Consider the following 576,716-nt stretch of genomic DNA (forward strand, 5'->3'; position numbering starts at 1 on the left):
GATTTTTTCACAGGACCTGCCTTCTCACCACCAACATGTGGCAGAAGTCCTCTCCAGGCTACGGAAAAATTCATTGTTCTGTAAATTAGAAAAATGTTCATTCGAATTACCCCAGATTCCATTCTTGGGGTATATTGTTTCCGGAGTTGGTCTGAAGATGGATCCTGACAAAGTAAATGCTGTACTACATTGGCCCCAGCCAACTACTCTTCGTGCCATCCAGCGTTTTTTAGGTTTTGCCAATTACTATAGACGCTTCATTCAAGACTTTTCTTCCATTGCATCTCCTATTGTGGCCCTGACTCGAAAAGGGGCTAATCCTAAGCAATGGTCTACTGAGGCTATTCAAGCCTTTCAAACATTAAAAGAGTCCTTCTCTTCGGCTCCAATCCTTCGTCAGCCTGATGTGACACTCCCCTTTTTCCTAGAAGTAGATGCCTCTAATGTGGGCTTAGGAGCTATTCTCTCCCAACGCTCGGAACAGCAAAAATTCCACCCTTGTGCCTTCTATTCTCGGGGTCTCCTACCCGCAGAGAAGAATTATACCATCGGAGACAAGGAATTACTGGCTATCAAAGCCGCATTAGAGGAATGGAGATACTTGTTGGAGGGAGCTCGCCATCCGGTGACGATCTTCACGGATCATAAGAACTTGTCATATCTCCAGTCTGCCCAATGCTTGAACCCTCGTCAAGCAAGATGGTCTCTTTTCTTTTCCCGTTTTGAATTAATTATTACCTTCAAACCAGCTGCCAAGAACAAAAAAGCTGATGCCTTATCTAGAGCCTTTGTTACGTCCTCTGATATAGAAGAGGTTTCCAACCATACCATTCTAGACCCCAAATGTATCTCACTGGCTGCTTCATCCACCAAAACGCTACCATTTGGGAAGACCCTCGTGCCTCCTACTCTAAGGAGGAAAATCCTTTCGTGGTTCCATGCCTCTCGTTTTTCTGGACACGCCGGTGAACACAAGACTTTTGAGATCCTCTCTCGAAGTTACTGGTGGCCTTCAATGAGGAGAGACGTCAAAGAGTTCATTGCTTCCTGTGAATTATGTTCGCAATTCAAATCCTCCCGCAGAACCCCAGCAGGGTTGCTGCGACCACTACCCATTCCGTCCAAACCATGGACCCATATTAGTATGGATTTCGTTACTGACTTACCACCTAGTAAGAACCATAACACTATTTGGGTGGTAGTGGACAGATTTTCGAAGATGGCTCATTTCATCCCTCTGTCTGGTTTGCCTTCCTCGTCTATCCTGGCTGAACATTTCATTAAAGAGATCTTCCGTATCCATGGATGTCCATCTGAGATTGTGTCTGATAGAGGAGTACAATTCGTGTCCAGATTCTGGCGAGCCCTTTGTAATACCTTGGGCATACGATTAGCACTCTCATCTTCTTACCATCCACAATCCAATGGACAAACCGAACGTGTCAATCAAGATCTTGAGACTTTTATAAGGATATTTTCATCAGCCAATCAAGACAACTGGGTAGAGTTACTCCCTTGGGCTGAGTTCGCCCATAACAACATGTACCATGAGTCATCATCCAAAACTCCATTCTTTGTGGTCTACGGTCACCATCCGTCTTTTCCGGAATTTCCTGCCCTCCCGCCCACCCAAGTTCCTGCGGTGGAAACTGTTTGTCAGACCTTTAAAAATATCTGGTCTCAGGTCAGAACCTGTTTAAAGAAGACATCTGTCAAATATAAATCTTTCGCTGATAAGAAGAGGCGGGCTATTCCACCACTAAAAATTGGAGATCGTGTCTGGTTATCCACAAAAAATATTCGTTTGAAGGTTCCATCCATGAAATTCGCCCCTCGTTTTATTGGTCCATATAGGATCATTCAAGTTATCAATCCAGTATGTGTGAAACTCCTTCTTCCTAAGAGTCTTCGGATTTCTAATGCCTTCCATGTATCTTTGCTCAAACCTCTTATTATCAACCGTTTTTCAACTCCTCCCTCAGCTCCGCAGCCAGTTCAAGTTCATCAGGAGGAGGATTTTGAGATTACCGAGGTACTAGATGCAAAAATTTCGCGAGGAGTCCTCCACTTCCTCGTTCATTGGAAGGGCTTTGGTCCTGAGGAGCGCTCTTGGATCAAAGCTGAAGATCTTAATGCTCCTGCCCTTTTGAAGAAGTTTTACTCCAAAAATCCGGACAAGCCCGGTTCCAGGCGTTCTGTGCCCACCTTTAAAAGGGGGGGTACTGTCACTCACCGGACCGTGAGTGCCTCTTCCCGGACATTTAGGAACCGTGGCCGTCCACCATCCTGAGGGTCTGCGCATGCGCAGCCCTTTTCTATACTTCAGTGTATACCCCTTTAACTCAATTGGCAGATCAGGCAACACTCCCTATATTAAGCACCTGTGGTCACCACCACGTTGCCTGATCTTGGAGTCTCATTTCTCATGAGTCTCTGAAGGTGTTCCTGTATTACTCGTGTATTCAGCGCTGCTGATTCCTGTGGTTTCCAAACCACTTCTACTACTGTGGTTCCATACCACTTCTACCATCAACTGTATCATCATGACTGTTTGCTGATTCCTATCCGCTGCCTCCGTGCACTACAGTCTTCTAAACCACTTCAACGTTATTTTATATCAATGTGACTGTTTGCTCATTGCTATCCGCTGCCTCCGTGCACTCCAGCTTTTACCTCACTCACCTGCTTCTCATCAAGTCTGTTTGCTGATTCCTATCCGCTGCCTCCGTGCACTACAGTCTCCTGCTTGCAACTCGCCTGTGTTTAACATCGTGACTGCCAGCTGACTACTATCCGCTGCCTCTGTGCACTACAGTCTCCTGCTTGCAACTCGCCTGTGTTCAACATCGTGACTGCCAGCTGACTACTATCCGCTGCCTCTGTGCACTACAGTCTCCTGCTTGCAACTCGCCTGTGTTCAACATCGTGACTGCCAGCTGATTACTATCCGCTGCCTCCGTGCACTATAGTCTCATCTCATCTTTGCTGTGACTTCCTCGAGACTGCCGCTTTCATTACCATCTGCTACACTTCGTGATCAACAGCTCCTGCCCTGCGCTGCACTCCTGTTTCCCATCGCTGTTGGTTCCTGTGGTTGCTACTGGTTACCTCCGTGTGCCGCTGAGTCCTGCTGCGGTGGTCAACGCTATCGTCCATCTCCTGCTGATCCACTCTCCACGCCTTCACGTGTTCCACTGGTCTCTACCCTCCTGTCAGCATTGGATTTGTATCTCATCTACTACCCTCTGCTGGATCATCTCCATTCTCCTGGGTCCCCTATGAGTCCAGTTCCACGTGTTGCTGACTCCTGTGGATTCGTGTCCCTGTTGGTCTACTCACCTGTGCGCTGCACCTGCTAGACCGCTGCTTCACCTATCCAGGGACTTCCTATCCAGTCGGCCTCCAGCCGCTCAGGTACCGCTGCAATCCCATCAGACTGCTACTGCTGAACCACGGTATGCATACTTCTCATTGACTGTGCTGTGTATTGCATATCTTGCTGGACTGTGTTTGGTTCTCTCTGGAGTCTGCTATCCGCTGAGTCTATTGCCATCATTGACTGTGTTATCATTGTGCTGGACTACTTCAAGAGACTTTCTAGATTGCAGACCTGATCAGTCATTTATATATATATATATATCTATATTGTGCATATTACTGTGGATCGTGTATAAGGTGCCTGTGTATATCCTGTGTTGCAGTCTTCCCCCGTGCACCTCCTCACATATATATTCAGTGGTACAACTTGCTGATGTCAGACCACTGAGCCCTGTTTCCGGTATCACCTGTTCCATTATCCTCTCACATAGCAGTGGTACAACTTGCTACCGCAGACCACTGACTACCTGGATACCTCCACTTGGATTCCATTCCTTCACTCAGACAGCGGTACAACTTGCTACCCGCAGACCGCTGACTCTCATCACCTCCTTGTTTCTGTTGGACATTCCTCCTCACTATAGCAGTGGTACAACTTGCTATCGCAGACCACTGACTACCTTCACGTGTCCTTGTCCATACAGTTCCTTGTGTATCATTACCTCATTATTACCAGTGTTGCTAGTCATAGACTTTCCTGAGCATCTCATCGGCCATCATTTCATGTTCCGTGATCACCCAGCTACCAGAGTACCCTATTACCATCTACATTGCTCTGGTAAGCCTACCATCTGGTGATCCCTGGGTAAAGACTCCTAGTGCCCGTGACACAGGGACACGAATCCACAGGAGTCAGCAACACGTGGAACTGGACTCATAGGGGACCCAGGAGAATGGAGATGATCCAGCAGAGGGTAGTAGATGAGATACAAATCCAATGCTGACAGGAGGGTAGAGACCAGTGGAACACGTGAAGGCGTGGAGAGTGGATCAGCAGGAGATGGACGATAGCGTTGACCACCGCAGCAGGACTCAGCGGCACACGGAGGTAACCAGTAGCAACCACAGGAACCAACAGCGATGGGAAACAGGAGTGCAGCGCAGGGCAGGAGCTGTTGATCACGAAGTGTAGCAGATGGTAATGAAAGCGGCAGTCTCGAGGAAGTCACAGCAAAGATGAGATGAGACTATAGTGCACGGAGGCAGCGGATAGTAATCAGCTGGCAGTCACGATGTTGAACACAGGCGAGTTGCAAGCAGGAGACTGTAGTGCACAGAGGCAGCGGATAGTAGTCAGCTGGCAGTCACGATGTTGAACACAGGCGAGTTGCAAGCAGGAGACTGTAGTGCACAGAGGCAGCGGATAGTAGTCAGCTGGCAGTCACGATGTTGAACACAGGCGAGTTGCAAGCAGGAGACTGTAGTGCACGGGCAGCGGATAGGAATCAGCAAACAGACTTGATGAGAAGCAGGTGAGTGAGGTAAAAGCTGGAGTGCACGGAGGCAGCGGATAGCAATGAGCAAACAGTCACATTGATATAAAATAACGTTGAAGTGGTTTAGAAGACTGTAGTGCACGGAGGCAGCGGATAGGAATCAGCAAACAGTCATGAAGATACAGTTGATGGTAGAAGTGGTATGGAACCACAGTAGTAGAAGTGGTTTGGAAACCACAGGAATCAGCAGCGCTGAATACACGAGTAATACAGGAACACCTTCAGAGACTCATGAGGAATGAGACTCCAAGATCAGGCAACGTGGTGGTGACCACAGGTGCTTAATATAGGGAGGTTGCCTGATCTGCCAATTAAGTTAAAGGGGTATACACTGAAGTATAGAAAAGGGCTGCGCATGCGCAGACCCTCAGGATGGTGGACGACCACGGTTCCTAAATGTCCGGGAAGAGGCACTCACGGTCCGGTGAGTGACAGTACCCCCCCTTTTAAAGGTGGGCACAGAACGCCTGGAACCGGGCTTGTCCGGTTTTTTGGAGTAAAACTTCTTCAAAAGGGCAGGAGCATTAAGATCTTCAGCTTTGATCCAAGAGCGCTCCTCAGGACCAAAGCCCTTCCAATGAACGAGGAAGTGGAGGACTCCTCGCGAAATTTTTGCATCTAGTACCTCGGTAATCTCAAAATCCTCCTCCTGATGAACTTGAACTGGCTGCGGAGCTGAGGGAGGAGTTGAGAAACGGTTGATAATAAGAGGTTTGAGCAAGGATACATGGAAGGCATTAGAAATCCGAAGACTCTTAGGAAGAAGGAGTTTCACACATACTGGATTGATAACTTGAATGATCCTATATGGACCAATAAAACGAGGGGCGAATTTCATGGATGGAACCTTCAAACGAATATTTTTTGTGGATAACCAGACACGATCTCCAATTTTTAGTGGTGGAATAGCCCGCCTCTTCTTATCAGCGAAAGATTTATATTTGACAGATGTCTTCTTTAAACAGGTTCTGACCTGAGACCAGATATTTTTAAAGGTCTGACAAACAGTTTCCACCGCAGGAACTTGGGTGGGCGGGAGGGCAGGAAATTCCGGAAAAGACGGATGGTGACCGTAGACCACAAAGAATGGAGTTTTGGATGATGACTCATGGTACATGTTGTTATGGGCGAACTCAGCCCAAGGGAGTAACTCTACCCAGTTGTCTTGATTGGCTGATGAAAATATCCTTATAAAAGTCTCAAGATCTTGATTGACACGTTCGGTTTGTCCATTGGATTGTGGATGGTAAGAAGATGAGAGTGCTAATCGTATGCCCAAGGTTTTACAAAGGGCTCGCCAGAATCTGGACACGAATTGTACTCCTCTATCAGACACAATCTCAGATGGACATCCATGGATACGGAAGATCTCTTTAATGAAATGTTCAGCCAGGATAGACGAGGAAGGCAAACCAGACAGAGGGATGAAATGAGCCATCTTCGAAAATCTGTCCACTACCACCCAAATAGTGTTATGGTTCTTACTAGGTGGTAAGTCAGTAACGAAATCCATACTAATATGGGTCCATGGTTTGGACGGAATGGGTAGTGGTCGCAGCAACCCTACTGGGGTTCTGCGGGAGGATTTGAATTGCGAACATAATTCACAGGAAGCAATGAACTCTTTGACGTCTCTCCTCATTGAAGGCCACCAGTAACTTCGAGAGAGGATCTCAAAAGTCTTGTGTTCACCGGCGTGTCCAGAAAAACGAGAGGCATGGAACCACGAAAGGATTTTCCTCCTTAGAGTAGGAGGCACGAGGGTCTTCCCAAATGGTAGCGTTTTGGTGGATGAAGCAGCCAGTGAGATACATTTGGGGTCTAGAATGGTATGGTTGGAAACCTCTTCTATATCAGAGGACGTAACAAAGGCTCTAGATAAGGCATCAGCTTTTTTGTTCTTGGCAGCTGGTTTGAAGGTAATTATTAATTCAAAACGGGAAAAGAAAAGAGACCATCTTGCTTGACGAGGGTTCAAGCATTTGGCAGACTGGAGATATGATAAGTTCTTATGATCCGTGAAGATCGTCACCGGATGGCGAGCTCCCTCCAACAAGTATCTCCATTCCTCTAATGCGGCTTTGATAGCCAGTAATTCCTTGTCTCCGATGGTATAATTCTTCTCTGCGGGTAGGAGACCCCGAGAATAGAAGGCACAAGGGTGGAATTTTTGCTGTTCCGAGCGTTGGGAGAGAATAGCTCCTAAGCCCACATTAGAGGCATCTACTTCTAGAAAAAAGGGGAGTGTCACATCAGGCTGACGAAGGATTGGAGCCGAAGAGAAGGACTCTTTTAATGTTTGAAAGGCTTGAATAGCCTCAGTAGACCATTGCTTAGGATTAGCCCCTTTTCGAGTCAGGGCCACAATAGGAGATGCAATGGAAGAAAAGTCTTGAATGAAGCGTCTATAGTAATTGGCAAAACCTAAAAAACGCTGGATGGCACGAAGAGTAGTTGGCTGGGGCCAATGTAGTACAGCATTTACTTTGTCAGGATCCATCTTCAGACCAACTCCGGAAACAATATACCCCAAGAATGGAATCTGGGGTAATTCGAATGAACATTTTTCTAATTTACAGAACAATGAATTTTTCCGTAGCCTGGAGAGGACTTCTGCCACATGTTGGTGGTGAGAAGGCAGGTCCTGTGAAAAAATCAATATGTCGTCCAGGTAGACGACGACACATACATATAATAAATCCCGAAAAATCTCATTGATGAAGCCCTGAAAAACAGCGGGGGCATTACATAGCCCGAAAGGCATTACCAGATATTCGTAATGCCCGTCTCTGGTGTTAAACGCTGTCTTCCATTCGTCACCGGAACGGATTCTGATTAAATTGTAGGCACCACGAAGATCCAACTTAGTAAAATTACGGGCTCCCTTGATGCGGTCAAATAGCTCAGTGATCAACGGAATGGGATACCGATTCTTGATAGTAATGGCATTGAGTCCACGAAAATCTATACAAGGGCGTAATGATCCATCCTTCTTTTTGACAAAGAAGAACCCAGCTCCAGCGGGCGAGGTGGAAGGTCGAATGAACCCACGCTGGAGGTTCTCCCGTATATATTCAGATGTAGCTTGAGTTTCAGGTAACGAGAGTGGATAGACCCGGCCCCTGGGAGGAGTCTTGCCAGGAAGAAGATCAATCGGACAATCCCAAGAACGATGAGGAGGAAGACGTTCAGACTGAGCTTTATCAAAAACATCGGTAAATGAAGCATATTGAGGAGGGAGTCCCGGTGAAATAGCTGAGATGGAAGCTTGCTGTACCTTGAGAGGAATGACTTGGGAAAGGCAATGATGGTGACATTCAGGCCCCCAAGACGTGACTTGAGGGGTGCGCCAGTCAATCTGGGGAGAGTGACACTGAAGCCATGGAAGGCCTAGGACAATCGGACTTGTCGTAACAGGGAGAATTAAAAACGATATCTCTTCATGATGCAGAGCACCAATCTGAAGGGTTACTGGAGACGTACTCTGGGTGATGAGACCGTTGATGAGACGTGATCCATCGATAGCCGTCACAGTAATGGGAGTTTTTAAGGTAATCATTGGTAGAGACCATTGATTAATTAACGATTTGGAAATAAAATTTCCTGCTGCTCCGGAATCAATCAATGCCTGTGACTCAAAGGTTTTGGTAGCAAAGGAAATAGTCACATCAAAAGCGCAGACTTTAGATTTCATAGACGATGGAGAGGACTCCAGGGACCCTAACTTCACCTCTCCAGAACTAGTTAGGGCCTGGCATTTCCCGATCTCTTAGGGCAGGAGCTGAGGACATGAGTGGAATCAGCACAATAGATACAGAGTCTATTCTTGACTCTTCGTTTCCTCTCCTCAGAAGATAACTTGGAACGTCCTATCTCCATGGGAATCACAGCGGGTGACACTGGACGAAATTGAGGGTCAGAGCGAAAAGGTGCTTTAGCAGAAGTCGTTTTCTCAGCCTCTCTTTCACGAAATCTCATATCAACACGATGGCATAGAGAGATCAAATCTTCAAGTGACGAAGGAAGCTCTTGGGTAGTCAGTGCATCTTTAATTTTATCGGAAAGCCCCTGCCAGAAGGCGGCAACTAGGGCTTCAGTGTTCCACTGAAGTTCAGAGGCTAAGATCCTAAATTGAATGACGTACTGGCCTACAGTATGAGATCCTTGTCGCAGACGGAGGATGCTGGAAGCAGCGGAGGTCACACGACCTGGTTCATCGAACACACTTCGGAATGTAGAAATGAATTTGGCACTATCTTGTAATATTGGATCGTTCCTCTCCCACAGAGGGGAGGCCCAAGCCAGGGCTTGTCCTGAAAACAAAGAGATAAGATAGGCCACTCTGGAACGATGGGTAGAAAAATTTTGAGGTTGGAGCTCAAAATGGACTGAACATTGGTTAAGGAAACCCCTACAAGTTTTGGGGTCTCCATCATACTTTGACGGAGTAGGCAGGTGAAGCGTGGAAGCTATAGACACCTGGGATGGCAATGGGGAAACGGAGGAAAGCACAGGAGCTTCAGTAGTAGCTGTCACAGTCTGTCCAGATGTTCCTTGGGAGGTTAATGACTGATAACACTGAAGTAACAGCTGTTGGCGGGCATCCTGTTGCTCCACACGGCTAACCAGATGTTGCAGCATCTCTTTGGCGGTAGGTTCCACATCTGGGTCTGTCATGGCCTGATCTTACTGTCACGGGCACTAGGAGTCTTTACCCAGGGATCACCAGATGGTAGGCTTACCAGAGCAATGTAGATGGTAATAGGGTACTCTGGTAGCTGGGTGATCACGGAACATGAAATGATGGCCGATGAGATGCTCAGGAAAGTCTATGACTAGCAACACTGGTAATAATGAGGTAATGATACACAAGGAACTGTATGGACAAGGACACGTGAAGGTAGTCAGTGGTCTGCGATAGCAAGTTGTACCACTGCTATAGTGAGGAGGAATGTCCAACAGAAACAAGGAGGTGATAAGAGTCAGCGGTCTGCGGGTAGCAAGTTGTACCGCTGTCTGAGTGAAGGAATGGAATCCAAGTGGAGGTATCCAGGTAGTCAGTGGTCTGCGGTAGCAAGTTGTACCACTGCTATGTGAGAGGATAATGGAACAGGTGATACCGGAAACAGGGATCAGTGGTCTGACATCAGCAAGTTGTACCACTGAATATATATGTGAGGAGGTGCACGGGGGAAGACTGCAACACAGGATATACACAGGCACCTTATACACGATCCACAGTAATATGCACAATATAGATATATATATATATATAAATGACTGATCAGGTCTGCAATCTAGAAAGTCTCTTGAAGTAGTCCAGCACAATGATAACACAGTCAATGATGGCAATAGACTCAGCGGATAGCAGACTCCAGAGAGAACCAAACACAGTCCAGCAAGATATGCAATACACAGCACAGTCAATGAGAAGTATGCATACCGTGGTTCAGCAGTAGCAGTCAGATGGGATTGCAGCGGTACCTGAGCGGCTGGATAGGAAGTCCCTGGATAGGTGAAGCAGCGGTCTAGCAGGTGCAGCGCACCGGTGAGTAGACCAACAGGGACACGAATCCACAGGAGTCAGCAACACGTGGAACTGGACTCATAGGGGACCCAGGAGAATGGAGATGATCCAGCAGAGGGTAGTAGATGAGATACAAATCCAATGCTGACAGGAGGGTAGAGACCAGTGGAACACGTGAAGGCGTGGAGAGTGGATCAGCAGGAGATGGACGATAGCGTTGACCACCGCAGCAGGACTCAGCGGCACACGGAGGTAACCAGTAGCAACCACAGGAACCAACAGCGATGGGAAACAGGAGTGCAGCGCAGGGCAGGAGCTGTTGATCACGAAGTGTAGCAGATGGTAATGAAAGCGGCAGTCTCGAGGAAGTCACAGCAAAGATGAGATGAGACTATAGTGCACGGAGGCAGCGGATAGTAATCAGCTGGCAGTCACGATGTTGAACACAGGCGAGTTGCAAGCAGGAGACTGTAGTGCACAGAGGCAGCGGATAGTAGTCAGCTGGCAGTCACGATGTTGAACACAGGCGAGTTGCAAGCAGGAGACTGTAGTGCACAGAGGCAGCGGATAGTAGTCAGCTGGCAGTCACGATGTTGAACACAGGCGAGTTGCAAGCAGGAGACTGTAGTGCACGGGCAGCGGATAGGAATCAGCAAACAGACTTGATGAGAAGCAGGTGAGTGAGGTAAAAGCTGGAGTGCACGGAGGCAGCGGATAGCAATGAGCAAACAGTCACATTGATATAAAATAACGTTGAAGTGGTTTAGAAGACTGTAGTGCACGGAGGCAGCGGATAGGAATCAGCAAACAGTCATGAAGATACAGTTGATGGTAGAAGTGGTATGGAACCACAGTAGTAGAAGTGGTTTGGAAACCACAGGAATCAGCAGCGCTGAATACACGAGTAATACAGGAACACCTTCAGAGACTCATGAGGAATGAGACTCCAAGATCAGGCAACGTGGTGGTGACCACAGGTGCTTAATATAGGGAGGTTGCCTGATCTGCCAATTAAGTTAAAGGGGTATACACTGAAGTATAGAAAAGGGCTGCGCATGCGCAGACCCTCAGGATGGTGGACGACCACGGTTCCTAAATGTCCGGGAAGAGGCACTCACGGTCCGGTGAGTGACACATACCTGCCATTAACTTTTTACGCAGTTTGTGCTACAGCAGCTCTACCATGGGACTGGACCAGATCGGCCAACCTTTCCTCCCTACGCATATCAATGAGCCTTGACCCATGATCCTGTTACCGGTTTACCGGTTGTACTTCCTTGGACTACTTTTGGTAAGTAATAATCACTGCATACCAGAAACAGCCACAAGACCTGTTGTTTTGGAGATGCTCTGACCCAGTTTTCTAACCATCACAATTTGGCCCATGTCAAAGTTCCTCAGATCCTTATGCTTGTGTTAAGATTAGCAGCTACTGACATAAGCTTCTAGAACAGGCCCGGGACACAGCCCGGCCTGAGAGCCATTGCCCTTGTGACAGTCGGGATGAGGAAGAAGTGGCAATGGCCACTCATCATGGCAATGGCCAGAACATGAAGTAGCAATAAACAATGAGCTGCAGCTGCTCGCTGCGTAGCCGCAGCTCACAACAGCTTGCCCATTCCAACACATCAACTTCAACAACTAACTGTTCACTTGCTGCCTAATATATCCGACCCCTTGACAGGTGCCACTGTAAAGAGATAATCAGTGTTATTCAACCCACTTGTCAGTGGTTCCCAGCTTGGGAAGCCACTAGAAGACAAGGGAAGAAAAGAAGATTTACATTATATACCTTCCAGGGTGTCATCGTTTTCCGCTCTCTACTCAGCTAAGGATTAACCTATTTGTGTGGGGTACCATGGAGTTGCTCAAAAAAATTAAATTATCAGGTAAACATTATTTGCTTGTTTGTGACAGATAGGACTATTGTTTGGTAGTGTGTTAAAATAAATAACCTTTTAATTTTTTAGGTTTATATAAACTCTTTATTTTCATACCTGAGGTGTATATTGCTTAGATTTCTCTAGTTTAGGGAAATGTATACAGTAAGGGCTTCAAGTTATTGTGTGTTTATTTTTTTATTTATTTTACACTTCTAAGGTTCAACCATAGGTCAGAATAGAGCCTGGGACAGGATGCTGGAGATTTGCCTGCTCGGGAGTCTCCCGGACATTCCGGGAGAGTAAGCAATATGCTCTATCTGTTAACACCTTCTTGAGTTAATGATACCACCAGCATTAACAGAGTCAACTATGGCCGTAACCCCCTTAATATATAGGGCGAAACAGAAGCAAACCCTATCACCAGTGCAAAAAAACACCTTTTTTGACGGCAATAGAGTTTTTACCCCTTGAAAAATAGTCCTGTAAGATCCTAATAATTATTTATAGAAAATAATCACCTTCTTGTCAATTATCATTGATTACATTTGGTATACTCTCTATCAGCAGCTACCTACTGGTTCCTCTCCTCCATGTTTACAAGGATTTCCATTATGGAAACCCATTTAACCTGCAGAGACACACGGCATAAGGACCGCACGCACCCCCTGCTGCAAAATATTTTTGGCATCAATGATTCGGCTGGAAGGAATTGCTATATACTCAGTATATATAATTTAGTATATATAGTGTAAAGCAAAACTGCATTATTATTTTGATTTCCATTAAATAAATTACGGTGGAAGGGGGGATAAATGACACAACATATTAAATAGTTAGTTATAAAGCAGAAAATTGAAGCAAGCATATTTCTGAAGCTTCACAGTTTAAACCCCCTTTGATGTCTTGTATATCTAGCAGTGCAGGCAGAGGATAAAAAGAGTGTTTTCGGTCTATTCCATAAAGGGAAACACATGGACAAAAGGCCATTTTCATTATTCAGTCAGTTCTTTAATGGTATTGTAGAAGTATATTTTGCGAAAGAAATATTTTCAGTGTCGAATGCATAAAGAAATACTGAGCCAGTCTTGGAGCACAGCACATCCATGAAAATTATTACAGCACAACTGCATTTATAACTACAAATAAATAGCAGCCAGAGAATCAGTGAATGTGCTAGCACAGCCTGAGAATAAACATCCCGTCTTTCTAGTATTAATCTGCGCACTGTGTCCATGCTCCACTTGCTTGTCAATTCTAATCAGACAACCAAATTCTACGGTGCTATTCTTATCAGTTTTGTTCAGCATTCCACTTATCACCTTCCTTCCATTGTGCTAATATTTATGGAAGCCGTTATTCTTGAGAAAGCTATAATGCCAACAATTAAGTTGCATTTGACTCCTAAATATGTTTGACTCCTAACTGAAGCGTGAAAAGTTTGCAGACTTAAAAAGTTGTGTGCATTAAAGGGAACATTTTTGTTTTTAATGTTTATATTTTTAGAATAATAAATATAAATGATAGGGATATCCCCACGGTGAGACAATGATATCCCCATTTCTGCTTCAGAAATTATTACTAAATAAGTGGAGCAGAAATTTCAATCACCAACAGTACCTGCTTTCATCCTATAAGCTCTCCAGTGTCTATGGAATGTATATCCACATGGTCAATCTTCTACAGTTGTGGGCAACATAGGCTGCAGCACATTTCACTAGGGTGTGCACTTAGGGAAACCTAGAGAGGGATACTCTGAGCTGCAGCTCACTGCCAGAGGGTCGTGTCAGAAGTGTCGCCAATTTATATTGTGCAAGCTGGAAGAACCCTTAGTTCATATTATGCCCAACAGTAGTGCCCCCAGTTCATATTATGCCACAATAGTAGAAAAAGATCATATTATGTCACACAGTAGTGCCCCAAATTAATATTATAGCACACAGTTGCTAAACAAAATTTCTGGGGCTTCAGCAACCACCTTTTGATATTGTGTAACTTTCCATAAATACTCAATAAACTGATTTTGCCTATTTTCTCTCATTTTGAAAATGCTTTGATGGTGGAATACATAACAGTGAGTGGATTGGATCTGCATCATAAATCACTTTGGTTTTGCACCGGTGTGTCTGCATGGTCCATTCTAGTTTCTGGCAGGTTTGAAAAGTGGAGATGTCCTATAGCAACCAATCAGTTTAGCTATCATTTTGTAGAACCTGATCTCTGACATTGCCCACAATATAAGCTTATTTCCATCTCCATATATTAATGTACTATAATAGTGTTAACTACATCAACTGCATAAGCTTGTCATATTGCCTGTCTGTTGAAAATCACTATCAACTGTACGCAACTGTATATACTGTATGTATACATCAGATGTTACAATACGTTCTGAAACAAAATCAACAAATTGGTTATATAAGTATAAAAGCTTGTTTTGGCTTTACAGCTACCACCAGCGTCGCTGACACCTATTACATATAACAACACAAGTGCCCTGATAATAGGTTTCTGGCATTAATACCAGCACTTCTTTTTCCCACTTCCTTACGGGACAGCAAATTGGTGAGCCAAACTCCAGGCCTAACTAGGGTTTTTAACACCTCCTCCTGTCTGCTGCTGCTCTAGCCTTCAACAGGTGCTTTCAAGATCACCTCACTAGCTCACCTATCATCAATGATCACGCTGCACTCCTAGCCCGGGAATGAAGTCTGTGGCCTAACCTTAACCTTCCATCCTGATCTGAGACTGCCATACACCTGTAGCCTAATGAATCCTCCTCGCCACATTCCTTGACGAAATGCACAACTTTCCCCTGGTGGACTTATTGGCCTCTTGCTGGTGCTGACAAAAGCAGATGGACATCCTCTCTGCAATCTGCCAGGCAGAACTGAGTCCCAGGCTCCTGTGCAATCCTGATCACTTGAGGGTCCTCCGCTGCACCGTGATCCCACTCGACTTTGGACTGGGTATATCTTTCAACGAGGGCTGCTTCGCCCTTCCTGCTGCAAATGTAAACTTCTGCTGTCCAGCTGTCTGTATCCTGATGTCTGGCAGTGCATGTTCCTTGAGGGAACTGATGCCAGCCACAATTTAATTGTGCCTCTGCTGTGTCTAGTGCCTCAGTTGTATTTAGAGATACATACCTGGGCCTTAGCACTATATAGGCAGCCGAACCACTTGGGCCTCAGTGCCATCTGGACTTCTGCACCATCCAAGTCTATTTCACCATCTAAGCCTCTAAAGCACCCTGGACTCCACATCACACAGGCCTCTACACCATCTATTACCCCTGCCATATGGGCAAGGCTGTCATATCAGGGGCAAAAGCAGGATTTATAGAGGGGGTTTCCATTCTGAGAGTGTATGAAAAGAGAGTGGCTATCATTTGAGACAGTACTAGGCTGCTCTTCATCTCTTCCCATCCTCTTCTAATACACGGGCAATGGTAGAACTGCCCCAACAGAATTAGGACAGTTAGCAGGCGGCCCTGCGGTCTCCTACGTGATCTTGTAGCTTTCACTACCTGTGGATGCTGGTCCTTTAAGCTCAGTTGCTGCTTGTGTGGATCCTGGAATGTTGGAGCCCTGGTTAGTAAATAGGAAGACACATAAAATATGCAAAGTCTAGCAATGAGTGAGGCCATTTAGGCCTCCCTCCCACAACCACTCCAGAAGTTAAATCAATAGCACCGACATTATTGTAAAAATTAGGCCTCTTTTCCTGAAAGCAGCCCAACATTAAATTAACAATATTCATATTTAATAAATAGACCGATTTTCTCCCTACCAGCCCCGACATTGAATTAATAGCATTTACATTTAATAAACAGACCTATTTCCTCCCTACCATCCAATCATTAAATTATTAGTAAGCAAGAAGGCACCTGCCAGCGGGAGCACACCGCTGTCCACAGAGAGGAGAGCGGCTGCAGGAGCGGACAGGTAGCAGCACCGGACCCGACTGCGGGGAAAACGGGTCTGGTGCATGACAATATGGTACTGTGCAATAGGGCTGGGAAGAACAATTCTTCACTTGTTCAATACTTGATCAGAGGTTGGGAGGTACTTGAGATAAAAAACCAAAATAATAATCTGGCGCTAATAAAAACAATACTAATTAAACAAATCTAGTAGTTCAGCTGCTCCAATGTAGGGTTTTAGCAGTTCTCTAAAAAAGCAGTAGCACAAAAACAAATATACTAATTAGAGCGCTATGTACTAGTCCACATAATTAACAAAAATTGTGTTTTTTTAAGCAAATATAAAATAGTAACAGTATAACAATTTACCCAGTAATAAGTGTTAAAATTCGTGACTTTTCAACAAATAAATTCAAAGCTTATCATCGCCCATACAATACTATATTATTATCATATAACTGGTGTTTTAATATTAAATCGGCTGACCACAGAAGATATATCAAAATTGGATTATTGAGTACAAAGCTATTTGCTAAATATTCTTTTTCTGAGTGTTTAGACAGATCCACTGCCTGCTTCCAATCAAAACTATCTGAGTATATATAGCAAGATGGATTCAGTCTTTACAAAACAAGTGCTTCTATATTTTGATATTAAAAAATGTGATTTCACTTATATGTAACGCCCCCTAGTGGCGTGTTAGTAAAATCCTGCAGCTCAGTGAATTCAGGAGGGGTCACCTAGAGGGTAAGCTAAAAGTTTATGAAAAGTTACATAAACAGGTTACCATGGTGATAACCCAGCCCAGCCTGGAGACTGAGGGAGAAGAAGGAGGGGCTGTCAGCAAGGAATAGAGAGAGATAGAGAGGAGACACAGGAGAGGAGAGTTGTAGCTGGGGACCTGGGGTGGAAGCTCCCAGGCTCCCCCAGCATTGCCTGGAAGTCTGAGCGTGGTGACTGAGCCAGGGCAAGGAATGTGTGCCCTGGATGAGGGGGAGAACTCCATGCCACTATAGATAACCCAAGAGAGAGGGGGACACTTTGCATGGAAGAGGCCCTGGAGTGAGGGTTGCTACAAGAGGCAAGGTAGCTGTAGTGTCAGATCCTGAGGCTGAGAGTACACAGAGTGACGTGTCAGAGCACAGGAGACATCATCCCCTCAGAGGAGGGATGAGCTGCAGTTGAGAGGTACACAGAGTGTGTCAGAGCTGCATGGTGGAGAAGCTGCCTGCCTATTAGCATCCATGCATGTGCCCCTGCAGAGGAGGGTGATCTGCAGTGAGTATGGAGTGTAAGAGAGACCTATGATTTATGTTATATAACATCTGGATAACATTAAGAACTGTGCAGGAGGAGTAATGAGATATATTTGCAACCATATTCGTATTGCTCATTAAGAACTGTGCTGGAGAGAGTGAGGAGCTGTATATATATTTCTGTATTGCTGCAATCATTATGATTATCGTGCTGGAGGAAGAGGAGTGTAAATAAAAGTTCAGTTTATCATAGAGATGGTCTGGCGCCCAAATTATTGTGACTTCTATTACACTGCACCAAAGTGACATCACCTGTGTCCCACTAACTACAGAGAAACACCTGTATGTGCAGGGACCCCCTTATCATCTACACCCATGTCCATCAGCTAGCCAGGGCTTGAGAAGGAGGTGCACTGTGTACCCTTTGCACCCCACAATACACACAGTGACAGGGGGTTACATATATATGTGTCTTAATACAGTCCAGGGATATGCTGGTCTCACCAGAACTTGATGGCGGGCCCCCAGTCCGCTGTGCTTTTACACTTGTGAAGATGTATGAATACTTTGCAGGATCAAAAGTATAAGATAAGTATATATTACTCTTTAGACATTTCTTAATGTATTAAGCTGCATGGGTCTTTCTCCGTATGATCAGGACTTTTGTAGCACACAATACACATAGAAATTGGTGTGCAAGGATCATACACTCTTGACATAAAAATGGCATTAGAAGAAGGGAGGCTACTAGAAGGATCACTCTTTACTTTCCTCACTCTTCTTTTCCTGATTCAAGTTCTTGCTGACTTTCCACCCTGGTTTCAAAAATGTGAAAGCAGATATCCTTTATCAGTTTTTTAATCTTCAGGAAGAATATCACATATGCTCTCCCGCCATTCTGCTCTTGCCACGTGTGCCCAAATCCCTCCCTCTCATTGTCACATGACAATGAGATAATAGTTGTAATGCAGTAAGAGTTGTTAGCCCTATCCAGGGTCGGTTTGGAAACATAAAGTGGCCCTGGAAAAAAATCTGGAAGTGGCCTCATGTGGGCGGGACCAAATAAAGTGTGGGCAGGGCAAACACAAAAAGAGGCAGGATTAGTACAAAGTTCATTATGCCATCAGAGGGCTGAATATTGCTCGACTGCCCATTACATACCAGCATAGTCCCAACATTCACACTCATGGGAAAGAGCCCTAAATCAGGACTGTCCTGCTGAAATTGGGACACAGTTGGGAGGTATGTTTATTGGTTCACCCACATAATGGCTGCCTCCTCTGCATACAATTCATGTTTACACTAATGCATAGGAATGAGCAACTAAATTTAGCAGTAGCAATCCAGTAACAGAAAATGTCATCATAGTATACATATTCATGTTTATTTGATAACATGGTGCAGAGAAACTGCTAATATAGAAAAATACAGTTGGCAGACTGTCCTGCTCTCTCCTACCTGTTCTTGTTGCTTTCTCTACCTGTGGTTGCTGGTGTCTCTTGATCAGTTGCCGCTTGTCTGGATCCTGGAATGCTGGGGGCCCTATTTGGGGGAAAAAACTGTGTACATGAAATCTAGAAAACTCCAACAAACTCTGGTGTTATATCAAAAGCACCCACGTTTAATAAATAGGCTTCGCACCAGCCCCAACTAGTATACTAGTATTCACATTTAATAAATAAACCTACCGTATTTTTCACTCCATAAGACGCACTTTTTCCCACAAAAAAAGTGGGGGTATAAGTGTGTGTGTCTTATGGAGCGAAGGAGAGCGGGCAAACTTACAGTTGGTGGTAGCAGGTCCAGCGGGCCGATGCAGATGTCCTCCGGGCCGGAGAGAAAGTGATGGTGGTCGGTGGTCTGTGGTCTGAGCGGTCCTGCGGATCTTCCTGATCCGTCTGTCCCCCCGCCTATCAGTGAGAGCCCAGCTGTCACATGGGACGTGCACCACATGACAGGTGCTGTCCCATGTGAGAAGTGCTGAAGACATTGCGCGGAAGGAATAAGGTAAGTTATGGGAGGCTGGGAGTCCTGGAGGCTACAGTGTGTGTGCTGCAGGCTACAGTGTGGTAAAGGCTACAGTGTGTGTGCTGCAGGCTACAGTGTGGTAAAGGCTACAGTGTGCGTGGTAAAGGCTACAGTGTGTGTGGTAAAGGCTACAGTGTGTGTGGTAAAGGCTACAGTGTGTGCTGGAGGCTACAGTGTGTGTGCTAAAGGCTACAGTGTGTGTGCTGGAGGCTACAGTGTGTGTGCTAAAGGCTACAGTGTGTGTGGTAAAGGCTACAGTGTGTGTGCTGGAGGCTACAGTGTGTGTGCTAAAGGCTACAGTGTGTGTGCTGGAGGCTACAGTGTGTTGTAAAGGCTACAGCGTGTGTGGTAAAGGCTACAGTGTGTGTGGTAAAGGCTACAGTGTGTGTGCTAGAGGCTACAGTGTGTGTGGTAAAGGCTACAGTGTGTGTGCTGGAGGCTACAGTGTGTGTGCTAAAGGCTACAGTGTGTGTGATAAAGGCTACAGCGTGTGTGCTGCAGGCTACAGCGTGTGTGGTAAAGGTTACAGCGTGTGTGGTAAAGGCTACAGCGTGTGTGGTAAAGGCTACAGCGTGTGTGGTAAAGGCTACAGTGTGTGTGGTAAAGGCTACGGTGTGTGGTAAAGGCTACAGTGTGTGTGCTAGAGGCTACAGTGTGTGTGGTAAAGGCTACAGTGTTTGTGCTGGAGGCTACAGTGTGTGTGCTAAAGGCTACAGTGTGTGTGATAAAGGCTACAGCGTGTGTGCTGCAGGCTACAGCGTGTGTGGTAAAGGTTACAGCGTGTGTGGTAAAGGCTACAGCGTGTGTGGTAAAGGTTACAGCGTGTGTGGTAAAGGCTACAGTGTGTGTGGTAAAGGCTACAGTGTGTGTGCTAGAGGCTACAGTGTGTGTGCTGGAGGCTACAGTGTGTGTGGTAAAGGCTACAGCGTGTGTGCTGCAGGCTACAGTGTGTGTGATAAAGGCTACAGCGTGTGTGCTGGAGGCTACAGTGTGTGTGGTAAAGGCTACAGTGTGTGTGGTAAAGGCTACAGTGTGTGTGCTGGAGGCTACAGTGTGTGTGGTAAAGGCTACAGTGTGTGTGGTAAAGGCTACAGCGTGTGTGCTGCAGGCTACAGTGTGTGTGATAAAGGCTACAGCGTGTGTGCTGCAGGCTACAGCGTGTGTGGTAAAGGTTACAGCGTGTGTGGTAAAGGTTACAGCATGTGTGGTAAAGGCTACAGTGTGTGTGGTAAAGGCTACAGTGTGTGTGCTGGAGGCTACTTTTTTTCCTGTTTTCCTCCTCTAAAAACTAGGTGCGTCTTATAGTCAGGTGCGTCTTATGGAGCGAAAAATACAGTATTTCCCTTCCTCCAAACAGCCCCAGCAATAAATTAATAGCATTTACATTTAGTAATTATAACCATTCCCACAACCATGCCAGCATTAAATAATTAATATTCATATTTAATAAATAGCCCTCTTCCCAAACACAGCCCCACATTTAATAGCCCAAAACCACCCCACCATTAAATTACAGGTCCCATTATCTCACCTTAAATCAATACTCCACATTTAAATTAAATAGCACCCCCATAACCCCACAAATAAATCAATAGCATTTACGTTTAATAAATATACCTATTTCTCGCAGCCATCACTGCCATTAAATAATTCATATTCACATTTAATAAATAGACCTCATTCTTCCCAAACTCACCCCTACATTCAATTAATAGCCCCCAAACCGACCCATCTTAAATTAATAGGCCCCGCTATTAAATTAAATTGCCCACATCAACCCACAAACAAAATCGCACCCATTAATAAGCCACCACGTATCTCACACCCATATTTCATTGCCACAGGTCCCCTTTGCCAACACAAACACAAGATTGCTACAAGCCCCCTTTGCCAACACAAACACTTCATTATCACAAGCCCCCTTCGCCAACACAAACCATTACCACAAACCCCCTTTGCCAACACATACCATTGCCACAAACCCCCCTGCTGCCTTCACACACACACACACACAACATTGCCACCAGCCCCCCTGCTGCACTTACACACACTGCCATCAGCCACCCTCTGCTGCCCTCACACACAAAACATTGCTATCAGCCCCCCCCTGCTGCCTTCACACACACATTGCTATCAGCCCCCCCTGCTGCCTTCACACACACACATTGCCATCAGCCCTCCTGCTGCCTTCACACACACACATTGCTACCAGCCCCCCTGCTGCACTCACACACACATTGCTATCAGCCCCCCCTGCTGCCTTCACACACACACATTGCCATCAGCCCTCCTGCTGCCTTCACACACACACATTGCCATCAGCCCCCGCCCTGCTGCATTCGCACACACACATTGCCATCAGCCCTCCCCTGCTGCCTTCACACACATTGCCATTAACCCGCACCCCCCGCTGCCTTCACACACACATTGCCATCAACCCCCCCTGCTGTCTTTACACACACACATTGCCATCACCCCTCGCCCCGCTGCATTCGCACACACACATTGCCATCAGCCCCCCCCTGCTGACTTCACAGACACACATTGCCATCAACCCGCACCCCCCGCTGCCTTCACACACACATTGCCATCAACCCCCCCTGCTGTCTTCACACACACATTGCCATCAGCCCCCGCCCTGCTGCATTCGCACACACACATTGCCATCAGCCCCCCCCTGCTGCCTTCACAGACACACATTGCCAACAGCCCCCCCTGCTGCTTTCACACACATTGCCAACAGCCCCCTTCCTGCTGCCTTCACACACATACATTGGCATCAGTCTCCCCATCTGCTGCCTTCACACACACGTATTGCTATCAGCCCCCCACCCATCGCCTTCACACACACGTATTGCCATCAGGCCCCCCCGGCTGCACTCACACACACACATTGCCATCAGTCACCCCCCTGCTGCGCCAGCTCCCCCTCTGCTGCGCTCACACACCTCCATCAACCCCCCCCGGACGCTGCGCTCACACACTTCTATTAGCCCCCCCTCCGCTGCACTCACACTTACCTTCCAGCCGTGCTTAATTGCTCACATGGGACGGCACCTTTCACATGGTGCGTGTCCCATGAGATATCTAATTCTTGTGAGATAGGCCAAACACAGAGGGGAGGAACAGCAGATCCGTGGCCATATGATGGCCTTGTTTAAAAAAAAATAAAAAAAATAATGCAAAGAAAAAATAGCAGACTGTCAGGCGGCCTCATTAGGTCATCGGCCTACCAGGAAAATTCCCGGTAAGGCCTATGATCAATCCGCCCCTGGCCCTATCTCACAATGCAGAGACATTTTGTAAATGGTACATAGCAGATAGTTCACCATGGAGCATCATAGATAGTGTCCTATTATGACAATGTCTCTAGTGTTCAGTTAAGACAGTTGTATATCACAAAGACTGTGGCCGGGTCCTCCTCTTCTCCGACCTGATCAAGATGACTACTGTAGCATCAAATTGGTTTATATCTGATGTTGCTGTGCCGAATGGGTTAAACCTCAGCATAAAGGAATTAAAGATGTAGTAAACGGTATATTTATTAATTTAAATGTAATATTTAATGTATGGGCGATGTTACGCCAGTTAGTAACCGGCGTGCAGTGCCAGAATGGGCTAAGTCCCTGCGCTGGGTGCTGAGAGTAGAAATGTATTTATTTTCATATTCATGTATTGATTTCTGATGCAATAGCCATTTGTTGGAAAAAGCTTGTTTTTGTAACTTTCCTAAAGAAAGCCCCCCATGCTAATTAGACCTTTTGATGTGAGAGTGTCCAACGCATTCTATAACCTGAAGGCACAGGAGAGGGTAAACCACTTCCTTTAGATCAGGGTTGCTGTGCATGGTTCCTCCTGGCCTATCACACTGGCCAGAGCTGCAGGGTAGCGGGCAGAGCATTGGTACTGGATGCAGGGTCCCAACCTCAGAACAGCTGGATAATGGACTAGATTGGTCTAATCTGTAGGTCACAGGAATTACAGCAGGCAAGTTGTCGTCAAAGCAGGATCTTGAAGCAGTGATATTTTATCAGCTCAAGTAGTCCTAATACGGACAATTACATGCCAGTTTGTGGTACTAGCGATCTTTCCAGAAGTTATAGATGGAATGATACATTACATGGTCAAACAGTACTCATTTTATACAGCTTCTGATTCATGTTGCTAGGGGGTAACCCATCCCTTGTCCCAGCTGGCTCCACAACATCTGATATATCACATTCAATAATTATCATTAGGATGTAATATATCCTTTAACCTTGGAGCTAACACAATTTAAACTTTATACAAATTTTACATTAATCTGTGGTTTGCTAAAACTGGGCATTACATTTCCTATAGTACTTGCTTCCTGTCTTAGAGAGCTAGCAAGACTAAAAACCCCCTCCTGTGTCTTCAGGCTATAGGATGTGTTGGACACTCACACATCTAAAGGTCTAATTAGCATGGGGACTTCATTAGAAAAGTTACAAAAACAAGCTTCCTCCAAAAAATGACTATTGCATCAGAAATCAATACATGAATATAAAAACAAATACATTTATACTCTCAGAGCACATACATTAAATATTTACATTTAAATGAATTAATAAATATTTCCTTTAATTCATTTCTGGGTAACTCTGACATTTAGTACATATCAGAGTTACCGAGAAGGAAGCCGTTTTAGGTGCTGGCAAAGGAGCCTAGTCATGGCAGCAAGTGCCCCCTACAGTGTTTAGAGGGGCGTAATTGGAATAAAGAAAGGGGATGATTTCAAGGTAAGCCCAGCCAGTCCCCAGCAACACGGACAGGGTGGCATAGGAGGTCCATCCTGTCACAAGGACTATTTATAAAATTTCATAAGTAAATAAAGCTGCAATAAATAATAGTAAACTAAAGGGATGGTCAAAACTGGTATTATACAGTACTTTGAAGTGAAAAATATGTCTTGCAAAATTACTAACTTTTAAATAAGGAATCTCTTAGCACAAAAAAGTAGATATTTAAATATTTTTTCAAGGGAATAATTTCACATTTTCTGCATTGAATTATTATATAAATTGTAAGCTGCATTAAATATTTAGTACAATGAGCCACGTGGTTGATTAAGACTCCTTGGATTTCTAGGCAAGATACTGTTCTATCTCCCCTCTCTGATCCTTCCCTGCAAAAATGCATTTTCTACACAAATTGGCATCATTGCAAAACCTGAAAAAGCCACTCACTTCCACTACACATGAAAACTAATATTTATAGATAGATACATATATACATATAGCACTTCTCAGATTTGCAAAGCACAAAGGTTTGATAGCTCGATATATATATAGATATATATATATATATATATATATATATATATATATATATATATATATATATATATATATATATATATTAGTGCTAGCAAAGGTCATTTTAATTATACAGAGGCCATTGTAAACATTCAACAACGCTGCTTCCACAGCTGTTTTAATCTTCCACATGACTTGAACCACTGTTTCACCCAACTGACCTAGGCCCCCCTCCCTAAACATAAAGAGCCCAGCCGCGCCACTGACCATCAGCTATTTAAGGACATTGTTGACAAGGTGACCGGCCAGGTGGAGGTCGAGACAAAATGATGGGCAGGATTTTGACAAATGTCCAGTGTCAGTCAAGAGACTCCAGTACTCGCTCAACTCATCCTTCAAGTAAAATCACACCCATATAATTGACATTTCAGTACACACTATAGATTATATAGTAGTGTACTCTATCACAGGTTTCTATAAAGTGAGCACATGATATCATATTTATCTCTGTGTACTCAAGGGTAGTGGCTTAAAGGTGTTTAATCCTACTGCCAATTATCTTTTGTGTGGATAGGATAATGCTAATCTTTGTTTTTCTTTTAATATTTTATCTATGTATCATAATGTGATAATAGTAATAGATATTTAAAGACACTGTTTTGTTTTCATTTTATTTGTTTTATTTTTAGATATAGCTTTTAGTTAAACCGAGTGTTCCCATTGATGCAGAATGCAAAATCATAGGTATACAATGGTCTCTGCATGGTACTGTGTTTTGTAATGTTCTTGATAAAGGTCTCTGCTAATACAGAAACATCGCAATAAAGACCCTGTTTTTCAACTTTAAATGGCTGTATCTATACATCTATATATGTAGCAGTCTATCTATATGTCTATCAGTCTGTCTGTCTACCTATATATCTAGTATAAACCACGCACAGTATTATTCAATAGGTATGCAACATTGCATTAATGATGCTGTAATATATTAATAGCACATTAATATTATATTGGTGCCCCACAATGAAAAAAAATAGCCATGCATAACATTATTAATTCAGAACAACCCCCACATAGCATTTATACCACACAAAAGACCCCACTTAAAATTAAACATAGTTTCATGTTTAGTTCAATTTGCTGAATAGTTCCTAATGAGTTTAGTTTTTAACACTAAATATCCAGAATAGTAATTTTACTGTAAACAATTGGAGGTGCTATATGGTTAGGAAATCGAATAGTTAAAAGCTTAATATGATCAAAACATTGAGCTTTCTGCTGTTCAGCCCAGCCTTACACAATGTTTTTTTCTTACAAATTTAAGTTTAACGCTATCACTTTCATGCTTTGGAGAGAAATGTGGATCAAAAGCTCAAGGAGAAACCTTTTTCAAATATTTAGAATAACTTATAAGTACCTTTATTATTTTTACATGTACTTAACATTGCCTCTATATAAGCAGTTAAAAACCAATGGACTTCACATTTGTTAGCTGATCCTATCAAAGCATTATAATCATTTATAAACAGCAAGAACTATAGTTCTGCCTACAATCATAAGCATATTTCTACAATAAAAAAATCTTCACTGCCAGCAATAACCTAAGTACAATGTACTGCCAAAAACAGGACAGCCCCATAATACTTATGCAATAGCAGTTTCTCTGCAATAATTTTTGAATAAAGCATCACTGGAAATAGTTTAGAGACAGAAACTCCATAGGGAAGAACTAGATTCTAACAGTACAAACAGCAAGTTTAAGATTTGCAAAGCGAAATGTTGTTCCCTAAATGGAAAATCCAATTTTTTTTATAAAATTGATTATATATATATATGATTTATTTTGCTTGTTTGTAATAGCCTTTGTAAAATATATCTGTTACATTTTGTAACATTTTGAGCTATAATGATCAAAATATTGAATTATACATTCTGCATAGTAAAGTGAGATTTTTAATAACTGGCCTAGTGATATTTAGCTCAGCATAATAATTAATGGTCCTCTCAGTGTATGACTAATAGTGGTCCTTCCCACTCCTAAAATCTGTCTTTTCTAATGCAAGATGGTTTATGAATGCAGCCAAAGTGATAAATGGAAATGAAGGGAAAGAGGTGTGATCATCTAATTAATGAGTTATTCATCAAACTAACCCACTTCCCAACAACAGCACTGATCACCAGATATTCTGAAAGGCATTGCCAGTCCGTAAGTTAAAATTTCCCTTCATTTATAGTGTCTGTCAGACTCATATGCATTGTCCTTTACCAGGGCTGATTAAGGGTTCAGTCCACCCTAGCCTAACATGTTCGTAGCGTGCCCTCCTCCATCCCCTTGTTTTACACACAAGGCTAATACAAGGAAGGCAATAACTAACTTGCCCTTAAAAAAAAATCTGGCTTCCTTTACCGCTCACCAATGTTAGCATTTGCGCATTTTCAAAACTCACCTCTGCTTTTTAAATGGGTCTTGGCAATCTTTGTCCCTCTTTTTGCTTTATTTAAAATCAGAACTGTATTGCGGAATGAAGATGTGAACGAACACTACTGAGGGTGAAGGGCTAGAGGAGAGGGCTGTCGCTCCTGTCACTGTCCTTATCTCTCCTACTAGCTTATCCAAGAGTCTGGCCGAGGATTATTCATTGTCTTGAGCTTTTACCATGCAAATACTTCCTTACCTCCCTGGGAATAACACCTTGCTACATTTTCCTCTCATGTTTTCTTTTTCCTTTCCAATTTTACACCCCCAGAAAACTTGCACCCTAGGCTGTCACATAGTCAGCCTATTGGATAATCAGGCCTTGTCCTTTACAGTGCTATGAGAATACACCACCTGCCACTTTAATATTGCCTAAACTGTATTCTGATCTTGTACGGTCAGTCAATGACTGCACATATTGGCTGATTGCTGAAACTGTCCAACTGCATTTTACACTAGTTCCAATGCACTCTTAAATATATTAGTCAGATGTTGATTATATGTTGATTGTTCATAAGCAGTTTTGGTCTATTAATATTGCAGCCATTTTTATTTTATAATTATTCATCATGTTGTTGTCTCTTGCAAGTGATATGAATGTAATCCTGGCGATTTTCTATCTCTAAATGCCAGTATTGTTCACATTGATCCTTTACAGATTCCAAAAGATCTAGCTGTTGTCCATGTAAATATTCATAGTTTAATACCTAAACCGGATGAGCTTGGTGCTTTTTGAATTGAGCCCTAAAATTGGGTATGAATCTATTGTTATTGATGGGAATTTCATTTTTAGGAAAGATATGACTAAAATAGGAATGGAAGTTTTATTCTATCTAGAGGATAAGAAACTCACGTGATACATATTCTTTTAAATTCTCAGCTAGGAAATTATGGTTCATCTTCTCTTATCCAATCATTAATGCTGGCATCTATGGACCCTCTAAAAACTGTTTCTAGTTCCTAACAGTTATGTTACACTTTCTGGGTAGCATTGCTTCTCCTAATGCACAAAGTGAGTGGTTATTGGAGACATTAATCTGAATTGACTTGACCACAGAAACAGCTAATTGTGTGGCCAATGCAAATCTCTAAATTTCAACTCCTCCAATCATTCACTCACATATTCAATCCTATTATGATGCCCTAGCTGAATCCACTGCTCTGGTATTTTACCTGTTGTTTTTAGTGATCGCGTAATAGTGTATTGTGTGCGTAAAGTCAAACTTCTATAATCAAGTCCTAAACTCCTGTACATAAGAACGTTCCAACGTTTTAGCCTTGACCATTTCCTTCATGACCTAACTAACTGTCCCTGGTTTAAAATCAATTTGATACCTGACTCTGATTCTGCATTCTAGTACTTTCAATCAGAATTCCTAAACTCTGTGATAGATGTGCTCCTCTCATAGACCCAGAGTGTGTGGGGCTCATCTTCCTTGGGAAACTTCCAGTCTCATTGACTTATACAACTTTAGAGGTGCCTTGTGGAAGAGGAGGAATTTTTGCAGCCTTACTTAATCTATTACAGTCACATGCTGAATACATACACTAAGCAAACATGAGTAGCAAAAGCTCAATACTACTCTGACAATTTTCATCAAAACACTTAAAATCCTGCTAAAGTTTTGAAAAGTCATTATCATCAACATCACCAACATTTAGTTGTCACGTTCAGAGAGGACTTACTAGCTGGTATTGGCGCAGCTGAACAAGGAGGCCTGGAGTCTAACGCACTCCCTGGTATTCACCAGGGGCCCCCGCATGGGAGATTGGGCTTCACTGCAAGAGGGTGCGCAGGTCGTGGTTCTCCGAGACAACCACCAGCATAGTAACAAGTGGACAGAAGCATAGTCAGACAATCCGGTTCGGAACCAAATGGGCAGCGAGGTACAAGGGAGAATCCAAAGAGTAGTCAGAGGCAGGCCAGAAGTCAGGAAACCACATGGGCAGCAAGGTACAAGGGAGAATCCAAAACGTAGTCAGACAGATAGCTGGGTCAATATCACTGGAAGCAGGAACAATCAACAGGGAGCTGGAGCAGGGGTGAAATCAAAAATACCCCCCGTAGTGACGGTGCAATGCGCACGCCGGACCCGATCTGCGTCCTTTTGCCTAGCTGATCAGCCCTCTGCATCTGCCATGCAGCGGGCCCCATTATTGCCATGGGCCCCGGGGCATGGCACCTGCCGCACCAATGGTAGTTCCGCCAATGGCCTGACCGGTTGCACTCAAAGTTCCAGTGCCTTAATGCCTCAGTCATTACTTACCTATTACCTTCTTACTAATGTCTGTTTTGTCATCTCTCAAATTCTGTCAAAAGGCTTACAAAGAATATCAATCATTCCTATAAACAAAAGTGGTGGCAGATACATTATTTTAAAACTATAGACATTTCTCTTAACTATATTATTACTATTATTATTACAATTAAATTTGGAATAGAACATGGCTCACTGACTGGTGCATGGTTCCAAGATTTTGCAAAAGTTTTTGACACTGTTGATCACATTATACTATTGAGCAGGTAGAGAAACACATAAGCTAAAGTGGTGTTTTTATTGTTATTATGAAGATCCCAGTTTGTCGGATCAATCTCTGGCTCCAGCTAGAGCCACCTCCATGTTGCCTGGTGGCACCCTCAAGACATTATTCTGGGCCATAACTGTTTTTGTGTTTAGAAATGATCTATGAGCAGTCTGTAAATCTGCTTCTATACATTTGTACGCAGCGTATACTAACTTAGTAATTACTACAAGCAATAGTGTATTGTGTGTGTAAAGTCAAACTTCTAAAATCAAGTCCTAAAGTCCTGTACATAAGACCATTCAAACTTTTTAGGCTTGACCATTTTGTTTATGACTTAACTAATTGTCTCTGGTTTAGAATCAGTTTTATACTGTACTCTGATTCTGTTTTTCAGTGCTTTCAATCAGACTTCCTAAACTCTATGATAGATAAGCTCCATTCTAGAGACCCAGGATGTGTGGAGATCACCTTCTTGTGAATTGTTATTTTTAACAAAGTATTTCTTTTTGGAAGCCTAAGTCTGACTATCCGGGTCACGCATACGCAGACCCAAAGGATGGTTTCCAAAGTAGAGTGTTGAAGCTCAGCCAGTAGGATAGTCCAAAGGATAGCCAGGTAACCAGAGCCAGAGGAGTAGACTTCTAAAGCCAAGGGTCAAACAGAGCCAACAGGTCAAAAACAACCAAAAAAAAACCCAGAAACGTTAAAGAGGAATGTGGGTATAAAGAAGCTGGTTCAATAAACCGGTGATTTGCAAGTGGTCAGTCAGCACCTTTTATAAGAGATGTTTGGTCATCAGTTCCTGATGTATGTGAGAATATCACGTCAGAAGTTTTGTCCCATTTGCGGAAGTGTGTAAGCATTGCACCTGCAGATTTTGCACATATTCAGATGTAGGAGGCACTGCTCACCTGCTTTGGGCGAAACGATCATGTGGGAAAACCTTGTATCTTCGGTAAAAAAGCAACCTCTCCATTTTGGAGAAGAGCTGGGATTTTAGGATGCGGCCAATGCGTGTATACAGTGAGGTCTTCAGAACATAGGAAAATCCTCTATAGGTGTTTATAGAAGGAAAACCCTTATGGGGGGCTATTAATCAGGGACTGTATCAGCAAGGATCCCGACATGTAGTTTATGTACAGCACCTCAAACTTAACTGAGCAAGCTTAATACTCTTAACATCTTAATTAGAGGGGTTCTTTTGTGGAGTAACAACAAATCACACTATTGTGATATTTTCTCTGTTCTAGGATGGTTACCTATGGAGTTGAGACATAGTCCCTGGTGCACTACAAGCAGGGACGCAGATTACCGGGGCCCGAGCCTCCACGGGGAGGTAAGGTATTTTTTTTCTAAAATTAATTTTTTATTTTTTTTTTCCTTTTTTTTCACTGTCTTTGCACACGGGGCATCTGGGTCTATCGGGAGTTAGGGAGCTGTCAGTAGCTCCCAGTCTCCTGACTGTCCAAGGAGCTCTAAATCTCACAAGATTTGGTAATCTCACAAGATTTACAACTGCACTGTTCACTCTGTAGGACCAGCACAACTTCAGTAAGTATGCCGGAGGGGATTAATAATATGTTTGGGGGGTTAATGATGTGTTTGGAGGGTAATGATGTTCCTGGGGGGTTTAATGATGTGTTTGGGGGGCATTGATGTGTCTGGGGGGTATTGATGTGTCTGGGGGGGGCGTGACATGCCTTGGCTGTGATGTGTCTTGGGGGAGGGCGTGATGTATCTTTGGGGAAGGCGTGATGTGTCTGGGGGGTGGTGTGATATTGCTGGTGTTTGGTGTGATTTAGCTGAGGGGTAGCATGATGTGGCTGGGGGTGGAATGATAAATGTAATGTTTTATTATAATGTATGCATTATATACTGTGTGATCTGTGTTATGCACTGTGTTCACTTATTGCCCTGTTTTCAATATTTCATGTATCTATACATTTTCCAAACAGGTCCCAACATTCCAGGATCCAGACAAGAATCCAGTACCAGGATGGGAAAAGTGCAATAACAGGTAGGTGAGAGCAACACTGTTTTAATACATAATGGGGGAGATTTAAGAACATTGCAGCTGCACATTTTTACAGATATTACGATAAAAATATCCACTCATTTTTGCTCACACTTCTATGGTGCGTAAGCAAAAATCAGCAGATATTTCACTAAAAAAATATGTACAAGGTGTCCCCGTGGCCGTTCCAGAGACACAGCGCATATTTTTTTTCTAATTGAAGCTCCCCAAAAATGTCATGTTTAAAGTGACGCAGCCACACCACATGTTGACCACGCCTGCAAGACTGTGGCCTTGCCGCTTTTCACGGTGCCAACACTATACGGTGGCATGCTGCCCTTCCCTACTCATCTATGGAGGGGGGTGGGCAAAAAGTTGCTGCACTGGGGCCCCAAATTCCTCTTCGCTGCCCTGACTACAGGTTTCAGTGACAGAAAAGGGTATGCTGAAGCTTACTGTACTACACGCACCTGCATGCCCAACCATTTAACGGTTTTTAGATCACCTATCTAGTATAATAGTAGGAAAGAAAAATTAAAGCAGCAGTTATAAGTTATGACAACATGGAATTTAACAAAAAAAGTAGGTTGTGATGAACATATTGTTTCAAAGTAATAACTAGCTGTTATTGCTAAGACTGCAAAGGGATACAAACCATTGGAAAAGCTTTTAGCCTCTGTTTATCCATATTTAGGTGGATTCTTAGACAGAAAATTCAACATCATTTTTTTCCATCCTAGTATTGGTCACCTAACTAAAAACAAAAATGCCCAATGCTCTCAGCAAAGTAAAGATCTCCCGGATAACAGCTAAGGATCCGTAGTTCCCACCTACATTGTTTAATATCAGTGTACTTGAATCCACTTGATTATTATTAATGGAACAATGTTCTGCAGACAGATCCTCTATGGTTGTGTACACAGTGCACTGTGTATACAGCTTGACCCCTAATGGCGCATCATCTGACCAATTTCAGCAGCTTTCAAGTGCCCAAAGGAAATATTTGTCAATCTTTCACTTTGAATGTTGCTGATATTAGCAAGTTATGCTACGACAGGAGGCCTGCAGAGTGTATACAGAGTTTAAATGTAAAGAAATCAGAAATCTGAATTGAAAGTGAAATACTATAGAGTACATATGTAAGCAACTATGCCATAACAAATAGGAAGGGGTCCCATTGATAGAAATTACCCTATGGGTTTATTTGTAATTAAATATAGTCCACAAAAGTTAGACATATCCATTAAAGTTCACAAACTTTCTCTCATCACTGCTAGCAAGTGTTAGATAGACACTCTGCACATGTGACTTGGATGGATCTGGAAAGGGTTAATTACATTCACCACTTAAATTCTCTTTAAACTTGCATACAGGTTACAAGATCAAGTGTAATCACACCCTGAGGCAGGCCTATTTATATTATAACACTAAGTGATGGTCTCAGAATCATCTCCCAACACTTATCACTCACATGCAATCCATCACACTGCTATCTAGCAGTCAAAGGGTGAGGAAAGTGCACTCACAGACAAAGGGTCAACATAGTCAAGCAACAGTTTTTCTTAAAGAAAAGCTAAGAAAAATGAAATAATTTCTTTAGATCATAAAAGATCCAACTTATACAAATGTTTAGCATAAATGCAAATATAAAATTATTTAAAAAGACACATTTCCAAACATGCAATAATAATGAAAAATAATATAAATCATATACATAACTATACATTCTATATTGCCCTCTAGTTCTAAGGGCTGTTGAATAAATGTGATTATATGTGTGATCAGAAAGAAGGCCCTAGAGTAGAACAGAGAATGGTATATAACTTTTCTGAAGATTACATACATTTATTTCTGTTGTTATGTAACATGTCCGTTACCCTGTTAAAGAATGTCCTGGCTGATAAACAATACTGTGCAAAAGTTTTAGACAGGTGTGGAAAAATGCTGCAATGTAATAATGCTTTCAACAATAGAAGTGTTAATAGTTTATCTTATTCAATTAGCAAAGTGAATGAGCAGAAGAGAAATCTAAATCAAATCAATATTTGGTGTGACCACCCTTTGCCTTCAAAACAGCATCAATTCTTCTAGGTACACTTGCACAAAGTCAGGGATTTTGAGGGATTATAGTCAGGTGTATGATTAACCAATCATACCAAACAGGCGATAGTGATCATCATTTTCATATGTAGGTTGAAACAGTCATTAACTGAAACAGAAACAGTTGTGTTGGAGGCTTAAAACTGGGTAAGGAACAGCCAGATTTCAAAGCAGACTGGGGTTTCAAGATGTGCTGTTCAAGCTCTTTTGAAGAAGCACAAAGAAACAAGCAACGTTGAGGACTGTAGACGCAGTGGTCGGCCAAGGAAACTTAGTGCATTAGATGAAAGACATATCATGCTTACTTCCATTCAAAAAGATGTCCAGCAGTGTCATCAGCTCAGAACTGGAAAAGAACAGTGAGACCCAGGTACACTCATCTACTGTTTGGAGAAGTCTGGCCCGGAGTGGTCTTCATGGAAGAATTGCAACCAAAAAGTCATACCTTCACCATGGAAACAAGGCCAAGCGACTCAACTATGCACGAAAACATAGGAATTCGGGTGCAGAAAAATGGCAGCAGGTGCACTGGACTTATGAGTCAAAATTTGAAATACTTGGCTGTAACAGAAGGCAATTTGTTTGTGAAGGGCTGGAGAGCGGTACAATAAATGTCTGCAGTCAACAGTGAAGCACGGTGGAGGTTTCTTGCAAGTTTGGGGCTGCATTACAGCAAATAGAGTTGGGATTTGGTCAGGATTAATGGTGTCTTCAATGCTGAGAAATACAGGCAGGTACTTATCCCTCATGTAATACTTTCAGGGAGGCGTCTGATTGGCTCCAACTTTATTCTGCAGCAGGACAACGACCCCAAACATACAGCCAATGTCATTAAGAACTATATTCAACATAAAGAAGAACATGGAGTCCTAGAAATGATGATATGGCCCCCACAAAGCCCCGATCTCAATATCCTCATGTCTGTCTGGGATTACATGAAGAGACAGAAGGATTTGAGCAAGTCTACATTCACAGAAGATCTGTGGTTAGTTCTCCAAGATGTTTGCAACAAACTCCCTGTCGAGTTCTTTAAAAAACTGTATACAAGTGTATCTAGAAGAAGTGATGCTGTTTTGAAGGCAAAGGGTGGTCACATCAAATATTGATTTGATTTAGATTTCCCTTCTGTTCATTCACTTTGCATTTTTTTAATTGTTAAAAATAAATTATTAAAACTTCTATTTTTTAAACCATTCTTACTTTGCAGCATTTTTTCCACACCTGCCTAAAACGCTTGCACAGTACTCTATATCAAGAAGTAATGTGTTTATTGCTTAACAGATATAGCAGGGCATCTTGTGTTGCAGTGTTTGAAATTGCTTATATAACATGTCCGTGTGCATAAAATGGACAGGCTATCATTTTTTAATTGCCAAGTGTAGTGATCATAGCGGAATTACAAGGTTATAAGGGTTAATCCATCACATAATTGTGGAGAATAAGGCCTAAATCATAACTGCAGTTTAAATATTGTATATCAAATTAATCCATTGATAAATTGAGCTACTAAAGTGTAAAATGTGAAGTCAGGGAGTTTGTTGTGTGTGTATTCGGTGGCTCTGCAAATCCCAGTGTTAGAAGATAGCAGTGTCACTTGTGGCAGCTTCAAAGGCTCCTACGGTGAGCAATATCCTGGCCTAGGATGGAGTTTTGACACCTGAATAGACTTTTAGGAACTATTCAGCATGGTGTCTGGCTCAAGGAGATCATGTGCTAACTTGGCTATATTTTATATAGACAAAAATAATTCAGTTTAAAATATGCCACTTAAAATCAATAAAAGTAGTGATCATCATAATCACCATTTATTTATATAGCGCCACTGATTCCGCAACTACACATTCCTCAATAGCATGATGAAGGGCAGCTCATATGTGAAATTATGAATTCTGCCACACTGAAAGTTTGAGGAAATGAGTATAAGCTCAACTAATACCCTGTACCTAGACCTATTTGGTATCAATAGATGGGTAAGTTCATAGGGGATCTATTAATAATAAAAATGGGTCTGTGTGACACTCCACAGAAAAGTTAGGTCACATAGTAGAAATGGGTAGTAAACCAGGCAACATGCAAATTGTGAGTAGACCACAACCCTCCTGGAGGTGGGAAAAGGTGTAAAGGTGTCTTTAAAAGGTTTAGACCAGTGACAATAAATTGTCAGTCTTTTGGGAAATCAATCATTCATTGATAAGCTGTCAAGCCAATTTCCCTTGGCTCAGAATATACCACTTCGATGTAAATTATACTCTGAATTTAATCCCTTTATTTTAAACTGTTTTGCTTGTGTATGTTATGTCAATTGTTTATTTATTTTTTTTATTAACCTATAAGCATTGTACTTTTTGTATTTTAAATCTAAAAATGTAATAGTTTATGTCTTTATTGATCTAAACTAATACCTTGCCTGTTTAGAAGAGATAGATTGCTTGGCTGGGGTTAAATCTTTAGAAACCAGAGTGTGAAGGGTTAACTGTTTAACTACCAGAGCACAGAGTGTGCACAAATGGATAATTAATTCATAGGTTTGCTACAGGCCTTATACGTAGCTGGTGGCAGTTGGTGGAGAGGTGTGGAAGTGGGCGTCTGTGTTGGGAAAGGGACCAGTAAATTTGTAGCCTTAGAGAAAGAGGTGAGTGTGAGATTTGGGCTGGAATCCTGTGTGTTCGCTTACAGTAAGCTTCCAAGCCACAAGTGCGCAGAGGTCGGTTTGTGACAGATAAAGGGGTTCAGGAGCAGTTTCCTGACAAAATAGAGGTGATATATTGTATGACTGTTGGAATATGTGATAAAATATTAAATCAGGGAGTAGCTAGCGGGGCTTATCCTTGACACCAGGTATATATAAAAACATATCTATCTGTTCACTTTATACGTTCTAAAACAAAGCTAATGCAGTGTACTCTTTCCCAGCTAAGAAAGGCTATCTTATGACACTACCTTCCATGCAATAAGCAAAGCTAAAACATAGTTAAATATATTAATTGAACTAAAACTTTATTCACTACAAACTTTTGGCACCCAGTTGGCTTGTCATAGTCACCTTTACTATACTTCCACATGCTTTCCTGTAATGAGAAAAAATTGACTATATAAATAGCTCTCCTACATATGAAACAAGTTGGAGTTACTGTCGTTTGCTGTCATACAAAAAGTATTCTCCCTGTTGCTTTTAAGATTGCAACTATGAAGATTTCAGTTGGTGGAAGGAAAAATAATACATGTTTAAACAGTAATTACATTAATATTTTGCGTCCACTTACTTTAGATGCATTTTGCAATAGCCAATAGCTGTGTGCACTTACTTGCAATAAATGCTTTAATATGGTTAGCCACCTATAATTATTTTTAAATAAACATTTCCCATTGGAAACCTAATATTTTGTATAGTTTAATTAATAAAAAAAATAATTATTATAAAATAATTATCATTTAGATGATCCGTGGTCACAGGGATTTTTCTATTTTTGGGGGGTTTTGTGGGAGTTTTCATATGACAATCTCCTAAGATGTTAATATTAATCACAGTATCACTTCTCTCTCCAGTTGTAATGCATAATATCAGCTCTTATTTTATTTGCTGTATGCATAAGATCTATTGCAGCAGTAATTACATCCACTGGTCCTGCCAGGCTGGAAGATATAGCACCTTTTGTACGCCTCAAGGTAACATGTATAATATGCACAGATGCACTCGCCTGGAAACAAAGTGTCCACGTGTTGGAATTTATTAGAGCCCATACAAACAGGGCTATCATTCTTAATAAAACCATTGTTTGTCTGTCAATGTTACCCTAGAATATACTTATTACTATACATACTGCAGGCGCACATTCATTCAGTAATAAGATTACTTTAAATGCTTACTAATCAACAAATAGGAACCATTATCAGTTAACCAGGCTAATGGTGCATTGTGCACGCTACATCTATGAATATAGGGAGCTTACTGCCTATCTCCTTAGATCACAGACACTTCATCTAGAGCAGTGGTTCCCAAACTGGGCTAGTGGTAAGGCGGGGGACTAATTGGTAATTATTTTGACTTAGGGGTGCCTTGAAAAAATATTGGAGACCTTAAGAGTGCCTCAAACAGGGAAAGTATTGTATCCACTGACCTAGAGACTGCTGCCATGGCAGGTCTCATATAACCAGCTGAGCTACACAGAAAGACATACTCTTACACTATAAATTGCATATTGCATACATCTACTAGGTCTGGCCAATTAATTTTGATATGTTGCTGGAAACCATTAATCAGTTTTATATCTACCTCAGTGCAATAAAAAGACCCCGTTTTCACTAAACATCTTCATATGGCCATTCAGTGCCCTAACATTGTAATTTTTAGCATAATGGCTAGATATTCATTATTGTGTTAAGCACAAGAAAATCATGCCGACTCCACTTCATAATGTAACAATTAAGCTAGAGTCGCTCCCCGATCCACAAAACTTAGGCATTATTGATATAAGGCTGAGTATAGGGGTGACGGCAGTCTATGACATGAAGAAGCACAAGTGATTGTTCAAAGTTACTCTATTATTTTGCTTTACTTCTTAATGAATTACTGCAATTCCATCTGCATTCAATGTTTCAGGAGCAGTGACTGACGTACTTACGAGAGGTGGAGCAGTAGCAGGCATTGTGCTTCTCTACTTGCACCTACAGGCAGGGCCGCCATCAGGGGGGTACGGGGGGTACTGTTGTACCGGGCCTGGGCTCACCAGGGGGCCCGGTACAACAGCGCAACATATACTTACCTGGTGGCCCGCCGCTGGTCTCCGCTACTGAGTGTTCAGCCTGGCTGTCACCGTGACAGCCAGGCACCAGGATGCGATCGCAGGGGTGGAGGAATCATTCCCCCTGCGATCATGTGATCTGTCAAAGGTGACAGCCAGGCTGAAGACATATACCCCAGGTAAGTATATGTTGCTGTTGCTCATGGGGGGGGCCCGGGGGACCCGTACTCAGGGCTGCCAAGAGGAATTCAGGGCCCCGGTACAACAAATTTGTGGGGCCCCCCCTTATAGTTGAGCATGCAAAAAAATTTTGCGCCGCCTCACGGCGGCGCAAATTTTTTCAAAGTTGTGGTTAGGCATTTGGGGGCGTGGCTAACATCAAAATCACTAGGCACTCAATTCGCCGGAGCGTCACATATGTCCAAGCACTCCTGACTTTCAGGACATCTACCACCACAGTGTAGTATACAAAGAATGCAGTGTGTACACAAACAGTTCAGTCTTGGCCTGCACCTAACATTGGGCACAACACTCACCAAAAATTGGTATTGTCCCTACTAGAATCACAACATTTCACACACTCTGCTGCTCTCTCCTACCTGTTCTTCTCACTTTCTCCACCTGTGGCTGCTGGTTTCTTTAGTTGTGGCTTGTCTGGATCCTGGAATGTTGAAGGACCTATTTGGAAAAAAAAATGGCTACACTTAGAAAATTACAGCCAGCCCCGGCGTTAAATCAATAGCACCCACAATTAATAATTAGGCATTCCTCCAGCCCCAACATTAAAATAATAGTATTCACATTTAATAAATAAACCTATTCCCTTCCTGCAAACAGCAATACCTATTTCCCGCAACCATCACTGCCATTAAATAACTCATAGTCACATTTAATAAATAGACCTCATTCTCCCCAAACTCATCCCCACATTCAATAGCCCCCAAACCACCCCATCTTAAATTAAGTCCCCACTATTAAATTGCCTCCCCATCACCCTACAAACAAAATAGCACCCATTAATTTGCCACCATCTACCTCACACTCACTACATTGCAACAAGCCCCCTGTGCACATTACTGTGCCCCTTCATCACTACACTGTGCCCCCTTATGTTCACACTGCGCCCTCCATGCTGCTTCCCCTCCTTTTTATTCACTCTGTACATTTCTCCCACTTTTTTTTCATTCTGTACATCTCTCCCCACTTTTTTTTTCATTCTGTACATCTTTCCCCACTTTTTTTTTCATTCTGTACATCTTTCCCCACTTTTTTTTTCATTCTGTACATCTTTCCCCACTTTTTTTTTCATTCTGTACATCTTTCCCCACTTTTTTTTTCATTCTGTACATCTTTCCCCACTTTTTTTTTCATTCTGTACATCTTTCCCCACTTTTTTTTTCATTCTGTACATCTCTCCCCCTTCTTTGTCACACTCTCCCTTTCTACTTTCCTTCCCTTGACTCTCTGTTCTTTACTTACTTGTTAGTTTCTTTCTTTTCTTCTGTGTTCTCTTCTTTCTTCTTGCTTGGTCCCCTCTGCGACGTTCCTCACTGACTGTCGGGCGTGACTTGATGACGTCACGCCCGACAGTCAGTGTGAAACGAGCAGAGAGGAGGGAGGGCGGCGCGATCAGGTGAATATGTAAATTTATTTTTTTTTTAACTATCTAGCTCCCCCCACCAACGGACGGGTCGGACACCCCAAGCCCCCCCCCCCCCCCCCCCTCCCCGGGAAAAAAAAAAAAAAAAAGAAGACAAAAATAAAAAAAAATTGCAATAAAGAAAAGTGTAAAAAATAAAATAAAATTCAGCGGTGGGGGCCCGGTCCGGGCCCCCTGGCATGGCCGGGCCCGGGTAAATAGTACCCGCTCCCCCCCCCTCTCGGCGGCCCTGCCCGTACTGGGCATGATTATTTCTGAAGGCGGCCCTGCCTACAGGTATCCCAATTCAGTAGCCATTAGTATTCATTGCTTGCACCCAAGACTTACTGGTCCACTAATCAGTAATTGTCTAGTGCTAGTGTCTTAAACTCTGTTGACCCTTGTTTCAATGGACTATGATTTTTCTAGTCTTGTGCTATGTCTCCTCTACTAGCATCCTTTATGGGTTTTTATGTGCCAATCCTTCTTGTCCCATCTCTAAGAATTGAAGTCATTTTTCCTGAAAAACACAAATGACCTACCAACTAGAACTGGGAGAGGAGGAAGGCTCCTAGACTAGGGTGGAAGAAGCTGGGAAGACCTGGTGGAGGAGATTTCCAACAGAAGATTAGTACCTAAAAATTGTTGATACTTTATAATGCTTCTGTTTTGTCTAACTACAGTATTATGTACCTTTTATGCTGTATAAATTCAAATGTATTAAAGATCAACTCGAAAATAAATAGAATTGTATTATTATTGTGTCCAGTGTTCATGCTGTGGTCATCATGATTGTTGGGTATGTTTTTCTAAGTCTTCACACATATAGATGGATTAACCCTGGAGCAGTGTCCCTGGAAATTCATTTCAAGTATTGTCAGGTATAAAGTTACAGTGGTGATCATTGGAGTGATTGATTACAGGTCCTATCTATCCCTGAAATAGTCTTCTGAAAAAATAAGATTCTAACTGCTGCTACCCAACAGTAGGTGGCACTTGAAAGCCTTTCTATTGGCTGAACAGAGCAAAGATGTTTGGATAATATTTTGATGGACAATATTGATACTCTGTGCATTTCATCATCATCATAACAATTTATTTATATAACGCCACTAATTCAGCAGCGCTGTACAGAGAACTCATTCACATCAGCATTTGTATTTTGTTAATTATGTAGAATGTTTATAAGTATATGGGTGAAAATCTGTTTTTGTTTGCATTTGGCAACATTGAGATTGGAAAATGTATTGAAAATAAATTCTAAACTTTGGAGAAAAGGTTAGAGTATCATACTTTTAACATAATCACATAAAAAGGGCTATATATCAAAGTCATCCTTGCATCTGTCCTGTTTGGGAGGATTCTCGCATGTTTGATTCCTCGTGGTCCAGGGCTCCCTTTGATGCGTGACCTAGCAGCAGCCCCTTGGGCTATTATAGTATAGGCACCCCCTTTTGCTAGAGTCAGTTCTTCTGAACACGGTCAGTCTATAGTGACCCATCTCGGCACAGGTCCCTGGATGACTTTGCTACCTCATATTGATATTCATCTAGAACAGTGGTTCCCAAATCCAGTCCTAAAACCCCCTAACATTTCAAGTTTTAAGAAGATCAATGCTTGTGCACAGGTGGTTAAATCAAAATGATTGAAACACTAATAAAATCACCTGTTTCCAAGCATAGCTATCATTAAACCCTGGACTACTGAGGGGGGAGGGGGCTTGAGGACCGGAGTTAGGAAACAATGATTTAGAGGCATATCCACAGTCTCATCTAGAAGGATCTCCACAGTTTCATTTAGAGGCATCGCCACACTGTCAGTGCTGGGCATGTTTTACCTCAAGTATGTCCTCCGTAAAGCAGTTAACTTTTATAAGAATTTATTAATGATTTCTTGTTGAGTAAAACAATTGGTGCCAGTAGATTGTGTCTTACAGAAACACATTGGCCTATAAACTTCTAGCAACTAAACTTCTTGGACACAGAGGGCCTGATTCATTAAGGAATGCCAATACGTGTTGTATTTTACATAAAATCCCTCTGCATGCCCAGAAACTAACCATATGCCAGCGAGCGCAGCAACGTCAAATTCATCTTCGAACGCAAAAGACCCTTACACCAGTCTACGGTTTCATGGGCAGAACGGGGAGGGGAATGGGAGTATTCAATGTACAGTAAGAGTGTGCCAAGCTCAAGCACATGCAGGAAAGTCCGAACCAAGCTTTGGGCATTACAAAAGTATGTGTTTTTCTGTTGTATCACTTGCACCAGCTATAGATCTAGTGTAAGTGCCAAGAGATAGTGGTGACGGTCCAATATGCAAGCTAAAAAATGTGTTAGTAATCAGGAGCATTGTATGTACAGTAGACATTTATAACATTCTACTAAATGTCTTTTATTAATTTTCCATTAATTGATTTTTTTTCTTTCTTTTTCTTTTGGAGCTTTATATTTCCCATATTTATTGGACGTATGTATTGACTGTTAGAGCAGAGCAGACCTAGACCCATATTCATCAACAGACGTATCTTTAGATCTGCTCCTTATTGAATACGGACGTGTGTATGCCCGATTTATGTGCATATGCTCGATGTACACGTTATTTAAAAAAAAACGCACAATGGACCTGATTCATTAAGGAAAGTAAAGCAAAAAAAATTAGTAACTTTGAACCTTTGCAAAACCATGTTACAATGCAAGGGGTGTGAATGAGTTTATTATTTTGCATATAAGAAAAATATTGGCTGTTTTTTCATGTAGGATGCAAATACTTGATAGCTTTATTTTTACACTGACATTAAAAGTTGATATAGGACATGTTCTACCCCAATTATAAATCTGTCCTCGCATTTTAAATTGACCTCTCCCTCCAATACAACCTGGTTTTGCCAAGGTTCAAAGTTACTCTATTATTTTGCTTTACTTTCCTTAATGAATCAGGCCCGATATGTTCATTTTGCATCCCCTAAAGAATCAGGCCCAGAATAATTTTAATAAATTTTAGTTTAAATGTTTATTAATCTATTTAGTGATCTGCAGACCAATCCCCTTCCTAACAATCTAGTACCTTAAATCCATATTGGTATTTTTGACAAAACATTTAGTAGAAGCCTGCAATACAACTCAAACTATTTATTTTGATCACCTACATCAGAGGTGTCTAAACTCAGTCTTCAAGCGCTACCAACAGATCATGTTTTCAGGATTTCTTTAATCATGCACAGGTGAGTTAATCTATTTTGGTGGGTCTTATTACCCCACCTGTATCTACAGACATGAATCCTGAAAACGTGACCTGTAGGTAGCTGTTGAGGACTGGGTTTGTGTACTGCTCTACATTGTGGACATTGACATATTTAATTGAATCTGTAAGGAAACGATTTTTGCATATGATTTCTCACCAGAACTCTGTTCTCCTCTTATTCACATCACTGATATGCAGCTTCTCATTTCACAATATACATATTTATTTATGTAAAGTATAGAAAACTTTAATACAGTTCCACGCAGTATTCGCTCCAGTAGAGATGCCTCATTTATGTCACTGTAGAGTTCTTCCTTTGAGATTAGCCTGCAGTGCCCTTAATACACAAAACACAAGCCTGTCCAATGGATTTAGATGAATACGGGATGACTGTCACATTTTAACTACAGCAAAGTTTTTCAGAGACTGTCATAAAATTTCTAGCTCCAAAATGTATTTAACTAAAGACATAAATTACACTAGGAATATATATATTTTCTTTTTCAATCTTGTGTAAACATTAATGATTGTGCACACTTCCGTGCATGTAGCAATACACTAATTATTTGCTGTGCATATAGTATTTCTTACCTATTTCCAAATGTGAATAGCTGGGTAATTGCACTTATGTCCCTTTAAATGTGTGTACATGTTCTAGGTCATGTAACATATCTAACACAATAGTCCAAATGTTGAATGGACTGTTCCAAATCATGGACTTAAAAAGTGCCTGCCTATCAGACAGTGGGCATGGCTTCACCAATAATGTGGGTTTTGGACAGATCTTGGTAGCTTTTTGATATATTTGGTGTGTGATTTGTATAGATCATGGGTGCAGGGCGGTCTTAACAGCATTATAAGCCCCCAGGCAAAGCAGTGCACTGGGGCCTTACCTATACAACTAGTCACCCACTTATGTACATTTAGTATGTGTGCATTGTTTTTGTCAAGGTCAAGATCGCATGTACAGACAACAGCTGATACTGAGGTCCACCTAAACGTTTTAATAAAGAGGGTTGAAGGTTCTGAATAAATCTCCCGAAATAATATACTGAAAAGTTGGCAAGCCTATGGGGCCCCTATGCTCGTGGGGCAACTGCCCAGCGTGCCCATGTGTTAAGACGGGTCTGCATGGGTGGGATTTGTATCTTTTATTTTTGCTTTGGAAAGAGGTATGTCAGTGCACATAACTCTTCTTTATTGTACACAAAATAATTATTTGTCATTGTAACAATATACAATTAAACTACTGCTTTACATTTTTCAATGGACCAAAAATAAAAAAATAGTGTACAATATTGATAAGTCTAAAGAAAAAAACTAACCTTCAAGTAAAATAAAGATAATTTAGCAATTTACCACATTTACCAAATACTTGATAGCTTATTTGTACACTGAAATTTAAAGTTGATATTTTTGTGCTACATGAAAAAACAGTCAGGCCCGGTGCTCCCATTAGGCAAGGTTAGGCAGCTGTCTAGGGCGCCGGGCTCTGGAGGGCGCCTCTGAAATCGTGCACATCTATAAAGCTGTCCGGCGGCCATGGAAGTTAAACTCACCAACCGCCGCACAGCTTTATAGATGTGCACGATTTGATCCATGGCAGGGGGGGGGAGTTTGCATCTTCCCTCAGTGACTGTCGGGAGTGACGTCATCATCACGCCCCGACAGTCACTGAGGCGGCCGCCAGAGAGGAGAAGAGCATGGAGAAAACTCCATGGTAAGTAGAGACAGAGACAGACAGAGACAGAGAGAGAGAGAGAGAGAAGAGAGAGATGCATGTGTTGCGCTGCGCTGCGGGGGGCATGTTCAAGCAGGGGGGGGACAGAGGACATGGTGCTGCAGGGGGTGGTGGGACAGAGGACATGGTGCTGCAGGGGGGGGGGGGCAGAAGACATGGTGCTGCAGGGGACGACGACAGAGGACATGGTGCTGCAGGGGGGGACAGAGGACACGGTGCTGCAGGGGGGGGGGGACAGAGGACATGGTTCTGCAGGGGGCGGACAGGACATGGTGCTGCAGGGGGGGGGGTGGAGGACATGGTGCTGCAGGGGGGGGGACAGAGGACATGGTGCTACAGGGGGGGGGGGCAGAGGACATGGTGCTGCAGAGGAGGGGGACAGAGGACATGGTGCTGCCAGGGGGGTAGAGAGGACATGGTCAAGCAGCAGGGGAGGGCAGTATGCTGCAGGGGGTGACATGGTCAAGCAGTGGGTGGGGGGGGCAGTGTGCTGCAGGGGGAGCAGTGTGATGGGTCTTTCTCACAAGTTTTTGTTCCCATATCTAATACTTGGATACTTCCCCTCTAGAAATCCTGTGATTGCTCCTGGAAAGCAGTGGAGTCTGGACAACGTTCTCTATGAAACATCACGGCAGCCAGACCGCTGTAGGATGTAAGGCTTATCTTTTTTTTTCTTTTTACCAAAAGTGAAGTGTGTGAGGGTCTGGGAAGTGGGTATTTGGCGTGTCTTGGGGTGTGTGTGGGAGGGGGCGGTATTTTGAAATTTTGCTTAGGGCGCTGAGAACCCTAGCACCGGCCCTGAAAACAGTCAGTATTTATATATATATATATATATATATATATATATATATAATTAGGGAAGCACGGTGGCTTAGTGGCTAGCACTTCTGCCTTACAGCACTGGGGCCATGAGTTCAATTCCCAACCATGGCCTTATCTGTGAGGAGTTTGTATGTTCTCCCCGTGTTTGCGTGGGTTTCCTCCGGGTGCTCCGGTGTCCTCCCACACTCCAAAAACATACTGGTAGGTTAATTGGCTGGTAACAAAATTTACCCTAGTGTCTCCTTCTGTGTCTGTGTGAGTGTGTGTCTGTCTGTCTCTGTTAGTGTGTGTGTGTGTGTGTGTTAGGGAATTGTACTGTAAGCCCCAATGGGGCAGGGACTGATGTGAGTGAGTTCTCTGTACAGCTGCGAAATTAGTGGCGCTATATAAATAAATGGTAATAATAATAATACTAAATAGCACCAAGCAAAAGCAACCTTGAGATGGTCTTCTTGCCCTTGCCCTTATGTAGAGGTCAGCCCTGTGTCCTCTACATAAACCCACCTTTTAAGGATGGGCCGCTACTCATTGGCCACTTACTTGCACTTACCCACCCAGCTAAAATTTGCCAGCCAGCCCTGACTATAGGCTCCTGTTGTATCGTTTTTCAACATCAAGTCATGCACATTCTGCTTATGGCTTCTGATTCACATTAAGTGTTTTTCACTGGCCAAGCTCATTTCTAAAATAAAGCACCGACAGGGGGCACTTCCATTGCTAGACACACTTTTAAAAGCATGGACCAGAAGAGTTTAAAGGATATTAGCACAACTTCCTTATTAAGGAGCAATTTTTATTGCTTATGTTTAAAACAGAAAAGTTTAAAAAATAATGCCCCGTAAATGAGATCACATTTCGTCACTATCGACGCTGTTGCATTGGTTTTTATTTTATCTTATATTTTGTTTTCTCTTGGAGAGGAACTAGCATTGCAGTTCCGTCTCATGCTAATAAATGTAAATATGCTGAGAGAGTAGTTTCTCTGCACGGCCTTACTTACATCTATATGTTTTATTGAACAGCTACAGAAAACTACCCTGAAAAAAATTCAACTTATAAATAAGATATATTTTTCTTTAAATTATTCAGCTGTTATGTGGATGACAGTGTCCAATTAAGGCGATAATCAACTAAATAATTATATTGGAAAGTTCATCTGACAGTCTCTGTGGGGTAAGCATGTTAGGCACTCAGCACATTGTTTTATGTTGGTTTATAAACTCCCCTTTAATGTTTACATGTTCTGCTCACGGATCCGTGTACAGGATAAAGTGATGGTCTTGGTCGTGTTTGAAGTGTGCAGGAGCTTTGCTTTGGTTTGTATCATGTTTTTTGTACATTCCTCTAGGCAAAAAGAGTTATATCAAAACATTGTCTATATTATCTGTTGTCAAACTAGGGGCAAAACAAGCAAAAATTGTTAGATGTCAGTGTAACGATATAAACGCAGTTAAGAGACGTGTATTGATATATATCATAGTTGCCTACTCTCCCGGAATGTCCGGGAGACTCCCGAATTTTGGGAGTTCTCCCGGACTCCCGAGAGAGCAGGGAAAAATCCCGGATCCAGCTGTCTCCGTTGTTGAAGATGGGTGGAGGCGGGGCTAAACGCAGCATCGTGGCCCCCCCGCCCCCTGCTGCGATTGGCCAGAATTGCATAGGATTGACAGGGGCGGAGCCTAATGGCACACCACACCACACACCCCTTTGACGAACCCCATCCCGGACAGCTGCCTTCAAAAAGTAGGTATGATATATATAGGACCATCATTCTAATATAAGCATTTGTAAGAGAAACCTCACATGCATGCATCACAAGTAGCAACAGGCACATCTGAATGCTCTTAGACCAAAGCATGCTGAAATAGGACAAAATAGCACATAATACTTTAGGTTCCATTCAAACATGCCTGTGTGTGATTCTATCAATCTGAGACTGTCAGGAAGTCCCACAGGTTCAGGCTTCTGCACTGCCTCAGAGATGCAAGCTAGATAAGCTCTGTCTTCATTAGCAGCTGCTTTTGAGAAAGCAACTTTGAGCACGAGGATTGGAGAGGATTTACGCATTGTCACATTTGACACAGTGGCACAATAGTGCATTTAAAGTAACTTAATTATGTTTCATCAGAAGATCAGGGGGTAAATGTATGAACCTCCGGATTCTTCATTTCCGGCGAGTTCAGCGTCTTCAGCACTTAAATTTAAAGCGGCGCTGCCTTGTAAAGGGAAGTTTCCCTTTACAAGGCAGCGCCGCTTTAAATTTAAGCACTGAAGATGCTGAATTCGCCGGAGATGAAGAATCCGGAGGTTCATACATTTACCCCCAGGTTTGTTTTATAGGCAGATTATGAAAATGCTTAATTTTGAAACAAATGTATGTGGACAGTAGAATACTGCCTGTGCAGAGCAAGAAAGCCAAGATGACTGGCAAATAGACATTGTGGGCCGGATTCATCAAGGAAGGCAAAACGAACATAATGGCATCAGGCAAACATCCATATTCATCAAGGAATAGTTGTAAAGATAATGTCTGTTCTTGAATACGGGTCTAGGTAAGCTCTGCCTCTAACAGACAATACACTGCAGGACACGTCCAATACATATGTGAAATATAAAGTTACTAAAACAAAAAAAAAAATTATTCAATGACTGTTAATAATATAGTCATTATTGACAAAACATAAAAAAAGTTTAAATAAAATATCTCAATAAAATGAATTTATTAGGATGTTATTACAATGTTATTAATGTCTGCTATGCATAAAATACATTTTTACAGTTGCTCCTGATTACAAACACATGTTCTAATAGGTACCTTCTGGGTAATACTGCCGGTGCACCCTGTCATGCACAAGAAAGTCTGCCAACTGATCCTGTTCTGTGTCATTTAGGTTGAGGACCTTCTAGAGAGTGGCAACATGCTTTCGAAGCTTTGTGGAAGAAATTTTTGGCCCCACACTCTCGGGCAAACAGTCGTATGCAAGCAGAGCCTCTAAAGTGTGACAAGGCAGCTGGTCTGGCGAACATGTAGACATTTGGCTATCCACTCCACATTTGGCACGCTTTTCTGTGAGAAGATCCATTGCAGCTTGCATAGCTGGTGTTAGCAGGATAGGGACTTTTCTGCCATGTTTTCCTTGGATTTCAACGCGAGTGAAGTGCCGGCAGAGCTTCCTCTCAACCTCGGAAAGCACTAGGGACACATCTTCGTGGACATCCGAAGTATCTTTGAGAACAAGGTAGGCAACAACATTTTTGAAACCTCCCCCTTCCCTTCTTCGATTGAACAAGATCACCTGTGCTAGGATGACTTTTGAAAGTAGCTCCCAGTGGTTAACCGTAGGCTCGGTGGATAGACCACTTCAGTAGGCTTGCTGCTTCTCAGGTACAAGTGCATCTTTTTCACATCTTCTGTGATAGATAAGAGCTGAGGCACGTTCCACTTGAACTCCTTAAGGGTTTTCAAGGCAGCCGATGAGATCAACTCGTTCCATCTCGCCTCATATATCTTCCTGAAATATTGTGTGTTTTCAACCGCAGCAGTGCAGCCCTCCATCATGGCTCGGCACTCCACAATGCTCGGTATCTTTTGCAGGCCGTGCCCGACCTTGAGTGCCAGCGAGGGTGTCTTTAATGTACCTGTCTCCTTGTCTTAGCCAGCTACCATCTTCACAGCGTCTACTACGTGCAGAAATTTCAATGGGGTGGTAAAGTCTTAAATCCTTTCCAAAGGGGTAGCTTTTCTGGCCTGTAGCTGTAGCCTGCCCATTTCTCTAAGCTTCTGATGGATGTACTTGTGCCTGCCAACATCTGATCCAACCCGGTCAGGGCCGGATTTACTGCTAGGCAACCTAGGCACCTGCCTAGGGCCTAGCGACTCTAAGGGGGCCCAGATGGGAGGGAAACAAGTGGAATTTTTTTTTTTTTTAAATGCGGCCCCTTCCCCAACTCGCGGCACCCGCCCCCCGGTGACTTGCGCGGGGAGGGGGGGTGCCCGGCAAATGAAACATGTTGGGACGCACACACAGTTACGTCACAGGAAGTAGTACTGTGGATTCCACTGTGGAACGCACACTGCTTGCCGCCTGCTGTATGATCGCTCACCAGGTTCTACTGTCATGCCCCCACCGCCGCACATTGTATCTTCTAAGAGATCCATCACAGACAGGACAAACTTCCATCCACTTTTACTCTGGGCCCGGATATCAAGTTAAGTAAGTTTAGTGATCTTAAGCTGACATTTTCCTTCTTCATCCAACATCATTTATTTTATTTCTGGCTTGTGAGGCTGCTATACTGACATCTGAGCCTTTTGGATTTCAATGAACTTTGTTTGGTCTGGACTTTTAGATTAGATCGAGTTCAACTGATCAGTTGTGTTTTAACACTGTATATTGTCACATTATATTTATTTATTTTATGGTTGATATACCGATGGTTATCACACATAATTTAATCTATGTTTGATTTTATACGTTCATCCACACAAGTGTGTTTGTGTTTATATATCCATTAAATGTTTGGTATCCATTTGTATTATATTGTTTCGATCTCATAATTTTTTTTGATAATTTTAAGCAAGATGTCATTATAGGCAATTGAGCACTTACTTCATTTTGTTCAGTATCTATGTGGGGAAGGGATTCCCTTTAAGTATAGCTGCTCTTGCCTATTGTAGAGTTGAGCGCAGCCCTATCATTCTTTTTTCCTTCTTAATTATGATTAATACCTAAGTTTAGTTAAAGATAAAGTACAATTTGTGTGAATTGAAAGGTAATCTGTGGTGGAAGTGGGGTTTATATGATAGTATGCCATACCGCTACTTCTCGTACTGCCTTCAATGTAGAATAATAAAATTCCATTTATTTGTTTACATTCCCATTACATTTTTCATACCGCCACTTCTAAACTTCCACTTCAACCACTGAGCTTAATATTTATCGTATGGAGTATACAATTAGTATAATTCAAAATTCTGCTAGGTCCTTTGACAAAATAGGGGGTCCATGGACATTATTCTTTAACTGCTGGGACCACAGTGTGATGCAGTGTAATGATAAAGGAGGGCACAGTGTGATGAGAGGGACAATAATGAGGGTCCGCAGTGTGATGCAGTGTAATGATAAAGGAGGGCACAGTGTGATGAGAGGGACAATAATGAGGGTCCGCAGTGTGATGCAGTGTAATGATAAAGGAGGGCACAGTGTGATGAGAGGGCCAATAATGAGGGGCCGCATGGTGATGCAGTGTAATGATAAAGGAGGGCACAGTGTGATGAGAGGGCCAATAATGAGGGGCCGCATGGTGATGCAGTGTAATGATAAAGGAGGGCACAGTGTGATGAGAGGGCCAATAATGAGGGGCCGCATGGTGATGCAGGAGGAGCGGCGTGATGTGCGGCGGCACATAGTTTACCTTTCTACTTAACTATAGGAGCATATGCTATGCTAAAAAAAATATAATGCTATGGATTGTTTCAGGGCAGCGGGGGGGCTGGGGGGGGGCGTGGGGGGGCTGGGGGGGCGTGGGGGGCCTGGGGGGGCGTGGGGGGGGGGGGCTGGGGGGGGGTGTGGGGGGCACAAACCAATATCTTGCCTAGGGCACCATGAGGTCTAAATCCGGCTCTGAACCCGGTAGAAGAGATGCTGCCCCATCTGCATGATGCATCGGTCATTTTTGACTGCACATAAGACTTCATCCTGGGTAATGTTACTCAAGAGCTTCGAAAAGCCACCACTGATGTCAGGTGGAACAGGCTGAGCAAAGGTACATAGTTACTGGACTCTATTCTTGCCAGGTGTGAGCTTGTTGCGCCTTTGGTTTAGCATACTTCTCTTCATATGTTGCCACAGGTATTTCCTTGCAAACAAGCCCTGGCAGGCTACACAGTGCATGAAGCCTTCGGCATCCATCTCTTTGTCTGGAAGTTTGCCCAGGATCAGAACGCCATGGCCTGTCCTCATTGCTCTGCATTGTGTGCAAAGTTGCCCCTATTATGAAGATGTGCCATTTGCATGCACCTTTCTTTCGAGTGCTTGAGGAATATCATGGCCCAGGCTACTTCAGTCTCATTGCGGTGAACATGCTCCATGTGCCGTGCAATTTTTAAGAGGGGCTTCTCACAGTACAGGCAGTGCTGCTTTTTGTTATACACCCTGGAGCCATCACTGTATCTGAATAGTGTTTGGACAGACACAGCGTCGTCTCTTCGACCTTCTGTGTTTAAAACACGGCTAGCAGAAGGTTGAGAATGGTCGTATATAGAACTCATCTCTGAGTACCTGCACTCTGCTGCGCTGGTGGGCAACAGGGCATCACTGCTGGTGTCTGAACCGCTTTCCTCTGAAGTGTCAGGGGCATACTCATCACCACTGCTCTCTGGGCTATAGTCAGAGCTACCAGTGGGCTTTGTCATGATTCACTGTCCGCGCTTTACCTTCAGCAGCAGATGTATGCAACTGTGTCTTTACCAGTTTGGTGCATAAAGCACTGGCAGGCTGCAGTCACTTCCTCTTCCTGCTATATATTTGGACGGTATACTGACCTCTGGTGGTGGGATGCACAGACACTCTCCCCTCCACATTGGATACACGCCCACTTTTGGTCCGACAAATGTGACTCATGGAGACATACCAGATTTTTATGCTGAGCATATCAGCAAGGTCCCCTGCATTGATTAGCCTTGGTAAGCTTCCTCAATTTTTGTCCCCACTACGACTCAGGTCCCCACAGTGTTGGTGTGTAAACAGGTCAATGTCCCCACCAGCATATGGATGCAAGTATACGCACACACATTCATGGGTCCATTTTTGCCAGCAGCTAACTAACTTACAAGTCTGTCTTTCGAGTGTGGGAGGAAACCGGAGCACCCGGAGGAAACCCATGCAAACACAGGGAGAACATACAAACTCCACACTGATAGAGCTCTGGTTGGAATCAAACCCTAGGGGTGTGAATCAGCAATGCTAACCACCATGCCACTGTGCTGCCCTATAGTTGCCAACTGTTCTTCAAAATTTTATTCATATTGGTATATTTTTTGCAATATGAAAGTATACTCTGATTCAGTTCAGCGTTTGCCAGACTTCTTTATAGCAATCTTAAAACATGTATTTGGCTGGTCTTTAACTTATCATATAATGCAATTGATATGTTAGTTATTTTATTGGTTTGGTTTATTAGTTTGGACAACTCTATGCTGGGTTGTATTTTTCTTTTCTCGCACCATTACATTAATCTACACACAACATTGCCCGAGATTGCTCAATATGTGGATTTCACTATAAGGCATGACAGAAAAATTAAAGTACTTGTATGTATGAAATGAGATGGAATTGATGACCAGTATCCTATAGAACTTATCAGTGTCATTTTATAAAAGTTGTGGTCCATGGATTGGATAATCTCTCCTCCTCTTCACTCGGATTCCTCCCCAATCTCATCTGAATACTGCTTCTGGTCACATTGTCATTAATCTTATTGATTGAGAGGCTTCCACTTCCTCCACCACCTTTACACTCCGCTGTCTTCCCTGTTCTCCTTCCGTTTCTCCTTCCTCTTACCACTTTTTAAAATAAAACTCATGAAAACCATGCATCTGATTCTAAGTTTTGTCCTTTTGTTCATCTTCTCCTGCACTGCAGCTGCAGCATCTGCTGTATCTTCACCCACACTGCCCTGAGTATCCACCTACAGTGCAGCTGCATCAGCGACAACTTAAGGTTTAGAGGTGAGAGGGGCCCTGTAGCTGCTGTACCTATGCTACAGCTATAGGTCAAACACTGCCTGCACCTGCTATCCAATCATCTCCTATCAGCACAGAGCATGCGTACTGACACCCAATTGAAGAGCAGAGCGGGGGCCACTGGAAGATGCACCAGCCTCCCGAGTCCCAACGTCCCCTTACTCTCATGATTTATTTATGCCATCAATGTGACTTAAACTAGCAATGCTTTAGGAGAAAAATGAAAAGTGTAAATTAGTGAAAAGGACAGTATGATAGTAGGCAAGACTATGAAGCAACTCTTATACTGCTGCCACCATGCACATTTCCAGCTGGACCCTCAATTGAAAGTACATCCCCATTTTCTAGGATCAGTATCCCAAACCGGAATATAGATGAGCACCTATGGATGGACAAATGGGTGCATTTGCACAAAAAAACACATAATGTATTGTTGCACCTTCTTAAATGTCCTTTAAAGTGTTTTAAATGCAAGTCACTGACAGTTATAATCAAAAGGGACATCGTCCTTCTTCTATTTATTAACTTAGAGGGTCAGCTATACAAGATTCTCTTGGGCATCACGGCTGTTTTATTGTCATTGTTATTCTTGTCACTCTCAAAACACTGTAGAACAGATTAGATTATACTTTTAAAATTTATACCTAACTCTCCTCTACTGTTATAACTACAAAAGGCACGGTAAGCACTCTTCATCTGAGAGTGAGCTGCATGCTCTCAGACTCTCTGTATACTGGGCTTATATTTTGTGGACATATGCACGTGGGCACACTTTGGGGCTCATTTAGAGGTGAACAGATTACTTTGGCACAAGATACACATTTACATACCGCGCCCAAAAAATGCGTATGCTTGTAACTGTATCAAGATTTTTGCATATCTGCAACTCCTTAAGCAAGTGTAGGCCCAATACAGTAAGCACATGTTCAAGCATGTCTTGCGGGTGTTGGTGCAAATATACACAATGATAACGATGACTATCAGTAGTACTATGTAGCTGATTGACCTCTCCAACAGATAGCATTGAAAACATGTGTCACATTTTCATTATTTTCTATCAAGTTCCAGCCTTCTATTCGCTTTACTTGATTGTGGGTCATTTCTGTTAGGAACTCCCAAGCCAGTACAGTGAAACTCGGGGACTACTCTGAAGGCCCGGTGTTCGCTGGAGCCCCTAGTGGTGGGGACAGACTGGGCTGCGGGCCGACCGAGGGTCGAGTAACGTATACTGACTTAAAGGAGTACCCAGGAGTGGAGTGATTGGCGGGCTGCAGTTAAGAAGGATCCTAGGTCAAAGAGTCACAAGCACAGATGCAGTATCCAGAGACAAGCGAAGGGACAGACACACAGGCAGAGAAGCAAAATCCGAAATCCAGGCAAGAAGGTCGAGGTCAGAAGAGAAGGGTCACAGGTCCAAGAACAAGCAGGGGTCAAAACACAGGTAGTCAAATCCAAGGTAGCAAGAACCAAACAGATAGCACAAGCAGGCAGCAGGACTGAGGACAGAACGCTATAACCGGCAGTGAGGCTGCAGAACTCACTGCTTTAAATGTACAGGTGAGCCAATCAGAGTCTAGCTTAAAGGAGTACCCAGGAGTGGAGTGATTGGCGGGCTGCAGTTAAGAAGGATCCTAGGTCAAAGGGTCACAAGCACAGATGCAGTATCCAGAGACAAGCGAAGGGACAGACACACAGGCAGAGAAGCAAAATCCGAAATCCAGGCAAGAAGGTCGAGGTCAGAAGAGAAGGGTCACAGGTCCAAGAACAAGCAGGGGTCAAAACACAGGTAGTCAAATCCAAGGTAGCAAGAACCAAACAGATAGCACAAGCAGGCAGCAGGACTGAGGACAGAACGCTATAACCGGCAGTGAGGCTGCAGAACTCACTGCTTTAAATGTACAGGTGAGCCAATCAGAGTCTAGCTCTGCAAATACTCCCAGGAGCTGACTGATGAATTAATTACAGCCGAATAGCCAGCAGGCTATTAGATCCCTCTGCGCACGCGCCTGGCTGTCCCCTGTTGCCGGGACGCGGCGCTACACTGCTGGGCGTCCGGCCGTTGCCTCAGCAACGGTCGGGAGTTAGAGGGAAGTGACGTCCCGGTCGTCATGGTGACGGCTGGGACGCTGGGGCAGGCAGGAAGCGAGCCGCGGCGGCTGTGAGTACCGCCACGGCTCGTGACAGTACCCCCCCTTGAGGAGGGGTTAAGGAACCCCGACATCCAGGCTTAGTGGGAAACTTCCTAAAAATTCTTAAATAAGTCTTCCAGCGTGCAGACGTCTCTGTGGTATCCAAGAACGCTCCTAAGGGCCATAACCCTTCCAATGTACGAGGAATTGAACTTGACCTTGAACCCTCCTTGAGTCAAGGATTTTTTCAATAGCATATTCGTGGTCTCCGTTCACCATCAGAGGCCTTGGCCTGTTAGAGAGAGACCGATAAAACTTGCTGGGAGCAACGACTTTCTTCAGAAGCGAACAATGAAAGGTCGCAGGAATTTTTAAGGAGGTTGGTAGTTTTAATCTAAATGCCACTGGATTAATTTTCCTCTCAATTGGAAACGGTCCAATGTATCGGGGCCCCAGCTTCCTACAAGGTTGCCGCAACATGATGTTCCGTGTGGATAACCAAACCTGATCCCCCACTTTCAATGAACAGGGTCTACGGTGACGGTCAGCGAAGATCTTGGATTTTCGGGAAGCTTGACCTAGTGAAGCGTGCACCTTTTTCCAGACAGACCTTAGCCTGGCCGTAAAAACAGGCGTTTCGAAATCCCCACAGGGAACAGTAGTAGAGAATGAGTTGGATTTTGGGTGAAACCCGAAGTTGCAGAAAAACGGGGATGTATGAATAGTGGAATGGCAAGAATTATTGTACGCAAATTCTGCCCAGGGCAAAAGAGAGGACCAATTATCGTGGAATTTAGACACATAGATGCGCAAAAACTGTTCCAGAGCTTGGTTCGTCCTCTCTGTCTATCCATTCTTCGACTGGGGATGATATGCTGAGGACAGACTGATAGAGATCCCGATGGAATTACAAAAGGCTTTCCAAAACCGGGCAATAAACTGGGATCCTCGATCTGATACGATATCTTCAGGAGTCCCATGAAGACGAAAAATATGTGTCAAAAACAAGGTGGCCAGGGTCCTGGCATCCGGTAACTTGGGCAAAGATATAAAATGTGCCATCTTACTGAACCGATCGACAAATACCAGGATGGTGTTATGTCCTGCGGATACTGGTAGGTCGACAATGAAATCCATCGACAAATGGGTCCAAGGCTTGCTCGGCGCCGGCAAGGGTAACAATAGCCCACAAGGACGGTTCCTATCCGTTTTGTTTTTAGCACACTCAGGACAAGCCCGAACATAATTCTCCACATCGTCTGACAAAGTGGGCCACCACAACCAACGAGAAAGAACCTCAATAGTCCTACGGATTCCCGGATGGCCAGCAGAGCGGTTGTTGTGGCCTTTAATGAGAACAGATTTCCTTAAATGTACTGGTACAAATAATTTCTTGACCGGTGTCTGAACTGGAGCGATTCTCTGGAAGCGCCGGATAGTTGCTCCTAGATCCTGGGTGAGTCCGAGATGAACAGTAGTTGTAGGAACAATAGGCAACGGGTCAGGAGACTGAGGATGATGGGCCAAAAAACTTTGAGACAAGGAATCGGCCTTAGTATTTTTAGAACCTGGACGGAATGTAATAATGAAGTTAAATCTGGTGAAAAATAAGGCCCAGCAGGCCTGCCTAGGATTCAGGGTTTTAGCGGTCTGGATGTATTGGAGGTTTTTATGGTCCGTAAAGATGGTGATGGTATGAGTAGCTCCCTCTAACCAATGTCGCCATTCCTCCAGTGCCAACTTAATGGCCAACAAGTCACGATTGCCGACATCATAATTACATTCGGCAGATAAAAATTTTTTAGAAAAAAATGCACAAGGATGTAATTTTTTGCTCCTTGGGTCTTTCTGAGAAAGGATGGCGCCAGCACCTATATCTGAAGCGTCCACCTCTACAATGAACGGAAGTTCCGGATCAGGATGTCTCAGCACTGGAGCAGAAATGAAAGCAGCTTTGAGTGCCGAGAAACTCGCCAATGCCTCCGAAGGCCACTTTGCTGGGTTAGCTCCCTTTCGAGTGAGGGCAGTGATAGGAGCCACTAGCGAGGAAAAAGAATCAATAAACCTACGGTAATAATTTGCGAATCCGAGGAACCTCTGGATCGCCTTCAGATTAGTAGGGAGGACCCAATCCTGGATTGCTCGAACTTTGGCAGGGTCCATTGCGAATCCTGATGAGGAGATGATATATCCCAGGAATGACACAGTGGCCACCTCAAATTCGCATTTCTCCCTTTTTGCATATAGGTGATGTTCCCGTAATTTTAGCAGAACTTGGCGAACATGCTGACGGTGCCGTAGTAAAGACTCAGAGTTGTAACAGATTCTGGATACTATATTACTAATCTTGATTAGCGCTGGCTTACCTGAGGTGCGGAGTCTAACGATCTCCCCGGTGTTCACCAAGAACCGCCGCAAGGCGGGGTGGGCTTCGCTGCCAGGAGTCGCAGGTCGCGGTCCCCAGGTTCGCCTCAAGATGTAGTACAGCGGAGTGAAGCGGTGGTAGCGGAGTCAACGAGCCGGTTCGGTACACAGGAATGGAGTCAGGCAGAATCAGAAGGCAACTCGGAGTCAACAAGCCAGGTTCGGTACACGGGTCACAAGAATAGGAGAATGGTCAGCAAGCCGGGTCGGTACACAGGGAATAGAGAGCCAGGGAAGTCAAACAGGCAGAGATCAGCACACAGGAGACACAGGAACAGGAAGACACTGCAATCCACGAAGAGCAGGAGCCAGGAACAGGTAAGTGTTGCTCTGACACTCAGCGAGTGTCAGAGTGAGGTTTTTATGCAGAAGGGGATTCAAAATCCCCGCCTCTAGGTTGTGGTCATGTGACCGCCTCCGGGTGCGGTCACATGGTCCTGAATGCGGAAGTGCGGCTGGACGGAGCGGCGGGGATAAGGTAAGTCCGTAACAGTACCCCCTGCCATAAAGGTGGACTCCGAACACCTAATAGGGTTTCAAAGGAAATTTTTTATGGAAGGATTTAAGTAGACGGGGAGCATGTAGGTCAATGGCTCTTACCCATGAGCGCTCCTCAGGGCCGTAACCCTTCCAATCCACCAAGAACTGTATGGCACCTTGAACTTTACGAGAATCTAGGATAGTTTTAATCTCGTATTCTACTTGATCCCGATCCACAGCAGGAGGAGTTCTGGATGAGGTGGAGAATCTGTTGGTTACCATCGGTTTTAACAAGGAGACATGGAAGACATTGGGTATGCGTAAGGAGGGAGGCAGACTCAATCTAAAGGCTACGGGATTAATAATCTCAGATATAGCAAATGGGCCAATAAACTTGGGAGCAAATTTTTTACTGGGAACCTTTAAACGAATGTTCTGGGTGGATAGCCATACCCTGTCACCAACTGCAAAACTTGGAGTCATTCTTCTCCTTTTATCGTAGAATTTTTTGGAACGAGTAGTTGCTTGTTTTAAGTTTGTCTTGGTTTGTTCCCAAATATCAGAGAAGTTACGAACCAGAGAGTCCACTGCTGGAACTTCAGAAGATGAGACTTGAGAGAAGGTGGGTAGTCTAGGATGGCAGCCATACAGGACAAAAAAGGGGGAGTTAGAGATGGCCTCATGAAAATGGTTGTTATGGGCGAACTCGGCCCAAGGGAGAAGGTCCACCCAGTTGTCTTGGTTACTAGAGATAAATATTCTTAGAAACTTCTCTAATTCTTGGTTGGTTCTCTCAGTAGCCCCATTGGACTGGGGATGATATGCGGAAGAGAAGTCAAGCTTGATCCCGGATTTATTGCAAAAAGACCGCCAAAATTTTGATATGAATTGTGATCCCCTATCGGAGACAATATGTTGAGGACAGCCATGGAGGCGAAATATTTCTTTAATAAAAATATCGGCTAAGGAGGAGGAAGAAGGAAGGCCTTTGAGAGCAATAAAGTGGGCTGTTTTAGAGAAGCGATCCGTGACCACAAGCACTACAGTACAGGATTTGGAAGGGGGAAGGTCCGTGATAAAATCCATGGAGATCTGTGACCAAGGGTAATCAGGAATGGGTAATGGGAGCAAGCATCCATAAGGCTTCTTCCTAGAGGTCTTGTGTTGAGCACATTTGGAACAAGCAGCAACAAATCTCTTCACATCCTCCAGCAAGGAAGGCCACCAGTAGCTTCGGGACAATAAGTCCCAGGTCTTGCGAATGCCAGCATGCCCAGAGAAGAGTGAGTGATGAGCCCAGTGAAGGAGCCGGGTGCGTAGATGTGGCAAGATGAATGTTTTGCCTGGAGGACAACCCTTTTTCAGGTGTGTAGCTGCCAATACTTGACATGGATTTACAATGAATTTTTTATCTTCCGAGGATTCCATGTCAGCTGGATCAAAAGAGCGAGATAAGGCGTCTGCTTTCGTGTTCTTAGATCCTGAGTGAAAAGTGATGTTGAAATCAAAGCGTGAGAAGAATAAGGACCACCTTGCTTGACGAGGATTTAGACATCGGGCAGTGCGTAAGTAAAGCAAATTCTTATGGTCGGTATATATGGTGATAGGGAATTGCGCTCCTTCTAGTAAATGTCTCCATTCGGAGAGAGCCAATTTGATGGCCAGGAGCTCTTTGTCGCCAATCCCATAATTCCTCTCCGCAGGTAAAAAGCGACGGGAAAAGAATCCGCAGGGATGAAGTTTTCCAGAAGGACCTCGCTGTGATAGTACGGCTCCTGTGCCAACAGAAGAGGCGTCTACCTCCAGGACAAAGGGACGAGAACAATCTGGCTGTTGAAGAATGGGTGCGGATGAAAAGAGAGACTTTAATAATATGAAGGCTTGGATAGCCTCGGGGGACCAAATGCCAGCATCAGCAGATTTGCGGGTCAATGCTGTGATGGGAGCCACGAGAGAGGAGTACCCCTTGATAAATTGACGATAATAGTTGGAGAATCCTAGGAAGCGTTGAGTGGCTTTAAGGCCTGAAGGTTGGGGCCAGTCAAGTATGGCTTTCAATTTTGTGGGATCCATCTGTAGACCGGTGCCCGAAATAATATATCCCAGGAAGGGAATTTGTTTCTGCTCGAAGGTGCATTTCTCCAATTTGCAAAATAACTGATTTCTTCGGATACGAGAGAGGACCTCCAATACATGAGTACGATGAGATGCTAGATCTTGAGAAAAGATGAGAATGTCGTCCAAGTAGATGACTACAGATTGGTACAAGAGGTCTTGAAACAGCTCATTCATAAAGCTCTGAAATATGGCTGGGGCATTGCATAGCCCGAAAGGCATGACCAGATATTCAAAGTGGCCGTCTCGGGTGTTAAACGCCGTCTTCCATTCATCCCCCTCCTTAATGCGTATAAGGTTATACGCTCCTCTGAGGTCAAGTTTAGAAAAGATGGTGGCACCCTTGATCCGGTCGAATAGTTCAGAAATCAGTGGCAGTGGATACCGATTTTTAACGGTAATGGCATTCAGGCCTCTGTAATCAATGCAAGGGCGGAGGCCCCCATCTTTCTTTTTTACGAAGAAGAAGCCAGCCCCAGCTGGGGAGGCAGACTTGCGGATGAAGCCCCTGTTTAGATTTTCTTGGATGTACTCCTCCATAGCCTTAGATTCCGGGAGGGAAAGGGGGTAAACACGGCCCCTGGGAATGGGTTTACCAGGTATCAGATCAATGCCACAGTCCCAGATTCTGTGAGGGGGAAGTCTAGTGGCCTCTTGTTGACAGAAAACATCAGAGAAGGTTTGGTATGGCTCAGGCAGGAGAGTCACAGGAAATTCTTGGGTACGTCTGGGACTATTCGGGGGAACCACTCTCTGTAGGCAGCGAGAGAAGCAGGACTGTCCCCAGGACAATATGTGACCAGATTTCCAGTCCAAGGTGGGAGAGTGGGCACGAAACCAAGGAAGTCCTAAGATGACTGGGTTGGTAGATCTTTGTATTACTAAAAAAGAAATCTTCTCCCGATGAAGTGCTCCTATCTGAAGTAGAAGGGGAATAGTGCGTACCAGGATGGACCCCTCAGGGATTCTTCCCCCATCAATGGCCATCAGAGAGATGGGTTGTTCCAAGGCTTGTGTGGGAATAGCGAATTGTTTAACTACTGTGGCGGAAATGAAATTTCCTGCGGCTCCGGAATCTAGAAGAGCCGACTGCGGGAAGGTCTTTTGTCCTAACTGAAGGGAAATGGGAATAGACAGGCAATCATTACTATTGGGAACTGACTGACACTGAGAAAAGAGGCCCAACGACACAGCTCCAGAACTCGTTAGGCCCTGTCGTTTCCCGAGCGTTTGGGACAAGAACTCAGAAGATGGCCACTCTCTCCACAATATAAACACAGCTTGTTCCGAAATCTCCTCTCCCTCTCTTCGGCTGATAAGCGGGTCCTCCCAAGTTGCATGGGCTCTTCAGGGGGAAGAACAGGGGTTTGGAAGTTGGGGGCTAAGCGAATCATGCTACGCCGCGACTGTTCCTTCTCAGAATTACGTTCCTTGAAACGCAAATCAACTTTGACACAGAGGGAGATAATGTCGTCCAAAGACGTAGGGAGTTCCTGGGATACCAACTCGTCTTTGATTCGGTCTGAAAGACCCTGCCAGAATGTAGCTACTAGAGCCTCATCGTTCCAGCGAAGTTCAGAGGCCATGGTTCTGAAGAGGACCGCATACTGCCCCACAGACTGGTTTCCCTGGCGGAGACGTAGTAAGCCGGAAGCGGCATTGGACACCCTTCCTGGCTCATCAAATATTTTCTTGAAGGTGGACAAGAAGAGGTTGAAGTTATGTAGAATGGGGTCGTCCCTCTCCCACAAGGGGGAAGCCCATGCTAAAGCTTGACCGGACAATAACGAAATCACATAGGCCACTTTCGTTTTTCCGGAGGGGAAGTTCCCAGGTAGAAGCTCGAATTGTATGGAGCATTGATTTAAAAAACCTCTGCAATTTTTAGGGTCTCCATCGAACTTAGGTGGGTTAGGCAACCGTAGCTGCAAGGAAGAAGCTGCTGCTGCGGCCTGAGGTACAGGGGCCACTGCCGGCCCAGGTGATCCACCAGCCACTAGGGTGTTCTGGACAACATCCAAGCGAGTGGATAGACTATTGAGGAATTTTAAAAGTTGCTCTTGGTTAGCTTCTTGTTTATCCATCCTTCCTACTAAATGCTCCAACAGATCTTTAGCTGTGGTATCCATGGTCAGAGCAAACTGTAACAGATTCTGGATACTATATTACTAATCTTGATTAGCGCTGGCTTACCTGAGGTGCGGAGTCTAACGATCTCCCCGGTGTTCACCAAGAACCGCCGCAAGGCGGGGTGGGCTTCGCTGCCAGGAGTCGCAGGTCGCGGTCCCCAGGTTCGCCTCAAGATGTAGTACAGCGGAGTGAAGCGGTGGTAGCGGAGTCAACGAGCCGGTTCGGTACACAGGAATGGAGTCAGGCAGAATCAGAAGGCAACTCGGAGTCAACAAGCCAGGTTCGGTACACGGGTCACAAGAATAGGAGAATGGTCAGCAAGCCGGGTCGGTACACAGGGAATAGAGAGCCAGGGAAGTCAAACAGGCAGAGATCAGCACACAGGAGACACAGGAACAGGAAGACACTGCAATCCACGAAGAGCAGGAGCCAGGAACAGGTAAGTGTTGCTCTGACACTCAGCGAGTGTCAGAGTGAGGTTTTTATGCAGAAGGGGATTCAAAATCCCCGCCTCTAGGTTGTGGTCATGTGACCGCCTCCGGGTGCGGTCACATGGTCCTGAATGCGGAAGTGCGGCTGGACGGAGCGGCGGGGATAAGGTAAGTCCGTAACAAGAGTAGATTAAAATATCATCCAGATACACAACTACTGTTTTACCAAGGAACTCTCGTAAAACATCGTTGATCAGGTCCTGGAAAACCGCCGGAGTGTTGCATAACCCGAATGGCATCACGAGATATTCATAATGTCCCGACTGGGTATTGAAAGCAGTCTTCCATTTATCCCCTTTCTTGATTCGAATAAGATTGTAAGCCCCTCTGAGGTCAATCTTCGAAAATATAGTGGCAGATTTTAATTGATCAAACAACACCGAAATTAACGGTAACGGGTACATATTCTTAATAGTGATGTTATTCAGTCCACGGAAATCAATGCATGGTCTAAGACTGCCATCTTTTTTTGACACAAAAAAGCAACCTGCGCCTACGGGAGATTTAGAAGGACGTATGAATCCTTTTTTCAGGTTTTCCTCCACGTATAGCTCCATGGCCTGAGTCTCCGGAATGGACAAGGAGTATAACCGCCCTTTGGGCAACTTGGAACCCGGGACTAAATCAATGGCGCAGTAATATTCTCGATGTGGTGGAAGGGAATCAGCTTTCCTTTTGCAGAACACATCAGTGAAGTCCTGGTAGGGTACCGGCAACAAGTCTGGACTAGGCTGTAGGATTCTAAGCGGCAGGGTCAAGTAAGATGTGGAACACTCGGGACTCCAACGAGTAATCTCTCCACTTTTCCAGTCAATAAGGGGATTATGACTGTGAAGCCAGGGATACCCCAATATCAAAGAAGCAGAGGGACAAGTAATAAGATAGAAGGAGAGCTCCTCCGTATGGAGGACTCCTACAGACAACCGAACCATTGGAGTCCTAGCGAGAATCCTTCCCCCAGGCAAGGGGTTACCATCCAAACCACATGTGGTGATGCTTGATCCTAACTTGATATGCGGAATATCAAGCGTCTGAGCCAAATGTATATCCAGGAAATTACCAGCCGCACCACTGTCAAGAAAAGCTTTCAGGTCCATGGATCTCCCACGGAAAGTTAGACGTCCAGGGACTAATAACGAATTTTCTGAAGAGGTAATCTGAAGACCCAAGCGCACCTCTTCACCTGCACTTAGGCTTTGGAGTTTCCCGGCTTGTTGGGACATGAACGAACTAAATGGCCTGGTTGACCACAATACATACACAGGCCTAGTGAGCATCTTCTGGAGCGTTCCTCCGGAGGCAAGCGGTAGGCGCCCAACTGCATGGGTTCAGAGGAATCGGGCAAAGTGTTATCGAAGCTAGAGAAAACGTCCATAGGAGCAGAGGACTCCCGTTCAGCCTTCCTCTCTCTGATCCGACGATCAATTTTTATAACAAGTTGCATCAAGTTCTCCAGCGTGTCGGATATCGGATACTGGACTAAGGAATCCTTAATCTGCTCGGTAAATCCTAAGCGAAATTGACTTCGCAATGCTGGGTCGTTCCAGGCGCTATCAGTGGACCATCGCCGAAATTCCGCACAGTACTCTTCCGCTGAGCGACGTCCTTGCCTTAGCATTCGGAGATGAGACTCAGCTGAGGCTACCCTGTCCGGGTCATCGTACAATAAGAGAGGTGCAGCCTTATAAAATTATATATGTGGAGCACTCTGGAAAAAAAAGAAAAATACATAATTTCAGCAGGCGACCTACACAAGCTTCTTTATTCCGTACTATAGCTTTCTCTATGACAAACTGGAATCACATTACCAACACATATGTTCTAATACCCAACTCGTGACATATGACCCCAATCTGAAATAATCCCCAGTGTCTCCCAGGATTGAACCCTCTTTGTTTTCGAGATATATTTGGCAAGACATTAAATTTATCTTTGCTCTAACCCCTATATGACTCTTTTCATCCTTCAAAGGCCATTCAATCAAGATTTTATATCCCCAGTTGTAGTTTTTACCAATATCTTTAGTTTAGGCATTCCTATATTTATAAATGACAATCCTCCTCAATGGAGTACCACCACTCCTCCCCAGCATCATTCTGCTTTCAAAGATCTTTCTCCAGAGGCCTCATATCCACTTTCTATCGCCTGCTGCTAAAACATAATGGTCCCTCTAAAGACCCGCATGAGCTCGGAATGGAGGAACACATGGGGAAAAATTAGTGAGAATACCCATATAAGTAATACCCAAAAGACTACATGTTATTATTCCAAATAGTTCTCCTCTGTGCTGGCATCGCTGGGGCTGAGGGCACTCATGTGTGGAGGCACTGCATGAAAATAGCCTCATTATGGAAAGAGGTTCACTGTCTAATTCCTTATTCTCATTTTACTCTTTATAACCTCGTAACATTCCCGATATCTCTAAACACACACAGAGATTAATAATGCTACAAAATGCCAGAATGCAAGACCGATCTTCCTCTCTCACTGCTCCACATCTGCTGCACCACTTTGCAAATCCCTACACTGGTTCCCTGTGTCCTCCAGAATCAATTTCAAATTACTCACCCTTACCTACAAAGCATACATCTCAAATCTCATTAAAATACTATCCCTCTCGTCCTCTTATATCTACCTCTGACATGCTTCTTGTCTTGTCTCTGGTAACCACCTCTCACTCCCGCCTACAAGACTTCTCCTGTGCTGCTCCCCACTTATGGAATTCTCTACCACGCTCAATCAGACTTTCCCACAGCCTTCAAATTTTTAGATGCTCTTTGAAAACCCATCTCTTTTTTAGAGGTGACCTTATCCCCGATAACACTATTCGCACTAATGCATCCTCACAACTGTCCCAATCTTCACTCTGAACCACATTTACTCCTCGTTTCAGCTGTGCCCTCTTCTACTAAGAATGTAAGAGCTCTAATGTTTCTAATGTTGTTATGGCAGGTTTATTGTATGGAATACATATCTAGTATTACTCATAATTTGCCTAACAAGTTTTCATGCAGCTGGAATCCTTGGACTGACATTTATAGGACCGCTCCTCCACTATATGACAAAACTTTTTTTTTACCATAAACTATTTTTTCAGATGGTGACTCCACACATTACCTACCCCCATCCCCTCTTTCAGTCCCCTTTTTTTTTTTTAGCTATCCTAATTATCTAAAGATACATACCCTGCCATCCTTTTTTTTGTTTTTCCCATGTTATCACGAATGTTACCAATATACCTGAAATAAAATATTGTGGGATAGCTAATTGTACCTAACACGTACCATATCTTTTTTTTTGTGGATGCCACCAATTCTTCTTTTCTGCATCCCTCTATTTTACTCGTCTGTTATACTTAAAAATCAATAAAAATTATTTTCAAAAAATAAATCTGAAATAATTTTACTAATAAGAGGATTAGCCTTAAGTGTGTGAGGCTGCAAGTTGAAAATAGAAATAAATTTGTTTCAGTAACTGAAATACTGAACACAGTAGAATGCAGTAAAATGACATGATGCTTTTTATAACTTGAATCAAGAAAGAACAAGATATGTGTGTGTCCATATTAGCTGTATTGGGCTTTAGGTATAGTAATAATCTATGGCTGTGTTTTTTATTAAGTATGTTTTTAACAATAGTGGGATCTTTATATGTTCTCTGCTTTGGATGCCACCTACTATAAAACAAGCTTTTTGACCATGTTTGAAAATATATATTAGTGGTGCCAATATTTGAAATCATATTTGAAAATATACTTACTGGCATGGCAATGGGGGTGTCAGTGTGGGGCGCTTTCCCCAGGGCTCCAGTCAACTTGTTGTTCAGAGGCTACCCAATAATTGGCAGAACTAAATTAACGGTGGGCCAAGGGGCATGTGTTCTGGGCCTCCTGTTCTTAGAGGGTACCTAGTGCTCGCTGTCATCCTCCACTCATTCAACTGCATGTCTGTATGACTCACACTGCCACATAGACAAGCATAGCAGACGTGTAACTGCTGTGATCTCTGATGGATCAGGCACACATGTGACGTCAAATAATGACGCAGTCATATTCTTGTCCCCTGGCACCACATAGACCAGTAACAGAGTTGTTGCAAGGCTAAGTGACACAATAAAAAACAGCGACTTATCCAATAAAACATAGGTACTTGGATTATAATAGTCCAATTTCAATGCTTCTTGGAGAGTCAAGTTTTGTTGAAGATGTTTTGGTTTTTCTTCTTCCTATTTTACTGCACCCTGTATCCTCTTGTGGAAACCCTAATGTATACAAGTCCATTGTACACCAATGTACAACAGTACATATTTATGGTTATAGCTGCTCATACAATTTGAACCTGTGTGAAATTTGAAAGAACTGGCCTGCTTCAGGACCTCAAACCTGTTTGCAGTATAATCATGATTTTTTGGCAGATTCGATTTGGAATCTGCTGCTTCGGTCAGTTTGAAGTTCTAGTTTGCTGTTAAAATAAAATACAATAATATAAATGTTGCCAAGCCTAAATGTCTACTGTGGCTGGATCACTTATAAATAACTTATTTGTGGCTGGATCATATAGAAATAATTTATTGTAGAAATGTATTTCAATTAGTAGTGCAGGCACCAATGTATATAATTGCAAATTTACTTATAGTGTTACATTGGAATATGTTTTGTATAGAAATGTCTTGTTTGGGGTTGCAACTTTTCTTTGGGAATTCCCAAGTAAGCATTAGAATGGAAGGGATGTGCTTTTGAAACTGCCTAGAGACTGGTATACTCATGCTAATTAGCCCTGTTCATCACTCAGTGACCAAAATGTTTGCTTAGCCTGACAGGAAGGGGGCCGCTGCCTTCCTGTCTGGTGTGGCTGCATCTCAGATAATGCAAGCAGCAAGTTTTAGCATATAACAGAGTAGTGTAAATATTGTTAACTTTGCATTGCATGTAAATTTATGTTTGGGAAAACATATTGCATCCTGATACTAAAAATAACTCAGACGTGTTGGGACCGTGGAGGATCAGGGGGCGGTGTTACCCCCTGCTGACATGCGGGTCAGAATGTATATAAAAAGCGAGCTGTTTGAGCATATAATGTGTCATACAATCTGTACCTTTCTGGATGTTACTACTACCTTCAACTAGTGTCTGTAACTGTCCTTATTAGGACACTGGAGCTAATAAATCATAATTTTGCTTCAAGAACCTGCTTTGATGACTACTACAGGACAAAATTGATTTTACACCGCACCAAGCTTAAAACCCCTTACAAGTCATAGACAATGGTTGATCATATGGGGGAGGTGCTCCAATACTAATAAATCAATTGTTAACATTGAAAAAAGAGAGAAAGAAAGAAAGGAGTAGTAATTTATGGGCACTCTTTTTTTCACAAATAGTAGTAATATAGTGGTATTTATAAAAACAAATAAACTTTATTGTTGATTTTATTAAAAATTGTCACAGTGAAATATTAAAATTGATTAATGAGACGTGAAACCTATAATGATGCAGTTAAAAGGTAGAATACTACCAAGCTGGCTTGCTGCTATTTATCTATATATATTATGGCTGAAGAGTATAATAAGGTACACTCAATTGGTATAGGTATATATCTAGGAGTTCCTATAATCGGTCCCTGCTGCTACGTATCAACAGGGATCAATGGTTGAGGCTAATAAGTAGGGAACTAATGGATAGGATGAATCTATGGTTCAGATGCACTGTATAGTGCAAGTTAAACCATTTGATCCCTTAAGTGGAGTCTATAAACCAAGGTTCCTATATGTCGCTACGATAGATATAGCTTGGTATTTAGCAAAAACTAAAGATTTGTAAATGTCTTTCTATTATGGTATAAGGAGCGGCTAATTTCTAAATTGTTCCTGGTTGGTACAAACTAAGATCTAAATACTTCAAAGGACCTGATCCTAATCTCCTAAATAAAGGTCAACTAACCATCAGCCTACATAAATTGGTAAATAAAAGTAAAGCAGCAAGCTCAGCGTTACGCCGACGCGCGTTTCGCTTCTGAGCTTTGACAAGGCAACCTTGATGACTACTACCCTGCTGTAAATTTCTGTGACCTACGGATTAGACCCAAATCTAATCTGTTTCTCGCTGTTCTGAGGTTTGGACTCAGCATTTCAGTACCAACGTTTTGCCCGATACCTGCAGCTCTGGCCAGTGTGATAGGCCAGATGGGAACCATCCACAGCAACCCTGATCTGAAGGCAAGAGGTCAGGTATACCAGTCCAGGTGTACCAGCAAGGGGGTACCCTAGCAGCGAGAATTACGTAAAAGGAAGCGGTTCTAGGTGTAGGAGCCTTGTGGTGGCAGCAGATTAAGCCCCTCCTACTGCGGTTAGAGAGTGCAATTTGGGATAAAGAAAGCCAACAATGGCAAAGTAAGCCCAGCTGTTTTCCAGCTACAACAGACAGGGTGGCATAGGTGGTCCATCCTGTCACAGCTACATTTTATAGTATGACAAACACTGTCACACTGACATTACTTTAATGTTTGAAATTCACTTTTCAACTTGTTTAAACTAGGGATGTGCACCGGCGACTTTTGAGGTCTCGTGTTTTGTGTTTTGGATCCGGATTTTCGTTATTTTTGGGGTTCGGATTTGTCTCGCAAAACACTTGACGAAAGGTCTCGGTTCGGATTTAAGGTTTTGGATTCGGATTTTTTTTGAAAAAAACATAAAAAGTTTAAAAATCAAGTTTTTGGGCTTATTTTCACTCCTAGGCTATTATTAACCTCAATAACATTCAATAACAAGCATTTCCACTAATTTACAGTGTATTCTGAACACCTCACAATATAGTTATTAGTCCAAAACGTTGCAACAAGGTATCTTTCTGGACTGCGTAGAGGAGTGGGTCACCACAATATATATTAAAAACCCTGAACTTTTATGATTCGCACCAATAAATGTACCTGGACTGCCTAGAGGAGTGGGTCACCACAATATATATAATAAGAAAACCATCAACTTGTTTGATTCGCACCAATAAATGTACCTGGACTGCGTAGAGGAGTGGGTCACCACAATATATTAAAAACCCTGAACTTTTATGAATCGCACCAATAAATGTACCTGGACTGCGTAGAGGAGTGGGTCACCACAATATATATAATAAGAAAACCATCAACTTGTTTGATTCGCACCAATAAATGTACCTGGACTGCGTAGAGGAGTGGGTCACCACAATATATTAAAAACCCTGAACTTTTATGAATCGCACCAATAAATGTACCTGGACTGCCTAGAGGAGTGGGTCACCACAATATATATAATAAGAAAACCATCAACTTGTTTGATTCGCACCAATAAATGTACCTGGACTGCGTAGAGGAGTGGGTCACCACAATATATTAAAAACCCTGAACTTTTATGAATCGCACCAATAAATGTACCTGGACTGCCTAGAGGAGTGGGTCACCACAATATATATAATAAGAAAACCATCAACTTGTTTGATTCGCACCAATAAATGTACCTGGACTGCGTAGAGGAGTGGGTCACCACAATATATTAAAAACCCTGAACTTTTATGAATTGCACCAATAAATGTACCTGGACTGCCTAGAGGAGTGGGTCACCACAATATATATAATAAGAAAACCATCAACTTGTTTGATTCGCACCAATAAATGTACCTGGACTGCGTAGAGGAGTGGGTCACCACAATATATTAAAAACCCTGAACTTTTATGAATCGCACCAATAAATGTACCTGGACTGCGTAGAGGAGTGGGTCACCACAATATATATAATAAGAAAACCATCAACTTGTTTGATTCGCACCAATAAATGTACCTGGACTGCGTAGAGGAGTGGGTCACCACAATATATTAAAAACCCTGAACTTTTATGAATCGCACCAATAAATGTACCTGGACTGCCTAGAGGAGTGGGTCACCACAATATATATAATAAGAAAACCATCAACTTGTTTGATTCGCACCAATAAATGTACCTGGACTGCGTAGAGGAGTGGGTCACCACAATATATTAAAAACCCTGAACTTTTATGAATCGCACCAATAAATGTACCTGGACTGCCTAGAGGAGTGGGTCACCACAATATATATAATAAGAAAACCATCAACTTGTTTGATTCGCACCAATAAATGTACCTGGACTGCGTAGAGGAGTGGGTCACCACAATATATTAAAAACCCTGAACTTTTATGAATCGCACCAATAAATGTACCTGGACTGCGTAGAGGAGTGGGTCACCACAATATATATAATAAGAAAACCATCAACTTGTTTGATTCGCACCAATAAATGTACCTGGACTGCGTAGAGGAGTGGGTCACCACAATATATTAAAAACCCTGAACTTTTATGAATCGCACCAATAAATGTACCTGGACTGCCTAGAGGAGTGGGTCACCACAATATATATAATAAGAAAACCATCAACTTGTTTGATTCGCACCAATAAATGTACCTGGACTGCGTAGAGGAGTGGGTCACCACAATATATTAAAAACCCTGAACTTTTATGAATCGCACCAATAAATGTACCTGGACTGCCTAGAGGAGTGGGTCACCACAATATATATAATAAGAAAACCATCAACTTGTTTGATTCGCACCAATAAATGTACCTGGACTGCGTAGAGGAGTGGGTCACCACAATATATTAAAAACCCTGAACTTTTATGAATCGCACCAATAAATGTACCTGGACTGCGTAGAGGAGTGGGTCACCACAATATATATAATAAGAAAACCATCAACTTGTTTGATTCGCACCAATAAATGTACCTGGACTGCGTAGAGGAGTGGGTCACCACAATATATTAAAAACCCTGAACTTTTATGAATCGCACCAATAAATGTACCTGGACTGCCTAGAGGAGTGGGTCACCACAATATATATAATAAGAAAACCATCAACTTGTTTGATTCGCACCAATAAATGTACCTGGACTGCGTAGAGGAGTGGGTCACCACAATATATTAAAAACCCTGAACTTTTATGAATCGCACCAATAAATGTACCTGGACTGCCTAGAGGAGTGGGTCACCACAATATATATAATAAGAAAACCATCAACTTGTTTGATTCGCACCAATAAATGTACCTGGACTGCGTAGAGGAGTGGGTCACCACAATATATTAAAAACCCTGAACTTTTATGAATCGCACCAATAAATGTACCTGGACTGCCTAGAGGAGTGGGTCACCACAATATATATAATAAGAAAACCATCAACTTGTTTGATTCGCACCAATAAATGTACCTGGACTGCGTAGAGGAGTGGGTCACCACAATATATTAAAAACCCTGAACTTTTATGAATCGCACCAATAAATGTACCTGGACTGCCTAGAGGAGTGGGTCACCACAATATATATAATAAGAAAACCATCAACTTGTTTGATTCGCACCAATAAATGTACCTGGACTGCGTAGAGGAGTGGGTCACCACAATATATTAAAAACCCTGAACTTTTATGAATTGCACCAATAAATGTACCTGGACTGCCTAGAGGAGTGGGTCACCACAATATATATAATAAGAAAACCATCAACTTGTTTGATTCGCACCAATAAATGTACCTGGACTGCGTAGAGGAGTGGGTCACCACAATATATTAAAAACCCTGAACTTTTATGAATCGCACCAATAAATGTACCTGGACTGCGTAGAGGAGTGGGTCACCACAATATATATAATAAGAAAACCATCAACTTGTTTGATTCGCACCAATAAATGTACCTGGACTGCGTAGAGGAGTGGGTCACCACAATATATTAAAAACCCTGAACTTTTATGAATCGCACCAATAAATGTACCTGGACTGCCTAGAGGAGTGGGTCACCACAATATATATAATAAGAAAACCATCAACTTGTTTGATTCGCACCAATAAATGTACCTGGACTGCGTAGAGGAGTGGGTCACCACAATATATTAAAAACCCTGAACTTTTATGAATCGCACCAATAAATGTACCTGGACTGCCTAGAGGAGTGGGTCACCACAATATATATAATAAGAAAACCATCAACTTGTTTGATTCGCACCAATAAATGTACCTGGACTGCGTAGAGGAGTGGGTCACCACAATATATTAAAAACCCTGAACTTTTATGAATCGCACCAATAAATGTACCTGGACTGCCTAGAGGAGTGGGTCACCACAATATATATAATAAGAAAACCATCAACTTGTTTGATTCGCACCAATAAATGTACCTGGACTGCGTAGAGGAGTGGGTCACCACAATATATTAAAAACCCTGAACTTTTATGAATCGCACCAATAAATGTACCTGGACTGCCTAGAGGAGTGGGCACTGGGCACCACAATAAAATATATAAAAAACCTTCAACAGGTCTGCATTACACTACACATACGGCTGCTCCTCCATCCTCTCCATCATATACATGTTGGAGTTTTAGCGTGTGACAACCTCTTGTTTTTGATAATGTCAGTGCATTTTGAATATTTTTCAATTTGCCCCACACCACTGAATGTACTTTATCTATGATACGCATCTATCTATCTTGACTGCGTAGTGTGGTGGCCCCGGTACACAATTTGGTACCGAGGCCACAATATAATTAAAAAACCCTCCACGTGTCCGAATTCCACCAAACAAGTATCTGGACTGCGTAGTGGGGTGGCCCCGGTACCCAATTTGATACCGGGGCCACAATAAAATAAATACACCCTCCACGTGTCAGAATTCCACCAAACAAGTATCTGGACTGCGTAGTGGGGTGGCCCCGGTACCCAATTTGATACCGGGGCCACAATACCTCCTCCAAACATGGTACAGACAATTCGTCATTGAGATCCCATCAAGTATGTTAAAGACAGACAGGGTCCAAGTGTTATTGGTTGACTTTGTAAACCAAAAAACTGTCCCTGTTGCACATAGTCGTGCAATGAAGACTGACTTTTTCATTTAAAGGCACCATCTTTCAAGTGTAGTGTTTGTAAGTCTAAGTCATATTATACTTTTGGTAAAATTGGTTTATTTTGTTCCTCTTTATGGTAACTACTAATAGAATTAAAGTATTAAATAGAAGCGGCAGTTCCTCTTTATGGTAATTAGTAATAGAATTAAAGTATTAAATAGAATTAAAGTATGAAATAGAATTAAAGTATTAAATAGAATTAAAGTATGAAATAGAATTAAAGTATTAAATAGAATTAAAGTATGAAATAGAGTGGTATAGAGTTGTAGTGTGGTATAGATAGAGTGGTCCCCACAATATAATAATAAAACCCTCAACTGGTCTGAATTCCACCAAACAAGTATCTGGACTGCGTAGTGTGGTGGCCCCGGTACACAATTTGGTACCGAGGCCACAATATAATTAAAAAATTGGGCATCAACTGTCACCGTTGTTTAATATCTGATACACCTAAATATGGACTGCACAGTGGAGTGGCCCCGGTAGTAAATTTGGTGCCGGGGCCACAATACCTCCTCCAACTTCCAAGTGTAGTGTTTATAAAGACAGACAGCGTCGAAGTGTTATTAGTTGGCTTTCTTAACCCTAAAATTGTCCCTGTTGCAAATATTCGTGCAATGGACAGTTACTTTTTTATTGAAAGACTCAAGCTTTGAAGTGTAGTGTTTATAAAATATAAACAACAATACAGTAGTTTTAGAGCACGTCAAAAACTCTTGTTTTAAATTATGACACGGCATTTTACTTTTGGTTTAATTTCTTGAATTTTTTAAAATTTGGTTTTACTTTTTGAACATGGCAAACGACTGTTGATTGGTCATATAATGCCAAAAAAAAAGTTCCAAGATGGAATTGTCCTTGGGCCCTCACACCCACCCTTATGTTGTTGAAATAGGACATGCACACTTTAACAAACCAATCATTTCAGCGACAGGGCCTACCAAACAACTTTGGCTGAAATGATTGGTTTGTTTGGGCCCCCACACCAAAAAAGCTATTCATCTCTCCCTGTACAGACTAAACAGGCTCTACTGAGGCAAGATGTCGTCCTCATCCTCAACCTCTGATTCCTCTCCCCCTACAGTGTGTACTTCCTCCTCATCACACATTATCAATTCGTCCCCGCTGGACTCCACAACCACAGGTCCCTCTGTAGTATCTGGAGGGCAGTGCTGTACTTCATTGAGGAATTGATTATTCATTTTTATAAACATCATTTTTTCAACGTTGTGAGGAAGCAACCTCCTTCGCCGCTCACTGACCAGGTTCCCCGCTGCACTAAAAACTCTTTCCGAGTACACACTGGAGGGGGGACAACTCAGGTAAAATAGAGCCAGTTTGTACAGGGGCTTCCAAACTGCCTTTTTTTCCTGCCAGTAACAATATGGACTGTCTGACATGTCTACTTGGATGGTGTCAGCAAAGTAATCATCCACAATTTTTTCTATTGTGACAGCATCCAATGCAGCGAGAGTAGACATGTCTGCAATGGTTGGCAGGTCCTTCAGTCCGGACCAGATGTTATCAGCATCCCCGCCAGTGCCTCTTTTGGGAAAACTGAGCTTTTTCCTCGCAGCCATAGATGTGGAAGAAAATGAGGGTGGAGCTGTTGGCATGTCACGGTCCTCTTCAGAGGACAATCTCCTGACCAGCAGGTCTTTGCACCGCTGTAGACTTGTGTCCGCCGGAAACAGAGACACAACATACGCTTTAAACCGAGGATCGAGCACGGTGGCCAGAATGTATTCCTCTGACTTTAAAAGAGTGACCACCCTCGGATCCTGGCAAAGCGTACGAAGGGCTACATCCACAAGAGCTACATGCTTGGTGTAATCGCAATGGCTTACCAGCTCCTCCCTCACTTTCTCCAGCTGCTTCTGCAACAGCCTGATCAGGGGAATGACCTGACTCAAGCTGGCAGTGTCGGAACTGACTTCTCGTGTGGCAAGTTCAAATGGCTGCAGAACCTTGCACAACACGGAAATCAGTCTCCACTGCGCTTGACTGAGGCGCATCCCCACTCCTTTGCCTATGTCGTAGGTGGCTGTGTAGGCCTGAATGGCCTTTTGCTGCTCCTCCATCCTCTGCAGCATATAGAGGGTGGAGTTCCAGCGCGTCACAACCTCTTGTTTGAGGTGATGGCAGGGCAGGTTCATGCTTTTTTGATGTGCCTCTAGTCTGCGGTAGGCACTGGCTGAATGCCGAAAGTGTCCAGCAATTTTGCGCGCCACCGCAAGCATCTCCTGCACACCCCTGTCACTCTTGAGGTAATGCTGCACCACCAAATTAATGGTGTGGGCAAAACATGGGACGTGCTGGAAATTGCCCATATTTAATGCCCGCACAATGTTACTGGCATTGTCTGACACCAAAAATCCCCATGAGAGTCTAAGTGGGGTAAGCCACTGGGAGATAATTTCCCTCATTTTCTCTAATATGTTGTCAGCGTTGTGCCTCTTATTAAAGCCTGTAATACACAATGTTGCCTGCCTTTGCATGAGCAGCCATTTTGTAGATGCTGCTACTGATGCAGCTGTTGCTGTTGCTGCGGAAGGGGATGCATCTACCCAGTGGGCTGTCACAGTCATATAGTCCTTCGTTTGCCCAGAACCACTTGTCCACATGTCCGTGGTTAAGTGGACAGTGGGTACAACCGCATTTTTAAGAGCACTGAGGACACTTGATCGTACTTCTCTGTACATTTTTGGTATCGCCTGCCTAGTGAAGTGGAATCTCGAGGGGATTTGGTACCGGGGACACAATACCTCCATCAACCCTCTAAATCCCACTCCACTGATGGCGGACACCGGGCGCACGTCTAACACCAACATTGCAGTTACAGCCGCAGTTATACGCTTTGCAATAGGGTGACTACTATCGTATTTTGTGGTCATGGCAAACGACTGTTGGACGGTCAATTGTTTTGTGAAAGACTTAGCGGTCTTACGACTTCCCCTCTGGGAAGATGACCGACTAACAGCAGCAACAGCAGCAGTGGCAGTAGTAGGCGTACCGCTGCAGGATTCCTCGGATGAATCCCGTATTGAGGAGGACTCAGTCTGGCTGCTGACTTGGGCTGCAGGACTGAATCTGATGGAGATTGTGGAGGAAGTTGACGAGGAGGGTGTTGCTGGTGTGTATCCAACTGGACCACGGGATTTAGGTGTCCCTGTACCGATGAGGGTCCTAGCCCCAGTTCCTGAACTAACCACTGAACTATGAAGGTTATTCAGGTGACGTATAAGGGAGGATGTTCCTAGGTGGGCAAGATCCTTACCCCTGCTTATTTGAGCTTTACATAAGCTACATATGGCCATACATTGGTTGTCTGGATTTGGATAAAAATAACTCCAGACCGAAGAGGTGCATTTTTTGGTCTCCTGACCAGGCATGACGATGGGCTTTTTCATCCCATGGACATCAGCTGTTTCCCCCCCTGGTGCCTCATTTACAATAACCACATCACCATCCTCATCATCAAGTTCCTCCACAGCGCCAGCTACATCATCAATAGCCTCCTCCCGAGCCACCTCTTCCCGTACAGTGATGGGAAGGTCAGGCTTGACAACCACCAACATCCTTGGACTCGCCTTGTGGATTTGTGATAATTTCTGTTTAGAAGGCAGAGTTGTTTGCTGTTTTGTTGCTGACAGCATAACTCTCTTCAATTTTTGTAGGGGGGGGAGGAGGAGGAGGGCTAAGATCCGTGGGTGAAGCTGAACCACTAGTCATGAACACGGGCCAGGGCCTAAGCCGTTACTTGCCACTCCGTGTCGTAAATGGCATATTGGCAACTTTACGTTTCTCCTCAGATGATTTTAAGTTTCTCTTTTTGCTACTTTTTCTTAACTTGGGCTTTTTGGATTTTACATGCCCGGTACTACGAGATTGGGCATCGGGCTTGGAAGACGACGTTGATGGCATTTCATCGTCTATGTCATGACTAGTGGCAGCAGCTTCAGCATTAGGAGGAAGTGGGTCTTGATCTTTCCCTACTTTATCCTCCAAATTTTTGGTCTCCATTATATGTAGCACAAGATACTGCAGAATGTGTGAACTTGGTAATATTGCAGTACCAATGGACTTATACTGCTGGATTGGTTTTGCAAATTTGGTTATAATTATTATATATTTTATTTTTTTTAAATTTTTTATTTTTTTTTACTTTTTTTTATTTTTAAAAAACTTGGGAATAGTGGGGAAATAACTATGCCCTTAGAAGCACAGAGCACAGGACACAGCACCACTGGACTGAACAGGACACGGCACAGGACCCAGCAGCACTACGGAACTCAGCAGGACAGAGCACAGGACACAGCACCACTGGACTGATACTGCAGAATGTGTGAACTTTGTAATATTGCAGTACCAATGGACTTATACTGCTGGATTGGTTTTGCAAATTTGGTTATAATTATTATATATTTTTTTTTTTTTTTTAAATTTTTTATTTTTTTTTACTTTTTTTTTATTTTTTAAAAACTTGGGAATAATGGGGAAATAACTATGCCCTTAGAAGCACAGAGCACAGGACACAGCACCACTGGACTGAACAGGACACGGCACAGAACCCAGCAGCACTACGGAACTCAGCAGGACAGAGCACAGGACACAGCACCACTGGACTGATACTGCAGAATGTGTAAACTTTGTAATATTGCAGTACCACTGGACTTTTACTGCTGAATGTGTGAACTTGGTAATATTGCAGTACCAATGGGCTTATACTGCAGGATTGGTTGTGCAAATTTTGTGGTAATTAAAAAAAATTAAAGTAGTTTTTGGTATTTTTAAAAAAAAACTTTTTTTTATTTTTTTAAACACAGGGGAATATTGGGGAAATAACTATGCCCTTAGAAGCACAGAGCACAGGACACAGCACCACTGGACTGAACAGGACACAGCACAGGACCCAGCAGCACCACTGACCTCAGAAGGACAGAGCACAGCACACAGCACCACTGGACTGATACTGCAGAACACAGCACAGCACAGCACAGCACAGCACAGAACTAAACAGCACAGCACAGAACTAAACAGCACAGCACGAGATCTACCAGGACAGAGGACCACCTAAGACACCCTCCCTCTACCCTGATCAATGCTCGAGTGAAGATGGCGGCGACTAGCGGGGAATTTATAGGATCCGAGTATCGCGAGATCCGACAACGGGATTATGAGTCAGAGCCTCAGTTTCACATTTGAATTTGGCGCCAATACCCGGATCTGTCTCGGATCCGACTCGGATCCGCAACGTTCGGGTGGGCTCGGATTTCATAAATCCGAGTGCGCTCATCCCTAGTTTAAACCAGCTCAAACATGTTTGAACCTGTTCACCTTGCGTGAATTTAGTTACAATTTTTCAGTTTAGAAATTTATTGCAAATTTCTAAATAGCGGATTCCCCAAAAAACCAAAATGTTTTGTGAACCACTATGAAACAAATTCGAGCATCCCTTTTTTAGATTTGATATACTGGCAGCACGGTGGCTTAGTGGTTAGCACATCTGCACATTAGCACATCTGCCTCAGAGCACTGTGGAGTTTGTATGTTCTCCCCTGGTTTGCGTGGGTTTCCTCCGGGTGCTCTGGTTTCCCCCACACTCCAAAAACATACTACTAGGCTAATTGGCAGCTACCAAATTGACCCTAATCTCTCTCTCTGTATGTTAGGGAATTTAGACTAATGACTCCAATGAGGCGGGGACTGATGCGAGTGAGTTCTCTGTACAGCGCTATAGAATTAGAAGAAATATATAAATAGATGATGATGATATAACTGTAAAAATGTAAGACTTTTTTAATTATTATTTAAATTATTAATAGTTTTTTATATGGCGCCTACATATTCCACAGCGCTTTACAGTCCCTACCCCAGTGGAGCTTACAATCTATTTTCCCTACCACAAAGACACACATAATAGAGATAATTTTGTCAGAAGCCAATTAACCTACCAGTATGTCTTTGAAATTAAGGAGGAAACCAGAGAACCCAGAGGAAACCCATGAAAACACGGGGAGAAGACACAAACCCAGGACCACAGCAATCAAATGACCCCAGCTCTGTGAGGCACCAATGTGCCACCAAAAAGTTATTCTTATTACAAATAAAAAGTACATTTATGTTGATGACAAAAATATAAAGCATCAAATGTATATATTCTGATTTCAGTGATGCACTGATTTTCAAATTGCGCTCTTGTGCCAAGCATCCATCTGCAAAACAAAACAAAGTATGTTTGCAATTTCAATTAGTCAGCAGCACACACAAAATATAATTGATGCAAATGTTTCACCTACCCAACTAAGGAGTAGATTTACTAAAGAGGCAGCCTGCCCAGATCGCCCCCCTCTGGATCCGATGATGGCTCAAACTGCATACTGTTTGAGCTATTTTGCTATTCAGAACATAAGAGGAGGTACGATTGACTTATTAAATATTGAGGCAATCATTTATTAAAGGGGCAAAACTAAATTTATAATTATCTTATTTAATTTTTTAATTATATTATTTCAGCTTCAAACTGACCTATGGAAAACGCAGCTGTTTCAACCACTAAACAGCAGGCAAAGTGCAGTAGCTTGAAACCTATTAAAAAACCACCTTTAGTATATCAAACCCTTAGTGTCTCTTGCACAAGTCTTTTAGTTTTGTTTTTTTTTAAATAGAGCAGGTGGTAATAAGATATTTAAGCAGCATGTAAACCCCCAAGTTGTAATTTATCAGCAGGGGTGACTATAAATGTGGACAAGTACATCTTCCAGTATGGCAAACACAGTGATTCACATGTATGAAATAATTAAAAAATCTGTTCAAATCCCTTTCATGTCAGAAGCAAGGCTGAGCATGGCTTTCAGTGAGTGCTCTATTAGTGAAGAATGATGTGCAATCCCTTGGAGTGTGACAGGTCTCACATCCTGCAGCATCTCTGATAGGCGGCTGCCTTGGTAGTCCAGCCCAGGCTTTTTGACTTTCACTTTACGTTTTCCAGCAGCAGCAGGCTCTTTCTCCTCCTCCCCTGGCTGGTATTGTTTATGAGTGGCTCTTGATCGTGTTTCCCTCAGCCGGCACATCTCTCTCTCTCTCGCTCTGTTGTCTCACTGCCTGGCTGCTCCCAGGCTCCCCGCCACGGGGCGTCAGTCTGCAGCATCTCAAGCTCTCAGGGGTCAGGACACGCTCCTGTCTTCAGGCACCGAGAGGAGAGAAGAGGAGGAGGGCACAGGACTGGCACAAAGGTAGGAGTGACAGCAGCATCCCCCCCGTACCCATCTGTCTGTACCTATGGCTTCCCTCCGGTTCTCAGTCCTAGAGGCTCTGATACCGCGGTGCAATAAGCCGGTGCCCACTACCGTTCCCAATTCACCCAGCATCACCCAGATCGCGCTTCCCCAGCCCTGGTGTCTGCACGTCTGTGCTGCCGCCCTACTAGCAGAGGAGAAAGTTTTATATGCCTCGTGTATAGCTGCAGCTACAGAGCCCATCTCCTTTGTCTTGTCCCCCCGATCACCGGGATAGTTTCCTAGTTGGCAAGTGGCAAATATGTGGCTGCCCAGCTGTCATCTCTTCTGCCCAACACGTGTGGGGTTCGGGATTGGCAGCAGAATAGATGGGCACCATGCCACAGGCTTCCTCTCAGGACTGTCCATCCTAGTGCTCACACCCACTTTTATCTCTAATTTCTTTGTAGTCATGGGACAAAGACTTCTGGATTCACTCAAAGCCTATATGCAGAAATAAGTGTGCACAATATTAAACTAATTCTCTGTATGTAGCTGTCTTCATTCTTGTGGCATTCTTTAATGCTGCACATTTGTCTGCTGGGAATCATAAGAGTCCAAAGATGGACCGACCTGCTGCATCCGTGTTGCTATTGTCAGGAGGTTTAAGATTCAGCTCTATTATCTGTTGACAGCTGTGAAGTGTCCGGTTAGTCAGTGCTATGCCAAATTATATACTTAAACCTCTAGTGTGTAAGAAGAGGACAGTGATTGGCATAGATGTCAGTGCTACTTTCTTATCTTTGCTGTTGCTTTGTTATTCCTCTGCTGAGAAACGATCACTGCCTGTTTGTTATTACTTGTGTGGGTGCTACAGACCCCCTTTTAACCTTGTTATGAGGCTGTACTGTGTGCCTTGACCCTGTAGAATAGATGACTATTATAGCGGAATCCCTGTCTGTAACACAAAGCATCTTCTAAACACCAGGGTTCTAATTACCAATAGCAGTAAAACTTACTTAAACTGCAGATGCATAGGCTTTCACAGAATGAAATATCTGCTAGGATAAAATTAGAATGCTGTCATTGTAAAAAAGAAAGTTGGTTGATGTTACTTGACTTGTTTTTAAGAATTAGATGTAAGTTTGGAATATATAGTGCATTACTAATTAGTCTTTTGTGTTACTGTTAACAATCAGATAGTTACTTAGTCACTGCCTCCTTGGAAATCTGTTCCCACTCTTTATACGCTATAAAATATGCATATCCTACTTAATGCTGCATGTTGAATGCCACCTAATTGCCTGTGTGTCTCAGCATTGTTCTCTGTTCATATCGCCACTTTAATAAGGTTAGTAAGTCTTTGTACTCTTGTTCCTTCTGCTAGAAATGCATTTGCTATCAATCAGTGAACTACTTACTATATGAAATACCTCAGTGCTTAAATTTTTACATCAAGCACATTGAGAATTTTGTTGAGGGGGAGGTGCAGACCTCATTCATTTAATCTATCTGTTGATGTTTAATATGAAAACCTAGCATAATAATGGAATTATGTTCAATTATGGAGTGTAAAAGGCACAAAGCAAAGTGAGCAAATAAATAAGGAAATTACAAATCAAGAGGGAAATGGGCAAAAAACCAAAACATATAATATGAAAGAAGGATGTGCTTAACTATTAGGTACTGTAGTAACTTGGAATAGATGCTTATGTGTGATGGAATGGAATAGAGACAAATACTGTGAATGTGGTAATTGATCCAGACATCCCCAAATGCTATAATGTAAAATATTACACTATGGTGTTTTACATTGTTTACATAATCATAACAATTCTTCTTGAAATGCTGTTAAAATAAATTATGTTTGTAAATGAGTTTGCAGTATACTTGTGTATTCTAAACCACTTTGAGAAACAGTTTGTTCTGATCTGGAATGTTATGATATTTTTATAATTTCTAGTTGCATGTGATACTTGTGAATTTCAAAGTTATATATGTTTAGCAATTTAGCTTATGTATATTTATTGTTGGAGTTTTAAATGATATATTAGCTGTGTTTGATTTGACAAATAATTCTGTTGTGTTAGTTTGTCAGCTACTGCCAAATTCAAGTTTTAAACTGGAGACAATTTTGACAGAACAACTCAGAGCAAATTGATGCACTTTATTTAGCACGTGTTCACTTGCTTTTACCCCTAACCCAAACTTTGGTTCACATCACGGTATGCATAAAGTTGCGCTTGGGCAATCTTCTACCCTCTTTTCATAATTTAATTTCTTGACCAATAAGTCATTAATAAACACTGTAATGTAAAGGGGGGGGGGGAATGGGGCTGTTTTTAAGTTGTGTGTAATAATTGAGGGGCTATAATAAATATATTGCTATGTAATGTCATGCAGTAAACTAGGTGCATGTTCACATTTGATCAGAACTGGATTAAGACCTCTAGGAAAGGTACTGGTTTGGGCTCCCTTTCCCGCCCCATTTGTCAAAAAAACAAAAACATAAAACCAGGTTAAGTTAAATCTGAGCCCTAGACAGGAGCCTTGGAGGTAAATTTATCAAGCTGCGGGTTTGAAAAAGTGGAGATGCTGTCTGTAGCAACCAATCAGATGCTAGTTATCATTTATTTAGTACATTCTACAAAATGACAGCTTGAATCTGATTGGTTGCTCTAGGAAACATCTTCATTTTTTTCAAACCTGCAGCTTGATAAATTTACCCCTTGGTTGCTTACTGAATGATTCGGCTATGCCTTGGGTGTGAACATGGCAGCCACTGAAAATAATCACAGAGGGTCACTTCTGAGGAGCATGGCCTTTTGGGCCCGGACTAAAAGCACCATTTATTACCAGCCTTATAGCTCCTGTAAAGGTAAATGCTACTTCACCTCATGTTAATGTATATCCAAAAGGAGGAGTATACTAAACGTAAAATCACTTGTCGGACTGTAACTCTTAATTACAGGTGATGATTCAACACGTCATGTTTGGCTCTCGTCTTCATGCTTCTGGTTGCGAGGAGCAACTGCAGACTGACATTGAGGTATTAAAGTTGTCACAGGTCCCTTTCCATAGTGACGGTAAAACACACTACAAGAGTGGTCAAACACAATTCAGTCACTGCCTACAGTAACACTTTGCAATCGGAAGCATTATGAAGAGGAAAACATACTGGGTACTATATTGGATCACAACCGGCCCCTCAGGGTTGCTGGGATTAATTATTTAATATAAGGGTGGGTGGCTTTTTTTTTTTATTCATTTGTAGGCTTGTTATTATACTTCTCCCATTAGGGAGAATATCTCTAAAGTATAGTGTCATTGCCACTTCCACTAAGTCTTCCACCGTCTTGCTGCATGAAGCCCAGTAGAGCGACATAAAAGCAAACACTTAGTGTGCCTCACAGTTAGAGGGAGGAAAAAGCTTTTGCGCTGTTGCATTGTGCTGCACAGTACTAAATGACTCCAAATGCCCTAATATCCATTAGGGCACAATGGAAACAGACCAGGAAAAGTATATCATAACCCATAACAACCAATCTGATCATGTTTTTTCCTTTCTTTTCTAGTGCAGTTTAGAGAACAAAAGTGAATGTTTGGTTGCTATGGGTTTCATCACCTTTTTATGATGTACCCCATTATCTTCGCATCCATTACATTTTTGTCATGGATTGAAAGTAAACCAGAGCTATAAAGCATTAGGAAACAATATTATTTTAGTGACAAGTAAGCGTGTAAATATATTTTAGATAACGGAATAAAATTAAAGAAAATATATAATTTGTTTCTAATTTAAGGTACTTCCAACAGCAACCACTCCATTTATAACGATGCTGGAAAATAGGAAGCATATGCTGCTCATTTCTTCAACATTATTTTTCAAGTTTATTGTATTTTCCGTTTAGAAATGCTAATAATTGAATAATATTTAGTAGAGAAGTTTACAAACGTGTGCTTCACACAAACCCGAAAAATAAAACGTAATATTATACCAAGGGGCTTATTTACTATTAATTGACAATGACAGATGTCTTACAAGGGCAATTTACTATTCGTCATGTCTGCACAGCGCGTCCGATAGGAGGCTGTCCCTGCGATGACTTTTTGCTAAAGACAACTCTGGGATCTGACCCACAGTCTTTACTGCACATGTGCGGTCCTAAGTCATTCACATTACTTAAATGCATGGGAGAGCAGGAAGATCCCTCTGATGCAATGCTCTCCCCGTTGGATTGAATGACTAACGTCATCTTCAGTTGTTGTTAGCCATCGGGTCAAGGCTTTTTGGACCTCTATACATTTGCCCACACCGCAGCCCCCATTGAGTATTATGGGGACTGCTGAATTGTGTGGCAATTTGCCGAATGCAGGAGATACCCCCGACTATTGTTAAATGGCCACTTTACTTAAAAATTCTGTTTCCACGTGGTTTAGGGTGTGATGAAAAGAGAGAACATAAAATTGTTTTTTTGTACTATTTACAGATGCTGCATAATAGATTCCATATTGTATAAATAATCCCATGCCTCAAGATCAATTATTTAAATCTAGGTTTTGCAATTGGTACAAATTGGAGTAGACCTTTTGCCTTGTGTAAGAAATTGGACACATTGGAAGTTATGTGGTAAATGCATTGGAAGTGGTACAATGTGTTGTTGCTTATAATACACAAGTGGTAGTACTGAAGTAATCACAGGCCTAAGCACCAGTTATAATAGAAATTATCGCCATTAATATATATATCATGCCTGTAGAGGATTGTCAAGAGAAACGTCAGGTATGCGTTTTATAAAGTCACAATTGTCTCATCAGGGAATTGCAGCGATTCAGCTGTCATGAGGTGCTGGTTCTCCCCTTTCATGATACACCATACTTGTCAACTTTTGTATTCTCAAGGTCAAGTGGCAAGAGCAGGGGAGGGGGACATAACGCACCAATTCATGGAATTTTTGGCCCCACCACGAGATTCCACAATCGCTACATTTCTCCACAAATTGTGTCATTGAGTCACATTGTCCCACCTACTTTACATGAAGGTGAGTGGGATCCAGGAGAAATACTTGCTATCCCAGGGGTCTGGGAGAGTTACCCGGAATTTGGGAGTCTCCTGGTCATTCTGGGAGGGTAGGCAAGTAAGTAAAACACCCCTAAGCATACCATCGCTTCTGCACACTGCGTTTTTCCATCAGACATCGCACATTCTCAAAAAACTTCAAGAAAATAAAACAAAAATGGTCCTCAGTAACTAGATACATACTCTTATTGCTAGATTAACATTGGAACATGTCCTTTTTAAAAATAAATAAATAAAATTGCTTATTAGTGAAGGGGTTTTATATTTGCTTTCTTGGTAGCATCGCCATTTGGCATCTAGTGTGATTCTGTGAAAGGTGTTTTTCTTGACACTGCTGGCAGAAGTACATGACTGCAATTATGCAATTATTTGCACAGTAGTCCCCATTGAATGAGTCACATGCCTGTTTTGTTTCCATGTCATTTTTGAGTTCTGTTCAGAGTACAAAGTTGTTGCTAAAGAGAGGGTAGCAGGAGAAGGCTAATTTTAATTTTGCAGAATATTTATCTGGCTCTAAAAACATTATCTTAAATAAGCTTAATTATAGAAGTTATTTACTGCAGAAGCTACTGACCGTGAGCAGTGAAACTTGGCTGCCACATTGGTGATCTGTTAACATTTTCAGTGCCAATTTATTAGTGCTTTCCCAATGCCATGTATTAGTTACTGTATATTTGGCTACAGTATAAGAATTTGAATATTTGTCCTATGTTTTATTTTTGTCTCTGTTCCTCCCAGATGTGCTAATTTCATATCACTATGTTCCATTATTTCATTACTGGAGTAGATTCCAGTATCTGTTCTTATCCTGTGTGCTACATAAGCTAAATATATTAAAAAGTGTTTCATGGTAAAATCCAAAACACAGCTCTCCTACAGGTTAATTAATCATCTTATGTAATAACTTTAACCATGTTAAAAATAACCTTATATTGTATTCAACTCTCACATTTAGGGTAGTATTGCATGTGTTTGGAGTTTGCCCAGGTCAAAAACACTTAGGGATATATATAAAACATTCACACAGAAAAGCTAACATTTTATAGATGTCCCCAGGATAGCACCTTGTGTTCTCCTGTGGAATAAGTGCCTTATTAGTACCAGATTTGCTTCCGTGCTACTTACCTTTTTTAAATATCTTGCTGCAGTCCTGCCAATAAGCTCCACCCCATCCCTTTTTTTTAAATGAGCCCACCCCCTTTTATAGCCAAGATGCTTGGAGCGTGGAAAATGTTAATTTCCATGGCACTCTGTTTCATAAGTGTGGCAACCTACTGAATGACTTCATTTGGGCAGCATCGTGTCTAAGTGGTTAGGGGGTCATGATTTCAATTCCCAACCATGGCCTTATCTGTGTGGAGTTTGTATGTTCTCCCCGTGTTTGCGTGGGTTTCCTCCAGGTGCTCCGGTTTCCTCCCACACTCCAAAAACATACTGGTAGGTTAATTGGCTGCTATCAAAATTGACCCTAGTCTGTGTCTGTCTGTCTGTGTGTGTATATGTTAGGGAATTTAGACTGTAGGCTCCAATGGGGCAGGGACTGATGTGAATGAGTTCTCTGTACAGCGCTGCGGAATCAGTGACGCTATATAAATAAAAATGGTGATGATGATGATTTCCAAAATGTTGTTTTAAATGCCCTGTACAGTGCTGCTGGGATGTTACAGCACAGCTGCCGCACTTTCTATGGCTCCACAGCCGCCTGCTGTCCTGCACACTGCATAGCCTAAGGGGTTTTGGCAGAATTTGCTTGCACATGTGCAACCCTCTGATAAACGTTCTGTCTATCAGCATTATTTTTATGTTGCATGTAAAAATGCTATTGCATTTACTTTATATCATAATTCTCTTCTACACACTTTCCAATATAACACATTTTACCCAGTATACAATTGCCTCATGACATTTTTCACTAATGTCCAGGATTAGTTCCCTGAACTCAATCAATTGAAAAAATAAAAATAAAATCTATATTAAAATACACACAATTAATGTGTCTTGTTGTGATCTGTCAATCATCTGGATTGTTTCGTAGCCAAGAACTTGTTTCCAGAATGTTCTAGACCTCATTCCACTGTAAAGTGTTTGTAATGAATCGCAGTATACACCTGGTTAGATAATTAAAGCCCTCTGTTTTGGAGTACAGTGCAGCAACAGATCTATACTGGGACCATCAGAATATATTTAGCTAGCATTTCTTGGAAACTATGATGGGGGATCTCCACTGCTTACATGAAATATATTTATTACTGGGAAGATTTACAGTAAGAGCGGCATAATAAAAAATAAGCATCGCATTTAGTTTTATGTAGTTAACAATACAATATATACTGTAAGTACATTTGCTGTCATTTTTTTTTCGGCCTTCGTCTGTGATTACACCTATTAATGCAATTAAAATTATTGCAGCAATTGGCTTGAGCCCAAAAATGTGTTTGTCTGAGTGTTGAAAATTAATTATCAACTCAGAATTATGTATTTAAGTTATTTATTTTTTACTGTTACTGCAACAATAATGTGGGAAGAGAAAATGAGTATTATCGCCAGGGTTATACAAGTGTATGTTCATATGGTTGAATTAAAAAGTTTAATCAACCAAAAAACACTATTACTTGATCTAAGTGGAGCGATTTGCTGAATTCTCATGAATAATGGTTGAACCAATGGCTGCCTCCGCTGGGTGTATGTGAGTCTTGCCATGGTGGTCTTCGGAGGATGGGGTGGGACATTTTCCACCCCCTCCCCCTCATAAGAATTATTTTTTTAGCAAATTATCGCCAGGGTTATACAAGTGTATGTTCATATGGTTGAATTAAAAAGTTTAATCAACCAAAAAACACTATTACTTGATCTAAGTGGAGCGATTTGCTGAATTCTCATGAATAATGGTTGAACCAATGGCTGCCTCCGCTGGGTGTATGTGAGTCTTGCCATGGTGGTCTTCGGAGGATGGGGTGGGACATTTTCCACCCCCTCCCCCTCATAAGAATTATTTTTTTAGCAAAATAAAAAGCAGGGAACATTCCCTTCCCCAGTAATATGTCTATCGTAGAAATACTGCCATATAAGTTTACTGCTGACATATTATATATCTCAGTTGAAGAAGCAGTACATAGTAATATAGTCTGTACTCAGTAATCCCTGCTTATGCTTTCTGCTTTCTCTGACTAGCTGCATGCCTCTTGCCAATTTGAAATCGGTGGAATGTGACCGACATCATTCTAGGTATCGCTACTGCCACCATGCCCCGGGTCTAGCATAGAAGAATAAAAAAAATAATTATTTATTCGATTATTTTTTTTTAATGTTGCTCCCAGGCTGTACCCAGCCCTGGGCCACAGAGGAGCACTGGATGGCCACTAGTATACCTGTACATGTAGCGGCAGCTCTTCCTGAGCATGTGATTGGTCAGGTGCCAGTATGCCTTTTTTCAGTCATGGACTTCCAGTGCATGAGATGTTCCATCCCATGTTATTGTCCAGGCAGTCCTATTTAAGATATTAAGGAGTCTATTTATCTTAGGGAGTAGAGACCTAAGCCTAGAGACTTCTCCCTGTTTACCAAGCCCCAAAGCCAAGAATAGCTATTGCCGGGTATCGCTGGCGATTGCCTGTGCCAGTCACCTCTGGCAAAGCATGGAAAGCCTGTTTAAGAAGCATCGCAACTGTACCTGAATCGCTGCAATGCACTGATTGCAATTGTCATCTCAGGATAGCGATTGCAGCAGCGATAGAAGGGCAAAAATTATTTAATAAGGAAAAAAGCATTTTTTCCCTTGTTTTATTTTTTATTATTCAACCTTTTCTTTGAATGTGAGACCTGGCTGCCAGTGTAGTGCGATGTGTGTCCTAGCAATCCCGGGTCACACAGGCACAGAAGGGACCTTGACTGGCTAGCGAAGAGGTTATTCTCTATCGCAGCGATAGAAAATATCTTCTGTCACTGCTTTGTGTAGTAATCCATGGGTGGCTGAGCACAAGGGGTAACAACCCTTTTAAGACAACTATGGTCTGTGTGTGTTACAGAATTCATCATTATCATCTATTTATATAGCGCCACTAATTCTGCAGAGCTGAACAGAGAACTCACTCACATCAGTCCTTGCTCCATAAGCGCTTACAGCCTAAATTCCCTAACATACATATGCACAGACTAGGGTCAATTTAATAGCAGCCAATTAACCTACTAGTATATTTTTGGAGTGTGGGAGGAAACCGGAGCTTACATAAATGTCTGTGTCTTTTTAGCAATGCACATGAAGTAATGTAAGTGAAGATAGTCAGGTGGTAGGTACAGACAAGGATGAATATATTCCATCTGGGGGTAGCACTTGAAGATATCTCCACGCCTGGCTATAAGGTTAGCTACTTAGTAACATATGCAGAAAAGAGCAAATGTAATAGATGTTGTTACATCATCACCGTCTCATCAGTGTCCTTACTGACAGGTCTCGCATGTCATGTTTCTCATTCCTATAATGGAAGTCCTGCCCCTGCCAAGCTACAACTTCAGTGCATGCAAATAAGAAAAGTAATTGCATGCTTAAGGTAATGACTAGCACAGTGTAATCACAGGTCCTGTCTGCTCTCTCTGCCCTGCACATATAATGTACTGCTGATTGACGGGCACATACTGGCCAGCTGTCTGTCACATCATTACCATTTTACTGTATACTTGGATGATAAATCTGTTGTGTACTGTTCTGTGGCTTGTCCCAAGAAGCAGTTGCTTTATCTATAAACCCATCACAACGTGGATGAGAGTGCTGGTCATACACAAAACATACCTGGTAAGGACACCAAATATAGCTGTTATGAGCCTCTTGCAGAATGCTCTGCAATTACTACAAGTTTGTGGTTGACATAAGATTGGGGAATAAGAGGTTTCTCTCCACATTGCTAATAGTAGCAGCTGCTGCACACTTGATGACAGACGTAAGTGGATGGGGTATGACAAACACCTGCGACTTCACATTACTTTGTCTTCTCTGAATGGAAGCATGCTTTAAATGGAAACCAAAATGATTACTTTGCACCCTGTAAGGCTTAATTAATAAAAGGGCAGACATTGCACAGATGCCCTTAACAACCACTGACCGTTGTGTCTGTAGGCATTAGAACAGTTGCATCACTGTGGTACACAGCATATTGTGGGTAATTCAAATAAGGATTTGTGGGTATGTGTTCAGTAACACTGGATGGCCGCACCTCTTGTTAAATCGGATACCTCATATCTGCATACCTCCCAACGTTCACGATTTAGGCGGGGCAGTCCCATTTCCCACAGCTAGTACGTTTGTTCCTCCTACTGGGAATGTTGGGAGGAATATCCCACTCAAGTTGTTGCAAAGGAGGGCTACATGCACCTGCCAGGCATGTATGGCAGTGTAAGGGTGTTTTCAGGGGAGAGAAAGGTGTTGGGTGTGGCCTAGAGCTGCATGTTCCCACTGTGAGGAGGCCCCGCCCCATCGTAATTCCAAAGGTTTCGGGAGGTACGTTGTCTTCCAGGGGAAAATCTTCTTTTCTACCAAAGCTTGAAAATCGTATAGTCTGCGCTTATGATCAGGTATTGGAGAGATCTAAATTATATGGGTAGTTGCTAAAAAAGAGGTTATCCCAAAGTGAAAACCCCTTTAGGCCCGGTACCCATTGGTGTTTAAGGTTTCATGTTCAAATGCCAATGAATCCACAAGTTGAATGCAGAAAACATATAACCAACACCAAATGATGAGAGTTTCCAGGGTACTGTGCTAGAGTCCTATCATTTGCTGCGAGGACAGATGAAACTGCCAGATGAATTCAGTATGGTAGATAGTCCGGCACAGAAAGACCCAAAGAGATAAAGAACACTATTGTGTGTAACGTTGATAAACAAGTGAAACCAAATTGTGCTTAAATATAATGCACTCAATCAAGTCTAGAGAGTAAATCTATCAAGCTGCGGGTTTGAAAAAGTGGAGATGTTGCCTATAGCAACCAATGGGATTCTAGCTGTCATTTTGTAGAATGTACTAAATAAATTATAAATAGAATCTGGTTGCTATAGGCAACATCTCCACTTTTTTCAAACCTGCAGCTTGATAAATTTACCCCTAGGAGTTATAATTTGCTTTTAAAAAGGTTATTTCTCTGTCCATTTTTAACATGGATCACGGTAGTAGCGCCACAATCCTTGTTCTGTTATACAAAAATAAAATCATAGGAAAATGATTTTTTTATTTTTTTTAATAAGGCATTTTTTATATATTTGTTATTAAAATATAGTTTTTTTTTTCCACAACTATTTTTAATTATTTAAGACAATTGTAGCTTTTGAAGTGTTTAAGCTACACAAGCATGGTGGTTTTTTTTCCATTTTATGAAGACCTAAAATGTGTTTTCAGGACTGCATAGATCAGTAAATGTTTGGCTGGTCACCCTGGTAGATTAATTACCAGGGATTGTTTTTGTTGCCCCCCCACTCAGAGAACTCTATCATTTATCAAAGACGTGAACCACTTTGTGGGGGAATCCTGAAAAAAAACTGCTTCAGATAGGAAAAATCACTAATGTAAAGTCTATACAGCCCTTTAGAGATAACTAATCAACATTACCCATTTAATAGCTGCCAAGATCCTTTGACTAATACAGGGTTAGACATTTGGCAATGCAGCAAAGTCATGAGTGAGGTAACATTTCTTAAAACGCAGAGTTATCCATCAGCGCTGAGGGCTAATTACTAATATTTGCTCAAAGGTGCAAACCCGCAGTAAAACCATAGCAACCAATCAGACTTGGCTTTATCTGACAAAGTAGCAGATTTGCACCTTATTGGCAAATAAATCTTCCTGAATCCTAAAACGGGCAACATGCTGAAGTGTTAAAGGACTGCAAGTAGTATAGTATTTTGTGTCCTGCCCTAACAGAGCCACACTCATCCTTGCAGTTGCTTCCATCTAAGTCAGTCGTACTTGCCGTCAAGGGACAAATGCGGGGGCATGACAATACGATTTGTGCCAACATGGCCCTGCCCACTTCCCAAGGAAGTGATGTGGATTCGGGAGAATGGCCTACCACTCTGGGAGAACGGGGGAGCTCCCCGAAATTTGTGAGTCTCTCTGATTTTCCATGAGAGCAGGCAAGTAAGACATCTGTAACTTGGTAAGCAGCCAACATTACAATTTTAGCTAATTAGGCCACAGTATACTACAGTACCATCATGAATTAATTTATTTACAAAGTTCATTGAATAATCAATGAAACCATGTCTTTGAAAGTATATGTGACATACAAGACTTCATATGTTTCAGATGTGTATATAAACAAAAGGAAACCCCCTCTTAAAATATTAGGTTATGTTTTCTAACAATTGTTACTGAGTAATTATTTTATCACATGCTGTTGGCGGTGACCCGCTAAGTCTTATAATGTAGCTGGATGAAAATGTAAATTTGTATGGCTCAAGGCTTACAGTAGATTTAAAAAAACTCCTAACAAAACAAAAAAAGTGGAGGTGTTGTTATTTTATAGAATGTACTAGATACATTATAGATAGAATCTGATTGGTTGCTATGGGTAACATCACTTCTCCTTTGCAGAAGTTTTAGTAAATCCGTCCCTTAGTCTTAATGAATACAAATGTAATTACAAAATTGACAATCTAATTCATATTTGCTAACACTTTGGATCTCCCCTTTGACATGAATCGTACCCAGCCTCCCACTGCTCAGTGACATGAATCGTACCCAGCCTCCCGCTGCTCAGTGACATGAATCATACCCAGCCTCCCGCTGCTCAGTGACACGATTTCCAGCATAATACAGCAGGGTCAGGATGATGCAACTGACTGTGAATTGCCTCAGTAAGCCCTACCCAACTAACTAGGAAAGTGGGCAGCATGCGTGAGGGCACACTGCTCTCCCCGGAGAGCTCTTAGACATTCAGGAGTCTCCCGGATATTCTAAAAAACTTGGCAACTATGATCTAATTTAGAAGATCTGTATGGGCTATAAAAGTTTGCATCTGAAGAGTTATACGCAAAATGAATAATTATCCAGTCCGTTTCATGTTAATTTAGCACTGTGGGCTCACTGTTCTGTTTCATTTTAAGCACTTATTATGTAGAGTGAAAAAAGGGATTTTTGTTTGTTTTTTCTTTCCTTTTTTATATTGGATATTTTAGTAAAGTAAAAAAAATAAATAAATAAATAAATATGGCACTTGCTTGTTAATAATTCCATTTACCCATGACTGATAGTATTCTGTATGAACTGTTAACTTAAAAGTAAGACCTTAAATATATCTCGGACTCTTTAAATATGATTCAAGTTGGTATTGTTTAATTGGCTATGATTGAAGAAACCCTTTCCTGTCTGACGTGACAGATCTCTATGTGGTCTTTAACTGCTCAGGCAGGGAATTACTGCCAGGTGTGTCTATGCTCTAGAGATAATTACCTCATTTCACCATGGACAGATGTAACTAAAAATATACTATACAATGCTCATCTTCAGCCTTATCATCAAGCTTTACTTATGTCAGATCTCTTTGCTGGCTTATATAGAACATTTAAATATTCTCTTTGATGTGGTGTATTATATTAATAAGATCCACCTCACACACAAGATGTAGACATGCTTCTTGTATAATGGGATTGTTACGTCCATGCTAGCTTGTCTATATACAGTAAATGCATGCTATAACTTTCTATTATCAGTTATAACACATGGCGTGTTTTATATAGAGGTCTGTAGATCTATACTGTACATGTGATATAGGAGTGGACTTTTAATAAGGGCACACACAACTTTGGTTTTTGGTGAATTAAGCCTCCCTTTTTGATCCTGCAAATGTGCGGGACATTTTTTGTATTTATTTTTTTTAAAGGAGTTTTTTGTGGTTGTTTTTTGTTTTCGTTTCCATGATATTTATTATAAAGCTCTTACATTTACTGCAAAACCTCGTTTTCAAAAATTGCACCCAGATAATAAATACCGAGATACAGCTTGTGCATCTGCTTGTGTTAGTGCTACTGACAGAACCAACTGGGATCCTATAAATAGATCTTAATGATCGGAATTATGGTGCAAATAGATATTTGTGAAAACGAGAAAGGCACAGCCTTGGGAACAGTCTGTTTATGTTGGACGCAATCATTGTGCTTAAGGAGCTTGGGAAAAGAAAATTAAAATACAGAGTAATTGAATAATGGAGAACTTTATTATAATCATGATTTTACATCCTGATTATTATCCAGCCATCGCCATACTGGGAGTTGCTTGTGTTGTTTAAAAACAGGATGTTATCAAGCGCATCTATTGCAGTTAGGGACAGCTGCCAGTGTCCTTAATAAACATGTGACACCACGACCAGTGCACTGATCTTACATGTAAATGTCTATTAGATTATTATTATTTTACTAGATAGTCACCGTGACACATCTCTCCAGATCTCTCCATATAGTGCCCTGTGGATGTAGAGCACTACAGCCACAGGGCACTATATGTGTGGAGCTTGTATGTCATCCACGTGTTTACATACTAGTAGGCTAATTGGCTTGACAAAATGGACCAGAGTGTGTTTGTGTGTAATAGGGAATTTAGATTGTAAGCTCCAATGGGGCAGGGACTGATGTGGATATCTGTGAATATCTGTCTATAAATTCTCTGTACAGTGCAGCATCATATATAAACGATAATACAAGTCTGTCATAATGATATCCTCATGAGATGAGACTGATTCCTAACCCTTCATATAACTTGTTTCTGTGTATTAAAATGAAACGCTGATGCGTATTCCTAAATTTGTATGAACAATAATATACAGTAGACTATTTTCTCCAAATGTTACTGCAACAAGTGAATTTTTTTCCATTATGTATGTAACCTGTGCTCTTCTATAAAACCTGGCTCTCGTTTATTCACTTCCCCTCTTGATTGTTACATTAGAATATTTTTCAGTCATAGCATATGCCTCCAAGCACATCTTCTTTTTCTTCAGGAAAATGCCAACTCTTTCCCGCCCTCCCTTTTGTTTGTTAACATCTCGCATATGGCGTCTTCTTATCACTAGATCAAAAGAGGCTACTGAGGCTACTGAATAGGCAGAGGACAGAATGCTGAGGGAAATGCCTTAATTGTATGCAAACCCCATGGGGGCTCTATAAGATAATGGTGCCCACTACTACTTGCAAAGATTTTCAAATCATCAATTGCTGGATCTACTGACTGAAACATGTATGTTGTGAATACCTCATATCAAGGGAAATGATAATTAATGATTGAATATTCTCATTAGATAATATTCTTTATGTAATGAGTTTCATAGTCTGGTAGTCACAATAATATTTACTAGACTTTATATATATATATATATATATATATATATATATATATATATATATATATATATATATATATATATACACACACACACACACACAAGTTAACCCGTGCATAATACTCATGCATTCTAGTCAAATCAAGCTACTTAAGGTGTTAGAAAGGTTCTTGTCATGCATTTGGGCCATAGCCCAGGCCTCCTCAGGGGAAGAGCGTTACTTCCTGACGTAAGCGCCCTTTTTTAACGTGGTTTTGTCCACATGTCACCACCTCATCATTCTTCTCCATCACCTCATCCTTCATTTTCATCGCCACATCTATCCAGATGTCTATCCAGACACAGGGATCTCTCTCAGCGGTCCTGAGTATCACACTCCTCTCACTCTGTCACCCCCGGCAACCACCAACCACTCCCCACTGTCACCCCCGGCAACCACCAACCACTCCCAACTGTCACTTCTCCTTCAAGAAATATATATATATATATTTTTTAAATCTTTATAAACACTTTTAACAATTAACAAATTAAATTAACAAATTAAAAACATCTTAGTATACCAAATTTCAGCCCTTTCTGAATTTTTTTTCCCACACACACTAAGAATTTAGTAGGTCAGTGTATAACTCCGCCCAGCAGGTGGCGCTGCAGCTTGGTTTTATTTTTTCCACACACACACAGACAGACTAACACACGCCACTAAGCATTTATATTATAGATATATTATATAATTATTTTTTTTATTATTTGTTTAAAGTGTATCAGTGGCCAAATCACAGTAGAGACAGTATTCTGTGGGCTGAATTTGGGGTGATGCAGTCTATCAATTCACTATATCAACCTGTAAACCATACTTGCCAACTTCTAGCAGTTGGCGTCCTGGAGCTGCCGGGGGAAGGTGGGCATGTGGGGGGCGGGGCTCAGAAAACCTCATCATATTGGCCCTGTGATGTAATGCACCATTTTACAGCAGGGAGTGGGGTGAAATGCTTGGATCAAATTCTGCCCACTTCACTAGGATGTGGGCAGATGTGGGAGGCTGCCATACTGATCCGGGAGAGTTGGCAAGTATGCTGTAAACTATGTAGTTTCTAAATCCTTGCCTATACTTTGTACTAGAAAACATATTGCTGCAAATAAAGGAATATAGACAACAGTTGCCATAGATCTTGACAACCATCTATTGCAGAAATGCCCAAACTCAGTCCTCAAGAGCTAACAACAGTTCATGTTTTCAGGATTTCTTTAATCATACACAGGTGAGTTAATCTATTTGGCTGAATCAGTAATTATCCAACCTGTTTCTCCAGATAGAGATCCTGAAAACATGACCTGTTGTTAGGTTTTAAAGACTGTGTTTGAGCAGCTCTGATCTATAGGATTATTAAAGCACCAGCACTCTTTTTTTTTTTTTTTTTTTTCCCCCCTTTAATGTGGCAGTCTACCTTTAGGCTACATACCCACTGGTGTTTTTTCTGTCTTCTAATTTTGGCTTCTAAAACACATTTTGAGATAAAACCTCCACCCAATCCCCTAAAAAACTAAAACAAAACTTACAAACAAGAAACAAAACAAGTAGTGTTCAGAACCTTCCTAAAGCAATGCAAAAATTTGCCAGAGGGTATGGTAACACAAGAATAAATGGTTTACAGTGTCATTTTGATGCAGAGGCGGGGCCAGAATGAGGTAATTCACTTGGCACCTTCATCCATCAATCTTGCAATTCACCTCCACTCCAGAGGGGATATACCCATGGTTGGGGAGTTTGTGGTAAATCCACTCGCTGGCTATTGCCCTGTGTCATCTGACATGAAGTACGTTCAAAAGTTGATATTAATAAACTACTAGAAACTGAAGTGTACTTGTTACAGTGAAATATGTTGGTAGTGTATTAGAAGGTAAATATGTACTGTAGATTTTATATTTAAATTGTGCTGTAGGTTTGCCTTAATGAATAATAAAATGTATATCGGTGACATAAGCATCTTCAGCTTCTTCTTCAGACTAGTTTTCCGGATCATAGAAATTATTTTCCTTTTCTCTCTGCTACTGCTGCTGCTCATATTGGCATTCTTACACAAATATTCTCCTATAGATGTCCAGTAACCCAGACCATGCTTGGTTTTTGGTCTTTCTAATCTTTGCTCAAAATGAATCTGTTTTGTTTCAGAATTGAAACTTATCAGAAACCAGGTAGGTTGTTGGGAACCAACCTATGTACCAGTCATTATTATACACTTGGTACATAAGAGGGAGTCTGGGAAGAGAATACCAGTCTGTGTAAGACAATGGATGAAACTGAGTGTTCTATATAGTAACTGGTTGAAGTGAAAATTGTTAATTGAGTAACTTAGTTTCAGAATGCAATATGAACAGTATAAAATGTGAACAACTGAATATGCTGGCACTATATAACCAAATGTGAATAATAATAAATTGTAAGTGACATAAAAGATGAAAACAAGAACAAAATAAATGAACCAATATATGAGCGCAGACATCAATTAGTTGTATAGCCAGATGCAGGAGGCCATGCCTTTGGGAGTTAAATTATAAAAAGAGAGAATTGTAGTACTTTGTGATAATCTTGTTCTCTACATTTAACAGCATTATAATCTACGATGACTACTGCTATTTTATATTCAAAGCCAGATAATCCTGTAAATACCATCATTTTACTATTTGTATTAATAGTATTTCCGTGTGTCCTCTTTTTCTTTGTTGTTTTACATAAGGCTTTACCAGATAACAAAGCTTAGTAATGTTTAGATAATGAACAGGGCATTTGTTGAAAAAATAATGGTGGAAAAGATAAAACGATAACTGATACATTAGTAATTATTCTTCAAAAAACAGTACCCAGCGTTCACACCTATTACATGCTGATTTCTACAAGAACTAATGAATTACCAATCTTCATAGTTCAAATGTAAAAATGACAAACTGTTGATTTTTTTTTTTTAGATTTGGACTTAATAAATTGTATATGTCTAATTGTAAGCTAATCGCACAGCCTCCCACATCCTGCATATCTGCGGTGTTATGTTTGTATGTTTACAAAGCTTTGTGCCCTGCACTCATCAGGATCTCACTCCCAGCTGTGGTCCTGGTGTATGTGCAGTGAGGAGGTTGGGCAGGTCACAGAGAGACATCCTAGGCAGTTAACCTATCGATTGAATTGCAGATACAGGATTGTTTGCCTCACCTATCCCACTACACACCAGCATTTTGTAGTGCTGTCATGCCTTGCTGTTTGTCTCTGCCAGGAAACCCATCTATGAACAAATACATTGGCCGTCTCTAATGTGGTGTTTTCCATGCTTTTCTGCAATAACTTTATTTGTGACTAAACTAAATCAAGATGAAACCTTTTATGATAGGAGTTCAGGGGCAAACGCAGGATTTGTAGAGAGGGGTTTCCATGCCACACCGCCAGTGGGCATGGCCAGCATGCTTTGGGGCGTGGCTATAATTTTAGACAGCGCTTGACTGCTCTCCAACTCTTCCTATCCCCATCATATACACAGGTAATGCTGTGTGCACTACTGTTAGGGGCACACAGCTCTCCTTTTTCGAGCAGAGCCATGTGAAGCGAGACATACCTCACAACCGTCCCTACAATCAGGACAAAGTCCTGTGTCAGAACAGTTGAGAGACTGTCCTTCTCTCTTCCACCTGCTCTTGCTGCTTTCAATACTTGTTGGAGAGAGATGGCTGTGAACAGTGCAGACAGAAATGATCTGCACACAATTTGCAAAGTGGTTGGTCCCGGGGCAGGGTCCATCCACCTCAAGCATACAGTACCCCAGGTTGGGAGGGGAGTTTCCAGGCACTAGGAAACCCTCCCTCGGTTTGCCTATGGAGTTGGTATAAATACTGGCAACGTTGCGGAGTTAAAATTGTGTAGTCTGGCCTTTATTTCAATAAAGTAATGTCTGTTATTGTTCAGTTAGTTGAAAGAAAGGCATCCAATCCCGATCACTTTATTCTCCAGTTTCTCTACCCCTTCACCAGCTGTACAATAATGTGTATGAAAATGCAAATCTATGTGCCAGCATTTCTTTTTGACTCAACTAGTTAATCTCCTTATTCATAAAGTCTCCCACATTACACTAAACTATTAATATAATGGATCACAGAACTTATTGTGGTTCCTGTACCCCTAAAGGTAAAACTCTTTAAAATGAGGCACTGAAATCATGATCTTTTGCCAGGAGCTCTCACAATAATGTTTAGACCACTCATTGATAATCTTATCTGCAGCTGAATGCTTCCCCTAATTACTACAACTATACCAGCTTCTCCTGAGGAAAGGGTTCTTGGCCATGTATAGAATTAGAAAACCAATTATTTATATTTTACTGCAGCTCAACGTTTTCATTTCAGATGGGGTAAAACTTGTGGTATTACACAAAGAGGGAACTATTAAGGTATCCTGAAGAGATGTAATCCTGTGTGGATATTCCCAGTAAATGGACTACTGTGATTTTTGTTTTCCTGTAGTACAGACTGGCGACGACTATTTTTCATACATGCTACATTTAAGTGACACTGATCTGCTACCAGTGTAATATATCATAAATGATTTATGAAATTGATGAGTCAGATTCTGGCATTACCGTCAGGTTGTTCTGGATTATAGCTCCTACGCGCTGGTTATCATATGTGTTCCCCAATGAAACAATGAGTAGTTATAAAATATGTTGTAAATAATATCTGTAGCTTATTAAGCAGTTACTGGTTGATGTGTTGGGGCCATTTTCTGCCATTTATTTACTGTCTCCAGCAGTGTGAAAGTGTTTCCTATACCTCAGAAGTGAGTCTGGGATCTATGAGTAGTGATACTGGTGCACCAACAAGGAGTTACATGATCAGAAGCAAAGGCTACAGGTTGGTAGAATCATTATGGTGTGGAGCAGGGAGTGTAACAATGTGTGTGTCTGTGCTGCTTCCCTATTACCCTAGTAGTATATATGGAATGTAAACAATAATGTAATAAACAGTAAATGGTTAGGAATCACCTTGAAGTTATGTGACCTGTGTAAAATAGTCATGGAATTTCATTGCCTACTTTATAAAATGTATATTTTACTTTATACATAGGGGTGCATTAGTCAATATTATAATATTATTATTATTATTTATTATTATTATTATTATTAACCAGCAGTTTATATAGTGCCCGCATAGTATGCCCAGCTTTACAAATTATTAGGCATGTAACTAATGCACCTATCCGTTAACGTATAATTCACCGACTCTATACACTACTGACCACCTTCGACATTTCTCGTCTCTATGTGGTAGGGAATACCTGAAAGAGCAGCTCTAATTGAAAGTCTTAGAACCGCTGTGACGGATCTCCCCTGCTACAGAGAGAGTGAAACGGTGCCCTGTGTGTATCGGCAGTGATCCCAGCTATAAGGACACTGCTGAACATTATTATTGTTGGGGATCCCAAGGGTGAGAAGGAGGGAAGTGCTATTGTGAAAGGAGAGGGTTTAGAAAAGTTGTTAAACTGGAAAACCACTTTTTTATTTAAAATGCACAAATTAAAATGTAATGCATAGATATGTAGCTGTCTGTAACAGGATGTTGGAGTGGGTAAAACATACCCATAAGAGGAGAAAAGATTTTGACTATCTTTAAGGACAAGAAAGATCTGAATTGTAACTTCTGTATGGTCTCTGTTAAACCATGACGCTTGTAGACGGCCCACTGAGTGATGGCACAGACTTGACCTTACAGTAGCATGTAATGTTTTGAAGGTAATTCATACAATATGTATTGTGCAAGATGTTGTTGCGCATATTTTAACAGTGGTTAGTTTAAAAAAAAAAAAAATTAAGCGAGCAGCCTATACGTGAGCTGGATGCAGTTATCTCAGATATGTACTACTCAGCTCTTGAACGTTTGCCAGCTCTAAGTGTTAGAATGTCATTGTATTATCTCCCTTTAAGTGAGATGTTGATTAGAATGTGGCCAGAGAAAGTGTCACGTGGAAGAACTGGGAGCACGGATATTATATTGCTGCTGCTTATATCTGTAAAAGTACAGGGAACCTGTCTTGATACAAATGCACAATAAAATAATATGAATTATGTTTTGGCTTAAAATCAGCCATGCAGGAATGCCCAAGGACAAAGGGGATACATGGGTCACAAATCATGCTGTTGTGTGTGTGATTACTTGTCATATGCTGTGTGCATAAAATCCAAAATAATAGCTACAAGATCTACTGTACATTTATTGCTTTGGCAAATTGCCAGCCAATCGCAAAATATGGAGATATTATAAAAGAATGTATGCTATTTTCCATATACCTGAAGTTAGTATGAACATTATTAAGCTGGGTACACACTACAGGTTTTTAACCAGATTATCGTGCTATTCACATGATAAACAACTGTTATGTCCGATATTGCGTTAGTGTGTACCATACCTACCAACTCTCCCTGAATGCCAGGGAGACTCCCTGAAATAGGGGTGATCTCCCTCACTCCCTGAAGAGTCTGGCATTCTCCCTGATGCTGAGCCAGTACAAGACGGGGTTGGCTTCGCCATCTGTGGCATGATGACACAGTTCAGAAATTGTGTCCTATGTCCATGTATTGATTCCTATGGAGGTGCCCATTTTCATGGAGACCAAGATTTAATCAAAGACTGACAGGTAAGACAACATGACTTCAGTAATGGAGACAGAAATGTAAAAGACACTTCAGTCTCTAGAGATTCATTAGCTGCTTTTCTTTAACGCATAGTTGCCTACTCTCCCGGAATTTCCAGGACACTCCTGCATTTCTGGGAGACCTCCCGGGAGAACAGGGCAACCTCCCGGTTCTCAACCACGCAATAGATAAGTGGCGGTGACGGGGCTTAATGATGAAAATATTGCGTCACCTTAGCCCTGCCCCCGGCTGTAATTGGTTAAAATTGTAACACCCCTTTAGGGGGCGGTGCCAAAATGATGCAATTTGCCAAGCCCCGCCCTGCACGCCCACCTCCTTTGGGATCTCCCTGAAGCCAAGGAGGAAAAGTTGGCAAGTATGGTGTATACGCTCCCACGATCGTGTGTTTTATCGTACCAAACCACATCGTATTTTTTAATTTGATTTCATAACTGGGCTAAAAGTCTTTATAAGTGATGGAACAATGTTGGGTAAGTTCTGCAGTGTGTATGTACTCCTGACCAGCAGTGTAGGCAGATCTCCATATAGATTAGAGTCACAATCTTTTCAGCAGATGGTTATGGCAGATGTCGGCCACAGATATGAAGGTAAATCCTGTCATAGTGTAAGTGTGTACACATGAATCGCATGCTCAACGGTACTTTCAGTGGTTGGTAAAATCCTTAAAGATAACTCATCTGAAGAAATTTTCTGTAGTGTGTACCCAGATTTATTCTATTTATAAAACACAAACTTATTCTGCTTTCTGCATACAATCTTCATGCAACTGCCAATAATGACATTATCCTTCCTTATTCCATTCAATTAAAACCAGCATAGCTGTAAAATGCCTCAATATGGAAATGTTTACAGCAACTTCAAATAACCGGTGACGTTCATGTTAATTTGAAACTACAAGCCCCAGCATGCCCTGCCAGTCTGAGACAGGCAGGTTTGGCAGACTCTTAAGTGCTTTGTAACCTGCCAGTCTCCTGGAACTTTGTTACACAAGTTGCATACTTAGTGAATGAATCGTACCCATCTAAATAGTGATGGAGGCAGAATAGCACACAGTAATATATTGGATTGCAGTCAGTGGGGGACCTAGCGTGCTCCAGTCCTACAGTACTATCTAGTTGCAATAAGTGCTACTATAGAGCTGAGAAAAAAAACAAAAAAATCCCATTTTTATGTACTAGATGTGTGCCATTAATACACCATTGTACCCCATTAGATTGTAGGCTCTCACAAGCATGGCCCTCACTCCTCCTGTTTCTTGTCCGCTGCCAATTTGTCCACCTGTGCATCCTTGTATTATGCCTCTTGCATGTTCTGCATGACCCTTTATGTATGTTCTGCTAGTTTGTATGCTTCATATGTTAGTATTATTGCATTTATGCTTCTTGAATGTTCTAAATTTTTGCCATTGCTTTTTGGGAAACTGCATTTGATGTACTGTGCTCTATTTCCCCACAATTGTGTGTCTCCCTATATATGCTTCTAGTAATATCTCCTGTATATTTATTTGTTTCAATATTAGATGGTATCTGAGGACAATAAAGTCACCTTTTCCAATGTTTGCCTTCAATTAAACATTGTATTTAATATTTTTTGGGGAACCCACTTAGGGTTTGAGTCCTTCAGGGTAGTGACATATCTATAATGGCTTCAAGAAGCGCCATATTTCTGGGCTATTTATGGGAGCAGTAAGGGGACAAAGCCAGTCAGTGCCACTGGCTTAAAGTGCCGGAAATATGACGGGGGCGCCTGTGAAGAAGATAGACTTTTGCTCTCTGCCAGTGTCTTTCCTAACTTCTCTGTAGACGCCATAATTTCGGAGTAGCCCTAAAATATCTTTAATACTGGCGCAGTAATTTTTAAACCGCTTATTCTTAGGGAATCCTCTAGTTATTGTAATGGATTCTCTATACACGTTAGAGCCCAAACTTCTTAGAATGTTGAACAATAAACCAATACTTGCTCCAGGATTCACTTGGGCAAACAGTTAAAATGTAAGTTGGTGGTGATATTGTGTCTACATTACTTTACATTACAAAGCTTGTGAGTTACAGCGGCCTTTATGTTTGTTTTCAGTTTGTATAGTGTGTGCAGCCTTGTCATAGGAAGCCTACCAGTGATCTGCGACTGTTGGGTATAATATGTTTCCATTTGTAATCATTTTTATTATTACACAATTGTTTTCCCCTGATGTATGCACAATACAGAAGATGGCAACCTTTCTCTACAACAGAGCCCATCCTTTCAGTTATGGCCTTTCAGAACTTAGCAAATAGAAATTAGATAAATTGTTAGTGAGCCACTAACATGTTGTCCTCATCTGACCATACAATTTACTTGTGTGACTGGTAAGCCTTTTCTTGTGTCCACTGCTGATCTGCAGTATGGGGACTTTGTGCATTGTAATCTAAAGAATAGCACTCCTATTTCCAATGTGTCATCGCATTGTGTCCTTGATGCCCTTTTAAAGAATAAATTCACGAATGGGAACGTGATCGTCTTCCAAACTGTGACACCGAACAGCCACTGTACATTCACTGTACATCATGTTTACATCCACGCAGGCTTTTAAAGATCTTTACCATCATATCAATTCTTACACATCCATACACCAGCCTCTAGGGGAAATGTCATGGAATATTCCACTTTAAGAACTTTTGTACAAATTGGAAGTTGAACAGTAGTGTGATCCACTGAGAATTAAGCGAGGTTGTGTAACAGAAACCAATACAGGCCCCTAGCTGTAAATGTGGTATTAAGCACTTGTAAGAGAGGTTCATTCAGAAAAATTTAAAAAAAAAGAAACATGTGCACTTAATCAGTCATCAAAATATATATTCACCAAGACCAGGTTTAACCGATCGGAAAGTGACTGGACAACCACAGCTTTGTGTGTAATTATCTGAATATGTTGGCCCTTTGATATCCGTCATTGAATTGAAGTTAAATGTACTAATTTGTTTTTAGTTTAGAAGATATTAAAGTCATGTATATCACATCTCAGTGTGCTATATCTGCATATTTAAGATTTTTATTTTCTGATGACATATTAACCATGCTCTTCTTACAGGTAATGAATGATAATGAAATTCAACTGCTAAAAGTTGGGAAATTATACAATATAATAAGAGGCATTTGATGATACCAATGTTACTCTTGCAAGTCTACTTTAAACATTTGACAGACCATTTTATATGCGTTCTCCATTTTCAATTCTTGGGGGTAAATGTATCAAGCTGCGACTTTCCGGCGGGTTTTAAAAGTGGAGATGTTGCCTATAGCAACCACTCAGATTGTAGCTATCATTTAGTTCATTCTACAAAATGAAAGCTAGAATCTGATTGGTTGCTATAGGCAACATTTCCACTTTTCAAGCCCGCCGTAAACTTGCAGCTTGATACATTGACCCCTCGGTGTCTTTCGTCAAACATTTTATTTAAGTGACAAAATTATATATCTATAATATGTGTCTGTTTTTTTTCATCCTGAAATGGCGATAAGAGAGAAGGATTGCGGTAGTATTTGTTAAGTACCTTATGCTTGGCATATGCAGAGGTCATATACATACATGACTGTGGGTCAAGTTTTCTAATGAGCTGGGGGAACTAGACCCATGGGAATTTTTTCAGGGAATACCTGTAAGTTAAAAGGGTAAGGCTTAAACATTTAGAGTGGGCTAAGAACCAATATTGTAAATGGTATCCTGGAGAGAATGGGTTACCAATGTGGTGCCTGGCATAAGGTTCCAGAATTAGCAACATGGTTAGTAAGATCAGATGGATTGGAACGATGGCTGGACAATAGGAGGTCACTGAGCTGGAAATTACAGTAATTAAGACGAAGAATCCATGTGTTTTAGTAATATATTTAGTGAGGCAGACGCTGGAGATTAATTTAAATAAAAAAATGTGCCAGGAATTGAATGTAAGGTACGATGGAAACCATTAGGTCACCTATGGGCTTGCGAGATTGCAGTAATGGCAGAATTACTTCTAGAGACAGCAGATGTGTTAGTGAAATATAGAAACTCAAGGTGTAGAAAGATGATATTACAGAGGCACAGAATGGATGCCTGCTGTGCCACTACAGAGTCTACCGGAATCCTACATTTCTGTGGGACGAAGAGTGAAAGGTCTTAATAAAAATTTGATGTGAGGTGAATGCTACTTTTAATTAATTACTGTCAATATCCCAGTAAAGAAACTATTCACACTCCAGGTTCTGCTGACCTGCAACCTTAGTTTATTTAAGAATTGCCTGTCATTGGGTTGTGTGTAGCAAGTAGCAGTTGCACATTCAGCAGGTACACCAGTAATAATCTTCTTTTTAAATTGTGTAACCTTTTTATGCTAGAACTGTTGTAACCTTCAACTTCTTAAGATTGCAGCCTTTCATCTGCAGGCTGCAATTTATCCTGTAATCTCCCTCCCTATAAAGCAATAAATGACATACAACACTTTTTCTTTCATCTTCAAAGCATGATTCACTTAAGTGTTCTTCCCTACACAGGCCTGTCTATGTGATATGACCTCCACATATCATCTTTGTCTCTGCTTTCCCACATGTATCAGTAGAAGAGGTTCAGTAGGCATAGTTCTTACATACAAACTAGGCAGTACCATACTTCTGCCTTTATATTTCTAATAATATTACAACACGTGCAGGGCAGCCAATTCTAATTGCTTCTGATCTTCATTGTGTACCTCATTTATTAATACAATTCATATCTTATGTCCCACCTTAGGGGATTAATTATTTTTGTGAGCAATGCAATCATAAAAGCAAAAAAATATGCACCATATTTTTTTATTTCAAAATGTGTATAGAATGATCTTGTTATACTAATCAATGTCTGCTGTGAAGACAGTGGTCTCATATATTGCAGACATAGGTCTTTCACTTCATGTCAGATGTGACCAGGAAATCTGTTCCAGTGGAATGTTCCTATCAAATTATTGAAAGTAAAGTATTTAAATAGTTTTAGTACATCTCTTATGGAAGGCTAAAGGCAAAAAAAAAAAGAAAATTCACTTAGAAATGACATCTGACAAAAGAAAATTAATAGAAACAGAAACAGGGGTAGCAGTGTCTGTGTCACTCTCCAGTTTCCAGTGCCAATGCTCAGTGCCATTGCTCATTCAGAAACAGGGATAGCAGTGTTCTTGTCACTCTCCATTCTCCATTGACATTGCTCAGTGCCATTGCTCACACAGAAACAGGGGTAGCAGTGTTCTTGTCACTCTCCAGTTTCCAGTGCCATTGCTCATACAGAACAGGAGGGGTAGCAGTGTTCTTGTCACTCTCCATTCTCCAGTGCCATTGCTCACACAGAAACAGGAGGGGTAGCAGTGTTCTTGTCACTCTCCATTCTCCAGTGCCATTGCTCACACAGAAACAGGAGGGGTAGCAGTGTTCATGTCACTTGACAAAAATTTACTTGAAATGATTGGAAATTAATGTTGAGGTTAATAATAATGTAGGGATACAAAAATAGCCAAATTATGTGAAAAAAAATATGGGGTGGGATGAAAACAAGTCATGCTTTTAAAAAAGTAATATAAACTTGCCCTTCCTTTATTATTTTTACAGAAACTATTAAAATTTACAATAAATGGAAAAAAAATCAATATAAATAAGATGCCTGTGCACGCTTCATGTTCCCCCATCTCCATGTAGGAAAGGTACGAGTTGAAAACTATAATTTAGGGTTTTTAATGTTAGTGCTCTTAGCCGAGACGGCAAACGGCAAAACTGGTGCACAGGAAGCCTGTGGTGTTGGTCATAGCAACCAGTAAGCTGTTTGTTTACGTTTAATGTACATGCGTTACAAAAATAATAGCTGGAATCTGATTACACTATGGGCCACACCACATATTACCTATGCACTAGTTTTCATAAATGTCTCCAATTGTCCACTTCAGTAGGGCAAGTATTAGTGCAAAAAGTTGGATAATTCGCAAGCATTGCACATTGTATTGAAATAAACTGTGGGAATGGGGGTAAGTGGTAAATAATGGTTCAAAAAGTGGTCATACGTACTTGAAGTTTGTTACAGAAGTGATGTTAATGCTGTGTAGGTAAGCACATTATCCTTTTGCCACTTGTGATAAATATGTTGGAAAATTAATTATATTTGACATTTTAAGCTCCAGTCTAATCTTGTACAGATGCTGTGCTACTCAATTGATGCAGCTGATACAATTTATGAAATATTATATATTTATATTTATTATTTATATTTATTTAAATGTGTGTGTATGTATGTGTATATATATATATATATATATATATATATATATATATATATATATATATATACATACATACACTCACACACGCACTGTCTTACTGTAAGTTTTATACAAAATTTCAGTACAAACTCAAGTATTTCCTTCTTCCCCCATCAAAAACTGTACCCCTCTTTTGGACAGTGTCTAAACTGGTTCTAAAATAGGACAAATGATTAATCATTGCATGCCTGTTTCGCTTTACATATTATAACTGCTCATATCGCTGTATGTAAATGCAATTTTGTACAGTGTTTCTGAAACCTTACATTCGTTCTGCGTCTGTCCCTATGCTTTAGTATATTTTTAAATAAACACTTAATTCATTTATTATTTTATTCCATGTACACTGTTCTGTGTAGTCATGTGATGCACAGCAATAGATAACAGATTAGTTTTGTTAGGCAAAGACTTGATGGTAAATAATTGAGTTATACTGTAAAGTGAAAACATTTACCTATGGAATCTATTGGTTGGTGTTCCAGTAGCTGCTGTGCTAATATAAGAGAAGCTTCCTGTGCCGTATTCCCTACAGTTCCACAAGGAATAACTCCAGTACTTCGGGGACCACATTTACTGTTAAAAACCGGATTAGCACTCGTATTAAGCAATGTTCTGAAAGGCATGATCATGGCAGATTTCTACTTGTCTAATATTAAGGTATAGCTTAATCTACATTACCAGAGACTGAAAAGTCTAAATGTATTTATTAATAATACAGCCATTAGGTGCCATAGTAAACTAAAAATGCGTTTTTAACCATACATGTGAAAACGTTTTTATACGCACTGCAAGGTATAATTTAGTTGATTTTGTGTAATAGAAGTAAATAGAAAATAGAGTTTGTCAGCAGGTGCAATGGGAAATATAATATAATTTATATTAACAAACATCTTAAGCTACCATAAGGAATTGATGTTGAGAAAACAGCTGTTATTCTCTCTAAACGACTGTGACCTTTTGCATTATTGGTTGTCCCACGGAGGCACTGCTAACTCTTTACATATTTTTATCCACTTATTCTGTTAATGTACAAATGATTTTATTTATCCTCCTCCTATTGCACTGCCACGTACACATTATGTGTAACCCCTGCCACTGGTGTCCTCTTATTCCACCACACCTTATGGCAGAGACTATATGCCAGAGAAGAAGCCTGAGTAGTTGGTGTCTTGTCCCCAAGTATAGAGGCAACTTACATTACTGGCGTCTGAAGACACAGATGTTTTCTGGCCCTAAGCAAATACCACATCTCATTGTATGCTCTGTGCACTGGGCCACCATACATTAGGCAAACCTAGGCTGTTGCCAAGGGCTCAGTGGTTAGGGGTGCCTAAAACATAAGGTCACTTATACAGTCATTTTTTTTATTTTATGCCCTGGAGAACCCTCACACAGTGCGGCCTCTGACATGAAGGAGAAGCTGTCAGAATCTCTTTTATGTGTTTCCAAAGCTGCAATATTACTTCAGCGTAAGACTGGACAACTAATTTAATATAATTTTATACAATATGAGCATTTCATGTTGTGTCTTTTCTGTTTTTAGTCATTTCAAAACAATATTATAGACCAATTGTGTTTACTGGATAATTCTGTAAGTGGCGTGCACCTGCTGTACATCATCATCATGTCTCTTGCCAGCTCTATATATTGATGTTACTGTGGCAGCTATGATTATAGGAAAGGCATGATTCAGCAGGGCTGTGACAAGGAACAAAAGCATTTCACTGGCTCCGGATGAATGTGGAATATACATACACAGTACCTCTTCCACTTACTTCTGTGAATTAAAAAAGCTAAAGGAAGGTTGCTGTATGCGTCCATGTGGTTTATTTTGTTGCTGTTTCTTTGGTTTAAATAAATTATAAGTGCTCCGGTAACAAAACTGCAAAAATATGTAATGTCCATTGATTATTATTCAATGGACAATATGCATTCAAAAACTCATATAATGAAATACCACATATGCAATTTTGATTTTATTTAAATATATAGTGTTTGTGCAAGATATACTACTCAGGAGTAGCCAGTACATTGTACCATGAAATGCCCACAATATTACACTCAGAAACCCAGGCATCGGCTGGAGCTATCAAAATGAGGGAGAGTTTTGTGGCATGTGAAGCACGCACGCTGAAAAATGGACATAGACTAAAACCTGTGGGTGTGATATGCTTAATGTGTGCTCTGCTTTACACAGCTAATGAAACATTGTTATTTCAATTGGCTATAATCCTACACAATGCAGCCCTATCTGACAAGTATTCAGTGCATTCTAGTTACCAATTTGCAATATAAAGAGAATTCTAGTGTCCGTGATACAGTGCGTGGAGCATTCTAGTGTCCGTGATACTGTGCGTGGAGCATTCTAGTGTCCGTGATACTGTGCGTGGAGCATTCTAGTGCCCGTGATACCGTGCGCGGAGCATTCTAGTGTCCGTGTAACCGTGCGTGGAGCATTCTAGTGTCCGTGTAACCGTACGTGGAGCATTCTAGTGCCCGTGTAACCGTGGGTGGAGCATTCTAGTGTCCGTGTAACCGTGCATGGAGCATTCTAGTGTCCGTGATACAGTGCGTGGAGCATTCTAGTGTCTATGATACCGTGCGTGGAGCATTCTAGTGTCCGTGATACCGTGCGTGGAGCATTCTAGTGCCCGTGATACCATGCGTGGAGCATTCTAGTGCCCGTGATACCGTGCGTGGAGCATTCTAGTGTCCGTGATACAGTGCGTGGAGCATTCTAGTGTCCGTGATACAGTGCGTGGAGCATTCTAGTGTCCGTGATACCGTGCGTGGAGCATTCTAGTGTCCGTGATACCGTGCGTGGAGCATTCTAGTTGTCACGGGCACTAGGAGTCTTTACCCAGGGATCACCAGGTGATAGGCTTACCAGAGCAGTATAGGTGGTAATATGGTACTCTGGTAGCAGGGTGATCACGGAACAGGAAATAGCAGATGATGAGATGCTCAGGACAGTCTATGACTAGCAGCACTGGCAATATGGAGGTAATAATACACGAGGAACTGTATGGACAAAGGACACGTGAAGGTAGTCAGTGGTCTGGGATAGCAAGTTGTACCACTGCTATAGTGAGGAGGAATGTCCAACAGAAACGAGGAGGTGATGAGAGTCAGCGGTCTGCGGATAGCAAGTTGTACCGCTGTCTGAGTGAAGGAATGGAATCCAAGTGGAGGTATCCGGGGAGTCAGTGGTCTGCGTTAGCAAGTTGTACCACTGCTATGTGAGAGGATACTGGAACAGGTGAAACTGTAAACAGGAGTCAGTGGTCTGCCACTAGCAAGTTGTACCACTGAATATATATGTGAGGAGGTGCACGGGGAGAGACTGCAACACAATATATACACGGGCACCTTGACTTTGATCCACAGTAATATGCACAATATAAATGTATAAATGACTGAACAACACTGCCAATATAGAAAGTCTCTTGAAGTAATCCGGCATGAGATAACACAGTCAATGATGGCAGTAGAGTCAGCAGATAGTACACTCCAGAGGAGAACCAACACAGTCAAGCAAGGTATGCAATACACAGCACAGTCAATGGGAAGTATGCATACCGTGGTTCAGGAGAAGGCAGTCAGACAGGAGTGCAGAGATACCTGAAGGGCAGGAGGCCAGCAGGATACAAGTCCCTGGATGGGTGAAGCAGGGGTCTAGCAGGTGCAGCGCACAGGTAGGTAGACCAGCAGGGAACACAGGAAGGCGTGGAGAGCGGATCAGCAGTAGATGGATGAGTAGCGCTGAGAAGTAACAGCAGCGGGTCTCTGCGGGAACACGGAGGTAACCAATAGCAACCAGCAGGTGCAGTAACGATGGGACACCGGAGCAGAGTTGAACTGGAACAGATGATCACGGAGAGTAGCGGGTAGCAATAGTGGCAGCAGACTCAAGGAAACACGGTAGAGTAGACAAGGACTGAAGACTGAAGCGCACAGAGGCAGCGGATAGGAATCAGCTAAACAGTCACGATGAAACACAGACGGGTTGCAGGTTGAAGACTGTAGTGCACGGAGGCAGCGGATAGGAATCAGCTAGCAGTCACAATGATGAAACACAGACGAGTTGCAGGTTGAAGACTGTAGTGCACGGAGGCAGCGGATAGGAATCAGCCAAACAGTCACGATGATGAAACACAGACGAGTTGCAGGTTGAAGCCTGTAGTGCACGGAGGCAGCGGATAGGAATCAGCTGGCAGTCACAAACATGAACAGGTGAGTGGATGTGGTTGAAGCCTATAATGCACGGAGGCAGCGGATAGGCATCAGCTAACAGTCCCAATGATACATGGTAGAGTTGAAGTGATTAGAAGACTGTAGTGCACGGAGGCAGCGGATAGGAATCAGCTCACAGTCACGATGATACAGTAGATGGTAGAAGTGGTATGGGAACCACAGTAGCAGAAGTGGTTTGGAAACCACAGAGGTAGAAGTGGTTTGGAAACCACAGGAATCAGCAGGGCTGAATAAACAAGGAAACACAGGAACACCTTCAGAGACTCATGGGGAATGAGACTCCAAGATCAGGGCCTGTGGTGATGACCACAGGTGCTTAATATAGGGAGGTTGCCTGATCTGCCAATTAAGTTAAAGGAACATACACTGGAGGTATAGAAAGGGCTGCGCATGCGCAGTCCCTCAGGATGGAGGACGGCCACGGTTCCTAAATGTCCGGGAAGAAGCACTCACAGTCCGGTGAGTGACAGTACCCCCCCTTTTAAAGGTGGGCACAGAACGCCTGGAACCGGGCTTGTCCGGATTTTTGGAATAAAACTTCTTCAGAAGGGCAGGAGCATTAAGATCTTCAGCTTTGATCCATGAACGCTCTTCAGGACCAAAGCCCTTCCAATGAACGAGGAAACGGAGGACTCCTCGCGAAATTTTTGCATCCAATACCTCAGTGATCTCGAAATCCTCCTCCTGATGAACTTGAACTGGCTGCGGTGCTGAGGGAGGAGTCGAGAAACGGTTGATGATGAGAGGTTTGAGCAAGGACACATGGAAGGCATTGGAAATCCGAAGATTCTTAGGAAGAAGAAGTTTAACACATACTGGATTGATAACTTGAATGATCCTATATGGACCAATAAAACGAGGGGCGAATTTCAAAGATGGAACCTTCAAACGAATATTTTTGGTAGATAACCAGACACGATCTCCAATTTTTAGTGGTGGAATAGCCCGCCTCTTCTTATCTGCGAAAGACTTATATTTGTTAGATGTCTTCTTTAAACAGGTTTTGACCTGAGACCAGATATTTTTGAAGGTCTGACAAGCAGTCTCCACAGCAGGAACTTGGGTGGGCGGGAGGGCAGGAAATTCCGGAAAAGACGGATGGTGACCGTGAACCACCAGCACTTGACTTTTTGAAGATGACTCCTGAGATCCATCTTCAACGTCCGATGACGTCACGAACGCCCGATGACGAGAAAGGCGTTCAGACTGAACCTTATCACACAGATCCGTAGATGAAGGATCCTGTGGAGGAGGACCTGGTGGAATAGACGAATGCTGTCTTTTGAATGAAACCATTTGAGAGAGACAACGATGATGACATTCAGCTCCCCAAGATGTAACTTGAGAAGTGCGCCAGTCAATCTGGGGAGAATGACATTGAAGCCATGGAAGGCCTAAGACAATCGGACTTGTCGTAACAGGAAGAATTAAAAACGAAATTTCTTCATGGTGTAGTACACCAATCTGAAGGGTTACTGGAGACGTACTCTGGGTGATGAGACCATTGATGAGACGTGATCCATCTATAGCCGTCACAGTAATGGGTGTTTTTAAAGTGATCACTGGTAGGGACCATTGATTCACTAGTGATTTAGAAATGAAATTTCCTGCTGCTCCGGAATCAATCAATGCCTGTGACTCAAAGGATTTGGTAGCAAAGGAAATCGTAACATCGAAAGCGCAGACTTTAGATTTCATAGACAATGGAGAGGACTCCAGGGACCCTAACTTCACCTCTCCAGAACTAGTTAGGGCCTGGCATTTCCCGATCTCTTAGGGCAAGAGCTGAGCATATGCGTGGAATCAGCACAATAGATACAGAGTCTATTCTTTACTCTTCGTTTCCTCTCCTCTGAAGATAATTTGGAACGTCCTATCTCCATGGGAATCACAGAGGATGGAGCTGGACGAAATTGAGGGTTTGAACGAAGAGGTGCTTTGACAGCCGTTGTTTTCTCAGACTCTCTTTCACGAAATCTCATATCTACACGATGGCAAAGAGAGATCAAATCTTCTAGTGACGAAGGAAGCTCTTGGGTAGTCAGTGCATCTTTAATTTTATCGGAGAGCCCCTGCCAGAAGGCGGCAACTAATGCTTCAGTGTTCCACTGAAGTTCAGAGGCTAAGATCCTAAATTGAATGACATACTGTCCTACTGTATGGGAGCCTTGTCGCAAACGAAGAATGCTGGAAGCAGCGGAGGTCACACGACCTGGTTCATCGAACACACTTCGGAACGTGGAAATGAATTTGGCACTATCTTGTAGAATTGGATCGTTTCTTTCCCACAGAGGGGAGGCCCAAGCCAGGGCTTGTCCAGAAAACAATGAGATAAGATAGGCCACTCTGGAACGATGGGTAGAAAAATTTTGAGGTTGGAGTTCAAAATGGACTGAACATTGGTTAAGGAAACCTCTACAAGTTTTGGGGTCCCCGTCATATTTTGACGGAGTAGGCAGGTGAAGCGTAGGAGCTGTAGACACCTGGGATGGCACTGGGGAAACGGAGGAAAGCACAGGAGCTTCAATACTAGCTGTAACAGTCTGTCCAGATGTTCCTTGGGAGGTTAACGATTGGTAACATTGAAGTAACAGCTGTTGGCGAGCATCCTGTTGCTCCACACGGCTGACCAGATGCTGCAGCATCTCTTTAGCAGTAGGTTCCGTATCTGGGTCTGTCATGGCCCTGATCTTACTGTCACGGGCACTAGGAGTCTTTACCCAGGGATCACCAGGTGATAGGCTTACCAGAGCAGTATAGGTGGTAATATGGTACTCTGGTAGCAGGGTGATCACGGAACAGGAAATAGCAGATGATGAGATGCTCAGGACAGTCTATGACTAGCAGCACTGGCAATATGGAGGTAATAATACACGAGGAACTGTATGGACAAAGGACACGTGAAGGTAGTCAGTGGTCTGGGATAGCAAGTTGTACCACTGCTATAGTGAGGAGGAATGTCCAACAGAAACGAGGAGGTGATGAGAGTCAGCGGTCTGCGGATAGCAAGTTGTACCGCTGTCTGGGTGAAGGAATGGAATCCAAGTGGAGGTATCCGGGGAGTCAGTGGTCTGCGTTAGCAAGTTGTACCACTGCTATGTGAGAGGATACTGGAACAGGTGAAACTGTAAACAGGAGTCAGTGGTCTGCCACTAGCAAGTTGTACCACTGAATATATATGTGAGGAGGTGCACGGGGAGAGACTGCAACACAATATATACACGGGCACCTTGACTTTGATCCACAGTAATATGCACAATATAAATGTATAAATGACTGAACAACACTGCCAATATAGAAAGTCTCTTGAAGTAATCCGGCATGAGATAACACAGTCAATGATGGCAGTAGAGTCAGCAGATAGTACACTCCAGAGGAGAACCAACACAGTCAAGCAAGGTATGCAATACACAGCACAGTCAATGGGAAGTATGCATACCGTGGTTCAGGAGAAGGCAGTCAGACAGGAGTGCAGAGATACCTGAAGGGCAGGAGGCCAGCAGGATACAAGTCCCTGGATGGGTGAAGCAGGGGTCTAGCAGGTGCAGCGCACAGGTAGGTAGACCAGCAGGGAACACAGGAAGGCGTGGAGAGCGGATCAGCAGTAGATGGATGAGTAGCGCTGAGAAGTAACAGCAGCGGGTCTCTGCGGGAACACGGAGGTAACCAATAGCAACCAGCAGGTGCAGTAACGATGGGACACCGGAGCAGAGTTGAACTGGAACAGATGATCACGGAGAGTAGCGGGTAGCAATAGTGGCAGCAGACTCAAGGAAACACGGTAGAGTAGACAAGGACTGAAGACTGAAGCGCACAGAGGCAGCGGATAGGAATCAGCTAAACAGTCACGATGAAACACAGACGGGTTGCAGGTTGAAGACTGTAGTGCACGGAGGCAGCGGATAGGAATCAGCTAGCAGTCACAATGATGAAACACAGACGAGTTGCAGGTTGAAGACTGTAGTGCACGGAGGCAGCGGATAGGAATCAGCCAAACAGTCACGATGATGAAACACAGACGAGTTGCAGGTTGAAGCCTGTAGTGCACGGAGGCAGCGGATAGGAATCAGCTGGCAGTCACAAACATGAACAGGTGAGTGGATGTGGTTGAAGCCTATAATGCACGGAGGCAGCGGATAGGCATCAGCTAACAGTCCCAATGATACATGGTAGAGTTGAAGTGATTAGAAGACTGTAGTGCACGGAGGCAGCGGATAGGAATCAGCTCACAGTCACGATGATACAGTAGATGGTAGAAGTGGTATGGGAACCACAGTAGCAGAAGTGGTTTGGAAACCACAGAGGTAGAAGTGGTTTGGAAACCACAGGAATCAGCAGGGCTGAATAAACAAGGAAACACAGGAACACCTTCAGAGACTCATGGGGAATGAGACTCCAAGATCAGGGCCTGTGGTGATGACCACAGGTGCTTAATATAGGGAGGTTGCCTGATCTGCCAATTAAGTTAAAGGAACATACACTGGAGGTATAGAAAGGGCTGCGCATGCGCAGTCCCTCAGGATGGAGGACGGCCACGGTTCCTAAATGTCCGGGAAGAAGCACTCACAGTCCGGTGAGTGACACTAGTGCCCGTGATACCGTGCGTGGAGCATTCTAGTGTCCGTGATACCGTGCGTGGAGCATTCTAGTGTCCGTGATACCGTGCGTGGAGCATTCTAGTGTCCGTGATACCGTGCGTGGAGCATTCTAGTGTCCGTGATACCGTGCGTGGAGCATTCTAGTGTCCGTGATACCGTGCGTGGAGCATTCTAGTGCCCGTGATACCGTGCGTGGAGCATTCTAGTGTCCGTGATACAGTGCGTGGAGCATTCTAGTGTCCGTGATACCGTGCGTGGAGCATTCTAGTGCCCGTGATACCGTGCGTGGAGCATTCTAGTGTCCGTGATACAGTGCGTGGAGCATTCTAGTGTCCATGATACCATGTAGACCACCAAATCTCTTCTTGCTTTAAAATGCGGACCCCAAAGCTATGACATATAAGATATGGGAGCTTCATTTGGTCATCTAAAAATACAAAAATATTTAGCAACACGCACGACCTGTAATGTATAGTCGCATTGGCTTAAGGGTTATTCTGAACTTTTTTGCATTGAGATATAAAGTAGGTGCAATTAAAATAGGGAGAAGATATGGCTAAAAATCATGTAAGGAGGAATTTTCAGGAAAATTACAATCAATTGTTTTTGGTCTTTTTATTGTCTCTGATAAAAAATATTTGGGAAAAAGCACAATTCTGCAGGTTCCTGTGGAGAGTAGATTAATCTGCAAATTTAAAATAAATGACCATGCAATATACAGTAGGAAAAACATGGTTAAAGTTCTATAGACTAATGTTTTTTTTATATAAAGCAGGAAAATCTCCTTCCTAGACCAGACGTCTTCATCAGCAGGACTAGCCTGAAATCTGTGCTTACGATTAATTGTATACAGTATATGTAAAACTGCAAACCTACATATCATTTAATAAACCCTGAACTAACATTTTTATATTAATAGTATTAACTGTCTGGTGCTATACAGTGCAGCCTTCCCCTGCCAGTCTCTTATGACTATACAAATTAGGCCCCCAAATCACTGGTAACTGTACCCTCAAAATCAAATCTCTTTAAAATACAGAATCCAGATCTCTAGTCGCTGTATAATGCAGACACCTTATCACCACTAATTGTAGTCCCACCCCTGCCTATTACAAGATTTGCTATCATCAACTAGTGGCAGAAAAGTAATACTTTTGTTTAAATAGTGTTTTCTTTCACCATGGTTACTGGTGACATCAGCATTGCTTTTCAAGTCCAATTTCTCTGCATTTACTATATTTTTATGCAGTTCTGTCAAGTTTGTTTAATGCATTAAACCAAATAATATACCAGGTGCAGTACTTCTGCCAAATTTTATACTGGTGTATCCAATGGTCGAAGTGGAGGTATCTACGGTATTATGCCATACCGACACTTTCTCTTACGGCTTTGATTGCAAAATGGTCAAATTTCATTCAAGAACATTTTCCACACTGACACTTCTAAATTTCCACTTCGACCACATATCCTCCTGATTTTTGTATACTTCCCAACATTTGCAGCAAAAAAAAAAAAGTAACACATTTTGACTATGCCCCAATTTCGTTGTCCATTCCCTGATCTGGTCATTGTCACACCCCAAACATATCCTTTCATAGTGCGTGGATATGATCTTTGTCACAAGGCTTTAAAGCACAAGACAGATTGCACAGACCTCTATTTAAGTTGTTTTTTATTTTTTTATTTTCCCAACAGTCATCTAGGCACCGTTTTATCAAATGTCAAAAAGCCTTATTGTCTGTGAAAGCCATGTTGTCCGGCGATGGGGCTCTTTTTCCCTCCACCCTATACATGAAAGGGTTCCCGGCGGTGATAATAGTGCTGCTGCCTTTAGTAAGATCTGCCGGCTTTTACTTGTGAAAGCTGCCACATTGTTTCTACAGCCACAATAAATGTTTTGTTATTGACCTCTCAGGATGGTGGAAACTGATTTAAAAAATGGTTTTAATCAATAAAACATTTTTAAAAATTTTAAAGAAAACTATTTTTTATTTAATCTGTTTTAAACTTGTATACACAAATCTGCAATGAGTGGCCAGTGAAATGTTTAAAACATATACTGTCCTGAAGTGAAACGGGTTAGTTATCACACCATGTTTTAATGACTATGTAGCGATAAGTGACTTGAACCAATACAGCTTATCGCCTGCCTAAGGGGCCTATTGATAAATTACCCCCCTACTGAAAAATGAGCCACTTGTCATTTTTATAAGGTGCAGAATGGTATTACTGATGCATTTGCAATGCTATATTTTATAGAAACTATTACACCCTTACACACAGATCTACATCTTGGGGGCTAGGTGCAACAAAATACTACAAGTGGAGATGATAAATCTGTGGTTTCACTAATGGGAAAGAATGAAAGATGACCCCCCCACTTTCTCCTGATTTCCCCTTTGCAGGCAAAAAATAAAAATACAAAAAAGTTAAATGTTTATTCTAAAATGTTCTTAAATGTTTTGTGTTTTAAAATAAATATAAAAATAACCTGAGTAAATGGAAACATGAAATAATTGGTAATAGGTAATTAAGGATTGATGCTTTGCATTTGATACATTTACTAACTGCAGAGCATCTCTGTTTAAGAGCCGTTTAGGTACACACCAATATATTTTGCAGAGCACTTTAATATATACTCCTTACTTATGAACCAGTAATAGAACCCAAATCATCTAATTTGTTCATTTATTAATTGAAGTTTCTTCCTACCTGTTGTATTTACAAACTGATCACATATAATACATTTTCATTTCTGAAATCTTCTCTAACACTAGCCAAAAACATGGCATATTGGGCAATGAAACTCAACACATCTTGTTACCTGCTGTTGGTAATAATACAGTGTTAAGCAACTGGCCAGACAATATTTATTTCAGCAGCAGACATTGCTATGCTGATATCAGGGCATGAGGAGGAAATATAGGACAGGTAGAATACCAGGTAAGTGACATTGGTGAAAGACATATTTACTTAGAGACATCTAACGGTTTAGCAGACAAGTGTATACACATTTTATGCAGAATACTCTATACAATTACCACAACTAACCAATATAACCAGAACATGATTGTAATAAGACATAGGAAATTGCAGTGATTTATTTTTCTTTCCCTTTCCACATATTTCTGAGTGACCTAGTCAAATGTTATAATTTCTAAAAGTAGTAAAGTCGTACTTATTCCATCAAGTATGAATCCTGGCAGCAGTCAGCAGCCTCACATAAAGGGTGGGAATGATACTTTGATCCAGTTTCCGAGCTCCAGCAGCAGCTCCTCACGGGGAACTGACTTCCACCTTTTCTGGAACGTTTGGAGACCTTTATCATAGAGACAGTGGATTGTGACAGGTTATACGAAGCATCCCAATGATTTGATAAATAACTTCCAAAAGGAAAATGTTGCTAAAGTCATCTCTCCTTTTAATAGGGTAGTTTGTTGCTGGAAAATAATACATTATGTTTTGTAAATCAGGTAGTCATTTTAATTCAAGCTAAAAAAAAAAAGGACAGTGCTGCCTTCATCCTTTGTCTTTTGTCTTTGTTCTCAAAACACTTGCATTTATTACATGTATTGTAACTATTTTTCTTTATTTTACACACCCATTTATACCCTTAGATGAACCTATACATCTAAACAATGCAAATTCAGTGAAATGTGCCAAAACTGATCTGTGCATTAAGAGAGTGAGCGAAAAAATCATGTAATCAATACTATATACCATAACTGATGGCGATGCAAGACAGATCCTTAGAATGACTTGAGAGAGAGAGATGGGTATTTACTATAATTCCTCAAAGCTGAAGGTATGTACTGAAAGCAAAGACGTCTGGTTTCTTTGCCTAACTTGCGCCGTACAGATAAATGCTGGTTGGTTGCTATGGCTTATTACACATTTGTGCCTGCTGAACATAATAAACAAGGAGCAAATAATAAGTGTAAGTAACCTTTGCAGTGTTACTCAGTGGTAGAAGTGTGGGTGTCTGCGGTGGTATACCATACCGCCACTTCTCCTACCGCCTTCATTGTAAAACTATTGAATTCTACTCGCTTCCATTCCCATTGCATTTTGCATGCGCCCCCCCCCCTGCAAAAAATAAATTTGTGCCCTACTCTCTTATAAATTATTTGTTCATTCAATAATGCTTTTTCTTTTAATACAAATCATATATATATAAAAATAAATATATTAAACATGAATTGCTATATGAATAATATAAATGAAGAATATGTGTTCTTTGTATTAAGATTTAAAATTTTTGTCTAATTAGTTTGGTTGTGTCCCCTCCTTGATCCCACTGTGCCCTTCAGCATCACACTGTGCACTCTTATTACACTGCTGCCCTCTCCTACTCCGTCACCACCGCTGCCCTCTCCTCCACCGTCACCACCGTTGCCCTCTCCTCCTCCGTCACCACCGATGCCCCCTCCTCTTCCGTCACCACCACTGCCCCCTCCTCCTCCGTCACCACCGCTGCCCTCTCCTCCTCCGTCACCACCGCTGCCCTCTCCTCCTCCGTCACCACCGCTGCCCTCTCCTCTCCCTTCTTTTATTCTGTCTTCTTTTCTTCGGCCTTTTCTTCTTTTAATCCTCTTTTGTTGCTGTGCTGGCTCCTCTCTGCTCCGCACCTCACTGAATGTTGGGTCGTGAAGACATCACACCCGACATTCAGTGTGAACGGAGGATGGGGGAGGGCGCCGCACCGCATACAGATTTTTTTTGTTTTGTTTTATGCCAGTGGAGATAGCAGGCGGACGGAGGGCCCCTCAGTCTGGGTCCCCCCCATCTTGCTTACTGTGTTCTGTCAGCCCCGCCACTGGTGTTACTAATAACATATATAAAGCCAAGATATGTATTAAATTAAAGGGAATTTCCATTTTTCCATGCTTTTTAATAAGTTTGCTAGATTTCCTTTTCTTCCTAATAACAGTACTTTGGTGATGGTCTATTAGCTGGGATACCCAACATTTAGCTTGGTCTTGAAGCTGACATATAGCCGGACCTCTGCTGATCACCAATGCTGCTGCTACTCGCATGTCTAGCCGAGTGCTCTGGATCTCATTGCTAAGACCACAGACACAGGGCTTTCCCCATGCACACCAGCTCCCAACCTCTGATTCTCTAGGTAGCACTTAAAAAAAATCCTGCTTATGTAGCTCAGGATGAAAGTCAAAGCCCGCGGACAATTAAGAAGAGGAGCCAACCAGTGAGAGCCAGGGGAATGCTAGGAAAGCAAGAGCTAGAGAATAGCCAGAAGGGCTGCTGCAGTGCATGTAACTGTGTACATAGGTTCAGACCATGTGATGGAGGCACAATTTAGGACACAATTCTTCTATCGTAAAAGTGTATGTGGTGGGACTTAAAAGTATGATGTGGGCAGAATATTATTTTCCGCTTATATTACTATTTTAAAGGAGACCACTGACTATTTTATTAAGCATCTCCTTTTTGTTTTTCATTTATATATTTCGCTTGTAAAGTATGTGTAGTTACCTTACTTGTGTTGAATTTAATAAAGAGTTAAAAATGAAAAGTGACTTGGATTATAATTGTGAGAGCTGCACACCATTTTGCATTGATTTAAAAGAAAAAAAACCTTAAACAGAAATGAAATTGAACATGATACAATTGTCAGGAGTTGAGCTTGCGGATATCCTTCTCTCCCGTGCCTGGAGCACATCCTTTTAAATGATGTCATGTAAAAATGCTAGAAGCCTGTCATGTTATGAGGTTGCTTACTGATTAAATCCAGAGCCACTGCCACTGGTTCCTTCTGCAAGGTAGAAAACGAATACAAGATCTGATCTCCACATTGTAATTGCATGTCAAAACAGATGTTCTTGATTCACTTCTTATAGTAATCTACACTGCAGTGGCCACTCTTTGATGTGCAAATTTGCATTGAACAATTAAAACGTCTATTGTTACCTTATAATATCACATTGTACAAAAGCATATATGGATTACTGCACAAGAAATATTTACTGTAAATCCGTCCCAAGTGGATTTTCTTCTGAGTGCTCATAAGCAGCTTACTTTCTATTTGGTTGCTCTTTTTTATTATTTTTTTATATATATAATATATATATATATATATATATATATATATATATATATATATATATATATATTGCTTTGACAGCAGCTTTCTTACTCAGCCTGTTCCAGTTTACGGCTGCAATCTCTCTAAATAGAGATGTAAGAAAGAGGCCAGGCTTCTGGTGACAATGAGAAGTGTGAGCCCCTTGTTAACAATGTGCTTTTATCATGAAGGGCCACATATGTTAGAGTAAGAACAGCTTAATAACAGAAGTAATGTCATTGATCTACAACGAAGCACATATTGTCTTTATATACATTTTTTTAAAAAAATGTTTTACAGTTCATCACACCTTATTTCATGCTCTCTGTAGATACAACAGTCGGTAACTTAGAATAATGAGGGCTTTTTAATTTTTTTATTTAAAGGACTGCCTTTACTCGATGCTTTAGAAAGTAGGTTGTCGTACATCTGGCTGAGTCTGTGAGGTTATCTGTGTCATTTTCCTGCCTCTGTCTGTATGAGAAAACAGCTGGCGCTTACAGGAGTGTTGAAGCACCAGATCTGTCTATTTGTATTGGGTGATTTTTCTCATAATGGGGGATGAGTTCCTGTAAAATATTTTCATAACACTCTGGGGCCAGTGGATGAAAAGTTTACCCTCATTGTGTAATCTTCTGCATGAGTACTTCTGCTAGCCGTTCCTGCTCTCTGTCTTCAGCACTCTGCAAGAATCAGACGTCTGTAATGCTAGGAAAAGCCAAGAAGTATGGTTTCAATTTCTTCCTTTCCCCACTAGGAATGGACAAAAACATTTCCTAATATAACATACTTAAAAAATGTATCACAATATCAACGTTTTACAATTGGAAACATAAAAATAAGAACAAGTGTTGTGACATTTATTTCTGTCTTCTCGCTGAAACTGCACAAATATTGAGGCGTGCTTGGAGTACTTTATACAAATAATATAATCTTCCTATTGGTGCTGTAAATCAGAGGTAGGACACTGTAACTACAGCTATTTTCACACTACAGCTTCCATCTTACTCTGGTGAAATCAGAGCCCCCCCAATAGTTTTATAAAGCATTGGCTGGATGGTGGAAAGTTATGTGTTTTGCTGGTTATTACACCTTGTGAATAGATTGTACTGTCTTCTTCAAGTGTTTCAAGCATTCAAAAAGTGTTCTATGTGGCATATTCAATTAGCTTTTCGGTCTGCAATTACACATGTCTGCGCGTGTAAAGTAGCAATACAGTACTGCAACATTGCCATTTCCCTTTGCAACCCTATGGGGTGCGCACGGAAATCCACGATGTTGCGATGTCGGGACTCGTGCAGTCGCGCGTAATCGCGGACCGAAAAGCTGATTGAATATGCCCCTTTGTATCTTAAATGTCTTACTTTTTTCTAATAAGGGTCATAGTTAAAAGTTATAGAGACTTCTTTATATGGACAATCGGTAATACTAGTGAACATTAATAAATGGCCCTCATGGAATTTGCTAAACTGATCATTTTTACAAAGTGACAAAACTTTAAGTATAGTGTTAGTGGTCGCGGCGGCCGAGGGCACCGCCGCGATTCTTCTAGGTCCTCTGTGACGTCCCGGCCGTTGCTACGGCAACCTGGGCGTCACTTCCGATTTCTGTGTCCCGGTTGCCTAGGCAACAACCGGGACGCTTAGGTCTTACTAGCGCCGCGCCCGGCCAGCTGTCAAACATCCGGGAGCGTGCGCACAGGAGTAGGTAGGGCCAGCCCTGCAGTCTGATTAGGGATTAGTTTACCGCTGGCACTCTGCTTATTCCATTGGCTGCAGGCTCTGCACATTTATCATACTGCAGCTGAGGACACATTCTGGACTGTGTCCTGATTGGCCATCTGTACTATTTAAGGCAGTGAGGGCTGAGCCTCACTGCCGGTTATAGCGTCCTGTTTCAGTACTCTTGCCTGCTTCTTTGTCCCTGTGTTTGGTGTTTAACTTAAGATTGATTTCCCGTGTATGACCCTTGCCTGTTCCTGGATTCTGAACCTGTGCTTTTGACCCTGATCTATTGCCTGAACCCGGATTCTGAACCTCTGCTACTGACCTTGATCTTACGCCTGTCCCTGGATTCCGAACCTGTGCCTGTGACCCCTGACCTTGGTTTGTTCTTTGGTTACGTTGTCTGCTGCCGGCACCGACTCTGCCTGGACCCCACGCTGCTGTCTGCCATAACACTCTATTCCTGGGTTCCCCTTAGCTGGTACACATCTCTCAACCCTCTGATTGTCTGCAGCCAAGTCTGTCCCCATCACTAGGGGCAACAGGGAATACCAGACTTCAGAGCAGACTCCGGGTTTTGCTGTACTGGCTGGAGGGGTTCCTAACATAAAGTACAGTCTTTTGCCTAGAGCAGCAGCAAACCAGTTCATATTTTATAAACTTTACATTCCCCAAATCTTATCCCACATATACATTTTATGTATATGTGTACAACACTTTGTTTTAAAACTTTTTTTTTTCTTTCCATGATTTTTTTTTTTTTTTTAATTATACAGATCAATATTACATGCCTAATATTACATGCAGGTGTGAAAACAGCACTGGTAATTTGGCACTGCAGAAATATAGCCACGCCAATAAAGTGGGTGAGATTTATCTACGATAAACTTGTTCTCATTTATTTTGTGGATGACTGACCAAGCACTGACCGATATGCGACGGGCAGATAAATATGTAGTCTTTCTGAAATGTTTACAGTGGTAAAAGCTGTATCTGTTATGTTAATAACATGTTTTCTTTTTTTACATTTTTGCAGCCATGGTTATTAAAATATAAAGAATAGGTATAAATTGAATCCCTGAAATTTCAAGGCGCGATGTCTTCCAGGTCTGATGCATGTGGTGACATTTCACAATTTGTGCTGTGAACAAAATGACATTACAGCTGCTAGCTGCATTTGTGTGCTAAAACCAGACTAAACTTAGCATCATGTTTATTAACATTAAGAATTCCATATTGTAGGACATTTTATTCGTACAAATGTCATGCAGCTGGTTCCTCTAGTTCTTCTTGTAGGTGTCAAATTGAGACGCTTGGGCCTATAGAATTTAGTAGAATTCTGTCAATGCATTAAGCATTACACCTAGAATTTGTATTCTTAGTATTTTACACTCACAATTCCAAGTAGGAAGATTATAGGAAAACAAACAAATATTTGTTTAAGTCCTGCAACATTTTATTGGCTGTATTGACTTGCTGTGTAATTGGCCAATTTATCTGCTGCTTTTTGAAGTCTAAAAGGTCCAGAGAACCAAGTGAGAACACTGTAATAAAGCAATCCATACATGTGGAAGTACAAATGCTGGTAAATAAGTTTTCTCTTGAGATTAAGCACATAGGGAAAAAGAGTAATGGTGAAAGCACTGATCTTGCAAATTCTTACTGGTCCGAGACTCTTGGCATCAATTAGTTGTTGGAGAGAAATAGTGTTTTGTGATCAGGCTGATGCAGCCTAATAGACAGAAAAGTCTAACAACTGTAAAAGACATCTCTGTAGGTTAACACAACTGTATTAACTAACCTGATCTAAAAAACTACCCAATCATCTGTTTATAGCTGTCACCTGTAATCAGTAGTCTGTGTCACATGGTAACTATAGCCACTGCATGCCATACTACTGCTATGGGACTTGGGACCCACAGGGAAAGCGTCTCAAAAGATCCTCTCACTATGACTTCACTTTAGTTTGTCACGCCACTTTGATTCAGTACAACAGAGGATAGAAGTAATGTGTGTGTATTTATAGGACAGGAACTGTGTTGTGTAATGTGAAATAGGTAGCAGATCTAGATAGTTGATGCAACTTTGGTGATGGAACTTTGATGAAAGGGCTTTAACAGTTGGGGAACACTTTAGAGTTTGGCTAGTGGGCCTAGTAACTTCTACTTAGGCCTCTTAAAAAAAAATAATAAAAATAATAATTTTGTTTTGTACTTTAAAAATATATATAAAATATTGTCCTGTAATCATTGTTACAAAATGTCATGTTATATGTGTTGGCTTTAATAGAGTTTTCTTCATATAAATTGGCTGTGTGTACATATTCACTCTGTCTATAAAAACCTTAAACAGTCAGTCCTACATTCTAACAGCTGATGGGCACAGAACTAGTTGACAACTGCCTGCTTCCCAGTCCTACTTCCAATGACCCTGCCATGGCATGAAGAACTTTGTCCCCTTACCACACATCTGCAGTATCTTCTGAGACTGTTGGATTTGGTTCTCAACTGATTGTTGAGGGAACAAAATGGTAAATTAGTCGATGCTGCTTTCCATCCACCAAATATATATTATTATACAGAAGTTTTTAGAATGACACAAATATTATTTTTCACAAAGTCTGCTGCCTCAGTTTTTATGATGGCGTCTTGCATATATTCCAGAATGTCATGGAAGAATGATCAGATAAATTGCAATTAATTTCAAAGTCCCTCTTTGCCATGACATTGACCTTTATCCCAAAAACATTACCATTGCATTTCAGACCTTTCACAAAAGGACCAGCTGACATCAGGTCAGCGATTCTCTCGTTAACACATATGAGAGTGTTGACAAGGACAAGGCTGGAGATCACTCTGTCATGCTGAATGAGTTAGAATAACAGACTGGAAGCTTTAAAAGGAGGGTGGTTCTTGAAATCATTGTTCTTTCTCTGTTAACCATGGTTACCTGCAAGTAAACACGTGCAGTCATCATTGCTTTGCACAAAAAGGTCTTCACAGGCAAGGATATTGCTGCTAGTAAGATTGCACCTAAATCAACCATTTATCAGATCATCAAGAACTTCAAGGAGAGAGGTTCAATAATTGTGAAGAAGGCTTCAGGGCCGTCTCCTAAAGTTGATTCAGTTGCGGGATTTTGCGGGAATTTAATCTTAATAAGGTGGATTACCTTCTGATTGTCTGGGTTTTACATAAACCTGAGATTTGAGGTATTCTGATAAAAGAATGGAGACTAAGAAAATTCCAGCTTTTAAACAAAATCCACATCAAAGAAACTTTACACAAATCAAATTTGAACCATGCAATTTTGGAAACCTTTGCCTCTAGTAAATGCAAGAGGCTTCATTTATCAAAGCTATTTTTGGTTTTAATTACTGCACAAACTGAAAGGTATCTTTAGAATCCTTTGCTCCCTTTTATACCTTACCTATTTATACCTTTATACTTATTACCTTATAATAGTACAACAACTAGCCCTAAATTCTTCATTACCTCAGACATTTCTACCTTTCCTGAGGGATGTAAACTGCCATGACTTTCTGCGGCTCAAAGAGAATCTTTGGTGGCTGATATAACTGATGATAAGATTAATAAAGTTGTCTTGTCTGAAATCATTAAAAAGCTTGGCCCTGTTTCGCCATGGACTACTATAAACCGTTTTCAAAAACTTTTACGCCCTAGAGACAACTTAAGCATTGGTCTTTACTTACTTTTGAAAATACTAATGGGACCAGCTCAATGTCTCCCTTTCCCTTCACTCTCTGGTACAGGTAGTCCAGCAGAATACAGACATCTGTGGCTTCTCAAAGATGATAAGCACTTTAAAATGTCATTATTCACAGGTGATAAATGCTATATAATTCAAGAGATACATCCATACCCATATTATACTCTGATAAGAAATCCTGATATTATCCAAAAGTTTGTTACGACAATTACTTTTAAATATGAAGCTTGAAATCATCCCTTCCTCCCCCTGCTGATAAATTTCTAGAGTTTAATTTATTTGGCAAGAAGACTGCCTGGTATTTGACCCCACTGTATCAACATTTTCTACAAAGCAAATTTCTCAAAATTAATATCTGCACTTAGAATCTGTCTCAGAGCCTGGAACTGATTTCCAATATCCTCTAAAGGGGAAATCGACACTTAAAAAAATAATAATAATAAAAATGAATATTTTAATCCGTTTATTATCTGTCCTTTACTGCTTACTGATTCGATTACATATATTGGAAAGATATTAAAAATGTTGTATTAAACTCATTGCATCTCTAGCAACATTCTTATTTGCCATAAGCAAAAAGATGGCCTTGATCTTCCATGGTTATGTGGCTACTCATAAGTTGCTCAACTTGCCCAAATGCTGCATAGTATCAACAAACAGCTACTTGCTGCTGGGTGGTATTAGTATCACTTCATTTAGGCTGAACATCTTAATTTTATATGATGTGGCCTTTTCCTAATCACAGACCAATTTCGGCTTTGAAACATCATCTGATAACATAGTCACTCACCTGTTGGAACTCTTACCAAAACCAATAGTTGAATGCAGTGTCCAGACAATGCTATTCCACAGTCCATAATACCCAACTAGCCTTCAATCAGCTGATATTTATAATTACAATATATGCTCAACTCTTTCGGATTGACATGTGTCAAACTGAGCATCTGGACTGCCCTTAATGTGTTAGTCTTTGTAATACCCTGATAACCAAATAAAAGATACACTATACACATAAGAAGCTAGAATACATAAACGGCTCTCGATGAAACAATACTCTTTCATATAGCGAAGGCCTCCACTTTTGTGACGTATAATGAAAATTGTTAGAAAATCTACATGGACTAGTACTACATGCTGAAGAAAGCCTCCTATATTTAAATAGTCTCTGCAATGTTACTGAGGTTGTGCAGAAATTGGAAGTGTCTTCCATTTGATTTCCTTCTTGCTAGACTAAAAGAAAGTCAAGGACTACTTTCAAGTTGATCTCTATTATTTGCCTAGCAACTTGGTGTTGCGTTTTTCTGAAATGAAACATGGCTTTCTATGATGAAATTTAGGCTAAGACTTAGTGGATTATCTCTTTGGAGGATACTATTCAAAATATGGACTTCTTGGTCACATCCTGAAAGACTCTGCTGTCAAAATAGACCTTTCATTTGTTCCCTTTCCAGTCTCCTAGATGCTCTGTGGATCCAAATGGTGGTGCATATCTCCTGCATTTTAATTTTATTTTCCCTCACTGTGACAGGATGGACCGCCTATGTCACCCTGTCTGTTGCTGCTGGGAACCAGCTGGGCTTACTTTGCCACTGTCTCCTTTCGTTATTACGAATACGCCTCTCCTACCGCAGTGGGAGGGGCCTACTGCCACCACTGAACTCCTTTTATGGCACTCAGAACCACATTCCTTCTGGGTAACTGATGCTGCTAGCGTACCTCATTGCTGGTGTACCTGGGCTGGTACTCCTGACCTCTTACTATAGATCAGGGTTGCTGTGGATGGATCCCCCCTGGCCTATCACACTGACCAGGGCAGCATGGGTAGCAAGCAGAGCATTGGTACTGGAGAGCTGGGTCCAACCTCAGAATCAGTCGTAAAACAGATTAGAGTTTGGGTCTAATCTGTAGGTCACAGGATTTTCAGCATGGAAGATATTTTCAAGCAGGTCTATGAAGCAAGTGATGTTTATTTGCTCAAACATTCAGCGTTCAGGTCAGATGAAATCAGAAAGATACATTTCAGTGTACAATTCAGTGCATTTTATACAGATTTGGACACAGGCTATTTTTAGAATCAGGATGTAACCCCGTTTAACAAAACATAGATTTACATTGCAAAGCTAACGATATTTAGACTTGTCTGTGATATCTTACAAATCCAGTGAGGTCTTGCATCTTGTCTTTAGACACAGGAAATCTAGTAACAAGGTCTTAATTAACCCTTACTGCTTTCAAAAGGCCTCACATATCAAAAGATCCAATCAACATGAATCCTCTCTTTAGACTAGCAGGATACGCATTCCCAAAGACGGGTATAACAAAGCATTTTCTTGCACCAAAATATGCAAAAGGATTTCAAAACAAAGACTTATTTTATCAGGTATACATCAAAAATAAGGTATTTGCTTTTGAAAGGGTAAAACAGGAAAAAAAAAAAATTCTACCCTGGTCTCAGAAATAACAATTTCCTATCTCACAATATACACAGTATCAAAAATAAGTGCACATGCAACTATATAAAAAAGCGCCCTGCACTATCTCCTTTAAATAAATTTATACCAAAAGTTATTTATCAGTGATCCAGTCACAGTCGCTCTCAAAACTGTTTTTCACATTATAATAGGTTCTCTTTAAGATGTAAATTGTGAGCCTGGATGGTAGGTGATCCTGTTTATCTGTTTGCTTTGGGCGTTACACAAAAATTGTTATACAGATATTATCTATGTGTATTTAATATAAGCAATATCTATTTTCGTTTATTAAGGGCACTAAAGCACTGTGTTGCCCATTTTGATTTACTTGGTTGCCCACCAAACACCTGTCCACTTGCAGCACAACTTCATTTTTGGCAGAAACATAGGCACAGAATTATATGTCTGTTTACTTTTCATTGCCTTAAAATATACCGCTGCCCTAAACAAAGAAGGGGCATATGAGAAGACCTCCTGTAGCGGGATTATACAAATAGCACCAAAATATTCACAAAACATGCAGTGCTTATCCCTCTTCCAAATATCTTGGGCTCTAGTTTCATTGCAGATCAACGTTCTGCATTAGCAGCAGAGGATCAGCAATTTAACACGTCACGTACATTAAATGCCAAACACAACAAACAACCTTGAGATGCCTCACTTAGTGAAAGCACATGGGATATGATGATGAGCACAGATTAATATTCAGATATGGTGTACATTTTTATTTTGTGCCAGATTGGCCTGCAGCATGGTGATGACAAATGTGTATGCCAGGGCTGATTACATTAAAATAATTCACAATGTCAATTGGACTTGAATGCATATTCCACTTTTATTTTTACATTTTTATTTATTTATTTATTTGAGAAAGGTGAATCTGAATACTAATTCTGCTGCCATTTTACATTACAATACATCTTCCGCTAATGTTCTTGAACATTATAATTTTACAGATGAACCAAATACCTGTAACATTACATATTTCCAAAGAGATGGCATACAAAAAATGGTGTATTATACAGGTGAAAAATGTTGTTGCAGAACTTATGAACTGGAGAAATCTGACTCCATCGGGTCTACTCAGTGCCTTTTGTCGTTGGGTATTTTAATGGTTTATGGCGGTGGCAGTTATGAATCCTAATAGCATTGTGTTTGTGCTATGTATTCCTATTTTTTCTAATTATTATTATTATTATTATTATTATTATTATTATTGTAGATTTGTAGGGCACCTCAGTGCTCTGCAGCACCAAACAGTAGGGAAAATAGTACATAGATAAAAATTGTATGATTGTGATGGGTTCATATGTTGTGATTGATAATTCTTACAATGCTAGTTAAAGATTCTGGGCCTCATTCAAATTGAAACGCAACTTGCATGCAAGTTGTTGGTTTTAAAAGACCGCCTAACTGTAGCTCACTTCTGACCGTATTCAAATCCAAGCGGATCTCTTGATTTGAATCTGGGTGTAAGTTTGCTTTTCCTAAACCGTACTTGCCATATTTTAACAGACTGAACAGAGGGCTGTGTACGTACAAGCATGTGCACAATATAAGCTCATGTCAGAATGCATACAAAAAAAAAGTATATTTAATAAGTAATTGAACCACTCTAAACAACATAATCATTCATAAAAATATGGTTGAAGTAAAAAAATTTTTACATAATTTAATTTTTTTACATTAAATACATAAATCAAGATCATACTTGCCAACTTTCTAAAGTTGGCTTCCGGGAGCCTGCCGGGGGAGGTAGGCGTGATGGGGGCGGGGATCTAAAATTCGCGTCATTTTGGACCCGCCCCCGTGACGTAATGACGCAAACGCCTCATTTTACAGCAGGGGGTGGGGTCAAATGCTGCGATTCCCGGTGAAACGCTGCGTTTGGGACCTAATTCTGCCCACTTCACTAGGAAGTGGGCAGATCTGGGAGATTTCCACACTCTCCTGGGAGTCCGTGAGACTCACACAAAATGCGGGAGTCTCCCGGACATTCCGGGAGAGTTGGCAAGTATGATCAAGATGTATCTTAATGCATACTCTACATACAATGCTTTTATGGTCTATCTTACTTGCATAAAATATTTTATGTTCTGTGCTATCTAGTAGCAAGCACACGTAGCGTTCCAAACAAAGCCCTTCAAGTCGTAGAGAGTTGTAAGTATCATTTTGCATTCTGACATGAATTGCGTTCATTGACGTAAGGTACGTTTCTGAGCATACTTCATTCTGTACTGTAAAAATTCATATTTAACAAAGTATTAAAAAAACAACAAACTAGAATAAAAGTAATTTATATTTTAATAATCACAAATGCACAATACATGAGTAGAGCATGATGTGGGTATTTTACATGAACACTCAATCACTTACATTTTACACACTTTTGTGTGTTCATTAGTTACATCTGCTGTGTTACATCTGTCTTAAAGTAATAGGTAAAAAATCTATTGAAAAGCTATAAAAGCTAAATGATGTGCCCTAAGTTAGTGCAGGAATGGGAAGACTATGAGGAGCACATCATGGTGGCGTAGTGGTTAGCATTTCTGCCTCACAGCACTGGGGTCATGAGTTCGATTCCCGACCATGCCCTTATCTGTGAGGAGTTTGTATGTTCTCCCTGTGTTTGCGTGGGTTTCCTCCAGGTGCTCCGGTTTCCTCCCACACACCAAAAACATACTGGTAGGTTAATTGGCTGCTATCAAATTGACCCTAGTCTGTGTGTGTGTGTGTGTGTGTGTGTGTGTGTGTGTGTTAGGGAATTTAGACTGTAAGCCTCACTGGGGCAGGGACTGATGTGAGTGAGTTTTCTGTACAGCGCTGTGGAATTAGTGGTACTATATTAAATAAATGGTGATGATGATGAAACTGAAGATCTGAGATACACGTGCAATGTTACAACTACACAACAATACCATTTTGCTTTGGGTATGTGTGCTCTAGGAGCTGTGAGAGACTCTGGATATAATTGTGTTAACTAATGCTCATTTTTATGTAGCTAAAAACAAATAGTCCACGTTTCATGTACGGCCTAAGGATAGAGCTTTGCCCTGATACAAGAGTTCACGGAAGATAATGGAAGTTGAATAAATAATGTGTGCTGGTTAACGGGCTGCTGGAACATGCAGCCGACTGAAGGGCTTTTATTTATCTCAGAGTCCCACTTCTTTTGTGACATGATGGATGCTCAATATATCTTGTACTTTATTTTTTTTCTTTTCCTTTCATTTCCACCCAGCAGATGAGGTTGGGTTTTTTGTTCTTGTTCCTCCCTTACTTTTACGGTTAGTACAGTGCCACAATTATTTGGGAAGCCTTTAATCTCTTAGGAATGTACAATGCATCTTGCTTTGGTTGGCATAAGCTGTTCTTTGTTTTAGACTGAGCATAAGAAGTGGTGCTTCATACAGGTCCTACAGTTACAATATTAAACAAAACCAGACAAACACCAATAAAATCCACAGCTATCCATTTATACTGATGGTCTTATTCAGCATTGCAGCAATCGCATAGTTACAATTTACCAAGGATTCTTTGCTGCTGGGTAGACCTGACCATATGCATAAAAACTGCATGTGGTGCCCAAAACAAATAAAAGTCTGTCTCTTTGTAGTTAATGTTTGTCACATTTGGATTTGTTTGCTTTGAGCACACAAGTCACATGACATTCAGGCCTGGATTTTGCACATGGTTTGAATTGCAGAATAACCAGGTTGCCCACATAGTTATCCCTTTCTTTGCTTTGTACTCTCTATAAGAATTATTATTATCCTTTCTAAAGTGCTGACATACTAAGAAGTGCTGTACCTGGGGGTATCATAATACAATGACATACAGAAGGTAAATAAGCTCACAATTAAATTGATGTGGGGAACAATTGATACAATAGGGTAAGTGTGTGTGGCTTCTGTAATGTGGCAGCATTATCGGCCATCAGTATTTATAGAAGCATTTGTGAACTGACATTTCTGTGTGGCTACTGGTGGTGTGGTACTGTTGGAATGAGGAGACACAGTAGTGGAGACATGAAAGTTCAACTATTATTGTAGAAATCTTAGGGCCATTCGCTGCTGGAAATCATTACCCTCCTCCAGCCTCCTTTCTGTTCTGGTTCTGGAGACACCTTTCGGGTTTTGTACTGTATGGTGTTTATACCTGTGTTTATATATGTGCCAGCTTGGAGTAGCTGTGTGTCTGGTATAATTGTTGGGCATCATGCTCCCTGTTGGATATAGAAACAGGACACTTTTTTTTCCATGCTTGCTGTTGTAAGCGCCAACATCAAGTCACTTAGTAGTTCTCTGGGCCACAAGGTGCAACCTGTATGCGCCTTACTAGTGTGGTGGAAAACACCAGTAGTCAATTTTGTAAGCTGTCAGAACGATCCTATTATCATATAAAAGTGTAATTTACAAAGATTACATAATAAATGTATGTATGGGAGAGATCTGGGCATTATAACTCTCCATATCTGGACTTAACACCTTCTGTAGTGCAGGGTGTTATCTATTAATGGGGCATACCCTCTTTTAAATGATGGGTCTCCCATAGTTTATTGTAGCCAGGGTGGGGGAGATCTGGATATTACAACACCCCTCCCCCATCCCTGGGGCTCCTCAATGTTTTCTGTAGTGTAGTGGCAGAACACCAGCGTGTGGGGGACAGGGACTTATCATTTATACGTCCTTTAATCCTGTGTGTGCTGAGGACAAGTGGGTCGTGTCGTTAGTACTTTTCATGTATATGTGCAGAAAACATTGGATACTCTGCACTCTTCAAACACATAATTACTGCTGGACTAACTACTTTTCTATATTAAAAACAGGGAATGTTAGTTTCACATATTGCAATATATGTTAAGCTGAGCTAAAGGCTTAGCTGCACACAGTTTTTAAAGGCAAGTCTTTCCCAAGCACTAGCAGCCATGGGAGACCTGGGACTCGCCTGTCACAAGTTGGAATTAATGTAAAGAATGGGGTGTAAGAGTGATGGGATTTACATCCTATATGCTCTCCAGGTACAGACTGGGGGGGAAAAGGGTGTTGCCCACATTGTATAGACAAAATAAAGGGATACTCTGCACTCTCCATGTATATGTGTATGTGTATATATATATATATATATATATATAGTGTGTGTGGAGTTTGTATGTTCTCCCCGTGTTTGCGTGGGTTTCCCTTGGGTGCTCCGGTTTCCTCCCACAATCCAAAAACATACTAGTAGGTTAATTGGCTGCTATCAAAAAATTGACCTTACTCTGTCTGTCTGTCTGTCTGTCTCTCTCTCTCTGTCTGTGTGTATGTTAGGGAATTTAGACTGTAAGCTCCAATGGGGCAGGGACTGAGTTCTCTGTACAGTTCTGTGGACTTAATGGCGCCATATAAATAAATGATGATGATGATATTAATATATATATATATATATATATATATATATATATATATATATATATGATATTAATATATATATATGCAATTCATACCTGTCTTGCACAGAATGTAAATAATTGGGCCTGCTCAATAAAACAACATAAATGACATGAAAAATAATACTTTTTATTCTGACCACGTCATTCTATCTCTCCACTTTGGTTTGCATGTTTGTTTTTCTAATAATTTCATTTTATGGTCAGAATATTCATATTTCCATGTTTATCAGTTACAGAAGCACTTATCTGTGTTGCCCCTTTCTTGTCCCTTTTGTTTCTACTTCTTTTCTTGGTTTCTTAATGTTTTCTTCTTTTTTTTCCTGCATTCAAGCTCAGATTCTGAGTGTGTGTTTCTGCAGGACCACTTCTACCTGCTTTTCACATTATTTATTTTGTGCTTTGCACTTGGTCCATGTCATATCTACATAAATGCTATGTGTGTGTGTGTGTGTGTGTGTGTGTGTGTGTGTGTGTGTGTATTTGTTGGTTACCAGTTAACAATGTAATTGTATCGTTCGCATTCCTCACTGTTCTTTTTGTGGGGTGTTTTTGTTTCATTTTGCCCTCTAAGATATAGTAGGTGATGTACTAAATGTATCAATATAAACTAAATGTTGGGATTATGAACCATGAATCCCCCTAAAATAAACAGTTAAAGTTCCAGGCTATTCCAACAAGTGCAGGGGCTCCCTTCTCCCCGGACCCCCGGCCAGCAGCAGGTGCTGGTAGAGCTGTTATTTGGCAGCTCTCTGTAACATGTGAGAAGAGATCCTTGGAATAAAATGTGAGGCACATTTGTTCCAGAACGACAACTTAAAATACCTTAATTTGCCAAGTGCTGTGAATGTGGGATAGGCAGCGCCATCTGACAAATTAATAGCTTCTCTGAATATTGCCTTTAAAAGTCGACTGCCAATAAAGTTTCAGAAACAGCCCTTCCTGTGTGATACAAACAATTACTGTCCAGATTTTTGCTCTCAGCACCCTTCAAGTAATCAAGTAAGTGCTTATAGTCATTGTTCACATTGTTCAACCTAAGCTGGTGGCAATTTTTTTTTTTTTTAAGGTTACAGTAAGGTACCCGTTATGTATAACAACTCAGAAAATTGTAGAAAAAGAATTACATTGAAGTATTTTAGTCTCTATATTTCTTCTTAGACCATGGTCCAATTTTCATTACAATTTGTGTATGGTTTCTTCATATCAGTGAGGGGCAACATGAAATAACTAGAGGTCTGCATGCCTGCTGCCCACCGCTGCCTTATCTAACCCAGGAGCCAGCCCACACAAAGTATGCAGAAAGACTTGAAATGGGTAGACTCTGAGATTTCCCATCATCATCATTTATTTATATAGCGCCAGCACATTCCATAGCGCTTTACAATTGGAGACAAACACAGTAATAAACAAACTGGGTAAAACAGACGAAGAGGTGAGCGCCTCGCTCGCAGGCTTACAATCTATTATTTACCAGAAGTAATATCTGTCTGGCAAATTGCTCCTGGTGACCGTTGCTGGACTTTTCACTTGTATACTTCATGTGGTTCTCTTTCATTTTATGGAAATGCAAACATGAGTCATCCCATGCTGTCGGATGGATGAATTCTACATTTGAAATGATTTATATTGATATGAATACCTAATATTCTAGATCTATTTTATCTGGGGGGTTTTCCTGCAGGAGAAATGAAATACCTTGAGTGGCAGTAATAGGGAGTGGTGAAGGAAAAACTGAAAAAAAATAATAATAATGTACAATGGAATCAGACATTTATTCATGGTATTAGAGCCCCTTATAAACTCCTACATTTCATTAAAGGTAAATGGTAAATCTGGTGGGCTTGTTATGGAAGAACTTGTTTTTAAGCTAACTAGATTTTTTTTTTTCCGTAAACTTGGATACTTGTAGAAGATTATGTTCGTCTAGTTCAGATTATCCGGCTGAGAGTGGCGAGAAGTCACTAGAACAAATTCCCTAAAATTTTTATTTTTAAGAGACTTTTAGATCAACTGTATGTCTATGAGAAATAAAGTAAAAACACAGGACACGAGACATAATGTACTATCCTATTGATTCCTTGCTTATATTTTTGGCACAAGTCAGACATAGGTTTGCTTCTAATTTTGTTCCAGTTATAGTTTGCTGCTCATTAAAAAAGTCCAGTTCATATTTCATTAGCATCAGTACAGTTTATAGACTTTACATGCGTACTGTCTATAAACTGCAGGAAGGAAGATTCCTTCCTTCCTGCTGAACCATTAATGTGCTTTATAATTTTTTTGTCAAAGATCACGTTACACAAAATAGCACTTAGCATGATTAAGATTAGCATTTTCCGTTTGAGGACTGAATTTTCTAAAAAAACTAAATTGCCTTAGGTCTTTAAGAAGAATTGGACAGTGTACTTCAGAAAATATTTCCATTTAATTTTCCATTTTGTATGTGACAATCCCTGCATATTTCCAGTCTGTATAATTAGTTGGACATGTCTCTTGCAACTGCCATGCTTGATGTCCCTTGCTATATTATTGCTTGAGAAAATCCTGCTATTTAATCACTGACACACAGTTTGCAATTTTGACAGCAGTGTGTCTCACTCAATAGGTTGCAGAACTTTGTGAAACTGCTGTAGGTAGCAGTGGATAATAGCGTGTGGGCAGGAGGAAGATAAAGGTAATATGGCTGTTGGCAGCCAGCTTGTGGTATTATAAGGGCTGAATCCAATGTGAGGGTAGTATATCTGGCACTCTGTGTACAAATCTGTGATGCTAATTAAATCATAAAATCTAAGATCGCTCCCTCAGTGATTTGTGAAAAGCATGACAGGTTTGAGATTAAATTAGACTCCAATAAACCACAAGTGCTGTGCTATATTTATAAAAATGAATTTCGGCTGCAATACTTCCCAACAGTTAACAAGAAAAACAGATGTAAATAATGTGCCTATGTATTCGTTAAATAGTCTACAAGCAAGGTTGGTACAAGCCCACACCACAGTCTTCCTCCCTCTCACTCGGCGCCCCCTGGCTCCTCAGACTTGGAGCGCGGCATGACATCACAGCCAAGTGCCACATCCCAGGCGTAACGCTGGCATGAAGCAGCAGCAGCTTCACGTGCTTCTACTTTATGTCAGCGCCCGGCGCTCCATGTGGGTGTGCACAGGGGCATTAAAATGTCTGGATGAGTAACATTATGTCAGTCATTCAGGGTTTTAGGCTCCCCGTTAACCATTTGGTGCCATTAGCAACTATCTAGGGTCACCTAATGGTAGTGCTGGCCCCTATTGCAAGATGGTTCCTTTCATTGCAACTAGTTCTTCTTTGGTAATCAATAATGTTGACATTGTAAGTCACAAAAGTGCAATGCTGCAGTACAACAATTAATATTACTGATGTAACTGATCTTTATGATGTTCCCATAACCCTCCAAAAAGCTCCTGCATTGTAAACCAGACTTGCACTGCTTTTGGTAGAATGCTTTGAATTTTTATAGTAAAATCATTTAGTAGTTATCCATTTCTGAAATAAAATGATTTTGAATAACAGATGATTGGCTCATATCTACTGTAAAAACTACATTATGTGAAATATACCAGAATTTTAAGCATTACGATAACTGATTGAATCCATTTAAACTTGTATCTATTTCACATTTGCAGCTTAGCTTAAATGCTTATCTTAAATACTTCATCAAATCATGTTATATTTTTAATAGGTTTACAATGAGTCATTTTTATTTAGAAGTCACAAAAAAGTTCCTATAAGTATTACACTTTAATCATTTTATTTAAGTGTATTATTTAAGTACTGGATACATAACCATATACCATGTGTAATAAGCCTAATTTTCTCTTTTATCAATTTATTTTTTGAATGATTCCACCACCTGCTTTGAGGCCAAGATTTGGAAGTAGGCTGCAGCAGAGTGGTACCTGCCCGCCTCATGCCATATCTTTGCATCGTTTTGGTTACCCAAACAATTGCATTTCAAAGTCTCAATAACGACTGGCGCTGTTTTGCGGCGTGGTGATGTGGTAAGAGGGGGGAACAATATATCTTTATAATGGTCCTAGAAAATGTTAGAGTGCAATTAAATGTCAAAACTGTTCTGAAAGGATTGTATAAATAGGTCATAGAATAGTTATAGTATGATCTATTATATATTACATGTATACATCTATTCCTGCCTGGGACATGTATGTATGCAGTGCAGATGCACTCTTTCCATTACAGAAGAACTGCTGTTTTAGCTTTAGAACAGCCCTAGCAACCGAGAGACAGAAATATGACGGCAGCACCGTAAGAGATGCGGCTAACGTGAGGAGATTTTAAACTTTCATATAGAACACTTTATTCATCAGTGATTGAGCAACCGTTATCTACCAGACATAAATTCAACAATACAGTGTAACATTTCAGTGCATGACTACAGTGAATTCATCATCTTCTAAAACTGACCTTAGTGAGGCACATTGTAAATTGAACAGTTTAGTAATTTCCCAGCTACATTGGCTGGATCTTGTTTTAATTCTGGCCCAAAAATAACCATCATTTATTTCCAAAAATGGGAGTAACTGTTAGACAGACTGGAAAATGTGATCAGGCAATGACTACATCAGTGTGTGCGAGGATGGTCATCAGCCAACTACAATTTATGGCCTTCCTGTGATTTGGACATTCGACCTGATTATGTTAGACCAAATATGCACATTTTGGTCCGGTAAAATGATCTCCTATATACTGTTTGCATATGGAACAATCTGGCCCTTTTACCCGATCACTGATCACCTTAAATCTGCTCTACTTGAGCATATTTCACATAACTAATAGCCTCCCTCTACCACTAAACTATAGCTTACAGCTCTCTAGATGACTCTGAATCATACCTGTACCCTTTCCATCAGTCTTATCTCTATAATGTCTGATACTACTTATCTACAAGACATGCTCCTTATATCGCTATTTAAAATGTGGAACGATAATGACTGGCAACACAGGCATTCTGATTCACCTACGTGTCGCATTTGATTCACCCCTATGCTTTCCTTATCATGTTTCCCTCCATTTATCTAGCAGAAGGCTATCCCTGCTCTCTCATTATCCTCTGCCTGATTACTGCAGATAAAATGTTCTGTCTGCAGTTTATTTCTGAGTGCGTAGTTCTAGATTTAGAATATTTTCACACTTCCACATCTGGTCCATTACCTCCTTCATTCCATTCCTTCAGCTGCTGCTGTATTGATCTTCACTTTTTCAGAATTATTATTATTTTATTCAGATGTAATTATGTATGTATATTTATATGTACATGTTAATTGCATACTTGTCTGCTTTCAAATAGTGAAGTCTGGGAGATCCTGGACAGGGGGTGTGACTAGAGGCGCGAAGGTGTGGGGCGAGGTCAATCGCGTCATTTTGGCCCTGCAACGGGAACGTCGGGTTTTGCGGGGCCAAAATGACGCGATTTACCGCTAATAGTGTTATTTCAGCTAGCAAAATGCGGGATGTGGGAAACTCGCTAGCTCTCCCGGGAGTCCAGGTGACCTACTCAGATTTCAGGAGTCTCCCAGACATTCCGGGAGAGTTGACAAGTATGGTGAATTGTGATGTGAGCTTTTTGTGATTTTTTTTTTTTTTTTTTGAACTGTTTTTTATTCATCTGGTCTAATCTCTTTGTAAAATCTCTCTCTGTAATGCAGCACATTTCCACATTTGTCTTGTAACTTTAAAGTATTTACATTCTTTTGTAGCTAGCATAATCCTTTTGATATGGCACGGCTCCCTGTGATACCTCTTCCACTCTCTCTTCAACACCTCTTTACACAATGCTCCTAAAATATCTTATCTCTCTTTTGTACCATGCTCACATACTATAAAGTGTTTCACTTGTCAGGTAGGAGGACATCCCTCTCCTGCTGTTTCTGTTTATGTCCCAAACCCCGGTATTGATGCTGTGTCAGAGCGTACTGTAAAATTGTACATTAGTGTGATAGTATAAGGTTTTTATCATTTTGTTGTACCATAACAATAGTAAAGCTCAAAGCTGACAATGTGAATGTTTACAATAATACTTTGTACCTAGATGAATGTTATTTGGTAAAGTGAATCAATATGAAAGGTCTGTGGAATTGAGTAGTTTAAACCTTTTTATAATTATTATTTATTTTATTTTTTATTTTATTTTTTATTTTGCTGATTTTGTACCCATACAGGTATGTATAGGATAACTGGTGAACAGGAAATCCATTGGTTTCATGTTTCTAAACTACACTAGAAAAACCTAAAGTAACAGTGAAACTACCTTTTTTTTCTGTGGACCAGTTTTCATGTGTCCCTCAATGACTAAAAATAACACAATGTGAAGATATCTCCTTGGGAAAAGCAGGCACAGTATCTACTTTTTTTCTTTTAAAAATGTCCTGTCCTCGTCACATAAAATGACACTGGTGCAGGGAGGACTGGGGACAGTGCTCCCCAATACACTCTTGTTCTTGTAGATCAGGGCCAGCACTGAGGGTTTGATGAGCCTTCTTTCAGTACTACACATAATCCACTCTGTTTACTGGATGTCACTGACTGACTCACAGAGCAAACCTTGTATTACAAGGTTCCAGGACAGAAAATAGTAATGACCATGAGTATCCAGTAGAAGGCTTGGCTGCCTCTACGTCTGTATTGATAATCCTGCAAAGAGCTGTTCTCCTTTGGTCATCACTGCCCTGATTATTGAATAAAGAGAGATTTCAAAGCAGCTTGGTTTTTATGCTGTCACTTAATTGGACAGCCATCATACCTGTCTAATCACATCCTACTGTCATGTTGAGTCCACCTCTAACCACAAGACAACCAAAACAGTTCTCAGTAGGTTTAGCTCTAAGGAGAAATTCATGGTGACAGGTCAGTTTTAACTGGTGTTTGACCTACTCAGTTTTGTAAAATAGATTAATTAAACCTTCAATGTTCTTCAGGCAAGATTATCATAATCCTCAACCACCCTCTTAACCTCACTAGGTTACCCTATGACCACCCTTTACACAGCTCACACAAGACAGAAACCTTTGACACCCTGACCAACATCACTGTGTGTCTACATCATATATCCCACTAAGCACTTTTACCTTTGCAATCTGGTTGGACCAATATGAAACATGTAGCGCTTACCCTTGTGTATCAAGCTCTCATTGTCCCATAGATTGTAAGCTTGTGAGCAGAGCCTTCTCACCTCCTATGCCTGTATTACCCAGTATTGTTTTATTAATGTGTTTGTTTCCAATTGCACTGTGGAATTTGCTGGTGCTATATAATTAAATGATGATGATTATACCATAGGGACATACTGCTGGTGCATAAATTTGCAATATAGGAAATATTGTGATTTTTAAAATGTATTGTATTTGGAATATCTTGAATTCCATAGCCCATGCTTGGCTAACCTGTGGAACTCCAGGTGTTTTGAAACTACAAGCCCCAGCATGCTTTGCCAATATATAGCAGCTTATTGTTGGAAGGGTATTGCTTGGACTTGTAGTTTCACAACTCCTGGAGTGTCAGGTTAGCCAAACCTACCCTAGCCTAATCTTGTTTTCAGTTAATAATAATAATAATATTACATTATAGTATTCCTATCAATAGGGCTTGCTGTTAGTACAAGCATAGCAGATCCTGATTGTCCTTAGAGGTGAGTTAGCTTCCAGCTATATTAGGGGCAAAACATCCGAAACACAAGTACTTCTCTGCCATTTTAATAACAAGTATTATTTCAACAAGGCCAATCAAATATAAGGAAAACTAGTATCGGCCCCTTCCCACAATAGCCTACTGGAGGGAGAGTGGAGAGGTAGATACACTGCCCTTGTGGGCAACCATCTAATCAACTGTTATCGACCTGATCTGGGGGGGTATAATAAATGGTTGGGGCTCTAATCTGATAGTTGTGTGTATGTGGGGCTGGGAGGGGAGGTGAGTCTTCTGTCAGAGCCAACTTGCAGCTGTACTCCTATAAAAAGGACTTATTAGAAGCCTATACAGTTCTCTTCATTGACTAAATCCATGTGCACATTCCTTGCAAATGGGCTTCTGCCTAATTATACAATATAGTGATGCCATATCTATTACTGCCTGATGATATATGAAGCATCTGGATTACACAAGTGGTATTTTAATCTATAATGGAATGAAAAATAGAGCAAAATCATTTGAAAGTGTAATTAATGGAGCTAGATTCAGTGATGCAGAGGGATGTATTTTGCAAAAGAAATCTTAAACGTCTCTTTACTGTCTGAAGGCAATTTTTCTGCTTAATGCAGAATCATGAACATTTTGATGCAAGACTGAATAAACAGTTCATTTTTAATCAACCTTGGTGTTTCTATTATTTTGTTTTTTTAAAATCTACTATTTCTGAAATCCTGAATCCCTTAAGGCGCAGTCATTTCTAGCACAAATAACCGGGCTGCCTTGAAGTTCATATATACAGTAGGTCAAATAAAACCGCTCGTATATTTTTGTAGCAGTAGAAGTGTTTTCTTGTTAAAACAGGTACATTAGAGTTGATGTTCTCTTTTGATTGTATTTTCAATGCTTTACTTCTTTCATTTAATGACCTGTGTTTCTCTCCTGAAATTGTTTGTTTTCTTAGTTTTTTTTCTACCACAGTGCACTTTGGATTTACAGGTCAAAAAATGTTGTTGTCAAAGTGAGAGAGATGTTTGTAATTAGCAGACCTAGCCTGACAGCAATCAGGATATCAAGCCTGCAGTGCAGTGTTTACAATTTGGAAAAGCTGACGCAGCTTGAATGAAGATCGATATGTTGTTTGCAACACAAGGTCAATATTTCTCGCAGCATTTATTTGTGAGAGAGTGTGACGGCAAAGGAAGAGAACTGATCTGTTTGCTTTATTTACAAGTATATATAAGAGCTCATTCCAATTTGCTATTCCTTTGTAAAGTAGAATATTCCTCCAATTTGTGACCTATTTTAGGTATCATTTGCTATTCTCTTGATGATAATGAAAATGGAAAACAAAAAGGGCGTAGGGGAGTATACCACCAATGGAGGCACTACATTTGAAGCTGCAATTATTTTCTAGTCTGAAGGACAATTTAAATATCCAATTGTTTCAAAAGACCGTTTCTTTGAGCGTACACATATAGCCACCACTTTCAGAAGATGATCACTGAAATCACATTTTGTGGGTCACAAAGAATTCTATCTCTTCAAAGCTCACCCACACACCAAGTGACCAATAACATAAGAAATGATTGTACAGACAAGTCATAACTATTGTGTGTACCCATCCAACGTGGGAGATATTTAGGAACAAGGGAAGAAATGTATGTTGGTGCAGTTTTGCTATTAGCTTTGTGTGTTAGTAGATGTATTTATTTTATTCAGTAAATTACAGGTAACCAAAGTAGGAACTGACAGAGAAAAGCAGCAGTAGAAGAACCTTTTGCATGGAAAATGAGTCTAGTTGCTGCATGCAGAATAGATTGTAGGGGTAAGGGGCGCACGCAGGGGGGGTTTCTGGTTCTCCAGAAACCACTCCCCTCCGCGAAGAACAGGGGCTACATAGCGGCACTGTACTGTACAGCAGCCGCGGCGCTGTCAAAGAAGCGGCGGTGCTGTACTGTAGAACAATACAGCACCTCCGCCGACGCTTCTTTGACAGCGCCGCGACTACCGTACAGTACAGTGCCATTGATATGAAGCAGCTCTCTCTATTATTTTTTTTTGGGGGGGGGGGGGGGGACCCTTAAAAATCCTGTGTGCACCCCTGGAGGTGACAGTCTGGTGTGGGAAAAACTGGTATGGGTGGAATACGCAATGCAGGAGATTTTGTGCATGTGTTACAGTTTTTGCAGTGTTTTTGTGAGCTATTTGCATAGTCTGGAAATGTTTCTTAGATGTATGTAACAGGATTTGGATACAGACTGGTTTTGGGGAACAAAGAACAGTTCTGAGCCATGCATGACACCTAGGCAGCGAACTTGAGGAGTAGGGTTTATGTTTGTGTTGTCACAGATATAGAGATATTGGGTAAATATTATTAGTTAAGTGTCTGAAATATTGAGTTTGAGGTGGTTAGAAGGACACACAAGATAAAATGGCAGACAACAACACAGGTGGTGACAGATCCGGAGAGCATAGATAGATTTGGGTATCATCTGCATAGAGATGCTACTGAAAACCCAAAGGAGCTTATTAGTTTTTCAAAAATAAGTGGCATAGATAGACAATAGAAGAGGGCTTAGCACTAAGTATTATGATATACAGATTAGGGTCATAACAAAAAAAGTAACTTTTCAACCCGACCATCTCAGATTTTCGTGAAATTTGGTAGGATCGTAGACAACATAAAGTTACTTTCATATGTAAAATTTTAGCCTTCAGTGATACAGTGCTCATGCTACAGGGTTGCAAACATGTCCAAAAATGTAAAATTTATGCTTGCCAGGTCAACTAAAACAAATCATAACTTTGCTTCTAATTGTGGTGGAACTTTCATGTTTGTCTTGTTTTGAAGCTAGGGGACCTTAGTTTTCATAAAAAAAAAATAGTTTTATAATTAAATATTGACTTTTACATTTCAAGGTCACCTTTGATCTTGAGTATCTAAAAAAGTGTGTGTTTAATTTTTTTTTGTACATACAGTTCGTTATGCAGTTAATGCAATCTCTCTTTGGTATAAGTTTCATTTTGGAAAGTCTTTGGGAACATGAGTGAAAACAAATATTAAGTACAGCTGTTGAACCCTTTTTGCACTAACCATGCAACTGACAAGTTCAGATTTGTCTTGTAATGCCTGTGTTCTTCTCAGTCTGGCTGCAGCTTCTGCATTGAGAACTAGTGATACAAGGGACAAAGACAGTTTATCTAATAAAGTTTATCAGTGAATATTGGTAGTTTGATCAAGTGCGTGACAAGTGGATAAGAAGTACATTAAAACTCAGTGCTGCAACCCATTTGATATTAAAGTACACAGCAGCTGTAGAAAACAAATAAGGCAGCTTCTACCATGGATGATTGAAATATCGCCACATGTCAATAGTAATTATTATTATTATTAATCTTTATTTATAGGTCGCCACAAGGTTTCCGCAGCGCTGTACAAATTACAGACAGTAGACCATACAGGGTAAAACATACAGAACTATAAACGAAAAATACCAGGACTTCAAAACTCCAAACATAGCTTACACATTGAAGGTGGAGAGACAGGAGGGAAGAGGGCCCTGCTTGTGAGAGCTTACATCCTAAAGGGGGCGGGGGCAAAGACAGGAGGCACAATGGGGTGTCAGAGGGGAGCAATCGCAAGAGAAGCGAAAGGTGGGACAGGAGAAGAGAGAGGTGAGGAAATCAGGCATGGAGAGCAGGTTAGATGGATGGCTGGTATGCTTTGAGGAAGAACTGAGTTTTAAGTGCCCGTTTAAAGGTGCACAAATTAGGGGACAGTCTGATGGAGCGAGGGAGGTCATTCCAGTAGAGGGAGGCAGCCCGAGAGAAATCTTGGACTCTGGAGTGGGAAGAGGTGATCAAAGTGGAGGAGAGGCGGTGGTCATTGGCCGATTGCAGGGAACGGGATGGGGTGTGAGTAGAGAGGAGGTTGGAGATGTAGGGGGCAATGGAGAGGGAGATCAAATGATTTGCGATAACTGTAGGAAACAAATTAAAAGGAATTCTTTAACTGCTGAGAAAGGACAGAAAACATCTGAAGAAAGTGACACAGAAGTGGCAACTTGCAGGACTGAATCAGCTTTGCAGTCAATAAATGAAAGTTTAAGCAGTATGGGAGCATCAGCTATCAAGAGGTAAAGAATAAAAGAAGAATATATTGCAAAAGGAAAGCTGTAAAAATTGCAGAAGTTGTAAAAAATGATATAGTCCATATTCCAGCTGAGGAATCTGTGCCTAAAAATGTTGTGATAGTGTCATACTGCAACAACATAAAGACACATTTGAAGAGAGTACAAAAAGTTGTGAGAGTTATTTTGACACTTCTTCCAAAACACTGGAGTATTATAAAATAGAACAACAATTTCCTCAAGCAAGTAACTATATAATAAGAAAAGCAAAGCAGTTAGTACGAGAGTCTGGCATTTTGTCATTACCAAATCCTAAACCAGGAAAAAGCTTGGACCCACATATTGCTGAGACTGTGAAGAACTTCTACTGCAGTGATAATGTCAGCAGGATTATGCCTGGTAAGATAGACTTTTGTGACAGTAAGAAGCGGTGGTACCAAAGACCACAAACATAAGAGGCTAATTTTGAATAACCTTTCAGAAGTGTATGAACACTTCAAACAATCACATCCCGATATAAAAGTGGGGTTTTCAAAATTTTCCTCTCTGCGTCCCAAACACTGTATTCTTGTGGGAGCAAATGGTACACAGCTGACACGAGGAAGCATGAAGAGTACCTGGAACTCAAACATTTTATGCTGTTATGTCAGGAACACGAAATAGCTTAATAATTAAGAGGTTTTCTACAGACTCATCCGGAGAAGTGAAGGAAACAAATACTTCATATGAAACATTGCCTTTGAAGAATTAAAGGTTTTGTGACTTGCGTCTATAATGATGCTTGGTGGTTAGATTGTGTCATGAATATGAATGCAACATTATAGAAGTTTTATTCAGTTTTCTACATCCCAATGGCCCATCACCATCATATCGTACCCTCATCAGCCAGACATCTTGAACATTCCAAGTGAACAAGTTCTCACTAAGGTTGATCCTCGGACTGCAACTAGACGAACCTACACACTAACAGCTGGGGACACACAAAACACCAAACACAGAAATGCATTGCTGAGGAGGAGGCACTGACTTGTAAGTTTTCCTCAGAATTGTACACAGCATTATACATTATTCTATGGTACAGAAATCTTGTAATCACGTGTTAAGGTATTTCATTGATTGTGATGTGTATTATTTTCAGATTTTTTTTTTACTCCTGTTCCCAAAGGCTTCCCAAAATGAACTTATACCAAAGAGAGATTGTATTTAATTACATAACATACTTTAATTCCCAAAAAATTAAACATACACTTTTTTAGATATTCAAGGTCAGATCATGTGACCTTGGAATGTAGAAGTCAATATTTAAATATAAAACTATTTTTTATGAAAACTAAGGACTCTAAGCTTCAAAACAACAATTAGAAGCAAAGTTATGATTTGTTTTAGTTGACCTGGCAAGCATAAATGTAATTTTTTTTGACATGTTTGCAACCCTGTTTCATGAACATTGTGTATCACTGAGGGCTAAAATTTTACATATGAAAGTAACTTTGTCATCTACCATCCCACCAAATTTCACGAAAATCTGAGATGGTCAGGTTGGAGGCTGTGATGACTTGGCATGGAATGACCCGATAGAAGAGGTGGTGAGAAGGTGACTGAAGATGGTCCTACCAGCAAGTATAGGCAAGCCTTCATCATCACCATTTATTTATATAGTGTCACTAATTCCGCAGCACTGTACAGAGAACTTGCTCACATCAGTCCCTGCCCCATTGGAGCTTGCAGTCTAAATTCCCTAACACACATACACACTAGGGTCAATTTGTTAGCAGCCAATTAACCTACCAGTATATTTTTGGAGTGTGGGAGGAAACCGGACCACCCGGAGGAAACCCACGCAAACACAGGGAGGACATACAAACTCCACACAAATAAGGCCCTGGTCGGAATTGAACTCATGACCCCAGTGCTGTAAGGCAGAAGTGCTAACCACTTAGCCATCGTGCCTTTCAAGAAGGGGGCACAGGTGTTGGGACTGTAACCTGTGACTGATCTGGAAATCGCTTAAGCATTTTATGACCAATCCCTGTGGTCATGCCTACTATGTATCTTTGTTTTTGAACTTTCTTCATTCTAGTCCTTACTGTAATCCGACATAGGGCCTTATGTCTTCTTTTTATGTATCTCTCTGTATCTTGTTTATCCTTTTTTAATTTTTCCACTGTTTAGTCTCTGTTTGCCATGTTCTGTTATTGCTGATAATTTTCCAGATCCTGTCATCCTAAGTTTGCCCTTCTGTACTTCTGATGTTCCTAAATTATTCAAATCTCGAGGGCATCTGAGGGCAGCCCTGTAAAAATGGGTGGCTGCTATAGGCTGAGCAGCATGCTTAGGCTGGGAAGACTGTTCTCCAGTAGTGATTTGGTGACAGACCTTCTTTATTCTTGTATTATCTGCATGTCTGTCCGATATCCTTTGCCGCGCTTGTTCCTGCATGTTTTCATTTGACTCTTGATATTGATCTGTGCCTGACTATCTGTTTTGATTTTGACGCTTTTCTATATGGTTTTCTGATATGGATTTATGACCCTGGCCTGTATTGCAATTCTCTTATTCTTTCTCCTTACTTTCATGGTATAATCTCCTAACCTACCAATCCGGTCCATTTATGTTCCATTCCAATTGCCCACAGGAAATGATATCATCATTGCAGGAAATTCATACAGCCAGTAAAAATAGAGCTTTGCACTGGCAGCTTCCACGGTCGGGATGATATGGCATGCTAAGATCACACTGTATATTATGTTCATACAAGTAATCATGATAGCATATAAACTGCTCTTACTAATAATTCACAAATGTTATATTTTACACTTTGGTGTTTTATTTCTAAGTATATCCCCAGTGTTGATACATTTCAGTTCAGTGTATTTTTAAGTTAAAAGTTGCAAAATCAATTTACAATTTCTCAGCAGACATACTTCAGAAAATATTTTGGTATCTGTCTACTTACATGTTGCTGTCCATTTAATTATAAATGTTAATTACATAATTGAGAAGTTGATTCACATTAAGCAATACTTATGGGCTTCACTGAAAATGAAGATATAAAGCAAACAAAGGCATTATCAGCTGCGATATTCTGCGAAACAATCAGAGAAAAGTCTCTTCCTTTTTTATATATACAATTACTAACAACTTTCCTACATATCCTATGTATAGTCCAAATCATTTCTATGACTTTGCTCTTTCTTCAGTCTTTTATCACAGTCCACAGCCTCTTATCGTTTCTCTGACCTTTACTTCATCTCTAAATCATTGTCTTCTTCGTTTTATCAATCTTATCCACCTGCCTTTAATCCAGAACACATCCATCTCATCAGTATGTCATTTATTATGTTCAGTTAACCTTCACTTTTTAAGCTTGGGATGACAATAAGAATGAAAAAACAACTCGAGACAATCTGTACCCACATTCATCGTTCTGTCCCTAAGGTGATCTTTTTTTGTAACCCCCCCCCCTTCTGATCCACCCACCCGAGTAACAAACATTAGACTCCTCCCACTTCTGGAAGTTCGAAGCCAAATTGTTTTTGCAGCTTCCGGCGAAGAACAACTCTTAAATACAGCTAAATGGAACCTGGGATATATTGTTTAACAATGAAGCTGTGTGTGGGACTGCTCAGAAATAATACCAAGCTGATCATGTATTCACATTCATGTGTGAATACATGACAGATTAGTCTTACCTGGCAGCTTTTACAGGGGCTTAAGCCATCTACACACGGGACAATTTTGACTGCCAGTTTAATTGTTTTACACTTGATCACAAATTAGGGACATGTATGGGCACAAAATAGTTTGCTTGTCTGAAGAAAAGTCGAATTGGTTGTGTTGTTTGGCATACACGTTCAGTAATCTGATTGGATGATGGCAACCATCAGCCCAGTGCACAGCATTGGATATCCTGTGAGTTGGTATACTGATGTGTGCTGTTTGGCACATCCGATATCTCAGGTCTGGACATTTTGGTAAATGGGCTGAGCAACAATCTGCCTGTGGGTAACTAGTGTCAATATTTTCAGTTTAGAACTTATCAGCTACAAACATTCTTAAAAAGGACTTAAACAGGAGCAGAATACGTACATTTATCACACAAGACACTCCAAAAACTTTAATTCATGCACTCATCATCTCCCGCATCGACTATTGTAATTTCCTCCTTATTGATCTTCCCAAAATCAGACTCAAGCCCCTACAATCTATTTTGCACGCAGCGGCTAAATTGATTTACCTTGGAAATCGTTTTACATCTGCTGAGTCACTCTGTCAGTAGAAGAATTTTATATTGGATTCGTTGAAGAACAGGCAACCAATGTAGAGACTAACATACAAGGCCATCAACAAAATTGCACCAACATACATCTCCTCACTTGTCTCAAATATCTCCCAACTCGACACCTCCGTTCTGCACAAGATCTGCGTCTCTCTTCTACTCTCATGACTTCCTCCCATTCTCGTTTACAGGACTTTTTTCGGGCTGCACCCACTTTATGGAAATCACTCCCTCGCACCACAAGACTTTCCTCTGGTCTTCAAACCTTCAAGCATTCTCTGAAAACCCACTTCAAAAAAGCTTATATTATTCCTATACCACCCTCTTAGTCTCCCTAGGTTACCCTATTACCACCCTATACACAGCTAACATAAGACAACAACCCTCTGACCAACATAGTTGTGTGACTGAGCATACCGCCCACTAAATACTTTGTAACCTTTGCATGTTAGCTGGACAAATATTCAATATGATGTAGCACCTACCCTTGTGTATCAAACCATTGTCCCATAGATTGTAAGGTTGCGAGCAGGGCCTTCTTACCTCTACGTATGTATGCAATTGGGAATAAACAGTAATAAAACAATCCTGGGTAATACAAAGTGCTATGGAATCTGCTGGCGCTATATAAAAAATATTGATGATGACAGTCTTTCCGGGTAAACTTTGTGCTGTAGGCCATGCACCATTTTAGTTACCATTCTTTGTACAGTCTTTAATATATTTATATCCTTCTGGAGATATGGCCTCCAGAACTGAAAACTATTCTAGATGAGGCCGTACCAATGACCTATACAGTGACATTATTACTTCTTTCTGCTACTGATTCCTCTCCCTATGCAACCAAGCATCTGTCTTGCCTTCCTTATTACCTTGTTACATTGCTTACCTACCTTTAAGTCACCTGAAATAGTGACTCCTAGATCCCTTTCCTCATCAGTAGTTTCCATTATAGTGCCATTAATACTATATTGGATTTTTGAGACCCATGCACATGATTTTTGCATTTTTTGACATTAAATTGTAATTGCCATTATCTTGACCATTCCTCTAGTCTACCTAGATCACCAATTATTTATTTTACCCCTCCTGGTGTGTCTACCCTGTTACATATCTTCGTGTCATCTGCAAAAATGCACACTTTCCCTTCAATACCATTTGCAATGTCACCAGTAAAGATTTTAAAAAGCACTGGTCCAAGTACAGATCCTTGGGGTACTCCACTGGTAGCCTTTCCCTCATGTGAATGTACTCCATTTACTATAACTCTGTTTTCTATCCTGCAACCAAGATCTTATCCATTCAATCATATTAGAATCTAATCCCAAGCTTTCAAGTTTTTTTAACAGTCTGCGATATGGGACGGTGTCAAAAGCCTTACTGAAATCTAGATAAGCCACATCTACCCCCGCCCCCCCTTTGATCTATTACTTTAGTCACCCAGTCAAAAAAGTCTATAAGATTTGTTTCACATGATCTCCCCCCAGTAAATCCAAGCTATTTGGGATCCTGTAAGTTACTGGATTTGAAATATTCTACAACTCTTTTTTTCTTTTAAGAGTGTTTTCAATTTCCCTACTAGTGATGTAAGGCTCACTGGTCTGTAGTTGCTCGCCTCTTCCTTGCTTCCACTTTTGTTTCCAGTGCTCTATAATTATTCCTGTAGCTAGTGACTGACCTGAATAATTCTGTTAATGGTATTACCAGTACCGCTTTAAGCTCTTTTAGTATCCTTGGCTATATCCCATCTGGCCTCCTTGATTTATCCACTTTCAGTTTTGAGATTTCTGTTAGGACCTTCTCCTTTGTGAATGTACTTGTATCAACCTCAATTTTCCGAGTATAATTACAGCTTAACTGTGGCCCCTTCCCCGCTCTTTCTTTAGTGAACACTGAGCAAAAATAATTATTAAGATGATCTGCAATTTCCTTGTCTCCCTCAACAAGACTCTCACTCTAGGCCTTTAGTCTTATTATTCCTCCTTTTTGTTTTTCTCCCTTCACTTATATACCTAAAAAAAGTTTTAACAAAAGCAAAGGAAGAGTTACGCAAAAATCGCCTAATTCAACATTTATTATAGTACTTGAATCAAATCACATGAATGAACCTTTATAAGATCTAATAGGATCAATAAGTACGTATTACACAGCAAAAGCAAACATATAAAAATGGCAATACTACAGAATACATACAAGGAGTTAAAATAAAAACCATTACATGTTCAATAACTCCTAATAAAAGAGAAGTATTTAGTTAATATGCACTTGCATCTTAATATACAGTGTCCTGCTTGGGTATAGACATTGCCAATGGCAACAACAATTGTAATTAGAAAATTGGAGTAACTCTCTAAAAATCCTAAACGGCCGTATGGATAAGGAGAATGTCACTTCAAAAAAATGTCCTGCAGAACCAAATGTTACTTCTTTAGATTAAGAGGGATAATTTAGCTTCATTGTTGTATATGCGGCAATAAGATCATAAAGTCCGCAGCTAGATTGGAGCCACAAATAGCTGGGATTAACAATAGGATAGGTACAGTGTAGAAGAAACTTCTTACCGGCTGAACATCAGAAGAAATCTCGTACCTCCGAAAGGAATGTTTGTTCTCACCTCCAGCAAATAGTATCCTCATATCATGAAGTAATGTTGCATAAAGCTCGTATTAAATGATCGATTTGGAGAAAAACAAACTAGATGTTGTCTTCGGTGCAGATTAGTTCGGGATGATCAAAAATCATGTGGATGCAGATTCTGCTTGTTGTACAAACTCTGCGTTCTCCTTCTTATACTCACAATCAATCGGGTAACGTAAACAGAGCTAGATAGCAATCCATGTGAATAAAAGTTCATTCAATATGAAAAGCGCTCCATTGCCATTGATGTAATAAGAAAGGCAATGATATAAGGTTCAGGCAGCAAGCACAAAGCGACGCGTTTCGTCTGAGACACAGACTTTCTCAAGCTGACTGCTTGGGAAAAATTAGGAGTTATTGAACATGTAATGGTTTTTATTTTAACTCCTTGTATGTGTTCTGTAGTTTTGCCATTTTTAAATGTTTGATTTTACTGTGTAATACGTACTTATTGATCCTATTAGGTCTTATAAAGGTTCATTCATGTGATTTGATTCAAGTACTATAATAAATGTTGAATTAGGCGATTTTTGCGCAACTCTTCCTTTGTTTTTGTTATATCTATCCAGAGGGTTAACACTACGTCTTTCTTGGGTTGCTGCATCTGTTGCCGAGATTTTAATAGTCATATTTGTTCTATTTTGTGATATACTAGCGCCAGAGATAAAAAGTATTTTTTTTAAAAAAAAATTGCCCCATTTACCTACTAACTGGGCCATTTTCTCTTCAGCTTGTGCCTTTCGACATCTGATTACCTTCTTGGCCTCCTTCTGTCTAACAAGATACACCTCTTTGTCTTCATTACTCAGTTTTCTTATATTTTCTAAAGTCTATTTTTTTTTTGCTTTCACTATACTCGCTACTTCTTTTGCAAACCACACTGGCTTCCTTTTCCCTATACTTTTATTAACCCTTTTGATACAAAGGTCTGTTGCTTTAAGTATTGCACTTTTTAATTTTTCCCACCTCTCCTGCACTCCTTTCAAGTTTTTCCACTCTGTAGAGATGGGAAAATGTGTAAGTGGCTCATTGGCAAAGTCAGTCTTCCTAAAATCCAACACCTTTTTGTTTTGTGTGATATGATGCAGTCTCCGAGTTTATACTAAACCATGCTGCTTGATGGTCACTGGATCCTAGGTACTCATTCACATTTACATCAAATATTCTGTCACCATTTGTAAGAATTAAGTCTAATATTGCGTCTTTCTGAGTACGCTCCCTCAGCATTTGCTTGAGGGATGCTCCTTGCAAAGAATTCAGAATGTCCCTACTTCTAGTGGAACTTGCAGAAGACTCCTCCCAATTCACATCAGGTAGATTAAAGTCTCCCATGATTATTACCACTCTTTTTAATGCCATTTTATAGATGTCCTGCAATAGGTTCCTGTCCAGTTCCTCTTCTTCCTCTTACCCCAGTCCGAAGCATAGCCTTGCTGCTGAATGACGTGGGAAATAATCACCAAAACTAATCTCTTAATTTCAGCGCATGGAACACTTATTATGATAAAGTAATGATCCTGCACATAAAGAAGATAGAGACATACAACTATTAAATGTTTATGCGCTTCTGTTGAAAAATGGTGGTAGGTATTAAGCAGTCAGTAATATAAACAAGGAAGGAACTCTTACCCTAGTCTCTTCCTGATGGAATGTGATATACCGTCCTCCTTTTTGTTTCCGGCAGACTTGCCTATCGATGGAGTTATTCTGAGAGATATTTTCTCTAGTGTTTGTTCAAATCTTCCTTACAACCTTTACTGCGTCGTCCTCCGTCTGGAGGCTCTTAGAACGCACGTGGAGCGCAAAGTGCTTCCTTGCCCCCTGTTTCTATGGTCACTTAAAAGGCCTCAATTTTTTCTTTAGTACTTTGTATTAAAGTTGGATTTATGTTTTTTTTCACATACATTGCTACTCTTCTCTGAATCTTCCCACTCTGTCCTTGCTAAATAAATTATATCCCGGTATAGCTATGTCCCAGTCATGGTTTTCATTGCACCATGACTCTGTAATAGCCACAATATCCAGGTCATCCCTTGTCATTAAAGCAATTCGTTCTGGGATTTTATTTCCTCAGCTCCTAGCATTTGCACACATAGCTCGAAGAGTTTTTTGTTTGTGCATCTTTTATGTTTATCTCTCTCTCAATGTTTATTTTGTTTTGATCTGCATTGTCTTCTGTTACTCTGGATATGTTTCCTGTTCCAGTTGTCTGCAGAAAAGATACCTCTTGGTTGGGGAGCAGACTGTTTTATTCCTGTTTAGTTCATGCCCTCTGGAAGCTTCATCAAGAACTATTTAAAACTAACAAACTGCTCACTTAGTATCCTGGTTCCCCTTGAAGATAGGTGCAGGCCATCACTTTTTTTGTGAACTGGAGATTTGCCACAAACCATGGCAATTATTATGTTCCATTATTTAGTGTACATAATTCCGTTTTGATGTATATTAATGTAATTGTAACTTTATTTGAGTTTGGTATAACAGAAAATTCCAATTCCATTCTAACTCCCTGTGAAACCTCTACATGTCTGGTAACCTCAGAAACCGTTTATATATGTGACTGTCACAATCAGCTTGCATACACAGCCTTTACAATATATAATATACCTACACTTTCCCTCTTAATAATTCTACCATGACAATATAATCACCACCTTGCAAAGCTTCCCTAGATTTAACATTATATTCAGTAATATAACTACAGCACAAAAAGAAAGTGTACAGTGTCAAAACATATTTTATAAAATAAAAAAAAATATTTAAAGTATACATTTTGAATCAGCCAAGCAAATTGTCTCCATTTTTTTGTTTCAGTTATTAGAATAATACAAATGTACACAAATGCTGCTCTAGACACCTGAATCCTGTTTGAAAATGCTGCCAACAGATTTTTTTTTCAAAGTTTCCTTTTGAAGAGATTTTCGTTACCATTACACGTGTTCTAGATATTGCTCATGTACTAGTGATGCCAGCAGGTACGATAGTACATGTTTGCTGCTTCAGTTCATTCCCATCTGCTGCCACCGTATGCGGAGACAAGAGAAACATAAGGTTTAAATGTATGACTCTTCCTGTGATCTTTTAATGTTTCGGGCACATGTAAACCATAAACCATGTATCTTTCTAGTTTATGCTTGGATAATCTGTTGCTTTATACTCTCTTTAACATTCTGCACTTAACAATTAATTAAAAGTGGTATTTAACATTACAGTGTTTGACTTCCTATGTCTAATGTACCTTGTGTGATATTTACAGTGATCTGAACCTTTACAAACCATTACCTTGCCTACAGATGATACTCCATATGTGGTGTGATCACCCTGAATGTGCTGGATTACGATATCCTAACCCCTGCATTGTATTTCTGTGGTAGTAGTGAGGGGTTAGACACAGTCGATGGACCATGCAGCATCAGCTTAATCGCTCAATTCACCTGAAAGACACTTGCTCCATTTTAGCCTGGAATTTCTATCTTTGAAACTTTTTTAAATTTCCCAGTGGTAATTGTAAAATAATTAAAATGTTTCCAAAAACGTAGCACTGTTTTGTTTAGCTCAGATCATTTATTAACCACATTTTACCTATAACTGAATGTAAATGAGAAGAAGATCACTATTGAGCAATTATAAAAATAGTTACACTTCCTTTATGAAGAATTCTTGAAATCATGTAGTTAATGTATATTTACTTCTTAGAACTACTGCATTAAAAATACTTATATAAATATTGCTGACTTCTTAAGAATTAGTGGGGTTTGTGCTTCATGCTGTTGAACAAGGTAGAGATCATTTTTGGGCTACAGTATCTCCAGTTTCTCGTATTACATCAACCTTTTTTTTTTTTTTGTGAACTTTATTATTATTATAGGAGGGTTTTATTAAGCACCGTAATAGCTTTTTTTTTTTTATGAACAATAGACAGCAATGCGCATTAATTTTGTGCAGTACCAAAAGTTCCACAACATTTCTTCAACAAGTGATAATATTCCTCTAAAATTGTAATCCTAACATCTTCTGCATTTCTCAGTGAAGTCATTGATAACATGAGCTGAATAACCAACTCAAGCTTGAATCTATGTTCCTCTTGTCAAGTCTGATGTTTGGAGTAGAACACTCTCTGGAGCACGGACATCAACATGTCTTGTTTCTGAATTGGGAAAATCCCTTATGGACATTTCAGTTCTTTCCCACTACCCTGTGCTGAGATCAAATTGTGTTACTCTTCAGTGAGACTCTATTGAGAGAATTACAGAGCTCGCAAGACTAAGAAATTTGAACATTTGCTGATGCTATTCTTTCTTAAAAATTGGGTACATCATACATATTGCATGTAAATTTGCATGTTATACAGTACAGTAAGTTTTCTGGAATTAAGAGATATAATTGTAATCCTGATTTTTGGTGGCAAAAATTTAACTCGCTCTCTTCACATTATAAACCTGATAGGGGGTGTGAGAACTATAGTTCTCTTTATACCCGGCCCTCTAGGTTCACAGCTCATGCAGGTAAGAAGGCAGGAAAGTGATTATAACGTCTTTTATTAAACAAAGTGTACACACTCCGTAACATACAACAGGAGAAATATGTATCCCATCAAATATAACAAGTGTCAGAAAATCACCAGTGCTAGTGAAAACTCCCTAACAAAGTCCCCAGTAGGCACAAATTCCCAGCAATAAAATTCACAAATGACAATCGAAGTGGGCCACAGGTTTTGGTCTGTAAGGTGGGTCTGTATATCTTGAAGTTCCCAGGTGCTCGGCCAACTCTCCATCCGCTTGGTGGAACCCTGGCTATTAGTCTCCCTCGTGATGCAGGCTCGCTAATTCCCCAGAATCTACGAGTGTCTCCAGATGGAGTGATCACAGAATTGGTCCTAGAGGTTCACTGCCAGTTCTGTCTGAAGAAGCTTCTGCTTAAGCAATCCTTTCTGGCCCTTAGGTTACTATGTATCAGTCAAAGTCCTTGCTCTTCCAAGATTCTCCAACCACAACACCCCTCCCCTCTGGGACTCCCTTTTTGTCTCTCCCCAAAGTCACCCAATCCTGGCCCCCTCCCTGGGTCAACCCCCTTGGTCATGGATCCTTTTTATTGGTGGTATGTAGAGTCTAGGTGGTAACAGTGGAGGAGGTAGAACATGACATCAGTGGTCTACCACCTGCTGTTTCCATGCCATCCAGTCTGGGTTGGAGAGGTGCTGCAACAATAGACATTCAACCAACTGATTGAAGATAGAGTCCTGACCCTCCTGTTTTTAACCCCTTAGAATCTTTTTTTTTTGTAATGATGTGTCAAGGTCCACAGCTGTTTCACACTTTCTGAGAACTGATTTCCCCCCACCCTCTCTGCACACCACAACAGTACTGGATCTGACCTCCGGGCAGCATTTAAAAACTGAATGGGCCGCTGTTGTTCAATTAGCCCACTGATTGACAGACCAGGCTGGCCCAATATTCTCAATGTAAGGCCCAGTCTTGTCACAGGGGGCATTCATGTACTTGCTATCTATGAAGGGAACTTTATGGACTATTGTCTTCTTAGGATTAGGGGCACTGCCACAAGATATGTGGATACAAAGACTCACAATAAGTAGCAATAGGTCACATGGAAGACCATGTTGGGCATATAAACACCCCTGCATGTGGGACAAGAATGTGGTTCATGGTTAGCCTATTTTAAACAGTAGAGGACAAGTCACTATACAGTTCCCTTTGGTAGGAGGGACAGACAGATATTTATTAACATTTATTCATATAGTGCCAGCATACTCTGCAGCCCATGGATAGGCAGTGGTTTGAGACACCCTACAAGAGGTCCTAACAGTCTCCTTCCTCACAGAGGTCCAGCTATCTACTCTTCACTTTGACAAAAGTCATAACTATCAAAGCAGACTTATGAATTGACTTAAATAGTAATATTTACCAAATTAGATTTGTTTTTTTACTTCTTTAAAAAAAATGCCAGGTACAGGGTCCTGCAACAGCAACCTTTGTTTGTGGAGTATTATTAATATCAGAGTAAAGGCCATAATAACTTTTGAATGGACAAAAGAGTGCACTTTAATTCTGTTCGTTTGCAAAAGCCCCACAATATTATTTAACAAGACACAATACTCCTTATAATTGTAATCATAAGCTCTTCTGAATGTCTCAGAAAAGTAATTGAAGACAGAAAAGAAAGCCCATCTGGACATAGAATTTAACATATGATGCTCACACACTTTACTGAACTTTAGTCAGGGATGTTAGAATGGCAAAAATCAGCAAGAGGTGTAGTTAGAGCAAATCAATACAAAAAGTTTTTTTTCAATTTCCAGCCACCCTGCTTCTGGCTAAACATCCAGTTTCCACTACTGTGGCATTGGTAGCACCTCCCACGATACAAACCCAGCAATTTATGCTTCCTCCCCAGATTTAACTAGCTACTAAACCATAATTTATATATTGGTCCATGAGAAAGTTCTCATAGGAGACTGAAATGTTGGAGTAATGAGATTTTCATATTTTTTTTTTTCAAAGAGAGTGCCATACGTTCTGTATACCTATATATTTATGTATAATATATACACAAAAGAGACAGGGAGAGCACCATATGTTCAGTGTTTTTGTATATATGTACATATATGTATATATATACACAAGAGACCAGGAGAACGCTGATAGTTCTGCTGTTATAATATTAAAGATAAATCTTAAAAAATAAATAATTAGACCAATCTTATCTGATAATATATATTTACATTTTCCTCATGATCACTTTAAACCAATGCTTTTAAAGAATACAACGTGTGCTTTCTGGAAGATTTTTCTGACTAAAAGTCAAACTGGGCTATTTATTAATTGGAAGACGGTATGGATTTATTTAATTCAAACACAAAGGCCAACTGAAGCAGGTTCGTGCAGCAAGGCTTCTTTCATGTCAACGGGGCTGAGAGTCTAAGGCTAATATTAACAATTACATTTACCAGACTAAGACACCAGGTCTGGTATGGTGATATGAAGATGAAGAGATGCTCTATTAAGCATGGAATAAAGATAATTCTAGGAAGTTGTATTTCACACCGGGAGCTGGAAGTGTTTGGAACAGCTTAGCCGAATCAATTGTTACAGCAGTGATTCCATTTAAATTATGGCTGACTGACTGATTTTCTTTTCCTTTAGAAATAAGCCAACATAAATAAATGTGCATTTTGAAGAACAGGTAAAATTCGGTAAATAATGCAAGTGTAAATAGTTTTCTGCACATTTATAGTTAGGTGTTTAACGTGCCATGACAAGGTAGGAATATGAATGGTACAATTAGATTAGACTGAAAGTAATGGACTTCCTGCTTTGGCTCTGCGGTGCCATGTTTAATGGTCTGCATCTCTCTGCAGGCCAGCTGTCACTTCTAGTGATGTCATTTACGTGTCTGTGGGAGAAGTTCATGCACAGCTCCTAGCAACACAACCTGACTTATATAAGAAGCCTTACATCAATCAGTTTTACTGTATTTTACCATTAATAGCATAATTGTGTTTTTTTTATTCTTAGAAATATACATTGTTTGTTTGTCCAGTACAGTTGTACAGTAATATCAAAAGATTCCAACATATTTCATACGTAACAATGTGATGTCCACTGAGTTTTTTCTTAAATGGTATTGCACAAGGACGATCAATCAGACTTTTAAAATAAATCTTTAGAAATAATAAAGATGTTACATTAAAAATGTTTTTTAATTTTTTTTTATATATATATTTATCTAATCTCACTACCTAACTTACTCCCAAGCATGACAAAACCATGTCATTCATACTGTGTGACACACATTTTGTGCGAGTAGTATACCTGAACAAGAATGTATACATGTTACACTCAAGCTCACCTCAAAAGAACCTAGTTAACTCGTTTTCTTCCAAATTTAGAAATTATGGGACATTGCACCTTTTGTGTAAATGTAACATATCATTGGGAAAAGAGAACTTTAAAAACAAATATGTCCAATTTTGTTCCTGGAATCTATAACTATTTTAAACCTTGTATAAATTGTTACTTGGTATTGCTATACTTAGAAGGTAAAAGTAGATCATTACATTTGGGGCTACATTTTCTAAAGGGTGGTTTGCTCAAATCGCCGCTCTTCGGCTATTTTCAAAACCGCCGGATTTACTAAAGCCCAAACCGCCGTCAAAATGACCAGAAATGACATTTTTCAAAACCACCACTTTACAAACCGCCAGCCCATTTTTTAACAATGATGAACATACAAACAGCCGAATTTTCTAAGCTGGGGTTTTCAAACCCGCCGCAAAACAGCCATCCAAACGGCCAAGATAAAAGAGGTGGTTGTGAATGGCAAGATTGTTTAAACTGCTGCTGTTTAATCTATCTTGCCATTCAGAACATAAGAGAAACACCATTGACATTTATAATATTTGGAAAATCATTATTTATTGATAAAGGGACAAAATGAATTTAATATTAACTTATGGGGGAATTTATTTTTTTTTTTTAATATTTATTTTTTTTAAAGGGACACTATTATAGCATTATATTATATGGGAAATGTGAATATATAATATTATTAACTGATTTTTAATGGTGGATGTAATTATTTTATATTGCACAATTTGTCATTACATATTGTCCGAATAATATAATAATTAAATAATTTTATCCCCTTAATAAAAAAATTTCCCCCTCATAAATTATTTAATTACTTTTAGCCATTAATCAATAAATAATGATTGGCAAACTAATTTAAATGTCAATGGTGCTTCTCTTATGTTCTGAATGGCAAAATAGTTCAAACAGCATGTTTAAGCAATCCAGCCATTTTGAAGCAGGTATTAAAACTGTCCTGTGCTGTCCTTTGGAGGGTGGGCGGTTTAGCTTTTTCAATCTGCCATACATCGCCAGTCACTTTAAATTGAAGCCTCAAGCCACCCTATAGTAAATGCGGTGGTTTGGACCACTAAACCGCTAGTGATGGCTGGCGGTTTCAAACCGCCACGAAACTCGATTCTTAGTAAATCAAGCCCTTGGTGTAAATATTTGGGGTTGACAAAATAACTAGAATCATGAAAAACTATATTCTGCTTTTTTATTTTTACCCCCCCATAAAATATAAATGTATGTTTATTTTTATAATTTTTGTTTTGTTTTTACCAAAAATTAATGTGGTAGGCTGTAAGAAACTTATTTGTAATTAATCAACAATTTTGCCTTGGTTTGTTACTTCAGGCTGCTAATTAATTCTAGTTCTGCAGTGTCATGTGACTACTAATCATATGGTACATAATATAGTGAGCAGAGATGCTTTGAAAAACCCCTGAGCTTTGCCTGAACTGTAATATTCTCTCACACTTTATTTTTGTGTGTGTGTGACAGGCAGCCATACTTGTTGCCCTCAGGGATAATGGTTTGCAGGAAAAAAAACTAAGAACAATATCAGATGTATGATTGAAAGGAAGGTACTTAATATAATATATATATATATATATATATATATATATATATATATATATATATATATATATATATATATGTGGATATGGGATAAGCAAAACCTAAAATTGTATCTAGTTATAGTCAAAACTGTACTAAAACCGTACCTTCCTCATACAAAATCATTAACCATTTACATAGTTTAAGCACTAACTGGGGTTTGACCTCAGTCTTCCAATATTGGATAACATGACTGTCAGCTTTTTCCTATAGTTTATGTAGGTCTGTTTTAAGATATTTACCTGTTTCTTAGGCTATATATAATAAAATCTGTAAAATGTTTCACCACAATATGTGGGCTTATTGTTTAAACGTTGCTATACGTAACGTTTCTAGTGTGTTCCTACTAATAAACTGTGAAACACGTTATTATCTTGGTACTAAAGTGATCCCAAAAGTGTAGCAGCCAGAACGACAGAGGGAGCGACTTGTTTCTGTTTTGTAATAAAATTTGTGAACAAAACATTCTGATGTAGTTAACGACAGTAGCCATGTTTCTGGAGACCGCTAAACCCATTAAGTTACTCACTGAACGGCTCTACTGACCGAAGAATACAGTTATATGTGTTGGCCCTCTAGTGTTTACAACTGTGGACTGTCTGTGCTTTGGTTGATGTCTCTATTTACCGTACCTGACGGTTTCCTGGAGTTAATCTACTTGTTGACAAGTGTCACCTGATTGGTCAGAGACGGACTACAACTCCCATGGATACCTTGTGCAGAATTGAATTCGGCCAATCAGAGAACGCCATAATTCCTTGGCAGCATCGGGTGGTATGTTAATAAGAGTATAATTATGCCGAATTAAAATGCAGCGGTATTATTAAAAGACTGTATACATGTGATGTGGTTGCTGCAGTTACTGTACTGAGTTATTGGGACTGTGCACAGGGAAGTGCTATCCATGTGTGCTTCTGTAAGTGTTCTGTAGAGGTACATAGAAGGAAGTTTAAATGCTGGCTAATGGTCACATACATTGTAGCAGCCCTGCAGGAGAGACATGTAGTTGTGACAAACGAAGAGCGCTTGTAAACCACAGAATAAAGCCACACAATCTCATTTACGTACAATATGAAACACAAGTGTCCAGTTTAGTTGAAGTGTAATTACTATTCCTTAATATGTGGAGATATTGAATATAGCTTAACAAACTTTTATATAGGCTCCATGGGACTTTGAAAGTATAATTAGGTTGGAAGGGCAGTGTCTTGGTTTACAGCTCGAGGAAAAGTTAAACAGAAGTGGCAGGTGAGGTTATTGTATAAGGTAAACAACATTTTTTAAGGGAAAATGTCAGAATTAATGCATGTCAATTACAATTGGATGGAGTGCTCAACCCTGAAAATGTCAAGCTTTACTCCTTTATCAACTTGAAGTGTTTTATCTGGCAGCTGCTTGGAGTTTTTCTTGAGTACTTCATTCTCCAATGCAGACAAATATCTTTGCTGTTGTAGTCTATTTCTTACATTGTTAAGTTTTGTTCGGTAGGAAGTTTCAGCTTATTTTTTTGCAGTATGTATTGCATATCTGTATTTTCAAACAATTTGTTGTTGGGCAAATTTGGAAATGACTACTAAATACACAAGCATGCATTTTATGTGTATAATACTCTGTTTACTTAATTGTAGGCAACTATTTTAATAATATTCATATATTAATCTCTTGGTGCCTTTTGTAGACAGCAGTAAAGTTTGTTTGGAAAAATTGTATGTAGCCCCTCATAATGACTTGTGTATGAATTAAAGCATAATAATAAAGAATAATAAAACATACATGTAATATGTTCAGAGCACTTTTTTGATGTTCAAACATCGGAAAATTGTAAATGTTAAAAATGTATTTCAATTCGCTGCAACAGATTTTTTTTTTTTTTTTTGGGAGTGATGCAGGTTTTACAGTGAAGTCATGCATAAGTCCCTTAACATTTTTGGTTTCTGTTGAGCTACTGTTATTGTTGTCAATTACCAGCATTTTAATACTCCAGTTATTACCCATATCCCAATCCTGCCATCTTCCTCCATTGCTCTTTGGTCCACTTCTCGTGCTCACGTGCCAATTGTAGGCACTCGGTGGTGGACAGAGATCAGCATGGACACTCTGACTGGCTTTGCTTTGTCAGCAATTTGTGCTACAGTAGCTCTTCTGTGGGATTGGACTAGCTAGTCTTTTACACCCCATCCACATCAATGAGCCTTGGGAGCCCATGATCTGTCGCTGATTCATCAGTTGTCCTTTCTTGGACCACTTTTGGTAGGGAGTAACCACTGCATACCGGGAACACCCCACAACACCTGCCGTTTGGACCTTGTCAAAGTTGCACAGATCCTTACTTTTGCTCATTTTTCCTGCTTTCAATACATCAACTTTAAGAACTGCTTGTTCCCTTGCTGCCTAATATATCCCACCCCTCGACAGGTGCCATTGTAACAAGATAATCAATGTTATTCACTTCACTTTAGTGTTGTGGCTGAGACCATTGTGAGTGTGTATAATAGATTATATATATATATATATATATATATATATATATATATATATATATATATATATATTATATATAATTGGTATCATTCCTTCCTTACTAGGAGATATTTGTAGTTTCTACAAAATGCTGTTGTTTTGCAGTAACTTTGGTTCCATTCTGTTCTGTCTCTATCACCATAATGACTTGGTTGCATATAAAAACTTTAAAAACTTGTTTCAAATGTGAATGTGATTTCCTGTGAAAATATGTTTTTGCCATTTACTTTTAAGTTCTACAATTTATAATGGCCACTGGAACACTCTTAAGTAGGAAACTTACGATTTTCATTTATATATCTATGAAACGTGAACAAATATTCATTTATTTTATTTGTTTATTTTTGTATTTGCTGTACTGCTCCTGGTTAAATATGGTGAAAATGATTGTCAGTTGCTTTGTTTAAAAATGATTACCTTGCCTATACATTTTATGCTTTGTGAGTTGCCGCTTACTAAACTATCGAAGTACATAGCAAGATAGTACTAGGCTTAATACTGCTAGCCTCTGTAAAGATGGAGTAATTGTTATGCTAATGTTTAAAATTGGGCTCTAACTGCAGCTTATCAGCTATAGCCATTTTTACTGTGTTCAAACATGTTTTTCTTTAGTCTGCTATCAACTAATTTCATCAGCTGAGTAAGCGAATAGATGTAGGTGGCATTGTCTTTTATGAAAAGCATTGGTGAGTGACAGATGCCCTATGGATAGCATGTAAACCCCAAGAGAATCTCCTGCCTCCTTCCTGCAAGAGATACTGTAATTTAGGTTGTCTTTCTAGTCATTCTGACATCAATGTATCTGTGCATTAGACCAGAGGAATCAATGACTCGCTTGTGGCACAGTGGTTAGCATTGTTGCCTTGCAGTGTTGGAAAACTGGGTTCTGCATTATGTTTAGTATAAAGTTGATATACTTTCTTTGCGTCTCCTTGGATTTCCGGCTGGTGATTTTGTTCTTCCAATATTTAAAGTGCAAAACCTAGATTTGCACAAGTACACCCAGTGTTATGGGAAATGTCATCTTGGTGCGCAAATCAATGTGGACATCTGCTGGGGTCCAAAGTTTTGCAACAGCCAATGTGATTGGCGGATCTAGAGCTTACCTTGTTTACAGGCTGAAGTGCATGAGATTTCATTTTTCAGGGTGGGAGAGGTTGAGAGGGAGAATTTGCATAGCCCTTCCCTACTTGTGTAAAGGTGCACAGCCGTCTTCCCTACAAAGCCTTGACCTCCCCACCACCTTGGAATCCCAGAGGTAGTCTTGTTGCCATACAAATAGGAGATGCACTTTGCAGACCCTATTTGCACTTCTGCAGGAAAGCACATTTCTAGGCTTACTTTAACCTATGTACTGTATTAATAAGCGTCAAACATGCCGAGCTGACATATATAATAAAGACCATTCAGATTTCCCGTCATTCTCCTGATTAAGACATACATGATTCTACACCAAACAGTACTTTAGAAGAAAAACATGGCAGCAGGTTGGACCTTTGTAACATTTTTGCAGTTTCCGTCCTGCACATTTTCAGGAGCATCCGCCCACTTGCAGAACTAGGTGCAGTTTGCTTTTAGTTGGCTTGAAATGCATTAGACTAAGTGGGCGCACTTGTGCACATGAAGAAGCATTTGTGTTCGTGCATTGACTTCATAGTAACTTGGCCCTCTTATAATCTTCATCATTGTTTATATGCAGCCGCCACAAAACTCTACTGTGCCGTACAGTCAGAGATTTAAAAATCATACAAATGGCACATAAACACAGAACAAGAACATGTAAAGTTGATGAAGAAGGTTGAGACGTGAGACATGGGCCAGAGGGGGCCTCACAAGCTTACCGTCTGGTGTGTGTTTGTGTGCCTGTGGTTGGGGCAGGGGCTTATGAGCCTGATTACATTTCTCTAATTGTACAGCTCTTTGGAATATGCTGGTTCTATGTAAATAAAAATAATAATGGGATCTCAACAGACAGTTTTTCAGTAAGCAGGTGCCAAGATATGTGTATATACAGTACTAGTGATACCCCAATATGGTTCATACTACAGTTAAATGGGGACTATTTGAATAAACTGCAGTGGTAAACGTTCCTTTTTATACAAAAGGCACCTTCAAAATATAGATTTTTGGAAACTTGGCTAAGACTAACCCATTTTAGTTTTTTTGTCTTAAGCACAAATTTGATTTAAATAAAAAAAAAATGACAGAATCTTATGTCTGTTTTATTTATAGAGATATATAGTGAGTAATGTAAACCTGACAATCTACTGATCAGGTTAAGAGCAACCTGACCTTGAGGAGTTGCTGTGCATAGATGTTCATTTATGTAAATCTCTGCCGTCATATGGGTTGGAGAAGCTGACAGTTATTATTGATGTTCTGCCTATTGTATAGTGAGGCAACTAGAGCACCTTCGCACACACTCTCCCCACTGAGAAAAGGTATGGCTGTCCATAAGAAATGCTGGAGGGGTCACCTTGCGAATACATCTACTGCCTGGTGTGCTATTAAAATACATTGATTTTTCCCATTGACTGCCTGTCTCATAATAATTATCGCTTTTGATATTGGTGCTGTCACAGAAGTGATTTCTTTGCACAGCGTGAGCTATATATCTACTTAAAACTCCAGTAAATGATGCTGCCCTGTTATGCATTGGATTCATTAGCAGTAAGATAAGATAAATTCCCCTACAATTGAAAGAATATGGAGGTTGTTGCTGCAGAGTACATCAATTTGTTGAGAGGATTTCTGAACAGCAAGATTATTGCAGACAGTGGAGTCCAAGTAAGCGCTGTACACAGCAATGTTCAAGCACTATACTTTTTACAAGGTCTCAAGTAGCTCTCCAATAGGTGACCTGATTGCATCTTTCACTAAAACAAAACCTTACGTCCTTTTAATGTATAGCTAAACCCTGAAATTAAAATTTTCAGATCTGTTCCATGGAAGTAAATACATTGAGTGTTGTGATATCTTCCACTGCAGCTCAGTATAAAAATGACACTATTACCTCCGCACTCCACTACAGACAGCGGAAGCTCCTCACATATTTAGGGCAGTTTTCCAGTGGGATAACATACAAGTCAAAAACAGACAATGCATTGATTTGAGATCACGTTGCATCGCTGGCTCTGCACTGGTGTATAAATCCACCAATCCACGGAGTGAAATTCTGCATGGCAAGTCTACAAAGCTGTCACTCTAACTGCAACAGAAGAGTGAACGATAGCATGGTGAACATCATTAATTAAGTATAAATTCACAGATTATTGCATGTATATTACTCTGTAACACAGCCTTCTATATGATGGTTTTAAATTCAAAGTGTGTTCTTATTCTTATTTATGGGCATGTGCACAAACACCACTTCTATTCTGGTTGCAGGTTATCAGTTTCATTGTCATTGACATAGTGTCTGTTCTTTTTATGCACAAAAAGATTTATTAAGGTGATATTTAAAATACCTTGAAAATATTATGCCATGCAGGGGGATGATGTGTCCTTTGTTAGCATCTACACAGATGAGCATGCCCTTTCCTTATCCTCTTTCATATATTGATTGAGACTTTGGCAATCTGTTGCTCTATGTTCTAAGGTGGTCTACAATGGAATGTGCAGGAACATTTTGACTACCAGTAATTTGCATTGCACAGTTAAAATGTGTAAAAATGCCTTAAGCATCAAGTTGGGTTTAGCCCGGGGTGCCAGGCCAGGGACAATACTTGAAGGGCGATAGACCTCATAGGAATCGTAAATCACAGGTGCCCTCCGGCGATAATGCTAGATCCAGAAAAGACATTTGACTGGATTTCATGGACCTTCATGTTTAATACTTTGAAGGCCTATGGCATCTCAGTGGAATTTCTTATGAGCATTGCCACTTTATACACCTCTCCTTTGGCTATGGTCGTAATTAACGGATACCTTTCTGATTAGATTTCATTATTTAATGGAACCAGACAGGGATTCGCATTGTCACCTCTGGTTATCGAACCTCTAGTGGCTATGATTAGACATTCTGACTGTGCTTGGTGCATGAAATGCAAAATATCCATGATATCATTTTGTCACTTAACCATGATATCTTCTCAGGCTATAAAATTATTTTTTGTAAATCTGAGGCTATACTGTTCTATGTCCCTTCACTGCTAAAAGCCCGTATGTAATCGACTTTTCCTCTCAAACAGCATAAGCATAACATAAAATACCTTGGGGTATATATCACTTCTCTCTATGACCGTTTATACGAGAATTTTCCCCCAACTTCTTTTCAGAATTTAACGTGATCTCATCACCATGAAAGGATACATCATCTCGTGGCTGGGAAAGATCATTGCTATTAAGATGAATCTGATTCCCAAACTGCTTTATCTGTTCCAAACACTTCCTACCAGAGTCCCAGACACAATATTTAAAGAATTACAATTTTCCTTATTGAAATTCATCTGAAAGTATAAGACCCCAAGAACCTCCCTAGCTGTCAATAAATACCCTGAATTTGAGGTGATAGTGGATTCTCGGACGTCAAATTTTATTTTTTGGCATCTGATCTAAGTCAAATGGGGCCATCTATACCCCCTACAATACCATAGTTTGGGTGAACTTGGAAACCCTTTTTACTGGGATCCACTTTCTGGCTTCAATCTGAAGTCTAGCTAGTACCAAGAGGCCCACCTCACTAAATTCTCTCCCCTCCTTCAAATGTGTTCTATTTGTTTGGGATTTTTTCAGATCCGCAGCCAAATCTTTACTCACTAACCACTGGAAGAACCCTGATTCTCCTACTGTTTGAGCCCCCTTTGCCTTATGTTGAATTGTTTTTGTATGCCATGCAATTTATTCTGTTCGTTGCATCCATGCATTTATTATTCTGCTTATCTCTGCCCAGTATTCTTATATGTATGTCCTTATGTAATTTTGTAGTATGTTTAACCACCTTATGTACAGTGCTGTAGACGTCCTGTGGTGCCTTTTTAATAAATAATAGTAATAAAATCAACTCTCATCAGGTTTGATTTTGATTGCTGAACATCTATTTTGGGGACACACATGCCGACTTGCTCAAAATAAAATTTGATTTGACGCAGTACAATATATATATTTTTTGTTCCTTTTCTGGGAACCTAAATATGGCTTTTGTACAATATACATTTTGACGTAATGGCTTTGTTTACTCTCTGTACTTATTTTTAATACTTTTGTGGGAAAAATGACATGAAGCTTGCGAGCGGGGCTGTCTTATCTCTCTGTATGTATTACCCAGTATTGTTTTATTACTGTGTTCCCAATTGTAAAGCGCTACAGATTCTGCTAACGCTATATAAATAAATGATGATGAATAAAGAATTGTATGAGTTATATTGGTAGGATATGTGTTGACTGGGCCTAAATGCAGTTCATGTTTGGTAGTTTGTGGCAATTAAACTCCCCCCGCTACAACTTAGACAACTGGTTGTTTCCCTTCTATTACTAAAGCCCATTTTATAGCTCCCCTGCTACTGGTAAGCACAGCTTCACACTGTGTGGCAGCACTGTCAGGGCAGAAACCTCCAAACACTATACCCAAAAAGGAAATGACCTGTCACCGACTCCTTGTGCATAAGGTCTCAAACTAAAAAGAGTGTATATCTATATATAAACTAAAATCTTCACAAATACTTATAGATACATTGTACCCACCACTGATGGACTTGGGAGAGGGTCACTACTGCTGCTCCTTATGGGAAGTTGTTGTGTGTCACCTTCTAAAAAATTACATTAAACAAGTAAATAAAAGAGAAAAGAGCATAAGACCTTATCTAAAGTAAATATACCACCATAGAAGTTTATATAACAGAGTTTATTTAAAACACAATTACCAAGGAAGTATATAATAAAACACAGTACACCAAATTCATACAATATAAAATTAAACCTTTTTTCCTGACTTCTCAAATTAGTAATCAGATCTAATTCCATCTAATTGTTATAATCTCAGTTCACCTATAGTGTACGTATAGGGAAAGTCTTCCAATACCGCCTTCATACTGCCGCCCCGGCAATATCCCGGGTTTTTCAAGCCGGGCCGGGGCTCGGAGCGTCCCAGCTCAGAAAAACCATTCATACTGCACCTCGGACCCAGGAATTTCCCGGGTTGACCCCATTCATACTGCACAGTGCCCTGGCAATTTGTGGGAGTCATCACCAGAGCAGTTTTTATTGGCTGAGAAATGGTGATGTCATTGAAAGGTGACTGTTTTTTTTTTTCTTCCACGGGCTCCCACCGATGACATCATCCTCCAGAGACAGGCAGACAGCCAATCAGCTTGTTTTCTGTGCAACCCGGGTTGCACCATTCATAGTGCAGGCAACCCGGGTCCGACCCGGGAATTACCCCTCGATAAATCCCGGGTTGAAGACCCGGGTTTTTAGACCCGGGATTTTTGACTTGTGCCATTCATACTGCACCAAGACCCGGGTCGTTTGAGCTCGCCCCGGCAAAAACCCGGGATTTTGGTGCAGTATGAATGGGGTATAACAGAATTATTCAGGTCAGTCACTAGCTACAGGAATAATTACAGAGGACTGGAAAAGAGTAAATGTAGTTCCACTGCACAAAAGTGGAAGCAAGGAAGTAGCAAGCAACTACAGACCAGTGAGGCTTGCATCAATAGTAGGGAAATTGATGGAAACACTCTTAAAAGAAAATGATGGTAAAGAAAATAAGGTGGTAAAGAAAATAAGGTGGCTTATCTGGATTTCAGTAAGGCTTTTGATTGGCATCGCCCTACATCGCAGACTGGTAAAGACTTGACAGCTTGGAACTGGATTCTAATATGATTGAATGGATAATATCTTGGTTGCAGGATAGAAACCAGAGTAATAGTAAATGGAGTTTTTCAACCCGGGTTGCACCATTCATAGTGCAGGCGACCCGGGAATTACCCCTCGATAAATCCCGGGTTGAAGACCCGGGTTTTTAGACCTGGGATTTTTGACTTGTACCATTCATACTGCACCAAGACCCGGGTCGTTTGAGCTCGCACCGGCAAAAACCCGGGATTTTGGTGCAGTATGAATGGGGTATAATTTGCCGGAGCCACCCTGACGTGTTTCTCCACAGTAGTTTTGTGGTTTCCTCAGAGATGACATGTTTGGGTAAAGGCCTTCCTTTTAAACTGACCAATCAGAGTGATACAAAATCATTAGCCTTCTGGAGACAACATGTCAAATCACCTGGAAACTAATTAAATGCCTTCATATAAGTCAAATTATTAAGGTGGTATTGGTTGGCTTTCTTTACAATAATACCATACGCTGCTAGAATAATATAAAAACATAAAAGGAAATATAGTCAATATTAAAACAAGCAATAATTACTAATTCACATATTAGCCAGTATTAATTGCTCTGCATATTCACATAATCATTGTTAATCTAGATACGTAATCTCTCGTCGTAAGACTCTCTAATGCTGACTGTGTTAAGATCAAGTAGCTTCTGCAGATGCCTTTTACGTCTGTACTACTAATACTGGCCAACGTTTCAAGATATACATGAATCTGGCCACATAATTTCAAGACACCTCATATGTTATACTTGTAAGTGTTTTGTTTGAATTCTGCAACTATTTACTGATACATCTAGTGATTTTCATATTTTATATCCCTGCCACTCATGTATTGAACTAACTGTATAGCACTTTGGGATATGAAACTTCATATTAAATATTATTATCTTGTTGTTCCACCAGGTTTTATGCTGTGTGTGAAGAAAACGGAACAGCGGTTCGCTGTTGACAGCAATGCACACTTAAAAAGGTAATGGTTCTGTTTAATAACAATGCTTAATAAGGATTAATACTTTTGTATTAGACATATTGGGAATAAATCTGCATGAGATATATTTTTTTTTTGTTCTGTTTTTCCCAACTACAAAGTTTCATAGTGTACCTGTAGATTGTAATATCTACTTCACTTGTAGCCACGTTTGTGCCATCATTCATTTTTTTTATTCTCTTAAGGCAGTGGACCCCAAACTTTCTCAGTTCGAGGCACCCTTAGGGTCTCCATAATTTTTTCAAGGCACCCCTAAGCCAAAATATTTACCAAGAAGTCCCCTGCCTTGCTTACAAACGGCCCTGACCAAGGCACCCCTGTGAGATTGCCGCGGCACCCCAGGGAGCCACGGTGCACAGTTTGGGAACCACTGTCTTAAGGACATGATTCCTGTTAAAAACATGAGTTGTGGTTTTCATTTGAAGCTAAAGCATATCTGCTTTTACTGTGACTATACAAAGCTACGATCGAAGCTTAAATATCCAGTCAAGCACCACAGTTCAGTTGAAATACATAGCATAACTGGTGGGAATTTGATGTAATAATACAATCAGCCTTTTGACTATCATAGTGGTTATAGCACAGATGTGCACCTATAGTGCACATATAGGGAAAGTCTTCCAATAATTGACGTCTCAGTTTATCCTGGATTGTTAAAATGGTAACATAAATCTAATCCAAGGATTTTTCAAAGCACCAGATTTCTTTCTAAGGATTGTGACAAATTGCAGTATTTAGGTATATAGACCGCTTAAGAGATATATAATCAAAATCAGAAGCAACTTCTGACATCGCCTACCACAGTACAAGTCTTTAGTTCTTGGACAAAAATTCACCCTCACCACGGTGATCTTACCTTTCTTGAAACTCGATCCAAAAGGTTTTCAGAACTGATGCTTGGGTCCAATATAAGATCAAAACTCTCATAAAATCAATCCGGCGAGACAGAACACTCTTGGGTCTCTAATTAGTAATTTGCAGGAGCCATCCTGACGTGTTTCTCCACAGTAGTTTTGTGGTTTCCTCTGAGATGACATATCTGGGTAAAGGCCTTCCTTTTATAACCGACTCGGACCAATCAGAGTGATACAAAATAATTAGCCTTCTGGAGACAACGTGTTAAATCACCTGGAAACTAATTAAAATTCTTTCATATAAGTCAATTTATTAAGGTGATATTGCAGTTGACATTTACTTGTGTTAGTGCCCTAACTTAAATGTAGATGAATGTAATTAGTAATATATAAGTGATTGGTAGGAGTTACTGCACGAGGACAGCATGCGCCGAGCCGTAATACCTTACACATACCACACACTTACCATCTAAATAGGTTCTGTAATAGGGGGCATTTATGACAACTAGTCAACAGGTCACTGGGAAAATAGTGATTTTGTCCACGATTTGTCAGATGCTTTCTTTCTCTTCTAAACTGTACTAGACAAAGGCAGAAAATTATTCTATCACTCCCCATTCAGACTTGTCTGGTCCTCAGTTTCTCTTCAGTTATCCCATTAACAATCAGGTTATTGCATATTTGTAGTTTATTGTTGTAAAATGTTTGTAAAACAAAACTTTACACTTGTACTGTTTTGTAATTTCATAATCAACCTTTACATGTCCTAGTTTTGCCATACTAGAGATCCATGTTCTGTAATATATGAGTGGCCTGTGTCCCTGCAGCTGACATGAATCGGTTTCCATAGAAACAGACCTCACTGAAAAATAATTGCAATACGAACACATTATTTGGATTGGCGTAAAGCTAGAGTTCACCTTTCCTGGAACCAAGAAGTCTGCCTAATTGTACAACATTGTAGATTACCTTTTAGATTGGGGTCTTGGTGCGTCATCTAGCTCCTTGAAAAGGGTCATCCTATCTAGTTATTTTCATTTTTGTTACTTGTTTGATTGATGCTTATAGCAAACTTTCTATGATGTTCTTTATAGTAAACTGTAGTTTTTAAAAGCCACTAAACCAAAGTCCAACCCTATCAACTATAAACATGTTGCATAATTCATTAATATAAATGTAAGTGTCCAATTTATCTGTAAACATATAATGTATTTCCTTGTCATTTACCACAAAACATAACATAGGGTCATTAAGCCTAAAATACAAGTTTGTCCACAATGTCCTTGGCCATTTTTAATATTTCTAAATGTCTTTGCCACCTAGTCTCATCACAGACTATTATCTTTCATCTTCCATCATTTCATGGCTCATAGGGAACCCAACAGGAAAGTCTTATGTCCTGGAGGGAATATAACTCTCTAATGGTATAATCCTTATTGCACATGTTGTATTTCAAATAAGCTCATGAAAAATTCTGAGAAATATTTGTAAATGTTGGTAGTTATTCTTTTTTTCATAAAGCAATTTTTGTGTTTTAGAGTTAGTGAATACATGACCACTTATGTACAGGCCAATAGTATTATGCTGGATTCCTTAGTTGTTGTTTGTTTGGCCAAGCTGTGGCTGTCTTGAGAATACTCCTATATAATTTTTCATGCTTTGTAGAGTGTGTTTGCTCAAACAAAGGGAGGCTTATCTCTTGGAAAGATAACAGTGACATGCTTCCTAACTTGGCTTTTTCTGATTACTTTTGCTTGTGTTATTAAATCAAAATAAAAATCCTTAAGAATAGATGGATCAAGGTAAGAAGATCGTGATGTTTTTTTAATATGATTGATTAGACTATTGTAAACTGCTCATACATAGTGTATGTAACCTCATTGCTGCTCCTTAGTTTTTTTTTCTTTAATTCCATTTAAAATGTGTGCAGTCTACAAAAACACATTTAGCAAATTTGCTTCAAGACAACATTTTCTTAATGTGAGAAAATCATTTTTCAGGGCATTCACTATGACAGTACATATTTACCATCTCGCAGTTAAATACTGTTGTGGGAATTAATGATGTTTGTTTGTGAGCAGCTTGTCCAATGGAATCTTTGTAAAATGATTTCCAATTTCCCATAGGCTCTGTCTAAGAAGATTGCACAAATATATGCCTAACCAAAGTTAGTTTAAAAGCAAGATTATGGCTAACATTGCTTGTTTGCCTCTGTTGGAGAGAAGCCTGTAACATGCATTGATTGATGATGGAAAACGTGGAACACACAGAAATTTAGTGCAAACATCAAAAGCAATTTGATTTGTTAATCTAGATTACTTTATCTTAATCTTAACATAAAAAAAAGCAAATACAAAGTAAAGGGGTGCGCTTAGGTTTACAACTCGCTTAGCAAACATGTATCAATGTATTCACCACAGCCTATGTGGCTCAATACAATAATTGATGTATTAATATTGCAATGTCCAGTGTAATTCAGTGTACTTAAATCTTCATGGATCCACTGCACCTTTTCAAATTACCCAATTTTTCTCTAGGCATAAAGATCTATAAACAAAAAAGAGAGGCCTATATATAAAAATAATTATTGGTGGCCCAATTGCATTTAATATATGCTTTTTTGTTGCTTTTATCTGGTACAAGTTTATTTTTAATCCTTAAGTGTTTTTAAATAAAGTTATAATATTGCGTTATGGAGTGCCACCTTTCTTTCATTTATTAATCTAGATTTCAATTCATTTTATACTTGCCAACTCTCCCGGAATGTCCAGGAGACTCCCGTTTTAGCGTGCGTCTCATAGACTCCCGGGAGAGTGTGGCAATCTCGCGGATCTGCCCACTTACTAGTCAAGTGTACAGATTTAGGTCCAAAACGCTGCGATTCATCGGGAATCGTGGTGTTTGGCCCCGCCCCCGCTGTAAAATGACGCGTTTTATGTCACGCCCACCTTCCCAGGCAGGTTCCCGGACCATACTTGCCATAAGTTGGCAAGTATGATTAATTTACTATTTAATTTGATCATAGACTCTAATAGAAGTCGTTATATAAGTCTTTTTGCACATTGATTAACAGGGCGGATTTCTTTTATACAGTGAGTTATTAATACAAACAATTATAAGCAATGTCATGACAAAAAAGTTTTAAAATGAGCCATTCACCTTCATATAGTCAATATTTATAAGATGTAAGCCTTTATAATTGCAGTTCTTTCTATATTAAAAATGCAAAGTAAAAAAACTACCACTTTCCTTACTGGGTTTAGAATAAATTCTCTTTAGCCTCATCATCTGCACAAAATGTTGGTGGTCCTTTGCATAACCGCTGCCTATAGCAACATGAGTATGCATGACCCTGACCCTTAGGCTGGTTACCCACAAGTGACATTGTGTGCCCAACATGATTGTGTTTGATGTGCAGAGGCAGCCAGCACTTGCCGTCGGCAGAACAAGTGCAAGTGGCTATTTGGTCATTGGAACCAATAGGTTTCATCCCAGTTCTAATTTACATACTGTTACTAGCATTAAAAGAAGCATGTAAGAACATGATTGTTAACTCCAGTGTGTACGAGCTGCCCTCATTTTATAAATGTTTTTAGCACATGATGAATGGCTCTATGCCCTACTATAGTGCTGTTTTTAGCTGAATCCTGTTAAATGCAGGTTTTAATTAGAAATAATTTGGGATCTTAAAGGGGTAGTACACCATTCAGCAACAGAACAGCCCTGCCCTAGACGATGGTATATGATTGGTTGTCACTCACTCCACACCTTAACAGGTGTCATTTTATATTCTGAAATATATAGTACATAGCCTAAAAGGGTTTAATTGTATTTTCTTTATAAATATATAAAAGTTATATATTGACTGTTAAATTACATTTATAACGTGTCCGTATATGTGGAGCCACTGAGAATTATGAACCCCATGAAAATGTTTGATGGCAGGCTCACCTTTTCTTGAGAGATGCGTTTTAAACATATAAACCTCTAATTAATGAAATGAAGGTTAGCACAATAATTTTAATATGTTTTGGCAAACAGTCAGTGGACATTTCTTCATAATATAAGTTCTTGTAATAATAGCTACTGGCTGCTTCAGATCACCCCCCCCCCCCCCCCCTCAGCCCCCACCCTGACATGTGTCCACCCTATTCCAACCTGTGGGCGAGACTGAGTATATGTGATTCACCCTCCCTTAGGATGTGAGCTCGTATGAGCAGGGCACCTCTCCCCTTCTGCTCCATACCTGTTCTTCTACTCCATCTTTACCCCATATGTCTGTCTGCCCGGAGTTTCTAAAGTTTTGGTACTTTGTGTTTATTGTTCTGTACTATGTCACCCTGTATGGTCTACTGTATGTACTGTGTACGGCGCTGCGGAAACCTTGTGGCGCCTAACAAATAAATGATGATAATAATGTATTCTCTGAATAACCTCCAACATCTCATTCTTATGAGAGCAAGGCTGATTTATCTCTGTAAAAGATGATCCTCTGCTCTGGCTGTTTGGAGATGTGTTAAAAACAATAGAATATGTTAGATAGTAAAAGTTAAAATGCACTCTGGATTACCAACAGGAAATGTGAGCTATTAGATACAGTATATTGAAATACATTTTAAACTGACCAGCTAGCATCACAGTGTTCTCCAATTTGATTTCTTTACAGAAATAGTGAGATGACTATCTAAATGCATGAAGGACAATACCTTGTTATTGTAAGTGAAACATATACTGTATAGAAAGGATGGTGTGTTCTATTTCTAGATTAAGTGGGCTGAAGGGATTATCAATTTCAAACATCAGTCTCACTCTGCTTGAATCGTCCCATAAATGGTTTAAATTATCATTTCAAATATGTGCTAGAAAAGTTTTTCCTTCTCACCTAAGATTGTCAATCTAATTATACTTGTAAGTCATAACACCACCCAACGATGGACACTTTGCACACATTGAAAACCCCCCACTAATATAACCAGCAGAATACTAGTGGTAATATGGTATAATTTGTATAAACACATGGCACACTCAGGTAATTCTTGATAATGGGACCACTGTTTCAAAAATATTTTGGGCCCTTTCAAAATTAGGTTATATATACTTTATGATGTTGTTGTAATCATGTTCATCTTGAATTTACATTTATTTAGCAACATATTTCATACATTTTCTTCACAGTAATAGTATTGTGTTTGCTCTTTTTGTATTGTTAGCAAATAATATTTCATTTAAATGTTAATGCGAAGAATAGAAACTTAGGATTTATTGAAAATTCACCTCAATAAAATTGCAGATTACATTGAGCCTGTAAACATTTTAATCTCATATTATAAATGATATTATCGTTGAGTCATCTTTATAGACTGCGCAGGAAACATAGCAGTAATACGGAAGAAACGTTTGCATTTAAAAGTCCTGCTTGAGCTTGATGACCAGGATATTCTTTTTCTAGCATAAAGCTGCTCACACACAGTAAGATTTTGGTTGGTCAGACAGATCAACTATTGTACTGTGTGTGAGATCATTGTGTAGCACTAGATGAGAATTGATCGGGCATGGTGGAAAACATTAATTGAACGAGGACCTTCTTTCCCATGTGTGTGTTATAATTGCTCAACCCTCAATGGAGGCAGGAGCAGATGGATACATTGTGTGCTGCAAAGTAACTGTTTGGCATGAAGCCTAAACAACTGCGTTCATGCAGTTTGATGAAGCGCATGTGTCTCTATCTCTCAGTTGTTCGGCATTTGAGCCAGATATTTGCATATGTGGCCAGATTTAGAAAGGTGCAACTTTTTGAAAGCAGGTGTAAGGATGTTATTGTGTTGTGAACATCAAATGAAGTGGCTAGCAAACTTTAATAATATAAACAAATAATGATTCTACACTAGACCATCGTACACTGCACTGTAAACATAAAGTACAAAAATCAGTTATTTAAAATACGTTAATAACCATATATAAAACGGGCCTTTTTTTTTGTTTTTTGTTTTTTTTAAAACCTGAAAATTTTTTGAATACATGTTTGCTCTCCTTTTTTTTTTTTTTTTTTTTTTTTTTAAAAAAAAAAGCCCAATGAGTTTATCTAATGTCAGTATTCAGAGTTGACTACATAATTCTATGTTTTTATAAATGAGTTTAGCTAGATAGCTAGACGAAGTAGACAGATGCAGCTTTTCAGCATGACAACAACACGCTAGCATATGGCGGTCATCATTTAGTATAGATAATGACATAATGATTGGGACTGACAGTAATTGTGTGCCCATACACTCAGAGAAAGGCAGCTATCCTGGTCTAAGGTTACCTAACCTGTCGGATTTGCTGTGTGTGTTTAGGCAAGCTAAGCTTTGCAGCAAAGTTCTGTTTTTGTACGGGTCTCCTAATTCCCTTAACTCCTCCCAAACCCCTCCTGTCAGTATTATTCCTGTGTGCCAGTCATCTCACATTACAACATTTTGTGGGCATGGCTTAATGACTGGGCAAGATCTGACTTCACTGGGGATATATGAAAACAATGGGGTGTTTGGCCAGGTCTGGAAACATAGAACTGATGAACGGAGAGAGATGCATCTCGCCAAGTTTGCTCATACTCTATTTCTAGTTAAGCCCTATGTCCTCTGTTTAAAGGGGCACATAGTAACATTTTGAAGGGGCACCATCACCTTTTCATCTTCCCACACAACAATATTCTGAGGTGTGCACAAAGCTCCCATGTGCCATTAGTCTTTGGGGAGTAAACTTTGCAGGCCCCTTGTGTCTCTGTTCTGTAGCAGTGATATGGGCTGCTATGACGATTGTTATGCCCCTGGAGATGACCTAAATCTACGTCATGCATATGCATCCCTCTGCAGAAGGCTTAGTTAAGCAAACATGCTTTTTGCTGTTCGAGTGCCTGTCCATAACTTATTAGATTCACATGGAACAGAGTAAACTCTACAGAGCAGGGCTCTCCCTGTCATTGGGTTATGAAATCATAATTGCTTTGTCTGTCTGTTTTAGAGCAATGAGGAATGTGTTGAGCTTAAAAACAAGAGAACAATGATAACAACTGTAAGTTTTCATGGCGACTGGATTCTTTAAAAAAATGTATGTAATACGGAAGGGAATTGGTTAATATCATGTTTTTTGATTAATACTTTGGAGGATGAATGGACTTTACTTGCAATATACAATCATGTAATAAATTCTGTGCAGATTGTTTGCAAGCATGATCGGCTTTTGCAGTGGGATTTTATTTGATATATGAGCGCTTACATTCCTTTCTATGGAATATTTGTAAACAATAACATGATATTTTCAATTTATATAATTATTTTGGCAAAATAATGAGAAAATATAATCTTGCAAAACAAAAATTGTGATATTCTGAACTAAAACCAATTTACAGTAATCTGGTACACACTAATAAGTTTTGAGTATGTTAAAGACATTAACATTTCAGGCTCATTATTGTGTGTTTATTAGTTGATAAAGTAATCACTTGTGTAAATAAACAAGCTCATTGATGTATTGTATTTTTAAGTTTACTCTTCGTTCTCTTGAATGATGTCATCCCATCAGTATAAAATGCCAGAGGGGCTTATTACGCTTGTCTAATTAGCTTTTTTCGTTAAAGTATCTTGCAACAGCAGCTTTGCTTGCAGTCTCCTTGCTTTGTAGTGCTGCTGATTCATGTTTCTCCCCGAAGACCATTCATCTGAGATGAAACATTTTCTTCTAAAATGTTGCCACTTTGTTGCAAGCTGGACTTTGAGTAGTAGAAAGGGGAAATGGATGAACCTGTCAGGAAGAATAGTCAGTTGGACTAGTGCCATCTTGTTCTCATTGTTCACAATAGAACAATTCTGGGTAGAAGTGAATCTAAGGGGGGTATTCAATTGTCAGCGTTAACGGAAAAAAACGAGCGCTCAAAAAATATTACTGTTTATACGGTAATATTGCGCGAGAAAAGCGTTAATACGGTAGTTTACTCGCGGAAATTCAGCTCAGGGAGCGGCGAGCTGAAATTCCGCGAGTAATTACCGTATTAACGCTAAGATTTTTTGAGCGCTCGATTTTTTTCCGTTAACGCTAACAATTGAATACCCCCCTATAAGTCATAGTAATCAGAATTTGTGCTGCAGAATCGGTATGGGATGTCTTCTGTAACATTACCTTCCAAATAGTGCATCAATATCACAGAGACATATAAAACCATTTTCTCCTTCATCAAATACATTAGATGAATCAAAAATAGTGTGTCTGTTGCGTGCTGGGCTCCATCTCCATATGACATGTTCCAGTAGCACAGTGGGTGTTTTGCCTGTTTTTGGTGGTTTTCTTATTCCATAGACAATTTATTTTATTAAATGAATAATATAGCAGAAGCATATACCAGATATGGCTTTATACTGTCTCTTAGTACAGGCTATAATGATACTTTTTTTCTTTGAGATGTCCTATATTTGTGACCTCATGTCTTGCATCTTACCGCTGGACTGGACCCCTAAACTATTCTAACATAGTTGGCCTTGTATGCACGGCTGACTATAAGGCGTCATTGATGCGCCACAAAGGTTCAGAGAATTAGGATCCATTGAAGCATTTTGCACATGCTCACTTGTTACACATGGGTGCTTCTGTGTACAAGGCCCTTAATCACACATGAATAAGATTGACAGCTGGGCTCTGGGAGGAGAAACAAAGAATAAGAAAAAAAAATGGCACTCTGACAGGTGAGTTCTGCAAGACGACTTTGTAGCGCCTTCATAAAAAGAGATGAAAGCCTATAATATAATTGTCCGTTTCATAATTACAAAGGGATGTGTAAAAATTACTGCTTCAGCATTATGGAAATCTGCTATCACATGTCCAGTTTTTAGTTGTTTTAAAACAGATCGCTATTGGCTAAGCTGTTACTAACCTGTTTGATAATGCACGTTGTGCTGTCAGATCATGGCTAGTGATACTGTACAAGTCCTAGTGCACGTTATATAAGTAGTTTGTCATTTTTGTACACATATTTGATTTACGATTTGTCTTGCAATCTACAACCCACAACTTTTCCTTTCAATGAGCAGAAAGATTTTGATTAGTAAAGGCAGGTACTCTGAATCTGCTGTCAGCAAAATGATAGCGCTGGGAGCCTCTTAGAACAGCCATTTCTCATGTCATTTATTGCCTTAGTAAAACATACTTCCAGATGTGTGTGCTGCAATTTTATGGAAGACATACTGAGATGTTCTGTGCAACCGCAGAATGGGAACGGCAGATGTGACGCCATATTTAACGAGAACAAATGTCTTTCCACATGTATATCTAAATATGCTGGTTGATTGACTCTGTAAACAATGTTGGTAAAAACATTTGTGATATAAAATCAACATGACTATTATAAACCAATATGCATGTAGTGTTGGCTGCTGATTTATCGCAGCCCCATCTACAGCAGTTTTTGTTGCTTGGGAGCGCATTACATAAACCCTACCTTATTATCCAAAAATAGATCAGCCAGTCTTAGGGTAGAAAAAATAATTAGATTAAATTGTGATGAAATTACAGTGGCAGCTCTGGACATTAATAATGCTGCAGGCATTGTGTAAGATCCATGTGATGTTGGGCATCTAAATCTCCTCAGGGTTTAATTATGATGGATACCTGTATTAATTATTAATACTGCATCTCAAGTAAAAGGGAGCAATTTTACTGTGAAATATAAAATAGATACCGTTTATTGGAGTTATTTTGGCAGGGTTTGGGTGATCATTTTCTTTTATAGTTGGAAAAAAAAATTAAGCGAGAGTGCTTTTTTTTTGTTTTAAAGCACAGACAATCCTATTATAGCATAAGTGAACTTATTAAAATCAGTAAATTGTCTGTTTGTTCTTATATTCTGCTACATCCACAGCCCTCAAAACATTTATAATAGTAGACTGACTCACTGGCATTTCCAGTCTGGAGCTTTTGAATAAAGCATCTTACAGAAATGGGAGTCAATAATATAAAATAAAATAAGCTGTACCTTGCCGTATAACCTTGCGGTTGGTATACTGTACTTGTGATCTAAAAATCTAACTTGAACTGCTCATTGCCCATCACCTGCACATAGTGGAGGAAGTTATATTGTGTGCTGGAACAATATTCCTGAAAATGCATCTTCCAAAGTGACTTGGAACATTACGCAGTAGGAGTCACTTTTATGTACGTCCATCCCTGAAGATAGCTTCCGCAACTCTGTAGGCAGCGGTACAATTTAAGGAATGGAGCTGTTTGTCTCTGCAGCACAGTAACTTTGTTAATAAATCTATTTTATCATGGTAGCTGAGACAGCTGAGGTGCAAATATTTTATGTGTCAGACAGTGTGACATGATAGCAGTGAAGTGTTAAGAACACTTCCTGTGAATCCCAGCATTTCTTCTTATTATTGTATGACTTGGGGCAAGTCATCTTAGCAGGGATCAAAGCACTCTTCCTGCATGAAACATAGATTTAGTGATGCTGGCAATTGAAGTCAATAGCAGTAAAGGTACCATCCAGGACACTGTGCTTTGATGAACCCTTTCTTTTATCTCCATGTGCCTCAGAGACATACAATTGTATCATTCTATAGCCATTCATATCATGCCTCTGACAAATTCAGTGAGCATGTTTTACTTTATAAAATGTGACAATTTTATATTGCAAAATGTACTTAAAGTGTTTGTCATTATATGAGTGATTTTGTGCCATAACTATGCTCAAATGTAAACATGACTTCAACTATTGAACCTAAATAAAAATCAAAACGTGTGTATTAATGCATTTAAATTATATACCTGAAATCCTAATGGGGCAGTGGAAAAGGGTCAGGTTTGCAAACTCTCAAATTAAAATGAAACCGTAATAAAAACTTTGAAACCTCATGTATTATGGATCTGTTCATGTGAAACGGACTAGTGCGTTATGCATAGTGAACGTAATAAGAGCTACAGATAATCCCATTCAGTGGGTGATACTGTTCTGTATATGCAAAAACAGTTCTAGCATAATCTAAATGTTCTTAAATCCTTTCATTTTCCTTTTATTTAATACTGTGGAAATAGTTAATAAAAGACTCTGCAATATCATATATTCTAAAGCAGCTGCATTTATTAAAATAGTGACTGAATGTGTGATGGACTCACAGAATTATGGCAGTGTGCAGATTCTAAATTTTATGTGTAAATACAACTGTTCTAACATTCAGGGAAAGTATGTGAAGATCTTTTTGCTGTGGGGATACACATAGTTAGAATGATAAACCCTGGTAAAAGTTGCAACATACTTTCTTTCACGCCACTCTTCTTCTGCCTTCCCTCTCTGTCTTGCCTTACACCGGCTCCCTTTTCCATACAGGATTCTTTTCTCACCATCACTTACAAGGCCCTCTCACACACACAACTGCCTCTTATCTCTCCAACCTCCTCTACATCCACACTCCCTCCCGCTTCCTGAGCTCTGCCAATGACCGTCGCCTCTCCTCTACCCTGATCACTTCTTCACATTCCCGAATCCAAGATTTCTCCCAAGCTGCCCCCCTCCACTGGAGCGACCGGACACGTTCCATCCGACTATCCCCTAACTTGTGCTCCTTCAAAAGGGCACTTAAAACTCACTTCTTCCTTAAAGCCTACCAGCTATCCACCTAACCCTCTCTCCATTCTCCTTCTCTTCACCTCTCTTCCCTGCCCCTTCTTACTCCTCCTGTACTTGATCTCTTCTTCCTCCCTTTGTGTCTGCTGTCTGTGTGCCCTGCCCTAGAATGTAAGCTCTTACGAGCAGGGCCCTCTTCCCTTCTGTTTCTATACCATTTCTTCTGCTCCAGCCTCACAATAATTACTATGCCTGGAGCTCCGGGAGTCTTAGTATTGCTCGTTAATTGTTCATTACTGTATTTCCCTGTATGGTCTATTGTTTTGTATTGTGTACGACACACTAAGGATATCTTGTGGCGCCATATAAATAAACAATAATAATAATTGTAACTATTGCTGTGTCCGTCTATGTAATTCCTATGTTATGGAACCTGGCAGCACATGGGGTGTTATATCTAGAGGAAAGTACATCATGCTTTTCCCTGCTATCTGCCTTCATTATTTTTTTTATATAGCTGCTATTGATGAATGAAATGTATTATAGTTAAAGCATATGTTTCATATTGGTGTTCTTTGGGATGGAGTACATCTTAATGTGTACTTGTGATCTAACCTATTTGCCAACTCTCCCGGAATGTTCAGGAGACTACTGAATTTCGGGTAGGTCTCTTGGACTCCCGGGAGAGCCGGCAATTCTCCCGCATCCTGCTCGTAGTGAGCCTAAATGATGTAATTTGCGAAGAGTCACGTAATTTTGGCCCCGACCCCCGCGGCAAAATGATTATTACTCTGTGGGGGCCGAGCCAAAATGATGTGATTTGCTACGCCCCCTTCCTCCATCTCACCACACCCTCCCTCCATGATCTCCCAGAGTTCACCAACAGAAAGTTGGCAAGTATGTGATATAGGATAGCTGTAGCTTAAAGTGGTTCAGCATAGTAACTGTGACGGCAGTTAATGGTATAAGATCCGTATTGCAGGGATCTGCTAATAGTGCGTTGCTTGGCTTGATTCATCCTGTTTACCCTCCAAAGAGATCCATGTAACATCACTTGATGACATCACAGGATTTCCTGTTAGAAATGCAGCAGTGCAGAGTACCTCAGTATTTAACACACGGCACATTTTTATTACTAAATATTATAAAACCGTTATAGAAACCTTTCTTTCTGCGAGTTCAGTAAGCATAATAAGTTAAAAGGCGCTGCCCAACCACTATACTTATTTATTTGAAATCTCTCTCCTCACAACTACTCAGTAAGAGACGTGAGAAAAATGGTCTGATCAATGAGAATCAAAAAAACTTCCAGTGATTTAAGATATTGAAGCTGTGGATTTTGTAAGTAAATTGCACCATGCCGATAGAAGACCTTACTTCAACGGCTAAAGGCTGGCTACTGCTGGAAGCATTGTGGGCCTGATTCAGCAGCAAAACGAATGTAATTTGTGGTTTGTTTGTTTTTTAATTGCACGTAAATCGAGAATACAGACATCTGTATTCAACTAGAAGCGGATCTCTGGTTGATTATGGGTGTAGGAACGTGCTGCATATAAGGCACTTGTCATACTGAGATAGACACAACACACTGCAGGATATAAACAAATACATTTATCAGGGTGTTATTAATGTCTACTGTACATAAACTGCATTTTTACAGTTGCTCTTGATTGCATACACAGGGCCTGAGTCATTAAGGCAGACAAAGGAGTAAATGTTCTCTGGGATAAACCATGTTACAATACAAGGGGTGCAAATTAGTTTATTATTTTGCACATAAGATAAATACTGGCTGTTTTTTCATCTAGCACACAAATATTTGCTAGCTATATTATTACACTGAAATTTAAAGTTGATCTAAGACATGCCCTACCCCAACTATAAATCTGCCCCACATTTTAAATTTACCTCCCCCTCCAATGCAACATGGTTTTGCCCAGGTGCAAATGTTACTCCTTTTTTATGCTTTGCTCTCCTTAATGACTCAGGCCCACAGTGTCTGGCATGGATATGCGACCATCATCACTATCACTTGGCACTAATACCAGAGGTGTAGCTGGTGCAAGTAATACGATTGAAAATCATGTAACTGAGAGCTGCCCAAAGCTTGAAAATCGGTGGCTGCTGCGAGCGCTCAAACTTGGCACGTCCTTACTGTGCATTGACTATTTGCAAACGCCTCTTCCCCTCCCCGTTCCACCCTTGAAGTCATACGCTGTAATAAGTGTCTTATGCGTTCGAAGATGACGTATAGTCCTTTTCTTGACATGCACTGTGCAATTTTACGCTATATATGGCACATATCTGCTTTTCCGTTCCTTAATGTATCATGTCCTATATTTCTTCTTTTAATACTTGGTTTCAAAAACAAACGGGCTGGCTGGCGAACTTTTGCCTTGTTGGGTGGGAGGCGGTGACTCGGCTCAGCAGCCTATTAGGAACATTTTAAAGGAAAGAAATTGCAGGTAGCTCAGTGACAGAGCCCACTATAGGACCGGTCCGGGGGGCAGATGCCCTCCTGCTCCCCAGCCCAGCCTGCCCCTGCAAAAGTCAATATAAACTGACAATATATTCAAGTTTCTTAAATCTTAACAGTCCTTGGGTACCGAAAGTACTTCATTACAGTCCTAGATTTAAAAAGTCTCAATGCACCTTACATTAATGCTATACATTCTCTCTTTTTCCGGAATGGGTTATTCCCTACAGAATGTGAAGTTTGACACGTCGTTTGAGTAAATCTTTTATTCCGTTTGCTCTTGTTTAGACAGGATTTGTGAGAAATAGGTCAGTCAACTGAAAGTAATAAAGTTAGCAGCAAGATGTCCTCCCAATATCCCATCTGGAAAAGGTTCTTCCAATCCCCTCTCAGACATCTGTTAGTGCCAGAAAATGAAATCTCCCATGTGAGTAATTAGACTATATAGTATCTGGCTGAATGATTTCCCCACCCCGTGGTTGTCTTATAAAATTCCGTATGGAGAATATCCATGGCAGACAAACGATGATCCCAGCAGAGAATAAAATATGTTTAGTATCATCTGCCTGGTATTATCAACTAGCAGAGCACATCTGACTGTCTGATCTTTTATATACATTTTTAAACATATTCCATCACATAAGAAATAGACACGGGAATTTAGGCTCTGTCAGAACCCTCATCTAATTTTTAAAAACTGTCTCTACCTAAATGCCGGTTCATGCTGTGCAGTAATACAGATTTCCATTTCTGAAGCCATTTTCTGGGTGCAATTACTTTAGTAAAAGAGCATACCATGAATTGTTAACAAAGTTGATGTTATATGGAGATCTATTGCACAAAGTACTGATTAAATGTTGAAATATTGATAATTTTTAAAAGAAGTTCTCTCCCTAGTGGATGGTTCTGTTTATGGAGTAAACACATCTTATCCAGTGCGTTAGGTGAACGGCTAAAGTTAAAAGGAATCTTGTAACTGTCAACTGGGCAACAGCGTCTGTCCCAGCAGTAAGGTGCTTTTATCTGGGGGACTTCACATCAGAATCAAAATTGTTAAAGTATTATGGCCTTGAGAATACTGTCAGTTGCTCATTCTCTCTAAGGCCATAAGTACATTGAGATTGAATCCTGTTTGTAAGATAAAGTTTCTAGATCAAGTTAAGACGATGTGGAAGTAAACATCATTGTATTAAATCAGACAGTATATATTTACATTTTACTTGTGTTGCAGTGCATTTTTTGGAACGTTTCTTGTTCCATGTCAGTAAGTGTATACGTACTGGAAAAGTTATGTTTGTTTCAACGAAAGTGAATTGTAAACACTGTGAACGAGATAACAAATTAACAAGGTTACAAATTTCTGTTGTGTCAAACACATGTTTAAATATAGACTGAACACATTTGTAAACGCATATTAAAAGCCCACGCACATAAAAGCAATCTGGTTTATATGCCTTTTTACATGTGTTTATCATGAATAACCAACTCACTGGAAACGCCTTAAGCTAAATACAACTATGCATCCTATTAGAAAGTATAAGTTTGGCAGAGTCCTAGTGGATACTTTATTCCTGTAAAACCCACAATATATACAATATAATAAGTATAAGAAATATAAATATATAACATACTGTGCCCCCCTTCTATATCATACGGTGCCCCCCTTCTATATCATACTGTGCCCCCACTGCCTCCGTTCCTTTGCGAACCCTTTACTTGGCCTTCTGTCTTGTTTCTTTATGCTTGTTGTGGCTCCTCTCTGCGTCGCTCCTCATTGACAATGCCAGACGTGATGATGTCACGGCCAACATGCAGGGAGAAGGATGCCAGGTCCCGGGTGGCGCCCACACCCACCCTTGCGGTGACGGCTGCTGGCCCCATTGTCGGAATGTGCACTGGTACCGCACCACCGGTAGTTCCGCCTATGGTGGAATATAAATATGGAAACACTATCATGTTTCAAATGAATGACAACTATAGATTTGCATTCATTGCAACTTACTCTGGCTCAAAGGAAAGCAATACATATATATTACAATATATATATAACATTTGGCTGTGAGGTCATTTGTGCAACCAAAGACTATATAAATGGGAATAGTCTTTATCTTTTTCTTTCTTTTTATGCTTTCTTACAACAGGAAACTTTGCAATGCAGGGAAGAGTCTTTTATAATTTTTCTACTTAGCTTTTCTAGACCTGTGCACTTTCATTACTATCAGAATGGTGAATGGATATGTTAGACCCTAAATAGGCTTAGTGCTGTGGTGCATTGTTGCACAGGTGTCTGAGTGCTCTTGGCTAACTCTTGTGTTTCCATCAGCCTTTCCTTTTTTAGCGGAAGCATATAGCTGTTTTTTCCCCTATCCAGACTCTTTATGTATTGGAGCAGACTTTGCTAACAGCATGTTCAGAAAAGTGGATGTAATCATTGCCTTTGGCTCCTTTGGCTTTTTACTGTTGTAACTGTAGCAGAATGACTGCTGGGGACAAATCATGAGCTTCAAAGTCCCCTTTTATACTTCCTTTTGGTAGAAAAACAAACACTGGATAATGTATATTGCTTAAAGATTGCAATAGGAAACAAGCTTACCTTTATTGCACTGCGAGTAGAACAGAAATGTGTCACATTACGGCAGCAGTACCCTCCAGACACTAGTCTTTTATATAAATCATGGTTATTTTGGCCATCTCTGCTATGGCAACCAAACCCCAGTTCTCTAGAGCGGTCAAAGAAAAACAGAAGAGTCGATCATGTGTGGCACACAATTCGGCAGCCCTGTCCTCCTTAAATAAAATGACTGTGTGTTACTAATTGGCAATCACAAGTGCTTGTGAAATGTAGAGATTTTCAAAAGGAATAGTATAGGTATATTTTTTTGTGCCTTCTAAGCGAGACTAAACACAATAAAATAAAACACTTCCTGTCCACACCAAGAGATATTCCTCCCTGTATGTGAAAGTGATAATGTATATGGTCTTATATCATGTTTACAGTCTCTGATATTGAGGAGTGGGGCCTGCCTCACAGTGTATTGTGATGAAAGAAAATAAATGTAAATGTTATCCTTATTTTCTTTATATACTAATATAAGGATGAACCTTTCATAATGTGCCTTTTCATATTCATTATTAAAGTAGATAAAATAAGGAAGGTATGCATGAAAACTGCTTTACAGAACAAGATGCTGTAACATGTAGCAACCAATCTCATTCTGACATTTTTGTAGTACAGTTTAAAGAACTGCTGCAAATGTCTGGGTAACATGAGTGACTGCCCACTTTTCCTGTGTAGAAGTTTCATGGATGTCTGACAGCTATGTTGTGTGTTGTTTGTTTTCACTTTTGCACTCTCTTTTGCGCTTGCTTTCTCGTGCTGATGCTTTCTTTTTCTCTCACTATTTCTGCGGTCTTAGCTCTTTCACGCTTGCTCTTACAGTCTCTTGCTTTTTCTCTCTCCATACATGAAAAGTAAAAAGTAAATATACATACATTTGAAGTGCAAGGATTATTTGCTCTAAGCAGTGAAACAGTCTAATTGCACTTGCCCTGTTCTGAATGCCCAAGAGGTAAAGCACTGACAATGGGTCACCATGTAGATGACAAACACATTAGTCAGTGCTTCAGAAATTGAGTGAGCCTGACATTCAGTGTGAACGGTGCAGGGTGGAGGTGGAGGAAGGAGGGGTGCCGGCGCGGTGATCAGGTAAGTTTTTGGTTTTTTTGGCCCCGGCGGGCCAGTCTGACCCTGGCCCCATCTCTTTGTATGTTAGGCCACGGAAAATAAGCGTGGAAACAGGTGGACGTGCTTTCCACTGATCTTGCTGTGGTGCTATTTGGTCACTTATGTGTTTGGCTGAATTGCCCTCTAAACTGGTTGTACAGGTTTGATGCCTAGCGGGCATCTGTGCGGTGATCACAAGGCTTATTTACTTGTGACCTCTGCTACTCAACAGTTCTTGCTTTTGGTGGCTCCATTATCATTTTGTGTCTCTTACGGTCTCTTTTGTGTCTGTCTCTTTCTCATTGCCTGTCTCTCTCTCTCTGGCCCTCTCTCTGTATATCTCTCTTTGGTTTGGTAACACTTTAGCTCTCACCACTCATCATCAACATAATCAACATTTATTTATATAGCGCCAGAAAATTCCATAGCGCTTTACAATTTTACAATACTGATGATCAGAAAAGACAGGAAAACAAGAAACAAATAATTGAAAGCAAGATCTTGTTGTTCTGTATGTTCAGATAATTTTTATTTTCCTGGTGTGGGCATCTGATATGTCAGCCGGCTCAGGCTAGTGTTGCTGCAATGTCAGGGGAAAGTGTCTCGCAGGTTCCTAATGCAGTGGTTTGGACAAGAAAGCATAGTATAAGGCTGGCTCCTGGGGGAGATGTGAGGCTGGAGGGTTGTATTCTGTTGGTTGTAAGAACATAAAGTCTTTTCTTCTAGAATGAACAGTATTTTTTTTTTTTAACCCCCTCCGTGAAAGTAATTTCTCATGTTCTAATGTTAGCTCATGAGTTGTCCCATTATTGACAGCTAACCAGTCCTATTAGATTAACTACTCTGGCTTGAAAAACTTTTAAAGATTAAACTTTTAGGAGACTAGTGTTTGACTATAAGTTATTCTAATAACACACTAAAAAGCGTATGCTTTTGTGCATATGTAGATCTGACACTTGACACGCTCTTATGCTTGGAGAAGCGGAGGGGAGGTAAAGGGCACACAAATGCAGTCCCAAGTACAGTACGGGACTATTTGCATAATTGTGACTAAGGCAGACCCGCATGGAGACTTCTCTCGATCAGTAACCATATCACTTGCTGGTGCCTGAAGGCAGGTGCAGATACATTCTAATGATGACGGTGGCTTGCTAGCCGCTGCTGATTGGCGGTTTGACCTCAGATGCTGATAGTGATTTATTTTTTACTAGTGCACATATTGTATGATTTTTGTGGGCGCATTTTAGAAATAATTTTTTGCTACTTTTATTCTTACACAAGAATGAAGATTACACCTGCTGTATTCTAGATGTTTTATATGGGAATTAAACCTAATGGTGAATGCATTTTCGCTATTAAAAAAATGGTCTAAAAAAGTTTCTAGTGCTTATGACCTGGTTGTGTGTGTATATAAGTGTACTTGGTGTACGCCTGACATAAAGCTTTTACTGCTGTTGCATAACTAGACGCGTCTCAAGATGCGTCTGACTCAGCGTATGGGCATACACTAGCCCCTGAATATTTTTTAAACTACAGAATTAATGATGGTTATTATCTTCCAGCCAATGGTAGCCAGTGAGTAAGAGCCTGGTGAATCCTCTTGTTTTAAGGAAAAACTTTCTTTTAGAGCTGAGGCAGAGCATGCGAGGAATCTGCTGGAAGAGTCAGTATGGCAGAAGAAGAAGGTGAAGGGAACCCACCACCCAGTAGTACTGTGGTCTACTTGAACTAAAAGAGGGTGAAAGTGTTAACCCTTTGGTAATCATGTAAATGTGGAGATAAAAGAAGAGGATAGTGAAGGGAGTTTATCTAGAATCCCAGTGATGCGGTCCATGGAATCAACATAGAGCGTTGCTCCCATTGCATCTGTGGATGAGGAGAGTCGGTCTACATGTGACTGTTGGGGAGGTGGAACTGTCTATCTCGGGCTTCTTCCCTTACAGCTCAGGAGAGGACTGTAGTGGATACAAAAGGGAGGAGAAAGTGGATGTATAGAAAAGTCTTCCTGATTTTTAAGAAAATGAATAAATTCTGCAGTTTTTATTGTAATGTGTTCTGATGCAGCATTAAGAAACAAAATAATTATTGTTTAAAGAAAATGAAGAATAGTTGATAACATCTTGTGGTTATTTTATGTTTCTGCTCCTTATTCTAAATTCAGTATAAAATAACATGTAAATGGACGTTGGAACAATGGGAAAAGTGCAATTTGTTTCTTATTCGTAATGGGATTTGCTATTTGGTTTCATTATTGGCTCTTCTTAACACTAACTGCTGTCTTTTTTTAAAGGATTTTCAGTTTACAGAATACATTACTTTATTTTGGTCATTGGGGTCCAAATGAAAACATTAGTTTATGACCATGATGGTACATTGGGAAAATACAAGTAAGAAAAGTCTACAACTTGCATGCTTTGATTGAGTGTTGGTTTATTTGATTTGTTAGCAAGCATTTTGGTTAGTGGGATTTAGGGTGACCTAGTGAGATCACGTTTCCAATTGATGAATGAGATTGATATATCATCACAATATTTTTTTGACTGGGGAAAAAATATAGCACAGAGAAAAATATTTTGCTGTATAGATGAGATATGCTGTGCTGTGAGTTTTCATACAGATTTGTTCCAAAATGAGGTTCAAAATGGATCAGGACAGTGTAGAAAACAGCTTCTTAGATGATCAGAGAGACTCTTAAATACAGCAGGGTTACTGTATTGCAAAGTTGAAAAGTGCCTGCAATTAACACTGTTTTTGGACTATAGTTAGTGATGATTTCTATCAAGTTCTAAATGAATATATGTGTAAAAAAAGAATTTGTTTAGTTCCCTTTGTGCACTAATTGGGTTATTATCCAAAAATAGAGATGTAACCAGTACAAGGAACTAGAGACCAGTTTATATGCTCAGTGCAGATTACAAAATGTTTTCTAAAGTTCATTTGGATGAGGTTATTAGTTCCATTCTGCATCCTGACATCAAACCCAAATAGATGTCATTTTTTGATAATTTTTTGTTGTTGAGATTCATTATATGCCACTAAGTTGTTTCATTTTAGTGTAGCATTTGATCACAGTAGACCGAATTGATCAAGATTAATTGTTTGTAACTAGGAATCCTTGCATTTGGGTGTCATTTGGTAAATTTTATATAAAAAATATTTTTATGTTCTTAAACTGAATGGTGAATGAAGTTGCCCTTTTCCTATTAAAACTGAAATGTAGACAAGGATGTCTTCTCTCAGGGATCTTATATTTTTTTGCAGTTGTGCCTTTTTTTACATGGATACAATCTATCAGGTTTTATTTCATCATCAGCATAATTTTTTAAAGTGGTTAAAAGTAGCTGCTTATGCTGATTAAATCTCTGTATTGAGATGTGCAAGAGCTTTGTGATTATCAAAAGCTTCATCTGCAAAAATCTATTTGGTAGAGTAATGCTCTCTTGCTTGGAGAATGGAAATATCACCAGATCTTCCTGAAAATTTGGATTGGAGAAGACTCCTTTTTAGAAATGTTTTTAAGCATTAAAGTCAAACGTAAAACTGAAAGAGTCCTTGAGAAAGTTGAAGGGAAGTAGCAGAAATAAAGGTGGTTGTTGTTGTCACAGTTATCTTATACGGGGCACATGTTGCTAATAAAAACTTTTTAAGGTATATAATATAATACAACTTCTGACACTTTGCCACACTGACACCCCGGAGATATCAATCACAGACAGCCTCTTGCTTGAAATCAAACGTACATGTATTGTTTGCATGACAATAAACAGCAACACTTCTTGTCAGAATGACACCAGTAAGCCTATACCTCCAGGTGACCGTAATGTTAACTATCACATGTAAGAAATGATCAGCTGGTAACATTCTCTCTGTCACATCTTTGCTTCACTGAGAGTTTCAGCATATACCGATGAATCAACATTCTGTGTGTAAAAGTACTTAGATATTTTACAGGTTCAAAGCAGAGAGAACAGGTGCAGTTTGGAGAAAGTACCAAACAAGCATGCAGGACTATCTATAAACCACCAATTACAAAACATCCAGGAGATCTTCATTGGAGAATTGCTAATTAAAGCACTGTAATATACTTTTAGTAATAGTCTTTTTAAGAATTAACATTGTGTGTGTGTGTGTGTGTGTGTGTGTGTATATGTATATATGTGTGTGTGTGTGTATATTATTTTTTGTATACTGATAATGGGGATGTTTTACTTCTATTTTATGTAGTGGTAGTAGCAAGAATTGAACTAGAGTGTCTGTTTTATAATTATACTTTTTTTTACATGTCTTTAAATGTAGATGGTATATTAAGAATGCAAGTTGTCTTTTATATGCTGTACTTAATGCAGTAAACAAGAGCAGAAGATTTTTGTTATATTAAGAAGTCTGAGATTCAGTAGTGAGGGCATTGGCCATGGAACCACAGCTATTTTTACACTGAATGCATGAGCTCATCTGAAGTGTGTCACAATGACATAAGACAGGCTGTATTTCTAAGTACAATGCAGAAATGGTGCAGTGCTGCTACAATTTACTGTAGTAATCAATCTGGTGAGAGAGAGAGTAGCAGTAGTCTGTAATCATCACTTAATAGAGGTTTCAGAAAGAACAGGAGTACTCAGGCTGCCGATCTGTTCTTGTTACACTGATTATCAATCCACTCATCGACCGACTGAGAGGACTACATAGCTTCCCTGTCACTGCTATTCGCTGACAGGGAATTTAGTCTTTGCAGAGTTTTCACTTCTTTGTACCTGGAACATGTTTGAGAAGAGAAAATCATCTATCATCCTGAATTATAATTTGCTCAGAAATTTTTGGTTGAAATAAATCATTTTATTGAATGTTTTGTGATATAGTAACAAGAAACAGTAAAACCACCAACTCCTCCCCAAAAAAACAATAAACCAGAGTACAATATGACAGTGTCCAAAACATTACACTGTACAGATCAAATCTACAGGAAATAGCAAAATAAAGCAGGAGTAATACTATGCAAATATTTACTGAAACAGAACAAAGTGGACAGTTCTCATTGATTACCCAAAAAGTATAGTCTACACAAAAATGTAATACGTATATGAAGCAGGAATTCAAATATACAAAGACATAAAAGAAAGCTAGAACTGCAAACTGGGTGCATAAAACAAATTATCATCTGTGTCTTCAGGTAATGATAGAGCAAAACGGGACTAGATTTTGTAATACTTCTACATAGAATTTCTGCTTGTATGGATATATCTTTCACGCCCAACAGAGTCGTTCACTAAGGCAATCCAACTGGCAGCAGAAGGTTTCTCAGTAGCCATCCATGTTCTCTATGACAATTTATAACATATTGTGATGATGTCTTATCTAGATGGAAATTGAGAGAGAGTTTTTTTTACTTTCTTTATAGCTGTAATTACTCTCCTCTGTAGCTCCATATCTGTTAAAGGAAACCATGTCAAGACATGAGGAATTTACATTGTTGGACAGGTACAATGATACTATAGTTTTAATGTTTGGATGCAATATTTGTAATATAAGTCACCCTTAATAAAGTGCTTGAAGTAAGATTTAAACATTTTATAAGAACATGTGCTAAATTCCAATCAATTTATAGTGTATCACCAGGGACAGTTATACTTCCTCAGACTTTCCCATCTCCATCAGGTCTTGTAAGGGTTGTCTTGTGATCACTGACATTTTTGTATTATGTATAGAACCGCTTGCGACTTTAATTTTGTCCATATCCTAAATACATCAGAAAGACAAAAAACAAGTCCTTCAAACTCTCTTTTCTTAGACCACGTTCTACCAACCATTCACCTCAATACAAAATTATATGGCCTAATAGGAGAATATGGCACCTTATCAGGTTGTAAAAAGGTGTATATCACATCATACTTCCAGAAATAGAAACGCATCAAAGATGTTATTCTTATGATTAACTGAGTGCTTGTAATTATAGCAAAGTAGTCCAGAATAGGTGAATAATATACCAGTTTATTGAAGCACAAACACACTGTTGCAGAACATGACGGGGCAATGCAATAACACAATCCAGGAATAGAAGGTAATAATCAGAACACAGTCCAGGTTTAATAGAATCTGAGTGTGTCTGGGTAGAAATAAACTGAATAACAGGTAATTTGCAGAATTAAGGAGGGGACTTACATTGAATAGATTACTAGGCATAGGCAGATGTAAATAAGACACTGAGAGAATAAAGGTAAACGGTGAGTTTGGAATGATGGTAGAGCCAGAGTTACACAGGAAAAAAACAATGGTAAGTTGAATGTCCAGGGCAAAGGATAAGGCACACAACAAGCAATGACCAGCAAAGTGCATGGTGAGGGTCAGGAATAAATAATAAGGGAAGCAGGTGCAGGTGATCCAACAGAAGAATTAGATTAACTCCTGCAGGTGATTCGAAAATGTCCAAAGTCATAACAGCAGCACCTCTGGTGACACAGAGGTACTGCAAGCCTGTTACAGAACAATGAGTCCTAACAGTGACTAAACACTTGTTACATCTGTTGTACTTCTAGTTTAATCACATCCATAATCTCTTTTGTGCAATTTAAACCACAACTACTGAAGTCCTAAATGTACTGTATATGGGCTGTATATACTATAGACAATCCACAATCACAGTGCAGATACACATGTATAAAATAATATTTTACTTTCACTACAATGTAACATCGTATGTTTTCAATAACATACACACTGTACTTATAACAGTTCAATTCAGCATAGATACAATATCTGTGTGTAGGTATAGTAGCTTTCACTATTGATCTCTTCCTGTATCTCTTTTACAACTCCTATCTCCATGTGTATGTGTACAATCCCCGTGTTTCTCAGTGTAATCACGGCATTACAATATGAGACTATCAATCTATCAATCACAATTCCAAAAATCCTTTTTTTTTATCCTTCCCATAGATTATCATTATTTATTATAATCTTTTTCTCATTATATTACTTATCCCGTTATAATCCCTGTCTAATAATACTCTGTCAATGAGGATATTCCTACTCCCACATTCCTGTATCCATTATATCTGCTCCCAGTATTCTTTTTGTCCCAATATTATTCCTTAATGCTCCTATAAACAATAGTAGGAAAGAAGGGAAGAGTGGAAAAGGGGGAATGAAATACCTACTTATTTTCTAGTCGTTGCAGCAGTCCAAAAGAGCATGTGGAATGCTGATCATGGTCTTATAAAACATAGACCTGCACTCCAAGGACTCCTTTAGTCTAGGTGTACTCAGTGCATGTCTACTATGTAAGGGCTGGCTCCAACAACTGTGAAGTTGTAACATGGGCACATGCACATAGTACATGTGATACTGTGCATGTACTGACCATATGCGTGCATGCACATGCACATAACCTTGTGAAAGACTACACCCCCTGCAATGGCATCATTACAGGGGACATGTGTAGGAGCGAGGACTAGCAAACAAAGCTCTCCAATTGTATATGTCAGATAGTATGTCAAAATAATTAATATCTCTCTAAAACTTGATATAACCCTATACACAGTCATGTGAAAAATAAGGTACACTCTCCTTTTAATTCAATGTTTTTGCATTTCAGGACCAAATTGTTAAACCTAATATTAAACCATGAAGAAGCCAAATGTGAAAAAATGAGTTCACCCCATGATTCAATAGCTACTAAAACCACGTCTAACAGCAGTAGCTTGAAGTAATCATGTTCTGCATTAGTTTATTAGTCTCTGATATCATATTTGAGGTGTTTTGGCACAGTTCAGCTCATTGATGTTTGAGGGTATTAATGTATGCACATCTCTCTTAAGGTCCCATCATAGAAGCTCCCATTGCAGCCTTGCTGATGTGCACCTGTATTGTTTTTCAGCGTATCGCGCTATCTAAAATACTGTTGCATTTTTTTAGGACTCCCAGTACCACAAGTCTGTGCAGCCAGGTTTCTCATCTCCGCTACCTGGAAACAAAGTGTTACTCCAACACATATGGAGTCCATTCTAAAGATGCAGAACATTTGTCTGATGAAGTATCCTATAACACTGTGGAGAAATGGACTCCTTTGTATTATCTCTGAATCATTAAAAATTTGAATGTGTTTTATGCTGTGGATGAGAATCTGAAGGTCATGTTAGATGGTACCCACCCACTCAGGTCTCTTTTTATTTCCTTACCCTCCCTTCATTATCTTTTTTCTTTTCATTACTGTTTTATATATTTCACAGAATGTCATTGTCGGTACATAAAAAAAAAAAAGGGTCAGTATGTAACCTCTTTTTTGTGGCAATATGAATTTTTTTAATATATTTTGAACATTGAATAAACAGCATTTTAAAGGCACTAAACCACATTTAAAATATCTTAAAAAAATAAGAAAAAAACTTGCAATTGGTATCACCTTGCCTAATGTATGAGGGCAATTAGGCCAAAAGAAAGCTAACAAAGACAAGCAATTTGAATCAGGACTATGTCTGATTCGGGAATCTGATGCAAAGAGATACAATTGAACATTAAGTTTATTTTATATTGAAGTGGAAAGTATTTGAATGTGCTCAGGTACTAGAGTATGTATATATATATATATATATATATATATATATATATTGGTCCTCGGTAGCAATAAGCAGCACTGTTTTAAAACTAGCTATTTGGATATAACAGTTGGCTAAAGCACAGATGAAGCAGCCTTTACCACTCAAGGTATTTTGTTGCATGCACAGAACAAAGTACACATTAATCCACGGCATTACTTCCCCATGAGCTCTTCATCTTTACCACTGGACTAACATTCTCCTACAGACACAACTTAATATATATATACACACACACACACACACACACACACACACACACACACACACACACACACACACACACACACTGAGGCAAGATAGGCCCACCAGGGAACACAGTGGTAGGGACCCACAGCGAAGCTCAACTGAGGGGCCATTGGCCATTAGCTAGAGTGGCGTGGCCAGCCACAAGAGGGGGCAAAAGGAAAAAATAATCACTTCAGCGATTTGTCCTTTAATTACAACAAGCCGCATAGAACACATGGCGCGGTGGGCGTGTTTAGGTCGCAACCCCAAATTTGTTGGAGGGGGTCCAGAATGAGCATGATCATGCAAGGGGTTTGGATATCATTTCAGGACTCTATCCGACCTTTCCATTCACTTCACAAGAAATGTTTCGTGCGCTATTGTTATCATTGTTATATGAATGCAGCTCTATATATATATATATATATATATATATATATATATATATATATATATATATATATATATATATATATATATATAATATTAGCAAGGAGCGCAATGAGTAGTAATCTAGAAATACCTAAAATTATTTGGAAATATTGTTCCACCATCCACTGAATATTAACACAAACTCATTTGGTTTGAAGAATAGAGGCACAGACAATTGGTGACTGATATGTACATTGGACTTCCTTTATATGAGCGGCTGTCTTTTCTATCATTTATTATCCCATTTGCTAGATGGTTAATATAGATATTAATGTATAAACGAGAAGTCAGTTTCAGAAACTATAGTTCATTTTTTGAGCTAATACCATAGTGGTAGTGCTACTATTGTCTGCACGAGTTTGCATAAAATATACAAATAATACACCTGTACTAAATATAAAAATCACTAATAATTTGTAATACAACAATTGTGTGGTTTTGATAATGTGTTAATAGATGTATTGGTACTGCACCATCATTTTGTAAATGGAGAAATGTCCCATCCAAAATAGCCTGGGGCCTATTTTTTTAAATCGGGTGTAAGGTCCCCCATGTCTATTGATTATTAGGGCAATATTACATTTCTGCTCTTAGCTTTCTGCTATTCAATAACCACAAGTACTTGCATGGTTTCTACAAGGGGCAAAGCTTTATTTCTGTAAGTTGTATTTTGCAAAAGGTGAAACAGAATAATTGCATTCAATATATTTATCAGATTTGGGCAACGTTTAATAAATTTACTTGAATATGTTTTAGATGCATATTTCATTCAAGAAATTAGATTTGCAGATTGACATTTATTTATTTTATGTTATTACCCTCCTAAAATACTTGTTTGATAACTATTAAAATCCAATTTCTGTTCAGGAACATTATAAAAGAAGTATGTGCTAAAATGTAATAGAGCACTGCAGTCTCTATTTCATGAAAACCAAATATACCTGGAAGACCACAGCCTATTTTTTTCCCATTAAACTCATTGGGGTTTTTTTGTTCTGCTTTTCGGCCTCTTCGCCTTTTCAGAGCAGTTAGTACTTTCTCATAGTGCAAGTGATCGCTGCAAAAGTTTCCTTTTAAATTAAGTTTGCGTGTATTCCAGTGTATAGGTTTTTTGTGAAAAGTGTAAAGTGTGAACATTTTTTTTTATTTTTTTTTTTAAATATAATTTTTTTTTTTTAGCCTTCGTATGCTGTATTTGGCAGCACAAACAATTCTAACCAGTGTTTGGATGGGGACTTTCAAAATATAATTTTGTGTTTCAAAAGTATGTAAAGGAGCATATCAGAAATTCTTTTAGTTGTGTTCATAAATATAATTGTATTTTAAAAAATGTTAAAATGTGCATTCCTTGGTCACATTGCTTGTTTCACTGAATCTCTACTTGAAAAGAACTTAACACCAACTTAAACTTGACATATTTCTGTACATTTCAATACACAATTCATCACCATCATCACCATTTATTTATATAGCGCCACTGATTCCGCAGTGCTGTACAGAGAACTCACTCACATCAGTCCCTGCCCCCATTGGAGCTTACAGTCTAAATTCCCTAACATACACAGAGAGAGAGAGAGAGAGAGAGAGAGAGAGACTAGGGTCAATTTTTGATAGCAGCCAATTAACCTACTAGTATGTTTTTGGCGTGTGGGAGGAAACCGCAGCACCTGGAGGAAACCCACGCAAACACGGGGAGAACATACAAACTCCACACAGATATGGCCATGGTCGGGAATTGAACTCATGACACCAGCGCTGTGAGGCAGAAGTGCTAACCACTAAGCCACTGTGCTGCCCACAATTGCTATTTATTTGGTGAATTTAACAGCTTGGTAAAAATAAAACTGTGAATGTGCCATGTGACAAAGTTTGAGTGTCCTTTTACTTTTATTAATACTTTTAACTCTCAGTAAACTTGGTGAAGACAACAAAAGGTTAAATAAATACTCTTAAGCTAAAAAAAAACTTTCAGCTCTGGGTATGACAGTAGCACAAGGCAATCAGTTGCTGGGCGTCTGCACTCCCCAATAACAAAATCTAAAAGAAAAATGAATAATGCAACTGTGCACCCTTTACTATCAAAATGCTAAGAGACTTGTAGATATTATTTAGATGAATTTATTAAACCTCCATAAAAACATATACACAATATCTAAAATATAACATAAGAAATGAGCTCATGTGATTTCCCAATTGTCTGTGATATATCCAAAATATCACCAAAACATAGCAGATTGGTACAAACCATTTATTCTCAAAACTGCATATAACCAAATTATGATGTCCTTTTCCAACCTTAATTAGTCAGTGGCCCGCTGACTATGCCTATAGAAAATACTGTAGGGAAGGTTCCGCTCTTAGTGAGATGATAGAAGTCAATCCAGAGATCTGTGCTTATCCACACTAGTTTCAATTCCATAACTTCATATAATGACCTTTGTAATTTGTCTCAAATCCAAATGATGGGGAAAAACAGCAATCTCTGTTGAATACTCACAATCGTCACTTTCTAAGAGGTAGCACACAGTATATGAATTTGGATGATACAAAAGCATTTTCTACAACATGTCTAGCTCTGGACAATCTCTAATTAAAGAACCTCCTCTCTGTTGACAGATTTCTTTGTGAAATAAGTTTTTAATACATTGGTGTGTAGCGTAAACACTTCATCAGCTACAAAAACAAAATTAAGTTCATTGTTTTTAAGTTTGGCATGGAAAGGATTCTGTTTTGTGTGTGGTTTTTAATATGTAATTTTATGGTTTTTTTAATTTTTACTTTAATAATTTTTTTTTTTTAAAAAAAACAGAGTATTTGTTGTACAACCTTCATATACTGTCCATGCAGAACTGAGCTATAGTATCACAGGTCTCAGGTATTATCAAACTTAGAGCTTGAGGTGAATTGCCGTATTTGAGATCAGCCAGTGTCCTTCCTGTGCCTAAATTGTCAGGTTAGCAACCAGTCTCTGCTCTGTGGATATGGGTCTCCTTAAACGGGTGTCTTCCTTCTGGATGAGGGGGATGAAGAGTTGGAGCAGCTCCGGTACTGTGGGCTCATTCATCCTCTTTGGAATGTTGTCCCGTATCTCCTGTAGCAGGGGCATATGAGTGAATGAGTCTCTCCTCTTTGGTCCAACAGGTTAGATTCTTTCTCCTTCTTTCACTCTGGGTCTGTGCTTGCAGTGTTCTTGCCATAGCAAGTAGCAAAAGACCACGTACTTGCTGTTGTTCAATTGTAGCCATTATATTAAAATAAATTGTAAAATAAACCATAGTAAATGTGCATTTGCGGATGAACGTACACTATACACAAAGATGCAGTATAGAATGACTGGTAATAACGTATTTCCTTTTCAGGAATCTGAGTTTGTGGCAATTTTTTGCCAGTGATGTTCAGCCCTTTATTTAAATTTATTTGATTTATTGCTGCAGAGAGGCCATATATCATTTCAATGTGTATGGAATCACAATCTTTTGAGACGATGTTATGACTGACAAAAATCACTGTCCGGACGGTTGGTTGTACAAAAATTAAAAATGAAAACGTTTATGGTGTGTACATGAATCGACCGACTGTTCGGAACTTCAGTCGTAGGTACAGTCGTTGTAGATAACACATTGGTTGGAAAATTCTGTAGTGTTTACCTGTCCTTAGCTCGCACCAGAGTATTGGTGCTTACACAGGAATGATCTGCATGGAATAGTTGTTGGGGAGGAATTATTATGGTCTCCTTACAAACATAAACTTCAAAAGTATGCAAAACAATACATACATAAGCCAGACTGTTGTGGACTGATGGGAAAAAAATATATACTTTTTAGTTACAGCCACAAGAGAGACATTTGTAGAAAACCTGGTGAAGCGTGTGAGGAAAAGACCATCTTGCATCCCGGTAAGCATGGGGTGGATGTAATATGCTTTAATGTTGGATGGCAGCCAGTGCAATCGGACATACTGTCTAGGTCGAAGGAATAATGTTTGCAACTATATATCAACAAATAGTTGAAGTTGAAATTGAAAGGAAGATGTATATTTCAACAAGACAGTCTTCCAATACTTGCCTCACAAATCCACCATGAAGTAGAATGCTGGAATTAAATATTAGGGTTTTCTAATGGCTTATACAGATTGTTGTTAGACATATGTGGGGAGATCTCATGCAGTGCATGCAAGAAGACTTAATAATATTTTTTGAAGTAACAGATGGATAAAATTTGCAAAGCAAGAATAGAAAGCGCGGTACACGAAATGTGAGGGAGCTGTGATTTCTGCCAAAGACGGTTTACCAGACTGCTGACTTACAGGGTGTACAAACTCTTGCACATACCACATTGTCACTGCCTGGTTTTGTTTTTTCAAAATGTTAAATGTGCAATTACTATTTGCGGAATTAAAGACATGAACATATATATTTATAATCTGAAGAGGATGGAACTTTTTCCCCCTACTAATTCAGTGAAACGTACAATGTAATGGGGCCAGGAGAGTCTAAACTTGCATACACTGGTGTGTGTAATATATAAATATAATATACAAAACTGCACTCTGTAAATGATGATATCCTTATATACCGTAATGCTGACTAATTACTTTCATATGTATGAATAGATGCCTTGTACATTCAGTTTGTGTTTTTCAGTTTTTTGAGATGGCTAATAAATTAAACATAATTACATCTCTAGTGTACATTATTGTGTTAGTGCTTGTGGGATTTCTGCCTAATAATAAACATGTTTGTGTATATATTGTTGAGTAAAAGAGTTGCTTACACTATGGGAATTTATAGAACACTCAACAATGTGTTTTGTTTTACTCTTTAATCCTGACATTGTTAATGTCTTTATGAAACAGCAATTCATCTATTCACTGTTCATTTCGGGCTTATTATCATAGGTCTAGCTGGCCAGAGCATGTAGTATGCAGTATTCCAATTATCCTTTTGAAAACAAAAAAAGGCAACTGATTAAACTTCTTTCGAATACACCCCTTTAGGCCGTTTGAGATGCCTAAAAATGTTATGTTCTGATTACATTATTGTTGTCTGCAGGTTTCAGTATTTCCATGAGTTAAATATGTTTATATCTGGAGGAGCAGAGATGTTTAAGGAAAGCTGACCTTGTTGCAATGGGGCGTTAAAACAGATGCAGTTTGTGTTGTAATGGTAGCAGTAACTGTGTTTTTTCTAACCAATTATAATTACCATAGCAGTGAAATATGGAGCAGTGCAGGGTTGGAGCTTGTCCTTTTCACTTAAGCTGGCGTGATATTAATGAAAGTGGCCCACGCCCCAATGCTTTAGGAAGCCTGGCTTCTATATAACGGTAACCTTCACTGCACTTAAAGTGTCATTTCATTTGCTCCAGCAGAAACTTAACCAGGAGGCTTTTATGGGGGCAATGGCCCTTAAGCAGAGATGCTAATTCAGATATGTTTCCTGCATTACATGAAGGGAGAGGTCACACAGATAAGAAAGTGAACAGTATGACATTCAGTGAGTCCTTGTCACTTCCAGCTATTCCCATGCTCTGCCTACAGATATGTTTTATTGCCTTGTGTGCTTACCTTGACCAGACAGAGAGTCTTGGAGCTGGGAAGCAGTTAATGCTGTACAAGTTATTCTTTCCTGCTTGAATGCTTTGTTTTAAAACCACTGAATTGCGTCTCCATCCCAACGTGCACCTAGAAATGTAAAAGTGACTCAAGGTATGCATAATTTAGGATGCTATTGGAACTTGTGAAATAGAGGATTATCGCGCATCTTATTCAGAAATGGTTATTTTGAAATGGAACCTGAAAAAAAATCTCATTAATAGCATGTTAAAAACCACTGGAAACCTGGCAGTATATTTTTAAAGGAATGTAGAAGAAAATTTGTGCAACAGCATAGATTGTCAGTTTGCTGAAGGAATTGCGATGGGCAAGAGGTGGCCCAGCTACCTTAACTAGAGCCACACAGCTCTATGCCCCTGCTTTGACATTGGGGGGATATTCAATTAGCTGCGATGTGTCTGGAACGTCTGAGACACTTTGTGGCGGAGCTTTCTACTGTAATGTGCGCATCGCAATGTCCGCGCACCACATTGCCGGCTATTGAATTCCTCCCATTATGTCATAATGGGTGGAGTATGGATCAGCTGGCTTCTATGTCATGTGACCTTTGCTCAACACTGGGAGGTCACAGAGCACAGCCAATCGGAGGAGGAGGCAGAGAAATGCTGTCTGCACCATGTGGTCTCCCGCCTTCCTCTTTATATGGTTCATTGTCCCATATAAGAAGTTATATTTTTAGCACAGCATCTGGGCAAACAATGAGCAGTGAGAATAGAAGTTAAATAAAACAGCAGAATTGTAAGAGTAGGGCCTGGCAGTAATGGAGAAGGTGATCCAATGCAGATAGCACTTGTCTTCAATTATCATTACTGTCAAATATATGAGATAATATTTGTTTTTGATGTCATCATTATGGTCAAGTTTATATCGTTTCAAACATCAAAAATAAGTTTATGCTTTTATAAGCGTTTTTGTAAACACATGGTCCAAATTCAATCAAATGCTCTGACTATTCTAATAAAAATAAAAAAATACTTAGTGTATCCATTGTCTACAGACAGAGAAGACATTTTGTGAGCTGAACTAATATTCAATCTATCAATTTAGTAGGAAGTAGTCATTTAATTGGCTTCATTCTAATTAGCTAACAATCTATACGCTGCCTGTTTCCAACACTGTAGAACAGATGCAGGCAACAGGTGGCTCGCAAAGCCTTTACCTGCGGCTACCAGCCTGCTGCTCCCGATATCACCTAAGCAAGCACAGCCAATCAGAGGAGGGGGAGGAATTAGGGCAGTGTATTCTGGAGTACATCCGCCCCCTCCTCCTCTGCGGACCCGGCTGAGCAGGTAAGTGTAGAGAGGTATGTTCAAGGGGGGGGGGGTGCAGAGGTTCTATGAGAAGATGTACAGAGGTCTGTGGAGGGATCTGAGTGGCATATGGGGGGGTTTTGTAATACATGTGGGCAGTGATCGTACTAATGCCTGTACAGGTGTCTGATGCTTTAGAAAACCCAGGCACTCTTCAAAATCATTGTATTTCTACGCATGAGACTAATGACTAATCATCAGGACAGAAAATAATTAAAGCACAGTGCTTCCCTATCTCTTCTGCCTCCATTGGTAATGACAGGAGGAGGACATTCTGATTACAGAAGTGGGCGCATGTTGCACACGTAAGGAGGAAAGAGTGACACGTTCTGTCAGCAAGAGAGCTCCGCAGCTCTTGCTGCCATCATGTCATACCTGTTCACAGCTGCAAGAAGCCCTTGTAGATCCTGCAGCTGAGGAGGAAGAAGCAAGCCTCAGCGAGGGCCAAGGAACCACGATATATATGTGTGTGTGTTCCCTTCACACAGGAATCAAGTTGTCTAAATATATCAGCTAAAGCCGTTAGAGGTCATTTCTGGCAGTTACATCACTGACACAAAGCACTGTCTATGAAAGGGCAGCATCACGGTGACTGTATCCCTGTTGTTCCAATATAGGAAGGAGAATCCAAGGCCATAGTAAAACCCAGTTCAGCGTCTGAAAGTAACTAATTTGTTTGCTGAAGGATCAGTATAATGAGAGAGAGGTTTTTTTTTTTTAGGATTTATGCTTTTAGGGCAATGAGAGTTATCCCGAGTTATAACAATTACATTTTAAGTTGGTACATTATGTATTGTAGGACCACACTGTGATACATGAACAACTATCCCTCAAGGTAAGGTTTTACATATGTGTATATTATTTATATACATATATATATACTGTATATAAATCATGTAAGAGAGGAGTATATCCTTTTTCAGTTAACGAAATGTACTATCAAATTGGCATATGATGTTTAAAACTTGCCATTTAAGCCGGGGAGCATTGTTATAACTTAGTATTTTTACTCTGCCGGTAAAAAAATGTAGCGCAGCCACTGCATGGGGGGACATTGTGTAACAAGTACCCCCACTTGTTACAAAAGAGAGCATGTGGTGGAATTTAGAAGCATGTGGGTACATTTTGGGATGAGTGGTATGAGGTGCCGGAGTTGTTTTGAAATTAAGGTAATGTTCGGCCCTTTTGGTGGTCCGGGGTCCACACAGGCGACCCTTGAAGAATATCGGGGGTCCCACCACTGCTGTATGATTACTGTTCTTATATATCAGGGCAGTTAATGAGAGGGTTGTATATTGTTAACCATAAGCTTCAGAATCTGAAGTTCAAATGTTTTTTCAATAATTTAGCAAAAATAAGCTGTAATATCTGACTTTTATGAGATGTGTCCATTTATTCACAAGATCATGTGTTCACTTTAGTGTGTGCTCACTGGGTACCGGTATATATCTCAGATTATCTATTTCACTCAATTCAAGATTTCAGTTGGTACTATGGGCATAGGAATAGTCTCTTTTCTACACTTTATAGAAGTGATGGACAGGTTGCTAGTTGATTGAATTGCATAGACATAGTTGAATAGTCCTAGTTAAAAAAGGAATATATGGGTTCCAGATCCATTCAGATACACTGTTTGGACATCTATGGGTACATACTGACCTTATATGGTGACCAGCATCTTTAAGTATTACAGAACATGCTAAACAGGAATACATTGTGGAATACAGTAGTACTAGTCTACATGTTTTGTTACAATTTAGGTTATAAATGTATTGATTAATTGAACAGGTGCCTAGATTTGCAAGCTGTTACTAATCTTGCAACAGAAAATTGTTGGATTTTTTTTCTTTAAATGTTCCATTTCTTTTTCCATGTTAATTTAATTACTACTTGCTCTGTGTTGAAGCCTGTTTGTTGTGTCTGGGTGGAATCTTGGCCTTCTCACACTTCCCCTGTTCATTCCTGTTGAGCTGTCCTGGCCTGGCTCACAAGTGTGTGTCTGTTCACACACCAAGTTGGGAGTGAGCAAATGGAAAAATATACCGTCTATGTGAAAGTGTTATAAAGTAAAAACAAACGCAATTTAGCAGAAGGTTTTTGATTAGTAATAATGAATTGAAAACCTTTTGTACCTGCTTTTATTTCAGGATTTTTATATTACTTGCTGTATTGTGAGGGTCCTGTGGCAAATGTAAAATTCCGTCACAACACTTCTATTGTGTCCTTATGCTGTACAGTCTGAGCCAGGGACATAATACAGTCATTATGTTACTGAATAAATAGATTCCGCAAGGTTCTACAATAATTGTATAGTAACAAGGCAGCCAGTGCATGCGAGATTGGAGAATGTGAAGGTTACTTGTTTACAGGGGAGTGATAGCTGAATGTTGTAAGGAACTGATTGGCTTGTGGTATAGTTGGGAGGTAGCCAAGATGATTGCATCTTTTGTGTAGCTGAAAGGTCAGGCATGGTGCACAAAGCACATTGAGCTGGCACATGCCACTGGCAACAGTTTAATGCAGTGTTTTGATTATTTTGAAGTGTAATTGTGCATCTGTAACCAAAATAGGTATTTTGGAGAACTGGAAAACTGGCGTTTTTTGTTTTTTTTGATCTACAAGTTTCATGTCTCTATGATTTGAAGTTTGTTTTAAAATGTTACATCTCTCTTCCTACTGATCAGTAAATTTTGCCCATGAAGATCGGTGCACAAGTGGTTTGCAATAATGATTGTGAGAGAATGGAAAGATGGTGCTAGGCTTCTCCAGTATAGGTTAAATATCCAATGCTTCCAGTAAAAAAGATGATGGGGGATGTCTGACATTTCAGAAATATTCATTCATCCATTGCTGGTATGTGGAGGTTTGCATTTCCCGAGCCTTATTTTACTGCCTTGCAAATCCCAGGTGCATTTTATGGATGACAGATCGGACAATTTAGTAGGCCAGGCCACACATTTTAATAAATCCTCCTACTTTTCCTTCAATTTAAAAGCCCGCAATGAATCTGTTAAATCTTTTAGTATCACTATTACAACGTATAATGGAACATGGACAATGCTGCCGAGAAAATGTCTTCATTAGAATATTAGTTAAGTGGTTTTTGGCAGGGTAATAGAAACATTACACAAATTTATACAGCCATCTCAAAAATTAGCTCACTGTCCCTGACGGTGATTACCTTTTGTCAATTTAACAAATAACATGAAAAATAGATGGAGTTATTTAAACTGAATAAATATTAACATTATTCTGGTAGGAATGACGTTAAATACTTTAGTTCAAGGAAATCTTGACTGCTTTGAATAACAGGAAACTTGCGGCACCAAAAAAAATTGGAAATAAATGAACTATAATCTTCTTATCCCATATCCATGACTGGTAAATATTTGTAATCAATGCTTTCTAATTAAATGCTATTGATTGGTAAAACCAATACAGGGTTGTGTAGCACAGTGCAACGAGAAATTACTGTGCCCGTTTCTATAGTTCCTTCTTCTTCGGAGTCTGATACCTCGCTGTCCTGCGTTTTTAGTACCCGCCGAATGACGAGCACTAAATCTCCTACTCCATGCACACACTACCAGAGTCCTCGTCTGTGTACATAGAAACCTATGGTTTCCCAACTGGAAGAAGGAATAGACAATGAGACAATGATGGTTATGAGTAAATATATTATGTTTTTTCCAGAAGAGCAAAGCAAATAAGGGATTAAAGTTTGAAACAATGGTATAATGACACCCTTAATTCTTTGAGATTTTGTATTCATGCCTCAAGCTTGAAGCTACATCAGTTTACAAAAATAGGAAAGTCCACCTAAAATAATCTATACATCCAAAAACGTAGTTTTATGATTGTCTGAAACACCTCCCAGCAATCCAAATACAAAAAACAGGACACATTCAGCAATGGTCTGATCTTCCCAGGCCACACCCTTGAACAGCTTAGTCAAACTCAATATTGGGCATGGCTCCAGACTGAAATCAGTAAGCTTCTCTTATTGTTGGAACTCGGGACATTGTCGCTGAAAATACCCAGCATAGTTGGTAAGTATGTGAAATTCTCAAACTGTGTGTTCAGGTGACCACAGTTCTTCTCTTTTCCAAAGCTGGTGTTGCCAGTCTTAAAGTCTGACTATTGTAAGCAGCATGGATTGGTTGAGTCTGTTGCCCTTAACCATTTCTGATTTAATTGCTTCAGGAGACCTGTTGTACCTTCCCACAGTGACTCCGTTATTACCAAAGTTGTCATCCTTAGCAATGTCCAAAAATATGGTCTTTTTATAGCTATATAAATATTTAGTTCTAGTATTCACTGGAAACCCAAGTGATATCCTGACTGGTGTGTCATATAGAAGTTAGCGTGTCTGTGGCTGGTGTAATAGTAAGCTGTTCTTGAGCACACTGAATGTCGGCAACTAGTTTAAATGGCTCATGGAATATACATTAGAGATTTTTGTTGGCTGAGCGTAGGGGGGTAACATACTTTCATTATCAGGGAGTGTTTCTTAGTTACCGTAGCGACGTAGAAGCTAAGATATGTCCAGCCTTGTTGCATTTATGCAAACACAATTCAATTCAGTTAACAATTCCTACATAAGCCGAAATTGTGGCTGGTACCATGTGTTGCAGAGTAGTGTGCAGTGCCACATTACAATCCTTGTTTAGTTCAATATAAACAGAACAATACAACTTGCATAACTCTTTAATAAGTTCAATTTAAAATATGTATTTAAATATTTGGGCTCATCCCTTGTTATAACAATCATGGCTGTTGTGGTCCGTTCCGTCTCAGAAAGTTAGTTTGAACTAGGAACTAAGTTTGTTTTATTGAATGATTGTTGCTATATAAAAAACAACATGCAACAGTCTCTTTAACAAAAGAGATAAAATACACTGAGAAGTTCAAGATGTGCATGGAATATATATCCACTTGGAGAAGATGTTTTGCTGACGAGCGCTACAGGTTTTTCGAATTTAGAATGGCTGTTTACTTTTTTTAGACATACACTATTAAGGGTGCGTTTATTTTAGTACTTGACAAAGGTTGAGTATAGAAATGTACTATAAAATCATAGAATGTTTAACTCAATATAACTTCTTTTAGTTTTTCTGTCTGACATACAATAATATTATAGTGTGCTATGTAGAGTGTGTTATGTTATAAAAATGCTGATAATTGTTTACTCAGAACTGCGTAAGTGTTTGTGTGTTAAATTGACACCAGCAGATTAATGGAGCCATTTGCCATGAGCATAAAGAGGATATTGAGTGAATGTAAGCGATATACCAGCCTATAACATTATAGAGGAGCTGGAAAATGCAAAATCCCATAAAAGGTTACTAGGAGTGTCATGGGTAAAAGTACTTTTGCTAATATTTGGTGCTAATTTGGTAGAACATTAATACCCATAGCCCTCACCCTCACCCATACCTGTGTGGTTTGATAAGCTAGTTGTTCAAGTCTAATTCATAGAGCCAGATAGAGTGCCACGTCTAATTCATAGAGCCAGATAGAGTGCCACGTCTAATTCATAGAGCCAGATAGAGTGCCACGTCTAATTCATAGAGCCAGATAGAGTGCCACGTCTAATTCATAGAGCCAGATAGAGTGCCACGTCTAATTCATAGAGCCAGATAGAGTGCCACGTCTAATTCATAGAGCCAGATAGAATGCCACGTCTAATTCATAGAGCCAGGTAGAGTGCCACGTCTAATCTATGGTGCCATATCAGGTACTAATTTTAATATGCCAGTCTATTTTGAGAGCTATGCGTGGCGCCAATATTAATAGCTCTATCTGGTGCCTAGGACATGCATAGTCATAGTGCCAAGTATAATAGTTATTATCTGTATAGAGAACAGGGTCACAACATTCGGCCTCTGAGTACTGGGACAGAAATACTAGTATCTGCATCCTCGTGTGGAGGCTTTTTAACAATGATGAGAGGTATAGCAGAACTGAAGAATTGCATTACTGCACAGTGGTTCCTCCTTTACTGTAGTAAATAGTACATCTTTTACATGTTCAGGCAAGTTAAGTTTTACGGACCAAAAAAATGTGATCCCCTGGTGTAAAACAAGTAAGACAATGATTTGAATGGTTTGCTGTGTTCCAAATTTGAGCCTTTGAGGATATTAAAGTAAGTAACTGTCTAAAGATCATTTACAAACTGTGGTGATTAGTCCACTTTGCACATACCCATCTTCTAGTCCTTGTAACTGCTGCCTATAGTTTGGCGAGATTGTGGGAATGACATGAAATGTGCATGGTGGGAAGTGTAAACACGTCATTTCCTACTTACTGACACTTTTGGACCACTCGTTCCTCAATCTAAACGTTCCCATTTGTCTTCTAAAACACTACGTCGTACACTTCCAGTTATTTCTTATATTAATCACGAGCGTGAAAGAACAGCACTTTTGTATGTTTAAAGATTGTATGTAAATAATGTGTACATATCAAGTCCTTTGTGACAGAAAAATGTTCTGTGTCCCTTTTAACAGGGAATGCCACCTCCCCTAAATGTGCCCTGTTAGCTCATTGAAGTGCATTTAAATCATATCACCCATAACAAAACCTTGTTTTTTCATGTGTGTGTATATATAACTCAATGCATTCAGGCTCCTAGCCTGCACTCAGCAAGGAGCGCCTCAATCTGCCCAGCGACTCCCAGCAGAAGATGCAAAATGTTGCACCTCCAATCAGATGGTGTCATTTTCACATGCAAAAGATTTGCGTGATGCACACTTTTGCTCACACCAGGATCAAATGAAATTTGTACTGCGTGGAGGCATATTCTTGCACTTTCTGAAATGACCCTGAGTGAACATTGAGATTAAGAGATTACTTTTGAATCCTGTGAAATGAAAGAGGGTTTTGCAAACCTTTGGTCTACACATTATCATCATCACCATTTATTTATATAGCGCCACTGATTCCACAACACTGTACAGAGAACTCACTCATGATGTCCCTGCCCCATTGGAGCTTACAGTCTAAATTCCCTAATTTACACACACAGACAGAGAGAGAGAGATTAGGGTCAATTTTGATAGCAGCCAATTAACCTACTAGTATGTTTTTGGAGTGTGGGAGGAAATCGGAGCACCAGGAGGAAACCCACGCAAACACAGGGAGAACATACAAACTCCACACAGATAAGGCCATGGTCGGGAATTGAACTCATAACCCCAGCGCTGTGAGGCAGAAGTGGTAATCACTTAGCCACCGTGCTGCCCATAATTGCTGCCCATTAGTACAGTTCAGCCACAATAGATGAGAATGTACTGTATAGATAGAACATAATGTGCAATATGTTATTACAAGTATTAATTTATCATTTACATGGAATTACATTATAGGTCACCATTGCCTCTTTAAAATAGTTTCTAGAACTATATTGGAACACACTATTTGATATATATTCTAAGATCTCATAAAGGTAAAATATAGAACATGTATAGCAGAAGTGACTTTGATTTCTCATTACAAATGGATGTTATTGGGATCATTGACTGTAGATACTAGAGTTTCACAAGTGCTAATAAGTATATGGTATAAGTTACCATCTCTTGAAAAGACACAAGATGTCTATCATACAAGGCCTCCAGCTTTGCTTGTTATGGGGATTCTATAGCAGACAACATCTAGGTCTCACTATTATGAATGGAGAAAGGACATCGGTGTCTGCTGTCTAGTTTAGTTTAAGTTTGCCTGCAACAGTTCTGAAATACTTTCTGCTTGTATTTTACCATGTAATGTTTGTATGAAGTCAGGCAGCAATAATGCTAAACGAAACAAATCAATATCTAGCCCCAAAACTTTAGTGTGACCTTTAAATATGTATAACCCACAAGCTAGCTGCATGTAAATAATATAGCTCAGCTGCATTCATTTTACTTAAGTAAGGGACTTTAACAGATTCATATACACGTATCTTGCTGGGGCACTTACTGATTTTCATCCCACGTTCATTTTGAGAGTGAAGAGGAAAACACTGTAGTGTGCTATACATACACAGCCACACAACTTCCAGGAGGATTAGACCATTTTATTACTGCACATTTCTCCCTGTGCTTTTGAAATACAGCTTGTATGGACATTTTTCAGCTTTAATGGGACAAGCACACACTGCTGTTTTGCCAAATGCATTACGCATAGTTCATGCGAAACATTGAAGGCTTAGGGCAAAATGAAAGCAGGTTACACTGATAGAACATTGATTTATAGAGGGAGTACTTGGAGCTGGAAATATTTACCTTCCCTGTATAGATCTGAAAACCATCACAAACACATAAATATTCCATTCTTAGAAAAGTAAAACTAAGGTTTATCAGCCACTTCTCTAAGCACCTGTCTTAACCTGTGAGTGCCCTTTGTTAGACAGTTTATTTCCTGAAAAACAAGCAGCTTTTTTTTCTCATTTGAAATCACCATATTCTTGTTTTCCACCCTATGAAATGCTATCGGTGGTGCAGAGGACGTGAGCACATCTAAGCATAACATGTGCAGGTTCCTTACACTACCATGTGCTGCTTTTATAATGTAAGATAGGCTGTCCTGTCATGCTTTTAGAAAAGTATGCTAGTATAGTATGTACATGGCAGTGCCGTAACTAGACATTTTAGTGCCCTGGGCGAGACAGGGCACTGGCGCCCCCATCTAAATGGGAGTGACATTTGCCAAGTGGGTGTGGCCAACCTAATGTGGGGGTGTGGCTATCACTTTACTTAAAGAATTCTGCGGGAAAGTCTCAGTCTAATTCAGTGCCAGGTAGCGGGTGGCTGCTGCGCCTCCTTGGGCTTGCGCCCCTTGGCGATGGCACCGCCCACACATGCCTAGTTACAGCTCTGCAAAGGGGTCAGAATCTGCATTGATTTGTCAAGAAATTCAGTTTCATGATAATAATAATAATAATAATATTTGGCATGTCATCTATTATTAAGTCATAATTATTTTAATCTAGCAATAGTAACATTTAAAGCATTTACCACCCTTAGATGACTTTAATGTATTAGCTTGTATGGTCTCCTGCAACGTTTAATACATTGATTTTCTCATGTGCTTTTCAGCCATTTATTTAATTTGTAGCACCCTGCAGGGCATTCCTTATAAATGCCATTATCAGTAATAACGAATGACCCACAAATTGTAATATACATTTGGATTATTTTACATGTGGAGCCAGTCTCATGGTCGAGCTTACCGTGCTTGTTAACAGATACTTTGCAAAACCCAGATTTCGAAATATGATTATTGAACTTCATTAATAAAAAGCAGTTGAGGAGGACAGGGAAATAAGGTTATAATTATTTCTTGCAGCTGTCTATAAACATCTAAACCTAGCAGGGAGCTGAGAGATAGTACCACAATGTCAGATGAAGATCAATTAAAACCACTTTACTAACCATTAGAAAGCATAAGAAAGTCCATAATCATCTTAAGTACTTCTGATATGTCCTTAGGTGTATGCAGACTGACATTCTGGACAATGACTTGGTTGTCCACACAGTGGGCGTGGGGGTGGGGGCGGGGGGAGAGATTTTTTTCTTCAGCCTCTTGCCTTTCCGCAGTGGAACGCATGTGCGTTCCAATGACAGGAAGTTCGGCATTTGGAACGCAAATGCGTTCCAAATGCCGAACTTCCTGCTTTCGGTGGAACGCATATGCGTTCCACTGCACTGCTTTTGATGCCGGGAATGTTGCTTGTAGGGGAGATTGTAGGGGAGCTTGTAGAACCGCGATTCATCTGGGCACAGAGGCTGGTATCGGGCGGCTGCGCCTCCTTGGGCTTGCGCCCTGGGCGGTCGCACCGCCCGCACCGCCGTCGTTACGGCTCTGGTACATGGTACCAGATGCTGGGATATCCTGGATTTGCTTTTACTACTTAGTGCGACCATTCACAAAAGTCGAGGAAAAGTAGAAGCAAATTTTGAACTGGGTTGTTGTGGTCCACAGTCCTTGGCCTGTGACTACTTTTGCTCGGAGCAGTGCACACATTTATACTATGAGCAGCAGAAGGGAATTACATGTGTGCCTGCTCACTGCAGACAGGGGACTGCCATCATCCTTTGCCAGCAAAACTGTGAAAAAACTACTTGAATCTTCCCTAAAGTCCATAGCGAAACTGTATTGTAATTTTGCAGGAAACTGTAAATTATCCATTGTTAAAACTGTCATGTATAGTACACTATATCCATAAGACCCTGACCTATACCTCTTTCAACTGTCCGATATAATTTCTTAACACATGAACAATACATTAATTGAATTTTTGTTCCCCTCTTTATAATGTCAGGTCCTCTCCATGTTCATATATATATATATATATATATATATATATATATATATATATATATATATATATATATATATATGCACTATTTAGAACAGGCACCTTTTTATTTTACTTGTTTTTCTTTAATTAAACAAAATTGCTGTGTAATAATTGTCAGGTTAGAAATTTTGCACTTAATTTTTTCTACATTTACTAAATTCTCTCAGATGTGTTTCCACAAAGTATCAGAATCTTCAGAAGAATGTCTTCATTAAAAAGAAGCATTACTAAACCGTTATGTGATTTGTGCAGCAATGCATCTAATCTTCAGCATGCCACCCGTAGTCAACCCAGGGCCGTCTTAGCAACATTATTGACTACCGGGCAAGGCAGCGCACTGGGGTCCTACCTACACAACCACTCACAGGAATAAAAATGTAAATGATCAATAAAATTCTATTTATTGGTTCCTCCAACAAAATCACTGTATAAACATTAAAAAAACATTCTGTACAGGAGAGATTAATCCACACAAACGTTTGGACAATATATTATGAGCCTTGAAGTTGAAAAACAAGAAATTCAACATATAAATGGTACTCCGTTGGTAAATCATACAGATGAAGATGGCACAGTACAAAATTACTATGAATTATTTATTATTAATCAAGGGTTCAACTCAAACATTTGTGAAATTTCTTTGCAGAGAATTGCTTTCTTAATGGAATAATATACTGAAAAGTTGACAAGCCTAAGGGGCACCTATGCTCCTGGGGCCCGAGGGCAACTGCCCAGCGTGTCCATGCCTTAAGATGGCTCAGAGTCAAACACTAGGTTGAATAACTATATTTAGTTTATTTTATGCACTTTAGGTAAGACCTCGCAGCATGTGGCCTGAGGAAAAGCAATTGTTAGAAATAAGTTTCTTTAATCTAAGCAGATATGTTTGCAGCATAGCTAGAAAATAGCGTTACACCTGATATGCTGTGACTTTATAATATGTACCCTTCAATTGAAGCTGAAGATCAATTGAAAGGTTGAACTCCAGTGTTTTTAAGTCTGCTTTCACATTTTCAGTTCTGTTTTCCATGGTGTGACTGAAGATCCCAGGTCCAGGACTAAAACTTGCATCGGGTGACCCTTGCTTAAATCTCTCCTTATAAATGATATCACCACAGTGCTTCTATCTCCATCTCTTCATTAATCCAGCCCATTCTGTGCATGTTTACAAACCATGCTTGGAAGATATTTCCGGGATGTTTTCAAGACTTGAAACTCCCCTCTCTGTTTCTCACTCACATTTTGTATTTCTCCTTAGAGTCCAATATTGTTTTATTTATCATGGGGCAGCCCTAAATTTTGACCATTAACCAAAGTTATGATTTGTTTAATCCAACTAGGAGAGTTTTGCAGAATGAATTGCCTGTTGGATGACATTTAAAAATCAAAACACCTTGTTAATGTTTTGTCTGTGCAGTTCTAGACCTATTTTTTTTTACATATTTCCTTCTATTTGTGATGCTGGTTAAGTATGAAGCAGCTTATCATACTTCCCGTAAACAAATGGAGAGCTAGCTAAAAAGAATTAGGCATTGACTGTGTAAATTGGGCATTAGTAACTCTTGTCCTGCTATGACCTAGTCATGGCTGGAACTTGCCTTGAAGATATGAACTCTAGGGGGTAAATGTATCAAGCTGAGAGTTTTCCGGCGGGTTTGAATAACCAATCAGATTCTAGCCATCATTTAATTAGTACATTCTACCACATGATAGCTAGAATCTGATTAGTTGCTATAGGCAACATCTCCACTTTTCCAACCCGCCAGAATACACTCCGCTTGATAAATTTACCCCCAGGTATCTGGTCCTTTCTGGACTTGGCCACTCCCTCCCCTGTCACACTGTACCCCACGTGCTGAATGTGAGCTCTGCAAGCAGACTTACTGCCAATATCATAGATTTAGGTAAAGTCTTATAACAATGTTTTGTACATTAATCTGTTCATCTGTACATTAGACAAATAGAGAAAGTAAAATAGTGGGATAAAACATTTTTAAAAATGTTTGTAAAAGTCGGAAAACATGGCAGTGTCCTGTAAAACAGGGAAGCATGTCACCCTAGGTTGGAGTAAGTGATATGGAACAATGTGTTAGCACCTCACTCTGACCTCCTTTCCATACACTTCAATTGGGGTTACTTACAGAACTTTAGTAATACACCAGCTTCAGCAACAGAGACATATGTGCAGGCTTCATCTACTAAAGCTTTCAGCAAGCTGACAAATCTTTTACACAACAGTATCCCCAAGGCCCGAAGTGACTTTGCAGGATTTAGCAAGAATACGGAGTGGAAATAACAGTGGAAATTGAGGAAATCATTTAAGTGGCAACATCCATAGAGCAGCGAGAGCTTACAGATGAAAGCATTATATTTAAATTGTTGATAAGAGTTTTTGCTGTGCTTCATCCAGGGAAAAGCACACTAGCTATGACCTAGTGTTGTGGAGATAAAGGCTTGAAAATCCCTCTATAATGAGGTTTAATCTTGGACACCCTGCATTTTTATTTTTTATGGGTAAAGCATAGAGTTGTACCTACTTTTTTTTTATAACTAACCACCTACAGTGAAAGCTGTCAAGTTACCAAGTAATGTCATTATCATTTAATGTTTAGTTTGAAGCAGCTAACTGGGAATTTGTACAAAGAGGTAACGTGTCTATTAGAACAGTTGTCTTTTACTATATTGACTAGAAGGACAGACACAGAAGGGGCTAAAGTACAAACTCTGCCAATTTAAACTTAATAATGTAGTGAAATTTTCATGCAGACATTTGCATCCCATTTTCCCAGAGATAGCGACCTGAAGGAGCACTGGTCTTGTGACTCTTAAGTGGTCCATTCTCTGTATCTTATGTGATGCTTAACAAAGGAGGGTGATTTTGTAGTGCAGTTTGTGATGTGAGAACTGCTGGAATAGGTCATTAATTTACTTGTGGTTAAAGACTTGTTTAGAGTGTGACCTTTTCATACCGAAGCAGGTTGTGGTGGTTGTTTGTGCAGTAGTCCATTTGTGGCAATCTGTGTAGCAAGGAGCAGAATGGAATTCTAGTCTCTGGTTTGCACTGTTGTAATCCACTCATATCACCCTATATTTTATAGTAAAGAGGGGAATTACCACTGCTAATACCCAGTAACATATTTTCTGTGTCTACCCCACATTAAATCTCTGTTTTATGGTCTACAACTCCATACATTCTACCTTCATATTTTTCTCTCTCCGTGTTTTTGGTAATTCACACGTGTCTGAAGATCAGTCTGTGAGGTACAGGAGTTAGTCATCCGGAAACGACTTGTTATCAATGAAACATCATGTTGAAAGTGTTAATGTTATTTATCATTAATTCCTGGTTTATAGAAATCCATATATTAGTTACCTCATCCACACACAGCTATTATATAGTGTTATATATTTACTGTGTGCCAAGGGTCCTAGTAAACAATATAAATACTTTTCTTATATGATTTCATTATTTCTTGTGTATTGAAAGCCATGCCTCCTTTCATAACATTGTGGGAATTAATATTTTCCCTGCAGCGTTTTGGAAGTTTAGTTGTTGAACATCTGTAGAACATGAGGGTTACTTAAACAGCAGTGTTTACAGTTTAATCTGTGGTCTACAGCATGCGCTGTTTACTTGTACTATATATAAATGCTACTTCCAGAACAGTCGGTCTTCCGTACAAAATTATTGTGTTGATATTCAAGAGGAATGTGACATTAGTTTGTCTTAGAAAAGATCATCAAATAAAATTCAGCACGCAGAAAGCATAAACAGAGTTTGAAAGCAATTCTTGAAAATTGTGATGTTTATGTAAATTATATGTTTTACAGCTGAAAAGGATGTTAATGGAAAGGAAAATGTATGAGCGCAAAAATTTAATATTAAGGTATGGTTGTACTTTAATGTTATTATCTTTTTAACTGTTGGTAAATTCACATAATTGACTTATTAAAAGAAATACTTTCCTGAACGTGTCATCATTAGGGTATTGCGGAAAGCTCAAAAGCATGCACTGATGAGAATCCTGGTCCACTGGCATTCAGGGGCAGAATCAGACCAACACCTTTCCTCCAGGCGGTATGATTTAAAAATCATATGGTCGAAATTCCCTTCCACTGGTGGGAATGTTGTCAAGTTCCCAGCAATGAAAGGGATTTTGAGTGACAGGTGAGCCAAGTCACATGACCTGCCAGGTTGAGAGGGCATTGGCTTCACTGTACAGCAGCAGGAAGATATAGAACAGCTCTTGCATTTATAGTGATACAGGTAAGTAAGAAAAGGAGACTTGGAGATGGGAGAGAGACTGAGGAGGAAAAGAGGAGAAAATGACACTGACAATTCTCCCTTCCTGCATCTGTCAGTGCTGGTAGTGCACTTTGTCTTAGGTACCTTTCTCTTAAGACTGGTATTTTTAGTCCAAAGCTGACGAGAAATACTAGTCTTTTATTTGATTGCATTTGGACTGAACAAATCCCCCCAGAAGTTAGGATCCAGGGACAAAAGCTAAAAACTACAATATTTGTAATGTTGTAATGAACAGTTTGAGTAACACAGCAAGTATTAAAACTGTGGTGGTGGTCTATGTTGGCAGGTACAATAATTGCATATCTAGCAATGACCATCATATAATTAATTACCCCAGCTTATTAGGTTATGAACTGCATTACACACATTGGCAGCCTTTGCCCTCCACCAAGTTTACCTGTCTGTGATCACACTTTGGCAGACTGAAGAATGGGATGTCATTCAGGTAATGTGGGGGTACAGAAGGAGGGACATGCTCTAGTCGCCAAGTTCTCGTTTTTAACCACCATCGCTACTGGGCAATTGGGGTTTATCCAGCCCTGGCTTACGTAGTGTTAGCAGCCATTGTTGGGCAGGGCTAATATTAACATTATTGGTGGCTATCATATAACTAAGAACCAGTGACATCACTGATGCAATTCATAGCCAAATATTCATGAGTCAGATTTCTCATGAATTTTGGCTCAACACACAAGATATAAGCGTCTGCTGTAATTTAGTCCTTGTGCCTGGACTATATTTTACATTTTAGAACAGTTGTTGGTTTATTTTAAATTGTAATAACATAAGCAACATTTTTATAGTTTTTTATATTATTTTAATATGTTTTCATTATTTTACAATATCTTGGGCAGGTAAGGTTGTTTCTTTTGGTCTAACCTATGATCTTCTCTTCTGAACTGCACGAGTCTCTATAACCAGTATACAAGTGAGGAATGAGATGAGACGTCTAACAGATGTGGGAGCCTTTTTATTTGCAGTATATATACAGAGCGAGAACAGCACAAATATTAGCTACATTTCAATAGAGTTTTACAACATAGCTTACCACATTCTTGGACACTCCTACTATGTCCATGGTGTAGTGTTGGGGTGGGCAAAATAATGTACATTGGAAACTAGTCAGTAAAATCTACTCGATCTGGTGAACACTATCCATTGCAAACATGTGAAAATGGCACTGGTCTGTGTGGTGCAAAATACCTCTGGTCATTAAGAGCTACATTTTGACAGTAAATATTCATATGGTATTTGGCATTCTCTTACTGGCTACCAGTTGGTCTAGATCTGCCCACATTATACCAACTAAAATATAGAATACAGTGAAACACTAATGATGGGATCACTACAGTATACCTCATTATAGTGCTCTCTTCTATGAGTCATAACTTTGTCCCAGCAATATTGAAGGCTATGTAGGGGGTGTATTTGGGGTTAGGGAGGAATATTGGTGGCCTAGCAAGCACTAGGCAGTCCCTGAGGATGTGACACATACACTACATGATGCTTTTCAGAAGGGACCATGTCGGTGTCTCAATAACCAAGCATAGAATAATGTAAGGAGGTTTGCATATAGCAACATGAACAGACACTTTTTTGAGAACCTTTGCCTTAGGGAAGGTGCGCTTCTAACATGATATGACCTCTGGTATGTTAATAAAATGATTCTTTTTCTTAGTAAATATATTCAATTTCAGTAAATGTATAATTAGTTGTCCAACTAATACTACTACTATAACCCATTTAGTATACAGGATATTTTCAAGGACAAAAACTTTCAGGGGCAATTTTTTTCAAATAGAGCTGTACTAAAGTACTAAGTGCTGGGGACGGGCTGTTTTCAGTATCTCCTGAACATAAGAAAACTGCTTCAATTACCAATCTGCCTTCAGCCACATGATCATTAATAATTTTCCAGGCTCTAACACCTATAGAATACAGCCTGCTGGGGCAGAGTGTGGGGATTATCTTGTGAACAGTGGTGAAAGAATCCCTACAGTTCTATTTGTGTAGAATGATGAGGTTGTGGGCTGGGTTCCATTAAAAAAGAAATAAGGAAACTAAATAATAAGGTATTTATTAATTATACATGTGCGCACTTGACATGAAGGATGAGCTGTGGAGCTTTGCAGGATCCTGACTTGTGTCCGCCACTGCTCTCCGTTATTTCTTTCCCCACAGACACGTGGTATAGTGCCTGTATAATTAACAAGTACCAGAAAAAAATCGTGGCTGGACTGTTCTTTATTTCTGTCCTCAACCATGCAGTCAATCTGTAGACTATTATTTGTAGACTTGGCAATTTATTGTGGCAAATAGTGTGTAACTCTGCTTTTTTGTCATATAGTGAATTTGTGCACAGGCTTATCTTCACAGACACAGAATCTTTTGTCTTTTTATTCTGTGTAGACTATTGTCATTGACAAAAATGCCTAATGCTGTTTTTTTTTATATCTTATCCTTATGCTTACAAATCCCTTATCAAGTGTTTGAGCAATCCATCATAATTTCCTCCATGAATCATGACTCCATCATTGTTTACTAGCAGAGTGAGATGACTCGTAGGATGAATAGTATAATGGCATGTCACATGAATTGATGGTATTGATGGTGCTGTAAGAACAAGCTTGAAACACCTTTTCTGCTCATTTTGTGTGTTAATTTTATTGCCTACAGAAGACTTAATACTAACCCAGCGCCATCCTGCTATCAATCTACTCGTGTTGATAGCAACCTGCATCTTAATTCTTAACTAGAGATCTCTCTATTATACAGAAATAGGAGACTGTAGCAATATTGTCATTTAAGAAAATCATAGCTCAGTAACCACAACATCTAGACTATATCACCTTATTTACTGACATTAAAGAGACATTACATAAAAATAAAACAATCAATATTTAATAAATATATTATCTTTTTATTATGATATTCAATATTTAATCAAACCATATAGAACAAATTAAAAAGAGGGTATCAACTAGGTGCCCAAAAGTGAACACAGACCTCAAAGATAACAATCACTGTTACTTGCACTTAAGCAAAACCAATATTCAATACACATTTTTATTGTTAACGATAGATATACATTTATTAATTAATGTCAAAAGATTGTAGACAAAAATGTTAACCAATGAGCCATCCACTATGGGTACCGGTCAGTAAAATAACACAGTGGCAGAACTATTTCATTTGCTACTTTTGTTTTTTATTCTGTAATAGAGGACATAAATAAATTACTTAATTACTTAATCTTTTATAACATACAATGAAAATCATATGAAGTAATAGAAAAATGTGAAGCTTATTTTTCCTCAGTGTGTAATGTAAATGTTGAAAAGCTATACACTTAACCAGGGCTGGACAAATCCTAGAAGGAGCCTAAAACAATTACTCTTGGGTCTTTGCGTTTTCAGGAACAATTTATTTTCATGTAAATTTATGCCCATCTTCCCTGTTGCTCCTGAAGGGATCTTGCGGGCTGCTAGACCTGGCGGCTACTGAATTAAATCCTGAATTCCATATTATTTTGTTCACCTCTTCTCACCTTCTCATTTAATAAAATAAGGGACTTCCTATGTGTGAGATGCTTTGGTAAAAACAATTGTTTGGTAATGCCAAGCACATTTTTACCATTATCAATTGATAATTTGATTACTTTTCCATCATAGCCTAAAATGTGATTTTAATTATTATTATTATTATTATTATTATTATTATTATTATTATTATTATTATATTTCAGTGTAACTTGATGGAGCAACCAATAGGGAAGCACTCACTGATGTTATTCAGTGCAAATATGTGGTATAATTAGATTCTCTGTACAAATTAACATATCCAAATATTTTGTAGAATATTTATAGAAATAGAATATAAAGTAATATTATATTTTAAACAGCATATATTTTCCATTTCAATTTTTTTTTCCCGTGAGACTGTTTTGTTTAACTTGCTTTTTTGCGTAATCTGTGCTTGACTAATAGGTTTCTCTTGGTTTCTGTTTCATTTTTCTTCTCTTGAGAGAACATTTAATCACGTCTTATATATCATACATCAGCAAAGCCTTTTATCTCTGCTTACATGTAAGGCTGCATACACTAGATCCATTATCTTTGATAGCCTCTTCTCAGGGGTGGGTCCAGATGCAGCTTCTGGGTGGGGTTTGGGTGGCCGGAATTAGGTTAGGGGGTTATGCTTTTATTTTTCAATTGTTAATTTTTTGCTAACTTTCCTGATCGCTTTAGCTAGTGACACTTTCATTATTATTACATTTACGTCTAGTTGTGTACATTTACACTAATACAAATGTTAATTTGTATTAAGGAGCTGTGTCAAAAGTGTGGATTTACATATGACACGCTGTATCCTGTTGTTATAGTAAAGTTGGGACTCAGCTTTGCTGAAAACATTACAGTGTATCTGATTATATTTGTTATCTAAGGGCTTTTCACCGCTGTTAAAGGCTCACCAGTTATTAATTTCATGTCCCTTTAAAAGCTAATGGTTATCACCTTGGAAAGCCAAGAGGCGCTATTATGTGATTGGCAAAGCTCTTTTCAAATCTCCCAAGGTAAAATCTTCCACTGACTATTTTAAGTCAGTGAACAACTCAAACAGCAGTTCACTTGGTAACTTGTGACAGCATATTCTCAATGTTGGTTATATCTATATATATATATAATAACAAGCTAAACCACTCTCGTTCCCCACCTAATGAAAAGATATGGCAAAGTACTCCAACCCACACCTGCCACTACTCTACCCCTGAGGAATCTACAGTATTCATATAAATCTGAAATTTTTTGATGGGGAATCTTTTCCTGTAAATGCAAACAAAACCCTACAGTTTGCAATGCATCCTAATGGTTGTAAGAGCATATCAATACGCGGTCCTAAAATGTATGTATTTTAGCACATTTTGCATGCTCAATTATTCTGTATGGGAAAGTTTAGTTCAGCTTAGTGTGGAACAGGAACAGCTAGTCGCCAGGACAAATATATATGCAGCACATGATCAATCCAAGCAGATCTATTTGCATCAAGACATCAATATGTGGAAATTGTGTTTCATTAGGGATACATGTCCTGTTGCAAAATATGTCTCACCGTATTTATCAGAGTCTGAAAAGTAAATGTATTGAGTGTTCTGGAGCGGAATGTGTCGTACCTTAATTGTTGCCATGGTTAGAGGTTTGAAATGCTTGTCTCATATTACTTCTAATGGTACGGTATGGAAATAGATCCAGCACTATTTTTTTTGTCTTGTTTGTCCCCCCACTACCACCCTGATCATGATTTAAAACAGTTGAATTTTAAGCAACACGGTGAACTGTATCTTGTAATTCCTCTTTGTACACCAATTAGGCTTTTGTAATTTAAATATTGGCTTTCTCACTGCTATGGAGGCTTTGCCTGGTTAGCGGGGATATTCTCATTTGGCATTAGTGCTGTAATATCGTGATTTATTAAGGTGGTGGAAGAAATATTGATCTCACTAATAGCTTCAGCCTTGGCATATAGTGCTTTACATTTTACTTAGCTTAAAGGGACAAATGCTTTATCAGTATTTTTACATGCAGCGGGTTATGAATATTTTGATTCCTTGGAAGGATTAGTATTCTCAGCACTGACTTAGTCAGCAGAGTAATGTTTGACTACAAAATTGCTACTTTTGTAATATATTAAGGGTAATGCTGTCAATTATGTCAATTATACCTGTCTGAAATAACCACTTACCACTTGTGACAGAATGGCCTATTGAAATGTGTTGAGATAATTGTGCACTAATATATATGTATGTATATATGTATATTGTGTGTTATTGCTTTTCAATTATAAAGCCATTATTGCCAATTTCCCAGATATTTACAATCTGAGATAAGGTTGTTTTTCCTTACATAAATATGTGAGTAAATTCCATATATGCAATAATAGTATACTTGTAGTAGCTACTACACAAGTGAATGTTACGTGCTAAAAAAAACCATATACAATTTAAGGCTTTTTTGTGGTGTATTGAAATAGCGTTTTATTTTACTGCCATTAGATGGGGGGAGTTGTTTTTGCGCTCTTAAAGCAGTCCCATTAAAATTGTTTTTAAATGTATTAGTCTAGTTTTTCCCAGTATAAAAAAAACAAATATCTGTACTTGACTAAAGGTCTAATACAACACTGCCCCACACAACACACATTTCACAGGTGTTCTCCTTTTTCTGTTCTTTTTTTAAATCCAGATATTTTAGGAGTCACCAGTGGGTCAAATAGGTCTTCCCTATTGTAATGTCATCTTTATTATAATACTGTAACTAAAATAGCCGTTACCATAAGCTTCTTATTAGCATAGAACTTCTAGGCTGGTTACCCACTGGCATTAGGAAAATGCCAATGATAGCACATGTCAGACAGTGTCATGCACTTGTGTCTAAATAGAGCAGACAGCCTCCGGATAATGATGCCACAGTACCGCTGCTCCTGACCGCAAGCACAGGTGAATCCAATAGCTTCCGCTTCCATAGCCATCTACATACTAGTAAAAGCCATCTGCATACCAGTTGTTAAGAAGCCTTAATCATTTCTTACCTATTACAGCTGATTCACTATGCTATGTGAGTACCACAGTATGTCTATCAGAAGCAAGTCCCAGCAAGAAACAGCAGTTTACAGTGCTCTTTTGCGCTACCTTTTATCAGAATGGAAAGCAGGGATTAATTCTTGACCCCATTGCTGGAGCCCGCCAGCCGTCATTCAAACCAACAGTCCTTAGATGGTGTGTTATGTAGGCATATGATCCCACCATCTCCATCTTAATTTTTAGAAATGTCAATCCGTGGTGTGGCGTCAGCAGGTATGACATTCATAAACATCATCAGTTAAATGGATTTCTGCATACCTCCCATCTCAGGCGTGCACTCAGAGGGGGGTTTCTGGGTGCTCAGGAATGATGCAGCCGAGGATTCAGGTCAGTGAACTTGTGCGTCTGCCCCACTCTGCTCTGCTGACGCATGTCACACGGCGTGTAGCACCTGTGACATAATCTATCTTTAATTATTGTTTATGCTTTCATTTTTCAGTCTAAGATCTATTCCTCACTAGAGAGTCCATATATGGGAGAAAACTCTTATTCTTTAGAAGTGAAACGTGTTGGCCTATGTGCACTGGAATATATTTGTATTAGTTTAACATAAGCAGTTTGTCCTTGGCAGCAGTATGTGAGTAAGTGTGTGTGTGTGCATCGATGTATGTATGTGTAATATACATGTGTGTGTGTGTATATATGTGTGTGTGTATATATATATAATATATATATATATTTATATATGTATATTTATATATGTATGGGGCAGGGGGTGTGGTCACATTGCTTTTTGATGCTATGGCCACCCCAGGGCCGTGCCTAGAGTTTATAAAGCTTAGGCTACGTCTTATCCCCTCCCTTTCCGTCCTAACAACCATTCATTGACGCATGACACCAGTGGTTGGTGTGCACAGCACCAGAGCAGCCATGAATGGGATATACCTCTCAACCTTTCCATCCGCAGGACAGTGCTGTCCTGATCAGGTCTGTCCCGCTTAAATTTGGATGTATGTATCTGAGTAAACACCATATAAACATACTCCGTGGGAAGGATTGTGGCGGGGGGTCATACACATTACCAGTTTTCATAATGCCTCAGAGACCAGTAAAGGTCATGCTTTCTTAGTGAATGGGTACTTTTCATATCAGAAATTCACCCCTGGTGACAGGAGTCCTCTTCTGAGCAGATATAATTATAATTATTGTGTGTTCTGTTTACAAGTGTAGTTGGACTATGAAGTGTATCGAAGGATCTTTGAGGGGAAATATTAGGCAGTGCATATTTCTAAAAATCCATTGCCCAGCGGATTTGTTAAGCCCTGCTGTGAAGAATTAGTCTGCGCCATTCGTTTCACCTTCAAGAAGTATTCTATGTTCTTTGTTGAAAAAAAACAATATCGGATATTTTTTTATTTAATTTCACTGTTTTGTTTAATCTTCAAAATGTAAGTGTAGTCAGAGGCTGCAATAGTTCTCCAGAGCTGTAATCATTTTAAGGTTTGCTGCAAAACCATCTCCTTTGGGATTAGCAGGCCAGGGGAAGGTCATGTGATTCTCTGTTCATTTTTTTCCTATAGAAATCACATTACAAAGCACAATATTGGATTGTCTTCATCATTATTTTAAATTTATGCGGTGCTTTTAAAGAACTGCTCTTAGTGTGGTCTGCTTTTATTTGTGCTTCAGTAAACGTTTTTTTTTTGTCTTTTAGTGTAAGCAGTTTCTTGAAAATGTAAATATTTAAAAGAAAAAACATGCAGTTTTCTTTACTGTAGAGCTTGTAGTATTAATAACATTCAATTTATTATACCTTTTTGTTTTTAATTTCCTTTTAACATTCAATGAGTTAAAAACAATTGGTTTTAATATGAAAAATAAACTAATTTGATAAGATGGTAAAGCACATTACAATGTCACCTATTTAAAGTGAATATCCACCCATATGAAATATATCCAATGTACTATACACAATAGGGCAGGAGTCTTGTGGGCCTAACCCAGTTAGTGTAACACAGCTTGTGATGCCACTGAAGCATGAGCCACAATGTTCCTATTGAAATGTCACTTATATTGGTCCAGCCCATAAAATGACTGCCTCCAGTGTGTGTAACCAGAGGCAAGAGGAAATATGGCAACTACTCCATGCAAGATCATCATCAGCAGAGGAATTTAACATTCTCTAGCTCAGTGGTCGGGGAACAGGGGTAAATTACCCCAAATGGGGTAAAATGAAATTCTTGGGGGTAATGCTGCTGATTCACATGCTGTCAGTTGGATTGTAGACCCCTTTAAATGTGAAATTGCTGTTGTACCATAAGAGCCTCAAGGGTTGGCAGAGACACTTCTTGAGCTTCGATGCAATAATGAAGCACGTATTGCATTTGAAAACAAAGCAGATCTGTCATATTTTTGTTTGTCAACAGCTGCAAATGCATTCAAAATTGCACATGAGGAGACAGTCAAAAAGTTGCTGCCTTTTGCAACAACCTACCTTGGTTGCAGTGTTAGAGCGATGCTATAACCGTGACTACAACTGACAAACGTATCCAATAGCAGCACTCAACACTGTGGGGCATATTCAATTGTTAGAATATCCCGCCACGTAAAAACTACTACCATTATTACGGTAATAGTTGGCAGGATTTCAGCTCGCGGCTCAGGGAGCCGCGAGCTGAAATCCAGCTAGAAAACTACCGTAATAAAGTTTTTTCCGCGCACTATCACCATAATAACGGTAATAGTGTGCGGAGCGCAAGATTTTCGGCGTTTCCACCGACAATTGAATATGCCACTGTGTGTCTCCTCTGTAACCTCATCACCAAGCTGCCTGCCACATGGTTAGAGCTGTTAGAGTTTTAGTACCGAGTAACACATAATGGAGTTTGAATTGGGAGAGAATGGGCCAGACAAATCCCAACTCTTCATAGGCGTCTTTTACCCGTAGAAACCAAATTAAACAATATTACGCCACAGAGAGCCAAGTACCATCTTGTATGAAAATATGTATATTTGGGCCTAATATTATCTAATTAAAGCTACTTCTTTGAAAGTGGAATTATCATTTACACAGTGTCTTAATGTCATTGGTTTAGCAAAGGCAAAGACACTAAAATGTAGGAATTAGTTGCAAAGCAGTCCAGGGGAAAGTTGTTCATTCAGTTTTAAGACCAATATTTTATAATAAAGGCAAAGCTTGGTGGAACTACCATAGGTTTAGCGGGTGCAGTAGAATGTGCTTCACTGCAGGGCAGATGTAGAGGGTTCAAACTAGGGAGCTGTGAGCCCTTGTCCGCTCATCCCTGTTTCTCTGTACTGGTGCCCACAAGTCGCTAGTTCTGCCTCTGAAGGAAAACATAAACTTAATCCATGTAAGTCATCCAAATTAGATCACAATTGACACTGCTTTTAACATATCCCATTGGTAGTTCTGTATCACATTGCAGACTATATTGATGACTCTTGTGCTAATTTAGCATGCCTAGATGAAAATAGTCTTAAAGACCTAAAAGATATAGCAACAAAATGTACAATCGGGCATCCCTGAGCTTAGAAAATTAAAGCGTGGTTCCCATTTCTTGTTTATTACCATTACTGCTATTACAATATGTGCTGTCTTTAATTATATTCTGTTTGCTTCAATTAAGACATTTAAACAAAACACTGAATGTATTTCTTCTTAAAAGGCCTATACGTTACATGCAGCAACGGGGAATGTCCTTGCTTGAATCCTACTCATTAATCACATGCTCTAGTTAAAACTAATTTAACCAGTGCAGATCTATTATCCCCAAATAAATAATTCTCTTGTAGTTAGACCCAGATTATATCTGGCACTTACAATTATCTCCCACACTCCATGAGAAAAGCAGTGTGTCCTAACAGAGAACAGCACAGATTGAGCAATAACCACATTCTTCACAGATGATTAAAAATCACATTTCTGAAATGGGATTGCTTCATAAAAGTGTGTGCTCTGGGAATCATTGCAATAAGTCCTCCAGCACAACTGGGCTTTAAAGAATATTCCCAAAGAGAAGCAAATATCACCAAACATGAAACATAATATATTTTTTTAATTCCGTATATATTCTGTGCAGTGCAGGTCAGTTAATATGATTGGTATGACATGAGGAGGAAAAATACCCTAGAGAAAATATGCCAAAGAAGTTAGACTTCAGAAAACAGTACCTGCTAACCAATATTAAACAATGTATGTGAAGTGATATTCTTGGAACACTGAAAATAATCTAAAATTATAAATACACTTATCAAAATAGGATTTGTGTTGTACAGTCAAATAACTGACTGATAAGAAAAAATAACAGATCTGTCAGTATGACTTTGTATTAAATGAATCCATGATATCATATCCAGATGATTAAGTCACTGACTTGGACATGTGCACCTGCAGCTTTTTCTTTCCAGCTTTTTTTCTGTGCCCTGAATACTGGACACAGTTGTATTTATAGTAAAGATCACAGTAGCAATCTCTAATATTTCAGAGTAAAAATAATAAACAACCTGATGATATAAAGCCCAGAAGGAAGCTTGAGAAGCACAGCAATTTGTATTGTAAACATTACAGGACGGGATTGGCAATACATTAAAGTCAAATTAGGGTAGGATATCACCTTAAGCAAACTTATTATTTTTTCCTTTTAGTCCCCTATAACTTAATTTTAACATGAATATTAGGGCTTGGATTTAGTTTAGTATTTAGTGAAAAGGCCCCTATTCAGCATCCCTAATTTAAATATTAAGCATATTGTATTACAGCTGATAATATGCCCCCTGCCGCTGTTCATTTCTCTCACAGAGAGGACAGATTCCCTGGATAAACAGATGCGTGTAGCGGCTTCTTTCTAGGGCTAGGAGGCTTGTTTAGTAAAATATTTTCTCTGATGGTAGTGCAGCTTCAGGCAATAAGTCCAAATAAAATAAAATAGCTGCTCAAATTGATGGGGATCACTATGGAAGCTCACTGTCAATACTGACATAATAGTAAGCAAGTGAATCGAGTCCTGTTAGATAGAAGAACAAATATTGTCATTCAAATTCTAATGTTTTTGTATGTATTTGTACAGTAGAATTAGTTTTATTTATGTACGTGTTATGATAAACCTTTTGCCACTGTAATCAAATTATACAATTTGTCAGTAAAGATTGAAATCCAGGCTATAGAATTTGTGCAGTTGTGTATTCACCCAATAGCCTACAACAGTTTGAAGGAGGAGGAGCGTGAGGTTGCATATGATGTCTCATATCCCCCCTTTCAAATTTTTACTCACAGATAGATACCTGAAGAATAAAATACAAAACTGAAAATCACCCCTTTAAACGAACAAGAGCATATATATTTCCTAGGTGCATATTTACATGTGTATCCAAGCACACAGTCGGGGGGGTCCAGTTGACTGTAAATCCCCCGCATCAGCCTGTGTACCTGCCTGATCACGAATTGCTGATAAAATACTTTGTATTCTTAATAAACATAGTAGGAGGTAGACTAACCACTCGGGCAACAAGAAAATGGTCACTGCTCATAAACAGGGACAGCTGCTATTAATGATTTATTAAGATTTAGTAACCTCCATCCCTTGTCACATTACTGCTATCAAGCCTGCATAATTAACTTTTAACAAGGGGTGATACTAGGGGCTTCTGTAGTAACCTGAAAGTGAGTGCTTTAATGTGGAAAGCTGCTATGTGGGGGACAGCAAATTAGCAAAAGTACTTATTTTGACTAATGTAATAACATAGGGAACACTGATCACATTTACACACAATACTGCCATGTCCCAATGTAGATTTCTTCCCTCACAGCCATAGGTTTATGCAAGTTTTGTTTTTTTGTGCCAAGTAGTCGCAAATGGACACCTGGCTTCCCTTAAGGTTTTCATGGGTCACTAACAATTCATATGCTGTTTTTTAAAGTGTAGTTTAAAATAAAGTGTTTTACTCCATACTGATTGCCTGGAAAGGATTTACAGTGCTTTTGGAGCATGTCTGAATCAGCAGTGTTTAGTTTCTAGAATCTTGATTGAGCCTGGAACTCACAGTGAGGGCACTACCCGCAGATGAGCCCCACTTTATTTTATAGGACTGTGTATGCGATTATAGATGCTGAACTTTGTGGATATATGCTGGTCAATGGGGTCTCTATATGGATGTAACCAGACTCCCAGCAGAGTCTGGTAATTTCATATATGTTTTCCACTTGTTGGTACTAGACCATACTTGCTTATTCTCCCGGAATTTCCGGGAGGCTCTCAATTTTCAGGGAGTCCTCCAGGACGTATTGGAGGCGGGGCTTTAATGGTGCAATTTCACATTATTAAGCCCTTCCCCCTGTTATGAAATGCTGTGCTTTTTGGCATTTCCTAGCAGGGGGTGGGTGGGGCTACAGTGACGCAGTAATGTCAGCACACCCCCTCCTTCCCCCTGTCTCTGTCACTACTCGTATGAAACTGGAATGTACCTTACCTGCTGGTGTTGACACAGCTAAAGAGGGCGGTACGGACTCTAAAGCGCCACTGTTCTTCTCCAGGAACCTCCGCAAGATGGTATGGATTTTGCTGTGGGTGACGCACAGGTCACAGTCCTCCTACTGAGCCACCAGTGAGATACAGAAAATAGAGGGTAGTAAGTCTAGTCTAGTCAGCAACGTTCGGACAGCGAAGGTAAACGGGGATATCCAGGAGGTGTGCTCAAGGACAGGCAGGGCTTGCTGTATATCTCATTTTTAGGGGGTGTGTGATTCACAGGTTGGCCAGCTGAAAATTTAAATATGGGGCAGTGAGAAAATGAAATTAATTACATGGAAGAGGGAGATTTTTGTACTCTGTCTCACTATACCGCACAGACAGGACTTTGTCCCGACAACAGGGACAGTTGGAATGTATGTCCCCCGTTGTGCTGCGCTGCACTGCAGGATAAGCAAGTCAAACATAGCATTACAAGGGAGCAAGGAGCGGGATGGAAGAGGATTACCGTTTGTTAAGTGCCAGTCACGCCTCTTCAATATGCTGATCACACCCCCTCAACATTCAAACATTTGGAAGCCCCGCTCTAGAAATCCTGCGTTTACACCTTGCATGATGCTGCCATAATTTTTCTCCATAGAGAGCATCTAACATGACAGCCACCATTAGACTCAGTAGGTGGGAAGGGTAAATGAGATGTTGTTATTTTTTTGCAGTTATAAATATTTTAAATTGCTGGAAATGTTTTGCAACTGAATGTAGTCCAGGTTTTACAATGGGAATGTTATCAGTAGCTTAGCAGATAAACTAAAAAGCCTAATAATCTGCCGTAAGTAGAGGGACTATAAAATATGAGACCATCAGAGGAAATTTTGATATACGCCTATATTTATTCTTGTGAATATATGCAGATGATATTCTATATATTAATGTTCTGAAAAAGGAGGATTCAGGCCCCGCCGTCGTCATGGTCACGTACACACTGATAATGTCATTTAGATGTGACATTGTCAAGTTCAGGTTTTCTCTTTATATTTAGTATCTGCCAAATGTTACTTTATTTAATTAGTAATTACATTGTCAAATATGGAAATGCCGCTAATTGCATCCTGACATTGCCTATTTTGCATTCAAACCTCCGTAACCAGAACTCTGTAATATGCAGATCAATGTGAGTAAGAACACAGCACAAACTTAAGAGACACAAAAGGTGACCTCATCTGACAAAATGTACTGCACTTTTATTAATGTGTTCAGACAAAAGTGTTTCTGGTAAGGTGTCATTCGGGTCCCTTGGTCAGTCTGCGTTGTGTATTGTGTCTGTGGATCACATTGTGTAGGACAAGTTAATTTCACACAGCTGCAGCCACTTGGCATTATCTACAGAAGAACTTTAATTATGATTACTTAGCAACAAAAAGCACCTGTTTACACAATTCATTGCACACAGAGCAATAACAGGTAAGGAACCAGGGACATGTAGCACAAGTATGTGACGATCACCAGCATTTTTATCCCTACTGTATACGTGCGGGGTTAGAAAACAAATTTGTCGTTATTGGGACACAACAAGCTTATTACAGTATTTGTTAACACAATTGCCATAGTCTGCAGTCAGTCAGTCATATTATTTTATGGAGAAATTATAATCGTTATTAGCAGATGAGGTGTAGAGTTTTCAGGTCTTCCTGACGCACTGTCCTTTAGGTCACACACGTGTATATATTGCCCAACTACTACTGCAAGATATTTAAATACATGTTCTAGAAATAATTATAAATTGTGTAAGTACCCTAAATAAGGTCATAGTAGATGTTCAGTCACTGTATGATCAAAATGTGTATCGTATTTATTGTAGAAGATATGAAAATATATGGTAGAATTTATGTTACTGCAGCGTTTAAGACATATTTGTCTTTAATCTTGCATAAATATGGTTGTAGCACTTAGTGTGCATCTGCATTGGTCTCTCTCTCTCTTAAAACAGTATTGTGTGATCGATCAGTCACAACAATAAAACCTCTGACAAGTGAAGTGAAATACATTGATTATCTTGTTACAATGGTACCTGTCAAGGGGTGGGATATATTAGGCAGCAAGTGAACAATCAGTTCTTTAAGTTGATGTGTTGGAAGCAGGAAAAATAGGAAAGTGTAGGGATCTGAGCAACTGTGACAAGGGCCAAAATGTGATGGCTAAATGACTGGGTCACAGCATATCCAAAATGACAGGTTTTTGTTGGGTGCTCCCGGAATGCAGTGGTTAGAACCTACCAAAAGTGGTCCAAGGAAGGATAACCGGTGAATAGGTGACAAGATCATGGGTGCCTGACACTCATTTATTGGCGTGGGGAGCGAAGGCTATCCTATGTGGTCCAATCCCACAGAAGAGCCACTGTCGCAGAAAATGGTGCAAAACTTAATGCAGGCTATGATAGTAAAGTGTTAGAACACACAGTACATCGCAGCTTGCTGTGTAGCCACAGACTGGTCAGAGTGCTCATGCTGATCCCTGTCCACCGCTGAAAGTGCCTACAATGGGCACGTGAACACCAGAACTGGACCTATAATAGTTTCACTACATTATGCCCCTCAGAGACGAAACTAGTGAGCCATGGGCCCGGTGCAGGGAGGAGGGAACCCAGCAATGGTAGTTTCCTCACTGATGCCCCCGGTGAAATCATGGTGTACTGAAATGATCACAGGGCAGGGCATGACTTTGTTGGGTGGCATTAAGAAGTAGCTGGGTGGGGGGGGGGGGTATAATATTTACAACCATAATAATAAAAGAAAAAAATCGAGGTTATTGCCCACACTTATATTATTTATAAAGACTAAATAGTTAATTCATTCATTCATTTTTTTTATCATGCTTGGCAGCTGAACCTCTGCCTGCCTGGCTAGTCAAACTGATGGTCAGTGGTCTAACACACTCTGCTAGCTGCAGTGCTCACACAGATTATCTCCATGGGCCCCGGTGCACAGCACTTGCCGCACCAATGGTAGTTCCGCCACTGATAAATATAATATATTGCTTAGGAAAGCCACAAATCACACTGCTGCGCAGAAAGAAGACTGTGCGAGTATATCTCTGTGATCGTTCTGGACATCTATAGCCGAGCACCCCCATATTTGACCTCTCACCTTCCCGTATGATTTGTTATGCGACTGTGTTATTCAACTGCTAATGCATTTTCTTTGCTTGAGTTACTATGTTCAGTTATTTGGTCCTCCATGAGCTTTGCTGGACTTTACTTCATTAATCAAGTAGGTTTTGTTGGGACTTTTGAAGCAAACTGACTAAAATAAGAAATGTACTGAGATGCTGAATGTGATAGATGTCACTGTAATATCTTCCGCTAATAACTCATCCTAAAACTTTTCTGTCAAACTGGCATGCAGAAGGCAAAATGTAAAAGAAAACATTATTTTGAATCATTGGGTTGTCCTAAAAAATGCTGTATAAGCATCCTTTCAACATAAACTTTCCCATCAAACAAGATCTTTCTGTTGCAAGTGTTCTGTTGTTTTATACTCCTCTATAACTCAAACAATTGTGTATACATTACTGCAGAATGGGAGAGAATAGTGAATTGTGTTAATACAGTCAACAAAATTTGATCATAGAGATGTCTTTACAGGCTATTATTCAGTGTTTGTCATTCGTTCTCAAAGTATCTAAATATTGTTATTACTTTTGTTAATGGGTACACAGCAAGGATAAGTTGTATTTTATATAAGCTGTTCCTGGATGTATGCAAAGAATATGTTAAGTGGACGCTTTATGTCTTAAAAGAAACAGAGAGGCTAAATCCCTATTAACAAACCACTGGAAGAATCCTGACCCTCCAACCATGTTGGCTCTTAGAAATTATTCCTAGACATAACAATTTTCACCGCACCAAGCTGAACCCCTTATATGTTGAAGAGATCTATATGTCTCATAAAGTGGGGAGGTGCTCCTACACATTACCAATATACATATTGAAAAAAGGAAAAGAGGAAAGGGGGGGATAGGAAAATGTGTATATAGGGCACTCTTTTTAGATTCAATATATATAATACATTTCTGTTAAAAGTAATATCTTTATTATAATAAACAGATGATACATTAGCGAAATAATTAAAAACACTCAGTGAATGAACGTGATGACCAAATGTACTAGGTGAGACACTGTTAAGAAGTAGTAAAAAAAAAGACTACTATGCTGTCTCACTGTGTCCTATCAATAATATTGAGTAATGAGCTGTACCAATATCACATAGATAATATAGTGATATTGGGTGTATAAGTATAATAGATTTTCTTAATAGTGTGTCCAAACCTATCTATTATATTATGATTGATTTCAGGAAACTAAGTATCTTATTTGGACTCCTTTACATATTTCCTCTCCTAGGAACATAGTCCCATGTTGTCACTCCTAGAGGTGGAATTAAGTACTGCACCAATTTAGTATATAGTAAATATAATAGATCTAGTCGTGCACAGGTACTAAACCACACCCCTCTGCTACTAAATAGTAGTGTAGGTATAACAGGAATTTCTGGAGTTCTATTCGAATAAGCTTTGGTAGAGACTAGGGTTAGGTATCATTATATATCCGGATACCTGACACACCTTCTATTTGTATTGTGGTTATTTAGGTGCTCTAGAGTCTAAAAACCCTAAGCCCAACAAACTGGGGAATAGCTGAATGGTAAGTAAGCATTGTTGGCTGGTGATCTATAGCATTCTAAAATAATGCCCAGCATGACCCCATGTGTCTGTTAGAAAGGTGAGCCCATAGACTAACAGGCTGGGAACTGGCTGGTGATGAACTGATCTAAATATTGTGTGGTCTATAACACTCTAATAAGTGCCCAGCGTGTCCCCGTTAGTTTTATGGAGAGGAGAGGAGAATCCTTTTACAGCTTAATACATATAAATAATGAACAAACGAACAAACAGTGAGCTCAGCTAGGAGCTTTATCAAGGCAAGCTATTCCCCAATTCTTGTTATACCTACACTACTATTTAGTAGCAGAGGGGTGTGGTTTAGTACCTGTGCACGACTAGATCTATTATATTTACTATATACTAAATTGGTGCAGTACTTAATTCCACCTCTAGGAGTGACAACATGGGACTATGTTCCTAGGAGAGGAAATATGTAAAGGAGTCCAAATAAGATACTTAGTATCCTGAAATCAATCATAATATAATAGATAGGTTTGGACACACTATTAAGAAAATCTATTATACTTATACACCCAATATCACTATATTATCTATGTGATATTGGTACAGCTCATTACTCAATATTATTGATAGGACACAGTGAGACAGCATAGTAGTCTTTTTTTTTACTACTTCTTAACAGTGTCTCACCTAGTACATTTGGTCATCACGTTCATTCACTGAGTGTTTTTAATTATTTCGCTAATGTATCATCTGTTTATTATAATAAAGATATTACTTTTAACAGAAATTTATTATATATATTGAATCTAAAAAGAGTGCCCTATATACACATTTTCCTATCCCCCCCTTTCCTCTTAGAAATTATGTCTGGCACATCGTAAGTATGAAATGTATCGCTTATAGCCATGACTAGCAACACAAACTTGATCCTTGTCTGTGCATTCTAGTACTTTAGGGGAAAGCTGTGGTTGGCTGTTTGCCTGTCCCACGCTTCATGAGCTCTCATTCTCCTTCTGGCTCTGGTTCCGGTCTGTCTCCGGGTCCTGCGGGCTGGGAACAGTGTTCCCTAGGACCATGTCGTAAGTTTTGTTGTTTTTATTATAGGCTACCGTACATTTTTCTACCTATGTAGACAAATGTACGGTATGTACCTGTTTCTTTACCCCTTCCCTCACCCTCATTCATTAATGCAGACCCCCATCCCTACTCTCTCACTATCCTGTTCTTCTCTCATCTGGTTCACCTTTTCCCGCTACGTAATACAAAAACTGAAGGAAACACTTTGTATGAAGAGGTTATGTGGCTTATTGTACTAGCTCTTATTTGTTTCCTTTCTAAATAAAATGTAAAAAAAAAAAAAAGACACTAAAAGGAGAAAAACAAATATAAACATATGCGTAGTAGAAATTACTTTAGCTTTGTATTTCTCTGTGGGTCATGCCCTGTGATTTGTCATTAGGCTAGCTAGGCTATGATGTACCTTGGGATTACGCTATTCTGGAGACTAAGCATACTTGTCTTCCTGGAACCCCTAACCTAGTAAACCACTCTTTTTTCCATCTGGTAGGTCAGTGCTGTCTAGGTTTTTCCTGGTGGATCCTCTACTGGTGTTTAAATATGTTTAGCATATAATTTAGTCTATGATTAATACTAAACTTTAATTATGATTTGGCAACATTTTATGAAGTGCTGGAGGAGATATAGCTAACATTGAGTGATAACAATACAAGAATGTAGAAGATTGATGAGCATGTAATTCCTGTTCTCTCTGTCGTGAACATAGAGAACTTAGTTATTTATAAGGGTTAACCCATCACATAATTGTGGGGAATAAGGCCTAAATCATAACTGCAGTGTAAATATGTTCTATCAGATGAATCCATTGATAAGTTGAAGGCTCTGCACATTCCAGTGTGAGAAGATAGCAGTGTCACCTGGGGCAGCTTCAAAGAGCCCCTGCTGTGAGCTATATCCTGGTCTAGGATGGAATTTTGACACCTGAATAGACTTTTAGGAACCGCTCAGCATGGTGTCTGGCTCAAAGAGCCCGTGTGCTCACTTGGCTATATGTGATATAGACAAAAATAATTCAGTTTTAAAATATGCCACTTAAAATCAATAAAAGTAGTGATCAACCACATAATCCTCAATAGCATGATGATGGGCAGCTCATATGTCAAATTAAGAAATCTGCCCCACAGAGAAGTTAAGGAAATGAGTGTAAGCTCTACAACTACACTGTATTTAGGCGTGTTTGGTACCAAAAGATGGACAAATGCATAGGGGATATATTAATAATAAAATTAGGTCTGTGTGATGTTCCACAGAAAAGTTAGGTCACATAGTAGAATTGGGTAGTAAATCACACAACATGCAAATGGTGATTGAAACAAATATCACAGATCACAACCCTCAGGAGGTGGGAAGGTGTTAAGGTATCTTTAAAAAGCTGAGACCAGGTACAACAAATTGTCAGTCTTTTGGTCAAATCAATCCACATTGATAAGCTGTCCATCTTCCTAGCCAATTTCCCATGACACAGATTATGAAACTCAAGTAAGTGAAACTTTGAAGGTAACCCCTTTTATTTTTAACTGCTTTGCTTGTGTATGTTATATGAATTTATTACTTTTATTAATTTTTTTTATATATCTGAATGCCCTGTACTTTTGTATATTAAATCTAATTTAATATGTGGCATCCTTGATACTCTAACGAATCCATTAGCCTGTTAAGAAGAATATAGCTCGACCAAGTTAACATTTTGAATGTCGGCCTGTGATTTGTTGATACATTTGATTAACAAGCTTACTGCGTGCTAATATTTACATTTGTGTAACATTCTGGAAGTGTGAAGAGTTAACCCCTTGTTTGCTGGTGGTGGCCTTGTTAGCCTGTGGTAGCTAGAAGCCTTGTGTGCCAGTGTGGGACAGAATACTGGGGTCCTTTTGCCCATATTCAATAGGTGGTGGCAAACCTGAAGTGAATAGGGGTGTGAGAGCGCTGTGTGGGGGCGATTTAGTAGGTCTATAACCTGTGAGATAGGAAGAAAGAGACTGTGGGCTGGAATCGTGTGTGACCAACCTCATACAGCAAACACCCCAAAGTCAAGGCAGCTGGGAGCGTGTTCGTGACACTTACAATCCGAAAGTAGTATACGGGAGTTCTTGAAATGGGAGGCACAGAAAAGCCATGGAGCACTGCTCTGTCGCTCAGGTCCCTTGATGGATAGATACCCCTGTGGTAAAATGTTATAAAGTCTTGCTTCCCTTTATTTGGTGTACTACTGCATATAGATGATGCATTAACCTACATTTTTAGGTGATTCCTAATTACAACAGTACTATCAATTCACTACATTTCACCAATCCATTTAAATGAAGTTGTTTTATTTCCTTTTTTATAGCTGTTCATACTAGACTTGATTCTTAATTAGAGACTGGTTGTTAGTTTGTGCTCTGATTTGCAGTATTTCCAGTGTTCGTTTCTTGCTTTTGTTTGTGATCATTTAATAATTGAATCGCAAGTACAGCAGCTTCATATTTTACCTCATTCCAGAGAAACTTGCCAATGTGGCCTCTCAGTAGCATGTCAGAAAGTATTGTGTGCTCTGGAAGTGGGCTTTACTATTTAGCACTACTTCATGTTCCTCTGACACTCTTCCTTATGGATCATAGGTGCCTACAAACAGCAAAGGGTATTATTTAGTACACTTATGTAATGACTAATAAATCAAACTTCTTTGCCAACAGTTATTATTATTATTTATTTATAAGACGACTCAGATTCCACAGCAGCGGACAATTGTACAAATACAGATAGGACATAACTAGTACAGTACAAAGAATAAAAAATACATGAGGCAGTTACACATAAGTAGCACAGACGAGAGTGAGTAAGCATGTAGGCACTCGCAGAATGTAGAGAACACATGACAGGACATACGCTGGAGATGGACATGTGAGAGCACCCTGCCCATTAGAGCTTACATTCTAGAGGACATTGTTATATCGCTATTGAGAATAATACTTCAGCAGTCCCTTTTTTTTCTCTTGGTCAAAAAACTTGGACGAACAAGTTATGTCAGCTAAAACATGGGATACTTAGCAGTATTCATACAGTGAAGTGTAGGAATTGTGATAAAATACTACAGTATGGTATGTATTTAATTACGTCTTCATTTGTTATAGTGGCACAGTTGAACTAATTTAATAGGAAAGTATATTTCCATCTAGCCAGATATTGTTTTCATGTAGCTTTCACATACTCCGCATTCCTGCCTTTAATTTAGCATTTTGAGTTCGAAAAATATAATTTAAGTTGTTAGAAAATGTAATATTCACATGCAATTATGTAAACAATTACTTAGGACTTCAGTATTTTATGTATTCCTATCCAATATCTATTTCTGTACTTGCCATTTTCATTTTCTTCAGCTTAAAACTCATCTGTGGATGACCAGACAGTAACCTGTGATTTTCATTGTTCTCAAATTCCCTTTTAGACTACAATGAATTTACAGAGTTCTGTGATAATAGTCCAAATAAAGTCTGAACTTTCCACTCATTTTACTTGGGGTTAACTGAGCTTGGATGCTTTTAGTGCTTTTATAATTATCCATTGCTATAACTGTTTTCTGTAGCAGGAACCATTTTAACACTCCTAGATACCACCATCTAATTTGTATTTCAATAGAAACGACTTTCAGAAGATAAATTCCGCTTAAGTGTTTCTAAGCATTAATCTAGAGGTTTGACCCTTGGCAGCTTGAACAAGCTTTTTTATTTCATAGCTGAATATTTCTGTTTTGCTTTGTGCAGGGCATTGCTGATTCAAATAAAATATTTGACGCAGGCCGCACAGCTGAAATCCATATGGTTTCTCTATGGGAATGTTCATCTGTTGCGTTAATGGGAATAAAATCAGGATCCATGTAGAGATCAGTGTACCATGGAACTCCAGCAAGCTTATGTGATGCTTGAAATAGTTGTAGCCACTTAACATTTTAATAAAACCTGCCGCTTGCAGGCAATAAATCACATAGCTCACTATCTTGCGCTAATCCCATTAGCATGAAAAATAGTATGATCAGCAAAGCCAATTTAGTGATCTGCTCAGAATGTAATGTCTGCAATGATCATTGCTTCTCATGGTGCTTTTACTTATACAATTCGAGGGGATTTTTTTTTAACTATTTTTTTTTTTTTAAGCTGTTAGTTGAAAGTTGAATTATTAATTCATTAATCTAAATGCATTATATGCATAATGACCTTACTGGATGTATATTTTTAAACATTTGTTTTCCAAATGTTTTCATTTGTTAATTAAAAAACAAAATGTCTGTAAAACTTTGTAAAAAGTGAATTATTTGAAGTAACATGTACAGTTTGGGTTAAATAATCACTTGGAAACAGATTATAAGAACATTTTATATTCAGTTACCTCATAATGATACAATGTTGAGCTTATGGTTTTCTATGTGGTAAGCAACCTATATAAAGCCACAACCTTTACGTAGAGCAAAAACCTTGCGTATAGCTAAAGTATAGTTTTTCAGTATATTAGCAGTGATCACCTCTTATATATACCCCAGAATGAAGCCTTAGCTGAGTGATTTTTCAGAAAGCTGTAAATTACTCCCCATAAAGCCTTGATCACACTATCCATGCTTGGTACAGAGTGTTTCCACGTGTCTGCATTGGAGATCATTGATCTGTGTAATCACAGTAAGTAAACCACCATATCTGTTTCCACTTTACTACAGGTGAAAGTGAAATGGACCAAAAATATACTATTTACCGATTATGTAGATTTGGGTATGTGCTCTTTTTTTTTTTACTACTCCCTGAATTTACTTCACCTTTATCTTATTCTGTTTACTCTCTTCACCTTTATCTTATTCTGTTTACTCTGATATTTTTACCTGCTAAAAATAACTTGCTTACTTTTTAAACGTACTTGTCTAATACAGATTTTAAATTCCTGGCATAGTGTTATTGCCATCTGTTTGATGTGTGGATCCTAATAACTACATTATTAACGGCATTATAGAGAGAAACTTATTAAGTATTCTAAAACTCTGTGAGTTTCTGCCTCTGGGTTTTATTTTATTTCTGTGTGATTAAATATTAAATATAATGTAATTAGACTGAACCTAAGGCATAGCCCTGACTAGCTGGCAAGCCGCAGCGCACCTATCTTCTTCCGGTTTCCAGATGGTAACTAATAATCTCCCCACATCTTGATTTGGATACCTATTTTTTGAAGATCCTGAAGATTGCAGTATTAAAGATGGCAAGAATGTTTGTCTTCAAAATAAGTTCATTACTAGACCATCACTAGAACTATTGTGTAGCTCATCCTATAGGTATTCTTAAAAACACTTACGTTATGATTTTTTATTTAATTGTACTTCTAATGTCAATCATTATGCACTTTAGTAGTCACTAGTGTTAATATTTATGCAGTTTTTTAGTAATTATGCACAGCACTAGAATTAAAATGAATTAAACTATTATTATTTGGGTAATTCAATGGGTAAATTAGGAAATAACTAAAGACCCTCCCCACTATGTAATACAACCAATTTACACTGCACTACACTCCTAAACAAAGTTGTCTTCTATTACCCAATACCTGTAGTATACCCGTCGTAGAGTCACGTTATCCCACTAGAACACCATGAGCTGGTATGAAAGTGATCTCCCCTGAACTATGTAAAATGACAGCCTATCTGCTTGTGTTCACAACCAAACCTCCAAATTGTCCTGATTTAGGTGGGACAGCCCTGATTTGAGGGCTCTGTCCTACCAGTTGGAAAATTGGAAGGTATGTCCTCTTCAGTGCTGCACTACATACAGTACTACGGATGAAATCATGCACCGTATAAAAACACTGGTGTCTGTGCTCAAAGCATGATTGTATACACAAAAACAAAATACACAGACTAAGACAGATACAGTTTTTTTTTTTATCGTTTGGTAAGAAATTAATTTTACAACACAGATATGAATTCACACATATGGATAGACACTTGCTCAAGGTACTACATTCCCCCATGGTTTAATACACAATACATATATGTATTATATGCATACTTGCCTACTCTCCTAGAATGCCAGGGAGACTCCTAAGCTTCAGGGAGTCTCACTCACGAGCAGGTCTCCCAACCAGATCCCACAAACTTGATTACGCAACTCGTGTCATCATAGTCTGCCCCCCCCCCCCCCCCACTGTGCAGTGCCGTGAATTGATTACACATACAATAGCAATAGGCAAGACACTTTAAAGTGCCCATATATGCTGTAATTGCACAGACTAATTAGCTTATTGTATGCCTAATTGTGTTGTTGCAGATTCATTAGAGGTGGTTAAGAAATCTGCACTGACAAAGGTCACATCTGTGCTACCTGTTACAGTGTGAACTTTGTAGGATCTTTCTGACATATACATGTGCTACCAAATTGAACATAGATCCATTCGACTGCTGTTCAAGTCAAGTGGTTTGAATTAGGCTAGGTACACACTGAAGAATTTTACAACCGACATGTTATCTCAATCAATTGTACCTACGACTGAAGCTGACGATTCATGCATACACACTGACAGGATTTACCTTCAGATCTGTGCCCTTCATCTGGCCCTTCATCTGGTCCTCTAGTCTCCAGAGAATGACAGCACAATATTCATTCATTATTGTCACATTGTCACACTGATTGAAACCGCCTTGGAATTTCGTTAGCTTCTGTGACTCTGAAACAAAACATTCTGCATCAGAACGAACAAATTAATTATTCCTTCTACAGCATTCTCTACATTTATTCACCGGGAGATTCATTGCTGGCATTGTCTGAAAAGAACACAACTCTGTAAACTATATGGAGATCATTGGTGATCGTCAGAAAACATTAAACAGTTCGCCCAACCAAATGAGTTGACAAACGACACTTTGGAACGACTTTCGACCGTTGTGTCAATATACACACTAACCTGACATCCGACCGTATATCTTCTGATTTGTCCATTTATTGGAAGAAAACGCTCCAATGTGTACCTAGCCTTAACCACTGTCTGTGTACTTGGACCCTTCACTCTTTCAATAAACAACAACTTCATTGCCAACAAAGTCCGTTATCCTAGTGTAAGCTTCCATATGCCGTTTTGAATATCATAACTATGGACAATAAATCAATAAACACAACGTGTGTTCTGTGCAGTACACAACTATTCTACTTGACTGTTGAAAAACTAAAGTACAATAAAGCCCCAACTGTGCAGTAGAGGTGAAGCTGTACTGCTTTGTTTGTTGTTTAAGAGATCTATAGTCTGAAATATTCCTCCTAGAAATATAACCTTATTCAGTGAAGAAGAAAGTTACTCCTCAATTCTTTTGAAATATAATTTATATGAAATATGACAAGTCTATTTGGCTTTAAAAAGGTTTTGACACAATGCTAACTTTAAATTATTGCCTGTTTTTCTACCGTGACAAGTGCTTCCCTGATCAGTCTTGGGTCACAGTAATGTGTGGATTTGTGCACGGTGCTTTTATGTAGACACGCCAGTCACAAAAAACAGTAAACATATAAATGGAAATTTCTTGTAAGATCACTGAGGGAGTTGTTAGTACAAACTGTTCCCAAGAACAGTATATGAACATAATCTCTTTATTATTTTAATGTTGTACAAGTTATATAACACACAGAGTAGCTAGGAGTTGTTTCTTAAGCATTGATACAGTATGTTGGCTGCTGCTTTCCTGTGTTTGTTTTATTTCATAGGTCCTATTGAATAATATACATGAATATACTGTTGTACATGATCATACTATAGGAACTGGAAAACTGCTCGGTGTACACCTCTTGCTTTTAAAAAATAAATATTTTACACACTTACACATTTGTTGCTTTTTGGTAAAATCTTTAATGTATGGTTCTGACTACCTGTAGTATCACTTCCCTGCTCTGTTACAGACAGCTGAAGCTACCTCCTATATATCTAGAACTGGTTCCAAATGGTAACCGATACAGGTCTTCAGTCTGTTAACCTAGTGTGGTATTCATGGCTCCATCCCAGTGTATGAATTTGCCGATCCTTACTGTGCACTTCTGCAGAGCAAGACTGCAAACTTGTCAATCATACTCTGCCCGCTCTGTTAGAGAAACACCTTCTTCCTAACATGGCAGCCTGCTGTAGTGGATTCAAAGAGCATGATAGTCATACTTAGTTAATTACAGGTTCCTATGAGTTCTGGTTCTGCCCCAATTATGCCAGGTCAGTCTCCTGTTTCCACCCCTAAATCTTTGACTCACAATACTTATTTTCCCATAATTGATATTCCTGATGAAGTCTTCTGTTGACCTTACTTGAGACCTAAAGGAAAGTGCAGTATGGTTTCTATCTATTGAACAAACGTTTTTCCTCACATGGGTGTCCTGATTTTTAACTTCAACATTTTGGGAGCTCTTTTTAAGTCTAAATATCTTATTACATGTAAACTACCTGGCTCAGCAATATGTAATGCCTGCTGATGTATTCTAACGTACTTTATCTTTCTAATTGTATGTATGGTTGAGATGTTGAATGCTGATTCCCTGGATCATTGTGCAGCCAGCAGCACTTTTTGATACTTTTTCAGAAAAAATAATACCCAAAGAATATGTGGTATTAAAGTAGCATTCCTGGCTTTTCATTACGTTTTCACTGACCTGCTGCATCTCCTTAATGGAGCTCTGGGAACTGCATAACAAAACTGTGTTTGTTGGGGCTCCTCAATGTGTATCATAATATTTTCACATGGCCACTGATATGGTTGTGAGGCCCAATAAGCTGCAAGCTCTGTGCTTGCGTTCTTGTACTGTCCTCAGCTTTCGGTCGGGGCTGTGAGACATACGATGGAGCTCCATGCGATATTAGTAATGTATGGCTTGCGTCTATCTCTAATATATTGTTTTAAACTTCCATACATGTGGATACATTTTTTTTTATAAGCCTTATGATTTGCCCATAAATCCTAAATTGTTATGTTGTGTAATATTTCCATTTTCTATCTGTTCATTTATACAACGTTCACAGAGGACATATATTTTAACTTAGACCTATATTTCAAATAGTGCATATTTTTATAGTTTGCCAGGATTATGTTATAATGGAATTTAGTGTGCCAATATATTTATGGCATTCTTTCCTCATCGGTGCCTAAATGATGATAGTGGCAGGTTACGTCTGCCCTGGCTCACAGGCAGAACTCCTCAATGGGCAGACGGTAGAGTGTAGACATTCTGAAGGACATAGTTGGTACATGCCCATGTAAATCACAGTACTGTGATAAAGTTAGTCACATACACCAGGTTAGTCATATGGCTGCAATGCAGATTATACTGATCTTTTCCCTCTGTGTATATTATAGCTTGCATGGACAATATAACAGTCTATAGTGTCGAGGTCTAGACTAGCACCCCAACAACCCTTAATATAAGCCTCCTGCATATAAGAACATACATCTTGATAGCTCTAAACATTTTATTTACATGAAACTTATCACTAGGCATAAACACATTACTTGTTGTCCCCAGTTGTGTTCCTGTCAATTTCCCTGAATCTGTTTTGTAAATGGAATTTTTAAAGAGGAAGAATTTTCCAGTTATGTAAGTGTTCTTTGATGAGCCATCATTGACAATGCTATGAATAACCTTCCTTACTGTAATAAACGTCAGTCCTATTGTTGAATAGAGCCATCTAAAAACCACGGGGTGCAATTTAATAAACAGCACTCAGTGGGGCACATAATAAATTAAGCTCTATGCAGTAGATAAAAAGTGCTGGATTGTGGTTCAGTAACTGAAAGTCAATAACCTGTAACAAACTTTCCAAACCTTTGATTTGTGTTTTGCATCTCTCCGTTAATAAGCTAGGAGATAAAACAAATTGTCACGTTACCTGGTGTATACTTACTTGGTTGACTGGCTTGAAAGAAATAAAATAAATGATATTACCTGCACAGCTGTGCTAAAGGGATTTCAATCAGCTCCCTTTATAAACCATTTTAATCATGCTAACTGTAATCACGAGGAAGGAATTTTGGTTTGTACATGTAATAAGTGGTTGTAAATCTTTGAAGCACAATAAATAAATACTTCTAATGTGATGCTTGTAACAATCAAACAATCTTTTAGCAGACATAAATAGAAACATTGTAAAGACATGTAAACATGATTGGAATAAACACTCGTCTGTCTCAGCTAACGTAATAGAGAGTTGGCCAATCTCTCTCCATGAGAACACAGATGTCAATGTCAAATCTTCCATGACCGCCATTGTTCAGTTTTTATTATTATTATTATTATTATTATTATTATTTATCATTATTATCCCCTTCCCATATAGTGAGGAAAGGGTTTGGAATTTGTGACCGGGGCTTAGTTGATGGTCAGGACTTGTCTGCAAATATAGCACGGCCCTGATGACATCAACATGACCTCAGAATAGGAGGTTTCTGTGAGTGTAGGTGGTTAATAATGTAAAGACATCTCACTCTGGGACGTTGCTGGTCTCCTCACTGGGGCAGCTAGCTTGACATATCGCTAGAGAGAATACTAGTTACATCTTGGCTGGGAATATACCTAGGCACATTACATTTTACTGTGCATAACATGTATTACTATAGATTACTACTTGCTCAATATGTTACTGTGCATATTGCTGAGAATATGATTGGGCTTTATATGGTGGCATTGAGCTGTTTATCGTTGGGAATGGGTCTGTTATTCTGGCCATTGAAATGTGCAGGGGCGCACGCAGGATTTTTTTCCCCCAAAAAAGGAAAAAAAAGCGAAAGCTGCTGCGCATGCGCTCCGTTTCGCAGCTCTCTACTGTCCAGCAACCGCGGCGCTGTCAAAGAAGCGTCCGCGGCGGTGCTGTACAGCACCGCCGCGGACGCTTCTTTGACAGCACTGCCCCTGCGTGCGCCACTGTAGTGAGCATTGCAATTTATATGCAAAATCTTTACTTCTGTTCTGTAGTTTGAAATACTGACTCCAATAAAATGAAGCTCCCTTGCAAAGTCTTGCTCACCTCACATTTTTATTCTGCTGCTTTTAAGTTTCTACTTTCTTTAATTTCTTCCTCATATTTTGTGACCTTCACAAACTTTTTACAGGTTTGTCCTCCACATGGATCAGCAGTGTCTATCCCTGGTACCTGCAAACCAGTCAAGTCTCCCATTATCTGATGGCAGCACCTTACTTATTGGACTATTTTTCTTTATAATTTTATATTTTTCAATATTAATATAATTATTTTCCTTTTTAGAACCATTTAAACTAGGATACAAAAGTTATAAATGAGCAGGATTCTTTTGCATTTAGTAGAGTTTTTCCATATTTTTTTTATTGAAACAAATTAATGCATATTAAACATGTTTTTACAGTAAAAATGTATTCTATTAATGTAAAAAAAGAAATTATATATATATATATATATATATATATATATATATATATATATTAAAGATTTTATTTTTGCAAAGGTCAACAGTACGTATCAATCAATGACGCAGTGTGCTACAAACAGTATATGAATATTCAGGTAATAAGACAAACCGCTTCCATTAGAAGAAATAAAAGTTAGATATTCACCCAATTTTATAATACGGGGATAAAGGAGAAACTACAAAGAAAGAAGATCAACAAAAGAGGGTGAAAAGTGGGGCAGTGTGGCAGGCCGCCTGCAAGTGGAAGGAAAGAAACAGTGGGGTAGAATATTAAAAAGAGGAAGGGAGAGATGGGAAGGGTGAGGTAGAGGGAGAAGGGAAGGATCCAGGTGGAATGATGTTAGAGCAGGCCTGTCTAACCTGCGGCCCTCCAGATGTTGGGAAACTACAAGTCCCAGCATGCCCTTCCAGCTATCAACAGATTGTCTATTGGCAAAGCATGCTGGGGCCTGTAGTTTCACAACACCTGGAGGGTCGCAGGTTGGACAGGCCTGTGTTAGAGAGTCATGTGGTGAAAGGAATTTGAATTTGGAAGTATGAGGTCCACGGTGTCCACAATTTAGTAAATGATTTAGAGGTGTTACGGATGATACGTGTCATATATTCCATTTTATACATGTACCATATTCTGCCAATAATTGTCTGCAGTGTTGGCGCAAGGGGCTGCTTCCAATCAGTAGCTATTTGGCATAGGGCAGCAGAAACTATGTGACGGAACTTTTTCATTTGATGTTTGGTGGCGGATGGAATCCCAAGAGGGAGGAGGAAAAACCTAATAATAACTTAATACTACAAAAAACAGATCTGGTCAATGATTATTAAAAGTTATGGTCTGTTACTATTGTACCTAGAAGGCAGAATGATCTGCCTATTGTCACTGTCATACCTCCATGCTGGGTGTTGTTGTCACTATATGCTCCATAAAGATGAAATATGACTCGGTGTCTTGTTTTTCTGATATACATTTCCCTATTTATAACACCCCTTTATAACTCCCATACTCGCCAACAGGTACTTTCTCTGCAGAAAAATGTCATTGTTATTCATTCTAATTATCTCACTATATACTGCTACCGTCCTTGTAACACCAATTTTGGCTTTTGATTCCAACTGACATTATAAAGAGGAAACACTATATTTAATTTGGGACGAATTGTGGTTGTGGCTTAAAATGTTGCATCAATTGAAGTTAACTGGCAATGACCACACAAAGGTATCATTGTCATATACCAATATCTGTCTTTTAACTCTATTCCAAAAGTACAGAAATGTTTAACATAAGAGTGTAGTTTTATTAAAGTTGTCCCATTCAGACCATCTGCTGTATACTACAGTGTTTGATATCAACCGGGTCAGTAGTGGCACCCATTGTAGTGCCCTATGGCTACTGTACAATTTAGATCATTATTTAAAAAATGTTCTCATATTCGTGAGAGAAAAGGCTGATAATGTGCTTCTGATCTTGCGACGCAAAATAATTTTTTGTAAAATAAATGAGTCAAGACTTATTTTAAACTGAAGAATGGTACTTAAATGCCCAGTGCTAACGGGCAGAGCATTAGGTTGTCATTATTTGCTGAATTTGCATTCATTGTCTAATATAACACTCTAGCTCAATGCTAATGATTTTTGAAAATCAATGAGTTTTGTATAACATCACACTTGGTAGCTCATGTTATCCTCTAGTCCTTGCATAGGACTATTCACCACTGAGCACATAATTTCCTGAGAGTTGGCTACTTGTTTACGGTGTATTCTAATGTTTTGCCTATTTTGTAATGCAGTGTTGTTGCATGTATTGTAATGTTCTGTTTTTGCCTTGTACTGTTTTATTGTATCCTCTATGTACAGTACTGTGGATCCTTTGTGGTGCCTTATAAATAAATAAATAAATAAATAAATAATAATAATAATGATTCTGCAGCCACTTATCCAACACTATTATTTAATTAAGATTATTTGGGTTTTATGTTTATCTCTTTTAATGGCTCAATTAGTACAGATTGGGCAATGCTTCATGTAGGATTGTTATCATTCACAATTAGCAGACATCTTGGTAAACGTTTTTGGTTGCATTAGGTCAGTGCAGAGAAACCTGATGCAGTTTATGGGCCGCACGTTTCACTTAACCTCAGCAGTGAGATAAAAATATATGTTTCAAAGAAAAAGACGTCTAACTGTAATAACATATTAGCAGGCATTTTAATGTTAAATAAAGGAGTGTTACAAGCTATAACAGACAAATCTAACAGTAAAGTAGGAAGGAGCTGGGGGCCAAAGGTGAAGGCTTGGAGGGCCACCCGTTGCCCATTACTGCATTAGGTAAAATATTTTATTTACGTTGATATCTACAATTAAGTACTGAAGACACCTTGGCGAGCATTTTGTGGGGAGCTTGCCACTAAAACGTCATTGTGCCTCACTTTTAATCGAACCGTGTGTGTATCATAAACACTGACCTTTCATTCCCTCTCCTACACACACTTTTCTAATACACACTGACTAACACACACTGACTCACACTCTTTCATACACGCACAAACTCCCACATACTTCCGTGTAGATAGAGGTGTGTGTCTGTGCTCCTATTGGCTAAATCACTGTGTGATGTCACTGAGCCAATTGGAGCACAGCAGGTTACTCCCCAGTATTAAAGAGGGGCGCAGGCTGCTCCTCCACTTCCTCCGTCTCTGTGCACTGCACTAATATCAGTTTGTGTGGGCCTTGGTTGCCCTACCCATAGTCCAACTCTGGAAGAAACAATTGACAAGGTGTAACTGGGTGCATATATTATTTAGTAGTGTTAAACAAAATGTATTTAAGCTTCTTCACTTGAAATAACTTTCCACCTGTAGAAAAATAGTTGTGTGAATTAGACCAGGATCTGATCCTTGCGTCTTGTCTGGTTTGTAAGAGTAGCAATAGTTGTACAAGTATTCAGGGATAACAAGTTGTTTGTAATGTCCCTGTTCTTTGACTCTCTAAATACATTGCACAATACTTATGACAAATTAAGAAAAAAGACAAACAGCATATATGTTCTTCTTAAAATGATGTGTGCATATATGTCAGAAAATAACTGCCTGAAATAAAAATCACAATTGTCACCAATCATTACATGCAAGTTTTCGTTATCATCCTGAATAATTCTCCTTGTCTTGTTCATTATTGTTCCCGCTGTATTAGAACGATGTGATGGCTCATCTGTATTACATTCTCTGCAGAATGCTCCCTGTGAATTCCACAGCACACATCAAACAAGAAGTAGTTTACTTTAATGAATACCTTCTCTCAGCAGCCTCAATTTCAGGAGTGGGTGGACAGCTCTAGTGAAACATAGCCAGTCATACACAAAGGTTTCCATATAATTCTTTTTCAGCCTACTATACAGTATACCTGTAGCTTGAAATATCCACAACTGCAGAATTAAAATAACCTATACTGTGTATACTATAAAGATGCTCAGGCTCGGTTCCTTGGGAACCGAACACACCTGAACTTAGAGGATCCGAGTACTCTGTACTTTCACGCTTTTTCGGAATAAAAAACGAGGCAAAACGTGATCGTTACGTCATCGGATCTCGCAAGTTTTGGAATCTATAAATACCGCCCTCCATGGCGATCTAGCGTCATTTGAAAGAGAGATACAGAAGGGGAAGCACACTGTGTAGAGCAGTTGGTCAGCCAAATAGATAGAATTGAAAAAGGAGGGAGTAGCAGTGTTCAAGAAAGTCTACAGTGACATTCAGGAGAGCCCCATTGGTAATTCTCATTGCAGAAAAATACAATTACTAGTGCTGTCAGGGTCGGTGTAATTCTGCAGTCAAATTACTGTGTTATATAGGTAACACACAGGAGGAGAGCTCCATTGCTAATTGCACCACTTTTCTTTTCTGCCACTGCTGTGTGCCAATGTGTCCTAGATGTTCTAGGAAATGCCGTGTGTTTGAGTCATTGCTCTGTCGCTTACCATCCAGCCAGGTCGCTGCAGTATTTGTCCGAAAGTATATGAAAATAATAATGTAACCTGTGAGGTGGTCAACATTGACTGCAAATGACTTGAAATTAGTGTTAGTGAGGTTAATAATAATGTAGGATCAAAAAAAGAGCAAAATTGTGTGATTTTAGCATATTTTAGCAATTTTTCTAAAAAAATACAGATCCAAAACCAAAACACACGAGGGTGGTTTTACCAAAACACGAAGCTAATCCAGATCCAAAACCACTTCACTGAGGGTCAGTGAGCATCTCTAGTATACTATAGGGATTTTTCACCTTTTTGATCACTACTAGTTAGATTTGCTATAAAGAGGAAGCACTATATTAATAATTAAATTTATTTGAGTGATTTCTTATGATTTAGGTGAGTAAAGTGGGGAATATATTAGAGACCAGCACCAGATCAGAGAAAGTACAAGGTGTGCATTTTTCAGGTGGAAAATTACAATACCATAAAAAAAAATGACAGAAAACCAACCATCCAGTCAGTTTTCCTGCAAGAAACTCCTTCAGGCCATTTAATGCCATAAGCCTTAGCCTCTTGGTAGCCTCACTGCTGAGTTTTCTCCTTGTCCTGTCATTGACTTTAGAGGGACATCATGATGTTGGCGATGGCCCTGATGTGCCACATGTTTTCCCTTGATGATGATGATAGTCTTTACAGTGTTCTGTGGTACATGTTATATCTTTGAAATTATTTTCTTTCTTTCTGCTGATTTGGTAGCTTTCAACAAAAAGATCCCATAGATGTTTTGGAAGCTGTGTGCAGACCATGGCTAACCCAATATAATGCAACCAAGTAAACTATCAGGAAATCCTACGGGAACAGCTGATCTTTATTTGGGGTTATTCACAATCACTTTCATTGCTGACAGGTGTATGCTAATTACCCTTGAGCATGATTTTGAATGTGATTGGGGAATTCTGATGACAGCTACAGTCCTGTTATGAACGTGTTCGCGCACTTATGCAACCAGGGTATTGTAAGGGGTGTTTTTAATTTTATTTTCACTTTTTTTTTAAAAAAAAATGTCTATTTGTTTTTCACCTGAATTTAGTTGGTTGCGACATTATTTATCTTGATTTCAGGCTTTGCATCACAATAACTCTCCCTGTTCTCTGGGGTATTTTTCAGCTCTCTACTCACACTAGCAGCACTCCTATGTTCTCACATCCCCCCTGGTTTCCCAGCCTTCCTTCGGTGATTGTGGTCCTGTTTGCTGTGGCCATTCTCCTGGGCACAGGCTCAACTCATGCTGATTTGTTCCCTGTACTGTCCCCTCACTTCTGTACACTGTACCTCTGTTTTACACATCTTGTTGTATTCTTGCATAATCAAGCTATAGTGAGACACTCTTCCCTACCTTGTTGCTGTCTGAGATTATATAATGTTTTGTGTTGTATAGTGTTTTGTTATCTACCGTATTATATGCTCTTTGTATGGGTCCTGTGGTCCTTTTTTGGTGCCTTAGAAACAAATAATAATAATACTTTCAATTTGTGTGGTGTTTCAGACAGTCATTCACTCTGAATCACTGGCTAACTATAGCATTGTGACTGGATGAGAACCGGCCTGTATTATGTGCCGTAGCTTCCCCATTATGTCATTAGTCAAGGCTGGGCACCCTCCATTCTGCTGCACACGATGCTATGAAACATTCTGTGTTGGTCTCACTCACGGGTCACTCTGATAGGTAGATAGCTCAAGTCATTCACTAGTTAGAGTGCTTTGACTGTTCTATTGGTTATGACCAAACCTTACCCCGGAAAGCTTAAGGTGGAGACCCTGAGTACTTGTGTAATAGATCTGGGGTCTGCATTGTAATACCAAAAGAGAATCTTAGGTCTGAATAGGTCTGCATTTTAATGTAGTATCCGTTACAGAAATCTGATTTGTAAAGTTTCCACAGATCTAGGGGTAAATGTATCAAGCTGAGAGTTTTCCAGCGGGTTTGAAAAGTGGAGATGTTGTCTATAGCAACCAATTAGATTCTTGCTTATCATTTTGTAGAATGTACTAAATAAATGATAGCTAGAATCTGATTGGTTTTTCAAACTCGCCGGAAAACTCTCAGCTTGATACATTCACCCTCCGGGCTCTTTACAGCCATCAGAAATGTAGGGGTTTGTTGCATAGCCATCAGATATTTGGGGTGGGGGGCTACAATTCATATAAATTGTATAATGGTCACAATAAATGCTCTCTGTACTGTATATTAGTCATTAGAATGTTCTCTGCATTGTATATGGGTCAGTAGGATGCCCTCTGCATTATGTATCAGTCGCTTCCAATCACTTAAATGTATACAATCTCTACAACGTTCTCTGCATTGTATAAATGACTGCAGTTATTTAGCTGTTCCTCTAGTTTTTCAAAAACATTAAACCGGTTTGCGGGTAGACATGTCAAGGTGTTGAATTGCATTTCACAGGCTAAGAGTCTGATGCAAACGTCCTGAAGCAGCCCTGCCCATACAGTATCTCTAAAACATCCCCTCACTTTCACTGTACAAGAACAATAATTTTAGGTTTACATCATCCATGAGCTTTGGAAAATAATGTCATGCTTCTAGAGGGCTAGAAATCCCAGGGGTCTCTTCTGAGAACTCTTCAAGCCAACTTTTCATTCAAAATAGCCGTTTGTTGAAATAATATCACTGTGTAGTACATTTAGCCATTATTTTTAACCTTAATGTATTCTGTGGGCTTGAATGGGAAAAGTGACACAAAATACAAAACACATTAAAATTTGCTTTCCAGTTAATCTCTGTTCCTGTTTTTTCATTTCACATCGCTGACCCATTTCACTGTGGCTGTAATAAATTGCTGAAAATTGCTATAATGCTTCATGATTATCCTGTATGAAGATGCCACCTTGTTTATTCTTTTAAGACTGATGAATAGGAAGGCTGAAATAAACCACTCCTGACACTGTACACATCAGTAGTTTAAAATTGATTGGTCTGTAGTAGTGAAAATTCAGAATTCATGGATCAATCAATACTCAAGATAAAACCTGATCAATGCAGTCACCTTTAAAAATCATGGGCTGCACAACAATCAAATAAAGGGCCAATTCTTATATGAGTAAACAATCATTGTTCCTTATTCTGACCCAGAGAATATACACAACTGATCATACATACATACTTTAATTTTATTTCTGCGGTTAACTGCCAATAAGGATAAAAAGAAAACCTGTGTTAGTATGGAAGTAAAACCACAACATGATGGAACTATATCTGCAGAGAAGTTGTTTTCTTGAGGGATTATGTTTTAAAGGATCTGTTTTATTGGTGTTTTGTTGCTTATTGTTACTGGTGCTGCAAATGATGAAATATAGATGTCTAGTTAGAACAAATTTTCCCACAACATTTCAAATGCATGTTACAAAGAGATTAAATAGAAATAGAAACTTTCAAATAGACTTCATTTACCAGAATTAAATATTTTAATTGTGTTAAAATATTTCATTCTGTTTTTGCATTTTAAGCAGCCATATCTATGTCTATCACACATTCTGTGGCATTAGTAGTAGAGTTTTGGTATGGTCTTTCCAATGAAATGGGAGTGAGCATACAAAAAAATGCAGTAAAGGATTTACCTTTGTGTGGAGTGTGGCTGCAAACAACACACACTGGATGGAATGTTGTGGATTTGCGCGATTGTTTTGCTGGGATTGGTGCAGGTCTTTTTCCTGCTGGTCTGGTTGTTACGAGCAATGTAGTGAGCGGATTGTTGTCTTTTTCCAGCCATCCGCTACAATTGTGTTCAAAATTAACATCAAATGAGAAGTAACTATGTAAATGTAAAAGCTTAGATTAAATAAAGCTAGTTATATATGTAGGTGTTATGGATAAGATTGTTGAAAGAGGGCAAATAGTATGTGTGTATTATGCAGTGATGGGGGTATGAATAGTGTAAAGGGATATATGACGGTGTCAGTAGAAGGTGTTAGAGCTTGTCTGGAGGGTGAAAAGTTGGCAGGGGGTGGAAGGGATAGTGATACCAATGGGTGAGGAGATGACAGAACTTTCACACTTCCTTAACTGTCAACTATCAATTTTCTAACGCTCTGATAAGAGGAGACAGGCTGTGTTTATAGCCAGGCTATCAATCAACGGTGTGGCCCGGAACGGATGCATAACTATTATTAGTAACCTTGATATAGCACCAACACATTCTGCATCACTGAAAGCAGAAAAACTTATGCGGGTGCTAGTAGAGCTTACATTCTAGTTTCTGTATTTCATACACGCACAAACATGGGACGAACCTAAGGCCCGAGTTCCACAAGCCACCGCAATGCTACTGTGAAAAGATAAATTACCACATCCAAAACTGTATCTGCGCCTTGTGTTTGAAGTTTGTTGGCCCAATATGTTTCTACTGTATGCTGCGTTATCATCACAATCATCATCATCATCATCTTTTATTTTTATTGCGCCACCAATTCCGAAGCGCTGTACAGAGAACTCATTCACATCAGTCCCTGCCCCATTGGAGCTTACAGTCTAAATTCCCTAACACACACACACACACACACACACACAAACACACTAATTTTGCCAGAAGCCAATTATCCTACCAGTATGTTTGTGCCGTGTGGGAAGAAACTGTGGAACCCAGAGGAAACCCACGCAAACACACGGTGGACATACAAACTCCATACAGATATATTGCCCTGTTCGGGAATCAAACTCATGACCCCATCGCTGTGAGGCTGATTGCTAATATTAATATAGCGTAAGCTGCTCAGATATATGTTATTTTAGTGAGTGAATCTATTTTCAGCAGCATAGTTGGCACGTAAGTTCTGACTTTGGTACAAGTTGCACTGTGTACTGGTTAAACATGTCTTTATTCCAGTACCTGTGTAGATAACAACATTCCCATGTAAGTGCACCCAAGCAGAATACATCTTTCTGTCACAAACACTATGCAGATTCCAGCAGTATGCTTCTTGTGTCACTACGGTTTTTGATCAACTCCTTTTGACTCTAGTTTCACTTACAGATTTCAAAAGATAAATGCTAGAATGTGAACCTGTTTACTCTATTGATCGTGTTGCTGCTTCCTAAAATACAAGCTGAAATTCTGTACTATGCAGATCATTGTATTGTCCCCTTGGAGAAATAAGTTCAGTGATCTGTATTGCTCTGCCTTCCAAGCAGGTGAATGCTACATATCTTGTGTCTTAGAATAGCCTTCTAGACATTGAGAGTGAGCAGGAATATTAAGCACAGCTGATCAAGTAATTACAGGAATACATACTGTAAATGTAGTCTTACAGTATGCGTATGTGAATATTCCCAAATGATCAGTCACCTGTTTTCCTTCAATAAACTCATTTCTTCCGAAGAGTGAAAGAAAAATGACTGTAATTTTGTCAGAAACTACAAACTAGACCAATTAAAATCCTAGTGTGCTAGTCAACATTTCACTGCAGCTCACCACAGCTCATTAAAATAATGGATCCTCGAATGATACCTATGTTCATCTAACAATGTGATTGTCTTGTGAGCTATAGGGAATATATTTAAAAAAAACTATTATACCACATCTGTGTTTGTATTTTTCTCTTGGTTTGCTCTATTATACATCTCTTTAAGACTATTATTGCATATGAGGCATGAACTCCTTCATCCACAATGTGTCTTATTGAATCCTAGGTACAATGGCTATGTATTTATTCTGGAATTCGCAAACTACTCTTTAATGTCAAAAACAACTAGTGCTTTTTCTTTGTTGATTACGAATAATACAGATTTTCACCTCTAGACACTGCTGTTTTCACCAATTCTTCTTTGAAATATGATGTCAGATTGGGCGCGGACTCAATAACTTGGTGAACAATAACTTTCAAATCATCATACATAGTTTTAAATGAGGTCGAAGTCTGTACTTTGATTAGGCCTCTCCAGTACATTGATATTTTTTTGCATCTAAGTCACTGTGATGTGGCTTTTGCTGTATGCTTTTCCCTAATAGGCCTCTGCACCATCTGGGCCAGTGTCGTACTGGGGCATGAAGGGCCCACCAGGGGAATGCAAAAATGTTATTTTTTATTTTGGTACTTGTTTATTATATGGACGCCATTGTAGCTCCCCAAGCGCTGTGTCACTTCTTTTACTTTAATTGCTTTTTTCAAATCTCTGTTAAGTGATCGCATCATCCAGGCATCGGAAGATTTTGACAACACATCCTTTCCCAATCACACATTTCTTAAACACACTGACACACACACTCACCTTTACACACACACTGACAAACACCATTACACTTGCCGCCCCCTGCTGGTGTGCCTCCATCTTCCTCTATGCCACTGGTGTAGGTAGGGGGCGTGCCCATGCTCCCTCTTGCTGAGTGACTCTGTGATGTTACTCAGCCAATCAGAGCACCGTAGAATATACAGAATAGTTCCTGCCTAATCAGCAATCTCCTCTGTATTAAAGCTGCATTAGGGGGGAAGGGAGTTTAATGCCAGCTCTGAGGGCTAGGATTGGCCCCACCCCCTAATTTTTTGACATGGTAAGAATACAAAGTGTGATTTATCAAGCTGCAATTTGACAAACTTACAGAAAAAAAGAGGTGGTTGTTGGAGGTGAAATAGCTCAAACCACATCCTGTCTGAGCTACCTGGCCATTCAGAAGGGTGTGGTGGGTTTTTTTCAGCTGGTAGAATGCTGATACACCTTAGAACGACATACAAAAAGTGATGACTATAAGGCCAACAAGCACTAAAAATAGAGTTTCCATATGACTGACATGCAGTATTTCCCCCATGCTTAATCACTGTCACATGTAAAATGCAACTTTAAGAAATGTCTCCAGGAAGAAGCCAATGGCTGGACTCTCCTCCTGGATTACATTATGCAGGCAGCAGGTCCGACCATTGCTGCTTTAATACAGTCAATTTCACTCTGTCCATTAGAACTGACGTAATTTCTTCCTGGAGACATTTCTCAAAGTCGCATTTTACATCTGACAGTAATTAAGCGTAAAGGAAGTACTGCATATCCGTTATATAGCAGGTCAATAATTAGTGCTTGTCGGCCTTATAGTCATCGCTATTTTTACGTTGCTCAAAGGTCGGCATTCTGGCAGCCGAATATTGACTACCACTGATTCAGAACATAAGAGGAGACAAAATACAGTTATTATGAGGGCAATTTTATTTATTGATTAAGGGGAGAACATTTATAGTGATCTTATGAGGGAATTATATTGTGAATAGATTTGGGGTGACATTAATGTAATCTTATATTAAGTGAGCAATATGATTTTAACATTAAAAGGGCAGTATTTTATAAATGTATTATGCGAGCAATACTATTTGATGGCTAATGTGGGCAATAATAATTTATGATGGGGCAACAATTATTATTTCATTATGTGAACACCATTTATAGTCCACCTCTATTTTTCTGTCAGCATTGCCTAAACTACATAGGATTTGGTACTTTTCACCCTCCAAACCACTGGATATTAAATCCTGTGGTTTTGAAGTGAACTACACCAGTGGTGATTGGAGGTTTGAAAACCCCTAAACTAATTGCTGGTTAATATGACCCTTTGTCTAGAAATATACTAACCAACTGCAGGATCTGTTGCACATCAGTAAATTTATTTTAAAATCAATTGAAACACTTTAATTGAACTTGGTTGTCCTACAGTATATTATGTGCCCTCAGATGAGAACTGATTTGGCTTGCCTGTTGTTTTTTTTTTTAATTAGTAATTAAGAAAGCTTTAGATTTGTTGGATGGGGTTATTTGACATAGCAGAGCATTTTGTATGCGGCCTATAGGAAATAGTGGTGAATTAATAATGTTCTGTGCATGAAAATACAATGTTGGCAATGCCAAAGTAGAGAATTCTTGTTTATAGCCTCTGTGAGTGAGCTACATGAAATGTGTGTAGGTGTTTTTATGCTTTTAACAGATCAATATGGATTTGGCCACCTAAGGCAATATCATTCTCTTAATCCTACTAAATGGTAAAGGACTTTCATATTATTCAACTACCTTCTGATATTGCCAGGTATTAACACTTTTTATGTTTTTATTGCTAGTGATTTTAGGTGGGTTATACAGCTATGCAAGATATTTGTATTGTTATGCTTTTTTCCTTAGTTTTTTAGTTAATTATATATGATGTAGCCCTGCCTGTCAGAAATTCACCCCTGACATAATCTCTGTTTTTAACTGGGATAGATTGTTTGATTCAGTTTACTTAAGAGTGGTATATGCCCGTCATGTGTTGCCTTGTGGTGTTTTTCAGCAGCCCATGGCTTGTAAAAATAGGGATCATTGATTCCCATATTAATTTGTTATGTAAGTATATGTAAGTATACTCCATGTGATTTTGGCAAAAGACCAAACATACAGATGAAAAGTATATTGAAAAAAAAGATAATTTGGCAGGGAATTTTTTCATCCATAGAATATTGCCATGTTGTACAGCAGAAGAGTAGCCACCATGTAATAGATGGCTTCCCTCTGTAGACTAGACTACAGTCACAGGTAGAGGACAATGGGAAAGAGTAAAGTTTACCATTGGTCTAGATGTTAAACTTCATACTGTTAACATCAGAATTATACTGCTACTGCAGAGTGGGACGTACAGTTTGCATAATTATGTGATTTTCAAATATTTTATCACAGCCTGTGGGTGCACATGACCTTGTGACACTGCATTACAAGAAAACTAGCTAATCTAGTAAACCAGTGATTTCCTTTTTAACCTCTTAATTGCAGGATGAGTGGGACCCTCCCTTTGTGGTATTGGAGTGCATGTAGAGTTTCTATGGCCCTTAGCAGTTAAAGGTTTAAAAAAAAATAAAAAATATTTTATATATATATATATATATATATATATATATATATATATATATATATATATATATATATCTTGGTCTATCAGATTTTAGGTGGCTTGAACAACTTACAACTTTCAATTGCTGTTCTATGAACTGATCTTTCACGAACCAGTCTCTACATGTCCTACATTATTTTAGGTGGTTTATTTAGTTATTTATAGGAAACTTCTTTTAACCATTTATATCAAGTCTCTATTCAAGTGCTTTTTCTACTTGATTCAGCTGTAACAAATGGCAGGTCTTGGAACACTAACACCCACAGTATCTGCTTCCAATATTTTCCATTAATTTCCCTTCCTTTTATCGCTACTACAACCACTAGAACAGCTGAAATGAATGCTTGCAAATACGTATACGTTTTAGTGCCATACATTCACTATTAAAGCCATGTATATTTAACATTTTACATATCCTGTTGTCTGGAATTGTATACAGAGCCTTGTCAGAGCATCCTTGTTTTCACAAGTCAGACTACCATAATTACCAGTGTCTTCATATTGTACAAACGTAGAAAAACAGGGTCAGTACAATAAAATCGACCTGTTGCATCTAGAAGAAACTTTTATAACGAAAAGCGACCATTTTTTACAATTTTATGTGCAATGTCAAAGAAAATTTAACTGTAAAGAAAGTGGGAGGTATGGGGATGTGTAGACGGGTGGGAAATTGTGTGTGGGCGGAACCACAAAGCAGGGAGGTGTAAGAACTCGGAGGGCGGAGAGTGTGTAGGTGACTCAAAAAGTTAAGAGAGCAAAGCGTATAAGGGAGCTGTGGGTCCTGGTCGTAGGGCTAAGGGGCGGAGGGGAGCGAGTGTTCTGCAAACTGCCACTGGGCCCATACTTGGTTGAAAACATGGCCCCTATCATGGAGGTAATAGGCGATCTGTTCCATGGGTGTGACGTGCCAGATTTGCTTTTTAAGGGCTGCTAGAGAAGGGGAGGGGGTTCTGGTTTAGTGTTAGAAGGGATTTAGCAGCTGACAGTATGTGTGGAGCTACTTTTTTGGAAAATTTGTCGAGTAGCAAAGTAGGAACACGCTGGGGTCCTTCGCAATGGGAGCCTCAAATAGAGAATTTAGAAGGCCACAGACATCATCCCAGAAAGAGGAGATAATTGGGCAAGTCCACCATATGTGGAGCATAATTCCCCTGTGGCCCCAGCCCCTCCAACAGTCAGGTGAAGAGGAAGGAAACATGCTATGAAGTCGTGTGGGAGTATAATACCAATGATAATAGATTTTGTAGGAGGTTTCTTTAAGTTTGGTGGATATGGAGCTTTTTGCTATCCCCAGTCTCATGTCATCCCAAGCCTCGTCGTCCGGGGGAGGACCAAGATCCCTTTCCCAATCAACTTCATGGGAGCTCGAGGAGGAGAAGACAGTGGCAACAAATATACTAAAGAGTTGGGATATCATACCTCTGTCCCTATGGTGATTTTTACAAAGGTCTTCAAAGGGAGTTACGTCTCGTAAGACATAGGTGGGAGGGACCGCAGGAAATGACTAGTTTGGAAAAACTCAAAAGGGCTAGGTATGTGAGATGGGGAGCGACGTTGGAGCTCTGCCAGCAGGATCCAGTGGCCCAATTTGGAGAAGTCTATCGGATATTTGAGGCCAGCTTGGGTAAAAAGACGAGCTCTTGCGGCGGAGAGTCCAGGAAGGAATACAGGATTGTGTCAAATGGGGGATAGTGGTGTAAGCTTCAGTTTAAATGAGTGAGAGTCCTAGAGCTTGATGTCAAACTTAATGGTGGGGAGCATTTTGGATGCAGGAGGGCGGTGAGTAGGCGGGAGACCCCGTAGGGGTGTAGGATCGGGGCATGGTAGTATAAGCCGATTCTATATCGAGCCAGGAGATGGAGCCTGAGGGGACATATGAGGTAACAATGTGGGAAAAGTGGGAGGCCAGGTAATATAGTTTAATATCAGGAAGGCTCCTGCCGCCAGAAGGGATTGTTTTTTTGAGAATGCTGGCTGAGATTCGTGGGGGTCTGTGATTCCATATGAAAAGGTTGAGGGATTTTTGAATGTTAGCAAGGAAGGAAGCAGGGACTGCGACCGGCAGTGTTTGAAAGAGGTATAGCCAGTTAGGTATGATAGTCATTTTGACTGTAATGATCCTGCCCAGCCAGGAGATAAAGAGGCGTTTCCAGGAGGTCAGGTCGGAGTGTTTCTTAGCAAGAAGGGGAGGGAAGTTTTCAGGAAAAAGGTGGTCGTAATGAGAGGTGAGGAAGACTCCCAAATATTTGATCTTTCTTTTTTGCCACTTGAAACTGAAAGTGGTCTGAAGGAGGTTGGTTTCCCAAGGGGAGACATGAAGCAGCATGGCCTCCGATTTCACATAGTTTATTTTATAAACAGACTGTCCGATAGGCTTGAAGTATTTCATAGATATTAGGGAGAGAGATCGCCGGTTGAGAAAGAGAAAGGAGGACGTCGTCTGCAAAAAGAGAAACCTTAGAGTTGATGCTACCCACCTGCACCCCCTGATTGTTCGGATTGGATCTAATCCAGGAGGTTGGGGCTCGCTCAGTGTGAATATAAGGGGTGATAGGGGGCAACCTTGCCTTGTACCATTTTGGATGAAGATCGGGTCTGAGGGTGTACCATTAATCAATACTTTGGCAGAAGGGGTAGTATACAATGCCAGCACGCCAGTGAGGAAACCGCCAGCGAATCCAAAGGCCTCATGGTCAGCCCTCATAAAGCCCCATGAGATCCTATCAAGTGCTTTTTCAGCATCAAGAGAGAGCATGATAGTTGGGGAGCTCCTGGAGTTTACAATGTGGATGATGTCAATGGCTCTTCTGGTGTTATCCCTTGCCTGGCGTCCCGGGATAAATCCTACTTGGTCATAGTGAATTAGGGAGGTGAGGATTTGGTTCAAGTGATTCGCCAGAATTTTGGCATATATTTCCAAATCAAGATTGAGGAGGGAAATTGGTCTGTGACTTGCGCAGTGGAGCGGGTCTTTCCCTTTGGGGATTACTGCAATCCTGGCTTCGAGCATTTCAGGGGGAAAGGAGTCTCCTTGAAGAAGATTGTTGTAGAGGGAGCGCAAGTGGGGAGCAAGCAAGTCTGAAAATTTCTTATAATAGGCGGCCGTGAAGCCATCGGGGCCCCGGGATTTGCCATTTTTTTGTCCTTTAATGGTTTGCTGGACTTCATCTATCGAGATTTCCTCATTAAGATGTTCAATAGCTTGGTGGGATAATTTGGGAAGTCTGGGATTGGCTAGGAATTCAGAGATCATAGTAGCATTGGGTCGGAGTGGTGGGGGAGGATGGGAGGTTATAGAGCTCTGTGTAATATTGTTGGAAGGCTGTTCTGATGGCCGCAAAATCGTGAAGAAGCTGATTGTGGGAGTTACGGATCAAGACAATATTACCGTTTGAGCGGAGACGTGATGTGAGAATTTTATCTGCTCTGTCCCCCTTCTACTAGAAGACTTGGCGAAGCCATTTTAGTCATTTGGCAAGTTGTTTGGAGAAAAGGAGGTCAAATTCAGCTTTTGTTGTGCGTAGAGCCACCTTTGTGGCAGGGTCAAGGGTCATTTTATGTTGGGTTTCCAAGGTTTGCAGGTGGAGTGAGAGTCTATTGATATTGGAGAGAGTCCTTTTTTTCTTTCTTTCTGGAAGCCATGCTGAGTAAGTGTCCCCTCAGAACCGCTTTTATGTGCCATCCAGAATGTAGACTTGGAAATTTCCTAGAGTAATTTGTTTATTTGGTTTTAGAGAACAATTTAATGGGTTTTTTTTGTACCAAATGATTGGGGGGGGGGATATGTGGCTGGGAGGCAGCCCTCTGACTGTATTGTATGTTATAGGTATTTATCATTGCAATAAAGGAAACCTCAATAAGATAAAATATATGGTCTATTTACAATTTTATTACTTTCATTATAAAAACATGCAAAGTTTCTTATGACACTTCTCTTTACCACAACTTGGCTTGGAGAGGTTTTAGCCATTTACTACATGGATATAAACATCTACTGGAATGTAAAGAGCTTGTTAACCAATATACTACAGAGGAGGAGCGTCAGGAGAAAGTGCAGCATACATGTTGTTTGCAGTTTGTGATATTCATGATGGCTTTCCATTTTGGCACTCTAATTCCTGTAAGATTTCTGCGAAAACAGTGCAGAGTTCAGTTACTAGGAGGTGTTTTGACTTCAGATCCTGTTGACGGGAGACTAGGAAGAAAAGGAAAGCTTTACTAGATTGCGATCAGTTATGCAAACAACACTTACAATCTAAATACTCTATTAGTGGCTATTGACAGAGCAATTAACACAATAAAGATAAGATTCCTGCTTTATAGGAAGAATACATGACTCTACATTTTACTATTCATTGGAGCATTCTCTTCGTAAGTACAATCTCCCAGCATTGGGATTAAGTATCTTGATTTTTACAAGCCTATTTTGAATTGTTTTGACTTTTCCTGTACAGATGTACTCCTTTTCCATGCACATAATCTTTCTTCAAGGTCAGTGGACTATAGGAATCAGGTCTTTATGTTTTTATTTGTCATAATGTAAATCGACCTGAGAGTTTCTAAGTGGAAGTCACTGCTAGATGTTCCACTACACAGTGAGTCATTTAGCATTAAATTAATGAGGCCTTCCTGGAGCTACCAGGTTTTTGTTTGTCAGAAATCTTTAAGGATAAATTCTATGTGGACATCAAAGATTGTGAGGGCTAGTTTGTAACTTGACATTCCAGCTATATAGTCCCCATCCTCTCTTTTGTTGTCTTAGTCTTTTACTTGAGGTGCCAATGTCATTTATTAGTGCCATTCATAAAGAAACAAGCGCATGTATTTGATCTCTAGGGGATTTATTTTAATCTGTATGAATTACATTGAGTAAGGCCCTTCATCACATGGTAAAATGTATTTTCTCTTATAGTCTCTCTAGATTGAAAACAGTTTTCCACATGCCAAAACAAAATACCCGTTAGAAAAAAATTGTGAGCCACTCACCTTCTCAAAATTAAGGCAGCAACTAGGCAGCACACTATAAAAGGTTTTCTGAGTACAAGTCAGTGCAGTTAACCCCTATTGTTTTATTTTAAATAATATCCTTAACACAATCCCCTCTTCCCCACAGGGCCCCTTTTTCAAATTCATCCTGGAAATGATGCAGTGCCCAGATGGATACTGAGAGCAACCGCTTAAAATAATAAGTAGAAGTTTGTAAACTAGAACATTTAATTCATTTTAAGGTATTCATTAAGGTATTCAGGAGCTTAATAGCTTGGCAGCATCATAAAATATGTCCTCACTCTTGAAAATGTGCCTTGACATTGCATTGAGCCTGAAACCTATTAATTGGATAGAAAAAGCTATAAGAGAAAGTAACACAGGGCTGTTAACCTTCTGCCTGGGAAAAGTACAAGGTAGTATATCACTATATCTTTTGGCTATTAGGTTGTCTGTCATTTATATTCACATTAATGCAGATAGCTATCCTGGATGATATAACGATCTATTGCTGCACTGCTAATATTGCATATAGTAACCAAAAATAGTAGCTGCACCCTTATGTTAGCAGGGTCACGTTAATACAGTAGTGGATTCCCCTACGTCTTTGCAACACACAAGGGATATCTTATGTCTTCATAAGTTTTCACAAGATGCACTTCGCCAGCTGTGATATAAATAAGAACTGTTGAAACTCCCTATGGTCTAAAATTCCAGAAGATGCTGTATTCCGAGCTTTCATCAACTGATAGATCAAGGCTTATACCAAATCATTTATGTATCTGAACTTTCAACTCCTTCAAACTCTACAATCTGTATTTAGCTTTTATGGCATTGCAGGAATTTCCTCTTACTTCGCTTACTATTCATTTTATTTATACAGGTGAATAGTGTGGTTAATATGGCCTAGTACAATGGTTCTGTGGCATTCTTTCTTCTGGTTAATGAATATTGGTAGGAGGTACTTCAGGGTGTCAGAGTGGTGGCTCCTAACTATAGCTAAAGGCTCTGTTGGTTATATATCCTTCCTTTAGCATACTGTACAGCACAAGCTCAGTAGTCACCTGTACCAATCTTCATTCTGGTACCCAGGATATACCTTGGAGGTGACTTCAGGGCACATAGCTCTTTAGAATTACAGATAGTCACTCAATTGTATTGCACAGGGAGGGAGGTGGATTTGAGAGTTTGAAATACTATTGTATCGAATTGATGCATGTCCGTTAAAATCTACATACCACAAATAGGTTAAATAACATGCATGCATTTATTAATATGAATGGTAGATGTCGTATTATTATGGCTTTGTCATGGTCTTTAGAAAATATCTTAAATGTAACAGTCTTGGGGAATGTATCTCCCCTTACTTTACTTAGCAAAACAAACCTCAATAAAATACATTGCGTATAAAAACCATGGTGATGAAGGGGCGTTTGTCCATGTTCAATTTACAGTGAGGGCGTGCCAAACTCAAGCGCACACAGCCACGACCGAATCAAGCTCAGGGTGTCTCAAAGTTACTCGTATTTTTGCCATATCTCTTGCATCAGCTATAGGTAACATTAATTGCTAAATATTTTTTTTTTCTGTGCGGTTTTTTAAGATGTTATAGTCTACATAGATATTGTATGTATCCTGCAGTGTCTGGTCTAGTAGAGCAGAGTAAACCTACACCCGTAGTGGACACCACATGTATCTTTAGATCCATTCCTTGTAGACTTTTGGAGTACGCAGAGACGATTTACGAGCGCTTTAAAGCAACCACACGATGTGCTCAGTATGCGTGCCTTTATGACTCAGGCCCACAGTTTTTGGACCCATTGTTCTATTGCACCAATGTATATTTCTACTTTTGAGCATGCAAAATAAAGGGTCACTTCATGAACTATTATCTATACACTGGACTTTGAATAGTCCTTTTTGGATTATTTTATAAACCGATGCAGGGTTGTCAGCACTGCATGACCTTTCTAAACCCTCTGGTTTGATCACTAGTTATTTTTCATAATTCCATTAAATGTTTCATGTGCTGTATTTCAGGGAGTGATTCAAGGTACAGCGTGGTTAGTGTGCACAGTTCTTCTAATAGCAAACAGCATGTTTCCTTCCACGCAGAGCTCCTTTGTGGTACATGGAAAAGTAAAGTGATGTTACTTGGCTGTGATCACGTTCAACAGCCATTGAGAAATAGTCCATTTATCAGCATGGTTTTTATAGTTTATATTCGTTCTGAAGACCAGCATGAACCTCTTGCAACTATATATTAGTTTTCCTGTGATCAGGAGAAGTGTAAAAAATATTTAAAATGGAATTAATTTAAAACAAACATTGACAATTTGTGATAAAGGATTAGTTAGCATTCACAAATTCTATATGAGGACTCTGTAGATTCACACATATATATGCTTCCAGTAGATATAATGCACGGACTCACACTACTTCTAGTTGGCTTTAAATATACTTTATTCTACTTATAAATATATGAAAATCACATTCAACATACAAGAAACCTAAAAAAAGATTTTACAAGGAAAGACAACGAATAAAAGAGATCTAAAGTTAAAGGCACAATATCTGCAAAATGTTCTATACCTTATGTATTTTCAAAAATGATAAATGACTACATTTTATTGTAGAGTTCATAGTGACACTGCAATTGTTATATCTGAAGCTTTTCTCCCAATGTGTTAAGGGCTTGTTACACTTTACTAAACTGCAAAACATTTGACAACTTCTTCTCCACCAAGTGCATTTCAAGGAGCACATGTTTTTTTGGGGGTTTTTTTTGTAACAAGCCCAAAACGCAATCTGCACCTAGTTTTGTGAGTTGCCTTGTCTGCTCTGGAAAATGTGCAGGATAGGAGAAAAAAATTATCACATCAAATTCTGCAGAAACTTTAATTCATGCACTCCTCTCCCGCATCGACTATTGTAATTCCCTCCTTACTGGTCTTCCCAAAATCAGCCCCTACAATCTATTTTGCACGCAGCGGCTAGATTGATTTTCCTTGTAAATCGTTTTTCATCCATCTGCTGAGTCACTCTGTCAGTCTGTACATTGGTTGTCTGTTTTTCAACAAATCCAATATAAAATTCTTCTACTAACATACAAGGCCGTCAACAAAACTGCACCGACATCTCCTCGCTTGTCTCAAAATATCTCCCAACTCGACACCTCCGTTCTGCACAAGATCTGCGTCTCTCTTCCACTCTCATCACATCCTCCCATTCTCGGTTTCAGGACTTTTTTTGGGCTGCACCCACTTTGTGGAATTCCCTCCCTCGCACAGTAAGACTTTCCTCTAGTCTTCAAACCTTCAAGCGTCCTCTGAAAACCTACCTCTTCATACAAGTTTATAATATTCCTCTACCACCCTCTTAATCTCGCTAGGTTACCCTATTACCACCCTCTACACAGTTTACACAAGACAACAACCCTGTGAATAGCATAGTTGTGTGACTGAGCATACAGCCCATTAAAATACTTTGTAACCTTTGCATTCTAGCTGGACAGATATGCAATATGATGTAGCACTTACCTTTGTGTATCAAACCATTGTCCCATAGATTGTAAGCTTGCAAATAGGGCCATCTTACCTCTCTGTCTGTATGTATTACCCAGTATTGTTTTATTACTGTTCCCAATTCTAAAGCGCTTTGGAATCTGCTGGCGCTTTATAAATAAATAAATGATGATGAAACCCCAACCTGATTGGCTTCAGGCTGTTATATATCTGCTCATCTCAGCTGAGAAGATCTAACACAATAAGGTGCTTAGACTCTATCATAATACACATTTAAAAAGAAGGTCTGCTCCTCATAGTAAGAACAAACACAAGTCTGGTATCTCTGATCAGATGAGTCTGGTTGCCAGAGGAAGCATGTGCTAAAGAGGGGAGGATGTCCCAGAAAAAATAACCGCTTTAATGCAGTGGCGGATCCAGGGGCGATCACCCCCCCTAGCAGGGGCTTGCTGCCGGCGGCTGCACACTGTGCAGGTCCGTTCAGCAGTGACAGTGTGCTGCCCGGCTGCTCTGATTGTGTTTTAAACACAATCAGAGCAGCGCGGCAGCACACTGTCACTGCCGAGCGAACCTGCACATATGGTGCAGCCGCAGAAATTAGAAAGGGGGCGGGGCCTAAATCGCCCCCCCTAAAATCGCCCGGGGTATAGCAAAAGTCTGGATCCACCCCTGCTTTAATGCCACTGAACCAAATTACTATCCTTCCACTAGTTACCTGGCTGTCCCATTTATAACCCCTGAGCTTCTCCTCGGTCATGGACTGCGGTACACTCCGTATTGTTGGAGCGGGCTATATTGGTATGCCAATCAAAATGAATTCACAGTTTGACAATATAATTATAAAACAAAAACAAAGTTTTGAATTTCTTCTTTGATTGTCTCTTTAAAAATGAATTCTATTACAATGTAGTTAGAAACTTGATTTCATCTTATTAATAATGAAACATTTATACATTCATCAGTGTTTCAAAATTAGCTCTTATTAAATGTGATATCAGTGTATGTGGCCCCAAAACTACTGCTGTGCCCAACAAGGATGCTATCAAAACAGCTTATTAGCAGACGTCTTCATAAATACGATTCCGTGTCAATGGCTGTCAGTCTGTATACGCAGTCACCTAATGAATCCCATTAATACTGGAAGTGACCCAGCCACTGGGTTGTGTCCAAAATTGACAGATAACCATTTGGCTCCCTGCCATACATGTGTGTGTCCCCTTCTGTCATACACTGGGCAATGTCAAAATGTTTGTCCTCTTCTGATCACATTTACCATCAGGCCCATCATCCTGATCATCAACATTGTTTATTTGTGTGGCACCACAGATTCCGTATCGCCAGACAGTAGTACAGATATGACATATCTGTACATTAAGACAGTAAACGTAATAACGTACATAACAACAGAGCAGAATAACAAAAACATGGATGCAGTAAACAGAACAAATTGCAGGCAGATAGAAACTATTCAGCATAAAACATGACGACATCAGAGAGTGGACAAACATAAGACATATGGTAGAGAACCCTGCCCGCGAGAGCTTACTACATTCTATAGGATCTCTTCTGATAACAAGGAAAAAGCACAGTTATGTTTTACCCTACATTATAAAAAGGTCATTTTCTGTAGTTTTTCTCTTAGATATATTAACTGTTAAATAAGGTGTAGTTGTCTGAACACAAGTTGTTTTAAATATTACAAAATATATATACTTTTGTGATTACATTGCTTACAGTATTGCTTTTAAATCTCTTGTTTGTTTAACTTTTAAGAACTTTTCTAAACCCTGCAAATGTCAGCAACTGTAAGGAACATAATTTCATTTTTAAATGTAAGGTTCAACAATAACATGATTAAGTTAAAAAGACGATGGACAGACACATTCACACATACTGTACATAGGAACTTAAAGAAAATGCCAACTCATACTTTTTCATATTTTCCGTTTAAATAAAAGATTCAAGCTTTTCAATCTTCCTGTTACAATATGGGTTAGGTTTGTTGCAGCAAAGAAAAAAATAACTGTTTTCCTGGATGCCACATTGTAATTGCCTGACAAACAATGAATTATTATTAACCTTTATTTATAGGGTGCCACATGAGGTCTGCACCGCTGTATAGAGAGTAAACAACAAGATAGTACATGGTATGACAGTACAATATAGTAAACAAATAACACCACAACTCTCAACACAGCTACTAGAGTGTAGGGTGAAACCTGTGCCCATTAATGTGGGCACAGCTAACATGTTTAGAGCCTCTGAAAGAGGTGCAAAAATCATGGAGGAGTGGAGTCAATGGGCTGAGAGCACAAGTAGAAGGTGCGCAGTATAGCTGGTGAGCAAATGTTATAGGTAATGAGAACAGGAGGGAACAGGGTCCTGCTCACTAGAGCTTACAATTTAAAGGGAAAGGGACAAACGGTTGACACATGTAACGGGATTTGAGCAAGAGTGGGAGAGATGGGGGAGGAAAGAGGATGAGGTGTTCTACATGGTGAAATTGTTAAGTGGACAACTGCCAGGCTTTTCTAAACAGGTGGGTTTTTAATGAACGTTTGCAACTATACAGGCTTTGGAATAGTCTGGTAGAACGAGGGAGATTGTTGCAGTGGTGGGGGGAAATCTGGGAGAAATCTTTGGCAAGGGAGTGAGACGTGATCACTAAAGGGGAGGAAAGGTGACATCACTGGCCAACTAGAGAGGGCGGTAGGGAATATGTATGGATATAAGGTTGGAGATGTAGGGGCCAGTGGAGTTGGAGAGGACCTTGTACATGAGAAGAGGGTGAGGAATTTGACGAGTATTCTGTAGGAGAATTGGAGCCAGTGTAAAGTTTGGCAGAGAGGGGAGGCAGATGTGGAGCAGCAAGAGAGAAAGATAAGTCAAGCTGCGGCATTGAGTATACATCCAGGAGCATGATCCGAGTCGGGGAGGCCAGTAAGGAGAGGATTGCTGTAGTCAAGACGAGAAAAGTGGATAAAAGTTTTGGTGGCTTCCTGGGAGAGGAAGGGTCTAATGCAAGTGACGTTCCGGAGCTGAAAGCGACAAGATTGGTCAAGAGATTGAATGTGGGAGGCAGAGGAGGGGGAGGAGTCAAGAATGATGCCCATGCAGTGGATTTTGGGAACAGAAGAAAGCGTGGTGTTGTCAACAGTGATAGAGAGATCTGGAGGGGAGGAGACTCTTGATGGAGGGAAGACAATTTCAGTTTTGGCCATGTTAAGTTTGAGAAAGCATAAGGACATTCAGAAGGAGATCGCGGAGAGGCAACTGGAAACCATAGAGAGGAGGGAAGGTGAGAGATCAGGAGATGAGAGGTTGTGTTGAGTGTTTTCTGCATAGATGTAGTACTAAAGGCTGAAGGAACTGATGAGTTCACCCAAGTACAGAGAAAAAAAGCAAAAGTCCAAGTACAGAACCCTGTGGGTCTCCTATGGGAAGGATAGATGGGGTGGGGGTGGGGAACCAGAGGTAGGAAAAGAGAAGGAGCGTTTGGCAAGGTAATAGATGAATCATAAAAGAATGGTGTCAGGTTGGCCAATAGTGAAAAGGATGTGGAGTAGGAGAAGGTGATACACATTGTCAAAGGCCACAGAGAGGTCCAGGAGGATAAGCAGGGAGAAATGGCTGAGAGAAGATCATTGGTGACTTTGGTCAAGGCAATTTCTGTAGGGTGGAGGGGGTGGAAGCCAGATTGAAGAGGAGAAAGGAGGCAGCTGTCAGGTAACCGTTGAGATGGTTTAGGAAAGTCACTCAAGTGTTTTGGAGACAAATGGGAAAAGAGAAATGGGGCGGTAGTTAAAGATTGAGGTGGGGTCAAAATTGTTTTTTTTAAGAATGGGTGACACACGAGCATGTTTAAAGGATGAGGGGAAGATTCCAGTGCAGAGGAACTTATTGATGAGGTGAGCAAGGTGGAAGCAGGCAGTGTGAGAGAAGCGTGCGAACGAGGTGAGAGTGAACAGGATCTAGGGGACAGATAGGGATCAAAGAGGGAAGAGATATGAAAGCACAAATAGATCAGTTAGAAACAACTAACTAAACAACAGTAGGGATGGTATTTATTTGGTATTCCATTGTCCAGAAAGATCCTCAAACCTGAAAAAGTAAATTATTGCAGTAAGCATTTTCTTACTACAGCTGTTATGAGCAACAGTGTGTGGAACAATGGAGTCCATTTTTAAATGTATATTTAAAATATTTAGGTACGTTTTTGCAAATGACAAAAAACACTACAGTCCAAGTCCAAAGCTTTCCACATATTTGTTTCCACACCTGTATATGCTTACATGAAGGCAGTTCTAATCACAATTTTAAATCGTCTCAAAAATAATCTGGTGATACTTTTTCCTTTTTTTTTTCTTTTACATCTTGTGTTGTTCACAGTCCGCGTTCATTTAGGATTTAGTACAACTGTGTATGTTTACCTAAATTTAAGACGTCTTATAAAGAGTATAGACTTCTTTTGTTGTGAATTCTGATGTTATCGGTGCATAAAGGTATTAATAGAATTCATTTTATGCCTATTTCAGTACACAAGTTAGAACTTGATATATACACACACACAGTTTATTCATGCCACACATTTATTTCATCATAGTAAAAACAAAACTAGAACATGAAAAGTATCTTTTGGCTGTTTGCCAAAATAGGAACATATAGCTAAACGTTTGCATTGTGTACATTACAGATGTTGTTCCCTGACACATAACTTTTGTGGGAAGCATGAGTAAACCTACTCATCTGTTCTTATTGGTTATAATAATTCCCATTGCGTAACAAACATATTGTATGTAATCAAATAATAACACTGATGTTTCTGTTTTTGTTTGCTTGTAAGAGAGATAAGAAGCTTATATGGTCTTTGTTTTCCATATACAAAGAGTTTTGTAAAATTGTATTATAGCCATTATGTAGGCTATTATTTTATGCTTTATTTTAGTCCTTTAATCCATTAAAACTTATGACTTGTATGAAAACCATCACTTAATTTATGGTAATAACATACATATTGTGCTTTTTCAGCTTCCTTGACTTCATTTCAACACTGAAGAAAAGAATTTAACTTCTAAGTAATTACAAAGGCAAGTGATAAACTAAATTATGAGTTTTTTAAATGCTGCTAAGAAAATGAGTTTTATTTTGAATAGTTACAGGATATGTATTTGCATTTCAAAGCATCCATATCACTCCGAAACATACCTATATGCTGGTTTCTTCTATAAGCATCACATATGATTAAAATTAAATTGTAGGCCGACCCTTTATGTGCATGATGTATTGCGAATTAACATTGTAACTGCCTCTCATTCAAGGGCATGCAATTTGTGTTGCACCAATACAGTACATGGACAGCAATGATTCCTAATAGATTTTTGCCCTTAAATAGGATGTGTTGACTTTTTGTTAGTGGTGTATTATATAATTAATTCTTTCTAAAATGTAAGAATAGATGAAGAGAGTAGGTCAGTCATTAGACAAATTCCCCAAAAGGGCAGCCACATCAACCGTCTATTAAATCCATTGAACTAGGCAACTGGCATGTGAGTTAAAATGTGGATTTCACAAATTTGAAACAATTAATTCCATCAGTTAATAATTTTGATAGTGTCCAAAAAGGAAAAAAAAGCATCTTTGTCTTTACAAAACAGAATGAAGAGTAATAGACTTCACCATGTATGGGTTATGATGTGGCTTCTACGTAATTTGTTTGGCTATTATTATGTATGCACCTTCAATGTAGTTTCTTGTATTTATACCATTACTAGGATTAACATTAAGAAAACAAGCAGAACAATTGCGTGTTTGAAAGATGCCTGCTATATTAGTATGCATTACGTCTGAGACAACAGGGACAAATTATGTAGCCTAAACAGCCATTTATTGTATTGTGTCTGTGCCACACTTTATTGTTAAAGTTTGCGCTTAATACGTTTTATAGATAAATGCTACATCAGTGTTCTCCCCAGAAAATGTAGCCAGCTGGGTGGCATTAAGAAGCAACCGGGTGGGGGCAGTTGTAATACTTTGCAATAATTATGAAAATGTTGGAGGTTATTGCCCACACCTGCCAGGACTGGTCAGACTGGTGGTCAGTGGTCTAACACACACTGCTGGCTGTAGTTCTCATATAGTGCCTGTTCTAATAGGAGAAACAATGGTTTATTATATTATAATAGGACTCTGTTGGGCTCCAAAAGCCAGATGGCAAGTAAAACCAGCCGGGTGGAGGACCTGGGAAATAGGTGCTGGGGAGAACACTGTACATTGTTGTACACTAACATGTAAGCCCTACAAATACCGACAGAAGTGTTGTGGGAAGTGTTAACTGATGGCATCCACACTAGTAAAGATGTATTATGTGAACTATTGAGGATTGATGTAAGATTTTCATCTACTATTATCAAGCTAACACTATTCTTAACTTGACAAGAAAAATCAGAAAATTTGAATGCAACATTACAATTAATTTGCAGGTCACAATCAAGCAAATTTTGGTACTTCATTTGTTTTTTGTTTATGTAACAACTGTAAATAACATATTTCCTTATGTCATTTCACTTCACTGTCATATAAGGTTCTGAAGTGTAGTACTAACAAATCACCCTAGTTCACACTTATCTGCATTACAAGATTGACTTACCATGTTACTGCTACATACGTTGCCTTAACTCTGGAGCTGTGCAGCACATTTGATACATATTTTGAAAATAAATGAATAGTCTGCTAAATAATTCTAGTTTAGTGTTTACATTCCTCCTGTCATTGTGTTGTATAATATTTTTTTATAGTCCGCTAATTTCACTCGTGATTACTTTTGCCAATAACTAAAGATCTTCATAAGCTGCAATATAATAAATTGTAGTATTAATAAAACAATACATACAATAAAAGTTGTGCATTGTCATTCACTTTAACTAGTCACTTGATTATTTGACAGGACATAAATTATAGTTGTAGAAATACAGTGTTCTACAAGGATTATACTGTTTTCTGTTTCTTTAACTTCACTTATTATAGAATTCCACATAAAAAAAAGTATCATTTATGCTAATGGAAAACTATCTTTAATGGACAATTGGCAGGAAGCTTTGCAGTATACCCTGGCACCACCTATTGGTACCTGTAATTTCAAAAGTATGGGAGTTATAAGATATTCGTTTAGATACATTGTTAGGTTGATAAAATAATCTGCAACTGCAATCTGATGCCTAATACTGCTTTTCTTATCTTACTAAAAGAATCCGTTACCAAGCATTGCAATAGAGTATTTAGCATGCACAAGTCATGAGGAGGCCATTGCATGGCTGCTATCAGGATGACTTTTCTCCGGGCTGATGCTATGTTGTACAGATAAAACGAAATGCTCACTTCTGACTTTGAGGTTTTAAATCACTGTATTTGCCATTCCAATTTTGCTTTGCTGTCAGAGTTACAAGAATAATGATTTCGGTTTTGAGGGCCATCATTCTGATAGGCCATCATTTTAATACTGTTGATAGATTTCTTGACATCTATGCTAAAGCACTATTTGATAGCATTCACATTTCCTAATCTGAAAGTGAGGATATAGTGGATGTGTTCTTTTATATAGAAGGAAAGACAATAATTATTCTCACGATAGAGTGTATTTGGAAAGTAATCCAATAAAATGTCACAGAGGTAGGTAGATATTCACAGTCTAGAAATATCTATACTTTCTCAGCAGTCTCTATTACAATGGGTAATGTGACTCATAATTCTAATGCTTAAATCATTGCTTTTTCAGAGCTAAATAATGCTTACTAGGAAGAGAGATAAGATACATGTATTTTATGCTTAAAGGCTACAAATCTAAAAATAGGGCTGAAATAGATTTTAAAGGGCCACTAAGACCCAGATGTACTACTATGTTATTTATGTATGGAATGCCTGCTATAAGCATTGTTAAGTATATACTATTGTATGCTCTATTATCTGGAATGCTTGGAACTTGGGGTATATGTCATTTGAAATACCATACCTACTAAACTCCATTTACATTACTGCTGTCCTTCTCCTTTTTTCCCACACTGCCCCTGACCAGCCCCTTAGCTGTTCCCCCTATGATGACTGAAGTGGAAAGGTGCATGGATGGTAAAGGTGAATCCGACCTCGTGATATCGTCAAAATTGTGGATAAACCTCTACAAACAATAATATTTTATGCAGAAATTGTGTCATTATAAATCTAGAGAAAATCAGTTACTACTAATACTGTATTCAGATAACAGCGGTGTAAATATTAATAAATAGGCCTCGATAATGCAGCTATTAGCTGAGATTTTTCAGGTGTTTCTTTTGTCCATACATAGATTGTATCAATTTCAGTTTTGTTGTTTTTGCTTTATTTTGTAGCATTTGTGTATATGGAACATCTGAAGTATTGAACATTTTGTATCATGGTGTGCCCAAGTTATAATGAGCTGTGAAAGATTAATGAGAGAACATGTTATCCTGGCACTCTTCTATTGCTGTGATTAGGGGGATGACATAGACTAATATAACATTTTCTAGGTCTGCTCTTTTTCACATTAGAAACCAAGGTAGGGTTGTACACAATTTTGGGGCCAAGATGCAGAATTTGCAGCCGAGCAAATCATGATGTACGCTAACAATTTTTGCATACAAAATAAACTATACTTTTGCATGCTGCACACACACAAACTGGCCAGTTACTCTGCATTTTAGAGCTGGGCTAACCTGCACTCTCCTCATAATTCTTAATCAGATTGTGCAGTTTACATTTTTTTTTGCCTATAGCACAATATGTTTTTTTCCAGTGTAAATCCAAGTAGTTGGAATGTTCTCAACTATGAGTAAATGTCTAGCAGTTATGTGTGTAGTGTGTGTGATTAGAGCATCAGGATGGCAGACATATGATGATAAAAATATCATACATGGGCAGAATATATATATTCTATATGTATGCATGTAGTGCAATAACTATAGAAGTTTTAAAGTGAAACATTATTGGATGGGGTTTTAGTTATACCTTAGACATTTATCAGCATGAAAAGAATCCTCATTAGCGATCTATGTCAATGTGTACCTCTGTAGAAGGAACTATTAACTATAGCAGTGTTGGCTAACCTACGACACTGCAGGTGTTGTGAAACTACAAGTCCCAGCATGCTTTGCCAATATATAGCAGCTTATTGCTGGAAGGGTATGCTGGGACTTGTAGTTTCACAACACCTGGAGTGTCACAGATTTGCCAACACTGAACTAGAGTCACCCAAGCAAGAGTAACCGAAGAACTGCCAGAGACTGTAAGCGTCACCTCTTCCTCTAATGGGAGCAAACACTTGTTAGGATCCAGGATTCTAGGTAAACTCAGATGCCGGTCCATGACTTGTCTCAAAGCTGAAATAATCATTAGGCATGTATTGGAATGTACCGTCCTCCACAGAACACCACGGTCATTTATGTAAAAGTTTAGTGAACCAAACTAATATGTCAAAAGTGTAAATCTGTAGTGTGATGGCATTAAGAATTCTAATAAAGTGAACACATTCTAAACGTAAAACTAATCTTTAAACATAATGAAATATTGTATAAATGCATACAGTAATTTACGGAGTTAAATGCAATCTATTTAGTTCGGCACTGGCACAGACTAGACTTTATTTTCTCATTCTGTAACCGCAATGCTGTGCCAAGTAAACACGTTGCTAAACAATAATGATTTCACACTTGTTTTCAGCACCATTTTTCCTTCCTGACTCCCAGCAATTAGTTGAGACATCTTAGTTATATAATTAGGCAGAATTCCCAATTTAATAAAACATTATATGAATCATGATTAAATGCTGTTTGAAAGCTCAATAATTTGTTGGTAGAAAAGGACACTTCACTTTCCATTTTTTTTTTAACAAAGAAGCATGTATTTTCTATCATTTGTATAAGAAAGCACAAATAGTGTTTGCTGTAATGATAAAATCCTCCCTCACTAGTGTAGCATGCTCAGCCTTCATATATAGAAGAATTGGAAATGTATTCATATTTGCTGAGAAGTTACTGGTGTGTGACAGGACATGCAAATAATACAGAACCAATGTACTTTCACCTTGAAAAGCGCCTACAAACCTTTTATTCTCTCTGAAATATTCTGATTTCCCAAAATAACTTGCTTGGCTTATACAAAGGTTTACTGTTTCGTTGGGTGGCTGATATATGTCAAATTTTGCTACCTTGCCGGATGCTGCTGAATCATTATATCTGCTAGGTTTTGCTTGATTTTAGCTGAACCACATTACACTGTTAAATATAAAGATAGAACGGAAAACATCCTCATCAACTTCAATCTTTTTGTTATGCAGCGTTGCTGCCTCCTTTGTATGTGGGATTGGCAGGTATGATACTATTTGTAGCAGTAGGAGAGAGTGAGCAGGCGATGGTGGGTATGTGCTCACCAAATCCATATTTCAAGATTTATTTGAATAACGGTTTAAAGTGTTTGCCCACCAGGGCCGTCCCCTTACTTAACATTGCTGCAGAAGGTTGAAGCCACAATCAGTCTTCGCAAAATCCTATCGTTATAAAAATATAAATACATGTATACATTTCTCTTGTGTTGGTCCCAAAGCATCTGCTTTCACTCCCCTCCACTTTTGGAGTGACCTAAAATAGAAAATTGACTTTATTTCCTGGAAGTGATCACTTGAATTACTGTCTTGCACAATGTTTGTTTTACTTTTTGTACTGAAATAGCAGATTATTATATTACTTACTTTTTTATAGAACACAGTTCATACATATTGAGGTTGTATAAAGCACCTCATACTTAACCCTTAACCTTTTAAATTTAGCTTTTACTATTCAGATGGAGCAATATTGTTCTAGGTAATTGTGTAAATGAGCACTTGTAATGATACACCGATCACCCTGCCATGCTTCAGTTACATACATGCGTGATCTGACACATTCTCTTTACTCTCACAAACTCCAGAATGTGTTGTCTGGACAGGAGAGTGTTTCTTTATCTGCATCTACTTATAACTTCTCCTTTTATGGATCTGTATTGATAAGCTTTCCTGTTGCCTCTCAGAAGTGCTAGTTTGGCTTCTCAGTGTAACACTCATTATCTCCTTTTAGTTTTTTTGATAGTTTGTATGTGAAATTAAGCTCTAGTACAGGCCTGTCCAACCTGCGGCCCTCCAAATGTTGTGAAACTACAAGTCCCAGCATGCCCTTCCAGCTATCAACAGGTTGTCTACTGGCAAAGCATGCTGGGGCTTGTAGTTTCACAACATCTGGAGGGCCGCAGGTTGGACAGGCCTGCTCTAGTAGATGCAAGCTTTTACGAGAAGATGAAAAAGTGCAGTTTAACAGCAAATCTTCCCTTACCAAACTCCATTTCTGTTCTTTGAGAAATGTCAAATAAGGGTCGGAGTTTTGTCTGCATATAAGAACAGATGGGAACAATGGTGAGTGCCAAATGCATATATTGCACATATGCAAATGTAAGAAAGTCAGGAAAATTTTCAAAGGAACATTTACTGCAGTTTGCCCTGATATTGTATGCCATATAATGAATACAACGCCATAGAATGATTTTAAATGAATGACTGTTAATTGCCACATCGGCCTGTGCAGATGAGTCATCTACTGGCTGCACTAACAGTCTCCTATATGATCTGGCTGCTCTACCCCAATTCAGAATGAGCAGAGGTGTCTAATTAGAACACACACAAGTGGCCAAATCAGAAAATGATCTTGTCGTTCAGCACTTGGCCTGAGTTACTAGATCAACTGGTGTGTGGCCAGTTAAAGTATGGAAACAAGGGTATAAATCAGACCATTTATTTCTTGTCTGTTCTGTCTTAACCTGGTCATTCGTGGTAATTTATTCTTTAATTTACTGTAAAATTTTGACAGTTTAAACCAAATTGGTCTCAGAATGTATGTGCCTTTGGGACTCCACTGACCAACAAAGATAAATGTAGCCTGTCCAGATTTTAATCCTTTCCGGAGTGTGAGAGTGATGTGTGGTCGTTGGTTTATAACAGTGAAAAAAAATAGATAAAGGATAAAAGAAATACAATAGCCACTACATTTTATTTATAAACAAAAGGTTAGATTAATGTGCATTGAGGCTATAATTGCATAAAATGTACAAATTCTGTATATCTACTAAGAAATGTATTTGCTGTTGCTGGGCATAAGCATACTTGAAGATTTTTTGAATGTCAGCAAAAGCAACTCTGACATTAGTTTGTAAACTGGACAATCCATCGTTGATGGCTGACATACCGAAAAATGTACAACAATTGTACATTACATGGTTTTAGATTGTCTTTTGAGCTATTTGTTTCTACACAAGGCAGTAAAGCATTTTATGTGTGAAACATTGACCATTCAATCTGAGAGATTTGGTTGTTCAGTAAAGGTATAATTAATTATAGAAACGCCTTCTTGTATCTGTGCTCAGGTGTTCATAAGTAGAACTGGATGTGGAGTGATTGTAAGGGGCTGTAGCTAATTCACTGATGGGAATGTGGCAATCCCCAGAGAAGGAGTGGTTAACCCTTTACCAAGGGCTAGACTGTCCTCCACCCCCCATCCCAGACCTCGGCCAAGCTCCCGGCTGTGACTCTTCCTACTTGCACACACTGTGAGTCTGGGCTGAGGACAGATGGGCAGGTGGCGCAATTGAGAAGGCCGCACCCGCTTGCACAGCCCTAGTGGTATAATCATAATGTAACTTACATTCATTTCAATTTAAAAGTAATAAATAATTAATCCTGTGCTGTGGTTCCCTTCGTCTTTGCGCCCTAGGCAGTGGCACTTATCGCATTGCCATAGTTATAGCTCTGCAGAGCATTATATTGGATTTATATATTAGGTACACATCTTATATATGCATCAAATAAAGCTATTTATTTGCCAATCATGTTTCAAGTAATGACATTTCTGTATTTTATGTTTAAGTGTAATCTCTGTTTCACTGTGTATTGTTTGGTTTTTTGGTTTGCTTATCTCAAAATTACTTTTCATTCCTAATGTATATCATCTTTCAGTAGCTGTGCCTATAAATAAGGAAGAGTCATGGGTTTTTAAGCGGTAGAATGGTGCCAGACAAAACAGGTTGCTTTAAGTTGTAGTTAAGTTTTAACTATTTTTAAATAAAATGGGACTTCAAATATAATTTTGTAGATGGTTACCATCTGCAATATTATAGCAATTTTCCATCTCTCCATCAATATCTGTATACCGTATAATTGTAAAGCGCTACGGAATATGTTGGCGCTACTTAAATAAATGATGATGATGAAGGGTTACTAGTGACAGCTAATGTTTGATTGCTATGAAATGCAACGCATGTTGGGCTTGCACCATTTTATTAAATATGCCTCAATTTCTGTTGGTGTCACTGTTATTTTAGTCTATGAAGAGATCTTTGTTAGCAGTGTTGGAAGCTGTAAGACAATACTATCTAATTTTCTGAGTAGACCTAGCATGAAAACATTATTTTTAAAGTTGCACTATTTATTATAAAGACTACTGTTGGCGAAACATTCATGATTTACTGAAATCCTCAAAGACCTGGTAAATCAATGTAAAACATTATTATGTTCAAAAAATTGTTGATATGACAAACAACTGTTTTTTCCTATCTGAGCCTGCAAATTAGCTAAAAAGATAGAAACACAGGCACACTCCCAAGCAATGCTAATTTGTGAAATCTGCATCCCGGTTTAAAATGAATGACTGTGTTAGAAGCATTTCTATGTGGTCCTCACAAAGGGCAGGCGAAATTGATTTATTCATGATGGAAGCCAACATAAATTGTTAGCAATTTCACCTGTACTTTTGATACATGCAAAAATAACAAATAAGCAATTCTGCAAATTGCTTGAAGCCAATTCAATGAATTGACAGGATACATAGCAATTATAGCAAATTGCAAACCAGGAAAAATATGAAAAAGCTGAATCTTGGCTGTGGGTTGGTTCTATGCGTTTCTGTTAGAAGTTCAGAACAGCAGTCATGTTATAGATTTCTGTTCACTTGTAATGTCCTGTGATGTAAACTATTAAGCACACTTAGCCAAGCGTTTGTCATTTTAATAAGCAATTAAATAATGGGAATAGTTTCTTATCGGATAAAATATTACTGTGTAAGACGCAGATCTCCTGCTATTTGGTGCTTGTGGTGTCTGAAATGAATAACACACAATTCAATGAGAACATGCAAAGTATATTTTTCTAAGGTGTTTCCTCCTCCTAGACAGAACAGACCCAGAAGCTGTTCTGTGCTGACTCTATCCCAACTCTCTGCCTGTTCTGTAGTGTAGAAGTGGCACATTTTTATTTTTAACCACCTTTAAATGGCAGCAGTAACAGGGCCGGCACTACCCTTGGGCGAACCTAGGTGGTTGCCTAGGGTTTCAATAGTTAAGGGGGTACCTAAAACACTGAATAAGTATCACTCAGTGATTTTAATGTCCTGCAGTGCCCACATATGAAGTAACAGCTGCTGGCATGTAGGAGAAGCATCCAGCAGTTTCCTACATGATAAACTGACTTTCTGCATGATGTCAGAGCCAAGTGCCACACTCAATTCATTATTTCTCCATAGCGGATGCTAAGATGCACACAGAGAGTAATCATGTAGCATGATGTCGCCAGTAGAAACCGTAATGCCATATTTGCTATTCTTACTATTATCTTGGTTTAGCTTAAGACATTTGAATAAGATGTTTGTGAAATCAAATTCTAAACTAGCAGAAAGAGAAGGATCCCAATCATGTAACCCATAAAAATATCATTACATAGTGCTTGCTGCAGTGGTCGACGTGGGAATTTAGAATGTACGGAGGCTGGTGGCCTGTCCAGACCCCCAGAGGCACTAGGGATTTTTGGTAGTAAGAAAATAATATTAGATGCCTATTAATACTATATAAATCATATTACATGATGCAAGGCTAATCATGCTGTGTGCAACTACATCTCCTCTTTCCCTTATATGTTTCCCTCATGTCTCTTGTGCTACTTGACCTTTCCTTAATGTCTTCTGTGTTCCTACATCTCTCATGTCTGTTTTGTGTATTTACATCTTCCTTCGTATCTCTTATGCCCATTCAACTTACAGTAATGTCTCCCATTGAGTCATTATCTTTCCCTTATGTCTTCCATGTATACAATCTCCTTATTGGTTCCTTTGTAGTGTGTAGCGTGGATTTCCTGATTGGGGAGGTCCTTTTCGCTGTTTGTGGCACAATATACTTACAAACTGGTTCACCAAATGACTTAGCGCTACAGTCGGCTAAAAAAAAATTGTTTCCAATAATGAAATGTTGGTGATATGTTGTTATGCAATTCTGTATTGTTTTTATTGGTTAATGCCTTTTTCAAGAGCATACAGAAACCAGGTGTCTATAGTAGTATGCATCATTTATTTCTATGGTTAATAGTTTGTAATAGTACTTGTAAACTAGAGAACTGAAGTACCGACGTCCTGCGAGGACGCTGTGGAGATCGGAGAGACTGGTGTTTGTGCTGTTTTACACTTCAAATCAGGTTATAAATCGGGGGTCTGTTTTGTAATACTTATGCCAGTCTTTAACACTGGTATAAAAAAAACAAACTTGTTTGCTAGGCTATGACACATGGGATATAATAAAGTGCAGAGAGCACGTCATAATGTTTTTTTTTCAATTAGTAGCACTGTAGGCAAAATGTGGCTTCTGTCTTGTAAACTGGTGCGCCAGATATTTTTATAGGAACATAACTTAGTATAAATCAAAGACAATGGTAATTACAACCTAAAGGGAAGAAGCAGGAAGTGGAATGTCACCAGGAGCTGCTCTAGGAGAGGAGTCAGTGGAGTACATGGAGGACCCTACGTTTGGTGGATCAAAATGAAGAGACAGAAGCCCTAATTTGACCCAGGGAATGAGGCCACAGCCGTAAGAGTAGCATCATAGTCAGACCAAGTGAACCACTACATCAGGGAGCAGACTCTGAATTAGAATGTTGGAAGCCTATAGTTTCCATCACATAACTATGCTGGCTCTTTACTCTAATTTTGGAGAGAGCCGGGCTTTTTTTAATGCTGATTAGCGGCGATTAAAATATGACCCGTGACGTACCGGTGTGGAGCCAGAAAATCAGGCGGGTGTAGTTGGAGAAGCGCCAGAGATGGTTGTGGTGCAATAGAGAATGAATTAACTTGTTGGATTAGTCCAAACATGTCTTCCCATGTTTTCTGGGACAATTCCAGAAAACATGGAAGAGAGATCCGGCTTAGAAATTAGGGATTTTTGCCAAATGCAAGATAACTTTAGTGACATCCCAGATATTACAATCACTGTGAAAGTAATTAAGAAATAATTGCAGATGCACACAATACAAATATCTAGAGACAAAAATGCAAAGGATCTGAGGATTTTTAATGCTTACTTTGTTTGGTGTACTTTCCTTTAGTACACAGCTCACAACAATATATTCATTGCTTTCATGTCGGTGCAGGAAGGTGCTGTCAGTGTGAAAGATGCAGTCACTCGTTAACAATGCTGTACCCTGCCAACACTGATGAGCTCATCAACTGTGGACACACAACATCATCATCACCATTTATTTATATAGCAGCACTGATTCTGCAGCACTGTACAGAGAACTCTCACATCAGTCCCTGCCCCATTAGAGCTTACAGTCTAAAGTCCCTAACACACACACACAGACCGAGGGAGAGACTAGGGTCAATTTTGATAGCGACCAATTAACCTACTAGTATGTTTTTGGATTGTGGGAGGAAACCCACGCAAAAACGGGGAGAACATACATACTCCACACAGATAAAGCCATGGTTGGGAATTGAACTCATGACCACAGTGCTGTGAGGCAGAAGTGCTAACCACTTAGCCACCGTGCTGCCCAGGACTGCTCACATTGGCACAGACACACACCAAACCAGCATCAAACAGAGTGCGGTATGGTACTCCGGCACATACTGCCGCACTTCCGCCACTGGTTTGCTGCCTAGAGTATTGTGTCCCCTGCACCCACGGTAGTTTCACCACAGATCTACAGCCCACTGAAGAAACCAGAAACCTAAAGCTGGGAATGCCTGAAGGAATCAAATTTCAGGGATATTTATGTGTTTACTCCTAAAGTACAGGCTCCTAATTCTCTCCGTCTGGGAGTGTTTGAGGAGATGTCTTCATTGATTTATTAAGGAAGTGGGGAATGATTTTTTATAGCCTGTTATGTTTTTGTAACTGTCTTATTTATAATGTTTTGTAAATGTTTTAAAAAATAAATGTGTAAGAATTATGTCTTTTTCTCCCAAGCAGACAGGTTGTTAATCAGTTTTAACGTCAAGAATGACTCCAATATTCTATATACAGAAGGTTCCTGCCAAACTAAACATCTGCTGTCTACTGTAGGTACTGTATTTATTACTTCTGTCTAATTCGTCTGACAGAAGAGTTACAGTACTACAGATATTAACCTGGTGTCAGATAGCCATGTAATGTTTTCAGGGAATGATGGAAATACCATCCATTTAATTTCCACAACATAATCATTATTTACTGAACCCTTGTACAGTTTGTTTGCCTAGAGTATTTCTCACGTAGCAGATAACAAAACCCGTATTTAATAACTACAGTGAGCAAACATAATGTGGTATGCATGGCTGACTAATTTAATTTATCTCTGATTAAGCCTATTATGTTTAGGATCATTTTCCTGAATAGACTTTTTACCAGTTATGAGCTTATTTGACTTGAAATATAAGTTAATAATGTGTGAAAGAACACATAGTCTGTTTTAAAATGCAAATTTTTGCCAAATGACTGCCTGAGCAGAGCATATCCATAACCCGTCTATCATACTTCTTATTCTACACGTTCATAGCTTAAAATAAACATTGATATTCTTTTATGCTTCAGGTTTGCTACAGTACTTAGGCATAGTGCCGGCAAAAATGAAATGCAAACTTACGTGAAATGAAAATTGACATGCAGCACTCAACTTATAGACTTCTCTGTTCTAATTAACAGCATCCACCAACAGAAGTTGAGCTTGCAATGTTTTATTTTCTGCAGACATTTTTCCTCCCTATGATTAGGGTTCATTATCCTAATAATGATCACGTACTCCTAACACAAAGTGAAATATAGAATTTGTTGAACAGTTGCATAAACATTAGTACACATGTATGTGAGGGGGTTAATGCTGAGCTGTAGATTTATTTAGCAAAGCATCAATCAAAATACATTTATTCTGCTCGTGCTGCCAAAGTCTGGGGAGAGCGCTAATTTTGATGTTACTGTTAAATGGTTATTACATCTGTAAGCACAGAATAAAAGCTGCTTCAGAGGAATAAAAATGTAGATGTAGCATCCAGGGGCGGTTTGGGGATTTAAAGTGGAACTGGAACAAATTCAGGAAGTGTCTTAATGCAGGCAGGACCAAAGTAACTGTAGGCAGGATCAATACATTGTAGTCAGGGTTAGCAAACTGGTAGCTCTAGCCACACAGGTGTTTAGTGGGACAGAACAAGTACTGCAGTGGTACAAGTATCGCCACAATACTTGTTAAATTGGCTTCTCCATGCAAAATAAATCTTTGGTAATGCATGCCAACGGTAACAATTTGAAGCAAAAACAAGTCCTACTGATGTATTTAAGGGATTTTCACACTTCATCCCTTCAGTGCTAAGGATGAATGAGACTCATCCTCAGCATATATCTGAAAAGTGCTAAGAACAAGTCCCACTCGTCAGTTAATGCCCAAATCTCTCCCATCCTTGCTCCAAGAAAGTATGGGTTCCCCTCATTTGAAAGAGGATGCCCCCTTAGTATTTTTGCCCCCTTAGTAGTTATTTATTTAGCAATCAAAGACAATGATAACTGCACTTTTCATTTGATGCGGTAGGTGGTCTAGTTTTGAGCATGCTATGCCTTGTTAGCTACTGTATTCCTCCTGCATATGTTATGCATTTCATTAAAGACGAAAAAAAAATGCATTATCATTTTCCAGTGACAATTTTATTTGTATGTTGAAACCTGTTATATTGTTGTCTTGTATGTGTGAACTGATGCAATGCAAGTACCACATATTTTTTTTTGGTAGTGGTTAGAAGAAAAATACACACGTTTGTTTTTAGTTCAATTTTTTTGCAACTTCAATTAAAAAAAATTATTTTTTTTAGGCCAAACTAATGGTATATTCTGAAAACTCAAATGAAAAATAACCAACAAGGTAATGGTACTGCTTAAACAAATTACTCCTATTGATTTTGGGATGTGACCAGCCCAAAATGTCCCAAAGTAGGCTGAGCATTGGGGTAAGAAAAGCCAATGCAGATGAAAGGGTTAAAAAAAAATCAGTCCAATAATGCATTCAAAATCTCCCTGACCAGCAAAATCCCATGGGGGTCTTAGGAGTGATGAACAAGACACAGTGGGCCTGAGTCACTAAACAAAGTAAGGCAAAGAAAGGAGTAAATGTTCTCCAGGACAAACCATGTTACAATGCAAGGGGTGCAAATTAGTTTATTAGTTTGGACATAGGTTAAATAATGGCTCTTTTTTTTATCTAGAAACAAATACTTGATAGCTTTATTTTTACACTGAGTTTAAAGTTGATCTAGGGCATACCCTACCCCAACTATAAATCTGTTGCCATATTTTAAATCTACCTCCCCTCCAATGCAACATGGTTTTGCCCAGGTGCAAAGTTACTCCTTTTTTATTGTTTGCTCTCCTTAATGACTCAGGCCCATAATGTTAAAAGTGTACACTTAGCAAAGATGATTAAACTCAGAAAATTGTGCTTACCGTCCATCTTGGGTTCCAATATATGGCATTGGACATGGCTGTGCCTCTATACGTCGCATCATTTGTGATCATTAGTCACCAATACTGTTTCTGCCTACCACTTCGACACCAGCAGAAGATTAAGCAGGAAAGGAGTGAAGAGGGGGGGAGTAGATTTGGTTCAAGAGGACAGTGATTTGTTGAGAAGATGTAGAGTGATGGGAGAAATAGGAGGAGGAACAGATGGGACAAAGTGACACATACACACACAATGGGAGAAAGAGACAGACACCCATAAAGTGGAGACAAATACAAAAAACTACTAGGGGACGCAGGCAGAGGATAAACAGTTGTGGAGAGACAGACAGGGGAGATTGGGACACTTACAAAATTGGAAGAAACAGATAAACGGGGGAGGGGGGAGCAGAGGCGCATGCACACTCACAAAGGAGGGGGTGGGACGAAAGCACAAACACTCAAATGGGGAGTGCAGAGGCACACCCACACAAAGAGGAGGGGGTGAGCATCGGGAGACAGAGAAATGTATAAATACAAAGTTGGAGATAATCTTGGGTGGTGGTGGATTGAGTCGGGGTGAGCACAGTCCTGGCCAATGGAGGAAGCAGGGGGGAGGAACAGAATAGAGGAGAGGTGACCTACAAGATGACTGTCTCCATGCGGTAAGGTCAATGGCCAATTCTCCCCTGATAGCAACTGAAGAGATGATTTAGTGGTGGATGAAAGTGCATTTATGCATCACGTAAAATTTGTTGCATTGTTTGCTCAACTATTTTGATCTGCATGCATCTAACCTTTGCTGTCCCTTGGCTTTTGTGGGTTGGATCAGTGTCTTTCTTGTGCAAGAGCTGTACAGTAAGGGCATGGGGATGTATTGTAGCAACGCGCCCTATAATACAGATATATTTAACTTGTGTCTATGCATGTTTGTTCTGGTGCAAGTTTATAAAACTAATTGCAACTGTAAATAAACCCTTAAAACGTTTAAAGCCACTTGAAGCATGTTTTACTACATTTACTACCATTGTAAAGCCAGCAGACACATGCAAACGTGTGAAGATGGAAGCTGTGGGTTCCAATAGCTGCTAACTCCCACTTACACCTGTGATCCAGTGTGGCGGCACAACAGCGTCTTGTGTACTCCATAGTGTACTAGATTATGGCACAAACTGTGCCATAATCTACTTATCAATTCTGGTTTCGTGGGAGGGAGTGTCTGTTTCCAAGTTTGGGCTATCAGTAGTTTACAGGCTTGACAGACCTGTAGTATCAGAGGCTCCGTTGGTTTGCTTATAGATGGGGCGATTTTGTTGAGAAAAATATTGTGGGGTCCTTGGGGAGATGAACGGTTGTGAGTTGGTGGAGAAGGGTCAGTGCAATATCACATAGTGCACAATCACAATTCTTGGCGCCAGTAGGTAACCAGCCTAAAGAAGTTGTTGTGTTTAATAATAATAATAAAATATCTTTCTTGTAGGGAAAGTGCGGGTGGCTATTAGACAGCAGCAAAATCAGCTTCAAATAATAAACCAGTCATTGGAAACTGCATTTCTATACAGCTTGCACTTCCGGTGGTGTAGTATGGTAGAAAGTTTGGTAGTGTTTATAATTTTCTTAACTTACCTATATTCACACTGACGTTTGCCATGAGTGTTTTATTGCACGTTAAAATTCAATATAATGCATGTAAACCTCGTGCAGTTTATGTACATGTTTAATAAAGCATTAATTTGCATTTAGTTGTGTTTAGTATGCATTTTAATCTGTATTTATTTTAAACAAGCAAAGCAGTTGTCATCTAAACAAATATATGTCGGAAAATGTATTTTTATTTTCTGATCCATTTGCATGCGCTTAACGTGTTAGAAACTCATCTTAAATGCATATTCTTAACTCCAGTGTATATACTTTGCCTTAAACACTACTCTAAATGGAATTTCTTCTCATAGCTCATATTCAAGATAATCAAGATTGGAACAAGACTTACACACTGAAGCGGCGCTGATGAGAGCAGGTGCTACATTTAGTAGATCCTCTCCATAGACAACCGGTTCCTCCTCACTGGTCCCTGCAGGGATTATAAGGTGGTGGCTACTATTGTAATGTAAAGAATAGGTTAAATTAGGGGAGAACTATTTTTGGTGGGGATATTAAATTATCATGAAAATGGGCCAGTTATTGTATGAAAATATAAATATTTTTCATGAGGCTGTTTTGCATGAGTCAGTATATGCTGCAGAAGTGTTGCAAACATAAGCTGTAGACCTGAGTCATGGAAAGCAGGAATACGAAGGGTCGCAACAAGGATATCTCATTTTATTCATCATAATTGCCTTCATAAATTGAGAGACTGTAGTAACATTTTATGTACATGAACTTGATGTAACTGACAATAATGTATTTCTTTATGTCACTCTGAATATGGAGGTTTCTGCATTTTTAAAGTGATTTCCGATATTTTGCTCAGAAAAGAAAAACAATCAATTTTCTTTTGCCTTACCTTAATTTAAACTCCTTAATGTTGGACATTAAAAACAGCAATTGTTCTCTTTTGCACATTTTGTTTCAACACTACCTTGTATTTAGAATCCTTGTAGTCTAGTAATAGCTTAAAACTGATACTGTGCTGTAAAAATTAGCAGAGCATTCACAAACATTACTGTATACTGCTATCTGTATCTCTGTCTAAAGTGGAAGCTCATTTCAGATTCTCCTCTTTCTGTTTGATATGTGTGGCTGAGGGCATTAAACCCCAGAACAGTTACATTTTCTTTTAATTATACATTTACCAATGAAACACAACAGTAGTAGCTCATTCTAACCATTTGCATTTTTATTAGCCATAGTAGTTTGTCTGGGGTTTAGTCATTTAGTTTACAGCATGAGTTATTAGAACACCATAAAATAGTGTTTCCCTATTAATATAGTTATGTATGAGTAGATTACTTATTTTGAATGAAATGAAAAGCTGGCTTCTGAACAAGAAGTTGGGTTCAAGGTAATGAAGCTGTTGGGTATAAAGTTCTCCCATACTTTAGTCAGCCTTAGTATATTATTATTAGTATTAACAACATGCGCTTAAAGTGCTATCTCAAATGTATAAGTGTAAACCTTGTTGGTTATTGCTTTATTTAATAATCATTTAGCCCATAGCTTCAGTTGCTTACAGCCATGGACTGAAATCTGCTTAGCAAATACTGACCACATTTCATTTATAGAGGTAAATGTATCATTCTGCATTTTTGTTTTTTTAAATCTCTGGGTTTTGCCTTTTAATAAAATCGCCGTTTTAAATCCTGCTGGCAAATATCATGAAATCTGTGGTTTTAAAACCCAGCAGGTTCATACATTGACGACCATAGTGTTTTATTTTGTATATACTTTTTTACTGCTTAATAATTGATTCCAAGTTTACATTGCAGTAAGTTTTCTGCAAAGTTGTATTAATATTTTAGTTGTTTATGGCATAGATTTACTAAATAGTCTTGTGAGCCGTGTCTGACAGAGGGTGTCTGGGGTCCACTAGTAAATTAATTCATTTATACATGTTATAATATATATTTTTTTACAATATAGACTTATATGGTAAATGATTTGGACACATCAGAAGGATTAATGATTTACCAGTGGATCATAAAGTAACTTTAGTGGCTACTATCAATGACGCACGCAGTGGCCTCCGCTAAAGAAGTGCCCCTGTACTATTGTATACAGCACCGCCGCGGACGCTTCTTTGACAGCGCCGCGGCTGCTGAATTGTACAGAGCTGCCGAAATGGAGCTGTTGCGCATGTGCAGGGGCGTATGCACAGCAGCTTTTGCTTTTTTTTTTTTTTTTTGGGGGGGGGGTGGGAACCCCCCTTAAAAATCCTGCGTGCGCCCCTAACTATATAGATCAAAGTGCAATCTAATACATAGCAGCAAAAGAAATATTATTTTATATCTGGTGCAAATCAGATACACAGACTTCTCCCAAATAAATCCTCAACCAAAAGATGTCCTCAATCTCTCTCTGTGGCCATGGCAGAGTGTATTCCTTGACCATGTTGTTGTAACTTACTAGACCAGGTCTGTACCAGAAATCATAATAAAGTGCCTGTTTGTTTTTTGGTGACAAAATATTGATATTATTTATTTTCTTTGTCCATGAACCTTTTAATCTCCTTTACAGAAGTTCTAAAGTAAGTTATGTTCTCAATTTCAGAAACTTTTTCTATTTTAATGGGTGTCCATCATTATTTTCATGTGAGTTTATTTATATGGCCCACTTGGATTTTACAAGATTTACAGTGAGTAATATATAATACTGAGAGATCGTTATAAGAACAGTACTTGGAGAAGCATACCAGAGAGTTCCCTGTCCCAAAGAGCTTACATTCTCACTAGGTAGGATACAAGCAGACACATTAATATATGCACTAAATTGTCACTTGTTTCTGACTGCATATTGGGGCCAAGGCGTCAAAGGATTACTAGACTGACTCACTCAGCAAATGGTGATTGGGAAGGAAGCAAAATAGGTAAATATTTCCAGAGATATGAAGCTGTGTGATACAGAAATAAGCACAATAACAACAATGTAATCATCTTCTAAGTAGACTACTTCCTGTTACCACAACCTACAGTATAGACTACATTACTATTCATTCATCTGTATATTCGCCATTGCCGGTGCAGCTGTAAAACTCATTCCAGTGTTTTGTGTTCCTGCGTTTGATTCTGATTGAATAGTTTTATGTGAATTATATTGGATTAACACAGCATAGTTTGCCTAGTTGTTAATGGACATTGGAGGAGTTCCATTTTGCAGTCATTCTAAGAACAATATGAGTAAGAACCATGTATTGAACGTATATTGTGAGGAAATGAATTTGTGTGTGATTTTATATATGTCTGTTACTGCAAGCCACGGTGTTTTACTCATAATATAAATTTGTACTTCATACAAAGAATATATTTGTAAATCAGTAGCTTGGTACAGCATATACATATAGTGAAGGTGACAACAGGGAAACTCAAGCAACTGACTTTAGTGGGACAGACGTTCTCAGAGATATGGCTGCAGAGGGCTTCTGGAGTAAATAGAGTAGTTCTGGCAATCAGTGGTAACAAAATTATTTAGCTGTGATTTCCCATTGTCATTATTACAAACAGATTTTCTCAGATCTTGTAGTGGAACTTCTCACGATCTAGTCCCTCTAATCCTTACTGAAAACATCTGTTTCTCACTTAATCTGTTCTTTTACGGTTTCTAATGCATTTGATTACTCTAGCTCTGTTTTTTCCTGGTCTCTCTATAATTAGTCTTCATTAAATGCTTTAGCTTATATCTCAGTATATATCTTATATCACTAGCTATATTGGCTGCTTTATCATCTCGCGCTATAAATGATCTATCTCTTTTTTTTTTTTCTTTTTTTTTTGATAATGGTCTATTTGTATCCCAATGGTCCTATAGAAAATGTGCACCATGCATTATTTTTTGGTACAGATGGTCCCCAAATATTCTGATAGGCTGTATCTAAAGGTGTTTTATCAACAGTAAACTGTATGCTAATTTTTGATTAAATATGACCTATACAGCACAGTATCCGCTTTTTTGAGAGGTAGACCAGCCATCAGAAAGTGGAAACTGAGATTGGATTGTGGAACTGGTATTAGTTACCAATGTTCAGTGTTGAGCTCATTAAGCAGCATTCTTTGTAGGCTACAGGCCACCCCTGCGGAAAGTAGGCTACAGGCCACCCCCGCGGCATGTAGGCTACAGGCCACCCCCACGGCACGTAGGCTACAGGCCACCCCCGCGGCACGTAGGCTACAGGCCACCCCAGCGGCACGTAGGCTACAGGCCACCCCTGCAGCACGTAGGCTACAGGCCACCCCAGCGGCATGTAGGCTACAGGCCACCCCAGCGGCACGTAGGCTACAGGCCACCCCAGCGGCACGTAGGCTACAGGCCACCCCAGCGGCACGTAGGCTACAGGCCACCCCCGCGGCACGTAGGCTACAGGCCACCCCCGCGGCACGTAGGCTACAGGCCACCCCCGCGGCATGTAGGCTACAAGTTTAATTAAAAAATAAATGGCATCTAAGCTAAACCTACATAAACACTCTGTATACTGTAGATACATTAACGTGTTTTTAGTATTATGCTTATTATATTGGAATGATTTTCAGTTCTCCATCCTTGTATCACACTTGGTTGACTAAAAATTCACAGAGCAAATCATCTTCATCATAGCAAGTCCCTCGGGGCCATCTTCTTATTTTTATATATATTCTTTTGCAACAGGTTTTGCACTGGATTATTTCTTGGACCTGAAACATTTTATTTCTGGTCTTCTGTTGTACCAGTTACTGCTGTGCAGTTATTATCTGTATCATATATCCCTGGAGGAAGAATAACTGGTAGCCAAATAATCAAAGCTCCTTCCAGGAGGACAGCGTGTGTTCAATATCAGTCATGTTTTAAGGCCAGTTTATTTATTTATCAGGAATGTTTGATCATCACTGTCACCATACATGTTTGTGTAATTTAAGAATAGAACTTTGTTAATGTTGTTATTAATAATAGTAAAAAGTAGAAAAAATGACTAAAGTATATTATGTTTACAAAATAGAAAATGTTAATTTACGTGATAGGGAATGATACAAAATATTCCTTAAAAATTATTTCCTGTAACACCCCCTTACATAATGTAACAACTTCTGTTGTTTGTATGGGGATTTTACAGTGTTTTTAAAAATATCTAATATTTATGTGTTGAGCAAGAGTTTTGGGTAGTTTTATGTTCAAACTTCCTCAAAATTGTGCATAGGTCTTTCTTTTTTTTTTCTAGTTTACTAATTTTTGATATAATGGGTTGGCATATCCTCTATACTGGGACCTCTGGGGTGGCAAAGTATTTCATTACTCTGGTCCTCATGCTCATGGTCTACCTGTTCTAGTGTAAACCAACCAAACAGTCTAGGGCTTGATGATTTTGTGAAGGGGGCACGTTCCCACATTTTTCAGACAATAAAAATAGACCTATTACCTTCTGTTCTAACACTTCTTGACTGATCTCTGCCAGCTATGAGTTGGTATAGAATGTAGGTTCTTGGTAGAGGAGAAAATAGACCTCTCTAAGCCATTATCTCATTACAGTAACCTCGGCCCAAAATAGACATCTGAATTTTGTACTATTTAGCAAAACTAAGCACACTGATACACACTCTATAGTTTGCAAGGATGCCTTCCCTTCATCCAAGTCCCCCACCCCCCCTGACAATGCAAACTGCTACTCCTCTACAAATTCTGCCATATTGGCCTCTCTTCCACCAACACAAGGTACAATGTAACACCTTACTGCACTGCTTAGAGCGTCTTATGGATAGAGTCTGTTGATGTTACTCAGGAGTGTGAGAGGTATCCCTTTCTCCATATTACAGTAACAAGAAACAAATGGATCCTGGCGCTCTGAGTGACGATAATGTGAAGTATATAGGGGTAGTTAGTGTAAGTGAGTACCATACATTAATAGTTAGAGCATATATAGTGCAGAGAGCAGAATTTTTACATTCAGATTATTACCTGCTATAAAAAGTTTAAACATCACTATATAATAAACAAAATAGAAAAAGTCTTCAGTAGAGATTATGATGGAATTAGCATACAATGCAGTTGATGGACATAGAACAATTTGTTTTTATTGCCTAGCAAATAATAATTGCATGACCTATTTATTTTAAAGTACAGGTCCACATAAAACAGGATATAGCGTTTTTCCATAAAGTTCCAGCCTCACAATCCACAAAGTTATCCCCCAAAAAACCAAGGTGTTAAGTTTGTCCAAAGTGATAGATGATAGAAACGAGTCAATGCAGTACTTAATCCTGTAGCTGGGTCCAAAACGCAAAAACTGTGGCAGGACGAATATTTTGTGAGACTTACCCCTTATATATAGGGTTGATTTCCCAGTTGGTCCAGTCTCTTGGATGTCCCTCCGTAAGTGCTGGTGTGCCCAGCAGCATCTGAAGTAGATGTGAGTTGGTTGAAGCTTTATGTGCTTTTCTTTGAAAACGTCTGTGTCCAAAGCAGCACAACAGCTGGTAGAGAGATTTTTTTCAAATAGGGAATATACCAACACGTTTCACCCAATTTATCAGACTTCCTCAGGAAAAATATGACTTGTGCTTGAAGGGGCACTTCTATACACTCAGTCCCAGTGCCGTAACTAGACATTTTAGTGCCCTGGGCGAGACAAGGCACCGGCGCCCCCCATCTAAGTGGGAGTGGCATTTGACAAGTGGGTGTGGCCAACCTAATGTGTGGGTGTGGCTAGCACTTTACTGAAAGAATTCTTATATATATATATATATATATATATATATATATATATAACACACACACACACACACACACACACACACACACACACAGTGGTGGGATTCCAATAAATTAACAACCGGCTCTCTGGCCTAATGACCATTTAAAGTATGCAAAAAATATATAGCGATAGGTATTATGATATTTAATGCACTTAATACAATTTAATGCCGCTGACAATTGAATACCCCCCCATGTGATTACTGCCTGTCACTATGTAATGTAACAATATATAGGAAACAGCATTCCAGGGACAGAATGCCCAACCTTAGGCAACAGACATGTCAGGGGCTGTGGGATCATGTGCAGCCCTATCTCAGTCACAGAGTTCTGCTTTGGGGCTGTGGGAATACATTAACCCCTTATCTTCCTTTCATCACAGGAGTATACACAAACCAGATGTATGCAAACTGCTGCTCTCCAGCTGATATGGTACTACAAGACCTGCATCTCCAGACTGGCAGGGAATGCTGGGATTTGCAGTTCTCCAACAGCTGGAGAGACACAGGAACAAGTTCTGCAAATCGTCTCTAACCTGTTACTGATATTAACTTAGGACTCCAGTGTTCACTTGTTTCATTAACAGTCCACGTTGCCGCAGTGGCGGATCCAGGGGGGGCGATCGGGGCGATCGCCCCCCCTAGCAGGGGCTTGCTGCCGGCGGCTGCACACTATGCCAACCGCCAACTGCTCTGATTGACACAATCAGAGCAGCCGGGCAGGACTCTCTCCCTAACTCTCTCTGCTGAACGGATCTGCACATAGTGTGCAGGCGTCAGCAGCCTTAGGTGTCAAAAAGGGGGCGGGGCTAAATCGCCCCCCTAATTAACTACAATTAAGTACAATTAACTTCTGGATCCGCCCCTGCGTTGCCGTTTCCTGCAGGTCAGTGTATGAGAGCTAAATAGATTGATATCCAGCCAGCACACTAGCCCCTCCCCCCCACTGGCGGCACCCGTCCCCCCCCTACTCCGACTCGTGGCACCCCCCACCCCCCCCCGCATGAGTCGCGGGGGGGGGGGTGCCGCAAGTATGGGGAGGGGCCACAATTTTTTTTCTTTTTTTTTTTTTTAAACATTTTCCTTTTACTAAGTACCACAGAGGGGAAGGTAGCGGGCGGCTGCTGCGCCCCCTCGGGCTTGTGCCCGGGGCACCGGCACCGCCCGCTCCACCCTAGTTATGGCTCTGCTTAGTCCTTTAGTTGTTAGGGGTGTGTTTACAGATGAATGGTTCAATGATTAGTTGATGGAGTAATGATGACAGGTGGAAAATAATGAATCATTCTGATGTGTCAGTCAGACATACCTTTATAATGTTTGTTTGTAACCGACATTAAATTAATAGTATTCGCATTTATTAAATAGACCTATAGCCCCCCCATCAACCTCAACATTAAATTAATTGTATTCATGTTTAATAAATAGACCGTTTCTCTCTAACCAGCCCCCACATTAAATAATATTCACATTTTATTAATGAACCTATTGTCTTCCAAACATTAAACAATTAGTATTTACATGTGCTAAATAGCAAATCTTCTACCTTAAGTTAATAGACCCCACCATCAAATAAATAGACCCCACCATTAAATTAAACACTCCCACCATTAATGATTAGCACTCACTTAACCATGACATTAATAGCTCCTACTCACCGTTAAATGATTGGCCCTTATCCTAGCACACCTGCATCCACATTACATACCCACCTCCCCCTACACTTACATTACACATCCTTTCCCCCTCAGTTACATTAAAAAAACACTTCCCTACTCCCTCACTCTTACATTAAAACCCCCTCCCTCTCACATTCATCACTCAGACTTACAGGAAAAGCCTCTACCCCAACACTTATATTAAAAGACTCTTTCTCAACACTCACATTAAAAACCCTCCCCATCCTTCCCCAACAGACTTACATTTAAAGCTCCCTACCTCCACACCTACCGTCTTCCATACGACACTGTATTTTGCCATCGGCGCTGTATCTCATCTTTTACTGCCTGCAAACATGAGATATGGCAGTAGGGGACAAAGGGGCAGGGTCACACAGTGATGGACTGAGGGGATCTGAACTTTCCACCGCCTCTAGCTGTAATGTGGGGTTTCCGGGCAACTGAAAACCCCCTAAGTGTACACCTGTTTGGGATCCTATTGAGTCTGAATAATTGCTTTGTAACCAGAGACCTCACATTTGCTTGTCACTTTCATTGTTTCATTGTTACGTCAGCCCCCCCGGCACCTGTACCCTCCCAGGCTGTTGGGGAGCACTTCTCTGAAGTCTTATCCAGCACACAGGAAATGTGGTGCAAGTACTGGGGGGCTTCTGGGCAATCGGAAACCCTCCATAGTACATGCTGACCCTATTGTGTATTCTGTCTATCATGTGGCTAAATTAATTAGTTATTAACTTAATATTTAAGTTTGTATGCAAAAGAAAAAGGTGGAAAGTAGCTACTGGACCTTTAAGTCTCAGCAGTGGGAGTCTAATCATTGACTGATGTGCCACACATATCCAATGGTATTGTATTCTTTAGAATACATTAGTCTGTTATTTATAACCTATTCATTTTCATTTAGATCAGGGTTGTCCAACCCGCGGCACCGCCCGCCTGTAAATGTGGCCCAGCTGTTGTGGCAAGGGGGCAGCGCTGTTAATGAAAAAAATATCCTACAAAAAAAAAAAGAAAATACTTACCTTGCGGTCACGTCAGCTGGCGCTCCGGCTCCCTCCCTGGTCTCCTCCTCCGTGTGGCGCTCGCAGTGAATGTCGGGGGTGACGTCATCACACCCGACATCCATTGCGTAGCGCAGCACAGAGGAGTCACCCGTGCGAACTATCAGCAGCAGTGAAAGATTATCCAGTATCTTATTGTTGTTACTCTGAATTTGGACTTTCTGCACCATGCAATTATGAACTAGCTGTGTTCTCTGTATGTATCTAATATAAATATTAAGAGATAATTGTATTTTTAATATTGTAAACCATTTTAAATGTGCAGTGCTGAGTAGGGTGAAAATATCACCCACTGTTACCCTCATTGGAGGCTGCTCCATGAGCCATTTTTCCCGCCACCGTCTCTTTAAATCTCTGTAGATTTCTATTAGTCCTCCTGATGCTACCTATATCGGTGACCATTTCAAAATTATCAATAAAAAAAATGATTCATGGGTGCAGAAAGAGATAAAAAAAAAAAGTTTTTGCCATTTAATTCCCCGAACCCCACTAAGGGGCAGATGCAGGTAAGTTAAATTGCAGCTGGTAATGGGACTGCTGCTTTAATCATGATTCTGCAACAGGTTTCCTAACTCTTACTAACTTCATTTCCAAGTAAGTTTAATATGTTAACTATGTTTTCTATGTTTTTTTTGGATGATCAGCCATCGTTAGTGTTAGTGTATTTTATGTGCGGCCCAAACCAACTCGTCGTCTTCCAATGTGGCCCAGGGAAGCTAAAAGGTTGGACACCCCTGATTTAGATTATGCATTTATGTTGTATTTTGGATGTTGTCTATCAACCATCTCTGATGATTTGTTTCCAGTAATTTTCCTATGAACTTTATTCATTTGGTAGTTTATTTGTCCTTTAGAGTTAAACTGAATATTTCCCAATTAAGTATGTTGTAAATAAGGGTCCAAAAGAATAGCTTACTTGGTTCCTTCCACTATTAAGAATACTTTTCTCTCAGATGAAAGCAAAAAAAATCTATTTCATTTGGACAGTTCAGATGCTGCCCCATCCAAAATAATTAAATGTTATAGATTTTTTTGGAGACCTTTAGGAATTTCATCCCCAGATATGTAAGGCATTCATTAGCTATACTTAAATTACTGGTTACAGTTCTCCGTACATCTGTTCACCAGAGATGGTTAACCAGTCTGCTTTCTATTAAATGGTTACCTTTGAGAAAACTACTATATTTTTGAACATTTTACTTTTTGTAGAAGTATGAAATTATTTTGGTATAGATGTCTAAAAGATTATACATTATATAATAATGTTTCATAAGTGGAGTGTTTTTTAATTTATCACAAATCAGTGTCTGGTGTTCTTCGTTGTTTATAAGCCTTGGTCTAGATGCGCACTTTTGGTCAACCAACCTTTATATAGCATGGTTAGCATGGTACCTTGGTATAGGAAATTGCAGGATACCCCGAGGGTCATCTCACAACTCTGGTTGACTTAAAGGAGAACTTAACTGATTGAAACACTTGTGTTTGAGCTGCAATGAATATAAGCAGGCCTTAATGTGAAAAACTTTTAAGAAATTTGTTTTTGTTTTGTTTTTTTGCTGTAGAGATACAATATAAAGAAGTTTAAGGATCATGTAATCGTAGGCTAATTATACAAATACATAAAAAATGCTTTGTTATTTGCTGCTTCTTGTCTAATATGCCCCCCAAACAGTCCTTGGAATAGTCCCCAGAAAATCAGTCTGTACCTAACTTTGCCAGTTTGTAGAATCACCTGAAAATGGGCCATGTGGAAAGTGCAAAGAGTGTAATCTATTATCTCTTCAGGATGTTAAGGACCACGCTTTTACTTATTTCAACATTTCCATTTTTCTCCTAAAATCCTGCTCGGTTTACTTATATTTGGGTCTTCATTGAATCAGCACAGGCGGCAGGACTAACTTTATTCCATGACGGGGCACCAATAAATGTGCATTCGCTTCTGCTGTAACCTGTTAGTTTTACATCATAGAAGAGAATTTGCTCTGTGTGCTTGCATCTTCGCAGATTTGTACTTAATGATTATAAAAAAAAAATACACATAAATTAGTTTGTAATATTATACATTTTGACACAACCCAACATGTATAATAACATATGCTGACGGTTCCCAAAGTGTGCGCTGCGGCTCCCAGGGATGGCGCGGCGCTGTCACAGGGTTGCCATGGCAGAAGGAGAAAAAAAAACAAAACTTACCGATCAGGCACCGCCGAATGGGTAAGACAGGAGAAAAGATAGAACAAAGAAGGTTGGAAACAGCAATGAAGGGGCAAAAGAGTGAAGGAGGGCACAGAGTGTGTGGATGCAGAGGGGGCACAGAGTGTGTGGATGCAGAGGGGGCACAGAGTGTGTGGATGCAGAGGGGGCACAGAGTGTGTGGATGCAGAGGGGGCACAGAGTGTGTGGATGCAGAGGGGGCACAGAGTGTGTGGATGCAGAGGGGGCACAGAGTGTGTGGATGCAGAGGGTGGCACAGAGTGTGTGGATGCAGAGGAGGCACAGAATGTGTGGATGCAGAGGGGGCACAGAGTGTGTGGATGAAGAGCGGGCACAGAGTGTGTGGATGCAGAGGGGGCACAGTGTGAGTTAGCTGTAAATTATTCTTTGACAGAAATATAATTGAATACAATATATAAAAATATTCAATTTTAAATTATGGAGACTCTAAGGGTGCCAAAAACTGCAGAAGTTTGGGAACCACTGACATATGCAATGGTGGCCTGCTGGTACTGTTAGAAATGCTATAAACCAAGGACCCATTAATACCTTTATATATTTTTGAGGGTCCTCCCAGGAGCCCCACAATTTTGCAATGGGGCCCAAACAATTTTAGTTATGCCCTTGATTTAAACTTACTGCAACAGATAGACACACTGGTCTTGGGAGCAGGTTGTGTGTTCCTTGTAACAGTTGATTTCTGTATTTGGAAAGCTCTGTGTTCTGTAACAGATGAAAGAAGGTTGAAGAGTTCCAGAAAGTGACACACAGATGATATATTATTGTTGCAGTGTCACTTACTGATTGTCCTTTTCACTTCAGCTTGTCTCCTATGACTGGAAAGTTTTATGAAGTTTCTATGACATTTAGATCAACTGCATGTCATGTTTTAGGAGAACACCATAAAATGTAATAACGATTTGGCAGCATGCTATGCAGTCTTTTTAGAAATATAACTAAAATTGAAGAGCAATGGTTTCTATAGCTCTAGAGCTTATATTCCTTTCTATACAGGGAAAATATTTGTAAAGAATATTAAATGAAAAAACCTTGTAAGATCTTGTGTAATGGGAAATATTAGTGTACTTTTCAATGTATTTTATTTAAAATAGATCCAGGAAAATCACTTTAACCAGCAACATGCTGTCTATGAAGGGTATAGTATAATCTCATTAATGATCTTGCTTGATGCATTTCAGCATTTTGTCAAATGACCCGTGTAAAACACAATCTTACATAAATGATATGTAGAACCTATAGCTTTAAGTTGCTGTTTGGAGAGAACCTATTTTTTTCAGTGTAACTGTATTTATATTTTAATGTGTGAGCTGCCTTATTGCTAATAATTATTGATAAACATCTGTAGCACTGTCAGGAGCGGATTGTGAAAAAAATGAAAAAATATCTTGATGTGGCCTCATGTGGACGGGACCAAATCAACTGTAGGTGGGGCCAACACAAAAGTAAGTGGGATTTAGAAGTACTGGAATTTGATAGTAGTAACATTTAGGAAAAGCTAGACATTATGACTTAACACACAATGGGTCATTTCTAAAGCAATGTAGGGAAAAAGCTGTCAGTCCCTCCAACCAGCCCTGACATTAAATTAGTAGCAAACACATTTAATAGACGTATTTCCCTCCCTGCAAACAGCCTCAGCAATATATTATTAGCATTTACATTTATTATAATCATTTCCACAACCATCCCCGGCATTAAATAATTAATATTCACATTTAATAAATAGCCCTCCTCCCCAAAAACAGCCCCATATTCAATAAATAGCCACAAACCACCCAGCATTAAAATACACATTTGTTTACGGTTTATTATTCCCTCTCTGGGGATACGACTTGCATTCATGATGATGATGATTCAGCTCCTGGTCCAGCTGCATTGTCAGCTTGCAGAGGAAAGCAGACTTGGAAGATTTACACCCCAGCTCTGTGGGTATGTACGATATGCTTTGCTAATTGGACAGGAGCCATGGGTTAATCTAATCAGCTGCCACATACAGTGCTAACACCCATCTTAAGCTTCTTGACTTGCATGGTTTCAACCAGTTTGGAGAGTGATTTTCTATCTTTGCAGACACAGAGCTGAAAACAGGCAATGCTTTGTTACACACAATGAAAACTAGACATATGGTGACAATTTATGTGATGATGACAATAATAATATATAGATAAGGGGTATATGGACAGTTAAGTGTATAATCAGGCAAGCTCTACAACGTGTATAGTAATTTGAGTGTTCCTGAATTATATAAACAATATACATAAACACCATTCATATATGCATATATACATTGCTGTAAAGTTGTAACCTATAACATGCATTACCAGATGTAGCACTCTTTACAGTTGCATATAAGTTTCCATAGGTATTCTTCTCTGGATTATATGGTTCTTGTGTATGCTCGCCTTTATCTTGATTGGTTATTTTCATCATCATCATCATCATCATCATCATCATTTATTTATATAGTGCCTGCAAATTCCATAGTGCTTTACAAACATAGTAATAAGACAAAACTGGGTAATAGAGACAGACAGAGAAATAAGAGGGCCCTGCTTGTAAACTTACACTCACAATCCAATTGTATCACATTGCTGTGTTGTGAATTTAAGATGTATTTGAATATTTTACAGTTTGGAGAACTTGTTACAGTTTTGTAAAAATTATTTATAGTATATCAGTGATTTTGTATCTTTTATGTCCCTTGATTATAAGATATGTAATACATTCCATTGTGAATCATCCCAAACAATACTATGCTGTCACATGGGGTCCCAGCTTAAAAAAAAAAGATTGAATACCAATTAGATTACTTAGGGCCTCAATATGAAAGGAGCTTTAATATACGATCAAAGTACTACTTTGCCTAAGGACCAATATTATTTCTGTAACCAACAGAATGCTTGATCAGTTTCTTTCCTCCGTCATACAATGCCACTGGACTGTGCGGAGAAAGTGGTAGCAGAATCCCAGCACAGGAGATCTAAATAGAAAAGACTATCACATGGTGCTGGTTCTAGATGTGTTCTACAGTCCCAGTCACATGTAATCTGACCATTGAAGAGGAGAGTGATAAATAGGCTCACTCCCTATTGGAAGCTTGGGGTTAAGTAAATTGATTTTGGGTTGTTATGATTGTGCTTCAGATGGTCTTGTTAGGACACAGGGAAGAAATATCTCAAAGTACAATATTGCTGGAGGCTTAGGTTTGAAACAAATGGATGTTCTAGCAGGGAAAGGAGTATGAGAAAGCTGTCAAATCGACAGATAGAGATGACACAAAATCAATGTGCACAATCTGCAGACATCAGACCATCTGAAAACAAAAGTCATTAATGAATACCAAGAAAGCAGGATCAAGCTATGACTAGAGATTCTCAGAATAAGTGCCACAACCCTATTAAACTCTGCAAGAACTATCTACTTTGTGCCTAAAACTAAGTTCAGTAGTATATCTATGATATATTTATTGAGTGATCTATAACTAGATTTGTGTTCATCACTGAAATTCAGGAATATGTTTGAAGCCACCATCAGGCTGAAATCTCCCGTTAGGCAACAGTAGTTGTGGTATTCTATATTGCTGGGTGCCACATCATGTATATGTCAGAGAGCTTTATAGAAATTATTTTAATATGTGTGTACTATATGTTTGATAATTGCCATTGATTTTGTTTATAAACAAAATAGTACATTAATGTGTCAAGTGTCAGTGCTACAATCCTGCCTTAAAACTAAATATCCCATGAAAATAAAATGTGCACAAGCCATGCATTGTCAGGAGGCAGGATGTCCTGTCATTTAATGTAGTATTATTTTTATGATGTTTGATGTTGCCAGTCTTTCAGTGCTCTGAGTAAGTACAAGTCCAGAGCTGAATTGATATGGTCACATAGCCCGTGTCACTACCAAACGGAGAGAGGAGCTTCCTGGCCACATTCAATGCTGCCAGGGGCAAACACACCTCTGCTAATGTTATTTAAGGCAATATGTATTGACTATTTGTCATTTAAGTGAGTTGATGCCATAGATATTTTTTGTGCCTAATGTTACTTCTAGGTGTTATGTCATGTGTCTTTTGATAAGTAGGATAAGGGAGACATTTATGGAACATTGTGAGTCTTTATGTAATATTAGCACATTATTTGGAAGTTGGCCAACAGTATCTTCTCTTTTCATCTATATTAAACTGGTAGTAGCTTTGTCACATTGTTTGTATAATACAATGATAAGTAGCACTTCTTCTTTTTAAAGCACTTTAAGCTCAAAACATTTCTTTGCTTAGTTGTCCCTAACACAGATGCATGTAGATTTCTGCAGCCGCTGTCTGCACTCTGAGTAAACTTAGGACGTACCACGTCTGTGCCTGCTCTGTCATATGTTTGGTCTTTTCCAGACCTAACCACCACCTTAATGACATCTTACCAAACCCCCATAGCACATATTCCTAGCCACTATATCATGCTTCTAAGTCTGTATTGTGAGAAGAGTATCATACCTACATTACATTACCAGAAGAACTCCTGAAGGACATAAAGGGATTGTGGGGAGGAGAAGGCAACTTTTCTGAATGGTGAGCTCTGCAAACAGACTTACTTGCTCCATCATAGAATCTAGGTAAAGTCCTATAACCAGAATGTTTTATACATTCATCCCTTAATTTTAACAATAGATATATACAAATAGAAAATTAAAAATATATGGTTGTGGTTCCTTTACAGAGGCTAGTTTTGTAATAAACATTGTCGCAGGACTGTTTCTAATATTTGCATAAGTGATTGAACCTACTAGTATTCTTTTAACAAACAAGAATATTAGTTAAACTTATTTAAATAAACCCTCAGACTAGAGAGGACTTGTATCTCTACTGCGAAGGTTAATATATAAATCAAAATATAGGCATTGCCTCCATCATTAGAGTTTTTGCACTTGAATCTTTAAATGACCCACAAAGCCTTGAAATACAAGTAAATCTTAACTTATTGTACATCCCTCAGACCTCTTGGCTTCATGATAACATTTCCTCAATACAACCATGGCAGACCTCTGCTGTCCTTAACCTTGCAATTCCTTCTTACATTAGTCTGCCTGAGGGAGGTCTCATGGAGGCATGCCATAATTGCCCTCATTTCAAGGAATGCTCTGCATTAAAAGTTCAAACTCCCAAGAATAATGTAAAGAAGTGTGAGAATTAGCCAGATCTGACAGGCAAAAGCAACCTGTATGCAATGTAAATATATAAGAGGGCTGACAATAAAGTAGCTGCACATTTTGATCAGCTTGTCATAGTTTTAACAGGTGAAGATCATTGAAAATCCACCCTTGCAAACCTTTATAATGGTTCGAGTGTCCCGGTTTAGCCCTCCTGATCATGATGCTGAGAAAACAATTAGAGGTATGTTGCTGCCTATATGTTAGCAAGCTAGGTATTGGATAGTAAAGTCCACTAGTGGTTTGCTATAGTGTTTAACTGGTTTTTTTACACAGTAGTGCACAAGCTAAAATATTGACAGGACAGAAGTAAACCTTTAGGATTCTTATGGTGATACACACATGCCTACACTTGTGCTGTGCAAATACACATACAGGATAGGAAAAATACAAGTCCTTTTGAAATGCAATCATTTTATTCCAAGGGAATGTCAATTAGACTGCAATTTATATTATTGCACTTAAAAAGGACTTATAAATAGGGTTGTTCCGTGAGACCAACTTCTTGTGTAATTTAAATTTCCAGATGGGTTGAGTTTGTACAGCTAAACTTATTCAACATTTTGATCTAGGAACCTTCCCGGACAATGACTAAGTTACTAAATATAGCTAGGTAGTCGACCACAAGTTATCCGCCTTAGCCTCTATTATCACCATAGCCCACAGTAGGGGGTCACCATCACTAATATATATTACAGTCTAGGGTCCAGAGTGTGCGCCCAGTACCTATACCATTATGTGCACGAATGGAGGAACATATATGGCTTTCTAAGTCTGCAACCCTTGTTCAACATCTGATCCTCTGTTCTGCATGTACTATTGGCATTTTATCTACTATTCTGCGTATTCCATTACAAAACAGTACCGTGATATTATTATTATTTTAAACATTTTTTATAACTTTTTACTACAGTGTCTGATGTAGATTTAAGGGCGTGACATTTATTGCTTTTGTATGTTACAATCTACCTGATTATGGGTTTAGAATCTATTTGCCAGTGGTCAATATGGACTCTGTAGGACTGTCAATCTCAATCAATATCATTCTACGATTGGCTATCCTATGTAGTGACACACTGGAAGAATATATAAGTTAGGAACATCTGCCTCATTTCACCTATATCCCTGATGAAGCCCGCTGAGTGCGGGGAAAACGCGTTGGTTTATCATATCAAACTGATGTCACTGAACTTTATTTTATCACTACATGCTGTGTACACCAAAGGTGTAGATCGATTAGCAGAACGTGGACAAAAACAAAGAGTCTTTATCACCCGCATTTGTGCGGCAGGCCTGCCACATCAGCACAAAAAAAACAGCTGCAACATTCTCTCAAGTCTGCGCATGCGCACACCGCTGGAGACACCACATCCACTACTTCCAAGGCCAGGACAACGCCGCCCACCGTTCCACCTAGGGGAGGTAAGGTAGAACGAACAACAGGCTTCAATAGAGAAAGAGTAAGTCCTTCTCCATTCTTTTTGGACTCTCTAGTGTATTGGAATTCACCACCTTGTCTGTTACAGACTGTTTCTTCAAAGCCGTCTAAGAATCATCTCTATAGACTGCATGCTTATTAAGTGTAGTGATTGGCAGGCACTGCGAGAGACTTGGCATATCAGATTATGGTGATTTCCACATCGGTTACTCCGTTTTAAGGCTTGTACTCTGATGCATTGTCTTTGAATATTATACATTGCTACCTATGATGCATTCTGTGCACCACACTTACATAGCTGAGTTATTATGTGTCTATGAGGCACAATATTGTTTTAAGTATGAATTTCGTTCTGGCCAGAACTTGATATTTGACTGTGTTATTATATATCAGCACATTAAACTTACCCCTTTTCACATCCTATTGCACATCTCGCTTAGCGCCAAGGAGTTCTCTGCAGGATGCAGACTTCACTATATTCAGCCTCCAGGTTGTGATGCCTGGAGAATGATATATTGATGGTCGTCCTCTCAAGAATTGTCTGTTCCCAGAGATGAGATCCATTACCTTCCTGGTAATGGGGAGAGAAGAAAATTATGTAATGACACCTGATGTTGATTCTGGCTCTCCAGCCAGTTTCTTCCTGAGCATCATGAAACATCAACTTCAACAATGTCCTGAGTGCCAAAGGTTGTCTGAGCTTACTCTGATTGGTAAGAGCCATCCACATGGTTTATTGTAGAACAATATGTGCATTTTCCTAATATTTAAAAAGGGTTTGTAAGGACAAGAAATTGTTCAACATATAAAGTATGGGAAATGTGGAGGAGCCTTGGAGCTAATGTTTGTTCTTCCTTAATGGAAAAGCATTCTTTACACAGTTATGCTTGATTAAATGACAAATTGGAATGCATGGGCTGCAGCAGCCCCAATGTATATGTTTAGCCAACGAGACTTAAAATGATTATCCATTCCTGTTTTACTTTCCATAACAGATGCACACTGTGTGACAGGGGGATTAATCTAGACTCTAGCACCAGTAAATGTTCTTAATGTATTCTCTCGTTTTCAGTGCCATGCAAGGCTGATTTGTCTTGCAGAGAAGGAGTTAAATGTTCTCACATTTCAATTACCTGGATGTGTTTCCCTATAGCTGTTCTTTGTCTGTGCTTTTATTTAGTTTCATGTTACATCTTTAAACAGTCACTCTGTACATTGCTCAGATAACCTCAAATCAACTTGTCCATGTTGTACAAATTAGCAGGAGACCTCCATCATTGTGTTCTCTACAATAGTTTACAGTATGAAGTCCCTTCTGCATTTGTTTCTTTGTAACCAGAAAATTTACTACCATTCACTTGGCACAGACACTAAAATGAGAGGTATCTAAAGAATTATATTCCATGCTCAAAAATAAATTGCTTTCTGTAGTTTGCAAGAAACCATGGACACTGCAGGTTTACATGAACGTTTTACTTGAATATTGTAGCTAGATTGTAGCCAGAACTGTGCAGGAACAGTGTGATATATTGATTGACAGGAGCAGCAGAATCTCTTACTTGGCCGGTGATTGGTGAATGTCATGTATTCCACTTTTACAGAAGTAACGATACGCATAGTTACATATAGTTTCATAGTTACTAGGATTGACACAGGAGAGGGTGAAAATGGAACAGTATGCAATGTATTATGTACAGAGAACAGTGATTAAAATGATGGTGTGAGGGGTTAGAAAAGGCACAGGAAATTAAAAGTGGCAGTAAATATATCAAATATATGGTAACAAATCATCATCATCAACATTTATTTATATAGCGCCAGCAAATTCCGTAGCGCTTTACAATTGGGAACAAACATTAATGAAACAATACTGGGTAATACATACAGACAGAGGTAAGAGTGCCCTGCTCGCAAGCTTACAATCTATGGGATGCTTTTGAGTTACAAACAAAGTAGATTAACTAGAATTAAGGATGTTAAAATGGTAATATAGTTTTATATAGTCTCTGTAACTGAGAGGTGGCGGGCAGTGAATTTGGAAGGATAGGAAAGATAAGAAAGGTGAGGGGTTTGTGTATGTTTATAAACCTATTGCAGATGTGCCCAGTGGGAGGATATCTGTGAAGATTATGACAATGTGAGAGTCTTCATGGGTACACAAATGGGCGAAAAGATGCCTGTGAAGTACTGATTAGGGTTTGTTATAAACCACCAAGACTGAAAGATGTCCATATTTACTGATGACCCTAAGCTGTGTAGGGATATTAATAGTTTTTACTAGTATAATAACTTACTACAGAAAGATTTAGAGGGTAAAAATGGCAAACTGGGCCATGACAGGGCAGATGAAATTTAAGGTAGATCAATGTAGGGTTATTGCACTGATAACAACTATGCTACTTTCATATTAAGTAGAATACAACTGGAGAAAACTTAGATGGAAAAGGACTTAAGAATAATAGTTGACAGAACGCCGAGTTACAGCACCTAGTGCCGTGCAGTGGATGCAAAGGCAAATATGGGATGCATATAACGGGGGGATAAATGCATGAGATGCAAACATAGTACTGCCATTCTATAAATCACTATTTAGGTCACATCTTAAGTATAGGATACTGGTTGTGTTTCATATTCATCTGTAAAGAAGAACATAGGAGAACTGGCGATGGATCAGAGGCTGGCAACCTTTTTAATAAAGAGAACGTAAGAGTTAAGTTGTAGAGAGGAAAATGTAGAGAAATGAATTATGTATAAATATATATAAGGTCAATACAAAGATGGGTTTAACATCGGTCTAATGTTTCAGACCATAGATAGGGCAAAGAAGCCTGAATTGCATACAGAAGGTATTTGGTTTCAATGAGAGCATATTAAAGGGTTCTATACTGGAAGAGGGCTTAAGCTGTGGAATTCCTTGCTGCTTGAGGTTGAGATATCAAGTTCCCAAAACAGGATTTAAAAACAATGGATTTGATGACCATGTATAAGAAATTGTACCTGTAGGTTTAAATAGTAATTATAATAATTATGGGGGTGATTGATCCAGGGAATATATCCAGTTGTTATTTTTGCAGTCGGAAAGGGATCATTTTGACCCCAGTGTATCTATATGTGCAACTGTCACAATATGGGATTTGTCTTACTTTCATAGGTATCAACCCAATTAGAATTTATGAAGGGTTGAACTCTCTGGACCAGTATTCGAAGCAGGCGAACAGCATTATATTTTTTACATATTGGAGGCCTTCCATACTGTGCACCAAAATATACTGCTTTGGGTCACTTGGTAAATGTGCAAAGTGTGCATATATATTTACTTTGACCAATTAAAAACGGTGACATTGAAGTATCTTGGATCTTTCCAGCTAGTTTAATTTAAACAATAAGAAGGTACTCTATTTAATATATTTGTTCTGACATGCTGTAACCCTGTAGAATACATGTATAATGCTACTGCTTTATGTTGAAAGTATATTTTTACAACTGCATAATAGGTATCCTATTCTGTTCCTGAATTTCTAAACTGCCTCTTTGTTTGCCGCAAGCTGATTTTATTGTTCCCATGTTGCAATAACCTCATTAGCAATATTTTTTGTTTAAAAAGTAACAAGCCTACTGCTTGTGACCTTCCAGATACATATGTTAAATGGTGTTTTGCTGCTGGTTTACACTGGTTACACTTTGTTTTGTCATTTCTTCAAGGTAACTTTAGTCTAATAGGGTGGTATAACTGACTTTGTTCACACGAATGTGTCACTGATTTACCCAGGCGTCTTAATGACACTTGACCAGTTCACAGCAGAATGTTCTTGGAGATTTCCTTCCTTGCAAGGTTTTGCTTTACATAGCCAAGTATGCTGTGTGTGAGGTGCCAGTAGGCTGTACATACTTGTATATTCTGGGGTTTGTCTAATTCCTGCTGATTTGTGGACAGAATGAACCCAAGCCCAGTCCTGATCTTAGGTAAGGAACGCAAAGTTACATCTATGCACACAGTGAGTGTGTCAAATGGAAGGGACACAAAGCGCTATATTCTTTTGTATTAATCTGCACAGCCAGCCATTCTGTATGCATTAATATTATCGGTATGTGATGGTTGGGCTAATGCCTACAATTTCATCATACTACTACTGGTGACTTTATACACTCTGCCTTACAGAGTCTTCAAGGCTTTGTATGTGTGTAAGTTGTGACAATATTTTGCTATTTATTGACACTGTTAGATTGCTCAATTTTTCAATCCTATCCGTGTCATGGAGAGTGCACTGGTCCTGTGGAAATAGTAAATAATAGGTTAATGGCTAAATGTAAGTGGTATAGTTATATGCATTGGACTGGTTGCAACATTTTATTGATTAAGAACTATAGTGAAACTATAACAGGTTATCTTAATTCTGTACATTTCTGTGGTTTAGTTGTAGAAGTCATGTGATTTCCACACTGTGCAATGGTCAGGTTTTAATGAATAGAATAATCTTCCTAGATCTTCCTCCATGAAATCTACTTTAGTAGGGTGTGCTGGATATTGAAAAATAATATAGCCTGATATTTTGAAATGCATCCAAAACCCAGTGATCATTAGGGCTCTTCTATACATTGCTGTATTTCTAAAATTACTTAGTCACTAGTAGTCGTAATAATAAAATAAGTTAAGCCATATTAGTAAAAATATACAACATACTTTACTTTGTGCTCTATTACTATAGTTAATATATAAAAAAAAAATTTTAAGAGCTGCTGTAAACCTGGGGGAATGTTTATGGAAACCGTTTTAGACTCAGAATAAAACTTTGTTTAACCCATTCTGTGCAGAACTTGTTTTTGGAGTCACCTGACTGTCAGATATATGTAGTGCATTACATTGAGGTCCCAGAACATTGGCACACTGACACTTGGGTATGCAATACAGTGGCACACTGACACTTGGCCATACAGAACAGTGGCACACTGACACTTGGCCATACAGAACAGTGGCACACTGTTACTTGGCCATGCAGAACAGTGGCACACTGTCACTTGGGCATGCAGAACAGTGGCACACTGACACTTGGGCATGCAGTACAGTGGCACACTAACACTTGGCCATGCAGTACAGTGGCACACTAACACTTGTGCATGGAGTACAGTGGCACACTAACACTTGGGCATGGAGTACAGTGGCACTCTGTCACTTGGGCATGGAGTACAGTGGCACACTCTCACTTGGGCATGCAGAACAGTGGCACACTGTCACTTGGGCATTCAGAACAGTGGCACACTGACACTTGGGCATGCAGTACAGTGGCACACTAACACTTGGCCATGCAGTACAGTGGCACACTAACACTTGGGCATGGAGTACAGTGGCACACTAACACTTGGGCATGGAGTACAGTGGCACACTCTCACTTGGGCATGCAGTACAGTGGCACACTGTCACTTGGGCATGCAGTACAGTGGCACACTAACACTTGGGCATGCAGTACAGTGGCACACTCTCACTTGGGCATGCAGTACAGTGGCACACTCTCACTTGGGCATGCAGTACAGTGGCACACTCTCACTTGGGCATGCAGTACAGTGGCACACTCTCACTTGGGCATGCAGTACAGTGGCACACTAACGCTTGGGGCCACAGCTAAAAACAAACTAATAAATGAAACAAAGGTGAGCACAAATGCCCTACTCTACTGCGCAGTACTTTTTTGTTTCCTTTCACCTCCAGCACTTGTTTATTTTAATGTGTGTTCGTGTGTGTGTGTGTGTTCTGTGTCCATGTAAAAGCACAATCTGCAGGCAGAGTTATTTTATACAGGTCACAGAACATCAAGGAGAGTTTTAATATCTTTTTTATTTTCTTCTTTCTTAAATATGACACGAGGATCTCCATTATTACTTATAATACACAAGTTTCAAACTTGAACGTAACAAATTGCTTGTATGAGATGATACTTGTATCCTGATTTATTCACAGAACACTTTCTAAATGGGTCATATGATGCAAGTGACTTCACTGCTTAATGTTCAGTTCCAATGACAAAGTCCCAATGAACATGCCGATTCATGCATACACACTTACACAATTTACCTTCAGATCTGTGCTCTTCATCTGTCATAACCATCTGCTGAAAATATTGCATACTCTGTAATCTCTATGGAGATCTGCCTACACTGCTGGTTGTTAGTGCATACAAACTTCAGAATTTGCCCCACATCGTTCTATCGTTTATAGAGATTTTTAGTGTGGTTATAAAATCAAACCATACGATGTGTACCCAGCTTTAGCGCATCCTAAACTTTCATGTGTAATTTGTATTTCTTGGTCAATCATATGTTGTATATATTCTGCGTTCTAATGAAGTTGTGCAGCTCTAGAAACTGGGAATTCTTAGCTAACTAGCAGATTTGTGTATCCTCCTCCTAGAAAGCAATATATTACATACTGGCCATTTAGTATAGTACTGACAAATGTTCATACAGTGCAGATATTTATTACAATTACATTAAATATATGGTATTGGGTTCATTTGTCTTTTCTGAGTGACTTTTCTCTGTGACCAAATTCATCTCTCACCACACATTTCACACAGAGTGAAAGCTGATGTAATAAATGTGTGCACCATGAAAGGGATTTCATTAGAAGAGTGAACCCATTCGTTATAGCCACATTTAAATGCTTTAATTATTTGAAAAATTGCACTGTTTCTGAAATTATATAAATTATTCATGCCATAGTGTATTACTGTTTTCAGAAATGTAAAATGTTATTTAAATTATTTCAATACATTATCAAATGTTTAGATGAACATTACCTTTAAGCCTGTTGCTAGCATTTAGATTTACAAACTTAAAAAAGACTGTTTTATTGGTTAAAAAAAGCTAATCCTAATGCAAACCTGCATTCCAGAGACAGGACTTTGCTGATGGTGGAAGCAGGTCGGGTCCTGCCCTTATCACCATCTCACCTAATGATAACACACAGCACTGCACAGTCATACCTTGTATTCTTTCCTCCAGTCTCTCTCCACTCCCTGCAATGATCTTATACCTGCAGCAGTCTTTCCCCAGCCACTCTCCACTCCCTGCAATTCTATCTCCCTGCAATTATTTTATTCCTCCTACCTCTCTCCTTTTCCTGCAGCAATCTTCCCCCTGCCTCTCTCTGCTCCTTGCATTGATCTCCATGAATTTCTCCACCTCTTGCAATGATCTCCCCCTGCCAAATTCTGAATTGGGAGCAAAGGAAAAAAAAAAATCCTTCTCGACAAACCAAATAATGCAAGTGGTACAAATGCATTCATTTGTGTTCTCATTGTTTGTATGCTGAAACAATACTGGCTGATACTCCAAAAACATACTGGTAGGTTAATTGGCTGCTATCAAAATTGACCCTAGTCTCTACCTGTCTGTCTGTATGAGTCTGTGTGTGAGTGAGTGTCTATAGTAGGGAATTTAGACTGTAAGCTCCAATGGGGCAGGCACAGATATGAATGAGTTCTCTGTACAGCGCTGCGGAATCAGTGGCGCTATATAAATAAATGGTGATGATGATGATTGTGCATGTAGCACACAAACATAGACACCTTTATTTTTACACTGCAATTTACAGCTGTGCTAAGACACAACCCTCTCCCCCCCCCCCCCCCCCCCATTTTGCCCCCTCCTGCAGTGCGACATGGTTTTGCCAAGGTGGGTTTGCTTCTTTCTTTTTTTTTTGCTTTGCTCCTAATGCTAAATGAGCCTCAAATTCTAAATCTTTATAGAAAGGACAAAGATGGGAGAAGTGTTTCGATAGAATGGACAAGTACCCCGTGGTGGAAGAGAGAGTAAGATGGGTAGAAAGGACTTGTGATCATAGGGATAGTAATGTAATATGACAGTAAGTGACAACATGGGTGAAAAATGGTGAGGTTTACTTCTAACACTAAATCAGTCCCTATGGAGTGAATCTAGTGATATGTAATTAATGTGTACACATCCAAGTGAGTGAATGAATTGTTATTATATACAACACAGATAACGACATGGTGCGTATGTGAACATAGACAAGATTGTAAAATGCACAAACAGAGTAATCATGTATAAAAAATAAAAGGGATGTAAGATAATATGTGTAGGACTGGTTGTTGAATAATTAGATATGCTAATTTTAAAGGATAACACAGATATGTGTGCAGTAGGTATGTTTTTTGCAAATAATATATATATTAATTTATTTAATTATGTGATCATTAGTAGGGGAACAGATTGTGTAGTTGTATAGGTAGATATATATGATGAAAACCGACCAATCAATAACAAATCTATCTTCTCCCTGCAATCCTCTTTCCCCCAGTTCCTCTTCACCCTGTGATGGTAAATTGTGGTCAGGGAAAACCTTAGGCAAGTGCTCTGTCTCAATGCTGCTATTAAGCAAACCTAAAGACAGCATATTCAAGCTACCTGCTTTTTTGTTTGTTTCAAATGAGTCTTATCACTCTGGATCCCCCCACCACCCCTCATACAACTTGATTTTATAAACACATGCAAATATTGATCATTTTTATACTACCATAGGATATTTATGAGCACTGGACTATTTTTCACATGAATTTAAGTAAGGCTTATTGGACAAATTTCCAGTTTAATGTGTTCATTCTCGTAGGCAATGTCATTTAATTTGTAGCTTTTTGAAATATCCCTGCTGTGACTGTAATGGAATATATACATATTTAAGCAATGTTTGACTCAAAATATATTATTTTGTCTGAAAGATTTTTACAAAGATAGTCTCCGAGTGCAATGATCAGTTAAGACATTTTTGTGTGCATGAGTTATAGAAAATTGAATGATTGATTTAGAAGAAGTAAATAATTCCTGTGAGCCCTTTATATTATAGGTCGACTAAAGTAGATGGCTAACTACATATGTGCATATTAAAAGCAAGGGGTGTATCTCTTTTTAGGTCCATTTATCGGAGTGTGAGAATGACAGTTGTATTTCAATATGATCCCTGATGATGTCCTTGTGTTTGAGTAGATCGGACTAGAATCCTTATGTCACAGTATAGATTGCAAAGTTTGGAATGTTGTGTCTGTTGTGTTGGTTCACTGGTTCTTTGTAGGCCTTGTCTTTAAATCCCTCAGACTCCCAGTCCTACTCCCAGCTCTTCCATTCCCTTACTTACCCTAACGTTTAATTAATCTTTCCCCTTAGTACTGCAAAATATTACTAATATTGCATTGTTGTGGAAGGACAGGAGACTAATCATCCTTGGAATGGAGCTTCTTTCTGCCAGTGTTCTTTACTTCTTCCAGTATAGTGCAAGTATTCTGACCCTTGGTGGAAATGGACTCGCCCTATAGTTGGAGCTGTTTCCACTAAATGGTGCAATTTGTAGGGCTGTTTGTGACATGTGACTAGTAGAGTTACGTGTCTGTTGCAGATCAAACTCCAATCCCCCATCATTCTCTGTAATAGACACCATCAAAACTGCATTTTCCAAATACTGCTTTGTTCAGTAATTTGTCACATGTGAGAGATGCAGCTCTTTTCTGACTTCTCAGCCAGGAAATTTTACAGCTACACACACAAGTATTTTATGTGGTCAAGCCTCCCCCACTATGCAGTTCAGTCAATCTCCGCATTACACAGCAGCGGACAGGGCAGCGGTGACGTGATGGCTTCAACATATCACCTATTCAGGGCCGGATTAAGGGAATGGAGGCCCCTGGGCTAAGGGGGCCTCCATTCCCCCATGAGGCTCCCCATGTGAGCCGCCCACCGCTTCCCACCCCAAGCATTTACCTCTTTCTGTTCTCCCATCACTGTAGTTCTTCCGCGGCGTGCTGTATGCTCATTACTGAGTAGATCTCGCGAGAGTGAGACTCACAAGATATCCTCAGTAAGGAGATTACTGAGCGCCGCAGAAGAACTACAGTGACAGGCTCAGCAGCATTAATCGGGCCAGGGCCCGCACTGATCAATAATGCCGCTGAGCACTGTCAAGGGCCCCCTGGTTGCCCGAGGCCCCTGGGCTGTAGCCCAGTTAGACCTCGGGTTAATCCGGCCCTGCCCTTCTTGCATCTGCACCTTGACCTCCCCTCCAGAATCTCCCGGAGGGGGGGTTATAAAAGTTGTCAAGTATGGCTCAGGAGAGTTCTGTGTATATGAGAGAAAAAGAAAGTAAGTAGCTCCCCTAGCAAAAAGTGAGTGTATGTTTGTGTGTTCAGGCACTAAAGACACTGCAGCTTAGCTGCCTACTGTATAGAGAGATGTCAAGAAGTGAGGTAGAGCACAGTATGGGGGTACATTTATCAAGCTGCAGGTTTGAAAAAGTGGGGATGTTGCCTATAGCAACCAGTCAGAGTCTAGCTGTCATTTTGTAGAATGTATTATATAAAAGATAACTGGGGGGAATTCAGTTCTCAGCGGTAATATTTTATACACATCGGTTAGTGATTTTAACGCGGTTTTCATTCATTCTGGAGCGTGTTAACTTTACCCGTTTTTTTAACGCACCGTTTTATCTTGCACCTCTCACGGCTGTGAAAAAAATTAAAAACATAAAAAAATGATTAAAATCATGTAAGAATGTAACAAAAATTAGAAATGATCTTTCTCAGTAATGTATGACATAGAGAAGGTTAAAAAAATGTGCAAAACAATTTTAAAAAATAATTAAATTTATAAACACAATAATCACTAATATACGTATGTACTAACGTGTTTTGTCATGGTATAGATAATTGTATAATAAAAATTAAAAAAGTATAGTAATAGAAAGTGCTGTGTGTAGATATTATAAAATAGAAGGTTGTGTAATGAAATAGAAACGTATGCCAATGTATTTTTTTTATTCTAGATGGCCTCATTAAACCCTCCCTTCCACTACCCTAAAAATTTGCATGCACCAATGGTTAACATGCAGGGGCGGTGTTACCGGTTTTCAAATTTAATACCACAATTTTTAACACTGTGTTAAGTAAAAATGTCCAAGCCCACGTGGATCGTGTTGCATTTTTTCACGCAGCGTTAAAAAAAAAAAATTCCACGGAGAGTTGAATCCCCCCTTCCCCTTAGAATCTGATTGGTTAATATAGGCAACATCTCCACTTTTTCAAACCCGCAGCTTGATAAATTTACCCCTAGGTGTTGTGTTTTATTTTATTTTGTTTTATTGTAAAAAGTTATTTTATTTATTGAGTGCTGACATTCAACGCACTGCTGTGCACTGAGAGGATCATGACATAAACACATGGGTCTGATTCATTAAGGAAAGTAAAACAAAAAAATTTAGTAACTTTGAACCTTGGTAAATTCATGTTGTTTTGGGGGGGGGGGGGGAAGGTAAATTTAAAATGTGAGGACAGGTTTATAATTTAGGTAGAGCATGTCCTAAATCAACTTTAAATTTCAGTGTACAAATAAGCGATCAAGTATTTGTGAGGTACCAGAAAAAAGACAGTATATCTCTTACGTGCAAAATAATTTGCACCCCTTGCATTGTAACATGGTACTGTCCTGGTGAAAACTTACTAATTTGTTTGCCTTACTTAATGAATAAGGGCCATTAAGTACAATAACCTGAAAGAAAAGGTAAAATGTTCCTGCCCAAGTGAACTTGGAATCTAGGAGGTTTGGGAGCTCCTGATTTATCAGGCAGCAGTGTGACAGCTGTAGCAGCTGGACAGAAAGTGTGTATTACATCACGACAGCAGCATAGTCAGCCGCCAATAATAAGGCCGTCCTTGGCGGATGGCATTTCTGTGCAGCTACTGGTGGTGCATCATGGGTGAAAAGATGAGAGACCGCAGATGGTGGAGACACGAAACAAGAATCAGTCACTGTAGAAACCCCAAAACAGTCACCTGCTGTCACAAATAACTGTCCTTCATATAATAACTGAAGCTCCATCCTCTTCTGTGTGGAGAAGGCTTTGCTTCGTGCTGCATGGGCACTCTTGTGACTAATTGACAGCTTGGAGTAGCTGTCAGTAACCTGCAGTCTTACATTTGGTATCATGCTCCTTGCTGGACTCTTAGCCAGGACTTATATACCCCATATATGGTGGCAGCTGCTGTCTGCACGGAGGCAGTAGTGATCACCATAGGAGGAACTGAGGTGGCAACAGCAATGGCAGCTGTATTAGATCTTCTATATGATCCGGTCCTTGATATAATGGCACTCCCCAACACTACTTTGGCATTTCCCACTAACAAGATTAATTGATTTTATATTTGTGAGATGATGAAGAGATGAGAGTCAGGTCTCAGAGCTGATCTGAACTGCAGCCATCTATAAGTGCCGTCACATTCAGAGCAACTGATTTGAACAAACCGTAATAACAATTCAGGATCATACATTGATACAGAAAGTTGGTGTCTTGCCTATTAGAGCTGATCATATAAAAGATACATAGGGAATGAAAACACATCCTCAAATAATGCATTGAGAAATGAGGTGGTTTTACTAGGAACTAGAAAAAGGTTGTGGGTATCAACTTCCCAAAAGAAGTGTCCTCATGGAACACTAGATTTTAGAGAGTAGGGGCTAGTCTGTTGGAGGGTGCAGGATGTTTCAGAGAATAAATGAGATCTTTTATCTGGAAATCCATTATCAAAAAAAGTTTTGGAAAAACTAGCAAACTAATTATTACGGTTTAGTAATGTCGTACAGATATGTTTTCTTCCTAAATCATTGTGAAGAGCACTGTTTAACAATTTTATGAGCATGACAATGCCCAGGGCTTAGTGATTTAGGGGTTATCTAATCTCTAGTGACCCGCTTGAATTTAGGTGTTTCCCAAGATGGCCCAATTTTATGGCATACATATGCACAAGCAAAATGGATATATCTTATAATTTAAGGTTATACAGTCAATCGAGAGAGTATATGAATTTGAAAAAGACTGATTTGATAACCACTCCTTTAAGATTGGTATGGTTATTAGTTCAACTTTCATTCTGTATATCATACACTGAGCAGTTATTACTTAATTAGTGTTTCAAATAGCATATGTTGATTTTTGCCTTTGTTTCATTGTAATCTTGCATCAGTATTGTGACCTATGTAATTGTATTCCTATCCACAGACTCTTTTGTGCTAGGTAAAAATATTCTCAGTGAAAAATGAGAAGCCTGAAATTATAAGCAGTTAGAATGATTGTAAATAATTAGCAGTGTACAGCTTTTATATATTGGATATGAAGTTGTAATTTCATGCATTTTGCAAACCCAAAATGTAGCTCATTCTGGGAAGAATGACAGCATTGGAAAGGCACATTCCTGGCAGTGGTGGTTGGACTGATTATTATAAACACATTGACTATTCATTGTGTTGTGTGTCATGAAATGCTGCTTGGCGGGCTTCTTAGTATATCATTTGCTTTTATTTGTCATTTTACCTTTAAATCGAAGCTCTCTCTTTCTCTGTTAGGTGTTATGTCATGCGGTTCAAATCAAACTGCTTATTTGTTCAATCTTTCAGACATATATATCAATAGGCAGGAATACAGACATGTTATTGTAATATGGATGGTTCACGCTACAGTATTCTCAAAAGCTATATATATATATATATATATATATATATATATGTTTCATGTTTGCACTTGTACATGAGCGAGATCTACAATATTACTGTACTTGCTATAGAAGTATAAGCATGATAATTTACATATAGTGAATCATGAACACAATACAGAGTTATGGAACACCCACAATTCAGAGGTAGTATTCCAGCTGATCGGGAGACGGCCAGGTCTGTGAGAAACTTGACCGGAGGCCACCATCTACCAAATTGCCAGACGACATGCCCATGTAGGGTCTCCGCTGACATGTCCAATCATACTTAATTTGAAAAGGTAATTAGGAGGAAGACACGCTCAAAATCTACCAAAATGATCAATGCAATCTCAGTGTGTGTCCAGTTTAAAAGTAGCACCTACCAGAAGAGCGGTACATCTCCATGGCAGTAAGGTTTTCAGTGTTGCATCCATAAGTAATTATGTTTATTTTGCAACACCCATGTCAACTGTTCAATATTAATCAATAATGTATTTTAATTAACGTACAAATGGAACAGAGTTTGGTTCAGGAAGTCTATGCACAAGAAATATATTGAAGCAAGCACCAGTACCAATATCTCTTAACACTATAGCTTGAAGAGTCAAGACAACGTTGTAGCACTAGAATTACCGCCATTCTGACCTTCTCCTGTACTAGATGGTTTAGCAAGTCTGTTATGTATGTAAACAGTTAAACACATTTTTACTCTATGCTGTTTTTAATATAATGCTGTGATGTTATTAATTTTCACTCTGCGAGTTTATTTTCATGTAATTCCCTTTTTTTCCTTTTTAGAACTGAACGAGTTGCTTGTGGACACTTTAATTAACAGAAAGACTTTCATGTCACAAAGTGATAACAATGCACTAAGAGCTGTATCCATAGTTGAAAGCACTGAGCAGCTGCAAATAGACCCTGCAAAAACAATGGCTACAGGTAAGAAGTAACAGAGTTACACAGTAATGATTCTGTATAAACTGGCTTATTCGGGCCACAATTAGCTATGAAATACCATTAATTATCTCTATGCTTTAAATATTTTCTGCAGTTCCCATGTAAATATACAGTTCTTAAAGGTCTATAAGAAATAAAAATACAATCTTCCTAAAATAAAATGTCTATTTAAAGCAGTTTTTCAAAGCCATCTGATAGCAATATAAGTAGAAAATTCACAAGCTTAACTTCATTGTTAACATTGGCTAAGGTTGTCCAGTCATTTGCCATCTACAAAGTTGCCTGTATATGTACTCCAGTAAATATATTGAAAGCAAACGCTAGACATTTGCTATGTCAGATTTGTTGATGAACTTACTCACCTGCCCTTAACACACAAAAAACTTACTTACATCCATTTACATATTACAACAGTATAGGAAACAATTTTTTGTGGTCTGTTCTCAAGCAGCAGCAGTTCTATAAATCCGTTACAATATAATGGTTTTGTATTGCATACAAAAGAAAAAATATATCCTATGTTTCTAATTTAATTTAATAAGTGACATTAGGTCATAACTTTTGTAGCTAAATAAAAACACATTGTTTGCTTTCTGTTCTTTATGCTCGCTTTGCAATGTTCTGTTTTGTATTATTACAGTTGTAGACACAATGTTATTTATTTCTGTATACTGCCAACTTCAGTTCTCTACAGTCAGATATGTGTTTTGGTTGTTATTGTTTTTGCACCATGTAGGCTTAAAATGTAATATCCCTACCACAAACAGACAATGCACTAAGGTAATTTAGTTAGAAACCAAGTAACTGTCTGGTATGTTTTTGGACCGTGGGAAGAAACCAGAGCACCCAGAGGAAACCCCCGCAAACAGGAGGATAGAAACTTCACGCTGGTAGATCCCGGGTCAGAAAGGAGCCCAGGGTCCCAGCATTGTAAAGCAATATTGCTCACCACCATGCTACACCTATGTAACATTAAATAGATCATTTTACTATTCTGTGACTTCATAAGTTATAACTTGACTGAATACTATCAAAATAGCCAGTAGATAATTGTGTTTCGCTTTGCTTAAACATATATAATATCTGTGTATAATTCTAATGTGAGTCATTTTTAAAAATCTTATGAACATTTAAACCAGTGCTCATTGATTGAAAACTTTTCTGACCTTGTTCTTTTCTAGTCTCAGAAGTGCCTTATAGGTGATTGTGTTTTGTGTTTATCCTCCTGCAGCAGCTGATGCTGTGAGAAGTATCGCTATAGACGCAACACACCTCACCATGTCAGTGACAGACCCAACAGCTTGGGCCACTGCGATGAATAATCTTGGGATGGTCCCTGTAGGACTTGCTGGCCAGCAGCTGGTCTCAGGTAAGAGTCCCTTTTAAAGCTACCCTTGTCCTAATTTATGTAAAACATAACTGTAACAGGCTCTATGAAGTGACATCTTATTTATGGATACCTTTCCTCTCACTGCTTGGATATGGTGTGATAATAAACACTGCCTGCTGCTAAACAGCCCATTCTTCAGGTCACAATGTTATGAGACATGTTTCTGCAGACTAGTTAAGAGGAGAGATGCTCTGCTGCTCAGAAGGCAGGATATGGGGAAGGTGATTAGCCTTTTATAGTAACGTTTCCATGCATGCTGGCAGCAGAAGAGCACGGGCATTCGCTGAAACCTCCTGCTCCAGGCGCTGGAGCATTGAGCTCTGTGTGCTGGCGTGAAAGCACATACAGATAACAAGGGATTAAAATAAACCTCATGCTTTGCAGAGAAAAGCATGCATTATTTTCTTAATTAACAACCATTTGATGCTTCTACTGTGCGTGTTAACTATTCCCATCATATTATTAGCAAAAGTGTTTAGGGAATCATTTTAATGTCCCGGAACATATATCAGAAATAGGCATTAAGCAACAGGCTCTGTTTTACACTATATATTTATAGGTGTCTTTGCACAGAGACTTATGCACTAAATTCAGTCTCAAGGAAAGAAATAATCTATGTGTATATGTATATATGAGTGTGTGTGTGTGTGTGTGTATATATATATATATATATATATATATATATATATATATATATATATATATATATATATATAATATTGCTGCACATTGTACAGTGGGTTGTGTTTTCATATTAAATTGTAAGTTACAGATTGTACCATCAATATTTAAATACAGACCTTAACCTTTATTATGCATGCATAATTTTATTCTGTCTGGAAATGTATATTAAGGTCACGCTCACTCCATTTTCATAGTAATGTTTCCTCCAGTGATCCTGCGGCTGAGCCACGTTTTGCTGAGTAAAAACAAAAGTATAAGAAACATACAGACCTCATATATTCCATTGTGTAGCATATATTTGTGTTTTTTTTTCACCCAGTACATGCTCAGATAGTGAATGAATGCAACTACACTACTCAGACCTGGGACCTTTTTGCACTTAAGACTGTACGCCTTGAGGCATGATGGTGGGGGGGGGGAGTTTGTAGCGTAGGCAATGTATGTGCGTAAGCAGACGCTCAAGCAATTGTGTTTGGATTCAGACTGGGACATAGTCACAGATGCATCTGAAAAGGGTTTTACTTGCTTTTGGTCTTGGGTAATTGTAAGTAGTGGATAATAATAATAACAGACACTTGTATTTAGAGTTTTGAAAATGACTCGCAGACGCTCTTGGGAATCTAGTAGTCGCTCGGCCATAGATTAGTATTTGCCAAGTGTGTTATAATAAATAATTCTTTTTTTGCACATATGTCATAAGTTGTTCCTACTGTATTAGTTTGGTTGTTCAAGTTTAAATAATGCATGTTGTACATGTTCGCAAGTTGGACATAAGTGTCTGATGAATGCGTCTTTCGAAACTGGCCGTAAAGTTATTGCAGTAGAAATAAATCCAATAAAGTCTATATCAAGAGATTCGGATGTTCATGCCTTCATTCAAAACATATCTGATTCTTCTGAAGATGAATTGTGTAGGGGTGTCTCTGTTTAACAACTTTACTTTATTTTTCTACACAATTGTTAAGTGCATCACACTGAAGAGAACAATCAAATACATTGGACATTCATCAGACTTTGCGGTACACTTTGAATATGTCTCCAGCTGGTTTTGGGGAAGTACATTATAGAATGTAGTGATGCTTGTGCCTGTCATCATTGCATTATTTTTGTTTGTTTTGCTTTTTCATTGTAACCTCAATATTACTTGCAAAATCCACTTATCCATTGTCATTTTAATTTTATGGTATACAAGGGGGTAAATGTATCATACTCCGGTTTGTACAAGTCGCCGGAAATCGGCGAGTTCACAGCTAAAATTTAAAGTGGCGCTGCCTTGTGAAGGCAAGTTTCCCTTTACAAGGCAGCGCCGCTTTAAATTTTAGCTGTCTACTCGCCGATTTCCGGCGACTTGTACAAACCGGAGTATGATACATTTATCCCTAGATCTTGGTTTTATTATTTCTATGATGCTGGGAGTAGGCAACTGAGCTAATCTAAGGTGAAGCTGTCCACATGCCATATGGAGATAACATCCTAATTATGCTTTTCAAACCATTGGGCAACCACTCGTGCATCTTCTTAGGATGGATCAGAGGCTTAGTGAGCTATTTGTTACATATATGTATCTTTCTATACTAGAGGCTAGATTTACTAAGCTGCGGGTTTGAAAAAGTGGGGATGTTGCCTATAGCAACCAATCAGATTCTAGCTGTCATTTTGTAGAATGTACTAAATAAATGAAAGCTAGAATCTGATTGGTTGCTATAGGCAACATCCCCACTTTTTCAAACCCGCAGCTTAGTAAATCCAGCCCTAGGTCTCCTATATATTCTTTGTGGCACGGGGAGCCACTAAGGAAAAGATTCTTCTACCATATGTTTAAGTCCTGGGGACAACATAGTACCAGTGAGCATATCATTCTATGGGAAAAGAAGCTGCTAGAGGTGAGCAGAGGTTAGCTGGTTCTAGCAATCATATCCTACTACAGATACTTGGCCTCACGACAACGTGGAGCACAGAGATGTTGGTATACCATGCATCATTGTGTTAAATAAATAATAAAGTATAATGTTTTGATGGCAAAATGCATTACTGAAGATGCCCGTGCATATGCTCACACTATTATAATAGTTCTGTTGCAAGCTCTGCATAGCTTCTTTAAAAGTATTAAGTCTGCTTGCAGAGTTTGATTTGTTTAAAGAGTAACAGTCATCTTTTATTCTGGGAGCATTTCACAGTAGGATATATCTTGAACTATGGTATGTGAAGGTCTTGTAATCAGCTAGAATCAGCTCATTGGTTTGAAACCACAGCTAACTAATGTCAAGTGCTATATTGCTTCCACATAGAATGGAGACTTTCTATCCGATTCGATGATTAGGCATACTCAGAAAGCAGAGAGCCTATAGCGGGGATGTCTAAACATGGACATGTCCTTTTAAAGCTGCACTGCCATTTATTAAAAGAGGAGGACCCCCACTTCCCTTGGTTCTGTAGTACAGAAACGGCAGATTATAGAACCAGGGCACCAACTTGAATGAGGGGCTATGTAGGAAAATATTTTCCTAGGTGATAATGAAGCTTTAAGCAAAAGAACATTTTTTTTATGTTAGAGTTCCTTTAATCTGTAGCTAAGGTAATGTATAAAGAATGTTTAGCATAGTGTATATTGAACTTGTACCACTAGGCATAGATGGTACAGCACTGCACGTGCCTATTACTAGACTCTCTAATCCACCACAATCTATTATTTTCACATTTATCTGAAGGAAACAGTTCTTCAAACAAAGCTAGAAGCTGCAAATACATATTTATCTTGGGGGTGGGAATGGCCTTTAGCGTAACAGATTATATATTCATTACATTTTCAGATTTCTATAGGTCTTTTAAATGCCACAGTGCAAGAAAGCCAAATAAATAGGTTTGAAGAAAAAAAAACACACCAACAGACAGAAGTAATGCTGTGTCTCCCATCCTGTTACTACTACATAGTATCAGGCCTAGCATTGTGTTTTGAGTAAGGAAAATGCTACATCACTTTAGTTAATAAATGAAATGTATGGGGAAGATGTAGGCATAAACCGAAGTAGCTCAGAAATTGAATGTCAGAAATCACAGCTTGAACATCAGCATTGTGATTAATGTTCTTTTGGGCAAAAGTCGTACTGCAGATGCAGGATTTAATCATATTCATAAGACTGTACAATGTTTTTATAACACAAGACAGCGCAGATGAATGATGTTGATAAACATTGTAGCTGAACACCGTTCACAGAAAGTTTTTCTATTACCAAAAATACTGTCAATTTGTATTTTTCATGGCTGATACAATCTAACACACCTTCCTGATTGGGGGAAAAACTATAAAAGTGTATTTCCTATGAGACATTAAACTGTCACTTCTTGTATTCCTGTTGTTTTTCGGCGGGGGAGAGGTTTATTTTAAAAAAATATTAGGTTGCCTAAAGTCACAATAATTCCAGAATATACATAAAATAAAAGTATGAGTCAGAGTTTGTGTTCTATCTTCGCAATCAATAATAACCATACACAAAATAAACACCAACAGCAGAAAATAATCCCATTGATTTATAAGGGTCCAGAGTGAACTAGAGTTAGTTTGTTTGTGATACATTCACACAAATAGACAAAACCAGACATGCACTTGCAAGACATGCTAACATTCATGTGTGCTCTTGTGGCCAAGTCTTTTATGTATTTTAAGCATGGAGTACTACCAGGTGTTTGACGCCATTGCATAATATACTGTAGCTCATGTGATATACACAGGAGAGGAAGTCATCTTATGTGTGGCACCCATGTGTCTGAGAATACATCCTGTCCATTCACTAGGAGCCGATAACATCACTGAGGTTCCTTCACAACCTGTATTCTTAATGCACTGGTTCCTAGTGAAGGGTTAGGCTGTATTCTTGTAATTATTCTCTTATTTTGCAGCAAGGTAAAAAGATGACAAGTGGGGGGCTGCCGAAATATGACTAAAGTTGTCTTCACAAGTACAGATTTCAAATATTGTCATTGGTTGACCTTAAAATATATTTGAAAACATTGCAGTAATATAAGGCATTTATTCCCAAAATGCTACTAACGTATATGAAAATGTCCGCCTCATGTAAAAATGAATGGGGTTTTCCTCTTTAGATCAAATCTAGGGTCATTTTTCATAGAGTGCTTTTTAGTATGCTTTTGGATTCATATTTAAATATTTAGTTGTCGTTTTATATTATCGATATGCCATATAATAGCAAAGGGTAGTCATTGATTACTATTGAAGTCCTTAAAAGGAAGTTCTGTTGGGTTAGCACAGGTAATGGATCGCAAGAACCTTTTGTTTGTTAGGATTTTTTCCTTATTGCCTTGTCAATAAAACGCAGGAAAGCAGTTTTATACAGCCATCAACAGTGAAACAGCTATATACCTACTGAGACATGACTAGCACACCTTCATCCCTTAGTATTCATACACACTAGTGCCTTTTTATCTGCTTACACTGCATTGGCTTCTGAAATGTACTCTTTTAGCCTACTCTTCTTTTGTAAATACCTGTGATATCTGCAGTACATCAATTACACTGTTCTAACTTTATTTTTCAGTTCATAGTATATCCCTGTAAAAGGATATATATCCTGTTTGAAAATTTTTCTCACAGCGGTTTACCAAGCTTAAGAGCCTAGGGATATGGAACAGTGTTTGAACTGTGATATTCACACAGGGATGTTGACTGAACAATCGCTTTTGCTAAAATATTGTGTTCGTTCTTACGTTAAAATTAACCCACAGAATGGCATTCTCAGCCCTGCTGTGTCAAGCTGATTCTTTTCAGAGGCATTGGAAATTCTAGTTATTCTGTAACTGGGTTGCTGGACACTTTTTAGCTGGGGAGGTGTCATATTCAGTTTCATTCTTTATGATATCTGGAGCATTCCCTTGACGGTGGGGGCAGTGATAAGATTATAGGCAGGGTTTATTACTGCTTGTGCATCCTCAGCGCCCACACGAATATCAATTATACTATTCTCGGGGGCATAAAATATTTAACCAATATACAGTCAGAATCCCAATGTTCCTGAGGTATGACATTTCATATTATTTTATTATTAATCTTGTAATACTCTAGGTACCAGTGCACCACAGTTTTTACATTTTGTGCCCATAAGCCTTTGTATATATTTGTATATATACAGTATATAACATTTTTTTTAAAAATTGTGGTTAATAGGAATTTAATATAAACAAAATACAAATCATTGGCACTAGTATAGATAAAAATAAAAAATAATTTACAAAAGATTTAGTGCATAATCAGATCATACAGTCGCTATAGAGTGTCCCTATAGCATCGGTGGCCAACCCGTGACTGTAGAGCCATATGTGGCTCTTTGAGTTTCAAATGTGGCTCCTGATTGGGAGCATCAGCGAAGTATAGTCTTTCAGGTGCCAACAGAGGTAGAGTGGAAAACATTCAATGGCTCGACTGACCGAGACAGCCACATCTTGTGACCTCCTCTGCACAATTCAGGGAGGTCACAGTGTCACAGACAATCAAATCCGGAAAGGAGAACGAGAGAGTGCAGTGTGCTCTTCCTCCTTTCTCTGTGTGGGTATGTGAAATCTGATGGCATAGGAAGAGGTTGATGCGCATGTAAGGAGATGTGTTGGCATGTGGGTAGGTTTTTTTCTTGGCATGTAAGGAGCATGTGGGAGATCTGATGGCATGCAAGGGGCATATGTAAAGGTCTGATGGCATGTATGAGGAATTGGGTTAGATCAGATTGCATGTGGGGAGGATGATAGGCATGTAAGGAAGATGTGGGGATGTTTGATGTATGAGGGAGATCTGATGGGCATTTAAGGGGCATGTGCGGAGTTCTAATGGGCATGTAAGGGACCTGTGAGGAGGTCTCATGAGCATGTAAGGGTCATGTGGGGAGGTCTGATGGAGGTCTGAGAGACATGTAAGGGACGTGTGGGGAGGTCTGATGGGCATGTAAGGGACGTGTGGGGAGGTCTGAGGGGCATGTAAGGGACGTGTGGGGAGGTCTGAGGGACATGTAAGGGATGTGTGGGGAGGTCTGATGGGCATGTAAGGGACGTGTGGGGAGGTCTGAGGGGCATGTAAGGGATGTGTGACGAGTTCTGAGGGACATGTAAGGTTATTTGATTGGCATTTATGTGGCATGTGGGTAGATTTGATGGCATGTGGGAAGGCTGATGTGTATGTAAGGGGGATGTAGCGAGATCTGATGGGCATGTAAAGAGGTCAGACGGGCACGTTAAGAGGTCTGAGGGGATTGTGGATGCAGTAGCAGCGAGGAAAGAGCTGTGCTTGGTTGATGGTTTTTCTGAACATTTTAGCAATGTTTTCTTTTTCACTTAGCAAGTTATTGTCAATTATGTTATATTTTCACTGTATGTGTGATTGGTATGTATGTGATTATACTGGATACATGTATATACATACTCATATAAAAAGGTAGAGTTGGCTCTTTGTGGTACCTATAGATATTTTTGGCTCTTGGTCTCTGACTAGTTGGCCACCGCTGCCCTAGAATATGCAAATTAGTAAAACAATGTAAAAATGTCAAAGTAGTGCAGTGATCTAATATGTTTTTTTTAAAGAAATACAAAATAAAATAACAATAGCAATATGGAATCTACAAAACATCACATAAGCTTGTAGACATTGACACGAACATGTGTCAACATTAGTTCACCACAATATTCTGATAATCGCAATGCATTAAAAATCAACTTACATGTATATAAAAATAATTAAACAATAATAGAATAAAATTAAACATAAATAATAGAAATGTAAAAAGTAACAAAAATAAAGGATCTAAGCCATAAATTGCCGTGGTTCTTTTCTGTGCTCAGAGAAATTTTGAGTGTTAAAAGGATAATGAACTTCTGGGAAGGAACGAGGGGAAGGGAAAGGACATGGGAGAAGGCAAATCAAGCATAAATGACAGGAGGCCAATATATGTAGCGTAAGGGTGCTTTAAACATTAGTCTGTTTGTCTGAGTTGATACCACTCAGCTTCCAGATGGAATTATTCTGGACAGTTACATCTAGAAAGTCAAGGTTTAGTCCCCATTTTTTTATGGCATTGTGCCACTCCTTTTTCAATATCATGGAGAGTGTCCCTCTTATCTAGCTATTAGACGTAAAGCAGAGCGATTTTCAATGCGCCTAGGACAGGCTGGGTAAGGAAAATCCAGTGGCTTAGGATTAATTGCTTAACTACAGTTACAATAATGACAGCACATCTATCCAATGATCAACGTTAGCAGAAAGAAGGACTTCCAGATCTTTGGTAACTGTATTCCAAAATGGTTTGATTTTCCTGTGATTCCAGAAAATGTGCAGTGTATCCGCTCATTGTGTTCTACAATTATGACACATCCTCGTCTCCCCATCGACCAAAAACTGGCGCACAGACTTGGACACACAGGCTCTATTAATCGTTTTTAGATGAACCTTTCTGTAAACGAGCTAAAGCTAGGGGCTGCCATGTAGATTCAAAATACTGAAGTAGAAGACCCGGGTTAGCCAAACACAGAACTTCTTTTTGCTGTGCTTCGTGTGTTCCTTTCTAAGTAGTTATATGCTTCTTAACGACAACCAGCTGAAAACAACACTACTTCATGTGAGATCACATACAATGTAGCCAATATAATCATATAAAGTATCTTTACAATGATAATCATTTCAACTATGTTTCTAGGAAGAATGTAACACTAGGTCTGTAGATGTTTCACCTCTAAGCAGTATAGATAATTATGATATGAAATATATTATCTTAATATATGTCAAATGTCCTGGAACAAACCCCTAAAACCAGGCTAAGTAAACTCCTAGTGCTCCAAGCCCCACCGTTGGGTGATTTGTAGCAGTGTCTACCCACCCAGCTGCTCAGAGGTGTCCATGTCAACCGAACATCTGGGGAAAAGGAGGAGGATCAAAGGTCAGCACAGACATCATTACAATATGATACAGGATGGATGGATATCTGAAAATATTTAGCCCAATTCCAGAAAAACTGAAAGTTGAAATTTGGCACATTAGTAGGTCACAGTTATTGTAAAGATCTGTTAAAGGATCTGCAGCCCTCCTATAGAGTGTTGGCATTTTAGTCCCTTGCTGCCTATTTGGAGTGTGGAGGTTCTCTTTACACTAATTGCTTAGTTTTTCCAAGGTGCAAATATATAGTGTGGTGTGTTTGGATGTGTTAAGTTGATACCACTGTTGTATTTCTTTTTTACATTTAGGTTTTGAAAGATGTGTGTTATATGGTTACAGTTGACAGGAAAAAGGCAGTTTGAAATGTAACAGCTGAAAAATTCAACTAACCTACATCAGTCAGCTATAAGCTGAGTGTGAGCTGTACAGTATAGAAATGCATACATATACACACATTGTTTATTGCTGTGATATGACATCTCAAAGTCTAAGATAAGCTTATTTTAAACTGAATGTTCAAATTAACATTGGTCATACAATTTGAATACATAAGAAAATATAGTTTAACATCTTCATCTTACAGGGAAAAATGATTAGGCTTAAACAATTCCATTAAAAATGATGACGTTTTTAACACCAACAAGTGTCTGTTATGCATTTTTCCCCGGCGTGGAGAGGACATATTAGTGACATATGGGTCAGTGGACAGTGCACCTAATGATGAAGACTCAGTTAACTACTAGTGGAATGTTTCCTCACAAACTAACTCTATAGCTGACATGTTGCAGGAAGGGTGATTGCTAGTAAAGTACTTTTTTATAGATAACAAATGATTAGCCTATTTAATTCCAGGTATAGCCATAATATGCATTTATACAGGATACATGACACATATATAAAAGCTTAGGATGGTTGACTTGTTTAATGGATCAACTGTATCAATTCATTTGATACTAGTTTGCCTTAATAGACTATAAAGACTTGTTCTTGCAGCAGGTTTGACTGTAATATATATGGCTTGCTTAGGTGCTACTTGACTTTCTAGGCACCTGCAGTGCAGAGTGAGGTGAGACGGCAGTGAGCTGATTCTGTAATGCAGATCCTGTAGAGAGCCACATGGGACATCGTCTTTACACCAGGAATGATTTAAAATTTAAACCTTTAGAATATTCAGCCTGCCATCATGTGCTTTGGAATTATAAAAACATTAGCATGTAATGCATCCTCTCCTTAGGAGCTAGTGCCTTGTGACAGGAATGTGAATATAATTCTTGAAGGCTTCAAAGTAGCCAGTGAGGAAGAAACCTTCATTGAAGTTGAAAGCAAGTAGAAAAGAAAGTTTGAATGACAGAGGACATGTTTCTGACAAAGCATTTGACTCTGAATAGTAATTGTTCCTTCCAGGTTAAGTGAAGTGAAACCGCGAGTTGGATATTGATTAAATTCTGCGGCTCTGCAATGAGTTTCACGGCTGAAAACTTCATCAACCCTTGTAATTTAAACTCAACTTTTATTATTGCCGAGCATTGCTTCTGTATTTTCTTTTGTAACTCCCAACAACTAGATGCGACATCAGGGGCGATTCAATTAGCCGCGAGGTTCCATAGTAGCCTTGCACGTTATGTTTCTGCGTGTTGTGTTGCTAGTGATCTTTGCTTGCATCATTGTAATTGCCAACAGGTTACCACAGAACCTCACAGCTAAGGGAGAAGCTCTGGTGGAGAAGACAAAGCACAGCCAGATTGCTTTTTGAAATTTCATTAGTCCCAGCATACCCTGTCATCTATGGTCTGGCAAAGTATGGTGGGGCTTGAAGCTTCACAACACCTGGATAGCCACAGGCTGGCCAGATCTGCTATAGGCAATACAGTGATAGGTTTGTAGTTTGAAGTAATGCTTCTGTTACCTATTTAGTGGATTGGAATGGCTCAAGCCATTTGCTGTACCTTGGGAATTTGACTAAATAGCATAATAGAGTTTATTAAAGAGGCTGTAGTTTCAGAAATGACGGGGCACTGAAGTGTAGGAACATTGACTGCATCTGTTCTGGCCCACATTGGTTGTTTAATTGACTGATCTAAAACTGGAGTAAATGTGAAATTGTGATTAGGTTTGATGAGGGATATATTGTATGAGTGTGTTCAAATAGGGCATCTGAATTCTGGTTATGAGCTGGTTTGCAAATACTCAAATGTTGGGTATCGTGTTGATTCTTTGACATTTCCAAGATTTAAACAACTGTCAATGGTAAAGGTTAAAATGTTTGAATGTTCTTGTGTATAGGACTTTAGGGTTTGATTTTACATGTACTTAACAAAAAGCAAAATATCAGTAGAGTGGATTTGGCTAGGACAGGATGAACGAGTCCAGTCTAGGAGCAAATGATTGAAGGAATTGAGCTTGGTCCTTGTTTGGTAAATTGGTTGACTGACATTAAGTGAGTTGTATGTTGCCTAGCATTTGCTGTTGTTGGGATATCGCCATTTTAGATTAAAGTCCCTAATATCCAACACCTTTTAAATGCAGTGAAACAATACTGCCCAGAAAGTTTACCATATCAATTAAGGACAGCAGAAGGTTTTAGGGGGGCGATAGATGCCCGTAATAATAATTGGATTGGCAGATTTTTCCAATTAAGTATCCCAATGTAGATTAAACACGGGAGTTATTTATCATCCTGAAATTCGGTGAATCCTCTACATGTAAAACAACTCTTTGTTCTCTTGTGTTATTTTAACTAAATACTGAATATCCTTCTATGGCAGTAGATGCCTTACCAATCTTATGGTTAAGCTACAAGCCTAAAGTCTTACTATGGGTTTATCCATAAAGCACTGTCTCTCTTCATCCAGTTCAGGTATTAAAGCACAGATACATGGACAGCACTGAGCCCTTATGGAAGCTTGGAAGTGTCACTGTCCACAATGTCATACATTTGTTAGAAATGGGCCAGCATTTGCCATGTAAGCCAGTGAAATTAATGACCTGCGTTTTGATCTCCATTTATTAAATGTATGTCAGTCATGTCCCCCTTATTATGGCCAGTATATCCCTATAAGCTACTTAATATATCTTGTATTTATTTCCCTTATCTTGCACTAGACTTTACATTAGCTTCTAAACATTGTTTATGAATTGCAGTGCATTAATTTTGTGCAAATGAACCTATTTATCTAGCTCGTGCATGCTGTACATTAGCACAGGCCTTTCTGTTTTTAGAACTTCCCGCGTAAAAGCACTCTGCATCTATTTCTGTGGGGTTGGACGTTTGCATGTTGGGAAGAGTTAGAGTTGCTTCAAAGTCCAGCTTACTTTCACATTGGGACCATCCAATTAATTTTCAAGTTTTCCAATACTTCTCATTATAGCCTTTTTTATGTCTTCAGTTGATCATGGGAGTTATTGGACTTTTCCATTGTATTTATTACATGTTTCATTATCATACATTTCAGTGATTTTATTACATTGGTGTAAATGCGCGTTTCCTATGTACAGTGCCCCTGGAAGCTGCATATGGCATTTAATGTATATGGCAGGGCCCCATCTCTGCCACCACCAGACATGTACAATTGGAATCCTTCATGTGTCTTCCTCCATGTTTAATGTATTACCCTCATTCTATGATATGTGCAAGTCTTTTGATTATGTCTACTGTCTCACGCACGTTCTTCCTTCCCTACCTTCCCCAGTTGATGTTCTTCCCTTTTCTTCTTTTTTCCCTTTACATTTTTTTAATACCACTTGTAAGTTGATACATATGCAAATGTTTGTTCGTCGGTGACAAATATCTTAATAACAATCTATTGAGTTAAAAAACACAGGAATGTGGGTTATACTTTGTGACTCCACACTAGCCAGGTAACACCCCTGTAAATGTGGACTTTATATATAAATCTAATTTAAATATCTCATCACAATACAAAATGTTTTGTGGTGAGTGAAAAGCCAGGAACACAAAAAACATTTGCTCCTTTGCAGATCATGGGCCGCAACTCCATTCTTTTCTCCCGAAATAGGCACATGATGTCATAAAATGTAATGTGTGTCGCAGGCCCGGATATAAGATTGCATGCTCTGCCATTTATTAGATATATATTTTTTATTTTATGTGAAGGGAAAAACTAAATCTTCCCAAGTGTACCTTATTTGAAAAAAATCATCGGCATATCATTTCTCATCAAATGATGAAGGACAGCACATACAGTATCAAAAATGTTGTGACATGTGTTACATTTATATTTGAAAGCATTTTACTAGTTATTTATAATATGAACATCCTTTACATTAGATTCCCATCTGTATATATTCATTGCATATGCGTACACATGCTGAATATATGCTTTAGTGATAGAATTCATGTTTAATGCATATTTTAAGCAGAGCCATTTATTATGTAAAATAGTATCAACAAAGTTATTCTAATGATAATCACACAACTATTATATTTGGCTTGTGGACTTGTTCAGTAGCTTCCAAGTCCCTTGTATGCAGACATTCCACAATTTATCAAAAAGCATCAATGATACTGTTTGAATGCCTTTGTATCAGCATTACTGTAAGGCTTAGCTGTACTGAACATAAGCAGTTGCCGGGCTTTTTACGTATTCCGTTCACAACATGAAGGAGAACTCTGCTGAAATTCAACAGGCCCTGGGGAAAGAATCTCAGAGAAGTAAATTCAGATGCATAATGGCTAAAAGCAAGGAGGCTTTATATTACTTCAGCCTGTCTATTGAGAATTGCATTAAGGCAATGCTAATCTATGTATTCCAAATAACATTGCTCCTTGTGTTTTATGTGGGTTCAGTAATTGTATTTTGTAAAATAGATAAAGGAAATATAAATAAGGAAGTAGGGAGGTTTGAAGACTTGAGTAAGTTCAGAGGCTTGTTTTCAAATGGGTGTGGAGTTTTTTCTTCATGTACATTATGTCTTTCTTTGCAGGTAATTACTTGCATCAGACAAAAGCTGTATTTCTATATGAGAGTTGAGTATAGCTGAATATGGTCAATATCAGTGGCCAAAGGAAACAATTAACAAGCTGAATTGAACTGGGCAGTGGTTGGTATTGCTGCATCACAATGGTTGGGCCATGGGTTAGATTCCGACCAAGGTTCTCATCGAGTAACCACTAAAACCTGGACTTGTGTAATAACCAAAGTTCCTGACTATATGGTGTGTCAGACACTTGACTTTGACCCCCGACTACAACTCCTGCGGTTTTCTGGGTTTTAACCACTGGCACTAGACCCCCGCATACTACAGTATACTTACATGAGGGAAGTTACCCATATGTTTGGTGCCTATTTTCCAAGACTAATTTCTGTGTGGACTATAATTTTAGATACCATACCAACTCCAGTGTGCCATTGCCTAGATATATTCCTGAGTTGGTTCATTGTACTAATCAGTGACTTTAAATCTTGTGCAGTCACCAGTTATTGGGGTCTATTGCATTGAATACTGGCTACACAGATTGTCATTACATTTAAACCACCCGGGATCCCCTCTCGTAGCCCAACTCATGTTTTCCTGTATATTATTTAATATTCACTATGTTTCTATGTGTGTACCAGTTATATGTCTATGATAGAGCTGTAGCCACCCTGGGGAGATTGGTCCTTCAAAAATATTCTGAGCGCAGCATACTGAAAAGATATGCTGAGCATCGGCCCTTGGAATCTGCAGAAGGCAATAAATGGTTTTATCTGTTGTTAGGATGTTTTGTTGAGATATAATTGAGCTACCCCTGGAGTAGGGTCCAGAAGGTGATGGGTAATATCTGAGTCCCGATCCAGCAACAGGAGAAAAGAACCACAATCAGGGAACCAGATAAATGAGCACTACCCTAAAGCATGTGAACTGGAAACTGACTAAAAGGATGTGCCCAAAGATGAGTGTCAGGGCTGAGTAGAGTTTACAGCTTCTGCTGGACTGATAAAGAATCAAGTTTACAGCAAAGTACTTCTAAGACCTTCTTTCCTCATTATAGTTCCTAGTCTTGTGGAAGTGTGTGCCCACCAAAAGCAGGGTTCATCATCATCACCATTTATTTATATAGTGCCACTGATTCCACAGCGCTGTACAGAGAACTTACTCACATCAGTCCCTGCTCCATTGGAGCTTACAGTGTAAATTCCTTAACATACACACACACACACACACTAGGGTCAATTTTGATAGCAGCCAATTAACCTACCAGTAGGTTTTTGGAGTGTGGGAGGAAACTGGAGTATGTTATATATTACAACTGTTATTGTTAACCCTTTATTTAAAAGTTCCATACCGCTGTTGGTGTAGATATGTGCCTAATTAACCTAAGTGTTCCTTATTTGTATCGTTTCCTTGATGTGAAAATACTTTCCCACGGTGCAGGAGGCAGGCTGAAAGGTAGCTCAGTGAATGCTGACTTGCCTGGGTCATTAGCCTGTGTACGCCTCGGTACTGTAGCAAGTTGTAAGAAGTTAAGTTTAAGGGTTCAATTTGAACCAACCACTTGACACTCACTGAATTATTTACATTGCAGCATAAAATTATAATGATTTATTATATGTGTATATAAATTCCCATCAAAATTCTCCATATTTAATAGAAACAAGAGGGAACTTAAATAGACTTTAGCCTATTTAAACACATTTTAACTGTATGTAAAACTAGTACAACAAAATTGTCATGGACCAGAATCACACTCTTTCTGTGCTTTAATTTAGTTTATGATGATAGAGATACATATTACTTAAAGGCCAATTGTGTATTAGTTTAATTATTATCATTGTGTCCCCCATAAACTAACCATTAGTTTTAATAGTGTCTCCTGTCCCACCTTACCACCTTTTCTCAAATTATAATTGTAGTATCCTTGCCAACATTCCCAATTTATTGAAATTGGGACATTTTAGTTTATGCCCTGATCCACTTACACCATGCCCATAAATCCTAAAGTGCCACCTCTAAATGACTATGCCTCATCATCTTCAGGGAGACTGTCCTGAACATTATCACTAATGTCAGGTTCAAACTGATTCAAACTGCACTATGTTGTAGGTAAGGGGTGGCTGGGATTAGGGAACGTATGGATGCCAGACTCATGTACTAGCATTTACTGTAAAAGAAGAAAGTGTTTATGACTGTGATTATCACAATCATATTTTTACGCATTGATGTTGGGATGAAGTCATGTCACTATTTCATCTTTAAAGATGTAAATTTACAATTTAAAACAAGTTCTACAATGTGGCCCTCTCTCATCCTGGAAGGGTAGTAAACCTGCAGTGAATGTTATAATGAGCTCTTTCTCTGAGAGTATTATCCAACAAGGCACCAATTCTATCATCAAGCCAGTGTGTAAAGAGAGCGTTAATATGAAGTATTTTACCAGAGTATTTTACTCTGCCTTAATGTGTGCATAGAAAGAGATTGGGAACAGCTGAGTCTAGAATATATATGAAGATTATTAATTTACAATTCATGAAAAGAACTTGTAATACCTTCCTTCATCCCACTGTTTGCCCTCTCATTTGATGCTGTCACTTCAGAATATCACATTCATTCGTAATGAAAAGAAACGCTGGTTTAGAAACCAGAGTTGATTCTAAAAAGACAAGTAATTGTGTGTTTGAAATCATCTGTAAAATATAACTTAAATGTCATAGTAGATTTTGTGTGAATAGAACGGTCTTAGTAACTCCTCAGCATCCTTGAAGATGTGAGACAATGTGGCGAAGAGATGAAAGAACTGCCATGCAGATCAGAAATAGGCAGTCTCTGTGAACAGCAGCAAATACAAGATGAATAAAGTACTCTGTCTGTTTTAGGTATCAGACATCTCTAATATTTAGTTGTTTGTTGCACTATTCCATAGATGGAAATGTTGTTTTAATTATAAAGTGGATAATTCACTCCCCGTGGATGATTAGTTTTATTTGAAAACAATATTAATATCATATTAGTGGCAAGAGATAGAATATGAGAGCGCTGAGCAGAAATAGCTACTTAGATGGTAAAATGTGTGTTTCATTATACCATTAGAATGCTGTAATATTAGCAATAGATGAAGATGCAGAAACCTGTTTATTGGTACATTTAATAGGCGTGAAAAGGGTTGAAAGAAAGGACATGACCAGAGAGTGCAATTAGCGAGGCAGGACCTGGTCTTTGTGTGACCCTAGCTGAACCGCTTCTCTGGATATATAAAAAAAAAAAAAAAAACTGGGAGAGAAAGAACTTGACTTCAGAAATGAGATCTGTCTGTCCTATTATTTATATTGTAATTCTATTATACAATCTATTTCTCTACTTCTTCTTTGTGTTTTTGGCTGTGGTATATGTCTTCTTTCTGTCATTCGTGTGCTGTAAAGGTTCAATGTTCTCAGCAGTCATTTTTCTCAGATAGGCTGCTGAGTGATTCCAAAAAATGTATTATGGTCTTTCTGGCAATGCACAAAAGCAATCTGATTTTGGAGTCAGGAATGTACAGTTGATTTATGCTGTTAAAAAGTAAAATGGTTGAGATTTCCAAGTAAAACTAAACCAATGTTTAGGATCAGACATGGTATAGCGACCAACTGTGTGCTGCTTTATGTATCTGGAGTTATGGCTGCCTGATCCATGTTACTTTGTCATTTCTTTGTTTATGCAATGCAGGATATAATGCCTAGGAAGTACAATATATGTGTATAGTTGTCATGATACCATTTTTAAGTTGTGTTTTATCTGCACCAGTCCTGCATTGTATTTATTAGTGTACTGCCTTTAGCCTATGTCATTCAGTTGTCAAATCACTTTTCTCATATTTCTGGTGAGGAAAATATTGAAGCCTAAAGTCAACATAATTGGATTGCATTTATCCTTCAGGTCTATCTCAGTCTGAAGTGCTACAGCAGTTGTTCCACCCGAGCCATCTCCTGCCGCCCCCAACTGGTTGGGCCCTGATCTTATTCTTTCCTTTGTAATAAGCGGAGAATGAGGCAGAATGCGATCTGCCTACTTCCATGTCACGTGTCTTCTTCTGCACAGTGTAAGGAGGTAAAGTGACATATCCAAAGGAGGAGAAGCATTGTGTTCTCCCTCCTTCCTCTGCATGGCCTCTTTGAATGCTGGAGGACCACACATGCAGCCCTCAAGGTTAGCGAAGTTGCCCATCTCTGTGCTTTAGGGAGCACAGACGAATCAGCAACCCATTCAGCTATCGGCATAAAAGTGTCAAACATCGAAATCCATGAGCATGGACCACTAGTGAGACGGGTAAATATTGCCTGAATAACACAGGTCCAAGATGTCGATCCCCCACTGGTCTGCTGCTTGGGGGGAATATTATGTTGATTGTATAAGGTGGACAGAATAATGCATAGGGGGCTGCACAATGTAAGTAGGGAGGAAACTAGTAACATGACTCCCAATAGTAGTTATTTTGGTGGGACTGTCCTGATTATTGTGCCTGAAAAGGGCATGACCTACTGGAAAGTGAGTGTGGTGTCATGTGAATGTGGGGGTAATGTGGACAGATTATGGGAACGGATTTATTTTTCTCCCAATTTATTTTGGAAAATATTGGAAGATATGTAGTAATTGTGCAGTATTAATCAAAACTACAAGTAGATGAGTAATGTATTGTGTAAGGTGTTTGGTATATTTTTTTGCTGCCTCCTTTTGTTTTGTAATTGTGCTAGACCCTACCAGTAGATACATGTCACCATTGGGTGGGAGCTGACAATGCACCAACATTTGAACATTTTCGACATGTAAAATGCCTGGCAGGCTTTTTCAGTCAATTGTTTATGTGATTAATTGTATTTTTGGGTACCTCTGAAAGCTTGGCATGAAACTACCAAATTATGCCACAGTATGTTATGTTTCGTTATTTAGCACTTTAAGTAGAGTGGACTCAATGCTGTTTCAGGCACAGTGAACATTTTCTGTAAATGAAAGAATATATATTATTCCAATTAAGGTCCTCTTCCAGAATTGGTTGTATCACCATTAATGTATTACGTGGTCTTTTCACAGATATTATTTCATCTTTAATCCTGTGCCTGGACCTACTGCTGCTTCTGTGTTATACAACTGATAGACAGAACTAATCATTCAGAGACAACAATGGACAAATAATCTTCACATTAGGGATGGTTTTAGACAGAATTAAACCTTAGGCTGGTCTGAAACCAAGACGCACCCCCCCCCCCCCCCCCCCACCTACATGGTGAATGCTGTGTCATCTCTGCATTGCACACGTACAGTACACTAGACTGTCCCACACAGCATTTCATTATGTCTTTTTTGTTTTGTTACTTGCTATTTTCAAGAGTATGCGCAGAAGCTCCGTTTCAGCCATCATTGGCTGCTTTACTGAAGCAGCTTCAGCACCGGCGTGCCAGATAGATGTGGTCAGCGTGCCACGTCTGGCACGTGTGCCTGGGGCTGCCGACCCCTGACCTAGTATAGCAGCAACTATTGGATACAATTTATGCAGGATCCAATGGTGCTGACATGCAGTGGAGACACAAGTGGTCTGATTCATAACGGAACGCAACTGCTGATACGTGCCATATTTTACGTTAAATTCCTCTGCGCGTTCCCTGAAACAAGATATACGCCAGAGAACGCAAGTGTATCCAATTCATCTACAAGAGCAGAGGACCCGAACTACAGCCTACGATTTCATGGGCGGAACTGGGAGGGGAATGGGCATATGCACATAGTCAAAGTACAGTAATTGCATGCCAAGCTTGAGCATACATAGCAGCTTCCAATTCAAGATTTGGGCATCTCTAAGCTATGTGTTTTTCTGTTGCACCAGCCACAGGGCAGGTGATAGTGATGACGGTCTCCTATGCACGCTAGAACATGTGTCTGCAGTCACGAGCAACTGTAAAAATGCATTTTATGTACAGTAAACATAACTTCCTACTAAATGTATTTTGATGGGGGGGACTATATTATTAACAGGTGACATTGATTGAATATATTCTTTCTTTACCGTGCATTTGTTTGGGACTTTGTATCCCACGTATGTATTGGATGTATCTGTCAGAGTAGAGTGAACCTAGACTCCTATTCAACAACACGTTTCTTTACATCCACTCTTTGTTGAATCCGGACGTGCATATGTCCGATCTACATGCGTTTTTTTAAAAACGCACAATGCTTTCGTTTAACGGGCCCTTAATGAATTAGGCCCAAGGTCTCCAGTCCAAAATATAAGATAAGCAACACCACTAAACTACACAAAATAAGTGTAGTCTTTGATTCTCAGATCCACACCAAGAAGGACCTCATACAATCTTGAACCTCTGCCAATGGAAAGTACTATCAGCAACAATGCAAGTCATGCACTAGATATCTTTTCCTCCGTAAGTTGTTTTTTTTAAGATTTAATTTTTCTCTGTTAACCTAAACATAATGTAAATAGTTAAACATGTTGTGAAATAAAGTAAATGAACACATTAGGATCTCTGTATTATTGTATTACATCATATGTGTTTGTCAGTACACATCTCAGTGTGTGTGTGTGTGTGTCTGTCTCCTAGTACTAGCACTATGGGGCATATTCAATTGTCCACGGGATTGCCGAAAATCCTACGTGGAAAAACCGTTAATACGGTAATTTACTCGCTCGCAGCTCAGGGAGCTGCGAGCTGAAATCCAGCGAGAGATTACCGTATTAACGGAAATAGTTTTTCCGCGCTCGAACCCGCGGACAATTGAATACCCCCCTATGTGTGCTATGTAAACTGATATGTATTGCTGAGCACTGAAATGATTATGGCTGAGAGTGGTATTCCTGTTACAGCCAGTTGATAAATGAATTGGAAGGAATTAGGGCATTTCCATTTGGAACTGTATCTTTGCTAAACAGCAGAAAATCGGGGTGCATGCAAAGTATTTATAAAAACAGAAAGTAATTTGCAAATTCATATATGGAGCTTCATTTTATTTTTGTCTACAATGAAAACTTTTCGTGACGATCTCAAGAATACAAGCTGGGGTGCAACATAGACTTTAAGTAATTTTGTACAGCTTGCAGCAAAATGCAGTGTGGGACATTTATGAGAACCGGCGCAAACGGAAAGGGTGGTGTTACCATAGAAACCTATTGGATTCTGACATTTTAAGTGCAACTTAAAAAATTAAATGAAATATGATTTCTCTTGGCAGGGATTCCATTTTCCTTTCACTTGTTTTTTATAGAGGTTTCTCATTGCCCATACATGAACACACAAAGGAACAGACAGAAAAAAAATGATTTAACCACTGATTGATCAACATGTTGGAATTTTGAGAGATTTGGGACAAACATAAAGCACATCTGCATTTGACCCTACTTAATATTGCAGTGCAGACTGCTATATACTAACAATTGGATTTCCATCCATAGATCAATAGCTCTGGCCTGACACGAATGGCTGTTTGGTTAAACATTTTAACCTTTTAATGTTATGTTATCTTCTTAAATCATTTGTAGAATTCAGTGTATTCTGTATCTTGAAAACACTGTATATTTTGTTTCTTCAAATTTGGCCGCAGAGAAGTGGTCAAGTAGGTCTGTACTATTTTCTTTGTTTTTATGGAGGTGTTATGTAGCTGGGAAATGGGAATATGTTGTGTTTTACCATTAACCTTGGACTCAGCCAGCAGATCTGTGTTACCAGCTGTGATTGCAGAGAGTGTGTTCCCTAGAGAGTCAGTACAGATCCAGCTTTCAGTGGGCTAATAATTCCCCAGCAGAGATTATTGCTCCACTTTTCTAGGTCTGCACTCTGTATTTTCCTGTGTGCCAGAACTCTAGCCCTTCAGCTGCATTCAGTCAAATACATCCTGCTTATCATCTGCATCTCCAAAGGCAGCAGCAAGAGAGAGGAGGACTGGAAGCTTTCTCTGCCATTTCTGTACTGCATCTGCCAACACACTGAACTGGAAGCAAAACAATCCTAAATCAACTAATAGCTTCAACTCATCCCGTGCCCTCAATTCTTATTACCAGCATTTCTCTTTTTAAATTCCTTCTGTTTCAAACTATGTTCTCATCTATCAGCATATGTTAAAGCAGCATTGCCCCTACATTTCTCAGTTTGTTCCACTGGCTATATATGTCAACACAAGTGTTTCAACCTTTGCTGCACTACTTAAAGTCTGATTCAACTCTACAATTAATCTCTCAAAAATATTTTTCACTCAACAAATTGTTATCGGTCATATCCCCATATATGCATTCCTGTAAATATTGTGCTAAAACTGCACCACAATAGAACAATGTAGAGATGTCATCTCAACCCCTTCCCCAGTCAGGCTGTTGATTAAAGGAGAGCATACAAAAAACTGTAAAATCACTTTACTAACAAGACATGGCAAAGGAAGGTGTTCAGTGTTTCTATTTAGTTTAGGGTTCAATTTAATATCTGTGACCGGATGGACCGCCTATGACACCCTGTCTGTTGTTGCTGGGAACCGGCTGGGCTTACTTTGCCACCGTTCCCTTAAGTTATCCAATATGCGCCCTCTTGCCGCAGTAGGAGGTGCTTACAAGAGCCACCACTGGACTCCTATACCGGCATCCAGAACTGGGTTTCTTATGCATAACTGATGCTGTCTCGTTGCTGGTGTACCTGGCCTGGTAACTCCGGACCTCTTACTATGGATCCGGGTTGCTGTGAATGGATCCCCCCCTGGCCTATCACATAGACCAGGGCTGCTGGGTAGCAGGCAGAGCGGTGGTACTGGAAACACTTGGGTCCAAACCTCAGAGACAGCCGGATTAGATTTTTCGTCTAATCTGCAGATCACAGGAATACAGCAATTGAAGATGTTTTCAAGTAGGTCTTGAAGCAAGATGTTTATTTGCTCTCACCCTCATTGGAGATACCAGGGTGATCAGGTAAGATGAAAATCAGAAGAACAAGTTTCAAATACAAGCTGATGCCTTTTTACAGTTCAGAAACAGTCTATTTTTAGAATCAGGATGTACCCTGCTTCCCAAAACATAGATTTACATGCATTTCAAGGCTAACAAAATTTACACTCATCTATGAAAATTTACTCTGGACAAAAGGCCGCACAGTAACGACCCCCTGCTGGGCCTTTGGCCAGAGCAGGCATGAGACTTCATCATATGCCTAATTGGAGGTTTCTACTAGCAATCTTACAAATCCCAAACAATGACATGTCCATACAAAACACATCCCAATACAAAAAAGACTTTGCAAACAAAGGCTCATTTTATCAGATATATACATCAGAAATAATGCATTTCCTTTAGTAAGGTTAACACAGGAAAAACGAGTTTCTACCCTGGTCTCAGAAATAACAATTTCCTATCTCAAAATATATACAATATTAAAAATAAGTCCATTGGCAATTTATATAAATCAGTGCCCTGCGCTATTTCCCTTAAATAAATTGATACCATAAGTTATTTATGAGTGATCCAGTTACAATACTATTCAAATAGAATTTCCTTACCTGCATTAATTTTTTTTTCTCAAGCCTTCTAGGAACCTGAAAATGGCTAATGAATGGTCATTTTTCTGGAAGACTACATAAAAAAAAAAAAAGAAAATGAGGAGTTTGGTCACTCACTTTTTTCAGCTTTGTTTGGATAATGTATTTCATCACGCAAAGCTAGTCGTCAGGCTCTCGTCCCTGCCCACATCTCCTGACATCTGGGAGAATTTTCAGACTTTCTCAGGAGCCCGGAAGTACTCCCAGAAACCCAGGAGCCTCCCAAACATACCAGTGTATGTGCCCTTGAAGTACATTCTGAAATAAAAGGAGAGGGGGAAATAATTGAACAAAACATGGTCTAGTGGGGAAAGACATTTACACGGCAGTTTACCATTTCTTTGTTTGAAGATGGAGCTAAATGTCTGTGTCTGGAGAACGTTTTCACGGAGAACGGAATTTGCAATCGCTCTTAACACGTGTCTTATAAGCTGGTTTAAAGTTTTCATAAGAAATCCGACTGTTAAACCCTGTGTGTCAAATTGTGAAAAGGACACAAAAGGGGGCAGTAATTAAATGATCAGGTTTTTAATGTGTAGCATTATTACTGGTGTCCCACAGAACTTAGATTTAGTGTGCTCAATTGACACATTACATTGTTGACAGTCTCATACCTCAGTTCCTCTAACAGCAGTTTCCAGCATGTCTCATGCCTAAGATTCCTCACATCCTTCCTGTTATCACCTTTAACTCAAGGAGGTAATTAAACTGCAAGTATCACTCATTATTTAATACTTTTGCTACATCAAACACTTCTCTTCTTCTAGCATTCAATTTTAGCAACTCCTATTAAGTACACCTTTAATATTTTGAATAAATTGCGTATTGGAAGAAAACAGACATATCGTATGTATTGGTGGGCATTTGTAAAAACTGGTGCATAGGAAAAGATGGATGTTGCACATAACAACCAATCAGATGTTTACCTTTACTTTCTAAACTGCACTGAAGAGTGACAGCTGAAATCTGATTATTTGCTATAGTCAACACCACCTGTTTACATAATTATTGCCCATTGTTTTGTTGATTCATGTCATTCTCAATTTATACTGGATAGTTTATTTCTCATACTTGCCAATTTTGGGGGATGTGAAGCACAACTGTGGAGGAGTGTGAAGTGTTGCAAATTGCATTATTTTTGCCCAGCCCCTCGAGATGCTACTATTGAATTGTTTTGCCTCAGGGGAGGGGCCACAGTGACGCAATTTGTGACAAATCGTATAATGGAGGCCCTCATCTCAACCACTTCACTAGGAAGATGCCAGAGAATTACCTGCTTTCCCGGGAGTCCAAAAGACCTATGTGGAGTTTGAGTCTCCCAAAATATGCTTGGAGAATTAGCAAGTATGATATTTCTGCAGTTAATTTATTACTATTGTGAAGGGTAGTAAAGTAAAAAAAAATAACATCATAGGACCTGTTGACAGGTTTAGTTTAAAAAATGATATATGCCGTAATGTGTTCCAAAAATTGTTTTTGAATATTTACAAGAAAAAGGGATACAATTCGTACCTAATAATTAACATTATCACCAACATTTATTTATATAGCGCCAGCAGATTCCGTAGCGCTTTACATAATGAAAGACCTTACAGTAGTTGACATCCCAGCCAACTCTATACTGTCTATTTACTCCACCAAATTTAAATTCCTACACCTGGATTAAAGACACTATGTACCCAGAAAATATGGTTTTGTTGTATTTTTGGTAGCTCGCCAAGTGAAAATATTGTTTTATATCTAGATAACAAGTTATGGCTGGCTTAACTGTCTTTTGTCTCCAAATAAAACTAAATAAATAAAACACTAAGGTGGCAGCCATACTTGTGATTCACAACATGTTTCTTTGACTTCTGAACTGTCTGTGTATCCTCCTTCCAGCACAGCTTCATGTTAAACGCTTCCAACGCTTGCAGGCATCTCTTGATTTGTATACAGATCTTTGCCAATGCAATATAAAAATAAAGTTGCTTTACATTTATTAATTTTGCTAACAAATTTGGCTTCACGCATGTGTGGACATTTTGCACAGATCCAGTCCAAGTTGTAAGGGTCATAGAGAACTGTAGGTGGAGGGGGGGCAGAGGGTTAAGTAGAAACCCATTTGTAGAGTGTTACAAATGTCTTTCTCATAAAGGGCATTTAAGGTACTAAATATATATTTTGTGTGTAAGCTAATGAGACAATCTGAGAAGTCAGCTATCAGTAGGAAATCGATCCCACAGTCAGAGAGCTGTGCCAATTCAAACAACTGGTGTTGAGAAGCTGATGGAATTCTTTTGTGTTTGGTTTCAAACCTCTGTGGCAGTGATTTGATTTTGTTATGGTTTTTAATTACATAGCATCCCCTTTGATTTCCCTGCATGCAGTGTTTACAAGCTGTTCTTCCCCCATTGAATAAATGGCTTATCACGCACAGGGAGGTCTGTGCTTTTCCCACAGAGTATGTAATGTTCTGTGCTGAGACATTATTTTTTTTATTGTTTCAGTAAGGTAAATTGTTGTTTTGTGTGTCTGCAGATTCAATCTGTGTACCAGGGTTTGATCCAAGTCTTAGTATGATGACTGGCATAACTCCAATCAATCCAATGATGGCTGGAATGGGCCTACTACCTCCTCCACCGGCACAGCTTCCTATTGTGAAAGAAATCATCCACTGTAAAAGCTGCACCCTCTTTCCACCTAATCCCAGTAAGTACCAACTTAGACCTACTGCTTTCACATGATAGCCATACAAACATACTGTAGAATGTGTGTACACATGTTGTTACAGTCATAAAACAGCAGTATTAAGTGATTCTTTCCAGTTGATTACATTGTGATTTTGTAAATACATTCCACTTTTCTCTGCTGCAAAACAATAAATAATGCAATGCACAATAAAATAAAATCTCTTTGCAAAAAATAACACAGCCGGCTGTTTGTCTTGAAGCAGAACACTACAAGACCCTAGCCAAAAGTGCTTTAGACATATCTCTGCTTACCACCATGTGTTTAGAAAACCGATAGACCCAATGTTTTTACAGTATGTCTGCCACTCCTGCATATCTGCCACCCTAGGCCCAGTCCTATGTGGCCTTTCCAAAAATCCGGTCCTGATCAGCACAAAATCTTGTCCAGGGACTCCTGTGATATTACAGCCTAGGGCAGGGGTAGGCAACCTGCGGCTCTGCAGGTGTTGTGAAACTACAAATCCCAGCATGCCTTGCCACCTATCTGGTGGTTATCTAATGGCAAAGCATGCTGGGACTTGTAGTTTCACAACACCTGGAGAGCCGCAGGTTGCCTACCCCTGGCCTAGGGCATAGGGTCAAACTCAGTCATTAGGAGCTACCAACAGTTGATTTTTTCAGGATTTCTTTAATCAGGCAAAGGTGAGTTAATATATTTTTATGGGTCAGTAATTATCGTACTTGCCTACTCTTCTGAAATTTCTGGGAAGCGCAGGAATTTCGGGGAGTCCTCCTGGACTCCGTAAGAGTAAGCTCCCGGATCCCAGAGTAGACGGGACCTAATTACACGGTTTGCATGATCAGACACCGCCCCCTGCTATACAATGTTTGAATATCGGGATTTCATAGAATGGGGGTGGGGCCACGGGGATGGTGCCACCATGCCCTCCTCCTGTGCTTGCAATCTGACAACCCCACTGGGTTATCCCGGACAGGGGGTTATAAAAGTCAGTAAGTATGGTAATTATCCCACCTATTTCTAAAGATAGAAATACTAAAACCATGACTTAGTCTTACTTTTGATGACTGGGTTTGAGCTCCTCTGGACTTGAGCAAGGATTATTTTGGAGTTGGCCTAAAGAACTTCTCTAAAGATGTCAGATGTTATAAAGGCCTGGTGGAAAAGTTTGGGATCACGATAAATAAATAATTCAGTGTCCACCTGTATACAAGTATGAAGCGTTTGTCTTTACTGCAATGAGTCCTTCCCTTTAAGACAATTTTTACTTAAAACCACTACAGCTCCTACTTTGGTTGTATTTTGTTTTTGGTTGTGTTAATATGGCTCTCAGTCAGTTTTTTTTAAAAAATAAAATAAAATCTGGCAGAGTATTTTATAAACTTTCATGTTTAATATCTAAATCGAGAGTATGAATATTCTATAGATAAACAGAAAAGCATTTGTTAATGCCTCTTATTTTATTTTATTATTTCTTTTATGCACTTTGACGGCTTATATATATAAATGCATTATTTATAAAATGTGAGTGCAATGAATCCTGTCCTAAGAGCCTGGAATCTATTTTTTCCCTTGGGCAGAGTGAGATAAAATTATTTCACTCCTTCATTGTCTCTGTACTCTTCTTGCGCCGGCTACATGATATGCAGTCCTGCCAGCTGACTCCATCCGTCACAGTCTGACTGATCCAAGATGGTCTTTCTTCAGACTGAGCTCCATGGCTCCAGTTTAATATTCATTGATGCAGTCTTTGCTTTTCTCAGGGTGATTTAGGCCCCACTCAAATGCATCAAGTTTAAGTATTCATGAAATAGTGTAACCCTTTTATTCCCTATCTAAAATGATAAGAAATGCTTTCCCAGAATTATTTCAAGGGAATTGTTGGTAAATTGATAGCAGGATTTTTATATCTAACAGCTACTCATCAACTAGCAGAACAGTTCCAGCATTTCCCAAAGTGCAGCACACAGTACTAAAAAATAATTGAATCAGTTGAAAGCTGTCTAGTGAAACTTAAATATATTAGGAATGTGACCACATGATATTGGATAAAAGTCAAAGTGGTTAAACCCTGTTTATCTGGTCAATAGTCAGACACTGGGTTATGCATCATTGTTCTGCAGTAACCTCATTGATCCTTTCCCCCTGTTGTTTTCTAGCTTTGTATTACAAACAAGAGAAAACATTGTGTGGAGGAACAATATAGTCAGGAGTTAACTATACACAGAGCTAATGTAATTCATTATATTGTATTTATTTATTTTCAGTTCAAATCACAATATGTATTGTTTCTTTGCCCTTTGAATTTGTCTGATGTAAATATTCATATCTACCTGTAGTTTTCAAAAATCTAATATCCCCAGCACATCCTGAAGTTAAGTCTGATGTTTGTGATATAACATTACTTGCCACTCTTGAAAACATCATCTATTAAATCTTCCCTCGCTTCTTGTCTTGTGCTTGGTCTGTCTTGGCTGTAAAACTATAGTTTGATGACTAAACGTTACTAAGAAGCACAGTAAGCCTGCTCCTACCAGTACATGGTATGACCACTCTCATAAATACTCATTAATATTTATAGCTGTTCAGAAGAAAAAGGTTAATTTCAAAGAAAATATATAGCTGTAGTATATGTTTATGTATGTGCTGTCTGTTCATATATCTGTTTAATTTGCAGGTATTCTTAAATTTAAAATAATAATATAGTAATAATCGTGGTATTCTAAAGATTAAAAATTTAGTAATAAAACAATACTTATAGCACTTGCTCCCCTACTTTAATTGGAAAGCTATGCTCAACAATGTGACACCAAGCTTGCGGCACTGTTAGCTTATTTATATTAATGCTGATTGTAATTCAAAAAAACAAACCAAGGAGAGCATGATGGCATGGATAGAATGCCCTGAATCACATTGTTTCTTTAAATTAAACGTATTCTGTTTTGTATAAAAGACTTTCTATAGCAAAGATGAAATGTTTTACGATGCAGTGATTTTGGGTTGTTTAAAGATGACCACCATTTCCTGTCGAAAATCAATAAATAGATAATAATTTGCTCTACAACTAGCAGAAGTGACCCCTCTCTTGTCAGATGAAAGGTTTGGAATGTGGACAAATTTGAACGATATCTTACAATTATTCTTGTTTTCATATCATTGCTGTTTTTGCACATGATGTATAATCATCATCATCTTTATATGACGCCACAGAATCTGCACTGCTGCACAATCAACAAAAAATTAACTGAAAAAAATACATATAATTAAGATAATGATTTGCAATTGTTCAGTAAATGATTGATAAGTTTACCATCCAGTATTATGCAGAATACATTGTCAAAAGTTTCCTATAACTATATAACCTTGTCATTCATAAAACGGTTGTCACTGTTTTGTATCTACTTAAGAACAAATATTTGGTTTCACAAGTTCATGTTTAACAGCATCACTGCATCATTTTTATGTCTGTTCTGTAAGAGAGTCCAGTTTTCTAAAGTGTCTGTATGACTTTCATCATCTCAGACTACAAAGCTTATGGATGGTTCATTTTATCAATTTTCTAACTGCAAAACAAATGGAAGCAAACCAGCTTTAGTACCCTGCAGACCGTGCATATGTGTGGGCCAGTTTTTATCCTACCACTAACAATTAATTAAGATTTTTCATATGATCCCATAATGTCATAACAAAATTCAATTTTCTGAACCAAATAGTATTTACTAGTACCCTAAATGAAAGGTAAATAATGGTCTACGCTTTTAGCATTACAGCCAAGTAGGAACATGCATGCTGTTAGGTTATGCTTTCCTCTGTTCTGGCATTCTGTTGTTTTATCTAGAACAAGACAGCAGCGATAACCAGCGGAGTTTTTCATCATAATGTCAGAGCTTTGTGTTTTCTGCTTTTTTCTTTTTTTGTCTTTTGATGTCTTTCAGTATAGTTGAACTGGAATAAAATTACACCTGTTTTTATGTGTTTATGTAGCCAATATTTACAGATGACATGATAACTGTTCCTCCCCAACAAAAGTATTTATAGCTACTTCTGCACATTGTACAAAGTCCTCAGTATTATGTAAGGATTTGCACCAAATGATGGAAACCATTCTAAACAAGCAAAAGTAAAAACCTTGAAGGCATTACATTCAGTAAGCAATACATCACAATGAATGGCTTAATGGAGGAGTTGATCGGGACCAAGAAATGAGTGTGGTCACGATCCTATGCCTGGTACTATTATTTTTTTTTTTTTTATATATATATCATTTTTTATTGAAGTGGAAAAGAATACAACCGAGATAAGACACTTGTTGAAAATTAAATTTGCATCATAAAATGATTACAATTTGTGTGCCACAAATAACAAACACAATGCAAAAATTTCTCAATTTGCAGTCATTTATGGACTAAAGATAATAAATAGAAAGAAATCAAATGTGCAGGGAGACGTGTGGGGTCATAAACCAAGGAGCAGAATCACTAACTCTAATATGAGAGGAGGGATTTTCTGGACCAGGACCTGGAGAATGCGCTTTCTCGCAGCTGTCAATATTGCAAGTAATAATTTTTTACAGCCCCTGCGCGCTCTGCTGTATTTTGGGTAGAATTTAAAAGATTTGAGCAAGATGGACGTGTGCAACGTTCTCTCAGAAATAATGCCGTTGATTCAAATTCCGCAATCTTGACTGCCATAAGGGGCTGGAGTGAAACCTCCAGGTTGGAAATATTTGTCAAGATATATCTGCAAAAACCATCCATTTAATCTACCTATTCCTTACTTACCTTGATGCCTTGGAGCACAATCCACTTCTGCAAAACTGAGCATAGGGTCTAAAAACCAAATTAAATAACAGCAGAGAAAGAGGGAAACCTTGACGCGTACCTCTAGACATCTGAAATCTAGCACTCGTCATGCCATTGATCAGTAAGGAAAAAAAAATCTCAACAGGGTCATTAAAGTTGTTACTAAAATATCTATGAAGAAGGAGCTCATGTAAATACGACCATGCCACTGAGTCACGTCCTTTCTGAGCATCAAGAATCATGTTTGATGTGTGGTGTGAGGCTGATGTCACGACTGCTGAAATTGCAGTACATATACCTTTTACCGATTTGTGACCAGAAGCAAACCCTAGCTGTTGTTCTGTCAATAAAGAGGATATAATAATTTGTAATCTGCTGGCCATAATCTTAATGTTCACAATAAGTAGGGGGATGGAATGATACAAGCTCTCAACTTGGGGATCTTTTCCTGGTTTAGGAATAAGTACTGTACTGTGCAGAGTTGATAGAGGGGTAAGTCGAGCGGTCCCTGTGTATCTAAGTGGTCCCTCAGAAGCTTATGCATTAAAGGAACATTACAAGTGCTGTCTCTATAAAGTGTTGAGTAGTAATTCTGAAAGGCTTCAACTATTTTCTTTTACTATGTGGCCTCTCCTTTTTTTGAGGCTGGGCCATGTTGGCCAAAAGTTTTCCAGCTCTGTTTCCACACTGGAAAAATCGCAAAATCAATCAGTGATCTTGCTTAAGAAGCCAGGAATCTTTCCAGTAACTGACGTGTTTCCTTATGCGTGGTAAAGTTGGCCTCAGTCATCTATAAATAATAAGAATTTTTTCAAAAAATCAAACGATTACAGGATTAGGTTTAGAAGTATTGCCCTTTCTCTTTCTGGGCTTAGTTGGTTGGCTCTTTCAATTTGAGGGGAGTTAAGGTTGTCCTGCAGTTTCAAAGCTACAGTTAAGGTCTGGTTTAAAAATGATAACATCCTGGCCTTTAATGTGTTCTGGAATCTAAAAACCGTAAGTTATTCTGCCGATTCTCCCAAATCATCTCATTTTTCTTGGAGTTGTTGTAGTTGTTTAGTGTTGTGTATGAAGATACAACCCTTAGCTGGGATGGCAGTTACCCTCTGTGGGATTTAACTCACTCGGGTAGACCAGAATATATCCAAAATAAGGCTTTATTACGACAGCACAACACCACAAGACGTTCACAAGTTACAGGGTAAATGGTAGCATGTATCCTCCAGCAGCCTCTTGCAGTCAGCACTTCAAAGTAATAATCTCAGTCTCTTTTAGAGTCTTATCCTCCCGCAATATTTCCACTACCGATTAGCAAACAGTTACTGGCTCACACAGACCCTGTCCTGGTAGGGTTTCCTCCAGCGGCACCACGATGCCTGGCCCAGAGTCCTTTTCGCTGATGTCTTGTACACCAGGATCCTCCAAGCTAGAATCCCTCTATTGGCATTCTCCTCTCCCTATATTCTTCGCTGTATACACAGGAAGTAGGGTCAAATGTCTCAAACCACCCCCTTGCAGCAGGGGTCTCTAAGTGGAGACTTTAGCTGCTAGACATACTGTCCCTGTTACCTTGATTATACAATGGAATGGCTTGACTCAATTAGCTATTTTGGCTGGATACACTAAACATGGGGTTACAATATTACAGCAGGGAATGACACTGCACGCTTACATGAAACAATAAGACTTTTGACACATTGTATCAGCAGTGTTACGCCATCTGAATCTGTCATACATTTTGATACAATAACATTTATATTGATACATTTCCCAATGCTACTTCATCCAATATATTACTGTGGAGACACATTGCATATCATTTAGAAGTTCTAACCTCATTACCTTTCAGGTTACCTGTTGACCTAGCTTATTAACATGGGCTGCCAGCTAGTTAACTCAGACATTGTTCTGATTACAAACCAAATCTAAGCTGCACCTCATAACAATGGACATTTGAGACAAATGGTAAATACATTAACTAACACAAGGAAAATGACTGCTGTTGTCCTGTTATTTTCACACAGTATGGCAATATTCTTTATATTTATACTACATAAAACATTGCAGGTAATAGCAAGGGCAATATGTACCTAATAACATGAAATAATAATACACATAATACACTGATGCTCTGGTGTATATACTTAGTCTGGGTCAAGGATTAAAATGTACATTAAACCGTGAGAAACGGGTGATGAATGCAAAGTTCTCAGTCCAGTAGCACCCCGTTTCCTCACAGTGTGTTCAGACTCATTTTGCAAAGACAGGACATTGTCTTCGGTGTCACTATTACGCTGTTCAACATTATTTATTCTGGCCGTGTTATCAGACACTTTTGCTATGGTGGACTCAATGGAAGTCTGTAGTGCCTCAAATTTTTTAGCAACTATTGATAATAGAATATTTAGTATATCTTGTGCTGTTTTCTGTACCTGCAACAGGAATGTCCTATGATAGGGACGTAACACTGACTTCCTTAATAGTGTCTGGTGGTAAGGGCGAGGGAGTAGGGGATTTGCTTCCACCGGGTTTATTTTATACCCAGTTTGGCCTGCTCTATCTTGCTTACAGTACATTTTAACAATGTCTTAAATTCTCACAACTGCAATTCCAGTTGTTTGCTCAAAGATAACTTAAGCTTTGGTCTCCATAATATAGCCCAGAGCCAGTAGATGATGCTGGAGTGCAAGTTGAAGTGAGGAGAGTTGCAAAATTGCGTCCATCTTGGTTGTGCTGCCCACCAGAATTTCTGGTACTATTGTATATACTCACTGCATCTTATACAAGCAAATCATTGTCCTCCCATTATATTTTGATAAAAATAAGTGGTAGCCAATAGTGAAAACATTTAAAGAAAATACATGAATTCAAAACAAGCTGACTCCAGTCATTTCAGTCCCATGAAGGTAAAGATGGTCCTGCCCAAATGAGCGGACAATATAAAAGGTATGGGGAACTGTTGATGCATAAAATAGCAGAATAGTAATTGTATCTGTTGGTGGGGAAAGTGTGTGCGACTCCTGTAACACAGCAGCATTGTCCGACACCAATAGTAAAGTAACCATTGCTGACTGGCATTTCTGTGTCGCTACCGAAGCTGTGGTGCAGCTGGAATGAAGAGACAGTGGAAGGTAGAGACATGAAAGATGAATTTGTCATTGTAGAAATATCAAGATAGTCAGCTGCTGACAACCATGAATGTCCATCATATATGTCAACTACATCTCCTTTATCTTCTGCTACTGGAACAGGCTTTCACTCTAGTGCTGCTTGGGCATTTGCTACCTCTGGGTACCATGTGCCCAGTATCTGTCTTTGGCATCATGCTCGTGGGCATCACTGTGGTGCTGACCCTAGTGTATGTGTGTGCTTGAGAATTTAGACTGAGTCTCCAATGGGGGAGGCAATGATGTGAATGATAAATATATAAATAAACTGTAATAATAATAATGCTCGCAGCTGGACACTGAACCAAGGCACTTGTTCCCTAACATTGCATGAGTTGTGTCAGCAGCAGCTGTCAGCAAGCAGGCCACAGAGATCACCCAAGGATAAACAGAGATTTCAGCAGCAATGACAGTTGAACTCTCTGGCTGGGTCCAGCAGCTGAACGGAGATGGTATTTCAGTTGATTTGTAAAACAATCCTATCTATGTGGTGTTGACATTCCTTAGAACCACCTTGTAATTTCCCACTGCTACACAAATTTGTTTCTGTTTTATATTTGTGATACTATGATTGGGATGTAGGGCAAGGAGCTGATATAAAGTGCAGTCATCTCTAACTGCTGTCTGCATGCCAGGTTGAAATACATTCAAAAAGGGAAACCAATTTAACTTTCAAATTGTTAATTATTTGGCCCAATATTTAGTGCCGCCATCTTCTTAACTCCATTCCCTTTATGAGTTGCTAACATTTCTCCTCCTGCTGTGGAACTATAAGTCCCAGCATCCCCTGTCAGCTTCTGGCTGTCCTATATGTTATGAATGACATTCTGTTATATATGTATTTTATTAGATATGATTTGGTATAACACTTCCAATAAAATAGACGTTTAAGACAAATACCACATCTTTTTTAAAGTAAATATTACTTTCTGGTGCTTTTTCTAGTAGACATGAAGTGTAGTAATGATACGTTTCAGTGTGGAAACTTACCACATATCATACAGTGTTTTGTGCAAGGCAGTTGTTTTTTTGTATAAGTTTCAGGAGCTTATCAGAAGTGTTTATATAAGTTCTGATAATGAGGGGAGTTATGTTCCTACACATTGTAGAGAACCTATCAGTAATTTGACTGGTGTAAATGCAGGCACACTCTTTCAAGCCACCTTTAGCCATAATGCTTAGAACAGTAACTTGAATTCTGCTGCATAACAAATGTAAATGCTGTGTCCTATATCTCAAGATCTGTCAAGGTTTGGACAGTTTACATCTGCAGATCTTCTTTAGTAGCTCTTGTAAATAAGGCAACTTGCATTTTAGGTTTACCGGCCCTTTAATTGGCTGCATTTATAATAAAAAAAAGGTTTAATGTTTAATATGCTAAATTTTGTCTTTATTTACTATAGACTTGCCTCCACCTTCTACAAGAGAGCGGCCCCCAGGCTGTAAAACTGTATTTGTTGGAGGATTACCCGAAAATGCCACAGAGGAGATTATTCAAGAGGTCTTCGAGCAATGCGGAGATATTACAGCAATTCGCAAAAGCAAGAAGAATTTCTGTCACATTCGATTTTCAGAAGAGTTCATGGTTGATAAAGCCATTTACCTATCTGGTACAGAACATTCTAATTCTAGCAAATTTCCATTTGCTGTAATTTATATTTCCCTCATACATTCAGTTTTGCCCTTTTAATGACCTTGGCTTGTTCAATTTATGCCTCGGGCACTTTGCTGTTTTTCACTAGAGTGTGTTTAAAGCTTAGTTAGTCAACTTTTTAGTTTAAAGTTCCAGTTAACACTGCTCTGTGACTATTTGTATAACTTTCTGTTGTTACCAGTAGACTACACACAGCTGTGAATTTACTTGTTAGTTCCACATTTTAATAGCTTAACACTTACCTTATATAATCACATAAATAGTTTGCGTCATGCCCCAATGGAAGACAGTACTTGGATCCTGCACAAGCGTATTTTTGTATTCACAATCCAAAATTATATGGTGGCCTATTTATTAGCAACAGGGCTAGTTATGTATCACTGCTTGTTGCAACAATAGAAAACTTCCTATCACTGCAATTTACCATAAAATTGATTACTCAGCCTCCCGGCAGTACTGGTTGGCAGTGGTAAGAAGTTCTTACCATTTCGCCAGCCAGTCTTGGGCACATTTGCATTTGTGTGAACTTGCTTGCCTGCTCGAGTACTGTAGCTGGAAGCCCGGACTTGGACTGCCTGGTCCACTTTAATTAAACAAAAAAAAAGTTAGTTTAAGAAATACTTAAAAAAATTGTAATTGAATCTGTGTATTCTTATATGAAGGAAGGATTTATTTAAATGAATAAAGCCTTTCTTCAAGAATAGCAGTGGTATTTGTATAATGCACACCTAAAGAACATCTCATCTCTATAAGAGAATCAATGTATTTTAGCCAGTAATTAAAAAAATTCACTTTTTTTTTTTTTTGATGCTGACAGACGTGTGTCCAAAATACCAATTTTCTTTCATATCTAAAATAAATAAGAAAATGAGGTGACTGGCCAGAGCTTACCTAGGGTAACGGCAGGGAACTGAAATGCTATGCAGACTGGTGGGTGCCAGTCTTCCTTCCTCCACCATGCAGTCTAGTAGATCATATCCTACTGCCATAACCAGTGGAGGAGAGGTCAGAGGGCTGCTGCATGATGTAAATGATCTGTGAAAAGCACCAGTGACATCAGTGGGAGCCACTGGAGCCCTGCACGTAGTTATTTCCCACGTGGAGCAGCAGTATTCTGAGCTGCAGTGAGGAACACTAGAGCTCTCCTCCACCAAACATCACAGCATGTGATGTTTGGAAGATATGGAAGTGGGGTTGTGGAGGGGGAAGGGTTGGGAGCATATGTGAGAACACTATGGGCACACATGGTATGTTGGAGTAATAGTTATAATCATTTTGTTGTGATCTGCTGCTCTGTTATACTGTTTGAGTATTGTATTATATATCATTCTTCATGATAACCTATAACAAAGAGAATCAATATTATACAATTGTATTTTTTTGTATTCACACATAGTTTAGTCTTGTTTTGTTTTCCCTTTGTTTTCCCTATCGTTTTTTTTTTTTTTTTTTTTAAATGAACAACTGGTGTGTGTCCAGCAGATAACAGAATTCTTGTTTTATATATTATGGGTGAGATTCAGTATGTGTGACTTGCCTCTTTACATTATATTTATGTAAAATAACAGAGAGCAATTCAATGACAAGACTCGCAGTACTGATCGTGGCTGAAAATAGGGCTTAATTTTGCCCATTTTTGTTCACACCTAATTGAATTGCCTCCTTTGAATGGTATATTTTGAAGCTATTATCACACTGTGTTTAAAACTCAATGCTTGAATCATGACCATGCTTAATATATAAAATCTTTTTGGTGTAATTTAGTTACAAGCTTCAGAGCTGGTTTTACAAAATAATAAAGTGTCAGGCAGGCACATACTTTAATAATTAAAGAAAAAGATTAGGCTAATGTATGAGTCACCAAATATGTGGGTCACATAAATTCCCTGCATGCTCGCATGCCTGTCTGTATTTAGTTATTTTATAATGTGGACCTTAAACCTGGATAACTGGCAGTACTATTTTTTTAAGTTGCATGAGTCAAATGCAAAATATTACATTGATGAAAATGATAACTGAACATGTATACATAGATCTCCAACTTGCCTTGTGCCACCAGTTTAATACATTAAATTAATGTAGTGACTTTTAAAATAACACCTTACACTGCCGAATTAATGTGTTTAAATTAGAACCAAAATTGTCCATTAACATGCCATTAAAGCAAAAATGATGTTTGTACTGCACGCTGTAAAATTAGTGTGGCAAGCAAAGCTTAGCTGCAAAATTTTAAATTGGCACATAGGGCAGCAAAACATATGAACATATGTCTGACACACATGGTTTTGGAAATGAAGATCTACTTTAAGGGGCATAAAAGTTTTTTGGGTACAGCAAAAATGTCAATGTTTAGTACAGTAAATGAAATACTGTATACATCAGACTCCGTTGTCCTCACATATGCCACCATAAATCCTCCCATACACATTGTAGCCAATATAATAGTCTCATATGCCCCTTTATAGCCCTGGGTACTCCCTCTCGCTATGCACGGCAGGCCAGCAGCGGTGATGATATGCACTCCTGTTTTACTCTCACAAAACCCATACTCCAGCCTCTACTTATGTATTTTAGCAGGATTGGTTACAAAAGTGGTGCTAGAGCTTTTCAGTAACTCTGCTAGGCTAATAGGTCAGCCCAGCCAATCTCTTACAAACAAAACAAATACCTGTAAAAGAGCAGTTATCTTGAGATTTGATGGGTCTGTGTTTAAAATGAGACAAAACAGCGTCATGCTTTAAATAGTGAGAAATTGTCTCATAATTTGCTGTTCTCTTTTACTTGTCCATTGACTCTAAAAACCTAAAGTGTTTAGTTGTTGTTGGTTAGCCTGTACTTGGCATCATTTTTTATGTGTTGAGTGTTATAGATGAGGTACAGTTTATTTAAAGCTGTGCCAAACAGAATGTTATGTTATAGTAAATCATTCCTATGTATGCTTGATGGAAAGTTATTTAGAGTGGGGGAATATATAACATGCCAAAACAAACACAAACAGCCAAGTGATCTGTATAGCGGGGCTAATTGTGATTCTTACTAGGACAGGTTCACTATGAAGCAGTAATATGGAGAACATTCTGTTTACTTGATTTGGTCTTAGTCCTTGAACATTTCCAGTTCTGAACTAATATAATGCACAACAATCCCGATTTTCAGCCACCAGATGATGCATATTGTCTGTAAAATTGGACGTGTTTGGTGAATGAATCATATATCGGCGTGTCCTGATTTATTTATTTTTTGAATGTTGGGAGATATGATAATCTGTTGCATTATGGTAATGTCTTGTATTTGCAGTTTTACAATATACAGTTTTATATGACTGCATCAGAAAATTAAATACAATGCCACTGTTTCTCTTAATGTATATATAGAGCAATGTGGAAAATGACCAATAATAAACACATTATAAAATTATTGCATATAAATCCTTGCTAGATTCAGAACCAGAATTGTGTGGTTGCCATGGAGACTGCTGAAATGCAATTAGCATCCCTTCATCATGTTTGACTGTTTTTGTAAGTGTTTGTCTGTTATCAAACCATGTCCACTCTCATCTGCCCTACTTTCAAGCCTAAGCATAGTACTTTCTTAGTCCTGCCAGCTGCCGTCACACTGTCATTAGGATGCCAATAGTCTTGTCAGCTGATTGAGCTGAGTGTCTTAACAATTTTAATGTTTGTTCCAACCTTATTTTTTATTTAAGGTAACACATTGTAGAAACACATTTGTTCTGTCCTTTCCTTCTTGGGTCATGTTCTCATAGAATGCTGTAATTCCCAGTGGGACCTTGCAGCTGCTTATGTAGTTGCAGAAGGAAAATAATACTTTTCAGAGTTTAATATTTGTTTATGCTGTATTATTAAACAGTGTAAAGCAAGCTTTGATTGCCTTGCAGTAACATTTTGTCAGAACGGTCTTTGTTTAATTTTTTTGTTTGCTGTGTTCCTTTGCCAGCAAGCAATTTATTATTTTATTCCAATAAAACATAAGTGCCTTGCAGAAAGGTCATTTGCTGCGATAACTGCATTTGCCACAAATAAGAAATGTACTGACACTACCAGTCTTGTGTATTATAGGCCTCCGTAATATAAAAATAATAATCAGCAGCACCACTTATTGTAAACACCCTGGAAGCAATTATATAGGTCACAAAATTGGGACCTTGTTGAAAAGTTTATTCAAGTAGGTTTGTCAGGGATTTTGCACAGGACTTGCTGCAGAATTTCTTTGTACCATCTTTTATGTCATGCAAGCCACATTATATAAACTTTAGCTCAAGTACATAAGACAGCAAACCCATAATGATCACAAATCTTTGACGTAACCTTTTTATCTTTGAAAAGTGATATGTTAAATAGCGTGGATGTGACATATGATCCTTAAGTTGCTGATGCTCCCCATAAATAAATGAATACTTGCACTCATTACAGTATGCAATCAATCGACTTAAACTGCAGACACATAAAATAGACACCGGATGGAAAAAAAAGACTCCAATAGATCAAGTGTTTGCAGATTTTTTGTGCACAAATAGAACTAAAACTTGAATATTTGCAGGAGCTATGAGGGAAATTAAAAGCTGAGGCTGTGTCACTCAAATGTAGTTATTCCTCTAGCGTTAAAAGTTTAACTGGGGAGGTGTACACCCGTCTGATGTCACAGGGAAGGGCTAGGTATAATAGCGATGAGCGGAGAGTAAATCATTCTCTGGAGTTCAGGACGTTGCCCGCCCACCCTCCCTGGTTGGCTGAACTTAGTGCCGGTTCTGAATTGTCGGGCTGTTCTATGGTTACCAGTTGCCAGTTCCTGGTATGTCTGGCGTTTGCTTGTGGAGATCCTGGATGGCATGTTGCCAGGCCAGAAAATGCAGTACATTCGACGGAAAGTGGTTGGGGCATACATTACGGCGTCGGTGGGCACACTTAACCCGTCTCTCTTCGATGAGTCGGCTATAGACTCAGTGCAAGTACCGCCCCTGTTGTTCGGTTTGTGATTGCGTTCCTTTTAGCCCAGATGGGTTGCGGGTTCTGTACTGCCCGGGATTGAGGCTCCCGGTAAGGTAGATATGTGCGCTCAGGGTGTATTTAGTTGTCCACCCCCGTTTGCGGATGTTCCATGGGTTAAATATGGGATATCCTGGTTGACTGGCGTGTGTCGTACTGACTGCTCAATTCTCCACCACCATATAAACTGCTTTTAATTTTGCTACAATTATGTTTTGTGTCAATTATTCAAAGAAGTTAATTAAGTTATTAAGAGGTTTAAGTGTTGTGAGGGATATCAGCCATTAAGAATTTTATCTGGTATTAGAGCATTTAAGGGGACCACTGTTTTCCACACCAGGCAATGGTCCCAATAAAGCCGGTACTCATGTCTCCAGCTATGCATTCTGAGAATAAGATCGCTTCTATTGCCTTTAAGGAGGTGTGTATATTGTTGTGATTGAGAGACCAGTAAATGAGAGACAAATAAAAGGTTAAATGCAGAGATGCCTACTTACTAAATCCATTCTATTCACCCCTAATCATCCACTTCCTCTGTAGCCTGGAAAGTCTGTAGATACTAAGTGATTTTAACTGTTGACTGTCTTTATATAAAAACTACATATTTATATTTCGATGTTGGCTGATTATATGGAATCTGTTGATGAATTATGTGATTCTAAATGTGGAATTTGCTATTTAAAAGGTTATCGAATGAGGTTAGGATCCAGTACAGATAAAAAGGACTCTGGTCGCCTACATGTAGATTTTGCCCAAGCAAGAGATGATTTTTATGAATGGGAATGCAGACAGAGAATGTTTGCCAGGGAAGAACGCCATCGTCGCAAGCTAGAAGTGGACCAGCTACGTCCTCCATCCCCACCAGCAATCATGCATTATTCTGAACATGAAGCCACAGTGCTTGCAGAGAAGCTCAAAGGTAAGGGTGAGCTTGGATATTAACTGTGCTGGTGGCCAATAAGTGTGTGGTATAGTACACATACTAAAGTAGATGTCATGTTTACTTCTGCGCTTGATATGTTCTGCTGTTTGTCATTAATATTTGAGTTACTGCAAAAATTTCTGTATCTCATAACAGCCAATCAGATGTATTTTTTCTACTACAGTTAAAAAAGTAAAAGCTGATTGGCTGCTATTAGTTACAGCACCTTTTCTGAAGTCACAAGTACTGTATTATTTTGAGAATTGAAGATTTAGGGACTGATTCATATTTGGATGTAACCTGAATGCAACTTGTGTTTAAAAGAAAGCACATACGCATATTCAACTACAAGCGGATCTTAAGATACATTTTATTTTGAATCTGAGTATAAGTGCGCCCTGCCTAAACGTTGGCGTAAGTAAACATAGAACACACTGCAATATGAAGTTCTATTAGAACGTATGAGAAAAAAAGACGTGTGTGTGTGGTGTGTGTGTGTGTGTGTATATATATGTATGTGTATGTGTGGGTATATATGTGTATATATATATATATATATATATATATTTTACACATGTTTTATAAAACTCTTAATACTATAATCAACAACAAAAAATATTTTAATATATATGTTGCTTTACAATAAATACATAAATCAGGATGTTCTTAATTCGTACTGCACATACAATACAGTTTTTATCATTTTTCTTACTCGCACACACATTTTCTGTGCTATCTAGTGGCACGCATACGTGTAGTTTTTAACACAAAGACTATGCCATGACAGTCATCACTATCAGTTGGCACTTACACCTGCCCGGAGCTGGTGCAAATGATTCGGCTAAAAAGCACGTACTTAAGTGAAACCCAGAACTTGAATCAGCCGCCTCTGAGCTGGCACACCCTTACTGTACACTGCCTACGTTCATCCGCCCCTTCCCTCCCCTGTTCCGCCCTTCAAATCGTACACAGTCGTGTCATTTGCATGCATGCATGACCTGCATTCAATTGCTTTCATTGGCGTAGATCCTGTTCTGGCTCATGTGCGAAGCTATATATGCGGAGCTATTTCACACAATATATACGCCACGCAAATGAACTTACTTCCAAAGATTAATCAGGCATTTAATGTTAGTTCTCCTGGCACCAGTCTTGTTTTATATAAAAGGGAGGGAGGGAGTGAGCATGAGTAGGTGGATAGGATGATTGAGTCAACCAAAAATTATCCTGGGCATATGGTGTTTGCATGTCAGTGTCCCATGGGGTTCCTATTAGAAAGTACTTGTAGGCTGGGCAAAAATCACTTTAATGTGTTTGAATTGAATTGATTTTCCTAATATAGAGGGTTCATGTTAGTATTACATAATTTAACAATCCAAGACTAAATATAACTAAACAACATCTAATTGTGGAATGAGTCTCCTTCCAAATTGTCACACTGTTTAGTATGACAGTGATTCCCTCCTTCGCAGTGTTTGCCTCCTCACTACAATATAAAAGCAATGTCAATGTGTATTTTGTTAATTTGTCTGTGATGGCCATGTTCTAGTAAGCCATGTTTCATGTACGGGTAATGATGTTAGTGTGTGTCTGTGAAAGCAAACATAAGTATATGGTAGCGCTAATTGGTAAATGTTCATCTTTGTCTTGTTTTCGTATTGAGATATATGACCACTCTCTAGTAGTTTGGCTATGAGTGTATGTACAAGCCATGTGACTACAAGACACCATGGAGTATAATATAGGTCCTGAAAGCCAGATGTGATCTTTGAAAGCTTTTCTGTGTCCCCCATCTACATAGAAACCCTTTGTAGCTCTCGATGTTTAACATGTTTTTTCAAAATGATCAGGCTTAACAGTTATGTTTACCATACAGGTCAGCATAGAAATTAATTGATAATCATTTATTTTTACTTTGGTTCCTTTTAAAATATTTTTTTTTGCTACTTTTATATCAACAGCTTATTTATTTCAACAACAACAAAAATTTGTGTGCAGTGTGTGTGTGGGGGGGAGGGAATGGTATTCCGAATTACTAATTTAGGTCTTATTTATTTACAGTTCTTAGGATAGCATTGTATCTGAATGTGCCTGACTGGCCCTAAATCATTTAAATGTATGTATTTCAAAAGCATTAACATTTAGCCTCCGTGTAGCTTGATTTAATAATATATTATTATTTTTGTTCCAATTGTACAAAAAGCTCATGTATCCCAGTATTCCTTCGTAATACACCTTTTGCCACCAGAAATGTTAGATTGCATATTTTCTTGTAAACTCCTGTTTCGCCTGATTTAATATGGTTAGTGGCTCACTAAAGGAAGCTTCTGTTGGATTTCATAGCCTGAGTAAATTTCATGTGTAAGTATTCTCTCCATGTTCCGTGTCAATTAAACATAAGCAATATACTTGTGCCAGATAATGTAGCAACTGTTGGATGCACATTATAAAGCTGAGGGTTCCAGGTAGATGAAGTACAAATCACGATGACATAAGACAAATAGAGAAAACAAATATTTACACATTTTGCCAAATGATTACTTGAACAAATGATCACACTTGTCACCCATAAGGTTATTTTACTACTAGATTCTTACCCTACACTTTACTATACATCTTCACACTCTCACATTTTCTAAAAAACAATTGAAAAGCAATCTCAAAGTCTATTGTACTTGTGTGCGAACACATTGAATTACTAATACTCCTCTGATGGTATAATATACGGGTTTGATTATATTTGTCAAACCCAAACAGTATTACACATTCAGTTCTTGTATTTTCAAATCAATTGAAGTACAATTGTGTATTTTTGAAATAAGATTTAATTATGAAAAAATAATGTAAGAAAATGAAGTGTGTGAAAATGGAGTGGGAACAGGGGCTTGCTGTACTGGGGAACAGGGGGGCATGGGCTGCACTGGGCTGGGTCACTGAGCCACCTGCATTTTTTCACTTTAAAATGTTCCTAATAGACTGCTGGGCCGAGTCTCACTCCCTGGGCTAAAATTTGCCAGCCCTCCCCTGACTTGGAAATCTGTAGAATAACTTTATTTGGCATCACAATATGTGATATGCATTTGTCGTTTAAAAAAAAAGTTTATTCACCACTGAAATGAAAAACAAAGCATGAACATTAAAATAATTTGACACTGAAATGGAGATTTCATGAAATGTAAATTTAACCTAAAAAAAATATATAAATATATCTTTAAGTGACATTCCTGATGATGCTAATAGTGTCATTAAACCGCGCCTATGTCGGGATGCAGGAAGGTGTCTGCTTTTCCAGGAGTCCAGGACGGCTCCCCGAAATTCAGGAGCCTGATTTTGATTTGTGCTTCTCCATGAAATATATTGATGAGTTAAATAAGTGTTACATAAGAAGTTTCCTGTATTTTTTATTTCATTTTAGAGGATTTTTATTAGCTAGTGACCATCAAGGTATGCACAAACAGAAAGTTCAGGCCGTGTGGGTTACAACACGGGGGACCTAATAGAGAGCTATTCAACTAAATAAAAACTATAGAAATGTAGTGTGCTCTATAATAACTGATTGTAATTCAGCTTCATTTATATAGACTACTTAATACCTACAAATAATTTATGTATAGTCTTATATAATATCAAAATTGATTGTATTGCAGTCCTGCAGACTGTAGAATAACAGAAACCAAATTTGGTTTATTTTCGGATAAAGCATCTATCTATTTTCCTTCTCTTTCAGATGACGATAAATTCTCTGAGGCCATCACTGTTCTTGCAACCTGGCTAGACAGAGGAGAAGTGAATCGAAGGTCAGCAAACCAGTTCTACTCCATGGTACAGTCAGCAAATAGTCATATTCGACGCCTGACGAATGAGAAGGCAACACATGAAGAGACGCTGGAACAGGCCAAGGAGATCTACAAGACAGAACTCCTGGGGATTCTTACTCAATGTAAGTAACTGTTTTGTTTCTTTTTATAATTGCCCAGAAGAATATGGACAGCTGGTAAATAATATTTCTTCATTTTCATTTACGATCTTTCAAATGACAGTGATAACAGTCTGTCTGTAAAACCGAGTGACATTTTGTGGCTGCTTCTCTATCCGATCTGCAATAGAGATGGGCAAAATTGCAGGAAAGTTTTGCGGAAATTAAATGTCAGTGTGGGACTTGTAGTTTCACAGAGGTGCGAAGTTCCAGTGATGCAGTGTTCAAGTTCAGCTTTTTCTTTGCCATTCCGCATGTAGCAGCGTGTCTGCCTATTATCCATACTCAGTTTTCAGCAAAACTAATTGCGTAAACAAATCCTAGTTCACCACTTTATCAAATATATAATAGGTGTTTCTTCTTCCTTCCCTCCTTCAAAAAACTCCCATAAAAAACAACCCACTCTCTCACACGAATAACTTTAACCCGGCAATAATTGAGAGAAGCGCCCAGTGTGGGAAAATGCGTTTGGCTGGCAGTGAAGGGGAGTCTCAGAGATTCACACCTTTGATTATTTCGCATTTAATGCTTTTTTATAGTATGTGAGTGGGTGGTATTTTTTCATCTGCCATTTAGAAAATGGCAGATAAAAATAATAAGTATTCTTTTCTTTTTTTTTTTCCATTTAATAAATTGGTGAGCAAGTGTCTTGGATATGCATTTATGTAATTAACATTTGCATGAAGATTGTGTTTGTGTGTTTATCTATTTTTTACTCTTGGTATTATGGACCGACATCACAGGGACATCTGCCATTATACTGGGACCACTGGGGTGGCAACGCTGTCACTCCAGGGGTCTCAGTCTTTTTAATTACTGACCCCACAACTCAGTGATGTTGAGATAAGCCCATTGCTTTTCAGCATGAGCCATGTATAATCGGGGAGGTGGGGACACTCCGTTTTGTTTTTCAACTCAGTTTTTATTTTGCACAGTGTACTATATATGGGAAGTGTTGCCCCAGCAGAACAGAATTTATAGGGAAATTCTAGGTGGAACTGATAGTCTGAATTCCAATCCGAACCCTTAAAGCCATATTACTCTGGAGAAGTGAGGTGGATGTTTCACGGCACAGTTTTGAAACTTTAGCTCATCTCTGCTCTGCAGTTTTACTGTTTGCGGACCACACCTTATGTGCATCTGCCATCCTGTTTGGCCACAAACAGAAGGTTAAAATTGACAAATCCAGGCCCACAATGTGCCCATCCTATTTTCTGCTTATACATACATAATGGGGTCAGGTGTTTCGTTCTGAATGATTAAACCCAATCACATTTCCATTGTTTAGAACAATCATTTAGCTGTGCAATATCAGGCCAAACTGACCAATTGAATTGACATGTATATGAATTGATTTACCCTTAGGTAGAAAGGTAAAGACAACACAAGACATTTAAACACTTCTACTGATCGTGGTTTAGTTTTAGGTTATTTTTTGTGTGCATTTCAGTAATTGTTTATGGACTGTCTCTAATAAAGGTAAAGATCTTATGAACTACATTCACATAGCCTTGAACATCCTAATAGCAGAGTTTTAATTTCCCAGCTGATGTTAGATCAATATAATAATGCTGTGAATGCAATTTCTGGAACAAGCTTTTAGATGTTCTGCTTTTACATTAATAAGACTAAAAAGCATCTGACCGGCGGTGTAAAGTATTTTGAGAGCTCTATTGATTTATAAGTCTCTGTCTAAAGTATAAAATAAATATCACATATCTGTATAGAAAATATGCTTGAACATAATGGCGAACTAGACTTCTGTGTTTCGGCTAGCAGCTGCATAATGCTATCTCTCGCTCTTTAGTAATAACATTTTTGGGACATTTTTGCTTTGTTTTTTCAGTGCGGTTTCTGTTCTAGATACAATCAGGCATCTGATTGTTTTGAAACTGATACATTTCTTACTGTTACATTAACAATCAGGGATTTACAATTTATTATCAGAAGGTAATTTTGAAGTTATACAGAAAATTATTTTTGTATTCTTAGCTATTATTGGACAGTATTTGTTGTGTATACAGTGTAAATCATTATTGTTATTTTGGACTTCTTACACTAATATTGATATAAATAGTATAGTAAATTATAAGGAAAATCTGTGCAACCAGAAAAGGATGGTTGTTTAGTGAGAAAACAACAACTTTTAAAAGAACTTCACCCACCAATGCAATTAGGCAGTAAAACATTTTGCCCATTCAACTGGCACAAGCACTAGGGTCTAGTTTCTGGGACTCCCACCATTGCTGATAGGCGCATGCAGCTGTCACTTCTCCCAGGGTTGATTTTAGACATGATTGGGCAAATTTAATACATGAGACTGCCCTACTGCAGAGAAGTCTATTACAGATCATTAAAAGCATTAAGACATATTTTTAGCAGATGGTTTCAAAGGGTTGTAGTCCAATACAACTCATCCCACTCTGACCAGCATAAAATTCAAACCAATCCTGTTGATGACCATTATATAGAGCAAAGTGCTCATCTGTCCACTATACAAGATATTGCTCTCTCTTATATCCCTATAGAATGCAGAGACTTCCTGAAGTCCATTATTATACAGTACTGAGCCCCTATAGAGAGTTCACCTGAAGATGTCCATTATGTGGTATAGAATCCCAGCACTGAATTTACACAATAAGATAACAGGCTAACCATGGAGTTTACCTCTTCCAACTAGAAGATGGATTAATATATATCTTATCAATATTGCTTACAATTATAGAACTTTTTTTTTTTTAAATCTACCCTACTGCTGCAATTGAGAAAACCACCTAATTCCTATGTTTGGAAGCCCTACAAATCCTAATACACTCGCCCAGAGAATTTGGAGATCTTTCAATAAATCAGTGCATATGTATCTGTGATGCTGACTGGTTGACAAGGGAGAGTAAATATCTCACAAATGGTGGCTAATTGTGGGAATGTGGTGTTTAATGGCTTAAATGTATTGGTGAGTGGAGTTCTTTGTTTTTCTAACTAGATATTGATAGCTTTTGAGTCTCTCTTTCAGGTCTTAAACCTTTTGGCTAACACAGTACCACACACTCCCTCCTCTTTGTTTAACCAAGGCTATGTATTATATCAATATATGATCAGTCCTTTTGGTAACGTGGTTCAGTTTCTACTAGGCTTTTGTGATTTGCCTTGTATGTTGTAAGTGATTTAGAATGTTATTTTCTGACACCGAAAGCTACATGAAGAACATAATCGTTTTACTGGAGACAGACTTTGTATGGCAGATTAGGTATGAATATACCTACTTTTAGCCCATTAAAAACAAAAATGTACATGTCTACAAATAAGTGCACACAGTTACAACAAACCACAAGTCATAACATATAAGCAGCTCTCTCTGTTTTCAATATCAATGTGTCAGACTACAGTCCAATAATAGTTGTTAAATAGAAAAACAATAATGTAATGCTCCAAGCAATACAGTTGGCTTCAGTCCCAGTAATTGCAAGTCCCAGAGGAATATCCAACACATTGCAGCTGGACGGCGTATGCAAATACACAGTCTTCAAATGATAACTACATATCTTTGATTCCCTCATACCATTCTGGAATAGAGTTGAATAAATATTTTAAAGTTGTTCTGCATCATTTTGAACTTTTCTCCAGCGGATATTGGCTTTATGGGTTGTGGTGGAGGTGGGGGAGCAAAGCCAGCTGCCAACTGGGTGCCCCAGACAGCGAGCAAGGTAGGAAGGGGCTTGATTCATAACACCCACCAAACTTGCAACTTAATATACATTGGATATACAATGTCTATACACCCTTATTGTAATTGCAGGTGTCTCTGATGTAAAGCCTGAAGTAAAGATAAATCACATCAGACTTTCTCCACCTTTCAATGTGACCTTGCAAAAAGAATTCAATTGAAAAATAAATAGAACATTTTTAGGAAAAATAAATGAAAATTAAAAAAACTTACAATACCCTGATTGCACAAGGGGACACACCCAATCACATTCAAAATCATGTTCACAGGTAATTAGCATACACCTGCCAGCAATAAAAATGATTGTGATTTTACCATAAATAAAGATCAGCTCTGCCTGTAGGATTTCCTTGCATTTTTCTAGGTTTCATCATACTGATATAGCCATATTCTGCAAAACATATATGGGATCTCATTGTTGAAAGGCACCAATCAGGAGAGGGGTATAAAATAATTTCAAAGTCATTACATGTACAATGGAACACCGTGACGACTATTGTTAGTAAAGGGAGAAAATGTGGCACAACAGGAACATTGCCAAGATCAGGATGTACCCTCCAAAGTTGATGACAGGACAAGGTGAAAACTCATCAGGGATACTACGAAGAGGCTTATGGCAACATTAAATGTGCTGCAGAAATTTCTGGCAGGAACTGGTCATTCTCTGCATGTGACAACAGACTCCTGTATTCTGCACATGTAAGGGCTATAGGGAAGAGTATTATGATGGAAGTCTTTTCTCACAAATAAGAACATCCGTCCATCTAAATTTTGCAATTCAATATCCCCAAACCATGTAGGGAAATGCCTTATAGTTTGATGAGACCAAGGTTGACCTTTTTGGCCTTAATTCTAGAACATGAGCTGTGTTGTCTTTGCACCAAACAGATCACCTAAAGGACTCTACGCCTACAGTGGATCGTGGTGGTGGCAGCATCATGCTTTTGGGCTGCATATTTCCAGCTGGGATAGGTGCTTTAGTCTGGATAGAGGGCATAATGAATAACTCCAAATATCAAGATATTTTGGCACGATACCTGCAGTCCTCTGCCAGTAAAACTGAAGATGATTTTCTCCTTCCAATATGAGCCAAAGCACACATCCAAGACAACCAAGGATTGGCTTCAGAATAGGAAAATCAAAGTATTGAAATGGCCCAGTCAGAGCCCAATCTCAATCCCATTGAAAACCTGTGGAATAACCTAAAGAGACCTGTGCACAAGAGGTCCCCTCTTTAACTTTTTTTGCAGGGAAGAGCGAGATAAAATTGCAGAGTTGATATACTTATTCAAAAAGACTCATAATAAAAGCCAAAGGTGCTTCCACAAAGTATCATGTTAGAAGTGTGCACACTTATGCAATCCGGTTATTATGTTTTTTTATTTTTACTTATTCCTAAAAGTTGTTTTATTTGTTTTTTCACTTGGATTTTGTTTGTTGCAAGGTCACATTAAAGGTGATAAAAACACCTGCAATTTCAGTACGGGTGTGTAGACCTTTTACATCCACTATATCCACAATGCAGTCTTTACTGGCTTCTTTGAGAGAGCATATCAGGAAAAAAAACACATACATTGAGGAAATAGAAGGCAGAACAACACATCTGGTAGCCAAGACTGCAAAACAAGCTGATGTATTACTTCCAGCCTAAATAACTCATCCTCAGTGCTCTAAAAGAAAATATAAACAATTCTGAAAGCCCCTTCCATTCACTATAAGTACATGCGGACTTGTTTAAAGCCATAATTAACAGAAAAAGGGAATTGTGACTGATAAAAATGAGCCGCAGATAACCAACTGCTGGGGATTCCCCATCAACCTCAAGGAATGTCCATCTGCATAAAATCAGCACTCCAAGGGGGGTATTCAATTGTTCGTCCGGACCTCAGAAAAACTCTCGCTCTAAAACTATTACCGTTCATACGGTAATTTACTCGCTGAATTTCAGCTAAAATTCAGCGAGTAATTACCATATGAACGGTTATAGTTTTAGAGCGCAAGTTTTTCTGAGGTCCGGATGAACAATTGAATACCCCCCCAAGACTGCCTTTCAGCTGCTGAAGAAAGGGAAACTTCTCTGATGCCAGTTCACAGTACATACCCTCACTGAATGTCCGAACAGTGGAGTACACTCTGCCAAACCCCTTCTAGAAAACCCTGGAAGTCTCCCCTATGAAGCAGGCACAAGCCTTTGCAGGAAAACCTGCTACAATGCAGCAGAAACTGACTTAATTATGAGTTTGTTGAGCATTTATTGTTTTGTCTTTTTGCTAAAGTTATTTACATGGTATGCTGTACTGTTCCACTGTTCACATCCTTAATTATCACTTTTTCATAATGTTACACTAAAGCTTTACTATGCTTGGTTTCCTTTTGAATTATCTATACTTTTTGACTTTTCCTTTCCTTATTTTCCTCACCATCTCCAATGAGTGAATATATTCCTAATCAGGCTATATAGGCCCTTTACTCCACTACTACTTGAATCATGTTACAAGACATCTCTAAATGCAAAACAGGGCTTAAATAACTGCAAATTAACACTAACAACCTTTGGAAAACACAAAAGGGGCAGATTCAGTACACCACGGCAGCACAAATCGGCGCTGAAATTACCATAGTAACAGTAATAATGCGCATCTATTCCGTAGTAACAGTAATAGTGCAAGGCCCAAGTTGTTCTGTAGAACAACGCGGGGAATCAAATCTGCCCCAAAGCGCTGATAGTTGGAGTATAAGAATCTCGCACACCGACACTCCCAGATAAACACTTACACAAATATACTTTGCAAATGGACCAACCCAACACAATTTTTTAGCTACTTTTATTCAATGTACAGTCCCCTTTTAAGGAAATTAAGTTCATGGCAGGCTAATAATGCATATTAGTATGTTAAAGTAAAATAAGTTTAAACTATAAGATGTACACAGTAGTCAATGTATATCCCAGGTACTTCTTATGTACACTTGGATTGATCTATTCATTGTAGATAAACGGTTGCTGCATATGTTCAGACCATACACACCCAGCCTGGGTTGAATGAGTACCTTCTGTCAAACTCTTATTCAAAGCCACATTTAGACAGACCTTAACTCACTACTTTCATAGGCTGGTGTACATTTCAAGCTGACATCAAGGTTCAGGCCAAACAAATGTCTTCACATGGAAAAAAAAAGACACATGTGAGAGCGAATACTCTACTCTCTCAAATACAGATGCTCAAGTCCTCTAACAAAACAAACACAATAACCCAAAATAATCTTAGAGAGTAATTAAACTCCTTACTAATGGTTTAGCGTTTTTCACATCACAATAACATTTAGGGGTGTATTTACTAAGCTGCGGGTTTGGAAAAGTGGAGATGTTGCCTATAGCAACCAATCAGATTCTAGCTATCATTTTGTAGAAGGTACTAAATAAATGAAAGCTAGAATCTGATTGGTTGCTATAGGCAACATCCCCGCTTTTTCAAACCCGCAGCTTAGTAAATCTAGCCCTTACAGTTGACTGGGGCAGCCCTAGCAGGACAGATATTTGAAGAACCGACTTGGAAAAGTGACCTACTGTGACAGTGCACAATGAAAGTCACTGAGCTCATTCTACTGCTAATGTTTGACTATGGAGATCGCATGGATGTATTTGTGAGCAAACACATCAACCCACACTAGAACAGATAGACCTCTTCCTCAAATAGTTAAATCTGCCCCAACACATTCAATCTACCAAGGCCTAGGGAGGATGTCCAGAGGCTGTTAAAAATCCTCACATTTGCTATATTCCCCAAGTTTTTCTACAAATCCTCTGCTAAGTGTTCCACATTGTAGCTCTGCCCTAACCACCTTATTATATACCCTAACCACATAACACAGCAGAATACATTGACACCGGCGCCATCCTTACTGTATTTATAGACTATTTGTAAATTCAGAATTTATAAAGTGCAGAATGTCAAAGCAAAGCACAACTCAAAGATTGTATCAGTGGAACTTCACATCTCTGCAAAATGGTCTATTCTACAGTGCAAATCAATGTGTGTAATATTTTACTGCAGCTTTGCTCATCTCTGTTCAGGAGTCTACAATGTAAAAGGTCAGGTTTAGACTACTTAACTCTTTGTACCAGAACATGAGGGGGAGAGCGTTAAAATCTATGCAATGCATAAGATTGTTCATTAGTATTCTGAGAATATTGTTTCAAATTGTGTAGGCCGTTTTTGGTCTATGACTAAGTTTTTAATGATGACCACATTCTTCAAGAAGCCTTGTATTGTCTTTGTCTACCTGTTTCATCATTGTAATGCATCTCCAGCTCTTTATTGAAACCTGCTCTTAAATGCCACCCAGATGAGGGTGATTGGTGGACATCTCATGGCTCATTCCTGTTCTTCTACCGGCTGTTGTGGAAATAATAGATTCTGCTAGAGAAATTGCCTTAAAAGAATGTAGATACATTATTGATTCAGTTCTGTAGGATAAAGTGTCATTTTGAAATTCTCAACATGATGTGGCCGTTAACAGGGCCTTACATAAAATAAATTTACATATACAACATAAAAGTGATCCAGTGACATTCAAACAAGTAATAAACATTTTTCCAATAATATTATCCAATCATTAAAATCACTTCCAGCTAATAAAATGCAAACACAGAAGTTTTAAGGGATTTAAGATGTCTGTAATAATCTCATTATCATATCATGCTCTGACCACAAGACCAGTTTAATACCAGAAAAGCAAGGATACAGAGAGCTTATCCCAGCAATGTATATAAAGGTCAAGGTCAAAGTAAATTAAAACTATTATAGGTAAAAAGTTTAATACATACTCATCTGCTCCAGATCCCCATTTTCCACTCCAGACATGTAAATGAGAGACTTTCCATGGGGTTAAGTTGTTAGTGTCTTAAATGATCTTATACAGTGATGAAATGTTGTCTTTGAAGAGCCTGCCTACCAGGGAGGTGACTTCAAATAAGAGCAGAACAAAAGAACCCTTCTGTCAGTTCTAACGTCTTCAGACAACAAATGATTTACTGATGCAAAGTTAAAAACTATAACCACAAGTACAAATGTAAGTGATATGTAGTAATTATTTATTTGTAAAAATGAGGGACTGACGTTCTGTTTACAGGTTTCATGCCAAGGAACCTAAATATTGTGAATTTAAAAATGTTTTTATTCAGCCACTAGGGCCCCTGAAGTGACCACATCTATTTATCAAGCTCCCATTGACTCACTCCTGCTCCCCCCACTGTAGACTCTACACTGTGCTACCTCTGAGTAGATGGAACATGTGGCTTGGCGAATCCAGTATACATCTATTCAGTTGCAATGCATCATTCACCACAATTAATCATCTCATAAAGTGGTCTAGGGAACAGATAAAACATTTGTATGATCCCTGTAATTGTCACAGTAGTTATGATAAAAACTTTTGCTTTGAGTACGTTCATCTGTCCATAAACTATTTTGTTCCTGTATAAATGATGAAAAAATCACACCTGGTTTTAAAGTTTTGTTAATAAACCAACACCTCCCTTAGACACAACCTTAATACCACCAATTTCTATACATGTTAATTGTAATTTCCACCTGGAACTGTTTTCATTTTTGGAAGAAGGGGCTAGTGAGAAAACGAGACGGTCTTAGGAAAATTGAAATGTACTGGAGCCCTCTGTTTCTTTTTAGCTGCTTATTTTCTTTGTTTGTGAAGCTATGTTTAGTGTTCTAGAATGAACTCTGTTTGTTTTAGAGTGCACAGCTGTGGGTCTCTGTCTGATGATAGGAGATGGTAGCAGCACAGAGATGTTATATCATCATCTATTTATTTATGTATATAGCGCCACTAATTCCACAGCGCTGCACAGAGAACTCACATCAGTTCCTGCCCCATTGAAGCTTACAATCTAAATCCTCTAACATACACAAGCACAGACCGAGAGAGACTAAGGGAATTTTAATAGCAGCCAATAACCTACCAGTATGTTTTTGGCTTGTGGGAGGAAACCAGAGAAAACCCACGCAAACACGGGGAGAACATAAAAACCCCACACAGATAAGGCCATGGTTGGGAATCAAACTAATGACCCCAGTGCTGTGAGGCAGAAGTGCTAACCACTAAGCCACCGTGTTACCATTCATGAAAAGTTTAATTCCCTGTCTGGCCATATATTGGTTGTTTGAGACTGCATTTGGACTGAGAGCATATGATAACTCAGTCAATATATGGCTGTCTCCTATTACTTCCACACCATACTTATCCCAGCAGGGAGCTTTTAACATCAATCCTAAGAACTGTATTGCTGAAAGGCCTAAGTCAACTAGGGAACCCAGTCTGAGTTGACTCCTGAGCTGAGTAGGAGGTCTTTGTAACTTAGTAGAGTATCAGCTGTTCACATTTATACCTATATGAGAATATTGGTATGCAACTGTTCTTATAAGTATTCAGCACTCTGTCATTTTTTTTCCATATTACATGGTTATGGTGTGATAATATATAGGGTGCCACCTGAGTCAAAACTGACTGCAGCTTTGCTTCACAAATTTGTGTACAGTTGCATATTAGATTTTACAGAAAACCGAGACTTCTGTACCTATTTGAAACATGACTGCTTCAAGTTCTAAGTTCCATAAAGACCTAATCCATAAATAGTGCAGTTTGGAGAGATAAACCAAGAAATAGTTTTTTTTATCAATCAACTTTGTCCAACAACAAATGGAGGAAGAGACTTCCCCGTTAGTGGCGTTAAAAAGTGTGAGGCACATATGGAAACCGTTGTAATTCCTACACTGTTCACCTGATTTGGATGTAAATTCCCTCAAATTAAAGCTGAAAGTCTGCAGTTAAAGCACATCTTGTTAGTTTCATTTCAAATCCATTGTGGTGGTGTATAGAGCCCAAAATACGAGAATTGTGTCGATGTCCCAATATTTATGGACTTTACTGTACCTCCTGAAAGAGAGCAGTTGTTTCTCATATACTATATTTAGTTTCTTACAAGATCTGGGACCATTGTACATCACATTTTAGTTTCTAGTTTCCCTTACACACTTAGATATGGAACAATCTGACCTGCTTCATTCATTGGCAAGTTAAAAGTATTAGGATGGTTTCAGATATGCACCTACTTATTTACCTTTTTTACCTGACAACAAAGATAGGAGCTAGAGGATATACGTCTCTTTGAGTATATACAGTTTAAGCATTTTATTAAGTCGCTCAATAAGAACAATACTTCTAGAAACCAAACTCTGTTTGTGGAGCTCTGCTATCGTAGACCTCTAAATAAAGGCACGATCCCCAAACCCCTAAACATTAATTTAAATAGGAAGCCATATATATATATATATATATATATATATATATATACATATATATATATATATATATATATATATATATATATATATATATATATATATATATATATATATATATATATGAGAGGGACTTAAATATACAGCATTCTATAGCTATACAGACTTTCTATGGATGCACAGCACTTGCAGGATGCCGCACATGAATGAAGAAATAGGTTATGCACATAGTACAATTAAGGTTTCAGACCTTTGTGCTTGTACAGTGAATAAAGACATCATCCATTTGAGGGATACTGTGAGTGCTGTCCTACCAGTCAGGGAAAAAAAAAATCCTATGGATAGGGACGGAAAGTTTTATGATCATTTGCTGACAATTTTGGCCTTAAGGATTTGGCGTAAAAGGAACACGGTGTAAGAAATTACCATGGTGATATGGGGAGAAGTTAGTGTATTTTCCATCCTTGGATTTAGGTTTTAAAATGTCATGGCCTTGGCTTGAGTTGGCAAGACACCTACATCTCATTAGCCTTTAATTGGGCCTATAGGATTTTGTCTCTTGGTTATACACAGCTGATTCGCACAGAAGTGATTTTGCACAATCACCTATGCACCTAGCCAACCCACATTGCCTTACTACTTGAGCAATGGTCTCCCTGGCTCAGAATTCTTGGGAGTTTCCAGTATATTACCTTGCTCACATTAGCCCTAATATACCTAGGTGCATATTTCTGCCCCTAACTTCATGCCCAGCCCTTTCAGAATTGAGCTCAATATCTGTATTTTGGGCTGGTTATAAGAAGAGGCGTGGAAGCACCATGTGTGCTTATTAGACATAGAAGCAGCAATCATCACATTTTCGAAAACTCTCAACTACTCACTTCCATCATTGGAGAATGTTGGTGTCCTGGCAAGTACTACAAGGTATGGATGTCCTTTTACTGCGTGCTGCTGGTAAGGGATTTTGTTTTGATATGCAATATTTAATGCCTTAATGTACCAGCAATACTGTATATTAAACACTTTGGCATGATATGACTGATGCAAGGTTAAGTTTTTATTAGTTATTTTTATGTTCTTTTGGTGTTATGGTTTTCATTTGAAAGGGAACCTTTAGAACTCGGTGCTAAAGTACACCTTGCATTTGGTGTGGTGTGACCATGGCAGGACTGGGTATTCTGCATGCATCGCACTCTGATAATAGAGCAGATATTGGGATCATTGCTCCCGGTGTTGGCACTTTTTCACTGTCTACATCAGTGTTGACTAACCTGTGACACTCCAGGTGTTGTGAAACTACAAGTCCCAGCATGCTTTGCCAATATAGCAGCTTATTGCTGGAAGGGTATGCTGGGACTTGTAGTTTCACAACACCTGGAGTGTCACAGGTTAGCCAACACTGGTCTACATACTAGTGCATGATAAGTGAACACAGCGAGAGGAATGCCACATTCTGCGTTCCTTGTGGACTTACAGCATGCTAGTATGTGAACAGCTGAGGTGCACTGGCCTGCTCTATTTCCAGTGTGCTGGGCATGCTGTCAGCGAGGCCTGGCTGATCATACTGCAGTGCATCTGTGGCACCCCATTAGTGCTATCTATCTTGATACATTTGTTGGATAAAGCACAAGAAAAACAAAAACAAAGTTTTGCATATGAGGGGATTTTCTACTTTCCCTGTGATTTTCCTTTTTGTTTTTGTTTATTGCAGGGGCGCATGCAGGGGGGGTTTCTGGTTCTCCAGAAACCCCTCCCCTCCTCGAAGAAAAGTGTCCCTACATAGCGGCAATGTACTATACAGCAGCCGCGACTCTGTCAAAGAAGCGTCCGCGGCGGACGCTTCTTTGACAGCGCCGCGGCTGCTGTTCAGTGCAGTGCCGCCGAAATGGAGCAGCTCTCTCTATTTTTTTGGGGGGGGGAACCCCCCCTTAAAAATCCTGCGTGCTCCCCTGTATTGGAATGACTAATAACAGAGAACAATAACTTTAATTCAGCCGCATAATAAATATGAATGCAATGTCAACTATCTAATGTTCGAACAATGTTTGGGAACTTTTACTCATGTTCATGAATACTATTAGTAGCTCTTTTATATAAGGCTACTTGTAATTTAGGTTTAATTGCCCCTTATAAAATGCAAAAATAGTATATGCAAATTTAGTTTAATTAGAAAAGCATTGCAACTTTAATTTCATACCTTTATTCAGCGACTATCACCCTAGATGATTGTTTGCCTAATTTAGTGCTGCTCACATGTTCTGCAAACATTTTCTACTGCAAGGATCAAACTATTTCCCAGATATATACACCATTGAATACTAGAACTCTGGGTGAAACAAATGAAAATGAGGGAGGTGAAACCTCTGCATAGCTCATACACAGTCCTTCAGAAACGTTAAATCAAGATTCATTAGGTCTCTTCCAGTAAGGAAATTGCTAATTATCTATTCAGTTAAGCACTTAACCGTTAAAAACATATTGGAAAGTTTAAATACCATTAACATTCAGTAAAATGATTGTACTTGTGCCTGTGTTAACGAGAAATCTGTTATGTGTACCAAGGACTTTTACCGTCTGCTTTAGGCAGCTGTTCTTGTCCTACAGCCCTAGAGAGTAATAACATACATGACTGCTATCATGTAGGTCATTATTCAGCTGTTCCAGCCCAGGAACAAAGTATGATTCCAAGGTTTAAACCTGGATATATTTGTAAAATTTCTATAAAACAAGAGTTAATTTGGTCAAAAACAGAGCGAGGCAACTCACGGAAAAAGAGATTTCTTTAGAGCGACAAGTTTCAGGATACCAGATAATCTGGAACTTCTAGAACTCCAACGGCCAATGGCTGACAGGACTTACTGGGGCTTGTAGTTAAGTCAGGTCTAAAGTAATTGTTTTTTATCCTTACAAACAGCGCAGATAAAGGCAACTGTTAATTATTGTACAATTTATAATGGGCGCCAGTTGTCCTTTTCTTTTCTATCTTGTAAATGTGTTTTCATTGAGCACATCTTTAGGTTTGAGATATAAGAAATGTATGTACAATGCGAATGCTGTTCAAAAAATAAATTAAATAAGAAAGTGGTAGTTCAAGCAGAGTTGAGAAGATATTCGATATTACTGGTATAAATTTATGATAAAACCATCGAGAAGTGGTTCATGCCAAGTCAGAAATTGGTAGTATCAGCAAGAAATACACTGAAATTGTTGAGGTCTGTTCTTCAAAAGGCAAATATATTGGTTTTATAGTATGGTCAATAATAATTAAATGAATGTCCGTACACTTAACTTGTGTAACTAATCGCTGTTTAGGGAATTGTAGTGTGAAGCGTTTAAGTGTATGTAAAGTATTGGACGCTTGAGGGAAACAGTTCCAACAATAAGACATGTAAGTACAAAAGGCACATGACTTGGTGGCCATGGATGAGGTCTCTGGGCTTGATCCATAGCACTCTCATGTGTCATGTTTTGTTTCTCTGGAATGACCACAACATAAATTGCTTGTCTTGTTTAACTTCCTTGTCCACTAAAGTTGAGCAGATTGTGGCCGTTTTCAACGCTTCCACCAGACAAAAAGCATGGGACCATTTCTCCAAAGCTCAACGCAAGAATATTGACATTTGGCGGAAGCATTGTGAGGTGGGTGTCTTTGTTACCTTTTATATCCATCGCTCTCATCAATGACAAAGTGAATGTTTAGGAGGTGAATGTCAGTGCGTTTGATCTAGTGAGCAATAAAGGTGGCTTTAAGGCATTTAAGATGCTCTGCACACTACCATGACTTGAGATGTTTATTCTCTGCTGGATGATGACGTGAAGGCAGAATAACTTGCAGGTTTGTGAGACCATCATAAAGCCTTTCACTGACTGCATGAGTCTGAGTGCTTATATAATAGTCAATATTATGATGAAGGCGCAACCCAGTAACAAACATATGCAGGTTATTAAAGGTGCAATCTCATCCTTTTTTTGTTTTCTGCCAATGTTTTAAATTGTTAGAGAAATGTTTGCATATAATGTTGGTGGTTCTTGTAAAATCTTTATTTTATTGTCCCCGTTGATCAGCTAGTAGTGTATATACTTCTATCCATTTCTGTAAATGCCCCATTTAGTTCTGTAATATTATTTTGATGAGCTCACTTGGGGCTAGATTTACTACTAAGCTGCGGGTTTGAAAAAGTGGGGATGTTGCCTATAGCAACCAATCAGATTCTAGCTTTCATTTATTTAGTACCTTCTGCAAAATGACAGCTAGAGTCTGATTGGTTGCTACTGGCAACATCCCCACTTTGTCAAACCCGCAGCTTAGTAAACCTAGCCCTTGGTGTCTTACGGTTACACACACTACCCATAAGAGTGACATCACATGGGAAGGTAGAGTCAAGCAAGCATTGCCCTGTGTCTAGAATTGTAAGAATGGGGAATACTAAAAATACTGAATCGCCAACCATACTGGTTTCCAAGAATATTTCCCTTGTAATGCAAATTTTATGATCATGGCCATAATATTGGAGTTATTTGCACTTTGGGGAGCTTGCACCTTTTCTATGCATGGTTTTGTTATATTTATTTTATCACAATTTATATATTGTTTCATCTGCATATGTCTGTGAATGCTTGTCATTACCTTTCACGTTAATAAATTGGAGTATATTCCGTTATGCGCTTTAATTTTTATTACGGTCACCCAGTTTCCATTTCTTGTTCAGAACATGCCTTTTCTATGAAGCCGTATTTAAACAAGTAAGTACAGTGGTTTTTTTTACTTTTGTGGAAAGTTTTTATTCAAACATGGTATTTCTCTGAGGTCTCTTCCTTTTTTTTTTCTTTTGAATTGGTCACAAGTAAGGTTTGGTCCACATGTTTCTACTTACAGGATCTGTCAGCCGCACAGTAGCAATAGGTCTTTTAGAGGACAAAATAGCAAATGCTTTTCTTTTCACCAAAATCAGCAGATTACATGCGTAGCTAGGTTTACGTCCTATCCACCGTTTCGTATTTGGCTCTATTTAGCAATTTCCGATCTAAAGTTAACATAGAGCTGTTACTGCCGCATTTTGAGGTATATTGAGTTGAGATGTGGCATGTATACAGTAGTCCAGTTGAATTATCCTTATTTTCGTAGAAATTTTGCTAAGAAAAAGAGAGGCACGTTAATGCTGGTTACACCTGTAGATTGACTTTTGCATGCACAGGTATCATTTGGGAAAGAATAAATGTCTACTCTTCATGCCCACATAGGGGAACAAAGTACAAATAGACATCTATATGTAACTTCAAGCCCAGCTACTACTTTGGATAAACAGCACTTCATCTATGTTCCCCAGTTTTCACACACTGCTGTACATCATGTATGTTTCAGGATATACTGTTCTGTGCACATTTACACTCCAAATTAAATAGAAGAAGTTTAGGCACCAGAATCACCAGCTGAGCAAATACCATATACATCTACGACATAGGAGAATCACCAGCTGAGCAAATACCATATATATCTATGACATAGGAGAATCACCAGCTGAGCAAATACTATATATATCTATGACATAGGAGAATCACCAGCTGAGCAAATACCATATACATCTATGACATAGGAGAATCATCAGTTGAGCAAATACTATATATATCTATGACATAGAAGAATCACCAGCTGAGCAAATACTATATATATCTATGACATAGGAGAATTACCAGCTGAGTAAATACCATATACATCTACGACATAGGAGAATCATCAGCAGAGCAAATAATATATATATCTATGACATAGGAGAATCATCAGCTGAGCAAATACTATATATATCTATGACATAGGAGAGCCAAGTTAAGATACCATCTTTGAAAGCTCTCAAGGTTTGTAAATTACATTCGGCAGATTTATATTTGTTTTTATAGTATAGTTTGATGATCTGAATTTAATTAAATATCTTTAAGATGAGTTTTATGGCAATTCAGTTAAATTGACAATTTTATAAGAAAATTGAGAAACTTACCTTTTTTCCCTTTTTAACATAATTACATGTCACTATGTTAATTTACTGTAATTTTGAACTTATGCCAATCACACACACAGGGCCTGATTCATCTTCGGACGTAACCTTTACGCAACTTGCGTTTAATAAATGAGCACAGAACTTAAGTGTAGTTCTGACCATATTCAATGCAAGTGGCTATCAATATACATTTCCATGTGAATCTGAGTGTAAGTACATTCTGCCTAAACATGACCTGCCGTATGTAGGCAGACAGCACAGAGTGCAGGACATGCATAAGTGCAATATAAAGTCCCTTTAGAATGCATGGAAAAAAAAATATTGTATAAAATAAATTAACAACTCTTAATACTATAATTATGAATACAAATGTGTTAAAAACAAAGTTTTTTATTTCTTTTTTGCAGTATAAATTGGTATGTTCTTAATGTGTACTGTTCTTTCAATCCGTTTTTATAGTCTTTCTTCCTTGCATACACATGTTCTGTGCTATCTAGTGGAACGCATACGTGTAGTTATTACACCTGCCCTGCAGCTGGCACAAATAATATTCTAAAAACATGTACTTATGTTTTAAGTGTCATTTGCTTTCAGACATGAATTGCGTTCATTGGCGTAATGTCCATTTCTGACCATGCACAGAGCTATTTCATGCAAGATATGGCACGCAAAGGGACTTTAAGTCCAAAGATGAATCAGGCCCAAAATGATTTGTAAGGGACATGGAATTAAACACAAATGAAAAACATAACATTGTTTGCTTCTGAAATACATAGCAAAGTAGAATTTGGTTTCATGTTTGCACAATATACTGAATGTATATATTCACTATGATTAAAGCAGCAATCCCATGAAAAAGTGAGGTGGTTTTTTTTTTTACATAAATCATTGTAAGAAGAATTTTGGTATTTGCTATTTTTCCTTAGTTTGTTTCTTCAGGCTGCTATTAATGATTTATAATTCTGAGCACTGTCAGTCATATGGTACATGATGCAGTGTGCAGAGAGGCTTTGGAATGCCCCTCTGAGCTCTGTGTACTGCAGAATCCTCCCTCCCTCCTTCTGCTTTCACATGACAAGTTGGGAGTGTGTGTCTGTGTGTGTCTGTGTGTGTGTCTATGTCTGGCAGTCATACTTTGCACTCTCCAGAGAGATTTTGAAAACGAGATACTGAATTGCAGGAGGACAGTTTACAATGACGCAGGTGCATTCTTATAAGGCATTTAACTTGCTATTTCAAGGAGAAAAATTAAGCCTATGTGGGATTGCTGCTTTAAATTATTTTTCATTTGACTGACATTGACAAGGACCTGCATATTGGTGTAATTGGTACACATCTTTGTGGTTTTAATTTTGCATATGACTGTCGTTCTACTGTTAATAAATAATTATTTTTTAAAGAATGTTTATAGACATAGAAAGGGCTTGGTGAGTTATCATATACACTAAATGTCTGCTATAATGAAACTAGACTGGCTAGCCATGGAGATGTCATTTAATAGGCCTTTGAAAGTTCATTAGCGCCTTGCAGTGTTTGCTGAAGAACATTGGGAATTCCTGTGGGAGCACCTTCTGCATTATTCTTGGGTATTACTGTGACATTTGTCACATAATGAAAGCTGTATGTGGAGTGTATTGTGTATTTTCCTCACGTGACTTAAAAGATGCCAAACTGCAGTCCTCTCAGGGGAGTGAAGCCTTTGTCAGTAGAAAAATTAGATGTCAACAAGGTGAAAAGCTGCACGCTGCATTCCTACATTAAACCTGGCAGCATTATTAGGACCAAATGAGATGGTATCAACTTTCCGTTTCTCTGTTACCAGACACTACATTATCTCTGACCTGTTTCATTACTGTATGGACAGCTTTCCTCACACTGCACTTCATGTGTCTTATTGCATCCTTATAAACCAGTGATTTTATGGGAAAGCTGAGGTAATTCATTACCTGAATCTGTGTATCAGAACTCTCTTGGCCACTTCTTCTGTAGATCATATTATTTCATTCTCCTCATGAAGTACACTGCTAATCAAGAGACGTGACAGCCGCCATTTTGGTAACTAGAACTAATATTTACATTGCACTTGATTATCCAGTATCTTCTGCAAACTGTTCATAAGAGCTCTTGTTGTAATCTAAGACATCCAGACACCAGAATTTTGTTGTATTTTGCTAAACTTAGGTAAAATTACTTAATTTACATTGGTATGATTTGGACATGATGGTGGGAATCCGTTCATTAGAAATATATCATCTATCTCAGTGCTAAATGTTGCCTTAATTTAATCTAATTAAGATTTACATGCAATATTGACTGTGTAAACGATAACTAAATCTATTTTATAACCAAATATGGTTGATTGTAGACAACAGGTCTACTTTCAGTGTAAGCAGTGGCAGCAGCCATCTTATGGTCTGAACTTGTATACATGAGAATGCAGACTATTAAGTAATTTTCAGTTATGCTAACCTTAGTTTCTAGTGAATTGATAAGGTACTATCTCATTAATACTGATTAAGCCCACTGTGTGTAGACAACAGGACTAAGCTGCAGGAAAAGGTGACTTTAAAAGTAGGAAAGTTACCATTTAAGGTTTGAGAGTAGTTTGTATATTTTAAACTGATATGCAACCTATTCCAACAGCATTTTATTTCTCCCTTGGTACTCCTCTGCTCTCCGTCTATTGGCCTTTCTTGTCTCTTTGTTCCCCGTTCACGCCTCTCTGTCTCATTTACCACGGCTTGCCTTGCCTAGCCTCTTTGCCACACCTCTCCCCACCGTCATTGTCATTGTTGGCTATTACTTTATTTAACTCACTTATCTCATTTCCTCTTGTCTACCTTCTGACTCCCCCTGTCTATTGTCATTGTTGGCTATTACTTTATTTAACTCACTTATCTCAATTCCTCTTGTCTACCTTTTGACTCCCCCTGTCCTCCTCTCCCGCCCCTCTGCTTCTGACGATTCTTCGGTCCCCTCTACTTCTTCCACTCCTCCCCCACCCCTCCCTCACCTCACCATGCCTCCCTGTTCACTTGCCATACCCATACTCTCACCTCGCCCAACTTCACGCTCCTGTCCCCGCACTCCCCCGCGCACCGCTAACCTTGCCAACCTTATCCCCATCTCCCCTCTCCCCTCCCTCCCTTTCTCCTGTGCCCTCTGGAATGCTAGATCCGTCCGCAACAAACTCCCCTCTATCCATGACCTCTTCTTATCTAACTCTCTTAACCTGCTTGCCATTACCGAAACCTGGCTCACCGATTCCGACACTGCCTCCCCTGCCGCTCTCTCCTATGGCGGCCTCTCCTTCACCCACTCCGCCAGACCTGGAGACCGCCCAGGCGGTGGAGTGGGCATTTTCCTATCCTCCACCTGTACTTTCAGACTCATTCCTCCTGAACCCTCCCTCTCCTTCTCCTCTTTTGAAGTCCACTCTATCCGTCTCTTCTACCCCATCCATCTCCGCGTCTGTCATATACCGTCCCCCTGGGCCCTCCTCCCTTTTCCTTGACAACTTTGCTGCCTGGCTCCCACACCACCTCTCCTCTGACATCCCCTCCATTATCCTTGGCGACTTCAATATCCCTATTGACAACCCCACCGACCCTGCTTCCGTCAAACTCCTTGCCCTTTCTTCCTCCCTTAGCCTCTCCCAATGGACCTCCTCTTCTACCCACTGCCTTGGTCACTCCCTTGACCTTGTCTTCTCCCACCGTTGCAGTCTGTCCGACTTCTCTATCTCCCCCTTTCCACTCTCGGACCACCATCTCCTCTCATTCTCTCTCTCCTCTACTCCTGCACCCCTCCCCCCACCCAAATCTTTCCAGTCCAGGCGCGATCTCGACACCCTTGATCCTGCTATTCTATCCTCTTCTCTCGAAACTCTCCTCTCTCCCCTTTCCACCCTGTCCTGCCCTAATCAGGCGGCCTCCCTCTATAACCAAACCCTCTCCTCCGCCCTTGATGCGGTTGCCCCTGCCCAGCCCATCCACCTTCGCTGCTCCAATCCCCAACCCTGGCACTCCAAACTTACCCGTTTCCTCCAAAAATGCTCTCGTACTGCCGAACGCCACTGGAGAAAATCTCGCTCCCTGGCTGATTTCCTCCACTTCAAGTTTATCCTCTCCTCCTACAGCTCTGCCCTCTCGCTCGCTAAGCAATCCTTCTTTAAATTCCTCATCTCCTCCCAGTCCTCCAACCCCCGCCGCCTCTTCGCTACCTTTAACACTCTCCTATCTCCCCCCCTCCCTTCCTCCTTATCTGCCACTGACTTCACCTCCTTTTTCTCCTCTAAAATCACGGCCATCAGACTTAAAATCTCCTCCTCCACCCACTCGTCCGCCACCCCCCCTTTTGCCCTTCCTCCCCCCTCCACTCTCCCCCCCTCTCCCCCCAGCCACCAACTCCTTCTCTCCTTCCGCCCCACCTCGGGTGAGGAAGTCCACTCTCTCATTTCTTCTTCCCCCCTTCTACCTGCCCCCAGGACCCCATCCCTTCTCACCTTCTTCGCTCCCTTTCCGCCTCCACCTGCTCCCACCTCGCTCACCTCTTTAATCTGTCCCTCTCCACCGGCATCTTCCCCTCCGCCTTTAAACATGCTCTTGTCTCACCCATTCTCAAGAAACCCAACCTTGACCCCACCTCACTCTCTAATTACCGCCCCATTTCCCTTCTCCCATTTGCCTCCAAAATACTCGAGAGACTTGTCTGCAACCGTCTCTCCACCTACCTCTCTGAACACTCCCTCCTTGACCCTCTCCAATCAGGCTTCCGCCCCCTCCATTCCACTGAAACTGCCCTGGCTCAAGTTACGAACGATCTCCTCTCGGCTAAAGCCATGGGCCACTACTCCCTCCTGATTCTCCTCGACCCCTCAGCGGCCTTTGACACCATTGACCACCCCCTCCTGCTTCACACCCTTCAGTCCATTGGCCTCTCCGGTACCGTCCTCTCCTGGTTCACCTCTTACCTTGCCGACCGTTCCTTCTCTGTTTCCACCTCTGATTCTCTCTCCCCCTCTTCCTCCCTTCCAGTCGGGGTCCCTCAGGGCTCTGTCCTTGGACCCTTACTATTCTCACTATACACCTCTTCTCTGGGTGCACTCATCAGCTCCTTCGGCCTCAAGTACCACCTTTATGCTGATGACACTCAACTCTACCTTTCCTCTCCTGATCTCTCTCCCTCCCTTCTCTCCAGGGTATCCGCATGTCTCTCTGCCATCTCCTCCTGGATGTCCTCTAGATTTCTTAAACTCAATCTTGCTAAATCTGAACTCCTTGTCTTTCCTCCCTCTCGTACCTCCTTCCCCTCTGACCTCTCCATCACTGTTGACAACTCATCTATCTCCCCTGTTCCCCAACTCCGCTGCCTAGGTGTCATCCTCGACTCCTCTCTCTCCTTTGCCCCTCACATTCACTCTCTCGCCAAATCCTGCCGTTTCCAGCTTCGCAACATTGCCCGCATTCGGCCCTTCCTCTCCCAGGATGCCACCAAATCTCTCATCCACTCTCTGATTATCTCCCGCTTGGACTACTGCAACCTTCTCCTTATCGGCCTCCCCCTCTCTCATCTCGCTCCCCTTAGATCTGTACTTAACGCCGGTGCTAGGCTTATTTTCCTCTCTCGCCGTTCCACCTCTGTATCCCCACTCTACCAAGCCCTTCACTGGCTCCCCTTCCCCTACAGAATCCTTTTCAAGCTCCTCACTCTGACTTACAAGGCCCTCGCCAACTCCACTGCTCCCTACATCTCTAACCTTATCTCTATTCACACTCCCTCCCGCTCACTGCGATCGTCCAACGATCGTCGCCTCTCTTCCCCGCTGATTACCTCCTCTCATGCACGTATCCAAGACTTCTCCCGCGCCGCTCCCCTCCATTGGAACAAGCTCCCCCGCTCCATCAGAACTTCCCCTAATCTGTCCTCTTTCAAACGAACATTAAAAACCCACCTTTTCCTTAAAGCCTTCCAGTCTCATGCCTAAACTCCCACCGGTCGGCTACCTCTCTTTCTCATCCCTTCTCCCCCTTCCTCGACTCCGTCTCCGTTTCTCCCGTCTCTCCGTCTCATCCATGTGTCTGTCTGTCTTCCCCTCCCTTTAGATTGTTCGCTCCTTTGAGCAGGGCTCTCCTACCTTCTGTTTCTATCACTTTTAACTGCGCTCTCCAGCTACTCAGCTCACCTCCTCTCAGTCCCTCTGCCCTCTGTCTCCTCTCGCTTCTCTCCGCTCCCCTCAGTGACTCTCAACCTGTCATCCGTGCCCACCCTCTTGGGCCATAGTTACCTGCCTATACTCACTTTTCCCCTCCCTCCCTCTCTTTCATGCTGTGCCTGAGCTCCCAGAGTTATAGTGCTTACTCTTACTTGTACTGTGCTGTTTCACCTGTACTGTGCCATTGTTTGTCCTTGTACGGCGCTACGGATACTTTGTGGCGCCCTATAAATAAAAATTAATAATAATAATATGCAGCTGCCTTGCATAGTCTGTCAGTTTTTGCTGTGTTTTTGCTTCTTTTTCATGCTAACCTGCCCCTTTCCTAGCTCATCAGTTGTGCAGCGTACGGCAAGAGCGGGTGAAGATTGGGGGAAGTCTGTGGATACTAAATAATAATCAAACAAAACCTGACATCTGTTGGACAAGTCCTGTGGCTTGTGTATGTGTAATTATGTATTTATTATGGGTGCTGTGTTTTAATTTGTTGCAGGAACTACGAAATGCACATAGTGAACAGCTAATGGGTATCCGGCGGGAGGAGGAGATGGAGATGTCTGATGATGACGACAGCAGTGATGTCCCCAGCAAGAAAGCCAGAGTGGATGATTCAGGTGAGAACATTTACACATAACATTGTTTTATATAAAACTAGCAGAATACCCGGCGTTGCCCGGGATTTAAAGAATTTTAAGACACAACTGTGCTACAAAGTGTTTCTCTGAGTTTGAAGAGACCGGTTACTGGATGAAGCGGCATTAAACCATTCCCAATATTTAAGAAATGATCAGCAAACTGACCGTCCATTGTGTTGCCATGCAGAGAAACTCTCATATTTGTGGTTAGTCGCAAAGTGCAAACATGCCTGCAAAGATGTGATGATTTAAGGCATGCATTAATTTCATCCGCCATTGTTCCTTTTGGAATGACTAGCAATGTTTGTCGAAAATTTCCAGTCAATACAACAGTGACTCCACCCATTAGTAAATCATTGCCTCTTAAAAATTGAAGTGTTTGATTGAGGGCCTGTAAAGCATTTTTGTGTGACATGGTGGAACTTCTTCCAAGACATTGTTCCAGACATTCCAGAGTTATGGTCGTTTTAGATGATTTTTAGTTGTTACCCCCCTCGCCACCCCCACCCTTAGGAGTGCTAGGGGTGTCTTGCCCCCACAATATTTGTTGTCAGACTGTAAGTCATATGTGTACCAGGTTTTGTGTAAATTGTTCCAGACATTCCAGAGTTATGGTCGTTTTCGATGATTTTTAGGTGTTACCCCCCTCGCCACCCCCACCCCGTAATGAATTTCAATTTTAAAATGCAAAATTTCATGATCTTCGCTTGAAAAATGTGGATTTGTATAGAAAGACAGACAGAAGGACAAATTTTCTCTTTTATATATTAGATGAATACAAACATACAAGAAAACTGAACATAATAGTCTTAAGCAAAAGTTGAAATGTTATATTAAAGGGTGCGTTATACTTTCTTTTTTAGCCTAATTTCATCAAGCATGCTGTTGCTGCCCATGGCAGTGGTGGGCAGCATGATATACATAGTCCTGCCTCACTGTGGGGACTACTGAGGTGTGAATGCCTCAAACCTCACACATATATTGGCTCCACCTACAATGAGCTCTGTGAGACAAAGGTGCTGGGGTTGGGTAGTAGGACAAACTTTATGAAAGGGTCAAAATCATTTGCTACCCACCAGACATTTTTACATCATTCAAATTGTGTAAATGCTTTGAAGCCTTCACCTGATTTCGTGTGTTTTCATGTTTTGATTGTTATCCTATAATTTGTCTTCATTAATATTAATTAGATTCTGCAATGTTTGCCATGCCAGCAGCATAGCCACAAGTCCTGCCCTACGAGGGGTAGCTTGGTAATCAGATCAAGGACCAGCAGTTAATCTGCAGAATAATTTTATTCTCCTAGATCAATGTATTATCAAGTTTTATTACATTTCATGTCCTTTAATAATGCAACTCTATGTAGTTACTTAATAACTTTTCATAGCAGATATATGTGGTAAGGCAGCATATATAATAGTGAAGTCATTTCATTGCATATTACAAAAATGACTCTTGTATTGAAGCGATTGTGTAGAATAGAAGTGAATGTCTGATCATTCCCATTGACTTTGGAAGGCAGCAGAAACCAGTGTTCTAATTCTACAGCAGCGGTGCCATTATATAGATTATATTTTGTTATGTTTTCAGACTGATAAGGTTTTATGTAGGATCATTACATAGGAGGAATTGATGTAATCCCTTTTCCTTAACTGGCTTTTAGAACACATAGGCATTTCTTAATGTAATAAGAGACAAAGTTGCTATGGAAAATGCTATAGCAACCTAACATCTTCACAGAGCCAAGCAGCCACTTGTGACAGCAATCTAAATTTACATTTATTTTACTGTCATTTTATCAACGCTCTTAGTATTTCATTTTGACATGCTGTTAAAATATACTTTTCTAGCTGTCCTGGAGTAAAATTAACAATGCAGTGTTTTGGAGAAAATACCGCTGTACTTGTGGCAAAATATGTACATTTAAATATACGCTCACACAAACAAGATAAGCTAAGCATTGTATTTAAAGCTAAGATAATAAACGGAGTATGTGACAAAAGCGTCACTATTGCAGTATGAGAATTATGCACTAAGGTACTGTTTAATTTTCTCTACTGCAATTATGTTAAAATAAGCTAAATAAGAAAAGCACATTTTGAGGCATGCACAGCTTCAGTTTCTCTGAATTAGGGACTCACCATCAAAGAAGGTTCATTGAACGACCTTGCATTCCCAGGCCCTTTACCTTACTTTCGTACTGTAATATTTTTACTTTGAAGACTTATTTTTAAATGTTCTGTGATTCAGCAGAATGTCTTTTGTTTTGGTTCTCCTCAATTACTGATCAAAAACTGTAGTGTCTCACTCTTTTCTTTCTTCCGGTTTTTATAATCTCTTAAAATTTTAGTTTTCGGTTTGTCGTACTATATTTATTTGGGAATATTTAGGGATGATTCAAGATGCTAGAATAAAGGATTTGCAGGTTGTATTCTTAGTGAAATCTAACCACAGCATTGCTATTAAGTAGACATTTTACTTTCTCCAGTCTGCTAGTCTTGCGAAACCCACTCTGCTTTCACTAAGCTCCACAGAGATTGCACGCCAACACCATATGTATGTACTCTAGGCTTGCATTTTGTAAGCATTATTTTCTATCCCTGTACTTCCTCTTGGGTGGTTAGCTGTGTTCCAGAACTGGCTCACAACCATATTTCAGAGCAGTCTCTGGGAAGCAGAGTAGGAACAACATTCAGCACACATTACCGTGTTACACCTACACTTATATGTCCTACCTTTTAGACTTATGTTTTATACATCAACGTAGTTATATTGATTTTTAACTGCCCTATTCAGAAACTATTGTTGAATGTTAGACTGCAAATTCCCATGTTACAATACAGATCATTGCCTGGATGGTCATGGTGGGTTCACAGCGGTTAACTGAAATTTCTTGTGGCTTGGAGGATATGAGATACATTGATGCAGAATGATATATGTGGTCGTTGGAGCCCTGTCTTTGCCAGATATATTGCAGTGACTGTTGTATATTACAGTAGCATACATCACAATTTTTGTAATAATCAAAGGCAGACACACACGTTCTGATCTTGTGTTCAGAGACACAGACATGTACCTTGGCACAGATCCATGCACCAGACCGAAAAGAGGAACAATTTGGATAGACAGGAGGCATGTAGCATGAGTTATAAGGGTTGTATCTATAATGTCTGAAGCTTCAGGGGTCTTCGTCCACAACCCCTACATATTAGAGCTCAGACACAACAGTAATCTGACTGCATGTGATTTCTCTAGCTGTACTATAAGCTGCATGCTTCAATCACAAGCAGGGATACTGATGTTCAAATGCCAATGGGTACCCACCCTGAATGACCTGGACTAACATGTCTGAATGGCTTAGTGTAGAAAAAAAATAATTCTTTCAAACCAAATTTTTTAACAAATATCCTCCAATGATAATAAGATGAATTGCAAACTATTGTTCCCTTTTCTGCTGGGAAAAAATAAGCACATTCTAAAGTTGTTTTGAGCCTAACTCTATATAGTAATGACTTGTATTTTGTTGAAACGATGTTGCTTCACTTTGCAAAACAGTTAACTTTTAGTGCTTGTTGAAATGTTTGTTTTTTTTTCAACCACAGAGAACCAAATAGGTTTATTTTCAGTTGGGGAATATAAAAAGTGGTTGTCTTCAATAACCATATGTCTTTCTGAAATACAGTCTATACAAAATATAGATGATTTTGTTAATACAACTTGGTAGCCTTAGGGCAATGGCATGCAAGGAATGAGTGCATAAAAGTACAAGGTAATGTCTTGTGATTTGTATTGCTCTATTATAACTTTTGCACCCTGAGGGGCTCCCTAGTGTTATATTATGTGTATCTGGCTAGAGATGGGATAAAATTGTTATCTCATAGATGGAAATGTTTTTTTCTCTTGAAAACAAGGATCTGTATCCCTCTGGTAGTCAATAATAAGCTGCAAAATTATTGTATTTGCTGGCAATCTATGTGGGACAGCTCTAACAAATTCTGTCTGTCTTCAACTCATCAGCTGTGGAATATGGGCTACTTTCTATTTTAGTAATATATTGTATGAAGTCAGGATGATCCAGAAAAGGGAGATATAAACTAAAGATTAAAGTGCTTATAAAGTGTCAAATGAGTAGTTTTAAATTACAAACAAAGCACTATAAATATCAAACCTTAACGGGTAATTCTTCCTCTAAAAAGTTATGTACATCTAAAAGCCTTTAGCTGACCACATGCTTGGATGTGAACTTATAATTGCCAAATTGTAAGGTCCAGTTGTTCTGCAGGCCAGATGAGCTGTTCCCTTGGAGCCCAATTAGTGCAGTTGGCTGATTGCACATTCATACAAGGAATTGCAGCCACTAGCTGACTGCATTTTCAGCCAGGGATCATTAAGATATAGACATAGTTTAATCATTCAGAGCCATCCTTGATGGTCTGTGGAGGGTCACACATGTAGAGATTTCTGCCCAGTTTGGTCTAAATCATCTACTTGCCCGTGTAGACTAAACAATAAAAACTATTTCAGCATGAATCTCGCATTAAAGTGCCGTTTTGAAAAGTCCCAAATTAATAGTACACCCAGAGTAAAACCAATTATCTAAAAGCTGACAGAATGTTTCTCTGGAAAGCAGGAAGCCTGCCTTTGCCAGTGCATGGCATGTTCACACTCTCATTAATAGTCATAGATTTTTATAGCTGCCCAAAAATGACTGTCTTCAATACAGAGTGAATGTAACATATGTTTAGTTATAAAACACTCACAGTAAGTGTAACACGTTTAGTTGTATACTGTCTGTTTAATTTGGTGCAGTTAGGTGTAGGTAAGGACAGGGCCACATAACAGTTCTCCGCTCACTAAACCTGCTCAGCTGTAGAACAATGCATACTGCGTCGCGGTTGTGTTAAATAATACAATAATACTTGTATCTCTATTAATCTATGTACAAGACATCAACATGTATCCTCTTTTTGTTGTGCAGTGAATACCTGCCAACAATCAGCATCTCATAACAATTCCTGTTTAATAACACATTTTGAATTTACTTTACCCTTTTCCCCTTTTTATATATTTAAGCTTGGGTTAAACGGTACAACAGTATGAGACCATTTTTTTGCTGCAGTGTTCCCTTAAGTTTATAGCAAAGACACAGACAGTGTGGATTAATATCACGCACAGTGGTGAGTTGTGGGGCCATACACTGAGATTTTAGTCATTTTGCTTGTTATTATTTGTGATACCACATTGTGTGAGAATAGCAGCTTCCTGGCAGAGAGGTCCCAATTTCAGGTTTATTTAGAATTTACTATACAAAGTGTCAGGAGGTTTAGCATTTACCACATCAAAAATCTTATTCTTGTACCAGAGTAAATTGTACCTGCCACAGGACTTAATGAAATTGAAACCATTTTTTCATATCCTATTATAATTATAAAGCAATTACATTAATGTCCACATATTTAATGTAATAGACATTATAAACACTCTGTATTGAAGCCTCTTAATTATTGGTGTCCTTCTGATGCCAATTGACAATCCAATTTGTAATGTATTTGAAAAATATATGCAGAGATTATTTAATAAAAAGAAAATAATCAAACCCAATATAGTCTTTCTTATTCTGTGGGAGCGTTTCATAACATTGTAAAAAAAAATGTTCTATAGTAACTTTTCATATCTAATTGTAATCACATAATACTGCTCTGACTTGATTTCGTGAAAACCTTGTTATCTTGCAGGAGACTGCCAGCAAATCCCAATTATCTAGCTGCATTGTAATAATCTTGAATATTCTATGTGATAGTTCTGTGTTGATCTGTCACATTCTTCTGCTATAATAAAATTAATTGATAACAATTCAGCCTTGTTGGCTGTAGTGGTTGCAAAAATGCTACAGGGTAACTAAGCAGAAGTAAAGTTTGTGAAAGTGATTATGTAAATAGGTACCATTAGGGTTCAAGACCTTTATTTCTCCCAGGTTGCATAACGTTTTGCATAGAGTATTTTCTCCTTCCAGCATATTATATTTATTTAGTCATAAAATTGGGTATGCTTCTATTGTAGAGACATAAACAAATCTATATGCTGAAATAGAAAAATAATTTAAAATAAAAGGTATAGAGCCCCTATAGGGTACACTAGAGGTTAATTCACACAACCGTTGTGCATAGAGTTGGAGTAAAACAATTTGGGGCACTGTGCTGTGCTATTACACCCCAGACACTAGTTTTAACTACATGTCAGACAGACCTAATTTGGCACAATATGCACCTTTCTACCATTCTCCTTATTACCAGTGTATTGCCCACCCCTGGGGTCTAATCCCCCACAGTTCATGGAAGGTGTCCCATGAGCTCCAGGCTTCACCTCTCATCCCACAGATTACAGCAAGCTGGGGAGGGGCAGCAGTTGCAGTGATCAGGCATCATTAGTTTGTACAGGACCCATATCGGTGTACCTCCGATACTTCACTCATGGCAGCCATGTGTGAGAAGACCAAACAGACCCATGTACTTACAGAGCACCCAATGCTTACACAAGGGGATGCAGAACCAATATTCAAAAGTTTTAGTGATGCCCTTGTTCCCTAGTGGGGAAAAAGAAGGACCTGTCTCCTTCATAACGCCCTGTGCAGTAGCTTTTGTTGCCTTTCCACATCAGATACTGGTAAGCCTGGGTTTAACTTAAATTTAGGGACATATTCAATTAGCTGTACACTTTTTCCGGTACTACGGTACCGAAACATTGTAAATCTCTTCTCGAACCACTACGGGGCGAAGAGAACTCTGCAGTGTTACAATGTCGTGGAGTGCCTCTGTGATGGTCGCGAATGCACTCCCGGCTAATTGACTATGCCCCATAAAATGAGAACTTTTTAGTTCAAATTAAGAAACGTTGTTTCTTGACTTCTGATTTCCCCTACCTATGTCTTACCTCTACAATTGAAATATACCCTAAATTGTTAACAGATTTTTTTTTCTTAATATAATTTTTGATATAACTTGCAAAAATGGAAGTTATTTATGCAATAATATATTGCATTTCCTCCTGTAAATTTACAAGGATTTTTAGCAATCACTGAAGTTACGTGATCATGTAATGGAACAAGTCTTCAGGCTGAGTGCTTTTCTAAAGTCACGGAAGTCCAAGGAGACTTCTTATATCTATAATAATTTACAGCAGGGGTGCGTAATTCCTTTTAATGCACAAATGCTCTTAATAATCCTGGTGATCTGAACTCACTGATTACATTACATAAAAATCTACAGTTTGTACAAATATCCTTTACAGAATTTTATACTTGTATTCACTTGTGCGTCTAAGAATAAATATATAATGCAGTTAAGTTATACAACTTAACTGAAATTTTAAATTTGAATACAAATAGCTGTTCACCATTCCCATGTAATGTATTGTAAATTTTTTGTGTATTCTTTAATGTGCAATAACTGGAAGACCATGCAATAAATCACACCCTTTCTATCAGGTCGTAAAGAGATTAAATATATGCACTAATATTGCTGAAACTGATTTCTAGCAAAACCGCTTACAGTAGTTTTATGAGTGACCCTCATCTCATGCACACTTATATATTCTCAATGATTGCTCTCTGCTCATTTTGTTTTAATTATCTAAATGACAATCGGTGCGTTAGAGTGATGAGTATCATTTAGAAACAAAAAGCCTTTTACTGTAATTACTGCTCCTACCTCTTAAAGAGCGGAGTTGGTGTCTGCAGGGTTCTTGGCTCAACCCCGCAATTGCTTACAGTCACGAAGGTATGAATATAAACTCATAAAGGGGTAGGGTTATAGCTAGTTTCCTATTGTAACTTGACAAGTGTCACCTAATTAACCCATGGGCAAAAATACATATATATGTATTGTATCTTGATATTTTGTTTAGATTTATTAATATAAAAACTAGCAAACCATAATGGGAAGCACTAATTTGTAATGCCTTAATTGGCAAGGTGTTGTAGTGTAAAAATAACTGGAAATTCAGTATACTGATTTCCTAACCCTAATCTATACACTATGTTTAGGAATAGGATATTAAGGCTGGCCACACGCACCGTGGACCGGAATTCATTCATCTAGTACTCAAGCCAGGTAGCAGGATCAGCTTTTGTATGCTCAATTAAAGGTAACCCACGATCAATTCACTTCTGGAGCATTGTAATATGCTGCTTTAATCTAGTAATAACTGTATTTTTGTATATTTAGAGATAAGAGTTAAAAAAAACATTTTTTCAACTTAAATTCATTGTCTGGGAGAACTTTCAAGTTTTGCCGCTCTGATTGAAAGTGGATAGTTTCCTCCTGCAAATAAATGGAACACTGGCAGAGTATTTGGTCTACTCCTCTGTGAAAACAAATAGCGTGGCAAGGTCACAGGGACAATCTATAAGGCAGACAAGTACCCTTTTACAAGTGATTTTGAATCTGTTCTCATATACTATTGTGCATCTTTATACAAGGTCTCTCTTCAAGGTGCAAACATTTTATTTTCACATGAAAATAAAGGAGTAAGTGTAAAAAAAACCTAATGTTATAAACACCATCTTAAATATACAGAGGAAATGGGTATGTATTACAAATACACAATAGGCAAATGTCCACTAAAACTGCAATTCACCATTCTTTGTACACATTCTCTCTCTCTCTCTCTCTCTCTCTCTCTCTCTCTCTCTCCGTCTTTCTTCCGTTTCTTCCTCTCTCTCTCACTTCGACCCTCTCTCCCCCCTCTCTCTTCCCCCCTCCCCCTCTCTCTTTTGCCCCCTCTCTCTTGCTCTTCAGCCCCCTCCCTCGCTATCTCTCTCTCACTCTTCGGCCCCCTCCCACGCTCTCTTTCGCTCTTTGGCCCCCATCCCTCGCTCTCTTTCGCTCTTTGGCCCCTCCCACACTCTCTCTCACTCTTTGGCCCCCTCCCGCTCTCTCTCTCGCTCTCTTTGCCCCCTCCTGCGCTCTCTCTCTTTGCCCTTTCCCGCGCTCTCTCTCTTTGCCCCCTCCCATGCTCTCTCTCTCCCCGCCCCTTTCTCTCACCTCCTTGAATTTGAGTTTTACAATGAAGACTTTAGAAGAAGTGGCAGTATGGCATACCACTGTATACACCCCCACTCATAAAACTGTGTATATGCACCAGAACATTGCCCAGAGTATGACACTGCCTCCGCCGGCTTGCCATCTTCCCATAGTGCATCCTGTTGTCATCTCTTATCCAGGTAATTGACACACATGCACCCAGCCGTCCACATGATGTAAAAGAAAACATGATTCATCCGACCAGGCCACCTTCTTCCATTGCTCCATGGGCTGGTTCCGGCGTTCATCTGGCCATTGTAGGTGCTTCTGTTGGTGGACAGGGGTCAGCATGGGTACATTGACCAGGTGCCGCTATGCAGCTCCATATGCAGCAATCTGCGATGCACTGCCATTATCATGGCCATCATTAACTTTTTCAGCAATTTGTACTACAGTAGCTCTTCTGTGAAATTGGACCAGACAAGCTAGCCTTCGCTCCCCAGGCACATCAATGAGCCTTTACTGTAATGTGATTGCCTAGCTCAGATGGCTGCCATTGTGTGGCTAAATATCGCAATGAGCATTTCCATTTCCCCAATTGCATATCACCTTTCATCCTATTTGTTCTTGTGGAGATTGGACCACCCTGCTACTAGTATATATTTATTATCCAGTGACAATAGAACTATGTAAATTGTATTTGAGTCAGTACATTAAGATTAACACAATATTCTAATTACTATGTCATACCTCAGAAGGACCAAACCATAAAAGACTGACAAATAAAACAATTGCCGTCCACTTATAGGATGAAGCCAGTGTAAAATATCTCCAAATGAGCTTTAAAGGCAGTCTTTACTGAAATCAACATGTGGGCAATATTCAGGGCATTTGTAAAGACTGCTACGTGTAGTCAGTCCATTAATTAATATATTGTACAAAGCTGCTTGTCAGGAGAAATAAGGAGAGGGACAGGTGTCTGTGTTTATATAGTGATTATTTGAAAATTTGCAGATTTCTTCACATTATCTTTGAATATTCATTGTATGTGAATTTCATTATAGACTACTTAAAGGCTTATCTGGACACCATCCAATTTACTTTAACCTATTAGTGGATACTTATTGTTTACTTGACTTCTTTTGTCCTGTAATTACTATTCAGTGACCACTGTTGTCATTTTAATATTGTATTCAAAATTGTTCAAGTATCTTTATATATAACATCATAAACAAATGCACTGTACTGTTTGCAGATAATACATATAAAATAATTCTATAAATGCCAGTAATAGTAGTGTAGAACACCATGCTCTCACAAGCGGCAAAACTGAGGCGCTGGCTAATTACTAAATAATTACTATATTCCACGGTTTGATAAGTATTGTCACTGCCAGATTTAGTCTGGCATATTCTTACATAGGATACTGCCTTAAATAAAATTAAGCTATTCATTCTGCTAGTGCATCCATGTACAATATTTCTATTATTTCCAGATTATATTATTTGGAACACTGAATTATACTTTATAGTTTTGGTTCAGTTCACACAGCTAAGTAATCTAATTTGAAATACTTGGGCAGCTTCCTCTTATCTCTCACCTGTACCAAGACATCAGTAAACCAAGGGTGTAACTATAAGCATACTGGTCCATGCAACTGCTATGAGGCCCAGCAGCACAGGAGATCCTGTCCCAAAGGAAATCATGTGCTTCATAACAAATTCATCGAGGCATATGGTTTGGAAAATGAGAATAAAAAGACTATATATAAAATTCAGACTAATGTGTCAGATTGCTACTAATACAATTTCTTCTCTGTCCTGTTGAATACTGACTGTCCCTGCACTTAACCTTAAAATGTTTAACTTATAGGGCCTGATTCAATAAGGAATGTAAATTCCGATAGGTGTCATATTTTGCGTAATATCGTAATACACATGTCCAAAAATAAACTATATGCCAGTGAATGCAACAACATCCAATCCTTCAAGCGCAAAGGACACTTACGACAGCCTACGATTTCATTTCAGAACGGGGAGGGCAATGGGCGTATGCACCTAATCAGTGTACAGTAAGGGTGTGTACGCAGCAACATCCAATTATACAGTATACAAAATGTTTCCCAATGCGATATCCTTAACGATTTTACCAACGATTAAGAAAGAAAGTCAGTTCATTTGTACATCCTAAACACGTTTTACACAATTTGCCTTCAGATCTGTGCTCTTCTTCTGTCCTAACCTTTGGCTGAAAGGATTGTGACTCTGCACACTCCATAGAGATCTATGGACTCTGCTGGTCGTGAGGGCACACACACTGCAGAATTGGAATGACATTGTTCCATCATTGAGCAACATTTTCAGACCGGTTTAAAAATGAAACTGAATGATATGACGAGCTTTGGAATGATAATCATGAGGAAACCAAGACAGAAAACAGAAGAAAAAAAAAGAGATGCATGAAGCCAATACAGAGGTAAGCAAAGGAACAGAGGCAAAGAGACAAAGTGATGAAGAAGGGGGGGGGAGAAAAAGGCACCGAGTGATGGAGAGGGGGGAGCAGCATGGCACGCAGGAGCAGCATGGCACAGTGATGAAGGAGGGGGGGAGCAGCATGGCACAGTGATGGAGAGGGGGGAGCAGCATGGCACAGTGTGATTAAGGCGGGGGGCAGGTGAAGGGGAGAAAAGTAGAATGGAGGGTGCAGTGTGATCATAAGGGGACACCGTGTGGTTGTGATGAAGGGGCACAGTAATGTGTGTCTGATAGCACAGGGGGCTTGTGGCAATGTAGTGTGTGTGATAGCACAGGGGGCTTGTGGCAATGTAGTGTGTGTGATGGCACAGGGGGCTTGTGGTAATGTAGTGTGTGTGATGGCACAGGGGGCTTGTGGCAATGTAGTGTGTGTGATGGCACAGGGGGCTTGTGGTAATGTAGTGTGTGTGATGGCACAGGGGGCTTGTGGTAATGTGTGTGTGTGTGATGGCACAGGGGGCTTGTGGTAATGTAGTGTGTGTGATGGCACAGGGGGCTTGTGGTAATGTAGTGTGTGTGATGGCACAGGGGGCTTGTGGTAATGTGTGTGTGTCAGGTAGGTGGTGTCTAATTAATGGGTGCTATTTTGTTTGTGGGGTGATGGTATTCAATAGTGGGGACTATTTAAGATGGGGTGGTTTGGGGGCTATTGAATGTGGGGTTGAGTTTGGGGAGAATGAGGTCTCTCTATTAAATGCGACTATGAATTATTTAATGGCCATGAAGGTGGCGGGAAATAGGTAATTTATGAAATGTAAATACTATTAATTTATTGCTGGGGCTGTTTGTACGGAGGGAAATAGGTTCATTTATTAAATGGGAATACTATTATTTTAATGTTGGCGTTGGAGGAAGACCTAATTATTACTCATGGGTGCGAATTTTCTAAATGTACCAACTATTTTTCCAAATAGGGCCCCCAACATTCCAGGATCCAAACAAGCCGCAACTAAAGAAACCAGCAGCCACAGGTGGTGAAAGTGACAAAAACAGTTGGGAGAGAGCAGGAGAGTCTGTGAAATGTTGTGATTCTAGTGGGACAATCCCAATTTTTGGTCAGTGTTCTGCCCAGTGGCGGGCTGGGCAGGGGGGCATCAGTCTAGCCGCTATTACTTTATTCCTTATTTTTATGTTTTTTTGAATGCAGTGAAAATACTGCTTGAGTTTCCATGTGGCACACAAATACTTGCCAGCTTTAGCTTTATACTGCATTTCAGAGTTGTTAGGGCATGTCCCTTCCCGACTCTCACACACATGAACCCGCTTCCTTACAGCGTAACATGGTTTTGTCATATTGCACGTATTAGATAGATTGTCTCTGAAGTCTAAATGAGGCCCACTGTATACAATAGCTGCAAGTTCACTTCTGACACCCACAAGGTAAAGGTAGAAAGGAGTCTTCAGTGAGAATTATGTAAGGTGTAATGGATTTAAAGCATTTGGCTCTGTTAAGTTTTGTGTTATGAATAATCCCGTTCTCCTGTCGTCTGCAGGTTGTTTCTTGTTACACATATGCAAGTAAATAAGATAATAGGCACTTCTGTGAAACACACCTAAAGACTGCAGTAGAGAGCTGGAGTTACAAAACGCAGAATGTAGTTACATTAATTTAGGGATACTAGGAAAGGATTAGTCCAGTGAATGTACTAAATGTAAATGTAATAGACCTTCCAGGTCTAAGAACATCCAGAATGTGGGCAGATGCATCCGAGTTGCCACAAAGAAGCATTGCTGTGTTTTATAAGCATAGGCTTCTGTAAAGAAAGTATGATGGCTGTTGGCAGCTTACTATTTACATTGGCAGTATACCATATCACTGAAACGTGGCAAAATTCACATTAGCTGCTTATGCACTAATCAGATTTGGTTAGAAATGTCAGCCTCTTGGTACATTATGAAAAATGAATCTGACCTTGAATTACTGCATTCTGAGCCCTTCTAGATTTCATTTTTTCTGTAAACAAAGAATGCAAATCTGTTACTGTACTTTGTCATGGTAAAATATGATTGTGTAGATATAATTTTCAAAAATCCAACACATATAGCATGTGTTTGGAGAAAGTATTAGTGTGTTTTTAAACCTTTCTGACACAAGGAAACACTAAACAAATGCATACATGGTAAACGTTAAAGACCCCAGGTAGGTAGGCAGGGAATGCACAATTTTTTTGTTCTATTTCTGTCCACATGAACAGGACACTGTGAGGATCTATGATTCCTTACATTTTCTCAGCACTTTCCTCACATAAGTCCACTACAATTACTAAATGTTTTCAAATATAACATTAAACCACTAATTAAAAAAATATTGTACCCTAACTACATGGTTTCTGCATCACTTCCGGTCTTGTGGCCCCGACCGTTGCCAAGGCAGTGGCCGGACGCCGAAACTCCTAAACAGCGCACCCCGGCATTGTAGAGCAGCCGGGCACATGCGCATCTACTATTGCAGCCTGTGGGCTGATGGGATTAATTAAGTAAGGTCTGTCTCCTGTGGGCTATTACAGGGCAAAGCCCTGATTGGTCTATGGCACTATTTAAGGCAGGGAGGGCTTAGCCTCCCTGCCGGTTATAGCGTCCTAGTTTGTTACTTGTGCTGACCTGCTTGTTATTCTGCTGGATTTCTGTCGTGACCCTTTTTGCCTGTTTACTGGACCTTGCCTTCTTGCCTGTGAACCTGAACTTTTGGCCTGTACCTTGGATTCTGCTGATCTGCTCGTGACCCCGACCCTTTGCGTGTTTTCTGACTATTCTACTCTGCAAGTGACCCCTGACCTTGGCTTTCATCTGACCATCCATTACCATCTGTATTGTCTCCAGGCCTGTGCTGCGGTTAGTATAATGAACCTACACTACTTGCAGTTAAGTCCTGGGGCATCCGAGTACCTGTGAGTGCGTCTAGCTCTTTGGGAAAGGCAGCTGCTATAGGCGAAGACCTCCGCCAGTCTGTTCTGCAGGTTCGCTATTTAAAAATATGTTAACCCCTCCAGGCTGATTCATGTGCAGGCTGCATGAATCAGCTTGGATTGGTTAAAGGGGCAGGAGGCTGGATTATCTTCTGCCAGGGTAAGGCTGCAAAACTGTATAAAAAGAGCCCTATTTTACCATGTAAAGTATTATTCCATCTGTAACTTCTGGAGATCTTTTATACCTCAAACTAGTGTGTAACTATCCTTGTAAGGACTGCTTAGCTAATAAAACAGCACTGCTTCTAGATCCTGCTTTGACACCTACCTAGTTGCTGTAATTCCTGTGACCTACCGATTAGACCACTCTAATCAGTTATCAGGCTATTCTGAGGTTGGGACCTAGCATCTAGTACCAACGCTCTGCCCGCTAGCCTGCAGCTCTTTCCAATGTCCAATGTGATAAGCCAGGTTGAACTATCCACAGCAACCCTGATCTAAAGGAAGAGGTCAGATGTACAAGCCTAGATGCCCAGCAAGCGGGTGTACTAGTAGCAAGAGTTACCCAGTGGTTCTAGGTACCATTGAAGGAACCTAGCTATGGCAGCAGAAGCCCCTCCTACTTTTAGGATAAAGAAAGGAGGCAGTGGCAAGACATGCCCAGTCGACCCCAGCAGCATGACAGGGTGACATAGAAGGACCATCCTGTCACAGTATATACTTACCTTTTTTTTATTTTTTGGAGTGCCCTTGACAGATGATGGGGAGCAGACTTATTTTATCTGCACAATGTTACGAGCTGCGGCGGTGCCCAGCCGCCGCGACTCTCCTACCTGCGTCCCGGCCGTCGCTATGACGACTGGGACGTCACTTCCGGTGGCCAGCCGACCGTTGCCATAGCAACGATCGGACGCTTGTCAGTCCAGCGCCCGTCCCGGAACTACGGGGCAGCCGGGCGCGTGCGCAGCAGTGTGGCAAGCCTGCGGGCTAATTAATACAATTATGAGGACAGTCTGTGTGCAATTAGAGAGCTAAGCTCTCATTGGTCTATTTCAGTATTTAAGGCAGGGAGGGCTTAGCCTCCCTGCCGGTTATAGCTTCCAGACTTCTGTGTTGCTGCCTGTTGTTGTGCTGTTGGTGTTAAACCTTTGGACCTCCGTTTGCCGTGTTTGACCCCTGCCTGTACCTTGGATTTGTCTTTTTGCCTGTGCCCTTGACCTTCTGGCTTGAACCTCTGATACTGCTGATTTGCTTGTGACCCCGACCCCTGGCGTGTTTTCCGACGATTCTATCTAGCAAGTGACCCCTGACCTCGGCCTGTTCTCTGGATACGCTGTCTGCCATAACCCTCTGCTCCTGGGTTCTCCACAGCCAGTACACATCACACGACCCTCTGTTAGTCTGCGGCCAAGTCTGTCCCCGCCACTAGGGGCTCCAGTGAAGACCAGACTTTCAGAGTAGACTCCGGGTTTTGCTGTACCGGATAGAGGGGTTCCTAACACACAATCCATATAAAATTATGTATATATATATATACATGATGATGTTCTTAACTTGAAAAATTTTGTGCATATGAACTCATACTGCTGCCATCTGAGACTGGTATTCATTCATGTTTCATTGCCCACAGTATGAGTGTGCCTATGCAAAAATTATAACCGACGATACCCTCAGTAACAACTGGTCCTCTCACCTAAAGGTAACTTGTATGAGGAATAATGCACCATCATTGTTAGAGGAACATGATATTCTTGAATTACTATGTTAGTGGTAGTCACTCTCTCAACCCAAACTTTTCACCAAAGAATGGTATGACATTCTGGAGTTAAATCAGGAAGAATGTATCGTGGAAGAGGAGAGACAAAATATAAAAAAAAATGTGCAAAAATTAAGGGTATTAAATGTAAAAAGGAGAGGATTGTGATTGGTTGCTGTGCGTCAGAGAGCATTTGCACAATATTCTAAAATGATCAAAATAAAATCTGGCTATTAACACACCTATAACATGTGTCCTTTTCATGAAGAAATTGTTCTCAAATTAAGAATTCAATTAAATTCAGATAAGTGCCTGGTTCCTACTTTGAAAATTGTTTATTTAAAGCACTGACCGTCGTCTTGTCGCTTTACCTGGACTTATACTTGGCAGGGAGAGTGTGCTCTCGGCAGTTATGGTAAAGGTTCTTTCCCTGATATTTTAATGAGGATTCGGTGTTGCCTCTACATGCTGAATATTTTAGGAATAGTGACAGAGGTCTGTGGTTGTAGCGTCACACCTGTTTCATGCCTTTGTTAGTGCTGATTATTCATATTCTTTAAATATAGCAGTTCTATTTGTGAAGACTGAGTGTTGACTTGGGCGCTTTTCTTTATAATAAATTAAATGTATCCTGGGGATGTTATTTGCTCTAATTTAGAAATTGAAACAAGACCAGGGGGTAAATGTATGAATCTCCGGATTCTTCATCTCCGGCGTGTTCAGCCTCTTCAGCGCTTAAATTTAAAGTGGCGCTGCATTGTAAAGGGACTTCCCTTTACAATGCAGTGCCGCTTTAAATCTAAGCGCTGAAGAGGCTGAACACGCCGGAGATGAAGAATCCGGAGATTCATACATTTACCCCCAGATTGCACTGCAGTTTGATATTTTAACCTGTAGACTCTGGCAAGACAGTGGCACCCATCCACTATATCTACATCTCTAAGAATATGCCCTATTAGAGTGGTTTGTGCATGGTTTCAGGTAGCTTATGCATGTCATTTTGTTTAACTTATTTTACTAGTTTATTTTAACATGCCACCATAATATTAAGTAGCAGAGAATGGTAATCATTTCAATTATTTTGGCAAAAGGAAATATTCATTCTGTGACCAGGTTGCTTTCAATGTTCCAACTAAAACCAATTATTAAGTAATGTTCTTTGCTGCAGTGCTTCATTAAAAAGAAAAAAGATAACTTCATCCAAAATTGAAATCAGAGGCATTGTTCAAGAAAAGAATGTGAGAAGAACCCAGTGTATTTCTTTTGTGAACATCTGTTTCTCATAATGGCATTCTCTCAGCTTCCAAGGGACATAGGATTGTATTATAAAATGATGGAATGCATGAAAATAATCAGTAGCTAAATAGCAATGAAAAAAAGTTCAATTTGGAGCTATGACACCACAATTTCCTATATGTTTTTCTTAACCAAGATAATTTATACGTAGAACGTCTCTGGCATATGTTTTATGGCCTTTTGCACTTTGCCACTCAATTTTCATCCTATATTACAGACTGCGCAATTCATTTGGGAGAAGTCATTTCCATCCCTGCATACTAATCGATTTTCTCACAAACACCTGCTATCAGTTATGGTAATAAAAATGTCATTTTAAATTGAAAACAGTCCAAATGGAGCATCCCAGGGAAATGACTTAAGTGTCATTCAATGCTACTAATGCAGTAATGTTCTACTGTTACCACCACACTTTCTCATATCAGCATTTACATTTTTATACAGTTTCAGTCATTATATTTCTCCTTCAACTGGTGACTGCCTCAAAGCTGTTGGCACTAAGAAAAGATAAAGTGTCTGTACAAGTAGGCATTTTTTAATGGTTCTCTTAAATCCAGACTGCTGTAAAAACAATATAGTTCTGAAAAACAATCATATAAAAAGCAAAATAAAAAAGATTGAAGAATACATTTTTTTAGATGTATTTTGTAAAATTCTGTTGCGCAAATGGGTTTCTCGTTATTTGTTACTTAAAAACTTGTAAGAAGTTTGTTTAAAGGGATAGTACAGCCAACAATAAGCTTCATTTATTTACATTTAAAGCAGATGATTGTAATCTTGTCTGTTATTGAAGCCATATTGCTGAAAAGAGTACCTCAATGGTAATGTTTAAATCTTTTTTTTTTTCTTTTTTATACGTTTTATTAGTTTCTGTAGTAGGGAAAACAGAGGGGGGGGGGGACTTACATAACCTAATTGTCATAAAAAGAATCAGGAAATGTTTAAATCTTGATTGAGCAGAAACATGGTTTATGTCATTTGTATCAGCTGTTTTAGTCTACACACATAAGTAATTAGCACTTAAAAAGGGGCTATTGGGTGGGGCGGCTGACTGTTAAATAGCTTTTCCCTGGCTTCTTGTAAATATTTAACCTAGTTGTGGAGGCTCTTTCACCCTCTGCTCCCTTTGTTGCTTGGGGGTAGTGCAGCAACATAATACTGTGGAAAATAATACCCTCATCCTCATTGTGCCAGCTGGGGTGGGACACATGTATACAAGAGGGTTGACCCTGGAGCCATAGGAGTTTCCATACTGTTGTGATACTTGTATGATTCTATAAATACAAACATAACTGATGAGATCCCATAAATGAGAGTCTTTACTTTAAACCCACAAGTCTCCCGATCCTTGTTCCATGTTCATCCCCTGAAATTTACACCAAAATGTACTCAACTGTTCTGCAAAATTATGGGGGCATCAAATATATGCACTTTACCTTAAGTGTGTCTAGATAAAAATATACACATTTCAATTGTAAATAATTCCACTCCACCTACCATACGCATGTCATAAATACATGCTTAGCTCTTATATCATATTTATACTCTGGACGCTTTTGTCATATCTTGCTGGAGGTGTTTTAACTAGATAAGATCACTATGACATCAACAGAAATTCCTTTGTTCGGTCGATTTATACTCCCTACTGGATCCTGAAGTTGTCAGTGCCAGACCAGGTACAGGAAAGGTGACACCCCCAGCACAAACATTGGAGGTGGAAATGCTTCTAAACTATCCTATAGTTGTACTTTTATAATGTATACATGTGCTTGTGCATTTCTGGTTGACGATTTGTTAAATAGATAAAGGGACTTTCATAAATTATTTATTTATTGTTTTAGTCTTTTCTAAAGGTACATTTTGTGGATTAATTACTTATTATCTGCATGTGTCAATGTTACGTTTGGGGTTTATCTAAAGCTTTTATTCATAGAATATACTGCACATTGTATTTATTCTCAGTACACTCTTTAAATTTTATATTACACAGCATGTGAGGGTATGTTTTGAGCATCATCTCCTCTTTAAAAAACAAAGGTATTTTTCTTTTTCTCATGACTCCAGCTCTAGCTGCCCAAGCTTATGCACTAAAGGAAGAGAATGACAGCTTACGGTGGCAGTTGGATGCATACAGGAATGAAGTAGAACTTCTGAAACAAGACAAAGGTCATCATGCAAGAACAGAGGAGAGTTTGACCAAGGATCAGCAGTTACAGTTTTTACAGCAAGCAATGCAAAATATGCAACAAGTAAGTCGGATTGAATTTACTCCGTCTATAAGCTTGGTCCTAAAAATTTACCCACGTGGGTGTGCTATATTGATTGAACAGGATCGTATAAAGAGCAAGTAAAGCTACCGTTCCTCATTGATATATATCAAATTGTGTTTTACAGAGCTAATTAATATACATAAAATAACTGTAGTATTTATACTTTACTAAATATGTCCAGCATCCTCTTTTTCTCTCCTCTGCAGCAGGTTGCTATGTTAGGAGGGAGATGGTTCTCTAACAGCAGGCACAGAGTGACTGATAACTTGACAGTCTTGCTTTGTGCAAATGCACGGTATAAATTGCCTGACTGGTAAAGAGGTGCAGAGCCAGTGATGTGACTAGCTAAAGTTGCTGCATTCTCAGATCTCCGGTCATTATCGCAAAGAGGTGGGGGGTGTTTCAGCAGTTTGTAATGGAACTAGAAGGTTTTACTTTACTTTTTGACAGAGTTTTATGATTCTATGTGAAAAAAATACATTTGAAGGTTTAGCGGTCCTTTGACATTACACGCAGTGAAGCCTTTTCTATGGATATTTGCAGAATGACTTTTGTTTAAATAATATGATTATATACAATTGCTCTTTAAATTCTGCCAAGGTATGGAAGTATTGCCAGATGTTAAAAAACTGAATGCTTCATGGCAAATTATTTCAATTTGCATGATAGATTTGATTGTTAAAACTGTGCCTGTCACATATAGTGGTCTCTTTGTTTGCACTTACTCCAGAACACTTTATGTGCTGGTATGTAGGCCTGGGCTTGATGGTGGTATGTAGGCCTGGGCTGGATGGTGGTATGTAGGCCTGGGCTTGATGCTGGTATGTAGGCCTGGGCTTGATGCTGGTATGTAGGCCTGGGCTTGATGCTGGTATGTAGGCCTGGGCTTGATGCTGGTATGTAGGCCGGGGCTTGATGCTGGTATGTAGGCCGGGGCTTGATGCTGGTATGTAGGCCGGGGCTTGATGCTGGTATGTAGGCCGGGGCTTGATGCTGGTATGTAGGCCTGGGCTTGATGCTGGTATGTAGGCCGGGGCTTGATGCTGGTATGTAGGCCTGGGCTTGGTGCACTGAAGCAGTAGAAACCAGGTGCTATTTCTAGATGTGTGAATGCCTTCTTGTATCATTTTTGTTGACGCATATTATTTATGAAGTAGATTGAAGTGGACGGTCTGTTACTTTTGTTAATGTTGTTATTATTTATATCAATACTGTTGTTCTTTCAATAATTCCCTCTCCTTTTGTTTTTATCCGACATGTTGTTATTTGTTTACTGAAGTCTATTGAATACTGTAATATGCTGGATGCTAAGTGTAAACTGTTGTGTGTTTGCATTATGCTTGCTGATCTGTGCCCGTGTCCAAAAAATATTCCCTAATTTAGCCATTTATTAATGTTCCTTTTATTCCCCATAACCTCTGTATTAACACATTCCCCATCACTTCTGTATTAACACATTCCCCATCACTTCTGTATTAACACATTCCCCATCTCCTATCAAATTCCCCCCCTTTCCCCGAGAGCAGAGAAATTGGCATCACCAGACCCCCTCATCACTTTCCAGGCCCCATAAGCACAGCTATCCCCATAAAAGAGGCTCTTCCACTATTCCCTATTACGCTATATCTGTTATCTAGTAAATTGTATGTGTATTTTGAAAGGATATTTGAAAAAAAATGGTAAAAACACCCTCCAATAAGGCCACATCCACTGTTGTGCACCGATATTCTACATTTGAATATGCCCTTGTGAATTTTTTTCTCACAATAAAAATGTTTCATGTCTTTCAAAAATGAGAGAACATTGATGGGTGGGTTGTTATTGATAAACTACGTATACTATGTACCTTTTTTTCTAAGGATGAGCGGACTCAGATTCCTGGAATCCGAGCCCCCCCGAACAGCGCGGATCCGAGTCAGATCCGAGCACTGTCCGGGTATTGCCGCCGATTCCGAAAATTAAAACGAGGCTCTGAGTCATAATCCCGCTGTCGGATCTCGCAATACTCGGATTCTTTAAATTCCCCGCTTCCGCCATCTTCACTCGGGCATTGATCAGGGAAGAGGGAGGGTGTGTTAGGTGGTCCGCTGTCCTGCTATTTCTCGTGCTGTGCTGTGCTGTGCTCTGTCCTGCTGAGTCCAGTGGTGCATCAGTCCAGTGCTCTGTCCTTGCTGAGTCCAGTGGTGCATCAGTCCAGTGCTCTGTCCTGCTGAGTCCAGTGGTGCATCAGTCCAGTGCTCTGTCCTTGCTGAGTCCAGTGGTGCATCAGTCCAGTGCTCTGTCCTTGCTGAGTCCAGTGGTGCATCAGTCCAGTGCTCTGTCCTTGCTGAGTCCAGTGGTGCATCAGTCCAGTGCTCTGTCCTTGCTGAGTCCAGCGGTGCGTTTTGTCCTGTGCTCTGTTCTGCTAAGTGCATATTTATTTCAAAAGTATTAAAAATTCTTCCATAAAAAGAAAAATTCTACAAAAATCCTTTTAAAATAATATAAAAAAAAAAAATGAAAAAAAGTCCTTGCTGAGTCCAGTGGTGCATCAGTCCAGTGCTCTGTCCTTGCTGAGTCCAGTGGTGCATCAGTCCAGTGCTCTGTCCTTGCTGAGTCCAGTGGTGCATCAGTCTAGTGCTCTGTCCTTGCTGAGTCCAGCGGTGTTTTTGTCCTGTGCTTTGTTTTGCTAAGTGCATCTTTATTTTAAAAGTATTAAAAAATCTTCCCAAAAAATTATAATTCGACAAAAATCCTTTTAAAAAAATATTAAAAAATATTCTAAAAAGTCTAAAAAAAATGATTGCAGTCCATTAACATTAATACTGCAATCTATTAAAACTTGTTCACTGTTCTTGCAGTATTTAAAAAATAGTACTGTAATACGTGTGCTGCATATAATGGAGTACCAAAATTTGGGGGATAAAGTAGGGAAAGACCAAGACCCACTTCCTCCTAATGCTGCTGCCACTAGTCATGACATAGACGATGAAATGCCATCAACGTCGTCTGCCAAGGCCGATGCCCAGTCTCCTAGTAGAGGGCATGTAAAATCCAAAAAGCAAAAGTTCACTACAATTAGTAAAAAAAAGAAAATTGAAAACATCTGAGGAGAAACGTAAACTTGCCAATATTCCCTTTACGACACGGAGTGGCAAGGAACGGCTTAGGCCCTGGCCTGTGTTCAGGACTAGTGGTTCAGCTTCACCCAAGGATCTAAGCCCTCCTCCCCCCCCCTCCAAAAAATTTAAGAGTTATGCTGTCAGCAACAAAACAGCAAACAACTCTGCCTTCTAAACAGATGACATCACAAATCCCCAAGGCGAGTCCAAGGGTGTTGGTGGTTGCGAAGCCTGACCTTCCCATCACTGTACGGGAAGAGGTGACTCCATCCACCATTTGCAGCACACCCTCTGCATATGCTGGAAGGATGACCCACAGTGTAGATCCAGATTTGGATAATCAAGGTGTCAAGGAGGCTATTGATGTAGCTGGCGTTGTGGAGGAACTTGATGAGGAGGATGCTGATGTGGTTATTTTAAATGAGGCACCAGGGGGGGAAACAGCTGTTGTCCATGGGATGAAAAAGCCAATCGTCATGCCTGGTCAGAAGACCAAAAAATGCACCTCTTCGGTCTGGAGTTATTTTTATCCAAATCCTGACAACAAATGTATGGCCATATGTAGCTTATGTAAAGCTCAAATAAGCAGGGGTAAGGATCTTGGCCACCTAGGGACATCCTCCCTTATACGTCACCTGAATAACCTTCATAGTTCAGTGATTAGTTCAGGAACTGGGGCTAGGACCGTCATCAGTCCAGGGACACCTAAATCCCTTGGTCCTGTTGGATACACACCACCAACACCCTGCTCGTCAACTTCCTCCACGATCTCCATCAGATTTAGTCCTGCAGGCCATGTCACTAGCCAGACTGAGTCCTCTTCAATACGGGATTCATCTGAGGAATCCTGCAGTGGTACGCCTACTACTGCCGCTGCTGCTGTTGCTGCTGGTAGTCGGTCATCTTCCCAGAGGGGACGTCGCAAGAACGCTACGTCTTTCACCAAACAGTCGACCGTCCAACAATCGTTTGCCATGAGCACCAAGTACGACACTAGTCATCCTATGGCAAAGCGGATAACTGCATCAATAACAGCAATGTTGGTGTTAGACGTGCGTCCGGTGTCCACCATCAGTGGAGTGGGATTTAGACGGTTGATGGAGGTATTTTGTCCCCGGTACCAAATCCCGTCGAGATTCCACTTCACTAGGCAGGCGATACCAAAGATGTACAGAGAAGTACGAACAAGTGTCCTCAGTGCTCTTAAAAATGCGGTTGTACCCACTGTCCACTTAACCACGGACATGTGGACAAGTGGTTCAGGGCAAACGAAGGACTATATGACTGTGACAGCCCACTGGGTAGATGCATCGCCTTCCGCAGCAACAGCAGCAGCTGCATCAGTAGCAGCATCTCCACAACGGTTGCTCGTGCCAAGGCAGGCAACATTGTGTATCACAGGTTTTAATAAGAGGCACAATGCTGAGAACCTCTTAGAGAAACTGAGGGAAATCATCTCACAGTGGCTTACCCCACTTAGACTCTCCTGGGGATTTGTGGTGTCAGACAACGCCAGTAACATTGTGCGGGCATTACATATGGGCAATTTCCAGCACGTCCCATGTTTTGCCCACACCGTTAATTTAATGGTGCAGCATTACCTGAAGAGTGACGGGTGTGCAGGAGATGCTTGCGGTGGCCCGCAAAATTGCTGGACACTTTAGGCATTCTGCCAGTGCCTACCGCAGACTCGAGCTACATCAAAAAAGTCTGAACCTGCCCTGCCATCACCTCAAACAAGAGGTTGTGACGCGCTGGAACTCCACCCTCTATATGCTGCAGAGGATGGAGGAGCAGCAAAAGGCCATTCAAGCCTACACAGCCACCTACGACATAGGAAAAGGAGTGGGGATGCGCCTGAGTCAAGCGCACTGGAGACTGATTTCCGTGTTGTGCAAGGTTCTGCAGCCGTTTGAACTTGCCAAGAAGTCAGTTCCGACACTGCCAGCTTGAGTCAGGTGATTCCCCTGATCAGGCTGTTGCAGAAGCATCTGGAGGAAGTGAGGGAGGAGCTGGTAAACCATTGCGATTCAACAAAGCATGTAGCTCTTGTTGATGAAGCCCTTCGTACGCTTTGCCAGGATCCGAGGGTGGTCACTCTTTTAAAGTCAGAGGAATACATTCTGGCCACCGTGCTGGATCCTCGGTTTAAAGCGTATGTTGTGTCTCTGTTTCCGGCAGACACAAGTCTACAGCGGTGTAAAGACCTGCTGGTCAGGAAATTGTCCTCTGAAGAGGACCGTGACATGCCACCAGCTCCTCCATCAGTTTCTTCCACACCTGTGGCTGTGAGGAAAAAGCTCAGTTTTCCTCAAAGACCCGCTGGCGGGGATGCTGAGAACATCTGGTCCGGACTGAAGGACCTGCCAACCATTGCAGACATGTCTACGCTCACTGCATTTGATGCTGTCACAATTGAAAAAATGGTGGAGGATTACTTTGCTGACACCATCTAAATAGACATGTCAGACAGTCCATATTGTTACTGGCAGGAAAAAAAGGCAGTTTGGAAGCCCCTGTACAAACTGGCTCTATTTTACCTGAGTTGTCCCCCCTCCAGTGTTTACTCTGAAAGAGTTTTTAGTGCAGCGGGGAACCTGGTCAGTGAGCGGCGAAGGAGGTTGCTTCCTCAGAACGTTGAAAAAATCATGTTCATAAAAATTAGTTACCAAGTCCTCAATCAAGCACAGCAGTGCCCTCCAGATAATATAGAGGGACCTGTGGTTGTGGAGTCCAGCGGGGACAAATTGATAATGTGTGAGGATGAGGAAGTACACACTGAAGGGGGCCAGGAATTAGAGGATGAGGATGAGGACGACATCTTGCATCAGTAGAGCCAGTTTAGTTTGTACAGGGAGAGATGAATAGCTTTTTTTGTGTGGGGGCCCAAACAAACCAATCACTTCAGCCACAGTTTTTAATACTTTAATTGTATATGTAGTTCCCAAAAAGAGGAACTGCCACTTCTATTTATTACTTTAATTGTATATGTAGTTCCCAAAAAGAGGAACTGCCACTTCTATTTAATACTTTAATTGTATATGTAGTTCCCAAAAAGAGCAACTGCCACTTATATTGAATACTTTAATTGTATATGTAGTTCCCAAAAAGAGGAACTGCCATTTCTATTACTACGTTCATTGTTTGTGTAGTTCAAAAAAGAGGAACTGCCATTTCTATTTCTATTTTCATTCTATATATAGTTCCCAAAAAGAGTAACTGCCATTTCTATTACTACTTTCTTTCTTTCTTTCTGTATTTCAAAAAAAGAGGAACTGCCATTTCTATTACTACTTTCTTTCCTTCTTTCTGTATTTCCAAAAAAGAGAAACTGCCATTTGTATTGCTACGTGTTTTTTTTTTTGTAGCTCAAAAAAAAATAACTGCGGCCTTAACTGCTATGTTGGTTTTAGACGTGCATCCGGTGTCCGCCATCTGTGCAATGGTATTCAGACCAGTTGAGGGTTTTATATTGTGGCCCCGGTACCAAATTGGGTACCGGGGCCACTACACTACGCAGTCCAGATAGCTGTGCAGTGGAATTGAGACCAGTTTATGTTTTTTTATTGTGACCCCGGTACCAAATTGGGTACCGGGGCCACTACACTATGCAGTCCAGATAGCTGTGCAGTGGAATTGAGACCAGTTTATGTTTTTTTATTGTGGCCCCAATACCAAATTGGGTACCGGGGCCACTACACTACGCAGTCCAGATAGCTGTGCAGTGGAATTGAGACCAGTTTATGTTTTTTTATTGTGGCCCCGGTACCAAATTGGGTACCGGGGCCACTCCACTATGCAGTCCAGAAAGCTACCTCGGTCCAACGATTTGGACTAAAAACAATATTGTGAAGTGTGAGGTGTTCCAAATACACTGGAAATTAGTGGAAATGATTGTTATTGAATGTTATTGAGGTTAATAATAGCGTAGGAGTGAAAAACAAACAAAAAAACTAGATTTTAGCACTTTTTATGCTTTTTTAAAAATAAATCGGAACCCAAAACCCTAAATCAGAACCAAAACCTTTCGTCAGGTGTTTTGGCAAAACAAATCAGAACCCAAAACCTCAAGCTAATCAGAACCCAAAACACTAAAAGTGCCCGGTGCACACTCTTACTTTTTTCAGAAATTACAAAACAAAAACAAAAATAAAAGCACCTCAAAATGCAGTAATAGAAATAACTAAAAAAAAGTTCTTCTGCAACAAATGTAAAAGTTGCCATAACATAACAGGTGTTAAGGATTTTTTTGTGTTCAACAAACATTTGAAACGTGTACATATACATTTCTGAATGTTCTATCATATACAACCTATTTAGGTTTAGTGAACGCACTGGCATTATTGCAAAGGCGAATTTGAATAGCTGCAAAAGATACATGGTTCAACAAGTATTACTAGTCATCTTATAAGAATGTAACATATAATTGGGTAACCAGATAATACAAGTAAATCACTGTTCTGAGCCAGTCTAATCACATGAGGACAACGCAGTGAGATTATCCAGCTGGCAGTGACTAAGTACTGAGTAAAACCTGATCTCATCAACAGTTTAAAGTTTCCATACAAGACTCAGGAGATGTGCCAAGTCTTCACAGTTGACAGATGTAGACATGGTATCTTAATGGATAGCCTACCCATAGTGCATGGAGAAGACTCAATCATAGTGCCTAATTGCTGAAAACAATGAGTACTGCTGCCTGCAGTTTACAAGAAATTCATTGCCTTTTGCTCTGGATATATTCTCAATATGTGTTCCTGAGACATTTATTATAATACATACGTGTAATTGATATGTGGTATGTTTTAAATTTGCCCTGCAAAGTCGACTAATATTGGTGACTTGCAAAAACCGCAGATTGATACTTTTACCCCCAATAGTTTGTTTTTTTTAGCTAGTTTTTTTTTTTTAGCCCCTTCTCTGCTCTGCTGACCAATTAGCACAGATGTAATTTCTTCTGAAATCAGCCTCACTACGTCTTAGCATTCAGTCTAATGGGACAGGCGAGTGTTTTTCTCACACAGTGTTTAGAAAATACAATTAAACATTGAAAAACAATGGAAGACATCCAGCAATAAGCTATATCTGCTACAACCTGACTCTGCACTTATTCTCTAACTGCACTGGACATTGCAACTAGGTACTTTATGTTTATTTGCCTCAGTTTCTTGCCCTTATTCTTAAATCTTGATGTTTAACAAATTGCTTTCCTTTTATTACATTATTACATTATCTTTAGAACTGCATTATCCCTCACCCTTCCTGCAACACACACCTTTGTCCACACTGCTCCCTCCCTTTTTCCTATTTATATTCACTAACTCTAACATCCTCATCCTGTCGCCAGAAAACAAAAGGTCACACATCTTACAGTCATCTTTCCTATCTTTCTATCTGCTTCTATTAGGTGTTTATATATTGCCTAATCCAGGTTTCATCCCACATCCCCCATACACGTATATCCGAACACTACCGAAATCTACCAAATCTCAAACACATCACCTGTCTCCTATCTGTTCCAAATTCCTTTAAATGTACCCTTTGGAATGCATGCTTGTTTGTAACAAACTTATCTCCATACACAACCTTTTCCTCTCAAACAACTACCATCATGCAATAACAGAAACATGGCTTACACAATCAGACACTGCCTCACCTGCAGCCCTTTCACATGGGGGCCTTCAATTCACCCACACCCCCAGACCTGGAGGCAGACAAGGAGGTGGGGTTGGACTACTTCTCTCCCCACAGTGCAAATTCACAGTTCTACCAAATGTTACGTCACTCACGTTCACATCTTTTGAAGTTCATACTATTAGGATTTTTAACCCATTCTCTATGCATGTTGCTGTGATCTATCGCACCCCTTGACCACACCAACAATTCTTTAACATTTTTCTGCATGGTTACCTCACTTATTATCTTTCAACATCCCCACCATCATCATTGGTGATTTTCCACATCCCCATTGATACTCCGCGTTCCAATTTTGCTTCCAAACTACTCTCTCTGACATCCTCCCTTGGCTTCTCCCAGTGGACTGAATCTCTACTCATCGGGGTGGCCACAGCTTTGATCTTGTTTTCTCTGGACTATGCTCCGTTCCTGATTTCCTTAACACTCCTTTGACCCTCTTAGATCATCACTGGGGGAGAGCTGCAAAGTCTCCCCCAGTACTTTAACCTCTCTGCTCTCAAACTCTACCAAGCCTCCTCATACCTGCAGAAATAATAACTCCAACATCCTCTCTCACAGATTTCTACATTCTCTTCTCCTGATATGGCAGTATCACATTTTCACCAAACCCTGGCAATGTCCCTTTATCAAGTGACTCTTCATACTCTGTGCTGACTTCGATGTCAGCCGTGGCACAGTAAAGTAACAGGAAATCCTCAAAATATTTCTCGCAAAGCAGAACGTTACTCTTGTAAATCTTGTACATCCTTTGATTTCCTCACATTTACTGCTATCTACCACTCCTATTGAAATGCTCTGGACATTGCTAAGCAAACATAATTCCAATCTCTTATCTATGCTCAGGCTTCTATCCCCAAACACATTTAAATCTCACCCCAACCCTCCCACCCCAAACCCTCTGACTACTATCAGTGCCCATGATCTTGCTTCTTGCTATAAGGACAAGATTAATAAGATCCGACTTGAAAATGTATCATCTTCTTCAGTGCGCTACCAGCTCAATTCTTTCCCAGCATCCTTTGTCCTCCTCTGTTCATTTCATCCCACAAATGAAAATGAAGGGCCTGATTCATTAAGGCACATATCTGCTGTTTTTGAAAGTATCGTACACAAAATCACTCTGCGCATGCCCAGAGCCAGACCATACGCCAATAAATGCAGCCATGTCCGTTTTTTGTAGGCAAAGGACACTTATCACAGCCTACCATTTCTGGTAGTGACCGGAGCAGGGAAGGGGCGTTTTGGTCACAGTCAGTTTACAGTAAGGGCATGCCAAACTCAAGCGCACGCAGCCACATCCTGATCAAGCTCTGGGCATCTCAAAGTTGCTTGTTTTCTGCCGTATCTCTTGCTCCAGCTACAGGGCTAGTCTAAGTCCCGAGTACTAGTGATAACAGTCAAGTATGCATGCTATAACATGTGTTTACAAGCAGGTGCAACTGGAAAAATGTATTTTATGTTCAGTAGACAATAAGATCATCCTAATAAATGTGTTTAATGGGAGAAAAAAAAGTTAAAAAAACAAAACTTGTTTTAACAAAACTTTTTTTTATTACAGTTTTATCATTAATGCCTATATTATTCCCAGGTTACATTAATTCAATAATTTTTTTTTCTATGCATATTTTTGCCAATGTATATTCCACATAGGTATTGGACATATCCTGCAGTGTCCTGTGTGGTAGAGCAGAGCAGACCTACACCTGAATCTGTTTGAGCACGTGTCTTCAGGTCCCTTGTTGAATTCAGGAGTACACAGAGCTGATTTACGGGCATTTTTAAACAAGCGCATGTTGCGCTCAGAATGCTCGCCTTGATGAATCTACTCTATTTTTGTCTTCCTACTCTACCATCTGTCCTCTTGATCCTATACCCTCACAAATTGGTAAATCCCTGTCTCCTGTGCTCACCCCTAAATAAAATATGTAATCTCTCTCTCAACTGGTATCTTTACATCATTATTCATGCACACAGTGATTACTCCTATTCTGAGAGAACTAAATTCTGACCCAAACACTCTCAAATTACCGTCCCATCTCTCAGTGCTAAAACTAAAGGCCATTACTCTCTTCTAATTCTCCTGGATCTCTCTGCTGCATTTGACACCATTGACCACTCTCTTCTCTTACAAACGCTACAATCCCTAGGTCTTCAAGACACTGTCCAATCCTGGTTCTCATCCTATCTATCTAATCGCTCTTTATTTTCTCTGGATTTGTCCACTGCTAATCCACTCTGTCAGTCTCTACATTGGTTGCCTGTTTTTCACCGAATCCAATATAAAATACTTCTGCTAAAATACAAGGCCATCAACAAAACTGCACCAACATACATCTCCTTACTTGTCTCAAAATATCTCCCAATTAGACACCTTCATTCGGCAAAAGATCTGCATCTCTTATTCACATTCATTGCCTGCTTCCGTTCCCAGTTATAGGACATTTTTCGGGCTGCACCCACTCTGTGGAATTCCCTCCCTCAGACAATAAGACTCTGGTCTTCAAAGCTTCAAGTTTTCTCTGAAAACCCACCTCTTCGGCCAAGCTTATAAAATTCCTCAACCACCCTCTTAACCTCTGTAGGTTACACTATTACAATCTTTGACTGACTGGATCATATAGCCCACTAAGCACTTTTGCAATCTGGCTGGACGATATGCAATATGTAGCACTTAACCTCTTGTACAAAAATCTAATTTTCCCATAGCTTGCAAGCACAGCCCTCTTATATTGTTGTATGTATTACCCAGTATTGTTTTATTACTGTGTTTGTTCCCAATTGTAAAGTGCTACAGAATGTGCTGGCACTATCTAAATAATGATGATGATGTGGCTAGCACATGTGACTTACAGGTTTAGTTTCCTGTTCATATTAAAACTGAGTATGTTTATATAATATAAACACAATACCCAGTAATATATACTATAATGACCTCCCTCCTAACATACAGGGCAATGTGCTGCAATGCAAGATAACATGAGTTATATATTTAAATAAGTATACAGTTATTTAATTACTATTACCAACCTCATAAATCATAGCAGCCTATACACACGCACACACATATATACTTATTTATGTAGATAAAAATAGTGGGGTAACGGTGATAAATTTGGCTGGCAAATGGGGGTTCACAGGGGCAATGTACAGATGACAGTCGTGGAGGTTTATCTCTGTGACATTTATGGCAGAGACAAGGGCTTACCATCTACACGTTAGAGAATTTATCTTCATATTTCTGGCCTACAAATATAGCTATATTTAAAGCCTATGTATATGTCTATATTTTTACACTAGATTTATAGCTATGTATAATGGTGGAACGAACACAACTATAGAAGGTGTAGCCGCTACTGGCATTGCTTCTTCAACCTCCCAATACTCTTTTTGTTATGTCAGATACAGGAGGACACTGTAACTTAGGTTGAAGAGGCATCACCGGGACGTCCAAGAAATTTTGCTTTAGGGCCCAGCGATGCAGAATTGCTCTCCTAGGCTAGGCATATGGGGTTGCACTCCCTATTTAATGTATGCAGAGGGCAGGACTTAATTGAAGTGATGGTGGAAGCTATTTGCTGGGTATGATGAATAGGAGAATTTCGGTCCTTAATCCAGTACTACATTATGGGGCTCTGCTCTGTACTGTGGTCGTACAAAAGGACTTTGCTTTGTCCACCGGCCACAGAAAGAGATTTTGCTTTGTACACTGACTAGACCATGGTGCTCTGTTGTGACAATAGAAAGTCATATACTTTGTATACTTTCAGCTAGAATGCGACTATATCTTGTAAACTAGTCATAATGCATTACACTATATATACTGATTGTCATATGGGACTCTGCATTGTATAGCGGACAAACAGGTTTGATGTATATTAAATCATACATCATTAAAATAGTGTTTTATTTCAAACCATGCCAAAAACCTGAATACCCAAATGAGGCTTTGCTGAAACCCCTGAAATCTCTATTGCTGAAATCTCTATTTTAGGTTTTTTTTTAAAGGTATTACTGCTATTTTACAACTAAAAGTAAATAATTTTAAATGATACGTTTCTAAATTCAATGTTTGTGCAAAGCTCGGCATCTCTAGTCTATCGAGTGTCAGTATCGGGCCATGAATAGCCCACAGCATTTATGTTTGCACACCACAAAAAGGTGATTAGTGAAGTAGCTCACAGTACTGTAACGGGATAGCAGCATTGCCCATTTTAATGTTTGTTCATGTTATTCCACGCAAGGCTGCATACTCATTAATCAAAGAAGTCAAAAAAACGTGCTTCTATCGTAATGTGGCTATAATTCATTTTTTAAGGAATGTTTCGAAAACATAATGCATTTTCTGCATCTAATTTTTCTCACTAAAACTAGTTATGCAAAGTACAGCTTCTAAATTCATTTTTCACTGTCACATATTTGTATGTGATCCAGTTGAATCAATGGAAGCAATTGTCATTTTCACTTTAATTAAAGCAAACCTCCCTTTAGAACACTTTTAATATATTAATATCGGAAAATGCTGCAGTTTCTTTTGTTGTTGTTTTTTTAATCTGCTCATAGCTGGTATTTATATATTTTTTATGCAATGGTCCAACAGCCAATTTTCACTTAGTCACTTTCTGCATAACTTCTAACATTATTTTGGGACATTTCTGAAATTTCTGCTGCATATGAGAAGAGGTGCTGTCTAGTAACCAATCAGATGTTTGTAATAGAAATATGAACATAAGAATCTGGCTGGCTATGTGTTGCATTGAATTTTCTTGTCCACCAATTTCCTTAAATTTCCCCCAGTGCGCATACAAGTTGGCCTGCTTGCCTACTTTTCATACCCGTTTTCTGGGAAATGCGGAGGGCAGGCATGAAAAGAAGAGCTGGGTGAGGCTTGGAGATGCCATTTGAGTCATAAAATGATCAGGGAAATGTGTTTCATGACGTTAATTGCGTCATCACACCCTTGCCCGCCCAGTGTTTACTGTGGTGGGCACGGCTTGCTGCAGTGATTGCCATCATTACAGCATGACCCAGCCACCTTAGAGGAAGGCACACACTCCTTTGCAGGAGAATTTACCTGCTCTCTCCTAATCTGGGAGTCTCTGTACATTCCTGGAGGTCAGACTTCTGCCCCTTAAATGTGCTAGAAAAATTAGCATTAAGGAGGACAAGGGTAAGTGGTGTGTTCATATGCTGCAAATGGGATATTAGATTAAAACTGAAATATGACTTACAATATAAAGCCTTATAAACAAACCCTGTAGAGTTAATGACATGTGAAATCTGTCTTGAATGTTCAGAAGGTAAATATCAGGCTGATCTTCCTAAAGGACACATCCCATGGGACGGACAGCGCTGTTACTGATGGCTTGGCTACATCTGCCAGCCTGAAAGCACCTTAAACACCTTTAGTCTATATGTGATTTAATGAGAGCAAGATCAGCTATTTCAGTCTCTCTTCCCTGGAAGTGGGAACTGTACTTGTAAATGTTACCAAGATCAGCTTGCGAGCAGGGTCTTCTCACCTCTTTGTCTGTTTTACCCAGTTTGTTTATTATGTTTGTCCCCAATTGTAAAGCGCTACGGAATATGTTGGCGCTATATAAATAAATGATGATGATGATGAAGATCTCTGCAGGAAATGACTGAGAAAAACATGGTTGTCACCTTTCCTTTGACCTGGCTGACAGTGGTGACAGGAAACAGACCAGGAAACAGTGCAGCTTGTCAGTAGGAGTGCCTTATGCACCAGGAGCAGGGGCGGATCTAGACTTTATGTTTAGGGGGGGGGGGATTTTGCATAATCACGCCCCTCCTTTGCTCTGATTGGCTGGCCTGCGTTAACCCCGCCTTCCGCCTGCGATTGGCCCCGCCCCCTCCCATTGTGGTAGCCGGCTGGGGCCACTCTGATTGGCTGGCCCACATTTAGCCCCGCCCACTGCTCGCACTTAGCCCCGCCCCTCCCATTTTAATCGGCGGCTGGGACCTAGCTTTTTGCTGCTAGGGGGGGCGAATGCCTCGACCGCCCCCCCCTGGATCCGCCACTGACCAGGATATAAAAGTGTAGTGCTGTATGTGTCATCATCATCATGTGCCATCTTTTAATAGTAAACAAAACAACAAGATCATACATGGGCAAACTAATACACTTAAAGGGCCACAACGGGCAGCTCTCTAACCGTCAAAACGGCTGCACATTTCCCTTATACTCAGGGATAAGTTAAAAGAATCCATTTAATCAAAGAAACTGAAATCTATGTGTAATAACATATCGGCAGGCATTTTATTGTAAGATAAACAAGGGTTACAAGCTATAACAAACAAATCTGATATCAAAAGCAAGAAGGTGCTGGTGAAGGCCTGGAGGGGCCATTATTACCCATCACTGAACAAGGTTTACAAAACAAAAAATCTGAAATATGTGTTACATAACTTCCTGTACACTCAGCTTATTGTGTTCATTTATGGTCATCTAATTCCATTATTTGGATATTAGCTTGTTTGTTCTTATGTGATAACATTTTTTTTTAATGTTCTGTTTCATATAGTCTACCATGATATAAAATGAATCTACCAATTTATAATTTTCTTCTTTGCAACATATATTTATTTTACATGGTTTTGTGTCAACAGTACAAACGAAATGTCCACTTTGGGGCAGCATTTAGAGTGAATGCTTCCCTAGGCCAATGTAATTGATGGTGCCCTATTATGCAGTATTATAGGACACCAGTTTAAGTTCAATTTCCTTAGTATGACAAATGTAGAATAGATGGAAACCATTAAATATGATAATATCTATGTTAATATAGATTAAATATTCCTATTTAGGGGGGTATTCAATTGTTGCTCCGGGCGCCGCCGGAACAAGCGCATTAAAACTATTACCGTTTATACGGTAATTACTCGCTCAATTTCAGCTCGCAGCTCCCTGAGCAGCGAGCTGAAATTGAGCGAGTAATTACCGTATGAACGGTAATTACGTGCAATATTACTGTATAAACGGTAATAGTTTTAACGCGCTCATTCCGGCGGTGCCCGGAGCAACAATTGAATACCCCCTTAATGTCTAATATTAAATATGAAAACATAATTTTTAGTAGGTTTGAGCATTGCTGGAATTGGGACATGATGGGTCCACCAGAAATAAAAGGGGGCATTTATGAAAATATCTGGCGTAAAAGTGATCTGTTTAGAAATAGTTGTTTTTACGTTGTTTTTTTTATGATCAGACGCTAAAACTCTTTGTATCCAAATATCTGAGAGAGCCAGATAAACATGCATTTTGAACTATTTTAGACCCTGGTGACCTTCATGTTTTAAATAATTGCTCAACAGCGCAGTAAGGTTGTTGGAACCCAAGACCTGACTGGTATGTACCCTTAGTCATTGGTTGTCCATCCCATTAAAGCAGGGGTAGGCAACCTGCGGCTCTCCAGGTGTTGTGAAACTACAAATCCCAGCATGCTTTGCCACCTATCTGCTGGTTATCTACTGGCAAAGCATGCTGGGACTTGTAGTTTCACAACACCTGGAGAGCCGCAGGTTGCCTACCCCTGCATTAAAGGTATGCTCTGTCCTACGTCCATTCAATTCTAGTATCTTCTGCTTCTGGCTGTATCTGATGTCCACCCCATATAATTTGGTCTACATCTTGTTCTAAATCATCTGCAAGTTGAGCTACAATTAATTTTATTGGATTGTCTAATTGGGATATATTTTGCACAAGGTGTTCTATCATAGAAATGTTACCTCTTTAGTCAAACCACCTTCAGTTCTTCTAAAAAATAAAGCACCATGCTCTCTTGAATTCACATTAAATATTCTATACTATTATTTATATTATTTGAACACCAGACCCAGGGGCGCACGGAGGATTTTTCAGGGGGGATTTCCTCCGCCCCCGAAAAAAAAAAAAATCCGTTTCGGCTGCACTGTAGTATACAGCAGCCGCGACGCTGTCAAAGAAGCGTCCGCGGCGCTGCTGTATACAATACAGCACCGCTGCGGACGCTTCTTAGTCAGCGCCGCAGCTGCTGTATAGTACAATGCCGATATGTAGGGCACTTTTTAGCGGAGGGGGGGGGGGTTTCTGGAAACCCCCCCTGCGTGCGCCACTGAGATATTTTGCTTTTACATTTTCACTCTGCTCTTTACATCAAAAATATCATCAATAATAATAAAAAAAAAATCTGTGCTGCTTCACAGTGCTGCGATCACTAGTTCAATTCCGGCAAGAGCACTGACTGTGTAGCATTTGTATGTTCTCCCCATGTTTGCCTAAGTTTCCTCCGGGTGCTTCTCTTTCCATAGTTCAAAGATATACTGGGAGATTAATTGGCTTCTGTGGGGTGTTGTCATGACACAATGGAGGCATGACATGTCGAGATGTGGGCGTGACCACTCCTAGTGAGGCATGACCACACCCCCAGGGGTTTGTCTAGTGACAGAGCAACAGTAAACAGAATACCTCTCAACTTTCCCACCAATAGGGACAGAACCATAAAATCGGTACTGTTGTACCAAGGGCCGTCTCTTCCATTGGGCACAATGGGCAGGTGCCCGGGGGCCCTGCAGGCAAGGGGGCCTTTCCGAGGCAGCACTGAAAAAAAAAATCCTGCAAAAATAAATAAATAAACAAAATACTTACCCTGCGGTCACGTCAGCTTTCGATCCGGCTCCCTCCCTGGTCCCCTCTTCCGTGCTGTGCTCGCAGTGAATGTTGGGCGTGATGTCACGCCCAACATTCACTGCAAGCACAGCACGGAGGAGCGTGAGAACAGAGAGACTCAGCGCGGATTTTATATATATATATATATATATATTTAGGGGCCCTGGTGCACTGCATTGCCCGGGGGCCCATAATGTAGTTAATTCGGCACTGGTTGTACCTGAAACGGGATAGTTTGGAGATATGCCGTAATGTATGAGTTTGTGGTAAATGGAGACAGTAAATATCAATGGGGCAGGGGCTGAACATTATATGTAAAGTCTTGCATAATAAGTAGGCACTATATAAAAAAGGATACATGGCGAATAATAAATACAAATTTAGATATTTACCTTTTAAAGCGAAGGTTATCTGGTAATTGCATCAAAACAATTTCAATGAGGTTAAAGAAAATGTGTCAGTGACATGTTTTCAACAGGTTGATATTTTAAATGCTTATATTAGTTGTAATGTGTGTCAATGCTAAGTAACTTGCTGTAAAATGGGATGTATCAGCACCTTTTCAGTAAAGATGCTGATACATCCCATACTTGTATTTAAATTAGTTGATGATGAGAGGGATATATATAGGGACACAGCGGTTTTGGAGGAAATTAATAGCTAAGCATTTAAGTCAGCTGGTTGGATTCAAGTGTAGACAGTTGTTATTGGATAATTAGTATTTGGACTGAAATAAAATAATTTGACGTTTGTTGGAATCTGCTTTCAGCGACTGCTATATGTATTCTTTGTCAGCATGTTAACTTTGGGAGTGTAGCTTGTGACTCAATATTTGATCAAAAGCTAGAAGCTTGCTAGTGGCCCTGCCTCTACATGCCCTCCAGGCTACCGGTCACACTCTTTAGTGATGCCGCTGATCACATCACGCTATAACAGAACCAGCATTAGAAGTTGACAGGTAGCTGTCTGCTAAAGTGGATATCCTCTTGGATAATTCATTTAGACTTCACAAATTGGAGAGCAGGACATGTGTTTTAGATCTGACTATGTCTTATTCTGTGCTCACTGTCCTGGTGAATAGGTAATTTTGGCTTCATTAACTCTCTAGGGAACAACTGTTCTAGAATTTCAGAAAGAATGTCTTTTTTTCCCTGTGGTTTTTCTAAGTGTAGCCTTTTGACCTTTAATACGTGAATCTTGTAATAGGATATGCTATGCATCGCAATTTTAGATAGAAGTGGCAGTGAAGAAAGTAATTGGAGGATTATAAAGATTTAGTCAGCAGTAGTGTGGTGTTAGACAGTAAAATCCCCAAAATGTTCAAAGATAATGTTAGATGGAATTTTCTGTTTTCTATTAATAAACCACACATTGTATGTTGGTTTTATTTTCTCAATCACATTATCCATGAAGTGCACAACTGAGGGAAGATGGTCATCTGGGGGCCGTCCTCCTATATGTAAACAGCTGTCACAAAGTAGGACACATTTTTTAATTTGGTCAATTTGACCATATGTTTATAAATGCTAATGACATACATAAATATCAATGAGGGACAGAGGTATAGTTATCTCTTTAATTTATGTAGAACAGTAGATAGCTGCTATAGTATGAAACCCGGCTTTATAATACTTGCAAACTTATGCACCCCGCTATAAGCCAGCAAGCAAGTCACTCGATTTAACCAAATAATTTCAGCATAAGTGATGCCGTGTTAGACACACCAGTGATGGGCAACCTGATACATCTACCTAAAGAGATGTTAGATCTAAAATTCTGATCCAAGTTTGCCTGTGATGTCAAGTATATCTGGAAGCGCTTCAATCAGCTGGAGAGAATTGACACAGATCAAGTTCTGTATACAAGGAATATTCTCTGATTTATTGATACAAGTTTTTATAGCCTACTGAATAAATAAATTCTACGTCATAAGCATACAATAGTTTATACCATTAGTCTATGAGAAGCGCTACTGATTAACTTTCTCACGTATTCTTCGGGTGTTTACTTTCTCCCCCTTCTAAGGACAGATGAGCCTATTATTTTTATCTCAAGGGGAGCTGGAGGTTCATCTCCTGTGCTATGTCCAAAATCAACAGCTCCCACACTACAAGCTGAACATGAAGCTACTTATTGTTCTCAAATCTTGGTACATTCTTCAGGTGTTCTCTATGTCAGCTTAACCTCAAGGCCATGGGCTTACATCTTGTAAAACTGCAAATCAGCAGCAAAATGAATAATCTCTTTTAGCAAATAATATGTCTATGCAAGTTACAATAAATGACTGAACAAAGGCCTTATGAGGCCTTAACAAAAAAATCATATTTAAGACATTTAGCTGTAATAAACATATCAGCAGGCATTGTAAACAAATGTTACAAACTATAGCAAAAATCTGACAATACAGAAGTATGGAACTTGGGTCTACAGGTGAGGGCAGGGCGGCCATCACTTCTCTAGACCTACATTAAAAATGTCACATCCTCTGGTACTAAATTAACCAGACAGAGTTTCCAGAAAGAGCTTGGTGTCAGTTACATTAACATACATTGCATAAAAAGATTTACATTTTTTTTTTTCCAAGATGACAAACACACAGCTAGATACTGCATATAAATGTATTTAATGTTTGTCATGTTCAAATCAGTAGATTTAAATGCACAATCTTGTTCCTTTCACACTTAGAACAGCACACATGAAATATTTTGAATTAATTTCAAGCGAACCGAATAAATAACGATTTAGGAAACTATCAAAGTGTTGCATGAATTTGCATAAAACAGTAATGAATTTTCTGTTTGTATTTTGTTTTGCAGCAATTAGTAGCAATGCAGGAGGAGTTAAACAACAGGAAGAGTGAACTAGTGAAAGCCAAGGAAGAACAAACACATGCACATGCTCTGGTGAATGTTCTCAAAGAACAGGTGAGTTAGAACCCAGCAGAACTGTGCCGCTAAGTGATAATGTATATAAGATCATTATTATGTTAATTGAGGGTTGTATTTTGTATGAAATATTAATTGCCAAACGGAAAAACTATTTTTGTACCACATAAATGTAGATGTAAACTCTGAGCATTAAATGGAGTTCATTAGACAAAAAGGGCAAATAATTCATTTGTTTGGGGTTCATTCCTAACAACTTGTACTTCCAGGATGTACTGTAGCATATTAGCATGTAAAGTACTTTTGTGTGGCAGGGAAGCCAAGTATCTTCTTTAAAGCTAGGTGCCACCGTGAAGCGTTAAAATTTTCTTGCTGTACAAAAAGACATTTTAAAATGTATGTATGACACCAGCCTTATGGGATACAGTCGAGATGTTGCAGTTCATCACAGCTCTTAATGTTTAAAGACCTAATTGCCACACATAAAGCCCCTGGATAATATCAGGTTGACACATCGGACATAATTCATCTATCCTCACTTCTACAAGACTTGGAGCCAGTGTAATACGGGCTTCAGCAGGATTTGTGTCATTTGGGGCAGCACGGTGGCTAAGTGGTTAGCACTTCTGCCTTACAGTACTGGGGTCATGAGTTCAATTCCCGATCATTATCTGTGTGGAGTTTGTATGTTCTCCCCGTTTTTGCATGGGTTACCTCCGGGTGCTCTGGTTTCCTCCCACACTCCAAAAACATACTGATAGGTTAATTGGCTGCTAAAAAATTGACCCTAGTCTGCCTGTCTGTCTGTCTGTGTTTGTCTGTGTTTGTCTGTCTGTGTTTGTCTGTGTGTGTGTGTGTTCGAGAATTTAGACACTAAGCTCCAATGGGGCAGGGACTGATGTGAGTGAGTTCTCTGTACAGCGCTGCGGATTTAGTAGCGCTATATAAATAAATTGTGATGATGATAGTACAGTAAGTTGTAAAGGGTTGTACAGCATGGATTTTGGTTGATGTATGTTAGATTTGATGTAAATGGAGAAATATAAAGTATAGAGAAGGTACTGATTAGTCCATCTAATCTGCTTCATTATATTGAGCGTTTTTTAGCATTATTTTTATTGGGGTGGGGGGTTCCCTGTGTGGTGTTTTTTGTTGTTGTCTGTTGTTTTTCATTAGCATTATATACAATAGCCATTTGTTTGCCCATTATATTTTTGAATTGTTGGACGAATATGTTATGGATATATAATACTTGTACAGTCTTCATCTGTACAATATAAAAATATGTTTTCCATGTTTGCCAACGTTTTGAAAAACCTTCCAGTTATGAATCTGAGCAGGTGCCTCTAAGCACACTAAAATGACAAGACCGTGCTATGTCAAAAAATAGCATGAACTTAGATATAACTTGCGTAGTGGTATTTAATGAAATCACAAGTCTATGTATGGCGGAACCACCCAAAAAAATTACAATTGGCTTTAAAATCACAATTTATTTATTACAATAAAAATAACATTTTAACCATGATCATCAAACAGGATTTAGGCTGATATATCCATAAGGGATAAGTAAACAGGAGACAGTATATTGTCTACACTGTAACTACATAGTAGCCAGTCAGTAACGCAACACAGGAAAATATCACAAAGGCCCATATATATATATATATATATATATATATATATATATATATATATATATATATATATATATATATATATATATATAATTATACTGTACTGTGCAAAAGTTTTAGGCTGGTATGGAAAAAATGCTGCAAAGTAAGAATGCTTTCAAAAACAGAACTGTTAATAGTTTATTTTTATCAAATAATAAATGGCATAGTGAATGATCAGAAGAGAAATCGAATCAATATTTGGTGTGACCACCCTTCAAAACAGCATTCATTCTTCTAGGTACACTTGCACACAGTTTTTGATGGAACTCAGCAGGGGGTTTGTTTTAAATATCTTGGAGAACTAACCATAGCTCTTCTGTGGATGTAGGCTTGCTCATATCCTTCTGTCTCTTCATGTAAAACTCAGACAGACTCGATGATGTTGAGATCAGAGCTTTGTGGCGGCCATAACATCACTTCCAGCACTGCTTGTTGTTCTTAATGACATTGGCTGTATGTTTGGGGTCCTTATATTTTTGACACTCATATCGGTCCTTTTTAACACTGTGTGTATGGCTCCTTCTATCTAGTGTTATTTCATGGGAGCTCATTAAGAACCAAACTCTGTCCCATCTGCTTAGCGTTTCATCTTGGTATAAGACTTCAATCAAATATATCAACATATAGGGTCAGAGTTTAAATATATAGATTCTTGGATAGCCAACATTTTTATATCCTCTCACAGAAATACCTGTTTCTTAGTCCACTGAATATTCATTAAACGCAGATAATCGTTTATTCCGTGTTATTCCCTTAACAGAATTGATAGTTTTTTCTGTATTAAGAAACCATTATTAGAAAGAAAAAAAGGAAAAACGAACAAAAAGACTGAAAGAGAGAGTTTAAACCCCGCACTGGCTACTGAAATCATTATTCTATTTGGAGACTTCTTTATATAATGGAGAAGATAGTTTGCTCTGTGTTCAGAAGCCCTGATCAAAAAGAAAAGAGATGAAAGGAATGAGTGGGTTTAACCCAACTTTTGTCAATCTGCTGGGATCATTATTCAATTTAAAGACTCTTATATATAATAAGGAGAAAATAGAATTATAGCACAATTTATATGAAAAAAAAAACTACTAAATAATTGTACAACATATAATCTACTGTGTTCAATACTTCAATATAATAGCCTGGCAAATTTTGATTGTTATAAAAGCAGAAAGCATTTGATTTATGTGTCAGCAGGAAACATATGCAGAAGAGGTTCTTACTATGATAACTTCATTAAACCATAGACTAATATACTACTCTACAAATGCATAAACTGTTTATATTCAAAACATCGCTATTATACGACAGTATATACATGCAATTATTTAGAAGAGCTCCAAGTTCTTTAAAGCAGTATATAGTAATCTAAACCTTTCAGATATTCAAAATGTAAATATATATGGATATAAAAGAATTCCCTTACTAAAACACATATTAAACATTATATATATTGTATTTTGTGGTCTTGTGGAGACCCTCGGAATGCAAAGTGCATAACTTAAACATGCAGTGGGTTCCCTGGAGACTCTCTTTACTCTACTCCACTAATTGCAAGACCTGCAGTGTTGCCTTCATATACCAAGGTGTAGTGTCTGGAGACAGTGTGTACACTCACCCTGTTCAGAATATTACTTCTCTATGCCCCGTAAAACATGTTATTACAGACTGTGCCATCCAACCTATTTACTGCAGTGCACATGGGAGTAAGTAGATAATAAATTAGTCAAGCAATTTCTAAAACTAAATTATATTAAAGTAACGTAGGTAAAAACTATTGAATGCCAAGTAAAACTAATGCTTTGTTTTTGATGAATTTACAAACGCAGATTCACCTATTAATCATCATAATCTTTGTCATTTATTTATAATATTCTGCAGCGCCGGATGATCATCTTACGGCTATCACATACATGAGTACAATAAATATAATGACAGGTACAAATAATACTGGTGACATTAATACAATTAAGCATAATAACGCCTCCATGGATGGCCATGAGCTAGCAATAATGGCATGAGGTAGCAGAGGAGTCAGATTAAGACATGACACCAAGGTTGTGCGAGGGAGACAGAGATGAGACAAAAGGAGGAGAAGACACTACCCATGACATTACATTCTAGAGGGAGGGGGTAATGTGAGACAATATGTGCAAATGGGCAAGTGTGAAGGTGGTGAGCGGATGAGGCAGAGGGAATGGACATGAGGATTTAGGGGATAGGAGAGACAAGCGTGAAGAGTTGAGTTTTGAGAAGATTCAGAAAGGTTTAAAAATAATAGTTTCTCAGTAAAAAAGTGTTTCAAGACAAAATCCTGTTTTAGAATAGAAAACTTCTTTATAATATATTTTACGATTTCATATTGAATGTAGATACAAAAGATATTAAGCTTTGTCCTTATTTTTGCTGGAAACAAGTAAGACCTCTCTATCCAGAGAATTGACTTCCCTGAAAGATTCCTCTGCTAGATTCCTGGGATATGCTCTATCAATAAAATGATTCATCATAGTCTGTGCTTTGAGTTTAAAAATGACCTGTAACCTAAAAAATATTTTTAATCTATTAAATTGGCCTTTGAAAATGTTGGATACGCTTGGTTTGTGATGGCCTCCGGAGTAATGTAAATAAATACTGGTATCTACCTCCTTCTGAAATTATATTCATGCCCTGTACTGAAAAGGTGATATTGAAGAAATAAGAGAACGTTTGACTTAAACTGTGATTACATTTTAAATTGTGGTGCTTTAGAATTAAGATGTGCAATGAAATCAAGTGCAGATTAAGCATCCCCATTCCAAATAATAAATAGATCAATTAGCGGTCATAGGGTGCAAGGTTCGTCCAGTATGAGTCACCCCAAATGTAATCCTGTTCAAATTTGCCTATGTTTAAGTTGGTGTAGGTCAGAACCAACCTGGTTCTGTAGATAAAACTAATAATGGAACAAAAAATAAATCACACATTTCCTCTCAGAGATCCCACCATCCACTCGTAAAAATGTTCATCTGCTTATGTAAATCCTGCAAGGGGAATATGTTTGTATAACACATGCAGCATCAAAAAACCCTAAGAATTCTTCCATTTTAAGTCTTCTAAATCTATCAAATTTGATATGGAAACTTAGACAGGCAACATGCAAAAAGTGATCAACATAAAAAATAGATTAGCAGCCACGAACCAATACCAGAAATAATAGGATGTCTGGGTGGTGAGTGAAATTTCTTTAGGGAGGTAATAGAATATATATGCTATAGATTGTAAGCATGCGAGCAGGGCCCTCTTACCTCTTTGTCTGTTGTACCCAGTGTTGTTTATCACTGTTTGTCCTCAATTTTAAAGCGCTACGGAATTTGCCGGTGCCATATAAATAAATGTTGATGATGATGGTGGAAATTTCATAAACAAAAAATAGAATTCCTCCCTCTGCTTCATATTAGAAATGGGGCACTGAATCATTTATATCAAAAACAGGGTTCAATTCTGTATGAAAAACTTATTTAGTATGTCCATTTCTCCAAGATAGTTCCAATTCAGAAAGACAAAAATTATCTTTTTGAGCCAACACTGTAGGGATTGCCCCTAAGTTCTTTATTTGTATTCCTTTATTTGCAAAATAGTGTTTCCTATACAGTGTTCTAATATATTGGTTAAGTTCGACAAAGAGATCAAAATGGTTAGAGCCGCACTGGGAGCAAACTTTAGTCCTTTATATAATTGGTTACCCTAAGTCAGTGATGGCTAACCTGTGACACTCCAGGTGTGGTAAAACTACAAGTCTCAGCATGCTTTGCCAGAAGATGACTAGCTGATAGCTGGCAAAGCATGCTGGGGCTTGTAGTTTCACAACACCTGGAGTGTCACAGGTTAGCCATCACTGCCCTAAGTACTCATAATGGCAGGTTTACTAAGCATTGCTATAATCCAACTTTATTCCCTTTTAAATATTACTCTTCAATAGTTATTAACTTTCAAAGACCGGGGATTTAGAATAAATAATAAAATGTTTAATTTAAAGATTAAGAGCAACTGTATTGTGCAGTTGGGTAAAATTTAAAAAAGGGGACATTTTCAGGGACGAATCTTTAAAACCTGGGACAATCCCTGAAAATTAGGGACAGTTGGCAACCATGATTCTTTTGTTCTATAATTTTTTTTGTATTAAAGATGCTGCCTCTTGAACTCTTAATACCTTTACATTTGAAAGTTTTTATTTTTTCCCTTTTTTTCTCTAAACTACATTCTAGTTTTCGTCCTTATAAAGTCAATATGTAATTATTTTATTCCAAATCTAGATTAGCAAACACTGATAAAATGCTGAAACCCTTCATTGTTAGATTTTACGGTCTGTTATACTTGATCAAGGGAGAGCATCTATTGACAAGTTTGATTCAACACAAATGTAGATATTAAAGAACCATTAAACCCCAAAAAGTGACAATAGGGACTCCATCCATTATACTGGGACCACTTGTGTAGCAAAGTTACAAACTTGTTATTTAACCTAACAAAAAGCCTGTGCTGACCAGCCTGAGGCTGGTTTTCCCTGCACCAAGAGGGCCCCATGCGCATGGCCTCCCAGTTATAGTGGAGACCAGGCCAGGCTCTCTAGCGCTGGGGGTGGATGAGGATTCAGAGAGTGACGTGCTACAGTTTTACAAAATTATTAGTTCAGCATGTTTGGTCTAAGTGGACCGTCAGCCACTTGCAGTTCTCCACCATTCAGCCGTGTTATATTTTATTGTTGGTGACTGACTATTACCTCCACTAAGGTCGCAGATGCTTCGTATTCATTAATTTATGATAAAACATGAACATTGTAATTTGATTTATAAAGGACTATACGCGTGCGCTGCCGACTTTTCATCTGAGTTCTGAGGCAAAGTTATGTCAATCTGTCATTTGGTGGCAGAAAATGGTATTTTAGGGAATTTCAGTGTTATACTTTTGGTCAAATGGGCAAGTCTGAATTTGGTTGATGCCGGGAGAACGTTACCTGCCTGACTCCATTATGCTAACTGTGAAGTTTGGTGGAGGGGGGATAATGCTATGGGGCTGTTTTTCAGGGTTTGAGCTAGGCTCCTTATCTCCAGTGAAGGGCAAACTTAATGCTTCACCATACCAAGTCATTTTGGACAATGCTATGCTTCTAACTTTGTGGCAACAGTTTGGGGAAGGCCCTTTTCTGTTCCAATATGACTGTGCCCCAATGCACAAAGCAAGGACTACAAAGACATGGTTTGATGAGTTTTGTTTTGAAGAACTTGACTGGCCCACACAGAGCCCTGACCTTAACCCCATCAAACACCTTTGGGATGAACTGGAACGGAGATTGTGAACCAGGCCTTCTCATCCAACATCAGTGCCTGACCTCATAAATGCTCTACAGAATGAATGGGCACAAATTCCCCAGAAACACTCCATCTTGTGGAAAGCCTTCCAAGAAGAGTGGAAGCTGTTATCACTGCAAAAGGGGGGATCAACTCCATATTAAAGTATATGTATTTGAATACAATGTCATTACAGTTCCTGTTGGTGTAATAATCAAGCGTCTGAATACTTTTGTCCATATAGTGTATATTGGTTGTTTTATATCTTCACAATGAACAGTTAAAATTTATTTTTACTGCCCATTGGGATTCTCATAAGGGCAGTCAAATCAGTTGCCAGACCTTAGTGCCTTAAGGGCTCTATACAGCAATAGGTATGATAACAACTGGCAGAAGAACAAAAAGACATTAATAGATAATAATATCAACCAAATAGAAGAAGGTTAAAAATAATAATAATAATCATTATTTTGAATAAAAAAGATAAGTTTTGGGAGTTCCATTTCAAGACTAATTGGCAATGTAATTTTATTTCCAGCTGACAACTGTGCACTGGAAATGACATTTTCATATGAACATTATAACAAAAATAGAATCAATTGAAACATAATTATTAAAATCACGCTATTTCATCTAGTGTTGTATTAAATTAGTTTGTCGGATGCAGTTGCATGTTTACAGACAGGTTCATAATGATGATATATGCAGTGTATCATTCCAATGAATTACACCCATTTTTTTTCAATGAGTTGTATATCACTCACAGAGTTATTCTTCCATAACAACAAACAATCAATTGTAAAACTTGAAATGAGTTTTTTCTTATATTCCAGTTGCGTTGTTCTAGCTGTACAGCAGAGGAAGCTCTATGCTGGTCTAACCTCTATTAATGATTTAACCCAGCTGTCACTTTTTGTTTTGTTCTTTAAGTGACTAGAAAAAAAAAATCTTCATTCTAGATTTTGCCCATTGCTTAGGAAATCATATATATCTATAGACTAAATTCTATTATGGGTTGAAAAATGTTGTTCCAAGGTCAACTCTGATATTATAATGAGGGTAGAATTCAGATGATAAGTTTCGATGCATTTTTGTTAAGGTGGTTAAAGTTTCCTTGTCTAGTTGGGGTTTATGGTCCCTTAATGTATGAGGACTATATAAAGCATATAAAACATATATGTATGATACAATAACTAATAATAAATTAATCCTAAGAAGTGTCTAGACAAGCCCATGGCAGTGTTTGTTACATTGTTATGCTGCCCAAACATACTGCAAGTGATTTTGGCCAAATGGCCTGATAAAAACGTCCTCCCCTAAAATAATGACTGTGATGCCCGATATTGATCCAAATCTGTAAAATTATAATTTTACCTGTTGATAAATGAAATTGAGATATGCAAAATCATCTTACATATGCACAATCAGGGCCCATTGACCACAGACATTTTCTTGATGCTCAGGATCTCCACCAGTTGAGTCACACACACGTGGCCATGTAGAGCGCTCAGGCCACGCAGCAGGATCACCTTAGCAACATTTAATCTAGAGGAATGTTTTGTTTAAACTATTCCTTTAATAATGTAAAAATCTTAAGGTTAAAAAACCTATAACATAATATTCTGTCAATCGATATGGCCGATTGTCTTATACCTATGCACATCCTTTTGGGGGAAAAGAAGAAGTCTGAAGGCTCATTCACACCTACACATTGTTAATGTGCTTATCAGCTTCTAACACATTTGAAAACTGCACTAAAAATAGGATGCATGGTGTCATATGTGCTCTTTCCCACCGTTGCATTCTGAAATATTAACGCCATCTTGCAATTGTTATTAAAACTTCAGTGTAACATGCCTGAAAATAACATTTATACGAATATTGCTTTGTGCTAGATTTTTGAAAGCCTTATATCATATTGAAAATGTATCTTCAGTGTTGTTTTTAAATTTGTTTTATGAAATTTTCTCTTAGTTTCCTTTACTTTGAATTTGTATGAATTTTCAATGCGCTTTTAATGTGTTTAAAGGTGGTCTCCCATTGGGAAGCCTACAGTGAACACTAAAACGCTAATAAAACCGCGTATTAAATGTTTGCATAAGTAAAATGCCTGTGGATATGAAGCCTAAATCTGACATAATTTTTGTTAGCTGCTTCACTACAAACACACAGACGTAATAGTGGTCAGTCTAACTGGGTTTATCATCCGGCGGTCAGTAGGAATAGTACCACATGCCAATGTTACAAACAGAGATTGGAAGTCTGATCTAGTCTCCAGAAATAAACAGTATCATTTAAATTTAAATAAATACATTAATCAGATCTTTATTGTAGTGAACAGTATAACTTTATAAAATGTACAGTGCTTGAGAAATAATCAATATCCAAGATAATAGTAAAAATAATCTATTATTTAAGTAAATACTACTTTTACAGCACCGTTTTATCCTGTTTTTATCGCCTATTCTATTAATGGTTTTAATTGTATTAATACAGGATGGGGATGTTTCTGACATCACCACTGGTTATTTGACATAAACCAGGTCACATCAGGTCAGCTTTGTATTATTATAGATTTAAATTATGTCACTAAATTGGAATTTCCACTCTGAGACTTGGCAGCAGAATGAGATTTACAGTTTTTCAAGTTCTCTTCACATACAGTATCCAGATGTTATTCTTTAAAACAGACCTAAATCAAACCTCAAAGCTGTTATATTTGGTCAATATTTTCATCATATTTCTGCACATCTTATATTTGCATGTTATAGGATTTAAAATAAAAATAAAATAAGTAAAAAAGCTTTTATACAGTCATGTGAAAAAGAAAGTACAGCCTTCCAAATCTGTGCTTTTATATTCCAGGGCATTATAAACAATCACGTAGTCCTAAAATTTGATAAATCTAATTTCATGTGGCAAACATCCCATATCCTGTTTTTGTCATTATTCAACAAAAAACAAGCCAACACAAAAAACTTCAATATCTATAAAGAAGGTAATTTGAGCGCAGGACTGGTAATTAGGTGAACTTCATTATTGGATCATCAAGAAGTGATGATATACTGGTGTACAAAAGCAGAACTTTTGTCAGTTTGCTCTGGAACATTCAGGTTTGCGTTGACATCATATCAATGAGAAAAGACATCTGCAACAATCTCAGAAAAGCAATTCTTTCTGCTCTTCAGTCCACAAAGGGTTATAAGGCCTTTTCCATAAAAGTCCATCATTCTGCAATGCAAAGATTATTTACAAATGGAGAACATCAAAGACAGTTGTTAATCTTTCCAGAAGTGGGTGTCCCAGCATATTCACCCAAATATCAGACCGTATGATGCTCCGTGAATATGCACAGAACTCAAAAGCTACATCCAAGGATCTATATGTCTCAGCCAGGATAGTAAGGTTTATATTCTGCCATCAGAAAAATACTTAAGTATTGCTTTCCTGGGAAGGGCAGCCTGTAGAAAGCCCCTACTCTCCCAAAAAAATTGTAGTAGGACTTAGGTTTGCAAAGTTGCATCTGAATTAAACAAATTGAACAATGTCAGACAATAACAAAGTGGAGTGATTTGGTTTTAATGGACAACGCCATGTTTGGCACAAACCAAGCACAAAGTCTGACTCTGCAAGAACCTCACACAAACCATCAAGCATGATTGTTAAGGTGGGATGACTTCTGGCTGTATTGAACCATGAACCTCACAATTTACAGGACTTAAAGGATCTGCTGCTATCGTTTTGGTGCTAGATACCACAAGACACCTTCAGAGGTCTTGAGGAGTTCACATCTTGACGGGTGAGAGGTATTTTGGCGGCACAAGGGGGACCTTCATAATATTAGGACAGAATTATTGTGACAGAAGCAATAGGAAAGTGCTGAATGGCAGGTATATATGTATCCCAGGCTTTCTGTCTTTTGTGCTCTAAAAACCCCAAGTGTGTGTGTGTGTGTGTGTGTGTAAATGGCTTGCTAAGAGCTTAAGGCCTTTACTAAAATTTGGAAAAGGGTTCCAGGGGTTAATCCATTAGGTCCATTTTGGGTCTTTTGGGCCTCCAGCCTAAGAGTAGGCTAATTAGCAAATGCACTTGTGTGAGGTGTTAAAAATAGTGAGGCTAGACAGCCACTCTTTATCTCTCTCTCAATCTGGGGAGGAGGTTGGATGCTTCCTGAGAGACACTGCAAACTGTGATCAGTCTTGTGCATGTGTGTGGGACACCAGCTCCCTCATTTGAGAGAGGGTGTTCCTGTATGGTTAGTTAGTGCCGAACATGCAAGGATTTTATTTGTTTTGTTTATTTTGTATGCCTGGAAAATAAAACTAGCTGTGGCTAGTTAAACCGAAACAATTGACTGGTGCTGCGGTTCCCAAACTGTGCGCCGTAGCTCCCTGGGGTGCCACAGCCAGGGCTGACGGTGATTGGGGTGGGCAAGGCGGGGCACCAAGCATTCCCTTCTGCCTGCCACCGTAAACCCCCCCCCCACCCTGTTTGTCCACCGGTCAGGCAAAAAACAGTACAGCAAAACTTACATTTTCAGCACCAGGTGCCCTCCTCCCATTTCCGTTTTCACTGGCGTCACGCCCAACATTTTCAGTGAAGAGCGAGGTAGTTAGGAACCTGAAGATAGAAGAAGAAAGAAGGGAAAATAAAAAGTAAGTTAAGGGGCACAGGGTGAAATGGACAAGGGGCACAGGGTGATATTGTGAAGGGGGACAGGGTGAAAAGGACAACGAGCACAGGGTAAAAAGGACAACGGGCACAGGGTGAAAAGGACAACAGGCACAGGGTGATATTGTGAAGGGGGACAGGGGGCACAGGGTGATATTGTGAAGGGGCGCAGTGTGATGGTGAAGGGGCCTAAATACATCTTTCGTTATTTTGACCCAACTACGTAAAAAACGTGACTACCTGGTAATTATTTTACCTTAAGGGTGTCTTCGCAGAAAACGGCCCAATTTAGCTCACTATATATATATATATATATATATATATATATATATATATATAAAATCAGGGCCATATTAAGGGGGGGGGCACGTGCCCCGGGCCCCCCACCGCCAGTCGCTCGCTAATCGGATCACCTGTCAGTTGGTGATCCGATTCTTCAGCTTGTGCGGCTGTGACGCAGGAGCACCCCTCCCGCTCTCTGGCGCCATCTTGAGACACCTTGGGCAGTGTCAGCGCTGAGCTGGTTCCCTGCGTTTGAATTGAGTTGTCTGGGCACTTGCTCGGATCGTGGACATCATGTCTCTGTTCAAGAGGAGAGACAGAGAGCCGGCGGTGCCCCAGGGGCTGATCAAGGCGGCCAGGAATAGTGGCCAGCGAAACCTGCCAGCCTGAGGCCTGACCAAAGGTGACTGAATTATATATATATATATATATATATATATATATATATATATATATATATATATATATATACAGCAATGATACTGCACATTGAAAAAAATGAAACATTGATAACATGACACCAATTTTGATATATCGATAGATAGATAGTCAAAACTGATGTCATTTTATCAGTGTTTCTTTTTTTTAAATGTGCAGTATCAATGCTAATTTCAGAGACGGGGAGCTGGGGGGCATATGCCCGCTGGGTCGGACAGGAAAAAAGACTATTTTGGGCCGGTCTCCTCCGAGACCAGCCACCTTCTATCATTGGCCACGGATCCTTACGATCCGTCCCCCCTTCCCCTATGTGTGGCCTGCTATTGGAGTCACATGGGACGTGCCAGGTGCCGTCCCATGTGTGAAGAGAAACCAGGGCATGCAGCGTGCGGATAGAACAAAGTTAGTGGGGGTAGTATGGTAATATAATGTGTGTGTGAGGGGGGTAGTATGGTAATAAAATGTGTCAGGGAGAGGGGGTTATTAATATAATGTGGGAGGGAAGGGGTGTTATTAATTTAATGGTGGATTGCAGGTGGATGCTAATTATTTATTAGGTGCAATTTTATTGTGGGGTGATGGTGGGACAATTTAATCTAATAGTGGAGTCTATCAATTTAAGATGTGGGTGATTGGACCTTAAAATTTAATGCTAGGGTGGTTTGGAAGCTCATAAATGAATGTGGGGCTGTTTTGGGGAAAATTAGGTCTTTTTATTAAATGTGAATATGAATTATTTAATGCCGTGGATGTGGGAAATGGTTATATTTTTTAAACGTAAATGCCATTTAATTTGGAGGGATGGTTTGGAGGGATGGAAATGGAAATGGAAATATGTTCATATATTAAATGGGAATACTATTGTTTTAATGCTAGGGCTGGTTGAAATTTTCTAAATTGTACACATTTTATTTTCCAAATATGGCCTCCAACATTCCAGAATCCAGACAAGCAGCAACTGAGCTAAAGACACCAGCAGTCACAGGTGGTGACAGTGACGAGAACAGGTAGGAGAGAGCAGGACAGTCTGCCAACTGTCCTGAATCTGGTCGGGCAGTCCCGAATTTGGGTGACTGTTTCACTTAGGACAGTTGGGAGGTATGTCCTGCTTCACTGTGTACTGCTCGTGAAGGCTGAACTGTGTGCACCTAACAGTAGTGCACACTGTATTGCCTGTGTATTTGTATAAAATGATAACCATGTTACATCATAGGGGCCCCCCTGTCTGAAGTGCCCGGGCCCCCCAGAGCCTTAATACAGCTCTGTATATAATATAAGTATAGTGCCCACAAAACGTAACTATCACACAAGGACAATAGGTTGTCTCTAAATCCATAACTGTCACACTTTTCCATGCAAGTATGCAGGAATAAATAATGCAGGAATCACTCACTATATATTACTTTAAAATGCCCTTTCTACAATAAAAGTGAAACAAGTAACCCTAATATCAGTAAATACAGAAGAACATAATGAAGCTCAAGGCTCACAGAATTAGCTCTCAGCTACAGTGAATATGTATTATGCATAGGCATGTCTGCTATATTTGGAACATAATACATTCACTGAAAGCCATATTTTCATAGAAGTTGAGAAAGGTGTATTTATTTCATACTATTTACTTTACTGTCTTTTGTGTCAGCAAAGAGAAGAATGTAACCAGATTTCATACATTTACCAACATTCAATAATTGTCTACCAAATGAGTCATCTCTGCAATGTTGTTACATAGAAAATAATTTATAATTCCAGCAGAAAGTTTGAATCAACTGGTTTTAAATATATCTGGGTTGTGCAATGTTAATAATGTGATAATCTACTTTAGTTTGTGTTGTTCTAATCAGTGAGTACTAATTTACTGGCGAGTGGTGACCATTATCGCTTTAACATAGATACTATAACCGATTCTTGCTGTCATGTTTTAAATATTAGAATAAAAATGACTCTTTGAATCTGGTTGTGCTGAGTTATAGCACCTTTTCTGTGCACCACTTTTAAGAAACATCCCTCATTTTGCCATAACATTGACACAAAAGAGATGGTAAAGATGCCGCTGCCGAAATGCACTTAAGGTCTGAGCAGCCATTGCCGACTGGCATTTCCGTGCAGCTACCGGTGGTGTAATACAGTTGGAATGAGGAGACATTTTGAATACAGGAAAGATGAAGTTATTGTAGAAATCTTAAGACAGTTGCTGGTATCTGTGATTGTCCTTCACCATTTATTTTACCTGGACCACCTTGCTCTTCTGCCACTGGAATAGTGTTCAGCTGTTTTCCTCAGCGTACCTGTGTTCCTGTTATTGTTCTTTGGCATCATGCTTGCTGACTGCCTTCATCATGGATTACGAGCACCCAATTGCTATTACATAGTGTTAGCTGTGACCGTTACATGTCCTAGTGTGGTAATGGTATGTCTGCATTTGCGTTGCCATGGTAAACCCATGATGTGAATAACATGACTTCATCTTGGCTTGGGGTGGACATATAAGAGAAGACAGGAGCCGAGCTAGCTCTTCCCTTCTCTAGCTCTACAATTCTAAATCAATAGTAATAGTGATCTGTTGTAAGCTGGCATATCAACTAATAGTCACTATTATAAGTAAACTATTGCTTAGGAGATGCAGTGGAGACCTTGGTTATGTCCCGCTTGCCCTGCCATGGTCCCTTTTAAAAAATATAAAAGAAAAAAAAAAGTGAAAGATAAGTCTTAAAAAAAATATCCAAATCCCTCCACTAGTCCCCTCCCAGCCCCACAAAATGATGTCACGTATTCAGGGATGCAGAAGCGTTGTGCATTAGTGATGCAAACACGTACAATGTCATGCAGAATAAGTGTGTGGTCTCAATATTATTAAAAGGGTGCCATGAGCCCAATTTTTGTCCACCCAAACCCCTTCCCACTCCTCCACTAGGGGCTAGATTTACTAAGCTGCGGGTTTGAAAAAGTGGGGATGTTGCCTATAGCAACCAATCAGATTCTAGCTGTCATTTTGTAGAAGGTACTAAATAAATGAAAGCTAGAATCTGATTGGTTGCTATAGGCAACATCCCCACTTTTTCAAACCCGCAGCTTAGTAAATCTAGCCCTAAGTGTTTATGAAGAAAGGTGCTTTCAGATTGGATGTTTTGCATCAGTCTGCAGAGAGAAAAACTCTAAAGCTATATTTGCATAAGACTTTGTACAAAGTACACATTTTTTTTATCCATATACTCAGATTAATCCATTGGTCATTAAGTGGTTAAGGAGCGTTCTCATATAAATGCAGTTTTTTTCTCAGTAGGTCTGTGAATGTTGGCAGAGGTAGTTTTATCAACAGTTAGCCTTGGTGTTGGGTTTATGGGGACATATTTTGGCTTATCGTGCTCATCTACAGTCTATATTCCATTATTTTCAGTGCTACAGTACAATTTGTTATACAGTATAATGCAGAGTACAATATCACATTATTTAATATTTATTTGTATGTAAATGTACTTTGGGTCTGTTGATTAATGTTGAGTGTTATATATTCGAATGTAACATAATTATATTGAAGTATAATTCATGTAATAAATGTGATGTTTGGGACTTATCTATTAATTAAGGGCTCATAGCCATTAGTGGTTGCCACTGCTTTGTGGTGGTACTGTGTTCTGCAATGTGTTCACCAGGAGGGGAAAGCAGCCTGGGCATTTCTAAAATTTAGTATTGATTTGGACTGAACTGCATTATCAGTACTTATGGTACTGACTAAAATCTGTCGGAACCCTGGACAGATCACGTTGCATTTTTGGTGCGTCCAGCATTTGCAGGCAGTGCTAGGATTGCCAATACTGATCAATAGATCATTATTTTGATGATAATTCATGATCTGTTCATTTCCTAGTGTACAGGGCAACAAAACGCACTCTTTAAAATAAATGAATAGATGTAATACATCATATTGGCAGTGTATACTAGGACTATGACTACTGACACTATAAGATCTGTACACACCTCTCAGCAAATGCAGGGATATTTGATATACATAACTGGAGCTTGATATTACAGAGTATAAGACACTGTTGTAAGAAGTTTGATAACCATTGTATTATACAAAGACGTGTTATAATTGTGCATTGAGGTAATAATATTATAAACTACTGGATCATTTAATTGTATTGTTATGTGTCAGTTTCATGTAACCAGACATAGGCAGTTGCTAAGCAGAACATGATTATCCCTTTTCTCCTATAAAACATTTACTGAGTTGGTAAATATTATGGGCCTGATTAATTAAGGAACGTAAGTCCATTTACATGGTGCATTTTGTGTATGGCTTTCTTTTTAACAAAAAATAAAAAAATCCTGCCTTCCTTAATGAATCAGGCTCTAAATGAGGCAAAGTAGTTAAAGTTGCACAGTACATGAAACTTAAGGGGACAAATGGTTTGCCACTTTGAAAGGGGCAACTTTTCTAAATTATCACTGTCAATTAGTCATTGGTATGTCCTGGAGAAGTTTGAGGAGGGAGTGGGGAGTTCCATCTTGAGAATGTTTTTACTGGTAGCCTCCTCTCAATCCAACTTTCTAGGCTCGATTGCTGTAAAAACAGAGTTGGCTTCATCTATTCATATAGGAGTTGCAAATATCTATAATAAGGAGGGTAAAAATGCATTTCAGAAAGTATGAGGAGAGTAGACACAGATCCATTGATCTTGTCACTGCTAAAAGCACTAATTACATCATTTTGAATAATGGCCAGGAATATATTTGTTGTTTATCCTGTATTGGAAAGGTAGGAAATTAGTATTTAAAGGAATACATAAAAATCGCTAGATACTAAATATAGATTTGAAAAATTATATATAAATGATGAGGTCTTTCCATTCTTTAGAATTAACTGTTTAGAAGTTTGTTTCAAATAGTCAGATGAGTGAGCAATTCTGCCACATGTACAGATGGCCAAATTATACTGATGCAGTTGCTCAGGCACTGGCCCAAAGATTTGATGGCAAAACAAAGCAGGTGTGTGTACACTTCTGATTAATAATGACCCCTTGCACTGGATGTTGGAGAGTCGTCATTTGCCCCATTCTCCATTTCTACCAGCATTTTGATTATATTTAGTGATAGTTGTAGAGTCCTCATACGATACAGTGGTTAGTCACTTCGATTCCTCCTCTCTCTGCTCTGTTTTATGTAAAGTTGCATTGCAATGATATTTATTTGCAAAATCCTTTTAGGAGACAAAGTAGATTTCTAATTATAAAGTGTTATGTAAACAAGTAGGTAGTTATTATTTTGTTCTAACATTCAATGCAGTGTGTTTTCTGAAGAAGAAATACATGTGTTTAAAGTATTTTAAATGGGAGAATATCTGTACAATATTGGTGACTACTTATTTGTTTTAGAATACATCTAGGGGCTTAGCTAGAACTTTTGCGGCACAATTGCAAAATGTTAATGGGGCCCCCAAGGTTTCTTGTGGAGGACATCCATGCTCACTCACCTTCCATTAACAGTTGGCTGCCGCCTCTTCCTCTGGTGCACACTGCTCTGCACATCACTTCTGCTCCGAGAAGGGAACATCAGAGCTCCCTTCCCCCTTTGAGCATAATTTAATTCTGTACCCCCAGAATAAAAGCTTGCATGCAAACATTTTGGGGCTCTTTTAAGCTCCCAGCTGACCACGGACACAGCCAGGTGTAGCACATGACACAACTCGTGGGGCCATGCATCTGAGAGGATCAGACGGGACTTCTTAGATGTCAGACCCCTTAGCGGCTATCCTGGTGGTTACACCAGTGGGTACATCTACCTGCTAGACTAGGAACCCTGTGATTGATTCTTGCACACTCCAGTACACTATTATCTGCAGGTAACCAATAACCAATTATCACCAATAAGTTAATGTACTCCTCATTATTAATTACAAGGACATTACAAGTCACTGAGAAGCAATGCGAAAGAACAAGACCCCAGTGTTTGTATATATGGCATGTAACAATACCTTCACCTTAAATATCCTTATATAATAAGGGTTACTTCCTCTCCTTGTAATACAGCGTAAATAATAACTTTATACTCAATTCTGATTGAAGTTTAAAGCTGTTTTTGTATCTATGCAGACATTGTAATTGTTTTTTTCCTTATTTCTGTGCAGCTTAAAAGCGCCAAAGAGGGTGCAGATTCCAATACCCATGACTACCTCGCCAAAGTAAGTATATCATGCAGCCGGGCACATCCTGAGCAATCGTCACCTTGTTAGCATTGTTCTCTACTCCTGCAAAATGTCTTATTCATCAACATTTTCATTTCTCATGTAGTGCCCATGACTCTGTAATTGTTTGCATTGTTTGTCATTTACCAGGCTTGCTCATCTTACTCATTGAACTGGCACTGTTTAGGAAACACAAGGAAATAAATCACACTGCATTGTTGTTTGTTACAGAAAAAAGATGAACTGCGCCAGCATAAAAGCCAGGATAAACTTTGCTCAAAAATATCCATTATTCTGAAAAGCAATTATTAGGGTTCCATTCATTTCCTAGTTCCATGTTTATTAATTATATGGTTATACTGTAGGTAACATTAATCAGCAGAGGATTTCAGAAAACAACATAGAGAGAAAAATGTTTACTGGGAGCTTAAGTCACTTCTGCTCTAAGCTCTACTTTAATCAGATATTCTTAAACGTGGATTTACTTTGCTGTCCTTTGTCAGTGTATAGTTTAAGCTGGCCATATGCAGGAAGAGCTAGCAGATAACGGTCGTCACTTGACTGTTGTATCCGTCTGTCCAGATGCACATTTAATAACTCACCGTCAGATGTTGGTCAGGTTTGCTGGTCTTTTGTCCCCACACATGCAGCAACCTACTTAATTGCCAAAATTACTGTGTGTGTGGGCAGAAAGTAACAACTATGACAAGCAATTGGCCCAAGATTAGTTTCACAAAATTAACACTCGATTGTTCCGTCTGTAAGAAAATACTAGCACACTTGTTATAATAGGTATGTGTAGCCTCTCAGTGTGTGTTTGAAAACTGCTTTATGATACTTCTGAATAAACAGTCTTGTGTGTTGGGGGCACTTTAATGTGTAAAGTGGGCAATTATAAGACATCACAGTCACCAACATTAAAAAATTCTGTAGTGTAACACATTCAAGTATTACACACAGTGTCTTTGACAATTCACCATAAAGACACGACCTGGAACAGCAGCAGATGACTATGCAGAACAGGCATACTATTGCTTTTGCCCTAATGACTGCACTGGGAATGGCTGTGTAGCATAGAGAGGCAACGGAAGACTGCAAAGAAGTAATCAGGGCTCAGAGGAACTAACCAGCTGTCGGATAATTCAGTGGCTAATCCACTGCATTGATCTGCAGGTTTAAAATTCAAGAAAGACTTGACAGCATTGGGTTTTCAAGTCAGACTCCAGAGCCTCCGGGCACAGAGCTGTAATTTGGGGGAAGTGGAAAGTATTGAGTAATAGGAGGAGTCGGGAAAGAGTTTCAAGACTCTTACATATTGCTTAATACACATACTGAATGTACAACTAGATTCTCATTATTTGGCGTCTTTACTGAATATTTATAAGTAATGTGAAAAATGCAAGACCTTGCTGTCAAACTCCAACTTCAGTTAATGGCAAAGCATTTATTCTACTGTAATCTGCTGAATGTTTACTGTGTCACGTGCAACTGATTATTTCATTTTGAGCAATGCTACATGAATTCCTGAACATAATGGGGAAAATCCAGCAATTTATGAATTGAATTGATGATGACATGTTTTATGTGAAGGAGTACAATGAATACTGGCAAATAATTGAAGTTGACCTTGCATTTATAGAATAAAGTACATAAAGGGGGGAATTGAATTGGCCACATTACTGCCGAAAGTAACGCGGCCTGCCCACTATTACCGATATTACGGTAATAGTGTGTGTAATTACCAATAATACTGTAATTTCAGCAAAAGCAGGGTGGAAATTACCGTGTTAACGGTAATAGGTTTAGCGTGGTGTTAATCTGGAGGGAATTTAATTCCCTCCAAAATGTTATCTATGTAGAGTGTATGTGTGACATGAGGGTGTTTCAAATATATATATTCAATGGACATTGTCTACTGTTGTGCTACAGATGATAAAGGTAGCTTTGCTTAATGCAATTCCAGTTTGCCCCTTTGTCTTAAGTGCACTTTGATGTTTAAAGTGTGGATGGCTGGTGGTGTAATACTGGGCTATGATGACAGAGCCCAACACCACACTCTGACACAGAGGAGCAGAAGATAACGCCCTCTGCTTGCTCTACAAAAGGTAAGAAGCGCGGGTGAAGGGACAGGTGCGCACCACCTAAGGGGGCGGGGGGGCGCCATCGGATGTCCAGGGGGCTTTCTCTGGTCCTGAACCAGAACTAGATGCACCAGGATATCAGTGCCCAACACGGTCCACACAATGTGCCCATGGTATGGTCAAGAAATGTAGACACGAAAGTAAAGATTGCGGTATATATTTTTGAGGTAATAGTGCTTAGTAATATACTGAAGAACATTCTCAGTAATAGTGGCAAAGTACAGATGCTTTAAGTCGTCAATTAATAAATGCTTGGCCAGAGGTGTGCAGTATTATTTGTATGTCTCGGCTCACAATTCTTTGATTGAAATTATCCCTTATTTTTTGTTTGATGGCAATGTTACACTATTTTATTTTATTTTTTTGAATCAAGGAGCTTGGGAATACTTGGTTTTAGTGACTGTGAATATTCAAGTATACAGAATACATGATTCATATATTTTCCATTACAGATTACTGCTATTAATCCTATTCTATTACATTTCAACTGTTACTCCTTTTTTTATAGGCAACACAGCAGAGCTGAGCCTCAGCATTTCATTGCTTCATAATTTTGTCTTCCTACGGACTAAAAAATATTTAAATTACATTTCTAAGAATCCTTATCCCGGTGCCCCCATAACTTCTTATGATCATTTCTCTTCTGTCTGTCCAATTTCTGCCAAGAAACATATTAACACTGTGAACAGGGAGGATGTATAGCAATGTATAGGCATTCAGTCCCCTAGTGCTGAGCATTAAAGACATTTTATGGGGATACAATAAAGCCTATATTGAAGTCTGCTGATCAGTTAGCAGTTGCAGCAAAATTGTAATTCCTGATTCCATCTATCTGTTATTTTAATTGAAATATTACTGTGAAGACCTCACCTACTCAAATCCTTTCCATTGTTTAAATAGCATCAACCTTGTCATAATTACCAAAATTACTCTATTAAGACTGTAGAAAACTCACAATCACAGTGCAGATATATATGTATAAAATAATATCTCTTACATACACCACAATGTTACAAATCTTAATGCTAGAGCATGCAATGGGAGAATTGTGTGCTTACAACTTTGTGGCAACTGTTTGGGGAAGGCCCTTTCAGCATTAAAATGCCCATTGCTCAAAGAGAGCTCCATCAGAAATGGTTTCCAGAGTTTGGTGTGGAAGAACTTGACTGGCCTGCACAGAGCCCTGACCTTAACCCCATTGAACACCTTTGAGATGAATTAGAAGGCCAACTGCAAGCAAGTTCTTATCGCCCAACATCCGTACCCGACCTCATTAATGCTCCTGGGGCTGAATGGATGTGAATTCCAGTAGCCATGTTCCAAAATCTAGTAGAAAGCCTTCCCAGAAGAGTGGAGGCTGTTATACCAGCAAAAGGGGAAATAAACTCCGTTTTAATGACTCTGGCTTTGGAATGAGATGTTCAGCAAGCATATATGAATGTTCACATACTTATGGCCATGTAGTGTATAAAATATTTAATAACAATCTTGCATAGTATCTATAATATAGATGATAACAATACATTAGCAATGTTCTGAACTCTGTATCTGTTTGGTATATGTGTGTAGGTACTTTCCTTGTTTATGTGTGGCTTATATTCCATTTTCTATTGCAATTCTCTTATTTCAATATCTGTATATCAATCCCATATCAATATATTCCCATATCTTTGCCCCATATCAATAAGCTGCATTAACATCTCAACATTACAATTACCATATTACCTTTTCTCTATTAGAATATATAAAGCATTAGCTCAACATTCCATGTATCTCAATCCCAATGTTTCAATCCCAATCATTCCATACCAAGGATCCAATAATGTATTCCCATATATTTCAGCATTTCAATCCCAATCATTCCAGTCCCAGAATTCTGTAGTATTCTCATATATCTCAGTTTATCAATCCAAATCATTTTCTCCTCAAAATCCTGTAGCATTCCCATATATCATTACATTTTCTATGTACCGATAGCTACAGCATACCAATATCCCATACTCGGTCTTCCATGTATGTCCCTGGGCTTGTCCAATACCTGGCATTCATTAACATATCCTTAACTGTTATGGGGTGGGGTGGGGTGTAAGAGCACCAAGAGGAAGAGCGAGAGAAAAGCCATGTTTTAATGTTTTGTTCAGATGTGTGTGGATGGAGTCTTTGTGCGGGAAGTAGAGACCTTCATTGTTCCTCTGTCTGATTTGTTTTTCTGTGAGTGGCAGGGATGAATAAAGGATGAGATGGGAGCCACTAGTCCTAAGAATGATATGTAGGTGAAGATCCATGGTCAGAAAACAATATATGGCCCTTGTTATAGAAGATTACTACTAGTAATGACAGCTGTGCTTACCATGCCAACTCTCTAAGAAACATATGATGGATTCCACCCAATACAAGTAACAATCTGTTAATATTGTCTACTATTCAACAGTGGAAATGTCTTGAAATGCTGTCATTAAATAAATTAGAATAGATAAAGCATCCGCTTTAATGCTTAGAGTAATGTCCCTCAAATAATTAAAACTACTGCACTTAATCACCACAGCACTGATATATAGTAGCGAATGGAGACTCAGAACTAGTGATTGTAGAGTATATAAAAGCTAGTTCCGAGTCGTCTTTCTGTGTGTCAGTGATATAGTGTTTAAGGACCACAACACTTAAATGCCAGCAATTTAATCAGTTGCGTGACGTTACCCTTAAAGTGGACTTGTCCCTCCCTGCATAAAACTGTCTTTAAAGTCTGATGCGTCAAATTGTCTAGATGACTGTGTGTTAAAAACATAATGACCCTTTCTATCCTTTCCCCAAAGCACAAAGCTAAGGACCAGGTTGTTTAATTTTATTAACAAATGAAAATCATACTGAATGTGTCTGTGAGAGGTCATTTGTATAGTGGAACCACTGACGTTATACAACAAATCTCAACCACAGCTATGCTATACGGGCAACCCTTCATACATTAATAAGTCAGGATTAAAATAGAGAGACAATAGACTGTCAAATTGTGTGTGTATATATGTATGTATGTATGTATGTATAAGTTAGTACCTTTATGTATACAGAATTATCATACGTTACAGTACTGTTTAATCCCATAGAAACCTTTTTTAAACCAGTGGTTTTTTTACCCAAAAATGTATAACATTTTTTTTATACCTGTTTTTCCTCTGTGGGAGTACACTATTTTACATTCCACACATAATCATACAAGTCACAGTGTGCTAATACTTTGCAAACATTTTAATAATTAATTTTTGAATTCAAGTACCTCTTTGATTTGTTGTACAGGTACTCCTCACTTAACGACCGAATTCCGTTCCTACGACTAGGTCGTTAAGCGAATTGGTCGCTAAGTGAGTACAGTACTGTTATATGCACCTACATGTATTGTAATCATTTTTATTGATTCTGAATGAAGAAATAGACTAAAGAAAACTGTATTTTGTTAGTTTGCTTTACATTACATAACACTGCATAACAGAAAATAAACATGTGTACAGTAAAGCTCTACAAACAGCAGCAATTATAACAATGAGGACCCAGGGAGAACCTGGTCGTAACTCCGAGTGGTCATTAAATGGGTAGGTTGTTAAGTGAGGAATACCTGTATTGTTTTGCATAGTATACCCTGAGTATGTTTAATATTTGCTAATTATTTTCATGTTTGTCAGCCTTTATTATACATGTTTTTTCTATTTGTAGTTAAATTACCCCAAATATTTAGGTCACATTGAATTAAGTTATATACAGATTCATTATTACTGTAATGTATGTGAAATGTGAGTTTATTTATGTGCTGGTGAATCTCTTCTGGCTGCTGTAAATAGAACACAGAATTTGGCCACTGAATATTTTACTGGACATATAAAATAAAGTGATGGGGTATATATTATGCACAATTCATCCTGGTAGAGATGGTGGTTGGGGTGGTTGGGCCAGGTCGAAGTTGATCATCGTTGCATCATTACGGTCAGGGGCAATTTTAGTCTTTTAGTCTTTCTGCTGCACTAGGCAAAGTATTTCTCCCTATCCCCTCAGTACACCCTTATTGATTACACTAGCAGTGATCCCATGCCAAAATATGTCATATTGAGTATACTACCACCATGTGCCATCAAGTTTACAAACATCCAGGGCCGGCACTACCAGTAGGTGAACTTAGGCAGGTGCCTAGGGTTCCAAAGGTTAGGGGCACATAAAACTTTAATTCCTTAGCAGCACCACCACAGGGAGCTGGCATTGAAAGCTTCTTACATGTGAACCTGCTAGCTGTCAGTCTTGTCAGAGACAAGTGCCACACTTCCACTCCCAGAAGGAGAGGATGTCGCCCCAGCCTGTTTCTGATTGAGGAGTGCTGATTGGGATCGGGGGTGGGCATCCCCAGGGCTTGCGCAGGCTCTGACAGCACCCCACACAACACACATTCTTTTTTTACACAATCAAAAACAACTATTGTATTAACGGGCCAAATTTTCCATGCCGGCTGTCGCCTAGTATTATTTGCTTCCTGCACTTTCATTTTGGTTCTGCTTTTACCAGGCTCCACACTCTTTATACCTCACTGCAGGAGTAAGTGCATTGGAATTGTGTCACACAGAGACCAATCACTGTACATTTACTCCTGCAATCAATGTATGAGATGTCTGGGTTACATAGAAAATGTTGTTTTTGTAAATGATCGCTTATCAAATCTACTGTATAACAAGGCAACATTATTCCTACTACTGTGTACAGGGCCGGACTGGCCATCTGGCACTTCTGGCAAATGCCAGAAGGGCCGATGGCTAGATGGGCCGGTGTAGGGACCTAGCTCATTAATCGCTGGTCCCGACACTCACAGGCTTCCTGGTGGCTGGCTCCTCCCCAGGAACCAGCCACCTTGCTACATGTCACACAGATGATTGCTGCTCAGTCCCCCCCTTATCCTTTGCCTACCTATCTGCTGTCAGTGCTTGAAGTGTGCTGGCACTTCTAGTTCTGCCATGAAGATCTTTTCTTTCCCATGGGGGGATGGGGTCGCGCGGGGAAGGGGCAATTTGCTGCGAGTCGCGCGTGGGGCGGGTTCCGTGATTTGCGCGCGCGGGGGGGGGGGTAATTTGCCACGAGTCGCGCTGGGGGGGCAGTGGGGGGAGATTTTTTACGTGAGGGTGAGGGGGCACGAGTGTGACAGTGACAGTGGGAAGTGGAGCTGGAAGAGGGTGAGAGTACCAGGCGAGAAGGTGGCGTAAGAAGAGGGGTGAGAGTACCAGGCGAGAAGGTGGCGCAAGAAGAGGGGTGAGAGTAACAGGCGAGAAGGTGGCACAGGAAGAGGGGTGAGAGTACCAGGGGAGAAGGTGGCACAGGAAGAGGGGTGAGAGTACCAGGGGAGAAGGTGGCACAGGAAGAGGGGTGAGAGTACCAGGGGAGAAGGTGGCACAGGAAGAGGAGTGAGAGCACCAAGGGAGAAGGTGGCACAAGAAGAGGGGTGAGAGCACCAAGGGAGAAGGTGGCACAGGAAGAGGGGTGAGAGCACCAAGGGAGAAGGTGGCACAGGAAGAGGGGTGAGAGCACCAAGGGAGAAGGTGGCACAGGAAGAGGGGTGAGATTGCCAGGCGAGAAGGTGGTACAGGAAGAGGGGTGAGATTGCCAGGCGAGAAGGTGGCGCAAGAAGAGGGGTGAGAGTACCAGGCGAGAAGGTGGCGCAAGAAGAGGCGTGAGTGCCAGGGGAGAAGGTAGCGCAGGAAGAGGGGTGAGATTACCAGGGGAGAAGGTGGCACAGGAAGAGGGGTGAGATTACCAGGGGAGAAGGTGGCACAGGAAGAGGGGTGAGAGTACCAGGGGAGAAGGTGGGACAGGAAGAGGGGTGAGAGTGCCAGACGAGAAGGTGGCGCAGGAAGAGGGGTGAGAGTGCCAGGTGAGAAGGTGGTGCAAGAAGAGGGGTGAGAGTACCAGGGGAGAAGGTGGCACAGGAAGAGGGGTGAGAGTACCAGACGAGAAGGTGGCGCAAGAAGAGGGGTGAGAGTACCAGACAAGAAGGTGGCGCAAGAAGAGGGGTGAGAGCACCAAGGGAGAAGGTGGCACAGGAAGAGGGGTGAGAGCACCAAGGGAGAAGGTGGCACAGGAAGAGGGGTGAGAGCACCAAGGGAGAAGGTGGCACAGGAAGAGGGGTGAGATTGCCAGGCGAGAAGGTGGTACAGGAAGAGGGGTGAGATTGCCAGGCGAGAAGGTGGCGCAAGAAGAGGGGTGAGAGTACCAGGCGAGAAGGTGGCGCAAGAAGAGGCGTGAGTGCCAGGGGAGAAGGTAGCGCAGGAAGAGGGGTGAGATTACCAGGGGAGAAGGTGGCACAGGAAGAGGGGTGAGATTACCAGGGGAGAAGGTGGCACAGGAAGAGGGGTGAGAGTACCAGGGGAGAAGGTGGGACAGGAAGAGGGGTGAGAGTGCCAGACGAGAAGGTGGCGCAGGAAGAGGGGTGAGAGTGCCAGGTGAGAAGGTGGTGCAAGAAGAGGGGTGAGAGCACCAGGGGAGAAGGTGGCACAGGAAGAGGGGTGAGAGTACCAGACGAGAAGGTGGCGCAAGAAGAGGGGTGAGAGTACCAGACAAGAAGGTGGCGCAAGAAGAGGGGTGAGAGTACCAGGGGAGTATGTGGCACAGGAAGGGGGGTGAGAGTACCGGGCAGAAGGTGGCACAGGAAGAGGGGTGAGAGTGCCAGGGGAGAAGGTGGTGCAGGAAGAGTGGTGAGAGTGCCAAGGGAGTAGGTGGCGCTGTAAGAGGGGTGAAAGTGCCAGGGGAGAAGGTGGCGCAGGAAGAGGGGTGAGAGTGCCACGGGTGAAGGAGGGGCAGGAAGAGGGGTGAGAGTGCCACAGGGGAGATGGAGCAGGAAGAGGGGTGAGAGTGCCAGGGGTGAAGGAGGGGCAGGAAGAGGGGTGAGAGTGCCACGGGGGAGATGGAGCAGGAAGAGAGGTGAGAGTGCCAGGGGAGAAGGTGGCGCAGGAAGAGGGGTGAGAGGGACAGGGGATAAGATGGTGCAGGAGGATGTGTGAGATAGACAGGGTAGACAATGGTGCAGGGGGATAGGTAAAAGAAAGTGTAAAGGGAGAGACATCTTTAGAATGGGAACGTTAGGGATGCAGCCACCATAAAACAAAAGTAGTAATGAAGGATGCAAATGCACAGAGGGGACAAGTTTAAAAAAAAAAATCAAGCCTTCATACTCTATTCACTTATATTTTCCATACTCCCACTACTAAATTTCCACTTCAACCACTGCCCACTGTCCCTGCTCCTAACTGCCTGTGTGAGCTGACAGCTGCGGATCCCTCATCGCCCAACGCGCCCAGTAGGAGAACAGAACACTGGATGCAATAATCAGGTAAGTTCATATATTTTCTCGTGTGCAACATGTTTCTCGTGTGCATTCTTTCTTGAACTAGGGGCACAACTGTGTATGGCATATGTTTAAGAAAGGGTTAGACAAATTTTTAGCGGAAAAGGGTATCCAGGAATACCACTGTTAAATAAAGTGAAGGATAGTAGTGGATATGGGGAAAAAATAGGACTGGAGGGATTTTTCCCGATTGAAACAGATTGGCGGTTACTTAATCTGGATCAATTTCAAATATAAGTGAGGGATCGCAGGAGAATCCAAAATAAGTTGAACTTGATGGACTGGTGTCTTTTTTCCTGTTACTATGTTTTTTGGGGGCACTTCTATGGCATAATATGATTTGTGGACACTACTGTATGGCATATGATTTGGGGGCACTATTATGACATAATGATTTGTGGACACTATTGTGGCATAATATGATTTGGGGGCACTATGGTGGCATAATTTGATTTGGGAGCACTATTGTGGCATAATATGATTTGAGGGCACTACTGAATGGCCTAATATGAATTGAGGGTAATACTATGTGGCATAATATGAACTTATGTCAAAGGCAAGTGTCTCATTGTTGACTATGACGGGGGCCCAAAGAAGTTGCTGTACTGGGACCCAAAATTCCTCTTGTCGGCCCTGCCGGTGAGTCAAGGGGGTAGACATCTCCAGGTAAATAATCTAAATGTTTCCTATCTAAACAAACTGATGGATCACATCCAATTAGCACTCACCCACCTCCTCTATCACCTTTAATTTATATACTGAGCTATTTAAAATGAGTAGAAAAGACGCATATCCAATTACTGTAGTAAAAAACATATTTTCCTCTGACATTTTGCTGTAGATGAAAATACTTTTAATGCGGCCGTGTGGGTTCAAATGATCATTCAATAGTTATGTGTTTTCTGATATATTTGTTAGAGTTTTATTTTGTGCGGAATGATACATGAACATTCTGCCATTACTATTTAATTGAGGGACAAGTCACCTGTTACCTATATGTGTGTAAGTATTCTGTTGTTGCTATTTTGTGGGAGATTTGAAAAAAGCAGAACATTGGTTTCCTACACTGGTGCCTGTATAATTGGTGGTATTGCTGTAGTATGGGGTGTCGTTGTGGTGGCATTGTTGTAGTGTGTTTGGGGCTTAGTATTGCTAATAACTAGGAGAAGGATTGCTGTAATGTGGGGGGTGATGCTGGTTACTGTAATGTGGGGTTGATGCCGGTTGCTGTAATGTGGGGGGTGATGCTGGTTGCTGTAATGTGGGGGGTGATGCCGGTTGCTGTAATGTGGGGGTGATGCTGTAATGTGGGGTTGATGCCGGTTGCTGTAATGTGGGGTTGATGCCGGTTGCTGTAATGTGGGGGGTGATGCTGGTTGCTGGAATGTGGGTGGATATTGATGCTGGTTATTTATTGCTGCAATTTGGGTACTAATAATGTATTGTCATGGTATTTATTGATGTAATATGGGTGCTAACAATGTAATGTTGAGGGTCATTAGGAGAAATAAATACCCCCCACACACACACTCATACTACATCATGTTGTACTGCACCAGCAACATGTCCTGCGCCAGCATCATCGTGCAGCAATATAGTACATGGAGCCCGCAGCAGGTAGGCCTGTGTGCTTTAAATGCCAGGGCTGATTTTTAGTCCCAGTCCGGCCCTGCCTGTGTATAACAATGCACGTATTGTAACCAGTTCATATTATCACAGTATTACATTACTAATGCGTAGAACAACGCTCTGTGTGTACCCTAAGACATGTCTTATTTGCATACAATTTGCATTTTACCATTGAATGCAATATTCAATTATTAATTTAATGAGTAAAGCCCTTTCCAATATAGAAAGGCATTTTTTTATATTTCAATTATATTTCCTTTCATTTTCTTCAAGCATAAATCTTCCTTATGTTTATGAGCCAGCTATTTCAGTTTAATTAAAGTAGCAAAACATTCACTGCCAATTCTCAGCACCACGAAAGGTGGCTGGTAAGACCAGACATTGTTTACATCATCTCAATAAGATTTAAACACTGCATGAAATAAAGAAGTGTGTTTTTTGGTTTTTTTTTTATGTCTTGCTTCCAGGAGACGAACAAATGCACCTAATCAAGCAAATGCTTCAAGAAAATGATATCTTAGCAACTGATGTTGAACTACTTAAAATTCACAATAAGCAAATATTGTCCTTCTTTTGTACATTTGTAGGAAAACGGTACAGTCAGTGTTGCAGTGTTTAACCATGATAAAGAAAAGGATGCAGAAAAACAAAGACAGACTCTCAAGTCAGAGAAAGAAGCTTTGCTTATAGGTAAGTCAAGGAATGTAAGTCAAGCCCAATGTCATATTTATCAAGGTTCTGTCTTGTTACTAAACTTAGTGAGGGAAACATAACTATAAGCGCAATGATAAATAAACATTCTAAAACAATTAGAGGTCTGGACAAAATATAGTATGAATTATGTTGTTGCATGAAATTCTATTCTAGAGAGAGGATAATAGTCTACTATACCAGAGTATCCTTGTTTAGTATGTTTATTTTTGCTCAATGTATTGTTTGGTGTCAGGCCAGTTATTGCTAACCTGGGCACCACATGAACTGGTCTTAGCACAAATATATATAATATTCTGTGTGTGTATAATCACTGCTGGTCTGTGATAATGCAATAACCAGACATGACCACAGAGCGAGCGGAATATGTAATATAATATAATGTAATACAATTTTGTCATATTTTGAATCATTTTATCCAAAAAGTTCTGACAAAGCAAGTAATCAATTGCTTATTTTCAGTAATAATGTTGTGCACACATACATGATCACAGAGGAAGACTGCTGAACATTTTATTAAGGAAAAGGAAACGCTAGTCCTGGAAAAGACTAGGCCATTTTTCCGTGTCACTTTGTGTATTTCAATTATAGTGCTCTAAATTATTGAGACACTCCTTGTCACAATATGTTCCCATATATATGTCATTGTAATTTTTTGGTGCCAAGATCTGTAACTATGGTATTCAGGTCTTTCAGATGAACGGCGGGATTGAGCACTAACCGTGTGGTGCAACCTCGCTATAATTGAAATAGAACAGATTGCTGCATTAATCTAAAAGAGATGTATACAAGATGTAAACAATATAAACCTCACAGTTACTATAATAAAATAATCTTAGGTCGTTTAAAAGTTTAGCACTAGTATTCGTGAGGGGGACAGCATTTCAGTTAAAATTGTCAGTTTGGATCTATTGTAGAAATTATTTTGTAAGTAATATCTCCCTGAAATTTGTAAAACGTTTCCAATTTCAAAACTTTGCAATGCCCTCCATGTCATTAATAAATGCATGCCTACTAAGGGCTGTACATATGTTAAAAACATTAAGGGTATTCAAAAATTTGGGCCTGATTCATTAAGGAACTTAAATGAAGAGGATTCTTATTTCAGTCTCCTGGACAAAACCATGTTACAATGCAAGGGGTGCAAATGAGTGCTCCATTTTGCACATAAGATAAATACTGCCTGTTTTTTCATGTAACACACAAATACTTGATAGCTTATTTGTACACTGACATTTAAAGTTGATATTTGTGTGCTACATGAAAAAACAGTCAGTATTTAAGTTACGTGCAAAATAGAGCACTCATTTGCACCCCTTGCATTGTAACATGGTTTTGTCCAGGAGACTGAAATAAGAATCCTCTTCATTTAGGATCCTTAATGAATCAGGCCCCTTGTGCTTTGTCTTTGCTTTTAACAGAGTATTCAAAGCGTGTTCTTAACGCTTCCCTACAGCATAGTGTACTGTGTTGTATTGTGCAGCAGTGACACTTTTGAATGCTGCAGGCAACATCAAAATTGATGTGAATTGAAAGCTTGCCAACTAGCATGCATGTCCATGTCCGTTCACGATCAGTGTCAAAGCATGCATGCTTAATAAGTTTAACGAATGCACGTTAAAGACTTAAAATGTAACACCCAAGTTTGTTTTGACGTTTTCCTCTTGCTGCTCATGAGACGTCATTTAAGACTTTTCTCATTAAGTGTTGGTTGTTTGTGTGCTAAAATATTATCATCATCCCACTCATATGTCTGTTTCATACTGATGAATATTTTCCTGTTCAGACTTGCTGCTGCTAGCATTCATTTAAATCTTATGGCTGGTTTATTTCTGTGAAAAATCAGCTACAAAATAACTACATCGGGGGACTGTACCTTTTTTACAGCACCATTTAGTGGTAATGGGAATTAAATAGTTTTTTTTTTCACTATGAGCGGTGTAATTATTGGGAAACTTCAAGTCAATGTGTTTCGTGACACATCTATATAAAATATTTTCTCCAGGGAACATCCACACTAAAGAAAGATGATAATTGCCTTATTCCAGTAGCTGCAATTTTGTATTGGCAAATCAAGCATAAAATGGATGGTTAATAAGCTTCTAGCAGACTGAATTAGAAAAACACTATTCTGCATTGTTTTATCTCGGTCACCTGGCTCCACAGTGTGTTACACTTCTGTGAGTTATGTGATTGAGTAGAAACTATTTTTGTTATTTCTGTAAAATAGCCTTCTAGCCATCTAACCCCTTGTCTGTGACTGGAATGTTAGTGATGTGTGCAGCAATATCTGTTCTCAGGCTATTCTGGATTTCTCTTGTAGTTTAAATATAAAATAGGCAACCTATTCCTCGACAGCTGTCATACTACAGGTACCAGTCTCCCAAGGCCATCTGGGGACCTGTTTTGTTTTAAAACAACTGAAAAGTCACAGGTTGTCTTAGTTCATTAATTATTATTATTATTTGTATTGATTTACAACATTCCAACATCTCCCGCAGTGCTGTAATACATACATTATGACATTATGATAATTGCATATTATGTATTAATAATTAATACAAATATTTATGTCTTTCTGCCTTTTAGGTATTATATCAACATTTCTAAATGTCCATCCATTTGGCGCTAACATAGAATATTTGTGGTCTTATCTTCAACAGCTGGACTCAAGGGTAAACATGTTCTCTATTTAATTATGCAATCTGCCTACTTTACTTTATGGAATAGGCCTGCGCATTTCACATTTGTGTGACATTTCCTTCATTCCATGTTCACATGTTCTCTGTGTGGTGAATGGAAGATGTACACATTTGTAACATTTCTGGACCGGACATCTGAAATGTGTGGCACAATTTGTGGAAAATGCTGAAAGCACTGAAAGTATCCTACCCAATGGGGGGACCAGTGGGCAGCAATTAGCCATGGCATTACCCAACTATTCCCCAATCTCCACAACCATGCCCCCTTTTACCCAAGCTAAGGCTCAAAACTGGTAACTGACCCTTTCCGCAGTTTCAGTGCTTGCCCAATGGGTTTTCCTGCAGTTTGTCACTGGCTTATTGTAGCACAAATATATTACTAATAAGGAAGGGAAACGATGCAACACACGTTGTCAATGGTTTGTTAAAATTACAACTAGTGAATATGTGATTATCTAAGTTATTTTCAGACATTTTGTTGTGATCTCTTAAAATGTTTGTGCTTATCAGTTTGCGATGTGTGTGATATCTCTGGAGATCTGTTGTAAGCAGGAAAATTTTTCTGGTTAGTAAAAAAAGGCATATTGTGAGTGTACATGGTCTTTCTGTATCAAAACACATAGGAAGAAAGGGCACTAAGGGTGTAGTAATTCATGTACAATCATTGAAACTATTGTAAGAAAGCAGCATACATTTTTCAAATAAAGATAAATTGATTACATGTGAGCTGAAGTTCCTGCCTGTAGTACATCTATCAAGCATTTGATAGATAAGCTTTATCTTTATTAAAAAAAAAAATGTACGCTGCATTCATTAAAGAAAGGAGCAGCTATTTGCATTTTGGATTTTTTTTATGGTTTATATTTGTTGTAGTTTAAATGTAGGGAATTGTTTATGAGTTTAGTGTATGTAGTTTGTAGCAGGGCAAGGAAACCAAGAGAATGTTTTCTATGTGTCTACCTACCTGCCTATGATTCGGTGATGATTCAGATGCATGTACATGACAAGCAGCATTAAAAATGGCATTATATACTCTGTGCTGTATTAGTAGATACCTTGCTATTAGGACATTGTATTTGCTATTTATGTTATGATGAATTAATTTGCATTCATATGGATGTCACCTGCGTTTCCATGGATGTTCCACTGTTATTTAGCAATTGTTAATAGACATTTAGAATGAGGCGTTACTAATTTAACACGGTGGGAGGCTTCATAAAATGTAATTGCAATGTTAATAGTTTTCAAGTAACATGAAAACCCCATCATAACATATTTGATGACATAAACAGTGTACCTAGCTGTGCAGGGTAAAATAAAAGCGATTCTGAACAGTGTGAATGCAGGAATCAATTTTAAAAATAACTATTTAAGCAAAATGTGTTAAGGTAATTTGGTACAGCTTAGAAACAATACTCTTTTGCCAATAAGTTACAGTAAATGGCGAATGTATGTTTATAGATTTCTCAGACCTGTTCTATATCACCAACACAGCACATTCTCCGGGTCGTCTCATTTGGTGCACAGAGATATCTGTGAAATGAAGCCACGTGTGGCTCTTGGAAAGCTATTCACCAAAAATGTATTATTGGTGAGGTCTTCCAGTTTCCTGCTCTAAAGGGGAAATTCAGTTTAATCTATACCCCTTAGAGTGGCGTTTTCCAGCTGCTTTTCAAACAACAACACTCAACTGGGGGGTATTGATGAAAACTAACCTAAAAGTAGCCATGTAGAAAAGGTGGTGTTGTCAACAGATGTTTGCTTTTATTTTCCAAACTGTACCAGAAAAATGTCCATCTCCTTTTCTACACTGTTACCTATTTTGCTGGTAATTGCGTCACATTATGAGGGACCTTTGTAATATTTGGTGCACAGGTAATTGCAAAAGACAAATGATGTAACCCATAAATGGAACTAATGGCTCTGAGATTGTAAATGACATCCTGGTTGAGGTGATCTAGTATGCTGCATTGCACCAGTAATTGAAATGGCCGACCCTGGCAATAATAAATAATGAGTAGTGTGCAAGCTTCCTGTTCACTCTGGTTGTATATGCCAAGGTAAAGGAGCTATGTCAGTTCCCTCGTTGGGTAATTGTTTGGGTCTAACAATGTTATAGAACTGTTATAGAACCATGGCCTTATCTGTGAGGAGTTTGTATGTTCTCCCCATGTTTGCGTGGGTGTCCTCCAAGTAGGTTAATTGGCTGCTAACAAATTAGCCCTAGTCTGTGTGTCTGTCTGTGTCTGTCTCTGTCTGTGTGTGTTAGGGAATTTAGACTGTAAGCCCCAATGGGTCAAGGACTGATGTGATTGAGATCTCTGTACAGCGCTGAGGAATTAGTGCCGCTATATAAATAAATGATAATAATAATAACTGTAGGGTCTTTTATTTTATGTTTTTTTGTTTTGTTTTTTTTAATAGATTTACATTTATTTTTTATGAGATAAATTTGATAACTACTTAAGTTTGGGTGATTTTCCCCATTTGTGAAACATTCCATTTTGCATTATTGTTGGCCCCTTTATTGTTTTACATTGCTATTTTTTATATCTCCTGTAGATATCAGCAAATGAAATAGAATCTTTACTGATGAGGTTACCTCGAATGTTCAAACAAGAATTCACTGGTGTAGGAGCAACACTGGAAAAGAGGTGGAAATTCTGTGCGTTTGAGGGAATAAAAACGTCTTGACTGCTCATGGTGCTAGAGACATTTAGCTGAAATGCTGTAGCATGGTAGACATATGAAGTATTCCACAGGTAATGGACATTTTGCAAGACCGATGAATTTGAACTTTAGTTACATCCGTGATGTGCTCTTGTGAGTGAAGATGTTATTGTGCATCAGTTCCTACGCTTTTGTTTCAGAAATGCAAATTTTATTTGAATCAAGGTAGCTCTGAAAATGTTCAGTTATCTATTAATGGTACAGAGAAAAGAAGAATTTGATGGACAAGCAACTACTGAAAATTGCTCTATGTATAACCAACCTATTAGAAACAAAGTTCTCCCCCTGAAGATCTGTGATTTTGGTGCAATCTGGGAGATAAGTCGGACAATATCACAATGAGATTTTCATTTTTAGTTTTCTAAGTACCTAGTGATGGTTTAAGCGACCTGAAACTTTTTAGCTATTGCAGAATGCAGTACCCAACAACAGTTGAAATACAGGTGGTCTACCTCTGACCCACAGAGAAGATACTTGAAGTCTACAGTACTGACATATATCCAGTCATATTTAATATTGTAATCCTTTTATGTGTCCTTATACAGTAACATCTTTCTGATTTTGTGAAATATTTCCAAAATAGACTTTCTTTATGCCAGATACTTAGCATAGTAGTTTCAGTTAATTCAATTTCTAAATAAATCTGAATGCTTCATCTTTCTAATTATTTAAAATATGAGATTTTTGTCTTGCTGGGAGAGATTGATTACACAATGTAGACCTGCTCCATAAAAGGGAATCTAAATTATTATTTTTCTAATATAAACCATAGTCCAGAGTATCATATCATATACTGTAAATGTATCTTCCTGATGTAAATATTGGATAAAATATTGTTGTTTTTCTGTATTGGTATGTAATATATTCATATATATGCATCAGAATAAATATTGAATTTCATTGTTAACAAATTTTATATTAAATACTTGAAAAAAAAATAAAAAAACTTTTGCAATAAATATTATTGTACTTACTATATATTTAAAAAATGATCTTTAAACTTACATGCTGTCTTTATTTTAAATAATTTACATTCTGTCTTTATTGTATTTTTTGTTATTTTTACATCTATTTATTTAAACTTAAAGAGAGAGTGCAAGGACCAGGAACTGACAACACTTAGGGCTAGATTTACTAAGCTGCGGGTTTGAAAAAGTGGGGATGTTGCCTATAGCAACCAATCAGATTCTAGCTGTCATTTTGTAGAATGTACTAAATAAATGAAAGCTAGAATCTGATTGATTGCTATAGGCAACATCCCCACTTTTTCAAACCCGCAGCTTAGTAAATCTAGCCTTTAGTCTTCTTATGTTGAAACAATTGCAGGCATGAAACTAGTTAGGTCTCCAGCTGATATTTTTATTGTTAATACTATTTTGCTACCAACGTTATTGAAGATACTATTTCAAAGAAGACTAACACGACTTTCTTTGATCAGAGGGAGTGCGGTTGTTTCCTTTTATATTTCTTTTGGGTGCTGGAGAAACCTCAGCAGCGTCCAGCACCACAAATTTGGGATTAAATAATCAAGTGGAGTTGAGGAATAGTTCACATTTACAGAGGCACAGAAAGAGAGGTATCTTTTACAGACAATTAGTGCTTCTCTATATTTAAACTACTGGAAGAGGGCAAATAAAAATGTCATAATATCTGCTATATAGGGAATTACTTGTTTAGGGATTTTCACACTTTCTAAAGAGATTAATGTGAAAATTTAAATAAATATAACAAAATAGTGCAAAACTGCAGGTTGGAGTTACCAGGTTGAAGGTATTATGAAAGCAGATCTGGATTACCTGCTGGGCAACCTATATAAGAACCTAAGGCCCAGCATATATGAGGGATCTTGGGACTGCAACCTGCTTTAATTCCCCGACCTCTAATCCCCCTGCTGAATAACTGGTATAGTCATAAGAGCACTGCTCAAATAGTCATGTATGTGCACTGGAGAAGGGGGCACCAAGATTGTGAGAAAAATGTTTCCACACATGGTCTAAACATGTCGGATCCCAATGCAGTTGAGCCTGAAATATGGGTGGCCAAATTGTATGAGACCAGCCTTTCAAGATTGATCCTGAAACACATTAATGCTTTTCCTGATGAAACAGACACATGTTCTGTGAAATGTGTTGAAGTTGCATATATACTAAATACATTTCTTCACAACCTTACCAGGAGAATCTTAAGAACTCCATCACCAGGACTGAGAAACAGTGGATTTATAGGTTACAAAACTCTGTTTTACATTAGATGAATGGGACCATACATCTCTCTTATATGTACATGTTTGTACAAGACATACTCATACCCTGTTATTTTTTTTCTAGCACAAGTGTTCCAGTTGGGGATTAATCATTGCAAGATAGTACATCAAGTTATTTTTAGGAGCCTGGATTCATACCTAAAGTATGTGAGTAAAATCACACACTGGTGATCCTCACGGAATTTACCCAGACGAAAGTATTGTTTTCTGGATTGATCACTGTCATTGGGAAAAGAACCTCCTACTCGCTAGGTAAAACCACCAATTTTAGTGCAGTCGTTAGAATGGTTTTAATTTGTTAACAGATTGACTTCTGAAAGTAGTACACACAATTTAACATTTTTATATTTTTGTGTCCTTCTGGAATTCTAAAAACATTGGAATATAATTGGTCTATTTACTGTGGTTGCAACATTCAAAGGCCAATAGTGGTCATTTTATCTGACCTCATTTTCCAACATGCTCAATGTTGATCTTATGGATTTTGATAGGATCATACTGGGCATGTCAATCATATTTAGGCCATATGCAGTGATTCAACTGTCTTGTGTGTTACCTATGTGTAGCCAACATAGTAGGCAATAGGATCTACACAGAATGGCATGCCATGACCAGTTACCATGTGATAAAACTGTGGCCTCATCTGTAGGACTCCACATTGGTATATAACACTGTCACTCACCGGACGGTTAGTGCCTCTGGTCTGCTACGTGGCTCTCTCTCATTCCTGCCGGCGCCTGTCCTAAGCCGCGGCCGTCCGCCATCTTGACTGGATTGCGCATGTGCAGGACTCTTGAACTTAAAACCTTGCTTTTAATCCTATTGGTGAATCAATCACCACTCACTATTTAAGGCACCTGTGTCCTTAGTATCGTTGCCTGTTCTTGGTTCTCATTCCCTTGAGACTCCTAGGTGTTTCCTGTGTTCTGCTCGTGTGATTGGTTTTGCTGTGGACAAGTCCTCTCTGCTCATCCGTGGTAAACTTGCCCGCTACAGACTACCTCTACTCCGCTGCATGCCTACACCTGGACAAGCCTTATCTGCTCTTCTGTGGTAAACGTACCCCCGCTATAGACTGCTTGCCATTCCGCTGCATACCAGCACCTGGACAAGCCTGCTCTGCTCATCAGTGGTAACGTACCCGCCACAGACTATTTGCTATTCAGCTGCTTGCCTGCATTTGGACAAGTCTCCCTTGCTCATCAGTGGTATACTTGCCGCTACAGACTACCCGCTATTCCGCCACCTGCCTGCACCTGGACAAGTCTTCCCATCACTGCAGTGGTACAACTTGCTATCCGCAGACCACTGACGCTCCCGCTACCTACCTGCACCTGGACAAGTCTTCCCATCACCGCAGTGGTACAACTTGCTATCCGCAGACCACTGACGCTCCCGCTACCTACCTGCACCTGGACAAGTCTTCCCATCACAGCAGTGGTACAACTTGCTATCCGCAGACCACTGAGGCTCCCGCTCCTACCTGCACCTGGACAACTCTTCCCATCACAGCAGTGGTACAACTTGCTATCCGCAGACCACTGACGCTCCCGCTCCTACCTGCACCTGGACAACTCTTCCCATCACAGCAGTGGTACAACTTGCTATCCGCAGACCACTGACTCTCCCCGCTACCCACCTGCACTGGCAGGAGTCTTCACTGCACATCAGTTGTTATACCTATCTCCGCATTATGGTTGCAAGTCGCTGACTCTCCTGCTGCATAGCTGCAAGTCGCTGACTCTCCTGCTGCATAGCTGCAAGTCGCTGACTCTCCATTGACATTCCTTATCCTAAGTTGTTGAACTGTTTCAACCATTCACCATACTGCCCAGAGGATTGCTGTGATAAACTCCGCCCCTCTGGTAAGCATAATCACACCTGGTGAATCCTGGGTAGAAACTCCTAGTGCCCATGACAGTAAGAACAGGCCATGACAGACCCAGGATCAGAACCAACAGCTAGGGAGATGCTGCAGCATCTGGTTACTCGGATTGAACAACAAGATGTTCGGCAGCAACAGCTGTTCCAATGTTTTCAGGCCCTAGCTGCCCGAGGAGACCCTGTGTAAAATGTATCAGCTACTGTTGATCCTCCAGTGTCTTCTTCTCCCCCAGTGCCATCCAACTTGTCTACCACTTCTACGCTACACCTGCCTACTCCCGTTAAATATGATGGAGACCCGAAAACTTGTAGGGGTTTTCTCAACCAGTGCTCCATTCATTTTGAACTTCAACCTCACAATTTCCCTACTCATCGCTCTAAAGTTGCCTATCTAATTTCTTTGTTTTCTGGACGGGCTCTGGCGTGGCCTCCCCTCTGTGGGAAAGAAATGACCCTCTATTAGAAGATAGTGCCATATTTATTTCAACTTTCCGAAGAATTTTTGACGAACCTGGTCGTGTTATTTCTGCTGTCTCCAGTATTCTCCGACTACGCCAAGGATCCCGTTCAGTAGGCCAGTACGTAATCCAATTCCGTACACTTGCCTCTGAACTCCAATGGAACAGTGAGGCGCTGATAGCTGCCTTCTGGCAGGGTCTTGCTGACAAAATAAAAGACGCTCTGACCTCACAAGAGTTACCCTCTTCCTTGGATGATTTGATTTCTCTGTGCCACAGAGTAGACATGAGATTTCGAGAAAGAGATTCTGAAAGAGAGAGTTCATCCAAAGTCTCCGTTCACCCGACATCTCGAGTTCGTCACATTCCACCTCATGTAGAACCCATGGAGATAGGACGCTCTAGACTAACTTCTGAGGAGAGAGAGCGACGAGTGAAAAATAGACTCTGTATCTATTGCGCTGACCCTACTCATATGCTGAACGCTTGTCCCAGAAAGTCGGGAAACGCGAGTCCCTAACCTGTTCCGGAGAGGTAAGGTTAGGGTCCCTGGAATCCTCTCCATGTCTCATGGACTCTAAAATTTGTTCTTTCGTTGTTACTGTTTCCACTTCTACCAAGTCATTTACGTCTCAAGCACTTCTGGACTCTGGTGCTGCCGGAAGTTTTATTTCAAGTTCCCTAGTGTGTCAGTGGTCCTTACCAGTGATTCCTTTAAAAACAGCTATTGTTGTCACCGCTATAGATGGCTCACGAGTTATCAATGGAATTATTACTCAACGTACCATTCCTTTGACCCTTCAAATCGGAACTTTACATCGAGAGCAAATTTATTTTTTGGTCCTTCCCGTTACTACCAGTCCTATTGTACTTGGCTTTCCGTGGCTTCAACTCCATTCTCCTCAGATTGACTGGAACACTCCGCAAGTCATTTCCTGGGGTCCGAATTGTCATCACAAATGTCTGACTCGAGTTGTTCCAGTAAAGATAAATAAATCTTCTATAGCACCTTGTCCGCCCGGCCTTCCTCCACAGTATGCTTCCTTTGCGGATGTATTCGATAAAGCCCAGTCAGAACGCCTTCCACCCAGTCGGGTTTGGGATTGTCCGATAGACTTACAACCTGGCAAGAACACTCCTAGGGGTCGTGTATACCCTCTGTCGTTACCAGAGACTCAGGTGATGTCTGACTATGTCAAAGAAAATCTCCATCGTGGGTTTATTCGGCCGTCCACCTCTCCCGCTGGAGCGGGGTTCTTCTTTGTTAAGAAGAAGGATGGGTCATTACGATCTTGTATAGACTATCGAGGCCTTAACGCCAATACCATCAAAAATCGCTACCCTATCCTGTTAATTACCGAACTGTTTGACCGCATCAAGGGAGCTTGAATATTCACTAAACTAGATCTTCGTGGCGCCTACAACTTAATTCGGATCAAGGCCGAAGACGAATGGAAGACCGCTTTTAACACCAGGGATGGACACTATGAATATCTAGTCATGCCTTTTGGGTTGTGTAACACCCCAGCTGTCTTCCAGGGATTCGTGAAAGAAATGTTCCGGGATCTGTTGTATGTTTGTGTCGTTGTCTATCTGGACAACATATTAGTTTTCTCGCAAGATCTGTCCTCCCATCAACAGCATGTGGCAGAGGTCCTTTCTAGACTCCGAAAAAATTTACTATTCTGCAAGTTAGAAAAATGTTCCTTTGAATTATCCCAGATTCCATTCTTGGGATATATTGTTTCTGGAGTTGGTCTAGAGATGGATCCGGAGAAAGTCAATGCAGTGCTAATTTGGCCCCAGCCAACTACTCAGGGCGATTCAACACTTCTTAGGATTCGCGAACTATTATCGACGCTTCATTCAAGGTTTCTCCTCCATTGTCTCCCCAATCGTGGCTCTGACCCGTAAGGGCGCCAATACCAAGCAGTGGTCGGCTGAGGCACTTCAAGCATTTCAATTCCTTAAGAAGGCGTTCTCCACCGCTCTTGTTCTTCGACAACCTGACGTGACCCTTCTCTTCTTCCTCGAAGTAGATGCTTCTAATATTGGACTAGGGGCCATTCTATCCCAAAGATCAGAACAAAGGAAATTCCATCCCTGTGCTTTCTACTCCCGAGCTCTTCTACCTGCCGAGAAGAACTATACTATCGGGGATAAAGAGCTATTGGCCATAAAAGTGGCTTTAGAGGAGTGGAGATATTTACTGGAAGGGGCTCGTCACCCCTTGACTATTTTTACTGACCACAAAAATCTTCTCTATTTACAGTCGGCTCAATGTATGAACCCCCGACAAGCAAGATGGTCACTTTTTTTCTCTCGCTTTGATTTAATCATAACTTTCAAACCGGCTTCAAAAAAATAAAAAAGCTGATGCATCGTCTCGGGTGGTTGCTGCTTCCTCTGACGTTGAAGATTGTTTTGACCGTCCTATATTGAATCCTAAATCTGTGAGTTTGGCCACTTCTTCCACCAATGTTCTACCATTTGGGAAAACCCTTGTGCCACCACCTCTGCGTAAAAAGATTTTGTCGTGGTATCACTCCTCTCGTTTCACTGGACATTCTGGAGAACGAAAAACACTAGAGATTCTCTCTCGGAGCTATTGGTGGCCCTCGATTAGGAAAGATGTCAAAGAATTTGTGGCTGCTTGTGACATTTGTTCCCAATTTAAAACCTCCTGTAGAACACCGGCAGGCCTACTCCAACCACTACCTATTCCTTCCAAACCATGGACCCATATAAGTATGGACTTTGTCACTGATCTTCCCCCCAGCAAGAAATGTAATACCATCTGGGTAGTGATAAATTCTCAAAGATGACCCATTTCATTCCTTTGACAGGATTACCCTCTTCATCTACATTGGCTGACCATTTCATCAAGGAAATTTTTCGGATTCATGGATGTCCATCTGAGATCGTTTCGGACAGAGAAGTGCAGTTCGTCTCCAGATTCTGGCGAGCCCTTTGCAAAACCTTGGGTATTCGACTGTCATTATCATCATCATACCATCCTCAGTCGAATGGGCAGACCGAGAGAGTCAACCAGGATTTAGAGGCTTTCAAAAGAATGTTTTCCTCAGCCAACCAGGACAATTGGGTAGACTTGCTTCCATGGGCTGAATTCGCCCACAATAATATGTATCACGAGTCATCTTCGAAAACACCTTTCTTTGTGGTATACGGTCACCATCCGTCTCTCCCAGAATTTCCTGCCCTCCCTCCCACCCAAGTTCCTGCTGTGGAGAATTTATGCCAGAGATTTAAAATTATCTGGTCTCAGGTTAAAACCACCCTGAAGAAGGCATCTTCCAGATATAAATTTTTTGCTGACAAAAAGAGGCAAGCAATTCCACCACTCAAAATTGGAGACCGCGTATGGTTTTCTACCAGGAATATTTGCCTGAAGGTTCCTTCCATGAAGTTTGCCCCACGTTATATCGGTCCATATAAAATCACTCAAGTGATTAATCCCGTGTGTTTCAAGTTGTTATTACCAAAGAACTTTCGGATCTCCAATGCCTTCCACGTTTCATTACTCAAGCCTCTCATCATCAACCGATTCTCGGTTCCTCCTTCAGTACCTCGCCCAGTTCAAGCTCATCAAGAGGAGGAGTTCGAGATTACCCATATACTGGATGCCAAAATCTCTCGTGGAATCCTTCGCTTCCTGGTGCATTGGAAGGGTTTTGGCCCGGAGGAGCGCTCTTGGATCCGCGCAGAAGATCTCAATGCTCCAGCTCTTCTAAAGAAATTTTATTCCAAATATCAGGGCAAACCCGGTTTCAAGTGTTCTGTGCCCACCTTTAAAAGGGGGGGTACTGTCACTCACCGGACGGTTAGTGCCTCTGGTCTGGTACGTGGCTCTCTCTCATTCCTGCCGGCGCCTGTCCTAAGCCGCGGCCGTCCGCAATCTTGACTGGATTGCGCATGTGCAGGACTCTTGAACTTAAAACCTTGCTTTTAATCCTATTGGTGAATCAATCACCACTCACTATTTAAGGCACCTGTGTCCTTAGTATCGTTGCCTGTTCTTGGTTCTCATTCCCTTGAGACCCCTAGGTGTTTCCTGTGTTCTGCTCGTGTGATCGGTTTTGCTGTGGACAAGTCCTCTCTGCTCTTCTGTGGTAAACGTACCCGCTATAGACTGCTTGCTATTCAGCTGCTTGCCTGCATTTGGACAAGTCTTCCTTGCTCATCAGTGGTATACTTGCCGCTACAGACTACCCGCTATTCCGCCACCTGCCTGCACCTGGACAAGTCTACCCATCACGGCAGTGGTACAACTTGCTATCCGCAGACCACTGACGCTCCCGCTACCTACCTGCACCTGGACAAGTCTTCTCATCACTGCAGTGGTACAACTTGCTATCCGCAGACCACTGACGCTCCCGCTACCTACCTGCACCTGGACAAGTCTTCCCATCACCGCAGTGGTACAACTTGCTATCCGCAGACCACTGACGCTCCCGCTCCTACCTGCACCTGGACAACTCTTCCCATCACAGCAGTGGTACAACTTGCTATCCGCAGACCACTGACGCTCCCGCTCCTACCTGCACCTGGACATCTCTTCCCATCACAGCAGTGGTACAACTTGCAATCCACAGACCACTGACTCTCCCCGCTACCCACCTGCACCGGCACGAGTCTTCACTGCACATCAGTTGTTATAACTATCTCCGCATTATGGTTGCAAGTCGCTGACTCTCCTGCTGCATAGCTGCAAGTCGCTGACTCTCCTGCTGCATAGCTGCAAGTCGCTGGACTCTCCATTGACATTCCTTATCCTAAGTTGTTGTACTGTTTCAACCATTCACCATACTGCCCAGAGGATCGCTGTGATAAACTCTGCCCCTCTGGTAAGCATAATCACACCTGGTGAATCCTGGGTAGAAACTCCTAGTGCCCGTGACAAACACACATGCATGGTCAAATTGGACAAGATCCAGCTGTTCCAAGTTTCAAGCCAAGTGGTCATATCAATTCATAAGTGGTCATATCAATTCTTGATAGATGTCATCTTCTGACTGCATTTTCCAACAGGGCCAATAGTAATCCAATAGATGTTAAGATTATTATCAGGCATTTCCATCCTATATTGGGCACACGTTGATATTTCACTGTGTGGCCAACATAAAAGGTGAGGTTTGTGGCTCTACATAGACTGGCCATGTCATGACCAATTGGAATATGACAGAACTGTCGCCTCATCTTTAGGGCTCCACATTACTATCAAAGTTGGAGTCAAGTGGGTAGCAAAACTGGACAAGATCCAGCAGTTCAACTCTTGTGCCAAGCGACTAAGTCAATGCTAGAGCACATTAGAATGTGTTACTGAGGTCAGAAGATGACGGCACTGTCGAAGTCAGCAAATTGGATAAAGTCATATAAATTAAAGTCTAGCAAACTTGGTTGTCTTTGTCTGAAATGATGCGTACGGTACGCATCGACGTACAAGGGCACGCTACGGCGTGAAAGGGCGTACGCATCCACTACACGTGGCAGCAACAGTAATTGGTCTTTTACCATACATTCGCACAAACACGCATACTTATAAAATAGTACACATTAATGGTAATTGCAACACATAGTCAGTTATGTCGAAATATAGTAGTATTTATATGTTATATTAGAGTTACATGCATATTAGTGAAATACACGGAACGGGTTGAAGGAATAACATCATGAGTGGTATCATAATGAACCTTGTTACATATCCTACTGTTTGGTTCACTCTGCGAGGGAATCGCAGAGTGCATACACAAGTTATGAATGATAGGGAATTATAATAACTACTTAAGACTAAGGAATCTTGGCGGGAAGAGCAGAGCATACCCCCTGCAGAGATGACCCCCTCCTTTGGATTCCTTAGGATGAACCAGCCAATGATTGACAACCCCTTGGACATTCCAGAGACCTGGACCAATAGATGCAAGCTATACCATCTCCATTGTATTACTGTATTTGATTGTGTATATAAGCAGCAGCTTGTGATCCAGTATGCAGACATCTTGTCCCCAGACTTCAGGATTGAATGACTGCACTGGATCCAGAGCGCCTGCCATAAGTAACGGCTGTATTTACTATTACTTCGCTTGAGCATATTTATTCTACTTATTGCGAATAAATCTTTGTGCTTTGGAAACACAAATCGAAGTTCGACAATCGTTATTGGTTAGCGACAAAACGCACATAACAATTTGGGGGCTCGTGAGCTTTGGCGGTTTCGTTGCCGATGATACGCAAGACCAACGGATTTCGGTTCCTCAACAAAGGGTGGAGACGCGTCATAAACGGGTAAGAACGCATGGTGTTCAAAACCTGAATTTTACTCTGTGTTGCGAAACCGAATGTCTGTTTTGCATTATCTAGGGCACGCTAACTAGAACCTAGGGACAAAAGCAAAAACTGTTTCTTTTTTCTGTCATTGTGCGTTTTAACTGTATTGCATTGCTTAGCGTATGTGTATTTCCTGCTGTGCGTACGCGAACTTCCGGTAGATTTGCCACGTGGTTAAACAATCGTTTTGATAGTTATTATACATGTATAGTATGATTACTTGTGAAAGCCTCTGAGATATTATTACTGTTGTTGGGAACTTTTGATTTTCTGCGCAGAAAAGGTGTATAGTGTGTGATGTTGTAACGTAGATACACTGTTCATTATTTATTGTGCTCAGTTGCTGTCTGACGAGGCGGATTGCCCAACTGAAGGACGGTATACAGGGCAGGTATACCGAATGCGAAAACCGGGTTTTCGCAAAGCGCTACCAATAGATCGCAAGGTTTGCTAATAATTAGTATTGGTAGGCAGTGCGATCTAACCGCACCGTTAGTGCGAATTGGTGAAGCAGCTAGGAGGAATTATATTGGAAAGGCTGGTTGATTGTATCGACTTTGTTCTCCCAGTTATAATAAACTCAACAGATTTTTGTGGTTGAGCCAGGGTATCGAGGAGATGATAGTCCTTGGGGCCCACAGTGATATTTCTGTATTAGGGATCCTCGCTGGGTGTGAGAAAAGCGAGTGAACGCGGCTAAAGGAAATACGTTCACCGAGCATTAAAGATCTCTAGCTGTGATTGTAGCAACAGAGTTGGAATTGTTAGCCGGAAGGAACAGAGCACTGCGGTGTGTCTGTGTTCCGGGTAGAAGGTATATTGTTCAACATGGGTGCTAAGCATACGCTAGAGATGGTCAGTGTACTGCCTAAGGAAGGCCCTATTGGTTCAGCGAGGTTTCTCATGTGTAAGAAATATGGTGCATACGCAACTGTGTATTGTGACACGTGGGTCAAGATGACCAAAGCTTGTGATAGGCCTTTCCCAACAATAGGAAGTTTTAATGCAGAGGTACTAAATACTGTAAAAGATAAAGTATGGTTGATTACCTTAACGAAAGTGAGGAATAAACATAATGATTGTTTAAAATTGTGGCAAATGGAAGGTAACACGTGGCAGAGCAGCGAATGCAAACCGGAAGTAGGCGTGGCGAAAAGCGCGCGCAAGGCGGATGTAACCGTTGAGAAGCGTGATGGACTCAGCGCAAGCGCGCCCCGGCCAACTTATGTGGCGGGAGGGGTAAGTACAGCCGTTGTTAAAACTGAAAATAGAAAAATTGCTAAGTTGTATCCTGTTTTAAGCCAGTTCAAATCAAGTGTATCTGAAAATGAAGATGAACCCACTGTGATTTCGGCCATTGCCCATGCCGTTAGTGTACTAGAGGCTCAGCGCAAGTATGAGAAAATGGCTGAGATAGGTGAGAGTAGCGTGATCACTAGGAGTGAAAGCGTTCTAAATCTAGAACCAGCAAATCCTGTAGTGTCCCCTGAAGTCAGTGTACCAGAGGGTGAGTTCCCAGTCCGCACAATATCAGTTCCCAATGGGAAACCGGATAAGGATGGTGTAGTTCCTTTAAGAAATGTTACGATGCATTGTCCCTGGACTAGATCAGAATTACGTTCCATTATGACTGAATTCCCAGATCCTAGAAAAGAGTTGGCTAAGTGTCAGAAATTTGTTAAAGACTTAGGAAATGCCCACGAACCAACCAATAAGGATAGGCGTGTAGTGTTGAGGGCGTGTCTTCCTCCCAATACTAACATACAAAAATTCATTGAAGATTGTTTGTTGGAGGAAGATGACACCTTGACTGATGAGATTAACCAAAAAAATATAGAACAAATTGTCAAACACTTAGCCATCTATTTTCCAGTAGTAGTAAATTGGAGTAAGATTTTCACCATTAAACAAAAGGATAGTGAAACAGCAGCAGATTACTTCCCTAGAGCTATAGCAGCGATAACACGGTTTACTGGGATATCCAACAAGTGAGGACCCACATCACAGAGAGGCAGCTGTAGGAGTACTGATGGATGGCCTTAGAGAAAATTTAAAGACGAGAGTACAAACCACATTACCTAATTGGAGAGGTGTCACGGTAGACTCTCTTAGGGAGTCTGCTGTGGAGCATGACAAAAACCTTTTTAGAAAAAGGGAAGAGAAAAGTGATAGGTTAATGACGGTAAGTATACAGGCTCTAGAAGGGGTGCATACACGACCACCAGCATACAACCCATATAACAAGAAACCTAAAGTGATCAGGTGTTTCAACTGTAACGAGGAAGGACATTACATAAGAGATTGTAAAAAGGAAAGACTCAATACACAGAGGGGTGGGTCACATAGATATCCTCCAAGGAGGGATTCACATAGACTAGAAGACTCACATCTACCCGCGCATATAACAGCAGCAAATGCTGCGCGGGAAATCAATAGTCAGCGCTAGGGGTCAGGTCATACCTGTAGTCTACAACCAGTGAGGTTAACTTAGAGTCAGAGTGAAGAACAAAAAATGATAGTTGACATAGCTGGTAGGAAACAAACTTTTCTTGTAGATACAGGGGCGGCCCGATCTGTGATAACCTCTCCTTTCAATCTACAGGTGACCAGTAAAACCATTCCAGCTATGGGGTAACGGCAAAAGTGTTACATTATCCTCTAACTAAACCCGCTGAAGTTACTATCGGGCCTCTGCATACTAAGCATTCGTTTCTCTTGGCTGCAGCGGCTCCTACTAACTTGCTAGGGAGAGACTTGCTATGTAAAATGGGATGTGTCATATACTGTACTTCTGATGGTGTGTTCTAAGATATACCGGAGAAGGTCGCACATGAGGTACAGGATATATTGGACACCCCTCAAAGGTTAATGTTACACTCTCCTGTTGTAGAACAAAGTCTATCTCAAGTAAAGGGGATGTTGCTGGAAATACCAGGTTCCCTATGGACCAGAGATGGACAGGACACTGGACTGATGGCAAACGTAGCCCCTGTCATGGTCAATCTAAAAAGTGGTAGGATAGCTCCAAAAATCCCACAGTATCCATTAAAACCGGAGGTGGAACTAGGGGTATATCCTGTAATTGAGAGGCTATTACAACAAGGGATTTTAATTCGTACAGCCAGTACAGCAAATAGTCCCATTTTCCCTGTGAAAAAGAATGGGGGGAGGGGCTATAGATTAGTCCAGGACTTAAGGGGAATTAATAAAGTTGTTGAGAGCCAATTCCCCGTAGTGCCGAATCCAGCTGTCATCCTCATGCAGATTCCACCGTCTGCCAGTCATTTTACTGTCATTGATCTATGTTCTGCTTTCTTCTCAGTCCCTCTTCACCCTGACTGCCAATACCTTTTTGCATTCTCCTACAGGGGAGTGCAATACACATGGACCAGACTACCCCAGGGGTTCATTGACAGCCCTAGTATTTTCTCCCAAGCCTTACATGACTGTTTGCAATCCTTTCAACCCCACAATGGGTCTGTTCTAATTCAATATGTGGACGATTTGTTGTTGTGCTCTGATTCTATTATGTCATGTTTACATGATACTAAATTGTTGTTGCTTTATCTTTCACAAACAGGGCACAAGGTGGCAAAGGATAAATTACAGCCATGTCAGACTAAGGTCAAATACTTAGGACACTGCCTCACTAAGGGGCTAAGACACCTGACAACCGACAGAATTGAGGCCATACAACACATGACTCTGCCGCAGAGCCAGAAGCAGATTCGTACTTTCTTAGGGATGTGTGGATACTGTAGATCCTGGATCCCAGGTTTTTCTATTCTGGCATTACCATTGCAGGAGCTAGTCTCTTCCTCAAAACCAGAACGTGTTGTACACACAGAAGAGTCAGAGCAAGCGTTCTTTAATCTTAAAGATAGTTTGACTAGAGCACCTGCATTGGGAATACCTGATTATGAAAAGCCTTTTGAACTATTTTGTACAGAAGCTGATGGTTGTGCAGCAGGTGTCCTCGCACAGAAACATGGTGACGCTAGCAGACCGGTAGCATACTACAGTGCACAATTAGACAATGTGGCAAGATCACTCCCAACATGTCTCAGAAGTGTAGCAGCACCGGCTCTTCTGGTGAGTAAGAGCGAGGACGTAGTATTAGGACATAATTCAACTATCTATACACCCCATGCTGTATCAGCTCTGTTAAATTCAGCCCAAACCAGACATGTTTCTTCAGCTAGATTCACAAAGTGGGAACTAGCCCTGATGGCACCCTCAAACATCACCATCAAACGATGTAGCACCTTAAATCCAGCTACATACATTCCGTATGTGTCTCTAGAGACACAAAGGGTGGGAGGTGAGGAGACCCTGGTTGATGATGAGTTAGGTAAGAATACTGACACGCATGACTGTATGGAACACCTGAATCAGACCTTTACTGCAAGGCCCGACATACGTGACACCGCCTTAGAAAATGTAGATTTTACGTTTTATACAGACGGAAGTTGCCATAGACAGACAGAGACAGGAGAGCTATGTACTGGTTACGCTGTTGTAGACGATCAGGATGTGGTAGAAGCTGAACCCCTTGGCCCACCTCACTCAGCCCAGGTGGCGGAACTAGTAGCACTAAGGAGAGCGTGTGAATTGGCAGAGGGTAAATCAGCCAATATATATACTGACTCTAGGTACGCCTTCAGGGTAGTGCACGATTTTGGGGCCCTTTGGCGTCTTAGAAACTTTACGACAGCAGCAGGTACACCAGTGGCACACTCACAACACATAAAAGGACTTCTGACAGCGATACAGTTACCCAGAACAGTAGCCGTCATAAAGTGCAAAGCCCATACCTTTGAAGAAGACCCAGTGTCATTGGGCAACAACAGGGCAGACGAAGCTGCTAAATGGGCAGCAGGGCAACCTATGACTGTATTGACCGAGACAATGATGGTTTTTCAGACATTAGACATGCATAAATTAATTGAAATACAAGATTTGTGTTCCCTGCAGGAAAGGGCGGTCTGGAAGGCGAAGGGATGTGGTCAAGAGCCCTCAGGACTCTGGAGGGATGGACAAGGTAAGCCTGTAGCTCCCCGAACATACTATCCAAGCCTGGCCGAAGCAGCACACGGTCTGACTCACCTGGGTAAAGAAGGTATGTGCAAACTGGTGAGAGCATACTGGTGTGCTCCCGGATTTTCCTCTCAGGCTGGTAAGAAAGCAATGTCATGTCTTACTTGTTTGAGGAAAAATGTTGGGAAAACTATTCCAACTGAGCCATCCCACATCCCTCCTACAGACGGACCTTTCCAGGTAATACAAATTGACTATATCCAATTACCACCGTGCAGGAATTTAAAGTATGTGTTAGTGTGTATTGATGTGTTTTCCGGTTGGGTAGAAGCATATCCGGCAGCCACTAATACTGCTGTGTTCACTACAAAGAAAATTGTACAAGACTTTGTGTATAGGTTCGGTATCCCTAGAATCATTGAAAGTGATAGGGTTACCCATTTTACTGGTGATATCTTCCAAAATATGTGTAAACTCATGGGAATCAATAGCAGACTTCACACCCCTTACCGACCACAAGCCAGTGGTAAGGTGGAGAGAGTAAACGGTACTATAAAGAACAAGCTGGGTAAGATAATGGCTGAAACTGGGTTGGCATGGCCTGAGGCTTTGCCGTTGGTCCTCCATAGCATTCAAACCACTCCTAGACCTCCTCTTAATCTGTCCCCCTTTGAGATACTGTTCGGACGACAACCTCATTTGATCGTGAGTCCACAAGACGACTTGAAATGTAATAATAAAGTGACTATACAATATCTTATAAAAATGAGTAGACAGCTAAAACAACAACAACAAAAACTAAAAATGCTGTCACCTGGTATGCCAGAGACGAACTGTCATGATGTTGAACCTGGAGACTATGTTATGATCTGCAATTTCTTACGTTCAGGTTGTTTAACAGACCGTTGGGAAGGCCCGTACCAAGTGCTGCTGACCAGTACTACATCACTGAAGGTTGCAGAGAGAGACACTTGGGTCCATTCCACCCACTGCAGGAGAGTCCATAATCCGGAGAAAGTGCAAGATAAAACTAAGACCGACGACACAGAGCTGTCACTTGTGAGCCTGTTCCGGGAGACCTAAAGCCTGCAGTCGAGACACCTGAACCAGAGACGTTGCCTCAGAACTATCTTTCCAGCGATGGAGTGGTGGTTTTTGTTTTTCTTTTGTTCCAGGATTTTCCTTGTTTTTACTCTTTCTAGGACATTCTATTTTTGTGAAGGAGGATGGAGGACGGAGGAGAGTTCTGGGAGTGATACGGATGAAATGGAAGCCGAAGAAAAGTAAATAGGATACTCAGAGCAGCCCATTATCAAACTTGGTCCAGGGGTTATGAAGAAGTCTGCTAGCTCAGGAACTCGGAGGCAGTGTGAGGGGCTATTGTCTGATGAGTATTGTATCTGCAAGTTCTGCGACTCCCTAGTTGAAGAGAGATGCAACCAACGATGCCAGTCCCCCAGTACTCTGAATATAGGCGGGCATCCTTTGGAGGATTATCACTCCCTGGTGGGTAAGGTGCTAAACCAAACTGAGTGTTGGGTGTGCTCTCACGTGCCTCAAGGGCAGCATAATATAGGACTAGTGCCATTCCCTCTAAACATATCTGAAGTACTCAAATTGAGGGGTGGGAGGCCCATAGAAGGGAGGTAGAATAACACTAGGTCCCCTAGTCTGACGCTTCGACAATACTCCATAGGCAGATCTTTGCTGTGCCTAAACATATCTCATGCAAAGCGCCTGGAGAATTGGGAGGCTGACCTATCAGATCAGACAATGGCTCGCCACACTCATTTTAGAGGGAGACTCACAAGGTCACTACTAGGCAGGAATGTTGATGGAAGTCACAGATTAGGGTGTATAATCAAACATAAGAAGGTATCCATTGGAAAAGTCTCTACAGATAAATGTAAAAATGTCATTAATGCCGACACGTGTCTAGAACAAATGGAGACACTGGGCATGGGTAGTTTTATCAAAACTCTGTGTGATATAATTCATGGGCATACTGCTCCTTATGTTCTCCCTGATGATGTGTATTTTGTTTGTGGGAGGAAAGCTTATTCCTGGGTGACTCCGAGTTCCAAGGGCTTGTGTTTCTTAGCTAAACTGGTTCCTGAAATCATGACTATTACTCATGAAGAAATGGTTGATATTCACAAGACTACATCACCACCATACATACACACACAGTATGAACACCGTGGCAAGAGAAATATGATTCCTGGTGAGGAACCCATAGCTACAAAATTGATTAGTGAAACTGCTGGTTTCCAAGTTATGGTTGCTCTAGATCTCACCAGGACCGCTCGGGGAACATTAAACTTTAAATATATCCAAGACCTAGCCAAATTAATAGATAATATCACCGAGATGTATGATGACACTTTCAGGTATACTGGAAGGGAGCTACAAGCGTACAAGAAGAAGTTGCTGCAACATAGACTGGTACTAAATTATCTCACCTCTATTACTGGTGGGCACTGTGTGACACTGGCCACTCAGTTCGGTGTCAAATGTTGCACGTACATTACTAATAATACGGATGACCCTAAAGAGGTTATAGACCGGAAGATGGATGAAATTTTACAGCTGAAATGGGAATTTCGAAAGAGCCATAATTCTTCGTTATATGAGATCGGGGAAAAGGTGGCGGGTTGGTTCTCGTGGTTGAACCCTGTGAAATGGTTCTCCGGTCTGGGGGAGTGGGTACAGGAAATGGTTGCTAGTGTAGGTAAGCTCCTTCTCCTTATACTGGGTGTCATCTTAGCAATTGGTTTAGTTGTCAAATGTGTTTCTACTGTGTTGAAGTGTGGAAAACGGTCTCATAGGAGTAACACTGAAAAAGAGACTGAAAGGGTGGTGCCAGATACCGAGATCATGGTCTGTGAAGAAGTATTGTATAATCCTGAACTTGAAACGGTGATTGGGTGATAGTTTATTACACTATCAAAGGGTGGAGCTGTCGAAGTCAACAAATTGGATAAAGTCATATCAATTAAAGTCTAGCAAACTTGGTTGTCTTTGTCTGAAAAGATGCGTACGGTATGCATCGGCGTACAAGGGCACGCTACGGCGTGAAAGGGCGTATGCATCCACTACACGTGGCAGCAACAGTAATTGGTCTTTTACCATACATTCGCACAAACACGCATACTTATAAAATAGTACACATTAATGGTAATTGCAACACATAGTCAGTTATGTCGAAATATAGTAGTATTTATATGTTATATCAGAGTTACATGCATATTAGTGAAATACACGGAACAGGTTGAAGGAATAACATCATGAGTGGTATCATAATGAACCTTGTTACATATCCTACTGTTTGGTTCACTCTGCGAGGGAATCGCAGAGTGCATACACAAGTTATGAATGATAGGGAATTATGAACTACTTAAAACGAAGGAATCTTGGCGGGAAGAGCAGAGCATACCCCCTACAGAGATGACCCCCCTCCTTTGGATTCCTTAAGATGAACCAGCCAATGATTGACAACCCCTTGGACATTCCTGAGACCTGGACCAATAGATGCAAGCTATACCATCTCCATTGTATTACTGTATTTGATTGTGTATATAAGCAGCAGCTTGTGATCCAGTATGCAGACATCTTGTCCCCAGACTTCAGGATTGAATGACTGCACTGGATCCAGAGCGCCTGCCATAAGTAACGGCTGTATTTACTATTACTTCGCTTAAGCATATTTATTCTACTTATTGCGAATAAATCTTTGTGCTTTGGAAACACAAATCGAGGTTCGACAATCGTTATTGGTTAGCGACAAAACGCACATAACAGCACAAAGGCAAATAACAAGAATTGAAAAACCTTATATGTGCTTCAAATAGAGCAGTCCTGTCCAACCTGCGGCCCTCCAGATGTTTGTGAAACTACAAGTTCCAGCATGCTCTTCCAGCTATCAATAGGTTGTCTACTGGCAAAGCATGCTGGGGCTTGTAGTTTCACAACACCTGTAAGGCCGCAGGTTGGACAGGCCTGAAATAGAGCAATGTAATACAACTGATCAAAATATCTCTCTAGACTGCAACTGTTATTAGGACTTGCTGATCCTGAAAAACTGTTAAAAAGAAATTATATATGTATAATCAGCAAGTATAATCTTGGTGATGTAAGACCTAAAAAGATCTACATCAGCCGATAAGTCATGTTCTAACCACACTTTCTAACATATATAGGTTTTGGACAACACGGTCTTTTTAGGAGTACATGCAGTGATCCAATTGATTCATCTATAATGCTTGCAACAAATTGGGTATACACAAAGTTACACTTTGTAAACAGTTGGAATGTAGTACATTAAAAAGAATAATTCGAAGAACAAGCAATTTCTGAAAATTGCCCTACTAGACAATAAGTTCTTCTCCAGACAATATGTGTTTTGTTGTTGGTGCAATTTGGGATATGAGTTGCACAATACCACAATGAGGTTTTCCTTTTTAATGTTCTAACAACCTAGTGAGGTTCTAAGCTATCTGTAACCATTCAGCTATTGCTGAACTACAGTACCCAACAACAGTTGAAATACAGATTGTCTACCTCAGACAACAGAGTTATGCCAATATCAGTTAAAATAATAAAACACCTAGAACCGCTTGACAAAGTCTTCAACTATAGTGGCCCCCTATCCAAGGAACGCATTACCACTTGGATGTCCTCAGGTCTTAACTTGCAGTAATAAGTTCTTATTAAGTCTAATAAGTCTTAAGTCTAATAATCAGCTGCTGCTGCCTAGCAACCGGATAGATGCTGAAGGGGGCAACCAGCTGAGAGCGAGGTGGTGCCTTCTGCCAATTGGTTGCAGGATGCCAATTAACATTGCCAGGCAACAAACAGAATGTAGTGATGCTGATGAATGTATCGGTAAAAGATTACATGATTCTTGATCACATTTTTATCATAGTTCAGAGATGTAAAATCATGGCCAAAAGTTTTGAGAATGACAAGTATTGGTTTTCACAAAGTTTGCTGCTTCAGTGTTTTTAGACCTTTTTGTCAGATGTTGCTATGGTATACTGAAGTAAAATTACAAGCATTTCATAAGTGTCAAAGGCTTTTATTAACAATTGCATTAAGTTTATGCAAAGAGCCAATATTTGCAATGTTGACCCTTCTTTTTGAAGACCTCTGCAATTCACCCTGGCTGTCAATCAACTTCTGGGCTGCGTACTGACTGATGGCCGCCCATTCTCACCTAATCAATGCTTGGAGTTTGTCAGAATTTGTGGGTTTTTGTTTGTCAACCCGCCTCTTTAGGATTGACCACAAGTTCTCAATGGGGAGTTTCCTGGCCATGGACCCAAACTTTTGATGTTTAGATTCCCGAGACACTTCGTTATCAATTTTGCCTTATGGCAAGGTGCTCCATCATGCTGGAAAAGGCATTGTTCCTCAACAAACTGTTCTTGGATGGTTGGGAGAAGTTGCTCTTGAAGAATGTTTTGGAACCATTTTTTATTCATGGCTGTGTTCTTAGGCAAAATTGTGAGTGAGCCCACTCCCTTGGTTGAGAAGCAGCCCTACAGATGAATGGACTCAGGATGTATAACTGTTGGCAGGACACAGGTAGAGCTCACCTTTCCTTCTCCGGACAAGCTGATTTCCAGATGCCCCAAACAGTCTGAAAGGGTATTCATCAGAGAAAATTACTTTACCCCAGTCCTCAGCAGACCAATCCCTGTACCTTTTGCAGAATATCAGTCTGTCCCTGATGTTTTTCCTGGAGAGAAGTGGGTTCTTTGCTGGCCTTCTTAACACCAGGCCATCCTCCAAAAGTCTTCGCCTCACTGTGCGTGCAGATGCACTCACACCTGCTTGCTGCCATTTCTAAGCAAGCTCTGCACTGGTGGTGCACCGATTGCGCAGCTGAATCAACTTTAGGAGACGGTCCTTGCGCTTGCTGGACGTTTTTGGGAGCCCTGAAGCCTTCTTCACAACTCTTGAACCTCTCTACTTAAAGTTCTTGATGATCCAATAAATGGTTGATTTAGGTGCAATCTTACTAGCAGCAATATCCTTGCCTGTGAAGCCCTTTTTGTGCAAAGCAATGATGACTGCACGTGTTTCCTTGCAGGTAACCATGGTTAACAGAGGAAGACCAATGATTTCAAGCACCACCATCATTTTAAAGCTTCCAGTCTATTATTCTAACTCAATCAGCATGACAGAGTGATCTCCAGCCTTGTCCTCATCAACACTTTCATCTGTGTTAACGAGAGAATCACTGACCTGATGCCAGCTGGTCCTCTTGTGGCAGGGCTGAAATGCAGTGGAAATTATGTTTTTTAGATAAAGTACATTGTCGTGGCAAAGAGGGACTTTGAAATTAATTGTAGTTCATCTGATCACTCTTCATGACATTTTGGTGTATTTTCAAATTGCCACCATAAAATCTGAGGCAGCAGACTTCGTGAAAAATACTTGTGCCATTCTCAAAACTTTTGGCCATGACTGTAGTTTAAAAACGTACTGTGCCCCGCTTAGGAGTGAGTTTCATCTGTAATTAGTATACATTGCTGTTTTCAAAATAATTTGCATTTCTGTGATACATATATTATGCATGTCTATGTAAAGTCTAAATTCTGTAGGCAAAATGTGTGAGATATCTTTTTTCACTGTAACATTCACTGTAACTTGTTAATGTTCTAATGTTAAACAGACAATTTATGTAATTTCTCTTTTAACAATACTTTAAAAACGAGGTCAGCTGTGGAACATGGAACAAAATGGCTGCACAATGGTTTTGTTTGTTTTTGTTTTCTTTTTTTTAAAACTCAGTTGGAAATGTTATAGTTTTGTTCCACAAGGTCAATGAGGGCTCCCTCTGTTTCACACCTGAAACTCCAGTACAAGATAACTGGCTAAGTCACAGCAGGTGGCAGAATTATGCAGATGTGTACAAAGAACACATCTGTTTCCTGACTGCTAGACAATAGGACACCTTTAGTGAACACAAACAAGGTAATTTGTGCAACTGACTGTTCCAGTTAATAGTTCTAGATGCAAATGACTTGGGTAATTCAAATAATTACAGGCTTGTTGAGGTAGTAAAAATTATCTTCCACAGGTCAAAAATCTGATAAAAAGCCCTGGTAAACAGAATTTAGATATGTTTAGACTACACACAAAGATACTTGTTTCTCATAATACAAATGTGTAGAGTATAATTAAATCTGGTAGGGACATGATAAGAATTTAAATTGTAGACATTTATATGGTAATGACCGAATCTCTATTACAATGTCACATTTTCAGTGCCAGAATTAATGTTCGGTCAGTGTTTCTCTATAAAGCTTAATTTTCAAGGATTTATAACGGAACAACAAAGGACATTAATTCTTCTCTGAAACTTAGCAATAGGTCTCCCTACCTATCAGACGAAGCACCTATGTAACATTTTTCATTCTTTTCTTTAAAAGGAAAAACAAACCTTATAATTTTGTGATTTTCCAATTACTTAGAATTATATGACCGCAGCACTAATATCTATCTAAGTAAAGCAAAGTTGGCAGTTTAAAAGTACTATTTAATGATCCCTTAAGTCTGAGGATGGAGATTTAGTCAATACTGTATTGTATGTAAATTTTTGGAGCTGGTAAATTGAGTTTTACAAAGTCAAAGGGCTAGATTTACTCAGGGAGCTGCGCGATGAAATTCAGCGAGTAATTACCGTATTAACGCTAATCTTTTTCGAGCGCTCGTTTTCCGGGTATCTTGCTAACAATTGAATACCCCCCTAAGAGTCAATTAAAAGCCAAAGGAATTTTTAATCTACCGAAAAAGGTTGAGCGGCTTTCTACTTCAACTGATTAAATTATTCAGTTTTGCTCTAAAGTTTGATCCCAATCCATTTGATTCATTTATTGAATTGAACTAACAAACTGATGTAGAAAATGATAATTTGCTTGTAAGGTATTAGAGAAATTGGCTATAAAAGTGACACCCATAATTTTAGATGAAAATAACTTTATTTATCTTTCTGAATTTAAAACATTATAAGACATTGTGTGGAAACAGATTCTACGACTGAACAAAATCTTATTTTTGATATAAATGGTTTACAATCTAATACTGCTTCAACTAATGAAAGATCCAAGTTTAGATTTAAGCCAGAGTTTTATCCCACTAATGACATCCCTTGTAGAGATGTTTTTATAAAACTACAATAGATTTTAAAAATTACAGGATGAATAGAAGAGGACTAGAAAGTGTAACGTTACTAAATGGGCCAATATGTTCTGATGGAGTTAAAGAAGATCTACCCATAGTAATTAAGCCAGCAGAAAAAGGGGGTGACATAGTTATAATCTATTGGGAAGATTATACAAATGATGCAAAGAGACAGAACTTCTATAAACCTCTTTTGGGAGATATAACAAAATGTTTCCAGTTGAAACACATTTAGCTCAAGCCCTGACCAAGGAGCTGATCTCCAAAGAGGAATTTTATTTTTTTGTTTATTAAGTACCCAGTCACTCTTGTGTTCTATCACCTCCATAAAATTCAACACTTCATTCACCATTGAGGTGCCCCATTATTCCTACCATTGGTTCTTTAACCACAAACCATTTTATGTTGGCCACTTTTTGTAAAGCCATATTGGCTCTCTGAGATCCCACTTTAGAGCCACCTTTATTTGGAAGGATGCATATAGTTTTTGACACTCTATGCACAGATAATTTATACCCTGTCACGGGCACTAGGAGTCTTTGCCCAGGATATCACCAGATGATGTTCTTACCAGAGTAATATAGCTGGTACTATGGTCCTCTGGTAGCAGGGTGACAACGGAACAGGAGAATCAACAGATGGTGAGAGAATGCTCAAAGAAAGTCTATGACTAGCAGCAACTGGTAATGGCTTAGATGTATGTACACGAGGAACCAGATGGACAAGTAAACGTGAGGAGAGTCAGTGGTCTGCGTACAGCAAGTTGTACCACTGCTATAGTGAGGAGGAATGTCCAGGAGTAGAGAGGAGGTAGTGAGAGTCAGTGGTCTGCGTATAGCAAGTTGTACCACTGTCTATAGTGAAGGAATGGATTCCAGGTGCAAGTAGGTAACGGGGAAGTCAGTGGTCTGCATTCAGCAAGTTGTACCACTGCTATATATATGTGAGGAGGGGCACGAGGAGATGAATGGAATGCAGAGGATACACGGGGCACATGGAACTTGATCCCACGATGATAACCACAATATAATAATAACTGACAAGCGCTGCTTGAAGTATACAAAGTCACTATAGAGATCCAGGTAATAGGAAACAAAGTCAATGGTAATAATAGCTTCAGTAGATGGAAGACTCCGGAGATGAACACAACACAGTCCAGACAGATATGCAATACAATAGCAAAGTCAATGGAAAGTATGCATACCGCGGTTCAGGAGAGCAGGCTGTCAAGGAGACGTGCAGGGATACCTGAACGGCTGAACGCCGGCAGGAGGAGAGACCACTGGAGGATGGAAGCGGTAATCAGGTTGGTGCAGCGCACGGAAGGTAACCGATAATCAACGGAGCAATACTCAGGAAGCAGTAGTAAGTAAAACTGGAAACATGATGAACACGGGAGAGTTGAGGCTGTCTGGTATCCGGCAGTAGCAGCGGAGGCAGCGGAGGGAAGGCACGCTGAACACAGGAGAGTAGAGGCGGTCTGGAATCCGGCAGTAGTAGCGAAGGCAGCGGGGGGGGAGACACGCTGAACACAGGAGAGTAGAGACGGTCTGGAATCCGGCAGCAGTAGCAGACAGGAATTAGTGGAGAGCTGACACGATGAACACAGGAGAGTTGAGACGGTCTGGAAACCGGCAGGAGTAACGGAGGCAGCGGAGAGCAGACACGCTGAACACAGGAGAGTTGAGGCAGTACTGGAATCCGGCAGCAATACCAGATAGGAATCAGCTGAGTGCAGACACGATGAACACAGGAGAGTTGAAGTGGTCTGGAAACCACAATCGTAGTAGACAGGAATCAGCTGGAGCTGAATACACGAGGAAACACAGGAACACCTTCAGAGGCTCATGGGGAATGAGACTCCAAGATCAGGCAACTAGGTAATGATCACAGATGGTTTAAATAGGGAGGGTTGCCTGATCATCCAATCAATTAAAAGCAACAGGAACTGAAGGTTTCATAAGGGCTGCACATGCGCAGACCCTCAGGATGGCGGACGGCCACGGTTCCTGAACACAGGAGAAATGGCACTCACAGTCCGGTGAGTGACAGTACCCCCCCTTTTAAAGGTGGGCACAGAACACCTGGAACCAGGTTTGTCCGGAAACTTGGAATAAAACTTCTTAAGAAGAGCTGGAGCGTTGAGATTTTCTGCTTTAATCCATGAACGCACTTCAGGACCAAAGCCCTTCCAATGAACGAGGAAACGAAGCATTCCTCGCGAAATTTTTGCATCCAATATGTGAGTAATCTCAAAGTCCTCTTCTTGATGAACTTGAACTGGCCGAGGTGCTGAAGGAGGGATCGAGAAACGGTTGATGATAAGAGGTTTGAGCAAAGACACATGGAAGGCATTGGAAATACGAAGGTTCTTAGGTAGTAGAAGTTTGAAACAAACTGGATTTATCACTTGAATGATCCTATATGGACCAATAAAACGAGGAGCGAACTTCATAGATGGGACCTTCAAACGAATATTTTTGGTTGATAACCATACACGATCTCCGATTTTAAGTGGTGGAATAGCCCGTCTCTTTTTATCTGCAAAAGACTTCTGTCTGGCAGATGTCTTCTTTAAACAGGTTTTGACCTGAGGCCAAATATTTTTGAAGGTCTGACAAACAGTCTCTACAGCAGGAACTTACAGGAAATTCCGGAAAAGACGGATGGTGACCGTAAACCACAAAGAATGGAGTTTTAGAAGATGATTCATGATACATGTTGTTATGAGCGAATTCAGCCCATGGAAGCAAATCTACCCAGTTGTCTTGGTTGGCTGAAGAGAACATCCTTATAAAAGTCTCAAGATCTTGATTGACCCTTTCGGTTTGTCCGTTTGATTGAGGATGGTAGGAGGATGAGAGTGATAATCGGATACCCAAGGTCTTACAGAGGGCCCGCCAGAATCTGGAAACAAATTGCACTCCTCTATCTGAAACAATCTCGGAAGGACATCCATGAATACGGAAGATTTCTTTGATGAAATAATCAGCCAGAGTACATGAAGAAGGTAAACCGGTCAAAGGAACGAAATGTGCCATCTTCGAAAATCTATCCACCACTACCCAAATAGTATTGCACTTTTTACTAGGAGGAAGATCAGTAACAAAGTCCATACTAATATGGGTCCACGGCTTGGAAGGAATGGGTAGTGGTTGAAGCAAACCCGCTGGAGTTCTGCGGGGAGTCTTAAACTGGGAACACAATGCACAAGCAGCCACAAAATCCTTGACATCTCTCCTCATAGAAGGCCACCAGTAACTTCGGGAAAGAATTTCAAAAGTCTTGCGTTCACCAGAATGTCCAGAAAAACGAGAAGAGTGAAACCACGAAAGGATTTTCTTCCTAAGAGCAGGAGGCACGAGGGTTCTCCCAAATGGTAGCACCTTAGTGGAAGAAGCAGCCAGAGAAACACATTTGGGGTCTAATATAGAGTGGTTAGGACCATCTTCAACGTCTGAGGACGTCACAAAAGCTCGAGATAGGGCGTCTGCTTTTTTATTTTTCGCAGCTGGTTTGAAGGTTATGATTAGTTCCAAACGAGAAAAGAAAAGAGACCATGTTGCTTGACGAGGATTCAAACATTGAGCAGACTGTAAATATGACAAATTTTTATGATCAGTAAAAATTGTCACAGGATGACGAGCTCCTTCCAACAAATATCTCCATTCCTCTAATGCTACTTTTATAGCCAGCAACTCCTTGTCCCCGATGGTATAATTCTTCTCCGCAGGCAGAAGACCCCGAGAGTAAAAGGCACAAGGATGGAATTTTTGTTGCTCCGATCTTTGGGAGATAATGGCTCCTAAGCCAACATTAAAGGCATCTACCTCTAGGAAGAAAGGAAGCGTCACATCAGGCTGTCGAAGAACAGGAGCGGAGGAGAAGGACTCTTTGAGAAACTGGAAGGCTTGAAGGGCCTCAGAGGACCATTGTTTAGTATTGGCCCCTTTACGAGTTAGGGCCACAATAGGAGATGCAATCGAGGAAAAATCTTGAATGAAGCGTCTATAGTAATTGGCAAAACCTAAAAAACGCTGAATTGCACGAAGAGTAGTTGGCTGAGGCCAATGTAATACAGCATTCACCTTTTCTGGATCCATCTGAAGACCAACTCCGGAGACAATATATCCCAGAAATGGAATCTGGGGCAACTCGAATGAACATTTTTCTAACTTGCAGAATAATGAATTTTTCCGGAGTCTGGAAAGGACCTCTGCCACATGTTGATGATGAGAAGGCAGGTCCTGAGAAAAGATTAATATGTCGTCCAGATAGACGACGACACAAACATATAACAAGTCCCGGAAGATCTCATTAATGAAACCCTAGAAAACAGCGGGGGCGTTACATAACCCGAAGGGCATTACTAAATATTCATAATGCCCGTCTCTGGTGTTGAAAGCTGTCTTCCATTCGTCACCGGACCTGATTCGAATTAAATTATAGGCACCACGAAGATCCAACTTGGTAAAGATCCGGGCTCCCTTGATACGATCAAATAACTCAGTAATTAATGGAATGGGATACCGATTTTTGATAGTTATGGCATTAAGTCCACGGAAATCTATGCAAGGACGTAGTGACATATCCTTCTTTTTTACGAAGAAAAACCCTGCTCCAGCGGGAGAAGTAGAAGGTCGAATAAATCCTCGCTGGAGATTCTCTTTGATGTACTCAGATGTGGCTTGAGTTTCAGGTAACGAAAGTGGATACACACGACCCCTGGGAGGAGTCTTGCCAGGTTGAAGATCAATCGGACAGTCCCACGAACGATGAGGAGGAAGACGTTCAGACTGAATTTTATCAAATACATCGGCAAAAGAAGCATACTGAGGAGGAAGTCCCGGTGAACAAGGTGAAATGGAGGATTGCTGTATTTTGAGAGGAACGACTTGAGAGAGGCAACGATGATGACATTCAGGCCCCCAAGACGTAACTTGAGGAGTGTGCCAGTCAATCTGGGGAGAATGACGTTGAAGCCATGGAAGGCCTAATACAATCGGACTGGTAGTAACAGGAAGAATTAAAAATTAAATTTCTTCTTGGTGTAATACACCAATTTGAAGGGTTACTGGAGACGTACTCTGGGTGATGAGACCATTAATAATGCGTGATCCATCGATAGCAGTCACAGTAATAGGTATTTTTAAAGTAATCACTGGTAGGGACCATTGATTCACGAGGGATTTGGAAATAAAGTTTCCTGCAGCTCCAGAGTCAATAAGTGCTTGGGACATGAAAGATTTGGTAGCAAAGGAAACCGTAACATTAAAAGCACAAACTTTTAATTTCGTAGAACATGGAGGGGACTCCAGGGACCCTAACTTCACCTCTCCAGAACTGGTTAGGGCCTGGCATTTCCCGATTTTTTAGGGCATGAATTGAGCATATGAGTAGAATCAGCACAATAGATACAAAGTCTATTTTTTACTCTTCGGTCCCTCTCCTCTGAAGTTAATTTGGAGCGACCTATCTCCATAGGTATCACCGGAGATGAAACTTGGCGGACTTGAGGACTTGAGCAAAGAGGTGCTTTAAATGAAGTTGTTTTTTCAGACTCTCTTTCACGAAATCTCATGTCTACACGATGACAAAGAGAAATCAAATCTTCTAGAGAAGTAGGTAATTCTTGAGTAGTCAGTGCATCTTTAATTTTATCAGAAAGCCCCTGCCAGAAGGCGGCAATTAAAGCTTCAGTGTTCCACTGAAGTTCAGAGGCTAATATCCGAAATTGAATGACGTACTGGGCTACAGTACGAGAACCGTGACGTAGACGGAGGATGCTGGATGCAGCGGATATAACACGACCAGGTTCATCAAATACACTTCGAAACGTGGAAATAAATTTGGCACTATCTTGTAATAATGGATCATTTCTTTCCCACAGAGGGGAAGCCCATGCGAGAGCTTGTCCGGAAAACAAGGAAATGAGATAGGCCACTCTGGAACGATGAGTAGAGAAATTGTGAGGTTGAAGCTCAAAATGAACTGAGCATTGATTTAGAAAACCCCTGCATGTTTTGGGGTCTCCATCATATTTTGAAAGAGTAGGCAGGTGTAGTGTGGAAGCAGTAGACACCTGGGATGGCACTGGGGAAACAGAGGAAGGCACAGGAGCATCAACAGTAGCTGTGATATTTTGCGCAGACGTTCTTTGGGAGGCTAACGCCTGGCAACATTGCAGCAATTGTTGTTGGCGAACATCCTGTTGTTCAATACAGGTAACCAGATACTGCAGCATCTCTTTAGCTGTAGGTTCCGCTCCTGGGTCTGTCATGGCCTGATCTTACTGTCACGGGCACTAGGAGTCTTTGCCCAGGATATCACCAGATGATGTTCTTACCAGAGTAATATAGCTGGTACTATGGTCCTCTGGTAGCAGGGTGACAACGGAACAGGAGAATCAGCAGATGGTGAGAGAATGCTCAAAGAAAGTCTATGACTAGCAGCAACTGGTAATGGCTTAGATGTATGTACACGAGGAACCAGATGGACAAGTAAACGTGAGGAGAGTCAGTGGTCTGTGTACAGCAAGTTGTACCACTGCTATAGTGAGGAGGAATGTCCAGGAGTAGAGAGGAGGTAGTGAGAGTCAGTGGTCTGCGTATAGCAAGTTGTACCACTAGCTATAGTGAAGGAATGGATTCCAGGTGCAAGTAGGTAGCGGGGAAGTCAGTGGTCTGCGTAAAGCAAGTTGTACCACTGCTTATGTGAGAGGATACTTGAAACTGGTGTCAATGGGAAACAGGAGTCAGTGGTCTGCGCTCAGCAAGTTGTACCACTGCTATATATATGTGAGGAGGGGCACGAGGAGATGAATGGAATGCAGAGGATACACGGGGCACACGGAACTTGATCCCACGATGATAACCACAATATAATAATAACTGACAAGCGCTGCTTGAAGTATACAAAGTCACTATAGAGATCCAGGTAATAGGAAACAAAGTCAATGGTAATAATAGCTTCAGTAGATGGAAGACTCCGGAGATGAACACAACACAGTCCAGACGGATATGCAATACAATAGCAAAGTCAATGGAAAGTATGCATACCGCGGTTCAGGAGAGCAGGCTGTCAAGGAGACGTGCAGGGATACCTGAACGGCTGAACACCGGCAGGAGGAGAGACCACTGGAGGATGGAAGCGGTAATCAGGTTGGTGCAGCGCACGGAAGGTAACCGATAATCAACGGAGCAATACTCAGGAAGCAGTAGTAAGTAAAACTAGAAACATGATGAACACGGGAGAGTTGAGGCTGTCTGGTATCCGGCAGTAGCAGCGGAAGCAGCGGAGGGAAGGCACGCTGAACACAGGAGAGTAGAGGCGGTCTGGAATCCGGCAGTAGTAGCGAAGGCAGCGGGGGGGGGGGAGACACGCTGAACACAGGAGAGTAGAGACGGTCTGGAATCCGGCAGCAGTAGCAGATAGGAATCAGTGGAGAGCTGACACGATGAACACAGGAGAGTTGAGACGGTCTGGAAACCGGCAGGAGTAACGGAGGCAGCGGAGAGCAGACACGCTGAACACAGGAGAGTTAAGGAGGTACTGGAATCCGGCAGCAATAGCAGATAGGAATCAGCTGAGTGCAGACACGATGAACACAGGAGAGTTGAAGTGGTCTGGAAACCACAATCGTAGTAGACAGGAATCAGCTGGAGCTGAATACACGAGGAAACACAGGAACACCTTCAGAGGCTCATGGGGAATGTGACTCCAAGATCAGGCAACTAGGTAATGATCACAGGTGGTTTAAATAGGGAGGGTTGCCTGATCATCCAATCAATTAAAAGCAACAGGAACTGAAGGTTTCATAAGGGCTGCACATGCGCAGACCCTCAGGATGGCGGACGGCCATGGTTCCTGAACACAGGAGAAATGGCACTCACAGTCCGGTGAGTGACATACCCATTTATATCATGAAGCCGTAGTTCTGGTGGTAGCATCCTTGTTAGATACTGACAAGAGATCTCAGGTAGGCAACACGACTTTCTTGTTACTGGTGGTAATCGTTTTTACGATTACCATCATTACGACACCTGTCATGCCTCCAAAAAAACCCGGAAAAGAAAAACAAAAGAATAGAAAATCGCCTAGAAAGTAATTAGACTTACCTTCAAGACAACGCAAGAGATCCCCGAAGAGAGCAGCATAATGACAGGAAGGCTTCCCGATCGGAGAAGTGACCGCCTCTGCTGCCTGATGTCATTGCTACGTCTGTCAAGCAAAATTTAAAGTGTTTTTTTTTTGGAGGCATAGTTTTATCATACCCCGCCCCTTCTTACAGCCTATTAATTTTATGCTCACAATTACATTTGTTTTTATAATATAGTTTATTGCATTTTATTGAATTTGTGAGGGTACATAAGAAGCAAAAAGGGACAGAGGAATCCTACCTTTCTTAACACAATCGAAAATTGTTATAACAGAGATCAAGCATAACAATATACATATTATATGCACGTATATCTATAGGATAATATGGGTAAGTGATGGGTTTTCAAACAAATAGAGGAATATTACTCTCAATTATTTTTTATTTGATCACTTTTATTTGCAGAGACTTGGTACAGTCATGGGGACCAGGTTCATGCTGAGATTTGCCATCTTTTCTATGGATAGGTTTAAGCAGGATTTTGTGTGGGAGGGCCCATTTGGGTGAACTTTGTACTCTATAGCCATCGTATTGATGATATGTTTAATATTTGGGATGGGGACTTCATGTTCACACAGAATTTTGTTTCTTATTTGAATTCAAATCAATACAATTTAAAATTCCCTTATAATTTCAGTCACAACACATTGTTGATTATTACCAACTCAGTGCAGGGCTCCATAATCTCATAATTTCTTTGAATTGTCATAATGATGTTGACTCTAACAATCACCTGCACTACTCTAGTGATTACCATAGAGCATGGGTTACAAACATTCCAAAGGACCAATTAAATAGATTAAAAAGAAACTGTACAATGAAGACAACATTTGAGTCCCAGAATATGGTAAAGTACATTATTGATAGGGGATACCCCAGGGACCTAATACAGAAGGCCTATACAGATATTAATACTCTAGACTAGACAATAGTTAATTACTTGAATCAATAAAAGAGAAAGATCCTTTTGAAAAATCAATCTATATTAAAACAGAATTCAATTGTGATATATTTACTTACCGAAAAACCTATAATTTTTAAAAAGAATAATTCTTTTTAAAAATAATCATCAGCAGAATGACTTAAAAATAGTAAAAAATTAATATGTGGCATCTACTCAAACCCCAAAGTAGTTTTCGATGCAAAAATAGTTTTATAAACAATAAAATATTAGAAATAGTTGCCAAAGCAAAATGTTAAATTGCGAGCTTTATTAATTGTGAAACGTCTTACACTATTTGTGTCGCAGTGCTCACGTCAACGGCAATACATGGGTAGAACAACTTGAGCTTTGAAGACACATTGTATGGAGCGTAGGAGGAACATCATATAGAGATTAACCACACATAGGCGTATATTTACTAAACTGCGTGTTTGAAAAAGTAAAGATGTTGCCTATAGCAATAAATCAGATTATAGTTATTTAATTACTACATTCTACAAAATGACAGCTAGAATCTGATTGGTTGCTATAGGCAACAGCTTCACTTTTTTAAACCTGTAGTTTAGAAAATATACCCCATAGTGTTTCTAAGCATTAACAATCACAGGAATTGAATACATAGAATTTACAAGGTGGGGATGGATACAAAAGACTATGTCTTAGGGAGGCCTTCTGGGTGTTTAGCTTTCATACCGTGCATCCAGAGGGCCTTAATGAGACACTATAATTTAATGGATTGATTTAAACTGCAAAATAGTTTTTTGTTCCCCGCATATTATTTCATATATAAATCAAGTCTTTTTTTAATTATTATTTATGCTGATTAGGAATACATGCTGAATACCTTGTGGATTCAGTTATGTTGGGATAGTCTACTATATAGTATTGCAAGGGTATAAAGGGATATATATGTACATAAATATATATCATACTTGCCAACTTTGAAGATCACCCCTTCGGGAGATCTCCAAAGTTGGCCGTGTCCTGGGGGTATGGTCACCCTAATTATGTCATTAGGCCCCGCCCTGTTCCTTCTATACAGGCCTATTATAGCAGGGCGCGGTGCCAGGATGACACAATTAGCCCCGCCCCCTCCAACTTCACCAACAAATGCGGCAGGATATGGGAGGTTGTCCTGCTCTCCCAGGAGTTCGGGAGAGCTCCCAAAAATTCGAGAGTCTTCTGGACATTCCGGAAGAGTAGGCAACTATGATATATATATATATATATATATATATATATATATATATATATATACATACATACATACATATACAAACTCGAGGTTAGATAGCACCTTTATATGTTTGTATTGTGTATCCATGGTTGAATTATGATTCAATTCTCCATTGTTACGATTTTGATGCCTTAGTAAGTATTAGCACAGGCTTACCTAGGGCGCGGAGTCTAACGGCCTTCCGGTCTTCACCAAGAACCACCGCAAGGTAGTGTGGGCTTAGCTGCCGAAGAACCGCAGGTCGCGGCCCCCAGATTCGCCTACTGACGTAAGGGAGAAAGTTCTAAGTGATGGCAGGCAGACAAGAAAATAGACAATGCGGTGCAAGTACAGGCACTAAACGTGAATTCCAGGCGTAGTAGGTCTGGAACAGTAACCGGTAGATGCACGGAGGCAATGGGTGCGTGGCAGGATCCAGAGAATAGTCGATAACACAGCCGGGTCGGTACACAGAACGTATCAGGTATACGGTGCCAGAGGGAGATCCAGAGAATAGTCGGTAACACAGCCGGGTCGGTACACAGAAGGTATCAGGTATACGGTGCCAGAGGGAGATCAGAGAATAGTCGGTAACACAGCTGGGTCGGTACACAGAAGGTATCAGGTATACGGTGCCAGAGGGAGATCCAGAGAATAGTCGGTCACAGCCAGGTAGGTACACAGGAGTAGGAGGAATAGAGGGGTAAACAGGGGGCAAGATCACAGGAGTCAGGACACAGGAACTGTAGCCAGGAACAGGAAACACATTGCTCTGACACAGGCAGCGTGTCAGAGCAGGGAAGATATAGGAGTTTGAATTCCCCGCCCAGGAGTCACATGATCAGCAGCAGAGAGAAGCCGGAAGTGCGGCAGCGCTAACAGAAGCAGCGCTGAAGATATGGACACCGCTGTCAGCTCCCGCTGACAGCGCAGCGGAACGGGGACAAGGTAAGTTCCTAACAGTACCCCCTCCTTCAGGGGTGGCCTCCGGACAACCTATAAGGCTTTAGAGGGAACTTGGTATGGAATTTCTTCAACAAACTCGGAGCATGAAGGTCTCGTGCAGGAATCCAAGAACGCTCTTCAGGACCGTAACCTTTCCAGTCAACCAGGAACTGCAAGGAACCTCTGGAAATCCGAGAATCTAGAATCTCCTTCACCTCAAATTCCTGATCAGGTGCAGAAATAGCAGCAGGAGGTCTTCTTGAAGAGAAGAATTTGTTAACAACAAGTGGTTTGAGAAGGGAAATGTGGAAAACATTGGGAATCCTCAAGGTAGGGGGTAATTTTAATCTAAAGGCCACCGGATTAATGACCTCAATGATCTTGAAGGGACCGATAAATCGGGGAGCGAATTTCCTAGAAGGAACCAACAAGCGAAGATTCTTTGTAGACAACCACACTTTGTCACTAGGAGTGAGTAGTGGAGACGGTCTTCTTCTTTTGTCAAATGCTTTTTTACTGATGGCAGAGGTGTGAAGTAACTTGCGTTTGATAAGATCCCACCTAGACGAGAAGTCCGATAGAAGGGAATCCACTGCAGGAACCCCAGAAGCGGTTAACTCTTTGAAGGGTGGAACTTTAGGATGAAATCCCTGAAGAGCAAAAAAGGGAGAAATGGAGGTAGAGTCGTGTGAATTATTATTGTGGGCGAATTCTGCCCAAGGTAATAAATCAACCCAATCATCATGTTTAGCTGAAATGAAACATCTGAGGAATTTCTCCAATTCTTGATTCGTCCTTTCCGTGAGACCATTACTTTGCGGATGATATGCAGAAGAGAAATTTAACTTAATTCCACAAAGACGAGAAAAGGCCCTCCAAAATCTTGCCACGAACTGAGTTCCTCGATCAGAAACGATAATATCTGGACAGCCATGTAGGCGGAAAATTTCTTTAATGAAGAGTTGAGCCAGAACAGGAGCAGAAGGGAGACCTTTTAATGCCACAAAATGAGCGGCTCGGGAAAGGCGATCGGTGACCACCCACACTACTGAGAACCCTCTGGAGGAGGGTAAATCTGTGATAAAATCCATGGAGAGATGACTCCAAGGTCGATCCGGAATTGGCAGAGGCTGCAGCAGACCGTATGGAGCTTGACGAGGAACTTTATTCTGAGCGCAAGTGGAACACGCCGTCACAAACTGTCGAACGTCCGAACGGATAGCCGGCCACCAATAACTACGGGAGATAAATTCCAAGGTCTTCTTTATACCGGCATGACCAGAAAAACGGGAGGCATGAGCCCATTTAAGGAGTTTAGTTTGGAGATGTGGAGGAACCAAAGTCTTCCCGTGAGGAATGATCACCCGAGTAGGAGTAGTAGCCAAAATACATTCTGGATCTAGAATAGACCTAACACTCTCTTCTTCGGTATCCATAGAATCAAAGGAATGAGAGAGGGCATCAGCCTTCTTGTTCTTGGACCCTGGTCTGAAGGTAATGATCATATTGAATCGTGAAAAAAATAACGACCATCTGGCCTGACGGGGATTGAGGCAGGATGCAGTTTGTAGATAAAGCAGGTTCTTGTGATCCGTAAAAATAGTAACAGGAAATCTGGCTCCCTCCAAATGATGTCTCCAGGCCTCCAAGGCCAATTTGATAGCAAGTAGTTCTCTGTCTCCAATGCCGTAGTTTTTTTCGGTGGATGAGAATTTACGAGAAAAGAAGCCACAGGGAGAAAACTTTCCAGTAGAATTCTTCTGAGACAAAATAGCTCCTACTCCAGTGGAGGATGCGTCAACTTCGAGAAAAAAGGGGAAGGAAGAATCTGGCTGTTGAAGAATAGGTGCCGATATGAAGGCTTCTTTAAGATACTTGAAGGCCTCTACCGCCTCTGGTGGCCAGGTCTTAGCGTTGGCAGATTTCTTGGTCAGGGAAGTGATGGGTGCAATAACAGATGAAAACCCTTTGATAAAGTGGCGGTAATAATTAGAGAACCCAATAAAACGCTGGATGGCCTTAAGTCCAACCGGTTGGGGCCAATCAGAAATCGCCTTTAATTTCTCAGGGTCCATACGTAATCCGGAGCCAGAAACCACGTGACCAAGAAAAGGAAGATGCGTTTTTTTAAAGACACACTTGTCCACATTACAGTACAGATGATGCGACCGAAGGCGTTGAAGAATCAAGGAGACATGATGGCGATGAGTAATAATATCAGGTGAAAAAATAAGAATGTCGTCTAGGTAGATGACCACAAATTGATACAGGAAATCCTGAAAAACTTCGTTAATAAAATTTTGAAAAACCGCAGGAGCGTTACAAAGTCTAAATGGCATGACAAGATACTCAAAATGCCCATCGTGCGTATTGAACGCCGTCTTCCATTCATCCCCTTGTTTAATACGGATAAGGTTGTAGGCCCCTTTCAAATCCAGTTTAGAAAAGATTGAAGCTCCCTTGATCCTATCAAAGAGTTCAGAGATTAATGGTAAGGGGTACCTATTCTTTTTCGTTATGGCGTTGAGGCCACGGTAGTCTATGCAAGGACGCAATCCGCCGTCCTTCTTTTTTACGAAAAAGAAACCTGCTCCTGCTGGTGACGAGGATTTCCGGATAAAACCCCTGTTTAAATTCTCCTTAATATATAGGGACATGGCCTCTGATTCGGGTAGAGATAATGGAAATACCCGTCCTCTAGGTGGTATCTTATCCGGCAACAATTCAATGGAGCAATCCCAAGGTCTATGAGGGGGTAACTTGGAAGCCTCCTTTTCACAAAAGACATCAGAAAACGAATGATATTGAGGAGGAATACCGGAGGGTGTTGGGAGACAGCCCATAGCGGGTCTATGAATCCTGGGAAGACATCGGGAATGACACTCTGAACCCCATGCAAGAACTTCCGGTTTCTGCCAATCTAAAGTGGGGGAGTGAAGTCTGAGCCAAGGTAGGCCTAAAATCAACGGGTTGATAGCCTTTGGAATGACTAAGAAGGAGATTTCCTCAGTGTGCAAGGCTCCAATGCGTAGAGACATGTTAACAGTTCTGTTCTTAATGGATCCTCCAATGATACGACTGCCATCTATAGCTGTAATGGCAATAGGTGGATCTAAGGGTTGCCTAGGCAATGATAGCCGCTCTACAATGTCAGCTCGTAAAAAGTTCCCCGCTGCACCGGAGTCAATAAGCGCTGGAAGAGACAATTGTTTATCAGTATATTGCAGAATAACTTGGATAGAAAAACTAGAATCCATAGGAGAGAGAATGTTCATACCTAACTTAGTCTCTCCGTCATCAGTTAGGTCCGATCGTTTCCCGGGCGCTTCCCACATTGACTCAGGACATGACCGGGTTCCCCGCAATAAAGGCATAAACGATTCTTGAGCCGCCTCTCTCTTTCCTCCTGGGATAAACGTGCTCTTCCCAACTGCATAGGCTCTTCCTCCGGTGTAATAGGACTTTGGAAGCGAGGAGCCAAACGGAAAGTAGATCGACGGGAACTCTCTCTCTCCTGAGTGCGTTCACGGAAACGTATATCAATCTGGTTACAGAGAGAGATCAAAGCATCCAGGGTAGTGGGTAACTCTCGGGCTGCTAGCTCGTCCTTAATACGATCGGACAAGCCTTGCCAAAATGTGGCCACTAACGCTTCATTGTTCCAACGAAGTTCGGCCGCCATAGTGCGAAATTGAAGGGCATACTGGCCCAGAGTAAGGGTACCCTGGCGCAGACGGAGGAGTCCAGAAGCTGCACTGGAGACTCGTCCGGGTTCATCAAAGATGCGTCTGAAGGTTTCCAAGAAAGTGGCACAATTATGGAGAATGGGGTCATCATGTTCCCAGAGAGGAGAAGCCCAGGCAAGCGCTTGACCAGACAATAAGGAAATAATATAAGCGACTTTAGTTTTCTGTGTGGGAAAGTTCCCGGGCAAAAGTTCGAATTGAATAGCACACTGGTTCAAGAAGCCTCGGCATTCCTTAGGATCCCCATTGAACTTGGGTGGGTTAGGTATGCGGAGTTGAGAGGTGGTGGGAGCAGATACAGCTGAACCGCTTGGAGCGGGGGCAGGCTGTGGGGCCGGAGCAGGTGGAGGATTAGGAGCTGCCACCTGAGCTGCTTGGAGCGTATCCAACCTGTTAGACAGAGTCTGCAGAATCTGTAATAACTGTTCTTGATTTTTCCCCTGTTCCTCAACCTGAGCCGCTAAGTTATCCAGTAGTACTCTCGCAGTGGGATTCCCTGTCGCTTCCATCAGTTAGATAAGGGCCAGAGCAAACTGTTACGATTTTGATGCCTTAGTCAGTATTAGCACAGGCTTACCTAGGGCGCGGAGTCTAACGGCCTTCCGGTCTTCACCAAGAACCACCGCAAGGTAGTGTGGGCTTAGCTGCCGAAGAACCGCAGGTCGCGGCCCCCAGATTAGCCTACTGACGTAAGGGAGAAAGTTCTAAGTGATGGCAGGCAGACAAGAAAATAGACAATGCGGTGCAAGTACAGGCACTAACCGTGAATTCCAGGCGTAGTAGGTCTGGAACAGTAACCGGTAGATGCACGGAGGCAATGGGTGCGTGGCAGGATCCAGAGAATAGTCGATAACACAGCCGGGTCGGTACACAGAAGGTATCAGGTATACGGTGCCAGAGGGAGATCCAGAGAATAGTCGGTAACACAGCCGGGTCGGTACACAGAAGGTATCAGGTATACGGTGCCAGAGGGAGATCAGAGAATAGTCGGTAACACAGCCGGGTCGGTACACAGAAGGTATCAGGTATACGGTGCCAGAGGGAGATCCAGAGAATAGTCGGTAACACAGCCGGGTCGGTACACAGAAGGTATCAGGTATACGGTGCCAGAGGGAGATCCAGAGAATAGTCGGTCACAGCCAGGTAGGTACACAGGAGTAGGAGGAATAGAGGGGTAAACAGGGGGCAAGATCACAGGAGTCAGGACACAGGAACTGTAGCCAGGAACAGGAAACACATTGCTCTGACACAGGCAGCGTGTCAGAGCAGGGAAGATATAGGAGTTTGAATTCCCCGCCCAGGAGTCACATGATCAGCAGCAGAGAGAAGCCGGAAGTGCGGCAGCGCTAACAGAAGCAGCGCTGAAGATATGGACACCGCTGTCAGCTCCCGCTGACAGCGCAGCGGAACGGGGACAAGGTAAGTTCCTAACATCCATCCGTCTTTAGAACATCTGGAGCTAATAAAGCGTTAAAAAGGATATAAAGTGAATGTATACATTTTTATTCTTCCTTTTTGTATTGTATGTATATAGAGTATGATGTAAGATTCCCAACAGGGCCCTCTTGCCTCTCTATCTGTCTGTATTACCCATTATTGTTTGTACCCAATTTAAAGTGCTACGGAAATTGCTAGCACTATATAAATAAATTTTGATGATGATGTATATTATATTAAAGTTATTGTATGTAGTTTATATATCATATCCATTTTTCTTGTCTTGATATTGTGTTCAAAGCCCAATGAATTGTGTATATTGATTGAATGTATGATATGTAGAGGGACTATGTGAAATGGTAGTACATTCAGATCCTAGTGATTTTTACACAAGAAGTGAAGTTTATGGGGTAGATCTACTAAACGTTCAAAAAACTTGAAGTGGATTCTAGCTATTATTATCATTATTATTATCATTATCATTATTATTGCTATTATTATTTTATTTTTTTTGAACTCTTTTTGAACTTTTTTGAATTTTATTGCATAATAAAGTATGAATGACATATACAGAAAACAACAAGAATCTTGATTGAGACAATCACAGAACAAGTATCAAGCAATGTCACTCACAGAACAGTAATATACATTACAGTATAATAAGTTAGTAATGGGTAAGGGACGGAAGGGTAAGGAAGTGGACATTGGGGGGGTGTAGGGTGGGCAAGGGGGGGAAAGGGGAATGGTCGTCTCATGAGGCATACTAAGAAAAGCATGTTCTCCCTCAGGAGGGAGCGCTATCAGATCTGCAAGGGAACACTATAAAGTAGTGAGATGAACAATATTATATGGAATTGTGTGGGGGGGGAGATTATTTGGAGGAAGAAGAATCTGCAAGACCCTAGGCATAGAGCCAGGGGGCCCAAATTTGATGAAATTTGTCTTCTTTGTCTCGTAGTTGCGAAGTGATCTTTTCCATGTTGGCAATGAACTATATATATGATCTTAGAGAAGAGATCCGGAGGGGGGGGGGGGGTCCGCCTGCTTTCAAAATTTAGCTATCAGGCATCTAGCGGCTGCCAAGACATGTGAAGCGAGTTTCGCAGAATGGGTGTCAAGGTCCTGTATAGGATAGCAGAGAAGGAAGGACCATGGATTCTTCCTAATAGGGCACTGGAGGAGGGAGGAAAGGAGTCTCGAAACCCTATCCCAGAAGGAGGAAATGACAGGGCATGACCACCAAATATGCACGAAGGTGCCTCGATGACCACAATTTCTCCAACAGTCGGAAGAAACCGACTGGTATATCTTTGCGACGCTGTCAGGTGTGAGATACCATCTATAGTAAACTTTGTACGCATTTTCCTTAATTAATGTGGAGATGGAGCTAGAAGCCACATTCAGCCTGATGGTCTCCCAGCAGTCATCCTCCGGGGGTGGGCCCACATCCCTCTCCCACTCCCTCTCATGTGTGTTCCCAGAAGGCACCAATTTCTCCAGTAGAAGACTATACAAGGATGAGATCATGCCCTTTCGCAAGGGGGAAGAAAGGCAGAGAGATTCAAATTTGGAGGGGGAGTGGGCTGAATTGTCCGACAGGAGTGACAGGAGGAAGTGCCGAACCTGCAGATATTGGTAGAAAGGTGGATGAAAGTTAAAGACTCTGGAACAGAGAGCGTCATAGGATATAGGCCTTCCTCGCTCAAGGAGGCTTCCTGCAAATCAGAATCCCGCCCTGGTCCACAACCGAGAGAAAGATCGGGACATACCCGGAGGGAAGGTGGGGTTATGCCATAAGGGTATAATGTGTAGAGGGTTAGGAAAGATAGAGAGATGGCCCTTGCAGGTCTCCCAGATCTGAGCAGCAAACTCCAGAGTTGGAAAACGCTTGGTTAGAGCCTTCCGAATATCAGAAGCAACTCCCCAGAGGCCAGATAGGCTGGGTATGGAGAGATAGGCAGCTTCTAAGTCTGCCCATGCGTGAGATGCGGGAGGAGCAAATGAGGAAACTATTGAGCTAAGCTGGGCCGCCCAGTAGTAGGCCCTTAGGTCGGGAAAGCCCCTGCCTCCACAACCCTTTTTTTGAGTAGTGCCAATCTGAGCCTGGGAGACCTGCCCCGCCACACAAATTTAGAAAGCTGCTGCTGCATAGAGTAAATTTCAGTTAAGAGTATTTTCACAGGCAATGTCTGAAACAGGTAAAGAAGTTGAGGGAGAACAGTCATTTTTACCACAATAATCCTGCCCAGCCACGAGATGATTAGGGTGCGCCAGGAAAAAATGTCTGATTTGAGTTTGTGAAAGAGAGCTGGATAGTTCTCCTGATATAGGGATTCATATGAGGTGGTAATATATACCCCCAGGTATTTTAATGTTTTCTTCTGCCACCTAAAGTGAAAATGGGAGGTGAGATCACAGCAGTCCTGTGAGGGCACATTAAGAAATAGGGCTTCGGATTTTGTTATGTTGATTTTATACCTGGACAGATCGCCATATCTCTTGAGGAGGCAGAACAGGTTGGGCAGAGATGTTCTTGGCTGCTGGAATGTGAGGAGTATATCATCAGCAAACAGTGAAACTTACTCTCCAGAGACCCCGTCTCCACTCCTCTGATATCTGGGGAGGCTCGGATAGTGGCTGCCAGAGGCTCAATGACCAAGGCGAAAAGTAAAGAGGAGAGTGGACATCCTTGGCAGGTGCCGTTGGATATTGGAACGGGGTCAGAAGGAGAACCATTAACCATAACCTTAGCAGAGGGATGAGAGTACAAGGCCTGTCTCACTCACCGGACCGTGAGTGCCTGTGCGCTGGTGCGTGGCTCACTAGCCTTCCTGCCGGCACCTGTCCTAAACCGCGGCCGTCCGCCATCCTAATGGACTGCGCATGCGCAGCTCCCAAGAACTCTTGTGACTGTTGCTTTTAATCCAGATTGGTTGATCAGGCAACTCCCTATTTAAGGCACCTGTGTGCATTACCTCATTGCCTGATCTTGGAGTCTTATTCCCTGTGAGTCTCTGAAGGTGTTCCCTGTGTTCTACTAGTGTCTTCAGTTTCCTGCTGTTTCCTGATCTACTCATCGCTGGTTTCCATACCCGCTACTATCTCCTGTGTACTACTAGTGTCTTCAGTTCCTGTGGATTCCCTGTGCTACTCATCGCTGGTTTCCATACCTGCTACAGTCTCCTGTTTCCTGCCTGTGTCCTCAGCTGGACTCTGATTACCGGATCTACTCACCTGGGGTTCATACACTCGTCTCTGCCATCCAGCGTCTCTGCAGTTCCTGCATATCCCTGTGGACAGACTGTTCTACTGAATAGCGGTATGCCTATCTGTTATTGACTTTCTCCGTTTACTCTGCATATCCGCTAGGACAAGTTTCCACGCTCAGCAGCGGTATCCATACCTGCTATAGACTGTTATTGTTACGCTGCATACCTGTTTGGAATTAACCGTACTACTCAGTTGTTATATGCATAACTGTGATTGACTATCCATTATTGGCCTGCATATCTGTGCTGAGCAAGTCTCTACCAAGCAGCGCCACACATACCGTTATATAGACTTTGTTGGATACGCTGCATACCTATTGGGATCAAGTTCCTCTGTGCTCTCAGTGTCTGCATGCTATTATCTTTGTATGCTTCCACTCATCAACACTTGTACACATCCTCACCTATTAAGCTGTGGTACAACTTGCTATACGCAGATCACTGACTTCCCCGCTACCTACCTGCACCTGGACAAGTCTTCTCACCATAAGCAGTGGTACAACTTGCTATACGCAGACCACTGACTTCTCCGCTACCTACCTGCACCTAGACAAGTCTTCTCACCATAAGCAGTGGTACAACTTGCTATACGCAGACCACTGACTTCCCCGCTACCTACCTGCACCTGGACAAGTCTCTTCACCATAAGCAGTGGTACAACTTGCTGTACGCAGACCACTGACTTCCCTGCACCTCCCTGCATCTACTCACGTCCATCCTGATCTCCGTGTTCAAATCTGCCTTTCCTCTATATCAGCTAGTCGCTGATTCATTGAATAAAGATTGCTGCAAGTCACTGACTTTCCTATTATTTATTGGCATTCTCTCTCCATCTGCTGTGATATCTGTTCCGCTAGTCACCCCGCTACCAGAGGACCGTTGTGAGAACTTCACTACTCTGCTACCCAGTCATCTGGTGAAATCCTGGGCAAGACTCCTAGTGTCCGTGACAGTAAGATCAGGCCATGACAGACCCAGGATCGGAACCAACAGCTAAAGAGATGCTGCAGTATCTGGTCACCCATATCGAACAACAAGATGTTCGCCAACAATAGTTGTTGCAATTTTGTCAGGCTTTAGCCTCCCAAGGAACCCCTGTGCAAAATGTGGCAGCAACCGTTGAGCTTCCAGTATCTCCATCTCCTTCCCCAGTGCCATCCCAGGTGTCCATCGCTTCCACGCTACACCTGCCTACTCCTTCTAAATATGATGGAGATCCCAAAACCTGTAGGGGCTTTCTTAATCAATGCTCCGTTCATTTTGAGCTTCAACCTCATAACTTCTCTACTCATCGTTCCAAAGTGGCCTACCTCATCTCTTTGTTTTCCGGACAGGCTCTCGCATTGGCCTCCCCTCTGTGGGAAAGAAATGACCCTTTATTGCAAGATAGTGCCTTGTTTATTTCTATGTTTCAAAGTATTTTTGACGAACCTGGTCGTGTTATCTCTGCAGCTTCCAGTATCCTCCGACTACGCCAAGGATCTCGGACTGTGGCTCAGTATGTCATTCAATTTCGGTTACTTGCCTCTGAACTTCAGTGGAACACTGAGGCACTGATCGCTGCCTTCTGGCAGGGGCTTTCCGATAAAATTAAAGACGTACTGACCTCCCAAGAGTTACCATCCTCCTTGGATGATTTGATTTCCCTTTGCCATCGTGTAGACATGAGATTTCGTGAGAGAGATTCCGAGAGAATAACTTCCTGCAAAGCGCCTCTTCGCTCAGTATCTCAAGTTCGTCATTCTCCACCTCCAGTAGAACCTATGGATCTAGGTCGCTCTAAACTAACATCTGAGGAGAGAGAACGAAGAGTAAAAAATAGACTCTGTATCTATTGCGCTGACTCTACTCACATGCTGAACTCATGTCCTAGGAAGTCGGTAAATGTCAGGCCCTAACCAGTTCTGGAGAGGTAAGGTTAGGGCCCCTGGAGTCCTCTCCATGTTCCACGAATGTGAAAGTTTGTGCTTTTGATGTCACCGTTTCCTTTGCTACCAAATACTTTGTCTCTCAAGCACTTATAGATTCTGGAGCTGCTGGAAATTTTATCTCTAGGTCTCTAGTGAATCAATGGTCTCTACCAGTGATTTCCTTAAAGGTTCCCATTGCCGTTACTGCTATTGATGGATCACGTATAATTAATGGTCTTATTACTTATTACTCAAAGTACGTCTCCACTGACTCTTCAAATTGGAGCCTTACACAAAGAAAAAATTTCTTTATTGATCCTTCCTGTTACTACTACTACTAGGCCTTCCATGGCTTCAACTTCATTCCCCTCAGATTGACTGGAACACTCCTCAAGTCACTTCCTGGGGTCCCGAATGTCGTCATCGTTGTCTCTCTCAAGTTGTTCCACTCAAAATACAGCAGTCGTCCATTTCACCATGTCCACCGGGCCTCCCTCCTCAGTATGCTTCATTTGCGGATGTGTTCGATAAGGTTCAGTCAGAATGTCTTCCTCCTCATCGGGCATGGGATTGTCCGATTGACTTACAACCTGGCAAGAGTCCTCCTAGGGGCCGTGTGTATCCACTTTCATTACCTGAGACTCAAGCTACATCTGAGTACATTAAGGAGAACCTCCAGCGAGGATTTATCCGACCTTCTACCTCTCCCGCTGGAGCGGGGTTCTTTTTCGTAAAGAAGAAAGATGGATCATTACGTCCCTGTATAGATTTTCGTGGACTCAATGCCATTACCATCAAAAATCGGTACCCTATTCCGTTAATCACTGAACTTTTCGATCGCATTAAGGGAGCCCGGATCTTTACCAAGTTGGATCTTCGAGGTGCCTATAATTTAATCCGGATCAAGTCCGGAGACGAATGGAAGACAGCTTTTAACACCAGGGATGGCCATTATGAATATCTTGTTATGCCCTTCGGGTTGTGTAATGCCCCCGCTGTCTTCCAGGGTCTCGTGAATGAGATCTTCCGGGACTTGCTGTATGTCTGTGTCGTCGTCTATCTGGACGACATATTAATTTTTTCCCAGGATCTGCCCACTCATCATCAATAGGTGGCAAAGGTCCTTTCCAGACTCCGAAGAAATTCTTTATTTTGCAAACTAGAGAAATGTTCATTCAAGTTATCCCAGATTCCATTCCTGAGATACATTGTGTCCGGAGTCGGTCTTAAGATGGATCCAGAAAAGGTGAACGCTGTATTAAGTTGGCCCCAGCCAACTACTCTCCGAGCAATCCAACGCTTTTTAGGATTTGCTAATTATTACAGACGCTTCTTTCAAGGATTTTCATCCATTGCCTCTACTATAGTGGCCCTGACCCGCAAGGGGGCTAACACTAAACTGTGGTCCTCCGAGGCCCTTCAAGCTTTTCAGTCTCTCAAAGAGTCCTTCTCTTCTGCTCCTGTTCTTCGACAGCCTGATGTGACGCTTCCCTTCTTCCTAGAGGTAGACGCCTCTAATGTTGGCTTAGGGGCCATATTATTCCAAAGATCGGAGCAACAAAAATTCCATCCTTGTGCCTTTTATTCCCGAGGTCTTCTACCCGCGGAGAGGAATTATACCATCGGGGACAAGGAGTTGTTGGTCATAAAAGCAGCATTAGAGGAATGGAGATATCTACTGGAGGGAGCTCGTCATCCCGTAACTATTTTTACGGATCACAAAAACCTGTCATATCTACAGTCAGCTCAATGTCTAAATCCCCGTCAAGCAAGATGGTCTCTTTTCTTTTCCTGTTTTGAACTTATTATAACCTTCAAAGCTGCTGCCAAAAATAAAAAAGCAGACGCCCTGTCTCGGGCATTCGTGACAACCTCAGACTGTGAGGATGGTCCTAACCGTTCTATTTTAGATCCCAAGTGTGTGTCTCTGGCCACTTCGTCTACCAAGGTGCTACCATTTGGGAGAACCCTCGTGCCTCCATCTTTTAGGAGGAAAATATTGTCTTGGTTCCATTCCTCACGTTTTTCTGGACAAGAATTTAGAAATCCTTTCTCGAAGCTACTGGTGGCCCTATATGAGGAAAGATGTCAAAGACTTTGTGGCCGCTTGTGAGCTGTGTTCCCAGTTTAAAACTCCCCGCAGAACACCAGCGGGATTACTACAACCACTACCCATTCCTCCCAAACCTTGGACCCATATTAGTATGGACTTTGTCACCGATCTTCCTCCAAGTAAAAAGTGTAATACCATCTGGGTAGTGGTGGATCGATTTTCGAAAATGGCACATTTCGTTCCTTTGACCGGTTTACCTTCTTCATCTACTCTGGCTGATCATTTCATCAAAGAGATTTTCCGAATTCATGGATGTCCTTCTGAGATTGTTTCGGATAGGGGAGTGCAATTCGTTTCCAGATTCTGGCGAGCCCTTTGTAAGACCTTGGGTATTCGGTTATCACTCTCATCTTCCTACCATCCTCAATCAAACGGACAGACTGAGAGAGTCAATCAAGATCTTGAGACTTTCATTAGGATGTCCTCCTCAGCCAACCAAGACAACTGGGTAGATTTACTCCCATGGGCTGAATTCGCCCATAACAACAACATGTATCACGAGTCATCTTCAAGAAGTCCATTCTTTGTGGTTTACGGTCACCATCCGTCTTTCCCGGAATTTCCTGCCCTCCCTCCTACTCAAGTTCCTGCTGTGGAGACTGTTTGTCAGACCTTCAAAGATATCTGGTCTCAGGTCAAAACCTGTTTAAAAAAGACATCTGCCAGATACAAGTCCTTTGCGGATAAAAAGAGGCGGGCTATTCCACCACTAAAGATTGGAGATCGTGTATGGCTTTCTACTAAAAATATTCGCTTGAAGGTTCCATCTATGAAGTTTGCTCCTCGTTTCATTGGTCTATACAGGATCTTAGCGTATAGTTTCAAGTCATTGTTAAGGAAGGATATTGGGCGGTAACTAGCACAATCGTGGATGTCTTTACCCTCCTTGTGGATCAGGGTTATCCGAGCCTCCAGAGATTCTTTGGGCCAGGGTTAACCCTTCAGGATAGAGTTAAAAAGAGTGGAGAGTTGGGGGGCCAGAAGAACAGCAAACTTTTTATAGTAAGCTGCCGAAAACCTATCAGGACCAGGTGCCTTACCTGTTTTCTGAGCCTTAATAACCTGTCCCACCTCCTCTAAGGAGATGGGTTCACTAAGACGATCTGCAGCCTGGGGAGTAAGCTTCGGAAGACGAGTGTCTTCCAGGAATTTATCTATACGCTCTGCCTGTTCCCGATGGGCCAAGGTGTTGGGGGGTTGAGGGAGATTATACAGTTTTAGATAATAGTTCTGGAATTCCGAGCGAATTAATTTTGGATCATAGACCAGAACTCCTGAGGAATCTCTGACCGCCATAAGATTAAGGGCCGCAACTTTGGTCCACAGCCGAGTGGCCAAGAGCTTGTCCACCTTATCACCCTTTTCGTAAAAGCGTTGGTTGAGCCATTTCAGCATGTTGGCCACTCGGTGGGAGAGAAGCAGGTTAAGTTCACCCCTCACAGAAGTCATCTGTTCGAGTAAAACAGGGTCAGGATTAGATTTATGTTGTTCCTCCAGCTGCTGGAGGGCCGTGGAGAGACGCATAGTTTCGTCCATTCTAGTCTTTTTGGAATTCGCTGCCGAAGCCATTAGGTGGCCTCTAATGACCGCCTTATGGGCATTCCAGAGAGTAGAGGGTGAGATATCAGGAGACTCGTTTGTTTCAAAATATTCGGATATTAGGGATTTAATGTGAGCTACTGTATTTTGGTCGTGGTAGAGGAGCGTGAAACTAGGGAGGAGAGGTCCACCGAAATTGGGGCATGGTCAGACCATGTAATTGAGTGGATATTAGAGTTGGTGAGTTTAAGGGTCAGGTCGTGGCTGAGAAGGACCATGTCGATTCTGGAATAGGTGTTATGGACTGAGGAATAGAAAGAATAATCTCGGGCCAAAGGGTCAGAGATTCTCCAAGTATCGTACAGATTGTGAAGCTTCATAAAATCTTGCAAAGCCCTGGAGTTCCTCCTGTCCCTCCCATCGGAAAGAGCAGCTGAGGGGGCAGATCTATCCAGATGGGGGGTTAGGACCACATTAAAGTCTCCACCTACTATCAGTCCTCCCCTACGAACCTGAGAAAGTGTAACTCCTAGGCGTTTAAAGAATTTGTGCTGATCTTGGTTCGGGGCATAAATATTCACTAGGGTGCACGGGAGGTTGTTCAATTTACCCACTAGGATAAGATATCTACCTTCTTTGTCTCTATGTGTGTCTGTGAGATCAAAAACTAGATTACTAGAGAAAAGGATTGCCACCCCGCATCTCTTCTTGGCAGTGTCACAAGCATGATAAGTGAGGGGGAATCTTTTTTAATTTAAGTTCCGGGTACAAGTGCTTAATAAAATGGGTCTCCTGTAGGAATATTAGATCACCCTTAAGGGCCTGCAATGAAGTGTAAAGTTTGCCCCTTTTTTGGGGAGAATTAAGACCTTTAACGTTAAAAGATATCAAGCGGAGTGTCATGAGAAAGTCAGGGGAGAGGAGTCAGGAGAAGAAAATATGTATAGTGAATTTTAGTCTTGACTTGCTGGAGAAGTAGATACCAGAGACGACCATGGTTGGGGAAACATTGTAGGTGTGACGGGAAGGTGGGGGTAGGAGATCGGGTGTGGTGCAGAAGGTCTGTCCAGGGTGCTGGAAGGCAGAAGGAGCGGTACTCTAGGTACCCAGGGACCAGCTGAGAGCAACCAAGCTCTATGGGGGAGATGGCTTCGGAATTACCAATCGAGAGGGCGACAGGTAGATGGCTGACGGGGGGGGGGGAGATGGGTACACACCTCCCAGTGGGCCCATGTATGCGTGTGCAAGAAGGGGGGATGACGGATTAAGGCATATCAGTAAGATAGGACCACATAGTGCAAACATAAACAGTAACTATGTTACATTGTCTAACTAGAGGGTACAGTGATAGCAGACGTATTTTTGCGAATGCAAATATGTACCAATGGGAACATGTAAAGAAATCCCAAAGAGGAAAAAAAAAAAGAAAAAGAGAAAAAAAAACAAGAAACAAACAAATAGTTAAACGAAAAACAATCACAGAGCAAGTCCAAATAGACCTTAAAATCACAAACAAACAGGCCTGCCAGTGGTCGTAGGGGAGGTACGGCCTTCCGAGGGAGGTCCATGCAGGCATTACGCTGTGACTCCAAGGAGGTCACGGGTATGGCGATCAACCTACAAGCGGAGAGAGCAAAAACACAAAGGCAAACAAACAGCGGGCCTAGGACATGTAAACGGTACAATGAAAACTAGGCAACATATGTAGATTTCGGAGGACACATCCCCGGGGAGGCATAGTTACTCAGATAGCCTCCAGTAGGGGGAACCAGTAGACGAACAGCTACAGCTCTCAGTTGCCCTGTTCCGGATGGACCTTCCTCGGATGTGGAGCTTCTCATCCCTAAAAGACAGTCAGGGAGATATATTACAAAGTCTTACGGCGAGTGGAAGATTTCTGGACTGTGGACCATTCGCCTCGCGGAGCTATTTGAGGCCGCGGATTTGTATCCTGATTGCCCAAGGCAGATGGTTGAGAAGCGCCCGGGAGCAAGGCCCAAGCATTGGAGCAGAGCCTGAGCCTCCGGGAGTGTGCGGGCGGAAATCTGACGTTCCTGATGCCAGAGAAAGATGCGGAAGGGGAAGCCCCACCGATACCGGACATTATGATCCCGTAGAACTTGCGTTACTGGGGCGAACTCCCAACGTCTGGCCAGAGTGGTCCGTGACAAATCCTGGAAGATCTGTATGTTGTGACCCTTGAATGTTAAGGTATGTAATTTCCTGGCTCCACGCAAGATCATCTCCTTGGTAGTATAGAAATGAAGACGTAAAATTACATCTCTAGGCTGGTTCTGGTCGGTCGATCTGGGCTTTAGGGCCCTATGGGCGCTGTCCAATAGCAAGTGATCCTCCGGGACCTCAGGGGCCCATTGGGAGAAAAGCTTCTTCAAGTATTGGTCCAAATGAGCAGATTCAACCGTTTCCGGAATACCCTTCAGACGCAGATTATTCCGCCTTGCCCGATTGTCCATATCCTCTTGATACTCCTGGACAGATGTCAAGTCACTACGAAGGCGTACAATATCCTCCTCCATGCCTGTCTGAGAGGATACCACCGTCTCCAATCTTTGCTCAACTTGGTCAGTACGGGCCCCGATTGAAGCCACCTCCGCCCGTAGTGAGTGGAGGGCAGCTTGCACTTCTGAGTGAACGGAAGATTTCAGTTCTTTCATTACTTTGATTAGCGTTAGAAAGTCCCGTCTGGTTATCGGGGACATGTCATCTTCCTTTGAGTCAGATTCAGCAGAAGTGTGAGGGGAGCCCGTCCTCTCCCGATGCGGGGTTGAAGTTGTTTGCTTCGAGAAATATTGAGGGAGTCCTTTAGGGTGGGATTTCTTACTTCCCTTAGGCATTGTGGAGAAGCCTCAAAGGCTGGACTTTTTAAGCAGTAGGAGAGGTGGTATGTCCAGACTGTTTAGTAGAGTAAATTGCAATGGGCGGGCCCACATAGGGAAGAGGACTCACATGGATCTGAGAAAAAGCAGTGTAGAAAAGACTCCCCCCCCCCCCCCCCCCCCCTGTCAGCATTTAGGGGGTTACAGGGTCATTGAGCACCCATGGGAGTCTGGGACAGGCTCCAATAATAGGTAGAATACAAAATGGACTGGGACCGTGGTATCTATGTTAACGTGAAGCCTGTAAACTTAGAAGTCCAAGAATCTCACAATGCTTGTAGGAAGCAGGCAGGGGGGGCAGGCATATTGTAGTTGTCGCATGTAGTGGGCTTCACCTACTGACCTGTCAGACCAGCTCTGTGATTCTCACCAGCTGCCACAGGGGGTCCTCCTGCACCGCTGCTTGTCAGGGGAATTTACTGAAGTGCGTCTGTGATTGGCGGCTAGCGGGCCACTGATGGCGGGGGGCCTCGAATTCTGATCCGGACAGATGAAGGCAGCCCCAGCGCAGGGAGTTCTGATGCGGTCCGCCCGACCGGAAGTCCCTCGGCAAAACTCGAAGTGGCGGGGTCCGCTGAGCTGGTCCCAACTCGAGCACCGGATCTTCCCCGGAAGTAGGCCTCCAGTCCCCACTCACCTCCATCTGCAGGCAGCACCTGTCCCGTGAAGCATCGCCCCACTGGTATATTTAGTGGTAGTGGGTGATCTGGACAGTCTCAGCCGGCGCTATTGATGATCCGGACACCGGGAAACAAAACAGCGCTATCTGGGAGCGCACTCACGCCCCATGTCCACCGGAAGTGGGAGATCCGCGGCTTCACCACAACTCGAGATCCGGCACTGGAACCGGAAAGAGGCCCCTCTCCAGCGGCAATCCCGACCCTCGGCAGCAGCGGGAGGGCGTCCACGTGCGATCACACTGGACCCAAAGGAGCCGGACAGTACAGGCGGGTAGACAATCACCAATGACCGACCAGCCGGCCGGCCAACTTACGGACGGAGCTCTCCCAAACTGCCAGGTCTTCACCCCACACTTAAATAGTAATGTTCTAGCTGTTAGTAGGGCAAACCGACCCGATTTCAGGGCTAAGTTCTGCCAATTCAATGGAGCTCTCCTAAAACGCAGCCTCTTGAGATGTCGTCGAGGCCACGCCCCCATTATTGCTATTATTTTATAGAATGTACTAGATAAGAGATAGCTAAAATCATATTGGTTGCTGTAGGTAACACCTCATCTTCCCTTTTTAGAAGGTTTAGTAAATTAATCTCTATGTCTATTAGTTTAGGCTCTAATTTTATCAGCACACCTAGATTACATATTATGTATCCACATAGTTACTTATAACAAGTATATGTTTAAAATACGTCTAGTTTCTAATAAGTAAGGTAAAAAGAGTGAGATAATACATGAAATCAATATGTCTTTATTGTTCAAAATATCTTGTGAGCTGTAATAGAAAAAATCATTAAACTCCTCAGTTGAGCTTTCCTTAGTGAATTAAGCATGGATGAATGGAGTTAACTATATATGATTTCCTTTAATAATATTTTCTAATAATGCTGAAAACCACATGGTGAAAGCAGAGAAACAGAAAGGTGTAGACAGTCTATGCCAGTGGTTCCCAAACTTTCTCAGTTCAAGGCACCCTTAGGGTCACCATAATTTTTCCAAGGCACCCCTAAGCAAAAATAATTACGAGGTAGTCCCGTTTTTTAAGTAGTTGGGTTAAAGTGATGTAAGCTGTATTTAGACCCCTTCACCATCACATTGTTCCTCTTTATCACTGCGCCCCTACGCCATCTCACACCCTGTGTCCCGGTCTTAGCCATCTCACACCCTGTGTTCCCCTCTTCGCCATCTCACACCCTGTGTCCCCCCTTCAGCGTCTCACTCTGCCCTCCCTCCTTCAGCGTCTCTCTCTCTGCCCCCCTCCTTCAGCGTGTCTCTCTCTCTCTCTGCCGCCCTCCTTCAACGTGTGTCTCTCTCTCTCTGTGTCTCCCTCCTTCAGCGTCTCTCTCTCTGTCCCCCTCCTTCAGTGTGTGTCTCTCTCTCTCTGTCCCCCTTCAACGTCTCTCTCTCTCTGTCCCCCTCCTTTAGCGTGTCTCTCTCTGTCCCCCTCCTTCAGCGTGTCTCTCTCTCTCTCTCTGTCTCCCTCCTTCAGCGTGTCTCTCTCTCTCTCTGTCCCCCTCCTTCAGCGTGTCTCTCTCTCTTTCCCCCTCCTTCCTTCAGCGTGTCTCTCTCTCTCTCTGTCCCCCTCCTTCAACGTCTCTCTCCCTCTCTGTCCCCCTCCTTCAGAGTCTCTATCTCTCTGTCCCCCTCCTTCAGCGTCTCTCTCTCTCTCTGTCCCCCTCCTTCAGCGTCCCTCTCTCTCTCTCTCTGTCCCCCTCCTTCAGCGTGCATCTCTCTCTCTCTGTACCCGTCCTCCAGCGTCTCTCTCTCTGTCCCCTTCCTTCAGCGTCCCTCTCTCTCTCTGTCCCCCTCCTTCAGCGTGTCTCTCTCTGTCCCCCTCCTTCAGCGTGTCTCTCTCTCTCTCTGTCCCCCTCCTTCAGCGTGTCTCTCTCCCTCTGTCCCCCTCCTTCAACGTCTCTCTCTCTCTCTGTCCCCCTCCTTCAGCGTCACTCTCTCTCTGTCCCCTCATTCAGCGTGTCTCTCTCTCTCTGTCCCCCTCCTGCAGTGTGTCTCTCTCTCTCTCTCTGTCCCCCTCCTTCAGCGTGTCTCTCTCTCTCCCCCTCCTTCACCGTGTCTCTCTCTCTCTCTGTTCCCCTCCTTCAGCGTGTCTCTCTCTCTCTCTCTCTGTCCCCCTCCTTCAGCGTCTCTCTCTCTCTGTTCCCCTCCTTCAACGTGTCTTTCTCTCTCTCTGTCCCCCTCCTTCAGCGTGTCTCTCTCTCTGTCCCCCTCCCTCAGCGTGTCTCTCTCTCTCTTTCCCTCCTTCAGCGTCGCTCTCTCTCTCTCCTCCTTCAGCGTGTCTCTATCTCTCTGTCCCCCTCCTTCAGCGTGTCTCTCTCTGTCCCCCTCCTTCAGTGTGTCTCTCTCGCTCTCTCTCTCTGTCCCCCTCCTTCAGCGTCTCTCTCTCTCTGTCCCCCTCCTTCAGCGTCTCTCTCTGTCCCCCTCCTTCAGCGTCTCTCTCTCTCTGTCCCCCTCCTTCAGCGTCTCTCTCTCTCTCTCTGTCCCCCTCCTTCAGCGTCTCTCTCACTCTATCCCCTTCTTTCAGCGTCTCTCTCTCTCTCTGTCCCCCTCCTTCAGCGTGTGTCTCTCTCTCTCTCTCTCTCTGCCCCCCTCCTTCAGCGTGTCTCTCTCTCTCTGTCCCCGTCCTTCAGCGTCTCTCTCTCTCTCTCTTTGTCCCCCTCCTTCAGCGTGTGTCTCTCTCTCTCTCTCTCTCTCTCTGCCCCCCTCCTTCAGCGTGTCTCTCTCTCTGTCCCCCTCCTTCAGCGTCTCTCTCTCTCTCTCTCTGTCCCCCTCCTTCAATGTGTCTTTCTCTCTCTCTCTCTCTGTCCCCCTCCTTCAGCGTGTCTCTCTCTCTGTTCCCCCCCTCCTTCAGCGTGTCTCTCTCTCTGTCCCCCTCCTTCAGCGTGTCTCTCTCTCTCTCTGTGTCCCCCCCATCCTTCAGCATGTCTCTCTCTCCCTGTCCCCCCCCTCCTTCAGCATGTCTATCTCTCTCTGTCCCCCCCCTTCAGCGTGTCTCTCTCTCTCTCTGTACCCCCCTCATTCAGCGTGTCTCTGTCCCCCTTCACTCTCCGTTCCTTTACTTACCTTCATTCTTCATGTTCCGTTGTCTTCTGTCCTCTCTGCTGCCGCTCCTCACTGACGCTGTCAGACATGATGATGTCACGCCCGGCAGTCAGTGAGGACAAGGATCCCGCGCTGGATGGGTAAGGTTTTTTGTTTTTTTTGCGGTTTGTTTTTTCTTTTCTTTTTTTGGAGGGTGATCGCATCACCCCTGTGACAGCGCCGCGGCACCCCCGGTTTATGCAATACTGTTGTACTGTTGCATGATAACATGATTCCTGGTGACTATATTGCTACCAAGAAACTGTGCAATTGCTGCAGGGATGCAGAAACATCTGACCTCTGCAGTGACGTGCTAAATAGAAGGCGTATAATAACATGGCCGGGATATGGATAATTAACTCAGCATGATTATATTTATGATTATATTTATGGGATAATCCGGATTGTTGAATATTTATCCGTATCTCTTTCTGACTACATGACCTGTGCATATGGAGCCTAATCTACCAATTGACTGATCAGGCTGGGGTGCTGGGTCCCTGGGGGGGGGGGGGGGGGGGGTGTGGCGGTTCTGCAGGCATTTTTTATTTTTTAAATGGTGCGCTCCGCGGCTGTCTGGCATCCTCAGGGCCACCCTTGGTCTAAAGGGGGCGGCCCCGACTGTCGCTATGCAGGGAGGCAGCCTGACAGCAAATCCGATGCTGTAAATTAACTGTCAGTGCAGCCACAGAGCTCTTGGGGATATATTTACTAAACTGCGGGTTTGATAAAAGTTGCCTGTAGCAACCAATCAGATTCTATCATTTCTTTAGTACAAACTTTGTTACAAAATGACAACTAGAATCTGATTGGTTGCTATAGGCAACATCTCCACTTTTTCAATTCCGCAGTTTAGTAAATATACCCCTTAGTCGGGTTTTGCCAGATTACCAGATCTCACGAGACTGTTTGCGGGGGTTTTTGAGGTGATGAAAATGGCTGCAGGGGGCTGTTGAGGTAATGCAAATGGCTGTGGGGGGAGGGGTTGAGGTGATGAAAATGGCTGAAGGGGGTGATGAAAATGGCTAAGGGTTTTTTTAAAAAATAGAGCCGCTTTGGGGGGCATGATCTCTCTATTTCATGGCGGTTACATGGATGCTATCTTAGGTCTCAGCTGTCACTAGATTACTAAATACTAGTGAGATGGAGCTGGTAGATGTTTGTATTTGATTATAGCTCTTTGTCCATAAATGTTCATAAATTGCTTATATATGTCTGTACTATGGGGTGGTTTTCTCAAGCCATAATGGAGTGTTGTGTTTGAACTAAAGAGCCTAATCATTCAGGGTTTGCATTATAATACAATTTTTGCATGTTCAAAACAGCTAGACGACTGCAAAGCAGCAAGAAGAAGCAAGAGAAAAGAGCAAGAATAGGTAAGAGAGAAGGGCACAATCTGTCTAAATGTGACTGCTGGAGAAAACTTCTGAAAAATTCATATTCAGGAGTGTTCCTATATGGCTATACATTGGTGGTGGGAGTTGGTGGGCGCTACGGGTGTATTAGCCTATAGCGTCCAGAACCGTTGACCAGGCCCTGTGTATATACAATTGAAGTTGAGAGAAAAATTAACTTTTTTTTTTGCCTAATATACCCATATTTCTCTCTATTATCCACCCCCCCTCCTCCCCCACACACATCCCTTTTCAATTGCCTAGCTGCTAAGCAGAGGTTAGTTGCCAATGGTACCAGATCACTATCCATTAATGGTAGGCAGCTAGCAGTGTCGGACTGGGGCATGAAGGGCCCACCGGGGGACTCAAACACTAGGGGCCCACCAGAGGGGGTGTGGTCAGTCATCATAGAGGCGGGACCAGACACTAGAGGGGGAGTGGTCAATCCACGAAGGACAGCTAGCACCTTAGTGTAGTATATAAAAAATGCAGTGTGTGTATAAAGAATACACAGTGTTGACCTGCCCCTTAGATTGGGCAGAACAGTCACCAAAAATCAGGATTGTCCCACTAGATCAGGGATGGCTAACCTGTGACACTCCAGGTGTTGTGAAACTACAAGCCCCAGCATGCTTTGCCAATATATGGCAGCTTATTGCTGTAAGGGTATGCTGGGACTTGTAGTTTCACAACATCTGGAGTACCACAGGTTAGCCAAGCCTGCACTAGACTCAGAACATTTGACAGACTGTCCTACCTGTTGTTGTCACTTTTACCACCTGTGGCTGCTGGTTTCTTTAGTTGCGGCTTGTCTGGATCCTGGAATGTTGAGGGCTCTATTTGGAAAAAATAATGGGTACATTTAGAAACGCCAACCATCCCTGCCATTAAATCAACAGCACCCACATTTAATAATTAGACCTCTCTCCAGCCTCAACATTAAAGTAATAGTGCTCACATGTGATAAATAAACCTATTACCCTCCCTCCAAACAGCCCCAGCAATAAATAGCATTTAAGTTTAAAACATTCATTTCCCACGACCATTCATAGCATTAAATAATTAATATTCACATTTAATAGATAGCCCTCCTCCCCACACTCTGCTGCACAGTAATGCCCCAATATTATGCCACACAGTAATGGCCCAATGGTATGCCACACAGTAATGCCCCAATATTATGCCACACAGTAATGCCCCAATGGTATGCCACACAGTAATGCCCCAATATTATGCCACACAGTAGTGCCCCAATATTATGCCACACAGTAGTGCCCCAATGGTATGCCACACAGTAATGCCCCAATATTATGCCACACAGTAGTGCCCCAATATTATGCCACACAGTAGTGCCCCAATAGTATGCCACACAGTAGTGCCCCAATGGTATGCCCCACAGTAGTGCCCCAATATTATGCCACGCAGTAATGCCCCAATATTATGCCACACAGTAATGCCCCAATATTATACCACACAGTAATGCCCCAATATTATGCCACACAGTAATGCCCCAATATTATGCCACACAGTAGTGCCCTAATGGTATGCCACGCAAGTGTCCCCAATTCACACACACATATTATATATGGGACTTCTCTGCTGTTTTGTGTTTAACAAAAAACCAAACAGGCTGTCTGGCAATGAGTGTCTTACCTGCGAGATACTCCGGCATGCTGCTCCTCTGGGTGGCCGCGACAGGCAAACAACTCCTCCTCCCATGCTGAAGTGTAAAACACACTACCGCGCAGGTGCAGAGAGTCCAGACACAGCTCTCTGCACCTGCGCGGTAGTGTGTTTGTTACACTGCCGCCGCAGACGTCCAGGACCATCAATTAGGTGCTCCCTGCAAGCTCCGCCCCAACATCGGAGGGGGCGTGGCTTAATCGCGCCCGGGCCTACCGGTGTATAGCCCGGCTGGCCGGCAGGCCAGTCCGAAGCTGGCAGCAAGCCATCAAGGAGTCCATCCATCTTTTCATAAAGTATTTTTATTGAGATTTTTTAGTTACAACATAGAAATAACATATTCAACATCTAATCTAACTAACATCTATCCCTGCCTATGTCGCTATAAACATTATACAGTGATATGTAGTGAACTTTTAGGGTGATGATATCATCATAGCATTTTCACTACACTCCAGGTCAGATCAAGTGAAGCTGCACAGGGCTGAGAGTTAACCATCCACCTAGTGAATCCCCAAACCCACCATATCATCCTGATGAGGGTGGATAACATAACTTTATTCATACCAGTGGTGCTATATCTTATGGTATTTATGTATGCCCTTACTACTTTCATACATGAACCGCTCATGCCTTCTGTAACTAGATTAATCCAGTGAGGTACACTAGGTGGTTCAGTCACCATCCATCCCCTAGCTATAATAACCTTAGCCAGGGAAGTTAAGGTAAATATATATTTGAAGTGTCGTTTACGTACATTTTCTTCTAATGTAGTGCCAAATAGACATATCTTAGGGTATAACAAAAGGGTCATAGAGAGTGTGGAGGAGATGCAATCCCATATTTGGCCCCAGAAGAACTGGACATGACCATAAAAGATGTCAAAAAGTGCCCTCAGTGATACTGCACCTGGCGCACTCCGTAGAGGTGCGAAGTCCCATTGCGTGCATCTTGGTTGGTGTTAAGTATACTCTGTGTACAATGTAAAAATGGATCTGCTGAAACCAAAGACAAGATGTGGCATGTTTAGTACTTCCCACCAACATATTCCACTCATCATCAGAAAGAACCCCTAGATCTTTTTCCCATTTTATTCTGAGCAGATCTAATCTTCTAGTGGACACCTGAGGTAACAATAAGGAATAGAGCACAGAAATAGTTTTGTATGACCCTACAGATCGTAATATATGTTTAATCGGAGAATCTGACATATGAAGCAAACCTTAAGGAAATTGGGCATTCAGTGCATGTCTCAGCTGCAGATACTAGAAGAATTGGTTGTTGGGTAATGGGATTGTTGCTGTCAATTGTTCATATGTAGTTAATTGACTGTCTATATGTATTTGACCATAATCATCACCATTTATTTATATAGCGCCACTAATTCTGCAGCGCTGTAGAGAGAACTCACTCACATCATTCCCTGCCCCATTGGAGGTTACAGTCTAAACCGTAACACACAAATACAGATAGACAGACAGAGAGACTAGGGTGTGAATTTCCACATCATTGAACCCTCCAACCCCACCAGCTTCCTAAAACAGTATTGAACCATAAGGGAGTGTCTGATTCTAACCCTTTACCTCCCATAAGAGCATGTGATATTGCCCAAATCATTGCTGCCTGTCGTATTATAGGGGCCACTTCGCTAGGTCTGTGCTTAGATAACAAAACCTGCAAAGCTCCAAGGGAGGGGTCCGTCTGCTCGCCCAAGAAGTGTCTGTGCATCGCCTAACCAGGAGACCAAATGTGTAAGCTGGGAAGCAAGATAATAAATGCTAAGATTGGGCAGGGCCAGTTCTCCGGAGTGTTTGGTTCTCCATAATGTGTTAAAGTGCACCCTAGCTCTCTTACGACTCCAGATCAGGTAAATGAGATGTTTATTAATGTTTTGGAATACCTTCAATGGCAGATACACCGGGGAGTGTTGTAGGGGGTATAAGTACTTTGGTTGGATCACCATTTTAATTAGGTTGATCCTACCAGTGACTGTGAGAGGGAGCTTACGCCATGTGTGGTGTTTAGTCTTTAGATATTCTGTTATTGGGTCAATATTTAGTGTAAAATATTCTGATCCATGGGCTGTAACTCAGATACCTAAATATTTAAACCTGTTGGTCCAGAGAAGTGTTTGACAGTACACAGCATTTGGCAGAGGTTGACACCCCATCGGAAAAACCACAGATTGGTCCCAGTTGATCTTGATTCCTAAATATTAACCAAAGTCCTGAACCACTTCTAAAAGGTGAGACAAAGACCCATCAGGCTCCTCAAGGAAGACCAACATGTCATCCGCGTAAAGTGCTATTTTGTCAGTGACTCCTCCCATCTCTATGCCTCTAACATGCTCATGGGAGCAGATCAAACAGGCCAAGGGCTCAATAGCTAAAGCAAGCAGGGCAGGTGATAGAAGGCAGCCCTGTCGAGTACCCCGACCCAGACCAAACGGGGCTGTCATGATTCCATTAGCACTTATTCTTGCCGCTGGTGCAGAATAAAGCAGCCTAACAAGACTTATAAACCTGAGTCCTATGCCAAACCGCTCCAGCACATGCCAGAGATAGCCCACTCAATTGAGTCAAAGGCCTTGGCCGCATCCAAGGACACAACAACTTCCCTCTCCTCAGCGCACTAGGTCCTCTGAAGCTGTGTAAATAGTCTTCTAACATTAGTAACTGTAGATTTGCAAGGCATAAACCCCGTCTGACCTGGGTGGACAATCTCATGAATGAACCTATTGAGCCATATGGATAGAATTTTAGCCAATATTATGGCTAAAATTCTATCCATATGGCTCAATGGATTCATTTATGAGATTGTCCCACCCAGATTTGTGGTAATTAGGGAGAGAGGGTGATATGAACCCGGATACAAAGGATCTTTATCAGGTTTCAATATAAGGATGACTATGGCTTCAGACATAGAGGGGGGAAGTGAACCATACTCCAGCAACTGATTATAGGCCTCTAACAGCCTAGGGACAAGGAATTCTTTGTATTGTTTGTATACTTGTATCGGGATACCATCAATGCCCGCAGCTTTATGGTTGGGAAATGAAGAAATGACTGCTACAATCCCTCCTCAGTAAAGGGGGAATCCAAGAGGTCAACTGCTTCTTGGGACAGCCTCGGGAGTCTTACACCGCTTAGGTAGGTTGTAAGTTGAGTAGGCGTGTATCGAATTTGCTTGGAATATGGATTGCTATAGTATTTATAGAACACTCCTGCAATTTTGGCTCCTATATATTGTTTAACATTATATTTGTCTATGATTGCTGGGATTGACCTATTGGATATTTCCTCTCTCGCTAGACAAGCCAAGTAGTTCTCTCCCAAGTCGGCTTGGAAATACTGATTGTGTCTGGAGAAGAGAAGCCTTTGCTTGTAATATAGAAATTCAGTCCAATCTGATTGTGCTTGAAGCCACTTTAGTCTATCCTCAACAGCACAAGACCCAACGTATAGAATCTCTATGTCTTGGCATCTCTGCTCCAGCTCTTCCTCTTTTTGCTTGTTAAGTTTTTTTAATACTCGCTATCTCCTTTATAAAGGTACCTCTCATAAAGGCCTTGAATGAGTCCCAAAGCACAGTTGGGTTGACCCCCATCTCATTGTATTTAAAGTACCCATTAGATAACCAATGCGGATTGAGTTTCCAAAATTGTAGTCCCCGTTCAGGCTTAAAATCAAAGACAGCTAAGATAGGGGAGTGGTCAGAAATGCCCCTAGGACGGTAGTCCACTCCAGACACCAAGGGGACCAGATTGTGTAAGGCCAAAATAATATCTATTCTTAACAGGAAGTGGTGGGTGTGGGAGTGACATGAAAAATGTCTAACCTCCGGGTTTAGACATCTAAAATCTCCAAACATCCACCAGACCCAGATCGTTAATAAGTTTACCAAAGGCAATGAGCCCACAGGGTAGTGACCGAGGGTCTTCACGACACCTATCAATGGATACATCTATTACATTATTGAAGTCTCCTAGACATAGCACTGGTGTGTCCAGAGCTGTGGCAACAAATGCGGCACCCTTACACATGGGGGTAAATGTATCAAAGTGCGATTTTGCAACTCCAGCGATTTTCTCGGGAGAGTTGAAACTCGCCGATGTATGAAGCTGAGATTTAATGCAAAATCGCTACTTGCAAAATCGCCAGAGATCAAACTCCCAACTGTTTGCCACTGCAACTATACAAGTCTCCAATGTATGAAGCTGCGAGTAAGCAAACTCAGGAGAGTTTGCTTCAAAACACGCCAGATACAACATGCTGCTTTGAGCTCCGGAAGCTGTATGACAGGCAGTGTAACAGTGATGTGTTGACAACCCACTGTTACAACACAGGAGAGTTTGCCAAACACAGGAGAGTTAGCTAAACTCGGGAGTGCTTACATCGCTCAAAATCGCCAGAGATGAGCAGCGATTTTGAACATGAGTGTCAAAATCGCAGCTTGATACATTTCTAGTTTTTTTTTTAAAACTCGCGGGTAAGTACCCATTTGCCGCGATTTAAACACGCTGGCAAACTCGCACTTTGATACATTTACCCCATGATGTCTTTACTATATGGAGGGGGGATGTAGACAGCCAAAACAGTCAATGGGGTGTAATTGAATGAGATAAACATATCTGCCCTCTGGTTCAATTTGTATCTGGTTTACTACAAAATTAATCTGTTTTCTAATTAAGACTAAAACACCTCTGGAGGCGGTAGAATGGGTGGCCTAGCCCACCCAAGGTCTCTTAAGGGAAATAACCTTGTTACCAGTAAGGTGAGTTTCCAGGAGACACACCACATCAGGACTGGCTTTCCTAACCTGACGTAGCACCAATGAATGCTTAATGTTATCATTTAACCCCCTAACATTCCAGGCGAGCAGACAAAGTCCTCCCCAGACAAGATGAGAACACATGATATAGTGACCTACAACTAACATGACTGTAGGGGGCCTTGCTGTCTGGTCATTCGAAGGATTGCATCTCTGTATTTAAAGTGCATCACCTTGTCAAAAAAGGAGCGAGCTGGAGCACCTGGCCGTGGGGGCTGAGGTGGCAGCTGATGTGCCCGTTCCACAGCGAAGTACAGGGAGAACGCCTCCTTGCTGAATTCTTTTCTAGAAATAATTCAGGGTTGCGATTTCCACTCTTTCTGGCAGCCCAACAAATCGAAGATTGTTGCGACAAAGCCTGCCATCCATATCTGTCATCTTAATTCTGCATTGGCCAATCTGGGTAGTCAGATGGGAAATCTCACCACAAAGGGGGGGCAGTAAAATCCTCAAGATTAGAGAGTCTATGTTCCACCTCTCCTACTCTCTTCCGTATCTTCTGAAGGTCATAACATATTAATGAGAGGTCGGCCAGGATCTCACCAATTTTGTCCAATAATCTTCTCTGAGGATGTGATGGCGTATAGGACCTGTTGGAGGGATGGGGGATCAGTCTGCATTGCAGCATCCACTTCCGCAGGTGGCGGGGAAGATTGAGAGACAAGGGGCGGTGAAGAATTCATCCTGAAGCTCTGAGATTAATTGGTTTTTCGAGCATTTTTCCCCATTTTAGCCGTTGTCGCAGTGGAGTGGTTTGGCTTACCCATGTTACAAATCCCAAGGGTGCGCTGTGGTGCCAAATCACTTTCTATTAATTCTATTAATTGCAGTGTTGCAGGCTACCTCTAATAGTATATAAGTCTCAGTCTACAAACCCTAGTGCTGTAGGTACAAATTTGTGAAGTGAATTACAGTCCCAATTTACAGACCCCGGTGCTGTAGGTATGTATTATTGTGTTTGGTAACAAAGTATATTCTGATGTATAGACTACCGTGCTGTATACATAATATCCTGTGTCTGTCACAAGAATGAGTCCCGAGCTACAAACCTCAATGTTGTATTTAGTATTAATCGATACTTATGTGTATTTGGTAAATTGAAAAAGTTTCTTTTAGCAGATCAAGTATATCCCAAGCAACAAGTAAGTATACTTATTGTCAGTGATGTATCTCCACAGTCAGATGATTTTACTATAAGTGTGAGCAATCGAATGTCTTTGAGTATAGATGTACAGTAGTTAAATAATGACAAGGTGGTGTCATCTCTATTTTTAACATACGTAGGAGATATATAAGGTAAACATTACAGCTCAAATACAGTACTTAGCACTGTTACAGGCATTCAAATAATAAAGGGGGTCAGTCATTTTAGAGGTTGATGAGGAAGTCACTGTGATGTTGAGGTATATAGGGAGGTATTGTCAGATGCCGTCTCCACACTGACATTTGGTGCGGGAGACAGACACCTGCACCCTCTCGACAGCCGCGTCCCGTTGCCTAGCAGCGGGACGCTATCTTCGCTCACCTGTGGCAGTCAGCATGTCTGACCACCAAAATCTTTCTAATCCAATCAGGATGCACATTATAGTAAATAAAGCACCCTCTGACACATGTCTAGTGCCAGAGTATTGGTTCACTCCTGCTCCAGCGCTTCCTGAACTTCTGATCCTGTGTTCTTCTGTCCTGACTCGGCTTCCTGTTACTATTCTCCTGTGTTCTGATTTGGTACCTCGCTTCCCATCTGGTTTGACTATTTGGCTTGACCTGACTTCTCTCTGGATCCTCCCTGTGTACTGCACTGCTCGGTTGGTTCTGACCTGGATTGCCTGACTACGACTGTCTTGGAGAACCGCGACCTGCATACCCTCAGCAGCTAAGCCCAAACTTCCTTTGCGGAGGTCCCTGGTACGTTAGACTCTACCCCTCCCTGTTCAGTTGCGCCAATACTGGTTAGCGGCCATCTCTACAATTTCGTGACAGGTATACAGAAGGACTTGTGCCAGATGTAGGAGATAAATATGTATGGCCAGGGCCGCCAAGAAGAGGGGGCGGGTTCTAATTATCTGTTTGTTTTTGTGTTTTTTAAACCTTTTTTTTTCTTCTTTCGTGTTTTTTTTTTTGTCCTGCGGAGAGGGAGGTGGTGACTCCATCCCCTTCATTGGTAGGGGAGCAGGGTGCTAAAAAAAACCCTCCAAAAAATAGTCACGTGATCGCAGCGCCGTCGTCCCTCTTCCTTCCTCTCTGCTCTGTTTGCACTGAATGTCGGGTGTGACGTCATCGACATTGAGTGAGGAGCGGCGCAGAGAGGACCCAGCAAGAAGACAGAATAGAGAAGAAAATAATAGAGATGAAAGAAGCCAATACAAAGGTAAGTAAAGCAACGGAGGCAGGGGGAAAAGAAAGGCATTGAGTGCTGAAGGAGAGGGGGGGGGGGCAGGATGGCACAGTGATGAAGGAGAGGGGAGGGGCAGCATGGCACAGTGATAAAAGAGAGGGGGAGGCAGGATGGCACAATGTAATGAAAGGGGGGAGCAGCATGGCACAGTGTAATGAAATGGGGGGAGCAGCGTGGCACAGTGTGATGAAGGGGGGCCAGGTGAAGGGGGGGAGCAGAATGAAGGGCGCAGTGTGATCATAAGGGGGCTATTAATTTAAGATGGGGTGGTTTGGGGGCTTTTAATTAAATGTGAGGCTGAGTTTGAGGAGCATGAGGTCTATTTATTAAATGTGAATATGAATTATTTAATGGCATTGACAATTGTGGGAAATAGGGATATTTATTATCTGTGATCATAAGGGGGCACAGCGTGGTGATGATGAAGGGGCACAGTAATGTGTGTGTGATGGCACAGGGGGCTTGTGGAAATGTAGTGTGAGGTAGGTGGTGGCTAATTAATGGGTGCAATTTTGTTTGTGGGGTGCTGGGGGCCAATTTAATAGTGGGGACTATTAACTTAAAATAGGGGGTTTGGGGTCTATTGAATGTGGGGGTGAGTTTGGGGTGAATGAAGTCTATTTATTAAATGTGACACTCCTCTACTACTCACTCCCAAAAGCAAATGTACCGGGGCCCTGAATTCCTCTTGGCAGCCCTGTGTATGGCCTCAAAATGGTGGCAAGTGGCAGTTATTATGCATGCTCAATTCCCCCCCCCCCCCAAAGTCAGTTATCGGGTATGTGTTGGATAATACCGCCAGTGAAAACTAACTGGGCTAACTCAGGTGCATGAAGGAGAGGAAGTATACACTGCAATGACTTGTAGTTCGTTTTGGAGGGGAGGAGGAGCGGCGAGTCCTCAGATGGCACTGTCAGTCAGCCAGGGGGGAGGTCTATGTCTGAATCTTTCACCGTTAGTTTGCCCAGCCAGAGCAAAGAGGAACTCACCCTCCGCACACTCCGTCTTACACAGCTCAGCCGGCCTTATGGGGATCACGTATACACAGCAGGCCTCTCCCTTACTGCCCCACTCGGGAGGAGATCTATGCCACAGATGGTGGACAAAATAAGGAAAAAACAGCCGGAGGCTGAGCGCAGCAACTTCACCCACAATATATCGGAATTTGGAGGCCATGGAGGTAGGATAATAACAGGATAATTGATCATACATAGCAGGAGAGCTATAATGTGCACATCTTACTCTATAGCTGGTTAGGCCACGTCCCCTTTAAGTGCTTTTCATCACTCCTTACAGAAAGTCTGCTGTATATAGGTAAAAATCTGTCTATCTGTCCTTATCACAACTTTATCATAAAAATCTTAGATTTTGATAAGCCTCTGAAAGTTTTACTTATGTATTTCCAAATGCTTATAACAAATGATAAGGGAATGCATTAATACATGCTGATCAAAAATCAATAAATTACAATTTTAGGGTTATAGTGACTTTACATCATTTGCCAGAGAATACATTAACTGACACAAAGAACTTGTTGCTTAGCAACATACTGTGTGAAAGTCTTTAAAAACCTTTGGATCACTGTTTCACATATTTTCCATACAAGACAACAACCTGACATATCTACTGTAGGTATTTGTGTAAGTAGAGAAAATTCTACTGAAAAAAGTCAATATCCTGATGTTGAGATAACAAAGGACTTTACTGTCAAAACCTTGTCCTGGGTGTTATAGGATCCTGTGTGTTCCGCCATAATAATGATACAATGCCTTTGATCTTATTAATAACTAATCTCATTAATTATTGGGATATAATGCAATTTGCGACTTTGTCACTATTTTAATCACATTGAATAACACACATCCGTGACATCTCAGATGTACTTTAAAGGCATGATTTTATGCAACCTTTTTAGCCTTTGCTGTGTACCATGCCAACCGTAAACAAGGTATCCCAGTTGTTATGCTTACGCATCCCAACTACAAATTCATAAGAGCGACTTATGCGACTCCTATGTTTGACCGGACTTTATACTGCCTAAGTATTACACATCTATTGACCTCCACATCAGATAGCCCACCATTATGTGTTAATCGCTAAATAAATACTGTGACTGGGTCACTATTAAATAACTTTTAGTAAAAAATGATTTAAAGCAAATAGCGCAGGGTACTTATTTATGTAATTGCATGTGCACTTATTTTTTTATATTGTGTATATTGTGAGATAGGAATTCGTTATTTCTGAGACCAGGGTAGAAAATTTGGCTTTCCTGTTGTAACCTTTCAAAAGCAAACACCTTATTTCTTGGTGCAGGGAAATGCTTTGTTGTACCTGTCTTTGGAAATGCATTCATGTCTAAGGTATATGTTTGATTTCTGATAAGCATTTGTAAGTCTGTTGTGTAGTGTAGGATGTGTCCTCATTAATGCCATACTTGCCTACCCCTGGAAACTTGTTTCCGTGAGAGGGGGCGTGACTGGAGGGCGGTAGGGGGTTGGGGTGGTGCCAATGGAGTCATTTTGGCCCCACCCCCGCAAAACCATCATTTATGTCGCGGGGGCGGGGCAAAACTGATGCAATTGGCCTTGCCCCGCCCCCTCCCGCCCTCCAAAATGGCGTAATTCACGCGATTCTCTGTGAATTCCAGGGTGCGGGAGAAATGCCAGCTCTCGCGGGAGCCCGGGAGACTGACCCGAATTTCGGGAGTCTCCTGGACTTTCCAGGAGAGTTGGCAAGTATGATAAAGGCTAATTAAGTCTATTCAATGTAAGTGACCAACACTTGAATGCACAACAGGGGGGCTGTTACCTGAGTGCAGGTCCTGTTAGACAGACAGGAACTCTAAACAATGGAGACAGAACATCTGAAGGGGGGATGTGGAAGTTAAATTGTGTTAGATGCAAAACTAGATTACATCCTGAGATCTGATGGAAATCAAGTTGATATGGAAGTTCAATTATTAGATGCAAAATTGGATTACATCCTGAGATCTGAGGGAATATTCTAGACGGGTTGGAGCCAGGGACTGGCTTACCTCTGCTAGGAGTTATGTCAGAACTGTATAAAAGGTGAGCTATGTGAGCATGTAATGTATCATATTGATGTTCCATCTGACCTGACCACTGATACCTTTAATCAGGACACTTGAGCACTAAACATCATTCTGCTTCAAAGACCTGCTTGACAACTTCTTCAATATCGCTGTAATCCTGTGACCTGCTGATTAGACCCTAAATCTAATCTGTTCTCCGGCTGTCTGAGGTTTGGACCCAGCTCTCCAGTACCACCGCTCTGCCTGCTACCCATGCAGCTCTGGTCAGTATGATAGGCCAGGGAGGATCCATCCACAGCAACCCGGATCCATAGTAAGAGGTCCGGAGTTACCAGCCCAAGTGTACTAGCACAGGAGTACACTAGCAGTGACAGTTACCCAGAAGGAACGTGGTTCTGAGCGCCATAAAGGAGTTCAGTGGTGGCAGCATTGTAAGCCCCTCCTACTGCGGCAAGAGGGCACATTTGGGATAACGAAAGGGAACGGTGGCAAAGTAAGCCCAGCCGGTTCCCAACAACAACAGACAGGGTGGCATAGGCGGTCCATCCTGTCACAAATACCAATCTATGATTTACTTCACTATACTGCATTATCTATATAAATATCCATTCATACAAGTAGACACAAAGTTCAAACCTTTAACATTACAAAGATAATCAAATATACACTATATAGGTCCTTGCTCTGCTCTTCTGTGCCCCCCTCAACTCCATGCCCTGTAGCTGCAGCTCCCCCTGTTGTAATGGAAGTTCCACCACTGTTATAAGTCACTTAGGATATACGCATATTAACATGTAATTATGTTGCATTTTAAAAATTCTGAACTTTAATAAATATTAATACACAGAAATTGAGAATAAATAATTGCATACAAAGGGGCTAATGAATTGATGCTTTTGTATCCCAAACGTTAACATGAAAAGGATGCAGGAAAAATCGCATTTACATGCACAGACTTGTCTGGAAGCATCTCACAATGCTTCCAGCTCTACAACACTAAGTTTATGTCAGGAGCAACAAGTGTAGCGTAAAAATGTGGCTTGATTATGTATGCAGTAAATGGGTTGTATTACCCTCTTTATACACAATATAATATTGTAATAAACTTTCATATATACAAGAGAATAGCATCTGGACAGTGTTATTAATAAATGTGAAAGTTTAATTTACCATATAAAATATATTTAAATACAAACACAAATACAAAATAAAAATACTAATTAAATTCAATAAAATTAAGTGGAATTAAATTAATTACAAATCTTTTACTGCCATAGTCCTAATACAAATATCAATTAATATCAAATTAAGTAATGCAAATAGACTCCTGGGATTTCATATAATATAGCAGCCACACTAATGAATTAAGTACTATCAGCTAGAGAGATGAATTATACACATGCATTCAGAAGCTGCTAGTTATTGCTGCTGATCACCATCATCACCACCACTGTGTCTCGTTGCCTTAGCCATCCAGCACCCACAAAAGATACACCACCTGCATATACGCCTCCTGTATATACGTCTACATACAGGTCTACCTCAGTTGCAGTTAACATGCCGTTACTATACTCTTCCCTTTCCCATTCTGCCTCTCCTATGCACCGTTCCTCCTATCAAGTCATAAGCAATCACAAGTGACATGTGACCAAGTATACCTATGGACGTGTGTGTACACATTTTATAGTGTGCATGGTCAGTTACCCAAATACAACAGATGTACATACAACTCTATATGAGCCTCATTATGTTGATTAATAGGAAATATCTATATAGTGGATCAGTATTGAAAAATAGGGACATTTCCAGCGCCTAACAATATTTCCAGGGACAAACCTTTAAAACTTGTGTCTCTTTCTGCAAATTGGTGACAGTTGGCAAATATGTTGTTTTCAATTGTGCTATCACCTCTTTCTTCCTGCCTCATCCTCTTTAGTTACTGGGGAAAAAAGGACGTTATGTAACTCTGGTCAGTTAAACTAGAATCACTGCTGTTTTATGTATACTTGGAAACACACTGAGCAATTTGAACGTGCTAGTTTCACATAGAAAAACAAATGCCTCTAAACAGGCAATAAATATGATCAACATTTAAATGCACTGAGATTATGTGCCAAGGGGAATTCACAGTAACGCTGGTTGACACTCTCAAGATGAGCGTGTGTCACAGAAGAGCGGAGAGAAGTGGAGAACTTTAGCAGGTCTCTAAATATATTTTATAGGCATTCTGCAACTGGGAGAGTCTAGTAAGTTTCAACTGCCTTAAATGAAAGACAGAAGCTGTGAGATGGGAAGATATTGTAGGTAAGAGGCTTTAGTGCCAAAAATGTTGTCATGTGGTCAGCAAGCGGTTCGACAAATAGTTTGTTCACACTGTCTCACATAGTACAAATGGTAGTTGTTCAATCAATTTATAAGAGATTCAGTAACTTCTATCTTCTGTATTATTGTCTGTGAAACATGTATAGGATCCGTATCTGACAGTGAGTGCCGGCCCTCCTGTTGCCACACACCACAGAAAATTTCTTCTGATGTGATATCGCTAATGATTTTACAAAAGACAAAAAGTCCTGATCAGCAAACCGATTTATGAGTACACACTGTGCTCTTCATCTGTCATAACCATCTGCTGAAATGTTTGTGACTCTGTAAACTCTATGGAGATCTGCCTACACTGCTGGTTGTGAGTGCATACACACTTCAGAATTGGAACACATTGCTCCAGCGTTTATAGAGATTTTTTGTCCGTGCATAAAATCAAATCAAACGATATAATGTGCTTTGGAACAATAAAACATGATCGCTGGAGCGTACAGACTAATGAAATATCGGAACTAGCGGTTGTTTATCGTGTAATCGTCCCGATGATCGGGTGAAAAACCTGTAGTGTGTACCCAGCCATAGCTCTCAATTTTAAAGCACATGAATATGTGACCCAATATAGGGACTCTCACTGTTTAGCAGAAGCACCTTGACAGGGCGGGTGGCTTATTATATATTTGCAAATGTGAGTAACTAAGATACCTACATGTTATGTGGAAATAGAATAGCAGCTTTTTATTGGTGCGCTGGGGGATGTTCTGTGTGTGCTCCTTTCCTGGCTTCTGACAAAGTCAGATATCATATGTCAGTCTCAAGTGGCATTTAAAATAAAATAAAAATACAAGGGAACGGGAAAGAAATGTTTCAGTGTGGCAAAAGCAATTTGCAAAAGGCAGAGGTATACAATGTGTCATTATTGTCCTTCATTTATAAAACTCTGACATGTTATGCAGCATTGCATCTTGAGGGTATCATGACAAAAATAAACTACAATGACATGAAAGAGAAGGTAAAGATTATAATACCACTATGTGCATATGGATGCTATTTTATATTTTCTATTTATCTCTGCAGTAAGACTTTATAGTAGCAAGCACTACAACGGTAGAACAATTGTAAATAAAAAATAAATACATATTTTATCTACAAATCATTAATTGTGTACACATCTTTGTATAGATACACATACCATAATGCAATGTTAGTTAATGAGCCATAAAGCCTATTTTCTTGTGGCTTGTTTATATTACATATTTCTTGGTGACAAGACTACAATTTAGATAGCATTCCATAGTGGCTAGTGCACAGTTTAGAGCCATTCCCTGAGGGTGAATGTACAATGCAAAGTCCATTCCATGCTGGCCATGAATACAGATCTTGCATGGTGATCAGTGTATCCCAGAAAGCCCATACCTTAGTGGTTAGTGCCCAATCCCTGGTAGCCAAGTATACAATATAGAGCTCAGTCACTAGTGACCAAGTCTACAATATAGAGTCCAGTTCCTAGTGACCAAATATTTAATATATATCTATTTGTATATGTATAATAAGTCAATTAAATATCATGGTTATAGAAGGGGTTTAAGTCATTTGAAAAAGAGTTTTCCATGAAGGTGTTCCATAACAAACAGATATAAGGGGCATCTCGGCAACGATGTAGTTAAAATATATCTGTTATTTTACAAAGTAAAGCAACCCACGAGAGTCAACGAGCAGGACATGATTACAGCGTGTAACCTTGCCCAGGTTCTGTATTCTGCTCACAGCTAGGGTTGGGAAGTGTCATGGTTCTGACTGACAAGTACTAGAAATTTCCTGTGGTTTGCAATGGCAGTGGGCCAGCAGTGAGGCATCACAATCTGTAATAAGTGACATGTGTGCGCCCTCCATTCTCTTTGCAATAGGAGCCTCTTGCATCTGGGCTTCTTTTTTCTGTTTTCTTTACAGGATGCTTTTGCTGCACTTTGAAGCTAGTACAGCAACTGCTGGAAATGTTCCATTGAGTCATGTCAGCTAGGGTCATCTGCAGGGTTGGAGGTTCTGCAGTCCATCATTCAAGAGCATGGTCCTGAATGGGTTCTGCACAGGTGTAATGACTGAGTCCATTGGCATCACCAATGCTGCACCACGTGGGTTGGGTGACTTGGTATCAGGTACCCTTATCTCTGTGTTAGCTAATGAGAGGACAGGCAGACATTCACCTTTTCCATCCTATGTCATGTAATATGGGTCAGAGACAGCTGACAGCAGATTAGTAGACAGCTGACATGATGGTTGCAGTAAGAATTCATCCTTCTATTCCAGATAATCTTCTGTTGACTCAGTGGATGCCACAGACAATGGAAGTGCCACTATGGAGAAGGCTGTATATTAAAAAAAATGCTTCATATATTTGATGTGACACTGCAGCCAAAGGAGCAGAGAAAGACAGCCTTGGTTAGGAAGAATTCCAGTTAGATGGTGTGTGTATGTTGTGAAGTTCCCCTCTAGTGGCAGAAGAGCTTCAGGAGCACACAAGAGTATTAGAATTCTATGTTTTAAAATGTAGGCAGGTGTCTGGTATCAGATTGCATAAGAGGGCACTGAGTTTAGCATCTAGTTTGTGACTTTTCTTCTTTCTTGCAGACACAGAAGACATCTTCAATAATATTGTATGCTGCAATAATAGAAGAACAGTTGCCCCTGGGTCTAGAGTTGTGCAGCTTGGAATGATATCAGCGGCTACAAATAGCTGGCTTTTGGTTTCTTCAGCATCAGTAGATCTCTGTCCAAATGAGAGCACAACCCCTGTCTGACACTTAGACCAGCACTAAACCTTTACAGGGATCAATGGACCAGCTTAAGCCTGTAAAAGAGAATGACCATTGGACATTAGTGCCTTCTTCTCCAGGTGTATAACTCAAGTTGTTACAGGCAATGCCGCATGTTTCTGAGGAGATCAGTGGTGGAGTCTTTTGTCACAAACCCAACACTTTTGGTAGCCATGCATCATTGTCAGTTCAATCCCAGCACCACACTCTGTACTTGTGCTCCAGGATCTGGTGTAGTGGCCTGTCACTCACCGGACTGTGAGTGCTTCTTCCCGGACTATTAGGAACCGTGGACGTCCTCTATCCTGAGGGACTGCGCATGCGCAGCCCTTTCCAAACCTTCAGTGTATGTTCCTTTAACTTAATTGGCAGATCAGGCAACCTCCCTATATTAAGCACCTGTGGTCAACACCACGTTGCCTGATCTTGGAGTCTCATTCCCCATGAGTCTCTGAAGGTGTTCCTGTGTTTCCTCGTTTATTCAGCCCAGCTGATTCCTGTGGTTTCCAAACCACTTCTACCTCTGTGGTTTCCAAACCACTTCTACTACTGTGGTTCCCATACCACTTCTACCATCTACTGTATCATCGTGACTGTGAGCGGATTCCTATCCGCTGCCTCCGTGCACTACAGTCTTCAAACCACTTCTACTACTGTGGTTCCCATACCACTTCTACCATCTACTGTATCATCGTGACTGTGAGCTGATTCCTATCCGCTGCCTCCGTGCACTACAGTCTTCTAATCACTTCAACTCTACCATTTATCATTGGGACTGTTAGCTGATGCCTATCCGCTGCCTCCGTGCATTACAGGCTTCAACCTGCAACTCGTCTGTGTTTCATCATCGTGACTGTTTGGCTGATTCCTATCCGCTGCCTCCGTGCACTACAGTCTTCAACCTGCAACTCGTCTGTGTTTCATCATCGTGACTGCTAGCTGATTCCTATCCGCTGCCTCTGTGCGCTTCAGTCTTCAGTCCTTGTCAACTCTACCGTGTTTCCTTGAGTCTGCTGCCACTATTGCTACCCGCTACTCTCCGTGATCATCTGTTCCAGTTCTACTCTGCTCCGGGGTCCCATCGTTACTGCACCTGCTGGTTGCTATTGGTTACCTCCGTGTTCCCGCAGAGACCCGCTGCTGTTACTTCTCAGCGCTACTCATCCATCTACTGCTGATCCGCTCTCCACGCCTTCCTGTGCTCCCTGCTGGTCTACCTACCTGTGCGCTGCACCTGCTAGACCCCCGCTTCACCCATCCAGGGACTTGTATCCTGCTGGCCTCCTGCCCTTCAGGTATCTCTGCACTCCTGTCTGACTGCCTTCTCCTGAACCACGGTATGCATACTTCCCATTGACTGTGCTGTGTATTGCATACCTTGCTGGACTGTGTTGGTTCTCCTCTGGAGTGTACTATCTGCTGACTCTACTGCCATCATTGACTGTGTTATCTCATGCTGGATTACTTCAAGAGACTTTCTATATTGGCAGTGTTGTTCAGTCATTTATACATTTATATTGTGCATATTACTGTGGATCAAAGTCAAGGTGCCCGTGTATATATTGTGTTGCAGTCTCTCCCCGTGCACCTCCTCACATATATATTCAGTGGTACAACTTGCTAGTGGCAGACCACTGACTCCTGTTTACAGTTTCACCTGTTCCAGTATCCTCTCACATAGCAGTGGTACAACTTGCTAACGCAGACCACTGACTCCCCGGATACCTCCACTTGGATTCCATTCCTTCACTCAGACAGCGGTACAACTTGCTATCCGCAGACCGCTGACTCTCATCACCTCCTCGTTTCTGTTGGACATTCCTCCTCACTATAGCAGTGGTACAACTTGCTACCGCAGACCACTGACTACCTTCACGTGTCCTTTGTCCATACAGTTCCTCGTGTATTACTACCTCCATATTGCCAGTGCTGCTAGTCATAGACTTTCCTGAGCATCTCATCATCTGCTATTTCCTGTTCCGTGATCACCCTGCTACCAGAGTACCATATTACCACCTATACTGCTCTGGTAAGCCTATCACCTGGTGATCCCTGGGTAAAGACTCCTAGTGCCCGTGACAGTAAGATCAGGCCATGACAGACCCAGATACGGAACCTACCGCTAAAGAGATGCTGCAGCATCTGGTCAGCCGTGTGGAGCAACAGGATGCTCGCCAACAGCTGTTACTTCAATGTTACCAATCGTTAACCTCCCAAGGAACATCTGGACAGACTGTTACAGCTAGTATTGAAGCTCCTGTGCTTTCCTCCGTTTCCCCAGTGCCATCCCAGGTGTCTACAGCTCCTACGCTTCACCTGCCTACTCCGTCAAAATATGACGGGGACCCCAAAACTTGTAGAGGTTTCCTTAACCAATGTTCAGTCCATTTTGAACTCCAACCTCAAAATTTTTCTACCCATCGTTCCAGAGTGGCCTATCTTATCTCATTGTTTTCTGGACAAGCCCTGGCTTGGGCCTCCCCTCTGTGGGAAAGAAACGATCCAATTCTACAAGATAGTGCCAAATTCATTTCCACGTTCCGAAGTGTGTTCGATGAACCAGGTCGTGTGACCTCCGCTGCTTCCAGCATTCTTCGTTTGCGACAAGGCTCCCATACAGTAGGACAGTATGTCATTCAATTTAGGATCTTAGCCTCTGAACTTCAGTGGAATACTGAAGCATTAGTTGCCGCCTTCTGGCAGGGGCTCTCCGATAAAATTAAAGATGCACTGACTACCCAAGAGCTTCCTTCGTCACTAGAAGATTTGATCTCTCTTTGCCATCGTGTAGACATGAGATTTCGTGAAAGAGAATCTGAGAAAACAACTTCTGCTAAAGCACCTCTTCGTTTAAACCCTCAATTTCGTCCAGTTTCACCTTCTGTGATTCCCATGGAGATAGGACGTTCCAAATTATCTTTAGAAGAGAGGAAACGAAGAGTAAAGAATAGACTCTGTATCTATTGTGCTGATTCCACACATATGCTCAGTTCTTGCCCTAAGAAATCGGGAAATGCCAGGCCCTAACTAGTTCTGGAGAGGTGAAGTTAGGGTCCCTGGAGTCCTCTCCATTGTCTATGAAATCTAAAGTCTGCGCTTTCGATGTTACGATTTCCTTTGCTACCAAATCCTTTGAGTCACAGGCATTGATTGATTCCGGAGCAGCAGGAAATTTCATTTCTAAATCACTAGTGAATCAATGGTCCCTACCAGTGATCACTTTAAAAACACCCATTACTGTGACGGCTATAGATGGATCACGTCTCATCAATGGTCTCATCACCCAGAGTACGTCTCCAGTAACCCTTCAGATTGGTGTACTACACCATGAAGAAATTTCGTTTTTAATTCTTCCAGTTACGACAAGTCCGATTGTCTTAGGCCTTCCATGGCTTCAATGTCACTCTCCCCAGATTGACTGGCGCACCCCTCAAGTTACGTCTTGGGGGTCTGAATGTCACCATCGTTGTCTCTCTCAAGTTATTCCTCTTAAAGTACAGCAATCTTCCATCTCATCTTCCTCCCCGGGACTCCCTCCTCAGTATGCTTCATTTGCCGATGTGTTTGATAAAGCTCAGTCTGAACGTCTTCCTCCTCATCGTTCTTGGGATTGTCCGATCGACCTTCTACCTGGCAAGACTCCTCCCAGGGGTCGGGTCTATCCTCTCTCGTTACCTGAAACTCAAGCCACATCTGAGTACATACAGGAGAATCTCCAGCGTGGGTTCATTCGACCTTCCACCTCTCCCGCTGGAGCTGGGTTCTTCTTCGTCAAAAAGAAGGATGGATCATTACGCCCTTGTATAGATTTTCGTGGACTCAACGCCATTACTATCAAGAATCGGTATCCCATTCCGCTGATCACTGAGCTATTTGATCGCATCAAGGGAGCTCGGATATTTACTAAGTTGGATCTTCGTGGTGCCTACAATTTAATTAGAATCCGTTCCGGTGACGAATGGAAGACCGCGTTTAACACCAGAGATGGGCATTACGAATATTTAGTAATGCCCTTCGGGCTGTGTAATGCCCCCGCGGTTTTCCAGGGTTTCATCAATGAGATCTTTCGGGACTTATTATATGTATGTGTCGTTGTCTACCTGGACGACATATTGATCTTCTCACAGGACCTGCCTTCTCATCACCAACATGTGGCAGAGGTCCTCTCCAGACTACGGAAAAACTCGTTGTTCTGTAAATTGGAGAAATGTTCATTCGAGTTACCCCAGATTCCATTCTTGGGGTATATAGTTTCCGGAGTTGGCCTGAAGATGGATCCAGACAAAGTAAATGCTGTACTACATTGGCCTCAGCCAACTACTCTTCGTGCCATCCAGCGTTTTTTAGGTTTTGCCAATTACTATAGACGCTTCATTCAAGACTTCTCATCCATTGCATCTCCCATTGTGGCCTTAACTCGGAAAGGGGCTAATACTAAGCAATGGTCATCTGAGGCTCTCCAAGCCTTTCAAATCCTCAAAGAGTCCTTCTCGTCTGCTCCCATTCTGCGACAACCTGATGTGACACTCCCCTTCTTCCTAGAAGTAGATGCCTCTAATGTGGGCTTAGGAGCTATTCTCTCCCAACGCTCGGAGCAACAAAAATTACATCCTTGTGCCTTCTACTCTCGGGGTCTTCTGCCCGCAGAGAAAAACTATACTATCGGGGACAAGGAGTTGCTGGCCATCAAAGCTGCATTAGAGGAATGGAGATACTTGTTGGAAGGAGCTCGCCATCCGGTGACGATCTTCACGGATCATAAGAACTTGTCATATTTGCAATCTGCTCAATGCTTGAACCCTCGTCAAGCAAGATGGTCTCTTTTCTTTTCCCGTTTTGAATTAATTATAACCTTCAAACCAGCTGCTAAGAACAAGAAAGCTGACGCTCTATCTCGAGCTTTTGTGACGTCCTCTGATGTAGAAGAGGTTCCCAACCATGCTATTCTAGACCCCAAATGTATTTCTCTGGCTGCTTCATCCACCAAAATGCTACCATTTGGGAAGACCCTCGTGCCTCCTACTCTGAGGCGGAAAATCCTTTCGTGGTTCCATGCCTCTCGTTTTTCTGGACACGCCGGTGAACATAAGACCTTTGAGATTCTCTCTCGTAGTTACTGGTGGCCTTCAATGAGGAGAGACGTCAAAGAGTTTATTGCTTCCTGTGATTTATGTTCTCAGTTCAAATCCTCCCGCAGAACTCCAGCAGGGTTGCTGCGACCACTACCCATTCCGTCCAAGCCTTGGACCCATATTAGTATGGATTTCATTACTGATTTGCCACCAAGTAAGAATCACAATACTATTTGGGTAGTGGTAGACAGATTTTCGAAGATGGCTCATTTCGTCCCTCTGTCCGGTTTACCTTCCTCGTCTACTCTGGCTGAACATTTCATTAAAGAAATCTTCCGCATCCATGGATGTCCGTCTGAGATTGTGTCAGATAGAGGAGTACAATTCGTTTCCAGATTCTGGCGGGCCCTTTGTAAAACCTTGGGCATACGATTAGCACTCTCATCGTCTTACCATCCGCAATCTAACGGACAAACGGAACGAGTCAATCAAGATCTTGAGACTTTTATTAGGATGTTCTCTTCAGCCAACCAAGACAACTGGGTAGAATTGCTCCCTTGGGCTGAATTCGCCCATAACAACATGTACCATGAGTCATCATCCAAAACTCCATTCTTTGTGGTCTACGGTCACCATCCGTCTTTTCCGGAATTTCCTGCCCTCCCGCCCACCCAAGTTCCTGCTGTGGAGACTGCTTGTCAGACCTTCAAAAATATCTGGTCTCAGGTCAAAACCTGTTTAAAGAAGACATCTAACAAATATAAGTCTTTCGCAGATAAGAAGAGGCGGGCTATTCCACCACTAAAAATTGGAGATCGTGTCTGGTTATCTACCAAAAATATTCGTTTGAAGGTTCCATCTATGAAATTCGCCCCTCGTTTTATTGGTCCATATAGGATCATTCAAGTTATCAATCCAGTATGTGTTAAACTTCTTCTTCCTAAGAATCTTCGGATTTCCAATGCCTTCCATGTGTCCTTGCTCAAACCTCTCATCATCAACCGTTTCTCGACTCCTTCCTCAGCACCGCAGCCAGTTCAAGTTCATCAGGAGGAGGATTTCGAGATTACTGAGGTATTGGATGCAAAGATTTCGCGAGGAGTCCTCCGTTTCCTCGTTCATTGGAAGGGCTTTGGTCCTGAAGAGCGTTCATGGATCAAAGCTGAAGATCTTAATGCTCCTGCCCTTCTGAAGAAGTTTTATTCCAAAAATCCGGACAAGCCCGGTTCCAGGCGTTCTGTGCCCACCTTTAAAAGGGGGGGTACTGTCACTCACCGGACTGTGAGTGCTTCTTCCCGGACTATTAGGAACCGTGGACGTCCTCTATCCTGAGGGACTGCGCATGCGCAGCCCTTTCCAAACCTTCAGTGTATGTTCCTTTAACTTAATTGGCAGATCAGGCAACCTCCCTATATTAAGCACCTGTGGTCAATACCACGTTGCCTGATCTTGGAGTCTCATTCCCCATGAGTCTCTGAAGGTGTTCCTGTGTTTCCTCGTTTATTCAGCCCAGCTGATTCCTGTGGTTTCCAAACCACTTCTACCTCTGTGGTTTCCAAACCACTTCTACTACTGTGGTTCCCATACCACTTCTACCATCTACTGTATCATCGTGACTGTGAGCGGATTCCTATCCGCTGCCTCCGTGCACTACAGTCTTCAAACCACTTCTACTACTGTGGTTCCCATACCACTTCTACCATCTACTGTATCATCGTGACTGTGAGCTGATTCCTATCCGCTGCCTCCGTGCACTACAGTCTTCTAATCACTTCAACTCTACCATTTATCATTGGGACTGTTAGCTGATGCCTATCCGCTGCCTCCGTGCATTACAGGCTTCAACCTGCAACTCGTCTGTGTTTCATCATCGTGACTGTTTGGCTGATTCCTATCCGCTGCCTCCGTGCACTACAGTCTTCAACCTGCAACTCGTCTGTGTTTCATCATCGTGACTGCTAGCTGATTCCTATCCGCTGCCTCTGTGCGCTTCAGTCTTCAGTCCTTGTCAACTCTACCGTGTTTCCTTGAGTCTGCTGCCACTATTGCTACCCGCTACTCTCCGTGATCATCTGTTCCAGTTCTACTCTGCTCCGGGGTCCCATCGTTACTGCACCTGCTGGTTGCTATTGGTTACCTCCGTGTTCCCGCAGAGACCCGCTGCTGTTACTTCTCAGCGCTACTCATCCATCTACTGCTGATCCGCTCTCCACGCCTTCCTGTGCTCCCTGCTGGTCTACCTACCTGTGCGCTGCACCTGCTAGACCCCCGCTTCACCCATCCAGGGACTTGTATCCTGCTGGCCTCCTGCCCTTCAGGTATCTCTGCACTCCTGTCTGACTGCCTTCTCCTGAACCACGGTATGCATACTTCCCATTGACTGTGCTGTGTATTGCATACCTTGCTGGACTGTGTTGGTTCTCCTCTGGAGTGTACTATCTGCTGACTCTACTGCCATCATTGACTGTGTTATCTCATGCTGGATTACTTCAAGAGACTTTCTATATTGGCAGTGTTGTTCAGTCATTTATACATTTATATTGTGCATATTACTGTGGATCAAAGTCAAGGTGCCCGTGTATATATTGTGTTGCAGTCTCTCCCCGTGCACCTCCTCACATATATATTCAGTGGTACAACTTGCTAGTGGCAGACCACTGACTCCTGTTTACAGTTTCACCTGTTCCAGTATCCTCTCACATAGCAGTGGTACAACTTGCTAACGCAGACCACTGACTCCCCGGATACCTCCACTTGGATTCCATTCCTTCACTCAGACAGCGGTACAACTTGCTATCCGCAGACCGCTGACTCTCATCACCTCCTCGTTTCTGTTGGACATTCCTCCTCACTATAGCAGTGGTACAACTTGCTACCGCAGACCACTGACTACCTTCACGTGTCCTTTGTCCATACAGTTCCTCGTGTATTACTACCTCCATATTGCCAGTGCTGCTAGTCATAGACTTTCCTGAGCATCTCATCATCTGCTATTTCCTGTTCCGTGATCACCCTGCTACCAGAGTACCATATTACCACCTATACTGCTCTGGTAAGCCTATCACCTGGTGATCCCTGGGTAAAGACTCCTAGTGCCCGTGACATGGCCCCAGTGTTAGGACTTTATTGCTGCAAGGTGTCACATAACAACTGTAGAGAAGCATACTTATGTAGTATGGCCCTACTTTTAGGATTACATATGGCAATAAAAAATAAAAGAGATACTCCGGGAGAGGCGTTATGTGGACATTTTTACTTTGCTGCCTGCATTTAGTAACTGTCACAAATCGGGATCTTAGCCGCACTTACCTCATCCGCCGCTGTCATATCACGGCTACCTGGGTCCCTTCTGGTCATCTGCAGCATTCCCGTTCTCCACACCTTCATTTGTAAACAAACACATACTGTTTGTCCTGCTGCATGGGCGCGGCCATCTTGGATGCAGTCAGGTGATCATTCTAAACCAACCAGATTCAGAAGCTGTGATCACATGAACTGATCAGCCAATAGTTGTTTGGGACATCCTATTTAAACCTGCTGCTGTGATCTGTTCATTGCCAGAACAACACACTTCTCTCCAGAGGATAGTTCTTGGCTTCAGTGTTCCTGACTGCATTACAAGTGCAGTGTTCCTGTCTGCATTGCAAGTGCAGTGTTCCTGATTGCATTACAAGTGCAGTGTTCCTGACTGCATTACAAGTGCAGTGTTCCTGTCAGAATTACAAAGTGCACTGTTCCGGTCTGCATTACTAGTGCACTGTTCCTGTCAACATTTCTAGACTGCTCATTCCCCTGCTATATTCTACAATGAGCAAGAAGATCATCCAGGCTGCTAAGTTCTGTTTCACTCATGCTCCAGCTAGTCCCAAGGGTCCTGAATCGGATCAAGAAATTCAGACGACCGTGACAGTAACAATGGGCCTGATGCAGAGTTGGCCGCTTATGCACGGTGCATCCAGCTCTGTGTCAGTAGTATATGTGCTATCAGGCATGCTTACACACAGATACACTTATACACACAACCAAGTCATAAGCACAAGAAGAAGATTCTGACTTTAATTTTCTTAACTAAATTCTCAATTATGTAAGGACGCTCTTACTGTACTCGGCCTACATTATTCCTCCCTTCCCTCCCCCATCCTGTCTCTCCAGTTGCAAGCAGACACAAGTGTTAGAGGCCAGCAAATCTGCATATGTGTTGTGTTATATGGGCATGGCAAGCACAAATTTGCAGGTTTTACGCTACAAATGGACATACGTCCAAGTCAATATCAGGCCCTATGTCGCTAGGTCGAATATAATAGCTTAGGAATGGACAATGAATCAGTTGGCAAATATTTGTGGTAATCGGTTGCAAGACGTTTTCTATGCCGCCTAGCATTATTTGTGAAACGTTTTCCCCAGGAAAGTTGCCAGATTTTTAAATATACCCATCTAACCATATCTGAGTCTTACAGAGATTCTGGAGGTTTAGTGTGGAAGGATGATGATGAGGCCTTTTGACAATGGAAACTGTACATGCCATTGTGTTTTAAAGATCTGTGGATGTTTTTTTAATGTCAGGTTCCTTACCAAAATGCAGCAGTTCTTGTGTTTAAAATAATAAATAACAAACGTTAATATATTTATCTTTTCCTATCAACTTTTGGCACAAAACTGCTTGTTCAAGCTTTTATAATTTCTCCAATGGATTATGCAAATGTTTTGAATGACAGCTTCAGTGCACGTCTGATAAAGTTAGTTCAGAACCCAGCAGTTAATTAAATGTATGGCGGAACTTGGTTTTAAGTCATTGTTCCCCTCTCTCACTGATCGCACAATTCAATTTAAATATTGAATCCAAATGTCTTGTTTGAGATTAAAGCATAAATTACTGATGTGAAAAAATATGAATAATCATGTAAATTGAATTTGTTTAGCTAAGAAGACATGTGCTACTACTTTCCTATTCACTTCTACAGATTATTTGATATTAGTTAGGGTGTAAGAGGACAAGAGCACTATGGGAGAAAATATGTTTACAGGCCCATGGTTATAGGTTTCCAATCCTCTACAGCAGTGTTGACAACTGTAATAGAACTACAAGAAACATCATGCCCAGACAAAATCTAGATGGAAGGGCAGGTTGGGATTTGTAGCTTCTCAACAGCTTAGCCTAAAGTAGCGGGTTCATCGACCATTGGCTGGTAAGGCATGCTGGAACTTGTAGCTCTCCAATAGTAGATGTTTTTGGGTGTTGGCGTAATAGCAAATGATCCTACCTACTGCTAACACTTTTAAGATATAAATCATTGATGATTAGTGGAGTTGGAATGGTTATACTATCCTGAGGCCAATTGCTAGAGCAGATGTCTAGAGAATTAATTTTTTTATTTTCATTCCTTTATTGAAACAAGGATTGCCTCATCTGGGAAGTCACCAGCAATATGGATTAAATTAATTAGACGGCACTGTTTATGTATCATTCGTTATGGTATGTCGCTACAAATGACATCAAATTTGTTTTGATATAGTGTAATCAAAATTGTCAGCATACATGTTTGTCCAAAGGGGAGGTATACAGAATTATTTACATATGTCCATTCACTTAAATGATTATTAAATCCCATCGATATTTGGTTGTGTGAAACAATGCTATGTTATAGCTGAAACGTGTGAATACCTTCCGTTTTAAGAATACATTAATTGTATTTATTCACAGTACTGTGCAGTGTATTTTAGCCACCTCACCAAACCCTTTCATGTTGCTCTGCTTGATATACTTATCTTAAAACAGCACTGCTACGCCGGGAGCACAGGTTGCCTAGCTCTGCTCTACATCATCAAGTTTACGGACATAATATTTCCCCTTTACTTTCCCTCTCCATTCAGATCTTTAATGTATTCCTTATCATGATGTACATGTTCTATATTTTGCAGAATCTGAATGTGTAGGATAGTTACTCCCTTGCAGAGCATCCTTTTATTTTTTTTAAGTTACTAATTTCAAAGCATTAGTTTACCTCCAGATAATTGACCCTGGTCAAACTAGGCTATAATGCAATACAAGCTTCTCATATAATAGACCTGAACTGGGTTTATGTTTATTTTTTATAGTCTTGAACATTTGTAGTTCTCAGTATATAACATCGATTATATTCCTGGCTGCTTTCAAACTATGCTTCTCCTGACACTTCTGCTCTGAAGCTACAACAATGTGTTCTGCCAGAAAATAATCCATAGTATATGTTTTGGGGTGTTGCAGTAATAACAAACGTTTCTACCTACAGCTAACACTTTTAAGATATAAACCATGGATGATTAGTGGATTTGGAATGGTTATGCGATCCTGAGGCCAATTGCTAGAAGAGATGTCATGCAATTTCATTATTTTATTTTCAGTCGTTTATTAAAACAAGGAATGTATTGAATTAATCAACTGGGAGGTTAGCAGAAATATGGATTCAATTAATTAGACAGCACTGTTTGCATTTCATTCGTTAGTGGTGATTAAATCCCACCATTTTTTGGTTTGGTAAATTAATGCTTTACATTTTAGGCACCTCACCATCAACTTCAAAGTTGCTCTGTTTGATTTATAGCAATTTTATAATATTTGATGTTAGTATTTACCTTAAAACAGCACTCCCACATTAGGTGAAAATTTCATCTTACCCAGGGCGACATTAGCCGGTACCCCGAGGGTTTCTACATGCAGCCATTTCTCTCCAGGTTGGTTTGTCTCACAGCCCTGGCCGAAAACAAGAGCTGTGTAGTGTGGACAGGTGGACCAATAAGAAACTCCAATACAAGCTTTTAATTTAAAATGAATATTGTATAGTTATTAAGTTAAATGGCTAGTTTGGAGATATGTAGCCATTTACTTTACTTTGTGTCACTGGCTACTAATTACAGTATTTTATTTTTTTCTTGTAGTGTCTGTGGTATATTTGTGATTATTAATGTATAATATGAGTGCTGCTCACATTTGGACACCACAAATATGTTTACAAATAATAGAACTATAGCTTTAAAAAGGATAATATAGAACTATAAAAAATGCTGTGAAATATATTTTATATTTTATATATTTACCAAAGAACCAGACAAAAATGTCCCCTTTTCCCTGTCATATTCACTGTTATTGGTGAGGCTCTTGTCCATACAATGCATTTACACCAAGATACATCTAATGAGAAATATATGACTACTTACATGCTGATCTCTAACTAATCATACCTTTGATGTCTCCCTTTATATATGTATCTTTGTTAGGTTGGGTACATACTAGTGTTTTCAGCCAACTATCGGGCCAATCACCCGATAAACAACGGTTCAGCTCGATATCGCATTAGTGTGTAAACTAAGGCAAGGTACACACTACAGGTTTTTCCAACTAATGTGTTATCAGCAAGGATTTTACTAACAACTTAAAAAGGAAAAAAACAACGTCCCGATCAGCATGCCGATTCATGTGTACACACTATACATATTTTACAAGATTTACCCTCAGATCTGTGCTCTTCATCTGTCATAACCATCAGCCAAAAAGATCATGGCTCTGTAAACTCTATTGAGATCCTGATCGTGAGTGCATACACACTGCAGGATTGGAAGGTAGTTGGAACGAGATTTTTTAAACAGTACAACCAATCAAATGAAACGACGATCGGTACTTTCGAACAACTCTTCTCATTGTTTCAGTACACACACTAATGCGATATTGGGCCAAATGGTCGCTTAACGGGTGTTTGGCCTGATCATTGTCTAAAAAAACCTGTAATGTGTAAGCCTTAGACGATGAACGATAGTTGTTCCAAAGCACAGACCATCGTTTGCTTTGATTTCTCAGCAGAACTATAAAGCTCATTCAGCTATGGAACAACATCCTTCTAACTCTGCAGTGTGTAAGCACTCACTATCAGGATCTCCATAGAGTTTGCAGAGTCATGATCTTTTCAGCCGGCGGTTATGACTGTTGAAAAGCACAGATCTGAGGGTAAACCTTTTAAAATATATATAGTGTGTACACATGAATCAGCATGCTGATAGAGACTTTTTTTTGTTCTCCAGCTATTAGTAAAATCGTTGCAGATAACACATTGGTCGGGAAAATTCTCCAGTGTGTACCCAGCCTTAGACTCCTTTGCCACCTTATTCTGTTATAAATGAAATCCATTGAAATCTGCAGACATGACCTTGCATATGGTTACAATAATTGGATTATGAGCTTCAGCCTCTCTGCTCAGAACTCCACTTCAGATGTGCTCTAACTCACCTGTCATAATGCAGCAGTGTCCTCCTCTGAAGCATATGGAGTAAAGATGTAACAAATACTAATATTCAGTTATTTAAAAACACCTAAAGTATAAAATGGTGTTAATTAAATGTAAAAATAAATGTCTAACACTTTATTCCTTGAAAATATGTTATTTGAAAATGTTACAATGTTTTATCTTGAAAATAACTTTTTATTGATGTTCTGAATACATTATTGCAGAGAATGAAATGAAAATGTGGAAATAAAATTACTGGTGAAAAGCGCTTTTTAGGCAAAATAGAACGTAACTATGTTAATGATTGCACAGTACTACACTTTTTAGTTGGTGTTGCAGTTTTTTTTGTCAATATTTTTTTGGGCATTTACTCAAATATGATAATCAAAAAAATAATTAATTTCTCTTGTTCCATATATATAAATAACCTCTGTTGTATCTTGTAGCCTTTCATTGATCTACCTGGCAAAATTGATAAATTAGAGATGACCTGATTAGAGCTTTATTAATTCACAATAAATAGAGTTTTCAACTTTCATATGATATATTATGTAACAGTTTTTTGCATCCCTTCCAGTAGATGCAGAACTAATAAGAGGTGGGTAAGGTTTGATGATGCTATTTGCGTCAAGAAGTGGGTGGTGACATTGTCATCAAGCCCCACTCACCTCAGCAAACACAAGATGGGTTATCTGAAAACTCTTGTGTGCTCTATAGATAAAATATCACTAATATTAGAAGGAGTTTCTATGTGGCCTAATTCATCGCAACAAACACGAATCCTCAATGCAGCCCTTTGGTATATAGGAGTTGTGTCCCCATACTCTGTATGATGAACTAGCAAAATAACAAAAGTTTGCTATCACAGTGCACATACATACAACTCTTGCTCAAAGAGCCACTTCCCTCTTTGTTTACTGAAGTGGGTGGAGCTTCCTGACTCTATTTGCATCATGACTCCATCCACCTTGGAGCAGGTAAGCACTTTCCAGAAGAAATGCCTGCTCTCTTGGGAGTATATTTACTAAACTGCAGGTTTGAAAAAGTGGAGATGTTGCCCATAGCAACCAATCAGATTCTAGCTGTCATTTTGTAGAATGTACTAAATAAATGATAACTAGAAACTGATTGGTTGCTATAGGTAACATCTCCCACTTTTTCAAACCCACAGTTTAGTAAATATATATCCCCTAGTGTCTCCCAGGCATTTCGGGAGAATAGGACAACAGAATGAGAAAAATATTGTTGCTAATGTCAAAAACACAAAATAAATACTAGCCGGACAAAATATGACAGAACTTAACAATTAAAAAAAGTCCAAAATAGTCCTTGTAGTATAAATTCCCAAAAACGAGTCACAAGATTCTTCTTTTATAACTTATTTTTGTTGTAATGGTCTCAATATTCATAAATATATTTTGAAAGAAAACGTAATTAATAACACATTAGTTTAAAATTGCACTCAAAAGAATAAACTGTGTTTGCAAAGTGAAAAAGTACTCACACTCCAGTGAAAGTAGAGGTGCAAAAGAACCATTTTTTTTAAAAATACAATTTTGTGATATTGTTTGAAAAATCTGATATATAATATGAAGGCTTACCAATTTACACTCACATGAACATAATAAGAAATCAGCTTGTAAGTAATCAATCTTTCCTTTGAGGCATCTTTGTGTTCTTAGTTGCACACACCAGGCTCTCGGGTCCTGTTACTTAACTCTCTGCTGTCTTTCTAAGCTGTCCCTGTGGTCCACAGGCTCTGCTGGTCTCAGATCTCTCTGCAGGATGCTGCCCAGTCTGTCTCCACTCCAGAGATCCCTCCAAAACCAGTGCATGGGCGCTGCCATCTTGGATTCAGTCACCTGCTCTCTCTCTCAGCCAGTCAGAGTGCTGCTCCAGCTCAGCTGACCACAGCCTTCAGTCAGAGGATAGCAGTCTGAAAGTTCCCTCCAAAACCAGTGTAAGAAGAGAAGAAGACCAGAAAAGAGGAATACAAAAGAGAAAAAGGCAATAGAAAGGTAAGTAAAACAATGGAGGCACAGAGGTGATGATGAAGGGACACAGAGGTGATATGAAGGGGCACAGAGGTGATGTGAAGGGGCAAAAGTGGCAATGAAGTGGCATAGTGTGATGATGTAGGGACAAAAGTGACAATGAGGGGGCACATGTGATATTGTGAAGGGGCACAGTGTGATAATAGAGTGACAAAAGTGACAAGAGCACATACTTGGATTTATGTGTATTATTTTTATAAACAACTTAATAAGTATTTTTGTCCTGACTTAAATACTTATTAAGTTGTTTTGACGAAACTACTTAAAAAACGGGACTGCTTGGTGATTATTTAGGGGTGCCTTTTTCTGTAGGAGGGTGGCCTAGCTCTTTTCACATGTTAAGTACGCCCCCAATGATGCAAGCCACACCCCCAATAGTATAGCCACACCTCCTTTGGCCGTGATTGATGTTTATCTTGGCCAATCCGATGTTCGCCCATGTAAAAAGAGGATAAAATCATTCATAGGAGCAGTTATTCTTATAACAGGATTTTGTATCGTTTCATAAGAGGATTATTATATAAGAAGATTATTATGTGAGATAATATATCTATATAACCTGAAGGTGTGTATCAAATTCTAGCAATTGCATAATATCCAAGTTGCTTCATGTGGAGCATAAGGTGCCATGGCCAAAGTTTGGAAGGTAAACATGGAAATACATATGTAATTCAATATGGGATAAAAGTTAAAGTGATGTAAAGAAGAATCAAAACGTGAAGGAAGGGGATAATACCCAAGGTCCCTAAATCTAGAGAGTGTGACAGACAAAAATTAAACGGTGCATGGTGATTATTGATAAGGTAAGTGTACATGTTCTTGATTCCTTGAAAATTATTTGTTAATAAATATTAATAATTTTCGAAATTGTTTGATAATTAAAAACAATTAGGTGAATGTGAGTGTGTCATTCATTATAATATGTAGTGTATCTATTAATAAATATTCCTCTATGACCAGGTAATTTCCTGTTATAGTCTTCCTCAAAAATATATTGAACTACTACTGTTGATCTTGAAATAACACAAAAAAGACCTATCTGTCGAAAGAAGTCTTCTTTCTTCCCTAAGGATCTGATATGTCCACAAATTAAAATCTTTGAGAATATGGTGTCACAGGATCTAGATCGATTAAGAACCTAAGAACCAAATCTAATTTCAATAAATTTGATAACCTCACAAGGGATGAGAGAAAAGCGCTCAAAGACATACGTTCATGGGGGGAGATAGTTATAAAAAGTTCTGACAAAGGGGGCAATGTGGTCATCTGGCCCACCCAAATGTATAGAACAGAAATGCATAAACAACTAAAGGATAGAAACTGCTATAAACCTCTATTGGGAAATCCAATGGAAGAATTCAAAACAGCATATGACAAACTTATTCAGCAAGCATTTGATGAAGGGGTTATTACAAATACAGAATTTCATTTTTTACGAGTAGATCACCCCAAAGTGGCGACCATTTACCTGTTACCCAAAATTCACAAAAATGCACAAGTACCACCAGGAAGACCCATAGTCTCAGGTATAGGCAGCCTAACTGAGCAGGCTAGCATTTTTGTTGATACGCACCTGAGAGAATATGTAATGTCATTACCGTCATATGTTAGGGACACTATGGATATCCTCAAAACATTAGACGGAGTAACTTTGGACCAGGATATATGGTTAATCACCTGTGACGTGGAGTCTTTGTATACCAGTATTAAACACGATATTGGTATCAAGGCAGTGGAATTCTTTTTACAAAGTAATACTAATCCATAATTCAGAATATTTAGTTCAAATCTTTTGAAATTTATTCTGAAGAAAAATTTCTTTGTTTTTGAAAACCAATTTTATTTGCAGGTGCAGGGCACAGCAATGGGGGCTGCTTGTGCCCCAACCTTTGCAAATCTGTATCTGGGTCAATGGGAAAGAGATGTTGCCTTTCATGACAATCTGGCCCATTATACAGATAAGATAATGACATGGATGCGCTACATCGACGACATCTTCATCTTGTGGCAGGGAGACAAAGAATCATTTGAGAAATTTATTCAGATCCTTAACACCAATGAAAATAATCTCAAGTTAACATACGAGGTGGACAAACATCAAATTAATTTTTTGGATATTACCATCAAAAAAACAGATGATGGTCAGATAGAGACAGATCTCTATAGGAAGAAAACTGCAACTAATAGTGTTCTTCATAACGACAGTTCACATTTTCCATCAGTCATAAAAAATATACCAAAAGGTGAATTTCTCAGATTAAAATGGAATTGTTCAAACCCAGAGGACTACAAAAAACGTTCAGAAGAATTAAGTATTAGATTGATATCACGAGGATATAGCAAAAGATCAATTAAAAAAGCTATCAATTCAACTAGATCAGTTGATTGAGTGGATTTGATCTATCCCAAAAAGAAATCTGAACCGGAAAACAAAATTCGATTTGTAGGTGATTTTTGTTCACAATGGAAACAAATCAAATCTATTGTACAACGACATTGGCCGATACTCATGTCGGATGAAATATTAGCCACATTGGTGGGTGAGGAAGCAAATTTTAGTTGGAGACGAGCACCCAACCTAGGGGACAAACTTGTACAGAGCCACTTCAATGCAAGAAAACAAATGGTGACGATAAAAGGTTCATATAAATGTGGATCCTGCAAGGCATGCTCAGTAATGATTAAAACTACGGAAATATATGATAAATATGGGCAAAAACACATCATTAATAATTTTATCAATTGCAATACTAGGGCAGTTATTTATGTACTGAGATGTACATGCGGGAAAATCTACGTTGGAATGACAAGTCGTCCTCTAAAGCAACAAATTTTGGAGCACATAGGAAACATTAGAAATGCTTCCAGTGACAAACAACGCTTCAAACCACTTACCTCTGTGGCACGACATTTCTTACATACACATGAAGGAAAATCCGATGGATTATGTGCATTTGGGATAGAGAAAATTTCCATGGGAATAAGGGGAGGTGATATTATGAAGGTACTGCTTCAAAAAGAAAGCAGATGGATCTTCTTACTTCACTCCCTTACACCACATGGTTTGAACGAAAATATCAACTACTCTAGTTTTTTATAAAATACCAATGCAATAAAAATCATATTTTGATAAAAGTGTGGACACACTTTATCTTGTATTATTAGATAAGAGTATATGTTTTTCTTAAAAGGGGATGGATTGATTCTCAGAAGAATACTCCTGATTTAGGGATCTATATTGGGAAGTATATTAGGAACTATGTACATCTGTTGGTCATGAACAATTGGCAGACAGGAATGTATTAAGTAATGATGTTATCACTAGCGTCATCATTATAATAATCATATACATATTAAATATGGTCAATAAGCACGAAATAAGACACGTTCACAGTTTCTTTTTATTCTTTTTATTATTAATTTTTCACGTTCAATATGTTTTTGAGGAAGACTATAACAGGAAATTACCTGGTCATAGAGGAATATTTATTAATAGATACACTACATATTATAATGAATGACACACTCACATTCACCTAATTGTTTCTAATTATCAAACAATTTTGAAAATTAATAATATTTATTAACAAATAATTTTCAAGGAATCAAGAACATGTACACTTACCTTATCAATAATCACCATGCACCGTTTAATTTTTGTCTGTCACACTCTCTAGATTTAGGGACCTTGGGTATTATCCCCTTCCTTCACGTTTTGATTCTTCTTTACATCACTTTAACTTTTATCCCATATTGAATTACATATGTATTTCCATGTTTACCTTCCAAATTTTGGCCATGGCACCTTATGCTCCACATGAAGCAACTTGGATATTATGCAATTGCTAGAATTTGATACACACCTTCAGGTTATATAGATATATTATCTCACATAATAATCCTCTTATATAATAATCCTTTTATGAAACGATACAAAATCCTGTTATAAGAATAACTGCTCCTATGAATGATTTTATCCTCTTTTTACATGGGGCGAACATCGGATTGGCCAAGATAAACATCAATCACGGCAAAGATGAGATGATTGGCTGCTGGGAACATAAAAGACTCAGTCCTATCTCAAACGAGTAATTTCCCATGACTAAGCCTAATTGGTGAAACGTACGTCGGGCACGTGACGCATGACGTCACAGACCCGGAAATAGGGAGCCGATCAGCGGGACTCTCCGCGATTGTGTCTCTTAATCCAGACTAATATTGTTATGCTAAATAGTAGGCAATATCTCTATGTACAACTATAGGCTTGACATTAAGGGTAACACCAGTCCTTATGGATACTGCCGATTTTCATCTAATGGTAGCGCAGGCTGTTTCAATGGGAGTTACACACCATGAGTGTGATTTCCAATAGACAGCTCATATATATCCCTGCACAATCAAATGTGCCTGTTGGCGCACTGCACAATGCAACCTGTTACACTATATAGTTCTGTTGTTGCTAGCTTTTAGGGAAGTTATCTCTCACAATATTAGATAGTCCATTGGGGATTATAACACAGCCATAATTTTGGCAATACCGCTGCATGAAGGGATATATCCGAGAGGAATCCCTGTAATATAACTTAGTGAGAACCTTTTGGAACTCTCAATATTGTTCACGCACATTGCAATATCAATGCATGCAGAGATATATTTGAGAGAAAACATACCGATACTACTTTGGTGGCTCACAGCCCTATTAAGCTATCTAGCAACAATGGTTTAATAAATTAGATCGATTCTACCAATACAATAAAGGTTTAACACATTGTGGCATGTGTACCAGCTTGAGACACAGATTCAATTGTTTGGTTATTTACATCTAGAGTGGGATCATATGTGAAGTAATCACCCTTATATATAGGTACTGCATTGTATGCTATGTCCCTCTGTTGATGTATTAATCCAATGGAACCGCCCGCTACCATTACTATTGAATTAAAATATTAACATAATATATTTGGTATTTCCTCTTACTTATACATTATGAGAGATTTAAAAATAATGGAAGCGTTTCACACATAAAGACACGCTCGGATCTCAATTTATGTGGAATTTATACCATCTTATGTTAGTCATAGAGATAATTCCTAGGCTTTTTCTGGAGAGACACTTTATATCAGGTCTTGATGGTCTTATGAATTGTCAAAATAGAAATATATAATTAGAGGACCAGACCTAAACTACAAATACCAACTATAGTACAACACCAGTCTTTCATTTGAAAACATTGATCGGCCACCCCCTTTTTTTGGGTCATTTTTTAATTCTCTTTACACATATTTTCAATTCTATTCACTTGTATATTTTAATTCACCGATCCAGGTGGGATTTAGTTATTTGTCTATGTCAAATTTTTTAAGTACATATCAATAAAGTTGATTTTATACTGACATATTTCTTTCGGACAGGAGTGCCTCACACACTACTTTGTTCAGTTGATATTTATTATCACCTGTATCTGTTATTCTCTAGATATTTCTAGTTATGAGAGCACCCCCTCAAAGCATGTATTATAATTAAACATATTTAATTGAGGTTTGTCCAGACCTTGGAGCGGATTGGTTTATTTTTTTCTTTCTGGTCTTACCCAGCCAGCTAATAAGGTGAGTAGAGGTCAGCTTATATTTATACCTGCCTGGTACATTTTTGCTTTGCGATATGAAGCTTAAATAAAAAGTCGTAAACCCAATAAATCTGGTGTTAGCCACTTATAATGAGGTCCCTGCACTGTTTAAAATGGATCACTGCAGGAATTGTTTCCCTGAACCATAGTAATCATTTATAGTATTAATTAACTTACATTTGTCAATTTTTATATATATATACACTATATGGACAAAAGTATTTGGACACTTGACCATTACACTAACAGGGACTATAATGACATTGTATTTTAATATGGAGTTGGTCCATCTTTTGCAGTGATAACCAGTGTCGTGTCGGACTGGGGCATGAAGGGCCCACCGGGGGACTGTAACACTAGGGGCCCACCAGAGGGGGTGTGGTCAGCCATCATAGAGGCGGGACCTGACACTAGAGGGGGAGTGGTCAGTCCACGAAAGACAGCTAGCACCTTAGTGTAGTATATAAAACATACAGTGTGTGTATAAAGAATACAGTCTTGACCTGCCCCTTAGATTGGGCAGAACAGTCACCAAAAAGCAGGATTGTCCCACTAGACCAGGCTTGGCTAACCTGTGGTACTCCAGGTGTTGTGAAACTACAAGCCCCAGCATGCTTTGCCAATATATAGCAGCTTATTGCTGTAACGGTATGCCTGGACTTGTAGTTTCACAAGACCTGGAGTACCACAAGTTAGCCAAGCCTGCACTAGACTCAGAACATTTGACAGACTGTCCTACCTGTTGTTGTCACTTTTACCACCTGTGGCTGCTGGTTTCTTTAGTTGCGGCTTGTCTGGTTCCAGGAATGTTGAGGGCCCTATTTGGAAAAAATAATGGGCACATTTAGAAACGCCAACCATCCCTGCCATTAAATCAACAGCACCCACATTCAATTATAGACCCAAACCACCTCATCACTAAAGGTCCCATCACCCGCTCCCTATAGTGTTCTCTGTGCAGCCCCCCCCTCACTATAGTTTAGTATAGTCAGCCTCCCTATAGTTTAGTATAGATAGGCAGCCCCCCTATAACACATAGTAGTGCCCCAAAACAATGTTATGCCACACAGTAGTGCCCCAAAGTTATGCCACATATGCCCCCAATGTTATGCCACACAGTAGTGCCCCAGAGTTATGCCACACAGCAGTGCCCCAAATGTGATGCCACATAGTGCCCCCATTGTTATACCACACAGTAGTGCCTCAATGTTATGCCACATATGCCCCCAAAGTTATGCCACACAGTAGTGCCCCAATGTTATGCCACATATGTCCCCAATGTTATGCCACACAGTAGTACCCGAATGTTATGCCACATATGCCCCCAATGTTATGCCACACAGCAGTGCCCCAGAGTTATGCCACACAGCAGTGCCCCAAATGTGATGCCACATTGTGCCCCCATTGTTATGCCACACAGTAGTACCCCAATGTTATGCCACACAGTAATGCCCCAAAGTTATGCCACATAGTGCCCCCAATGTTATGCCACCCAGTAGTGCCCCAAATGTTATGCCACGCAAGTGACCACAATACACACACACACACACACACACACACAATATAGTATAAATAAATGGTTAAAAAATATACTAAACTTACCTATATGTTTATATTGCTGCAGGGCAGGCTCTGCTCCTTCTCCCTTCTTCATACGGCGGGAAGATCAGCTGACAGGGGGAGGGGGCAGGTCACATGATCGCAGCTGCGATCGCAATTGAGCAGCGGGGACACCCGTTCCTTGTGAGGGGTCTCCAGGTAAGCTCGCCCACGGGTAAAAGGGGGTGTGGCCACATGGTAGCCAGGCCTACTGGTGGTTTAACCGGTAGTCCGCTGGGCCAGTCCGACATTGGTGATAACAGCTTCCACTATTCTTGGAAGGCTTTCCAGAAGATGTTGGAGTGTTTCTGTGGGAATTTGTGCCCATTCATTCTGTAGAGCATTTATGAGGTCAGGCACTGATGTTGGATGAGAAGTCCTGGCTCGCAATCTCCGTTCCAGTTCATTCCAAAAGTGTTCGAAGGGGTTGAGGTCAGGGTTCTGTCCAGGCCAGTCAAGTTCTTCCACACCGAACTCATCAAACCATGTCTTTGTAGTCCTTGCTTTGTGCACTGGGGCATAGTCATGTTGGAATAGAAAAGGGTCTTCCCCAAACTGTTGCCACAAAGTTGGAAGCATAGCATTTTTCAAAATGACTTGGTATGCTGAAGCATAAAGTTTGCCCTTCACTGGAGA

General features: G+C 40.2%; 1 protein-coding gene across 5 annotated transcripts; it reads left to right on the forward strand.

Moving 5' to 3' along the window:
• The first annotated feature begins 81,508 nt into the window (after positions 1-81,508).
• On the forward strand, positions 81,509-479,776 carry ENOX1 (ecto-NOX disulfide-thiol exchanger 1). Of its 5 annotated transcripts, XM_075199754.1 has the most exons (18): positions 81,509-81,749; positions 101,914-102,017; positions 176,859-176,925; positions 283,050-283,108; positions 332,136-332,276; positions 333,526-333,663; positions 359,306-359,476; positions 368,849-369,055; positions 374,791-375,024; positions 378,755-378,967; positions 393,576-393,682; positions 402,744-402,864; positions 422,462-422,646; positions 442,947-443,054; positions 461,531-461,584; positions 473,311-473,413; positions 476,024-476,109; positions 478,699-479,776. In XM_075199754.1, the coding sequence occupies exons 5-18, from the start codon at positions 332,183-332,185 to the stop codon at positions 478,828-478,830; spliced, it is 1,953 nt and encodes a 650-aa protein (XP_075055855.1). In that variant the 5' UTR covers positions 81,509-81,749; positions 101,914-102,017; positions 176,859-176,925; positions 283,050-283,108; positions 332,136-332,182; the 3' UTR covers positions 478,831-479,776. The 5 variants fall into 5 exon arrangements, with proteins under 5 accessions (XP_075055855.1, XP_075055854.1, XP_075055858.1 ...); XM_075199753.1 differs by lacking the exon at positions 101,914-102,017; XM_075199757.1 differs by lacking the exon at positions 101,914-102,017 and having other exon boundaries at positions 333,529-333,663.
• Positions 479,777-576,716: the final 96,940 nt, after the last annotated feature.

The sequence above is a fragment of the Mixophyes fleayi genome, chromosome 2 (assembly GCF_038048845.1).
Source record: "Mixophyes fleayi isolate aMixFle1 chromosome 2, aMixFle1.hap1, whole genome shotgun sequence".
In the NCBI taxonomy this organism is placed as follows: Eukaryota; Metazoa; Chordata; class Amphibia; order Anura; family Limnodynastidae; genus Mixophyes; species Mixophyes fleayi.

Coding starts and splice junctions, on each gene's coding strand:
- ENOX1 (XM_075199754.1), top strand. CDS start 332,183: ATGTCACAAAGTGATAACAATGCACTAAGAGCTGTATCCATAGTTGAA. Junction 369,056..374,790: donor TAAAGCCATTTACCTATCTG/GTACAGAACATT, acceptor GCTATTTAAAAG/GTTATCGAATGAGGTTAGGA. Junction 476,110..478,698: donor TTCAACAGCTGGACTCAAGG/GTAAACATGTTC, acceptor TATCTCCTGTAG/ATATCAGCAAATGAAATAGA.